The 539,763-nt window shown below is 50.7% G+C and overlaps 1 protein-coding gene and 1 long non-coding RNA gene across 4 annotated transcripts; one reads left to right on the forward strand and one right to left on the reverse strand.

The window, feature by feature from the left end:
- Window positions 1–182,103: 182,103 nt before the first annotated feature.
- Window positions 182,104–192,682, reverse strand: LOC116572298. 3 transcript variants are annotated; one of them, XR_004278201.1, is made up of 5 exons: window positions 192,411–192,682; window positions 191,116–191,260; window positions 188,588–188,711; window positions 183,662–184,815; window positions 182,104–183,096 (listed from the first exon to the last, which is right to left on the reverse strand). It is a non-coding gene; the product is annotated as an uncharacterized LOC116572298 (long non-coding RNA). The 3 variants fall into 3 exon arrangements; XR_004278202.1 differs by lacking the exon at window positions 188,588–188,711 and having other exon boundaries at window positions 184,695–184,815; XR_004278200.1 differs by lacking the exon at window positions 188,588–188,711.
- Window positions 192,683–192,752: 70 nt separating this feature from the next.
- Window positions 192,753–487,302, forward strand: TMEM132C (transmembrane protein 132C). The gene is made up of 9 exons (XM_032310375.1): window positions 192,753–193,069; window positions 295,820–296,708; window positions 384,205–384,351; window positions 424,876–425,059; window positions 461,222–461,365; window positions 476,097–476,302; window positions 477,707–477,980; window positions 479,106–479,297; window positions 484,187–487,302. The coding sequence occupies exons 1-9, from the start codon at window positions 192,985–192,987 to the stop codon at window positions 485,342–485,344; spliced, it is 3,279 nt and encodes a 1,092-aa protein (XP_032166266.1). The 5' UTR covers window positions 192,753–192,984; the 3' UTR covers window positions 485,345–487,302.
- Window positions 487,303–539,763: the final 52,461 nt, after the last annotated feature.

Consider the following 539,763-nt stretch of genomic DNA (forward strand, 5'->3'; position numbering starts at 1 on the left):
CAATCTTCATTGTAACGGTTATTGAATACATATTCTAGGCCTAGAATGTAGCAACTCTACCAGTGAACAGAGTACATGATAAATACTTTCTACACTGAATTTTACATTTTTCATATAAAAGACCCTGGATTGTTTTTCTCAAGTACTTTCCATTTTACCATAGCCAAATTTCTTCTACTCTTCCTTTGATCTTAGAATATGCTTAGAAGAGTTTCCCATAGGCCACAGTGGTATGTGGGTACCAGCATGAATTCCCGTGTTCTCAGAAATATATGGAACCATTATTGGGCAGGTGGGACCTTTCAGAAAAGAACAAGAGCTACATAGACCAGGGCTCTAAAGAGAACCTTCTGGGACAGAGGAGATCATCTCTGGCCATGCATTCAATATGGCAGCCACATGCCTCGTGTTACTCTGGAGAGGAGGCATTGAGCTTGAAAGGTACTTAATTTTAAGAGCTACAGGTGGCTGGTGCATTTGCACACATAGTGAAGCCTGCGTGCCCTCACTTACCTGGAGGTCACAGCGCAAGCCGATGTCGGCACAGGCTGGATGTCTGGGTGACAACCCCATGGCCGGGATCCTAACTTATTGTCTCAAACTCGGACCCATCTAAGAACAGAAGAGACCCCAAAGGAACAATGACCCAACAGGAAGCACATTGTGCAGTCTTGCAAATCCTTGCCCATATGGGTTTCTAGAATCCTGCTGACCCCCCCAGTGTGGGTGGTGTTATCCCGAAGTCAAAGCTGAGGACACCGTCTTGGGGAAGTAACTTGACTAAGGCTCCCCAAGCCTACAGAGATGGGAATTCTCTAAAGCAGTTCTATGCTGTGACTGTATGAGCAGGGGCCTGTGGTCTGTTCTGGCCACAGGAGGACCCTGGTTTCTCCACTCCTGCCTTCCCTGCAGGGATGCTCAGACCCCAAAGGTACCATGGGATCCAGTTCCCTCTGTGGGTGGCCATCAGTCTCGCTGGTGTGACAGATGGGCTCCCCAGGCCTTAGGGCTGAAGCAAAGTGGGCTCCCTCTGACGGACAGATAGATGGACCATCAGGTGAATGTTCTTAGCTGACCCAGTGCTCTGCCCTCTGGTGGTACGTTGAGGAAATGCTGGCTGTTCTTCTGCCTCTGGGGGAGGTTTCTAGCAGAGTAGAAGTTTGTACACCCTGACCTGGGGTCCTGGCCTCAGCACGCTGTAGAGCAACTTTACAATCTGCAACACGTGAGCATCTCTGAGCCTCTGTTTCCTCCTTGAGATGGGGGGCTATCAGGTCTTTCCTGGGCCCTCAAGAGGCTGAGAGCTCTTTGGGGGGGATATGTAATAGGTAGTAGTTAAGGAAACAAGGCCATGTACCTTGTCTGGAAGCTGGTTACAGTCTTAGGTGGTGGCTGTAACCCCCAGGCTGTTCCTTGATCCTCATGTGGTCCCATCCTCCTAGTTTCTGTGATCCTAGGGGACAGGAGGTGGGGCAACACCATGGCCCCTACCTGGGCTTTGGGATCCAGATGTCCCGGGTTGGGACCTGGGCCCCAGTCGTCCACTTGGGTCCCTGTGCACCTGTGTCCTCGGGCACTGGGCGTGAATCCCGCAGGAACCAGTAGATGACCTCGCAGACACAGGAGAGCTGTGGCTTGGGACCTCCCTGCATCCCACCTCCCTGAAACAAATTGTGGATTCACGATGCAATTGTGGTAGGTTTGACTCTGTATGAACCCAGTGTCCAAGGACGCCTTTCAGCTAAGCAGCGTGATCGGAAGACGTGTGATCACAGACATCGGCGAGGTCGTCCACATCTCTCCTTCCAGTCAAAGGGCAAGCAAAGAGAATACTGATTTTCCTTTTTTGTGGCTGAATTGGGACTGCTGCCTTGAGACTGAAGACTTCACTCAAATTAGGACTTGAATCCTTTTTACTCACTCGATTCAGCATCGGCGTTAGGCTGGGAAATACGCGAGCGGTCGTAGGATGGTATCTGCACATGTTCTGTTCCTTTCAGGAGGTACACACACATGGAGCTTAGTGCGTGTGCAAGAAACGAGTTTCCTGGACATTGAATGGAGGTTTTCAAGTGCACTGTTGGCTCTGATTTTCCCCCCAGAGGCTACGCTCAGAACCCCTCTCAGGAATCAGGATGCCTGTGCTTCAAGGAGAATTGTAGACCAGAGATGCCGAATCCCATCTTGAAACATTCTGTGAACTTTCTAATCTAGAGAAGTTCTAGCAAAAATGTCGAGATGAGAAATATTTTACTTACAATTTTAGGAGTGTTTGAGACTTAGTGTCACAGTCAAGCAGAAGGAAAAATCCAGCCTCGGAATCCTGTGTGGCACGTTCGGATCTGCCCCGTATGACCGCCTGCCTCCCCTCCCCGGGCACGGACAGCAGCGCGGACAGATGTGGGTTTCCGTCCTCTGTGTGGCCCTGCAATGTTACATGAACTGTGCTCTGTTGTTTTCATTAGTGAAGTGGGGAAAATCTAGCACCAGAGAGCTCAGTTCGGGACTGAGGACCGCATCCCCGCCAGGCCTGAGTCCAGGGGTGGAGTCTGACGTTCCGGGGAAGAGCTCCGCGGCCACAGGAGGGAGACCCCAACACATCGTGACGTGAAGACAGTGTGACAGCAACAGTTCCTCCCTCCTGACGGTCCAGGGGCAGGCGTGTGGGCTTGTGTGGATAAGTGTGACTTCCCTGATGTCGTCCCACAGGGAGCCAGACTACTGTCTGGTGCTTCATGTCCCGAGTGGGTTGTCCTCACTGTATACGGAAGTGACACACTTGTCAGGGCGAGACCCGGACGTTGTTGCCGCCCAAGGCCAAGACCAAAGGAGCTGGTGATCTCAGCTGCACGTCTAGCTGCAGAGGAGGCTGGAGGACGGCTTCTTACTCTGGAGACCCACGGTGTCTGGAGCAGGAAGGAGCTATGCAGGGGGCCTGAGTAATGTGGGCTGCGTGGGATTCTTGCCGGACTCCCCTCACGCTGAGGCCTCTCTCTCCTGAATCATCGGCAAGAAGTGCCTGGGGATCTGGTGATGTCATCACGCAGGCTCCACATCCTGTTACTGTATGGGTGTGTGGACTCGCTTTTGCCCTCTCTATAGTCCTAACCACAGATTCTGCTCCCCAAACACTTGAAATTTCTTTGCAGATTCATTCCTGTGCAGATTTCATAAATATGGGAATGAAATTGAGAAAGTGAAGACGGACAGTGAATGATTGGTAAAACCTGTCTTGGCACAGTGAGTACAGGTTGGGGACACAGTGCTGACCGCGGTCTGGGGCACGGGTACTGGGCACCGGTGGCACAAACACTCTAGGCCACTCCTAGTATGTGTGGAGAGCATTTAACACCACTTTGGAGTGGCTCTTACCAAAGAATGCCATCAGCTACATGCTGGTGAGTCAGGCAAGTTTCTGCCACTCTCAGGGTCGTTCTGGTCACACTGCGTCTTTGAGACCCGAGGCTGTCCCCAGATGCATGTTCCCTGCCTGACCTTCAGTCTGTTCGGAAACCAGCCCTGGGCATGAGCACGTGCTGGGAAGGCCCGAGAGGTCCAGGAGAACCTTTGCCCAAAACCAGCCAGCACGCAGGTGACCACTGGGGACAGACCTCCGCGGTCAGACCCCAGACCCTGCACTGAGCCGATGGGTCTTTGCAGGAGGAACTGAGGACACGCACCATCTTCAGAACCCAGTGCAATCATTTGGCTCTTGCTGGGAATAAACACCTGACTTCCAGTGACCTGAGACCAGGATCCCCACCCCCACGATAAATATGAACCATGAACACGTGAGTTCTGGAGACGCCTGAGAATGGGGTGGACCGAGACCCTAACCACAGCACAATCTGACTTTGGTCGATGTTTCTCAAAACCGTCGCTGAAGGTGAGGTGCAGCCTAGCAAAGCCTGATCCAAGGGACGATGAACACGTGGGTCCCACCGCAGCTCTGACACTGCCCGGGAACAGAAGCTTCCGACAAACTTGCTGGCGAAACATGTGAGTCACAAAAGAATCCGCTGCTTTTTCGGTTTATCCCTTGCTGTAGACAAGGTGAGGGAACCGTTTCTTGCTGGAACAGAACTGATTCTGACTGGGGTTCTCAGTCATGTTTTTTAGGCACCACATTAAGGAAGTCGCAAATGTATGTATTTTCCTACAGCCTTAGGGAAACGAGCAGAATACAGGTTAGGGGTGTTTTGTTTTGTTTTGTTTTGTTTTTTTGGCTGTATGTGACACAAGGACTAAGGTGTTTGACAAAAGTGACGATTCTCACACGACAGACTCTGCAGACAGAGGTAGAGTTGTTTTGGCTACTTGACGACAGAACCCTGGGTAAGTATCTCCACATTCTCTAGGACATTCCTCACGGTCACAAGATGGCTGCAATGGCTCCATGAATCTCATGCTCACACGACAGTGTCCGAAGAGAAGATGGCTGCCTTTTCCCCTAATGCCTTTTGGTGGGGGTAGTAAACTGTGAGCAACCAGAGACTGTCAAGCACACTTTCCCTTCCAGGTCCCTGGTGTGGGTCGAGTCCTGTCCTCCCCGCACTGCCCGGGAGGGTAGAGAAATGAGCGTCTGGGAAGGGGAAGGGTATTGCTGTGGGTGTGAGAGCAACTGTATCTGTCCCCTGAGTTCCTGGCACATTTGAATCCAAACCAGGTCCTGCAAGCCTGGGAGGAGGGAGATGGCTATGGAAGGTAAGTTCTGCCACAGCAATAATTCTGGGTAAGAATCGAGTCCAAGGGAAAGGAGATTCTGAATCGGATCCTGATAAGCCTTTCCCTCCATCCTTCAGAGTGAGGGACTTTGTAGACACTCAGGTTCGCAGTGGGAGGTGCACTGAGCGAGCACAGCCCATAACCCAGACGACACAGTTAACGTTGTGCAACCTCTTGATCCGTGTGTGTCCCTGCGGTCACTGGACAGCTCAGCCGCCACCAGTAAGTGATTCATGAGCCTCTGAAAACCCGAGGCCGCTCAACTCATCTGCATTTCCGACGGGTCTCCCCTAACAGTCTCCATCTTCATACAACGTTCCGTCTGAGATTACGTCCAGAGCTCTTCACAGCGGACCAAGACCCCAGCGGAGACCCCCTGCCTTCGACCTTCTCCTCGGTCCGTACTTTCCCGCCCTCCACCCCCCGACACCGTCCGCTCCCCCCCCTCCGCCCCCGCAGCCGTCTCTGGTTCTGCCAAGCTCAGACCCAACTCATCCTCACATGCGTCCTTTCAGATTCTTCTTGTCCGGAAAGCTCTGCGCTCCCCGCTGTCAAAGCACAAACCCGTCTCCCACCCGCTTTCAAGGATTCGGTTTAGCCTGCTGGTGCTGCTCCCGGCCTGGGGTTCGAACACGGGCTCCAGGAAGTCTGGACGCTGGCCCCTGTCGGTCTGCTTCCCCATCCCGGTGGTGTTCCTCTCCTCTTGCCGGTGTAGCCCCATCTGACCTCTCCCCTGCCTTCAGGTCCATGTCTCCGTCCAGGGCAGAGCTTGGCCGTCCCTCTGGAGCGGACCCCACAGGAAGCCGGGCTCGGTGCCGTACAGTCTGACCTGGAGGCCGTGTGGGTGAATGATCAGGTGGGGTCACCAATCCCGGGGCGTCTCCCAGAGGCAGGAGGGAGGGAGCAGGTGGGCTGAGGCCAGCAGGAACAGCCAAGGGAAGGGTGTCTGTTCGGGGGAGCTGCTCTGCACAGTGGGGGCAGGACTCTGGGACCACGGAGGCCCCTGAGAGCCCATGAGAAGGCTGGAGGCCAGGGCTTCCACGGGGCTCCCATCTGTGTTTGGTGGAGCTGCTCCTGGGGGTTCTGGTCCCTCCCCCCTCAAGGCTGCCCTCTGTCCTGGCCGACCCCGCAGGGGTGGCTCCGCAGGGATGCTGACCTGGGGCTGGGGGCCAGGGAAGCCTGAGCTCATAGGCAGGAGGACCTCGTGGTGGCCCCTGGCCTCAGGAGTGCGGTGGGGAGACGTCTGTGCTGCTCTCCACCTGTCAGGAGGAGCCTGCCTCCCCCAGATGAGCACTTCCTGCACCTGTGAACCACTCCCCTGTGGTCCGCATCCTGATCCCGATGGACGGCAGGGGGTCCGTGTGGGTTCAGGGTGATCACTAGACGCCTCTGCAGAAAATAGACCTTCATCGACCTGAGCCAGGTGGGGGGCGGCTGCTCCCGGGACAGTCCCGAGTCTCCCAGCTGCAGACCAGCCTGGAGGAGGAGGCTCTGCGCCCACAGGTCTTCCCGGGTCGTCGGCCACTCGGTGGGTCCCGTGGGCTTCCCTTCGTGAGAGGACACTCCTCCGGACCAAGTCCAGGGAAAATCGGATCAGATTCCCACAGCAGCTGCAGCAGCAGGAGGGGACAGCGGGCCTCCGAGGGGTTGTGAGGTCCTGGGTGTGTCCCTACGAAGCCGGGATTGTGCCCTGACTAGCCCAGCCCCGGGGATGGCTACTAGTGGAGGGAAAGGGACCCTGTTCCAGGGAGGGGTGAAGGTGCAGGGGACCCCGGCCTGTGAACCTCTGGGGGGTGTGAGTGTGAGGGGGCGTCTGAACATGGAGGGGTGGTGGCGAATGTGTGCTGCAGGAAGACCATGTACAGAATTGTCACAATGCTTACAGAGCTCCAAACCCATTCCAAATTACTGCTCGTTTCAGAATCGCCCGGGGCTCTTGGCAGACACAGCCCTCATGCCTCTGACTCAGGAAGTCTAGGGCCGGGGCCAAGGATCTGGGGTTTCTAACAATTTTCCAGAGGATGCTGGTGCCACACGGACCACACTGGGAGGGTCTGTGGTCACCCTCTCACTGGTGGGTTGGGTTTGCCCCTTGAGTCTGTCAGAACCAAACCCGACTTGATAAAATGAAGCAGAAATAAGAGATCATGCAAGCTCTGAACCTGCGAGTCATGAAACTGGCAGCTTCTAGAAAGGATGAGTTGTGCGTTCCTCCCAGACTGTGGGAGATTTCTGGGGAAAATACGGAGGTTATTTGGGTTTTCGGATGATGGGTTGTCTTCTGGTCATCTTTCTTACCTGGGTCGGGGGTACGGTGTGGGTGGGAATCAGCAAAACGGCCAGTCCAGCGATGGCCTGGGCAGACTTGGTGTTGAGGGACTGGCTGGGGTCCTCTGACCTGTGGGAAGAGCTGTGCATTCCTGTAGGGTAAGGCTGTTTCCTTTATGTACTTGCTTTGACTCTCTGCACGTGTCCTTAACAAAAGGGACGCCATATTCTGTTCGATGGGGGCTACACTGTGGTTTGGTTTAGGGAGAGCAAATACCCGGTCTTTGAGGTTGATTGTTCTCATGCAGCCCCTGAGGATGTAAAACCCACTCACTCTCCAACAGAGATGGGAAGCAGACCGGTGGGGCCAGTGGCTGGAGGGGGCGATGGAAGGGAAGAGACAACGTAAGAGGCATGACAGAGACCCCATTCTGGACCATGGTCTTGGCCATGACCTTGGGCATGCTCTTTGTCCCACTAAGTCCAGTTTTAGCAAGAATCCCGCTGGGGCAGCTCAGAGTTCTTCTACCCGTGGTACCTGTTCCCCCACGGCATTGTCCCCGCTGGCCTGCCGCAGTAAGAGTCCTGTGAAGTCTACTAGGCCCAACTCCATCCCCTGGGCCCTGCTCCTTGGCTGTGAAGCCCAGTTGAGCCCCTCCTTGGCTGAGCCCAACCTCTCTCCCGTGCTGGAAACCTCTTTGTTAATGAAAAGGTCTTCCCATCATTAACAGGTGTCGCGAAGCACTTTCTCACAGGTAAGAACTTGCTTTTGGAGTGTAGACCGTGTTTTGAAACTAGAGGGTCGTTGCGTATGATCATGAATGCATGAATGTCACTGAAATGTTCTCCTTAAACCAGCTCTGATGTGAATTTTCCTGAATTAGGAAATAGACACGTTAAAATGCTCAATGATTTCCTCTTCCTCCTGATCTGTAGGTTGACTCTTCTCGGGGACTGTTCTGCTCCACACCACACTGCTGGGTTCCAGCAAGAGCTTGCCTGGGGCCGGCCACCCAGTCACTGCCTCCCCTTCGTGCCTCAGACCCGCAACCACGGCAGCCCGTGGGGACCCGCCAACGGTCAGGGTTAGGTCACCACATGCCCGTGGGAGACAAAGTCGGCACAAGAGCCTGTTGGACGGTGTAGACGGAGAGTGCTGTGAGATTGGGTTTCTGCTCCCGGCAGAGCTCCCACCTCTCCACCCACCGATGAGGGCCCGGCCTGCCCGGGGTCCCCTCCATCATCAGCACAGGAGTTCTGAGAGGATGGGTTCCCTCCTAGGCTGGCCTCACTTAGCCAACACACAGGTTCCAGGTCCCGGGAGCTGTGAGTGCTGGTCCTGAGCTCAGGAGACAGCCCAGGTGCACGGTGCAGCCCTGCCGGGACTGGCTGGGCCTGGGGTACGGACGGTGTGCCTCGTCGGCCGGCAGACACCACGGCCAGACCTGCAGCCTGTTCCCAGCATTGATCACGTGTTCACCCCCAAACACTCACGGCGATGATGTGTGCGCGAACGCTTGGGTCCGTGCTGGCGACTTGTTTCTTGAGCATCAGAGGTTTGAGACATCTGTGGAGAGAACTGTGCTGCCTTGAAAGTTCTGTTCTCAGAAGTCATTCACCTGGTTTGTCCCCTGGGAATGGGCTCCTGGGTATGGGTTCCAGGGTGTCCTGCACTGGAGTTTTGGGACCTGCTCGGTTTGTACAAGAAGATGAAAGCTTAGTTCCCTGGTTCATCTTACATGGGGTGAATATCTTTGGACTCTTGTCTGTGTCTGAAGCCACATCAGGGACCTGTCACCTGCGGAAAAACAGGGTTGGCACAGCGCCTGGGGGAGCCTCCTGGAAGCGAGGGAAAAGGGCAGGTCTTAAACCCTCCCTTCAAGATTGTTTGCACCCCTGCAAGTGTCACCGGGCAGAGGGACCAGGTGGTGGAGAAGATAAACGTGGGGATGGTGATCTGTAGCGCGTGTGTCTTCAGAGTAGTGGAGGGAGGGGTACCCACCGGCGGTGTCCTGCAGAAAGGACAGGTGTCTAACGGTACCCGAGTGAGAGCAGACGCCTATTTATTTGGAGTGTGCTGCCCCAGCGGGGGCTGTCCTCTCCCTTGAGATCGGCAACGACACACAGTGGGAGGCTCAGGTCAGCTCGGGCGGCAGGTGGTCCATGAGGGGAGGCTGCAGGACTATGAACAAGAAGGGGACGTCCTGATTGACGGCTGGGGGGACATGATGGGCTTCTCTGGGCCTGAGTGAGAGGGGAGAGCAGTAGCCAGGGAAGCTGGTCCCTGTGGAGTCCTGGCCTGCCCGGCTCGTGGCTGCAGAGGCTAGAGGTCACTCCTGTGGTCTTCTCTGGCCAGGACACATAGTTTGCATTGTTGCCTACCCAGTTTGGCAGAAAACCCAAATAATAGCTTCAGTCTCTAGGTGTGGAGGGGAGCAGACCTCAGGGTCGGAATCTCTGTGCTGTCGTGACAGCAAGGTTCCCCATGTTCCTGGATCCCCGGGGCTTCCTCTCTGGGTGTGCACGGTCACAGAGCCCACAGCCTCCTGAGCAGGTAGGGGAGGGTCAGGCAGAAAGAAAGCTGCTTCCCCCAACACCTAGAAAGCCCCAGCAAGTGCCCTATTCACCCGCTCCACGACTGAGGAGGGGCAGCGAGAAAGCGGGTTCCCGTGACCGCTTTAGAGCAATCCTGCATTTAGCACCTGCAGGAGGGACCCACCTTGGATACTGCCCATGGGGTCAAACTGGCATTCACGGCACACAGGAGTGTGACCCCTGGCTGTACAGACACAGGAGAGATCTGAGACCCTTTCCTCTGTGTGGACAGCTCTTTACCCCAGAGCATGTTGTGAGTCCCTGTCCCTCACCGTGGAAGCTGGGAGGGCTGGCTACCTTCTCAGACGCCCTTGAAGCTGCCCCAGGAGCCTGTGACCTCTGCTCCGTCCTCACGGACACCCCTGTGGGTGGGGGGCCTCCTACCGAGTGGCTACGTGAGGCCCTGGATCTGCAGGTCCGGACGAGGGCACGGGGCACCTCCATTTCCCAGAGCGGTGGAGGAGCAACTTGGGGAGCCGCGTCCTGTGTCCAGACTCCATGGCTTCCGGGGCTCAAGATGGAGGCTGGCCGAGCCGCGCGGCCCCTGGAGTGTCTGCCGGGCCAGTTCTTCAGCAAGACTGGGGTTTCGTTTCCTGCTTTCCCTTCCTCTGCTTGTTTACCAAGTCGGAGCATAGATGGTGTACGATATTAGCTGCAAGTCCACGGTGTTGGGGTCCACATTTGGTGGGTGTGGACACATGTGTCTACACTAGGAAGCGATGGCAATAAGCCAGTTACCATCTGTCCCTGCAGGAAAGACGATAGGAACCCGGTGCTGTGCCCGTCTTCCTAGTGTCCTTCGGTCCCTTCACTTACACTTGCCCTCCCCCCACTGCCCTCACAGCCCTGCCACAGGACTGTTCTCGGGGTCCTTGTGTTCCTGTCCTGGTCGGTTGGGTTTCAGATTCCACACGTAAATGAAAACGTAAGGTTCATCTTTCTCTTCTTCCACAGAACAGAACAGCTTTAGGTCCATCCATGTTGTCACCGTGGTAAGATGTCGTCCCTTCCCATGGCTGAGGAATAGCGTGTGTGGCTGGGAATGTCCTTACCCACCCACCTGCTGAAGGACACGTGGGCAGCCCCAGGTCTAGGCTGGTGTCCGTGATGCTCTAGCAAACGCACGTGTGCTTGTGTCTCTTTGATTGAGAGTTTTCCTTGGATAAACACCCAGAAGAAATGGCGGCATCATATGGTAGTTCTCTTTTCAGATTTGTTCGGCATCTGTCCTGTTTCCCACAGTGGCTGCCCCGTTTTGCGTCCCCAACAGTGCACGAGGATTTCCTTTATTCCGCATCCTTCAGTGACACTTTGTGTTTCTTTCTAGTAACAGCAGTTGGCAGGTGTGAGGTAATCTCGTTGTCGTATTGATTATTCCTCATGATTGGGGACATTCAACCTCTTTTCCCGTGTCAGCCATCTGTACATCATCTTTGGAGAAAAATTCTGTTCAGGACCTCTGCTTGTTTTGTTTTCTTTGCTATTTTAAATTGGACTTTTTAAATAAGTGAATTGTGAGAATTCTTTATATATCTGGGGTACTAATCCCTCATGGGATGTACCCTTTGAAAATACCTTGTCCCTCTCTATAAGTTGTCTTTTTGCTTTGCCATGGTTTCATTCAATGTGGCAAAACCTTTTCACTTTGGAGGAATCCTGTTTATTTTTGCTTTTGTTGCTCTTGGATGAGGAGATTCAAAAAAATATCACTAAGTCCAGCACCGACATGCTTACTGCCTGTGTTTTCTTCCAGAAGTTTTACAGTTCCCAGTCCTACGTGGAAGTCTCTAGTCCACATTGAGTTCTGAGTCTGGGAGGAGTATGGTCCGCTTTCATGCGTGAGGTTGTCCAGGTCTCCCAACATTTGGTGAATAGATTTTCAGCCACTGTGTATTCTTGCCTCTTGGTCAATGACCAACTTACCATGTCAACATGGCTTATGTCTAGACTCTCTTGTTCCTTTGATCTCTGTGTATTACTGTGTCCGTTTCACACTGTTGTGATTGTGATAGGTTCGTAGAGAGGATTGGAATCAGGGGTGAGATACCTCTAGCTTCATTCTTTGTAAAATTGTCTTTGCTATATGGGGCCATTTGTTTGAAGATTTTAGGGTTCCTTTGGTTCCTTGCTGTACCTCTACGAAGAGACACCATGATGTTTTGATGGGGATTGCATTGATTCTAGATGGCTTTGAACAGTGGGATATTTTAACAGTAGTCTTCCAACCCATGGGCATGTGTCACCTTTCCATTTATCTGTGTGATGTTCAGTTTCTTTCATCCATGTCTTATGGTCTTCAGTGGATAGGCCTTTCACTGCAGTTAAATTTATTTCTAGGTATTCTTTGGTAAGATTTTATTTATTTATTTGACAGAGTACAAGCAGAGGGAGCACAAGAGAGAGGTAGAAGCTGGTTCCTGCAGAGAACACAACATGGGCTTCGATCCCAGGACCCTGGGATCATGACCTGAGCTGACGTCACAGGCTTAACTGACCGAGCCATCCAGGTACACCACTAGGTATTATTTTTAATGCAGTTATGGATGGGGCTATTTTCTTAATTTCTCTTCTCAATATTTTATTATTAGGGCATAGAAATGCTGTAGTCTCCTCTATATTTTGTATCCTGCAACTTTACTGAATTCCTTCCTTTCTAGAGTGGGCCTTTGGTGGATTCCTAGGGTTTTCTATATAGTATCCCACGTCTACCAATAGGGACAGTTTGCCCTTTCCAATCTGCATGCCTCTTACCTCTTGTGGGATTGGCTGGGACAGCCAGCACTATGCGCAATGAAGGTGGCCGAGTGGGCATCCTTGCTCTTGAACTTAGAGGATGAACTCTCAGCTCTTTCTGTTGAGTACAATGTGAGCTGTGGGTTTGCCATATATGGACTTTGTTCTGAAGTATGTTTCCTCTATACTAACTTCGACAGTTGTTCCAAATGGATGTTAAATCTTGTCAAGTGCTTTCTCTGTCCCTATCACACGCTTTTATTCCTCTGCTCATGTGTTGTATCACGTCTATTTACAGACATTGAACCATCCTTGCCTCCCTGGAATGATCCCACTTGATCTTGGTGTGTGGTCTCTTTCATGTTGAATTCGGTTTGCTCCTATTTTGTTGGAGGTGATTACATCTATTTTGTCGGGGATCTTGGCCTGTGATTCCTGAGGCGGTGTCTGGTTTTGGTATCAGGGTAATGCTGGCTCAGTAGAATGAGCCCCTTTCTCTTCGTTTTTCTTATACTTTTTTTTTTTTCTTAATAGTTTGAGAAAAAATGTGTTAATTCTTCTTCAAATGTTTAGTAGGTTTCCCCTATGAATCCATCTGGTTCTAGATATGGGGAAGCTTTTAAAATAAATTCCATTAATCAAGGTATGGCATACCATTAGATTCTGATATAGTGTTCAGTGTTCAGTGCTTCGTTGAGCATAACACCCAGTGCTCATCATATCACGTGACTTCCTTATTGTCCATCACCCCATTACCCCCACCTCCTTTTTCACAACCTTCCGTGTGTTTTCTGGATTTAAGAGTCTCCTATGGTTTGTCTCCCCCTCTGATTGCTTCCCATTCCGTTTTTCCTCCTTTCCCCTGTGATCCACTGTGCTATTTCTGATGTTCCACATATGAGTGAAACCATATGATAATCGTTTCTCTGCTTGACTTATTTCACTTAGCGTAATACCCTTCAGTTCCAACCATGTTGGTATAAATGGTAGATAGTCCTCCTTTCGGGTGGCTGAGTAATATTCCACTGTATATATGAACCACAGATTGGGGGGAGTTTTTTGATTATTGATGTAATTGCATTACTAGAAATCTGCCTGTTAAGACTTTGTTTCTCCTTCAGTCATGGAATATTGTATATTTTCAAGAATTTGTCCACTTCTAAGTTGTCACATTTCTTGGCACCTGAGAGTCCATAGTAGTCCATCATCCTCATTGCTGCTGTGGCATGGGTAGTAAGTGCTCTTTCGTGTTTGACGTCATTTGGGCCGTATTTTTTCTTGGTGAGTGTGGCTAAAGGTTAATCCAGTTTCTTTAGAAAGTAGGAGCTATTTAGTTTCATTGATGTTTTTTTTTTCTTCTCCCCTTAGTTTGGATTTTTTCCCAACCTTGATCTTTATTTCCTTCTTTTTCTAACTAACTTTGGCTTTGGTGGTTCTTTTTTTAGTTCTTCTAAACAGAATTTTAGGTTACTTACTGTTTGGCTATAAACTGCCCAGTTAGAACTGCTTTTGATTTATCCAATAGATTTTGGGCTGGTGTTTCTTCTTCCTTCCTACCTTCCTTCCTTTTTTTTTTTTTTTTGGTCTCAAGGTATATTTTGAGCAGGTGTAGCCTGTGCGTTTGTGTTTTCCAGTGTTTTGTAAATGATTTCTAGTTTCATACCATTGGGGTTGGAAAAGATGCTGAATATAATTTCGGTCTTCTAAACTTTGAGACTTGTTTTGTGACCTAACATGCAATCTGTCCTGGAGAATATCCCAGTGCATTTTAGAAGAATGGTATAGAAGCGGTTTAGGGATGGAAAGTTCTGTATATAAAGTCCATCTGGTCTAATCTATCATTCGAGGCCAATGTTCTCTTGTTGATGCTGTCTGGATTATCTAGGCCTTGATGTCAACGGGATGTTAAATTCCCTACTACTGCATTCCACCCATTTCTCTCAATTACTAAGTATTTTATATGTTCTTAGGTGATCCTATGTTGGGTGCATAAATATTAACAATTGTTACATCCTCCTTTGGGTAGTTCTCCTTATCATGTAATGCCTTTCTTCTTGTTTTTTTTTTTTTGTTGTTGTTGTTGTTAGGTTTTTATTTTATTTTAAATTTTAAATTCAATTAACCAACAGGTAGTACATCATTTTTTGATGTACTGTTCAATGATTCATCAGTTGCATGTAACGCCCTTATAACCCGTGCCTTCCTTAATGCCCATGACCTAGTTACCCCACCCCCCACCCACCTCCCTTCCGACAACTCTGTTTCCCAGAGTCCAGAGTCTCTCATCTTTTGTCTCTCTCTCTGATTTCTTCCCAGTTTTCCCTCCCTTCCCCTGTGATCCGCGGCACTATTTCTTCTATTCCACAAATGAATGTAACCTTTCTTCTGATTGACTTATTTCACTTAGCCTGATATCCTCCAGTTCCATCCATATCTATGCAAATGGTGGGTATTCATCTTTCTGATGGATGAGTACTCTTCCACTGCATATCTGAACCACATCCTTATCCATTCGTCTGTTGACGGACAGCTCAGCTCCTTCCACAGTTTGGCCATTGTGGACACTGCAGCTATGAACGTTGGGTGCAGGTGCCCCTTTTCATTCCATCTGTATTCTGGGGTCCATTACAAACATCCATTTTGTCTGATTCAGGATGGCTCCTTCAACTTTTGGGGGGGCCCCATTTCTATGGACTGTCTTCTTCCATCCCTTCACTCTCAGTCTTCAGGTGAAGTGAGTCTCTAGTAGGAATCAGATTGATGAGTCTGGTTCTTTATTCACTTAACCACCCTGTGTCTTGTAGAGCATTGAGTCCACTTATGTTTAAAGTTATTACTGATACGTAGTTACTGTCTTTTAAAAACTTTCTTCTGATTCAGTGACTTCAGTGTTATGTGTGGATTCCTGAATTGTTTCTGTGTCTACAGCAGGGATGGATTTTGTGGTTAACATGAAGTCCCTCTGGAACATCTAGTGATACAGTATCTATGTACAGTTGCTCCCTTGAGTTCAAGTGTGTTGTAAATCACTGCATTTTTATTCCACCCCATCCTGTTGGTTTTTGGCACATTTTACATCTTATGTTGTGTATCCGTTGACTAATGATTGAAGATCTAGAAGACTCTACTGTATTGGTCTTCCAGCCCTCATGCTAGCTGTGTGGGGGTTGACCCAGTACCTTCCCTAGGTTTACTTTTTTCTTGATCTCTAGTTACAAACTCCTATTTTTCCACTTATAGTCCCTTCAGCATTTCTTGCAAGGCTGGTAGAGTGGGGCTGAACTCCTTCTTTTTGGTAATCACAAAAGTGTTCTCTTCAATCCCACCACCTCTGTGATCCATCTCCCCACCATTTCCCCATCCGGTAACCATCAGTTTGTTCTCTGCACCTTTGTTTTTTTCCTTTTTTAACTTATCATTATACTTTCTCTACCCATCCATGTGGTTGCAAATGGCAAGATTTCACTTTTTCTTACAGCTGAAAAATATTCCATTATATATGTATGGAGATGTGTGTATATATAATGGAATATGGATTTTTCCATTATATCTGTTTTTAACTTTTTGAGGAACATCCGTTCTGTTTTCCACAGTGGCTGCACCCATTTGCATTCCCACCAACAGTGCCCGAGGGCTCCTTTTTCTCCACATCCTCATGGATACCTGTTGTTTCTTGGGTTGTTAATTTTAACCATTCTGATGGGTGTGAGATGATTTCTCATTATAGTTGTGATTTGCATTTCCCTGATGAGTGATGTGGAGCATCTTTCTGTGTCTGTTGGCCATCTGGATGTCTTTGGAGAAATGTCTGTTCGTGTCTTCTCAGTTTTAAGATGATCTCTTTGGGTGTTGGGTTTTCTAAGTTCTTCACATATTTTGTGATACTCATTATTGGATATGTCATTTGCAAGTATCTTCTGCCATGCAGTAGGTTGCCTTATTTAGCTTACCTGATTGTTCCCTCTACATGCAGAAGCTTTTGATTCTGATGTAGTTCCAGTAGCTTACTCGTGTTCTCCTTTCCCTTGCCTCAGGAGACCTATCTAGAAATCTGTTGCTATGGCTGAGTCAGAGAGATTACTGCCTGAGTTCTCTTTAGGAATTTTGTGGTTTCAAGTCTCACAATTAGGTCTTTAATCCATTTTGAGGGTGTGTGTGTGTGTGTGTGTGTGTGTGTGTGTGTAAGAAAGTGATCTAGTTTCATTGTTCATGGTTCTGTCCAGTTTTCTCAGCACCATTATTTGGAGAGACAGTCTTTTATCCGTCAGATAGTTTTATCCCTTGCTGAAGACTAACTGATGATATAATTGGGGGTTATTTCTAGCTTTTCTAGTTTTGTGGGCTTTTGTGCCAATACCATACTGTTTTGGTGACTACAACTTTGTAATATAATTTGAAGTCCAGAACTGTGATGCCTCCAGCATTGTTCCCTTTCAAAATTGCTTTGGCTATTTGGGGTCCTTTGGGTTTCCATACAAACTTTTAAAATTAGCCTAGTTCTACAAAAAATGCTGTTGGTATTTTGATAGGAGTTTCATTAAATCTATCGATTGTGTTGGGTTATATGAACATTTTAACAATCTTGCCATCTTGAGAATGGAATGTCTTTCTGTTTCTTTGTGTCATGTTCCATTTCTTTCATCAGTGTCATATAGTTTGTGGAGTGTGGTTCCTGGTCTCTTTGGTTATGGTTATACTTGGATATTTCATTGTTTTTGGTGCAATTGTAAGTGGGATTGTTTTCTTAATTTCACTTCTGCCGCTTCATTATTAGTGGATGAGAATGAAGCAGATTTTTGTACATGACTTTGTGGAATTCATGTCTCAATCGTAGTAGTGTTTTGGTGGACCTTAGGGTTTTCTATGTACAGTATCAGGCCCTCTGCAAATAGTGAAACTACACTTCTTCCTTACCAATTTGGATGGCTTTTATTTCTTTCTGTTGTCTGATTGCTGAGCCTAGGACTTCCAGCACTATGTTGAACAACAGTGGTGAGAGTGGAGATCCCTGTCTTGTTCCATACCATAGAGGAAAAGTTCTAAAGCTCTCCCCATTGAGGGTGATGTTAGCTGTGGGGTTTTCATTTAAGGTCTTTATTAAGTTGAGGTATGTTCCCTTTACTCCTGTTCTGCGTGTTTTTAACATCATGAAAGGGTATCGTACTCTGTCTACGTCCTTTTCTGCATCCGTCCAAATGATCATACGCTTCTATCCTTTTCCTTACCGAAGTAGTAGATGATATTCATTTATGTATAAATGTCAGACCACACTTGCATCCCAGAAATAAAGCTACTTCATCACTGGGAATGATTTTTGTAATGGATTGTCCGTTTCAGGTCGCTAGTATTTTATCAGGATTTTTGCATCAATGGTCATCAGAGATATTGGCCTGCAGTTCATTCTTAGTGGTGTCTTTATCTGGTTTTGGTATCAAGGTAATACCTCATGGAGTGAATTTCAAAGTTTATGTTCCTTTTTTTTGAATAGTGTGGGAAGGATTAAGTATTAACTCTTGAGTGTTTGGTGGAAAAACCCCTGTGCAGGCATCTGGTCCTGAACTTCAGTTTGTTGGGAAGTTGTTGATTTGAATCAGTTTCATGGTTGGTATTTGGTTTGTTCGAATTTTCTACTTCTTCCTGCTTCAGTTTTGATAGTTTATATACTTCTAAGAATTTCTCCATTTCTTCTAAGTTGCCCAATTTGTTGGCATATAGCTTTCCATGCCATTCTCCTACAAGCCTTTGTACTTCTGTGATGTTGGCTACTTCACCTCTTTCATTGGTGATTTGGGGTCCTTTTATCAATTTCGTGGATGTTTTCAAAGAACCAGCCCCTGGTTTTATTGATCTGTTCTTTTTCAGTTTCCATATCATTGATTTCTGCTCTAATCTTTATTTTTCCCTTCCTTCCTTCTGCTGTTTTTGGGTTTTGCTGCTTCTAGCTCCTTTAGGTGAAAGGTTGTGTTGTAGGGATTCTTCTTCCTTCTTGAGCTAGGCCTGTATTGCGATTTTTGTTCCATCCCAAAGATTTTGCACCAGGGTTTTCTCGTTTTCATTTGTTCGCATGTAATTTATTTCTTTGATTCCCTGGTCCACCTCCTTTAGTGGCATGTCATCTAACCTCCCCATATTTTGTGCTCTTTCTAGTCTGTTCCTTGTGATCAGTTTCTAGTTTCATAGTGTTGTGGTCAGAAAAGATGTATGGAAGGACTCCAATCCTGGAATTTATTGAAATCTGTGGCCTCACATGTGATCTACTTTGGAGAACGTTCCATGTGCTTATGGGAAGAATGTGTATTCTGCTGTGTTAGTATTGAATGTTCTGAATGTATCTACTAAATCCATCTGGTTTAGTGTGTCTTTCAAAGCCACTGATACCTTGTTTTTCTGTTTGGATGATCTGTTCATTGCTATAAGTGAGGTGTTCACATACCCTACCATTGTTTTATTACTATTGATTACAGGTTTTGTTTGCTATTAACTGTTTTTATGAATTTGGATGTTCCCATATTGGGTGCATAAATATTGACAACATTCAGGTACCTGGGTGGCTCAGGAGGTTAGCCTCTGCCTTTGGCTCAGGTCATGATCCCGGGGTCCTGGGATCGAGCCCCACATTGGGCTCTCTGCTCCGCAGGGAGCCTGCTTCCCCCACCCCCCGCCTGCCTCTCTGTCTACTTGTGATCTGTTAAATAAATAAAATCTTTAAAAAAAAATAACAATATTCATATCCTCTTGTTGGAGTGTCACCTTTATTATGATGTAGTGTCCTTATTTATTTCATTATAGGTTTTGTTTTAAATCTATTTTGTCCAATATAAGTATTGTTACCCTGGTGGTGTTGTGATACCCGTTTGTAGAATTGTTTCCTCATCCCCTCAATTTCAGTCTGCAGGTGTCTTTATGTCTGAAATGAGTCTCCTCTAAGCCATGTATTGATGGGTCTTGTTTTTTTTTAATCCACTCTTTTGATTGGAGCATTTAGTCCATGTACATTCAAAATAATTATCAGTACATACTCATTGCCGTTTTGTTATCTGGTAGTTTTTCTCTGATCCTTGTTTTCCTTCATGGGTTGTCAGCTTTAGGTGATAATCTTTGATTTCATTTTATCTTTTCATATGCATAGCTGGTTTTCGACCCGTGGTTACCATTAGGTTTGTACAGAACATCTGCATGTGGCTTCTATATAAAGTTGATGGTGACTTCATTTTAAATCCATTCTTTACACCTCTGCCCACCACACATTACAGGTGTCTGGTATCCTATTTCATATCCTTTTAATTTATGATTCCCTTGACTACTTTTTACAGAAATCTTTATTTTTGGTGCTCTTGTGTTTCCTATCTTCATACTGTCCTTTGTCTTTTCATTCTCAAAGCGTCCCCTTTAGTACCTCCTGTTGGGCTCATTTAGTGGTCATGAGTTCCTTTGGTATGGGTTTGAGAAACTCTTCACCTCTCCTTTTATTCTGAGTGACAACCTCACTGGATAGAGCATTCTTGGCTGCAGGTTTTCCTTTAAATACTCCGAATACATCATGCCCCTCCCTTCTGGCCTGCCAAGGTTCCACTGAGAAATCAGCTGATGGCCTTATGGGGTTTCCCTCGTATGGCACGGTCTTCTTTTCTCTTGCTGCTTTTGATGTTTTTGTTCTTTATTGCTTTTTCCATTTTAATTATTATGTGTCTTGGTGTGTACCTCCTTGATTGATTTTGTTGGGGTGTCTCCATGCCTCCCGGATTAGAGACCTGTGTCCTTCCCCAGATTAGGGAAATTTCAACTATCATTTCTTCTCATAAATTTGTAGGTAGGGGGGAGTCCACCCTTTCTCTTCTCCTCTGAAATCCCCATAATGCAAATGTCACTATGACTGATGGAGTCACTGTGTTCCTTGTATCTATTCTCACTTTGCATAATGCTTTTTTTCTCTCATTTGCTCCTCTCAATTTCCTTTCCTCTGCTTGCTCTAGTCCACTGTTTGTTCCATTAAGTATATTTTTAATTTCGTATATTGTGTTCATCGTCTCCGCTTGGTGTTTTACTCTTTCTTAAGGGTCTCACTGATGTCCTCCAGTCTTTTCTCAAGTTCAGTATCTTTATGATCATCACTTTAAATTCTCCATAGAGCCTATTAGTTCTGTGTCACTGAGGTCTCTTGCTGTGGATTTAACCTGCTCTTTCTTTTGGGACCTATTTCTCTGTCTCCTCATTGGAAGTCTCAGTGTCTGTGTACTAGCAAAGTCTACTACATTTCCTGCTCTTGAAGGTAATGCTGTTATGAAGTCCTGTACTTCCCCTGCAGCGTCCCCTGTCCCCCAGGGCCTGGCACCACACGCTTGTCTCTTATGTGTGCTACCTGTGCTCTGCTATTGAGTCTTGGCCTTTTCTTTCCGTTTTCTTCAGAAGCTTGCTGTGCCTTTTGATGGCAGCATTTGGGGTGGTCTGCTTGCAAAATGAGACCTGCCCCTGTCACCATAATGGAGGTAGGACAAGATGCTCTTTTCAGGGGACATGGTATTGGCAGGGCTTGTGCCCATGCTCTGTGGGAGGGTTCCACAGGACTAGGGCTAAAGCCAGTGTGAATGGGAAGGATGGACTGTGGAAGCATAGGGATATGGGGGCTGAGGTAAACAAGTTAGGGAACCAATGCCGATGTCCCCACTGGTTCCTGCTGGTGGCCTTTGGTTATACAGGAGGGTGGTCAGGGAAATGGCACCTGCCAGTTCCTTTAGCCTTGATGGTGCCTCCCTGCCATCCCTGCCGCTCTGGTCACACTCTGAGATGAGCAAATCACGCTCTCTCCTGTCGGCCACTGGTGTTTCCCAAACTGGGACTCAGCTGCATGTCCATGGACTGTGGGTCATTCTGTCTCTTTAAGGTAGGACCCTGCTTCCCAACATCAGAGCGAAGCCCATAACTCTTTGATTTCCGTACTTTAAGCCTGACTGGTCATAAAAACTCATGAAATTCAGTCTCTCATGTGAGAGACAAATCCTCCTATTTGGATTGGAGGATGAGAGATCCATCCTCCTATTTGTGGGCTCCTCTGTGGGAATGTCTATTTGTTTCCCTTTTCTGTGCCCACCAGCTCGCTCTGCACCACGGAGGCCTGGGGTCCATTTTGCCCTTCCTACCTCCTTTGATGGGGCCTCCTCTCTATGTTGAGCTGTAGAGTTTGTTCTGTCAGCCTTCAGATTTTTTCTGGCTTATTTAGGCTGACATGGTATTACTTGTGTCCCCTGGAGAGGGGGGGAGGTGAACTTAAGGTCCTCCTACTCCACAGGTTTCCCAGCCTCCTGGTGATGAAAACTCCTTTAGCTTTTGCTGGTCTCCTTATCTCCAATTTTGAGTGATGACCTTTCTGGGTAGAATATTCTCAGGTTTTCTTTTCAGCACTTTGAACATATCCTGCCCCTCTTTCTGGACTGCAAAATGTCTATCTAAAAAATTCCGCTGATAGTCTCATGGGTGGTAAGTTTTCTCTCGCTGCTTTTAAGATTTCCTTTGTTGACACTTTGTAGTGTCTCCATGTGGATGTCTTTGGGTTCATCTATTTGCAACTCTTTGCCAAGGCATGTGGATGACTTTCCCTCACCAGGTAAAGGTTTTCAGCCCCATTTCTTCAAAGAGGTTTTATTTCCCTTTCTCTCTTCTCCTTCTGGGACCCCTGTAATGTGAGTGTAAGTATACTCGATGTTGTCCCACATCCTTTCAACTATTACGTTTGAAAATGTTTTGCCATTCGACGTGGTGATTTCCATGAGCTGGTCTTCCAGATCACTGATCTGTTCTTCTGCATCATTTAACCTGTTGTTTCTTTAAATTTCACTGAAGTTCTCACAGTGTTTATTGAGTTCAGTGAGCAACTTTGTGACCATTAGCTCAAATTTTTTTGGGAGATGGAGCTCTATTTCATTTAGTTCTTTATCAGAGGTATTGACTTCTAAATATATTCCTTTTCTCCTCATTTTGCCTGTTTCTATTTAGTATGTAGATCAGTTACATCTCCAGGTCTTGAAAAAGTGGGTTTATGTAGAAGGTGTCCTGGGAGGCCCAGGAGTACAGCCCTCCCAGTGCCCTCCCAAGCCTGGGGCTCCAGGGGTGTCCCCTGAATGGCCTTCATGCACTCCCCTATTGTGGATGAGCCATGATTCCTGCAGACTCATAGACATGGGGTTATCCCGTGGCATGGCTGCAACAGGTGCAGGGAAGCTGGGGATGGGGCAGGCCTCCAGTGCAGCTGGCTGGGAGGTCCAGCTGGGATTGTTGCAGGGACTCTAGTATGTGGGGCTGGCTCCCTGGGAAGAGGATGCTGATGTCAAATGAGGCTGCCTCCCAGAGTAGGCAGGGGACCACTAGGAACCATCTAGCATTCCATGCATCCATGATGGATGTTCTGAGAGGTCCCCAGTGACACCTGAATTTGTTCTTGGCCTATCAGTCAGGGCTCAACTGGAGAAAGAGATCTATGTTCGGATACTTTGGGAAAGTAAGGAGCTCACCCGATGGTGGAGGGTGTGGCAGGCCCCTGTGACATCCTGGGGCAGGATGGCAAGAAGGGCGTGCACTGTGGCTGCTCATCACAGGAAGAAGTTCTTGTTCTTCAGGGAGGTCAGCTGTCTGCTTAGGCACTGTTTTAGCTCCGAACCCAGACTGCTACCCATGACATCTACCAGGGCTCTGGATCTCTCCTGGGCAGGGAAAGGCCACCCTGAAGCCATGCAGACTGAGAAATACAAGGGCCACATCCTCATGGGGGCACGGTCCCCATTTAGCTCGCATCTCACTTGCTCCTGGACGCCATGCTCTGTCCAGTCTCAGGAAATGCAGTGCAGGGACAGTGATCACAAGAAGTGGCAGGAACAATGGGGCAATAACTCTTCTGCCTTGGATTTCACTTCTGCCAAAAAGGATGGGGAGGGAGCTTTTCTGAACCCCAATTCCTAGATCTGTAGATGGTGGGTATTCATACCTGTATGCAAGGTTGCTCCTTTATCACATCTGCCTCTTGTCCCCTATTATAAACTGTGTTCTCTATACTCTGAAGGACATACTGCCACTATCTACTGTCCCCTGAATGTGGGGACATCCTTCTCAGCTCTGTAATTTTGCATATTGCTGCCACTTTTGCCTGGATCATCAGGTCCCCCTCCCTTTCCTTGGCCAATTCCTTCTTGGTTTATACACAGTCTGGACCTATTTCCTTAGCTCCTTGTTCAGTGATGAACACCTCCCATGTTCTGCAGGATCCTGCCCGAACACACCACGGGTGCTGGGACCACATCGTGTGTTGGGGACCTAGTGCTCAAAGGACAGCAATGGATTCTTACTCTGAGGGGCTCCTTGTCCTGCTCCCTCTCCAGGCTTTGCCTTTTTCCCCACCAATCCTTTCAGCTGCAGTGTGAAGGACTGCCAGAAGCTTGCTCTGTCCCAGGTCATCAGCCCTTGAACTGTCTATGTAGGACAGTAACTAAGTAGGACAGTATGAGCTCTACTCAGATGTGTGGTTTGAGGCTTTCCCCCTGCAGTGAGGACTGGGTGGGCAGCTCACAGCTCACCCTCCATCAGATTGTTTTCTGAGTCCTGGTCTTAGGAAAGAGATCCATTTCCAGGAGCTGGAGAATCCTGGGTGGGTTCTTCAGTAAGGTAAACATGAGATGACGCACGAGGCTGCCAGTCCACTCTCGGGTCTACGTCACCGAGAACTGGAGGCAATTGTGCAGACTTGCACGTGAGTGTTCAGAGCAGTACTCGTCCCTGCAGCCATGGGGAGCAGGAGCTCCAGCGCCATCGGAAGAGGGATAAAGAAACAGCGCGTGGTCCATCTATTCCGGGGAAGAGGATTCAGCCGCAAACCGTGAACTATTGACTCACGGTGTTTGGGGAAAGATGCAAGAAGTGACAGGGCACAGATTACAGGATTCTGTTTACCCGAAATGTCCAGAAGAGGCCAATCCATAGAAAGAGAAAAGGTTTCCAGGGCCTGGGAGGAGTAGAAATGTGGAGTCAGTGCTTGCTGCTACAGGGGTCTTGTTAGGGTGAAGAGAATATTCTGGAGCTGGTTGGGGAGGATGATGGTTGTACAGTGTTGTGAACACACTGACATCACTGTGAATCCTGTGTTGGGTGTGCTGTGACCCCGGTGATGGGCCATCGTCCTGCCCTAGAGCACCTTGCTTTCAGGTCCTGAGTATCAAGGAAACATGGGCTGGAGGTGCAGAACGTCCCTGTGCTCACCTGCCCCACGTGATTGGACAGTTTCTGAAAGGATATGTACCACTACCTGATACTCTAGCTAGAGTATCTGGAAATCCTACTTAACTGTTTCCCAGGGTTTTAGTTCATAAATACAGATCTCAGCCCTTCTCCTAGTTTGCTCCAGTGTTGTACCCCAACCCCCTGGAGGGAGAAAATTATGGATATTCCTTAAGAAATTAAAAATAGAGCTTTTATGTCTCACAGTTCTTTTATGTCTCACAGTTCTGGGGCTGCAGGTCTGAAGCACAGTGTCTGAGAGCTCGGTCATTTGAGGGTTTTCTGCCTGGTTCTGAGGTGGCCACATTCTCGCCGTGACATTGCAGGGAGAGAGGCTCTCCCTCACCCTGGGGCACTTCTCCTTCCCCGTCCTGATCCAGTTCTCTCCCCAAGGCCCTGACTCCTCGTACCTCAGCCTTAGGGCTTAAGCTTCATATGGACTTTGGGCAGGGACCAGGGCCACAGTCCAGGCGCCCAGGCTCGGAAACCCCACCACTTACAGGTTTTCTCCCTGTGTTTCATGTTCAAGCACAGACTCTCTGGCAGGAGTCATGAACTTTGCTCACACAAAGCTGTGAGTGACTCCCCAGAGGGACACTCAGGATCCTTATTTCCTGCCTGGGGTAATGTGGGGAGCCCAGTGTGTGTTCTGAATTCCCCTGAGATAGAGCACAAATGGGAGGAGGCAACTTCACGCTTGAATTTGAAAGTCTGTTTACACTTTAGATGTGACATTGTTTTCAGGATGGTCTTGTTGTTGGTCTTTACCTTTTTAAATTTTATTGTTAGGGTATGTTAGTCACCATGCAGGACATCCTTTGTTTTTGATGTAGCGTTCCATGATTCATTGTGCATAACACCCAGTGCTCCATGCAATCTATGTTCTCCTTAATACCCACCACTAGGCTCACCCATTCTACCACCCCCTCCCCTCTAAAACCCTCAGTTTGTTTCCCTGAGTCCACAGTCTCTCATGGCTCCCCCCCCTCCAATTTCCCCCCCCCTTCATTTTTCCCTTCCTTCTCTTAAAGTCTCTATATTATTCCTTATGCACCACAAGTAAGTGAAACCATATGATAATTGACTTTTTCTGCTCGGCTTATTTCACTCAGCATAATCTCTTCCAGTCCCATAGGCTCCGATGCAAAAGTTGGGTATTCATCCTTTCTGAAGGAGACATAATACTCCATTGTGTATATGGACCACATCTTCCTTATCCATTCATCTGTTGAAGGGTCTCTTGGCTCTTTCCACAGTTTGGTGACTATGGACATTGCTGCTAGGAACATTGGGGTACAGATGGCCCTTCTTTTCACTACATCTTTATCTTTGGGGTAAATATCCAGTAGTGCAATTGCAGGGTCATAGGGAAGCTCTATTTTTAATTTCTTAAGGAATCTCCATACTGTTCTCCAGAGTAGTTGCACCAACTAGCATAACTATCAATAATCTAGAAGGGTTCCCCTTTCTCCACAGTCTCTCCAAAATTTGTTGTTTCCTGCCTTGTCAGTTTTTGCCATTCTAACTGATGTAAGGTGGTATCTCAATGTGGTTTTGATCTGAATTTCCCTGAAGGCTAATGGTGCTGCATATTTCTTCATGTGTCTGTTGGCCATTTGATGTCTTCTTTAAAGTGTCTGTTCATGCTTCTGCCCATTTTTTGACATGATTATTTGTTTTTTGGGTGTTGACTTTGAGAAGTTCTTTATAGATCTTGTATATCAGCCCTTTGTCTGTAGTGTCATCTCCCATTCTGCGGGTTTCCTCTTTATTTTGTTAACTTTTTCCTTTGCTATGAAGAAGTTTTTTATTTTGATGAAGTCCCAGAAGTTCATTTTCACTTTTGTTTCCCTTGCCTTTGGAGATGTGTCTTGAAAGAAGTTATTTTGGCCGATGTCCAAGAGGTTATTGCCTATGTTCTCCTCTAGGATTTTGATAGATTCCTGCCTCACGTTGAGGTCTTTCATCCATTTTGAGTTTGAGTTTTAACTTTTGCTGTAGGAGTTCTAGTAGATTGGGGGTGGAGTCTTTTAGGTTTTCCATATAAAATATCCTGTCATCTGTGAAGAGAGAGTTTGGCTTCTTTTGCCAATCTGAATACATTTTATTTATTTTTGGTATCTGGTATTGTTATTGCTAAGACTTCTACGACTATGTTGAACAGTAGTGGCCAGAGTGGGCATCCTTGTGTTCCTGATCTTAAGGGAAAGGCTGTCAGCTTTTCCCTATTGAGAATGATATTTGCTGTGGGTTTTTCATAGATGGATTTTATGAAATTAAGGAATGTTCCCTCTATCCCTATACTTTGAAACATTTTAATCAGGAACAGATGCTATGTCTTGTCATACGCTTTTTCTGCATCAATTGAGAGGACCATGTGGTTCTTCTTTCTTTTCTTATTGATTTGTTCTATCACATTGATTGATTTGTGAATTTGTGAATATTGAACTACCCTTGAATCCCAGGAATAAATCCTACCAGTTGATGGTGGATAATCCATTTAATGTACTGTTGGATCCTATTATTTAGGATCTTGTTGAGAATCTTGGCATCCATGTTCATCAGGGATATTGGCCTGAAATTCTCCTTTTTGGTGGGGTCTTTGCCTGGTTTGGGGATCAGGGTAATGCTGGCTTCATAGAAAGAGTCTGGGAGTTTTCCTTTGGTTTCTATTTTTTGAAACAGCTTCAGGAGAAAAGGTATTATTTCTTCTTTGAATGTTTGGTAGAATTCCCCAGGGAATCCATCAGGTCTTGGACTCTTGTGTTTTGGGAATTTGTTGATCACTGCTTCACTCTCGTTACTGGTTGTTGGTCGGTTCAGGTTGTCAATGTCTTCCCGTTTCAGTCTTGGTGTTTTTTAGGTGTCCAGGAATGCATCCATTTCTTCTAGGTCCTGCAATTATCCTCTCTCACACAGCAAAGTAAAGTTCCCTGTGATGGGAACCTGAGCCATCACATTACTGAACCCAATAATGTGCCACATGTTGAGGAGAGGCAGTTCTTACCCAGAAAAGACCTCCCTTAGCCTGGTCCCCGCAGCACCGTGAGGGTGGCAGGAACTCTGCCATCTCCTGCTTGCCCACTGATGGGAGGTGGGTCATGAAATCAGTGTGTGCGCTGGCTTGTCACTGCAATGCCTCGCCCAGCACCTTAGAATCCCAAGTTTTTTTGAAAACCAGAGGGAATGTTTATGCTTTGCTGTCAGAATGAGAGCAGACCCCGATCTGAACTACTAGGGGGCTATGAGGGGCTTTATCCCACTTGGAGTGAGTATGTCCACGTTTTCCTGTAGAAAGGTTCAAGGTGGAGTTCAGGGATGCTGCCCCAGACCTCACAGTAGCCATGAAGGAATGCAGAGCCTACACCCCTTTCCAAATTCGAAGCCATTGTTAGATTTTGAAAGGTGTGACCTAAAAGCTTTGGAAGGAGGACTGCAGGTCTCTATTATAGAGCAGTGCTGGTTTTGAGGCGTGGAGGTTACAAACATCAGGCACGCTGCTGCTAGCAGTCTGGGGTGCACATCTCCATGCCAAAAAGTCCTTCGGAATGAAGCGTGATATTTAGTACGTGCTTGATCCTCTGACCTCCCACCTCAGCTGGGGATTCCTCTGTGAGCTCACTCCGGCACTTTGCACCTAGAGCCAGGAGCATCTGAGGCCCCATCTCAGTCACCATCCTGGTACCCACAGAGCCCACCCGCAGTAACACATCTCATGAGGTGGAGCTTTAATCCTCAGGTGTTCCCAATCTCTCCCTCCCCTGTTTTACACTCAGAATGCCTGTGTCTATCCCAGGCCCATTTACGGACTGCTGAAATCCCTGCAGGAAATGCGGGAGCCCCAAGAAGGACTGTCTTCCTCTTCACAGTTGCCAGGAGGAGCCCTTCCCAGCCTCTGGAAGCCTTTTCAGCAACACTGTATCTTTTTAAGCCAAGAGCTCAAAGGACTGAGTAGCAGAACGGAATGCTGTGTGTTACTCCACCAAAACTGTTAAAGCAATGCATAGTGTATGAACAAGGAGGTAATTTTCTTGTGCTGATCAAAATAAAGGGAAACACGTCTCTGATGAGGGCGTCTGCTTTCCACTGTGGACAAGCGAGCCACTGAGCCCATGCGAGCTGCCTGTTGCCCAGCCCAAGGAGTCACTGTGAAGATCCTTTTGTACAAAGGGAGGAGGCTAGCCAGCAAGTGTTGGTACTTGCGTGCGCAGAAACCCAGAGGACGAAAGCCACAAAACCACCTGCTGTACAAGAAATCTACAAGCCCATGGCTAACCCCTGCAGGATGGCCCCTGGCGCAGTGCTGGGGCCAAGCTGGAGTCCTACACTCTCCCTTCTCTGCTCCATCGCCACCCCCCCTTCGGAATCCAAGAATCTAAGAGGAACACCAGGCAGCGACTTGGAACCTTATTTTCCCTTTGGTTTATATCCCAACCACATTCCTAAACCACAGAAATCTAGCCCAACTGGATATGGCTGCTTTTCCCCCAGAAGCATGGTTAAAAATAAGGCAAACTTTCTTCATATAGCCATTCTCTGGCAGACCATGGTTCTGCATGGACCGAAGTGTTATATCATTCCTTTTCTGTGGACTTCAACGATTTGGCTAGTCTGTGTTATATGCTTGCCTTCTAGGGGGACCCTTAAGTACAGTTAAAACAGACAATCAAGTAAAACCCAAGAGATGCTGAGGGAGTGGAGAATTTGTGAACAGAAGCCCTTCATGTAGGTGGAATTTTGCAGGTCATTCCAGGGGATGTTGGAAGATTCAGCCCGTTGGATTTGCTTCTGTGAGGCTGGTGTGTATTTTTAAGTCGAACATTTAATTAAGAAAGGATCAGCACGTGTTCTGTGTAATGTGGGGAGGAAAAAGATTGCATCTGAGAATTGCTCTTTGTGGTTTTATGTAGAACAAAGAAATATGTTTGAAAACTTTCCTTTTAGGACTGCATTTTCTGAAACTGCTTTCGGAAAGACCTCACTATCTTATCAGGACTTCATTAATGTAAGGTTTATGAAATAGGCAATATTTCAAAATTGTAAAACATAAAATAGGCTCAGGCACCTGACATTTGCATATAAATAGAAAAGAATTCAGATCCACATTACTAGGGAAAAGTGATTTTTCTACACTTTCATATAACTCACTAAATTAGACTTTAAAAATGTCCTTGTCATGTCGATTTTTTTTTTACTTCCCTTTTAAACAATGAAAATGGAACTCTTTTCTCAGAGAAAGAGCTGCACGAGGCATGTGAACTCACGAGAACCTCCGTTTACTAAAGTCTAGACAAATGAAGGGAAACCTGTGCATGATGGTTTTTCCTGCGTGACTCATGGATTGCTTCCCTCTCTGAGCGTCTCCTCAGCCAACAGGAGCATTGGGGGGCCACTGCCCTCTCCTTGTTCAAGATGACTCGATGCTTCTGGAAAGCTCTGTCATTCCAGCATCTGCATCTCTTAGGGCTGAAACGTTGTCCAAAGACTGTCTCCTGGTTTATCACATGCCTTGGTAGGAGGGTTCAGCCTGATCCCTCTCCTCGTGGTTTGTCACGGTAAAGCGTGGTGGTTTCCCTTGCCCTGCCCTGGTGTCTGGTTTCAGCCTACACGTAATGACAGTGGCGTGGATTTGTGCTGTGGGCTCTGGGTGCCTCAAGTCCAGCGGGGGCCTCTTGCCTGCTCTGCATACCTGGAGGCTCTGGGAGGGAATTCCTTCCTGCCTCTAGCTCAGATCGGGGCAGACAGCAGTTCTGCAGGGCTAGGGCTCTCCTTTCTCCATGGGCTGCCTGCCAGATACATTTCTTGTCCATTCACATTCAAACCCAGGGCGAGGACCTGCTTTGAATCTGACTTCTGCCTCTGTTCTGCTTCAGCCGAAGAAAGTTCTCTGCTTCCAAGGGCTCATGGGTTTCGACTGATCTCATGTGGATAGTCAGGTACTTCCATCTTCTCAAGGTCTGGACCACTAATCCTATCTGTAAAGCCCCTCTCCCCCACCCCCATGTAATGTAGCTTTTCGTGAATTCTGGGGATTAGATACCAGACGCTTTTTGGCGGTGGGGCCGGGGGAGGGTGGTAATTCTGCCTGTCACTCTCTACAAATCGTCTGATATTACGTCAAACCCAATTCTGATCTGCAGTCAAGGGCACCTCATCATACCTCTTTCTAAATGTATTCATCACTCTGCTTCTGCCGTGGTGGTTGGCAGGACGGCCTGGGTAGCTGGGAGCCCGTCCTTCCTCCTGTGGGATTCTCGGGCACACTCGACATTTCGTGTTCCCTGCAGTCGAGGTGATCCCTGGTGCTCCATCCCTGGGCCACAGGGGCTGCTCAGACAGCCCACCCCATCCTTTCCTGCCATGCAGATGAGCCTGGATGTCTCTCTCCAAAGCAGTTCTCAACCCCAGAGGCCATCACAAGCAGAGGGGAGCGTGTACAATGCCTTCTGTCCATGTGCACCTGGAGGGGGAGGTGGATCTCGGCAGGTGGCGCCTGGGGCTTCCGAAGAAGTTCAAGCTTCGCCTGGTGGTTCTCGGGGCTTGAGGACCACTCTCCAGCAGCATGTGGCCTTGCTACTCAAGGTGGGCATTCTACAGGTGCTTAAGGAGGGGCTTTGCAGACTTCTGTCTGATATTTGGGTCTGGGTTCCAACGAGATCATGGTCTGAGACCTGGAGATACTTGGGGAAACATCCTAATAGATGAGATACCGCTGCTAGTGGTGGTTTGCACAGAAGAGCAGCCTGGTGGTCCTAACCATATGGGAGTGTGGGAGCTGCGCTTTGCTATTACTGGCACCGGTGGTAATGGGGTGAGGGAGCTGTGTCCCGGGAGTGGCAGCACCCCTCCTCCCAAAGGCTCCTCCGTCCTGGCTCCTGCACTCAGGCTATGTGGTCTGAGGTCGTGTGGCTTTGGAGCCTCCGTTTCTCCATCTGTAACATGGGTTTCACCATCACGTCTTCATTCCCATGAACAGCAAAACCATTAGCCTTGGTGAGGGCTTAGCACAATGCCTATAGCAGGGCGGGAACTTTAAAACTAGATTTGCTAGAGTAATCAAAGACCGGCCTATGGTTCTCAGAATCGGTTTTGTTACTGAAACCTGTGAAAACCTATCTTTGTTTTGAGAGTGAAAGTCTAGCCCAATGTCATGGGTTGAGCCAGGATTCTGGATGTGTGCAGGGTGATGTGTGTCACTGGATGTGTGTCACTGGGTTGGGGGGCAGTGGGAGGGAATATGGCCATCCAACCAGGTAGCAGTTTTCGTTCAGAGTCTGGGAATATTGGGGGGTCACAAATGATGATAGGATCTCTGCTAGAGGCTGCCTGGTCAAGCTCTGCACCAGGGTACAGCTCTGCTCCACACCTGTGTCCCTTAACTTATCCCAGAAACACGACCTTGCGGAAAGGATGCCTAGAAGACACTTGGACGGGTGGAAGATGCCGGATGTGGGTGACGGGACCCCCCGTGGACACTGGTACTTCTTCATTGCCGGGCCTCCTTTTCCCAAATAATTAGAGAATGTTTACCTTAAAAAACAAAACCCCTTGATTTCAATATTTTCATCGCATGCAGATGCTTATGATGCGAATTCAGCAGGAAAGGAGCAGACGGGATTCTATTCATAGTGTCCTCTATGTAAGCCAACGAGTGGGAAGTGGGCCCAGGCTCGAGAGTGTGGCAGTCTCGGAAGGTAAGAGCTCAGGAGGCCGTGTCTGCTGGCTTTCCCGTGTTCTGCTCTCCCCACACACAGTGGACACGAATTTCCTAACCTGTATGATTTGCCTTTTTTTTTTTTTTTTTTTTAAGGTAGAGAACTCTGAGTGCCCTTCATCCCAGGTTCCCTAGAGCTCCCCCTCCCAGCGTGTGCTGAGCAGGGGGGTTCCTGGCCTGGCAGAAAGCCCCCCCCTCCAATGCCGCAGCAGGTGTTTCTTGCCCTCATTGTACCGAATCCCCTTTCCTCGTTCCGGGACGCAACTTTTCTATTGCAGGAGGGAGGAGAGCTCAGCAACAGTGTCTCACCACCCCCTCACCGCCCAATGCCAAGTCCTCCTCCCCACCCCCAAGAGAAAAGATCTTGAACACAGCACCTGTGTGTCTGTCCATGTATCCTAAATTCAGTTGCTGAAGCCTGTGGGATAGGGCAGAGTCAGCTTCCTGACTCACTGATGCTAATCTTGGGGGGTCAGGGTCTTGGGAGACATCTTCTCTTCTGTTCGCTTCCCTGAGGTCTAGCGATGAGCTGTGTAGGTCGGGCATACAGTGTGGCTTGGCAGACACCTGCTGTGCACTGCTCCCACCCCTCACCTCCTGTCGGCACTAGCTTCTCTCCGTGCGGTTTGAACTGACCTGATTCTGTGTTCTCTGCTTGAAATTGGCTCTCATCACCACCCTGTACACTCGATCTCCAGATCGTCCTTGTAACTGGAAGTTTGTTCCCTTTGGTTAATAGCTCCTTATTTCCCCCAGGCCCTGAGGACCACGGTTCTGTGTCTAGGAGCTCATTTTAGTTTTTTGTTGTTCTGGCTTGTTGTTGGTGTTGCTGTCTTGGATTCCACCTATGAGTGAGGTCCTGGTTCCTGTTGTCCCCTGTCTGGCTAACTTCAGTCTGCTTCCTGTCCTCTGGGTTCACCCACATTGTTGCGTCTGGCAGGATTTCCTTCCGTTTTCATGCTGGAAGAATATTCCATTACCCCTATATGCCACAGCTTCTTTATCCGTGCACCTGTCGACGGACCCTTAGGTGGTTTCCATGTCTTGGCTGTGTGGATGGGGCTGCAGACTCGAGGGGAACCAGAAAATCTTGTTGGACAAGTGATGCCAACACAATGGCAGAACATTTGTGTGGTAAGCCTGTTCGGGCGCACCTCGCGTGCAGTTTTGAGTCGTTATCCCCATAAAAGAACACTAATTATGTTTTTAGGCTGCGGTTAGCGTGAACATTTCAATACACGAGAAAGCTGTCTTTAGTTCATTTCCTCTTTTTCTGTCAATGCCCATGTCTGTCTTGCTTACTAATAAATAATGATTTGTTTCGAAGAAAATCGATCAGGACTTCCCCATCATGAGAAATTCTACGTAAAGACTCCGGAAAGGACCAAAGCGAAATATGGAGTCTAACTTCCCTGTGCTGCTGCACACGTCGACCCTCTAGCCCCAAGTGCACACTCATCTTGTCATGTGTGCTTGAAGTTGCGTTGGAAGGGGGTAAACTGAATTAGTGTTTGTTGAGCCTGGGGACTTCTGGCATGAATTATACATCATCCACATAAGCGACGAAAGCTAAAAGTACAAATGAGTAAATGTCACATCTGAGTTCTCCTCAAAGAGCACTCTGATGTGGAGTGTACTATGGACATAAATACTGTGACCATTTTAAATGTCAAAGAATGCAAAACTCACCCTCCGTACATACAAATTTCTCTTTCCCTTCCTCCCCGGGATCTCCATGCAATATTCATGAAGACCGGCATTAGTGAACTAATTTAGAAAACTCAGTGATTTTTGTCCCATGATGTCTAAATGAGAGTAATCCACTTTGTGGCCATGACTTAGGTACTAAATCGTGACCTACCGGCATTGCAGGAAAAGGTGGTGTGTTTGTTATGTCTACAACGGACCGTCAGGACCTACCATAATAAACTAGCTTCATACAAGGCTTACTTAAATGTGAATTCTAAGCCTTTGGTTTTGCTGGAGATACTGGAGTGAAAAACATCCCAATATTTGGGAGGCTTTTATCATCCTCGGTTTAATCCTTCAAAGGTCATGCCATGACTTCTCTATTTTCCCTAAGGATTGGGATTGTCTTCCCAATGAACGGTGTTCAAAACAATGTAAGAAGATGGTAGAGACAGGCAAGGGAGCTGGTGAATTTCAGAGGGCAGATTTGGAAAAACTAAGAAGGAGGCAGATCCCTGCCAAGAGATGGTCACGTCCCAGACCTACAGGTGCCTGCAAACCTGGCCGTGGACGGGTTGTTCTAGCAGCAAAGTCTCTCTTAAGGAATCCTGTCCACCTAGGCATTTGTAATGGCAGGGATAAGGCCGTGCTCTGGGATTGAGCCTCAAAGTTAATCCCAACCTTTGCTTGTCCATCCAGTGACCTACTGATTACTTGTGTGATACAGGCCATGGTGTCTGTGCCGCGGTTGGAGCAACAAGTTGCATTAAACAATCTCCCCCCTTCCTGCCCCCAAACCCATGCCTTCCCACGTAGCTTCACTACGTACAAAAACCCATTCTGGATCTTCATTTTTGGCTGTGAGGGAAGGGTGTGGTGAGGCAGACTGTGTGTGTTTGGGGGGAAGGAAGCATTGGTCTGTCTTCTTAAGTGAAGAAATTCAATAGAGTAAGAATCCATTTGGATCAAATTCTTAGAAGGTCCCTCCGTATTCTCCTGTAACTACATGCTCAGCATCTCCTCTCGAGTCCACTGAGACTTCTCACAAAGCCCACTCTGGTGGAGCCTGGCTCGCCCCTTTTCTCCAAAGCCCCGGACACTTACGGTCTGAATTACATTTAATAATGAGGTTGGTCACTTGCTTGCTCCGCGTGGCTCAAATCGGATGACTGATTTGAGTAGAAGGAACATTTCCTACCGTCCTGGACGTCCTTCACCATGCAGGGATTTAGGAGATGCTGGGAAAATGGACAGAGGGGACTCGGATACCCCAATCTGACCCAGGTGCAGCCTGCCCTAATCAGTTGAGGAGGATCTGAGAAATCTGTCTAGGGAGGTCGCAGGGTCCGACCCGCAGGGTTTGCAGAGAGCCAAGACCTTCACTCGGGGCTGAGCAGAGGGGTGTGGACAAGCCTACAGCCCCTTCTGACCCACCATGACCCTGTGGGTTCGTTATGAGCAAAGGGGCTCACCTAAGCCAAGGTCTGAGTAAGGGGAGGACATTGGTGTTACGATCTGACGGAAGAGTTAGGTCTGAAAATCCAACTTTAGCCTTGAGATCGAAGACGTTGGCTGGCGATGGGAGGCTCAGCCTTGCTCTTCCTCTGTTAACTCTCAAGGGCTCTGCCCTCCCTCCAGTAAATCCACTATGTTCATTCCCTTCTCTTCTTCCTCTGCCCCTGCCTGACGTCTCTCTCTTTCTCTCCGTTTGGAGGTGGTAGTAAATTTATTTTTTGTAACTGAATCTCTACTCCACGGGGCATCCACCAGTTTAGTGTTTGGCTCTGTTTTGACCTACGTACATCGTTGTGTAACCACCGCCACAGTCAGGAACTAGAAAAGCCCCATCCTCTCTGCCAGTTCCCTGCCGCACTCTCCTGGACTTTTAACCCTGGCACCCAGCGGCTTCTTGGGGTCTTCCTAGTTGAACCCCAGCAAGAGATGAGTGAGACGCCAATTCTAGACTATGGAGCCTTGAGTCTCACTTGCATTCAGAGCATTTGGTCTGATTTTGTGTGCGTTCCTCTTTGTGAACGAGGGACAGTCCATTTTCTGGACACAGCACCAGCCGGGTGGTTTCCAGTTGTGCGTGATTCCGAAGAAAGCCATTACAAACTTTCACCTCAGGGTTTCTGGGTACCTGCAAGCTTCCATTTCTCTTGGTTAAACACCAAAAGTAGAAGGGCTGGATTAGAGGGCAGGTGCTTGTTTAGCTTCATAGGAAATTGCCAAATTGTTTTCCAAAGTGGGGGTACCATTGTGCACACACACCAGCGATGGTGGGGGCAGCTGCCCTGTGTGCACTCCCCCCCAGCACATTTTTTTCCTCAATAATGAAACTTCTAGGTGTGAGGTATTGTCTCATGGCTTTAACTTGTGCTCCTAATCACTGAGATTAATATTTTTCCTGCCCTGTTTGCAGCTTCCTTACTAGAGTGCAAAGAGTTTGCCCTTCTTATTAGGATGTTGGTTTTCCTCTTGAGTTTTGAGCACCTTTCATGTGCTAGATACAAGCCCTTCTTCAAACACAATTTTTCTACTGTTTTCTCCAGTCTGAGTCTTGTCTGCTCATAATTGCTAAGACTCGGGTTTTTATTATGATGAAATTTAGCAAATCTTGTTAATGAATCATGTCTTCTCTATGAGATCACCCCCATACTAGGGTCAAAAGGTTTTAGGTTTAGATTTTATGTTTGGTGAGGAAACTAGACAGACCTAAAACATTAAGGTCCTAAAAGAAATCTTGTGTTGAGAACACATCACCTGTATTCCATTTCTTTTTAAAGATTATTTGACAGTGCATGAGCAGGGGGAGAGGGAGAAGCAGGCTCCCCGCCAAGCAGGGATCCCAGTGCGGGACTCGATCCCAGGACCCGGGCTTCATGACCTGAGACAAAGGCAGACCCTTCACCAATGGAGCCCCCCAGGGGCCCTCTCTGTATCCCATTCTTCCCAGAGTTTGGTAAAGGTGGTTCTTCTGGATTGTGGCACCAAGGAAGTCCAGAGGGCAGGTAAGTGACAGATCCATGTGCATCCCCATGCTGTTGCCTGGCAGGAAATGGTCTTCCCTGTCCTAACTTGATGATGTCCAGCCCAAGCTCCCTCTTGCTCGGAATCGACTGAGTTCATTCTAGTGAGTAACACTTAACATCTGTCCAGTGCTACAGTCCCTTTTCAGAATCCAAGGAATTAGGGGCACCTGGGTGGCTCAGTGAGTTAAAGCCTCTGCCTTCGGCTCAGGTCATGATCTCAGGGTCCTGGGATCGAGTCCCGCATCGGGCTCTCTCTGCTCAGCAGGGAACCTGCTCCACCCCCCCAACCCCTGCTGCCCACCTCTCTGCCAACTTGTGATCACTCTCTCTGTCAAATAAATAAATCTTTGGAAAAAAAATTCAAGGAATAAGGCAACCTAAAATTTGCAGAATTGTTTATGGAGAGTATCCCTACATTACTTAATATAAAAAAAAGAACTTTAAATGTATCTGAAATTTTTAAAATATTTTTAAGGAATGCACTGTCTCTTTGCAAAGCCTGTCATCAAGTGAAGAGGGCGGAAGGCTCTGTTTTGAGGGGGACCTCCCATTCACAATTGTCTGAAGATTTAGACGAGGTGTGATTGACACATAATTATACGCTCAGCCCGGGGACGCAGTAACAGGACTGACAGAAACCATCCCACACAAATACTTACACCCATATCTAACCACGGATTGGGGTGTACTCTAACTTCTTCCAACGTTTTAATTGTTTGGGGAATTTCACTATTGGAGAGCATCTTTTTTTTTTTTTTATTGGTTAAATATAAACATTCAAGCAATGTCCTACTTTCCTAACTCTGGCAAGTCTTCTTATCTAATGCTCCAGGATCTTGGAGGAAAGGCTCCCGGTTTGGTGCATTTGGATGGATGGATGGATGTTTAAAAATAGTGTTACTTTGGCTCACCGTTTGTTCCAATATTTAGAGACATGCATCAGTAACATTAAAAAAAAAAAAAAAGCCCATCTTCTAAGAAGAGGCATTTTGGTATTGTGTTCTCAGGTGATCCAGTTAAACAGAAACCACGGGAACTATTTCCAGCTTTCTGCTTCTGTCTTGCTATCTCACCCCTTATGTCTCTGGTCTGCTCAGGTTGGGTGAGCATGTCTTTCACTGCACGCAAGGCACGGTTTTGCCAGCCTGGCTCACGTAGCGTGATGGGCTTCTAAAGCCATGCTTACTTCACCGTGTTTAACCTCAGGGTAATGGTTGGCCCTGAGAACCCACCAGTGTGTTCGCACTGAGATCTGTCTGTGCATGTTCTATCACATGTCAGTGTTCACGGGCTCTCCGTGCACCAAGCCCGGAGCTGTCGGTAAGTGGACAGACCCAGGGTTTGGAGATGCTGTTGGGGGAAACTCCCTGTGGACTTCCGGGTCTCCTGGTGTGGCTCAGTCCCCTGATCTGAGCACAGAGTGTGTGCTGTTTGCCCACCTCGGGGCACTGTCCCAGGACTGGCAGACCGATGGTGCCCAAGAAAGAAATGGATGAGCCCCAACCATCCCCACTGTTCACACGATGTGTGACTTGGATGATGATGTCCAATCCCTTTGTGTTTTTCATTCCTTAGAAATCAGGGATAAACATGGATCACTGAGCGCTTGGGTGAGGATTGATGACCTCACGTGCAGCAGGGCTGGCGCTTTGTCAATGACAATTCCTGCAGCCCTGTGAACCACAATTCCTCCTATGACGGATGTTCCCTCACCCAACCCACAGAATGGTCGTCTCTAATCTGAGGCTTTGGGACCCTTCTCATGCCCGGTTGGGATTCGTTTCATCAAAGAGAGAACAGAGACTGGAGAAGCTTAGCTGCAGCAAGCTCATTGCCCTGATGGATAAATGACTTAAAAACAGGAAGCTCAGAGTCTGATGTGGAGTCCTTGCTCAGTGCACAGAGCTGTTTACCTCGCGTGGGAGACCTGAAGCTCAGGAATTAATCAGGAAGAGGTAGCCTCTGATTCCAGGGTCCTTTGTCTTGAAGTTACAGGGTTTTGTGCAGAGTTGGTTGCAATATTCAACCTACTTAACATGTGACCTAGCCTGGGTCCCGGCCAGGTAGGACAGTCCCAGCTGAGGGGGAGGAAGAGGAGGAGGACGGTGTCTGTCTACTGCAGAGTGGCTGCCCTGGTGTGTTCTGTGGCATTATGCTTTGGCTGCTGGAGATAGGACTAATGGATCTTATGGTTCTCATCTTCTCCCTTCTCTGCAGAATTGTTTGGTACAAATAGTCCACAATCAAGCCACTGCCCTTCATAACAGGCAGACAAGCCAATAACAAGACCAACAGCTATTATAGAACAGAGAGGTTGTCTGTGGGACGCACCCACAGATGGTCTCCAGCCCAGTCCCGTGGGGAATGGACGCCTCAGGGTCTCCTCCACTTGGCCCTGTTGGCTTCGGCCGCCGCCTCCTGAAGGTTTAGCCCCATCGACTTCTCCGTGGGGCTGCCGCTGTCCCCGGACTCTCCTGGGGGTGGAAATCCAACTCTTAAGCAGCGCTTGGATTCCCACTCTCCCAGAGCCTTTGGAATGGTTCGACTTCGTTGAACATTTTGGACTTTGGAGAACTGGCCCTTCTCCACCCTTCACCACCACAAAACGGGATATTTGGTAGCCCGATCTTGAAAGGCCCCTTAGCCCCCTCTGTGCGGCACATTTGGCTTGCTGTGCCCTCTGCACACTTTTCCCACTTGCTGACCCCATCCTGAACCCCAAGCCAACCCTACCCTCCAGCAAAATGCACCTGTTCTCTCTGCAGAGATGGCCGTTCCTTTCTCCTCTGCTGTTGTGAAATTCATCACAACGCCTTGGCCTGAGCCTTGGTCATCAGGATCCAAGTGTGGAAATTAATTAGTGCAAGAGTTTACTGAATTCCCAAGCAAAAGTGTTTTCTCCAGTCTCTGCTCATGGTTGGAGAAGGGACTTTCTTTCCTTCCCCCTCCACACAGGTTTTTTAAAAATGCAGACTAGACGGGTGACCGTGTTCTAACTTCAAGGTCAGCGGAGGACAGTCCTCAGGTCGAAGCCCGTCGTGTGGCTGTTCGGTAGGTGAAGGGCCCTCAGACATGGCCGTGCCCCATCCACGGTGCTGTCTGGCTGCCGAAGGGATGGCGGCGGGGTGACCTGGGGCAGCTCAGTCTGGCATGCAAAGCCGGGAGTACGACCTTCTGGCTCTTTCTAGAATAAGCCTATCAGGTCTGCTGTGATCTGTGGGTCTGAGGCTCTCGTGGTGGGCGGCTGACCCAGAAGACCAAGGCAGGCCAGCTCATGGAGACCAAGGCATTCGCCTATGTGCCTCATGAAATCGCTTTGGACCAATCCCAGTTCCAATGCTCCGATTCCCTTGACCCACAAAGATGCTAGATGCAGAAGGTCCAGGGCTGCATAAGCTGGGTGGGTCATGTCCTGGAATCTCAGGATTTTACTGTGGACGAGAATCCACCACCCCCAGTCCTGACCTCTCCCCACAATTTGGTCTCCCCTCCTCAAAATTAACATTCAGTTCGCCGATCTCGTCCCACCAGCTTGTTTAGCACACTGTGCCTTTCTTCTCCAGGAGCTGCTCACTCAGAATGGCCGCGGTGGCGTCCGCTCTCTGCTGCATGCAGAAAGGGGTGCATTTACTCCGAACTGTGTGTGTAACTGCCCTGAGGTGAGGACTGTGGCCTCCAGCTCAGATGCCGTACTTTTATGTTATTTTGCTCTAGTTATAACGGCCTGGAGAAAGTGTTTTTGAAGGACTTGCACTTTTATTGCACTAGGAGGGAAAAAAAAAACCCCTCCATGTGACCTAAAGGTCCTTGAGCACCTTGTGTCTCTGTCGTGAATGCAAAACCTTCGACTCATTGACGATCGTGCCACGTGGTGAAATCAGGGGAGACGTGGCAGGTGGTTGCCTTTTCTGCTCTGTTTCCGAGAAATGCAGCTAACTTGTACACAGATCACACAACCCCAGGGAAAGCTGTGAGAATGGGTGTTCCGAACAGTAAAGTAGGTGAGAGGAGCAGCGGCGGAGGTGGGGACCCGGTCGGGCTCTCTTCCAGCCTGGCCCCTCTGGACACCAGGCATTGAAGGGAGGAAGCTCAGAGCAGGGAGCACTGAGGCTGACAGCAGGTGCCTGGAGCCCAAGCAGTGGGAGTGGGGGCACCCCCGGCATGGGGCGCTCTGTCTTCTGGGGGCTCAGGAGGAATGGGTGTTGGGTCCCTGCTTTGACTCATCTCAGCCTCAGGGCACGGGGGAGGGTTCTGCCCGTTGGCTGCCTCCCCTTCCAAGGTCAAGGCGATGAGCGTGGCCTCCTTGTGCACGCCTGTCAAGCACTGCATCAGGTACGTGGCCCATCGAACCCCACTTTCTCATTTGAGGAACTCCATCCACAGAGCTAAAAGACGTTGCCCCAGACGCCATTGCTTGGTTGAGACCTCGGGCTTTAATTTGGGTAGAAGACACAGGAAACCAGGAGTCTGCCTCAGGAGCTGATTTCTCCACCTGTGGGTCTTGCAGGGGCAAGGACAGGGTCTGTTTGAATCCTAGCTCTGCCTCTTAGCAGCCTGTGACCATGGGAGTTAGGCGCTTTGTGTCTTGGGTGCCCTACTGGGGCACGAACAGGGATGCTTGTGCAGGTCTGGTTGGTGGTTGTCCCCACCTAGGAGACCCGCAGCTCTTCCCTATACGTGGTCTTCATTATTCAAGCCCGTAGCCCACCCAGGGCCCAGAAATGAGCCCCCACACAATGCTTTTGGGATGGAGCTAGGTTTCCATCTTGACCTGGGGGTTATGGTTTCAGATCAGACCCTGAGTTCATGGAGGGCATCCTTGCCTGTCGTTTTTTGTGGGATGGAATCCAAGACCTCAGCCTTCTGAGGAATTCCATGGAAATGTCACAGCCATCCTTAACATACGAGAGCTGCGGGGGAGGCTGGAATGTTACTCCTTGACACAGACCGAGGATCTTGGAAGCTGAGGGCATTTGTGGATGTCAGGGATGTGAAGTTGTGGGGGAGGAGACTGTGCCCCGACCCCACTGTGTCTTCTGTGTTCACAGGAATCCGGCAGGTGGGTGCCGTCCATCCCTTCATGGACGTGGGTGGGGGTGGGTGGATGGAGTGTTCAGGGCTACGACCTGCAGGCAGGCTGGCCAAGGGCACAGCCGGACTCCCCAGGTCTGTGGGACTCCAGACCCCAAACAGGCTCCCGACTGGGGTGTCCCGAGGCCATGTAGACAAGGCAAACAGACACACACACAAACACACATATGCCACACCCTTAGAAATATACACCGTGTGCATATACACATGCATGTACACGTGTATACAACACACCACACATAATACATGCCTGTGCGTACTCCACATCCAAATACATACATGTACACAGCCCACACCCTCACAAACACGCGTGCTCTGCCCATGTTAGACACCTGCAAATTAACACATGCATGTGCTGACACCACTCATAGCTCCCAGGTGCGTGTCACACACTTGCACAAGCAACCACGTGGGTTTCCCTTCATGCACATTCTCAAAATGGAAACGTGCTCTCCTCCAGGTAAGCAAAGGCAAGGGAGCCTACTCTGTGCACTAAGAGGTATGTGGGGGGCCTAGGGGTTCAAAACCTTCTTCGCATGAGATTGACGTGGAACACTGAGCCAGGGCGTGTTCCCTTCCCGCATCCCTATCCCGGAGGTGAGTGAATCAGGGCTTAGGGTTGCCTGGTATCCAGCCCAAACCCCCAGCTAGGAAGCCGCACAACAAGGAATCTTCTCCGCATCCCCAGCCACATGATGGCCTTAGTCACTGGGGGCCTCAGGGTGACATGCAGGTGATGTTCTGAGGTCTCCGCTTTTGACCCTAAGACAGACACCACTCTGTAGCCCCGGGGCCTCGCAGGCAGCTCGCTCCCGGTGCACTTATGTGGGGAACTAAGGAGGTGTTCATCTCGATGGAAGGGAACCACCTTCCTGACGTCAGGAGGAGCCTCGGGGAGGTGCCAAGCCGGGGCAGACAGCATTAGAACCTTGGAGGAGGGGTCATAAGGGACAGGTGACCAAGGCTATTTGGCCTGAATTTCCTACTTGCAAGACTTTGGATGAGTGTCTGCAGCTCGTCAAGGGGACAGATGGGGAGATGCTGGACAGATGTTCCCGACCCCTGCACCTCGTGGCTCCTCCCCAGTCCTAGCCATGTGGACAGGTGACCTAACCCCACCGTAGGAATCTACCCCCTCCATCACCGTACATTGTGGGAGTGTGGCTGTGTGTCTGTCCGTTAAATGCATGTATGGAAACACACAGTGTTAAAAGCTGGGAATGCCTTTGTTAAGAGAAATAGTCACCTGGAGCCTTAAGAAGATGGTAGAGGATCCAGCCACGGTCTCAAAGGGTCAAGCTCAGGTGTTCACAAAACCTGCGCACGACTCATAGCTCAGGACATCTGGAAGCAACCCAGATGTCCTCTGGGAGGCACATAAATGGCGGAACCCCCAGATAGGTGGATTTCGTTCTGGGCTGAACGGGAACGAGCTTATCAAGCCACAAGAAGCCAGAGCAACTTTAAACGCCTGTTATTCCATGAAAGCAGCCCATTCCAAGAGGCTGCAGAGTGCGTGATTGTGGTGATAGGACGTTCTAGGAAAGACACGACTATGGACACGGTGAAAAGGCCAGCAGTTGCCGGGGTGTGTGTGTGTCAGTGTGTGTGTGTTAGGGGTGGGGGGGACAGAGAGGTGAGCACGGGACTCTGAACACCGCGCAACCACTCTGTACGAGGTCTGTAATGGTGGGTACCTGTCATTGTAGGGCCACCCCCAAGAGCAATCCCTGATGTAAACCTCGGAGTCTGGGTGATGACGTGTCAATGTAGGTCTGTCAGTTCCAACAGACGTTCCAGCCGATGGGCATGTTGACTGTGGGGACGGCTGTGCGTGTGTGGGATTGGAAAGGATATGGGCGATCTCTGAACCTTCCCCTTGGTTTTTGCTGTGAACCTAAAACATTTTTTTAAATTTTTTTATGTTTTTAAATTAGTGAGCCCTGTGCTTCATGCAGCCTCGGACGCCATGGCTGGCTGGCTGGCCACAGAGCTTGGCTGCGGTGGAGGGGACACCAGCGCTGGACAAAGCGGTGACCAGCTAACATCCATCCTTTCCTGCTCCCAGTGGTTGCGGCTCCTGGAAATGAGCCAATGGTGGAAACAAGGTGACTATGGACATAGGGTCTCATGCAAGGAGTTTTTAGTTATCAGCTAGTGACCAGGAACAAGAGGGCTGTGCCTTAGGCAACTTTTGGGGCCAATAGCAACCACTTTGGTCTTTATACCTGGCTCTACAATGTTCCTTTTATATTTTCCATTTTGGAGAACCACCCCCCACCTGGGCCCCCAGCCCGTATGAGGCAGAGTGGAATTGGTTCATGGACCTCAAACCTGTATGAACAGCCCAAATTAGAGCTCCAAATTAGAGCTCTGCACTCCTGTGGACCAACACATGAGAAAGAAAATCTTAAAGTGGGAAACTGGATGCACTTAGGAATGTCTGCTTTTTGGTTCACTCAGTAAATTCCCCCACATTCTGCTGGTGGCTGCTCCACTTTCCCTGGAGAACTGGGTCCCCCTTCTTCCCAGTCTGTGTTCCCTCTATAAAACCCACCACCTGGTACCCCGACCTCTCACCCCCCACCTCTTCAAAACCCTCAGATTGTTTTTCAGAGTCCATAGTCTCTCATGGTTCACCTCCCCTTCCAACTTCCCCCAACTCCCTTCTCCTCTCTATCTCCCCTTGTCCTCCATGCTATTTGTTATGCTCCACAAGTAAGTGAAACCATATGATAATTGACTCTCTCTGCTTGACTTATTTCACTCAGCAGAATCTCTTCCAGTGCTGTCCATGTTGCTACAAAAGTTGGGTATTTATCCTTTCTGATGGAGACATAATACTCCATAGTATATATGGACCACATCGTCTTTATCCATTTGTCTGTTGAAGGGCATCTTGGTTCTTTCCACAGTTTGGCGACTGTGGCCATTGCTGCTATGAACATTGGGGTACAGATGGCCCTTCTTTTCACTACATCTGTATCTTTGGGGTAAATACCCAATAGTGCAATTGCAGGGTCATAGGGAAGTTCTATTTTTAATTTCTTGAGGAATCTCCACACTGTTCTTCAAAGTGGCTGCACCAACTTGCATTCCCACCAACAGTGGAAGAGGGTTCCCCTTTCTCCACATCCCCTCCAACACATGTTGTTTCCTGTCTTGCTAATTTTGGCCATTCTAACTGGTGTAGGGTGATATCTCAATGTGGTTTTGATTTGAACCTGAGGGCTAGTGATGATGAACATTTTTTCATGTGTCTAATTTGTATGTCTTTTCATTTGTATGTCTTTATTGGAGAAGTGTCTGTTCATATCTTCTGCCCATTTTTTGATGTGATTATCTGTTTTGTGTGTGTTGAGTTTGAGGAGTTCTTTATAGATCCTGGATATTAACCTTTTGTCTGTACTGTCATTTGCAAATATCTTCTCCCATTCCGTGGGTTGCCTCTTTGTTTTCTTGACTGTTTCCTTTGCTGTGCAAAGGAAAATGATTTTGATGAAGTCCCAAAAGTTTATTTTCACTTTTATTTCCTTTGCCTTTGGAGACATATCTTGAAAGAAGTTGCTGTGGCTGATATCGAAGAGATTACTGCCTATGTTCTCCTCTAGGATTCTGATGGATTCCTGTCTCACATTGAGGTCTTTTATCCATTTTGAGTTTATCTTTGTGTACGGTGTAAGAGAATGGTTGAGTTTCATTCTTCTACATATAGCTGTCCAGTTTTCCCAGCACCATTTATTAAAGAGACTGTCCTTTTTCCACTGTATATTTTTTCCTGTATTGTCGATTATTTGCCCATAGAGTTGAGGGTCCATATCTGGGCTCTCTACTCTGTTCCACTGGTCTAGGTATCTGTTTTTATGCCAGTACCATGTTGTCTTGGTGATCACAGCTTTGTAGTAAAGCTTGAAATCAGGTAACGTGATGTCCCCAGTTTTATTTTTGTTTTTCAACATTTCCTTAGCGATTCGGGGTCTCTTCTGGTTCCACAGAAATTTTTGGATTTGCTCCAGCTCTTTGAAGAAAACCAGTGGAATTTTGATTGGGATGGCATTAAAAGTATAGATTGCTCTAGGCAGTATAGACATTTTAACAATGTTTATTCTTCTGATCCAAGAGCATGGAATGGTCTTCCATCTTCTTGTGTCTTCTTCAATTCCTTTCATGAGTGTTCTGTAGTTCCTTGAATACAGATCCTTTACCTCTTTGGTTAGGTTTATTTCCAGGTATCTTATGGTTCTTGGTGCTATAGTAAATGGAATCGATTCTCTAATTTCCCTTTCTGTATTTTCATTGTTAGTGTATAAGAAAGCCACTGATTTCTGCACATTGACTTTGTATCCTGCCGCGTTGCTGAATTGCTGTATGAGTTCTAGTAGTTTGGGGGTGGAGTCTTTTGGGTTTTCCATATAAAGAATCATGTCATCTGCGAAGAGAGAGAGTTTGACTTCTTCATTGCCAATTTGGATACCTTTTATTTCTCTTTGTTGTCTGATTGCTGTTGCTAGGACTTCTAATACTATGTTGAAAAAGAGTGGTGAAAGTGGGCATCCTTGTCATGTTCCTGATCTCAATGGGAAGGCTGCAAGCTTTTTCCCATTGAGGATGATATTTGCTGTGGGTCTTTCATAGATAGATTTTTATGAAGTTCAGGAATGTTCCCTCTATCCCTATACTTTGAATCATTTTAATCAGGAACGGATGCTGGATTTTGTCAAATGCTTTTTCTGCATCAATTGAGAGGACCATGTGGTTCTTCTTTCTTCTCATATTAATTTGTTGTATTACATTGATTGATTTGTGAATGTTGAACCATCCTTGTAGCCCAGGGATGAATCCCACCTGGTCATGGTGGATAATCTTTTTAATGTGCTATTGGATCCTGTTTGCTAGGATCTTGTTGAGAATCTTAGCATCCATATTCATCAGTGATATTGGTCTGAAATTCTCCTTTGTGGTAGGGTCTTTGCCTGATTTGAGGATCAGAGTAATGCTGGCTTCATAGAAAGAGTCTGGAAGTTTTCCTTCTGCTTCAATTTTTTGAAACAGCTTCAGGAGAACAGGTGTTATTTCTTCTTTGAAAGTTTGGTGGAATTCCCCAGGGAATCCGTCAGGTCCTTGGCTCTTGTTTTCTGGGAGGTTTTTGATCACCGCTTCAATCTCGTTACTAGATATCAGTCTATTCAGGTTGTCAATTTCTTCCTGGTTCAATTTTGGGAGTTTATAGTTTTCCAGGAATGCATCCATTTCATCTGGGTTGCTTAGCTTATTGGCATATAACTGTTGATAATAACTTCTGATGATTGTTTCTATTTCCTTGGTGTTAGTTGTGATCTCTCCCTTTTCATTCATAATTTTATGAATTTGGACTTTCTCTCTTTTCTTTTGGATTAGTGTGGCCAATGTTTTATGGATCTTATTGATTCTTTCAAAAAACCAGCTTCTAGTTTCATTGATATGTTCTACTGTATCTCTGATTTCTACCTTATTGATCTCAGCTCTAATCTTGATTATTTCCCTTCTTGTGTGTGGAGTTGATTTGTTGTTGCTTCTCCAGTTTTTTAAGGTGTAGAGACCACTGCTGTGTTCTGGATTTTTCAATATTTTTGAGAGAGGCTTGGATGGCTATGTATTTCCCCCTTAGGACCACATTGGCTGTATCCCATAGGTTTTGGACCGAAGTGTCTTCATTCTCATTGGTTTCCATGAATTTTTTTTTTTCTTTAACGTAACATTTTATTTAGAAATACTTTAAGAATCACAAGACATTTTAAAAATAGTACAGAGAATTCCCGAATACCCTTCACTTAGATTCCCCTGATGACAATATCATACATAACCATAGTACATTGTTAAAACCAGGAAATTGACATTGACATAATACTAGCAACTCAGGCATACACTAAATTAGGATTTCACTAATCTTTACATGCACTTTTTCCATGTGTTGTTCTACAAAATTTTATTGCATCCGTGGATTTGAATATACATCATGAAAATCAGGATGCAGAACTGTTTCATCACCACAAATAAACCACCTTGTGCTACCCTTCAGCAGTCACACTCCTCCCTCAGCTCTAACCTGTAATTACTACTGATCTGTTTTCTATGGCTATAATTTCAAAACTTTGAGAATATCATACATGGAATCATACAATAACCTTTGGAGATTGGCTTTTTTCTCTTAGCATAGTGCTCTTGGAGATCTCTTACTTGAGAGCTCTTTTTGTATTGTGGATACAAGTCCTTGAAGAATATGGTTTCCATGAATTTTTTCAGTTCTTCTTTGATCTCCTGGTTGATCCAAGCATTCTTAAGCAAGGTGGGCTTTAGATTCCAGGTATTTGAGTTCCTTCGGAACTTTTCCTTGTGATTGAGCTCCAGTTTCAAAGCATTGTGATCTGAGAATATGCAGGGAATAATCTCAGTCTTTTGGTATCAGTTGAGTCCTGATTTGTGACCCAGTATGTGTTCTATCCTGGAGAAGGTTCCATGTGCACTTGAGAAGAATGAGTATTCTGTTGTTTTAGGGTGGAATGTTCTGTATATATCTATGAGGTCCATCTGGTCCAATGTGTCATTCAATGCTCTTGTTTCTTTATTGATTTTCTGCTTCAACGATCTGTCTATTTCTGAGAGAGGCCTGTTAAGATCTCCTACTATTAATGTATTCATATCAATATGACTCTTTATCTTGATTAACAGTAATTGGCTGTTCCCATATTGGGGGCATAGATATTTACAATTGTTAGATCATCTTGGTGGATAGTCCCTTTAAGAATGATGTAGTGTCCTTCTGTATCTCTGACTACAGTCTTTAGTTTAAAATCTAATTTATCTGATATGAGAATCACTACCCCAGCCTTCTTTTGAGGCCCAATGGTATGGCTGTATCTTTAGGTTCAGAATGGGTCTCTTGTAGACAACATATGGATGGGTCCTGTCGTTTTATCCAATCTGCAACCCTGTGCCATTTTATGGGCACATTTAGGCCATTCACATTGAGAGTGATTATTGATAGATACATTTTTATTGACATCATGTTACCTTTGAAGTCTTTCTTTCTGTAGATGGTCTCTTTATTTCTGTTCAATGCTATTCTTAGGATTTTTCCTCTTTTATAGAACCCCCCTTAATATTTCCTGTAGTGTCGGCTTGGTGGTTGCGTAGTCTTTTAAGCCTTGCCGGTCTGGGAAACTCTTTATCTCTCCATCCATTTTGAATGTCAGTCTTGCTGGATAAAGTATTCTTGGCTGCATGTTCTTCTCATTTAATGCCCTGAATATATCTTGCCACCCCTTTCTGGCTTGCCAGGTCTCTGTGGACAGGTCTGACGTTATTCTGATGGGCTTTCCTCTGTAAGTAAGGAGCCTCTTTGTCCTAGGGGCTTTCAAGAGATTATACCTACAATTATGATTCCTCAATTTGACTATCAGGTGTCTTGGTGTTTTTTTGGAATGTATAATCTTGGGTGGAGACCTTTCAGCCTCTAGTACATGAACGCTGGTTCCATTCACGAGATTGGGAAAATTTTCATGAAGAACTTGTTCCACTATATCTTCTAGACTTCTTTCTTTCTCCTCACCTTCAGGGATTCCGATAATTCTGACGTTGGAACATTTCATGGCATCATTTATTTCCCTGATTCTGTTTTCGTGGTTTCTAAGCTGTTTGTTCCAGGCTTCCTCCTGATCCTTTCTCTCTATCTGTTTGTCTTCCAGATCACCAATTCTATCTTCTGTCTCAGTTACCTTAGCTTTGAGAGAACTTAGATTAGATTGGAACTCATTGAGAGCATTGTGAACCTCAGCCCTGGTAGCTTTTAGCTCCGCCCTAACATTGTGAACATCATCTCTGGTCGCTTTCAGCTCGGCCCTAATCAATTCTGTTTGGTCATCCATGGCTTTCTCCAACCTAGCTATTGCCTGGATAATTGTTAGCCTGAATTTTCTTTCTGACATGTTGTCTATGTTGATAGCCGTTACCTCTGTTGCAGAAGGTCCATCCTCTGTATTTTTCTTCTGTTGGGCATTTCTCCTCCTAGTCATTTCGGTGAGAGATGACTGAACAGATGTAACTGGTTGTATTCACCGTGGTGCAGTCAAGGTGCACCCTGGAACACTTCTGAGGAATCAGGATTCCCCACCCATACGAGAGACAAAAGAAAAGAAAAAGAAAAAAAGGAAAAAAAAAAGAGAAAGAGAGAGAGACAGGATAGAAAGGGAAGATGAAAGAGAAGGTTCAGCTCAAATGGGCCCCAAGGTAAGATTTATGAAGTATGCAAACAAAAACAGACAAACACAAAGCCTGATAAAAGTATATGACAAGAGAAAAAATATATATATGCAAATAAAAGAAGAACCTCAACAAAAAGAACCCCAAGTGTAAGACTTATATACTATCAGGACAAACACAAAAACATGGGAACAATGGTGGAAGAAAAAGATGGGAGAGTGGTTATCAGTTCTCAGTGTGGGCGAGGAAGGTTGTTTTGATTCTTCCTGGATGTATCTTGATATCTTTGTTAAATGACTCAGCTTTCCTAAGATAAAGGGGGATTAAAAATTGGTTTACCTATAGGGCTAGTATTGATTGGGGAAAGGGGATTACTTTGAAGTTTAACTCTATATGAATATTAGAAAATAAAAATAAAAAGGAATAAACTAGACTAAACTAAAATTTAAAAAAAATTCAAAAAATAGAAATCCAAAAGAAAAACACAGGTGTATGTATCAAAAAGTTCAGGTTAGAAGGTTATTATGGAATTTGATGTACTGGACATCTCACTGTGATGGTAAATAGGTTAAAAATTATCTATATAAAAAAAAAATGAACCAGAATAGTGGGAATGAGTTAAAATAAAAGTTGTCCTATGAAGTAGTGGTGGTTGTTCTCTTGTAGTCTTTTTTTTTTTTTTTTCCCTTTCTTGGTTGGTTTTCTGGGGGAGGGGCCTGCCACGTGGGTTTTCAGTCAATGATGTTCCCTGAGTTAAGTCCCCCCGCCCCCCTCAAGGGGGTGAGCTCTGAGGAAACTGGGTTTTTTCAGGCTTTTGTGTTCTGGAGGTTTTTATGTTTGTTCACTTTTTTTTTTCCTCTCACCTTTACCGCTTTTGATGGTTTTTGTAGTTTTAGTGGAAAACAAACTGCACCCTGACCTCCCTCTCAGAGAGAAGCCTCAGTCTGGCTGCAGAGCCCAAATAAGTTCCCCCTTGGCTGCTGGCACAGCAGGTTCCAAGTCGCGGTCCCTGGGGATGCAGGATCTTTTGCTTGTACCCAAAACCATGACAGCGGCGGCTGTCTGGGCAGCTCCAGACCACCAGAGAGGTTCCAAGCAGCGATCGCACACTGAGATTTTCCTGCTGGCCCAGGCTGGGAGGGCCTGGTCTTTCTGGGTCTAAGAGCGCCCAGCTTGCGCGCACCTCTTTCAGGGGAGGCTGTGGGTCGCGCACGCGTTTCAGGCTCTGAGAACCAGGCGCAGGTTGGAAAGCACCAGGCTGGGCCTTCCTGCACCTCTTTCAGGGGCAAGTTTGGGGCGCACGTCTCAGGCTCTGAAACAATGGCGTGGGTCAAAGAGCGCCGGCTGGGCCTTTGTGTACCTCTTTCAGGGGAGAATGAGGGGCGCACGCATCTCAGGCTGTATAGCAGGGCTCGCGGCTGGGCCTTTGTGTACCTCTTTCAGGGGAGAATGAGGGGCGCACGCATCTCAGGCTGTATAGCAGGGCTCGCGCATTCTGCCGTCTGGCGTGGCTCCCAGCCCCTCACAGGAGCCGGACTCCACGCGTTCTTGGGTGCGCTGGCAGCTTAAGGACCAAGACCTGGTTTCTCCACCGCACTCTCTCTGGCTCAGCACCAGGGGAGGCCGTCCTGGGACCGGCGACTTAAGCCCCTGTCCCTAGCTGCCCCGATTCCCACAACCCCCCCCCCCGCCCCCGCCACGATCCTTTGCTCTTTTGAAGTGCTTTCAACCAGTCTCCAAGTTAATGCTGGTCCCCAGACGCAGGGCACTCCCGCTCATATTAGGGGTATTACTTTCCAACCAGTCACCTCTGGTGGCTCCCTCCCCCTTTTGTTGATCTTCCGATATCAGTCACCATTCCCACTCTACTTGACCTGCCCACTGGCATCTTCTGCCCCTGTAGAGTTCCAGACGTGTATAAGTCTGATCTCAGGCTGATTTCATGGGTGATCGGAGTTCTTCGGTAGGTAATCAGCTCACTTTAGGGTACAGGTTGAAAAGGCGCCTCCTCCTATTTCCCCGCCATCTTGTCTCCCCTCCATTTCCCTCCTTTTGAAGGCTGAATCCTCTTTCATCGTCTGTAAATGACAGAAAACCTTAATTTCTGAGAGCGGTGTTAGGGTTACAGAGAAACTGAGCAGATGGTAGACAATCCCCGTATCCCCTCCCTCCCTGCTCTTGTTAACCTCCTGCTTCGGTGTAGACGTCTGCACCAGCCGGTGAGCCAGTGTTGATACGGTGCTGCCTGGGGTCCAAGGAGTATGTCGGGGCTCACCTGGGTGCTGCTTGTTCTGTGGCTTCTGCCGAACAGATCATCTGGAACAGTTTTCAGGCCCTGGAGCCCCCCTGCCATGCATCTCCTCCCCCTTGCCTCCCAGACCCTGGAAGCTGCTTTCATGGTTTTTAGTTTTACTCTTTCCAGAATGTCCTGTAGTTGGATTCCTATGGAACGTAGCCTCCTTAAGCTGGCTTTGGTCCCCTAACAAGACATATCTATCTTTTTTCCAAGTGATTTCCCCACCCAGCCTGGACTCCAATACGGGGCTTGAACTCACAACCCTGACATCAAGACCTGAGCTGATATCAGGTTGGGCATTTAATGGATGAATCTGCCCAGAAGCCCCTATGATACACATTTAAGTTTTCCCCCATCGGTGATCTGACAGCTCATTTTTATTGCTGAATAATCCATTGTCCTGATGCACCACAGGGCTGGTCACATCCGTTTTTAAAGGCAATGCTGGCTTAAATCAGGATAACAGATGGAGCAGACAGGTCCCCGACGTGACAGCAGAGAGACCCGTTAGGAGCCCTTTGGAGTGGTCCAGGCAAGAGAAGACAATGGCTTGCCCCTAGGGAGAGAGCAGATGGGCAGTTTCCAAAAGTAGGAAGGTAAGTTAATGACTCTGGAATTTAACGGTCTATCCTTGGAAGCAAGACGACTTGAATTCTCTCCGTGGAGAACCTCGTCCCTAAAGCAGAAGCTTCCCTCTCGGCACTTGAACAATGACCTCTGATGTCACCAACGGTAGAGACAGGGAGCCTTGAGGATGCCACGTAGGGGAAAAGCCTGCAGACAGCAGTGGGGTCAGGAGAATGGAGTCCCAGGCCAGCTCCGCCACCATCTGCATGACGCTCTCCATCCTGGTGGCAATCAGAAGCAGACCTTTAGAGTTCTGATGTCCTGCTTTCCACCTCTCAAATTATGCTGCTGTCCCCCAGGTGACTCTTGAGAGCATTTCTGGAGAATAGGAGTCCCATGGAGTTTCGGGCTAAACAGCTGATGTGATCCATAGGCATAAGGAAGGAGCTGACTTTACATAGTTTGGATTAGATTCAATCAAAAATATGTTCCAAATTTAAATGGGATTCTGTAGCACTTTTTTTCCAGGGGTCCTTGTATTGCTAAAAAAGATTCCTTTGGTCGCAAGTGATATTAACCAGCTAGAATGGCTTAAGTGATTAAAGAGGGTTTTAACCAAAAGGCTATGTTTAGGAGACACCTAAGACAGGCACACAGCCTGCTCCAGGAAAGAACTGGAATCAGATTAAGGGGCTGGCTCACCCTACCTCCTCTCTCTGCTCTCTCTGCACAAGGTAGGGAATGGCTGCTCAAGGAGTGGTGGTCAGTCGTTCCTCGGTTACCATCCTCAGCAGCCCCCAGCTGGCTCTCCCTGACCCCTGACTCTCAACCCTGCTGGAGTCAAGGTCACTTACCCACCTATGGCCATGGGATTGCAGGGGGCATAGGCACATAGTGAAAATATAACTAAAATGCGTGGCACCTCAGGTGACCCCAAGTCCCAACTGGGGCAACATAGGAGAACGGGACCCCTGGAGATGATGGTGATGATGGTGGTGTGGTGCTGAATTTTATAACTGGAAAAACAATATTCTTTAAGTTCCATGCGATAATGGGGCTCAAGTAACACTGGAAAAGAAGTCATTGTTCAACTAAAATTCAAAAGTAACTGGGGTCTTGTGTTTTTTTACTTGTTGACTTTGGAAAAATTTTTTAATTAAAAAAAAAATTGCAGTAGAAAAACTCCATGGGCTATCTTATTAGTTTCAAGGGTACATCATAGTAATTCAATTTTTCATTCAAGTAAAATTAACATACAGTGTTCTGTTAGTTTCAGGTGTACAATATATGTAAAGACAATACAGTGTATTACAATATAATGCATTACTCAGTGCTCATTATGGTAAGTGTACTCTTTTTTTAAAAAAAAATTTATTTATTTATTTGACAGAGAAACAGCAAGAGAGGGAACACAAGTCAAGGGAGTGGGAGAGGGAGAAGCAGGCTTCCCATCAAGCAGGGAGCCCGATGTGGGGCTCGATCCCAGGACCCCGGGATCATGACCTGAGCCGAAGGCAGATGCCTAACGACTGACAGTAAGTGTACTCTTAATCTCCTTCACCTTGTTCTCCCATCCCTTCTCCACCAGGACCCACCAGTTCTCTATGGGAATCTTTTTTTTTTGGGGGGGGAGGTCCATTTTCTTAAATTCCACATATAAATGAAATCATATGGTATCTGTTTTCCTCTGATGGCACTTTGTATTGTATCCTCTAGATCCATCCATGTTGCAAATGACGATTTGGTTTCGTGGCTAGGAAATGTTCCACCATGTGTAGACACACCCACCCACCTCACGTTTTCTTTGTTCATCTGTTGATGGACACCAGGCTGCTTCCTAATCTTGGCTACTGTCAATACTGCTCCAGTAAACATAGGGGTGTAGGACTCTTCCAGTTAGCATTTTCTTTGGGTACATACCTAGTAATTACTGGATCATTGGGTAGTTCTATTTTAAATTTTTTGAGGCCCCTCCATACTGTCTTCCACCAACAGTGCACGGGGGCTCCTTTTTCTCCACATCCTCGCTAATGTTTGTCTCTTGAGTTTTGATTTGGGGCATTCTGACAGTTGTGAGGTGATGGCTCATTGTGGTTTTTATTTGCATTCCCCTGGAGAGGAAGGATGTTGACCATCTTCTTTATATGTCTACCATTTGTAGGTCCTCTTTGGAAAAATGTCTACTCGGGTCCTCTGCTTATTTTTAATCGGATTATATTTTTTGGAGTTACATAATTTCTTTATACATTTTAGATATCAACCATTTAATGGATATATTATTTGCAAATATCTTCTCCCCTTCAGTAAGTTGCCTTTGCTGATGGTCTCCCTCACTCTGAAATAACTTTTTATTTCAGCATTGTCCCAGTAGTTTAATTTTGCCTTTGTTTTCTCTGCCTCAGGAGACATACCTAGAGAAATGTTTCTATAGCTGATCTTAAAGAAATTACTCCTTGTGCTCTGTTCTAGGTTTCTTATGGTTTCAGGTCTCACATTTAATTCTTTAATCCACTTTGAGTCGGTTTTTTTTTTTTTTTTTTTGCATGCTGTAAGAAAGTGGTCCAGTTTTCCCAGCACCATTTGTTAAAGGAACTTATCCCGTTGTATGTTCTTGCCTCCTTTGTCATAGATTAATTGACCATAAAAGCATGAGTTTAAAAACAAACAAACAAACATGAGCTTATTTCTGGGCTCTCTGTTCCCTTGATTTAGGTGTCTGTCCGTGTTCTGTACCATACTGTTTTGGTTATTACAGCTTTGTGCAGTCTGTCTTAAAGTCTGGAGTTGTGATACCTCCAATTTTGTTCCCTGTCAACATTGCTATGGCTATTTGGGGTCTTTGCCCCATAGAAATTTTAGAGTTATTCTAATTCTGTGAAATGTGTCATTAGTATTTTGGTAGGGATTGTCCTTAATCTGCAGATTGCTTTGGGCAGTATGGACTCTTCAACAATATTGGTTTTCCAAATCCATGGGCAAGGAGTATGTTTCCATTTGTGTCACCTTGAATTTCTGTCCTCACACCACTTCATCAATCTTTACAGAGAACAGCTGTTTCACTTCCTTGGTTAAGTGTTTTTTCCCCAAGATATTTTATTATGTTTGGTGCACTTGCAAATGGGGCTGGTTTTTTTGGTATTATTGCCAGAATATAGAAGTGCAACATATTCTGTGTCCTGCAAAGTTACTGATTTATTATTTGTGGTAGTTTTTTGGTGGAGTCTTCCAGGTTTTCTATACATAGAATCACGTCATCTGCAAATAGTGGAAGTTTTGCTTCTTCCTTACCAATTTGGATGCTTTTTCTTATCTGACTGTTGTGGCTAGGACTTCCACAGTACTGTGTTGAAGAAAAGTGGTGAGGGTGACCATCCTTGGTGTCTTGGTGCTGATCTTAGGGGGAAAGCTCTCAGTTTTTTCCCTCTGAGTCTGATATTTCCTGTGGGCTTTTTTATCCCCCCCGCACATGACTGTTATTTTGTTGAACTATGTTCTCTTTAAACTTATACTGTTGAGTGTTTTTATCATGAATGGATGGTGTCCTTTGTCAAATTCTTTTTCTATATCTATTAAAATGCTTTTTTCATCATTTCTCCTACTAATGTCATGTATCACGTTGAATGTTTCCTGAATATTGAGTGACATTTGCATTCTCATCCCTGGGATAAATCCCACTTGATTGTGGTGAACGCTTTTTTAAATGTATGTAGGATTTGCTAGTATTTTAGTTTGCTAATATTTTGTTGAGGATTTTTACATCTTTGTTCATTAGATTTACTGGCCTTAGGTCTTTTTTTTTTTTTTTTTCCTGGTGTCTTTATGTGGTAACACTGACGTCATAGAATGAATTTAGAATATTTCCTTCCTCTTCTGTTTTTTGGAAAAGCTTGCGTAAAATAGGTATTAACTCTTTTAATGTTTGGTAGCATTGATCTGTGAAGCTGCATGGTCCTGGACTTTTGTTTTTGGGAGTTTTGGGGTTGAATTTCATTGCTAGTCATCATTCTGTTCAAATTTTGTATCCCTGATTCAGTTACCAGTTTATCCGTTTCTTCTAGGTTGTCCAACTTGTTTGTATATAATTTTTTACAATATTCTCTTAAATCCTTCATACTTTTGTGGTTTTGGAATTTCTCCACTTCTCACTTAGTTTCCCTTCTCTGCCAGGCACTTTTAAAAGTTTTGTTGATCTTGTCAGAGAAGCAGATCTTAGTTTCACTGATCTAATCAAATGCTTTTTAAGTCTCTTGTATTTCTGCCCTAATATTTATTCCAGCTCTGGACTTTTTCTAACTCCTTTAGCTGTAAAGTTAGGTTGTTTGAAATTTTTCTCCTTGAGATGTGTATGGCTACAGATTTCCCTCTTTCAACAGCTTTTGCTGCATCTCAAGGATTTTAGATGATTGTGTTTTCATTTTTGTTGGTTTCCATGTATTCTTTTTTGGATTTCCTCTTTGATTTCTTGGTTGATTTATTGTTTAGTAGAATGTTATTTAGCCTCCATGTATTTGTGGTCTTTCCAGATTTTTTCTTGTGATTCCTAGTTTCATACAGATGTGATTGGAGAAGTTGTATGATAGGATTTCAGTCTTTTAGAGTTTGGTGGGACTGATTTTGTGGCCTAACGTGTGGTCTCTTCTAGAGAACATTTCATGTGCACTTGAATGCATTCTATTGTTTTTTGATGGAATATTCTGAATATATGTGTTAAACCCATCTTTTCCAATGGGTGACCATTGGTTGATTTTCTGTCTAGATGATCTGACCATCGATATAAGTGGAGTATTAAATTTCCATACTATTTTTACATTACTCTCAGTTCTTCCTTTATGTCTGTTAATAATTACTTTAAGTATTTGGGTGCTCCCATATCATGCATAAATATTTACAATTGTTGGATTTCCTTGATGGATTGTCTATCATTATGTAGTGTTCTTTTTTGTCTCTTGCTATGGTCTTGAAGCCTATTTTGTCTGATGTAAGTATTGCTTCCCCAGCTTTTTCTCTTCCCTTCCATTTGCAGAAGGTGTGTTTCCCTTCACTTTCAATCTGCAGGAGTCGTTAGGTCTAGCGGGTCTCTTGTGGGCAGCATATAGATGGGTCTTGCTTTTTTATCTCTTCTGTCCCCTTAGGTCTTTTGATTGGAATGTTTGGCTCCCCTACATTCAAAGTAATCACTGATAGGTATGTAATCATTACCATTTTGTTACCTGTCTTATGGTTTTGGTAGTTTTCTTCCTTCTCTTGCTCTCTTCCCTTGTGGTTTGATGGCTTTCTTTAGTGACTGGATTCCTTCTCTCTTTCTTTCTTTCTTTCTTTCTTTCTTTCTTTCTTTCTTTCTTTCTTTTTGCATATCACAAGTTTTTGACTTGTGGTTCCCATTAAGTTGATGTATAACATCCTATGAATATAGCAGTCTATATGAAGTTGATGATCACTTAAGCTGGAGCCCATTCTAAAAGCACTGTTTGTATTCCCCATTTTATGTGTATGATATCCTATTTTATATCCTTTTATTTTGTAAATAACTTTTTAAAGATTTTGAGAGTGAGTGAGTGAGCATGAGCAGGGGGAGAGGCACAAGAAGAGGGAGAAGCCAACCCTCCACTGAGCAGGGGCCCCAATGTGGAGCTCGATCCCAGGATCCTGAGATCATGACCTGAACCAAAGACAGATGCTTAACTCACTGAGCCACCCAGGCATCCCTTTGTGAATAATTTTTATAGATACAATTAATTTTACTGTTTTTGTGCTTTACCATTGGTATTGGTTTTATAAATGGTTCATCTACTAGTTTCATTGTTTGTATTAACCCATAACTTTTTTTTTCCTTTCTTAATTTTCTTACTCCTGATTATGGCCTTTCTTCTCAAAGAATTCCCTTTAGTTTATGGTAGGGCTGGTTTAGTGATGATGAACACCTTCAGCTTTTGAATGGGAAACTCTATCTCCTATCTGAATGAGTAGATAGGATATCCTTGACTACAGGTTTTCCCCTTTCATTATTTTGAATACATTATGCCACTGTCCTATGGCCTGCCAAGTTTCTGCTGCAAACTCCACTGATAGACTTATGTGGTTTCCATTGTATGTGTCCTCTTTATTCTTGGTGCTTTTTAAATTCTCTTTATCACTGCTTTTTTTTTTTGCCACTTTAATTACTATATGTCTTGTTGTGGACCTCATTTGGTTGATTTTGTAGGAGGCTCTCTGTGCCTCTGGAATCACAATGTCTATTTCCTTCCCCAGGTCAGGGAAGTTTTCAATTATTACTTCTTCAAATAAATTTCCTGCTCCCTTTTCTCTCCTCCTCCTAGGATCCCTGTATGCTTGACATCATAGAGCTCTCTTAAATTCCTCTTTTTCCTTTTGATATTCAGCTTGGTTGCTTCCCATTACTGTCTTCAGCTCACCGATCTCTTCTTATGCCTCCTCTGGTCTATTATTCATTCCCTCTAGTGTATTTTTCATTCTAGTTATTGAGTTCTACATATTTTCTGGGGGCACCTAGGTGGCTCAGTGGGTTAAGCCTCTGCCTTTGGCTCAGGTCATGATCCCAGGGTCCTGTGATGGAGCCCCGCTTTGGGTTCTCTGCTCAGCAGGAAGCCTGCTTACCACCTCCTGCCCCGCCTGCTTCTCTACTTGTGATCTCTCTCTCTCCAAATAAATAAATAAAATCTTAAAAAAATATTTTCTGTCTCTGTTGAAGGTGTCACTGAGATCCTCCACTTCTTTCTCAGGCATAGTGGTTATTTCTGATTTGTTTGGCTCTGGTGCTGTGGTTTTGTCCTGGTCTTTCAATTTGGTCATATTCCTGGTCACTCTGTGTTTGTTTCCAGATGTTAGGAAAGTCAGCTACATCTTCTGGTTTTGAAAGTAGTGGCCTTATGAAGAGGTCCTACAGTGCAGTATTCCCTGCTCAGCAGGACCAGGTATTTGTTGTTTTTGTTTTTGTTTTTAAGATTTTATTTATTTATTTGACAGAGAGAGAGATCACAAGCAGGTAGAGAGGCAGGCAGGTGGGGGAGGGGGGAAGCAGACTCCCTGCTGAGCAGAGGGCCCAATGCAGGGGCTTGATCCCAGGACCCTGAGATCATGACCTGGGCCAAAGGCAGAGGCTTAGCCCACTGAGTCACCCAGGCGCCCCAGGACCAGGTATTTCTGGGGTATCTCCTATGTGTGTTGCATGTGCCCTACAGTTGTGGCTGAGCCATGTTTGCCTTCATCCAGTTGGCTGCAATGGCCCCTTTTGCTGACAGCAGGCTTTGGTCCCTGTATTGTCAAAGGGCCAGACTGGGGTCAAGTTGGACTTGCAGTTGGGTGAGGCCTGATGTTTACCCTCAGCCCATTTTCAAAGGATGCATTTGTCCCTGAGAGGCCCTTATTGATGGGCAGGACCTGCCATCAGAGGACATGCCTGCCTCAATCTGGATGTTGGGGTTGCAATGACCCCAAACTACAGAGCCCTCTTTGTGCTATATCCCATGAGGTTTTCGTTGGTGTGTGTGGTGGGGAGGGGAGAAGTCATACCAGACATATGCCCCCAGCCCAATGTGGGTGCTGTCATGGAACTGGTGTGCATGGCTACCTTACCCTCTCCCCAGGGGCACAAGAATCACTTTGGAATGCTGGCTGCTGTCAGGGGTCACTGTCCTTCTACTATCAAGGCTATTTGCAGAATGAGACATGTCAGGTGCCACTTTGGAGGGACTCCTGCGGATGGGGGGGGGCGTATGTTGGATGGGGTGGATTTGAAGCAGAACATGTGGAAAGGAGGCGTTAACAAGTTAGGTGGCCAGGGTTCCTGCTGGTTCCTGCAGCCATCCAGGCATCTAGGCTGGAGCTGGGGGAGAGAAGTGGTGCCTACCAGCTCCTTTGTTTTGGACATGTCTCTCAAAGCTCCCCCACCCCCGGCACATGTTCTGAGATCAGTAAATAAAGTTTTCCCTTCTTTGCCAGGCACTTCTAAAACTGCTTCTCCTATGCTGCTTCACAGTGGGATTTTGTTATGCTCTCTCTCTAACAGCGAGGACTCTGTCTCCTATCACTCTCTGGTTCTCCCAACGCTGAGCCTTCTAATCTTTAAAATACCTTAGAGTTAAGTCCCACTGGCTGTAAATAGGGGTAAATTTAAGCCCCTCTGGTATTTGAAGCCAAATGTGATGAGGACTTATTTTCCTAGTACAGGTTTCAAAGTCTGGTACCTCCCGGCGTGTAGTCTGCTTCTCCATGTTCACGATATCTCTCCCTTTTCTGGTTAGTCTCCCCAGGAGTATGGTTTTGTTTCTTTTCTTTTCTTTTTTTAAGATTTTATTTATTTATTTGACAGAGAGATCACAAACAGGCAGAGAGTCAGGCAGAGAGAAAGGGGGAAGCAGGCTCCCTGCTGAGCAAAGAGCCTGATGTGGGGCTCAATCCCAGGACCCTGAGATCATGACCTGAGCTGAAGGCAGAGGCTTAATCCACTGAGCCACCCAGGTGCTCCCAGGAGTATGGTTTCTGATGGCATCTTCACCCCTCCTACACTTTTTAATGTGGCTCCTCTCTTTGGTTAACTGTGCCTGTTGTGCCAGGGTGAGGTCATTTTCTAGGTTAGTTGCACTGAGGTGAGGCTGCTATCTAGGTGTGTCCATGGGACAATGTGAGTTTAGGGTCTTCCTACTCTACCATTTTCCCTGGCTCCCCTCATGATGATATTTTTATACATTACAAAATGATTCCGGCAATAAGTTTAGTTACCATCTGTCACCAGAAAAAGTTGGATGCTTGTTTTTTTCTTTACGGTTGAATATTTCTCTCTCTCTCTCTCTCTCTCTCTCTGTGTGTGTGTGTGTGTGTGTATACATCTACAGATACTACATCAGCTTCTTTGGATGGGCATCGAGGTTGCTTCCATATTTTTGCTATTGTTAATAACACTGCCATGAACATAGGATGGCATAGATCTCTTCAAACTGATCTCATTTTCTTTAGATGAATACTCAGAAGTAGAATTGCTGGACTGTATGATAACTCTATTTTTACATTTTTGATAGACTTCTATATTGTTTTCCATGGTAGATGCAATAGTTTACATTTCCACCAATGGTACACAAGAGCTTCCTTTTCTTCACATCCTCACCAACATGTTTATCTTTTTGATATTAACCATCCTGACCAGTGTGAAGTGATAGCTCATTGTGGTTTGGATTTGTAGTATTTGATTGTGGTATTTCCCTGATGAGTGATGTTGGATATTGAGCATCTTTTCATGTGTCTCTTGGCCATCTGGACAGAGAAATCTGTCTTTTTCCCGTTTTTATTGTTGATTTTGTAGGTGCTGAGTTGTAGCCATTCTTTATTTATTTTGGATACTAACCCTTTATCAGACATGCCATTTGCAAATATCTTCTCCCATCCAGTACTTTGCCTTCTGTTGATTGTTTCCTTCACTGTGCAGAAACTTTTTATTTTGATGTAGTCCTAATAGTTTTTGCTTTCATTTTCCTTGCCTCAGAAGGCATCTAGAAAAATATTTCTATAGCTAATGTTGAAGAAATTACTGCTTGTGCTTTCTTCCAAGATTTTTGTGGTTTCAGGTCTCACATTTAGGTCTTGAACCCATTTTTTAAAATTCTTGTATACGATGTTGGAAAGTGATTTTGTTCTTTTCCATGTAGCTGTCCAGTGTTTGCAACACTTTGTTGCATAGACTCTCATCCCCCATTGGATATTCTTTCCTCCATTGTTCAAGATTAATTGAGCATATAATTTAGGGTTTATTTCTGGGTTTTCTGTTCTATTAATCTATGTGTCTGTTTTTGTGCCAGTACCATATTGTTCTAGTCACTACAGCTTTGGAACATAAGTTGAAGTCTGGAATTGTGATCCCTCCAGTTTTTCTTTTCTTTTTCAAGACTGTGTTGTTACTCAAGGTCTTTTGTGGTTCCATACATATTTAGAAGTGTTTGTTCTGCTTCTGTGAAAAACACTATTGGTATTTTTTTTAATTTTATTTTATTTTTTCTGTGTTCCAAGATTCAATGTTTGTGCACCACACCACACTGGCCACAGTTGCCAAACTGTGGAAAGAGATGAAATGCCCTTCAACAGACGAATGGATAAAGAAGGTATGGGCCATATATACAATGGAGTATTATGCCTCCATCAAAAAGGATGAATACCTAACTTTTGTATCAACACTGTTGGTATTTTGATAGAGAGTGCATTAAATCTGTAGATTGTTTTGGATAGTGTAGACATTAACAATATTTCTTCTTCCAACCCATGAGCATGGAACATTTTCTTTTTTTTTTTTTTTTTTTGGTCATACTCAGTTTCTTCCATCGAAGTTTGAGTGTTTTCAGAGTATAGGTTTTTCACCTTTTTTATTTATTCCTAGGTATTTTTATTTGTTGTAATTATAAATACAGTTTTTTTCTTATTCTTCTGTACTTAGTGCATGGAAGTGCAACAGATTTCAGTACCTTGATCTTGTATCCTGTGACTTTACTAAATTTGCCAATTAGTTCTAGTACTTTTTTTGGTGGAATCTTTAGGGTTTTCCATATATAATACTATGTCATCTGCAAATAGTGGAGTTCAACTTCTTTCTTACCAATTTGGATGCCTTTTCTTTTTGCTGTCTGATTGCTGTGGCTAGGACTTCTACTACTATGTTGAATAAAAATGGTGAGAGTAGACATCCTTGTCTTGTTCCTGGCCTTAGGGGAATCCTCTGTTGAGTATGATGTTAACTGGGGGTTATTCCTATATGGCTTTTATTACACTGAAATATGTTCCCTCTCGACCTACTTTGTGGAGGGCTTTTTTAAACTTATATCATGAATGGATGTTGTACATTGTCATATGCTTTTTCTGAATCTACTGAAATGATCATGTGATTTTTATCCTCTTGTTGATGTGATGTATCATGTTGATTTTGTGAATTTTGAACCACCCTTGTATCCCAGGAATAAATCCCATGTGATCATGGTGAATTTTTTTTTTAATTTATTCTTGGATTCAGTTTGCTAGCATTTGGTGGAGGATTTTTGCATCTCTGTTCATCCGAGATTGTGCCCTGTAGTTCTTTTTGTGTGGTTGTGTGATTGTTTTTTGTGTGGTGTTCTAGTTTTGGCAACAAAATCTTTCTATTAAATAGTTTGAGAATAATAGCTCTTAATTCTTTAGATGTTTGGTAGAATTCACCTGTGAAGTTATTTGCTCCCCGTCTTCAGTTGGTTAGGGATTTTAGTGATTCGATTTCATGGCTGGTAATTGGGTTGATCAGATTGTATGTTTCTTCCTGCTTCAATTTTGGTAGGTCATATGTTTCTAGGAAATTATACATTTCATTTCAATGGTCCAATTTGTTGGCATATAATTTTTCACAAATTTTCAATTATTTCTGTTTCTGCATATTGGCTGTTAATTCTCCTCTTTGATTTCTGATTACATTTCAGTCTTTTTTATGAGTCTGATTAGAAGTGTATCAATCTTGTTGATTTTTTCAAAGAATCAACTCCTGGTTTCATTGATCTGATCTATTGTTTTTCAGTTTATCATTTATTTTTTATTTCTTTCCTCTTGCTGGGTTTGGAGTTTGGTGGTTCTTTTCCTAACTCCTTTAAGTGTAAGTATAGGTTGTTTGAGATTTTTCTTCTTGAGATAAGCCTGTATTGCTATAAATGTCCCTCTTAGCACAGCTTTTGATGCATCTCAAAGATTTTAGACTGTTGTTTCCATTTTCAGTGTTTTCTGTGTAATTTTGTTGTGATTGTTGTTTTTGGCAGAGATATATTTTTATCACAGATGGAATTATAAATAGCTGAGTGACAATGAGCTCTGCCGATAGTTGCAGGGAGAAAAGTTGAATGTTTTAACAACACTGCTTTGGGCAAGAGATTAAAGTTACCATCTTTTATTTACAGCAGCTAGTAACTATATTAAAATGAACATGGTCTTTAGATAAGTCTAGTCTTGAGCTCTCCCTTTACCATTTGTTAACTGTGTGAACATGGGATGGCTATTGATGTTTCTGAGCTTCTGTTTCTATCCTGGGGAGTGGGAATAGCTAGTTCACAAGAGTGTTATAGAAATTAAATAGCTATACATGAAAAGGCCCCTCTTCTCATGAACTGCTTTCCATATCCTCAGACCCATGACTTTATCAAGTTAACCATTACCTTTTCAAACCCGAGAGTCCAAGTTTGGATGACATGGTGATCAGCACAACATAAGTAGTGATGGTTTTCGACAGGTGCCCTGAGCCCCCTTCCTTCACCTGTCCCCTATACAGCAGCAGGAGGCATGAGAACAGAAGATCAGAGATACTAAATTGCTTATATGTCCCAGAGACATTGCTGTGAGCTATAAAAGTATATATATACAACACCTAAGAAGGCCATATTAATAAGAGTTCAGCTTGGTTAAACATTCAGCTGTCCTGTGACAGGGCCTTTAGGTGCAGTGAATCAAAAAATAACGTCAGTACCTCAGACTATATATAATAATGGCAGATATTTCAACGTGAATCATGAGTCCTTTATTAATAAAGAGAGCATTCCATGCGGGCAGATGAGATTGGCATGCTCCTCCATTAGCCTTGCTGTTCCTTGCTGTTCTATTATCTTTTTGGAAGGCCATTGGTAATATGCATCACAATCTTTAAATGTTCCAGGTTTTAGCTCTAAATTCTTTTTATCCATATAGCCTTAATATGTTAAAAAGCATCTACATATAAAAAGACTAAATGAAAAATATATATGAAAGAATGATCTCATCTGTGGGTGATGGGAATTGAATTTTTATGCATTTTGAAGATGTTCTATTAAATATATACATAGCGCTTACGATTTCTAGATTATACAGACATTGAGATCCAAGTCACACTCATTACTGAGAGTGTGATTTTGGGCAAGTTTCGTATATGTTTCCTCACATGTAAAATAGTCCCAAGTGATGGGATTGCTATATTTGGTAATACATGCACAGAGCTTGACTATTTTTATTCTATTTGGAAAAAAGGTAATTTGAAAAAACAAACATCTTCAACTTGTGGACTGCAAGGTGCCTTAACTACATCCCACAAAGAGGTTTTTAAAATACAACATCCTGCCACCATTCTGATGAATATCTTTTACTTCACTTACATGTCTACTTTTAGTAGCAATCCCAAAAGAAGAGGCTGTTTTTAGCAACATGTTTAACTGAAAAAAAGCTCATTTTTTTTTCATTTATGTTTAGGGTAAAGGAAAATGAAACAATATGATGGTGATTAGGCTTTGAAAGTGTGTGGAGCCCCTGATGTTCAGAGTGCAGACCACTGTGCTCATGTTTGCTGTTTTGTGGGGACTTCAGTCCAAAGGCTCCTTTCCCCACTGGAAGTTTTTCAATTCCCAAATCTGGTCAAGAGATGGCAGCCCCATGATCCATAAAATTGGAAGGGGGTGGCTCCAGATTAGGGCCACTTCTTGGTGGCATTGAGACGGTCGAGCTTGTCTTCCCACAAATCCGGAGTGGCAGGGGTGGAGAACTTGGATACGTTGGCCCCATCAATGGCCTTGAAAGCATCACCACACCACATGGTTGGTGGTGAGGCCATATTCTTGTTCTGCCATGAGGGAGGGTGTACCCAGCCAGTAATGGTCCTCTGCCTCTGTCCCCAGGCTACGGATCGTGTTTTGCTGCACACTGAAAGACACAGTTCATGACACAGGTGCTTCCCAATCCAGTATCTGCCTGGAGTGTGGCTGTGTCAGTGGTGGGCCGTCAGGAACACTGTACCAGCCATGTCTCTTAGGATGCCCAGGCCCTCTGTACTGGCAGACATGACCCCAGAAGCATATGTAATTTTTTATTCTTTGATGTCTTGGTTGACCTGTTCATAGTTTTCAGTAGCATGTTACTTAACCTCCATGTGTTGGTGATCTTTCCAGGTTTTTTCTTGTAGTTGATTTCTAGTTTCATAACACTGTGTTCAGAGAACACAATGGTATGACTTCAAGCTCTTTGAATTTCTTGAGACCTGTTTTATGGCCACATATGTGATGTGTTCTGGAGCGAGTTCCTTGTGCACTTGGAAAAAATGCATATTCTGTTCTTTAAGGATGTAATGCTCTGAATGTATCTGTCACATCCACCTGGTCCAGTCTGTCATTTGAAGCTGCTGGTTTCCTGTTCAGATGATTTGTTGTTGTAGGTGGGGTGTGACAGTCCCCTACCATTATTGCATTAACTGTCAATTATTTGTTATTAACTGTTGTTGGTAGTTGGGGGTTCCTACATCGGGTGCATAAATATTTACAACTGTTACATCCACTTGTTGGATTGTCACCTTTATTATTATATCTTGTCCTTCTTTGTCTCTTGTTACAGGCTTTGCTCTGAAGTCCATCTTGTCCAATATATTGCTACCGGTGACTTTCTTTTCACATCTATTTGATTATTTCTCCATCTGCTCAGTTCCCTCTGTAGGTGTCCCTGCGTGGGTAAGGAGCATTTACCTGGGTCGTATTTATCCTTTACATCACCCTATCTCTTTTGATTAGAATATTTAGTCCCTTTACATTCAGAGTAACTATTGATATGCATTTGTTGCCATTTTGTTACTTTTTTTGCGGTGTTATTGTAGTTTTTCTCTGACCCTTACCTTGCTCTCTTTCATGGTTTGTTGGCTTTCTGTAGTGATATACTTTGATTCCTTTTTTTTTTTTTTTTTGCATATTGGGGTTTTGAGTCATTGTTATCATCCAGCTCATAGAGAACATCTTCTGCATACAACCGTCTATGTGAAGTTGATGGTTGCTTCATTTTGAACGCATTCTGTAAACCTTACGCACCAAACATTTTAGGTATAATATGTCCTATTTCACATACTTTCATTTTATGAATCCCATCACTGATTTTTATGGATATCCTAATTTTTCCCGCTTTTATACTTTCTACTTTTCATGCTCCTGATTATGGGCTTTCTTTTCCACTGAAAGAGTCATGTTTAATATTTTCTGTAGTGCTGGGTTAGCGGTCATGAACACCTTTAGTGTTTGAGAAACTCTCTCCTATTCTGAATGATAGCCCTGCTGAATAGAGGATTCTTGGCTGCAGATTTTTCCCTTTCAGCACTTTGAGTACATCATGACACTCTCTTCTGGCTTGCCAAGTTTCTGCTGAAATATCTGATCTACTTATGGGGTTTCCCTTGTATGTAACAGCCCTCTTTCCTCTTACTGGTTTGAAATTTTCTTAACCACTTTTTGCCATCTTAATTGCTATGGGTCTTGGTGTGAACTTCCTTGAGATGATTTTCTTTTGGGGAGGGTCTCTATGCCTCCTGGATCTAAACACATCCATGCTTCCTTCCTCAGATTAGGGAAATTTTCAGGTATTTCTTCAAATTTTCTGCCCCCTTTTCTCTCATGTCTTCTTTGGGGATCCCTATAATGTGACTATACTTGAAGGAGTCACTGAGTTCCTTATTCTCATTTTGCATAATTCCTTTTTGTCTCACTTTTTTAGCTTAATTTCCATTACTCTGTCCTCCAGATCATTAATTCATTCCCGTGCTTCCTTTACTCTGCTATTTTTTCCATCAGGTGTATTTAAAAAAATTTTTTTTCAGTGTTCCAGAATTCATTGTGTATGTACCACACCCAATGCTCCATGCAATATGTGCCTTCCTTAATACCCACCACCAGGCTCAACAAGCTCCACCCCCTCCCCTCCAAAACCCTATATTAGTTCCTCAGTGTCCACAGTCTCTCATGGTTCATCTCCCCCAGTGAGTATCTTTATGATCTTTAAATTCTCCATCTAGCATATTCTATCCATTTTGCTTAGGTCTCTTATATGGTTTGGTCTTGTTTCATTTGAGAGAGATTCCTCTGTCTCCTACTTTTGTCTAAGTCCCTGTTTTGTATGTTAGGAAGGTCAGCTATGTCTCCTGCTCTTGAAAATAGTGGCTTTGTAGAGAAGAGGTCATGTAGTCCCGTAATGCCCTGCAGGGCAGTATCCCCTGTTCCCTGGGACCTGGTGCTTCAGGGACTATCTTCTGTGTGTGTCGAATGTGTCCTGTCATTGAATCCTGGCCTCTTTTCCCTTCAATTGTCCACAGAGGCCCTCCTTGCCTGTTGGGGACAGTTTTTGATCCCGAACTGTGTGGGGCATGTTTTCAGAAGGTATATCCTGGTCTGCTTGTGCAAGGTGATCTGCCTAGAACCAAATTCCCACAAAACACATGGGTCAGGACACAAGGTGTTGATCCAGTTCATGCCAGTCCCTTGGGTGAGGGGGCCTACTGCACTGGGACTGAGAGAAGGGTGACTGGGAAGGGGGACTCTCCCAAGTGCACATTGAAGGGCAGGTGTTGGAATAAGTGTCAGCACATGCTAATTCCCAGGGTGGCTGTGTTTATGTGGGGGATGGAGGAGAGGAAATGGTGCCTGCCAGCTCCTCTGTTCCTGGAGGTATTTCCCATAATCCCTGCATCTCTGGGCCATAATCTGAGGTGAGTAAATTACTCTACATTCTGAATGTCCCTGACATTCATGTTGAGCTTAGCTGACTGTTTGTAGTATCTCTTTAGTGGGAGGACTCTGCTTCCTAATATCTTCCGGGTTCTACCAGAGTAGAGCTGGCTCTACCAGGGAGGGGGGTGCTGATTTTTAAAATCGATTTTTAAAATTCCAGGTTTTAAGTCTATTGGTTATAAGAACTCAGGATAAGTCAGCCACTCTCTCTTTCAAAGCCAAATGTGATGGGGGTTTGTCATCTTCTCAAGGACTCCCTGGTCCTCCCTGTCTCTCCCTGTATCCTCTGATGTGGACTCTTCTCCACTTTTACTTGTGGAGTTCTGCCAGTGTTTGGATTACTTAAGCTGATGTGTTGCCTGGTTTTATCTGTGGGAAGAGGAAAGCTCAAGGTCCTCCTGCTCACCAGCTCCCCAACTTCCCTCAAGGTGTGTAAGTTCTTTGTTTTGGATATTAACCCCTTATAAGGTGAAAGATTTGCAAAAATCTATTGAGTTTGCAAAAACTCTATTGAGGTTGCCTTTTAGTTTTGTCAATGGTTACCTTCATTGTGCAAAAGCTTTTTAGATAATCCCATTTACTTATTTTAGCTTTTGTTGCCCTTGCCTGAGGAAACTGGGCCAAAAAAGTTGTTGCCAAAACTGAGGTCAAAGAGCTTACTCCTTTAAGTATTTAATCCATTTTGAACTGACTTCTGCGAATGGTAGTAAGAAAGTGGTCCAGGTTTTCCAAAACCACTTACTGACCAGAAGGCCTTTTCCTTATTGTATATTCTTGACTCCTTTTGTCATTGAATGACTGACCACATACACATTGGTTTATTACTGAGCACTCCTTTGTTCTGTGTATTTTTGTGCAAGTACCATACTATTTTGATTACAACTTCTAGCGTAGATCTATTGTTTTGGCTATTTGGGGTCTTTTGTGGTTTCATAAAAATTTTTAGGATTCTTAGTTGTCTGAAAAATGCCAGTGGGATTTTGATGGAGGTGACATAGAAGCTGTAGGTTGCTTTCGGTAGTAGACATTTTGATATTCTCCCAATCCATGAACACAAGATGCTTTATTGCTTATTTGTGTCATCTTTATGTCTGTGTCTTGGGATTTCAGACTATAGGTCTTTCACCTTGATTAAAATTTAATCCTATTTTATTCTTTTGGAGGTAATTGTAAATGGGATTGTTAATTTCTGATACTTCATTAGTGCAACCAATTTTTGTGTTAATTTGACATCTTTTATGACTTTGATGCCTTTATTGTAGTTTTGGGGGTCTTTAGGGTTTCCTATATAAAGCAGGTCATCTTCGAATAGTGAGTTTTAGTTCTTCCTTTCCAACTTTTATTTCTTGTCTCTTTGCTAGGGCCTTTTATTTCCTTTCTTTATTTCCTTGCCTTTATTCCTTCTTCATTTCCTTGCCTTTTATTTCTTGCCTCTTTGCTAGGGCTAGGACTTCAAATACTGCCTTCCTTCTAATCTTACTCATAAACTGTGGAGTATGAGACTAGCTGTGGGTTTGTCATTTATGACCTGTTTTTATGTTGAGGTATATTCCCTCTGTACTGACTATAGAAATATTTTATAAATGGATATTGGTTTTTGTTAAATGCATCCACTGAGCTGATCAGAGTATTTGTATCCTTTTGTTTGAGGCATATCATACTGATTTGTGGATATTGAACCATCCTTGTATCCCTGAAATAAGTCACACTTAATCATGGTATATAATCCTTTAAATATATTGACTATGGTATGCTAACATTTTCAGAGATATTGACTCTGGTGTGTGTGTGGTTCCGGTATCAAGCTAATGCTGGCCTCATAAAATGAGTTTGGAAGCATTCCTTCTCAATTTTTTTGAAAAGTCAAGGATGGATTGATATTAACTCATGTTTGGTAGACTTCACTGTGAAGCTCTTTGGTTCTGGACTTTTTAAAAACTGCTATTTACAGTGTGTTTCTAGGAATTTATCCATTTCTTTTAGGTCTTCCTATTTGTTGGTATATAATTATTCATAGTGTGACCTCATGATCCTTTCTTGGTGTTTCTGGGGTATTAGCTATATGTGCTGTTTCATTTCTAATTGCATTTTTTGGGCCCTTGGAGCCTGAATAGAGGTTTATCTTTACAAAGAATCAGCTTTTAGTTCTATTGATCTTTATTATTTCCTTTTTCTAGTCTTTAGATATGAAGATATATTTGGGGTTTTAAATATTCTCAAGGTAGACCTTTACCACTGAACTTCATGGTGTCCCACTGATTTTGGAAAGTTGTTTTCATTTTCATTAATTTCCTCTTATTTCTTCAAATTTAGGCTGGTTGGGGCCTCACTGAGAATACTGAGGCAAATGAAGGAGTCATGGGGGTGTCCGGGGAGAGAGGAACATTCATGAATAATGCAGATACCCTGGAGCAGACTCCTATGTAGTGTGTTTGAGGAAGAACAAAGAGACCAGTTACTGAAGACAGTTTGATATAAAGTCAGAGGGACACCTGTGGGTCAACAAGGGTTAGGGATCTCTGAGGACCTGCTGGACTCTGGTAAGCTGGGGGCCAGGAGAGGGTGTGAGCAGAGCAGGAAGACATCTGACTTGTGGGACACCAGCAGGCTGCTTGTTGAGATTAAACCAGAGAGCTCCTGAAGGATCCACAGGCCAGAGGGTGGGGGGGGCAGGAACTGGGAGGCAGGAACTGGGAGGCAGTAGATGCAAGGCTGAGATGTTATCAGAGCCTAGATACGCTTGCTGGTAAAGTCCAGGGACCAGCTATGTAATTTGCAAGGCCCCAGGTTCCAAAATAATTTCAAGCTAGCAATAGCAGAGCATGAAACAGTTATTAAGCCAGAGTCCCTCTGTGATGGCACCGTCCCTGTGGCTCTGGGGCAGTGAGACAATGCGAGGGTGGAATGGAGGAGGGGCAGGACTCCAGACACCCTTCTCCACTCCAGATAATTGAAAGTCATTCACTGTAATGTTAACTCAGTTTTATTATCCTCCAACACCTGGCAAAGTGGAGATGAGCTAGAAGCGGTAAGTGGGAAATCTGTCCCCAAGTGGACTATGGAGATATACCACTGTCCAAGAAACAGGATTTAAAAAAAAAAAAAAATTGCAATGTTGCCGTTTCCAAAACCAGAGATTGGAAGACCTCGCTAACTCCCGGTGTGCTTTATTGAAATGCCCACATGTAGGCTAGCTGCTAATAATTACAAGCTCCAACTTGTGCACAGATGTCACAGAACTGGGCTGGTGACACAAGGGCCATGCGGGGAGAGGCCTGCTTGGGGAGTGGGCTTCGGGCTGCCAGTCTCAGACAGGAAGGTGGGGTTTAAAGGTTTAAAATAAGAGAAGGGTTGGGGCGACTGGGTGGCTCAGTGGGTTAAAGCCTCTGCGTTCGGCTCAGGTCATGATCCCAGCATCCTGGGATTAAGCCAGGCATTGGGCTCTCTGCTCAGCAGGAAGCCTGCTTCCCCCTCTCTCTCTGCCTGCTGCTCTGCCTACTTGTGATCTCTGTAAAATAAATAAATAAAATCTTTAAAAAATTAGTAAAAAAATAAAATAACAGAAGGGAGTTGAGGGAAATTGGAAGGGGAGGTGAACCATGAGTGACTATGGACTCTGTAAAACAATCTGAGGGTTTTGAAGGGGCGGGGGGTGGGAGGTTGGGGTACCAGGTGGTGGGTATTATGAAGGGCACGTATTGCATGGAGCACTGGGTGTGGCGCATAAACAATGAATTCTGTTACTCTGAAAAGAAATAAATTTTTAAAAAGATTTAAAAAATAAGACTGTTTAATAAGAATGAAAATGTATAGGTTCAAATGATGCCTGAGCTCTGCAAGGGCTATGTTTCCTAAATAAAATGTGATTTACAGTAGGCTTTTCTGGAAGTATACACAAATTACTGCTAAAGGAGAATATTTTATAGGAAGCTGGTAATTTTTAATTTAAAGTTTTTAATGCTAACATTTTAGTAAATTCTCTGGGGTTCATCATCGGCAACTAAAAACCTTGCTTCTTCTTAGCCAAGATTTCTCTTCCTTTCGCAGTCAAGTGTAATGGGAGAAATACAACAGCCACAAAGGTCCTAAAGAATAAAACGGGGAGTCTTAAATGCATGGTGAGAGGCCCTGTGCTGAGATTGATTAAACATCATGGATTCGCCCCCAGCCTTAATCTGCACGAACACAGCTGGAGACGGGACAGGCCCCTAGCTTGTGGCCTCTGAATAAAACACCTGCCCAGTAGCAGGCTTGGACAGAGTGCCCCGCCCAGTGCTTGCTCCTGGATTCTGGAGAGGAACCATGACCTTCAGAGTCCCTCCATAAGGCTATTTTCCATCCTAAGAGGTAAAATAAAATCAGTCCCTTTGGAAGGACCCCCTCCAGCGCAGGACACGAGGTTCTTGTCCTCAGGATTACAGCTGTCATGAAAAATAGCCTTTTTTTTTTCCCCCCCACATAAAAGGAGCTCAATAGTGGTGGTGGGGTATTGGAAGAAGCCACGAGGAGCCGTCTTCAATCAGCTCTAGTATTTGTGAACTAGGGGTCATGACCTCTTTGTCGTCAAAGTCCTTTCTGTCCCTGAACATAAAATCGTCCTCACCTCGTCCCGTGCCTCCCCAAGGGCCCCTCAGTCTGTCAGGGTGTTGATGGAATGGACTGGAGACCAGGTGCATAATTCAGCCTCTATTCCGTTTATCGGTCCTTTATGACCGGCCGCACCCTCAGAAGTTGTAAAAGGAAGACCGCTTCCTCGTCCTTACCTGAGAGAAGTCTCGCCTTTTCCTCCTGCACCGTTTCCAGACCTTCCGTCCCACACAGTCCGCCCGTGGCATTTGTGGCGGGAACGGGTTAACCCTTGGGGTACGTGCGAGGACTTCTGGAAGGAAAAGGAGCCACAGGTTGGAAATTAGAGCAGCAGGGGCACCAGTGTGTGTGTGTGTGGGGGGGGGGGGGGGGTGGATGTCTCACCTGCAGGCCTGGGGGCAGTCGGCCAGGAGAAGTCTCCAGCAGGCCCGACGCGGGGACCTCTTCAGCAGGTCAGCAAATGAGAGCATACGCGTGAGCATCCCAAAGCAGCCTGGGAGCTCGAGGATTCTTCTGGGTTTAGAATCTCTGGTTTTGAAAATGCTGCAAAGGGTCTGGGGTCTCACAAATTATGCATCCCCACCTCTGAGCCCCAAACCTGTGCTAGGTAGAGAAGACACCTGAAATTAGTATCCCTAATACTAGTAGGATGTTACAAGCATTAGGTCATTTTTTAAAAAGTGGGGGTAAGATTCTGGAATTCACTGGTGCGGCAGGGCACAGATTGGCCAGGATGTCCTGGTACAGCTTGTAGAAGAAGACCTTGACTCACTACACATTCCTATATATTTGGGGGTTTAGTAAATGAAGGAGAAGACACTGTAAGCATCTGCTCATCAGTAACAACACACACACCCTGGTCTCCTCCTACAGTGTGTAGATACAAATCTGTCCTTTAAGCAATCTCAGAAAAACCTTAAATGGTGTTGCTTGCAAGCATATGTGCATTCTAGGCAGACTTTGTCGCCCCCTCTCCCCTCAAACAGGTATGAAAACCTCATCTCTGAGGACTCACATCATCTAATGGGCTACTTAATTTTAACCCCACAACGCAAACCATCGGGGACTCCCTTAAAGGGAACACCCCCTCCCCAATCACTACTTGGTTCTTGCCTTTCCCTAGATGCTTACTGACTACAATGTGACTGTCACTTTAGGGCTCAGTCGTTTTCATCTCCTGGGGAAGTTAAGGTCTTCCCGGCTGCAGCAATTCTGAGTGAAGCTCCTGATGGCAGAATCTTTCCATCCTACACCCCCGCACAAGGATCCAAGTCCCTGTAAGTCGTTAGAATTGTTAGTTTTGTTTTGTTTTTTGTTTTCTGTTTTTTGTTTTTACACCTCCAAGCAAAAACAGATGGGGACAAATGCCCATGAGAGCAGAAGCAGGTACAGAAGACACTACTGACCTTCATCCTTAAGAATAATGAGGATAAAAATCCAGCTTTGGGGGTGGGAAATAAGACCATCTAGAAAAACAAAAGGAAACTCCCTGGTCTGAGGCAAGGGTTGAAAGTTTCCCTAAGCCTCAGGCCAAACGCTTCCCCCCCCCCCCCCCCCGAACCCCTCCCCATGGGGATGGGCGGGAGGACGAAGGAGAGAGAACGGCTATCAGGGAGAGAGGGTTGTCTGCAAAATTAGTAAAAACCAATTTAAGGTTTGCTTGCATGAGAATTTCTATTTTTAGGAGCCTCAAGAGAATGTCCACCTTGTAAAAAGGCTTTGGAGGATTTTCTTGGTCCAATGACATGTTGTAGCCACAGGCTGATGACTGAGGGAGGCTTGCTTACTCCTTTGGAAAAGGGGGTTTATGCCATAAGTGACTCTTAATCTCACAAAACAAACTGAGGGTTGCTGGGGGGAGGGGGCTTGGGAGAAGGGGGTGGGATTATGGACACTGGGGAGGGTATGTGCTTTGGCGAGTGCTGTGAAGTGTGTAAACCTGGCGATTCACAGACCTGTACCCCTGGGGATAAAAATATATGTTTATAAAAAATAAAAAATTAAAAAAGAAAAAAGGGGGGTTTATGAGACTTGCACACTGCTCCTTGGGGGCAGGGACCTTAGTCACTGTCTTATCTCTCAAGTTCAGTGTGACCATCTAGAACCAGGTTTCAGGGCACCTGCCTGGCTGTCTCTTGGGTGTCCGCATCTGCCCTCAGGTCATACCCCCAGTGGCATGGGAAGCTCCATGTCCAGCTCTGTGCTTAGGAGGGAACCAGTTTGAGAGTCTATCGCTACCCCTACTGCCCCTCCCATGTGCTCTAAAATAATAAATCTTTAGAAAAACCCCAAACCTGGTCTTGAACAGGTGTCTGGTGACTGGAGAAGCAGGTGGGGCTCTCCAGTGGCTCCCCAGACCCAACCCTTGGGGCTTAGGAACGGACTTGTAGATTTCCTGTTCATGGATCTGGTATTCATGTAGGTTTCTTCCTCTTGGATCCAGGTGCCCCAGTACCAACTGTACTTCTTCCAAGACAATCTTGAGAGGGGACGCCTGCAAGGTAAGGGACAACCAGGCAGCTCCCCTGGGCTTACTGGCTCACCAGCACATATCTGAGCACACAGTGACTTCAAGGGGAAGTAGATTTTGATCAACAACAAAATCACCTCCCTTATAAATACACTATGCACGGGCGTAACAGCTTTTGAGTGACACACAGCTTTCCACTCTCTGGGTCCTCTGAGCTCTTGCCTTAACAGGCAGTTACTGAAAAGGCTTCCAGAGGCTGGGAAGGGCTCCTTCTGGCAACTATACGAAGGACCAGTCCTTCCTGGGGCTCCCGCTGCTCCTGCAGGGACTTCAGCAGTCCATAAACGGATGTGGGATGGAGGCAGGCATTCTGAGAGTAAAATAGGGTAGGAGGGAGAGACTGGGAAAACCTGAGGATTAAAGCACTATATGCAAGGCACACATGTTAGCTCCCTGAGGAAGTTCTCCTTGGATGCCCAGCCCAGGTGGGAGGTCAGAGTATCAAGCATGTACTAAAGATCATGCTTCATTCCTAAGGACTTTTTGGCACAGAGACGTGTGGCCCCAGACTGCTAGCAGCAGCGTGTGTGAAGTTTGTAACCTCCACGCCTCAATATCAGCAGTGCTCTATAGTAGAGACCTGCAGTCCTCCTTCCAATGCTTTTGGGTCAGACCATTCAAAATCCAAGAATGGCTTGGAACTTAGAAAGGGGTGTAGGCTCTGCATTCCTTCATGGCTACTGTGAGGTCTGGGGCAGCATCCCTGAACTCCACCTTGAATCATTCTTCAGGAAAACGTGGGCACACTCACTCCAAGTGGGATAAAGCCCCTCATAGTCCCCTAGTAGTTCAGATCGGGGTCTGCTCTCGTTCGGACAACAAAGCATAGGTTTTCAAAAGACCTTGGGATTCTAAGGTGCTGGGTGACAAGCAGTGACAAGCCAGTGCACAAGCTGATTTCATGACCTGCCTCCCATCAGTAGGCACACAGAAGGTGGCAGAGTTCCTGCCATCCTCACAGTGCTGTGGGGACCAGGCTAAGGGGTCTTTTCTGGATAAGAGCCGCCTTTCCTCAACATGTGGCAGGTTATAGGGTTCAGTAATGTGATGGCTCGGGTTCCCAGCACAGGCAGTTACTTTGTTGTGTGAGAGAGGATAATTGTAGGACCTAGAAGAAATGGATTGTGGACACCTAAAAAACACCAAGACTGAAATGGGAAGACATTGACAACCTGAATCAATCAATATCTAGTAACGAGATTGAACCAGTGATTAAAAACCTCCCAAAACCCAAGAGTCCAAGACCTGAGAGATTCTCTGGAGAATTCTACCAAACATTCAAAGAAGAAATAATACCTTTTCTCCTGAAGCTGTTTCAAAAAAATAGAAACCAAAGACAAACTCCCAGACTCTTTTTATGAAAAGAGTTACCTTGATTCCCAAACCAGCCGAAGACGCCATCAAAAAGGAGAATTTCAGACCAATATCCCTGATGAACATGGATGCCAAGATTCTCAACAAGATCCTAGCTAATAGGATCCAACAGTACATTAAAATGATTATCCACCATGACAAGTTGGGATTCATCCCTGGGTTAGAAGGATGGTTCAACATTCACAAATCAATCAATGTGACAGAACAAATCAATAAGAGAAGAGAGAAGAACCACATGGTCCTCTCAATTGATGCAGAAAAAGCATTTGACAAGATACAGCATCCGTTCCTGATTAAAATGCTTCAAAATATAGGGACAGAGGGAACATTCCTCTACTTCATAAAATCTATCTATGAAAAACCCACAGCGAATATCATCCACAATGGGAAAAACTGACAGCCTTCCCTTCGAGATCAGGAACACGACAAGGATGCCCACTCTCACCACTCTTGTTCAACATGGTATTAGAAGTCCTAGCAACAACAATAAGACAACAAAGAGAAATAAAAGGTATCAAAAGGGCAAAGAAGAATTCAAACTCTCTTTGCAGATGACATGCTACTTTATATAGAAAACCCAAAAGACTCCACATCCAAACTACTCATAGAACTCACACTGGAATTCAGTAATGTGGCAGGATACAAAAATCAATGTACAGATATCAGTTGCTTTCTTATACACTAACAATGAAAATATAGAAAGGGAAATTAGAGAATCGATTCCATTTACTATAGCACCAAGAACCACAAGATACCTGGGAATAAACCTAACCAAAGAGGTAAAGGATCCGTACTCAAGGAACTACAGAACACTCATGAAAGAAATTGAAGAAGACACAAAAAGATGGAAGACCATTCCATGCTCATGGATCAGAAAAATAAACATTGTTAAAATGTCTATGCCGACCAAAGCAATCTATACTCTCAATGCCATTCCGAATAAAATACCAACAGCATTTTTCAAAGTGATCGAACAAACAATCCTCAAAATTTGTATGGAAACTGAAAGAAACCTGAAAAACCTAGAAAAACAGAGCTGGGGGGCAACACATTGCCCAATTTCAAGCTGTACTACAAAGTTATGATCACCAAGACAACATGGTCCTGGCACAAAAACAGACACATAGATGAATGGAACAAAGTAGAGAGCCCAGATATGGGCCTGAAACTCTATGGTCAACTAATTTTTGACAAAGCAGGAAAAATTAATCCATGGAAAAAAGTGTCTTCAATAAAAGGTGCTCGGAAAACTGGACAGCTATATACAGAAGAATGAAACTTGACCATTCTCTCACAGCACACACAAAGATAAACTCTAAATGGATGAAAGACCTGGATGTGAAACAGGAATCCATCAAAATCCTAAAAGAGAACATAGGCAGTAACCTCTTTGACATCGGCCACACCAACTTCTTTTAAGACATGTCTCCAAAGGCAAGGGAAACAAAAGTGAAAATTCTGGGACTTCATCAAGATCAAAACTTCTTCATAGCAAAGGGAAGAGTCAAAATAAAGAGGCAACCCACAGAATGGGAGAGGATATTTGCAAATGACACTACAGAGGGATGATATCCAAGATCTATAAAGAACTTCTCAAACTCAACACCCAAAAAGCAAATAATCACATCAAAAAATGGGCAGAAAACATGAACAGACACTTTTCCAAAGAAGACATACAAATGGCCAACAGACATGAAAAAATGTTCAACATCATTAACCATCAGGGAAATTCAAATCAAAACCACATTAACATACCAGCTCACACCAGTTGGAATGGCAAAAATTAACAAGACAGTATACAACATCTGTTGGAGAGGATGTAGAGAAAGGGGAACCCTCTAACACTATTGGTGGGAGTGCAAGTTGGTGCAGCCACTTTGGAGAACAGTGCAGAGATTCCTCAAAAAATTAAAAATAGAGCCACCTTATGACACTGCAATTGCCCTACTGGGCATTTACCCCAAAGATACAGATGTAGTGAAAAGGAACATCTGTACCCCAATGTTCATAGCAGCAATAGCCACAGTTGCCAAACTATGGAAGGAGCTGAGATGCCCTTCAATGAACGGGTGGATAAGGAAGATGTGGTCCATATATACAATGGAGTGTTATGCCCCCATCAGAAAGGATGAATACCCAACTTTTTCATAGAAGCATATGGGACTGGAGGAGATTATGCTGAGTGAAATTAGTCCGGCAGAGAAAGACCATTATCATATGGTTTCACTTCTTTGTGGAGAATAAGTAATAACACAGGGACGTTAAGAGAAGGAAGGGAAAAACAAAGGTGAGGAAATCAGAGGGGGAGACAAAGCATGAGAGACTATGGACTCTGGGAAACAAACTGAGGGTTTCAGAGGGGAAAAGGTGGGGATAGGAGAGCCTGGTGGTGGTTATTAAGGAGGGCCCGGATTGATGGAGCATCGGGTGTTACATGGAAACAATGAATCATGGAACGCTACATCAAAAACTAATGTACTATACGGTGACTAACATAACCTAGTAATAAAATTGAAAAAGGTAAAGACCAACAACAAGACCATCCTGAAAACAATGCCACATCTAAAATGGAAACACAGACTCTCAAATTCAAGCATGGAGCTGCCTCACCCCATTTGTGCTCTATTTCTGGGGAATTCAGAACACACACCGGGCTCCCCACAACATCCTAGTGAGGAAATAAGGATCCTGGGGATCACTCTGGGGAGTCACTCACACCTTTGTGAGAGTAAATTCATGACTCCTGCCAGAAGTCTGTGCTTGAACATGAAACACAGGGAGAAACCTCTAAGTGGTGGGATTTCCCAGCCCAGGGGCCTGGACAGTGCCCCTGACCCCTGCCCCAAGTCCATATAAACTTAAGCCCCAAGGCAGAGGTATGAGGAGGTGGGGACTTGGGAAGATAAATAGATCAGGAGAAGGAAGAAGAAGTGCCCCCAGGGTGCAGGAGAACCACTCCCCCTGCAAAGTCATAGTGAAAAGGTGGCTGCCTAAGAACCAGGCAGAAATCCCTCCCATGAACTGAGTTCTCTGACCCCATGCTCCGGAACTGCAGCCCCAGGACCGTGAGACAAAGGAGTAGAGGGTGTTGGGGTACAATCGTGGAGCAAACTAGAAGGGCTGAGATTTGTATTTATGAACTAAAACCCTGGGAAACAGGAAAGTAGGATTTTTAGATTCTCTAGCTAGAATATCAGGTAGTCCTACATAACCTTTCAAAAACCATCCAATCACACAGGGCAGGCGAGCACAGGGACTTTCCACACCTCTAGCCTGTGCTTCCATGACACTCAGGACCTGAAAGCCTGGTGCCTGAGGGCAGGATGATGGCCCCATCACCGGGGGCACAGCACACCCAACACAGGATTCACAGTGATGTCAGTGTGTACAAAACATTGTACAACCATCATCCTCCCCAACCAGCTCCAGAATATTCTCTTCACCCTAACAAGACCCCTGTAGCAGCAAGCACTGACTCCACATTTCTACTCCTCCCAAGCCCTGGAAACCTTTTCTCTTTCTATGGATTGGCCTCTTCTGGACATTTCGGGTAAATAGAATCCTGTAATCTGTGTCCTGTCACTTCTTGCATCTTTCGCCAAACACCATGAGCCAATAGTTCACGGTTTGTGGCTGAATCTTCTTGCCTGGAATGATTGGACCATGTGCTGTTTATCTAACCCTCTCCTGATGGTGCTGGAGCTCCTGCTCCCTATGGCTGCTGGAACTGGTGCTGCTCTGTACACTCACACGCAAGTACCCACACTTGCCTCCAGTTCTCAGTGACGTAGACCCCAGAGTGGACTGGCAGCCTCGTGTGTCATCTCATGTTTATCTTATTGAAGAACCCACACAGGATTCTCTAGCTCCTGGAAATGGATCTCTTTCCTAAGACCAGGACAGAAAACAATCTGATGGAGGGTGAGCTGCGAGCTTCCCACCCAGTCCCACTGTGAGGGGGGAAGCCTCAAACTACACATCTGAGTAGAGCTCATACTGTCCTACTTAGACAGTTACTTACTGTCCTACATAGACAGTTCAAGGGCTGATGACCTGGGACAGAGCAAGCTTCTGGCAGTCCTTCACACTGCAGCTGAAAGGATTGATGGGGAAAGAGGCAAAGCCTAGAGAGGGAGCTAGACAATGAGCCCCTTAGAGAATGAATCCATTCCCCACCTTTGATCACTGTTTCCCCAGCACCCGGCATGGTCCTGGCACCTATGTTGTGCATGGTCTATAACACTGACTGGTGTTTGGGCTTGGGCAGAATGCTGCAGAACGTGTGTGTAGGGGGGTCATCACTCAACAACGAACTAGGGAAATAGGTCCAGACTGTGTATAAGCCAAGAAAGAACTGGCCAAGGAAAGGGAGTGAGGCCTGATGGTCCAGGCAAAAGTGGCAGGAATATGCAAAATTACAGAGCTGAGAAGGATGTCCCTGCATTCATGGGACAGTAGATAGTGGCAGTATGTCCTACAGAGTGTAGAGAACACAGTTTACAGTAGGGGACAAGAGGCAGATGTGATAAAGGAGCAACCTTGGATACAGGTATGAACACCCACCATCTACAGATCTAGGAATTGGAGTTTGGAGAAGATCCCTCTCCATCCTTTTTGGCAGAAATGAAATTCAAGGCAGGAGAAGAACTGTTGTTCCATTGTGATCACTGTCCCTGCACTGCATTTCCTGAGACTGGACAGAGTGTGGCATCTAGGAGAATGGGAGATGCAAGCTAAATGGGACTATGCCCCCATGAGGATGGCTCTTGCATTTCTCAGTCTGCATGGCTTCAGGGTGGCCTTTCCCTGCCCAAGAGAGATCCAGAGCCCTGGTAGATGTCATGGGTATCAGTCCAGGTTTGCAGCTAAAACGGTGCCTAAGCAAACAGCTGACCTCCCTGAAGAACAAGAACTTCTTCTTGTCATAAGCAGCCACACTACACACCCTGCCTGCAATCCTACCTCAAGATGTCACAGGGACCTGCCACAGCCTCCACCATCAGGCGAGCTCCTTACTTGCCCAAATTATCCGAACATAGATCTCTTTCTCCAGTTGAGCCCTGACTGAGGCCAAGAACAAATTAAAGTGTCACTGGGGACCTCAAAGAACATCCATCATGGATGCATGGAATGCTAGATGGTTCCTAGTGGTCCCCCGCCTACTCTGGGAGGCAGCCTCATTTGGCATCAGCACCCTCTGCCAGGGAGCCAGCCCCACATACTAGAGTCCCTGCAACAATCCCAGCTGGACCTCCCAGCCAGCTGCACTGGAGGCCTGCCCCACCCCCAGCTTCCCTGCACCTGTTGCAGCCATGCCATGGGATAGAGCCCCATGTCCCTGAGTCCACAGCAATCATGGCCCATCCACAACAGGGGGTGCATGAAGGCCATTCAGGGGACATCCCTGGAGCCCCAGGCTTGGGAGACGGGGCTGTGGAAGGCTGTACTCCTGGACCTCCCAGGACACCTTCTGCATAAACCCACTTTTTCAAGACCTGGAGATGTAACTGATCTACATACTAAATAGAAACAGGCAAAATGAGGAGAAAAGGAATATGTTTAAAAGTCAACACGTCTGAAAAAGAACTAAATGAAATGGAGCTCCATCTCCCAATAAAATTCGAACTAAAGGTCACAAAGCTGCTCACTGAACTCAATAAACACTGTGAGAACTTCAACAAAATATAAAGAATCAACAGGTTAGATGATGCAGAAGAACAGATCAGTGATCTGGAATACCAGCTCATGGAAATCACCATGTAGAATGGCAAAACATTTTCAAACATAATAGTTGAAGGGATGTGGGACAACATCGAGTATACTTACACTCACATTACAGGGGTCCCAGAAGGAGAAGAGAGAAAGGGAAATAAAACCTCTTTGAAGAAATGTGGCTGAAAACCTTTACCTGTGAGGGAAAGTCCTCCACATGCCCTGGCAAAGAGTTGCAAATAGATGAACCCAAAGACATCCACATGGAGACACTACCAAGTGTCAACAAAGGAAATCTTAAAAGCAGTGAGAGAAAACTCACCACCCATGAGACTATCAGCGGAATTTTTTAGATAGACATTTTGCAGTCCAGAAAGAGGGGCAGGATATATTCAAAGTGCTGAAAGGAAATCCTGTACTCAATAATATTCTTCCCGAAAAGGTCATCACTCAAAATTGGAGATAAGGAGACCAGCAAAAGCTAAAGGAGTTTTCACTAACAAGAAGTTGAGAATCCTGTGGAGTAGGAGGACCTTAAGTTCAACCCCTCCCAGGGACACAAGTAAATACCACATCAGCCTAAATAACACAGAAAATGATCTGAAGGCTGACAGAAAAAGCTCTATAGCTCAACGTAGAGAAGGGGCTTCATCAAAGGAGGTAGGAAGGGCAAAGTGGACCACAGCCCTCCAGAGTGCAGAGGGAGCTGGTGAGCACAGATATGGGAAACAAATATTCACATAGAGGAACCAACAAATACAAGGATGGATCTCTGTATATTTGCCTCTCAACATGAAAGAGACTGAATTTCATGAGTTTTTATGATGAGTCAGGCTTAAAGCATGGAAATCTAACAGTTGATGGGCTTAGCTCTGATGTTGGGAAGCAGGGTCCTACCTTAAAGAGACAGAATGACCCACAGTCCATGGATATGCAGCTGAGACCCAGTTTGGGAAACACCAGTGGCCGACAGGAAAGAGCGTGGTTTGCTCATCTCAGAGTGTGACCAGAGTGGCAGGGATGGCAGGGAGGTACCATCAGGCTAAATGAACTGGCAGGTGCCATTTCGCTGACCACCCTCCTGTATAACCAAAGGCCACCGGCAGGAACCAGTGGGGACATCGGCATTGGTTCCCTAACTTGTTTACCCCAGCCCCCATATCCCTATGCTTCCACCGTCCATCCTTCCCATTCACACCGGCCTTAGTTCTGGTGCCGTGGAACCCTCCCACAGAGCATGGGCACAAGCCCTGCCAATACCATGTCCCCTGAAAAGAGCATCTTGCGCTACCTCCATTATGGTGACAGGGGCAGGTCTCATTTTGCAAGCAGACCACCCCAAATGCTGCCATCAAAAGGCACAGCAAGCCTCTGAAGAAAACTGAAAGAAAAAGGCCAAGACTCAATAGCAGAGCACAGGTAGCACACATAAGAGACAAGCGTGTGGTGCCAGGCCCTGGGGGACAGGGGACGCTGCAGGGAAGTACAGGACTTCATAACAGCATTACCTTCAAGAGCAGGAAATGTAGTAGACTTTGCTAGTACACAGACACCGAGACTTCCAATGAGGAGACAGAGAAATAGGTCCCAAAAGAAAGAGCAGGTTAAATCCACAGCAAGAGACCTCAGTGACACAGAACTAATGGGCTCTATGGAGAATTTAAAGTAATGATTATAAAGATACTCACTGAACTTGAGAAAAAACTGGAGGATGTCAAAGAGACCATTAACAAAGAGTAAAACACCAAGCAGAGATGATGAACACACTACAGGAAATTAAAAATACATTTAATGGAAAAAACAGTGGGCTAGAGCAAGCAGAGGAAAGGAAATTGAGAGGAGTGAATGAGAGAAAAAAAGCATTACGCAAAGTGAGAATAGATACAAGGAACACAGTGACTCCATCAATCATAGTAACATTTGCAGAATGTCCAGAAGGACAAGAGAAAGGGTGGACTCCCCCTTACAAATTTATGAGAAGAAATAATAGTTGAAAATTTCCCTAACCTGGGGAAGGACACAGGTCTCTAATCCGGGAGGCATGGAGACACCCCAACAAAATCAATCAAGGAGTTACTCCCCAAGACACATAATAATTAAAATGGAAAAAGCAACATAGACCAAGAAACATCAAAAGCAACAAGAGAAAAGAAGACCGTGCCATACAAGGGAAACCCCATAAGGCCATCAGCTGATTTCTCAGTGGAAACTTGGCAGGCCAGAAGGGAGGGGCATGATGTATTCAGAGTACTTAAAGGAAAACCTGCAGCCAAGAATGCTCTATCCAGTGAGGTTGTCAGAATAAAAGGAGAGATGAAGAGTTTCTCAAACCCATACCAAAGGAATTCATGACCACTAAATGAGCCCAACAGGAGGTACTAAAGGGGACGCTTTGAGAATGAAAAGACAAAGGACAGTATGAAGATAGGAAACACAAGAGCACCAAAAATAAAGATTTCTGTAAAAAGTCGTCAAGGGAATCATAAAATGATATGAAATAGGATACCAGACACCTGTAATGTGTGGTGGGCAGAGGTGTAAAGAATGGATTTAAAATGAAGTCACCATCAACTTTATATAGACGGCCACATGCAGATGTTCTGTACAATCCTAATGGTAACCACGGGTTGAAAACCAGCTATGCATATGGAAAGATAAAACAAAATCAAAGATTATCACTAAAAGCTGACAACCCATGAAAGAAAACAAGGATCAGAGAAAAACTACCAGGTAACAAAACGGCAATGAGTATGTACTGATAATTATTTTGAATGTACATGGACTAAATGCTCCAATCAAAAGAGTGGATTAAAAAAAAAACAAGACCCATCAATACATGGCTTAGAGGAGACTCATTTCAGACATAAAGACACCTGCAGATTGAAAGTGAGGGGCTGAGGAAACAATTCTACAAACGGGTATCACAACACCACCAGGGTAACAATACTTATATTGGACAAAATAGATTAAAACAAAACCTATAATGAAATAAATAAGGACACTACATCATAATAAAGGTGACACTCAACAAGAGGATATGAATGTTGTCAATATTTTTTTAAAGATTTTATTTATTTAACAGATCACAAGTAGACAGAGAGGCAGGCGGGGGGTGGGGGAAGCAGGCTCCCTGCCGAGCAGAGAGCCCAATGTTGGGCTCGATCCCAGGACCCCGGGATCATGACCTGAGCCAAAGGCAGAGGCTAACCTCCTGAGCCACCCAGGTACCTGAATGTTGTCAATATTTATGCACCCATTATGGGAACACCCAAATTCATAAAAACAGTTAATAGCAAACAAAACCCGTAATCAATAGTAATAAAACAATGGTAGGGTATGTGAACACCTCACTTATAGTGATGGACAGATCATCCAAACAGAAAAACAAGGTATCAGTGGCTTTGAAGGACACACTAAACCAGATGGATTTAGTAGATACATTCAAAACATTCAATACTAACACAGCAGAATACACATTCTTTCCATAAGCACATGGAACGTTCTCCAAAGTAGATCACATGTGAGGCCACAGATTTCAATAAATACCAGGATTGGAGTCATTCTATACATCTTTTCTGACCACAACACTATAAAACTAGAAATTGATCACAAGGAACAGACTAGAAAGAGCACAAAATATGGGGAGGTTAGATGACATGCCACTAAAGGAGGTGGACCAGGGAATCAAAGAAATAAATTACATCCACTAAAGGAGGTGGACCAGGGAATCAAAGAAATAAATTACATGCAAAAAATGAAAATGAGAAAACCCTGGTGCAAAATCTTTGGGATGGAACAAAAATCGCAATACAGGCCTAGCTCAAGAAGGAAGAAGAATCCCTACAACACAACCTTTCACCTAAAGGAGCTAGAAGCAGCAAAACCCAAAAACAGCAGAAGGAAGGAAGGGAAAAATAAAGATTAGAGCAGAAATCAATGATATGGGAACTGAAAAAGAACAGACCAATAAAACCAGGAGCTGGTTCTTTGAAAACATCCACAAAATTGGTAAAAGGACCCCAAATCACCAATGAAAGAGGTGAAATAACCAACATCACAGAAGTACAAAGGCTTGTAGGAGAATGGCATGGAAAGCTATATGCCAACAAATTGGGCAACTTAGAAGAAATGGAGAAATTCCTAGAAGTATATAAACTATCAAAACTGAAGCAGGAAGAAGTAGAAAATTCGAACAAACCAAATACCAACCATGAAACTGATTCAAATCAACAACTTCCCAACAAACTGAAGTTCAGGACCAGATGCCTGCACAGGGGTTTTTCCACCAAACACTCAAGAGTTAATACTTAATCCTTCCCACACTATTCAAAAAAAAGGAACATAAACTTTGAAATGCACTCCATGAGGTATTACCTTCATACCAAAACCAGATAAAGACACCACTAAGAATGAACTGCAGGCCAATATCTCTGATGACCATTGATGCAAAAATCCTGATAAAATACTAGTGACCTGAAACGGACAATCCATTACAAAAATCATTCCCAGTGATGAAGCAGCTTTATTTCTGGGATGCAAGTGTGGTCTGACATTTATACATAAATGAATATCATCTACTACTTCAGTAAGGAAAAGGATAGAAGCGTATGATCATTTGGACGGATGCAGAAAATGACGTAGACAAAGTACGATACCCTTTCATGATGTTAAAAACACGCAGAACAGGAGTAAAGGGAACATACCTCAACTTAATAAAGACCTTAAATGAAAACCCCACAGCTAACATCACCCTCAATGGGGAGAGCTTTAGAACTTTTCCTCTATGGTATGGAACAAGACAGGGATCTCCACTCTCACCACTGTAGTTCAACATAGTGCTGGAAGTCCTAGGCTCAGCAATCAGACAGCAGAAAGAAATAAAAGCCATCCAAATTGGTAAGGAAAAAGTGTAGTTTCACTATTTGCAGAGGGCATGATATTATACATAGAAAACCCCAAGGTTCACCAAAACACTACTACGATTGAGAGATGAATTCCACAAAGTCATGTACAAAAATCTGCTTCATTCTCATCCACTAATAATGAAGCGGCAGAAGTGAAATTAAGAAAACAATCCCACTTACAATTGCACCAAAAACAATGAAATATCCAAGTATAACCATAACCAAAGAGACCAAGACCCACACAGCACAAACTATATGACACTGATGAAAGAAATGGAACATGACACAAAGAAACAGAAAGACATTCCATTCTCAAGATGGCAAGATTGTTAAAATGTTCATATAACCCAACACAATCGATAGATTTAATGAAAATCCTATCAAAATACCAACAGCATTTTTTGTAGAACTAGGCTAATTTTAAAAGTTTGTATTGAAACCCAAATAGCCAAAGCAATTTTGAAAGGGAACAATGCTGGAGGCATCACAGTTCTGGACTTCAAATTATATTACAAAGTTGTAGTCACCAAAACAGTATGGTATTGGCACAAAAGCCCACAAAACTAGAAAACCTAGAAATAATCCCCAATTATATCATCAATTAGTCTTCAGCAAGGGATAAAACTATCTGGTGGATAAAAGACTGTCTCTCCAAATAATGGTGCTGAGAAAACTGGACAGAACCATGAACAATGAAACTAGATCACTTTCTTACACACACACACACACACACACACACACACACAAAAACCCTCAAAATGGATTAAAGACCGAATTGTGAGACTTGAAACCACAAAATTCCTAAAGAGAACTCAGGCAGTAATCTCTCTGACTCAGCCATAGCAACAGATTTCTAGATAGGTCTCCTGAGGCAAGGGAAAGGAGAACACGAGTAAGCTACTGGAACTACATCAGAATCAAAAGCTTCTGCATGTAGAGGGAACAATCAGGTAAGCTAAATAAGGCAACCTACTGCATGGCAGAAGATACTTGCAAATGACATATCCAATAACGAGTATCACAAAATATCTGAAGAACTTAGAAAACCCAACACCCAAAGAGATCATCTTAAAACTGAGAAGACACGAACAGACATTTCTCCAAAGACATCCAGATGGCCAACAGACACAGAAAGATGCTCCACATCACTCATCAGGGAAATGCAAATCACAACTATAATGAGAAATCATCTCACACCCATCAGAATGGTTAAAATTAACAACCCAAGAAACAACAGGTATCCATGAGGATGTGGAGAAAAAGGAGCCCTTGGGCACTGTTGGTGGGAATGCAAATGGGTGCAGCCACTGTGGAAAACGGATGTTCCTCAAAAAGTTAAAAACAGATATAATGGAAAAATCCATATTCCATTATATATACACACATCTCCATACATATATAATGGAATATTTTTCAGCTGTAAGAAAAAGTGAAATCTTGCCATTTGCAACCACAGGGATGGGTAGAGAAAGTATAATGATAAGTTAAAAAAGGAAAAAAACAAAGGTGCAGAGAACAAACTGATGGTTACCGGATGGGGAAATGGTGGGGAGATGGATCACAGAGGTCGTGGGATTGAAGAGAACACTTTTGTGATTACCAAAAAGAAGGAGTTCAGCCCCACTCTACCAGCCTTGCAAGAAATGCTGAAGGGACTATAAGTGGAAAAATAGGAGTTTGTAACTAGAGATCAAGAAAAAAGTAAACCTAGGGAAGGTACTGGGTCAACCCCCACACAGCTAGCATGAGGGCTGGAAGACCAATACAGTAGAGTCTTCTAGATCTTCAATCATTAGTCAACGGATACACAACATAAGATGTAAAATATGCCAAAACCAACAGGATGGGGTGGAATAAAAATGCAGTGATTTACAACACACTTGAACTCAAGGGAGCAACTGTACATAGATGCTGTATCGCTAGGATGTTCCAGAGGGACTTCATGTTAACCACAAAATCCATCCCTGCTGTAGACACAGAAACAATTCAGGAATCCACACATAACACTGAAGTCACTGAATCAGAAGAAAGTTTTTAAAAGACAGTAACTACGTATCAGTAATAACTTTAAACATAAGTGGACTCAATGCTCTACAAGACACAGGGTGGTTAAGTGAATAAAGAACCAGACTCATCAATCTGATTCCTACTAGAGACTCACTTCACCTGAAGACTGAGAGTGAAGGGATGGAAGAAGACAGTCCATAGAAATGGGGCCCCCCAAAAGTTGAGGGAGCCATCCTGAATCAGACAAAATGGATGTTTGTAATGGACCCCAGAATACAGAAGGAATGAAAAGGGGCACCTGCACCCAACGTTCATAGCTGCAGTGTCCACAATGGCCAAACTGTGGAAGGAGCTGAGCTGTCCGTCAACAGACGAATGGATAAGGATGTGGTTCAGATATGCAGTGGAAGAGTACTCGTCCATCAGAAAGATGAATACCCACCATTTGCATAGATATGGATGGAACTGGAGGATATCAGGCTAAGTGAAATAAGTCAATCAGAAGAAAGGTTACATTCATTTGTGGAATAGAAGAAATAGTGCCGCGGATCACAGGGGAAGGGAGGGAAAACTGGGAAGAAATCAGAGAGAGAGACAAAAGATGAGAGACTCTGGACTCTGGGAAACAGAGTTGTCGGAAGGGAGGTGGGTGGGGGGTGGGGTAACTAGGTCATGGGCATTAAGGAAGGCACGGGTTATAAGGGCGTTACATGCAACTGATGAATCATTGAACAGAACATCAAAAAATGATGTACTACCTGTTGGTTAATTGAATTTAAATTTTAATTTAAAATAAAATAAAAACCTAACAACAACAACAAAAAAAAACCAAGAAGAAAGGCATTACATGATAAGGAGAACTACCCAAAGGAGGATGTAACAATTGTTAATATTTATGCACCCAACATAGGATCACCTAAGAACATATAAAATACTTAGTAATTGAGAGAAATGGGTGGAATGCAGTAGTAGGGAATTTAACATCCCGTTGACATCAAGGCCTAGATAATCCAGACAGCATCAACAAGAGAACATTGGCCTCGAATGATAGATTAGACCAGATGGACTTTATATACAGAACTTTCCATCCCTAAACCGCTTTATACCATTCTTCTAAAATGCACTGGGATATTCTCCAGGACAGATTGCATGTTAGGTCACAAAATAAGTCTCAAAGTTTAGAAGACTGAAATTATATTCAGCATCTTTTCCAACCCCAATGGTATGAAACTAGAAATCATTTACAAAACACTGGAAAACACACATGCACAGGCTACACCTGCTCAAAATATACCTTGAAACCAAAAAAAAAAAAAAAAAAAAAAAAAAAAGAGGAAGGAAGTAAGGAAGAAAGAAAGAAAGAAACACCAGCCCAAAATCTATTGGATAAATCAAAAGCAGTTCTAACTGGGCAGTTTATAGCCAAACAGTAAGTAACCTAAAATTCTGTTTAGAGGAACTAAAAAAAGAACCACCAAAGCCAAAGTTAGTTAGAAAAAGAAGGAAATAAAGATCAAGGTTGGGAAAAAATCCAAACTAAGGGGAGAAGAAAAAAAAAAATCAATGAAACTAAATAGCTCCTTCTTTCTAAAGAAACTGGATTAACCTTTAGCCACACTCACCAAGAAAAAAATATGGCCCAAATGACGTCGGACACAAAAGAGCACTTACTACCCATGCCACAGCAGCACTGAGGATGATGGACTACTATGGACTGTCAGGTGCCAAGAAATGTGACAACTTAGAAGTGGACAAATTCTTGAAAATATACAATATTCCATGACTGAAGGAGAAACAAAGTCTTAATAGGCAGATTTCTAGTAATGCAATTACATCAATAATCAAAAAACTCCCCCCAATCTGTGGTTCATATATACAGTGGAATATTACTCAGCCACCAGAAAGGAGGACTATCTACCATTTATACCAACATGGTTGGAACTGAAGGGTATTACGCTAAGTGAAATAAGTCAAGCAGAGAAACGATTATCATATGGTTTCACTCATATGTGGAACATCAGAAATAGCACAGTGGATCACAGGGGAAAGGAGGGAAAAAGGAATGGGAAGCAATCAGAGGGGGAGACAAACCATAGGAGACTCTTAAATCCAGAAAACACACGGAAGGTTGTGAAAAAGGAGGTGGGGGTAACGGGGTGATGGACAAAAAGGAAGTCACATGATATGATGAGCACTGGGTATTATGCTCAACTAAGCACTGAACACTATATCAGAAACTAATGGTATGCCATACCTTGATTAATGGAATTTATTTTAAAAGCTTCCCCATATCTAGAACCAGATGGATTCATAGGGGAAACCTACTAAACATTTGAAGAAGAATTAACACATTTTTTCTCAAACTATTAAGAAAAAAAAAAAAGTATAAGAAAAACGAAGAGAAAGGGGCTCATTCTACTGAGCCAGCATTACCCTGATACCAAAACCAGACACCGCCTCAGGAATCACAGGCCAAGATCCCCGACAAAATAGATGTAATCACCTCCAACAAAATAGGAGCAAACCGAATTCAACATGAAAGAGACCACACACCAAGATCAAGTGGGATCATTCCAGGGAGGCAAGGATGGTTCAATGTCTGTAAATAGACGTGATACAACACATGAGCAGAGGAATAAAAGCGTGTGATAGGGACAGAGAAAGCACTTGACAAGATTTAACATCCATTTGGAACAACTGTCGAAGTTAGTATAGAGGAAACATACTTCAGAACAAAGTCCATATATGGCAAACCCACAGCTCACATTGTACTCAACAGAAAGAGCTGAGAGTTCATCCTCTAAGTTCAAGAGCAAGGATGCCCACTCGGCCACCTTCATTGCGCATAGTGCTGGCTGTCCCAGCCAATCCCACAAGAGGTAAGAGGCATGCAGATTGGAAAGGGCAAACTGTCCCTATTGGTAGACGTGGGATACTATATAGAAAACCCTAGGAATCCACCAAAGGCCCACTCTAGAAAGGAAGGAATTCAGTAAAGTTGCAGGATACAAAATATAGAGGAGACTACAGCATTTCTATGCCCTAATAATAAAATATGGAGAAGAGAAATTAAGAAAATAGCCCCATCCATAACTGCATTAAAAATAATACCTAGTGGTGTACCTGGATGGCTCGGTCAGTTAAGCCTGTGACGTCAGCTCAGGTCATGATCCCAGGGTCCTTGGATCGAAGCCCATGTTGTGTTCTCTGCAGGAACCAGCTTCTCCCTCTCTCTTGTGCTCCCTCTGCTTGTACTCTGTCAAATAAATAAATAAAATCTTACCAAAGAATACCTAGAAATAAATTTAACTGCGGTGAAAGGCCTATCCACTGAAGACCATAAGACATGGATGAAAGAAACTGAACATCACACAGATAAATGGAAAGGTGACACATGCCCATGGGTTGGAAGACTACTGTTAAAATATCCCACTGTTCAAAGCCATCTAGAATCAATGCAATCCCCATCAAAACATCATGGTGTCTCTTCGTAGAGGTACAGCAAGGAACCAAAGGAACCCTAAAATCTTCAAACAAATGGCCCCATATAGCAAAGACAATTTTACAAAGAATGAAGCTAGAGGTATCTCACCCCTGATTCCAATCCTCTCTACGAACCTATCACAATCACAACAGTGTGAAACGGACACAGAAATACACAGAGATCAAAGGAACAAGAGAGTCTAGACATAAGCCATGTTGACATGGTAAGTTGGTCATTGACCAAGAGGCAAGAATACACAGTGGCTGAAAATCTATTCACCAAATGTTGGGAGACCTGGACAACCTCACGCATGAAAGCGGACCATACTCCTCCCAGACTCAGAACTCAATGTGGACTAGAGACTTCCACGTAGGACTGGGAACTGTAAAACTTCTGGAAGAAAACACAGGCAGTAAGCATGTCGGTGCTGGACTTAGTGATATTTTTTTGAATCTCCTCATCCAAGAGCAACAAAAGCAAAAATAAACAGGATTCCTCCAAAGTGAAAAGGTTTTGCCACATTGAATGAAACCATGGCAAAGCAAAAAGACAACTTATAGAGAGGGACAAGGTATTTTCAAAGGGTACATCCCATGAGGGATTAGTACCCCAGATATATAAAGAATTCTCACAATTCACTTATTTAAAAAGTCCAATTTAAAATAGCAAAGAAAACAAAACAAGCAGAGGTCCTGAACAGAATTATTCTCCAAAGATGATGTGCAGATGGCTGACACGGGAAAAGAGGTTGAATGTCCCCAATCACGAGGAATAATCAATACGACAACGAGATTACCTCACACCTGCCAACTGCTGTTACTAGAAAGAAACACAAAGTGTCACTGAAGGATGCGGAATAAAGGAAATCGTCGTGCACTGTTGGGGACGCAAAACGGGGCAGCCACTGTGGGAAACAGGACAGATGCCGAACAAATCTGAAAAGAGAACTACCATATGATGCCGCCATTTCTTCTGGGTGTTTATCCAAGGAAAACTCTCAGTCAAAGAGACACAAGCACACGTGCGTTTGCTAGAGCATCACGGACACCAGCCTAGACCTGGGCTGCTCACGTGTCCTTCAGCAGGTGGGTGGGTAAGGACCTCTGTCCATTCCCAGCCACACACGCTATTCCTCAGCCATGGGAAGGGACGACATCTTACCACGGTGACAACATGGATGGACCTAAAGCTGTTCTGTTCTGTGGAAGAAGAGAAAGATGAACCTTACGTTTTCATTTACGTGTGGAATCTGAAACCCAACCGACCAGGACAGGAACACAAGGACCCCGAGAACAGTCCTGTGGCAGGGCTGTGAGGGCAGTGGGGGGAGGGCAAGTGTAGGTGAAGGGACCGACAGACACTAGGAAGACGGGCACAGCACCGGGTTCCTATCGTCTTTCCTGCAGGGACAGATGGTAACTGGCTTATTGCCATCGCTTCCTAGTGTAGACACATGTGTCCACACCCACCAAATGTGGACCCCAACACCGTGGACTTGCAGCTAATATCGTACACCATCTATGCTCCGACTTGGTAAACAAGCAGAGGAAGGGAAAGCAGGAAACGAAACCCCAGTCTTGCTGAAGAACTGGCCCGGCAGACACTCCAGGGGCCGCGCGGCTCGGCCAGCCTCCATCTTGAGCCCCGGAAGCCATGGAGTCTGGACACAGGACGCGGCTCCCCAAGTTGTTTCTCCACCGCTCTGGGAAATGGAGGTGCCCCGTGCCCTCGTCCGGACCTGCAGATCCAGGGCCTCACGTAGCCACTCGGTAGGAGGCCCCCCACCCACAGGGGTGTCCGTGAGGACGGAGCAGAGGTCACAGGCTCCTGGGGCAGCTTCAAGGGCGTCTGAGAAGGTAGCCAGCCCTCCCAGCTTCCACGGTGAGGGACAGGGACTCACAACATGCTCTGGGGTAAAGAGCTGTCCACACAGAGGAAAGGGTCTCAGATCTCTCCTGTGTCTGTACAGCCAGGGGTCACACTCCTGTGTGCCGTGAATGCCAGTTTGACCCCATGGGCAGTATCCAAGGTGGGTCCCTCCTGCAGGTGCTAAATGCGGGATTGCTCTAAAGCGGTCACGGGAACCCGCTTTCTCGCTGCCCCTCCTCAGTCGTGGAGCGGGTGAATAGGGCACTTGCTGGGGCTTTCTAGGTGTTGGGGGAAGCAGCTTTCTTTCTGCCTGACCCTCCCCTACCTGCTCAGGAGGCTGTGGGCTCTGTGACCGTGCACACCCAGAGAGGAAGCCCCGGGGAACCAGGAACATGGGGAACCTTGCTGTCACGACAGCACAGAGATTCCGACCCTGAGGTCTGCTCCCCTCCACACCTAGAGACTGAAGCTATTATTTGGGTTTTCTGCCAAACTGGGTAGGCAACAATGCAAACTATGTGTCCTGGCCAGAGAAGACCACAGGAGTGACCTCTAGCCTCTGCAGCCACGAGCCGGGCAGGCCAGGACTCCACAGGGACCAGCTTCCCTGGCTACTGCTCTCCCCTCTCACTCAGGCCCAGAGAAGCCCATCATGTCCCCCCAGCCGTCAATCAGGACGTCCCCTTCTTGTTCATAGTCCTGCAGCCTCCCCTCATGGACCACCTGCCGCCCGAGCTGACCTGAGCCTCCCACTGTGTGTCGTTGCCGATCTCAAGGGAGAGGACAGCCCCCGCTGGGGCAGCACACTCCAAATAAATAGGCGTCTGCTCTCACTCGGGTACCGTTAGACACCTGTCCTTTCTGCAGGACACCGCCGGTGGGTACCCCTCCCTCCACTACTCTGAAGACACACGCGCTACAGATCACCATCCCCACGTTTATCTTCTCCACCACCTGGTCCCTCTGCCCGGTGACACTTGCAGGGGCGCAACCAATCTTGAAGGGAGGGTTTAAGACCTGCCCTTTTCCCTCGCTTCCAGGAGGCTCCCCCAGGCGCTGTGCCAACCCTGTTTTTCCGCAGGTGACAGGTCCCTGATGTGGCTTCAGACACAGACAAGAGTCCAAAGATATTCGCCCCGTGTAAGATGAACCAGGGAACTAAGCTTTCATCTTCTTGTACAAACCAAGCAGGTCCCAAAACTCCAGTGCAGGACACCCTGGAACCCAGACCCAGGAGCCCATTCCCAGGGGACAAACCAGGTGAATGACTTCTGAGAACAGAACTTTCAAGGCAGCACAGTTCTCTCCACAGATGTCTCAAACCTCTGATGCTCAAAAAACAAGCCGCCAGCACGGGCCCAAGCATTCGCGCACACATCATCGACCGTGAGTGTTTGGGGGTGAACACGTGATCAATGCTGGGAACTGGCTGCAGGTCTGGCCGTGGTGTCTGCCGGCCGACGAGGCACACCGTCCGCACCCCAGGCCCAGCCAGTCCCGGCGGGCTGCACCGTGCACCTGGGCTGTCTCCTGAGCTCAGGACCAGCACTCGCAGCTCCTGGGACCTGGAACCTGTGTGTTGGCTAAGTGAGGCCAGCCTAGGAGGGAACCCATCCTCTCAGAACTCCTGTGCTGATGATGGAGGGGACCCCGGGCAGGCCGGGCCCTCATCGGTGGGTGGAGAGGTGGGAGCTCTGCCGGGAGCAGAAACCCAATCTCACAGCACTCTCCGTCTACACCGTCCAACAGGCTCTTGTGCCGACTTTGTCTCCCACGGGCATGTGGTGACCTAACCCTGACCGTTGGCGGGTCCCCACGGGCTGCCGTGGTTGCGGGTCTGAGGCACGAAGGGGAGGCAGCGACTGGGTGGCCGGCCCCAGGCAAGCTCTTGCTGGAACCCAGCAGTGTGGTGTGGAGCAGAACAGTCCCCGAGAAGAGTCAACCTACAGATCAGGAGGAAGAGGAAATCATTGAGCATTTTAACGTGTCTATTTCCTAATTCAGGTGAAATTCACATCAGAGCTGGTTTAAGGAGAACATTTCAGTGACATTCATGCATTCATGATCATACGCAATGACCCTCTAGTTTCAAAACACGGTCTACACTCCAAAAGCAAGTTCTTACCTGTGAGAAAGTGGTTCGCGACACCTGTTAATGATGGGAAGACCTTTTCATTAACAAAGAGGTTTCCAGCACGGGAGAGAAGTTGGGCTCAGCCAAGGAGGGGCTCAACTGGGGGTCACAGCCAAGGAGCAGGGCCCAGGGGATGGAGCTGGGCCCAGTGGACTTCACAGGACTCTTACTGCGGCAGGCCGGCGGGGACAATGCCGTGGGGGAACAGGTACCACGGGTGGAAGAACTCTGAGCTGCCCCAGCGGGATTCTTGCTAAAACTGGACTTAGTGGGGCAAAGAGCATGCCCAAGGTCATGGCCAAGACCATGGTCCAGAATGGGGTCTGTCGTGCCTCTTACGTTGTCTCTTCCCTTCCATCGCCCCCTCCAGCCACTGGCCCCACCGGTCTGCTTCCCATCTCTGTTGGAGAGTGAGTGGGTTTTACATCCTCAGGGGCTGCATGAGAACAATCAACCTCAAAGACCGGGTATTTGCTCTCCCTAAACCAAACCACAGTGCAGCCCCCGTCGAACAGAATATGGCGTCCCTTTTGTTAAGGACACGTGCAGAGAGTCAAAGCAAGTACATAAAGGAAACAGCCTTACCCTACAGGAAAGCACAGCTCTTCCCGCAGGTCAGAGGACCCCAGCCAGTCCCTCAACACCAAGTCTGCCCAGGCCATCGCTGGACTGGCCGTTTTCCTGATTCCCACCCACACCCTACCCCCGACCCAGGTAAGAAAGATGACCAGAAGACAACCCATCATCCGAAAACCCAAATAACCTCCATATTTTCCCCAGAAATCTCCCACAGTCTGGGAGGACCGCACAACTCATCCTTTCTAGAAGCTGCCAGTTTCATGACTCGCAGGTTCAGAGCTGCATGATCTCTTATTTCTGCTTCATTTTATCAAGTCGGGTTTGGTTCTGACAGACTCAAGGGGCAAACCCATCCCACCAGTGAGAGGGTGACCACAGACCCTCCCAGTGTGGTCCGTGTGGCACCAGCATCCTCTGGAAAATTGTTCCAAACCCCAGATCCTTGGCCCCGGCCCTAGACTTCCTGAGTCAGAGGCACGAGGGCTGTGTCTGCCAAGAGCCCCGGGCGATTCTGAAACGAGCAGTAATTTGGAATGGGTTTGGAGCTCTGTAAGCATTGTGACAATTCTGTACGTGGTCTTCCTGCAGCACACATTCGCCACCACCCCTCCATGTTCAGACGCCCCCTCACACTCACACCCCCCAGAGGTTCACAGGCCGGGGTCCCCTGCACCTTCACTCCTCCCTGGAACAGGGTCCCTTTCCCTCCACTAGTAGCCACCCCCGGGGCCGGGCTAGTCAGGGCACAATCCTGGCTTCGTAGGGACACACCCAGGACTTCACAACCCCTCCGAGGCCCGCTGTCCCCTCCTGCTGCTGCAGCTGCTGTGGGAATCTGATCCGATTTTCCCTGGACTTGGTCCAGAGGAGTTTCCTCTCACGAAGGGAAGCCCACGGGACCCACCCAGTGGCCGACGACCCGGGAAGACCTATGGGCGTAGAGCCTCCTCCTCCAGGCAGGTCTGCAGCCAGGGGACCCTGGGGACGGTCCCGGGAGCAGCAGCCCCCCACCTGGCTCAGGTCGATGAAGGTCTATTTTCTGCAGAGGCGTCTAGCGATCACCCTGAACCCACGAGGACCCCCCCCACCCCCCCGACCATCCGGATCGGGATGCGGACCACAGGGGAAGTGGTTCACAGTTGCAGGAAGTGCTCACCTGGGGGAGGCAGGCTCCTCCTGACAGGTGGAGAGCAGCACAGACGTCTCCCCACCGCACTCCCGAGGCCAGGGGCCACCACGAGGTCCTCCTGCCTGTGAGCTCAGGCTTCCCTGGTGCCCAGCCCCAGGTCAGCATCCCTGCGGAGCCACCCCTGCGGGGTCGGCCAGGACAGAGGGCAGCCTTGAGGGGGGAGGGACCAGAACCCCCAGGAGCAGCTCCACCAAACACAGATGGGAGCCCCGTGGAAGCCCTGGCCTCCAGCCTTCTGATGGGTTCTCAGGGCCTCCGTGGTCCCAGAGTCCTGCCCCCACTGTGCAGAGACAGACACCCTTCTCTTGGCTGTTCCTGCTGGCCTCAGCCCAACTGCTCCCTCCCTCCTGCCTCTGGGAGACGCCCCGGGATTGGTGACCCCATCTGATCATTCACCCACACGTCCTCCAGGTCAGACTGTACGGCACCGAGCCCGGCTTCCTGTGGGGTCCGCTCCAGGGGGACGGCCAGCTCTGCCCTGGACGGAGACATGGACCTGAAGGCAGGGGAGAGGTCAGATGGGGCTACACCGGCAAGAGGAGAGGAACACCACCGGGATGGGGAAGCAGACCGACAGGGGCCAGCGTCCAGACTTCCTGGAGCCCGTGTTCGAACCCCAGGCTGGGAGCAGCACCATCAGGCTAAACCGAATCCTTGAAAGCGGGCGGGAGACGGGGTTTGTGCTTTGACAGCGGGGAGCGCAGAGCTTTCCGGACAAGAAGAATCTGAAAGGACGCATGTGAAGACGAGTTGGGTCTGAGCTTGGCAGAACCAGAGACGGCTGCGGGGGCGGAGGGGGGGGGAGCGGACGGTGTCGGGGGGTGGAGGGCGGGAAAGTACGGACCGAGGAGAAGGTCGAAGGCAGGGGGTCTCCGCTGGGGTCTTGGTCCGCTGTGAAGAGCTCTGGACATAATCTCAGAAGGAACGTTGTATGAAGATGGAGATTGTGTTAGCGGAGACCCGTCGGTAATGCAGATGAGTTGAGCGGCCTCGGGTTTTCAGAGGCTCATGAACCACTTACTGGTGGCGGCTGAGCTGTCCAGTGACCGCAGGGACACACACGGATCAAGAGGTTGCACAACGTTCACTGTGTCGTCTGGGTTACGGGCTGTGCTCGCTCAGTGCACCTCCCACTGCGAACCTGAGCGTCTACAAAGTCCCTCACTCTGAAGGATGGAGGGAAAGGCTGATCAGGATCCGATCAGAATCTCCTTTCCCTTGGACTCGATTCTTACCCAGAATTATTGCTGTGGCAGAACTTACCTTCCATAGCCATCTCCCTCCTCCCAGGCTTGCAGGACCTGGTTTGGATTCAAATGTGCCAGGAACTCAGGGGACAGATACAGTTGCTCTCACACCCACAGCAATACCCTTCCCCTTCCCAGATGCTCATTTCTCTACCCTCCCGGGCAGTGGGGGAGGACAGGACTCGACCCACACCAGGGACCTGGAAGGGAAAGTGTGCTTGACAGTCTCTGGTTGCTCACAGTTTACTCCCCACCAAAAGGCATTAGGGGAAAAGGCAGCCATCTTCTCTTTGGACACTGTCGTGTGAGCATGGGATTCATGGAGCCATTGCAGCCATCTTGTGACCGTGAGGAAAGTCCTCCTGTGGAGATTCTTACCCAGGGTTCTGTCGTCAAGTAGCCAAAACAACCCTGCCTCCGTCTGCAGAGTCTGTCATGTGAGAATCGTCACTTTTGTGAAACACCTTAGTCCTTGTGTCACATATAGAAAAAAAAAAAAAAAAACCACCCCTAACCTGTATTCTGCTCGTTTCCCTAAGGCTGCAGGAAAATACATACTTTTGCAATTTCCTTAAGGTGGTGTCTAAAAAACATGACTGAGAACCCCAGTCAGAATCAGTTCTGTTCCAGCAAGAAACGGTTCCCTCACCTTGTCTACAGCAAGGGATAAACCGAAAAAGCAGCGGATTCTTTTGTGACTCACATGTTTCGCCAGCAAGTTTGTCGGAAGCTTCTGTTCCCGGGCAGTGTCAGAGCTGCGGTGGGACCCACGTGTTCATCGTCCCTTGGATCAGACTTTGCTAGGCTGCACCTCACCTTCAGCGACGGTTTTGAGAAACATCGACCAAAGTCAGATTGTGCTGTGGTTAGGGTCTCGGTCCACCCCATTCTCAGGCGTCTCCAGAACTCACGTGTTCATGGTTCATGTGGATCGTGGGGGTGGGGATCCTGGTCTCAGGTCACTGGAAGTCAGGTGTTTATTCCCAGCAAGAGCCAAATGATTGCACTGGGTTCTGAAGATGGTGCGTGTCCTCAGTTCCTCCTGCAAAGACCCATCGGCTCAGTGCAGGGTCTGGGGTCTGACCGCGGAGGTCTGTCCCCAGCGGTCACCTGCGTGCTGGCTGGTTTTGGGCAAAGGTCTCCCGGACCTCTCGGGCCTTCTCAGCACGTGCTCATGCCCAGGGCTGGTTTCTGAACCTGAAGGTCAGGCAGGGAACGTGCATCTGGGGACTGCCTCAGGTCTCAAAGACGCAGTGTGACCAGAACAACCCTAAGAGTGGCAGAAACTTGCCCGACTCACCAGCATTTAGCTAATGGCATTCTTTGGTAAGAGCCACTCCAAAGTGGTGTTAAATGCTCTCTACACGTACTAGGAGTGGCCTAGAGTGTTTGTGCCACCGGTGCCCAGTACCCGTGCCCCAGACCGCAGTCAGCACTGTGTCCCCAACCTGTGCCAAGACAGGTTTTACCAATCATTCACTGTCCGTCTTCACTTTCTCAATTTCATTCCCATATTTATGAAATCTGCACAGGAATGAATCTGCAAAGAAATTTCAAGTGTTTGGGGAGCAGAATCTGTGGTTAGGACTATAGAGAGGGCAAAAGCGAGTCCACACACCCATACAGTAACAGGATGTGCAGGAGCCTGCGCGATGACATCACCAGAGCCCCAGGCACTTCTTGCCGATGATGCAGGAGAGAGAGGCCTCTGCGTGAGGGGAGTCCGGCAAGAATCCCACGCAGCCCACATTACTCAGGCCCCCCGCATGCCTCCTTCCTGCTCCAGACACCGTGGGTCTCCAGAGTAAGAAGCCGTCCTCCAGCCTCCTCTGCAGCTAGACGTGCAGCCGAGATCACCAGCTCCTTTGGTCTTGGCCTTGGGCGGCAACAACGTCCGGGTCTCGCCCTGACAAGTGTGTCACTTCCGTCTACAGAATGAGGAAAACCCACTCGGGACACGAAGCACCAGACGGTAGTCTGGCTCCCTGTGGGACGACATCAGGGAAGACACACTTATCCACACAAGACCACACGCCTGCCCCTGGACCGTCAGGAGGGAGGAACTGTTGCTGTCACACTGACCTCACGTCACGGTGTGTTGGGGTCTCCCTCCTGTGGCCGCGGAGCTCTTCCCCGGAATGTCAGACTCCACCCCTGGACTCAGGCCCGGCGGGGATGCGATCCTTCAGTCCCGAGTCAAGCTCTCTGGTGTTACATTTTCCCCACTTTGCTAATGAAAACAACAGAGCACAGTTTATGCAACGTTGCAGGGCTGCACAGCTAGGAAGTTTCTACCTGGTCGTGAACCCACTTCTTCCAAACACAAAAGTCATGGTCTCCATGAAACCATGACCTCCATGAAACCATTCTTCCTGCGGCCCTGGAAATGGTTACAGCACGTGAGAGGGGGTGGGTGCACTGGAGACCCAGTAGAACCTGTTTTGACTCTTTTGACTGGACAGACTCCCATGGAGATGCGGACGGAAGCACCCAGAAGCTTCACCTAACACTCACTGGGATACCAGCCAACAGACGAGAAATACGGGGGTGTGGACAGGACCTTCCAGCCAAGACCCAAGTGACGGACTATCCACGCAGAGCACTGGGCTCGTTAGAGGAAGCGTTGAGCATTCGTGTCCACAGAGGACGGAAACCCACATCTGTCCGCGCTGCTGTCCGTGCCCGGGGAGGGGAGGCAGGCGGTCATTCAGGGCCGATCCGAGCGTGTCACACAGGATTCCGAGGCTGGATTTTTACTTCTGCTTGACTGTGATACTAAGTCTCAAACACTCCTAAAATTGTAAGTAAAATATTTCTCATCTCGACATTTTTGCTAGAACTTCTCTAGATTAGAAACTCCACAGAATGTTTCAACATGGGATTCGGCATCTCTGGTCTACAATTCTCCTTGAAGCACAGGCATCCTGATTCCTGAGAGGGGTTCTGAGCGTAGCCTGGGGGGACAAGTCAGAGCCAGCACTTGAAAGCCTCCATTCAATGTCCAGGAAACTCGTTTTGTGCACACGCACTAAGCTACATGTGTGTGTACCTCCTGAAAGGAACAGAACATGTGCAGATACCATCCTACGACCGCTCACGTATTTCCCAGCCTAACGCCAATGCTGAATCGAATAAAAAGGATTCAAATCCTTATTTGAATGAAGTCTTCAGTCTCAAGGCAGCAGTCCTAATTCAGCCACAAAAAAGGAAAATCAGTATTCTCTTTGCTTGCCCTTTGACTGGAAGGAGAGATGTGGACGACCTCGCCGATGTCTGTGATCACACGTCTTCCGATCACGCTGCTTAGCTGGAAGACGTCCTTGCTGTGGGAAGGACACTGGGTTCATACAGAGTCAAACCTACTGCAGCCACTGGATTCCCTGTCCCCAGCCCCTTCAGAATCAGGACTGCTCGGTTACAAGCCCCCACCTGGAAAAGGATACATCCCGCTTCTGCCTCATTCAGAGGGCCATACCAGAGCTGTACCAGAAATGCCATCTGGCTGAGAGACCATTCTGGGGGAGCCTCCAGAGACTCCCACAGTGGGCCTTCACCCCAACACCACCTCACAGTCACTGCCACACCCCGGAGAGCAAGGATCAGAGAGGACGTCTCAGCCCACAGTCGAGTTCCACCAAGACGCTCAAGCCTTTCCATCTGGGGGGAGAAAAGAGCCCTCTTCCCTGCTAGCTGTGGCATTTATGTCCGTGTAGATGGACGAGGCAGCGGTTCACCCCCGTGGGACCCGAAACCAGCCAGATTGCATCATGAATCTTCAATTTGTTTCAGGGAGGCGGGATGCAGGGAGGTCCCAACCAGCTCTCCTGTGTCTGCGAGGTCATCTACTGGTTCCTGCGGGATTCACGCCCAGTGCCCGAGGACACAAGAGCACAGGGACCCAAGTGGATGACTGGGGCCCAGATCCCAACCCGGGACATCTGGATCCCAAAGCCCAGGCAGGGGCCATGGCGTCGCCCCACCTCCTGCCCCCTAGGATCACAGAAACTAAGAGGGAGCATGCGACCACATGAGGATCAAGGAACAGTGTGGGGGTTACAGCCACCACCTAAGACTGTAACCAGCTTCCAGACAAGGTACGTGGCCTCGTTTCCTTAACTACTACCTATTACATATTCCCCCCGAAGAGCTCTCTGCCTCTTGATGGCCCTGGGAAGAACCGCTAGCCCCCCAACTCAAGGGGGAAACAGAGGTTCAGAGATGCTTACATGTTCCAGACTGCAAAGCTGCTCTACAGCGCTCTGAAGCCAGGACCCCAGGTCAGAGTATACAAACTTCTACTCCCCTAGAAACCTCCCCCAGAGGTGGAGGAATGGCCAGTATTTCCTCAACACACCACCAGGGGGTGGAGCACTGGGGCAGGCAGCTAAGAACATTCACCTGATGGTCCATCTATCTGTCCGTCAGAGGGAGCCCACTTTGCTTCAGTCCTAAGGCCTGGGGAGCCCATCTGTCACACCAGCGAGACTGATGGCCACCCACAGAGGGAACTGGATCCCATGGTACCTTTGGGGTCTGAGCATCCCTGCAGGGAAGGCAGGAGTGGAGAAACCAGGGTCCTCCTGTGGCCAGAACAGACCACAGGCCCCTGCTCATACAGTCACAGCATAGAACTGCTTTAGAGAATTCCCGTCTCTGTAGGCTTGGGGAGCCTTAGTCAAGTTACTTCCCCAAGACGGTGTCCTCAGCTTTGACTTCGGGATAACACCACCCACACTGGGGGGGTCAGCAGGATTCTAGAAACCCATATGGGCAAGGATTTGCAAGACTGCACAATGTGCTTCCTGTTGGGTCATTGTTCCTTTGGGGTCTCTTCTGTTCTTAGATGGGTCCGAGTTTGAGACAATAAGTTAGGATCCCGGCCATGGGGTTGTCACCCAGACATCCAGCCTGTGCCAACATCGGCTTGCGCTGTGACCTCCAGGTAAGTGAGGGCACGCAGGCTTCACTATGTGTGCAAATGCACCAGCCACCTGTAGCTCTTAAAATTAAGTACCTTTCAAGCTCAATGCCTCCTCTCCAGAGTAACATGAGGCATGTGGCTGCCATATTGAATGCATGGCCAGAGATGATCTCCTCTGTCCCAGAAGGTTCTCTTTAGAGCCCTAGTCTATGTAGCTCTTGTTCTTTTCTGAAAGGTCCCACCTGCCCAATAATGGTTCCATATATTTCTGAGAACACGGGAATTCATGCTGGTACCCACATACCACTGTGGCCTATGGGAAACTCTTCTAAGCATATTCTAAGATCAAAGGAAGAGTAGAAGAAATTTGGCTATGGTAAAATGGAAAGTACTTGAGAAAAACAATCCAGGGTCTTTTATATGAAAAATGTAAAATTCAGTGTAGAAAGTATTTATCATGTACTCTGTTCACTGGTCAAGTTGCTACATTCTAGGCCTAGAATATGTATCCAATAACCATTACAATGAAGATTAACTGAAACAGTTTAATGTTCCAAAAACCACTACATATCAAGGTAACTATTTTGCTTAGAAATCATTGCTTTGGATACAGTACGTGATTACTGTTGTTAGTGAAGTCTTGTAAATGCTTACATTTATGGATTGAATAGTAGAGGGAGAAGGTAAGAATACGGGAAAAGAAAACACATACAGTATTTTTAAAGTTTGCAGGGACCTTGATTTTTAAAAATCATTTGTATTAAAGAAAAGAGTTTACCCCTCCAGAAAACCTTTCTCTAGACTAAACAATAGGATTTCCTAAACAGACCTATAATTTGTGGGATTTGGTCAGTGAGAAACCTTGACTGGAGGAGAGAAGAAAGAGAGGAAATTCTAGATAGATCTTCCTCTGGCTTCCTCTACAAGGCTCCCATGGGTTGGCCATGTCTCCCAGAGTTCACTGCTCCTCTCAAGGGGGCCTTTCTCCCCTCAGGTTCTGATGGTCTCTCCCTGTCCTTGACCCTCTGGCTGGCTGGACAGTGACCTGCCCAGGTTCCTGCTCTATCCTGTGATTTCCTGACATTCCACACCAGGTGTAACATTAGCTCCTGGATCAATAGGACTTCTTCGGAGGTCACCCTGATAGAACTCTTATTTGTACAAGGCCATGAGTCTGGTTAACAGCTCCCACTGCTCCCAACCACACCAGGGCTTAGAGAACTACCTGACCACCTGCCTAACACTACACAGCCATGTCTTCCCTGAGGTGCTCTCCCTGCAATGCTTTATATGCAAGAAAAGACAGATAGGTCTTCTTAGATTCATAAGCCCCTGACACTTGGATTTCTGCCTTCAGTGTAGGAAAGATCTAGTGTCCTTCCTCAGGGACCCACCAGCTCCAAAGGTCCTGGTTTCCTTTCCTTCTCTAGGCAATATTCTACTGCATTTTCTGTGCAAGAGTCCTTCCCATTGTACTGAGACCTAAACTTCTGAAATCTGCAAGTTAGGCAGACCATCCTCTTCCCGCGTCATCCCCTGAGCTCAGCATTTGCCCACCATCGAGGTAGAAGTACTCCCCAATGGCTGATTTCAAGCTACTAAAAATCTCGCTGGCTTGCAGATTCCCTGAAAATGTAAACCTGTGTCTAGGAAGACCACACAAGCCAGTCCCCAGCACATCATGACCTGGCTTTCCACTTTCTCCTGACTCCTCGCTCCTGAAGTGACAAAATGATAAAATTAAGGACTGAAGAGCAGCAGGAAGATGATCTTTCACCTTTGGAGAAGGCAGACCCTAGGCTCTCCCATGAACACAACTAGGTAACTATCAAATCATTGTAAATATTCCCGAGAAATCTACCTGAAGATAGACAGAGCCAACCCCACAGGTAGAGGGAGAAAAAAAGCCGCAAAAAAGAAAGAAGTGTGTAGATGTGGTTTGGGGGAGGAAAGGATGGTAGCCACTCTGGGTGCGAAGGAGCTGTGGTCTCAGATACAGGAGTGGTGGTGGGCAAGGGAGAGGGGAACACACAGGAGAATGTACGAGCCCATTTCTCCAAATGATTTGGAAAATTAGATGGGCCAAATTTCATAAGTTCTTGCAACCAGCAGGGCTTAAAACTGAGTGTTTAAAGGTCAGGAGACCTGGCTTGGAAAGAGCTGGGAGGGCACTGCCCTGCTCATGGAGAGAAGGCAGACAAACAACCTGGGACAAGAGAGCACAGAAACAGTGTTCAAAGAGTACCCGGGACAAACAGGTGTGGGAGAGAGGAGGTAATATTTGTTCTTGGAAATGTGTCCTGAGAGGGAGTGTTCAGAGACAGTTCTCTGGGAACCAAGGAGCTGCCGGCACCATTTCCCTCCCTCAGCATAAACAAGGAGCTTCCTGTAGGAAGGGGTGCAGTACCCTACATGGGCTGTCTGAGCTTGCTCACACCCCCTCCCACCTGCTCCCTGTTAAAACTGCCCTTTGCAATCATGCTTGCCTCAGCCCGAGAGCAGGACCCTCTCCTCCAGAAGACCAACACAAAACCCTCCCTACCTCTCATCTCCTGCCAGAGATTTCTGCAGGGCCTCAGTTCAGTGTAGGTGGTGGCAGGTCTCATTTCACAAGCAGACCAGAGCACCGTTAGCTGAAACTCCACATTTGGGCTGGAGACCAAACACTGCTCACAGCAGGCCAGGAAAGCCTCTGCAGACAATGGCCTGAAGGGCACAGGCAGCCAGAACAGACCAGCACAGCACACTCAGTGCACACTGGAGACACTCCCTGAAGAATCAGGCCCTGGGCAAGACCTGACCTCTTTAAGTCATTACTTTCAGGAGCAGGAGACAGGACATTCTTTTCTAACACAAAAAGCAGAGACTTGGGGGAAAATGTGCAGATAAAGTCTATTTTGGGATAAATTACTCTAAGACCACAGCCAGAGATCTAAGACAGATAGACAGATGTCATAGGCTATGGGAGAATTTAAAGCAACCATCATAAAGCTACCCACTGTGCTCAAGAAAAGACCAACTCAGAGGGACTCTTACCACAGAGTTGAGAGTGAAAGAATCAGAGATAAAGAATGCAATTAATGAGATCAGAACCAGGCCTGATGCAATGAACATCAGTCTGGAGGAAGCAGAACAATGAAGTAATGACCTGGGAGACCAAATAATGGAAAGAAATACAGCTGAATGAAAGAGAAAGAATTATGCAACTTAAGAATAGACTAAGGGTTCCCAGTTATTGCATCAAATGTAATAACGTAATGTATTACCATTCATATTAGGAATCATATTAGAAAACGGGACAGGAAAACTTGAGGGACTCATAGCTGAAAACTTCCCTGATCTGGAGAAGGAAACATTCAGATCCAGGAGGCCCAAGGGACCCCCACCCAAGTCAAGAAAAGCAGGCCAACCCCAGGACATAGTGTAAATTAACAAAGTATAGCAAAAAAGAAAAAAATTAAAGCAGCAAAACAAAAGAAGTCCTTAACTTACAAGGGAGGGCTAGCTGGGGATTTGTCAGCAGAAACTTTACAAGCCAGAAGGGAGTGGTTAGATCAAGTCAAAGTGCTGAAAGGGAAGGATCGGCAGCCAAGAATACTCTATCCAGCAAGGCTGTTATTCAGAATGGAAGGATGTTGAGTTTCTCCCAAACAACAAAAACTTAAGAAATTTGTGATCACTAAAGCAGCCCTGCACGAAATATCAAACTGGTCTCTTTGAGGAGAATGGAGACACCAAAAGGGACAGTGCAAAGGCAGGAAACACAAGCACTAAGAGTGACTATTTCTGTTAAAAACAGTCAAGGGACTCACACACACACTCACACAAGGATATAGAATATAACATGCACCTAAACATGGTGAGAAGTTTTCTCCCCACATTTGAATGGATTCAAACCTGAATGACCATCAACTTAATATAGACAGTTATTTATAGAAGAGGTTACATATAAACCTAATGGCAATCGTCTATCTAAAACCTCTAATAGATATGCAAAGAATAAAGAAATCCAAATGTATCACTAAAAAGTATGAACAAAACAGGAAAGACCAGAGAAAAGCTCCAGAAACAACCACAAAATAAAATGGCTATAAATATACATGTATCAATAATTCCTTTGTACATAGACAAAACATTGCAATCAAAAGACATGGGGTGCGAGAAAAGAAAAAGTAAAGAAGACCTATCTGTATGCTGCCTACAACAGACTATTTTAGACCTAAAATCACCTCCACAATGATCCTTGGGGGGTTGGAGAAATATTTGTCTCACAAATGATGGTCAAAAGAAAGCCAGAGTAGCAGTAATGAATTTGGGAAAATAGAATTTAAAACAAAGCCTATAACAAGAGACACATAATGACACTACAGTAAGGGGACAATCCAACTAGAACAATTATAAATATTTATGCACCTAACTAGGAGCACCCAAATATATTAAAAAGTTGAAAACAAAGTTTAAAAAAAAGGAATCAGAGGTGAAGAATGCATAAAATGAGATTAGAAACAGGCTTGATTCAAAGAGTTAGGCTGGTAGCAGCAGAGGAATCAATAACAATGTGTGGGAAAGTAAAAAGCTCAACAAGTTAAAGAACTGTGTACCATAAGACTAGACTTAGGGAACTCAGTGACTCCATCAAAAGTAGTAACATTTGTTATTATATTATTATTATAATAATATATATTCTATATAATTATTATTACTGTTGTTATTGTTATAGGAGTTCCAGAAGAAGAAGAGATCAAAGGGAGCAGAAAATATCTTTGAGGAAATAATAGCTGAAACTGGGGAAGGAAACAGACATCCAGATCCAGGAGGAACAGAGAACTCCCATCAAAATCAGCAAAAGGAGGCCAACACCAGGACATATTACAATTACATTTGCCGAGTATAGCGATAAAGGAAAAATTTAAAAGAAGCAAGGCAAAAGAAGTCATTAACTTACAAGGGAAACCTCACATGGCTAGCTGTAGATTCTATAGCAGAAACTTGGCGGGCCAGCAGCAAGTGACATGATCTACTCAAAGTGCTAAATGGGGAAAATCTGCAGCCTAAAATTACTCTATCCAACAAGGCTGTCATTCAGAATACAAGGAAGAGAAATGAGCTTCCCCAAACAAAAACTAAAGGAGCTCATGGCCACTAAACCAGCCCTGTAGGAAATATTAAAGTGGTCTATGAGGACATGGAGGACATCAAAAGTGACAGTATAAAGGCAGGTAAACACAAATGTAGTAAAAATGAATATTTCTGTAAAAATCATCCAAGGAAATCACCAACACAGAAAGGACAAATATAATAACATATACCTGAAATGTGGGAAAAGAAAAGATGGGTTCAAACTTGAATAGCCATCAATGAAATATAGATGGCTATTTCTAGAAAAGGTTATATACAAACCTAATGTCAAACATATCAAAAGCACCTAATAAACATTCAAAAAAATTAAAAGAAATCCAAATGGATCACTAAAGAAAATCCATGAAACATGAAAGACAAAATGAGCCAGGGAAGATCTCCAGAAACCACCAAAGAATAAGTAATAAAATGGCTATAAATGTATATATATCAATAATTACTTTGAATGTTAATGGACTAAACACACTCTGATCAAAAGACATAGGATGTCAGAATGGATTAAAGAAGCAAGACACGGGCACCTGGATGGCGCATTGGGTAAAGCCTCTGCCTTCAGCTCAGGTCATGATCTCAGGGTTCTGGGATCAAGTTCCACATCAGGCTCTCTGCTGCAGGGAGCCTGCTTTCCTCTCTCTCTCTCTCTCTCTCTCTCTCTCTCTCTGCCTGTCTCTCTGTCTACTTGTGATCTCTCTGTCAAATAAATAAATAAAATTTAAAAAAAAAAGAAGCAAGACACATCCATATGCTGCCTACAAGACACTCATTCTTGACCTAAAGACACCTGCCCAGTGATACTCAGGCAATGGAGGAAAATTTATCATGCAAATGGAGGTCAAAGGAAAGCCAGAATACTAAAACTTAATTGAAAAACTAGACTTTGAAACAAAGCCTAAACAAGAGACAAGAAACAATCCAACAAGAGGATAGAACAACTATAAATATTTTTGCACCCAACCTTGGAGCACCCAAACATACAAAACAAATGGTAACAAACGTAAAGGAACTAATTGATGAGAAGACAAGAATATAGGATTCTAAGACCCCACTTACATCAATGGAAAGACCAAACAGAAAATAAACAAGGAAACAGTGAGTCTGAATGACACCCTGGACCAAATGGCCTTGACATATTCACAACATTGCACCCTAAAACAGCAGGATACACATTCGAATGCACATGGGACATTCCCCAGAATAAGCCACATACGAGATCACAAAACAAGCCTCAGCAAATACAAAAGCCTGAAGTCCTACCATGTACCTTTTCTGACCACAGGTTGGGAAACTAGAAGTTAAACACAGGAAACAGTCTGAAAAGATCCCAGATCCATGAAGGTTAAACAGCATGCTACTAAACAAAATGGTCAACCAAGGAAATCCAGAAAGAAATTTAAAGATATGTGGAGGGGTGCCTAAGTGGCTCAGGCCATGATCCCAGGGGCCTGGGATCAAACCCCACATCAGGATCCCTGCTCAGCTGGGGAGTCTTCTTCTCCCTTTCACCCTGCTCATGCTCTTTTTCAAATAAATAATTAACAAAATAAAATAAAATACAGGGGAAAATGAAAACAAAATGGTCCAAAATTTCTGGGATGCAGCAAAAAATAGTCCTAAGAGGAAGTATATGTAGTAATATAGGCCGACATCAGGGAGAAAAGTCCCAAAGGAATAACCTAACCTTATACCTAATGGAACTAAAACAAACAAACAACAACAACAACAACAAAAAAAAAAGTAAAAGCAAAAAAAAAAAGAAGAAGAAGAAAGAAAGAAAAAAGAAAAGAAATGACTCCTAAAGCCAGTATAATGAAGGAAATAATAAAGATTAGCACAGAAATAAATGATACAGTAACTTAAAAAAACCAATAGAGCAGGTCAATGAAACCCAGTGCTCATTCTTAGAAAAGATGAAAATCAATAACCATCTAACCAGATTAAAAAAATGGGGGAGGGGTCTAAAAATCGGATCTAGAACTATTAACACCACAGAAATACAAAAGATTAACACATCATGAAAAATCATATGCCAACAGATTGGACAACCTAAGAGAAATGGATAAATTCCTAGAAACATAGGATCTCCCAAAATTAAACCAGAAAGAAATAGAAAATTTGAACAGCCCAATTACCAGTAATGAAATTGAACCAGTAATAAAAAAAAGCCCAACAAACAGAAGTCCAGAACCACATGCCAACACAGGTGACTTCTACCAAACATTTAAAGAAGAGTTAACACCTATTTTTCTCAAACTCTTCTAAAAAATAGAAAAGGGGGGTGCCTGGGTGGCTCAGTGGGTTAAAGCCTCTGCCTTTGGCTCAGGTCATGATCTCAGGGTCCTGGGACTGAGCCCCACATCGGGCTCTTTGCTCAGCAGGGAGCCTGCTTCCCCCACTCTCTCTGCCGGCCTCTCTGCCTGCTTGTGATCTCTGTCTGTCAAATAAAATCTTTAAAAAAAAAATAAATAAATAAATAAAAATAAATAAAAAATAGAAAAGGAAAAATGTACAGATTCATCCTAGGAGACCAAAACTACCCCGATGAACACAGATGCAAAATTCCCAACACATTAGCAAACCAACTCAATAATACATTCCCAATGTATTCATTCGTGATGATCGAGTGGGATTTACTCCTGGGATGCAAGGGTGGTTGGACAGTTGCTAAGCAATTGACACAATACGTCACATCAGTAGGAGAAAGGAAGACACACATGATCATCTCACTGGATGGAGAAAAAGCTGTGGACGAAGTTCAACCTCCATTCATGATAAAACCCTCAACAAGGTAGGTGTACAGAGAACTCACCTCAACATAATAAAGTCCGTATATGAAAAACCATAGCTGATACCTGTAAAAGAGGCAAAATTAGACTTTTTTACTCTACAGTCAGAAACACAAGAGGGATGTCCCTGTCACTTTTTTTTTTTTTTCTTTAAGCTTTATTAGAGTGAGAGAGTGAGCTACTGTGCACAAGTCGGGGGTGGGACGCAGGGAGAGGGAGAAGCAGGCTCGCGGTGGGAGCCTAGCACGGGACTCGATCCCAGGAGCCTGGGATCACACTGTCACCACCTTTATTCACCTAGTACTGGAAGTCCTGGCCACAGCAATAAGACAAAAATGAAAGGAATCCGAATCCGTGAGGACAAAGTAAAACTTTCACTATCTGCGGATGACACGGTTCTCTATGTAGAAAACCCGAAAGATGGACCAAAACCTGGGGAATGGAAACGAATTCAGTGACGTCAGAGGGTACAAAATCAGTGTACAGAAATCTGTTGCATTTCTATGCCCCAAAAGCAAGCCAGCAGAAGGAAAAACGAAGGGATCAATCCCAGTTGCAATTGCACCAAAACCAATAAAATTTCTGGGAATAAACCTAGCCGAGGAGGTGAAAATCCTGTCCTCCAAAAACGACAGGACGATGATGAAGGGATCTGAAAGGACACACAGAAAAGGAAAGACATTCCATGCTCGTGGGTGGGAAGCACGTTCTGAAATTGTCTGTCATTCCCGAAGCAATCTACAGATTTAATGCAGTCGCTGTTGAAATACCAGCGGCACTTTTCAGAGCTGGAACAAACAGTCCTAACATGCGTCTGTCACCACAGAAGACCCGGATATCCAAACGGCCATGACGAAGAGAAGCCAAGCTGGAGGCCTCGGTCTGGACTTCTGACTACGTTACAGAGCTGCCGTCATCATAACGGTGCGGTCCCAGCACAAAAACAGGCCCACAGATGACAGAACAGAAAACCCAGTAATAGGTGCTCAGTTAATCTCAGACAAGGGATGAAAGACTATCCAGTGGAGGAACAGGTCTCTTCATGAAACAGTGTTGGGAGAACTGGACAGAATCATGCAAAAGAATGAAACGGGACGACTTTCTCACACCATCCACAAAGAAGATCTCAGAATGGATGAAAGACCCAAACTTGGGGCCCGAAACCATAAAAATCCCAGAACACAGCACAGGTGGGAATTTCTTTGACATCAGCCACAGCAGCATTTTCCTAGACCCTTCCTGAGGCAAAGCAAACACGAAATAAACTCTCGGGACTACATCAAAATTGAAAATCTCACAGTGAAGAAAATAATCAACGAACTAAAAGGCTACCTCGGCATGTGAGAAAAAATTTGCAAATCATTTACCAGACACGGATTTATATCCAAACTATATAAAGACCTTATAAAGCATCACCAGATGAATAACTCAGTTGGCAGACGTCGTGAAAGACACTTTCCTAAAGATGACTCAGATGTCCCACAGACACGCGAGAGGATGCTCAATGTCACTCATCAAGAGGGAAACACAAATCAGAGCCACGAGAGACCACCTCCCACCTGTCAGAGCGGCTAACACCGACACCACGAGAAACAACAGGTGTGGGTGAGGATGTGGAGAAGGGGACCCGCTTGCACTGTAGGCGGGAAAGCCACCATGGGAAAGAGGATGGAGTTTCTCCAGACAGTTAAAAACAGAGCTACCCTACAGTCCGACAACCTCACTACCGGTTACTTACACAGAGAATGCAGAAATACTAAACCAAAGACGTGACTGTACCCTCCTGTTTATGGCAACACTACAGACAAGAGCCGAATTAGGAAAACAGGCCAAGTGTCCGCTGATTGGTGACGACGGGCATCACACAGACGCACACACAATATCAGCCATAAAAAGAAAGGGAATCCTGCCACTGTCAAAACGGGTGCACATAGAGAAGAGAATGCTAAGCCAAGAAGAAGAAAAAAAAGGCAAATACCCTATGATTTCCCTCATGCGGAATTTAATAAAACAAGGTGCAAATGGGGCGGGGGGTTGGGGACGAGGGAGAGCAAGGAGCAGACTCTCAACGGTTCAGAGCTGATGGTCAGCAGAGGACAGGGCCGGGAGACGGAGGGAACAGGTGACGGCAGTAAGGAGCATGTTTGTCATGAGAATCACCGGGGATGTCCGGAAGTGTCAGTCACTATATTATACACCTGGAACTAACCTACCACTGTAGCTTAACCAGGATTCAAAAACATTAAAGAGCACATAAAAATAATTCTCTAAAAAAAAAAAATAAAGGACCATGCGGTGGCTTGTGGGTGTGGGGAGTAAGAGAGAAAAATCTCTCAATATATCAAAATACAATTTCACCACAAGTACATGTTCTTCATACGTCACCTTCTGGTGACTTCTGAGCCTGGGGTTCCTACACTGGGGATGCCGACCCTCCAACTTCAGGGAGAAACACGCAGGTCACCGCCCACCAAATAGGAACCCTATCGTCACAGGAGACTCTCTACTCGGGGGAAATGGGGGCAGCGGGGAGACGCAGCGGACACAGAACATGCTGGAATTCACAAGGTACAGATCCTACGAGATAGGTCACCATTCGCACATGCCTACCCCGCCCGGGGCAGGGAGACATCCCCGCATTTGAAGACGGGAGCCCCTTCAGATTCAGACCGCGAGTGCTTCTTGTTCCTGCCTGGGGTTTCAGACTCATTTGGACACCCCTCTAGCCCGCTGCACGACCACAGACCTCCCCACGTGTCTTTGACATATGTGGCTTCCCATCCTGTTTAGAAGCTCCAGGACGCCCTGTCCGCCTTCAAGTTTTCTCACTTTATATCTCCTTAAAGGGTTTTTTGAAGTAAATCAAGAGCAGTCTTACTGTTATATTGACTAAAATTACCCAAACGTTAAACATTGGAAGAAAGAACTAGATTTACCGAAGGTGACTGCATGGTCAAGGTAGATCATGTAAGCTCTGGACAGTCATTTACCAATTTTTCAGATTCTCAGAAATTCATCATTCCAACTGTATTTTGGACCACAACACAGTTAACTTATGTACACGTTTCACAGAGCAGAGAGACTTTGCTTTCGATAGCAAGTGCTCCCTTGAAGTCACATGTCCCCAAATTTCTAGCTCGCTGTGATGTGCGAAGTTCAGCCCAGAGCCCCACGAGTGGCCTCCAGTAGCTCTCACCTTGGAGAGAAGGAAGGAACATACTCGTGGAGTTCTTAAATCCCAGGAGCTCTGGGCCAGCCAGCCAGCGCTCTTATAGACAAATACACGAGGCACAAGTCCGTCGTCATGAAGGGTGGAGAACGATTAGCAGAGACAAAGTGGGACAGAGGCTGATCATGAGTGTGGGGAGTGTGGCTGGACGGAGGTGGCTTCTCTGCAGATCAGTCGCACCTCTGGGCGGGGGGAGGCAGGCTGCTGTTCATTAAGAGCCAGGTGCGGGACACACCTCCCTGAGCAGGTGGGACCCAAGGTGACAGGAAGAGACCCAGCCACTCTAGTATGTGAAGCAGCCCCACTTCCCCTAGAGTCTTGGAAGTCAGGTTTCAGCTTCACCATCAGGAGTTTGGTCCATCCTGAGGGCCAAGTTCATTCTGAGACCTAGAGCACGTGGCTGGGTTCCCAGCCCATTCCCATTAGTGCTTTCCTCCATTTCTACGGTCAGTGAGGTTCAAGGCTTTCAGCAACGGCTCTTCAGTTACAACAACCCCCCCCAAAATGGCCAGGAAAGCACATCAGGTTTGCCATGTCCTGTGGACCCATCAAGAGGCTCCTGTTTGCAAGGTTCACTGTAGGGAGCCAGAGAAGGCACCTGGCAAGGCTTTGGTATTGGTCACTTGGGGTGAGCCCCCCAAGACAGAGGTCCAAACTGCTCATCTGGTGCTGCAGAACGGGGTTCTCCATGCCTTGTCTGGTCCTGACTCCTCCTTTTCCCTCCCAGAGAAGAGGTCCTCTTCCCAGTTCACAAAGTCAATGTCTACCGAGTACTTTCCATTTGCCAAGCACGTGACTGAACCCTTACCTCATAACACAACTATCCCCTGAAGCAGGCAGGGAAGCTTGCAGGTCAAGTCACTTGCCCAGCGTCCCAAGCAAACCAGGGGGTTGTGCCGATGGCAACCCAGGCCTGACTGAATTCCAAATCCCGATTTCCTCAGTGCCTCCAAGACATCCTACCCTGAGGCTAGACCACCCGTCTCCACCACCCTCTTCCATCTCTGGGACTTGAAGATCAGTATATTTACCTACAAAGTCAGCATCTGGCCAAGCTCCTGCCCATCTCCTGAGTTCCAAGATGCTGAACGAGCACATGCTATTTCCACCCCTCAAAACCCTTCAGTCACGAGATTCAGCACAACCCACCTCTGTCCAGAGGCACCACATGTTAACATTTACAGTGGGCGTGTCCTTCCCCAGGCGCCGAGGGACAAAAGGAGAATGACTCAGTACCTGCCTTCATAGAGCCAGCAGATGTCTACCAAAGGAACAGACCCGATGCCATTGTCTACCAGCCACCCATCAGGACAGCATCAGTGGGAGATGAGGCAGGAGCACAGGAGCAAAGACAGGACTCCAGCACTGGGGAGGGATTTGCACAGAAGCCAACACCAAGGGCGTTTCTAAGAATGCAGACGTGATGCCCACTTAACTACCTCCCACGTACCGAGTGCTTCCCGGACCCCCTCCCAACACTGCATTAATTCACCCGCACAGCAGCACTGTGACTATGCCCCATAATCCCCCTTCGTCCGAGGAGTAGTTCAGCCTGGGAAGGATTCAGTAACTCTGATTACCTGGCCAGCATGGTGAGCTTGGATTCCACACTGGGCAGTGGATCCCAGAACGCTGGGATAGTGTGGAACTATTGGCCCAGAAACAGGCTCGTGAGTCTCCAGACCATTAAGAAAATCACAGTCCTGGGAGGTTCTGCAAAAGGGGACACAGGGCAGATTGGTGGGGGGGCATAGGGTACGTGGTGGACCATATGGGCTGGTTTGTGGGTAAATGAATCCTAATGCTTGACCAGCAGCCCCAGGAGCAGATCTCACCATTGAACCTCACTCTTGTCCAGTAATGGGCCAACATTGCCACAGGGAGCAGAGATGAAACGGTCTTTTAGAGAACTGTCCTATCCCGGAGATACTAAGGGTGAGGGAGGAGGAGATGGTGGAAGCCGAGAACCATGTTCCATGGCCAGTTGGGTGTGTGGTCCACCAAGACACACTGGCTCGTTTTCAGTGTGGGAGCCTAGAGGAGTTGGTGACCACAGATCCTGTATGTGGTGTGAAGGTTGTTAAACTCCGTCTCCATCAGGAGAAGACAAGAGAGGACCAGGAAGGTTCGGTTGGTCTGAAAGGAAAACGTGCAGCCCAGGAGAGTGGTTTCTTCCTGAATAAAGTCTGTGCAGAGAAGCCCAGCCTACAGGGGCCCACCATCCTCCAGTCCCCAGACCTGGGGCATACACAGTGGTCCTCCCATGTTACCATACGACTCCCCCATGCTTCAGGCCTGGGCTCGTGCTCCGGTTTCCTCAAGGCCAGTGACACTGCTCCATGCCCCAAGTGGCTTCACTGATCACAACGGCTCCCTTGTCCTCTCCGCTCGTGGCTCTAAGAGTCTCTGACCTCAGCAGGGGCACATCAGAGAGGGTAGAGCTAAGTCAGAGTCTTCCTGCCCAACGTCCACCTCAGATGCCATACTTCGGCATGTTCTGGGTCCCAGACAAGGTCACGGAGCTGCCAGGCTGCCCTTCCCAGACCTGTACCTCCCCCCACCAGGGCACTGGGGCCCACCTGCTCCCCACCTGCTACTCCTGGCCTAGGGGAGGGAAGGACCGTCCACAGCGCAAGCCCCGGGTGCTTCATGCTCTCCCCGAGCCCCTCCAGCCTTCTCCACCAAGGTTCCAGTTCAAGGACGACTTACAGTGTCTCTCCACGGGTCATCCCTTTCCTTCTGAGAGTCTGACCAGTACGCATTGGTCTGGTTGACTTCCGTGTATTCCAGGCCCAGTGTTTATGCCCTGAACCTCTCCCCGGGCCTGGAGGTTTGCCTCTATGGAACGGTCTTTTCTCAAATACCATTTCCCTTTAGCGTCTCAGGAGGGGATCACACGCTGGGGTAAGGAGCACCCTTCCCCCAACAAGAGGACCAGAACCTCTGGTGGGGACCCATCCGCGCACCATCACAAGGGTCCCTGAGCTAAAACACATGTGTCTTTCAACGGGTGAAAACCGACCACAGATGCCGGCAAGAGTTGGTTGGGGACAGATTCCCGACGCCGTGCGGTTAGACACGTCCGTGCAGCTGTAGGGTTCCCGTGGAGGACCCCCCCAGAAGAGTCTGTGGAAGGAGTCCCTGCTGGGTTGGTTTGGGGAACCCGTGGGGTATGCTCGGGCTGCGCAGGAAGCTGCTGGAACAGATGGGAAGATGCCGAGAACCACCCCCTCCCGCAGCTCCCAGGAGCACGTCTCCACTTGTGCGATGAACGTGGGTCTGAGAGAGGCAAAGGCAGTTTAGGGGAAGCAGCAGGAGAGCCCAGGCTGGCAGCAGTGTCCACATGGGCTGCCATTGCCTGGGACCACGTCATTCAGGTGCCGAATTCAGCCTGGCTGCGGGCTGCCACGAGAAAATTAATCTGACATCATGCGGAGTCTTTTTTGGGAGATTGTGTTGCAAATGTGGATCACGGTGCCAGCTCCCATCACTGTAGGACGCTGCCCTGGTCATTTGCTTCCTCGTTACCTGCCAGCCTCTCTCAGTCACCCTGCACTGCTTTTCAGGTAAGGCTGAGAAGCTGCACAGCCCACAGGCCCCTAGAGCTGGTCCCCGTGGTTCCCAGATCTGCTCCTCCACAGCGTATCCCTGTGTCCCCTGTGGCCGGGTAGGTAGGGACCACGTGGCTTCTGGCCTGTGCTGCAGGACTAGCAGAGATGCTGCAGCTGGGGGTGAGGTCCTCCCGTTTAAGGCCCCTGGGGCACGTTTCCTCCTCTACAGTGACCGGTCAGCGGGGGAAGATGGACAAACAGACACAAGCTGACGTAGGGAACATGGCGAAGTCCTACGTTCACTACAATTTTTCTACCATTGTGCACAACAGCAGCTTAAAATCAACATTGAGTTATTTGAAAATAAAGGTTCTACTTTCCCCCACCGTTGATCGACGTGCTGTCTCACTCCCCTTACGGAGAGATTCTAGGACCTGCCTGAAGATACGGTCTTCCCCATCTCATTACACAGCCTCCAACTAAGGCCTGACTCGGGCAGCCGAGAGGGTACAGCAAGTCAAGTCCATTCTGTAGACCAAGAGCCATAATGGTCCCTGCTTCCTTCTTGTGGCAGACAAAGGCCGTTTCTGTTGTGTGTTTGCGTCAGCCCCAACTTACTAGGCGCAGTCTGCAGCCTGACAGTGTGGCTGAACGCGGCTCCTGAGGCGTGTGCGCGATGTACAGGGAGAACGCGGTCTCCGCACTCCGGACCCACGGTGTCCCTTAGCCCTCAGGACCCTGCAAGGTGCACAGCAAAGCTCCTTCCGTGGACACTGGGAAGTTTTCCTGCCCTGGGAGTCCATGGACGGACAAGGTGCTGAGGCTGTGGTTCTATGTATGGAACGGAACAGAAGCGTTAGTCATCTTGATGGGAACGTGGCAGGTAGGAGGCGGGAGGAGGTCCCGGTGCGGATGGAAAGGAGGAAGCCGCTGGGATGCCGGACTTTCTGGAACTCAAGTCACTGACGGGACTTGACAGAACACTTACAGAGAACAGAGGGAGCATTCCGGAGACCGTCTTCCGGTGGACCTGGCGGAGCTGGAGGGGAGCAGGGAGTGGGGAGATTCTTTCACAGAGGAGTAACGTGAGCTTCAGCTGACAAGTGCAGAAATACGCGTGTGATGCAGTCAGAGCGTCCTGGGGGAACGCAGCCGCCGGATCCACGTCCTCCACACTTAGGGCGATGCTTCAGAAGTGTGGGTAGAGGCACGGACAGGACAGGGGCTTCTCAATTTCATCACACGCTTCCCTGAGCGACTTTACTAGCCCCAGATGCAAGGATTACAACAGGACAAATACGGATCCGTGTGACACCAAAGGCCCACACAACTTGAAAGGAATAAATGTCTTTGGACGCAGGAAGCGTGTTCACATCCCCGAAGCAGGAAATACTAGGAATTGTTGACATGTCACCTTAAGGCTAGTAACGATCCTCTGGGAAAATGTACCACTGTATGTTCCTTCAGATACCACAGAATTCAGTGTCCTTGTAGCAGCTGTAAAGATCCGTGCACCCAATACAGACCCTTCAGTATAAAGCAAATATTAAGGGACATAAAGGGAGAAATGGACCATAATAGTAGGGGAGTTGAGCACCTCACAAACATCGATGGATAGTCCATTTATGCAAGAAATCAATAATGAAACAGTGCCTTTGAATAACCCATTAGACCAAATGGACTTAACAGATGTATATAGAACATCCATCCAAACCAGAGGACACATTTCAAGTGCACAGGGAACACTTTCCAGGAGAGATCGCATTGGGCCACAATTCAAGGCTCGATAAACTGAAGACAGAAGCCGCATCAAACACTTTTCCCACCACAATGGCATGAAACTAGAAATTACGATTGTAAAAATCAAACACATGGAGGCGAACCATGCTGCTAAAGTAATGGACTCGAGAAATCAAAAAGGAAATACATAGAAACGCAATATGAAAGATACAAAGGAAAATGAAAATAATGGTCCAAAATCTGACCAGGTCAAAGCTGTTTTGAGAATGGCATCAAGAGCAGTGCAGGCCTATCTCAAGAAATAAAAATCTCAAGGAATCTAATGTTGTACCTACAGGAATTAGAAAAACCAAAGGACAAAGTTAAACAGAAACAAAGACCAGAGCAAAAATGATAGAGACTAAAATTAGACAAGATCAATGAAACCAAGAGCTGGTTCTTTGGAAAGATACAATTGATAAACCTTTAACGAGTCATTCAAGAGAACCCCCCCCAAAATTAGAACTGACACCAAAGAAGTAAAAAGATGGTAAGACATTATGATAATTTTTACAAGAAAATGGACAACCTAGAGGAAATGAATCAATTCCCAAGAAAGTATGTTCTAAAACCAAATCAGGAAGAAATAGAAAATCTGAACAGGCCAATCTCATACAAGTAACAAATTTGATTTAGTATTTTAAAAACTGTTCTTCAGAAGTCCAGGACCAGAGACCAGACATATTTACAAAAGAATTACACCAAACATTTAAGGAGACGTTTTACGTATTCCAAGTAACTGAAGAGGAAAGAATGTTTTCAAATACGTTCTACGAAGCCAGCATCACCCAGATTCTAAAACCAAAGACACGACCAAAGAAACCAACCAACAACTGGACACGGGTCAACATCCTTGATGAGCATAGATGCAAAATATTCACAAGCCAATGCTAGCAAACTGCATTTAGCGCCATATTAAAAGAATCATTCATGACCAAGTGGGATCTAGTCCAGGGATGAGAAGATGGATCAGTATTTGCAAGTCAACATAATACCCAGTAACAAAATGAAGGCTAAAAATTATCAGTATACACAGGAAAAGCATCTGTCGAAGGCAGACATTCATACAAACTTCAGCAAGATGAGTTTAAAAGGAACATACTCTACATAATGAAGGCTGTGTGACAAACCCACCACTAATATCATACTCAGTGGTGACACACCACACACACACACACACACACACACACACACACACACACACACGGTGTTCTCAGAAATCAGGAATAGGACAATGAGGTCCACTCTCCTCACTTTTATTCAACATAGTGAAGTCCTAGCTACAGTCATCAGACAAGAAATAGAAGGCATCCAAATTGAAAAGTAAAACTTTCTATTTGCAGATGACATGATTCTATACATAGAAAACAGTAAGTACTTACCAAAAAAAAAAAAAAAGTATTGGAAATAGATGAATTCAATACAGTTACAAGCTATAAAATTTAGACAAAAATTAGTTGTTTCTATTTTTTAAAGATTTTATTTATTTATTCAATAGACAAAGATCACAAGTAGGCAGAGAGGCAGGCAGAGAGAGAGGAGGAAGCAGGCTCCCCGCTGAGCAGAGAGCCCGATGCGTGGCCCAATCCCAGGACCCTGGGATCATGACCTGAGTCGAAAGTAGAGGCTTTAATCCACTGAGCCACCCAGGCGCCCCCAGTTGTTTCTATACACTAATGAAATATAAGAAAACTTAAGTCCATTTACGATGAACCAAAATAAAATAAAATAAAAGACCTAGGAACAAGGGTAACCAACAAGAAGGTGAAAGACCTGTACACTGAACACTAGGAAACACCGAAGAAATTGAAAACAGCACATGGAAAGGATATTCCATGCACGTGGGCTGGAAGAATATGGTTTGAAAGTCCATTCCCAAGGCATCCTCATCAAAATAATAGGGTTTTTTTATGATCTGCAATATTAAAATTTGTAGGGAACAACAAAAGATCCTAACTAACCAGAATAATGGTGAGAACAGCAGAGCTGAGTTCTAGCGATCCCAGTTTAAGGCACACTGCACAGAGCTCGAATCAAACAGTAGTGTGGAGCTCCAGAAACAGACACAGACCAATGGTACAGAGAATCCAGAAAAGATTCCACAGAGGAGGAAAGAATATGCAGTGGGAAAAAGACGGCTGTTTGACAAATGGTGCCGGGAACACCGGACGGCTACGTGTGACAGAATGAGACTGGAGGACGTTCCTACACCGTACGCAAAATTTAACTGGAAATAGATTCAACAGCTAAATCCATAAGACTGCTAGGAAACAGGCAATAAGCTCTCTAACACCAGCCGTACCATTTTTCTAGATGGGTCTCCTCAGACAAGAGAACCAAAAGCAAGAATGATCTGTTGAGACATCGAAATTAAAAGCTTTTGCACAAAGGAAACCTTCAATGGAAAGATAACCTACTGAATGGAAGGAACTAATGTAAATGACATATCTGATAAGGGGTTATTGTTAAACACATAGAAAATACAGAACTCCCATAACACCAAAAAAAAAAATCTGATTAGAAAATAGAGATCATGAATATTCATTTTTTTTAAAGATGACAGGCATACTGATGGACATGTGAAAAGGTGCTCAACCTCACTGATCAGAGAAATGCAGATTAAAACCAGAATAATCAGTTTACACCAGGGAAAACAGCTAAGTTCAGAAAGACACGTCTCTGGGAGCATGTGCAGAGAAAGGAATGCTTGCCTGCTGTTGGTGGGAATATAACCTGGTGTAGCCACTGTGGCAAGCAGTGTGCAGATTCCTTTAAAAATTAAAAACAAACATTGTATGATCCAGTAGTTTCACTATTGTGTATACACCCTCAAAAATAGAAACACCAGTTCAGAAAGATTGTGCACCTGTGTGTTTACGCAGCATTTGACTGCCAAGACATGAGAGCAACTCTGTCCACGGGTAGACGAATGGGTCCACAGGGATATACACATAATGGAATCTTCTCCAGCCATAAATAAGAATGAGATCTTGACATGTGCCACAACATGGACGGACCTAGATGGTAAATATGCTGAGTGAAAGCGGTCAGAGAAAACCAGGGACATTCATTGACACGGCATCTAAGGAACAGAAACAAGGATTTCTAGGGAAGATGGAGGCAGTAGATCCTGGGCTCAAGCTCATTCCCAGGCATACACCTAGGTAACACCCACATCAGTGTAAATACCCTAGAAAATGACCTGGAAAATGGGAAATGAACTCCACAACTAAATGTAGACAAGCGGCCACGTGGAAGAGGGCAGGGAGGGTGGAGACACGGCTGGGAACTGAAAGGACTCGAGGCCCTGTGGGCGGGAGGGATGCTGTGGGCACAGGGAGGGGAGAGAAACAGACTCCCATGCCCCGGGAAGCCTGCATGGGGAAGACGAATCCTCAACATGGGGCTTTCAGAGGCAGAGAGGTAGAATCCCCTGAGTGCTTACAACCACCAAGACTTCAAACCTGCATTTAAAAAAATCTGGGGTTCATCTCTGGGAGAGCAGGAGGTCCCTGCCTTGCAGGAACCACACACCAGCCCCTGGAGATAGAGCTGAAGCAGCAGTTTGGAAGAAGCCTCAGGCACAGGGGAGGGAGGGTCTTTACTGATCCCAGAGCAGGTCCTAGAGGGACACCAGTTGCTGGCGAATGCCTCTAGGAACAAAGGAACCTGAAGGAGCCCTTTGTCCACTGAGCCCTAGCATCAACAGAAGGCCACCTGCAGGTCCCCTACCTAACCTGTTAGGGCTGCCCCTCCCCCATGCGGTGCTTCCACAAACCCACCCCCCCCAGATAGCCCACCTCAGTCTAGGCACTGCAGAGCCCCTCCTGCTAGGGCCCTGAGGGTGTAGAGCTGGCTAGAGTCAATGCCCCGCTGTTCTACCTCATGTACTCTGCTTTGGGGGACCCGCCTTCTCCAATAAGCTCTGGGCCAGAGTCTTTCTAGAGCAGTGCCTCAGACCTGGCAGTCTGCACACAGTCCCTATAGTGGCCAGCACCACTCCCCAAGGACACCTGCTCGGGAAAGAGGGAACAATAACCATGTCCCCTGAAAGGGAGGCCACAGCGGTGGGCTGGGGGCAGACAACTGGGTCTGACTGCCGCCTCCGTGCACCAATCGAAGCTTCTCAGGAGACCACACAGGCAAAGTCCTCTCCAGGTTGGTTCTTCTGCCTCTGTGTCAAATGCCTGCTTGGACTAAACTGAGCCCCAAGGGGTCCCCGCAATGGCCTACTAACACCATGAGGACCAACCATTTCCCTGAACCAGCAAAGAGCCATCACAGACAACTGGACTGAAGGAAAAAGTGGCCAGGGCACACAAGACAACACATGGGAGATAGCCGTGGGGCACCAGGTTCTGGTGAACAGGGGATGCGGCATTATGGGACCTTTTCTTCCTAAGGCCACGCTTTCAAGAGCAGGAGGTAGAAGACATTCCAGACACAGACACACAGACACAACAACACACAGAGACACACATAAACACACACGCAGACAAACACACATAGACACATACAGAGACACACACAGACACAGAGACATAATACAGTAATACATAATATATAATACAGTAATAGGGGCCTTGAACAGCCACTCCCATCAATGACAGATCACCCGAACAGAAAAACAAGCCAACAGGGACCATGATACATTGGATCAGACGGATTTAACATATTCAGAAACTTCCATCCTAAAAAACATTCTTTTCAAGTGAATGCAGAACATTCTCCAGGGTAGAAAACATATTAGGTCACAAAATATGCCTCAACAAATTCTAAAAGATCAGTCACACCGTGAAACTTTTCTGGAAAAAAAAAAAATCTGGAAGGACCACAAATACATAGATATTAAGTAACATGCTGCAAAGCCACAAGTGGGTCAAAGGAGAAATGAAAGAGGAAATGAAAGACATGGAGTCAAAAAAATAAAATAAATAAAATTAAATAAAATATAAAATAAAATACATGGAATCGAAAAAATAAAAAATAAAATAAAATAAAATAGAGTAACGTACATCCATAGAGTCAAATTTAAATGAAAACACAATGGTCCAAAATCTTTGGGTTGCAGCCAAAAACTATTCTAAGAGAAAAGTATATAACAAGACCAGCCAACCTCAAGAAGAAAAATCTCAAATGAATAATATTTTACATCTAAAAGAGCTAGAGAAAGAACCCCAAGGTCAGTGTAAGGAAATGAAGATTAGAGCAGAAATAAATAAAAAACTAAAAAATAGGTCAATGACACCTGAATCCAGCTGTGTAAGAAGTTCAACAAAATTGATAAACCTCTAGGCCAGACTCATCAAAAAAGGACGCAAAATCAGAAATGAAAGAAATAACACAAATACAAAAGATTGTAAGATTATGAAACATGTCAAGGAATTGAGCAACCTAGAAGAGAATAAATTCATAGAAACATAACTACCCAAAATTGCATCAGGAAGAAGTAAAAAGTTTGAACAGACCAATCTCCAGCAATGAAATTGAAACAGTAATTGGAAAAACTCCTAACAAATAAAAGCCCAGGACAGATGACTTCACAGGTGAATATTACCAAACATTTGAAGAGTGAATATCTATTCTCAAACTATTAAAAAAAATAGAGTACAGCAAACTTGCAAATTCATTCTAGGAGACCAGCATTACCTGGACACCAAAACCAGAGAAAGACACTGCAAAGAAAAAATTACAGGCCAGTATCTCTGATGAACATAGAGCAAAAATCCTCAACAAAATATTACCAAACTGAATCCAATAGTACATTAAAAAAAAAAAAAAAACTGTTCCCCGCAATCACATGGGATTTATTCCCAGATGGGAGGGTGGTTTAATATCTACAAAATCTGTGTGACACATTGCATTAGTAAGAGAAAGGCTAAAAGCCATATGAACATTTCTATAGATGCAGAAAAGGCATTTGAAAAAGTATAACATCCATTCATGATAAAAATCCCTCAACATAGTTGGGAATAGGGAATGTAGTAAAGGCCATATATGAAAAACCCACAGCTTGTATCCCACACAATGGTGAAAACAGCTTTTCCTCTAAGGTCAGACACAAGACAATGATGTCGGTTCTAACCACCGTTGTTCAACGTAATCCTGGAAGTCCGACCCACAGCATCAGACAGGAAACCAAAGGCATCCAAATTGGTAAGCACAATGCTTATGCAGCTAATGGGATACTACATAGAAAACCCTAAAGACTCCACCTAAAAACTGCTAGATCTGACAAATGAATTCTGTAAGCACACAGGACACCAGATCACCATACAGAAATCCATTGCTTATCTATACACTAACAATGCAGCAGAAAGACATTAAGAAATCAGTCCTACTTACAATTGCACCTAAACCAAAGACATACGTAGGAATAAGTAAACCACAGACATTAAAGACCTGTTCTCAGAAAACTGCAACACACCGACAAAAGAAATTGAAGACAATATAAATGGAAAGATATTCCATGTTCTGTGACTGGGAGACCATAACAAAGGAAACAGAAGAGCCAATAGAACAGAAGTAAGCCCACCCACCAACTGTATGGCCAACTTGAAGGGAGGAAATTATATCCAAAAGGAAGCAGGTCAAACATATGGTGTTGGGAAAACTGGACAACTACATGCAAAAGAACGGAACAGGAGACTTTCTTACACCGCACACAAAAATAATCTCAAAATGGACGGAAGTTCTAAATGAGACCTGGAACCATAAAAATCCCCCAAGACTGCACAAGCAGCAATGTCTCTGACGTTGGCCGCAGCAGGGTTCTTCTAGACACGTCTTCTGAAGCCAGGAAATAAGAGCAAAAATAAAAATAGACACGAAACGTTATGAAATATTGACATGTAACCTGAAGTTCAATAACTATCCTACAGAAAACATACCACCTCTGTATTTTCATTCAGATACCACAAAAGTTAGCGTCTTTGTAACAGTTGTAAACATCTATGTGCCCGAAATAGAGCATCGCAATGCAGAAAGTGAACACTGACCCCTGTGAAGGGAGACACTGAGGTAACGAAAGGAGGGACACCACAGCACCCACTTACATGAACGGAGAGTTCATTTTGGCAGAAGATCAACAAGTCAAGATCTTCGACATGATACGAAATGAATTGAACAGATAAACACAGAACATTCCACCCCCAACCAGAAGTCATCTTATCAAGGACACGTGGGACATTTTCTAGGATAGACCATGTCAGGCCACAAAACAAGTGTCAATACCGGAAGCCCAAAACCACTTCAAGTGTCTTTTCACACCACAAGTGGTATGAAACTGGAAGAAAATTGTAAACAAAGCAAAACAAAACAAACAACCCCGCACACACACAGGCTGAGCATACCGTTAAACCAATGGTTTGGAGAAATCAAAGAGAAAATACATGGGAATGAAATATGAAAGACACAAAGGAAAAGGAAAACAATGGTCTACAGACCATTCTCTGGACACAGAGAAAGCTGGCCTAAGAGGGGCGTCAGCAGCAAAGCAGGCGAATCTCAAAAATCTCAAAGAATCCAATGTTACCTCTATAGGAACTAGAAAAAAATGAACGAAACACAAAGCTAAAGGGAAATAAAGATCAGAACAGAAATGAGAGAGACTAAAAATGGGGAGTGGGGGGATGAAACCCACAGCTGGTTCCTTGGAAAGATACAATTGATAAACCTTTAACCCGTCATTAAAAAGAACCCAAACAAAATCAAAAGAGCAGACACCAGAGAGATACCGAAGATTATGAGATGATAACAGTTTATGCAAACTGAACAGCCGAGAAGAAATGGGTCAATTCCTAGTAACGTGTCTTCCAAGATGGAATCAGGAAGAAACAACATCAGAACAGACCAACCACAGGTAACAAAGTTAAACTGGTGTTTTGTTTTTATATTTTAAAAAAAATTTTTAAATATTTTTTTAAAGATTTATTTATTTGACAGAGAGAGAGAGAGAGATCACAAGTAGGCAGAGAGGCAGGCAGAGAGAGAGGTGGTGAGGCAGGCCCCACTGAGCAGACAGCCCGATGCAGGGCTTGATCCCAGGACCCTGAGATCATGACCTGAGCTGAAGGCAGAGGCTTTAATCCACTGAGCCACCCAGGCACCCCTAAACTGCTGTTTTAAAAAAAAAAAAGAAACTCTCCAAAGTCCAGGAACACACGGATTCACAAATGAATTCTACCGAACATTTAAAGAAGAGTTATCACCTATTCCAAGTAATGGAAGAGGGAAGAGCGCTTCAGTCGCATTCTGTGAGGCCAGCATTATCCTGATACTGAAAGCAGAGGCATTACAAACCAACCCACCCAAGGTCAATACTCCGGATGAACCTAGATACAAAAATACTCAAGAAAATGTTAGCAAACTGTAGTCAACAACACATTAAAATGATCATTCATCACGACCAAGTGGGATTTATGCCAGTGAGGAGAGGACGGGTCAGAATTCGCAAATCAACATAATATGCGTTAACAAAATGAAGGATTAAAAATTAGGATCCCTGGATGCAGAAGTAGGATTTGACCAAATTCAGCAGCTGTTCGTGATGAAAACTGGCACCAAAATAGGTTAAGGAGAATATACTCAACATACTAAATGCCCCAAGTGACAAACCCACAGCTAACCTCATACTCCATGGCGGAAACAGAGCTCTCTCTTCAGAGATCAGGAGTAGGACAAGGATGTCCACGCTCACCACTGTTATTTAAATCACGCTGGAAGTCCGCGCCATAGTCATCAGAATAAAAGACATCCAAATGGAGAACTTAAAATTTTATGTACAAGTGACATGATACTATACTTGGAAAAACGGTAACTTCAGCAAAACCTACCGGACTAGAGGAACTCAGTACAGCTACAGCCTACAAAGCACACAGAAGGCATTGTTTTTCCTTACACTAGTAATGAATATAATTAAATCCATTTGCAGTTCACCGAAAATACCTCAGAGAATGCACACCATGGAGGTAAAAGACCTGTAACAGAACACTGACGACATTAAAAATGATGCAAATGGAAAGACGGTCCAAGCACATGGGTAGAAGAATATGTATAAAAGTCCATAATATCCACAGCATCCTTTTCCAAATAGCATTATGCACAATTAGAACACCAAAATTTTTATGCAACCACAGAATTTCCAAAGAGTCGAAGTCATCTTAAGACAAAGCTGGAGTGACCACGATCCCAGATTAAGATACACGAAGCCGTAGTAATCAAGATACTGTGGTGCTGAGACCAAAATAGATGCCAACTAAGAGAATAGAGTGTCTGGGAAATAGCCCGCAGAGGAGGCAAGAATATCCAGCAGGGAAAAGGCCATCTCTTCAGTGAAAGATGTTGGGAGAACTAGACAGCCACGTGTGAACGGAGGAAAGCAGACCACTCTCTTACACAAAACTGAACTCAAAAGGGAATGAATACCTAAATCCACAGAGCTCCTAGGCAGCAGGCAATAAGCTCTTACAGCAGCCTTAGCAGCATTTTTCTAGAGGTTTCTCCTTACGCAAGAGACCCCAAAGCAAAATAGTTTGCTGAGACTACATCAGAACAAAAGCATTTTTCATGAAGAAACCAACAGAGACCACCCACTGAACAGGAGAAGACCTTCGCAAAGGACATATTCGATAAGGGACTAAGATCCAAAATATATGGAGAACTTCCACAACATCAAAAAGTCTGATTAGAAAGTGGGCAGGGAACATGAACATTTCTCCGAAGAGGACACACAGATGGCCAGACCGGTGAAAAGGTGCTCAACTCACTGATCAGGAAAGTGCAAATTAAAACCATAATGAGCTGTATCGCCTTACACCGGGCAATGGCTACAATCAGGAGGGTAAGTCTGGGTGAGGATGCGGAGAAACAGGAGCCCTGTTGGTGGGAATCCAAGCTGGTGTAGCCTCTGTGGAGAAAAGCAAGGAAGTTCAACAGAAATTAAAAATAGAAACTCAATTGACCCAGTAATTCCACTACTGGGTATTGGCCCAAGGAAAACAGAAACGCGAATCCAAATATGAGATACGCAGCCGGAGGTTTACTGCAGCATCTACGATAGCCAGGATGTGGGAGCAACTCAAGTGTCCGTGGCAGACGAGCAGATAAAATGGGGTCTGTACACAATGGAGTGTTGCTCCGCCATGAAGGGAAGGTTGCCGTCTGGGACAACATGGGTGGACCTAGAGGGTGAACTTACTGAGGGAAATAGTGGATGGACAATTTCAATGACGTACAATCTAAGGAATAAAAACAAGGACTTCCAGGGGAGATGGTGGAGGAGGACCCTAGGCTCCCCTCATCCCAGGACGACACCTTGGTAACACCCACATCAATGTAAAGACCTAGAAAATGACCCAGAGAGTGACAGAATGAACTCCATCCGTCAGCGTAGACAAGAGGCCACGGGGAAGAGGCCAGGAAGAGGGCAGACATGTTTGGGAACTAGTAGGACTCGTGGCAGTGTCCGCGGGAGAGAGGCTGTGGACACAGAGAGGGAACAGAAGCAGACCCTCACACTGGGGAACCTGCGTGGGGACGACGGATCCACTGACATTTGACTTTGAAAGGCAGAGAGGCAGAATTTCATGAGTGCTTACAAACAGCAGGAATTTTTTTAAAACCTGGAATTAAAAAAAAAAAATCAGCAGACCTAACTCTGGGAGAGCAGCTGGGCCAGGATACTGGGTCCCTGCCCTTGCAGGGACCACACACCAGCCCCTGGAGACAGAGCTGGAAGCAGCAGTTTGGGAGAAGCCTCAGGCACAGGGGAGGGAGGGTTTTTACCAACCTCAGAGCAGGTCCTAGAGGGACAGCAGTTGCTGGGAAACTCCTCCAGGAACAAAGGAACTGGCAGGAGCCCTTTCCTTCGCTTGCCCCCAGCATCAACACATGGCCATCTGCAGGACTAGCTCCCTAACTTGCTAGCACTACCCTCCCCTAACCCCCATGATACGCTTCCACCCATCTACCCCTCCAGACTCCCACCCCTGTCTGGGGACTGCAGGTCCCCTCCTGCAGTGGCCAAATGGAGGGGGGGATGCACAAGGCTTACGGGTCACACCCCAAAGGGACTCTTGCCCAAGAGGGAATGATACCCCCCCCAGACACACACAGAGGCCCCAGAAGTGGACTGGAGGCAGACAACTGCTTGACTGCTACCCTAACCCCCAAGCTTCTCAGCAGACACCCCGGGGAATGCACTCTGTAGTCTGGTGTTACTGCAGCTCTGGCAAATGCCTGGACGGACTCAGCGGGAAACCCAAGGGGAAACCCAAGGTGTCCCCAGACTGGCCCACTAACACCACAGGGACTAAAGCCTGCCCACAATAGCCCAGGAGAGCCATTGCCAAGGATACAAGACAGAAGTGGCCAGGACAGGATAGCCAGGCTTACATGACACACAGACACTCCTTGGAGCACCAGTCACTGGGAACAGGGGACACTGCATGGCAGGACCTTTTCTTCATAAGGCCACCACCTGCAGGAGCAGAAGTAGCAGAATTTCCTAACACAGAGAAACTGAGAGTTAATGAGATGAAGAACTTTCCCCAATGAAAGAACAGATGAATATTTCAGCAAGAGACATCAGTGAAATGGATAGAATACACCTGCTGAAGGATGGGAAGTCATGGTCATGAAGACACTCACGAGACTTTATAGAACGGTGGAGGACCCCAGTGAGACCCTAGAAGAGAAAAACCAGAGACGAAGAACACACACACACACATACACACACACACAAATGAAATTCAAAATACACTAGCTAGAATGGATGAAGCAGAGGAAGAAATCAGATCTAGAGGACAGAGTAATAGAAGCTACATCGAGCAGGTGAGAAGTATCCTGCAACATGAGAATAGACTTAGGAAACTCAGCAACACCAAGTGTAATAACAGTCACATATGGAGAGAAAGGGGGACAGAAAAGTTATTTGAAAATACATGAAAAGATATTTGAATAAATACATAATAATTACAGAAGAGCTCTAAATTTTCCTAGTTCAGAGATGGAAACAGATCAGATCCAGAAGGCAGAGAGTTCCCTCAAACAAATCAAGGTAAGGAGGTTGGCAGCACAACACACAGTAATTACGATGGCAAAGAGGTAGTGACAGAATTTTAAAAGCACCAAGAGAAAAGAAACTAGTTACATACAGGAGAACCCCATAAGCTGATTTCTCAACAGAAACTGCACAGGCCAAAAAGCAATGGCAGGATATAGTCAAAGTGCTGGAAAAAATCTGCAGCAAGATTACTTTACCCATAAAGTCAATCATTCACAAGATAAGGAAAGATAGAGTATCCCAGACAAAGGAATTCTGAGACTACTACACAAGCCCTACAAAAACATGTTAAGGGAGAGTCTTTGTTATTCTTAAATTCCTTCTTTTCCATTCAAAGTAGGAAACACAAACGCAGCAAATATAAGATCTGTAAACAAGCAAACAAAACAGGAAAAAAAAATCAGTTGAGGGACACGCAAAATGAAAAGATGTAAAGTAGGACACCATATACCCAAAACATGGGCAAGAGAGGGGTAAAGAATGAGTTCAAATTAAGGACCATCAGCTAAATATAGACTGCTATATTCAGGGAATGTTATATACAAACCACAGGGTAATTACGAACCAAATCCCACTAGAAGATATGCAAAAAAATAAGGGAAATGCAAGTAGATCACTAAAGAAAGCCAATTAATCAAAAGAATAAGGAACATAAAACAAAATGGCAATACAGGTGTGTCAATAATTACTTTGAATTTAAAAGGACTAAATGCTCTAATCTAAAGACATAAGGCCGCAGATTAAAAAAGAAGAAGAAAAGAAAGAAAGACCCATCTTTATGCTGCCCACAGGAGACTCATCTCAGACCTAAAGCTCCCAGAAGATTCAGAGTGAAGGAATGGAGATATATTTATCATGCAAATAGATGTGAAAATCTGAAATGTGAAGGTAATATTGGACAAAATAGGCTTTAAGACTAATAGGAGAACTTCCAAAACTGAATCAGGAAGAAACTGACAACCTGAATAGACCAAAAGCTAGTAATGAGATTGAAGCAGTGATCAAAAACCTCCCAAAACACAAGAGCCTAGGACCTGACACATACCCTGGAGAATTCTACCAAACATTCAAAGAAGAAATAATACCTATTCTCCTGAAGCTGTTTCAAAAGATAGAAACAGAAGGAAAACTCCCAGACTCTTTCTATGAAGCCAGCATTACCCTGATCCCCAAACCAGCCAAAGACCCCACCAAAAAGGAGAATTTCAGACCAATATCCCGATGAATATGGATGCCAAGATTCTCAACAAGATCTTAGCTAATAGGATCCAACAGTACATTGAAAAGATTATCCACCATGACCAGGTGGGATTTATCCATGGGAAGCAAGGGTGGTTCAACATTCGCAAATCAGTCAATGTGACAGAACAAATCAGTAAGAGAAGAGAGAAGATGGTCCTCTCAATTGACACAGAAAAAGCATTTGACAAGATACATCACCCATTCCTGATTAAAACACTTCAAAGTACAGCGATAGAGGGAATATTCCTCAACTTCATAAAATCTATCTCTGAAAAACCCACAGCAAATACCATTCTCAATGGAGAAAAGCTGACAGCCTTCCCTTTGAGATCAGGAACACAAGGATTCCCCACTCTCACCAATGTTATTCAACATAGTACTAGATGTCCTAGCAACAGAAATTAGAAACAAAGAGAAATAAAATGTATTGACAATGAAGAAGTCAAACTCTCTCTCTTCGCAGATGACATGATACATTATATGGAAAACCCAAAAGACTGTACCCCCAAACTACTAGAACTCCTTCAGCAGTTCAGTAATGGGGCAGGATACAAAATCCATGTACAGAAATCAGCTTTCTTATACACAAACAATGAAAATACAGAAAGGGAAATTAAAGAATCAATTCCATTTACTATAGCACCAAGAACCATAAGATACCTAGGAATAAACCTAATCAAAGAGGTAAAGGATCTGTACTTGAGGAACTACAGAACACTTATGAAAGAAGTTGAAGATGACACCAAAAGATGGAAGACCATTTCATGCTCATAGATCAGAAAAATAAACTTTGTCAAAATGTCTATATTGCCTAGAGCAATCTATACTTTCAATGTCATTCCGATCAAAATTCCACTGGCATTTTTATCAAAATTCCACTGGCATTTTTCAAAGAGTTAGAACAAACAATCCTAAAATTTGTATGGAACAAGAGATCCTAAATTGCTAAGGAAATGTTGAAAAAGAAAAAACAAAACTAGGGACATCACATTCCCTGATTTTAAGCTTCACTACAAAGCTGTGATCACCAAGACAGCATGGTACTGGCACAAAAACAGACACATTAACCAGTGTAACAGAGTAGAGAGCCCAGATATGGACCCACAACCCTATGGTCAAATAATCTTCAACAAAGCAGGAAAAGATACACAGTGGAAAAAAGTCTCTTCAATAAATGGTGCTGGGAAAATTGGAAAGCTATGTGTAGAAGAATGAAACTCAACCATTCTCTTACATGATACACAAAGATAAACTCAAAATGGATAAAAGGCCTCAACATGAGGCAGGAATCTATCAAAATCCTAGAGGAGGACATAGACAGTAACCCCTTCAGCATCAGCCACAACAACTTCTTTCAAGATACATCTCCAAAGGCAAAGGAAACAAAAGTTAAAAATGAGCTTTTGGGACTTCATCAAGATAAAAATCTTCTGCACAGAAAAGGAAACAGTCAACAAAACAAAGAGGCAACCCATGGAATGGGAGAAGGTATTTGCAAATGACAGTACAAAGGGCTCATATCCAAAAATCTATAAAGAACTTCTCAAACTCAACACACACAAAACAGATAATTGAGTCAAAAAATGGGCAGAAGACATGAACAGACACTTCTCCAAAGAAGACGTACAAATGGCTAACAGACACATGAAAAAATGTTCATCATCATTAGCCATCAGGGAGATTCAAATTAAAACCACATTGAGATTCCACTTCACACCAGTTAGAATGGCCAAAATTAACGAGACAGGAAACAGCAAGTGTTGGAGAGGATGTGGAGAAAGGGGAACCCTCTTCCACTGTTGGTGGGAATGCAAGTTCATGCAGATACTTTGGAAAACAGTGTGTGGATTCCTTAAGAAATTTAAAATAGAGCTTCCCTATGACCCTGCAATTGCACAACGGGGTATTTACCCCAAAGATACAGATGCAGTGAAAAGAAGGACCATTGGTACCTCAATGTTCATAGCAGCAATGGCCACGGTAGCCAAGCTGTGGAAAGAATCAAGATGCACTTCAACAGATGAGCGGATAAAGGAGATGTGGTTCCATATATACAATGGAATATTACACAGCCATCAGAAAGGATGAATACCCAACTTTTGTATCAACATGGACAGGACTGGAGGAGATTATGCTGAGTGAAATAAGTCAAGCAGAGAGAGTCAGTTATTTTATGGCTTCACTTACTTGTGGAGCATAAGAAGAAGATGAAGGATGTGGGAAAGGGAGAGGAGAAGGGAATTGGGGGAAATCAGACGGGGAGACAAACCGTGAGAGACTATGGACACTGAGAAACAAACTGAGACTTTTGGAGGAGGGGGCAAGAGGGTTGGGTGAGCCCAGTGGTGGGTATCAAGGAGGGCACATATTGCCCTGGGTGTGGTGCATAAACAATGAATTCTGGAACACTGAAAATTAAATTAAATTTTTAAAAGACTAATAAGAGAAAGGAGGAACTATATGATCACTAAGGGGACCATCAAGAGGACAGCCTAACAATGGTAAATATTTATGTACCAACATGGGAGCACTGAGACTTAAAGCCTTTAATAACAAAAACTACTGGAGAATACAACAGTTGGGGACTTTAACACCCCACTTACAGCAATGGACCGATCACTTAAAATCAAACTCAACAAGGACACAGTGACCTTGAATGACACTGAACCAGATGGACTCAGACATATTCACAAAGTCCCATCCTCAAACAGAATACACACTTTTCACGTGTACACAGAACATTCTCCAGAATAAATCACATAAGCCACAAAACAAGTCAACAAATTCAAAGGTCAAGGTCATTCCATACACATCTTTTCTGACCACAACACGGTGAAACTGGAAATCAACGGCAAGAAAAAAAAAATCTGGGAAGACCAGATACATGGAGGTTAAATAACATATTATTAAACAATGAATGGGCCAACCGAGAAATCAGAGGAAATTTTAAAATACATGGAGACAAATGAAAATGAAAACAAAATGGTCCAACACTTTCAGAATTCAGCAAAATGCTATTTGAAGAAGTTTAGAGCAATGCATGCCTACCTCAAGAAAAATTTCAAGTAAATCACCAACATTACACCAGCAGGAGCTAGAAAAAAAGAACAAGACTCCAAACCAGTAGAAGGAAAAAAATTTTAGAGCAGAAATAAAATAGAGAACAAATAGGTCAGTGAAACCAGGAACTAGTTCTTTGAAAAGGTCAACAAAATTAATAAATACCTAACCAGACTAAAAAACTAAATAAGTAAATAAATAAAAATTTAAAACAATCAGAAATAACATGTCCCACAGAAGAATTTTTTTAAATGTTTTTTGAGAAAAAGTGCAGGAGCATGAGCAGAGGAGAAGGAGAGAGAAAGAATCTCAGGTCGACTCCATGCCCAGAGCCCAGCACGGGGCTCGATCCCTGGACCTGAGCTCATGACCTGACCAGAAACTAAGAGTTGGACATCATCCAACTGGGCCACTCTGGTGACCCAAGGATTTTAGTATTATGAAAAATCATATGCCAATAAATTGGACAACCTAGAAGAAATGGATCAATTCCTAGAGGCATAACCATCCGAAATTGAATTGTGAAGAGACAGAAAATTTGAGATCAATTACCAGCTGTGAAACAGAATCAGTAACCAAACTCCCAAAAGTCCAGGACCAGGTGGCCTCACAGGTGAATTCTGCCCAACATTTAAAGAATTAATACCTTTCCTTCTCAAACTATTCTGAAAAATGGATAAAAGAAACTCCAAATTCACCATATGTGTCCAGCATACCCCTGATCCCAAAACCAGATAAAGACACCATGAAAGAAGACAACTAGAGGCCTACATCCCTGATGAACATAGATGCTAAATCCTGAACAGAATAGAACACCAAATCCACAATACAGTAAAAATCATCCACAATCACAGGATTTACTCCCAGGATGCATGTATGGTTCAATATTCCCGAATCCATGCAGTGCATCCCATCAGTAAAAGAAAGGATGAAAACCACGGGCTCATTAAAATAGAATCAAGAAAATCATTCAACAAAATAAAACATCCATTAACAATAAAAACCCTTGAAGCAGGACAGAGGAAACCTACCTCAATATAATAAAGGTCGTATATGAACAAACACCATACTCAATGGGAGAAAGGCTGCTTTCCCTCTAAATCGGCACCAAGGCAAGGATGTCTACTATCACCTGTTTTATTCAACACACTACTGGAAGGCCTCGCCACAGCAATTAGACAAGGAATAAAGGGCATCCAAATTGGCAAGAAGTAAAACTTCCACAATTTGCTGATGATATGCGCTATGTACAGAAAACCATAAAGACTCCACCAAAAACCACTAGAACTGATAAATGAATTTATTTTAGTAAGGCCGCAGGATACAAAATCAACATGCAGAGATCCAAGCATTTCTATACAGGAATAATGAAACAGGAAGAGAAATTAAGGAGTCAATCCCATTTATAATTGCTCCAAAAACAATTACCTAGGAATTAACTAAGGAGGTAAGAGACCCGAATTTTGAAATTATAGAACACTGATGAAAGAAATTCATGGTAACATAAATGAGAGACATTCCATGCTCGTGAATTAGAATATTGTTAAAGTGTCCCTATTACCCAAAGCAATCTACAGATGTAATACAACCCCTATCAAAACACCAACAGCATTTTTCACTGAGCAATCCTAAGACCTGTATGGAATCAAAAAAGACCTTGAATGCCCAAAACAATCTTGAAGAAGACAAAGATGGAGGTATTACACTTCAAGATTTCAAGTCACACTACAAAGCTGTAGTAATCAAAAAAGTATGGCACTGTCCCAGAAACAGACACACAAATCAATGGATTAGAAAACCCAGACACAAACCCACAATTTTATGGTCAATCTCTGGTAAAGGAGGAAAAATGTGCCATGGGGAAAGGTCTCTTTGATACATGATCTTGGAAAAGCTAGACAGCTACACATAAAAGAACAAAACAGGAGAACTTTCTTAACCATATACTAAAAATAATCTCAAAATGGATTAAAGACCTAAATGGGAGACTTGAAACCATAAAGATCCCAGAAGAGAGCATAGGCAGTAATTTCTCTGACATCAGCCATAGCAACTTCTTTCCAGATACGTCTCCTGAAGCAAAGGTAACAAAAACTACTAGGACTACATCAAAATAAAAAGCTTCCCCACAGCAAAGGAAACAACTTAAAAAAACCCTACTGAATTAGAGAAGTACTTGCAAATGACATGTCCAAAATATACATGAATTGATACACTCAACACCAAAACCCAAATAACCCAATTAAAAATAGGCAGAAGACGTGAACTAACATTTCTCCAAAGACCTACAGATGCTCAACATCACTCATCAGGGAAACACTTCAAAACCACAATGAGATTATCGCCTTACACTTGTCAGAATGGCTAAAATTTATAAGAGAAACAGGTGTTGGTGAGATGTGGAGAAAAGGGAAAACTTTTGCACTGTGGGTGGGAATGCAAACTGGCACAGCCATGGTGGCAAACCTTACGAGGTTCCTCAAAAAATAGATCTACCCTATGATCTGTAATCACACTCCTGGGCATTTACACACCCCCCCAAGCCTGTTCAGGCTCTCTGCCCCACTGCGTAAAGGAATGCACGCATCCCGATGTTTACAGCAGCGTTATTTACAATAGTCACATTAGGGAAGCCCACGGGTCCACTGACTGAGGAATGCATTAGAGGCAAATACACATACAACAGAATATTACCCAGCCATAAAAAAAAGAAAGAAAGAAAGAAAGAAAGAAAGAAAGAAAGAAAGAAAGAAATCTTGCCGTTTGCAACATGGATGGACCTAGAAGATACAATGCTAAGAAAAATAAGTCAGATAATTACCTGATGACTTCACATATAGGTGGAATTTAAGAACACAAGCAAAGGACAAAGAAACCAGGAAAGAGACTGTCAACGGTAGAGAACAAACCCACGGTTACCGGAGGGGGTGAGGAGGGAAACAGGTGGACGGACTGAGAGACACCAGTCATGAGGAGCACTGAGTCATGTACTGAACCGTCGAGTCACAATACTGTTCAGCTGAAACACCACTTTATGTTAACTCTAGTGGGGTTAAAATGCAATACAGAGAACCAGTGGCTGCCGGAGGGGAGAGGGGTACAGGTGTTAGGGGACCAGGACCAAGAGGTCCAAACTCCAGCTCTGAGTCCCAGAACACAGGCAACACCAGGAAGGTGTGGAACCGGGAGCCCACACTGCTTGTGACGAACATGCACGGTGTATACAACCACGCAGCCGCCCTAACGTAACACTGTGTCAACCACATCCCCCAGAATCTAGCCTCCCGTGGAGATCAGCGTCCTTCCTGCACAGAGACACCGGGCGTCCCGGGGGAGCCTCAGCACACTGCTCTCCTCCTGGCTTTCTCCCGGGCCAGCGCTGAGGGGCCAGGGACCGAGGACTGGACATTCCTGCCCAGTGAGTGCAGCGGCTGGGGCTCCCCTCACCACAGCGGCTTCTAACCCCCAGTCTGAGCCAGGGGAGGGTGAAATAGGCTTTTTCCATGCTTATTCCCAACCTGGAAGGGTTGTTCGTGGCTTCTGGACTGGCGGGGATGGAGGGGGGGGCAGGAATTAAGCTGGCTGATTGGAGTGTTCAATCTGCAGAAAGCTCCCGTCCCCACCAAGGGGATGTCATGCTGTTGAACCTGCAGTCATTTCCGACACGGGGGAGGTTTAAGAACCCACAGGATTCCCCTAAAACAGATGCTGGGCTACATGGTCTCCCAGGACCCCAACCCTAGAGGTCTGGTGAGGCGGGGGCGGGGCTCTTCTGATTGCACCTTCAGTGCCTCGGACGGAGGAGAGGGCAGACACCAGAGCCCAGCTCCGTGGAGGACCTCGTGTTCCAGAAGTCAGTTCCTGCAGCGTGAGGGACCGTCAGCTCTGTCCCACTGTGGGAGAGACCGAGGAACCCCTGCATTCGGACCTGCTTCTCTGGTCTCCCCGAACCTCTTGTGCAGCCCCACGTGGGGACAGGTGAGGAGCAGCCAGAGGGGTCTAGTCTCTGTCATGGGTCAGGTGAGGGGGAACTGGTCTTTCAGAAGGTTAACACTCACGGAAGAGAAGGCTGATTGGTTTGTACCTTCAACAAAGCCCAGGGAAATTGGCTTGTAAGCAGCTCACCTCTGTAGACTCAGAACCGGGTACATCTGTGCCATCACCCCGGGAGAGGAACGGCGGGAGGGCATCGCTAACCCAGCAAATGCCAGCTCTACCCTGGGGGAACAGGTGCATTAACATGGGGGGAGGGGCCCAGCCATCAGCAGCATCGTGAAGGTCAGGCCAAGCCTGGAACTCCTCCTGGGAACCTGGGCTGGTGGGGGTGGAGTTAAGGCAGCAGCTGCCTGTCTTCTTCCTCTGCCCTGAGATCACGAGCCCCTCCAGAGACTAAGTCCCTCCACTGCTCCCTGCCAGGCATGGCGCTGAGAACTCAATCAAGATGGCTCTGTGACACCCAGGAGACCAGTGTGGACAGACTCTGGGCATCGTTCATACGATGGGGAGGCGTCCTGGGGAAGGAACACAGTCTGCTCAGGAGGGCTCCCGGGGGACCAGAGAGGAAGGCATGGCAGGCGTCCCTGAGACACAGCCCGGGATGGCCAGTGTTCTGTGCCAACTTGGCTGGACTGCTGGGCGGCCGCTAACATCCCTGGGCATCCCTTCGTAGGGCCAGAGGCGGGACAGAACAAGAAGGTACGGGTTGGAAAGAGCCCCTGCCTGGCTGAGCCGGGACACCGACCTCATCCTGCCTGCAGAGTCAGACCTTCGAACACAGAGTGGAACCGATACCCTTGCTCCCCAGCTCTCCAGGCTTGGAGCTGCTCTAGCTCCCTGGGGTCTCCCCGGGCAGGATGTAGAGCCTGGGACCCCTCAGCCTCCACAATCACATGAGCCGGCTCCTTGTCATCAGCCTCCAAGATGCACCTGTCCACCCACCCCCATTGGTTCTGCTGCTGTGGTGCCCAGGCGTCTCTGGCCCGCACTGCACTGGGACCGGGTCCACCAGAGCCCTGTTTCCAAGTCTGCTTCCAGATGCTACCGGCCACCGGAAGGCTGACGCCAGAAGTCACAAGCTCCCAACCAGTCCCCATGACCCAGTTTTTGACCGGCTTCCGTGCAGACGCTGTAATACCCCCAGCAAACCCAGGGTCATTACCATCTAATCCTAGTCACACAACTACCACACCCTATAGGGCCCCACTGTGCCCATTTACGGAAAGGAAAGAGGTGGCACTGATTCAGAGAAGGCTCCTCCTCAAAAAGTCCCCCAGGTCAGCTTGCTCACGCCCCTTCCTCCCTCACCCCAGAAGCCCTGACCTTGAGACCTAAGGAGGACGAGGTGCCCTCAAGACGAGCGCACCTGCTCTGTTCTCCGGCCATGGAAGGAGTTCCCTGCCTGCAGGCACCGTTCGGTACAGAGGAGGGAAAGGGCCCCGGCCCCACCATCCCCACCATCACCACCAGCCCCCAACACGGCCTCACCAGCTGCCGCGTCCCCAGCATCACCCCTGGCCAAGCTCCACGGTGACCACTCTGCCCAACATTCCCTCCACCCCCGTCCAGCCCCGCGGCCCCCACAGCCTCACCCAGCCCCATCCGTTCCTGGAGAGGCAGTGCAGCAGCGATCCGTCCCCCTTATCCCTGTCAGGTCCTCTAGGTTCTCTAGGCTGTAGGATTTCTTTCCCTATGACACCTCAATGCTCAGGGGAGTATCCACGTCCTACCTCTATTCCTTAACCAGAAGTCTAGGGGCTCAGTGGGGTCCCCGGTCTCAGGAAGGCCCCCTCCGCAAGGGTATGCTCTTTCCTGCAGGCTCTGGGGGTCTGTTTCCACACTGGTGGAGGGTGTTGACCGAGTTCAGCTCTTTATGGTCCCAGGAGTGAAAGCCTGCTGCCTGCCAGGGGCATCCTTTGCAACCAGAACTGCCCATGTTGCAGTTCCAGTTGTGCATGGAGCCCCCGTACCCCCCAGTCTCAGGGGACCAGGTCCCCATCCTGCTTCAGGTCTCCAAGTGCCCCTCGTGCTCTGTCTTTCCAGCTCCGGCCTGCTTCTCCTGCAACCAGTGTGTGCTGTCTGCTTTCAAGGGCTCACCTGGAGACCCAGGATCCTCTCCCTGTTTGAAGGGCCACCTCATCTTGACCTTAAACCCTGACTGCCAAGGTCCCAGGTTCAAAGGATTAGGCGTGGCCCTAGTATTCTGTCAATCACAGGACCGGGCAGGCCTGTGGAGCCCAGGGGTCAGAATGGGGCAGGTGTAGCTTGTCATGGGTCCCGAGATGGAGGAGAGGACAGGACCCGGCTCCCGGAGCAGGAGGAACATTGGTCCCATGCTCTGCAGCTCTCCGCGTGTCCCCACGCACATTTGAGGACCACGGACACAGTGAAATGAATGCATGACGCTCCTTACTTACCCCAGTGTTTTCTGGGCCCAAGCCCCAGGCCTGCCCGTGCCCAGCATCCCTCCACACTCAGGGACCGTATACTCAGAGTTCTGGGAGGAGAGAGGACACTGGTCTGCTCTCACGCAGCCCATGTTCTTCAAAGAGCGAGTTCTCGCTCTCGGGGGCCGCACCGTAAATACTTGAGGCTTTGAGCAAGTCACACCTGTAGCTGTGTCTCTATCCTGGTTAAAAGTGCAGGGACGTTCTTTAAGAAGCTTGAAAAACAACAATCCGTGGAGTGTGGCTGCCCGTTTGCCGGCCCTTGCTCTGGAGGGAGAGCCACAGACACAGGAAACCTAACCCCCGCGGGCTACCCGCCCAGGGCTGTCGGAGTCACACAGCAGGTGCGAGCCGCTGAGGACGGGGAGGGCTCGTGCTCTGCAAACAGGCTCCCGTGATGGGTCCTAATTAGAGGGCATTAGGCCAAAGACAAAGCAGGTGAAGTTTGCCCCGTGGACACGTGGGTCTCGGGGTGGATGAGCTCTGTAGGATGTAGGATGAGCTCTAGGAACCCCACCTGGTTGGACTGTTAGAGATGAGGGGGTGTCCACTGCTCAGCGCCGTGTAGGGTTCCGGGGCTCCTCTCCCCAGCACGTTGCCCGCCAGCACCGGGGCAGTCTGCACGGCACCGGTTCTGCGTGTCCTCCGTGCACCAGCTCGGTTAGGATCCCAGTGCCTATGGGGCAGGTGAGGCCCAATACGGACCCCCTCCCATCACCTGATTATTCCAGGACTCCTAGACCACTGGGAAGGGACTTGCCCGTGAAGTCCTTCCTCAGTAAGGAACATAAGCCACTAGGTGACACAGGTGAGCCCTGGAGTCCCATCAGGGGGCTCCGGGGTCGTTATAGAAAGAATGTTCCAGCACTAAGCTGGGCATGGCTGCACAGCTGTGTCCTAGGAGACCCTGAGTGTGGGGTTCGGGGGATAACTTCTGGAGAATTCGTAGTTACCAGGAGACCCACAGATTAGACATCAGCGGGACCGCCCCTCCCAGGGCCCGCATCCAAGGCAGCCGCCAGCCAGCTAATTGCAGGGGCCTCTGGAAGCAGAGGGGGCCCCAGGCTGACACTGGTGGGGGGACAGGGCTCAGGTCTGCAAGTGCAGGATGAGAGCCGTGTCCTCTGAAGCCAGTTCATCCTCCGTCCCCAGTTGGGGGACGTCTAGCAGCCGCCCCCTTGATCCCTGCTGCACACCTGCTGCCACGCACTCACCAAGACTCCCACCCCCAGAACTAGCGACAACAGGGTTGTCTGGGCCCCCAAGCGTGGGGCAGGTCACGAAGGAGGAACGGAGGACTACAGGGAGACAGGACGGCCATCCTTCGTTCTGCGGATGCAGCAGCGAGACACAGAACGGCAGCCGCTTGCCTGGGTCCACACAGCAAGCCTGGTTTAGGGCAGGGATGGGAAGCCAGACTGTCTGGCTTTGGAGCCCACACACGGCATCTCGGGGCTTCGCCCACAGCACGGAGGACCATGCTATTCCCCTCATATGTGGGGGCTTTCTGAGAGCCCCTGGGGTCGTCTGCACGGCGGCCGCTGCAGTGACTCCTAGGGTCCCCATTTCCCAGGACGTGGAGGCACAGAGAATTCAGGTAACTTGCCCGAGTCCCACAGGAGGAGACGAGGGCACCACGCGGGTCCAGCTGGGAGCCAGCGTCACCCACTACCCAGGAGTGTCTCTGGGACACGTAAGAGCTGTCAGCATTCAGGGAGCCCTGACAGCAGCTCCCCCAACCCCAAGTCTGCAGACGGTGCTGCTAACACGACGGGGACCTCCTGCAGCGTCCCCCAGGCCCTGCCCAGCGCCCTCTCACCGCTCTGCCCGCGCTCAGTCAGCACCCACGCCCCCAGCTGCTGCACACGGTTGTTGCCCAACGTCACAGGTAGGAACCCAGAGGAACCCTCGGGAATCGAGCCCCAAGTCCCACAGAGGCCAGCAGGTGCCCCAGGCAGGCTTGAGCCAACCTGCTCAGCCCTCACTCAACCCCGCACCCGCCCAGCACTTTCCCCATCACGGGAGCCCCGGGTCACCCTCACGGCGGACATGAGGCATTCCACCCCCAGAAGCCCGTTCAGGACTCACCCCAGCCTCTCTGCCCCGGCTGCCAGGCCAGTGGAAATCCGCAGTTCTCCCCAGAACCGCAGCTTCTCCAAAACACGGAGCTCCGTGGGCGTTGGGGGCTCCAGGCCACGCAGCAGAGACGTGCAGACGAAGCAGCAGGAACAACCCCCGGGGCATGTCACGGGTCCCTTCGGGCAGGGCCTCCCCTCCAGCCAGCCCCTCACCCGCCCGCGGGGCCTCCTCCCTCTCCCGCCTCTGGACCCCAGACGCACGCAGGTCTACTTGTCACAGCCGAAGTGCTCCCAGCCCGTGTCCGTCCCCTGTGGCCACCAGCCAGGACAGCGGCGTGGACACCATGTAGGGGTCAGGGCAGCGTCAGGCTCCCCTTCCAGAGTCACGTTTTCTAGAAGCTCTGAAGCAGAACTGTCATCTCTCCAGCACTTGGCCGAGCGGCGACCTGACACGGGACAAACGGCTCCTTCTCCTGGAGGAGCGGGCCCTTAGCTCCCGGGGGTGACGCTGCCCACCCAGGTCCCCGGGCAAGGGCGCTGGGGCTGCTGGGAGATCCCCACTTCCCGGCTTCAAATAACCCAAGTTTTTACGTTAAGGCTCTCTCTGAAATTCAGAAAGTTGAAAGTCTTGGAGGTTAAAATCAACACCTGCGTCCCTCTGGCTTCCCGGGAGAGGCCGTTTCCCGACCTCCTCCGGCTGCTAGAGGCACCCAGACTGCCGGCTTCCCGGCTTCCCAGCACCGGCCCGCAGGTCCTCCTAGACCCGAGCGGCCCCCCTCCCTCTTCTGCGGACTCTAGTGATTACAGTGGATGCACCTGCGTCATCCAGAACACTCCACGGCCGCTCCCTCGATTACTCACACCTGCGGACCCCCTCCGGCCTCCTAAGAGCACACTGGCTGCTCCTGGGCTTAGGACTTGGGCATCCTGGGCCGACGGCCTTATTCTGACGACCCTGCCCCCGACAGTGAAGGGGGACTGGGTTATTTTCCCAACAGTGACACAGTGTCCAGGGACAAGAGGAGACAAGAGGGGACAGGTGGGTGCTGCTGGAACCTGACTGTGGAAGAGATCAGGCCTGTGGAGATTCCCAGTGATTGTTTGGTAGGACGTCAAGTTCAGACGCACATTTCAGGGCCGCAGTGTTGGTCCCGGACACAGAAGGAGCCCAAGAGCATGAATGTGGGAGGCCCCGGGTCTTGTTTCCTCCGGCTCCGCTGCGTCTCTAGGGGAACGTGCCAAGCAGCCATGAGCTAGTGGCCCACTGGACGTGTCTGCTTTGCCACCTCGGTGTCCAGTTTCACATGGGACGGACAGACAGCCGTGCGCCTCGGTCTCTAGTGTCATCCCGCACAGGCGTAGCCCTGTTGCCCGCGAGGCTCTGAGCTGCCCCAGGGGCTGCCTGTCGTTGGGACCCACCCCTCCAGCAGGGCTTCCCTCCATCCCCGTTCCGTCATCCTGGGACCCACCTGGGGGCACCGCAGCCGCGTTTCCCCATCACCTCACCTTCCCCCCGAGTTCCCTGCTCCTCCTGGGCGGGCACCCCCTCTCCTCCTGCCTCACCCCACAGAGTGGGGTCCCTGACCCTCCTGAACGGACATCCTGACTTCTCCTTGGGGTTCACACCTCCGGCTGCCCGTTTGCACCCGTTACACCCATCTGCACCCGGCTTCCCTGCAGGAGGGCCGTCCTCCGCGCTCCCAGCCCTGCACGCACCGAGCTCCTGCAGACGGGACCATGCCTGGTTCACGGCCGCAGCCGCAGCTGAACACACAGTCAGAGGGTGCGTCCCAGAAAGAGGAGGCGACCGTCCGGACTCGAGTAACAGGGACAGAAGCGGTGGAGGGAGAGAGAAGGCCTCGGGGAGGCTGCACAGAGGGTGTGAGAGTCAACGATTCATCCTTGTCCTCAGAACTGTAACCAGTTGGCTTGAATTTCAGCAAACATCCGAGCTTCCGGCCCCAGGTCCCAGCAGCAGACTCGCCTCGGGGAGAATCCCAGAGCCTCTCAAAAGTCCTGGGAAGGCTTCATCCTTGGAGCCGCTGAGGGGCCCTCCCTGGTCACTCCCCGGTGGGGTTTCAGACAAGCCAGCAGGACAGGAAGTGATGTCACACCCGGAATGCCCACATGGGGAGCAGAGCAGCTGGCATATCTCTAAAAGAAAGGAGATGCTCATGGCCCTTTAGTCTGATGTCAGGGGCTCTTGTCCTTTTCCTCAGGAGCAGCTGGGAAGGGGCTGCTCACCTGGTCCGTCTGCTCATCCATCCACGGGGGCGTTCGAGGTCCGCGGGGTGGAGTTCCCAAGGCCAGGATGCACATTTGATGTCAGAGCGGGACAGCACCGCAGGGAGACCAGCCCACCAACATAAGGATGCTGCACCCCTACCTCCTGTGGCTGGAGGGCGGGGCTCCGTGGCCGAGAAAAGAAGGAAAAAGGAGGAAAGTAGAAAGCCAGCTGGGTCTTCCGAGATGTCTGCCACCTGCTTGCTGCTGCTCATGGACAAGGGAGCGGCACCTTTCGAACTGCGGGCAAGGATGCTTCCTCTCACCTGGAGGCCAAGGACAATAGGAGGCTCGTGTGTCCATGTCCCGCCTTCACGCTTTAATTCTCAGAGAGATCTGTGAGGAAGTGATTCCGTCATCCTGCCTCTTAGAGCTGAGACACGCAGGCACAGAGAGGGTCAGAAATGTACCCAGCGTCCCACAGCCAGGGAGGGGGAGGGAGGCTCTGACCTAGACGTCCTGTTTCTGGAGATGAGGCCCCAACTGCTCACGGTGCTGCCCTTTGGGCGGCTGTCGAGCACAGATTTGGGGAGAAAAGCCCCTGTTACCGTGAGCTCCCTCAACGTAACCCAGAAGTGAGGTTAAGTCAGGTGTGCACACGTGACTACCTTACTCCTTCCTGCCGTCCCCCAAAATGAGGACCCTACAGGGATGACTAGAGGGGGGTGGGGACCCCAATCCCAAGGACAGAGCAAACGGGGCGGGAGATGCGAGCATTAGGACGTGGGGAACTGGAAAGTGGGCAAACAGCAGCGGTCCCCCCCAGCAAGCCCACACGCAGCCTGGCCCGGGGCCCCTAAAACACAGAGCACAATGCCCTGAAACGGGTGTCCCCTGAGGGCTTGGACGCCGAGCCCCTTGCTCCTGCTGCCCCCGGGCCAGGCAGCGTCCCCGCTGGCTCCTGGTGCAGGACTGGAGCTGACTCCGTGGGGACCAAGAACCGGGGGCTCTGGTCTCCGTGTCCAGGCCCAGGTGAGGCTGAGGGCGCCACCCAGAAAGGGTTTGCAGGGCAGCCTCCTGGCCAAACGGGGAGCGTCCCCAGCCCCCCATGCAGGCAACCCCCCTGCGCTTCAGCTGCTGAGCAGGCTGGGGACCTGGGTGCGTCTCTGAGAGCCCTTGGGGCCCAGAAGAAAGAGGAGACTAGACGCTGAACTGAGGGGTCCTGCAGGGAACCGCACAGAATAATCCCACTCAGTGAGGCCGGCCACGTGCCCTGCGGTGTTTTACTCAGGGGGTCAGCGCGCTCGGATGCCACCCCGTCCAACGGCCGAGGCCTGCATCCCACCGGCCCTCACTTTCACTGCCTAAATGCCTGCCCTGATTAAAAGCCTCTGAGAGACGTTCCCATAGCCTCCCGCGTGGACAAGCATGTTCAGAATGTCAAGTAATCCGTCTTTAACATACGCCCTTGGACTGAGATTTTAAAGAACCTTGACATTTATGGACACACGGTAATTAGTCTGAGAAGCTGGCTCCGGCCTGAGTCACCGTGCGCGTCCCCCCTCCCCCGCATCACCGCGAGCAGGAAGGCGGACCCTCCACCTGTGCTCAGCTGGCCCTCCCCCTCCCCCAGGGATGGCTCTCTGCACACTGGCTTCTGGAAGGATCTTGAGGATGTCGACACTGGAGAAGGAGCCCAGGCCATGGCCCCAGATATTCTAAGCCATGTGTTCAGAATGACAGAGAATTGGGGTCTTTCTGGGACTCTGAGCAAAGGGCGATGGTTTCCGATGGCACCCTGGACACTATGGAGGAGGGATGGCTTCAAGCCTGCAGAAGTGGTAGCTCAGAGGAGTCTCCCAAACTGGTTAGATCAGACAGCAGCACACAGAAGAGTCTGTGTAATGGCTCAAAACCCAGCGTTTGATTTTAGACCACAGAATGGCCGGCTAAAGGAGGCAACTGTTTTGCAACCCAAAAGGAAGCCCTTAGTTCCAGGGCTGGTTTGGTGACTCGTGATCTCAGAGCTCTGGATGGGCCTCTCTGGGATGGTCTAGGGCTTTTTTCATGGTGCCAAGAGGGCTGCCACAGCTCCAGCCATCTAGTGTTCAAGCAGCATCATGCAGAGCAGAACTAAGGGAGGGGACGTCTGCCACACATTTCTCTCTCTCTCTCCTGGGGACGACAGTAACTCCCAGGAGCTCCCCAGAGGCTTCCTCCCCCTCCCACCCACCAGAAGTGGAGGTGCTTCCGAGCCCCGGCTCCAAAAGAAGCTCTTGTGCATCTGGCATGTTCAGCCTCTGTGCAAGGAGGGAGAAGGGTTTGGAAGTGAGGAGAAGGGCTGGGAATAGCCCCGGTGGGCCACCATGACTGTGCACCCCGGTGACCCCCAATGTCAGTGCAGGCAGGCCTTGTTGACGGCCCCCGAAGCCCAGCACCTTGTTGGGCAGACAGGAGGGATGCAGGGAGGGCACCCCAATAGTACAGCCCTGTCCCTCAAGACAGGGGACCAGACCCCTCGGGACCACTTCCCTGCAGGGCCCCCGCCAGCCTGAGATGCCCCCTGGGACGGTCTTGGCCCCCAGGAGCTCCAGGTCTGCTTCTTCCCCGTCACATGCAACATCACCTCACGCCTGGGGTCCTCGTGCCCGTGACCTCTGACAATTACAAGGTGGGGAAATTTACCGTATGAGGTGCATTTGAGTTTCTAAATAGATTACAATTTCTCAATTCAAAATTTAGGAAACTCATGAATAGAATAATTACAGACTCAAGTCTGGGAAAAGAAAGCTCGGACTGGGGAAATGCATCCCTAGATAGTGTCCCTGGTTGTGTCCAGTGGACCAGACTAGACGGAGCCCCAGAACCTGGTGTCACATCTCTGCCCGGTGATCAGTCGGACAGATGAGTTCCTTTAATTCAGGAAGAAACCGTGGAAGTGACATTTGTCACCAGCGAAGCCTGGTCCCTCGGTCAGTCCGTGTCCGTGTGGCCACATGCTCTGTGCCCTCCTGTTTGCCTGGCTGCTGTCTGATCACACCCGTCCCCCGAGGGACTGCCGACCACTCACTGCAGGAGCCCGTCCTTCCGCCTCGGGTTGAGGCTGGATGTAGCTGTGGCCGGCAGGAGGCTCCCGACCCTGGGAGGGTAGAACTGGGCCCCAGTCCAGCCCAGCAGGGTGACCTCCCCATGGTCATCCACAGCCCTCACTCTGGGAACCAACGTGCACAACAGGGATGGGACAGAAGTTCCTGTTCCTGAGCTGATCAGCCGTTTCTCCCAGAAAGGCAAGAGGCACCTGCTTTCTGGCTGGAAGAGCTGCTCCCAGCCAGAGTGATGTGGACAGAGTGGCCCAGGGTCTGGGGCATGTCCAGGTTCAGATTTCTCAAGACACAGCGGGGTAGTTGGCCCCTGCTGGGTGCTACGCTGCCTCCCCCTCCTACCTGTTTGCCCTGTGACAAGTGCCTTCTCTTGTCCTGACGACGGATTTGTCCAACACAAAATGTAACCTTACTCTCGGTTCATTAATCCTCCGTCTCCCAGTCATCTCTTTTCCAGAATCAGGTTCTCAGACCTTTTGCAGCACTGGAGATAATTACATCCTTGAGAAGGTCAGGCAGGTGCCCTATCTGACCCGTGTCATCTCTGATATTGACATATTCTGGGTTTCATTTGATTTTGGCTTTCAACAGCTCTGTCTACAGGCAGAATTAAATGTAGCCTTTGTCTCTGAATTCCAACAGCCATTGTAAATGGTTGTGGCTTCTTCTTAAAGCGTGGGAAAACTAAAACCCCCTAGATAGAGAAATGCAGTGGGCAGCTCCCGAGACTTTGGTCATCAAGGAAAGTGGTGTGTTTGGATACACAACGAGGACCATCAGCCCCATCCAGCAGCGCATCTGGGAGCACCTGCCCCTCGGCAGCCTGGGGTTAGGAGTCCTTGCGCATCAGTCACGTTTCCGTGGTGATTAATGGACATGGTGGCTGTCATTAGCCTCCACCTCTGAGTCTAAGGGACGTTGTTTCTGGACCACCTTTGGAGAAAATCCCTGAACTGTGTAGAAAGCAATAAGAATCTGACACCCAGGATCCGTCCTCCCAGAGCCGAGGACAAGAGTGATGGATGCAGCAGGGGAACGGGAGAGGGCATCTAATTCCTGCACATGTGGGGAGGCAGACGGGAGAGCTGGCGCAGGGCACCCAGAGGCGGAGCGGAGGCCGGATGCAGGATGCGCGCCCGAGTCCCTCTCAGGGGCATGGATGTCCTGCGTCTCTCCCAAAGACCGCAGTGCCTTCAGCAGGTGACAAGTTGACAAAATAACTGGGTCATTTTGATGAAGATGGCAAATCGCAAATATGCAAAATGAAAGCGCGTCAGCATCACAGATCTCAGTGACCCACCTAAGGACCCAACGACAGTCCTAGAAACGTCCTCTTGCTGGCTCTCACTGACATTATGCAATGTTTCTGAGTTCCAGAGATGAGACATCAGGCTCCAAAATTCCTGAACGTTCCACCTGATTCCTACTGGGCCCTGGGGAACGATGTTGCAGAGATTAACAGGGTGGCTTTTCTGACAACTGGCAAACCTCCTTCAGCCATGCCCTGGCTCCGTGAGGCAGTGGGACACTCAAGAGAAATGATCTCCTGGAAGCCTGACAGGGAAGAGAGACTTCAGACCCTCAGATACAGTCAAGCACCCGAAGTCATCAATTCACATTTGTCTTAATTTGATTAGACCAGTCGACTTTGAATTAGAGGTGGCCAAGAAGATTAATAATGGAGAACAATCCCCCCACGAGTGCCAGATGATGGCAGCTATTGAGGTCGGCGGTATAAGTGATCCCAGCTGACTCAGCTGACCTGTGGTGTGGACAGGGAGGCAAGCAGGTGAGATCAAAGCCAGATGTCATCAGTCATGGATGGCCTCACCAAAGCCCAGGTCGTCACTCCCCTGTTGATGAGAATTGCTTTACCACACTGAACAGAGACTTGTCCTTGGAGTCCCCTCTGGGCCTGTCTTTCAGTGTAAGAATCCCAAAAATGTTCCCTGCTCCTCCCACCATGGGGACTGGGCCACCACTGTTTGGGGAACCTGGACTCTGGCTTTCAGTGGGATTCAGTCAAAGAGCAGCCCCTGCAGGAGAGCAGGGAGAAGGATCTTATTCTCTTTAGTCCTTTGGTGTCACCGCCAGGAGGCTCTGTCTCCCTTTCCGACATGAGGGTGAGGACTCCTTGCTATTACCAAGCATGGGTACAGGGTCACCTCCTTTTCCCAACATCCTGCCCACTCCCTTGCAAATCATTCCTTTAATGAGCTTTCCTCAAATCCAAGGGCACCATCTGCTTCCCACTAGGATGCTGACTGATGTAGAGCATGACAAGAGAACAGAGGTAGACAAAGGAGTTCGGGCCTGGAAGAGACAGGGATAAGAGAAAGAGATGAAAGAGCAAAACCTAGTCATCATTTATCTGGCTTTTATTATGTATCTAGATCATTGCTAAGCAACTTTCTTTTTTCTCCCATCTCCTTGCTGACCCATTTTCATATATTGACATGAAATTCACATAACTTAAAATTAGCCATCTTAGAGTACATGATTCAGTAGCATTTAGTATGGCCGCAAAGTTGTGTGATGCCTCTTCAGTCTGCTTTCAAATCATTTCCATCACATCAAAATAAAACCCTATCTCAAGTAAGCAGGGCATCCCCCAGACCCCGGCAACACTATGTGGCTTTACATCTGGAAATCATACAGAACATGTTTCCAGCCACTCTGGACTTCAACTGGAAATCACTAATAGAAAGATAACAGGAAACCCTTCAAACATTTGGAAATGAAATAACATGCTTCTGAGTAATCCATAGACGAAGAAGAAGTCTCATGTCTCAATCAAACAGGACGTTGAACTAAATGAACCGGAGGATAAAATATACCAAAATCAGTGAGATGCAGCCCAAACAGTGCTGTGAGAGAAATCTATTGTTTTAAATACAGAGACTGGAGAAGAGAGAGTATCAAATAAAAAATCTAAGCTTCCACCTCCAGAACCTAAAAAAGAAAAATCGAAAGAAACTCAAGGCGAACAGAAGGTTGGAACAGTAAAAAGCAGGAATCAATAAAAACAGAAAACAAAAATATAGAAAATCAAAGAAACAAAGAACTGATTCTTGGGCAGGGGGGATTCAATCAAATTAACAAAGAAAAAAAATAAAGAAGAAACAAATGGATATTGATGACTATTATCAGGAATGAAACAGGAGCTATCACAACAGACACTGCAGAAATCCAAAGGATAATAAGGAAATGCTACCAACTACTCAGTACACGTACATTTGACAACTCAGATGAAGCAGACCAGTTCTTGAAAACACAAACTATCTCATTTGTCACAACTGACAAACCTGGAATGACACATCATAATTACTCAAGTCCGAACTGTACCTTCAGTTTTATTCTTGGTATTGGACATTCTATGGGTTTGGACAAATGTGCAATGTATCCATATCCATGGATAATAACACACGCAGGGTTTTCACTGCTCAAATGATCCTCTGTGCTCTGCCTTTCCATCCATCTCTACCCTTCCAGCCCTGTCACTCACTGGTCTTTTCACTCTGTCCATCGCTGTGCCTTTTCTAGGTCATGTAGTTGGAATCATACAGTCTGTAGCCTTTTCAGACTGGTTTCTATCATGTAATCATATGCATTTCAGGTTCTTCCATGTCTTTTCATGGCTTGATAGCTCATTTCTTTTCAGCTCTGAATAGTAGTCCATTGTGTGTTTATGTTTCAACGACTCAACTATTGGAGGACATCTCGGTTACTGCTAAGTTTGGGCGATTATGAACACATCTGCTATAAACATCCGTGGGCAGGTTTTTGCGTAGCTGTAAGTCCTCAGCTCTTTGGGGGTAAATGCTAAAGAGCACGACTGCTGGATCCTACGGTCCTTTTATGTGTAGTTTTGGAAGAAACCACCAAGCTGTCTTTAGAAGTGGCTGCCCTGTGTTGATTCCTACCAGCAGTGAAAGAGAGTTCCTACCATTCCACATCTTTACCACAGTTTGGTGTTGTCAGCGTTCTGAATCTTGGTCATTTTAGTAAGTGTGTAGTGAGGCGATCTATTTTTAACTGCGTGCCTTCTCTGAGGCCACCGCTGTTCTAGGCACTGAGGATATGGAGGTACACGAGGCAGTCCCAGTGCCTGCCTTCATGGGGCCTCCGTCTTAGAGAGGCCCTCGATACCAGATACTTAGAGGTGGAGGTTCAGGTACTAATATTTTAGACTTAAATTTCTTAGAGGTACAACCCATAGCTCAAAGAAAAATGGAAGCTCTAGGATGTTCTTGAATGTGGGGCTTCTGCTAGTTTCAGTTAGAATCTACTCATTATCTTCTTCTGTTTTTTTTATCACCTACTTCCTGGTCTACCAATAGTCCAAGAAATACTTGTTTTCACTGCATTCATGAGATTGGGCTTCTTTTTTTGTTAATCTTTCCCCTGTATGTTTGTATTGCTTTTTACTGAAATATTGATTTGTCTACATACCCTGGGTCAGCCTGGGTGAGAATTCCATTAAATGTATGGGGATTTTTGTTGTTATCATGATTATTAGGCTGTGCCTATGAGTAGAGTCAAGGAGCTCATTCTAATCTCCAGCATTTCGGTTGGGACTTGGTTTGTCACCAGCGTTCTCGGCATTATGGAAATGTCATTTGGTCTTTTGCTCTCACAACAGAATGGAGAAGGCACGAGATGCCATTTACCACCCTACTTGTGATATTTCTCCTCTGCTTCTTTTAGCTAGGTGACTTTATACATCTTTTCCATGGCTGAAGGACTGTCCCACCAAACTGGTCCCTATCACATTCCAATACGAAGTATGTTGGATTTACACAGGCAAAATAAATAAATAAATAAATAAATATCTGTATTTTTCCTCATAAGCTCACTTGAAAATCACTCCCAATGTCAATATGATGAAAAGTATTTAAATCTTCTAATTCTCCTGCCCAAAAAAACCCTCCTGGTGAAAGAGAATGTGTTTCATACTCTGGCTTATCTAAGTGAGCATGTCTTGTAGGAACCGTGGGTTTCCTCTGCAGAAGACTCTGAAGGAAAGGAGTCTAAGTAGCATTTATTGAGCACAGAATTTTACAGGGAATATTTTATGTGTTCCTCCAACAACCCTGAGGGTGGCGTGCAGGAAAGAGGTCAGACTGTCGTTCTCAGAAAGGTCTGCTTGCAAGGTTGGCCCCAAGCTGGCATCTGAGACTTTACTGGTGATTAAATGTACCCGAAACGAAGACTCTCTGCACCTAAACTGTGTGTACAGTTGCCTAGTCATTCTGACCCCTGCTTTCCTGTAGGACCTGGAATTTGGGTTCGTGCCAGCCAGAGTGCCTGTGTGACCAGCCTCCCATAAAGACCCTATGTGTGGGTCTCCAGTGGGACTCTCCACTAGAAGAAAGCTCTGGAACCTTGTCCCGGGTTTCCCCGGACTTCACCCCACATGCTTTTTGCCTTTGCTGATTTTGTTTTGTGTCCTCTTGCTGTAACAAGTCACAGCCATGAGTGTGACCATCCTGAGTCCTCCCGGTGGGTCCTAGAACCTGAGCACCCACCCAGGTGTGTGTTGTTGCCATTGCTGTTTGCAGAGCCAAGGAAGGGGAGACCCAGGGTTGTGGCCAAGGGCATAGAGCTGGCGAGGGGTGGTGCTGTGGACGCCCCCACTTCCTCATTCTTCAAGCTGAGGGTCTGTCACTTGAAGCTCCCAGACAAAGGGAAATGTTTCCCTTGTGACCTTTATTATTTCTGCAAGACAGGCACTCAAAGTTTGTCTTCAGAAGGAGTTTGTGGAATCAACAAGCTCTAGAAAAATGCAAGGACGGTGATTCTAGATTCTAGAAGCCAGTGGGGCTCTGCGTGCTCCCCCCACGCCCACCCCATCCAACAGATCAGTATCTACCACCAACATTACGTATTTGTCTGTTCCCCATCCCCAATTCCAGGATACACATTTCTCCACCCATGAACCCTCCTTTCCCTGGGACCCACTTAAAACAATGGCACCGGCCGATTGTCCCTGGAGGCATTCGTGAAGCGTGGTCTGCAAAATATTGAAACATCTTACAACAGAAGGAATCTCAGTGTTGGTAAAATAAGGTTATTTATTCTCAGAAAATGTCTCCCCCGTGACTGTGAGGTTTCTCGTTCTAACAAGCTTGGTGTCGCGGGACTATCTCCTCTGACAGGTGGCAGTAAGCATGTCATCGGGAAGAGCTGGCATTTTTTTGAATTTTTCATAAGTCCCGGTCTGCTCTAGCCGAGGTGACACAATTCAGGCAAACATGAAAAGGACTTCCCTCCTACGTGGAAGCAATTAATGTCAGTAATTAAAGCGAAAGGGGTTTGTTTCCCTTCAAAGTTTCTACACGATTCAGCTTGCCTTGTGATTTTAAAGCAGAATTTGCATCGTTGTGCTGTCTCTCCCTGGGCAGATGAAAGAGAGAAAGCATTTTCTACCCTGAGACATCCCAGCTTCTGTGTTTCCTCACCGCCTACTCGAATCCAGCAGCACCCCAAACCCTTCACGTTTTTTTGTTGTTGTTGACGTGGTTTCTGCCCCATGCCTCCTTGGGGTTTCTCTCCTGGGCCAGCAGAGGCCCCGGACATGGACAGGGGTCCCAGGGGCTGGGTCATCACACCCATCTCAGGGGAGCTGAGGTTGTGCACGGGACTTGAGAGGTGGCGCTCGGCTCTCTGACCGTGGCCTTGGAGCTCCGGCCCCAGTGCCCCTCGGGAGGCAGCACATGGCTTTGGAGAAGGGCCACTAGCCGCTGGAGCTCTTTTTGTGGGTGCCATTGGTGCGAAGAGGCAGGACCCGTGATGAGGAAAGCACGTCTCTGTCCAGTCACGGGCGAGTCGGGTCTGTAGTTTGACCTGGTGGTCTTGACCCCAATAGGGATGCTCACAGACTTGGTGACCCTTGTCCATCAGAGTAACAGCCATTCCGGCAACCCCAGGGGGACTGGACCCCCGTTTCCATCCGTCCCTTTAGCAAGAAAGGGAACACAAGCAGGGGGAGTGGGAGAGGGAGAAGCAGGCCCCCTACTGAGCAGGGAGCCCGATGCAGAGCTCGATCCCAGGACCCTGAGATCATGATATGAGCTGAAGGCAGACGCTTCACAACTGAGCCACCCCAAGATTTGGGGGCTCATATCTTAAAACAAGGCCATTGTCAGTCTCTCGGATCCTGGCCCGAAGAATATTATAAAATAGACATTTTAGCGTCACTTCATGAGGTGTTCCAATTATTTCTTTATCAACTGACATCATGGAACGTTCACAGCGGAAGCCAGCCTGGGGGTCATCTTTGTTCTCCCCTGATTATCAAGACAGGGAAACTGAGGCCCACCTGCCCCATGACGCACCCGAGACCCAGGCAAAGGCAGGACCAGGAACAGCCTGAGACCTCTGGGCTCGGTCAGGTCAGGATTACTGCTACCGGCGGGGGAGGTGGTGATTTTCAAGGATGGCATTTGGGGAGTGTGGGCTGAGTGGAAAAGGCGGGGGAGGGAGCCTTGTCCGGGGACTGGTGGGGACCCTGACCCAGATTTCCCTGAAGCTGAGGGACAGAAGGTCCCTGAGGACACGCTCCATTTATTCCCAGCCTCCTTCCAAAAAAGACCATTTTATGTCACTGATAAACCCTTGGCACTAAATTTGGATGAATTACACTCTGCTTTCCCCATTAATATACATTAAGCTGTCGGAAAAAAAATAAAATAAAACAAACCTTCCTCTCCTTCTCTAATTGTCCGTACAAACCTAACTTTTGTTTCTCGATGTCTCATGCCTGTCCAGTCTCTTAATTCCACTCCACTCAAATGTACGAGTAGAGCCTCGGGCTGAACTTTTGTAGCTCAGGACCTATGAACAACTATAAGGGGATGGCTCCGACGGGCTGGCGTTTAAAGAAAGGGAAGGATCCTTTCCGGAATATGAGTAGCCAGTCCCGAATTGATTCACTCTCCAAGTGGAACACTTCACTTAGGCTCTTCCGACCCTTGCGTCCAGCGAAGGGGAGTCCATCACACGGCAGATCTGCTCACCCCACGACGCTGTGATACCCGAGGCCTGGGACAATTCCAGGTGGATGCTGGGGACTTGCTAGAAGGTGCAGAATCCAGAGTAGGGAAGGCATGTCCAGTGCCTGGTTTCTCCACGGATTGCAGACCTTTGCTGGCAACAAAACCAAACCAAGAAGGATCATAGTGAGGTCGTGTCTGAGCCTTGCTCTCCTGGGGAACATTTCGAGATTTCAAACCGGGTTCCTCAACACCTCTCCTGCCGGCTTCCTACTTTAGAGGTGTCTCTTCTTGATCCTCATTGGAAGATGAGGATCCCCTCGGGACACCCGGAGCCAATTATCGGTGATCCTGTTACAACTCCCTCCTTCCTTAAGAGCTACGGTTAGAAAACCGCCTCTGCCCAGACCCTGCTTTGTCACGTCTCTCGAGGTCAAGTCTGTTTTCTCAAAACCCCGAACCGACACACAGCATAAGAGGGCAGAGTTGTGCCCCTTGTCGACCGTAGACGCGGACAGACGTTTCAGTCGACTGAAAAAAATCCCAATTTTAAAAACGGGAATGTTCTCGCCTTCCCCCAGTGATGCCATACCGGGCCCAGCTCGCGGTATCAGAAGCCATCACGGTGTTTTTGAGCAACTGTCAAATGATACTTTGAAATGTTCCTGTAAAGTCTTCTTTTAAAAGTTGCTGTTGAAGGAGAAAGACAACTATCATAGGATCTCCCTGGTATGAGGAAGTGGAGAGGTAATGTGGGGGGTTTGGGGAGTAGGAAAAGAATAAATGAAACAAGACGGTATCGGGAGGGAGACAACTATAAGAGTCTCTTAATCTCACAAAACAAACTGAGAGTGGCCGGGGGCACGGGGGTAGGGACGGGGGGTGGGGTTATGGACACTGGGGAGGGTATGTGCTACGGTGAGTGCTGTGAAGGGTGTAAGCCTGGCGATCCACAGACCTGTACCCCTGGGGCTGATAATACATTATATCTTAATAAAAAATATTAATAATAAAAAAGGTGCTTTTGAAGAGGTACAGAATACATTTCTCCTGCTCCAAGGCGGAGATGGTCTAGAAGAAGTGATTCGTCCGACTTCCGAGCGCTCCCTGGGGCCCCCAGCAATCCATCACGCACGGGGACCGGATGGCAAGTGAACCCAAGGGACGTAGCCAGCCTGGGGATCATCTTTGATGATCGCATCTTTGGCCAGCTGGGTGTCCCGGGGACTGTGTTGGTGACTGATGGGGCGAGGGGCTACAGGGAAGGCTCCGAGCCTCCCCCCACCGTTTCAGGCAATTTGGTCCTACGGGGGGCACAGGGTGTTGGTTTCCTCCCCTCCCCCGCCTCACCCCTCAGAGCAGGTGCGTCCAACCCAGCTCAGCGGTAAACCCAGAAGGGTCTAAGCCAGTCCTGGCATCCCTTCCCTTGCCAGTGGTTGGTTTAGGAAAATTCTGACCAAGGTGCTGGGAAGTCCCTAGAAAAGGTCCCTTGCTGAGGGAGGGGACACGCAGGGTGCCGCCAGATCATGATAGAAAGCCTGGAGCTTCAGCCGCCATCTTGCAAAGTGAGGGGAACCAGCGTGAGACCCGAGCTCGAAGCTGAGGACCCAGAAGCAGAGAGACAAGAAGAAACTCGACTCGGAGCTATTATAAACTAACCTCTGTTGGAACCTCCACACCTTGGGGCTTCTGGAGATTTTCCTTGTCATTTCGCTACCCGGAGCAGTGTTTCTGGAAGGATGTTTACTGAAACTCTGCACCGTCTTTAAACAGAAAGGCTCTTGGCTGGCTGCGTGGAGCCCACCGTAGTTCAGAGACACCTACTTGGGACAAGCACCTGCACTAACACAACACGCAGGAAGAAAGTCCTCCCATCCAGTTAACTAACCGCCGACTCTGTCCTTCACTGAATGCAGAATGTAGCCCCAAATGTCCGTCCTCTGACGACAGCCTGTCATTCACGTCCACCAATTTTTACCATGACTCAGTGTATCTTGTCCCCGGATGACGACAGGGGGCCAGCTGGGTGAGGGCTCTGGGGTTAGAACACCTGGTTGGAGCCCAGCTCTGTTAGAATGGGTAATGACCTTCCCCCTCCCCCGAAGATGTCCATGACCCGATCTTCAGAACCCATGAACATGTATGTTACACGGCAAAAGGGACTTGGCGAATGGCATCGCGTTGAGGATCTCGAGATGGAGAGATTATCCTGCGTTATCTGGTGGGCCCCGTGTGGTCACAAAGGTCCCTGTGGGAGGGAGGCAGGAAGGTCACACAGGAGATGTGACCGCAGAAGCTGAGATTACGGGGACACACTCTGGAGTTGGAGGAAGGGACCCGGAGCCAGCGCACGGGCAGCCTCTAGAAGCTGGGAACCGCAAGAAAACAGTTTCTCTCCGGGAATCCGCAGAAGGAACACATCCGTGCCAGTGTATTGGGTTTAGAATTCTGGCCTGCAGATGTGGAAGAGAGTAGGTTTGGGTGGGTTAGCTCCTAGGCTTGGGGTCACTGGCACAACAGCAATAGGGAACCAGTACACCAGCTCCAACGCCGCCGAGACAGGGGGACATCGAGAAGGCCAAGAGCTCTGGCCTTCTCCCCCCACAGGTAAGAGCTCCCGGGTCTGGGCTGGCGGTTGGCTTCACACGGTAATACAGGTCAGGCCCCGATCAGAGTCACTGTTCCGCGATCGTCTTAACCCACGTTAATCGACCACACCCTTCTCAACAACCTATTTTACAAAACATCATTGAGCTCTTCTGAATTCGCTGAGAAACTCCTAGGGGAGGAGCCAAAGGAAAGACTCTTTGATCAGGCGTCATAAACTCCAGTACGTGGCTCAGGACACCCACGGTGTTCTGGTCTTCCCTTTGCCCGCTGCCCCGCATGCACACACCAGACACCTCCGTTCCAGCCTGTTTCCCATCAGTACGGAGTGACCCGTGCCCTCCATGTGCTCGATGTCCTGCCCCGGAGACTGAGGGCTGGGCACAGCCAGAGAGCACAGCAGGGGCACTGAGGGACTCCTGCAGAAGGGCCGGGTCCACAAGAAGTTCAGAGAGTCTCTGTGGAGGTAGGACCCGAGGGGGTCAAAGGACCACGGCGCCTTTTGCCACCTGACTGGGGAGACAAGGTTCTGCCACCAGCCCTGCCCGACTCCCCGCGCGATCAGAGCCTTGCTCATCCAACAGAGAAGGTCCAAGTCCCCTGACGGACTTAGAGAGGGAAACAGATCTGAGGTTGGGTTTTTGGAATGTTGGCTCAAGGCCTGGCGGAGCATGTCGTGCGTGAACGTGCTGGCATGGGACCCAACCCTCCCGGGGCCCGGGAGACCCATCTCCGCTCCGTGCTCAGGCCTGAGGCTTGAGAACCCAGGACAAAGGAGTGAAGAAAGCTCTTCTCGCAGGACCAGCAATGGGGGAAAGAACTTGGTCTCTTCTGCGGAAGCTCCGTGTCCCTCCAAAGAGGTAGCTCCCACGTGGAGCAAAGAGTTTGGGACCTCGAGGGCAGCCCTATGTCCTGAGCACAGCCCCGGGAACACATAGAAGGATGCAGGGTAACTCCCTTCGCTCTGAAGGACGGCCCTCTTGCCTGGGCCACCACCGCGGTGCATGGGGAGTCCGTGTCCCCCGCCGGAGGGCTCGCCACGAACAATGTGTTTCCTGACGCCCAACATCGACTTTCCTCGCTGACCTCCAACGTCAGCGCCGGTTTGTCACGCCACCTTCCTCCCGGCACGAGCCTTGCCTCTGAGCACCGAGCCCATTAGTTATCCTCCAGCCCTCGGGAGCCCTGCAGCCTGGAGTTGAAGAATCGGCTTGTTCAGCATTGCCAGGTGATGAAGTGGGAGTATTGATCCCCCTCCCGGGGCGGAAGGGTGCAAGGCTCTGAGTTACAGTGAGAGCCCACACCACACTATGACTCTGCTCCCGCGGTCAAGCGGGGCATCTTGCCATGGGGCAGGAGCAGAACCGCCATCCCAGCTCCTAACGCACAGCCACCCCGCGGGCCCTCGCAACCACTGGAGCGCTCACTGGTCCCACTCAAAGCAGAACAATATCCAGGCTGAGGTTCCTTTTCTCAGAGAATCCAAACACCGAGGGCTTTTCCCAGGGATCTCAGGGAGGCGGGAGGTGCTGGACTGTGACCTTGGAATTTGGACTTCCCAGAATGAGATTTGAGTTCCCTTGCCAAGGGAGAGCCATGGGACCTTGAGGCTGTCAGAGGAATGGGAAGGGGTAGAGCAGCACCCAAACCTACCTGCCCATAGTCCCAGCTCTGTCTGAGGCTCACACAGCCCCATCTGGCTCGGGACACCGTGTCCCATGGGATGCTTGATCATACTGTTCCTGCAACCCAGAGAGCAGTCTCTACACCTGGCCGCTCCTTGCTCGACCCCAGCTGTTCCTTGCAGTTCTAACATGGATGGAGCCATCACCTTCCTGGGGGACGAGTCTAGTGGGCAGTATGGTCTCTGGGAACCTGTGCCCCAACACATCTCCCGTGCACACCCCCGGGGTCGGGGTAGAGAGGAACCTGCAGTGTCTTCTCCAGATTTCTAGTTCCCATGAAGAGGCTTTGATGCTGAGATCTTATTTTGTTATTTTTATTTTTTAAAAGATTTTATTTATTTATTTGAGAAGAAGAGAGACAAGCAGGGGAGCAGCAGGCAGAAGGACAGGGAGATGCAGGCTCCCCGCTGAGGAGGGAGCCCAATGTGGGGCTCGATCCCAGGACCCTGAAACCATGAGCTGAGCCGAAGGCAAATGCTTAATGACTGAGCCACCCAGGCACCCCCAGATGCTGAAGTTTTAGCTGGGTTTGCATTTCTTTTTTTTTTCTTTAAGATTTTATTTATTTATTTGACAGACAGAGATCACAAGTAGGCGGAGAGGCAGGCAGAGAGGGAGGAGGAAGCAGGCTCCCCGCTAAGCAGAGAGCCTGATGAGGGGCTCGATCCCAGGACCCTGGGATCATGACCTGAGCCAAAGGCAGAGGCTTAACCCACTGAGCCCCCCAGGCGCCCCTGTGTTTTCGTTTCTTACTGTTTTTCCCTCTGGACATATTCTGTCGTCTTCCCGTAGTCTCCCGAGTGCGTGTGTGCGTGGGAGTGTGCGTGTGTGTGAAACCTCAAAAAAGCCGCTTCCTTCCACCAAAGCAGCTAGAAGGCCCCCGTTTTCGAGAATCTTCCTGAAGACCCCGGAGTCAACAAACCCGTGGATGAAAGGGAGAGAGGTTCTCAGCCGGCTTCCCTTCCTAGATCTCCAGGTTCCTTTTCTGTCCCCAGAATCCCTTTTCTCCAGCTCTTCAATTCTCTTGGTCCCTTCCTCCTGGTGTTGTTTGTCCCCCGAAGCACCCAGGAGCTGCCCATCCGCACCCCAGTGACGTGGCAGCTTTGTTCCGGTCTGGTTTTCCTACACAGTGTTTTAATTTTTTTCATTGTCATAAAAAGCAAACTCTGGGTTTGCCCGTCCTGTAGAGCCAGCTTCCCACAGGGCAACACTCAGCAGGGGACGCCGCGGCTTGGGTAGGGACGAGCCTCCTTCACGCTGAGCCCCTGTCTGTGTCAGGGCTAATGCAGGCGCTGGGGCCGTAACAGAAGACAAGGTTTCAAACCCCCGCCTTGCTCCACTAGGTTATGACACACGGCGGCATCCGACATCAGAGCTGGTCTGTGTTCCCGGCAGCTGGCCCCGCTGGCAACACAGAGATGAGGCGTCCCTTCAGAGCACGCACTGGGGTCCTTCGGGCGTCAGGAACGCTCCTCCAGCAGACTAACCCGGGAGGGCCCTTGGGGCATGTGGGAAAAGTGGGGGGACAGCTTCATCCCCACTAGATGGACAAAGGAGTGAGCCACTGAGTCTGCCTGGCTTTTCGGGAGCCCCACAGAATCGGCTAGAAACTCCTCTGTCATCACAGAGGCTCCCCACTACACTCTGCCTTGACCTCAGCTGCGAGGAAGCCACCCACTGTGAACTCATGACCCAGAGTCGCAGATCATGCACCTGCTGGCCTTACGGACATAAGATCACCCCCCACTTTCCAGGTTCTAGATGGTATAGATCCTAAAGGCAGGAGCTGCCCTCAGAGCCCTTGTGTCTCCTGCACTTGGGGTAGGGGGTGGGGGGAATCTCGCAGCCAAGAAACCGGGGCTGTTATGGGATCACAGAGACTCTGCCTTTCCAATCCCAAATCTGGCTTCTTGAGCGTTCAAACAGTAAATACAAAGTGTCTCGTAGTTTGATTTTAAATGACAAAGTCTTTGGTCTGAAACCCCAGGGATTTTGAAATACTTGAGAAACCTACTTAAGACCGTCTTTCAGCAAGTTTTATGATGCAGCTGGTGTAATTTCCACGTCTAGATACCCAGTCTGTGCAGCTCTGTCTCGGAAGAGGCTTAGTGCTGTGCAGTAACAATATTAGGATAGATGGCCGGTTTTCGGGAAAGGGAAGGCGTACACCTGAAAATATTTGTTAAACTTTGTCATTTAGCAAAGCTGTCATAGTCAAAGGCATATCTCTGTTTAGGACAGAAAGTAACTGCTTAACAGGCACGGGGGTTCCTTTGGAGGCGACGGAAGGTTCTGGAACGAGACAGGAGGCAGCAGTTCCAGGTCCTTTGAGGGCACCTAACGTCACCAAATCGTTCACTTTAAAATGATGAAAATGGTAGATTTTATGTTATGGGTATTCGACTACCGTAAAATAAATAAAACGTCAGGTGCTAAAAAGAGTCGCAGCCTCTTTGAGTGAAGACAGGTCCGCACCCCCTCATGGAGTCGGTCAGTGGGCAAGGCACCCCGTCCGTGCCAGGCGCCCTTCCAGACCCCGGGACACAGCCCGGACAGATGGCAAAGTCAGAATAAAGTGGGAATCTCAGGGGGTGTGTAGTGCTCAGGGGGGATGCAACCAGGAGAGTCTAAGAGAGCCGTGAGTGTGTGTGTGTGTGTGTGTGTGTGTGTGTGTGTGTGTGTGTCTATCTGTCTGTCTGTCTGTGTGTGCACACCATGGCTGCCAAGGGACTCCAGGCAGGACCCCCGGGTGGATGGGTTGAAACTATAGCTTCCCTCACATGCCAAATGCTCTTGTTTACATAATCCCCTTTGGAAATGCATTTGAACTCCAACGAATGGCTCTCCCGCAGGGAATCTGGGTTCTGTGACACCCTGAGCACAAATGTTGGATGTCCCCCAGGATACTGGCCTCTCCTTAGCCGCACCCATCACACAGGGACCCGGGGACACTTTGCCCTGGTGTTTCGTGTTGAAGTGAAGGGGTGTCCAGCGGAGACCAGGTTCCCAGCACGTAGGCTGGGAGGCAAGTGTGCACCTGTCCCCACAACGATGGAGAAGACTTTGCCTGTGTCCCGTGGTGGTGCTTTGCCCGGGGTGTCCCCTGCACAGGGTGCTCCCTGGAGCTGTGCCATCGGTGGTCCTGTGGGGAGCCTCTCAGTCCTCACCCCTGCAGGGAGAGCCAGACCCCCACTTTCCTTCACTTGGACTTGGCCCAAGTCCCACCCAGGGTTTGGTCCAGGTCCCGCAGAGTGGCTGCAGGAGTCACCCTCTGAATCACCCTGCGATCCTACCTCCTCCTGGCCGGTCCACGACCCCTGGAGTGCAGACAAAATGCCTGGGGGCACGGTGGTCCTCTCCATGCTTCCCAGCAGAAACCAGCGGCTGCAACAGCAGTTACATTTCCTACTCTCCGAATAATGCCGCTGAGATGCTCTGGGCTCCAAAAGCAAACGGCCAGATAACGCCAGGGAGAAAGCAGGGGCTCCTGACACTTCGGCCTCACCAGAGTCCTCTCTCCAGCCCCTCCCCTGCCCCGGAGCACCGCTCCTCCTCTGCCCCCTCCTTTCTGTCTCTTCTTCCCAATCTCATGGTTACCATTGTTTGATGGCCATTAGGCCTCTCCACTGATAAACCCAATTAATCCTCACTGCAAGCTTCTGATGTCAGAATTGCGACCATCCCCATTTTACAGAAGGGAAAACTGAGGCTCACGAAACACAGGCAGCTGCCCGAGCGTGTTGGTGTCCAAGACCAAGATGGCGCTCAGACCCCCAGTGGTCTTGGCCAGAGTCCGGCCATGAGCGCTCCGTGCCCTCCGCCTTTCCTTCTCCGCCTCCCTCCCATCACTCCGGATGAATGTGCATATCCTTCTTCTTTAATAAGGGACGATAAAGCTTGGTTAGGGGAAGAACAGACCAGGAGGAGGAGGGAGCTAAAAATCACTTCTCCTTGTTAGCTGATTACCGGCTTCTTCTGGGTGCCCTGCAGCTGTGGCTCCCCCGTAAAGGCAGCTCCAAACAGCACCACGGCAGGAACGCTTTAACAACAACGATGCGAAAGCTATTTATTCTTGTCTGTTAATGCAGACACGACCCTCCCCTGCGTGTGTGCGTAGCTGAAGGTGCAGTGAAGGAAGGAAGCCACTCTCGGCAGAAGCCAACGCCCGGAAGACAGCAGTCCTGCTTCTCATGGTCTCCCCGGGGACCTAGCCGCTGTCCCCACCGCACTCCTGCAGAGCTCAGTTGTCTGCCCCGTCCCTGGAATAGGAGAGGGTCTGGGCTATGGCTGGAGGTACGTCTTGCCCTGACGGCCTCACTGACACCTGCTGGGCTGTTTGTCCACCGCCTCCCTCTGGGACCCTGACCCTCTCCGTAGTCCGTTTGTGAGGCTGGGGAGGCTGAAGGTGACCCAGGTCCAGGCATGCAGGTGACCCACAGCCCCAGCCATAGCGATGGGCTCCCTAGTGGCCAGTGCCCCACACCAGGCCCATGAGGCTTCCGTGGGGATTCTCCCTCTGCTGGGCGCTCGGCTGTCAGATCAGGAGCCTGTGCGTGTGTTTTCCATCTGGCCCGCAGAAATCAGCTCACACGCTCCACAGTGCTCAAGGGCGTGCACTGTGGGCACCGGTCCGGACCACTTTCTCCCCAGTGGCACCTACTGAAACGTCTTCTTCTTACCCACCCTGTGTGGGCCTTGAGGAGCAACCGTGTGCTGGGGGGAGGGGGTCACTGACATCCCTGAGGCCCCTGCTGGATCCGGCGACAGCTAGGGGCTCAGACCCTGTGCACCTGTGGCTGGCGGCTGTCATCTGCCTCCTGTCGGCGACGGGCACCGTGGACCACCCTCCCAGGAACTTCTTACCTCGCTCGGTTCTATGTCCTGCTTTAAATGCCGGCAGCCACACAACCGATCAATGCTATGACCTCCTAATGGGTCACAACACAGTGTTTAAAAATGAGGGGACAGATCCTGGGGCAACACAGGCCCAGACACCCAGCTGCCTCGGACGATGAGGCATGACAACGGCATCACAGGAGCACAGTAATCCTGTGAAGGAGAAAGTAGATGCATCCGGGTCTTGCTTCCCTTTTGTAAAGGGAGAGACTTCTCTAAACTGTTAGCATCCCCTCAGACCCTGCTGTAAGGAGAGACCCATGGCCATCTTCCAAGCAGGGACGTCCTGGGCTGAATTTCTCAGTCCCTATCACATCCAGGCAGGGAATAATTAGAGATTTTGAAAACAACCGAACTTGACTGCATCGATTTGGAAAATAAAAGAAAAAAGATACGCCAGATTGTTAAGCGTTGCCATTGCACATGGACATCTGCCCATTTGGATCCTTCCAGAGTTCTCAGGGAAGTGGTGTTGACACCCCCCCCCCATTTACTAAATCGTCCCTGAAGACCTTCATCCGATGCAGCTCTCTGGAGAGGACACTTCCTAGGAGACGGCAGGACTGCCCTCAAAACACCCGCCATGAGGGCAGACCTCCCAGGGAACAGCTAGCTTTCCTGGTGGGCAAGGGATGTTGAATTACACACAATTCCCTTCCTTCCTCTTTTTTTGGATTGTAGAATAAATACATGTTCAACATGAAGAACCTGGGAGAGAGATTAAAAAGAAAAAAAAACCCCACGTTCTAGCCACTTGTCACATTTTTACTATTTTTTCCCTTTCTGGTCCCTAGCTGTCGCTGGATCCAGCAGGTATTGTTTCTCTGTGTATCTTTATGGATACCCTGTTTCATATCATGTTACATATAGGTATTCAAGTGGGGCCCATGGTGAGAATGTATCTCTTTGTTTGACCACAACCCAGCCACGATGATGTAGACCACAGGTCCGTGAGCCCTAAGGGAGCAGGGAGGTGGGCGGGGAGGTGGGCGGGGAGGTGGGCGGGGGCGGGGCCCACCCAGGGTCTGTCAGGACCCCGCCCTCTCCCTCTTCTTCCTCATTCATTCTGACTCACTCCTACTTTCCGAATAACTGTCTTGACTGTTCCCTTTCCGTGAAATCTCACAAAGTTTTAACAAAAAGTAGATTTGCGTCGGATGCCCATTCAGCTTGCACAAATTTGACGATATCCTCTCTGCTAAGAGGGAGAGAGAGAGAGAAAGACAGAAAAAGACCATTGAAATAATCAGGGTCCTCTCTCTGAGCCCAGGGCGAGGGTGAGAGGGAGGCTCTCCTGGCCCCTCTGGACATCCCCACTGATCTCCAGAGAGCCTTTCATAAATCAGTAACGCACCACCTCTGCTCTTTACACTGTATTTAGGGAGAAATTGAAACGAGTTTTCAAATTCCGTACGATAGGTGTTGGAAAAATGTTTCCAAGGGCCATGAGGTATTTTTAGCTTTGTGGGACACAAGGTTACTGCCACAGCTCCTCAGCCTGGCCATTGTAGTAGGAAAAGTCCGTGGATAATATGTTAATGGACAGGCATGGCTATGTTCCAATAAAACTTTATTTAAAAAAACAGGCAAGGGGCCGGGTTTGGTCCACCGTCTGTATGTGCCAACGCCTGCTGTATACAATTAATGGATTTGTCTTCATAGGGAGGCTGCTTACCCTAGACAGCTCCCCTTTCTACGGAGGGTGTGTGAAGATCCCTCTCAGCCCCCACACACCAGGGGGGCTGGGAGCTGCCATGCACTTTGCTCCTTGCCCCTCACTGACTCCTGTCCACGGAGAAAGAGCGACTTCTCTGATGGGTGAGGCCAACCGGAAGGACAGAGCCATGGAGCTCAGCCCTAGCCCACTCGTCTTCAGAGCCCCGTGCCCCCCCTTCTGTCAGCGGCATTCAAGGTGGCGTGGCTCCCACAGGAGGAAAGGGGAGGACCTGAGTCTGCCCTGAGGCCTCAGGTCGGGTGCATTCTCCAGGCCAGCTCTTCCAGTAACAGAGCATAGAGATTTTCCCCCATCCTTCTGGCTCCTGTATCTCCCTCTCAGCTGATTCCGAACGGGGAGGGTGAGCTGGTGACCTCTGTTGTCCCCACTGAACCTCCCCTCTCTGTGCCCATCGAAGGGGCATCTGGGCTCCCTGTCCTCTGCACGCAGCTGGACCCTCCCAGGTCTTGCTGGCCGGGCCCCATCTCCCTGCCACACCTGCTATCTCATGGCCTCGTATCTTCGTGACCAGAGAAACAAAGATATAATGAATCCTCTCCCTCCCCATCCCCCGACCCTGCCTTCGGGTCCTCCGGTGGGTCGACTTATGCCCCCAAATCCGCATGCCCTCCTGAAGCCGCAGGACATGGCCTTATTTGGAAACAGGGTCTTTGCAGGTGTGATTAAGGGAAGGACGGAGAGGAGCTCACTGTGGTTTGGGGTGTGCCCTAAACCCAGCGAGAGTGCCCTGATCAGAGACAGAACAGGACACTCAGGGCAAGAGGCCCCATGAAGACAAAGGGAGGGGCTGGAGACGTGTCTATGACCAAGGAACACTCGGGACCCCCAGAAGCAAGGAGAGGCAGCAAGAGTCCTCCTCCGAGGAACGAGGCCCACTGACAGCTTCACTCGGGGAGTGTGGCCTGCAGGCCTATGGGAGGGCCTGTTGCTGTGTTCTAAGCCCCCCCTCCCCAGTTTGGTGTTCTGTTAGAGCAGCCCGAGGGCACTGACACACAACCTAACTGATGAGTGACATCTGACATCTCTTAGGACAGCTTCTGGAGCTCCCACAAAACACACCCAAATCCCTCCCCCCAGGTGACCCCGAAGACGAGCACCCCAGGGATACTTAGGTGATAAGCTCCCAAGAGATGGGCTTTTTCCATGACACCTGCCCTTCTGCAAGCTGACTGCAGCCTCCCGTCCAGCTCGGCCCAGCCCGGCAGGGGGTACAGCACAGCCGCTATCGGGACCACATCTGCGTGGAGCCCCCAGTCTCTGTCTCTGGTACCCCCGACTCCAAAGTGTCCTTCTGTCTGCTGTTCGTTTATATGAAAGTCTCAGGAGGCCCAGGTTCCTTCCAGAGCCCGAACCCACGCATCATTCCCCGACTTCACGATGTTTGTGGCCACCGTGGTGCTTCTGAGATTCCGTGAGTTTGTTTGCTGTGGGGCCAAAGCTGCTCACTGTGTTATACCTCGCGCTCTCCGGGCGTATTTTTATGCAGAGATTTCCCTTGGGGTTTTGTTTGCTTCTCTAGGATGAAGATCACAAGGTAGGAGCTGTAAAAACTCATAGACCACAAGTCTTTTTGTTGTTGTTGTTGCTGTTGTTGTTTTTAATGGTTCGCATTTGAGGGGCTCTGGGTGGCTCAGTAGGTTAAGCATTTGCCTTTGGCTCAGGTCATGATCTCAGGGTCCTGGGATTGAGCCCCACATTGGGCTCCCTGCTCAGCGGGGAGTCTGCTTCCCTCTCTCTCTCTGCTCCACCTCCCCCCTCGTCCGTCCTCTCTCTCTCTCTCAAATAAATAAATAAAAATCTTGCCTTTTAACCCAGATGGTGCATGACAATTTGCCACAGTCCCCACTTCTCCCTACTGTCTGATGCCTGCTCTTTGTGACTCAGCTTAGCAGGTCTCTCTAGATCTGAGTTCCCAGTCTCTGAGGCAGAGACATCTTACTTACAAGTCCTTACGGAGCACCAAGTCCAGCCAAACACTGTTAAGTCCTAGGAATGCAACAGTGCACAAGACAGGCACAGTCCCTTCCTTCAAGGGGCTTATATCCAAGTCGACAACCATGGTCCTAGCATTATGGGACAAGGAGACAAAACCGAACGCCTGCTGTGTCATCTCCAAGATTTAGGACTTGCCAAATAGGCTTTGCTGTCTATAATGTTCACTCCCCAGCATACAGGGTACAAAGCGGCAGTCAGGCTGGAGGTTAATAGTGGGATTACGGTTGTATTTGAGGTTCTCACTGGCCTCAGGAACATTCAATCACCGGCCCGAATTCCCAGCATCATCCTGTACCTTCTGGACTTCCCGTAACACCAGCTGACAGCCGATCTATCCCAAAAAAAGGATGCAGGTTTTGACCTTGAAAATGAAAATTCTTGTCCGGTTAAGATTCCTTCCCCAACCTGCAGGAACTCAACGTTGACTCTTTTGTTCATTGTGTAACTAGAGGGTTCCTCACAGAAGCTCCTCACCGTGGAAGACAGCCCTTTGATGTAATTGAGAAAATAACCTGTTTTAGGGTTAATCCATGGTTGCTTTAATTAGGAGACTGTTTCGGGTTTTTTGTTGTTATTGTTTTTTATGTCCATCACCCGGGTCTTCCAACGCTCACTCTGTGTGGAAACCTTAGGAGCCTTGGAGGGACGTCTGAAGCCGGCCCTATCCGGAGGGCTGGTCTTCAGCAGGAGGCTCTCAGCCCGCCTGCCGGCACCTTGGGGTTCATGGAGAGGCCTCAGCAGAGTCCCTGCACCATCCACACGGTCCTCAGCAGAGTCCCTGCACCATCCACATGGTCCCAGAGCCACACAACCCTCAAGGGTTGGCTGGAAACCCGCTCCCGCCGTGAGAACTGCAGGCAGAACCCCATTCCAAGGACAGGAACGTGAGGAGCCTCCCAAGGTCCCTCAGGTCTCCAGGTTCATGTCCCCTCCGAGACCTCCAGCCCGGTAACCATTGCCATCATTACGGAAAAACAAAGCCGTTCTGAAAAGAGCTTCCCTCCTGGAGATCTTCTGTTTGAAGAGCGCTTGTACCTTTGCTGAGAACTTTGATGTCTCTTTTTCAGCAGGATCTTCAAAATAGCCTGTGAAATTACCACGGGAACTGACAGCACCCTTGCTGGGAGCAGGTGCAACGTCCCCGGGGATGTGGACCTGAGCGTGGGGGCGTGGCCGTGAGCCTGGGGGCGTGGCCGTGAGCCTGGGGGCGTGGCCATCGCTGTCCATGCTCAAACAGAATGTCCACTTCGGTCAGAGGATGGGGTTTTCTCTTCGCACTGCCACCACCCCCAGATGGCCCAAACCCTGTCCTTCTGCTCCCCGTGTTTGCTTGTGTCTGGCGGGGGCGACACCTGCAGGAGGCCTCCGCACTCGGTCCCTGCTGTGCTGCCCCTGCGTTGCTGCCTGTCCTGTCCTCCCGCCTCCTGGCAGCCGTGCCCACACCCTTCCTTCCTTCCCTTCCAGCCTCTGCCAACCCTCTCCCCTCCCACCTCCCCGCAAGCCCTGTCTTGCCCCGTCTTTGGGGACAGAAGAGCCGCCCCGCCAGCACACATCTGGAATCTCCCGTCCCAGCCCAGCTCTGTCGCAGCCCCGTCTGACTTCTCGTGCGTGCAAACTGACCTATCTCGTCTGGGGGTGCCACCTGCTCACCCCTTGGCTCCCCTCTAGCAGGGACCACACCTGCTGCCCCCAGGAGCCAAGTGGGGAGTGAGGACCCCCCAGCACGCACACGTGCACACCCAGGAGTGCAAGACTTCACACACAGGACGTGAGCATCTGCCCAGCAGCAGGTGGGAGAGAAGGCGAATCGCTCTTCCTTTCTCTCTCACCTGGCTCTGCTCTGAGACCCCCTCCTTCCCACACCCTCTCAGAAGCCGCACCTGCAAAGCAGCACACCAGTCCTCTGCATGCCAGGCAGAGGGTTCAGCAAAGACCCGTGTCCATCCGATCTCCCGGGTTGTGCGAAGTCTGAGAAAGGAAGCCCACTGAGACATCATGTGGCCTCCCCCCGAATGTATCCACTGCTGGGCCTGGGACCCAGAATCTGCTGGGGGAGGGCCCTGCCCCGAAGAAAGTCCAACCCTCCTCAGAAGGTGTATTTTCTATTGTAGCCGCAGCACATACCACAAACACAGCAGCTTAGAACAACACAACAGCCAGCTCCTGGCTCTGGGGGGATGGGGGGGGTCACACATGGGCTCCACGAGGTCCCATACTAATGGCCCTACAGAGCTGAGCTCAAGCTGTCAGTCAGGCTGGAGTCTCATCTGGAGGCTCTGGAGAATTACCAGCTTCCAAGGTCACCCAGGTCACTGGGATCCAGGTGTGTGTGGTCGGGGACTGGGTTGTCCTCCTGGGGCCACCCACTCTCAGTCCCTAGAGATGGCCCAGACTGGATTACATCTGGCCTGCCAAGATAAACTCCTTTTGATTAATGCAAAATGACGAGTAACCTTGCTTACTTCTGCAAAATTCCTTTTACCCTGTAATTATAACCACAGGCAGATATTATACTGACAGTGTCTGGGATTAGGGCAGAAAATCTTGCGGGACCATCTCAGAATGCTGTCTACCACAGAAGGCCTTCTGCTTTTTTCTCCCCCTTCCTCCTTCATCCCATCTAGAATGCAGGCGTGAAACCTGGAGCTGCAGCAACCATTTTGCAACCATGAAGCCACCAAGCATTAAGGACTGTGGCTGAACGATAGGACCCGGTCTCTGAGACAAAATGAAGCTACCGCACAGTCTGGAATCTCTGGAAACTCCTTCTCTGAAGCTACAACTAGCTGAGTGTCATGTTCATCCTCTCAGACACCATCCTATGTGATACACCAGGGCTGGCCCTCTCTGCTTTCCACAGGTGACCTTCGCCATCCCAAGCTCAGGCGTGTTTTCTTGGGCAGGGGAGGAATAGGTGGTGACAGCAGCTTCCAGACCTGTTTCTTTGTTCCTCCTGGGCTCCACATTCTCAGCTACGGCGCACACAGCTTGGAGAACAGAAAAGACGCTCCTTCCCCTGCTGCCAAGGCTGGGGTCCAGCCCACGTTCCGGACTCGCGCTCTGCTCTCCTCGTCTGCCCTCCGACTGCACGTCTAAATTCAGAGCGCAGCCTTACAGAGCAAATTGCATCTTCTTGTTCGATCCCTTTGCTAGCCCGGAGCCTAACGAGGTCAGACAGGTAATGTAATTCTCCCACGCTCCGGAGCTATCCGAGTAAAACAGAGCTTGATCTGATTTTTATTACATAAAGCAGCCTCAGCACAGTGGCTCGACAGGAAGAACTTCTCTTTTCACTGGAGCAAGCACTTTCACCTTTGGGTCTGTTTGCGTAATAAAATAGGAATCTTTGGTCTTGACGGAGCCCGTGACCTTTTGCCTCAAGCACTTGCTCGGTCCTGCAGTGTCAGGGAAAACAGCTTTAGAGCAGTTGGAGTTTTTGAGTCGCTCTCCTTTGCCTAGGAGAACAGAAGCTACCCAATGTCCCATAGCCCCGAGATGAGCCCCTGCGGCGGAGTGTGGGATTAGCCGTCTTCGAGGGCTGTCCTGACTTCCAAGTGATCTTGCCTAGCTGGATCTTCTGCAAGGTGGTTTGGTCGTTATTCACGGGAACTGAGAAAATAAATAGAGACTGAATCGAAGATCCAGACGGGTTAAACCCATGCCTGTAACTGCTGGATTGCTTCCACTGAAGGAAGCTTTTAATTACGAGGAAAAAGGCAGGGAAGGCCAGTTCCAAAACCACCAGGAAACTAGCTTTTGTTCACCGGATCCAGCTCACAGAGCCATGAGTCGAATTCCTCTGGCTGACAAACTGCCGTCCAGCATCACTGGCCAGACTGCGGAACAACCTGAGTCCAGTGCTGATGAGAGAAAGGGGCCAGGGACCCTGAGCCGGGGAGGGGCATCTGCTTCCCTGGTGGCCGGCTCCAGGCTCAGGGACTCAGTGGGCTTCCTGCAGAACATGAGCTCGACTGGGCAGCCAGAAGGAGCCTGGCCAGATGCCAAAGTCTCCGCTGGTCTAATTCTTTGTTTACCCCAAACATCTTGCTTGGATGGTGGTGTCCAGATGTGGGAAAACAGTGCACAACAGTGCAATTAAATGTGAAAATGTCTGCTGTGTATAAAACTTTCTCCCGTGGACGTGGGAAAGAGGGTGATTCCTCTTCCTCAACACCCCATCCCCACCCCGGCAGAGGCAACCAGCAAAATCCCAGGCACTGGTGAGACACTTAAGGACCATGGGAGCAAGGCCCACGTGAAAAACAAGGCCCAGCTGGGCCACTGTCAGCCGGAGGTCGCTGCTAAACCAGGTCCCTTACAGCCAGGTTGGGCCCAGGGCCAAGCTGGGTTTAAAACAGGCACCAAAATGGGCAGAAGACATGAACAGACACTTCTCCAATGACGACATACAAATGGCTATCAGACACATGAAAAAATGTTCATCATCATTAGCCATCAGGGAGATTCAAATTAAAACCGCACCAAGATACCACCTTACACCAGTTAGAACGGCCAAAATTAGCAAGACAGGAAACAACGTGTGTTGGCGAGGATGTGGAACTGTTGGTGGGAATGCAAGTTGGTGCATTCCAACTTGCATTTCCAGTTGGGAAATAGTGTGGAGATTCCTTACGAAATTACAAATAAAGCTTCCCTATGACGCTGCAATTGCACTCCTGGGTATTTACTCCAAAGATACAGGTGCAGTGAAAAGAAGGGCCATCTGTACCCCAATGTTCATAGCAGCAATAGCCACAGTCGCCAAACTGTGGAAAGAGCCAAGATGCCCTTCAACAGACGAATGGATAAGGAAGATGTGGTCCATATACACTATGGAGTGTTATGCCTCCATCAGAAAGGATGAATACCCAACTTTTGTAGCAACATGGACGGGACTGGAAGAGATTCTGCTGAGTGAAATAAGTCAAGCAGAGAGAGTCAATTATCACATGGTTTCACTTATTTGTGGAGCATAACACATAGCATGGAGGACAAGGGGAGATGGAGAGGAGAAGGGAGTTGGGGGAAATTGGAAGGGGAGGTGAACCATGAGAGACTGTGGACTCTGAGAAACACTCTGAGGGGTTTGGACGGGAGGAGGGTGGGGGTTTGGGGGAGCCTGGTGGTGGATAACATGGAGGGCACAGATTGCATGGAGCACATGGAGCATTGTGTGGTGCATAAACAACGAATTCTGGTACACTGAAAAGAAATTAATTTTTTTAAAAAATCAATGTTTGAAAAAAAAACAACAGGCACCTGCCAGTATCAACCAGTCAGGACGAGGCCCTCCGAACAAACAGGAGGAGGCATTTTTAACCCTCCCCTTATTAGCATATTGGACAGAGTGGGAACCGGATGGTTTCTCTACTTAAACAAGACGGCACCTCTACTGAGCGAGGCCAGCCCAGCCCAGCTGCTCTGTGCTATCTCCCCCAATGGCTTGAGCTCTGGCCCCAGTGATCTGGTCCCTTTTGGGGGGTTGGGGAGAGGGTGTGCAGGCTGGATTCTGGTGTGGACCCCAGAACCTGAGTAGGTAACATTGACCTTTAGGCAGTGAGGGTCCAGCTGTATGATCTTGAGCAAGTGAGGAACCCTCTCTGGGCCTTGGTCCTATCAGCCATAAACTGGAATGAGTAATCTCGGGGGGGGTGGGACTTCCGTGCTGGATTAAGGGAGTCTTCTCATTTAAAGGGCTCAGCACAGGGACGCCTGGGTGGCTCAGCTGGTTAAGCGGTTGTCTTCTGCTCAGGGTCCTGGGATCGAGCCCTGCACTGGGCTCCCTGCTCTGCAGAGAGTCTGCTTCTCCCCCTCTCTCTGCTTATGCATGGGCTCTCTCTCTCTCTCTCTCTCTCTAGTAAATAAATAAAATATTTTTTAAAAAAGTTAAATACAATAGAGGGCTCAGCTCATACAGCAGCTGAAGACCTTTCTCCCTTTCCTCTCCAGGTGGCTGCCATCCTGGTCTTGCTGCTGGGAAGAGCTACGTCTCCAATCCTTGAGGCCTAAATAAACGAAAGCACTGGAAATTATATTTCAAGTCGGTGAGATGGTCTCACTCATGGATGTCAGCTAAAGAAATTAAGTGATGTCACTTCAAGGTCCCTGCCGGCCGTGCGCAGGGCAAGGAACGGCGTGCAGGGGCAAAAGGACCTGCATTCTTCCCTGTGCCGTGTGCGGCTGCGGAGAACTCACCTGACATGACTCCGCTGACACTGGCATTTATTATCTCATTAATAAAAGGGCATCCGAGCCAGGGCTGGCTAATTGATGTCAGTGACACCTCGTCCTAATTGGGCTCTGCCATCCGGGATGCCGGCTTTGTCTTCAGGCTGCCTCTGTCACCATGACACATTCAAGATGTCCCCTCCGCCCGCTGCCACACCCATAGGAAGAACAGTCATCCAGGATCATTGCCAAAGAGCACCGGAACAGGGATGCGGAAGGGAATCACGAGGGGTGTGCAGTGGGCCCCCTGGATCACGAGATCCAAACCTAACCTTTGCCTACGCTTCACCCTATTCATGGAGCTCCTAGTCACAAGACAGGACCCGGCATTTGGTTTTAGTAGAAAGAAAAAAAAAGAAAAGAAAAGGCAACACAGAGAGTTTCTAAGCCACAGTCAAATAAAGTGCATACAGCAAGCACATTAGGAAAAGTTAGAAGGCCCTCCCTCTGTCGAGGAGAAGAGGTAACGCAGTGGTCTCCCAGAGCCAGGAGCTTTCCCACCCACTAAAAACAGCATATTTTTACCCAAATAAAGCCCGAACAGTTTATCCTAATGTCAGGCAAACATTCATAGCTGTAAGGAAATCGAAAAGGCTTTTCTTTTGAAAAAGTGTCACAAAATGCTCCAATTCATTCCAACGGCCATGTCTGGGTCTGAGGATTTTTTTCCAGGCCAGTCCCGGAAGTGGGGGTGCCCTGTGGGCTGGAGTGGCTGGGTCATCTGACCCCCAGGGCCACTTGTCCTGTGAGTGACTTTGCAGGCACATTTGAAATTTAAATGAGCAATTTCAGGAGAAAGGAGATGCCATTCCTTGCTTTGCTCTTAGGGAAGGGGTTAGGATTGGGTCATCCTGGGGTCGGTCCCGGGTGAGACAGGGCCCAGTTGGGGACACTTGGAGCCCCAAGAGGAGGGGATGGAGGGACGCCCACCGGACATCGGGAGCCGTCTTACTCCCCCGCATGGCGTTCCTCCCACCGTCTGGGGCTGGTGCCGACTGTGATTCTGATTTTCTTTGAAGCCCCACCATCCCTTCCTGTCCACAGCGCTCAGAAGTCCCATTCATCTGTAGCCACCACCATCCTCGGCTTCTCTGGGGTAAAGGCCTAATAAACCATGTCATACCGAGGGGTTACAGACGTATTGTGTTCCAAGGCATTTTATTTGCAGAGCGAGAGGAAAGCTCCCTTAGATCTTGACGAGTGTTTCAGCTGGGGAAGAGGCGCCGTTTGTCATTTGGGTATGCATCTGTCCCCTTCCAGGAAGACTCTGCCTCTCAGCAAAGACCCAGATAGCATCTGGTAGGACCTCCTCTCCATGGGGACATTCATGCACTCCGTGGGTGGTCCCCTCTGGCCCCTGGACATTGCATTAAGTGCCCCACAATTTCCATGTGCCCCCCGTGGGCACAGTCAGCACCCAGGTATGTACAAATTACCCAAATAAAGAGCATGTGTGATGCCCTGGTCTAGTCCCACCCCCAGCACATGGCACTGTTTCACAAACCTCCTAGACGTTTCCTCTCTCTTACGGAAATGCAGCCTTCTTCTTTGGAGAGCGATGCTCTAGACCGCCGCCCTCCACGCCCCATACACACACTTCTGTGGCTCAAGGTACCAATACCATCCATTCATGCAACATGGCCTTTCTGATGACAGGATTGGAGGAAAACCTAGACTTCTGACCCACTGCACTGATCAGAGCCCCTTCCCAGGATTTCTAAAGTCACAATGGAAGACCATGAACCCATATTGGCACTCCTGGCCCCAGGTTCTTGGAGAACAGGAAGGCTAAGAGAAGACAGTTGTTGCCAAGGGAGATGTGGAGGGAAGGAAGAAGGAAGAGAGAGGGAGGAGGAGAAAGGGACCACAGGGCTCTTCCGAAGGTTGATAACGTAGGAGAATTTTTTTCCCCATTTTTGTGGGTTTCTGCCAATTTCAACCAAGTGGCCTGACAAATGCAGAAGGAGAAGTGATTAATAACCATTTTTGCAATAAAGGAATGCATGAGTGACCACCTTCATCTTGTCCGGCAAGTCACAGGAGGCTGCCCAGTTTATTAATGGAGAAATCTTGCTGTAGCACTGTGATAAATATCACCGCACGCCTCTAGATGAAAGAAGACACCTGCAGGTCTCCTGGGTGCGGGCCATTCAGGGGCAGCCTGTCAAAAGGCAGTGCTGTGCAAACTGCCATCTCCACCCGGAGCCCGAGAGAGCTCCCACCGGAGCAGGAGCAGACACAAGGCATAGACACCACGTGGCGGGATACCATGCCCCTCCCCTGCCCACCTCTGCGAGCCTGTGCCTTCTTCTTCCATTCTGTCCTGCCCAGCCTTTTAAAAATCAGAAGATTCTTTCTTATATGAAATTATAGCCACCACTGATTGCAATTTATAGTTCGCTGAATATTTAAAATCTATTAATTTGCAAAAAAAGAACAAGAAATACGGGCACCACTGTCACAGGAAAACCTTTGGATGACAATTTGGCTCACCTGGGATTCTTTTTCCTTCTGTTAACAGCAACCCTATTGGGGCCTGGGGTTTCAGCAACCAGGAGAGAGAGAGATCTTCTCTACTGAGGTGGTCAAGCTGGTGAGTCATACACCTGTTAGCCCAGGAGCCGTCACTCTGTGGTCTGCTTCTCTGAGCTCACGTGGTTCAAGCTCACAGAAGCCACCACGTGGGCCTGGGGGTGAGCACAGCTTCTAGGCCCTACCTTGAGCGGGGGACAGAGCTAAGGAGCCTCTGTGTTGTCTTCTGACTCTGTGGTCGGCCTCGCTGGAAGCCACTGGGCAGTCTGGTTTCTCTTTCCTCCTTTAGGTGCAGAGCATCTTTTCCGACCAGTTCTGGGGTCCACATCCAGACTTCCAGAAGCATCTCTCGGTTTCCCTATCCTGGCACGACGGCAAGAGTTGAGGCGGGTCTCCCCACCTTCTCTGGACCATTCAGCTGCTCTCCCGGTGAAGTGTTCTTCTTTTTTCTTCCCCTATCATTAGCAGCTTTTAAGTTCCACTGGATCATTAAAAAGGCTGCATGAATGTTTGTTATTGATGCAACAGACACCTGTTTACCTGGACGTCCACTCTTCTACTGGAATATAATTGCTACTCCCACTACTATAGTATTAAGACAAAGCCCCCACTAATAAGATTTTGACCACTTACTATACACGGGTCACACATACAATGTCATAATCCATACTACCAGTCTATGGTGATAATGTTATTAATATTCTATGGTACAGATGAGCAAATTGTGGCTTGGGGACACTAAGTGATTTTTAGGACAAGTGATCCTAACATACAAATAGAAACAAAGTCAGTAGATGAACAGATAGAGATAAGTTAGATATATGATTCTTTCATCGACCCTGGATTCAGCCATACCTGAAGTTGCCTGTATCCCTGAATTTTCCATTTGTGAAAGTTAATTAATGTTTCCGTCTGCTTTAACATACTGAGAAGAGTTCTCACTCTCACTAACAAGACCAACTTGAAAGGTAAGTGTAATTTTCCCTATTTTGGCAAGCAAAAAAAAAAAAAAAAAAAAAAAGAGGCTGAGCAGGTAAGTCACTTACCTAGGGCTCCATGAACACTTGGTACTCACGTTCAGCAGAGATGAGGAGGAGGGAAGATGGAGAAAAGGAAAGAAAGAAGATCCTTTACAGTGAAGAGACGGAAAGGCAAGGTTTTCACTGAAGTTCACTTGCCTCTACGAGCCTTAAAATCATGTAGTATCCCTCTATATGAAAGCATGCACCCTGCAGTTTCTCCTCTGGGTCCTATGATCACTTTCTCTTGGTTATAGGAATTCAAAATACCTACTAGCTGGCCTTGTTTTAGCCAAGGAACAGAGCAAGAAACAGGAGCTACTGTAAATCCTTCAAACATAGTTATCTAACACAGGAATGAGCACTAAGAAAAATCATCAGGCTGGCCAAAGGAGGAGGTTTTAGGCTCTGTTTCCACATGTTCCTGGCTTCTGGATGTCAAATAATTATGGATTATCTTCTGCAAGAAGATTCTGTGAGAATTCTGAATTCTGTGGTGATTCTGGGTTCTGTTACATTCCTCTGAAAAGTGTTAACTTCTTAGGTTTGGCTGGCGAGCAACTTGGTCCAGTTAGAAAGCTACGTCCTGGGCTGCAGCTTAATTTAGTTCAGTTCTTTTACTCCCATGCCTATGTGGTCCATCAGTCTTCCAAAAATGTGGGCAGAATTGATACCCCGAATTTGGGGATGCTCCTCTCTGGTCTTGTCTGTTGTTAGACCCCTCCTCTCTACTTTCAGTGACTGTGATTGTTCCAGACTCTGTCCTCTGGTTCTTCAGCCCACAAGGATTGGTTTCTACAGGAGAATCCATTGTTCCTAAGCAGTAGTAACCTTAGGGGGAAGAGCCACAGAAACAGGCGTTTTTTTTCACCCCTTTTCCTTCTTCCAAGTGTTGGCTTCCTTCTGGAATCTGCCTCCTTGCCTCCCTTCACTCTTCAGAGCCTCCCGGAAGTTTGTTTGGGTCATTTGTTCATGCTTCTGTTTTGGTTTTGTATTTTATTTTACTTAGAATCTGGAGCTGTAAGCTGTATGACTGTCCATCAAGTAGGCATTTACTTACCCACCACAGCTGAGGCTAAACTCCTCCATTGCCTCTTCAATGAGTTCCCCCTGAATTGTCTTGCTCTGGAAGCTGGACACTCTTGCCTCTCTGGTCCTTCTGTAAGGTCCAATCCATCCCCCTGAAACAGGCAGATAACTCAGCTCTCCCTGAATCACATCAGCACTTAGGAACACTGGTTACTGACTTTTGCTTATCCTCCGACTCCCCCTTCTGGATTTTTCTTCACCTAGCTTCTCCCACAATTATATAAGGTCTCTTTCCTGAACTAATTTCCTTGTTTATAGTGGTTGAGCTCCCCTAGTCCCACCTTGATGAATCATGGCCCCAGAACTCCATCAGCAAATACAAGGGCCACCTACATGATTTTGGTATCGCCTTCTGCAGCAGTCGTACAGGGAGAGGGTCCCACTCCGTCCCCTGGCCAGCCTCATTCCTGGTTCTGCCTGGCATGACCTTTCTTCTCTTGAGCGCTTGACAAAGACCAAATGCCAGTTGCCTGAATTCTGTGAGGACAATGGCTATGTGGGGAAGCATGGGCTCCTGAGGTCCTACAGATGGTGGGCAGGGACGCATCCCACCTCGTATTCAAAGTCAGAGGCAAGGAAACTGTAGTGAGCAGTAGGGGTCTCTTGAGAAGAAAGACATCCCTTTGTGTGAAACGCTGCTGGGCTTAATGGCACTAATGATCCGTCTGCCTCTTTGCTCAGCCCCCAAAATTGGAGCATTTCTCCTTTTTCCACTGGGTCTGCAGAAAAATGCCTCTCAGCGCCACCAGGGGGCACTGCTGACTCTAGAACCATCTGAGTCCTGGGGAGGGAGCAGAGCTATGCCTTCCATAAATTCACCGAATTGGCACTGCATTGTTCCAACTGTCAAAACAACACAATTTTGGCAGTTTTCCATTCGAAGCTCAATCTTTTTTTAACAGGCCATCAGAGACTTTTAAGGGGAGTCCAGAACAATGCAGTGGGTCTAGCTGCACAGCTTCTGAAGGTACCCAGAAGGTACCCGGACCGTCGGAACCTGGGAGAGGTGGCTGAAGGCAGCCAGCCAGGACGGTCATGAATCCTTGGCTTCAGATGCTGATCACGGACGGCCGGGAGGGGCTTTAAAAGGAAGAGTAATATCGCCGCTTACATGCTGGCTTGCATCTCACAGTGGTTGGTTGAGTTTGAAATGAATTATTCCCTATTAACAATTCAATGTTTACTTCCTACCAAGTAATGACTATAAAATTGAAAAGCCAAACCAAACCGAAGACGTGGGGTTGGAGAGGATGCAGTCAGTGGAATGGCTAGACCCGTCACATCTCAGGGCCAATGACTTTGGAGCGGACTCCGTCTGTTTCTTCTGGCCAGCAGTGAGAAGACTGAATGGAAGGGACTATTTCTATACCTCTTTATGGGCTGTCCTGTGTTCCTGTCCTGTTCTCCCTTCCACAAAGACTCTGCCCTCCTGTCTTGCCCATCTCCACACTTTTTTTTTTTTTTTAAGATTTTATTTTCAAGTAATCTCTACACCCAACAAAGGGCTCGAACTCACAACCTTGAGGTCAAGGGTCACACATCTTCCGGACAGAGCCGGCCAGGCTTCCCACCCATCCCCCACACACCATCTCTCATCATCCCTAAAGCCAGTGATAGAACATCACTCCCTCAAAGCTATGGCTTGGAACGTGTTCAACACCTTCGGGCCAGGCACATTCTGGTTCCTCTCTGGGTTCAAGGTGAGTGGCCATGTGGAGAAAGACCTGGCTGAGGTGGGACATTTAAAAGGAGAAGGAAGTTATTCAGGGGCTCTCAGGGGGGAGAAAACATCAAGGAGGAAGTCTCTGAAGGGAGAATGAGCAGAGCACGTGTAGGGAACAGAAGCAAATCCGTGTAGATGGAAGATAAGTAGGCGATGAGAACTCCTCATCTCGGGCTCTTGTAACATTTCATTTGTGTCTGTTTTCTGATGGTCCCTCAAGACATCTGTGTTTGCGTATTGTCTCCCCTGGTACACTCTCTGAGGGCAGGGTCCTAGCCCAGTTCCCACCCATAGTAATCACTCAACAATTACTCATAGGATCAAAGATGGATGAAACATGGAGATTGTTTTCCTCCTGTACCAAAATCTGATAATAGACAAGGAACAAGGGCACTGCTGAGCGAGTGAAGTGTGGCATTGAATGTTGGGTGTCTCAGTGAGGTTGGGCAATGTTATGGTACAACATCAAACAGGCCCAAAATGCCAATGGCTTAAAACAGTGAACACCCATGTATCACTCAATGTTTTGGTGACCACTGCTGGTTGGCAGGGAACTCTGCTCACTGAGGTCATTCAGGGACCCAAGTGATAGAGCAGGGGCCACTTTGACCAAAGCCTATCCCCACGTCCATCCTATCTGAATACAGAGTTCATTGAGATGTGTATTAAGCAACTGTCCTTAGCTGACTCCATGATAAACTGTCCAACCTCATGCTTCTTCTGGAATGATGCAATGCACTGAGTATGCGCATGCCGACTTCTTATTGAGACCCAAGTGAGAGTTTCACTTCGGTGACATTTTCAGATAAAAATAGTTGGAATAATGACTTTGGATGATTAGGTAGGGAGTATAATGGAGTAATGATTTAGGGAATTGCTCCCCAAAAGCTGGTCCCCTGACGCAGAGCCTCAAGATGACTTGCAGGCTTGTTAGGAGAAGTGTCGCAAGCCCCCCCCCACCCCCCCATCCTGATCTACTGAATTAGAATCAACATTTTGACAAGTTCCCAAGGTGCTGTGTAAGCACAGGAAGGTCTGACAATTGTTTACAGGGATTCCCCAGCCAGACTAATTGGATTCAAATCCCAGGGCTGCCAACTACTAGCTCAGTGATATTGAATAAGTTGCCTAAACTCTGTTTCTCAATTTGTTGGTAAATGGGGTTAATGACAATATTAACGTCATAAGATCATTGTGAGGATTAAATGAGTTCAAGTAGTAAATGAGTCAAAAACTTGTCACAGTATTTAAAATAGTGCCTAGCACGAAATAAGGAGTCTGTAAGTGTTCGAGATGAAGACAGTGACTGTGGTGGTAATGGTGATGGTAGTCATAATGTCAACAATGATGATGATGGCTATGGTGGACACGATGATGGCAATGATGGTGATGATGATGGTAATGGTGATGGTGGTGATGGTCATGATGGTGGATGATGAGGATTGTGGTGATGGTGAGGCTTATGGTGGAGATGGTGGCAATGATGATGATGATGATGACGGTGGAGATGGTGATGATGGTTATGGTGGACAAGATGATGGCAGTGATGATGATGATGGTGGAGATGGTGAGGATGGTTATGGTGGACAAGATGATGGCAGTGATGATGATGATGGTGGTGATGGTGATGATGGTTATGGTGGACACGATGATGACAGTGATGATGATGGTGGTGGAGATAGTGATGATGGTTATGGTGGACATGATGATGGTAGTGATGACGATGATGGTGGTGATGGTGATGATCAGGAAACAAATGCCATTAAGGCGATGTTGGTGTGATTACTTCATTTATCACTTAATCTGAAGCGTTATTACTCAGCTCCTATACTAAAAGGACCATTTGCTGACCTTGAACTCTGAGTAGAAAGGTGATGGGTAGAAAATCTGCCCTGTGGGTCTTTACCCAAAGCCTGGGAAGGCAGCAGGTACCAAGAGGCTAACAAGCCTGCAGGTCATCTGACAGGACAAGCGTCAGTGTGGCCATTTGAGCATCAGTCTTAAAAATCATCTTCACAAGTGCTGTGAAGTACGTAAGCCTAACGATTCACAGACCGGTACCCCTGGAGCAAATAATACGTTATATGTTAATAAAAATAATTAATTTAAAAAGCCAGCCTCACAGGCCAAACGTCACTTACATCTCGCCTTTTAGCTGGGGTAGCTGAGCCTGTGTTCCTGCCAGAGGAAATTAATCTCCACAGAGGCCAGGTTCAGGCAAAGATGCCAGAGCAGCACAAGACACTGGGGAGCTTGTCTGTTAGGCTAAGTGGAAATGACAAAGGAATAATTTTTCGGTGTTTGTTCAAAATAGAAAGGTCTAGCAAGTGAGACCTAACACAAGTTACCAAGACACCTCGTGCAGAGAATGGGCGGACATAAGCATGCACCTCGAACAGGTAAGGGTAGTGAGTGGTCACAGATGGCCCCAATTCAACCCTGTTTGACCACATCCCAGCTGGATGACCCTGAACAAGCCACATAACCACCTGGACATCAGCTTCCTTGTCTGTACAATGGGCTAATAAGGTACATATCCGTCGGTTGTGAACAGAGTTGTTTGGCAATTAGCAAGCATCTAATACATGTTACTGCCATTACTGGGATCATCACTGTTGCACTACTCCTGGCCAAGTGAGCTCAAGGTAAAAATGTGTGGAGCTCAGCTTTCTGGTTGGGAAGGCGGGGCTAGTAATCTGTAGCTCCAGGATAGCTACTCCCTGGACGGGTGACGGGCTTCATCTTTATGCACACATTTGTGGCGGGGCTAGGAACACAGGGCTGAGCAGGCCAGACCTCCCCCACAGAGCTGACACGGGCTGGGGGAGGTTGCAGATAGACATCAGCAAATATGCATGTGAGTGAGCAAGAGTGGACAGTGAATGGCCCCCAGGGTTGCCTCGGTGCTTCCTTTTTTACTGCACGCCACGAGGCTGGACTCTTGATGCAGGCGTGGTAGGTGTGGCGGTAGGAAGGAAGGAAGGACCCTCTGTTTCTCCATTCTACTTCCCCACCCTGTTCCATGTGAGCCCGGCGGAGCTCCTGGAGTTTGCCAGAAGAAGAGAGAACCTAAAGCTTGTGGATCTTACCAAGGTCAAAGCCAATATTAACTCAGAGCTGGGGGCTATGAACTGTGCCACTTCTGGAGCAGGTGGAGGGCTCACCTTGATCGCCACCACTGCCATCTTCTAGCATTCTAGCTTCAACTCCCATCTGAGCCTCAGCATCCTTCTGTGCTAATGTACCCCCAAGACGGCTCACTCCTGCTCTTTTCCTTCCTCCCTGAAGGGTGTATTTGGCACCCAGTGGCTTGGGCCAAAACCCCGGACTACTGATGTTCTCCCATGGCCCCACCATCCATCCGCAGACTCTTTGCCTCCACCAGCAGCCAGCAGCATTCATGGGTCTCCGCCTCCAGGGCAGGCCTCCGTGCCCACCTTCCAGTGCTTCCAATGCCAGCCCACAGCGCTCCTGCCGGCCTCCAGCCGACTTAATGAACGCCAGGCTTCCTCTGCCGCTGGGACCCTTGGCTCTTCCGCCTCCTGGCCTTTGCACTCTGGGTGCCTCAGCCTGAAAAGCTCTTCTCCCGGAACCTGCTGTCTTGTAGGATGGCTTTCTTTAGAGTCTGTCTCCTGGAAAGTGAGATCCGTGAGTGTAGGACTTCCATCTGTTTTGTTCAATGCTAGAACCCCATATCTGGGCCCAACAAATGGTGACCAATAGAGAAATATTTGCTGAGCGAATGAAGGAAATGTCAAAGGACAGTGACAGTTCTCCCGTTAGGGCTTGGGAAAGCTTAAATGGGATGAGGTCTATAAACATTGAGAAAAATGTCCTCCTTTCCTCCCTCCCCTATTCCTTCTTTCCTTCCTTCTTCTAACACCAAGGACTTGACATTACATCTGCAAGACAGCTATAGCTGTCTCGTAAGGCCAACACATAGCCCTTATTTTCCTTGTCCTTGGTAATATATGCCTATAGGTCCTGCCCAGAGGCACATCTCACGAGAAACACATCTCATGAGCTAACTTTGCGAGCTCCATCCCTCAGTTTACAACGGTATTAAAAATTTGGAATGTAGGCATGAACAACAACATAGTCTGAAGTCATCTCTTTGACTTAGGAACTCAGGCGCATGTGGAGGCAGCGGGTTTCCTCTTTCCAATAGCTCTTGTGTCCTATAAATCATGTTAATTGTCTCCATGTGCCCACAGCCCATGGGGAGTTTTGAAAAAGCCTTTGAGGGGATTAGTGGTCTCTGATGTTTGTTATGAAATTCAGAAAAGCATCTGGAAGTAATTTAAGTTAAGGAATTAATGATTTGGGGGTTAAATAATACATGCCTTAAAAAAAATAAATACAGGAAACTGTTAGCCCATGAATCTCTTAAGTTCTCACCTCCATTTGGGGGGATTTTCCTTAAAAGATAATTCGACCACATCCTCCCTTCTATTTGGTTTTGCACACATGTTTGATACCTAGAAGGTCACCGGATAGATTAAATGGGATCCTAAACAGATTTGCAGAAAAGAAGCACCCATTACCTGAGTCTCCTTGTGTCCACCCCTGAAGGAGCCGGAGGGAGGCTGTTGCCACCCACGCTTGGACAATCAGTCTGAGGGAGCTCGCGAGATTCAGAACACCTGAGGGTAACGTGAAGCAGGTTTACCTGGCCAAGGACCTCTTGTTTTTCTTCTCATCTTTACCTGTTATGCATATTTCTGTGGTTCGTTCAGTTTTTTGCTTCTTGATGATTTGCACCGTGGAGTCCCAGACCACCATCTGCCTTTGGCTTTGCAGTGGAAAGCAGTATTCTGTGCCAAAAGGAAAGAAATTATGTGTATGCATGGGGGAGAGAGGGTGGGTTGCGAATTATAAGCTTACAAAGGAGAAGGGCAGGGGCATGGGGGGCATCACTAGGGGCTTTTTGTTTCCATCATCTGACGGGGTGGGAGGAGGATGAAGATGATCTGAACCCCTCCCTCAGGAATAACAGGTATGTCGCATTTCTCACTAACGATAGAAACATTTAAATGAAAAATATTTCTTTCCAGTGACTTTAGGCTAACAAATAAAAATGAGAAGGAAATATGTTTTCCATTTTAGGAGCCCACGTCTCCTTTACGACCGCTTCCCGAGGTGTGTCTACACTAGCTGAATCAACTGAAGAATTGGGCAATTATCAGCATAATCCACTGAAAACCTGAAAATCTCTGCCACCCAGGCAGGCCTCCCTTGAGAAGTGGGCTGGCTGCCTTTTCCCGAGGCTTTGCGGCTCTGGTGAGAGCTGGACGGGTGGACCCTGCCTTCCAGGAGCCCAGACGCCAACCCCAGGGGAGCGTCTGGCGTGCCTGGGGTGGGCTGGGCCTCCCAGGGAAGCTTCTGGGCTCCCGGTGCACCACCTCTCACTCACAGGCAGGAGAGGGAGTTGGGGTCCCGCCTTCGGATTGTTCAGGCCTCCCCCCACCCCCGTGAGGCCGGAGCGTCAGTAACCGCCCAGGCAAGCGGCTGGCGCCCCCGCGAGGAAGGAGGGCAGCTCTGGCAGCGTCGCGAAGTGGGGTGGCGCGGCGCGTGCACATCTTTCTGGCCCGAACTGCAGGTTACTAGTTGTTGCAGAAGCAGGTCTGGCTGGGGGAGGGTGTATTTCCTCCCCGAAGAGTTAGTGAAAACACATGGGGAGTGGGGCCGAGCCCTAATAATATAAAAGGATCCGCAGTGAAAAAGGAACCTTTTCTCCACCGCCGCGTTCCAGTCCCCACGCCCCGAGATGCCGCTGCGAGCCTCTGCTCCACACACAGACATGCACAGATGTGCACACGCTTCCCTCCACCCGCGCCCCTCGGTAGGCTGTTCCGCGCGCTGCTTTCCCCAGCGAATGATCCGTCCAGAGCTTTCCGCAGCTGATGCACGGGACTTTCCATTCCAGATGTCCCCAGCTCTCGAGACAAAAAATCGGGGGATGACCTGAAATTGCAGAGCGGGGAGGGACTCCCACTCGCCCCGCCGCGGCCGCGGGAGGGTGGCGAGGGGAAGGGTCCAGCTCCATCTTGAGCCGCGGGTCCCTGCGCAGAAGTCTCCGGGGCGCGAGCCGCAGGGCGCGGGGGCGGGAGGCCGCAAACGGACGGAGCGGACCCCGGGTGCGGCCCGAACCCCGCTTTCCCGGCTCCCCAACCTCTTCCGCCCCCAGGGATCCCGCACCCGCGCCCCTCCCAGCTCTCCCCGCTCTGCTCGGGCCCGGGGCGGGGCAGGGGGCGGGGCCGGAGGCGGGCCGGGGTGGGCGGACCCGGGGGGCGGGGCGGGGCGGGCGGCGGCTGCGGCGGCGGCTGGAGAAAAGTTGTCCTGGCCAGAGCGCGCGCTGCCGCGGGATCCAGAACCGCCGCGGCGCCACGGCGGGGGCAGGCGAGACCACCGGATCTGCAGCCGGGCCGGCCGACTCGCAGCCGGGGGTCGCCCCGGGGCATGGGACAGCCGGCGGGGACCGCGGGCCGGCGCTGCGCCCCAGGCGGGCGGAGAGCGGCCTGAGCTGCCGGGACGCAGGATGCGCTCCGAGGGCGCGGCCCCCGGGCCGGTGGCGCCGCTGTGCGGGGCGCTGAGCCTGGTGCTGGGCGCGCTGCTGGGCAAAGGTAAGGCAGGGCGGGCGTCTGTCTCGCCGGCGCTCGGGAAGTTCCCCGGTCGGGATGAGCCGGGGCGGGGGGAGCCGGAAGGCGGGGGTGTCGCGGGAACCTGGGGGAGGCCGCCGGTCCCGCCAGGAGCGCCCGAGTGCGGGGCGCCGAGAGGCCCTTCCTTAGCCGGGAGGACGTAGGAGCTGGGCAGATTCGGCTGGTCCGACACCTCCGGATTCGGGGTGCTTTCCAGGGGTGGGGGGGCGTGGCTGGGGGGAGACTGTGTCCCCCACGCCCGAGTTCTGTGCGGACCTAACCCAGCCCCAGCAGTCCCAGTGTGGAGTGGGGGGACCGGCTTCTTTGCCCCCTTTCCTCCCAGCTTTGAGCCCCAGTCCGCGGGTCAGTCAGACTGGGACTGGAGATCCGGGAGGGCATACCGGGTTTGCGCCCGGGCCGTGGGGTCCCGAGAAGCGACCTTGGCCGCAGGAGGAACGTGCGCTCACAGCGCAGCTCGCGGGGGCCCCGCCGGAGCCCAGGGGCGGTCCGGTGTGCCTGGTGGGCGCGGTGGCGGCCTTGGCCCTGGGCTTCCCGGCAGCGCGGTCCCGGGAGGCCGAGCGCCTCAGTCTTCTCATCTCGGCAATGGGGACGACCGCGACCCTGCCCGAGGCTGGCGAGGCTGCAGCGAGCGAAAGCCCGCCGCGCAGAGGGCTCATGGAGGGTCGCGGCGGCTGCTGCTGTGGCGGTGGTAGGTGTGTGTGCGGGGGTCGCCCGCGCGAGCCGCGCTGGGAGCGGGGTCCTGACCGGGGAGTCGCCCGTGCCCTGCGGGGCTCGGTGGGACTTGGGCGCCGCGGGCAGGCGGGGCGGGCGGCACGCACACAGCGGTGCGGAGTCCTGGCTGCTCGGCCCGGGGCGGAAAATGAGAGAGACGCTTCGCTGCCGCCCGCGCCGCTCGGGTCGGGGTTCCCAGGTCCACTGGGTGAGACCGCGGGGGCACAGGCGTCCGTGCGCCTTTGAGCGGCGCCGCGGCTCGGGCCCAGGCAAGTGCAGCCCGCCGAGAATCCCGGCTGTCTCCTGCCCGAAGCTCTGCGGGTTGGGCTACAAATGCGTAGAGAGACAAGTTACCAATTGAGGTTAAAAAGTAGCATTTGCTTTTTTAAAAGTCCTTATGCAGCGCCTGAAATCCCAGAGAAATCGGCTTTCCTTAAGGCTGCAGGTTCTCAGGCACACCAGCTGGGCGAAAATCGCTGTTTGAAATAGTGTTCTCTCTCCGGAGAGCCCCAGGTAGACAGCAGAGTGTGTGTGTGTGTGTGTGTGTGTGTGTGTGTGTGTGTGTGTGCGTGTGCGCGCGCGCGCGCGCGCCCGCGCGGTGCTGGTAGAAATGGGGCGACTTTGGTTTAGAACGGGACCGAAAGAGCAAACATGCAGTATCCGAAGCTTTAATTCGGCCGCTAGCTCTGCGTTCTAGCGTTTTGAAGACTCAGTTTCCCAAAATGTAAAGTGGCCACTCAAAAAAGAAAAATCCTTTCCCCCAAATACTTGCCAGGGACTTATGGGTGGTAGGTAAAGAGACTTGATGGATGGAAAGGGCTTTGTAGGGGAAGGTGGTGTCATTTTAAACCGGGCAAGGGGTGAGAGTCCCGGATCAGGTTTTCCCCCCACCTGGAGAGGATTTCCTCAGCCCCGAACTCTGAATGTTGAATGTCCTTTTTAAAGTAAGTTGTGGGCTTCTCTTAATTAAATTCCTTTTTTTTTTTTTCCTATCTAGAGGATTTTAGCTGTAATTTAGGAGTAGCCATTACAAATGTCCACGTAGAAGAGACTAGGGGCAGCAATTTGGTTGGAAAGTGGAACTGGGAATTTTGTTTTAAAGATGCTATTTACACAGCAAGGTTGGGGTGATGAAGATTGTGGGCATGGAGATGTCCCACCCCTACCCCCAAAGCCATCCCTTCCTGGCTTAGCGCAACCTTGAGTTTCCTCTCCTGGCCTTGGCTTGACAATTTCCCGACTGTGGTCTAGGGGCCTGTGGTCCCCAATTCATCCTCTGCCAAATGTCTTTCATTGTTTCCCAGGACCAATAACAGCACTGCATTTCTCCTCTGATTCTTCCAAGAAAATGTGTGCGCCATGAGATTTCTTATAGAGAGGAAAGTTTCCTGACCCTCATTTAAATTTGTGCTGTCTTTTAAAAAAAGGGGGAAAAAAATCCATCTCTGACTCTTCCTGCCCAAGGATTTAAGTGCTGATTTCTAGAATCCTCAAAACCGCTGATCAATTTTTAGTACCAATTGTATGTTTATTCTCAACTGTTGGATTTAAGGCTCTGCGATTCTGCAAGGGTTGGAGTGGAGTCATTGTTCCTGGGAGGTTCTATAAATAGCCAGGGCATTGAAAGATTTAAGATTTAAGACCCAAGATTTAAGGCTTGGGTAGGTGAGGTGAAGTGTCCTTCAGTTAGAGGTTGAGGTATTGACCCCATACGGAGCGGTGGGAGGGTCTGGGTGGGCTGAGAGGCTATCAGCATGTTCTAATGGTCGTTGGTCACATATGGGACCCCCGGGAAGGTCACACAGGACCACAACCTATTCTGAAGCCTTTGGGGGCAGATATGCTTCAAGATTCAGAATTATGGAGATCTTTGAATAGCTAGCTAGCTAGAAGCATAGGCTTGTATACATCTATTGTGTAACATCCCAAGCTGGGCGTGGCCATACCCATCATCACGCACACTGGTCATTCTGCACCAACTGTATAAGTACGTGAAGGCGGTTAAGACCCCCCAAACAGCCTCACTTTTCTTGAGATCAGCATTGGCCACCAAGTGCATTAAGACCAAAAAAGCAAACCTTTTGGGATGCTGAGTTTCTGAGAAAGGGTTTGGTAGGTTTCATGAGTCGAAGGTAGTCTGGGTGGAGAGATGACACAGGGTTCAGGATGACGCTGGAGAATGTGTCCTTCCTACACTTAGATCACATGCGCACACTCGGTAGACACAGTGTGCCTTATGTCCGTGCCCGTGCCTCAAGCTAACACTCTGTGCTGCATTGAAGTTTCCTAGAAATAACTGATTTCAGTTTCTTAGAAGCCATTCTGTTAAACCACCCGACTCTGGGCTTGTCTTAATTCTTTCCTCTATACCCAAGCACTTGACTTGTCCTTGCGAGCTTCATAACCTGCAGACGCAGACAGACACTGTTTTGCCCATCTGGTTTTTCTTTTTTCTAAGTGATTAAGCTCCCCCAAATGGGGAGAATTCAAATAGAAAGCAGTATTTCTAACTCCCCTTAAGAGTGTGGGTTCTCTTTCAACCTTGAGCACATCTTTTCATATGACTACACAGCACCAAAGCTGAATGTGGGAGTCCCTCTGGGGAGGGTGGTGTTTATTTACCTGTCTTTCCCTCTTTGCTGGGTCCCCCTAGCCACTTGGGCTTCTGGCTCTTCTTCCCTCATTTGGCTGCTCACTGTTAGTTTACTGACAAGAGTGGCTGGCGTTAGGCAGAGAACTCAGAACTCTCAATTATATTAGCAGTTAGCAGCTCTACGAACAGAGGTTAAAACAAAACCTCTGCATGTATTAGATATTTCATACATCCATAGTCATGAGAAGCAAGGTTAATAAAAATGAGCCTTTGGTATATTAATTGGAGTGAAAGGGAGTATTACTGAATTAATGGAATAAATGGGGAGTCTGATTGATAGAATTTTTTTATAGCAGTCTACTTTGTTTAAAAGTCAGATTTATTAAGATATAATTTGCATACAGTAAAATTCACCCTTTGGAGTACAATTGTATGTTTTGACAAATGCACGTAGTCATGCAAACACCACCACGGTTAAGGTGGAGAACATTTCCATCACTCCCCAAAATTCTTCTGGGCCTCCGGGTAGCCTCCCCATGGCCCCTGGCAACCCCTGACCCTTCTCCGGTCCTTGTAGTTTTGATTTTTCCTAATTCCATAAAAATGGGATCCTGAGGTGTGCAGCTTTTGAATCTGCTACCTTTTGCTTATCACAATGCTTTTAATAAATATTCACCTATATACAATGCAGCAGATTGTTCCTTTTTAATGAGGCATGACATTCCATCAAATGACTGTGTCACACTTGTTCATTCGTTTCCTAGCTGAGGGACATTTGGACTACTTCTAGCTTTTGGCAATTAGGAGAAATGTCACTCTAACTATTCATAAACACGTTTTCATGTGGACACAGATTTTTAATTCCTTTGGGTAAATGCTGAGAGCTGGGATTGCTAGGTGATATGGAAACTGTGTGCCTCACTTTATCAGACTGAAAACTCTTTTCACACCTACTGACATTTTGCATTCCTACCAGCAAGTTGTAAGAGTTCCAGCTGATTATTATCTCCAGCACTGCTTACTGTGATTTTAACCGTTTTCATAGGTGGGCAGTGGTATTTCTTTGAGATTTTAGTTTTCACCCTAGGACTAATGATGTTGAACATTCTTTTTTTGTGTTTCTTTGCCATCTTCTGTCATCTTCTGCAAAGTGTCTTTTTCAAATCTTTGCCTTTTTAAAAATATGTTGTTATTTTCCCATTATTGACCTTTGAGTGTACTTTATATAGTATGGATGTGAGTCCTTTATCAGATACATGTTTACCAGAGATTTTCTCCCAGTCTGTGTCTTTGGAAGAGCAAAGGTATTTAGTTTTAATGAAGTTTGATGTATTAATTTTTCTCTTAGTAATATGGTGTCACGTGGAAGAAGTATTTGCCTAGCCCAAGGTCACAAGGATTCTTCAAATGCTTACAATGCTGTTGGGGTACTTCATATTCCTGCTGATTTTTTATTTTTTCCTTCTGTCCATTACTCAGAGGAGTGTTGAGATCTCTAACTAAGTTTTGCATTTGTCGATTTTTCATGAAAATTCTGTCAGCTTTTTCTTCCTGCATTGTTTGAAGACAGCATATAGTTGGGTTTTGTCTGTTTATTCAATCTAATAGTCTCTGTCTTTTAACCATTATGTTTCGACCATTTATATTTAATGTGATTATTGATATGTCTGTGTGGAAATCTACCACCTTGCTCTTTGTTTTCATTATATTATACCTATTCTTTACCTTTTTTTCTTCTTTTTCTGCATGTTTTTATATTGGATATATGTTTTATGAATCCATCTATCTCCATATTTGTTCACTGTTTATACCTCTTTAAATATTAGTGCTCTCAGGTTTACATTATACATCTTTAATTAATCAAAGCCTACATTCAAAATACGTTATGCTGCTTTTTTGTTGTGTTAAGAAACTTAAAACCCTGTATCTCTAATACTTTACCCCACATATAATCCTTTTCAAGTGTATGCATCCTACCCCCTAGATATGGCTAAGAGAATTTCTAATTAGGGATTTTTTTGTATATATTTCAAGGAAGGATAAAAATTACATTTTCTTGGCTTGCCTTGGTTTCTGGGTGGGTACTTCTGGTACCCTTGAAACAGTTTTCTCCGCAAGACCTTGTTCTCTCTCCTGTGTGTGTGTGCTGAGCTGAACAAAAGTGTTCAGACACCTCAGGGATTTAGAAGTTAACTGCCTTTAAGGAGAGAACAAAGGTGAAATGCAATGCGGCCAAGTCTGATTTAGCAAAATTTCCAGGACAATGGTTCTAGATACTCTCCCAGAGTGACTGATTCCTTGTCTTCTGCAGTGTGTACATTTCTTTTTTACTGATTAAGTGGTAGGAGAGGCGTGTTAGGTTCACACTTGGAAATGTCTGGGATGCTGAGGCCATTCAAAAGCTCCATGTTTTCTTAACATAAAATGCCTTTTCTTTCTTCCTCAGCACCCTTCGCTTTGTCAGCAACGTGCAGAGCTCTCACTTCTGGATTAGTTAGGGAGGCTTAGCATCAGAGAAGCAGGAGCTTAAATTTGAGCCTACATTCTGCCATCCCATAGATGCATCGGTCAGAAGCCTATGTTAGCTGCAGAAATGTAGGAGGGCCAGCTGCAAAATAGGGAATCTGGAGCTCCTGATTCTGAAGGTAGGAGACCAGGCTTCCTGGGGCTCAGAAGTTGCCTGTTCAAGAGTGTCTGTTGTTACAACTGATGCCTTGCTTCAGGGTGTGCCAACCATTTTATTTGTTTTTATCTCTACGCTCATGTTTTAGATTCCAGGGACAAAGAAGCCCAGAACCCTGCCTGAACCCTAGAATCACCTGGGAAGCTTTCAAAAATGCTACCCCGCCCCCCAGGCCCTGCCCCAAACTGATTGAAGCAGGATCTTCCCCTAGTGGCAGAAGAGGTGGGCAGAGAGGCAAGGTTGATCATCTTTATTGTTTAGAAGCTCTTCTGGTGCTTCTACTGTATCCAGGAATCAGAACAGGTTGTCTACCTAGGCCCTTCTCTGTCTAGAAAAGTTTAAGGCAGTCTGATGGGCATTTCTACCATTTCGTATTCAAGGGAAGAGGGCATTTCTCCCTGAGAAAAACTGAAGAGTTGCTACAAAAGATGGTGGGATGGGTTTTGGATGCAGAATCAACAAATGTTCATCTGCCTCAGGTTTATTTATTTGCTTACTTATTTTTAAGATTTGGGGTGCTTACGGGGCTCAGTCATTGAGCAGCTGCCTTCGGTTCAGGTCATGATCCTGCGGTCCTGGGATCAAGCCCCGCATCGGGCTCCCTGCTCAGCGGGAAGCCTGCTTCTCTCTCTCCCACTCCCCCTGCCTGTGTTCCCTTTCTTACTGTCTCTCTGTCAAATAAAGTCTTTAAAAAAAAAAGATTTATTTTTTTCTTTAAAGATTTTAAGTATTTATTTGACAGAGATCCTAAGTTGGCAGAGAAGCAGGCGGGGGGGTGGGGGGGAGCAGACTCCCCGCCGAGCAGAGAGCCCGAGGCAGGGCTCGATACCAGGACCCTGGGATCATGACCTGAGCTAAAGGCAGAGGCTTAACCCACTGAACCACCCAGGTGCCCCAAAAAGATTTATTTATTTAACCGAAAGAGAGAGTGTGAGCACAAGTGGGAGGGGCAGAAGGACCCGGAGAGAGAACTTCAGTCCCATGACCCTGAGATCATGACCTGAGGTGAAATCGAGAGCCGGACACCCTAGCCGACAGGACCACCCACGTCCCCAGCAGCCTCGGTTTTATTATGTGGAAATAATAATAACCGCTTTGTAGGATTATTGAGAATGTTGCATGAAGAGCACGGGCGGGGGTTAGTGTCCTGAGGCCGCCCTCACAGACGACCACAGCTGGGGCAGCTCCATACAACAGAAACCCCTTCTCTCTCCGTCCTGGAGCCAGAGGTCAAAAGTCAAACATGGTGCCTCCTCTGAAGACTCTGGGGGAGGCTCCTTCTTTGTTCTTTTGGCTTCCTTGTCTCTAGGAGCTTCCAGGTGGCTCACATAGCTTTCTCTGCCTGCCGTTTCCCTTCTGTCTTAGAAAGTCACCTGTCACTGACTTGAGCACCTTGCCGCCCCAGCCCGGGGTGATGTCATCCCTAGGTCTTTGACTGACTGACACCAGAAGGACCTGTTTTCCAAATCAGGTCACATTCACAGGTTCTAAGCAGACGTGTCTCTTGGTGGCCTCCATTCTACCTATGGCACACGGTAAGATGAGGCCCATAGAAGTTCAGTTAACTCCTAGCTCTTCTCCTATGCCTACTTATCAAAGCCATGGAGAAGAATCACACAATATGATCCGATAGAAACTACACACGGATATTTTTTTTAATAACGAAGCATCACGTAAAAGAAAGACAAAGACGCACAGTGGACTTGACAGTAGCAGGGAATAGGAAAGTTTGGGCCACGTGCGAGGGCGTCATTTATGATCAGCCTAAACAGAGAGCCGGCGGTGGTTGATATCCTGAGACATCCCTTGATGTACTTCATGCTTACACGCAGCTTAGACCTAACTCCTCTGGCTTAGTTTCCCAATACTCGTGAGGCAGCCCTTCTCCCCTCCCTGGGGTTCTCAGAGCCCTCAGGACCAACTGGAGCAGCTCTGTCATCTTTCCGAGGTTAATTTTTTCACCCAGCTCTGCCACTGACTTTTCATCTTTCTTGTTCGGGGCACCCCTCTCGCCCTTTCATTATAATGTCTGCTTTCTGCCCTGTTTCCTCACTGTTTCCCCGATGCGTAGACATGTGGGTCTAACATGACCCGTTTTGGCCTATGGTGGTCCGTCAGTGGCTCTTGGAGGTGATAAAAGATTCTTTTATTCTCAAAATAAACAAAGGAATTTGAAAAACAGTAAGCCCGACCCCCACCACACACAGGGACCTGAAGGCTATTTCTGCTCTTACCTTGGGGTTCCAGGTTAGTGAGGATTTGAAGCCACCTGTCCCCAAGCCTCACACCATAAACAGGATGTGACCCGGGGACAGGTTTTTGTCTCCATTGGAAACAATGAGGTTGTGTTTGAAACCCTGGGGCAAGTTTTCCCCACTTGCCTGAGGGAAAGTAGTCTTCAAATATGCACCAAAGGACTCACTTTATTAGTCATTGACTCCTTTCATTGAAATGGTGAAAAACCCAGCAGTAAGCAAATAGTATGAAAGCCACACAATGAAAAAAAAGAAAAGAAAAAAAAACTGAAAAAGGTGGGAGGAGGAAATGTAGTTGGTCAGGTAACTAAAAAGCCTGAGTGAGCTTCAGTCACTGCTGGATCCAGGCGTCAGTCAGTGCCACTAGGCATTGCTTCTCCCCATCTCTTCTTTCCTGTGCCCTCTGTGTTGGCTGCATTTTCTGGTGGCCGTCATTGTCACTAGCAGCCCCAGCTTTACCTTCTGTTGACACAGCACACCCAGCAAAAAGAAAGTGACTTCCCTAATGATTGTAGAGTTGATGGAGTGTATCTCATGTCCCTCACTGGGGTTTCTGTCCCAACTGTAAACCTGTCACTGTGACCAGAGAGCATGGAGCTGAGGATTGATGAAGCCTGGGATACACTGGTCTTGGGAGCCCAAGATCACCTCCACCCAAGTGATGAGGACGGAGAGGACAGAGGGCCTGGCGGCCCAGAGGCAGTCTGGGTGGAATCAGACACAGGGGAACAGACACAGGGCAGGCAAGAATCTAGCCAAGTAACCAAATGAATGACATGAAGGAAACCACAGGTCATTTGCACAGCTGCCTGCCCCAGGTATAGTCAGAGTCCAAGGAGCAGCTGACCCCCAGACTGTGACTGTGTTGTTCCAGCTGTAGGCACACACTGCCAAGCATAGGGCCTCACGGCCTGCCTACTTCCCCAGGCATCTGCAATGCAGAGTGGCCTCCTCTTCTTTTGTGTTTGCTTTGGCTCTCCATTTTTCATCGACTCCTCCCTCCAACAGACTTCCCTATGAGGCTGGCCATGGACCGGGCACCCACCGGCCTTCCTCGCAGACTAGGGGTCCTTGTCCTCCCCGAGAGGTACCCACCCAGGACTTGAAGGGGTTCTGTGCTGGGTTCCTACAGCCTGCCACCAGCCTCTACTGCGTCAGCCACGGAGAGCAACCCTAAGGATTCCTGCTGTGGCATCCTCATTTATGAGGAAAAAAAAAAAATCCAGGAGAAGTCTCCATTTTGGGGCAATTTGTTCTGTTTCAGCTCTGTTTCCTCTTTCCTGCTTTCTAAGTAGTGAGAGCTCTTTTCTTCAATTTTTGTATATCTCTTGGGTCAGTACACAGCCTCGGGTGACCATTTTCTTTACTTTTGCCTTTTTTTTTAATTGTAAGCAATGACTTGACTCCAAGCGAAGACTCTATATTTTGTCTTGAAACAGCATTTTCATCTGTGAGGCAGATGTCCTAACAACAGAATGCCATTTTCTTGCGGGAGTCTGTCATCCTCTGCTCCTGCTGAGCCCTCTCCCTGGCCATGGTGTGGCCCTTGGACACCCCACCCCCACCATCCATACTGTGGGTCCGCCAGCAGTGGCTTTGTCAGGGAGGTGGACTGTTGGTTCTGGGGGCTCACTTTCTCAGCTACAGCAGGAAGTCTGTAGACCCTAACTTCTTACCACCCCACAGGGGTCTGGGATTTCTTGCTCAGCGGTTTTTTTTTTTTTTTTTTTTTTTTTTTTTTTTTTGGCTCTCAGATGTCTTAACCTCCTGTTCTCCAAGCACATATGTTGGTAATAATTTGGTCGTGTCACTTTCTTATTCAATCACTGCTAGTCCTGTAGAGACAACTTCACTTTAATAACTCTAAAGAAGGCCAAAATGTCTACCACCCTCAACACACAGCAGCTGTGTCTTGGTTGTAGAGGCCTCCTTTAAACTCTTCTTGATAGGCAGTGAGATCACAGTGTCCTCTGTTCAGAATCCTACTGACACCCTTCTGGCCTTATTTCAACCCCCATGCCCTCACATACACACTCTGTTCCAGTCCCATTGGCTTCCTTGCTGGTGCTCACCACCCCCTGACCTCAGGGCCTTTGCACATGACTGCTGTGGGTTAACATCCAGATATCCACTGAGACACTAAGACCATTCAGGTCTCTGATCACAGGTCATCTTCTCATAGAGAGGTCCCCCTCTGTCTGTGCCATCTGTTCTTCCCATTACTGCACTTTCTGTGCCCGTTCCCTATTTTGTTGTTTTCCTTTGACTTATCACCACCAGATAATCCACAGATTGGACTCACTTGTTTATCCATCTTCCTCTCCCCTAGAATTTAAGCTGTGTGAGAACAGAAAGTATTTTCTGTCTCATTCACTGTTGTATATATCTGTTTTGCTTAGCAGCCTCTGTGTCTGGCACATAGGAGGCTCTATTGCTTGGTGAATGAGTGACTTAATTCTATCTTTGGCTTCCCATAGTGCCTTTTACATGGAGAGAATCTCTTAGATCTGGGTAAAGGTCAGAAAAATGGGGAGGTGTGGTTTTTTTGTTTGTTTTGTTTTATGTGCTAGACATCTCTAGATGGCCAACATTTTATCAATGGTCTCTACTGAGCACAGAACCTGCCATTATTCCTTCTCCCCGTCAGTCACTCCCGAGAAGTATCTATGTTGGATTCGAGGTGAAAAAGTTCATGCAGGAGTGTGATGCTCTGATGTGCTGGCCAGAGGCGACATCTTTCAAGTCACCAACTTTCTTTCTACATGGCCTCCTTTTCTGCACGTCTCTGCTTCTTCCTTTCTGGTGTGATTTGAGGGGGGCTCCTTTACAGATAATGCCTCCCAGAGATGGCCGCATGAAAGGAATCAACTTAAAACAGAGACCAGAATTTCAGTGTAAACAGTGAAAAACATCCTTGATTAGGACTTTCTCTGAACAACTGAGTGGATTACTGAAATAATGGCAAGTGATTGCACATGGATACAAGATATCTTTTGGGGGATGATGAAATTACACTAAAATTAGTCATCAGATACAGCTTGATCCAGGTGTTCAAATATGACATCAGTTTGTGGTTTTTGTTTGTTTGTTTGTTGTAGTTCTTCTCTTTGCCCGTTATGGTGTGGGCTTCGTTTTTAAGTTCAATGTGGTGGCTCTCGGCAGTTCCAGCTTCTCCCCCTTCCTGAGGTGAGGCACCCCATGCACCCAGGAAGGCCATACTGTGTCTCATTGCCTCCGGTTTGGTTCTGGGTCCTGGGTGAGGAGTTTTTGAGGGCTCAAAGTGAGGTGCAGAGGAAAATTTGGGTGGTCCCACGACGAAAAATGTGAGCCACTGGGGACAAAACAAAAATCAATATTCCTACATTTCCACATTCAAGAGTGTGAGAGGCAAGAGAGAAGAGACTGAGAAACGGCATGCAAACAAGTTGTGTCTCTTTGCTGCTCAGAAATCTACCTGAGTCAGTGTGGATGAACGGGAGGCAGCACGAAGATGCGTTTGACTAATTGAGTTTGTGTCAGACTTGCCTGAACTGGGGATGAGCAAACATCATTTATCACTCGCCTGTCAAGCCAGCACTCTCCACCATCAGGCGAAATCAGATGCAAGAGGTGTTCCGCGAGACAAAGGCAGGATCCAGAAAGAGCTTTGTTTCAGCAAGGGAGGGCCTCTGGCTCGGCCTCACCTGCTGAGCGGCAAGAGTAAGGCTTGGTGGGCATATCTGCCTGGGTGACATCCCTGCTCATTGTGTGGATATGGGCACGCTGCTTGATCCCGCAAAGCCTCAGTTTCTGGATCTGTGCAATGGGGCTCAGAGTGACCATAAAGGGACCAGTGGGTTATTGTATATTTTTCCACATTCCAGATAGAATGTCTTTTCTCTCCATCCTCCTCTGGACCCTGGGAGGCTGAACCTTGCAGAGGGCAGTTCCTGTGTCTGCTGGAGTCCATCTGGGGTTGACCAACAGGACCCTGGGAGGAGCTGGAGAGCAGGAGAAGAGGGGTGTTGGAGTACTTATGCCTCACCTGCTTCCCCCCCCCCAACCCGTGACTGGAACTCCCGTCGGGGGGCCCCTGCCTAAGACACCCACTCTCACTGGGCTCAGTAACACTTCCTGCTCTTGCCCCCTCCGATGGTGACTGCATTCCACTGTTTCCCATCATGTGCACTTTCTCCATGAGTAGTGCCCCCTTCAAAGCATGCCAACACCCCGAGTTCGGTTCCCCTTCCTCCTGAGACAGACACATATACAAATGAAACTTACGCATGGTGGAGAATAGTGGGAGGTGTCTCGTTTTTGTGTTTAAGCAAGCTTAGACATCCAGAAAAGCTTCAAGGACAAGTGCCTAGAACATTTGCCTGCCGAGCTTATAACTGAGTAGCTGTCAATATAGAGGCTCAGCACCCAGGAATGTCTGGTGGGTGCTTTCTCACCAACAAACACATTCTCTTGCAAAGCAATAACACAACCTCCCAATGAGGGAATGCACAGGGATGCCTTACTACCGCTCCATTTTCAGACCCCAGCTTAGTCTCCCCTGTCTGGATAATCTCTTCCATGTCACGCTTCTTTCTTTTCCTTCAAGTCTTTTCTTGCATTTCATGATCATGACACTTCTGAAGATGGCAGGCTACTTATGCTGTGACCGTCTCCCCATGTGGGTTCGTCTGATGTTTCTTCGTGATTAGATTCTGATTATGCACCTAGGGCAGGAGCGTCTCAGAAGGGAGGTTCTGTTCTTCTTGTTGCCTTTTGTCAGGTGGCGCATGATTTAAATTTATCACCATGTGAACGCTGGTCACTTTGATAGCTTGATTAAGGCAGCTTGGGGCAGGCTTCTCTACTGCCAAGTCACTCTTATTCTCTTAGCAGTTAATAAACATTTCGTGGAAAGACATTTAGAGATGATGTAGATAACCTGTTCCTCCTTACAATTCCAATATTTTGTCCAGGAATTTATTAACAGAATGGACTCCTGGATTTCTTCCGTCTCTGGCGTCTACTTCATGCCTGCCACTACTTTGATGCTCAGAATATCTTTCGTTTGGCCAGTGGGGCGCTGTCTTACCATATTCTGTGTCCTCTGACAGGTCGTCCTTGTCCTTTAACCTCGTCCTTCCTTTTTGGGTATAAGACCTTCCAGGCATACCTTGCAGGTTCCTTGCCCTGGAGCTCAGAATCAAGCTGAGTTCCTTCCAGTAGGGCGTGGTATTTAGAAACCAAAATCAAGGGTCTCAGTGTGCTCATTGACCTTTGGCTGCTCCAATCCTCGCAGTGGACAGAGTCGGGAAGTGGACACACATCCCCACCTCTGCTCACTCTTGGATTCACACTGATAGCTCAAATTCTAATTCAGAATCACGGAGCTTATTCTAGGTTTCTCCTCTTCTCTGTCTGTCACTCCCTTCCCCCATCTCCATACCGGGCTGTTCCTCTGTGTGCCCCCTTCCCAGTCCCCTCAGGTTCTAGCACCTCTTGCTGGATGCTCTCCTTCCCCCATCAAGTCTGTGGTTCCGGAGGTTTCCATCCCAGGTGGCTACTCTTCCAGCTGCCTCACCTCTGATACCCAGCGTCTGCCACCCACCCTCCGAAAGGGGGAATATATGTGTTCTTATTTGCATGAATTTCACTATATTATCGCCTTAGACAATGTCTGTATGTCTCAAATCAAAGGGATAGGCTGCAACTTGTCTCTGTCAAGGTGTCCTCCTTCTCAGGGCAAGCAAGCCCTCTGACCAGACATGGCCGCGGACCCTACCACACTGAGCAGCTGTCTTGTTTCAGAAACTCCTCGTCCACAGGATGAAAGAGTGTGTGATGCTGCTTTAAGGTTCCCTTGTACCTGTACCCGTCAGTGATTACCAAGATGTACCAGGTGTGGGAGATTCTAAATGAAGTCAATGTCAACAGTTTTGCTGCAGTACCTGAGAAAAAGGAAAGTATTTTTTACGTATCTAAATACCTTTTTTCCCCCTTCAAACACGTATGCTGTATTCTCAAAAGATTTTCTTCTTTGTGACAGAGACCCAAATTTATATATATATTAAATTATTCTTCACAAAGACCCCAGGAGATGGGTATAGTTGTTACCCTGATGACTGGGGGCACTGAAGTCTTAATGATACAAGTAAATCAAGAAAGCATGACTTTTAAGAATGTGAAATGGCCCTGCTTTCAAGGTGTGGCAACAAGTCCAAAATATAGTCAATGCTTTGTGGGACCAGCAGTCCGGATGACAGGCTCAGGACAGCCCGTCTCTCAACTCTGTTTCTGATTACTCTGCTTTGGTAGAGAGCTACCAGCTCAGCGCCAATGTGGGCAGAGACATGTCTGCACAGCAGTAGGATCCATGCACATATTGAAGTTTGCATCTAGTCTGCGTGGTTGGGGCCAGGAGAACGTTGCTTCCCCAGAGCGGGGCTGTTGGTGCTGGAAGAAGAGAGAGGGGTGATGCTAGGTAGACCAAAGCAAGGTCTACTGGAACAAGGTCATCTGGACTTGGCAAGAGGTGGGATGGAGTGAGCTGAGATGCTGGACAAGAGACAGCCACAGGAGAGAGAGAGAGTCAAGGCTCAGAAGGAGAATGTCATGAAGAAGCTTGCTTCTTCTGTAAGTACTTACAACAGGGCACCACACCCCTCCCCCAGTTAGGACAACCGAAAATGTGTGCAGACATCGCCAACTATCTCCTGATTGAGAAACACTTGTTTGAATAATGCCTGCCATGTATCAAGCATGTCTTGCATCATAATGTTTTTAAAACACTTCCTTGAAAAGAATCTCAGACTTTAAGAAAAGTTGCAAAACGAGTACAAAGAATCCCATATACTTTTCACCTAGATTCCCCCCGAATCAGAATTCCCTAGATTTGCTTGAAGCATTTTTTCCCTGTGTCTCTCTCTCTTTTATTTACATATGCATATATTTTTTTTCTGAACTAATTATACGTAAGCTGCACATATGACCCTCCTTCAGTGTGTGTTTCCTTAAAACAAGGGCATTCTCCTAGGTACTCCACATGATAGGGATCGAAATAAACATATTACACTGTTACAGCAGTGCAACCTAGTGACAGACTTTGTAAAATGTTGCCAACTGTTCCTTTAATATCATTTGTAACAAAATAAAGCTTTTCCTGGTTCAGAATCCCATCCAGGACCGCATGCTATTCAGTTGTAGAATTCCTTTAAGTCTTTAGAATCAGAAACAACAGGACCACTGTGTCTTATATCACCCTGACGATTACAGGCCAGCTTTTTGGTGAAAATGACCCTCAATTTGGTCAATACTGATTGCTACGCAGTAGCTCTGTTCATTTTGGATTGACCTGGTCCTTCTGGACATGAAGTTCGAGTTCGGGTAATTGTGTTTGGTGTAAGCATAGTGGAGGTTCTGAAGGGCGAGGGGACAACAGGGGGCCATCTGGAGACAGTTGTTTTGAACCACCCATGGGTCGAACCCCACTCACATCCTGAAACCCGACACAACCACTGTCCTGGAGCGTCCCCTGTTATGTAAGCTGTCTCTTCGATGATAGTCGAAGGAAAAATCACATCTTCTTGCTTCTTCCTGCCCCTGGCGTAACCAGCTCTTCCGGGCTTTCATGCTCCTGGAGAAAGTGCTTACACACACGTGGGCACTCACACCCTCAGGTCTAGACATTAGTTTCTAGGCACCAGGGACTCTAAATCCATATTTAGTTGTTAGAAAAAAAAAAAAAGTCCCTCTCTTTGGGGCTTAGTCCTGTTAGAAGATCCATTTACAGGAGCAAACGACACACTGAACATCTATACCAGGTTTGTAGAGACTTTACAGCATCTCCAAGAAAATGGGGTATGTGGTTTGCAGGGGTGCATTTCCCCCAGTGGACCCAAACACACCTACACAACCCATTTTGGAGGATTTTCTGAAAGCATGCCCAAGAGATGTATTTGAGTCCCAATCTTCAAAAAAAAGAAAGAAAATGGCACGTGACTTTGAAATTAGTATTTCCTCATTTGCAGTCTGTCTGATGCGACTCAATAATTTTTGCCGTATATTAGTCTCATCTGCATTTCCATTTACTTAAAAACAGCTTTTCCCTATTTCAAATCTTTTCTTTAATCTAAGCTTCGCCCAAAGCAAGACTCGCCATGAAAGTCACTGTTTTACATGCTAATTGCATTTCTCCCCCCAAAATATTAAGATAAACCCGTAACTGATAATATGCTTAAAAGCCTTTCTGCGTTTTGCCCCAAACTGTCTCCCACCCCCCGCACGTAGACAAACACCGGCCCGAGGCGTGGCAGCAGACGGCGGCAGGCAGAACCCATGGGCGCCGCTTTCTCCTCCGTCCGCGGCTGAGTGCCCTGATTGCATCCCCTGTCACAGAGCCGGGAACCGTCGGAAAAAGTGGATGAGTGGAAGCCATTCTGCAAATCACGAGTGATGAGTCCTCCAACCGGAGGTCATCGGACCTTCTGCCTCCTTAGCTGGATGTTGGATTTTTGCAGACCAGGACAGCCCCAGGCTCTCGTCGATAAACCAATATCTAAGGCAGCATTTCCCAGCTCTAAACATGCTTTTTTCAAGTAATTTTAAGTATCTGGAGGATTTTTCTCGGCTCCTTCTCCCAGAGGGTTGGACTGGTCCTTAAGCACCCTGCTCTGTCTTTGGCAAGCATATTTGAGCTTTGCCTTCCGAGGTTCAGCTAACATAAAACACACGTCCTTTTTCAATTTACTAATCAGAAATATGGAATAGCATGTTGAATGCTGAGTATAGCCCCAGGATCCTGACATGCTAACACTCCACCCCCAGCTGAGGATCCCCACCTTGAAGGGAAGCACCCTTCATTCCCTGCAAGAATTGGGCTTACCTGGGCGCTCCAAGCTGAGGGCACCGCCCTCCTGGTGAGGCCTAGCACTGCAGCCAACTCACCGGGGAGGAAAGGGAGGACCCAGAGGGAACTGGGACACCCCCAGCGAAGTTCCTGAATTCCTCACCAGCGCAGTCAAGGGCGAGTCAATCCGGGGTGCAGGAAAAGCCACAACTGTCACATGTGCAGGGAGCTCGGGAAGCTAGCCCTGCTCCTGTGGTCTGGGAACTTGAACCCTGTCCTTCAGGGTTTCCACCTTCACCCACTAGTTACCAGGAGCACCCCTCTCCCAGATGGGACAACCAGAACCGTCTCCCCAAGTTGGAAGGGACCAGAACACCCTCCCCTGCCTCTGGGGGTGGGGAGTGCTGCCGGCGTGGCTCTGAGCCTAACCCCCTGGAAGTGTGGGGGGACTGGAGGCAGGCTGCCAGCTGTGTAGAGACAGGGGAAGGCAAAGAGGCTGTAGAGGGGTCGGAGGCCCTGGTTTGCTTCTCGTCTCCCGAAGCCTCTCCTGGTGCTGTACCTGGGCATGGGCCTGCCGTTCTTCCGTGGTACGGGGGACTGCCCAGAGGTCCATCACTGGTCCCCTGTGCTCTCTCTGCTGTGTCCGGCGGCTGCACCTCCGGGTTCCCTTGCCCTCGGTTCTCGGATGCCTGAGTGCCATCCGAGGGCCAGACACAAGACTGAAGGGACATTGAATCACGGGGCCTATTTCTTTGCTTTGCTCCCTGTGCTGCCTGGGGCTGGGGTGGGCTCTTCTCCATGGCTGTGGTGCCAGCAAGCTGCCCCTCCCTCGGGGTCCCATTCTGTTCCCCACGGTTGACCCTGACCTCAGGAAGCACCGCCTCTCCACACTGTCCTTCCAGCCCTCAGCGGAGGCTCCTACAGTGGCTGGTGTCTGGGCCTCTCACTGTCCATATTTGGCTTCTTAGCTCTTGTCTCCCCATGTACTCGAATCCCTGCGTTCAAACCCTAGTGTCAAGATGACCCCAGCAGTGTGGTTTCCACCTGAATCCCCCCTCCCCCATGCATGTTCAAGTTTGCTCTCTGCTTCTTGCAGTCCAAAGACTCCTGACCAAAAAGGCTGCAAAGAAACATACTTAGATGGAGACCCTTAGTCATGAGCCTGCCCCCTTCAGATTCTCCCCCAGTCCCACTCTGGCCTGTATTTGTCAAAAGGAGGTTCAGAATCCCTGCCCACCTCCCATACAGGGTACACGTGGGAAGTGGAGCTGTCAGTGTTTTCCTAAGCCTCACCATTAGAACGTAAGTTGCCCAAGAGCAAGGATGATGTCTCCTTTGGCTCTTCTGAAATGTAAGGCTTGTAGGGCGGTGCTAGGCACACAGTAGGCACTTCATAAATACCCCTGGAATGAATACTTAGGTAAGAATTGCAGCGCGTTCCTTTTTAATAAATGGAACGGAAACTCGCAGAGCACATTTTGCATGAGAGGTCGCGGTGTTCTGTGTGTATGTGTGTACGCGTGCTGGCTTGCATTGTAAACTGCTTTGCTGACAATAGAGCTTGATTAAAAAGTGTGGAAGACCCAGCAAGCAGGATGACAGGCTCCGCTCTCTGTGGCTGGTAAGGAGTTGTGGTGAGTGTGTGGTGTCTCTGGAATTCTCCATGTGCCTAGGGCATTCCTCTTAAAGCCAGGGTCCCGCCCACCTCTCTGCCCTCATCTGGCACCTTCCTGCAGGGTAGCTCTCTTTTCCAGCCATTCCAAAAGACTTAAATCTCTAATCTTGGGATAATACATCATATAGAAATTGTGGCTTGCTTACAAACTAAAAAAGTCATGAAAAACAAAAACTTTGGGTGAGAAGAAAAGTCACAGGCTACTGTGGGTTTGCGGTCTTGCCTTTGATACAAAGTATCACTCCCTTCTCCTTGAACTTTTGCTTAATTGGATATATTGGCGGGGGCGGGAGGTGCAGAATACCGGTATCTCTTTCTAGCCCCGGCTCCGTACAGAATTTTCAGACACTGGGAGGTGGTTGAATTCTCCATCTCTTCGTAGGATAAAGCAGGATTCATTTCTTCTTCTGGCTGGTGAGTGAAGACAGAAGCTGGGACTTGTTATAGTTAGGGGGGAAACTCATTGTTTGGGATCCTGACTTCTACTTTCCCGAGTGGAACTGCTCATGAACCAGCCCATCCCTGCCTTCTTTGTTCCTCCGTCTGCTAAGGTCTGGGGTAATTCTTGACGACAAGGAAGGAACATTCCAGGGAGAGTCCAGCCTCCCTCGGAACCAAACCAGAGTATGCATCTTCCCTGTCACCACCCTGGGTTTTATTTTAATTGCCGTTCTCTTGAAAAGCATGATTCCTATTAAATTATTCATGGTGGTATAATGTTTATGTGATCAGAGTAATTATTATAATTATGCATTGTGAATTTTCATAATTAATGACCTCGCTCAGGTTTCATTTGGCACAGGGTATTTCCAGAGGGGAATCAGATGATCGGGTCTCCTGGGGAATCAGAGTGAGACAAAATGGCGACCCATCTTGGGCTTTGCTGAGCAGTAGAAAGGTCAGGTGTTTGCCTCTCGGAATGGGACTGGGAGGCATTGTGAGGAGAAGTGAGGGGAGTGGAATCCACTTCATGGAGTGTGTTAGAGGCTCCCTGTTGAGCATCTTTCAGTACACCTACTCAAAAGTGTCTTGCTGGAAGGCTCTCTTGGGACAGCAAGACATGGGAGGAAGTGCACATGGTTCCTGTCCCACACAGCTTCTGATGGAGACTGGGACCTGCCAGTGTCTCCCTTTATCCAGAACCATCCAACACTCAGCAACAGTGGAGCCCCTCCCTGTGATCCCTGATAGCAAGGGGGCTTTGCTGAGGACTCAGGGTTCCACTAGCTGCCGCCACCATTCTCGAAGGAGTATAGAATGCAGGCAGGTGGGGAAACGGGGTGGCGTCCCGAGCGTGGGAAGGCATTGGACTAGATGTCTTGTGATTGATACTGTAGTCAGACTTCATCTACGTCTGTCAGCGCCTCAGCTCCTCCATCCTTGACTTGCTGTGACGCCATCATAAATATATCGTATGGGTATTTCGAAAGACCTTTCATGTGTATAATTCCATCTCCACCTCAGACCTGCTTGAGAGCAAGGCAAGCTCCCCTTCCCATTTCACAGAGGGGAACACTGAGGCTCAGGGAAGCAATGATGACCCTCCACGCAGCTGTCTCCCCACCGCTTCCAGCCTGCCCTTCACACAGCTTCTCAGGCTTTTCCTGCCGTGTGCCTTTCAATCCCTTCAAGGAGAATGCAACCCAAAAAGGAAGAGAACATGCGAAGCCTTCCGTAAACTCCTCCTTGATCAGCCCAGAAGGGCGGCTCAGCTCTAAGCACCAGCTGGCTTGCACCGTTGTCACTTCCCCGATCTTCCTCCCTTGTCTGTCTGGAGGGTGCGTTTTCTAGAGCATTCCTCTGTCCATACCTCCTCCCCTCCCTGTGATTTCCTGAAGACGTGGACTTTGCCCCTTGTGTTTTCTGGATGGTTTGGAGTATCCAGCAGGTAAGAGTGAGATGCTGCTTGAAAGAATGAACCGACCTCATGTTCCTGGGGGCCTCTTAGGGCCCCTCTTCCTTCTTGGTGTCCATGTGTCTTAGTCTTGGTCCTGCTGTATTTACGATAGGAGCACAGTGTTTCCGGGAATATTTGCTGATTTGGTCTACAAAGCTCATGGCCAGAAGCCTGAACCCAGGAGCACGTCCTTGGGGCCGATCCGATATTTAAACCAGAGTGTCCCAATATCTGGCCATTCAGGCGTCCTAAATACCGTGCTTTGACTTACAAGTCCTAGCAAGTCGGTCACGTCCCAGCTCATGCTCCAGAAGTAGGGTAGTCCAGTGGTCATTGATGCTTGCCGTTGGCTTTACGGTCAACATCCTTCTGTCTCTCCTGAATCATCCTCAGGCTGGCTTCATCCGGAAGCTGGTTGTCCTCGTGGTCACAGGACAGCTGCCTGTGCCATTCGGGGTCCACAATTTATTTTACTATGGAGGGGTAAGGCTAGGTTTTCAGGACTTTCTTTCAAGGATGGGGTGAACCACCCTGAAAGTCCCCTCTTCTTGTCGTGTTCATTATATTTAAGACTCCTAGCCGTCCTTTCAGCCAGTCAGAGGGAAGGAAGCTGGAATAGCCTCGGTCAGATCAGAACCAAGGTCTGGGGCTGAGAACGAGGTTGGCCCAGGGCTACTACGTTCCTGGCTTGGACGACGAGGATGCAGAGGTTTGAATAAAATCAGGAGTATGCCAGGAATTAATGTTTTTCATGAAACTGACTCGTTTCTTTAACTTACCACCACCAATAAGAAATATATATATATTTTAAATCTCAGGGTTTAATATACTTGTAATCATTTCTTTTAATAGGCATCGGAATAAGTATGTAATATGTATTATAAGTATAATAAGTATCGAAATAGGAACATAATATCTGCGTGCCATTTTGGGAATCAGCTGATTTGGATGAGACCTTCCCTCCCGCTGCCTCCACCAAAACTCATCCTATGATTTTGGGTGGAACTCCGGACGTGGGGGACTCAGCTGTCATTCCAGAGATGTTTTTAGGAGATGTCATTAGGAGATGTTTTTCTCCTACTTGCCATGGACATATATTAGTTTTTGTCTTTTTAAACTTTTATGACTGGACAGAAGGCGTCAGAGGATGCTTTCGGGGGTGGGACGTGCCCACGTTCCCCTGGCCCTGGCTCGGAATGAAGAGCAGCAAACAATAAATAAGTTCAGTGTGGGAGATAATGTGGTATTGACTGCTTGCCTCTGGTTAATTTTCTGTGCGATGAACACCGCGCGGTCGCAGGGCTGGGTCCAGTGGCCCCCTCCACTGGTGCGGGGCTGGCTGGCAGGGAGTGTTATAGCTTTGTAAGCACAGAAGGGCTCTAGCCGTGGAGCCAGATTTATTTAAAGTCATAAATGGATTATTGGATTAGCCGCCGGTCCTGCCTCTGAGTGATTTATGGCCCCGAGCATGGCTGTGAGTCTCTACTAAGCTCCGCCTCCCGGGGTTGGGATCAGTGAGGGCCTTGCCTTGGTTAATGTTGAGTCTCCCCCTTTGTGTTCTGCCTGCATTGGGTTCACATTGCCCTGGGGCCTGTGGATGTTGGCTTCAAAGCTGCTGTGGACTTGAACTCAGAAGGTGCAACTTTAATTCTCTCTGTCCTTTCTGAGTGCATAGAAATAGCTACCAGTTGGCTCGTTGTGTGTGTGTGCGTGTTTTCTTTTTTTACGATTCGTTGTCGCATCTGGACCTTTCCCTCCAGACACCCATTGATTTTAAGGGAAAATTCTCGGGGTAGGATTTTAAAGCATGATCCATAAACAGAGAATGGAATGGTCTTTGGATACTGGGGGTTGAGGGTGGGAGAAATATTTGGGGGGGAGTCATTCAGAGGGTACCCATTGCCAGTTATTAGATGGGGCCGCTCTGGGGGGGGGTCTCACGGATAGCACAGTAACCACAGTTAATACTATGTTGTGTACTTGGAAGTCACTGAGACTAGGTCTTTTCCTTTTTTAAGATTTTTAATATATTTATTTGAAAGAGAGCAGGGGGGAGAGAGGCAGAGGGAGAGGGAGAAGCAGCTCCCCACCGAGCAGAGAGCCCGATGCGGGGCTCGATCCCAGGACACGGGGATCATGACCTGAGCTGAAGGCCGACGCTTCACTGACTGAGCCCCCCAGGCGCCCTGCTGAGAGTACCTCTTAAATGTTCTCCCTGCAAACAGTAGTTACGTGACGTGACGGGCGGGCTAACCAGCTGTACCGTGGACATCACTTTGCAATATGTTTCTGTATCAAATCCTCATGTTGAGCTCCTTAAACCCACACAGCATTGTATGTCCAGTAGACCTCAGTAAAGCAGAGGGAAAAATAAAAGCTCATCCTTTCCCCGGGGTCTGATCAAACCCCCGAGATCCCGTAATGCAAAGCAATGTCCCGGTCCCACTGACCGTCTGCAGTCCACAGTTAAAACAGTGCTTAGCTATAGGGCACGTGGAAGGGAGACTGACAAAATCCTTCTCCTCACGATTCTGACTTTGGTTATCAAGTGTTTCGGAAACCACCCCCCAGAACGCCCTTCATGTCAGGGTCCTCTTGTACCTCTGTGGGCTCTCATTGCCCAGAGGGCACCCAAGTGCTGCTTTAGCTGCAGGTATGCCTCAAGAGGTCACAGGGCTTTTCAGATTTTCCTCCCATTTACCTTCTCAGCAGCTCTCGGGTCGGCCCTTCTGCCCAGAGCTCTGTTCCGGATGCTACCAGAGAAAGCCATAAAGACCAGTCCTCCCTGTGGGTACCCCGTCTGGGTCTCTCCTTGCTGGGCCATCCGCTCCAGATTGCCTGTGGGCTCTGGTCCCACCCAGTGCCACCCCTCCAACCCCCCAACCCCAGCCCCGCTCCCTTCCTAGGCCTCAGCTTTATTCAAAGGAGTGGACACCTGTGCTGGGGGTGGGGGGAGGGTCAGAACATGATTGTCTTAGAAATTTGGGATTTAGGTGGATACCAGGATCCATCTGTGGGAGGAACTGAGCTAATCCCAAAACTCAGGGGCTGTGGGGCGACCACCTTTTACCCTGCCCATGGGGGACCGGCCAAGAATGCCCTCTCTCCCTGTGACCCAGCATCACTGTCTCGCACCCCCCCACACCCTGGAACTATGTCTCTTCCCATGCCTGAGCATTTGCCTTGTTTCTGAAGAATCAGCTCTGTCTTATAGGATGGTAATATTACTATTTTAAATTATTGAATTAGTTAAATTTTATTCCCCCTACCACCACCACCACCCAACGGGAAGTTTCCCAAGGACCGGAGGAAAAGGATGCATTTCATTTGCATTGATTTGGCAAACTAGGGCCCAACAGAAGGTACCCCATCATCACAAAGCCTTGTGTGAATGACCGTTGCATGGTCACTCCGCGTTGGCCCTGGCACGCATATGCTGGGTGGGACTGGTATCAGGGAGTGGGGCCTGGGAGAGAACCTCATGCTTATTTTTTATTGTGCCACTAACGCCAAACACTCTCATGTCAGTTGGCGAGTGACGTCCACTTGGCAAGTGGACACGAGGCAAGCATCTGGTGAGGTCACTTTCACTCTCAGAAGGAATGGCCGTGGCCGTGTTCCGCAGGACAGTAGGGTGAAGTATGCAAAACCGGGTTTTGCATAGGGGTGACTCATCGGGGTTCCTCCGACTGGCTGTCTCCATCTGCCCTGGAGTGCCACTTGGGGCACTGCTTTGGCCAGAAGGAGCCGTAGGTACTGTAGCCCAGCCACATCAAGAAGTGGCCTGCCCCGGGACACCTGGGTGGCTCAGTTGGTTAAGCAGCTGCCTTCGGCTCAGGTCATGATCCCACCGTCCTGGGATCGAGTCCCACATCGGGCACCTTGCTCGGCAGGGAGCCTGCTTCTCCCTCTGCCTCTGCCTGCCTCTCTGTCTGCCTGTGCTCGCTCTCTCCCCCTCTCTCTCTCTGATAAATAAATAAAATCTCTAAAAAAAAAAAAAAAAAAAAAGAAGTGGCCCGCCCCTTGTCATGCTGCAGATTTGCTAATGAGACGTGCCAAGCATCTGCCATGGGCTGATTCCTGCGTAGTGCTAAGGGGGAAGAGACTTTTAGGGGACAGCTATGAAGCTCCCTTGGGAAGCTTGTAAGTGGGGGTCACCAGGGGCATCACGGACACGGTGTCAAAGTGTCAGAGCTCAGACCTTGGTCAACATGAAATGATTTATATGCACCGAAGACATGTGGGCTGAATGGTGGTTCCTAGTGGAGAAGGATTAACCCAGATGATCTATTCCAGGAACGTCTCTCAGACCCTGATCTGTGGACATTTGGGGGCACCTTCCTGTATCAGTTTATAAATCCGTCCCCAGTAACGTGCCTTAGCCTAGCTTGGGACTCCTCTGTGGGTCCATAAGGCAGGGACCGCTACCCCCACCAGTGTCCCACGAGAGCAGGAAGTGATGAGGAACCTGGCAGAACAGGCCGCAGACTTCCTTCCAAGTACCATCCCTGCTCCTTCCTGCCCACAAGGATATTGGTAAAGTCCAAATCTTATTATCTAACCAGACCATGTAGCTTTGAGCTTCTGCTAATGGGCGTCGAGACAAAAGTCATCATTCAGTCTTCTGTTGTTGAAGCAAAAGGAAAGTAGCTATTCTCGCAACAAGAGGGTCGGATGAGAGCGCACAGCAAGATGTATCTGTAAAAACAGGCCCAAGCCCTTAGTGGCTCCAGCACCATCTCTGGCCAAGCCCTGCGAGGCCTGCTGTCTCCAGCCTCCCCTCCCCCCGCCCCAGACCGTTCACAGGGGCGATGTGTTGGCAGATGTTCTGATCATAAAGCAGCACAGGGGTCCTTTGTTCCTGACCCTGAGTCCTGACCTTCGCTTTATGCGGGGAGAGAGATTGAGGGATTGTCTTAATAGTTTTTGCAGAATTTCAAGCCTTTCTCTCCGACTAACTCCTGGCCACCTCATCATCGGTGTGTCCCAGCCGATAATAGGGTCGGTCATTCCATTCCTCGTAGGCAGGAAAGGCTGGGCCGAGAGGTCCGGACGTGTCGGCGTCAGCGGCGGTGGGCAGGTGGGCCCGCGGTGTAATGTACTGACTGATCCCAGGCATGGCCACCGTTCCCCTTCCCGCTGAGGATGGAGCCCACCGGGCAGCGAGCTGCCCCCACCAGGAGGAGCCTTACCTCCCTGTGTCTTGAAGTCAGCTGTCCTTGCGATTGTGTTGGCCAACGGAACGTGGTGGGAGTGACATTCTGCCAGTCAGTTGGGAGCCGAGGGCTCCGGAGACTTTGTATACTTCTGTGTCCCTCTTGGAATGGGAGTCACTATATTAACAAGCTTGGCAGAATCTGCTGAAAGAGGCCACGAGACCCCCCCCCCACCCCCCCATGCCAGGAAGAGTCTTCCCAGCTCTGGCCATTCTCGACCAGCCAGTCCACTGGCCTGACAGTCCCTGCAGGCACAGGTGTGTGAGCCCAGCAGAGCCCCAAACTTTGAGCTAAATGCTCGGTTGCTGGGTTGTTGTTTTCAGCCAACTAAGTACTGGGATGGTTGTTGCCGAAACTGACTGATACGCTGAGTGTCCCCAGCAGTTCTGAGCAACGAGTAATCAGATTTCTGAGAAGTAGGGTTAGGGCATAAACACATCCCTCTGCCTTTATCTTTCGTAAATCCATTTTATCCTTTTCTCTGGGCCTGCGAACAAGGCGGGGGGCATGCGGGCGAGCCTCGTCAGGCATTCAGAAGTGGCGTTTGCTGAAATCGGGAACCTCGTGTTGGCGTGCGTGTTTCTTGAGCGTTGGAAGAACCTCCTGGAACACTGGATATAAGCTACTCAAACCGAAAGCGTCAGCACACGTGAAACAATCTTGGGAAATTTAGGGCCCGATTTTGGAAGTCTTGCTTCCCTGGTTTCCACGCAAGGCTCCTGTAGCTTTGAGGGTTGGGAGTGGAGAAAGGGGAGTCTGGCCAGTGCAGACAGGAGAGGCTCCGGGGACAGGACAGGGCGGCTGGGAAGAGAGGCAGGTGGAGGGGCCAGGCATGAAGCAGGGTCCCCAGGCCCGAGCTGTGCTGGCTCAGACCAGTACGAGAGGCTGACAGCCAGCAGGTTTGGAGTGGGGAGAGATAGGGAACAGGGTGCACCCACGTGGCGTGCCTCCAACCAGGACTTCCTCGGAGGCTTTGCTTGTGATTTGCTGGTCCCAAGAGCGAGGATGTCCCTTATAGAGAAAGAGACCATTTCAGTGGTTTGCACACCACTCTCATCGTGGGGGTCCTCCTGCCTCCCAAATTACCCAAGCGCCCCCCACCCCTGGAAGGCCTGAATCCCGAAATCGCTATCAACCCTGAAAACGAAATACATTCTCCACACGGAAAGTGTGCCCCGTGCTCTAGCCGTCCTGCCGCTCCTGTTGTGGCTTTGTGGCTTTTCCCTGTTCATCGTTATTATTCATAATTAAGTTATCGGGAAGGACGGGGCCACAGCTGTTACACAGTGGGCATCAGATGCCATTTAAACATCATTACCTGAGGCCCTAATGGAAGAGCTAGCTGGTGATTAAAAGCAGGAACTCCCCACAGCCCTCCAAAGACTTGTCTTTTGCAAACGACCTGTTTTTAGAAAACCCTCCCCCACCCCCCCACATGCCAGTTACTCTGTCTTTCAAAGCGAAGGGAACGCCGGTATCCTCCACCTCTGGGTTTTGGAAGAACTATGTTGGTTTTTGGCAAACGTTTCTCGTGTGATCCTGAAGGCTTGGTGTTTGCCGGTGTAGACAGTGCCTGGTATAGACAGACAGAGGTAGCAGGTGTTATCTATAATTATGACGTGATGCGTCTTTTGGACATTATCACAAGGAGCCAGAAATCCATTTTCAGAGTCTCCCTGAGACTTCATTCAGGCACTCAGAACCCTAGACGGTGTGCAGGTCCCCGGGGTCTGTCTGGGTCTCCACCCCACCCCCTCCCCGAGTGTGCTGGCCACCGGCGACCGCCAGCCCCGACCGAGCTCCTCTCTTGACTTCAATTTGAAATGTTTACAAAGTAAAGATTGCCGCTCAGCGCGCACCCCTCTGCCTCGTGAAGAAATTCTGTTGTGCAATTTGGCGGTTTACGCTTTTTCCCTTGTCATGTTATTTTTAGAAAGGCTGGAGGGAAAGGCTGACGATTGTGTGAGGGGCACTGTGGACGTGACAGCAGGATCTCTGTAGCCCTGCGGAGCTGTTTCTTTTACTGTTCTGGTTTTTGAAGGTTTCAGGAAGGGCGTAGCAAGAGAAGAAGGAGCCGTCCTCGGCTTCTGTCTAGGCTCGGTTTCCCCAACTGCCCAGTGGGTTATGGCTAGGGAACGTGACTTAACAAGGGCTGCTCTGGTCTGAATGTCTGCGTCCCCCCAAACTCCATGTGGAAATCCCACCCTCCAGGGTGATGTGGGAGAAGGCAGGGCCTTTGGGAAGGTGGGGCCTTCATGAGTGGGGTTGGTGCCCTCCTACAGGAGACCACAGAGAGCCCTCTCAGCCCTCCCACCACGGACGACACCGGGAGGGGCTGGCCCACCGTCTACGACCTGGAGACAATTCTCACCGCGCTGCAACCCCACGGGCGCCCGACCTGGGACTTCCAGCCTCCTCCAGCCACCCCCCACCATGAAGGATAAGTGTCTGTTGTCTCTAAGCCCCCCAGGCTGTAGGATTTTGTGATAGCAGCCCCTAATGGACTAAGGAAAGTTAGATCGCTGCGGGAATGGGAGGTGGGTGTTGTTTGTCTTGGCTGGTACTCCTGCCCCCCAAAGCGGGTCACCTGGCATGAGGCTGGGAAAGAAAGTGTGGGTGCCCTGACTCTGGGTCTGGTGAGCCCTGAGGGCAGAGGCTCGGTCCTGGGGTTGAAGTGCTGCTTGAACACCCTGATTATTACAGCAGGGATCAAGGGGAGGTACCACTCAAACCCGTCTTTCTGGCATCCTCAAGAATCTGTCTTTGGCTGGAATTCTGTTGGTCACAGTTGGGTCATTCACCGCTGCACTTTCCAGGGACCTCGTCAGCTTTAAGGACTTCCTTTTCCACTTAGATTGGACAAGTCTTAGAGAAGTAGTATCACATCCCCCTGATGCCCTTTGAAATCAGGGGGTATCAAAATGTGCAAATATTTACCCCGACCGAGAGCCAAAATGTGGCTTAGAATGTTTGAGTAAAGATGATCAAAATCATCAGCACATAAAACTATAAGCCTCTGCTCTCAGAATTAAAAAAAAAAAAACCAGTGAAGCTATTATCAAGGGCCCATATTTTAACGTACATTATTACGTTTCACAATTGTTTTGCAGGATAAATTTCTATCAGGTGACATGAAAATGAGGCCAGATATTTCCATAATCTCCTGTGACCCAAATGTATTATGAATTCCTTCATCCAGTTTTAATATAACTCTAAATTATTCCTTGATGTCTATTAATAATTAAGGAAAGCAAAAACTGTATTATCTCTTAATGGCATTTTGACTTTTTCGTTTCTTTTTGGAATAAATGTTCCCGGTGCCTTTCTTACGATGTCAGGATTCTCAAGAACGCTAGATCTCTCTGTTCTGGGACTTGCGTGCCCTTGGGGTCCGAGCCCAGCTGTCACCTGTGAATGTCCCTTTCAGTCCCTTCACTGCAGGCATTGCTCTCATTTACAAGGGGCTGTTGGCTCACTCCTTGCCTCCAGTGCCCTCCAGTGGGGTACCAGCCCCCAGGTTCCAGAGGTAATCACCCGACCCAGGCCGTGCGAGAGCTGTGTTTTTCGTGGGTATTAGTGTCTAGCCCAGGAATTGGCAGATTTTCAAAGTGAGACCTGTCAAAGGCAGTGAGTGGCACTTCCTGGGACTTTGGCTGCAACAATTAGACTTTTTTTTTTTTTTTTTTATGAGCTGGGTTTTACCTCCTGGAGCTGCTGGTAGCCATCCTGCATGTAGACACAGCCTAGAGGCTCTCCGGACCTCATCTGAGCTCTTAGATCCAGCATCTTTTGGACCGAGGCATCCCCCTGAGACTTCTCAATCACAAGAACCCATACGTTGCCCTCTTGGGATCTCAAACCTCAGTGAGTTTCGTTGCTTTTTTGTGATACTGAGACTTAGCAAACACGCCGTCTTTTAGCTCTGGTGATCAGATTTGTTCCCTTTATCACATTCTAGAAACACACGGCTTCGGACAGCAGACGGTCCTGAGGAAGGTAGTCCAAGGGAACGCAGGGACCAGTGTCCAAAAGTTGGGCAGGTCCTTGACACTCACGCCAGTTTCATAGAATGAATGGAAGAAGGGGAAAGAACTCTCAGTATCCGAGGGCTGCCGTCTCTCTGGGGGGACAATGGACAGGGCAGGGTGGGCGAGCCTTTCCCTGCCGTCCCCATCCGCCGCAGCGGCTGACCTTTTGCAAGCGTCCGGTGAGCGCGGCGTGCACACGCTGGAGTACTGCTCCCCCGGACTCTTCCGTGGCTTCCCGTGGACCCCAGAGGAGATGTTAGAAACCTTTCGGTCTCCTCTTCATGGACTGAGATTCTTCCTTCGTGTGAACTAATTAGCTCTCAGGTTCAATTACCTGGTCTCCCTTGGTCCCTGTAGAAGAAAATGGCATTTTTAAAAGGTGATGGAAAGCATTTCCCCCCTCCCCCGCTGTGATGACACGGATAATTGTCATCTCTGTGCTGGGTTGAGGCCAGCCTTGGGAAATGCTTGGTGTGTTGGTGAGGACAAAAGACCCAGGAGACATCGGAGAGGCGTCCCTGTTCTCACTCAAGCAAAGAGAGAGTCCTTTCAATAACGTCCCGTGGGGCCAGTGCCTCCCTCCCCGAGACCCGGTGGGCATGACTGTCCGGATTCAGAGCCAAGCTGGATGCTTGTGTTTGCGAGTCGCGCCCAGGGCAGGGGAAGCCGGGAAGGATTTGCGATTGGGCAAACTACCTGCCTTGTGGTGTTCGGGTTTTCTCTGTGAACTCCTAATGCAGACATGCCGCAGGTACACGCGCTTGGGTTTTCTTGTGGAGCCGAAATTCTCAGAACATACGATTAACCTAGTTCAAGTGCACCGCCCAAGGGCGTCATGTGCCTTCACAGCGCCGCACAAGCCTCCCCTCTCTGTAAGTGTCGAAACATCTTCATCACCCCGGAGAACGCGGGTACCCGCGGCCCTCACCCCAAGCCCCCATCAACTTTCTGTCTCTGTGCATTTCCCTTTTCTGGGTGTCATGGAATACCTGACCTTTACGAATGGTTTCCTTTACACGGTGGGACATTCTGGAGGCCCGTCCGTGTCGTGGCACGTGGCCGTCTTCATTCCACTGTCCCCCCGGACCGATGCGCGGCGCCGTGTAGCCCTCCATGGGTTGGTGGGCCTCTGGGTTGTTTCCACCGTCCAGCTAGCATGCATAGCGCTACTGTGAGTGTTTGTGGGCAAGGATGTGCCTTTTAATGACGGTGAATGTTATTATTAGTCATTTATATTAATACAGAATTAATTAAGTACTATGTAATTGATAGCTGCCCAATAGCATCATTAACCATATTCACACGAACTCTGAAAAACCTCTGTTAGTGTAATCACGTCGGTACTACTTGTAATTACGCACCACGGGTGGCGGCCGGCAGGGACCTTCAGTCCAGCCTAGGCCCTGGGGGCGCTCACCCCGGTTCTGCTCCCCATTCCCGGGGGGCGCAGGCCCGTGGTCTCCAGCGCTCTGTCTGGTAAGGTCAGGTCCCCGCTACTTTGCAGCTGTGACCTCAGCCACGCTCTGTGCACAGGCCGCACGCGGCGTGGGCCCTCCTCCTTGCTTTCCGCCTGTGACTCAGTGGGCCAGATGCTGGGTGGCTTCTCCTTGAGGGGCGCGCCCCTCGGGGAACGGGTCCTCTGGCCCCGCCCACAAACCACGGCACAGGCTGATCAGAGGGGCCGGGGTCTCTGGCCCTCCTCTCTGCTTCGGTTTTCCTGAAGGAAAAAGTTGGAAAATGCCTCCAGTTTTGACCGAGCTGCCACCAAACACCAACGGAGTGACCGAGTTCAGCGGATTTGCTCAGTGGCGAGCTCCTGGCCGGCATCTCTTTGAGGACGGGTCTTTGCCGGGGACAGTGGCAGCACGTGCTTTAGGAGCGCTGCTCAGATACCGCCCCTGCCGTGCGGCCCCTGCAGGTGATCGCACAGCAGGACGATCCCCAGATTCAGCCTTCCCGTCCAGCAGTCTCCCGCAAGGCCCCCTGACCCCCACCCACAGCATCCTCGCTCTGTCCCAGCGGCTACAGCTGCCTCCTTTCCAGAGGGGACTTGGGCTCAGAGGGGAGTAGAACCTCTGGCCTCTTTCTAAGCTTACCTCCCACTGAGTGCATCAGGATTCTGAGACTCGCGGTGCAAGTCCAGCTTCAGACAGCAGCACTGACGGGATCCACAGGACCTGTTTGACTCCCCATGAACACAGCCCAGCCATGGAGAGCATCTCAAGCACCTGGGTACCAGCGGATACCTTCCCAAGTCTTGCTCCCTCCCTCTCCGGGTCCCTCTTTCCTCTGAGCTGCCCTCCGTGGTGGTGGGAGCAGTGTCTCCCCAAATCCATGCTTCCTGCAACTTCATGGTGAGACCTTACTTGGAAAGATGATGTTTGCAGGGGTCCTGCCAGAGTAGGGTGGGCCTGGAGTCCCGTGACTGGGATCCTTGGAAGGGAAAGGAGGGAGAGATTTGGATTCACGGACACACAGGAGTGAAGCCACGTGACCACGGGGTCAGACACTACAGTGGTGTGGCCACATGCCCATGTCCAAGATGCCAAGGATGATGGGAGCCACCAGAACAGGAAGACAGGCTCAGACCTTCCCCCAGGGCATCCTGGAGAGCCTGGCCCTGCCTACACCTTGCTTTGGGGCTCGTGGCCCCCCAGAACAGTGAGGCAGTAGGCTTCTCTGCTCTGTCCTTTGTTACAGCAGCCCTGGGAGAATCATGACCTTCATTCACTGCCGTTTCTCACCCAGGGGAGCTGGTGATGCTTCAGCTGCCCGGGACTCACTACTTGCCTCCTGGGCCGGGTGGGCAGGCTCAGCCCCTGGGGGGAGGTGGCGGGAGTCCATAGATCCACCTGGTCACTGCCGTGGGGTTGATATCCCACCATTTCATGTCCATGATCGGAGCACAGAGAAGCTAAGTGACTTGCTCAGGGTCACACAGTGACTTTAAATCCAGATCCTGCCTCAGCACCGGGACCCCTGTCCCTGCCAGGACTCCTGCCCACGATCTCTCTGACATGAACCACAGGCCCGGAAAAGGGGAATTCTCTTCCCAGAGTCCGGAATTGCCAGACATCATGATAGGCTTTTCCCATCGTGCTGAACAGTGAACCTGGCGCATTTCTGATAGCAGGATTGTGGATTACCTGCGGCAAACAGACACAGAGATTTCCTTTTTATGAGGCCCTGGAGGACCAAGGGTGTCTTTTTACCATGATTAACAGGTCAATTAGGAGGCAGCCCATGGGACCATAGATGGGGCCGCCGGAGCAGAGTGGATTAAGTGATCAAACCAGGATTCTTCAGGGAGGGTGGCCACAGTCTGTGGATATTTGTAACCCACAAGCTGATTTCCTGCCACGGGCGCTGTGGGCAGAATTACAGAGAAAACACAGCGTATGGACCAAGTGAGTTATAACAGGGGGTGCAGGGCTGGCTGAGCATATGGGGATTAATTTACTTTATTATATTTCTTCTCCTAGGAGAATCTTTGAGTTCCCACAAAGAAGAAAGACCTGCCCCCCTCCTCGTTTGAGGCTAGATACTCTCTTTATACTGCAAGCTGTCTGAGAAGTTGATTAAATCCATCACTCACGGCAGAGAAGAAAGGGGTGGGAAACCCCACAAATGGCTGGGGTCCCTTGGAGACACTTGAACTTAGAATGTATTTAATAACTGTTGGCACGGAAAGCAAACGAGAGTCTCCCAGAGATCAAAGGACTTTTATCTCGCTCGGCGGAGAAATCTGTTACTTCAATCACTTATTGTTTGAGCCAAAAATATCCCCAGAGTGGGAAAAGAGGAAGAAATGTGTTGTCCATTTCACTCTTGATGATGAATCCAAGGGGTTGCTTTTTAGGAGATTTCTGAGTTTTATGAGGTTAAAAAAAAAATGTAATTGGCAAAGGCACGAATTAATAGCGAACTTTCGTACCTCCTGTCTGGGCTGTTCAAAGTTAGAGTTTAGAGTATGTCGTTGGTGAGGGGATTGGGGCGCCTGGGGGGCTTAGTCGGCTGAGCGTCTGCCTTCAGCTCAGGTCATGATCCCCGGGTCCTGGGACCGAGCCCCATGTCGGGCTCCCTGCTCAATGGGGAGCTGCTTCTCCCTCTGCCTCTGCCCTTCCTCCTGCTCACGCTCTATCTCATAAATAAACAAAATCTTTTTTAAAAAATAGAATATGTCATCGGCAGAAAGCTCACTCATTAATCCCTCAGTATTTAACTGAGAACCTACTATGTGCTGCCCCTCTTTGGAGAAACTCAGGGGTAGAGTGCGATGAACAGTATTCAGAATGTGGCTCTGTTTGGAAGCAGAGACTCCACAGATGCAGTGAGTAAAATTAAAGTGAGGTCCTACTGGACTCTGTCATACACATATACACACACTACTGGACTCTCTCTCTCTCTCTCTCACACACACACACACACACACACACGCAGACGAGGAGGAAGGTGAGGATGTGGGCAGAGGTGGGGGGTGCTGTGTCCACGAGCCCAGAACGGCCGAGGACCGTCAGGGATGCCAGACCTTCGCAGTCTCCGCCAGCGCCTCCCCAGGGAGAGCGGTCCTGCCGACACCCTGATCTTGGACATCTGGTCTCCAGATCTGTGCAAGAGGCAATTCCTGCTGTTTCAAGCCTCCCACTTTGTGGCCCTTTGTTCCCGCGGTCCCGGGACAGCAGCCCGGCCGGCGGTGAGGTCGCCCTCCTCCAGGGAACAGGGGCGTGTTGTAGGAAGGAAAAGAGAGGTCCAAGCGGGGGCATGCGGTGTGTTGGGGGGTGGGGAGGCATGCAGAAGGAGCCTCATTTCTCCCTTCATCACTGATTCAGTGACCTGGGTCACCAGGAAGCCCCGTGGCCCTGCCCACACTGTCAGGACAGCGCTGGGCGTAGGGGGACCCGTCCATCCTGATTCCACAGGGAACACGCTGGGGCAGCTTTGCCTTCCTCTTCCTTCCTCCGTTACCTTGTCCTCTCCCAGCAGACCTGCCGGCGGGTTTTCCTTGATTTTGGAGACACGCGCCTTTCCCATTCTAGGGAAGGGAGGGCCGTCAGGACACCCACTGTTAAGTCCAGGGCCATCTCTGAAGGAAGCCGGGCTTTGCATGTGGAAATGCAGCTTGAGAAAGCCAGGGAGACACGCTCTGTGGCTCCTGGGGTCACAGGCTCCGGATGACCAGGACTCAAAACAAGACGCTCCCGTGAACCTCTGTGGCGGAGCGAAAAACAGCGGTCTCTGCTCCGTAATTGTTAACCGTTTCTCTTTTGCCCATTTTTTTGTTTTGTTTTCTTCTTGTTTTTTAACATTTTAATGTGAACATCATCGTGGTTTCATTTTTTGTCTTATTTTCATGATTACTTTTTGGCCACAGGTGGAGACCTGGCTTCCTCGTGACGCACTTCCTTCTCTGCACCCTGTGTAACTCACCTGTATTTATATAGTTATTTAATTAATTATGTGTAAATAACATGATAAGCACCGGCAAGCTCATGACCTTGATATATATCCATTGAACACGCATTTTTTCGAATAGCTGTCACCCACAAGCATTTTTAAAAAAGGCAGCCAGATAAATACTCTGAAGGCTTGAATCTTTAGTTTGCTCAGTAACCAAATCTGTTTCACACGTGTCTGTAGTTCTCGGGTAGGAGTTTTCCATGTTCAAAAGCAAATAATTCTCTATAGTCTTCTGGGTAGACTGTTCTCTACTGATCTGTACCAAATGCACTTCTGGACACTTTTTTTTTTTTTTTCCTGAGCAAAACTTCCTCCTTTCTTAACTGGTTTCTCCAAGGCACAAAGCCAGGAGCAAGTTGCCCTGTCTTTGTGCAATAAGCAGAAGCAAGAACAGATACTCAGTAAACTGAACCACTCGTAAGTTTACCTTTTCAAGCCAGAAATGCGCCTGACGTGTTGTGGGCATCCGATCATGGTATTAGGTGCTCAAAGACCAGATGATAATACATGAGAGGGTTAAAAATAGACAAACCCATACGGAGCAGCAAACCGACAAAGAAAAGAGGAGTCAGGAAGCCCAAAAGAAAGCCCAAAAGACATACTCTGCGTGTTTCTCTTCTCTTTCCTTTTCCGTAACTCCCTTAGGGGCTTCTAGAAAAGCAGTGCTCTGTAGAAGTGGGGTTATACATCGCGGAGAATTCTAGAGATTTTAGAAGCAAGTCAGTGCTGGCTATTCTAGGATCTCGGATGCGATATCAGAAATCTCTTACAGGCAAGTGTGGGACGGGTGTGAGGTCACCCATGTAGGAAATATGTAGTGGTGACTGCAAGATGCCACATGGGGCTTGACCTTGAGGACACCGTGAATAAAACAGATGCGGTTCCAGCCCTGCTGCCTCCACTGATGAGTCAAAAACGGAAGTTTGGGAGGGATATTGAACTTGACTTGTGTTTGAAGGTAAATTCCTACAGGGGCCGCTTCGGAGTTTCCTCTTCTGGTGCGTGGTCGTACCACACAGGGCTCTTTATCTGTAATGAGAAACAACTCCGAGTTTCTCACTCGCTGCGTCCCAGAGAGCAGGTGCCTGAAAAGTTATGTCTTGCATTTCCCTGGCATCGTAAATGTAACCAACCTATTGGCCAAGTGCCCGTTTGAAATTATTTTATGTACTTAAATGATAAGTAGAAACACATACTCGTCCAGACAAATAGTTGACTTGCCAGAGGATTTGGTACAGGAACAAGGGTTGTTATGAGTCCTGGTGGTAGCTGACACCCGTGCGACCTCGGGAGTTAATTGCATTCTTAATTACAGCTTCGTATTGAATTAGAGAACTATCATCCATAACATAATTGAAACCCTGCTGAGATCACGTCTGTTGCCAGCTAATTGCGTGCCATTTTTTAACCAAACTTTAAGTAAAAACCAGTATTTCATTTGTCTGTGCTTTAATTAATTGACAGGAGACACTTAACCGGGGTGGGGGGTTGTCGATGGATTGAACGTTTTTAAATGATCACGGAGAGATGAGTTACAGCAGCCTTCAGATGTTGGACTGGGAAGGTGCTCGCATGAAATTTAGGAAGGAGACCCAAATCCAAGTGAGCTGTTGCCCTGTGAGAGGCAAGGTTGCTGGAAGAAAAGGGGTAACCAGGAGGGGAAGTGATGGGTTCTAAGCCCGGCTGGATTGTAGAAGCACACCACCTCTCCTCTAGGGCGGAAGGGCCTCCATCTCAAGAATGAGTGTTGGGTAGGTCTTAAAAATCCCTTTGGATTCAGATATCCTACCCTGGTCACTTCGGGTAAGATGCCCCAGTTCGGGTGGGTAGATACGAAGCCGGTGATGAGACAAGGTGCTTAGGATCCTGAGGATCCTAAGGATAGCGACTTCATGGAGTAGAGTTCCTGGTTGGTCAGCAACAGAAACTGCATGATAACGGAACAGAGAAGGAATTTTGGAAAAGACAGTCGGATGACCCGCATTAGCAAAAGCCAGACACGCCACTGGCCTGGTTAACAGAAGCCCAGCAGCCCTACCAGAGCGTTGCTAATGGAACATGGTCTCCCTGCATGTTTCCTGTCTCTACCTTCCCTCCAGTCAAGCTTCCGAATCTGTCTGGAAGGGCTGTTGGGTCAGGCAGGGCTCACTGGCTGTGTCTCGATGAGGGGACGCACCCATGACAGTCCTGTCCAATCTCACACAGCACGGAAGAGGCACTTAACCATGATTAGAAATGGCGGCGTGCTGATCGAAAGCAGGAGGACTGAATTCTGGACAGCCCAAATGGACAAACCTCACTGTCCTTTCCCATCTCGGACCTTTGCAAACACGTAAGGGACACATGTGACGTCTGTCTGAGAAAAATCTCCGCTCTGCCTAAGATCCTGGACATTCTCAGAAGATGAGAACATTAGCATCAGTGTTTGGAAAAGCGTCAAGATGGTGGATCTCAGGGACATTTAAAAAGGAAAAAAAAACAAAAACCGGACTTCTTTAATTATCTTGCCCAACAGTCTAATAAGATTCAACCTAAACCCCCCAAAATTACTGTTAAAAGCACTTCGGTTTTTGCTCTCGTGGGCCATTTTATCTAAGTGTGTTTTCCTCAGGTGAATTGCCCTTGAAATAAAATCGACTCATTTTATTTCACTCATCAAGATGCAATCAAATGTGAGAGAGAGTGGGGTTCAACCCGTAACTTTGTTCTTTCCTCTCTTTGTTTGGTTTTTGCATTTCGAGGGCCTGTAAATCTTCCTTGGAGCATTGTGTAAGTCAGTTTTGTTTTTGTTGGCTTTGGTTGATTTGAGAGCGCAACTTTACCTTGAATTATTTGTTGTGCCAATGATTCAGGATCTGTACCTCTTTTCTTTCTGTTCTTGTGCTGATTCTCAGCTGTCTTTTATTTATTTTTTAAAAGACTAACAGCTTATTCATGCATTTGAAAAAGAAAGAGAGCACGCCAAGTTGGGGAAGGGGCAGAGGCAGAAGCAGACTCCCCGCAGAGCAGGGAGCCCAACACAGGGCTCGACCCAGGAACCTGAGATCATGACCCGAGCCACAGGCAAACACTTAACTGACTGAGCCACCCAGGCGCCCCCCACCTGTCTTTTAAGGCCAGTTGGCAGTGACACATCCAGAAGGTAAAGATATCATGAAGGATAAGATAATACAGTTTTTTAAAATAAGTTCCCAAGAAATTGGAGGCTGTTCTCAATGTCCATTTCTTGGACCGCTGATGGAAAGCGCTTGCATGTAGGGGCGTATCAAGGTAGTTCTTGGGTAGCCTGCGTCAGGAACTGGTTTGGGGTCACGGAAGCAGAAGAAAACCCATCCAACACCCGCCAGGGACTCCTAGAAGCTGGTGTGGAAACCAGGGCAGACAAAGGGCACAGCCGCCACGATTGCAGCGGGTAGGGGCACTCAGCGCGCCATTCCTGAAAACCGGACGACCGGCCCCAGCTGTTTGCTGGGCACTTAGGTTGTGGTTTATGATTTAAAACTCTGAGATGTGTCCTTCGACAGGGGCATGGTTAGGGTTAGACCAACTGTGGCCCATCCGCTGCACAGAATACTATACAGCAGCGAAGAGGGACAAATGATGACTCCAAGCCACAGTTCGGAGCAACTGCCGAGGCAGGAGGAGGAGTGATAAGAAGCCATTCTCGCATGCCGCCTACCGCATTCCTCCGTTTCAATGACGCTGCTCCGCTTTGGGAAATGGCGAATGCATCGGCGACTGCCAGGGGCTGGAGTCGGGGAGGTGGGTGTGGTTGTGGAGGGCAGCGGGAGGCAGCCCGGGACTGGAGCTCTGCACCCCGACCGATGGCGGATGCGCGAACCCCGACGTGCGGTAACAGCGTGCAGAGCTAAGTGCCGGCGGGCAGAAATGACCAAACGGGGGACGTCTGAATGCAGCTGTGCCATTGTGTTGTTTTGCAAGACGATGCCATTGGGGGAAACCGGGTAGAGCCCACGATCTCACGGCATTTATTTCTTACAACTGCATGTACATCCGTAATTCTCTCAATAAAAATTTCCGTGTGGGACGGGCATTCTAGGCGGGAGTGCACGTTTGGCCGATTGCCTTCCCCAGCAGGACGGAGTTGAAGGTGTCAGTGGAAGGTCCATCAGGCACACTGTAGCTTGTAGCCAGAAGCCGCGACCTTCCCTCATTTAATGTGGCAAATACATCTCCTCAGGGTGACTCTTCCAGAACGTTGCCATGTGCCCCATGAAGGTGGGAACGATTTCCCTTCCCCTTGAACCTGGGCAGCCTTGTGATGTCGAGAACAGGTCGAACACGCTGGTGATGCCGTGGGGTGTCAAGACCAGACCGTAGCAGGTGTCGTGACATCTGCCGACTCCCTTCCGTCTCTCTGGGGTCGCTTGTCCTGGGGACCCACCTGTTGTGCAGAAGCCCAATCCACGTGAAGAGGCCACGTGTGCGTGTCCTGGCCGGTGGTCCCCCTGACAGCAGGAGCGAAGGCCAGACACATGAGTGAGTGAGAGGGTGAGTCTAACCCCCGGCATTTGAGCCTCTCCGACCCACATCACACAGAGACGAGGCAAGGTGTCGCGGTGGAGCCCTGCCCAATGATGGATTCGTGAGCAAAAGTGGTCTTTTTAAGCCAAAAATTGGGGGGGGCTTGTCTGTAACAGAAATGAGGAAGCAGACCACCTTCTCTGGAAACAGAGCGCAGGGTGGGAAAGTGGAAACTCTTTGCTGGGGGTAACGCGAGAACCAACATAGGACCCATGTCCTCTCTTCCCGCACCGGTCACTGGTGAGAGCTCACCTCGGGGCTCGGGGGAGTTGGGAAGACACCAGTGGCCAGAAGAAGTCAGACCAGGAAACAGCCCAAGATCTTCTTCTTTTTTTTTTTTTTTTTTAAAGATTTTATTTATTTATTTGACAGACAGAGATCACAAGCAGGCAGAGAGAGAGAGGGAAGCAGGCTCCCTGCCGAGCAGAGAGCCCAATGCGGGGCTCGATCCCAGGACCCTGGGATCATGACCTGAGCTGAAGGCAGAGGCTTAAACCCGCTGAGCCACCCAGTCGCCCCCAGCCCAAGATCTTCTTGAAGCATCTGGGGGGAGGGTGTCGTTTTATCAACTATTTGGGGCATCAATTATATGCAAGCGTTGAATAATCTTCCGCTGAAAAACCTGTTTTCTTGAAGGTTTCCTGACTGCCACCCAGACTGCCAGTTCCAACCGGCTGCTCCGTCCGTACCGAGCGAGAGATATCCATTAAAATGATACGCAGGAATTGTCTTGGGGAAGGTTCAATATGCGATATTATTATGCAAAATAAAGCAGAACTCATCCATTCATTAAGCATATATTTTCAAGTGCCTACACTGTCTGGGACAACAGATACACCCATAAGCACGTTGGACGGGGTCCCGTATCCTGGTGAGAGAGACGGAAACACACAGACACACAAACCAGCTCCTCCCCGTCATTCTTCAGTGAAGCACCGGAGAGCCTCGGGGAAGAAAACTTCTGCACAAATGCAGAACTCAGACGCGAACTCTGGGAGGAATCCTTCCGTGAGGTCCTGGCTCCGTGTGGGCAAATGAAACAGGAACCCAGAAGAACTCTATCAGTGAGGAGCGGCCGCGGTTCCCGAGCCTGGGCTGATTGGGGACGTGGAGGACAAAGTGTTAGGCCCATCAGCCGCAGATTGGCCCGGAGGCGCGGGAATGGAGAGCCCACCGGCCTACAAGGCGAGATTGTCGGGCGTGACGAAGCAGGAATTTCAGCCGGAGAATATTCACAAATTGCAGAGCGGGAGGGAAGCACGGGGTGTGCATCTTCTCTGCGCAGCTTTGCTCGTTGGGGGACCGGCTGTCCTTTATTGTTAATATAAAAATCAATATAGCAAGAGACGAGTCTTTGCTGTGATAATATTGGCTCCTTTCACCGGGCGCGTGGAATTAGATTACTGGTAGACGTGCCTCGGCACCTCCCCGGGCGCCAGATAGGATCTGCCGGCTTTGCCAATAAGCACAGTGACAGAGCGGGGAAATCGTGGGCCGGCGGGGGGCCGGTCGTCTCGGAGAGAATGTCATTCCCTTGCAAGAGGCTGTCCTGGAGGGAGCTGGGGAGGCATCTCGCCCAGTGGCGGCCCGCGGCCTGGGTGCCGCTGCCCCAGGAAGCCTCGGCGCCTGTGTGCGGGGAGGATACCCCACGCAGGGGTGCGGCTGTCGGTGAGGTGAGGGAGAGAAGGACCAGAAGGCAGAGAGGGGGTGCACATGCCTGTTTTAAGGCAGGAGCACCTGCCGAACCGTGCTTTGAGAAAAGCGGCTGTAAAAACCTTGGTTACAGTGCGGAACTTTAAACAGAGCAGGTAGATCATGCACGCATTTGCCCACACCCGCCTGGAGCCCCAAGGAGGCTCGCGTGCAAGCCCAGGTGCCGGGGTCCCGGAGTCCCCGCAGGCCGGCCACCGTCCTCCACGCGCCTTCCCTGTGACTGGAGGGCCAGGCGCGGACGGGGACCCCCAGGCAGGCTCCAGACCAAGGCTGAGATGAAATGGCCGTTTTTACACTCCGGGTTTTTCAGATGATAGAACGAAAAGGACTCGTAAAAAAAATAAACTAGAAACCAAGCGTTGTCCCCACGCAGTGACATTGGCCGTCCACATTTTTACGTATTTCCTGCTCTATTCCTTAATCCGGGGCTCCCTTGCTTACTCTTTCCACATGTGTGTGTTTGTGTATATAAATGCGCGGTTTGTTTGCAAAGTTTAAAGCCAGAGGGTACTTCTGGGTCCTTCTTGCAGAAATTTTTGGCCACTTCATATCATTTTTGTGAGCATTTCCTTCCTTCCAGAAATCGTCTTTGAGAGGAAAACGTCAATGATCATGTCTTATATTCAATCCCATGAACAGACGCTTGAATTATTTCCAGTTTTTTGCTGTGATCATACCCCATAAACACTGTTAGTTGGGTTTTGTTGTTGTTGCTTTTTTGTTTTATCAGCCCATCGTTATAAATCCGTAAAAGTCTGTTCCGGAAACCAAATCCTTAGCGGCAGAGTAACCGAGCTGGAGTCGAGACGGGGGTTCAGCCATCCAGGCTGCTGTGTGGAGGGGCCCGGTGGCGCTGAAAGAGAGATGGGGCCCGGGGCCCGAGAGCGCTGCTGCCTCTCTTGCTTGCAGCCTCTTGTGTTCCTGGTGTCTGCTCTCGCTGTTGTGCCTTTGACAGAGAATCCAAAGAGATGAGCCGAAAGTAGCCCCTCAGCTCCATGCCCACATAATCGTCTCAGGCCTGTGAAGTACCCCCATCCCCACCCGTGTCTGCATCCGGTGCAAACGCTGGACCGCGGCAGAAAGGGACATGCGAACCGAGTCTGTCTGGCATCGCAGACACGCTCCCCACGGGGCACCATGAGCAGAATGCCGTCTAGCGATGTGAACGAACGTCTAAAAGAACATGCCTACGTCCGCGTGTCATTTCCTTAAGTGGTACCTCGTCTTTGCAAGGTTTTCAATATGCCTTGGAGATGTTTTCATTGGGACATGTATGTCCCGCACGGTCTTAGCATCATTGGCTGGACAAATCGTGGTTATTTCTAGCTCGAAGCATGACCAACAGGGACCTGTTGTGCCCCCATACTATCCCGTTAGTCCCCATTTGGTAACCTGGAGGGCTCTGGGCGCACTCTGTCCCCAGCAGCCTGACCACCCGGCAGACCGTCCCAGGAAGGAAAGCATTCTGGAGAAGGCGCTGGCCCCACGGTGGGTGGCTGGGCTACTAAAGTTTTTCTCTATCTTCAGATCCTGATTCCTGGCCTCGTGGCCCCATATGGATGGGACAGGGGCGGTCCCTCCTAGCATGCCTGTAGACTCCGGGCTTGGGGACAGTCGCCACCGGGTAAGGCGATGAATAAAATGAGTGAGCGGATGAATGAATGGGTGTTTTCAAAGATGAGTATTACCTGGATTGGTTATGTGGAAAAACATCACCCGTAACATTGTGTTATATTTTTGATACACGGAAGTTCGTGGCTTACCAAACTCCAAAGAAAGCATCAAGGCAAACCTCTCTCTTGGTCTTAGATCTCTGTTCTTCCCTGCTGCCTCCTCCGACCCTCCCTTGTCTGAGTCTCTGGAAAAAACTGGACTCGGATGTTTAGTCTAACCTGGCCGGGCTGCACTTTCCCAAGCAGCCAGGTCTGCTAGAAACTATTACAAAGACAAATACGTCTTTGCCTTTGGCGGATGTCCCTTGTCTTCCAAACGCAGACTCACAAATTACCCCCGACATGCAGACGGACCTTGGTTTTCCATCTTCCCGAGCCTCCTGTGTTGTGGGCACCCCAGGTATCTCCAGGATCTGGAATTGAAACCGTAGCCCAGGGTGGGGGTGGGGGGCAGGAAACAAAGCACCGGGAGACTGCTCCTTCCTGGGTGGCCGGCCGCCCCTGGGCAGGCAGGGAGACAGGTGCACATGAACAAGTAGATGGTCAGGGAAGCATCAGATGTGATAAAAAGTAAACGAGGAATGGGACATAGAGGGTGGGATTGGGTGGCCGTGCCTTTAACATGATTTTTCAGCTGAAATATTTCAAACTAATGAGCTCGTCGAAGCATTAATATCCTGTGACTGAGAACAAGGCTGATTTTTTTACATGAGTTGATGGGGGGGAGGCGGCGAGTCAGGGGAACACGACTGTTCCCACACGACTGATAGGGTCAGATTGGGATTCGGGTCCTCTGAAGGGCGGGGGCACACAGGTGCTCGCTGTGCCTGGAGGCCGGGGGAACCCAGAACAGCTCTGGGATTTAAGCCAAACACAGACCAGCCAGAGCTGTCGGGACTCCTGCAACCCAGATCCGCTCCACACCCAGGGAAGGGGCCAGGATCTGGGGACAGGTTTCCATTTCTTGCTGTCCTTCCTGCTCTGTGCTCTTCTTCCTACTTCCCTCGGCTGGTTTCCATGGGAACCCCCAGGGCTGATCTGAGTCAGAGACTTCTGTCTTGGGCCCTGGGGTTTCGTGAGGGAAGGAGCAGCCCTGCTTCCAGCGACAGAGCCCTGGTAGTCCTCCGTGGCCGAGGAAAACGCTCTGGGTACCCATGGATTTGAAAAGCTTTTCTACCTGTTTCGTTAAAGTGATTCTGCGTTTCGCCCTGAAGGAATCCAACACGGTTGAACTTTGGGATTATTTGGGAGATGAAAACTCTATTCTATTAGCATAGTTATGGTTTTTATTTTCTTTCTGTTTAAAACTTTTTTTTTTTTTAATACCCTGATCTCAGTATCCTATCAGGGAGTCAGAAGACTGAGATGAATTCTCTAAGGACCCAGGGCCGTAGAGTCTCTGGCCATTTGAGTCTGGCCCAGAGCATGGGGCCGGGGCAGCTCTGCAGCAGGAGGATTAACTTTTATGGGTTCGTGCAAATACCAGTCTCGAGGGGAGTTGAACGCAGTTGTGTTTTCCCTGCCTCGGATCTACAGAGGAGCTGGTCCCGCTGTTCTTTTCTTCTCCGCGTTTAGAGACAGGGAGATGGTTTAAATTATCCTCCCGCAGATGGATGCCCCTTGATCTTCAGATGGTATGCAGAGGTCTGGCAGCTCTGGGGACTTGGAGCTCTCGCAGCCTCCCGCTGTTCCTGTAATGGAGAGGCAGCGACGTTGGAGGGAAGGAGGCTCAGAGCCGGACCCCGCGGAGAAGGCATGTGGAGGCCATTAAGCTGGTCCCAAGATGTCTGGGCAACTAGATGCTAATAAGGGAAAATGTCCCTCGGATATATAGAGCCAAATATTTGGTAAAGATCACCCTCATTAAAGGTGCCGAGGTTTGATTCATCACGTTGGATGGGAGCTTGTGACGGGCAGGCTGGCGGCGCGGGGGCGTGGGTGCGTGGGTTTCTTTACGGTCCGCGCGGCACCGAACCATCGGCTCGCCTGCAGGCGGGACTGGGGGGACCCTTCAGTCCGGGGCGTGTCCGGGTATCACCGCGGAGGGGCGGGGGATTACGCCGGTGCGTGGTCCAACGCAGCCTCGCTCTGGCCTGCCCTGTGTGTCGAGCCCTAAGGAAAGGGCCTGACTTCAGCTGGGTCCTTTGGGGGTACAGCAGCCGCCGCGGAGTTGTCGCTGCTCGCGGTGGCCGGTCCAGGTGCGTAAGCACAGGTGCACTAGAGCAAGCACAGGTGCACTAGAGCAAGCACAGGTGCACTAGAGCACGCGCATGCGTGATGTGTAACGTACCTTGTGGGCGGATGCCCGGGCTGATGCGGCTGGGGAGCTCAGCGGAGCAGCCCACACGGGGCTCCTCCCACCTTCCATTGTTGCCATGGCGAACAATCCGATTGCACCCATAGACGCGGCCCCCAGAACTAACCCTGAGCACGTTACGCTCTCACAGGCCTTCAGGTCTCTCGTATGTTTGTGGACAGGAAGCTGTTCATGCTATAGATGGTTTCCCCACCGCCCTTTCTAATTAGCATCCCTCTGTCTTCCTTTGTGACCACGTGCCCGTGGCTGTCCTCACTCGTGACTGGTGCTCCCACGCCGGATCCCCAGCAGAAAATCACTCACTCGCCCCCGGTGCAAAATACCCCCCCTGGGTTTTCAGTTAGGGAGGAAGAGTTTGAGAGGGAGCTGTTAGAAACATCAGATTTCCCTACGCATGACCGTTGATCCCTGTTAGGAAAATGAAAAGAAGGCCTTTAAAAAAAAATGGCCATGGGACGCCTGGGTGGCTCAGTTGGCTAAGCAGCTGCCTTCGGCTCAGGTCATGATCCCGGCGTCCTGCGATCGAGTCCCACATCGGGCTCCTTGCTCAGCAGGGAGCCTGCTTCTCCCTCTGCCTCTGCCTGCCATTCTGTCTGCCTGTGCTCGCTCTCTCCCTCTCTCTCTCTAATAAATAAATAAAATCTTTAAAAAAAAAATGGTCATTAAGGAAGACACAAGCGCCCAGAGAATGATACCGCGATCATTCGTCCCGGACTGGCAGACGCTAGCTCCGCCTCCTGTTTGCTTCAGGTCTTTAGTCACAAGGAGTAGGTGTGGTAGGACTGGTAAGGTGGGAATTCCTGCTCACGCCTGCCCCACAGCGTGGCCGCCGCCTCTCCATCTCCACCCCGCTGTCCCCGTGAATCCCGAATCCCTCTCTCGCTCCCTAACGTTGCACCTTTCCTCATCTGGGCATACCTGAAAGTGAAGTTGTTCAGCTTGTTTTGAATCTGGGTGAACAGACTGTCCCTGTGTATCTTTCTCCGTGTGCTTTGCTCCCCCCAAGTGATGAGTTCACGCTCCCGCCCTGAGTCAAGGCCACGTGTCTCTGCTCTTGGCTTTGACCCCACTGCCTGGCGTTACCTTGTGCTCGCAAGCAGCTCCTTACAGACAGGCTTGCAGCTTAGGCCCGGTGTGTTCTGAAGGCGCTTAACGGTGCCCCGCATGGTGTACCCACATGGGGACAGGACGAGGTCCTTGGGGGGGACCCCTTTGGATGTTTTCAGAATGTCTCCAAGACACATAAGCCCGGTGCAGGCCTCTTCTTGAAAGGCAGAGCAAGGTGATTTGCTCGAGGAAGGTCGGCCTCTTTGCTGCTCTGCTGTCCTTTTCTCTGTTGCTGGAAGAGCTGTTTCTGCACCCAGCCCTGGGGCTGTCATCTGGAAATATTAATATTAAGAACCACGTCAGTTTGCTATCTTGTGTTTCACGATTGTTAACAGTTCTTCCCCGAACAAGTCTTTTCTCTCCCTCATTCTCTCTCTGCTGCGAGCCACGGTGGTTTCTTGGAAGTGATAGACCATATAATTCTCACATGTCAAGGTTCTGAGCCCAGACCCTCCAGCACTGCCTCTGATTTTCCTGAAGGATTAAAAATAGGAGGCCATGACCCCGTCAGCAGCGGCCCGGCAGCAGCTCCCCGGTGCACCTGCTGATGGGACGCCGCGGGGACAGGCTCTGCGTCCTGTGCTGTGGGGCGCGGTGGCCCCAGGCTGTCCATGGCCGAGGCCAGTGGCCGTGTCCCAGGGCCCTCTGTCTCCTGCAGGAGGGGGAGCGGGTGGTTCCCGGTCGGCGCTGAGATCGTCTTTCTTCTTCAAAGGGCTGCAGTTGTCGGAGCCTATGCAAGGCTTGCCAAGTGGCCTGGGATTTTGGAAATCAGCCCAGTGGCTCTGCGGAGGCCTCCACCCTCTAGACAGCGCAGAATCCGCTGCGGAAATTGTGGGTCTTGGAGGCCGGCGTTAGGAAACACGGCGAGACGCCTGGATCGTGTTAGGCTTTGAAATGTTAGGTTTAGAGGTCTCCTGGATGTTTGTGCGTGTGTGTGCATGTGTGTGAGCTGTGTGTGCACAGGTGAGCTGCGTGTGTGTGTGTGTGTGTGCATGTGTGTGAGCTGTGTGTGCACAGGTGAGCTGCGTGTGTGTGTGTGTGTGTGCATGTGTGTGAGCTGTGTGTGCAGTGTGCACGTGTGTGAGCTATGTGTATACATGTGTGAGCTGTGTGTGTCGTGTGCATGTGTGAGCGATGTGTGTACGTGTGCGAGCTGTGTGCATGCGTGTGAGAAGCGTGTTGATGTGTGCATGGGTGTGAGCTGTGCGCATGTGCACACGTGTGGGTTGTGTGTGTGTGTGAGCTGTGTGTGCTGTGCACACATTTGTGAGGAATGAGGTGGGGGAAGAAAATTGCCCCCCTCTTCCCGCTGGTCCTCATGACTGCCTCCTGCTCACCCCAACCAATAAAAAAATCGGGAAGTTCTGGATTTCAGGAAAGGCTGGAAGGAGTGACAAAGACCATCTAGTCTCAGCACACATTCGGCTGTACAAAAGGGCCAGTAGTGCAAAAATAGCAAAGTGACCGCTGCCCGAAGCCCCCTCCTCCGTGTCAGCCCAGCCTCTCCTAGGGCCACCGTGCCCACCCCTGGCCCCAGAATCACGGTGTGGAGACCCCTCCAGGCCCAGGACCCGTTCCAGCTCCGGGGCCAGTGGTCGAGGCCAACACATGTTTAGTATTTTCTGTCTCCCCGTGGCGCTTAATGGTTTCCAACTGTGTTCCACGGAAATGCCCGGCCGTCTGCAGATACATAAACACATACTTCCCGTGTCGTTACCAAAACCCTTTTATCATTCTTCGTTTCTTGAAATTAAGCATTGTTCGTTTATTGGCGTTCTCCGTCTATTGCATACACACCTCTAAGGCCAGAGACTTCCCGTCTCCATGCTCCCGCCCTTTAGCCCTAGAGGGTCGGGATTTCCATCGGATTTTTGCTTGTTTCACTCAAGGGCTATTTGGATCCATCGTGATTGCTGAAGCTGTAGGGCTGGACCAGAACTTTTTGGAGAACTTTTTTGGGAAAAGCACGTTCTTTTATGAAAGTATCCCCTTTCCCTATCCTCAGCCCGGATGCCGCCGACGGGTGAATGATGACTATGCCTCCGGTAATAGTGTGACAGCGGGATAATTGCACGACTTTTGGGGCAAATCTGACTTTTGAACTGTGGCGAAGGAGCTTCACGTATATGTATATCTGTCCTCTAAAATACCCTCCTCTTTCTCCTCTATAATAAAACATTTTATCCATTGGAGTTGATTGTAATACACGCATAATGCCCTTTAAAATAGCGTATATGTCGGCATTTGATTGTGAGAAGAGAGGTCAGCTACTGAGATCGGCCATCGCGGATCTATTTTGACTTTCCTTCGGTGTACCCAGTGAGGTCAAGAAAGAGCAGTCATAGCCAACGTTGGTTCAATTCAGCGGTACTCATGCCTACAGATTCTCCTCCAGTTATCACGGTGGCCTGTGCAGAAGGACCCGTGGTTATTCAGATTTTACAAAAAAGGAAAATGGAAGCAAAACAGAAAAAAATAACTGCCTTATACCATGACTGCTAAAGCCAGGTTTAACCCGCGGGGGCTCCCTCTGGCCCCAGTGAGTGAGTACGTGCATGACCCCATTCTACAGATGGGAATATGGTGGCACAGAGAGGGTGAGCTGCTGGTCCCAGGATACCCAGCAAGTGACTGGGCGGGGGAGGGGGTGAGCAATCTGGTTGCATAGCTGCGGCTCTGAACCCCGGAACTCGAGCATTCCCCCACCCCGTGTGTTCTCACTGTCACTCCAAACAGCCTGTCCCGGAATCACACGGTGGGAAGCGCAGAGTTGGATCCTCTCCTAGATCGGATCCTTAATTATCCGGTGTTTTATCCCAGCTCATTAAATTAGATCAATGGCGGGGTGGGGGGTGGGTAGAAAGTGTTATTTTGCCTCTCTAGTATTGGAGTTTAAGTGATCACGGTAATTTTCCATTATAATTTTGTGTTTTAAATAAATAGAACCGGCTTCATTGTGAAAACATTTGTCTAATATCGGGCAATAAAGGTTTAAGTGATTTTGGTGTAATTACTACTCATCCTATTGCCCTGGATAAAACCGAATTGTTTTTGAGTCTGTTCATTAGATGGGAAGAAGCGGAATTTATAAAAATACATGTGTGCCTCTATTACTGCATTTAAATATGTGCATATGTAAACAGATGCTTACTTATTTATATACATGGTCATTAGAGGGCTTTGTGAGAACGAACATTCCCTCGGCAGGCTGTGGTTCTGTGGGAGGGGGGACGGCGCTGACTCGGGCGCCCGTCTCGTAACGGCGTGTCTCCGGTTCCCTAATTATACGATGAAGATGTCCCAGCTGCAACTCCGTGTTTAAAGTCGAGTGACTATTTCCAGCCAGACCATTCTTTGGAAAGGTTGAGAAGTCATTCCTTTTGTTTGGCTCTACAATTTAAATACCACGTAGGCATCATTTTTCCCAAATAGGCAAGCATGTATCCGCAGGGTCTACTACTGCTCTTACTATGCTACCGGGCGAAATAAGCCAGCCGTGATGAGAAGCCATCTTGGCGAGCCATCTGTCTGTCCCCAGGCTGTGGTGGCATTTCCTCTCTCGAGCAGCGGGAGAGAGACACTAGGTGACGGGCCGTTTATTATGCCAAAGTCCCCACGATGCAGCTCGTTGACAGTATCTTTCGGAAGCCTGCGTCTCTGCCTTTCTCTGTGGTCTTTCTTTCCCTTCCGCCCTTCTAGAAAGAGCACCTCGTGGCCCAACCGCCCTTAAGTCCGGTGGGACCTCCTGGAGGAGGTGGCAGAGGAAGGTGTGGGCTCACCCGTCCTTCAGGCATTTGGGGAGCTGCTGCTCTGAGTCTGTATTGCTCCAAAGTTGGACGCTTCCAATCCACCCACGGTCTGGCCTCTTTCCAAGTTGGCATGACGGACTTGAGTCTACAGCCATGGAAACTGAGAAACGGCCTGGGGGACGATGCTTCGAGAAAGCAAGAGGAACAAGCCCCAGAGCGTGAAGGTGGAGAGCTTCAGGAAGGGATGGGCTGGGACAGTCTCAGGTTCCTCCTCTTCTTCCTCCTCTGGTCTGTGTTCACGGTCCCTGATCTCGTTAGCATGTCCTTTCATTGCTACAGCTGTTTCTGCAACATTTTGCCTGAAGATTATAGCGTCTGGTTCATTCTGTTCAACAGGGAAGGACAGGATAACCATAATTATCGCCGTGCTGGGGCTTGGCTCCTCGATTATATTTTTCCATTGTTCCCAGACCCTCACGCTGTGTTCAGGGCTCCGCCTCGCCCGTAGCTGAGGCTAAATCACAGTGAGGCTTCAGAAGAGTCGGTGATGGACCCAAGGCGGGCTTTCCGTCACATTTCCACCTCCTTCTGGTCTCTCGGGCTGGAAAGCCCCAGATGCAGGACGTCCTGGAGCCGCACACCCTTCCTGGGATGGAGCGAAAAAAACTAAGAATCTTACCACTGATGGAACCCAGATTAGCCTCTGCACAGAGCTTTCTGGAAGCCCGGTTTCTGCTGCAGACAGACAGAGGGTCTCGGGTCTGTATGTTCTTTGCTCTCTTCCCTGCAGCCCTTTGCAATCAGAGCAGCCTCTCTGCTGCGCCTGCTCTTTGGGCGAGTCCGCTGGACCCCTTCTCCTATTTCAAAAGCGCTCTGCCGGACTTTTATCCTCGTGTTTGGATGATTTCCTGTCTGCTTAATTCTTTCCTTGTGGAGCTCTCGAAGTGGATGCATTAACTTGAAGGTAGATTTTTTTTTCATCCCAGTTCACAAACATGTGCCATAGTAACACTGAAGAAATCGGAGCACCCCCAGGGGAGGTTGCTGAAGTAACCAGGAGCTCGAGAGCCTGCGCGACCCCAGCTTCCTGTCCTTTCCTCTGCTCCGGATGCCTCGCGCTCTGACGCCTGCCTTTCTCGCCTTCCGTTTTTACCTGCTGCCCGGAGAAGTTCCCAGAAGCCGTGTGACCCATTTGTTCAAGGGTTTTCTCTTTGGCGCCTTAGACCGGTGAGCAGCTGGTTGGGCTTGCACATGGCGTCATTTAGATGACAGGGACAGGGAGACAGCCCTTGCGCCCGGGGAATCGTTGGAATCACAGGGACGTGCGTGCATGCCAGCCCACGGAGGTCTCAGGCTTCGGTCTCCACACCCGAGAGACACAGACTTCTCCGGCAGTCTGGTCCTCTTATTAAAACCTGTTGATGGGGGCGCCTGGGTGGCTCCGTGGGTTAAAGCCTCTGCCTTGGACGCAGGTCGTGATCTCAGGGACCTGGGATCGAGCCCCGCATCGGGCTCTCTGCTCAGCAGGGAGCCTACTCCCCCCCCTCCCACCGCCTCTGCCTGCCTCTGCCTACTTGTGATCTCTGTCTGTCAAATAAATAAATAAAATCTTTAAAAATAAATAAATAACTAGAACCTGTTGATGGCGGCCGATCTGTTTCTCGTTTGTAAGGAATGACCTCACGACGCGTGGGTGTGAGCGTCCGAGCCTGCGTCTGCGTCTCCAGCCCCTTCTGCTGGTATGCATTACCTCCCACCCCTGTCCTTACGGAGCCTCACAGGCATGATGGCTTTTTCAGCCCTAATCACCCCATTTTAATTTTGCCCATGAAAAGACAAATGACCGAGCTAGGTAGAAGGGCTTGAGGGACGTAAGAATGAAGAAAGACTGGGACCTCTGTTCCTAGGTGTTCCTTTCAGAAATCAAGCCCGATGCTCTTTAAGGAGAACTTCCGGATGCTCAGACCTTTTGTCTGTTTCTCCTGTTAATGCTCGGGACTGATCTCTGCATAAAGACAGCTGATTTCACAACGTGCTGCTACCAACACATGTGGTCTTCTTAGGGTGTGTTGGCAGGGACCTGAAGTTCCAGAGAGAGCGTTTCTTGGGTAAAAATGTGGAAAACAAAGTAAAAGATAAAGTCATTTAGAGAAGAAATGTATGGTGACAGCCCTCATCTGCTGAGGTCCCCTATGACCGCAGAGTTCACAATAGGCCCTTGTGTGGAAGGAAATAAGGTGTGTTCCTCAGAAGCCTGTGGGTAGAAATGCAGGTTGGCTCTTGATAGGACGGGACAGGGGTAAACCCAAAGGGACCGGCTAATCGACCACTCACTGGCTTTCTCCCAGAAGGGTCTCAGATCACTCCTGGGTTTGGGAAGCATTGTCACTTCACAACATTCTAGGTACACCTGTGCGTTTCCATTGTGAGCGTCCTACCCTCCCCGCATTCCAAACACGCAACATTCCCACTTCATCCAACCTACGCACGAAGAAGACAGTCCCGGGTCTGCAGAATCAGATGTCCCGACGTCTGCACGGCTCCCCCGTTCCTGCCCACCAAGTGTCTGATCGGGGTCACCTTCCCAGAGGTCATCTGGGTTAAAACTGCCACCTGCCACGTGTGCACAGCTTTCGGAAGGGCTCCCATCCAGAACGCCAAGGACGACCAATGCAGGCGAGGACCGGGAGCAGCCGGAGGGCTCGCCCCCGCCCGGTGGGAGCGCAAAATGGTACAGCCGCTTGGGAAGATGGTCTGATGGGTTTCCTGCGAGGCCAAACACAGGCTTATCACCTTATTCTGCAATCCCGTTCCTTGGTTTTACGCAGGGGAGCTGAAAAGGGATGTCCCCACAAAACTTGCCCACAAATGTTTATGGCAGTGCTGTTCATAATTGTGGAAACTTGGAAGCAACCAAGACGTCCCTCAGTGGACGAAGGGATAAACAAGCCGTGCTTCTTCCAGAAGATGGAATATTATTCACTGGTAGAAAGAAAGGAGCTGTCAAGCCTTGAAAAGACACAAAGGAAGCTTAAGTGCATATTAGTTAAGTGAGAGCAGGCACTCTGGGAAGGCTGCCTCCTGTACGATTCCAACTCTAGGGCATTCTGGAAAAGGCACAACTATGGGGCCAGTGGAAACCCCGTGGTTGTCAGGGGCTGGGAGGGAGAGGAGAGGGGAGCAGGTGCAGCATGGACGGCTTTCAGGGCAGGAGAACATTCTGGAGGACACTGGGGTGGTGGCTGTGTGACATGAGGCATTTGACAAAACGGACGGGTCTCTGCGGCACCGTGAATGAGCCCAAAGCCGACGGTGGACTTCAGTAGCGATGTATCCATGTGGGTTATCGGTTTTAACACCGGTGCCCCGTTGAGGAAGAATGCTGATAATAGGGAAAAGTGTGTGTGTGTGTGTGTGTGTGTGTGTGTGTGCGTGTGTGTAAGGGGAGAGGAGATACGTAGGACTTCTCTGTACTTTCCATCCGATGTTTCCATAAACCTAAAAATGCACGTGGTGGTCGGCTGGCAGATATTGCTCGGTAGATGGGCAGAGGGAAGAGCACAGGGTCGAGCTCTGGAGAGGGAGCGGAGCCCACACACCCTCCACCCCTGCCGAAGCCTCTGGCGGCCCCCTCCCCTGGCTATCGCTGACTGCACCTACATCCTGCTCCTAGTTTCCTTCTTGACACTAAATATGTACCCATTTTCCTTTTTTTCTTGTTTTCTGCCCCAAAGATGAAATCCATCTCCCAAGGTCTTACGGTTTCTTCACTGTTCCCCGATCCCTCTCCCCTGATGTCAGGGGACAACGCGGAGCTCTGTCTCCACTTAGAAGTGCCCTGCCCAGAGGGCTTTGGGTAATTCCCTCAATTTTGTAAAGATGTGGGTTGGCTTAAATGATTAGGGAGAGATCCTGAAGGAGGATTTAACTTGAGGCGGGTAAGGCTCTCTGTGGCTCCCCGAGGGCCCCTCCCGGGCTGTCTGGATTTTCGCATCTGGGAAGGCAAACTTAAAAAGGATTTCCAGCCCCTCTCCTTCCCCCGTGCTTATTTTTCTCCGAGCTCTGTCTGAGTGTGTGTCCCTGTTGGGGGAGGTTCCGCCTTCAAAGCACTGGAGGTCAGCCAGCCCTGCAGGCATGTGGTCTGTGCAGGAAGACTTCCAGCTCTCAGAGGTGGATGGAACCAAGTTACCAAGTCTCACCTTTTAAGTGCATCTAGGTGTCAGCCCTGGGGGGTGGAGGTCTGCCTCTCTAGGTCTCATCTTGTCTTTGCTGGGTCATCTGGAGGGGTCCAAGGAGGGGTCCCCTATTTCCATTGCTCTTGCCTAACAAGGGCTCTGGCTTATCAGGTTCAAACAAGGTACATGTCCTGCTCAGATCAGGCTGAGAGGTCCCTTTTCTCTCTGTCCAACGGTCAAGAGAGGAGGAAAGGAAAGTGATCATGTGCAGGGGGACCTCGGGTGATCCCTGACATCGGGGACTGTGGTCTTGGTGTTGTATATTGTCTTCCCACAAAGATGGGGCTGTGGAGAGAGGGTCTTCACTCCATGAGCCCCACTGGGGTCTCTCCGCTCCCCAGCAGCAAACACCAGTACTTCCAAAGAAACTGGTGCAGCGTGGTCTTGTGCTCTGGGCCTCTGAGAATGTGGACCCCAAGCCGGGCAGAGGGAAATTGTCAAGTCGCTCCCCCTGCTGCCGGGCAGCTCCGGGATGTGATTCAGGGTCTCCATGCGTTGGATCCTGGCTGAACTGTGTCCAAGCAGGTCCCCTCTGGAGGATGGTCTGAGCTACACCCTGTTCCTGTTCTGCAGTACAAACACGGTTGCGGGGGGCTGCTCTTTGTGCAGACAGTGGGAAAGCAAAGAGACGAAGAATATTTGAATCTCTCTCTCGAGTTTGTAGGCTGCTTCCACAATACTTTCCCATATCCAGGCGGGGCACAGCGGCTTCTTCAGATGACTTTCAGCTGCTGTTCCTTTGTCTGCTTTGTGCTTGGAAGAGTCACTCTGTTGGAAGTATAGCGAGGCACCAAGGGTCTGCAGAGTTTAGGAGTCCAGGAGTCTTAACCATCTAAGAACAATATAAAAACTTTGGTTCGGGGAAGTTCGCACGGAAAGTGTATTAGGTTTTCTCACGTGTGCCTGGTCTGGAAATCATCATCTCAACGCTGTAGGTCAAAAAAGCTTTCTGCCTAATTCTGTTCAACAGCTTGAAAACCCAAATTGTGGTTCTTCATATTGAGTTTTCCTTCAAGACCCATTGTTTTATGAAAGCTTACATTGATTTTAACAGGATGGCAGACCCGTTTGATTTTTACTATGTAATGAGCTGTTATGAATCAATAAAGAATCTGAGTGGCCCAGTAGGGGAAAGGCAGGGGCGTGGATATACGAAAGGGACCCAGGATGGTAACGGAACGAGTGAATCCATTCATCTGGGATTTGGGCTGTGACTGCATTCCTCCGAGCCAGGCTATCACCTGTGTGTCGGAAGGGGGTTCTGGGAGCACAGGACGGAGCGTACACTTTGTGGGGAGGCATATAGCTCACCATCTCGCTTCCCTGGACTCTCTCCTGGTCTCCGCTGATGAAGCTCCGACCGGATTCCGTGTTGCTTTTCATTTGTTCCCTGGAAGTTTCGGATGGAAAGGCAATCGGACCACGTTTGTTCTCTTTACTGGTGGTCAGGAGAATTCTCAGTGGATATTTTAATTTGGAGTCATAAAGGAAGATAGAAGTAGTCTGTTGATGTGAAAGAGAAATGACTGTCATTACCAGCCATTTACCCCCTAAAGTGTTTCATTTTTAGTCCAAAGGACTTCAAAATATTTCAGCCCGATTATCACCCACACATTTTGGATGCAGGCAAACATGCGTAGTTTAGGAAAAAAGATGACATTACTCACCACCTCCCCACCCCACGCTTGGTGGAGCTAACTTATCCATAGAACAGGTAGAAACAGATGTGGAATGTGCACCTTTAAAAGAAATTATTTATTTGACAGAGAGAGACAGGGAGAAGGAGAGAGAATCCTAAGCAGTCTCTGTGCTGACCTCATAACCTGATATGGGACTCGATCCCAGGACCCTGAGATCATGCCCTGAGTCGTTACCAAGTGTCGGACGCTCAACCGACTAAGCCATCCAGCTGCCCCGAGTGTGCACCTTTTAAGAAATTTCTTTGAAAGGACTGGGTCAAGCATCTCCTCTCTTCTTCTTGCTGCTGGCTAGAATGTAGACACGATGGCTAGAACAGTGCAGCCATCTTGGGTCATGAGGTAGACATCACAGAGAAGGTCACATGAGTCCCAGGGTCTCTTACACAATGGCATTATCTAACCAGCCTCAGACTACTTCACTTCTTTGGACATAAGTGAGAAGGAAAGAAATGTCTGTCCACTTTATAAACAGCTGGTCCTTCGAGTTATCCTAACCCACACATGCGTGTTATATTCCGTCTCTCTCAGATCCCGGTACTATAGTCAAAACCAATCCCCTTGTAAAAAGCTCACCTGACCACACTCCTTTGAGGTTGTTTGGTAAGAAGAAGGAAGAGAATGAAAGGATCCCTCAGTGCTCAGTTCTTTGTCAGAACACCTTTCTAACTACCCCGCCGTGGAAGGATCAGGCCAGGGGTGCATTATCCTGATGGCGTAAGGCAGAGGCTCCTCCAGACCGGTGTGAAGCAGAGAAAGAGGCCGGGGCCCTGCTGGGGGCAGATCCCCTGCCTGCAGTGTCACTCGTCGCTCTGAGGGAGTTTGATCACCCGCTGCCATTCCCTCCTTGCTTCTGTTCCCTAGAGCCTGCTAAGTGTTGAGAAGACTTTACATCGGAGAACGCTCCATGAGCCAAGGCTCCTCTCCAGACCAGATGGGTTTTGTTTCCTCCTGCTTTGATCCTTCCCAGGGATGGCAGAGATGGAGTTCTCCTGCCTGCTGCTCTCCTCGGCTGTGGGGCGCCTCCTGCCTGGAGATGGTTTCTGTTAGCAGGCAGGGAGCTTCCCCCTTTCCGTTTTCCCATCGTGTGCATGGTGGCTCAGCTCCGGCCGGCGCATGTGCGTGCACACGGACGGCACCCTTCAGAGGAGGTTGAAGGAGAGCAGGCTTCTTTGCAGTCTTGGGAGGGTCTGGACCTCTTGTTTACAGGGCAAAGTAAGCAGGGTCCCTGTGCTGTCCCCAGGGAGAAATTTAGGGTGACAGATGACGCCAGGGGGTGGCTGGAGAAGTTTCAGGCAGTCTAGCAGCTTAAGGATTTGAGACGGAGCTACTTTCTTGCTCTTCAGATAAAAAGTAACTCTATTCTGTTCCAAGGAACCTCTTTCAGAAGGTTGGTACACTCTTGACCTCGTGGTGGACCCTGTTCTGTGGTCTAGGAAGCAGTTGAAGCATTTCACTCATTTTTTAATGTGATTTAGTAAGAGGTTTCCTAGCAGCCCAAGTGAAAAGGGAAATGTGAGGAGACCTGTAATTCTTCCCATTCCAAGGGGACAGGCCCCACAACACGGTGGCAGCAAGGTTTCCCTGAGCCAGGCTTGGAGTGCGGAGTCTCTTACAGAACGTAGGAGCCCACCCAGCTGCCACCTGAGGCCCCGGCGGCCTGCCTCTCCCGACAGTTCTGCCCCGGGGTGTCTGCTCCAGGACAGAAGCCCACGGCATGGCAACAGAGGGCAGAGAAAGTCATGCAAGTTAAGGGTATTCTTTTCCTTGGTTCCTCCTCCCCTTGAGGCTGTCACTGAGGCATGTGCTTCCTGTGAATGGTGCCACTGAAGGAGGAAACTTACCTTTGTGCGGAGCACACAGCGGGCCCTCTGGGTCTGTGCCCTGCCTCTGCCGGACTCAAGAACCTGGGCTGTGTGGCTTGAGCTCCCCAGGCTTGCCTTTGCCCTCACTTGTTCCCTAGGGACAGCCCAAGGATTAAGTGAGGCTGCAGAAGAGACATGCTAGGACAGTGACTTCATTATCGCCCAGAACCTGCTTTTCCTTTATAACGAACATGTCGTTCCTCTGAGCTACCTGAACGGAGTCGGGCATTTGACACATCGAGGTATTAGAAAGTTGGATGCTCTGATGAGGTTTTGTACAAGCGTAGATGGTCTGCAGAGGAGAGAGGTGGCCCGATGAGGCTGTAGCCTGCAGTGACCATGATGAGTGACCCGTGGAGGGTATCTTCTGGGAGGCTGAGTTTTATGGTCCTGGGGGAAGTAGATGCAGCAGGGAAACCACCATGGTCTCTCACCTGGACCGTGGCAAGAGCCTCCAGACTGGTTTCCTGCATTTACACTCACCCCCATTCACGCCACACGCAGCCCAAGTGATCCTCTTCTGTCCCAGGTCAGCTCTGCCCCGCTCTGCCCGACACCCCCGTGGTCTGTAGAGTCACTTGCAAGGCATGATCCCCACAGACTCTTCTCCTTATCCCCTCCCCTCCTCCTCCCTGGCCTCCTGGGTAGTCCTCAAATGCTCCCGGCAAGCTCCTACCTCAGGACCTTTGCACGTGCTCTCTCCATTGCTGATAAAACTCTGTGTGCTCTATTTTGCCTCTTCTGGAGTGTTCCTTAAATCTGTTCTGCTCAGTGAGGCTTCCCAGGGCACCGTGTTGTTTAAAACTATCTCCCCAGACTCCTTTCTCCTTCCTCTCTTGTCTCTAGCTCGTCTGGTGTATATTTTATTTTCTTTCTCTTACTTGGTGTTTGTTTTTCAACCAGAAGCAGAGCATCTCTGCCTGGGGAGGAACTCTGGCTTGCTCTTTCTCTGCTATACCCTCGGCACCCAGAACAGTGTCGGACATCCAGCAGGCACTCAACAGATCCGTACTGGGAGAGTGGATGAGGAAATGAATGGTAGCATATAGGAATTCCCCTCAAAAATCCTTAGGGCTTGAAAATTTGATTTTTTTTAAACATTTTTTTTTTTAATTTGACAGAGAGAGATGACAAGCAGGCAGAGAGGCAGGCAGAGAGAGGGGAGGAAGCAGGCTCCCCGCTGAGCAGAGAGCCCGATGCGGGGCTCGATCCCAGGACCCTGGGATCATGACCTGAGCCGAAGGCAGCAGCTTAACCCACTGAGCCACCCAGGTGCCCCGAAAATTTGATTTTTTTTTCTTTTTCTCTACTCTTGGGATTGATGGCTTTCTCTCTGCTGGCACTTCCAAAGAAATAGTTAGCTTATATTTCAGGGTCATGTTGAATGAAGTTGGGCAAAACCTGTGTCTTGAAAGATGACGAGGACCAAGCAGCGGGGGGAGGGGGAGACTGGTGTGGAAAGAAGCCAGGGTCCTGTCCTCCAGTGGGTCAGTACAGGCCCAGGTCACCTATCTCGGAGCTCCCCCGGGCAGACAGTCGTGGTGCTGAGCAGCGACAGCGGGAATGACACCCTGAACCGTTCCCTTTCCTGGACGGTAGCATCTTCGCGCACAGCCCTCAGTGACCCCGCTGTAGGCACTCCCACACACCCACGGAAACGTGCCCCTGGAACCCAGTTGCTTGCTTGCCTGCTCCGTTAGGAGGAAGTACATGACTCTCAGAGGGACACCGGCTCCCAAGGGAAGAGGCTGTGTCCACCCAGAGAGGACGGAGCTAAAGTGGGGCACCGCTGCTGGGATGCCGGAGCATTCACACGGCCTCGCAGCGATAATTAGTGATTTTCCGGCATTGAACGGGGTGCTTCCTGCTTTCCTGGGAAAATCAGGTTGCGGCTGACCGTCCCTAATTTCTGGAGCGCTGAGGAACCAGCCTCTAATTCGGCTGTAATGAACCGTGTGTTAATGTTACAGCCTCCTGCCCACGGCGGAGACCCCACGCCACGTCTGGCCTTGTAATGAGTCTTGTCGGCTCTGGGGTCCGCCTTTCTGGGGAGGCGGCTTCTGTTCTCGTACTAAAAATGTGCTTGTCTCCACCTAAAATAGAGATGGATCCTACCACTCACCCGAGATAAACGTAGAGATAGAAATCTCATTTGTATGTCAAGTTTACATGAAAGTCCTCCCCTCCCCCCTCCTCTCCTGTCTCTCTCTCCCTCCCCCTCTCTCTGCCTCCTCCCACTCCACGCACGTGTGACACATACACACGTACACACCTTGGGCATCTCCATACATCAACCAAGCGGCAGACAGAACAGCAGTGCGCCCCTCCCTCAAATGCAATAGGGGTTTGGGGTCCCTGCATCCAACTTGGATCCGTGGGTGTGAGAAGGGGGGTTGAGTTCCTGTGGGGCAGAACACAGACCCTTAGCCCTGCACCTCACCCCGTGGTTGCAGGATCCCCGCAGTGTCTGTGTCCATGCAGCTCTAGCTTGCCCCAGGCCAAGGCCACCCCAGAACACTCCCCCACCAGCTCCGTCACCCCCCCATACCCGTGTGTGTTCTCTGTTCCCACGCGGTCAGATCACTCAGTTAAGAGAGATCTAGAAGGTGCCCGCCTCCAAGGGCAAGGCGGCTGGAGGTCTGTGCTGCTGTGTGTTGTTCTGTTCTCCTTCCTCGCCCCTTCCCAGGGCTTCCCGCCCCTCTCCTACCTCCCCAGTTCAGTCCCCCCTTGGGGAGCTGCAGGGCCCAAGGGCACGGCCCCCCGTGCAGGGTCAGGGTCGCCGTGTGCTCCATATGCAGGACTCACTTCTGATGCTGCTGCTTCTCGGGGTCTCGGGTCCGAACGTGCAGGAATAATTCCCGTGAGCAGTCGGGTTCCTGGGGGCCCCAGCAGCCAAGCCTGTGCCCTGGGCCGAGAGGCCCAGAGGGAGCAGGCTCCCCTCCCGGGTGGTGAGTTTTCCCAGGGGGGGAGGCTGGAGACCAGACAGAACGGGGGCGGAGGGAGCGCTGTGGCCGCAGGTCAGGACGGCGCAGAGAAAGGAGGTTTACAGCATCTCTGGTAAGGAACCAAGCCCCGGAGGTCTTCCCAACATACTTCTCGGACACTTTAAAGTCTGCTAACCCAGCTCCGCATCGTTAGAGAAGAGTCCCTGGATGGGTGCCTTCTGCACTAACCGGTGTCCTTCAGAGGCAAAACCAATCGTGGTGCTGATTCACATTCTCTAAATGAGACGTGGATTTTTTTTTTTTTCCCACGGAAAACACTGGTTGTGAGTGCCGTGAAATGATACAAGAATATCATGACTGCTTTTAAAATTGTGTGTGTGTGTGTGTGTGTGTGTGTGTGTCCCGTTGAACCGGTCCCAGGTATGAGAGTGCGGTACCTGCCTCCACCCCCCAGGACACTGTAACAGGGCCAGGACCAGTCTTGTCGTCCCTGGGGCCAGGGGACAAGAGTGTGTGCCTTGGGGTGAAGCCTGCATGTGCTCCCAGGGACCCCAGAGCCCTCAGGGTACCCACAGAGGGACTTCGTATTGGATTCATGCAGCAAACACACCTGAGGAGACGCAAGGAAACACAAAGAAGCTTGAGTTGTGCACAAAGCCTTCTGAGATGTGGGGCAAGAAAACCGAGTTGCTCAACGATGATGCTTGAGTTCATTCGCTCTCCTTCCAATCAGCAAAGGAAGAGAACACACCAATGGGTACAAGCCACGAACGTGGCCACAGTAAGCCCCAGGCAAGTGTTTACGTGGCCGGTCTCTGGGCTGGAGGCTCCTCCCACAGCAAGGGACGTGACAGCGTTCCCATTTCTCAGATGGCAAAACTGAGGTTCAAAGAGACCCCAGGACGCACGTGAGTTCTCGGAGGCATCACAGGGGCAGAGTCTAGGCTCACCCCTAACCACGATGTCCTTCTACCTCTGGGTCTTTTTGAAGAGCTCCTAAGATCTTCTGCTTGTCATTTTCTTTTGTGACATCAGAAGCAAAGCCACCACCCGCTCCTTCTGGAGGCAACTTTCCCCAACCCTGTTCTAAAAAGCAAACGATGACCAAGATTTGTACTTCTGCTGGGGTTTTCATCTTGCAGACCCCCCCACCCCCCCGGTGACATGTAGTCTCCGGCACCTCCCAGGCGGAAGCCCGGCAGACCTCCAACACCTCAAGAACACCGCGTGCTTTTCCTTCACTGGTCACGTGAGTTTTGCTCATCAGAGACACCCCTTGACAGGACCTGGATTGGTGCTAAGTCAAAGAGAGCGGCTAATGAGTCTTTATAGCGAGATAAAGCTAATTGGAAGCAAGCTAATGAGAGTGACGGCTTACAGCAGAGAAGGCAAAATATCGATTTGGAACCCGGGAAGACTGGTGATGAAGGATTTAATTTGTTGGTGATTTCTGTTAAAAGGCACGGAGAATGATAATCACTGCAGTGGGCTCGAATGACACTCCTGTCTTTGTTGGGCTGGTGTCTACCCAGCGTCAGATCGGGGTACCAGACACACAGCAGTCCCTAAGAACAACGCCATGCCAGCTCTGGGGACTGAAGGGTCTAAGAGAAGAATCAGATGTGGATAAACCTGAAATAGACATTTTAGTTTGATGCTTGTCACAGGCGCACGCCTGCTGGTCACTCCCCGACGTTCCCGAGGGACATTGCCCGCCTGTCCCCCATGCTCGTCCCCGGTCGTCTCGAGAAGCTGACCTCGTCGGTGACTCCAAGGGAAAGCGCACATCACAGGCCTGGACCGGGGCAGCACGGAGTGCCTGACTCGGCTGCAGTGAGTGCGTGAAGACGTGAGTCGACAAGATGCTCTCTTCCAGGTGTGGGAATCTTTAGCAGGCTTTGGGAGCTGACTAGCCTGGGACTGATACCCACAAAAGACACTCACCCGATGTAAGCCTTTAGTTACAGGAGCTCTCTTCCCCCTCCTTCTTGCACATTCCTGACAGTCCTCCAGGTGCCCCCCAGTGCCGAGGGTGCCCCGGTCAATCCTTTCTCTGGGTGTATGAGCCAAAGCTGTTTTCCACTGCTTATAAGCCAGGACTCTGGCTCAGCGCGTTGCCTGTAACTTCTGGGGTCTTCACCAGGAAAGGAGGAGCCGAGTTACAAGGACTCTGTGTGCATGGCCCACGTGCTTGGCCAGAGGACCCCGAAGTGCCCGGGCATCTGTGTAGGGAATCTCCCACCTGTGGGCACCAAGGCACCAAGGCGCCTGTCTGGTCCATTCCGCCCCCTCACCCTCAGCAAGACGGGCCTTCTGAACTCTGGGCTTCCCCAGAGAGTAAACGTCTCCATCGGTGGTCTTACAACATCAAGTGATGGGGAGCAGCCAACACCTGGGGACGGGGGTGCGTGACGGGTAACTGCTTAACTGCTTCCGGGCACCTTGGGCTTGCCAGAAACCGAAATGTAGTTCTCCCAAGTGCTCTTTCTTACATTTCTGTGCCCCCTGTGCCCAGGGCAAGAGATGGAGGCCACGTGCTTCCAATTCCAGAGGACTCCGCTCTCCAGAGGATGCACTGACAAAGGCACTTGTCATGCATCTGCTGGGGTTCTCTGGCCACGGGCACGGGAGCAGGTCTCTTTAGGAATGGGAGGCCTCCTTCTTTCTCATTAGGGGACACAGGGACATCGCAGAGAGGTTTGAAACGTCAAGCCTGTGCAGCCTCCGCAGGCTGGAAACCTGGGCAGCCCGGTGCTCGGAGTGAGGGGAGATGAGGAAGGAGGGGGCGGTCCGCCCCAAATCCTCGAGGGAGGCGGTCCTTGCTCTAGACGCTACAGGCCTGCCCCCCCCGTGCCCCCCCCAGGATCCTGCCACCTGCACCCCGCTCTCACCTGCAAGATAGCCAGACTCGGAAGACGTCACAACAGACAGCAAGCGAGGTGTCCCTGACATCCCGAGAGACTGAAAGTGTTCTGGAGGTGGGGGGCTGGCGGGTCCTCATCGCCCATGAGTCCTGCAGCTTGTCCCATGGCGTCTGAGCGGCCCTGCGTCCTGGTTGGATTGCTGTCCCGGAACTGTGACCCGTGACAGCCTCTGCAGGGGAGGTTGCATTCAGCACTTGACTAGCTCAGAGGTGACACGAGGTCCCAACTGTCATTTGGCGAGAGACTTTTCTTGGCCCCGCTGCAATTTGGGGGTACCGGAAACATCGCCCCCACGTGAGGCAAAGCAGTGTTTTCCAAAGCGAATCTGCAAATCTTGCAGAAGGTGCAGGGTTTCCTGAAGAGATTGTGCAGAGAAACTGCTCCCAGCATATGCAAAACCCATGCACGCGAACAGGCCCCTGGGACACCTAGCGGGGGCGGGGGTGGGGGGTGGCGATGGCCCTGCCCGCCCGCTGCTGAAGATGACATGGAAAGGGAAGGATCGAAGCCTCAAGAGAGGGCCTTCGTAAGATCGATGGAGCAGTCTAAACCTTTGCAAAAAAAACCCAACCAACCAAACCAAAAAAACCCTAAAAAGTCCTGCTTTGTGATTGAGCTGCGAAAAGTCAGATACAAAAATATGTCGATAGCACCGTCACTCAGTCTTGTAGGAAGAAGTCAAGTTGCTGTGTTTTCACCGAAAACAAGATTTGTTGCATTCTCTGTTCTAAAAGTGAGCACATGGTCTTAATTAAAACCTGCACTTTGCTAAATGGCAGAACAAATGTGTATTTTTCATAGTGTTCACTTTGCAGAAGAAAGCCCCAGGTAAAGCCTTCTCATCCCACCCCACATCAACTGCTTACCATGGGGTTTAAGAACTGGCAAGTTCTCACCTAAAATGAGCCCCCTGAGGTAGAGGACACCCGGTGATCTTTCTAAGGGGGGGACTCTGGGGCGTGGGGTCCACGTGGAGTCAGACCAGTGGGCCCCTGTCTTGGGTCTGCCCCTTGGGTGGACAAGTGCCTGCGGTCACTTCGATCCATGGTATGATCCCAATGACCACACACGGAATTGTTAAAAGGATCAAGATTCCTTTCCTTCCGATCAATTCCACAGGACGGGAACTCATGATCTCCGAGAGATATCTGCTCTCATGCTCACCACCAAATTATTGACAATGGCCAAGAGACAGAGACAACCCAAGCGTCCATCAAGAGAAGAATGGCTAGAGAAGCTCTAGTGTCTATGCACAATGGGACATTTTTCAGCCGTTTGCAATGTGGTTGGGTCTGGAGGGCATTATGCTGAGTGAGACAAGTCATACAGAGAAGGACAACACCCTATGAGCTCACTTATATGTGGAATCTTTAAAGCATCGAACTTCCTAGAAAGGGAGAGTAGAGGGGTGGTTACCAGGGCCTGGGGCAAAGCAAGATGGGAGAGGTTGGCCAAAGGGCACAAGCTCCGGAGATTCGAGGAGTATGGAGATTCGAGGAGTATATCTGGGGAAGGGAGCCTTCAGCATGGAACATAGAACAATGCTCTGTTGTATGCTAAGAGAGGAGGTCTTTAAAGTTCTCATCCCCAACCCCACCCCAGATTTTGAAAAAGGCACCTATGCAAGGCAGTGCATGTGTTAGCTAACCTTAATGTGCTTATCACTGGACGGGACCTGTGTAGGAAATTTGTCACACTGTATGCCTTAATCATATACAATGTGATACGTCGATTAATCCCCGCAAAGCTGGGAGAGAGGATTTAAGGAGACAGCGGTGTTCAAGCGTTTGAACATCTGGCCAGCTTTATGGGAATCCTGGGTGACATTCTTGCCTGTTGCTACTGTTGTCGTCTTTACTTTGCAACCATGTATCTTATTCTACAATTTTACCGTTGCCGCTATTATTAATTTGCCAACCTAACGTCTTTACTATTGAGTGACAAGCGGCTTCTTTTCAAATCGTTGTGAGCATCCTCACACTTTTCTTTTTTCTTTTTCCCCAACCAGAGGCGCACTTCTCAATTCCTTTCTCGTAGAATCCAAATCCTAGAAATCTCTGAAGCCTGGAAATTTCTGTCCTCTGCTTGATTTTGTAGCATTGGATTCCAGAGCACAGATTTAGCAGGGGGTGTGTTTTCCACTGAGCTCTAAAAGCCAATAAAATGCAAATCTCTTAGGAGGATGGCTTCCCTCCCTGCCCCCTTGGTCGCGCTGGAACGGGGTCTGAGTTTCATTTTTACAAGGGGCCTTTAAAAAGCTCCCTGGGCCCCCTGGGAAGCCCCAGCCCCCTTTGTCCAGATGGGACGGAGGTGGGCCAGGCTTCCCCGGGGGACTGTGCTCCGAGGAGCCCTCCCCGGGAAGGCTGTGATTTACACGCCAAGGCTTGTCACGGGGTGAAAGGAAGGGCCACTTTTTCATTTTGATCAAATGTTAGGTTTGAAAGCCACCCACTGCTGTAAACTCAGCTGGATCCGAGGGCCAAGATGAAACACATTGCCCGCTTTGTTGCAGAGATGGTGTTTGGGAAGGCGCTGTGAATGGACTTCCCTTTGCCCCGCGCACAGAGACAAGATGTGTGCCGCGGAGGGCGGGGTGCCTTGCTCCGCCTCCTCCCAGGCCGCCGTTCTTGTCTCCATGCCCCCCTCCTAACACTGCGGACCCCTGACCAGCGGGCTTTGCCTTCCCCGCCTGTGCGCCTCCACTGGGCGACCTCCTCAATGCCAGTCTTGGAAGGAATAGGTCTGTTTGATGCAGTTTTCCCCGTGTGGAAAATGCACAATGCAAACTTGCTTACTCCCTTTGGCGGGTCCTGTGGGGTGGGGTTTTAAAAAAAAGGCACCAATGTGTTCCTAGAATATGCAGAACCTCTTGTGACATTCGTTCCAGCTTCCCAGCTAGGCTGGGGTCCTCGTACTCTGGGATCACCGAGCTCTTGGATGGCGTCCTGGATCTCTGGCCGCTGTCTGATGTCTTAGTAAATGGGACAGGGAAGTGGCCCTTCTCTCCCTCCTCTTGGCTGAGCTTGACTGGTGTAACGGACAGGTAGTGGGGGAAACTGGGAGCATCCCTGGGGCACCCTGAGGCGGTCTCAGAATTCTCACCCATGACATTTGGTGAGGGCACTAGGTGGGCTGTAAGATGCTTTCTAGCTTTATTCATTCGTCTGAGGTGCACTGATTAAGCTCCTTTCATGGCTGGGTGCTTGCCCAGTTGCAGAATGGGAACGCTAAGCCGGGACATCCCTATGGACAGAGCCGGAAAATAAGCAAGTGCATCAGTGATCAGCGTGAACTCAGAGAAGCATACACGGTAGAAACAAAACCAAATGGGTGGTGTGAAGGTACCTGGGAGGGGGTGTGGATTCGAAGGTCCATGAACCGTTATATCAGAGAGGGACGTTCTGCAGAGGTGACACTGGAGTGGACACTAGAATGAAATGAATGAACCAGCCATGGGAAGAGCATTCTAGGCTGAAAACAGAATGTGCAAAGGCCCAGGGGCATGGGAAAGTAAATCCCTGGGCCCCACAGTAAGGTCACCAGTGTGACCGGGGTTTAGAAGGTAAGTAAACAGCTGTGGAGGCCTCCAAGACCGATTCCTGTGGATTTGCCCAGCACGCTGGTCTGTGTCGGGAGCAGAGGCTTTCGAAGCTGTGTCCATTCTTGGGACCAGCCCCTGAGTACCGTGTTCCTACAGATTCGACATATGTGAGCTCTCGGTACTGTGCTCATATGCAGAATGGCCATCTTTAGGGGAGAAAGCTGCCTGTGCCAGTGGGTTGTTTTCGGCAGCTGATCTGGTCACAGTCCCCACCTTCGACCCAAAGGGCTGGAAAATAACGTATGGATTCACAACAGCCCCCTTTGGCGTGCCCCACCTGGGTCCATGAGCTCTCCAGCGTCGTCCGAATGCTCGGCAGACCCCGCTTCCACCCCAGGTAATGGCATTGTCCGGTTAGCCCCGCCGGACACCTTGGAGTCATGCGTGCCCCATCCCACCTCTCGTGGGTCACCTGCCCTGTTGATCCAATCTGTCTGGTTTCTCCTGAATCCTTCCTTTTTCTGACTCCACTGCTCTGTTCCGATCCTCGGTATTCCTGCCTGGACATTTGTCTTTGTCCTTTAAAAAAAAAATATATATATATATATATATATTCTGATACAATTCCAGATTTTAAAAAAGTTGCAAGAATAATATGCATCTGTCATGACTTTCACCCAGATTCTCCATCGCTGATTTCCAAATGTGAACGTTTTACCATATTTTCTTTACCTCTTTCTTACCCCCCTCCAATGCGTGTGCATATTAACGTGCATACATATATGTAATAGGTATATACCCCCACACCATTTTCTCTGAAACGCTTGAGAGCATAGTAAACACATGACGCCCTTTCACCCCTGAATTTCGTAAAACGAGGACATTCTCTTCCGTCATCACAAGATCGTTCAGATCAGGAAGTTCACACGGACGGAATATTATATAACAGCCCGTCTTCAGACCTTCCTTGGATTTCTCCAGCTGTCACGAAACAGGCTTCCTAGCAAAAGAATGTCCTGGGTGACGTGTTGCGTTCAGTGGTTAGGATCCCTTACTCTGTGCGGGCCCGGAACGGCCCTTTGGGCTCCCTGGGGCGTCACAGCCGGCCACACCTGTGCGCCTGCAATCAGGAAGGTAGTGGTCTCCCAGCACGCCCCTCGGTCCAGTGTCCCTTGGGTTTCCTCTGGGTCCGATGCAGGCCATCTGGGCGCGATGATCCCTCTCCTGCTAGGTCTTTTCCTCCACAAAGCCCCTGCTTCCCTGCATGGCCAGTAAGTGGGTCCTAGGCAAATGCCACAAGGCCGGTAAAGGTCTCGTTACTCCTCTGTGCTCTTCCGACTTTGTCATCCACTGATGACTTTTGCCTAAAACAATCATGACGCTGGTGTTTGCAGACGGAGAGGTTTTTCCCAATGTGCGCCTTCCTGTCTTCCTTCCTCGTTGATCCTGGGTTTTCCTCCCCCATTGATTACGGACTTCTTTGTCCACTTCTCTGTTCCTCTTAGCTCATGAAGTCTTGTTTGAATCAATGCCCTCCAGCCTCTTGAAATAGTCCTTGTGTTGCCCTCAAAACCATATCCCCCTCCATCTTCTGGGTTTCAACTTAGCGTTTTTACCCAAACATGGATATGAATTCCTCCCTTCCCGCTGCTAATCCTGGCTGTGCCTTCAGGCCACCAGGACTTTAAAACCAGAAATCTCAGTGATTAGAAGTGAGAGTCCGGGTCCCACTACAGAGGCCTGTGGGCACGCCCCCCTCCCCGGGGACATCTGCTGGTGACCCTGACCCTGCTTGGCCTCCCGCAGAGTCACAGGCACCGTGGAACCCTCGCAGCGGGCGGGTTGCATGGAGATGTGTCTTGAGTGTGAGATAAACATTTTGAAGACTTTCTACGAAAAAAAGAACATAAAAATCTTATGGCTAATTTATATGATGATTGCACATTGAAACCACCATATTTTGGGTAGGTTGGGTTAAATAAAATATGTTATTCATTTTACCAGTTTCTCTTTACCTTTGACTATGGGCGCCAATTCTCTGTTTTGGCCTGCGTTTGAGACGTGTTTGCTGTGTTTGTATGAGAACGCACTGGTCTAGCAATCTTACTGCACTTCCATTGGACTTGAGAGGGGAAGGAGGCAATATTATGTGGGACGTTCCTGGAATGCTGGCTTTATACACAGCAGCTTTGTGTGAATTAGAAAAAGCTTCTTCCTCTGTACATAATAGAAAAGAGAAAATACCCCCTTTTCCAAAATGACCCAGTTCCTAGTCAAGGGCATGGCTTGCAAAATGGAGCATGGGTTATCCTTCAGACTGCACCAGGGTCCTCTTGGCCAGAAGGGTTTGTGCAGTTCACAAACTGCGCAGCTGTCCATAGCAGTCCAGGACTGATTTGTCTCCTGAGCCATATTGTATAGGCGGAACCAATACGGTTTGGTTTGGGTACCAGGGAGTCTTATTAGAAGCAAGGTGGCCTAGTGGTTAATACTGTTGTTTGTAGGGTTTGACATGCCTGAATTCTGGACAAAGGCAAAGTGCCAGACATCTAATCTAGGATGGTTTACTTAAGCTCTCTGAGTTTCCCTTTCTTCACTTGTAAAACAGCAATGATGGTAACAGGGCCTTGTGGGTCTGATGAAGGGATCAATGACTCTCCCATGCGTCCAGCCTTGACACAGAGCAGTTACTCTGTAGCCGTCCACTGCTGTCATGATGTCACATGTCCTTGTGGTAGCTCCATGGGGTGGGTTCAGGGCATGAAGTATGAACAGATGAGCTTGATGAGGAAAGTTCTCTCTGGCTTTGGAGGACCCTCAGTCCGGATTACTTGGTCCCCCCACAAAGCGATCCTACAAAGTGCAGACCATGTTTCCTGCTTACCGTGTTTGGATGACGGTTCATGCATTCTCTCACTCCCAGAGCAGACATTGTCAGTGCCTTGCGTGAATATGGAAGCCACGAGTCAGGGTGTGCAGTTAGAGGAGAACACACCAAGGGCAGGTAGACGGACTTTGGGACCTGACCTTTCCCTGAAGCTGTAGAGATCTCGCCACATCTTGCCATGTAGGGGTGACAGGGAGAGCACTCCAGGGGTGTGGCGTGCAGACACAGGCTCCCTGAGGCTCCCTGGGGGCCTTGCAAGAGGGGCACGTGACCCGGTGGTTGTTAGACATTGCCTTTCTTGGGCTACTGCTATGCTCATAAAGCCACTCAATTTTTGTGACAGTGCAAAGATGATGAGGAGGTAAGAGGGAGTCGTGGTCGCTCTTGTTTGATGAGCCCTTTTCCCAGATGCTTCTTTAAGCACCTGACGCAGATTATCTCAGGGACATTCTAAACAAACCCCCAGCTTCCGGCCAGTCCTCCCTTTACAGCCCGGTGCCCTGTGCAAGGGCCTGACCGCTGGATGCGAATCTCAGATCTGCACTCCTGATACAGCGCTGGGCAGGTGCCGCGAACTCTTGGAGACTCCGTCATGTCGTGTGTAAAGTGGGGTGACCGTGCCGTCATCTCACACTGTTCTAGGACCAGTGAGCAGGAAGCTGGGATGAGTATGGAGCAGGCAGAGGGCGCAGCCATCACCAGCCCTGTCCGTCCTGCTCTTCCAGTCCAATGAAAGGCTTCACGGTGGCCGTCTGCAGGGAGACTGACCGCCTGGGACATGGTTTCTGCTCACGAGTCCAGACCTTGGAACGCACGTGACCCACGTCCAGTGGGGGTTTTCACCCAGTCCTCGGGTGGGGTGGGCTGGGGTTTGAAGCCGTGCTGACTTGGAGGTGAATTGAGGTGGGCACTTCGGTCCTTATGTGTGCTCATTAGGGTTCCTGACTTGTTCTTATTGTAGGGATCCTTGTCCCTGATTCTAAATTAGTACGCGCATCATGAAATAGCCGCTCACTTATTCCTAGTGTTTCCCACGGAGATCTTCAGGGCCCAGGCTTAGACTGGCGAATGCCCTGGCCAGCGAGCAGAGCTCCATCCAGGAGTGCAGGGGGGGAACCCACACCTACTCCACCGGTCTTATGACATGTGTGTGAGGACCATGCAGTGTCCTGGTGCAGAAATGGCTTCCTTTGGCCCCTGTGCATGGGCTGAATTTGGACCCTTCAGGCCAGTGGAAGGTGCCTCAGATGAATACCGGCATGAGAGAGATTAGTCCTGACTTGGACACCATCCCAGCCAAAACCAGAATGTGTCCAGTGTGGTTCAAATGAAGCATCTGTACTTGTTCAGTTTTTCATTTTAGTTGCCGTATAGTTAACATTCAGTGTCATTAGTTTCAGACGGATGAATGGGTAAAGACACGGAATATACATTCAATGGAATATTATTCAGCCACGAACACTTGACATTGATGACAACACAGGGGAAGTAGAGTCTATTACGCTGAGTGAAATAAGTCAATCGGAGGACAAATACTGCGTGATTTCAGTCACGGGCAGAACTTAAGAAACAAAACAAATGAGCAAAGGAAATGAGAGAGAGAGAAACCAAATGAAGCATTTTGAACAAAGGGACGGTTGACCGAGCTGGGGCAGGGGTCAGGGAACAAAGATGTTCCCAGTACCCAGGGAGATGCACGCAGCAGGGGGAAACCAAAGGACTTCATGTTCCTAGAGCCAGCGATGTTCCTAGAGCCAGCGATGTGGAGAGCTGCCGAGGATGGAGACATAAACCAGGAGGGAAGCAGCGCCTGCCAGAGACAGCACCGAAGACAAGAGGGTCATGGAAAGGGATCCCGATCCTGTGTTCTTCCCACGCTGTCTCCTCCCTGGCTCAGAGCAAGCATGCAAGGAGTCCAGATGACCCATTGGCTGGACAGCTCCCCAGGACACAGAGAAAGGCAGAGATGAATGGAGGTGAGGTGGGAAGGCTCCTAAAGCTGACTTCCATATGTTCGTGGAGCCGAGGCTCTCCTGCAGAACATGAGAGGAACCGCAAACACACAGAAGGAGCCTGCCATGCTCCAGATGTTCCACTCAAGGCTCTCTGGGGAGTAAGCCACTTCCCCCTACACCTCTTCAACATAGGTAGCCTCCTGGGAGAGCAGCAGGATGCCCACGTGCCCCTCGTTGGGCAGAAAGTGGTTGGGGTGTAGATATTGTTGCTTTGCCTCCTAAAGATCTATTTCTATTCTTCTGTTGGCAGCACCGGGGTTTTCCTTGGGGAGGGATCCCTCCCTAGCTCTCTGGCAATGGAACTCAACTTTGTCCGGCCTTCAGAAGAGGCATGTGGCCCAAGCCTCTCCAATCCAAGCATCCCTCCCTCCCTCTGTCTGGCCAAACTGATTGGTCCAGAGATGGACATGAACACAAATTAGACCAACCAGAGCCAAGGGGACTGGTCCTGGGTTCTTACAGGTTCTGCTGAGGGGGAGGCATCATGTCTGCTTTGGGAATGATGTGATAGGATGTAAGCCTCCAACTGCTCTTAACTTTTTTTTTTTTCATTTAAACAACTTTATTGACGTATGATTTACATACTGTAAAATTCACTCTTTTACGTATGTACTTGGTGATTTTCAGTAACTTTTTTTTTTTTAAGATTTTATTTATTTATTTGACAGAGAGAGATCACAAGTAGGCAGAGAGGTAGGCAGAGAGAGAGAGGAGGAAGCAGGCTCCCTGCTGAGCAGAGAGCCCGATGCAGGACTCGATCCCAGGACCCTGAGATCATGACCTGAGCCGAAGGCAGCGGCTTAATCCACTGAGCCACCCAGGCGCCCGATTTTCAGTAACTTTACTGAACTGTGCCACCATCTCCATGAGCCCAGTTTTAAGACGTTTCCTTCGTGCGGTAAGACATCTCCTTCACCTTCATCCAGAGTCCCCACCCCAGCCTGGTTGGTCTCTGGGGATCGCTGGCCGCCATCTTGGCACACTGGGGAGAGGTCTTGTCTGAGATTGGACCAAGGCATAGGGACGTGAGGCGAGCCATGGAGAGACACAGAAAGTTATAAATTATACTGCAGAGGGGGAGAGAGAGAGACAGAGACTGCAGATGAAATGAGTATGAGAGAGAGTACAGGTGAGCTTGGCTGGTGACAAAGAGCCGGATGGGATGTAGACAAGTAATTATTCTCAGCTAAATTGGCATCGTGTTTACTACTCCTTTGCACAGAAAAAAAAATCTGAATGCCTACTTATTAATTTCTTATATTCTGTCTCGTACAAAGAAGACTTACAAAGATGCTGACAAGACAGGAAGAGTAAGTAAAGGAAAATAAGAAAGAGGAAGCAAAGAGGAGGTGGGGGCTGGGAAGGATGCAGAAACTCAAAGCTTAGTAAACCGAAAGCTTAAATGAAGACTTATATGAACAATTACTAAAGGCTGAGATGACAGCTGAACTCGAGGCTCTAGAGGATCCACAATTAAGAGAGAAATATGCTTAGTTTTTAAAACAGGGTGTTTAGAAGTGTACGAAACCAACCCGTTGCTGGATTTCTCTCTTGAGCCATTCCATAGTGCAATGAGCTAAAATCAGTTTTTTAGGGGCACCTATGACACCATCCGTGCGGAGCACCGGGTTGGATCTGGTCGAAAGGCTAGGTGCTTTGGGCTGTGCCTGTATGTTATGTGCTCAGCCATAAGGGAATTAGGACACTCATGAATCTTTCTGGCTGCGAGTAGTAATATGGTAAAATACAAAGGCTTATCATTATTTTTAATACCAAGAGCTCTGGCAGGTGGGGGCAGGGGTTCCAGATGTGGTTCGGTGACTCAGATGTCCTCAGAAACCCAGGGTCTTTCTATCTCTCTGCTTGGCTTTCCTCACATTTTCAGCTTCTTTCCTCAGGATCAAAATTTACTTATTTCCCTTGAGGTGTCACATCCTTGGTCAAGAAAGGAAGACGAGTGGGGTCAGTCCTTTCTGGTTTTTTCTTATCAAGATAGGAAAAGCCTTGCCTGACAAGCAGATAGGCCCTTAATTATAGATGAGCAGAGTTGGATCGCCTCTGCTTTCTAGGTCAGCAAGGAAATAGAGGAAACTGTCCAATGGGATTGGGGGTTGGTTGACCAGGTTATCACCACCTTGCTGAACTCGACACAATCAGTGTCACTTGGTGAGGAAGAAGGGGAGGGGGAGGGAGCTAGCAATGTTTGCCAAAGGGGAAATGATGAATGCAGACAGTTCCTGGGCAGATGACTTCTCTACCCTGTGCGTAAGATAGAGAGATGTGCGGTGTGTCACAGGGCACAGAAAGTAGGCACCTGGCCCCATAGGGCTTTGGAGAAGATCCGAAGTTGTTGACTACTGAGTTTATCTTAAAGGATAAGTGTAGCATCACTTGAGAATGGAAGAGGAGAGACAGAAAAGGCTTAGCAGGTAGAGGCATGAGCTAAGGAGGGAGGTCTAAATCTGTTCAGTGTATTAGAAGACACTCAGGCAGTTCTGTATTCATATACCATAACATGAGAGTCAGGGAGGTGAGACCAGAAAGGTGCCTGGGGAGGAGGTCGTGGGTGGCCTTCCATGCTCCGTTTTCAGTGGGTTCCACTCCTGGAGCCACAGCGTGACTTCCATGTTTCAATCGGGCAAGTAGCTGGACTTAAGGTGTAGACTAGGTAAAAGCATGGGCTCTGGAGTCTGTATTCCTAGGTTGAAATCCCACTTTCCCCACCTACCCTCTTTGTGCTTTATTTTTCTCATCTCAGAAGGAGAAAATGAGAGAGATCACTTCCATATAATGAGTTAATTGAGGTGAAGTATGAAGAGTGATGGCTGACTCGTGGTAAACCAGGACACATGGGGATGGCTGTGATGGTGGTGGTGATGATGGTGATAGCGATTGTGATGATGGTGAAGATGGTGGAGATGGTGGTGATGGTGATGATGATGGTGGTGATGGTGGTGGTGATGGTGGTAGTGGTGGTGATAATGAATGGTGATGGTGGTGATGTTGATGGAGACGGTCATGTTGGTGATGATGGGTGATGGTGATGATGATGAATGGTGATGGTGATAATGGTGATGATGATGGTTCTGATGATGATGGTGGTGGTGCTGATGATGGTGATAGTGATGATGGTGATGATGATGGTTATGATGATGGTGGTGGTGCTGATGATGGTGATAGTGATGATGGTGGTAATAGTGATAATGATGACAGTGATAGTAATGGTGATGATGGTGGTGTGGGTGGTGATGGTGGTGGAGATGATGGTGGTGGAGATGATAATGGTGATGATGGTGATGGTGATGATGGTGGTGATGGTGATGATGATTATGGTGATGGTGGTGATGATGGTGGTGGTGATGATGATGTTTTGGGCACTGGGGACCTCATGTGGAGCAAGACACAGTCTCTGTCCTTCTGGAACTTACATTCTAGAGTAGGAAACACAATAAAGCCATAAATGAATAATCACATGACACCCATCTTGCAGAGATAAGGCTCATAAAAATAAGCGAAGGTAAATAGTGGGTTAGAACAAGGTTTCTTAACCTCAGTACTATTGGCTATTGGCCAGCCAAGTCTGCTGTAGGGGAGCCTTCTGGCCTTATGAGATGTTTAATAGCATCCCTGGTGTCTACCAAGTAGAAGCCAGAAACGTCCCTCAGTTGTTCCAACCAAAAGTGCTTTCTGATCTTGCCAAACATCCTCTATTGGACAAAATCTCACTGGTAGAAAGCATAGAGTGGATGGAGCATGGCTGAAAGTGGATGGCGCTAGTTCACTAGAAAGTTTAAGGGCGTCTCCCTGTGTTCATTTCCCAGGACTGCCATTAAAAATTGCATTGCCATTGGTGGCTTGTAGCAATAGAAGTTCCTGGAAGCCACCAAGCTGAAACCAAGGTGCAGCGGGGTTGGTTCTTTCTAGCATTTCTTCAGAAGGATTCTTCCCACACCCATTCTGGCTTCAGGTGGTTGCAAGCAATCCTTGGCTTGTGGCCCCATCACTCCAGTCTCGGCCCTGTGTTTGCGTGGCCTTTCCCTCTGTTTGTCCTCTCTGCCTGCGTGCCTCAAATATCCCTGTCCGTACTCTGACAAGGAAACTGGCCATTGGATGTAGGGCCCACCCTACGTCCAGGATAACTCACACGGAAATCCTGAACTTACTACATCTGCTAAGACCCTGTTTGCCCCCAAGGTCACATGCACAGACCAAGGATGAGGACATGGACGTATCTTGTGGGGGACACAGTTCAAACCACTGTGCTACCCACAGAGGTGACAAGTGTGGGAATGAGGCATGTATAGAAGTATATGTGTGTGTGTGTGTGAGAGAGAGAGAGAGAGAGAGACAGAGACAGGGACAGAGAGCAAGGGAGCTAGAATCCAGAAAGAGTCACGGATGCAGAGAGGAGGAATCAAGCAGGAGGCACGAACGACCATGATGTGTCAGGGAACAATGGTGGCGGCCAGGTCAGGAGAAGGCTGGGAGTGTGAGTTTGGAAAACTCGGGCTTCGGGGCCACAAGAAGAGCTTTGGTTGTATTCTGAGAGCCAGGGGAACAGCCAGGTTTGAAGCCGTGGCTGCTCTGAGTCTGTTCTGATTTTCCGTGTTTCCTCTGGCGGAGGCTTCAGGAGAGAGAGAGGACGTTGCAGCTGTTGACCATCAGCAAGCTGTAAACACCACGAGAATGTTGGAAATCATCAGCTGAGATTTTAAGAGGAAGTGAACGACAGAAGCGCCACAGTAGCCTGCCCTGATGATCTCCTGGGCTCCAAGTAACCAGGTGCTTCGAAGAGATTAGCTTTCTTCTTCTGATTTATGAAGGTGTCTGGGTCTCCCTTTTGAAAGTGCTGATAGAATGTGTTCTGGGGTGTTTTCCTAGGAATCTGAAACTTTTCTACTTGCCTCACGATAAAATTCCTATGATGACTGGCTCAAAGGTCTTGAGAAGGGGGAAAAAAAAAAGCCTCCAGAATATCGCCTGGAGCACAATATTGACTTTAAACACCAAGAGATGGGACACCTGGGTGGCTCAGTGGGTTAAGTCTATGCCTTCGACTCAGGTCATGGTCTCAGGGTCCTGGGATCAAGTCCCACATCGTGCTCTCTGCTCAGCGGGGAGCCTGCTTCCCCCTCTCTCTGCCTGCCTCTCTGCCTACTTGTGATCTCTGTCTGTCAAATAAATATATAAAATCTAAAAAAATAAAAAAAAATAAACACCAAGAGAATCATGCCATGACCTGATAGAATTCAGAGGCTAACCCACTCAATAACTTGAGGCCGTAGACAAGCCAGTCAGATCCTGTGGTCAGGTGCGGTTCAGCCTAGATAAGGCTGATCAAATTGTGAGTTCATTTAGGGGATGCTGAAAATCAGAGCAGGACTTTGGCTTCATTCAAAGACACTGGTTGGATGAATGAACGCTTAGTGCAGAGATGAGAAAACATCATGCAGACGGGGTGTTAATCCCATTGTGCTGGGATGACAGAAAGCAGAAGAGAAAGAGACAGAGGAGGAAGAACTCGATCCCACCACTGCCTCGTCCTCTGCGCTCAGCCCTCTGCCCTCCTCACCATGTGAGTCACCTGCGCAAAGACCCACGTCACGGCGGCATACCACCTGTGTTCAGCTGCAGAAACGTCTCTTTCCCTGACGCTGCAGGGAGATGCCGCAGGGCTCGCCGAGCTCGGGTGGTTTACCCTGTTCTTCGCCGCCATGCTTTCCGGAGAACTTCTCCGAAGGATGCACGGACTGTGCGTTCTTGTCTCATGAACTCGCCGTAACAGGTACCGGCTGGCTGGTATTTTTCAAAGTGCACATGGTGACCCACTGGAAGGAGGTGAGATCATTTGAGTGGAGAGTTTAGGTATTTAAAAAAAAAAAAAAAAAGGAATTAGAATAGCATAGAATGCTGTGGAATTGGATGGCACAGGGTAACGGCGAGCAGAGAACATAGAGGTCTACGCAAGGAAGCTGCATTGGGGCTGGCTGAATTTATGTATTTATATATACACATATATATGTAATATTTAAATATATTTAGATTCACCCATATTTCTCCGGCATCGATTTCCTTCCCTTTGGAGCCGCGTGGGTTCTTGCCCTCCGTCGGGCAGTTACAGGCGTGGGGCAAGCTGGACTTCTGACGTCCCCACATGTGTACCTCGGATCGCCTTTCTGCCCGCGTCACCTCCAGACACGGGGTGACCCGCCCTTGAGAATAGGCCCGGGAACCCAAGTCTTCCGACTGGTATTTCAGGTCTGTGACTGTACCCGTGGGAAATGTTGGCCCAGAGATGTAAGAAGAGCACAGAGTGTTTCAAAAGCATCAAAGGACAACTGCTCATTTACACCTTCATTACACAGAGGGGAGATCGAGCTTTAACAGACACGTGGTTGATGCCTCTCCCGGGTTTTGAAGGAGAACACGGTTTCGAGGCTGCCCTCGTCAGAGAACTCTTCGGCAGTGTTAGGGCGTCTCTCGACGCCGGCGGTACGGTCGCTGCAGTGATACCGATTTCTCCAGGCTCAGCAAGGAGGTGAGGACGGGTTTACAAGGTGCAGAAGGTCTGGGCACCTTTGCTGGAGCTGCGTGTCCCGCACCACCGTCAGGTTCTTGTTTAGGGAAGGGCAGGGTGTGGGGTGGAGGGGCAGGTCGTAGGGACAGAGAGAGAAGATTGATGTCCCGGGTGGTGTTGGCACGGATTGGCTGATGTCTGCCTCTGTCTTCCCTTGTCTTGCTTTGGCCCATCGACCCCCACGACCTGGGTAGCTCTGGTTGGCTTTTCTATCTGGGCTTCCACAAAGGATCGCAAGCTGGGGGGCTTAAAACAGCAGAAGTGTATCCTCGCTGTTCTAGAAGAAGGCAAGACATCTAAGTGCCCGCCCTCCGAAGGCTCTGGGGCAGGATCCTGCCCGGTCTGCCCAGCGTCTGATGGCTCCCAACATCCCTTGGCTTGTGCCTGCGTCACACCAGCCTCCATTTTCCTTGTGGCCATGGCTTTCGCTTCTCTGCGTCTTCTCCCCTTGTGTTTCTTAAAAGGCCCACCCAAAATCCAGGATGGTCTCCTCTCTGGATCCTTAGTTCTATCCACAAAGACCCCTTTCCGTGGAAATTGGGTCACCTTCGCAGGAAATGGGGGTTTCCGAGTGCGTCTATCTTTGTAGAGGCCACCATTCAGCCCACCGTACGGTCGAAGAGGGAGGACATATATTCTAATGGGGTCAGAGTCCGCTTCCGTTCCAGAACTACTTCCCAGGAGCACGCACCGTGCTGGGGCCTGGGGCCAGTCCCTTAGGACAGCTGGAAAGAAAAGGAAGTGGTGTCACATCTCCGCTAAGGGACTTTGGGCAAGTCACTCCGTTCCCCACTCCCCCACGCCCCGCTCCTTCCCAGTGAGATCAGCTTCCCGTCAACCTTTTCTCTCCTTGTCACCTTCTCGGTGGGACCTTCCCTGGTCATGATGCCAAAAGGACACCAGGCTTGCCCCCTATAGGCCTCGTTCTACCCAACGACCTTTACCAAAATCGGACCCGCAGCCCACCACGCTGCTTTACCTTCCAGCTGCCCTGCTCTCCCGACGGAAAGTAAGTGCCAGAAAGGCAAGGTTTGGGACACTTTTTGTTCACTGTTTTCAGCTCAGGGCCTCGACCAGTGCCTGACACACAGCAGGGGTCCAGGAATGGTGGGTGGGATGCGTGGATGGTGACGGGCTGTGTCGGCAGACGTCTGGGTGAATCAGATGAAGGAATCTGTATAAAGTAAGGGAGCAGGTGTTCTGTGAGGCTCAGCTCGCCCCCTCCCGGGTTCTCCGTGTTCTCTGTGTTACAGTAACCTACGGCCGCACGTTACTTTTTCTGCACAAGATCCGTAATGCCTGGGCTATCATCCATCTCCGTAAGAAAGATGCCGCAGGATGTTAAAGAACGCTGTAGCCAAATGCATTGTTCGAACTTCCCATCTTTTCCAAGGGAAATTTGTAGATCGCCATTATTCGCCTCATCCACAGTGGTGGTGTTCCCAAAAGTCGCCGTGAACGCCGGATTAGCCGATCTGCCCACACTGCCCCTTGTGAGCCCCTGGCCACTACAGTCCTGTCCGCCCACAGACGCATACCCTGACTTCACGCGTGCTTCTGTGTAAAGGCCCTGATTTAAGAGATTGTCATTGATTCATTAATCCCAGACTCACAGCCAACGACATCAAAACTCAGGCCTCAGTGAACCCCCTTGTGCATTTCTCTCCATGCGTGTGGTGTGTGTGTGTGTGTCTGTCTGTCTGTCTATGCGGTGTCTCTGTGTCTGCGTGTGCATGTGTGTGTGCCTGTGTACGTGTGTGTACAAACAAGTGTGTGTGTGTGTTTCTCTAGAGCAGAAACTTACAAGGGGGTCGGGGTGGGTGCATTTTCTACCTTCACAGGGCCAGCGGCCCCCCGGCTCAGTCGTTCCCCTAAGCCGCGAGACAGACACCCTGCGGGAACGGATCTGGGCACCTCACCGTGAGGCCCGAATCTACCCTCCACGCTGATGGATACGCGGGCCGTTTCCCATGGCGCTCACGCTCTGGACACCCGACTGGGAATCCCTGGGTGTCCCTGGACTCAGGGCAAGATTAAGTCGGGTCAGATTAATGACACAAAGCCCCCCTGTTCTCCTAATCATTTCATCATCCCCAAATTTCTCCCTTCAGCCCAGGGGATTTCTGTTTGCTCCCTCCCCTCCGTTGTCTTGGCAGGCCAGGGGACCGTCGGGGTTCTCAGAGGTCCCTTGAATGAGTTTTTCCAGGCGAGTACTTTCCCAGAAAGGCACAATTAATGCGAGAGGGAATCCGAAACTCTGGGATAAAGGGGGCTAAGCCACTTCGCTTTTCTAACAGCTCGCAAAGCCGTGCTAGGCTTCGAGGAACCTCGGTATTGTAACTGCTCTTTTTAACTGAGAAATCCCTCAAAACCGGGGCATTTGGGGATTATCTAAGTAGCTGGGCTTTTCAAACGACTAAGAAAACTAGCATCTGTCGGGCTGATGTACTACCAGCCAATCATTCATCCCGGGTGTGGAGTTTAGCTAACCTGATCGGTTTAAAAAAAAAAAAAGAGAGAGAATAAAAAAAAATTTTTTAAGCTGTAAAACAAAAGGAGGTGGTCGGGTTCCGGAAAAGGGACCAAGGGAAAAATCCAATGAGCGAACGACCTAAATCACGGCTGGGGGTACAGAAGTCTGGTCTTCTCCTTCTCGGAAGAGAAGGAGAGAAGGTTTTGGAGGGGGAGCTGTGATGGGTCCCCTTGGGGCTGCTGGGTTTGGGTGTGCTGGACCCGGGCCCGAGCGGCAGAGCCAGGGGGCATCTCGGGGTGCAGGCAGCTCTGTGGTGGGTCTGGCTGGGTCTCCGAGGAGCCTGCCTTCAGCTGTGGTCCTGGCCCCATGACTGTGGGGCGTGGAGCTTTACGATGTGGTTGCCATCAGGCCAAGGCGGGTCAAGAGCATTTAAGGACCTTGTAAGGGGTTCTTGTCTCACATGTCAAAGATCAGATAGCAGTTTCCCTGATTCCAGGTGAGGGCCCTGGGCGACCCAACACCTGGTGGCGTTTCTGTCGGCTTCAAGAGGCCACCATGTGGCACCGGAGTCCCCTCGGGTCCCTCCAGTTTGGAGAGGGTCCGTCTTATGAACGCGTCGCGTTCAGTTCTGACGTTTTCACCTATGTCGAGGGACTCTGAGTTCATGTAAGCAGACCTCATTTGTCAGGTGAACGTTTGGTCCCTCCGGCCCCCCCGCCCTGTGGTGGCACCAAAGGCCAGCTCCACGGTGGGGAGGGGGCGGCTTTCCCTCCACTCCCCAGTGACGCTCACCAGCCCCAGCAGGCTACCAGCCTCACACCCAATGCTGCACAGCCGGAGTCCCCAGAAGCCCCCCCAGGCAGTACGCCTCCCTATCCAGGCCCTGAGTCTGTAACAGTCCAGCCTCGGACACGGCCTCACATCTTGATTTTTTGTGGTTGTTGTTCCTTTGTGTGGAAACAGCCTGGAACCCTCACGGGCCACAACTGCGATCTTCCGCGGTACCGGTAGGAGAATGTGGTGAGAAGGGCTTAGGTTGGGAATTTGGGTGGAGCTCTGCTGGGCTCCCGTACGAGGAGCCTCCATTAACCTGCCGGCCTCACTCTTCCCATCTGTGCAATGGGCATAGCACAGCCTCGTTGGAATTGTTTTATGGAGATATCATTGATGCAAGTGACATATCAAGTCATATTCGTGTCGGGTGTACAACATCATGATTCAGTGTTTAAACTGTGGAATGATCACCCTGGGAGGTCCAGCTGACGTCCATCACTAACGCAGTCACACATGTTTTTTGGTTGTGGTGAGAACTTTCAAGATCTGCTCTCTTTGCGACTTCGAAATGTATGAGACGGATGGTTAACTCTTGTCGCTGTGTGGTACGTTACATCCCTAGGACTTATTTCTTTTCTGTGTGGAAGTTTGTACTTTTGGAGCCACGCCACCCGATTTGATGACACAGGAGGGGACAGAAAAATCTCTGACACAAACACCCCACTTCCTAGCACTGGACCTGATGCACCAGGGGTGGCCGTCTGGTTTGCATTTCCCCTAGAATTTCGTTTGGGTTGCTCAGTTAAGGTAAGTGCCCACGAGCCCAGAGCCTGTGGCCTTGGCCGGCTGGAGGGTGACAGACAGGCCTGGCAGGCATGTGGGCGGGGGGCGAGGTACTAGTCCCCAGTTTCTCTGTGGCATGTTACCGAGCAGAGCCTGGCTGGCCTCCTGGGCCGGGGTGGGGATGCTGTCCCCAGCCCAGCCCACCTGCCCCTTCCTGGACGCAGTTCTTTCTGTCTGCGTTGTGGGTGAACCCGGCACCATTCATTCCCACTCCAACCGACATTGAATACGTCCTCTCCGAGACTGCAGGGAGGGTCGGTGCCTGACAGTGTGGGGATCTGCATTTGAGCTCCCCCAGGATGCAGGAGGTCCCCAAGTCCCCCTCGGCCCCAGGGAAGGCCAGCCCCCCAAAGTGGGACTTGGCTCCTCCTCCCTTCCTTGTGTTTCTCTGCACTCTCCTCCCAAGCCCTCCCAAGCCCTGCTCTCAGTGGTGGCGGTGGAGGCAGGTGCGTCCGGGGCCGGGAAGGCTGGCAGAGGTTGGGAGGGAGCGGGACGGTGCCCAACAATGAGGTCACACAGCCCCAAGCCCTTGGACGCCTTCTGGGGCACCATGGGGTTAAGCTGTTCCTGGCTTCTGGCTTCTTGCTTCTTTTTTTTTTTTTTTAAAGATTCCATTTATTTGTCAGAGAGAGAGAGATCACAAGCAGACAGAGTGGCAGGCAGAGGCAGCGAGAGAAGCAGGCTCCCTGCCTAGCAAGGAGCCCGATGTGGGACTCGATCCCAGGACTCTGGGATCATGACCTGAGCTGAAAGCAGAGGCTTAACCAACTGAGCCACCCAGGCGTCCCTGGCTTCTTGCTTCTTGATGACCTGGTTGACCAAGCCCTCCTGCTCTCCCACAGCTCTGGTAGAGAAAGGCAGGCCTTTGGCCCAGGGCCACTGCCCTTTTGCCTGGATGCCTCTCCAGGCCTCTGCCGCCCCCCGGTACTCAATGCAACACAGCGCACGCTGTTTTTCTCTGGCCCTTGGTGCCTCTCCGTCCGTGCACCCGAAGGTTCTCGGCCGCAGAGGACACTGGATGGCTGGGTGTTGGGGGAGTGAGGCGGTTACAAAGCTGGGCTGAGCCGTGAGTTGTGCCCCTCCCCGACCCAGTTCTAGGACCCACAGGACAAGTCTGGGCTCTGTGGCTCTGGCCTGGCCTGGGGGCCATCCTCATCCTGGCCCGAGCCGCTCGTGAATGAATGTAGACTCCATGGTGGTCCCTGATTTGGGGTTTCTGCTCGAGGAAATGTAGGCACCTCGCACACCCTGGCATGGGAAACGTGAGCCTCGATCCGGGGCTGCAGGCCAGCCGAGGGGTTTTCTGAGCTCCGGGGTGGATTCACGCGGAAATCCTGAGGAGCTGAGTTGCTGTAGATTGAGTCACTGAGAGGTGCCCTGGCTTCGTGGGGGGAGCGTGGGGTGCTGCGGGGGGCTGGCCGCCACGTGCCTACAGGACTGGGGGTCTTGGGCGTCAGCAGCTTGGGTGACCGGCTGCTGAAGGGCTCCCGGCTGGCCTGGTTGTGGCCTTGGCGTCCCTGGGCCCTTCAGAGCGCACCCGCTGGTGGTGGAGCTTAGGAATGTTCCCCTGCTCTGGGGTTCCCCTGATCCTCCCCGGAAGAGGACCCGTCTCTTAGAGCATCGATGCCTCCCCCTGACTTCGGAGAGCCTGAGCCAGGGCAGAGTTCTGGGTCAGGGGCCTCTCTGATGGCAGAGGTCCGCTGGGCTTGCTTGCCTCCTTTGGGATCAGTGGGCTTGAGCACACGGGATCAGAGGCTGGGGTGGCTGACGTAGAGGGCACTACTGGGGGGTTCCAGTGACCTGGACACCCGCGGGGACCACTCCTTCTTGGCCCTGGCCACTTGCTGCCAGCAGGAAGGCCAGCCTGGTAGGGCCCCCAATTGCAATCCTTTACGAGAAACTAGGAATATGAGCGTACATTTTAAAGGATTGGCAGCCCACCCCCTCTTTCCAGAAGGGCTCTCTGGGACCCGAGCTCCGTGGCCTCAACCAGCCTCTCTCAGGAGGGTCCCCCGAGGAACCAAAGCCAGAGACACCAGCAGGACGTGGGAATCTGCTTGGCTGCTGCGGGAGTGGACGGCCCTGGGCTCCCAGGGCACTTAGTTACCTCTTCTGTCCCTTTGTTCTCTCGCTCCCTCCCTCAGTCACTCATTCCTTTGTTCAGAATGTATGTATGGAGTGCCCCGCGTTCCAGATATTGGCCTGGGCACCGGGGAGAGAGAAGCTGGGGTCTCCGGGCCATGGGTTTTCCTTGCCGGTAGGAGGGACTCTCTCCAGCACAGAGACCCTAAAGCAGAGGAACTAACTAGTCTACCAGGATCGTTTTGGGAGAGACGAGGAAGAGCCAGAAGACTAGGTAAACTGAGAGCTCCTGCTCGGGCTGGTCAGCCAGTGGCGAGAGCTGCTTTGGCTGGGGCGGTCCGGTCCAGACAGAGCTCCTAGACACACGGATTTCTCCAGATTCCCAGCACCAGCCAGCGTCCCATTGTTTTCTGCTCTCTCCCCACTGCAGTGTCAGTGCCCGTGTTCCTGAGACTGTCTCGTTCACTGGGTACCTTCTCTGCCTAGTACAGCGCCCTGGCACCTAGCAGGTGCTCAGTAAACTGTGCTGTGTGGAAGGCACACCAGGGAAGTAACGCAGCAGAGACACCTGTGCAGCTTGGATGGACACCCCTCCCCCCATATAGGGGGCTGTTCCCGAGGAAACCCTCCAGGCAGCCCAGCATCCAGCAACTGCTCCTTGTTCCCGGCTAAAACCAAAGCAGTGGGATGTGCAGAGATCTGTGTAATTCCTTACCTTCCCTCACCTTTGAAGCCAGATACTAGAAGGAAGAACAAAGGGCAAAGATCAGGGAGGGTGAAGTCAGCCTGTCTTTAAGCCACGCACCTGTAGGACCGTGGCTCCGCCTGTTTTGTGGTTTGAGTCGGTCAAAGCAGGTAACCACAGCCCTGCCCACCCACCCACCCACCCCCGGTGGCTGCTTCAAGCATTTTAGTTGTGTAACTAACATGCAAATACCCTCTCTTGTTTTATAAAGTAAGCCAGAGCATCGGCAAAGCCCAGCTTTCCGTGTGAACATCTAGAAGATTCCACTCAAGTAATCTCTTCTGTAAACGTGGGGTTATCACAAAGAACTTCCAAAACACTTGTGTGCGTGTGCGTGTGCGTGCGTGCGTTTTTCTTGTGGTTTTAAAGGAATGATGTGAAACATCTTAGTATTTACAAATACCAGTATCGATGGTTATTGATTAACATAATTATTTTAGCATAAAGGATGCACTACTTCTGTAATAATTGTGAGATAATGCTGATTGTCTGTACAGGATCCATGCTTCCTTCCTCTTTCTTTTTAATTTGCTGGCAGTGGAAATGTGCCAGTTAAAAATAGTCACCTTTCCAGATTCACTCACAGCTGCATAATTACGAACCAATGTTGGCAAGAAGTTATAAGCAGAAGTGTGCTGGGAGTCTTCCAGGAAAGCCAATAAAGGCACCAGGATCATGCAATATACTCACCTTGTAGAGACATTTTCCCTTCCTTTTTTTTCTTCTCTGGAACTCAAATGCAATGGCTGGATGGGTGGCAGCATTGTTGTGACCATGGGCACGAAGGTCTGCATTAGAGGCGGGGATCCTAGGTCCTTAATGAATCTGTGGAGCCAGTGAATAAGTCCTGGGTAGTGTTTCTGGAAACTTCTGTGGGAAAAATAATCTGCAGCAAAATGTGATTCAGGCCAGTCCTTGTGGTTAGTTTGTTTATTTGTTTGGCTGTCACCCATGCTGTGTCCTGGAGAGGTTCCTGCCCTAGTGCCTGTGGTCGTCCTATTCAGCCGCTGGCTCATTATGGTTGTAATGAACGGACTGTGGTGTTGAGCGCATGCCAGGTGCCAGGCACAGCTCTGAGCACCTTGCACAGTAGCTGTTCTAACCTGCTGACGTTCCCTTGAGGTGTGCGCTGATATTGCGTGCGTTGCAGGGATGGGAACACTGAGGCACAGACGAGCTGAGGAAGCAGCTGACCCTCACAGCCAGGAAACAGTGAGGCCAGATTGGAACTGGGTGACCTGGCCTCTTGACTGGGCCCCTTCCTCTGCCCTGGTTCCTCACAGCGTTCTCTTCTGTGGCCCCTGTGTGTAAGCACCCCCTAGATAGGCATTTACATCATATGCAATTCAGGACAATTATGGAGAGGGTCACGGTGGACACATTGGACCTGTCCACCTGTGCCCATGGATGGGTATGTCCATGGGGTAGCTCCCGACCAGGAAGAGTCTCAAGTCCATGGAAGGAACATCATACGCCCCAGCAGGTGCCGACATGGTGCCCCCCCCGCCACGGACTGCCAGCAACTTCTCTTGCTTGTGAGGTAGCTGCCCCTTTCTCCCCTCAACCCCTGCCCTGGGAGCAAGTGCCCAGTAGTCCAGGGTGGGTCTCTGCCGCTTCCCCAGCACCCTGGGCTCTCCCGTGTTCTTCACGGCACGCTCTGCTATCCTTCCCCCTTTGGCATCAGGCCTTTGTCCCACGCGGAAGAAGGAAGGTCTGCAGGGGGCTTTGCTGTACCCTTTCCAAATCGCTGCACTCTCTCTCTCTTGTTTGTGGCTCGTTAAGTTTTTGCCTTTCCCAAGGGGGGAGGGTACATCTCTCTGCAGCCATTGTAGACGGCAGTGACGTCCAGCACCCAGCTCCAGCTGGACACCATGGCCGGGCCAGGGAGGCGGGGAGGTGTCCATATGCTGTAAGGACTTTGACGAGGACAACACTGAGTGGACGTGGGTCCTTGTCACCGTGGCACCCCAAGCACCAGCAGTGTAGCATGCCTCGCCGCCCCGGCATCCCTGCCCCATGCAGACACCTCGCTTGAGACCTGGCTCCCGACCTTGGCCCCCCGCCACAGTCCTCGTGCATGGTTATTTCTAACGTCTTCATCCTTCCCTTCTGCGGCTGCTCTCTGTCCTTAGTTTGCAGTCACTGAGCCTGAGGAACATGGCTAACTTTCCTGTGTGTTTCCCATAAAAGCAGGCAGCATAGGACACGGCAAAGACTCTCTGCAAATGTTTGTTCGATGAAAAGCATGCCTCGAAATATCCCCCAGTGCATTTTTTTGGAGATTAGTGTTAAGACCAAGATTGATGTCTTGCCCCTGAAATACTAAATGAGAACATTTCTCATGAGCCTACCGGGCTTATCAATAAAGAACAGGAAGCTGAACATTGGTTAGCTCAAAGGAAGTGTATCTTGGACTGGCTTAAGCCACAAAGGGAAAACTCCAGAGACCATCCAGCTTCAGGTACTGCTGGATCCAGGGGCTCCATCTCTCAGTCATTCCTTCCTCAGTGTGAACCTGACTTCCAAGCTGGGATTCAGCATCTCTGCACTGATGCAGTGCTTAGAAGAGTACTCTCACCCCTACTTTAAATATTTAATTATTTTAACAAGCTCTGGCACCCTAACTCCCATGTTCCATGCAGGGTAGCGTCAAGGTGAACACATGGGTCTTGAGTTCAAATCCTGACTCTGGGATTCCTAGCTGTGTAACCTTGGGTAAGAAACTTCACCTCTCTGGGCCTCCATCTCCTTAGGTATAAAATGAGGTGGCAAGAGCGTGGATCACAAGGGGGCCATTGAAGGTTGAAAGGAGCACGTGCTATGAGAGCTAGGAGATGAGCAGCCAGACCCACAGGCTGTTGATTGGGGCTATTGTTTCCATCCTTCTGGGTCACAGTGATGCAGGCTTCACGAGGCCAAGATTTCATCTTCCGTTTTAGGGTTTTTTTTTTTTTCTCCTTGACTTTTAAGAATTCTCTGCTATACATACTCCATTCTCCTCAGGAGGCTCTGTGCAAACGTCTTCTTTCACGAGACAAAAGTTAAAGACCGTATAATGACAGAGAAAATCGCTTTCATCTTCTGGTGTATCCTTTCTTTCTTTCTTTCTTTCTTTCTTTCTTTTTTTTATTTACTTCGCCATCAGGAAAGCATTTTCTACTTTGTGTCCTAAGACTTCTCATTAATATAATCATCCTAAATACTGGTGTAACCAAACAAAACTACAGATGCTAACCAGCAGGAAAATGGGACTCATATGTGGGGGGAAAATGGGATAAAGAGGAGGTTTTTGTGTTTTTTTTTAATTATCTGTAATTAGTGCAAAAGAAAATATGTGGGCTTTATTAAAAATAAGCTCTTTCTTTTTGAGGAAAAAGACCTTCTAAAGAACGGGAATGCTGTTCCCTTTTATTGACATGAATTGAGATAATTGGAACTCTCAGGATTAATGTAAGGTTCCATCATAAATAATACCACCATCTGCAATAAATAGATCTTCTCTCTTTGAATAGACACAGCTAAATATCCCGAAACCAGAAGCTATACGAGCGGCAAATGCAGCGATTTAAATTCTGCTATAAAGGCTTATATTATGCAACTCTAAATCCTTTCTGATGTTTGATCAATTTTTTTTGTTTTGTTTTTGCTTCAATTTCCAAGCTGTTTTGGAGGCGTAGTAAACGCCGTGTTTACATTTCGGATCAATGAGCTAAACCTGGTGTAGAATTCACATGGCAAAGGGCCCTGAAGAAAACACCAAGAAAGCCGTCACCTGCAGGAAACACAACTCTTAAGATGACTTTATCCATGTCGGAGGTCAACAAACCTTAGCTCTCACTCCAAATCCAGGCCCTCCCGCCTGTTTTTGGATAGCCCACCAAGGGAGGATGCATTTACATTTGTAAATGGTCGAGAAAGCTTTTTTCTTTTCCTTTTTTTCTTCTTCTTTTCTTTTTTTAATAAACATATATTTTTATCTCCAGGGGTACAGGTCTGTGAATCGCTAGGTTTACACACTTCACAGCACTCACCATAGCACATACCCTCCCCAATGTCTATAACCCCCCCTCCAGCTACCTCAGTTTGTTTTGTGAGATTAAGAGTCACTTATGCTTTGTCTCCCTCCCAACCCCATCTTGTTTCATTTATTCTTTTCCTACCCCCAAAATCCCCCACGTTGCATCTCCACTTCCTCATATCAGGGATAGCATATGATAGTTGTCTTTCTCCAACTGACTTATTTCACTAAGCATGATACCCTCTAGTTCCATCCACGTCATCACAAATGGCAAGATTTCATTTCTTTTGATGGCTGCATAGTATTCCATTGTGTATATATACCACATCTTCTGTATCCATTCATCTGTTGATGGACATCTAGGTTCTTTCCATAGTTTGGCTATTGTGGACATTGCTGCTATAAACATTCGGGTGCACGTGCCCCTTTGGATCACTAGGTTTGTATCTTTAGGGTAAATACCCAGTAGTGCGATTGCTGGGTCATAGGGCAGTTCTATTTTCAACTTTTTGAGGAACCTCCATGCTGTTTTCCAGAGTGGCTGCACCAGCGTGCATTCCCACCAACAGTGTAGGAGGGTTCCCCTTTCTCAGATCCTCGCCAACATCTGTCGTTTCCTGACTTGTTAATTTTAGCCATTCTGACCAGTGTGAGGTGATATCTCATTGTGGTTTTGATTTGTATTTCCCTGATGCCGAGTGATGTGGAGCACTTTTTCACGTGTCTGTTGGCCATCTGGATGTCTTCTTTGACAAAATGTCTGTTCATCTTCTCTGCCCATTTCTTGATTGGATTATTTGTCCTTTGGGTGTTGAGTTCGATAAGTTCTTTATAGATTTTGGATACTAGCCCTTTATCTGATATGTCACTTGCAAATATCTTCTCCCATTCTGTCAGTTGTCTTTTGGTTTTGCTAACTCTTTCCTTTGCTGTGCAAAAGCTTGATCTTGATGAAATCCCAATAGTTCATTTTTGCCATTGCTTCCCTTGCCTTTGGCGATGTTCCTAGGAAGAAGTTGCTGTGGCTGAGGTTGAAGAGGTTGCTGCCTGTGTTCTCCTCAAGGATTTTGATGGATTCCTGTCTCACATTGAGGTCTTTCATCCATTTTGAGTCTATTTTTGTGTGTGGTGTAAGGAAATAGTCCAATTTCATTTTTCTGCATGTGGCTGTCCAATTTTCCCAACACCATTTATTGAGGAGGCTGTCTTTTTCCATTGGACATTCATTTCTGCTTTGTCAAAGATTAGTTGACCATAGAGTTGAGGGTCTATTTCTGGGCTCTCTGTTCTGTTCCATTGATCTATGTGTCTGTTTTGGTGCCAGTACCATACTGCCTTGATGATCACAGCTTTGTAATAGAGCTTGAAGTCCAGAATTGTGATGCCACCCACTTTGGCTTTCTTTTTCAATATTCCTTTGGCTATTCTAGGTCTTTTCTGGTTCCATATAAATTGTAGGATTATTTGTTCCATTTCTTTGAAAAAAAAATGGGTGGAATTTTGATAGGAATTGCATTAAATGTGTAGATTGTTTTAGGTAGCGTAGACATTTTCACAATATTTATTTTTCCAATCCAGGAGCATGGAACATTTTTCCATTTCAGGGGTCTTCCTCAATTTCTTTCATGAGTACTTTATAGTTTTCTGAGTATAGATTCTTATTCTCTTTGGTTAGGTTTATTCCTAGGTATCTTACAGTTTTGGGTGCAACTATAAATGGGATTGACTCCTTAATTTCTCTTTCTTCTGTCTTGTTGTTGGTGTAAAGAAATGCAACTGATTTCTGTGCATTGATTTTATATCCTGACACTTTACTAAATTCCTGTACAAGTTCTAGCAGTTTTGGAGTGGAGTCTTTTGGGTTTTCCATATATAGTATCATATCATCTGCAAAGAGTGATAGCTTGACTTCTTCTTTGCTGATTTGGATGCCTTTAATTTCTTTTTGTTGTCTGATCGCTGAGGCTAGGACTTCTAGTACTATGTTCAATAGCAGTGGTGATAATGGACATCCCTGCCGTGTTCCTGACCTTAGAGGAAAAGCTTTCAGTTTTTCCTCCATTGAGAATGATATTTGCAGTGGGTTTTTCATAGATGGCTTTGATAATATTGAGGTATGTGCCCTCTATCCCTATACTTTGAAGAGTTTTGATCAGGAAGGGATGCTGTACTTTGTCAAATGCTTTTTCAGCATCTATTGAGAGTATCATATGGTTCTTGTTCTTTCTTTTATTAATGTGTTGTATCACATTGTTTGATTTGCAGATGTTGAACCAACCTTGCAGCCCTGGAATAAATCCCACTTGGTCGTGGTGAATAATACTTTTAATGTACTGTTGGATCCTACTGGCTAGTATTTTGGTGAGAATTTTTGCATCTGTGTTCATCAAGAATATTGGTCTGTAATTCCTTTTTTTGATGGGATCCTTGTCTGGTTTTGGGATCAAGGTGATGCTGGCCTCATAAAATGAGTTTGGAAGTTTTCCTTCCATTTCTATTTTTTGGAACAGTTTTAGGAGAATAGAAATTAATTCTTCTTTAAATGTTTGGTGGCATTCCCCTGGGAAGCCGTCTGGCCCTGGGCTTTTGTTTGTTTGGAGATTTTTGATGACTGTCTCAATCTTCTTACTGGTTATGGTCTGTTCAGGTTTTCTATTTCTTCCTGGTTCAGTTTTGGCAGTATATATATCTCTAGGAATGCATCCATTTCTTCCAGCTTGTCAAATTTGTTGGCATAGAGTTGCTCATAGTATGTTCTTATAATTGTTTGTATTTCTTTGGTGTTGGCTGTGATCTCTCCTTTTTCATTCATGATTTTATTTATTTGGGTCCTTTCTCTTTTCTTTTTGATAAGTCTGGCCAGGGGGTTATCAATCTTATTAATTCTTTAAGAGAACTAGCTTCAACTAGAATCAACTAGTTTCGTTGATTTGTTCTATCGGGTTTTTTTATTTCTATTTCATTGATTTTTGCTCTGAACTTTATTATTTCTCTTCTCCTGCTGGGTTTAGGCTTTCTTTCTTGTTCTTTCTCCAGCTCCTTTAGGTGTAGGGTTAGGTTGTGTATTTGAGATCAAGAAAGATTTTTTAAACAATGTTTCTAATATGGGAGAATTCTATGAAATGTCCATTTCAGTGTCTGTCAATAAAGTTTTATTGGCACAGGGACACAATTGTGTGTTTACCCTGGTCTCTGGTTGCCTTCACAATACAACAGCAGGGCTGAGGGGTTGCAGAGACCACTTGGCCCATAAAGCCCAAAATATTACTATCTTGAACTTGATGGAAAAAGCACGCTCATCTCTTCCTTAGATGATGCCCAGAGCCAGTAAGTTCCATTTGGACAAAGCCAAATGGTACCATTTTAGAAGCTTTTGCTGAAAGAAAACAATGAGGCACAGGGGATATTCATTGGTCATCCTAACGGGGAGTGTGGCGGGGAAGCAAGATGGACAATGTGTTCATGCAAGACTCCCTCTTTGTTGTAAAGACCTACTCCCACAGTCCTCTACTGTGCCCGCTATTGCTGGCCATTCCTGGGGATCTCACCCATAGTTCAGGGATGGATGACAGCGTTAATGGGGTGAGCTGGTCCCTCATTTGCCTTTGGAGAGAAAAGAATTTGCTTTCCTGGTTTTCTTAGGAGGGAGGGCATTTCTTTCCCAGAAGCCCCAACAAACCCTTCTTCATAGCTCATTGGTCCCCATTGGTCCAGGACATGGGTCCCCAACATCAACACTCTTGACCTTTGGGGCCAGATGAATCTGTGTTGTGGGGTGATACTGCCCATGGAGATGTTGAGCGATATCTCTGGCCTCCACCCATGAGATGGCACTAAAATCTCCCCCACCAAAGACGGCAAACAAAAATCTCCCCAGACATTGTCGAATGCCACCACCACCCCCCTCCCCACTTCGCCCCTTATTTGCGAACCACTGCTGTAGACAGGTGCATAACTGAACTCGTTGCTGGAAACAGGTTTGGAATTACCCATTTGGCTTAAATGAGGGATTTATGGCAAACATGACATCAGGGGCTTTAATTTGGCCCCTCACCTGTTTTTGTAAGGCCCACATCTAAGAACAGTTTCCGCATTTGTCAATGGCTTTGTAAGTACCCATGTAATATTGATTTTGCCTCTCAGCCTGCAAAACCCAAAATATTTACTCAAAGTCCCTTTCAAAGAATTTTTGCCAACCCCTGGATTAGACCAGGGGTCTCAACCCTTCCCTGTATACAGCATAAAATTAAATTTGTAAACTTTTTTAAAAAGATTGATTTATTATTTATTAGAGAGAGTGTATGGTGGGAAGGGGCGGAGGGAGAGGGACAAAGAGAACCCTATGCAGATTCCCCGCTGAGCACAGAGCCTGGTGCAGGGCTCGATTGATTCCAAGACCCTGTGATCATGACCTGAGCCAAACTCAAGAGTTGGAAGCTCAACTGACTGAGGCACCCAGGTACCCCTAGATTTGGAAACTTACAGCCTATTTATGCATACATGTAAAAACAAATCCACATAGTGCCCTGTTCTAAACAGGAAAAACATGAGCAGAGTAATCTGTAATAAAATTGTATCTTAAACATGTCCGGGAAGACCAGATGTTAGGAGCCAGGTACCAGCCCTGTGTTTGGAGTCCCACGCATGGGTCAGCCACGCATCCTCACTGCTGTGGACAAATTTGGGACCCCTTGCATTCACAAATTGACTGGGCATGGCTGATGACATTTTCCAAAAGGAGAAGCCCTTCTTCACTAAAGTTCTATCAAATCAAAGTACAATTTTGGCCCAGTAGTTGTAACTCATATACGAAATACCTGCCCCTTGCTCTCTGTTTTTGTAGCTGTTGGAGATAGCTTATTGGCTTGGGTACGCAGAGGAGTTTTCCCACCCTTGTGAGTATCCAGTGGGACCCCAGACGTCACACCAGCCTGGACACTTGTGCATCTCATGGGATCGTCTCCTGCCCTGTAGGAAGTCTCACACAGCTGGACCCCGCTCTCTACATGCCCGTGGGATCCTCCCTCCAACCCTTGTCATAACCAGAAATGCCTCCAAGGTCCCCCAAATACCATGTGTGCTGGGCTGAAGAGCCCCCACTTCTAGAACCTAATAATATGTGACCTTATATGGCCAAAAGGACTTTCCGAGTGTGATTAATTTGAGGATTTGAGATGGGATTTATTTATTTTTCTTTTTATAAAATTTCTTTCTTTTATTTCTTAATTAAGCGTTTTAAATTTAAATTCAAGTAATTAAAATATAATGTATTACTGGTTTCAGAGGTAGAGGTCAGTGATTCATCAGTCTTACATAATACCCAGCACCCATGATTTCACATGACCTCCTTAATGCCCATCACCCCATGACCTCTTCCTTCCCCCCCACCCTCTCCCCTCCAGCAACCCTCACTTTGTTTCCTATGATTAAGAGTCTCTTATAGTTTGTCTTCCTCTCTGACTTCATCTTGTTTTATTTTTTCCTCTCTTCCCTTATGATCCTCTGTCTTGTTCCTCAAATTCCTCTTATCAGTGAGATCATAGGATAATTGTCTTTCTTTGATTGACTTATTTTCATTAGCATAATACCCTCTAGTTCCATCCACATCGTCTCAAATGGCAAGATTTCATCTTTGATGGCTGCGTAGTATTCCATGGTATAGATATCCCACATCTTTATCCATTCATCTGTTGAGGAACATCTAGGTTCTTTCCATAGTTTGGCTATTGTGGACATTGCTGCTACATTTGTATCTTTAGGGATAAATACCTAGTAGTGGGATTGCGGGTCATAGGGTAGCTCTATTTTCAACTTTCTGAGGAACCTCCATGCTGTTTTCCAGAGCGGCTGCACCAGCTTGCATTCCCACCCACAGTGTGGGAGGGTTCCCCTTTCTCCGAATCCTCACCAGCATCTGTCATTTCCTGACTTGTTAATTTTAGCCATTCTGTCTGGTGTGAGGTGGTTTGAGATGGGATTTAATCACAGGGGTCCCCATGAGACGAAGGCAGGAGATCAGAGGGACCTGACTTTTGGGCTTTGAGGACAGAGGAGCCAAAGACTGCCCGTGCCTCTCAAAAGTGGAACAGACAAGGAAAAACACTCTCTCCTGAACTTGCTGCAAGGAACATAGCCTTGCCCACACTTTCACCTCGACTTTTGACTGGTAGAACCATAAAAAATTATCTCTCATCATTTTAAACTGTGAAGTTTAGGTCATTTATTCCAGCAGCAATGGGGAACCAATACACCAGCTCACAGGGGAGCCCCTCCCTTAGGGTAAGCCGTAGGGGAAGGCTGGCTGGAGCCCGGAGCCCCCTGTAGATCTGGGGTCCAAGTCATACCCAGGGACAGAGAGGAGCGGTACACGGCGGGGGGATGGGGGGGCGGTTAGGGATACCAACAGCAGCCACAGGGACCTCACAGGGACCCCACGCTACTTGCCAAACTTGACTTCAGGAAGTATACATGCAGTGCAGGTAAAACATTGCATTTTAAATCTATGGCTCTCCCTAGTAACTATTTCCAGGGTGTGTGCATACTCAAGGCACTATTCTCATGCTGATGGAGTCCCAGCTTCCAGGTCCTTTACTGAGTTTGTCTTTGAAAGGCGTAAGTCTTTTGCTCTCCTGGGGCTGGGGTAGCAACGGGGCCACACTCAGGCTGATGATGGAGTTCTCCCGCAGAAAGGGGGGGTTTCCCGGCAGGGGCCCAGAGGGGGAGATAAGTACCGGCTCTTTTAGAGGACAGCTTCTCTGTTCCAAAATTGCAAACCACGCTGTGTAATTTCAGTAAAGGATATTCAGGCGTTGTTCAGAAGAGGCATTGAAATCAAATAATCCATTTATCAAGGTGCCTTTTGTTTCAAGAAAAAAGAAACAATGCGCCATATTTAGCAGAGAGAGACAGCATGTGTCTGGAGAATGTTAATAAATCACCCACCAGGAGAGGGGGAAAAAATCTCAGAACACTCGGGTCAGTTTGGGTTTCAGGGAAGCAGCGGTGACTTGGAAGAAAATCCCATCCGGGTTTTCCTTGAGGTGAATGGGGGCAGGCAGACTCTGCCTAAGACGGTGGGGGGGTGAGGGATCTGACACTGGGTGGGTCAGTGGGAGGTGTCCGTGGCTCCGTGGCCCCTGGGCTCGTGGAACGGCCTGCCCGCCACTCTTGGTGCCAGACTCTTTCCTCGCACAGAAGGCACCCGTTCCTCTCCACATCTCTGTGGCCTTGAAAACGTGCTACTCTACCTTTCCAGCATGACTGAAACCATGGTGAGAGGAACCATGCTCAGAAGGTAAGAATTTCGAGCAGCAGCACCCTTCCCGGCGCTCGGCCCGTTCTGTCCGGGATACTTTGCGTATTGCCTTCTGGGACTTCGTGGTGCTATGAGGATGCTGAGGGCCCTTGTGGGGCTTGGTCAGTGAAGCGTCTGCCTCCGGCTCAGGTCGCATTTCCCGGGTCCTGGGATCAAGTCCCACTTTGGGCTCTTGCTCAGTGGGGGCCTGCTTCTCCCTCTCCCACTCCTCCTGCTTATGTTCCCTCTCTCACTCTCTCTCTCTGTGTCAAATAAATAAATAAAATCTTTAAAAAAAAAAGAGAGAGAGAGAAAGAAAGAAATGAGGATGTTGAAGCTCAGAAGTTTAAGGTATTTGCCCCCCAAAACCCAAAAACAACAACAAAAAAAAACCAATAGCAACGAAATCTTTAGTACATGGTAGAGCAGGGATTCCTTGGATTTCGTGTGACATCAGGAAGGCCCTTAACCCACAAGGATAGCTTTCCCCTCCCTGCTTGGAAGAGGGTTTGGCCAGAATCTTTGCTCTGTCTCGTCTGTACCCTGGATGCACTTACGAACACCTCGCCCGGGAATCAGGTTGGACCAGGCTTCCTCAGCCTCAGCTCTAGTGACATTTAGGACTGGACAGACTTTGTGGTAGGGACCTGTCCTGATGGCATCCCTGGGATCCGGTCTCTGGATGCCAGGAGCTCCCCCAACCCCGCTTGTGAGAACCAGAAAGGTTTCCTTACATTACCAGGCATCTACACTTTGCATAGCTTAAAACAATACCACTTACGCATTTGGGTGATTCCAGTGATTTTTTTTTTCTTTTTTGTAGCGTTCAAATGCACTAACTTTCCTAGGTGTTTGGTTTCCTGTTTGTAAAATGAGCGGATAGGTGCACTTTTTTTTTTTTAAATCTCTCAGGCAATGCTTTAAAATCAAACACGGGCTGTAGAACCAAATACGGTGGGAACCCCTCCCCTCTGATTGTCTTTGAAAGGCACATGTTGGTTTTTATATTCTCCAGTTGAAGAGGAAAGCCGGAGCTTGGATTTTTACCAAGCCCCTCGTGGGCGTCCAGTGCTCCCTCCCTTCAGAGCAAAGTCCAGCCCCTCCCCCGCTCGCAGACCGTCTCCCTGCTCCTCGCAAGCCGAGGCCCCAGCCTTCTCCCGGAGGGGTCCTCTCTGCAGTCTGGCCAAGCTCCACCACCCAGCCCAGAGAGAACCAGCTCCTAAGAACTCATCCTCGTCACCACATCCACAAGTGAGCGTCGTGATGGAGGTGACACGTCCCACGGGCCCAAAGGGTCACTTCCCCCAGCGTTATTCTGTCTGGGTGCTAAGTGACACCGAGTTCTCCTAGGTTCACTATCTCAGAATCTCAAAAACTCAATTTCCGGCGGCAGCCCTGCTGTAGAGTTCTCCAGTGAGCAAGTGACGGAGGACACAATTTCCCCAGCACTGACAGGCGACACAGATAAAGAAAATGGATAAACAGGAGGGCAGATGGCGAATGAACGTGCCGTCAATGGGGAACCTAGATAAAAAGGTCCAGCTGTCCCGGGCGCGCCCGTTCCCTCTCCCGTGGCCTTAGGAAACCGGCATCGCACTTTCGCAGGGTGGTTGTTTCAGATCAATAAAAACGACCAAATAATCCTATCTTCTGCAGAGACAGTGTGAGCAGATCCAGGAGGATTCGAGGGGGCATATTTGGGCTCCTCTGGTCCCAGCAGCCAGGAGATCATTCCCTAGCAATCAGCAGACAAAGTGTCAGGAGAGAAAGAAATGCAGGCACGGCTGGCAATCTCCTCTGCTTCCGTCATCCCCTGGATCAAGGGATGAAGTTGAGTTGAGGTGATGGACAGACTCACAGCCTGGAAGGGTGGCAGTGGGCCAGGTCCTGGGGGAGCCATTCTCATGGGGCTGCCTGGACGTGGCATGAAGCCACCCGAGTCTCACAAATGAGAAAGCAATTCCCTTCTCAATTCTCTTTAAATTATTCTAATGTCATCAAGGAGGGAGTCTCATTTTGGTGTCACTGTATCTTGAGGTCCTCACACACAGGAATGTGTCCCCCACCCCCATTTAACAAAGAAATAGCAAATGTCCAGCACAGAGCCATAGACTGGCAACAATTGGGGTCGTGGGATCCTGTGTTTTTATTTACGCTGCAATTCTGTAAACACATGTATTCATTAATTCACTGGTGTTGGATCAACTATGTAATAAAGTATTAATTATTGATTAAAAAAATCATTGATTGATTATCAATGCATAAACATCCGGCTGATGTCATGAGAATAGCGTCTGAATGCCTGGTGTTGGGGAGACACTGTCTTCAGTTGGGAGCCTTGTGCGTGGAGCAAGATGTTCTTTGCTATCATGGGAATGCGTGCGCTCAGTAGCTTCTCGTTTTTTGGAGACCATGTTCTTAGAGCAGTTTTAGATTCACAGCAAAATTGAAAGGAAGGTGCAGAGAGTTCCGGCGTGTCCAAAGTCCGTGGTCTATGTTACAGGTCACTCTTGGTGTTGTAGGTTCTGTGGGTTTGGACAAATGTATAATGACACATGTCCACGTTTGTGATATCGTATAGTGTTTTCTCTGCCCTATTCATTGGCCAAAATGAATCACACAACCAGCATAGATTCAAGCAGGCTGATAGACTCTTCCTCTTGAACGGAAGACCACAGAGCCACATGCAAAAGGTGTAGACACAGAAGGAGAATTGGAGCTATTTTTAATTGCTCTATACAACTTTTATTATATCCCGTATATCTGACTCTATCTACCTATTTATCTATTTACTTACGCACCCATCCACCCATCCATCCATCCATCCATCCACCCTTCTGTCCATCCATCCATCCATCCATCCGCCCCTCTGTCCATCCATCCGTCCGTCCATCCGTCCGTCCGTCCATCCATCCATGGAAACTGAAACTCCCAGGAGGGAAGAACTTGGTCAAGATCCAATGATGGCTGAGTAGGTCAACCCTCAATGCCTCCGTGAACAAGCTTCATGCCCTTAACCACCATTCTAGACCCTTGTCTAGAACCTTTCTTCACCTTGTCTGTCTCTTCTTCCTAACATTAAATCTCTCATGAACTGAACAACTCAGAACCGGGTTCAGCAGGAGAGTAAGACCGAGGCACTTTTTCCTCTGTGAGAAGGAGAAGGAGTGACCTACTTAAATAAGGGAGAATCCTGAGAAAGGAGACAGCAGGAAAGCAAGCCCACTCCAGCTTTATTTTATAGAAAACAAGCTCAGCATTTACTAAAACATAAGAGATTCATATTTTAGGCTTTTTTGTGTGTGGTGGGGGGACCCAAAAGTAGTAGCAAAAATGAATCTGTGCACACAGGAAGAGTGAAGAACAGAGAAAAGCCTTGTTGGTCGTGCTTCCCATGATGGAGTGTATCCTTCCCTGCTCCTTCAGGACCCCATCCCCAAACAAACCAGTCTCTAAATAGCCACATTTCAAGGTGTAAGAGCTTTTTTTTGGAGAGGGACAAGAACACAGGAGCAAAACATCTGATGTGGCTATTTAGTTTGGTTTTTACAAAATATTCTAAGTTGCTTAGATGGACGTGGAGCCAGTGATCTTTCTGGGATGTTCTGCTTTGGCAGAGGATGTGGAGGGTGATTTCACCTGGTTCTGGAAGGAGAGGGTTAAAACGGACGTGCGGACACATCCCTCAGAGAGAGAGGGGGATCACCCTTGCTCCTGGGGGCCTCAGAACAAAGCCTCTGGCAGAGAACAAGGGAGGGTGCTGTTTCTTTGAAAAGCCATCTTGACAACCCAAGCCCGTTTGGCCGCAGCACCAGGGAAGGCAGCTTTGATCTGCTAGCCAGTGTCCCTGCTGGGAGGAGGATTAGGGGAGCTTCCAGAGGAGAGACACACAGGCCTCCCCAGATGCTAGATGGGCTGAAGGCCAGCGGGGGAGGGTGGAGCTGCTGGAGGAGAGGCAGCTGTATGAATGGGGGCCCACTTGCATTTCTGGGCTGGTTTTCAAAGACAAGGGCATGGCTGTGGGCTCTGGGGGGCTTTACAAAGTCAGCCATTGGGCACTTGAACCTCTTTGCCCTGTGCGTGTAGCAAGTCCTCAGTGAGCCTCCCACAGTGTAAGAGGAAGCTAAGGGAACCTTCGAGCGGCAAGGAGCCTGCTGTCATACGGCTGTCCACGTCTGCGTTGGACAGAGGAGGGCAGGATGGCAGGGGTGATGCTCTCGCCTGTCTGAGCACTGAGTTCCAGCCTCCAGGGCAAGGACGGCTCCCAGGCTGTGGATTCCAGTCGGGGTTTTGCAACTCAGATGCACCTGCTCTGATACAAGCAGGTAACAGAATCGAGCCCCGTGGCCTGCCGAGTGACCTCTCCCCTTACTGCCAGGTGGACATGACGCCTAGAGGTTGCCAGGTCCTCGGATGTGTAAAGAGAAGCTGGAAACTCAGATACTTCCCAGTTGTTCAAGATGGTTCCATTCTTAGCGGTCTTCTAAAATACCGTGCACCAAATAGAGCCCATCCCCAGGCTGGTTCGTGTGGCGTAAGCGAGCAGTTTGTAGTATCTCCCAGGGCACCATGTTTCCTTTTGACTTAATGAATTTGTTGTTATGCAGAAGACTTTTAAAAAATTTTTACATAGGCAAGTTTATCACTTTTTTAAAATTGCCTTTGGGTTTTGAGTCATCATTAGAAAGGTTTCCCTGCACCCAGCTCCTGAAGAGTTCATCCCTTATCTTCTTTTAGTACTGGAAAAATTTTATTTCCTTATGTGTAGATCTCTGATTCACTTGACCTTTATTCTTGTGTATGGTGTGAGGTATGGATCTAATTGTATCTTTTTTTTTTAATGTTGTATCTTTTGTTTCAAGTGGCTAGCCCTTTGTCCTAGTAGCATTTATGAGAAACTCTCTCTCTGACTCTTGACTTGGGGGGTGTCTTTATCACATGCTACGTTTCCAGGCACACGTGAGTTTGTTTACGGACTCATCCATTCCATTGGTCTGTTTTCCTCTCCATGTATCCATGCCATCAAAATGCTTTAAACTCATGCAAATTATTAATAAACATCCCAACTCCACACTCGTGGGTATCTTGCCAGCTTTTCTGCTCGGTGGCATTATGAAATCATCCCTGTTGAATCATTCTGAACGTACGAAAATCTACATTTTCTTGGCTTCAACCTAATACAAGTGTGTAACTAGCATATGGTCCTCTACTGGCTGACCCCAGGAGACCATAGACATTCTGGCCATGTGGGCTTTGAAATGTTCCTCCTCATTTCTAAATTGCTTATGGACCTGCTGCCCAAGGAGTCCAGCAATAACCCTGTCTTTGTCCTTTCCTTTTCTTTCTCTGCCCCCTGCAGTGATCGAGGGCCGGGGAGTCACAGACAACGTGCCGCGGTTTTCTTCTCTGCCGCCCTTCCTGCCCGTGAGCTACCGCATCCTCGGAGCGGAGACCTCCTTCTTCCTGAAGGAGGCCCACCAGGACGTCATGCGCAACTCCAGCCTGCACACCAGGGTTGAGTCCTTCTTCACCTACAAGGCCAAGAGACCCCCGGTCCTCAACGCCAGCTACGGGCCCTTCTCCGTGCAGAAAGTCGTGCCTCTGGAGCTGATGGTCACTTCGAACTTTCTAGGCCCAACCAGTAAGTTCGGTCTCAACTGGAAGCTGAAGGCGCACATCCTGCGGGACAAGGTGTACCTGAGCCGGCCCAAGGTGCAGGTGCTGTTCCACCTGCTGGGCCGGGACTGGGCGGCCCCGAGCCCCGGCGAGAGGCTGCCGTGCCTGCGCCTGTTCGCCTTCCGCGAGACCCGGGAGGTGCGGGCCGGCTGCCGGCTGCAGGGGGCCCTGGGGCTGTGCGTGGCCGAGCTGGAGCTGCTGGCCGCCTGGTTCGGGCCCCCCAGCGTGGTGGCCGGGAGGAAGAAGGCGCCCGGGCCGCCCGAGGGGAGCCCCGTGGAGCTCTACTACTCCGTGCAGCCGGGGGACGCCCGCGGGGACTGCGCGGACGGCGACACCCGGAAGGGTAATGCCATCCGGCCGGGGAAGGACGGGCTGGACGAGGCCGTGCCCCACCTGCAGAGGATTGGTGCTGTGAGCCTCTACCGGGCCCAGGACACGGCCCAGCTCAGCGAGCTGCGTCTGGACAGCAATGTGGTCATCTGGTTGCCCTCTCGGCCGGTCAAACAAGGAGACGTGGTCACTGCCTATGTCACCGTGGCCAGCAATTCCACTGTGGACCTCTTCATCCTGAGGTAGGTGCCTGGGCTGGCCCCTGGCGGTCCTGCGTGGGCCTCGTGTGCGGTGGGGCTGGACGTCTGGGGTCTTGCTAACTTCGGGGGACACTCCGGCTTCACAGTGAAGCCCAATTCTGCAGCTGCCCATGGGCACTAAGTGATGCCTCTCACATCGTGGGTTAGGGGGCGGGGGAAGGGGGCCAGAAACCGCATCCAAAAGAAGTAAGGGTGAACAAATCTCTCTCGCGCGCTCGCTCACTCACTTTCTTTGACCTTGAGTTGTCCTTGAACTTGGAGAGGGATACAATTTCTCTCTAGCTTTGAATTCTTCTGTAGATACACAGGTACTTGTTGCGTGATTGAGAGTCTGTTTTTGCAGACCCCAAGAAGAGACATAGGGTTTACGACATTTATGGTATTTTTACCTCAGGTGTGTATGTGTAAAAAGGCAGGGAGGCTCCCTTTAACAAAAAAAGTTCGCGAGGTTGAATGTTGCCAAGTCAGGGCTGGGGGAACGTCCGTTCCTGAGCACGATTAAAGGAGTGTGTCCAACGGAAAAACATCATGTGGCGGTATTCCTTCTCCTAAAAAGAGAAAGAACAGAAAGTAAATTGAAATGACAGAATAACCCACCTGTCATCACGGTTGCTGACTCAGGAGACTTCGCAAGGTCTAATAGGGCAGCTCCGTCGTTGTGAGATGCTTTTGAGGTCGGTCCGGGAGCGTCTGGTTTCCAAGGGTTATTAATACTGGAGAAAAGCCATGTATGGAGAATCCTCTTAAAATGCAGACCAGGATTTCATAATAAGGAGAAAATATTTGGGACTTGTTTAAAAGAAAAAGATGATAAAAATCATGCCCCCTCCCCATTCTAGTGCAGAAGGACTGGGGTCATGATTACAGCTCTGCCTTGTTTTCTTTCTTAAAACAAATAGTTAATCATGCATTGAGTGAGTTGCTTGAGAAAATATCTGCGAAATAGAATGATAGCATTCTATCGTGTATTTCTTTTTAAGTTCTGTTGTATAGGGTCAAGAACGGTCAGCTTTAAAGGGTCTGTGTTTGTTTCACAAAATGCACTCCAAGGTTTCAGTGCTTCTCAAGGCGTCTCTTCATCCTTCAGATTCGAACGGTGCTCTTCTAGAATGCGTGTCCGGTCGCCGTCCTTGTCATGCACTCTTTCAACTTTTAAGTGGACTCCCTGGACCTGATCCTCCCTCACCCGTGTGTTCTGGGTAGGATCAAGGACTTCTACGTCTTCGTGGTCCCTGATGTCATAAAATCCTCCATCATTCAGAGGATTCAAAGTTTGCCCTGCAGGGACTCCTGTGACGTCTGCGCTCTCAGCCTCAGTGGCCAGCCAGGCACCGGCTGACCGTGAGAGGAGGGACAGCCCTCCCCCTCAGGGCGCCGGTGGCTTGATGCAAGTGTCAACCTATAACGGGGCCAGGAGAGCAAATGTTCAGATCGGAGGGTCCAGGTTTTGCTTCCTCCTGCCTTGGCTGGGAAGGACGCTGATCCGCAAGGTTTGAGTGTTGGTTTCCCTGGGTCCCTCGGCACCCTCAGCTTCCGATCATTTCATTGTATGATAAATATACACAGCCCTGACTTTGGAAAGTAGATGCAGAAGACCAGGAGGGCACCACCGCCACACGTCACGCTTCCCGAGTTATCATTCTCTCCTTCGGACTTGGACTGAGCCTTAATTTTGCTTTCGGAAACGCAGGCTCTGTGGTCCACCAGGGGCGGGTTTGAGTGAGTCACCGGGTGCCTGGGTCCCAGGAGGTATGGGCCTTCAGCTGCTGGGGGAACCCCCAGATCTGCTTCGTTGGACAGGTGGGGCTGTTTTCTGTATTTGCCATCATCTCGGGCAGGAACGGTGGTGAGGACCAGCTCCCGCACCGGCTGGCTCCGCTCTGAGCCTGGCTCCTGTACTTCCTTGGCTGTGGGACTGTGGGCAGCTCAGCCGACCTCCACGTACCTCTGTCCCCTTGTCCCCACATCAGATGGCCTCATGGCACCTCCTGCTGAAGAGGTAGGAAGCCCCCAAGGGCCACTATTTATTTGTAAGTTGCTTCTGACAGCACCTGGTCCATAAAAGTGTGTCTGTGAACATTGAATATCACGAGGAGGGGTTGTATTTAAACATCCATCACTACTTCCCTAAGCGCTGACTTCTGTTTTAACAGTAAAAGGACTCCGTGCCTTGCATAAAACCATACCCACCAGGTCTGTTCTCAATGTCATATTGATCCCCGCCTCGCCGTGATTTTGTTTAAAGAGCAAAACTGTTTTGTTTTGTTTTATAATGACAAGGACTTTGGAGCACAGAGGGCGGTGCTGGCGTGGTTCCGGGGTCGGGGTTGCGCAGGGCCAGAACAGCAGCAGCCTTCCCGATCATTCCAACCACAGACCCGAGTCCTGGGGGAGAGGTGGAGGGGACGTGGGGTCACAACGGGAGGCAGAAGGAAGCCGCTGCCATTTCTTTCCAGAGAACATAGTTAATTGTAACTTAGTTAAACATAATGTTCGCTTTTCAATGAATTGTTTCGAGGATAAAATACCCAATAAGAGGAAGGACACAGACGCAGGCAGACCGTGAATTCTATGTGAGGCACGTGCCTACGGGACCTGTGTGCCTGCAATGGCCTCCAGCCGTGGCCGTGGGGTGGACTGCAGGGAAACCCGTCTCACCCGTCGTGGGGACCTTTCTACCGAGAAATTCAGGGGGCTTGCAGGAGACCTTCAAAGACCTCTCCTGTGAGATGCAGAGGCATTCTCCTTTGTCACCTTGCACAGTGGCTTTAATGACAAGGCTGTATTTGGAGACCACCAGGACTTTTTAGGAATTTTTATAGGGAGCCGGTAGCCCATTTGGGAGCCTGGCCTGGGCCTCCTTTATAAGATCATTTTCGCAAATGATGCTGTCTTCCACGGGCCCAAGGAAGCAGCCGGCTTTGGCTCACAACTTCGTGTATTTAATTCAAAGGTGTCAAGGTGTGGAAAGTTGACGCTTTGTTATCCGTAGTCATAGCGATTTCGGAAAACTATGGGAGAAAATAAGAAATCGTGATCGCCAACACAGATTAAAAACGCATAACCAGATGTGTTTCATGGACACATCGAAGTGTGTCCACTCATGGGCGTAAGCCCCTTGGTGTGGAGCAAAGACCCAGCAAATATTTATGGATTTCGTGCTATCAAAACTAGATCACAGACGTTCCTTTTCCTGGATGTTTCTCTTCATGCCCAACTGAGGCTTCTTGAAGTAAACCTCGAGATTCTTACAGCAAGAAGAGGCATGACTCTCTATTCCAAGGGCTTCCAGAATATACCGACAATCAGAAAATCACATTACCACCCCCACGTGCCTGGACGTCATGAAGGCCTCGGGGCGCAGGGGATGGCACTTGCCCAAGACCCCTGCCTCTTCAAAGCTCTGCGTTAGACGGAGTTTGCATGACTTCTTCTGTTTGGGACCGATGTTCACTTTAGCTCGGCTGGTCCTGACCTCGCAGGCCACTAGGGGAGGGAGCTGGGGAGGCCCCTGCATCTTGACCTCATCACTGAGTAACCGGAATTGATGTCTACAAGGCAAAGGGGGTGGCTCAGGGTCCTCCGCACCCGAGAATGGGCTGACTTTGCAGTGTCCAAAGTTCAGGGGGAAAAAAAAAAAACAAAAGTAGTAAAACCAATGAATCACTGAACTTTATTGTGAACACACGAAAAGGCCAAGTTTGCATGCCGGGAACCCTGGAAGCAAAGCCTGGAATGAGGCTCAGAATTGAGGGTTCTGTGGGGGGCGGGGGAGGTCCTTGCATATGTGTTAGGAAACAGGCAGGTCCCAGAGCCCGGAGGCAGGGACTGACTATTCTTCCCGGACATTGTTTACAATATGAGAATTTTCTTCAATGAAAGGCAAAGGGATAGGGGTGACCTCCTATCAACTCAGGAGAACAATTTAAGTCTTGCTCGTGATTTTCCGAGGGATAAGCAAGCAACGACCCAGGTCAGGTTGGCCTCGCTTGTCTTGCCAAACAAGCTGAATTAAGCTTTGCTTGCATGACGAAACTGGATTTGTCAGCACAAGGAATTTTCAAGGCTGGGCTCTGTGGCTTGCGTGTGATTTTGACATCCTCTCTGCTTTGGGTCTGTCCCCTAGCGAACTGAGAGTGTGAGCGGCTTGTACGGCGTTCCCATCGCTACCCCTGATAATGCAGCCGGGCTGAGTGTGCGGACACACGAGTGGTTGGATCACTGAGTTCCCCAAGGTGTCGGATCCCGATGGACGTCATTTGAGGCATGAGTGACCATTAAGGGGCATTTAAAACCCTTGAGAGGACACATAGGTCCGTCAGACGACCTGAGGACAATAAGTGGCCAAAAGTAGATTCCCAGAAAGCGAGATCTAACCAACGAAGCGACTCCAGTGTATATAATCAGACTCAGGTTTTATCTGCTGACGTCAATCCACAACACGAAGTATCAGCAACCATCTCTCCTCAAGATCATTTAGGGCCCAATGTGCACAAGAATGGTTTATTTCAGGAGACAATCCTGTAAGTCAGGAGTAAACCAGGTCTCTGTCTGACGGGAGCTAGCCACCGTTGGATAAGAGACATCTCTTTGGAAATGTAAGGAAAGCAATGGTGGACGATCCGAGTGGATTCTCAGCAGCCAGTCGATTAAATCCCTAGACTGGAGTTGGAAGCGTCTTCACACGATGGAATGAGGTTGGCGCCTTCAGTCCCCCGTGGTGGGGGGAGGGTCCCCCCCAGTTGGCAGTTTGACCCTTTGATGATGTCATGGGCGTTCCCACCCAGCAGCGGGCACGAAGGTTGTCCGGACATGTTCTGCGTGCGATTTTCCTGAAGTTTACACGAAGGTCACAAAGCCTCGGAGACAATTCACAGGGAGAGTCTGATCATGGGCACGTCCTAGTTTCCATCTGAAAGACAATTCTTGTTATTTCATTTTTATCACAGACACAGTAAATCTCATTGGTTTGTAAAAAAAAAAATCAGTCTAGTCTCATTGAATAGGATTACTGATGTCCGTGTAGGAAGGATACTGATGCTACGTCTATTCACAGATATGATATTTTTTTAGTAAAAAGTCTAGTCATAGTCAAGGGGTATCAGGGGCTCTCTAAGGTCAACCTCTGTTCTTTAAAAGTGTCTGATGGGGGCGCCTGGGTGGGTTAAAGTAGGTTAAAGCCTCTGCCTTCAGCTCAGGTCATGATCTCAGGGTCCTGGGATCGAGCCCCGCATCGGGCTCTCTGCTCAGCAGGGAGCCTGCTTCCTCCTCTCTCTCTGCCTGCCTCTCTGCCTGCCTGTGATCTCTGTCTGTCAAATAAATAAATACAATCTTTAAAAAAAAAGTGTCTAATGACAAGGAATCTCAGATAGACCTTTAAAGTGCCTTCATGCCGAGAAGCCAGGCTATGGACTTGTTCAGTGGAGTCCCCTTGCAAAGAGAACAGATTCTCATCGAGTCTATTCTAATACATTTATCGTCATGAAGAATGAGAATATTTCATCCGAGTTTCTGAATTCTAGAGAGATCCCGTTGGGAGAAAAGGGGGACATGTTTTCAACCTGCGTTTACAGGCACAGGCTTTAGCAAATGGCTGCACGTTATAAATGTCTCGAAAGAGAGAAGGAAAGGAGTCCTTTCAATGGAAAAAGAAAGTATTGAAGAGCCTGCCGTGTTTTTAAACGAGGTCATCAGGATTGTAATCCCTCCGTCCGTTCATTCCGTCTCCCGTAGTTCGTCCTTGCTTTGTGTCATCTGGGTTAGCAGCTTTATGAATCCTCCCATTCCCCGTCACCACTGGAGACGTTCTCGCCCGGCTCAGGGTCGTGATCTTAGAGTTCCCGGACACCTGTGTTCTGGAGGTCTGGTGGGGGCTCCCCGAGGTCTCTCGGAAGACCAGGGACTTTGTGGCTGTGTGCATGTGCCCAGAGAGGCATCAGCGAGAGCAGAACATGAGCGGTGTGTGATGGGAGACTTACCCACCTAGTTGAAGGTCTAGGGGATTCCCCATGTGTCTGAACTCCCATGACCCTCGAGTGGTCCCGCTGTGTTTCACCAGCCCAGGACCGGCCACCGAGCCGTCCCCCGAGGCAGCTGCCCGCTGCACCAGCCAGCCCCGCACAGAAGCATCCACAGGAACCTCCCCATCTCCGTGTTTGTTCCTTCTCCCAGGACTTGTGAGCTCCCTCGGGGACACCCGACAATCGAGCAGCAGTTTGTAGGGCTGCTCTGCCCTTTCCTGGGTAGGTTTTTTGTTTGTTTGTTTTTGTTTTTTAAGATTTTATTTATTTATTTATTTGACAGAGAGAGATCACAAGTAGGCAGAGAGGCAGGTAGAGAGAGAGGAGGAAGCAGGCTCCCCGCTGAGCAGAGAACCCGATGCGGGGCTCGATCCCAGGACCCTGAGATCATGACCTGAGCCGAAAGCAGAGGCTTTAACCCACTGAGCCACCCAAGTGCCCCCCTGGGTAGGTTTTGTGGCTGGCACCAATGATGCAGGCTTTGGGGTATAAACCTAAGAGATGGGATCAGAGGAGGGACACTATTTTGTCTACTATAACAGCCCGTGATTGTAGGGGCAGGATCACAGAAGAAGGGGGCAAAGCGGGTACCCTCCGCCGGGGCACGGACAGCGCTCGGTCACGGGGCTCCTCACTTGTGCGTCCCGTCCCGGTCGGACTGCGGGATGTGTGCTCATTCTTGCTGAGAACCGGCATCCCTCGCTCCTGCCCCAACCCAATCCATGCAACGTCCTGTGCCCTTAACAGCCTCTCCATGTTCCCAGCATCTTCCAATAAATAAATGAAAAGGATAAAGGGCGGAAGCAGGGAAGAGGCTTTTAAAGCGATGAACGGAAGTGACTTTGCACGCAGGGGTGCTGGGAGAGGTGTTCTTTGTCCAAGCAGGACGCGATGCGTGGGTGGACTCATTCCTAGAAGCTTAATGCATGAGGAGGGAGGGCCCCTGGGGATCGTGGCCTGGCTGCCCCCTCCTCTGGAAGGATTCTGCAACGTGGACCTTTTGTAGGTAAACCCGGTTCCCGGCAGCCCAGGGCGGAGGGCACGGTGCTGTCCCCCCATGGGTGGGCGCCTGTCCTGACTGAAGCCGACCGGGGAGCTGCACGGTCTAGCCCCCTCACACTTCGATTTATCCCAAACATACACAAATGCACAAACACACACGTTCGCAGCAGCACTGTCCACAGTGACCAAAACGTGGAAACAACCCCCGTGTCTGTCGACCGGCAAACGAGTAAACAAAACGCGACCTCCCCGTGTCCTGGGGCAGCGTGGGGCCGCAGGAAGGACTACGGAGGTCGTGATCCGGGCCACGGCGTGGGTGGGTCTTAAAACCGTGATGCTGAGGGACGAAGCCAGGGACCCACGACTCCGGCCCCCAAGTTGCCGATTTTGGCGAGACCCTAAAAACACGGGCTTTCGGTGCAGTCTCTGCATTTTCGCCGGGGGACAACAGAAGCACCATCCAGCATCACCGTGCAGGTCCAGGGAGCTGATGGTGCCCCCGGGCTGAGGTGCCCCTCCGGGTCTAAGTCAAGGCTCAAAGGAGCAGAGTGTATTGTTTTCCTCGGGCTTCTGTAACCAACTACCCCAAACGGGGCGGTGTAAAGCATTGGAATCGTGGAGTCTCACGGATCTGGAGATGAGGGCTGATGGTGAGGTGCTGCTTGGGCTGGGCTCCCTCTGGAGGCTGAGGGATCCCTCCCCGCCTCTTCCTCCTCCAGCTGGGGCCTCGGCTCCCGGCTGCATTGCTCCGGCCCTGCCTCTGTTCTCACACGCTGTCCCCTCTCTGGCCCCCGGTGTCCGTGTCTCAGATCCACTCGCCTTTCTTGCAATGATCCCATCCAGAGATCTGGGACGAGTTATTCCGCAAAGACCCTGCTTCCCAGTGAGGCCACCTTCTGAGGTCGCGCGTGGACAAGCAGTCGGGGAGGCCCACTGTCCCACCCACACCGGAGAGGACAGGCGTGCATTTCGGGGCCTTACCCCGTGTCATCCAGGGAAGCTTGAACTGCCGTGTGCCCCTCGGCCCCTCCAGCTGGTGGGAGACCAGAGCTCCCAGTGGGGCTCTGAGCCTTCACCATGCGGAGAACACGCCTTTGTGCCAGGTGAATTTGGGGGAGCTTTTTTTTCTGTCTTTGATCCCCTTTGTGTCCAAGGGTATGGAAAAGCCTGAAAGGCAGATTTCCAGATCCCTGGCTCGCCCCTGGACGATTTGGCTCTTCCTTTCCAACGAGGCATCCATTCCCTGGGGCAGGAATAACCCGACTGTCCCGGACCCATCATTAGGACGAGACCCCAAAACACAGTCGGGTTCGCACTGACTGCAAATTTGGAGGTAATTCAGACAATTCTAGAGTCTCGTTTTCCCACACTCTGCCTAAAATTCATCTCCCTGTTGAATGTCTCTCCAAAGGAAAGGTTTGTTTTCATTTTGTTCAGCTTGTCATTTTAAATGTATTCTTCTGGAACAGAGAAAAGGAACAATTTTCTTTCTGCTTGGGAAGAAGTGAAGAAATAATGTTTCCTGCCCAGGGCCCCCTCCCCAGCTCCCCACAACACGTCTGCGTTGCCAGGCAGCCCGGCTTTGGTGAGACATTCGACTGTTGTGGGAAAAACATTTACACATAAAATTGACTCCAGCTCTCTGAAAAGTGAAAGGAAGCAGAACCTTCCTGACCGGGACCTGCCTCCTTTGTGCGGCATTCTTTAACGGACTTAAGAGTCATCTTAGTTTTCAAAATAAGATAAAAATTTAAAAAAATAAAATAAAAGGCATCTTCGTTTTCTTTGAACTTTCTGGATCACATCTCCGTCTGTGCACAAGGCAGGCTCGTCTACCTGGGCATTCTTGGAGAGCGGAGACAGGCTGGGGTGAGTAATCATTACAGTGAGAGTGTGGGATCCTCCAGTGTCCCAGAATACTGGGGCATTTTTTAAGATTTTCATCTTTAAGTAATGTCTACACCCAACTTGGGGCTTGAACTCATGACCCCGAGATCAAGAGTCACACGCTCCACCAACGGAACCAGCCAGAAGCCTCCATACGGGGGTATTTTTTTTTTTTTTTAAGATTTTAAAATTTATTTTAGAGAGGGAGAGAAGGGGGGAGCCGGAGGCAGAGGGAGAGGGACAAGCAGATTCTGTACTGAGCCCAAAGCAGGATTCGATCCCAGGATCCTGAGGTCATGACCTGAGCTGAAATCAAGTGTCAGAGGCTCTATAGACGGAGCCACCTGAAGAGTTGAGCGGCTGCCATTTTGCGCGGTGTCATGGCATTACCGCAGGGTTCCTTAATACGGGAAGTGTGGGCCATCCACGTCTTGCAACCCCAAGAGTTATTGGGTGAATTAAAGTCTCGGGTAGGGAGACAAGGCTTGCCTGTTTCTAAAGCATTCCGACTGCATTACCCTTCCTCGTCTGGAAGCTTCTTTGAACCTCGTTGCCGCGTCAGCCCCCATTCCTTGCCTTCCTAGCCACGTTTGGTCTATTTTCTTGTATTTACGAGTCCTCCGTGGCCAGCTGGGCTCCATTCGACTTTCAGAAGAGTGAGGTACTTTTTTATTTAGAAAGGAGGGGTCCTGCGAACGGGGGCGTGAAGGCAGAGAGGAGCACGTGGTGTCGGAGGGGAGAGAGGCAGGCTGTGCAGGCCCGGTACCAGCCATTTCTGCACGTGAGCCCAGTGACCTCGTGTCCCCCATGGCTAGGGTCCCGTTGTCCCTCCGCCTCTGTCCTCTGTTCCCAAGGCCTGACCTTGCTACTTGAGCCCATCTCGTGTCACCCTGGGCTTTCTTCCTCTGTCCCTTTAGCTCGAAAGCACTAAGGAAGGACCAGCACACTCAGACCCGGAGGGCGGCTGTTGCTCAGGCGGGGCCCCTTGCAAGGACAATGTGTCGGAGAAGGTAACGACCGTATATCGCATTCCCCTAAAGCGCCAGCATCCTCTGGCGTTTTGTTCTGGTGTTGTCATCCCTTTGGACAAGATTTCCTGAAGAAAGCAGCAAATGACATGGGTTCCTTCATTTGGCTACCCTTCAAGTGACAAGGACTGGGTTAATCTTGCTAAAGACGTGTAGACTGAGAGCAGAGGCAGAGTGTGTGGCAAAGGGGAAACGGCGGAACGGCTGCTAGAAGACAACAGGTTTACCTGCTGGGCAGGAAGGAACAGTAGATGTCCATCAGTGGCATTGGGATGGGGTCTAAGCTCTAGAGACGCAGGCTCAAGTTCAAGTCCAAGATCCACCGTTCTCTCCTCGGCAATGCAGACGGATTCCTCCTCCTCAGTTCCTCTATGAGGACAAGCATAATAGCAGCTACGGGTAGGGGTATTGCGAGGCTTTGACGGGATGGAATTTTAACCTGTGCTTGGCACATGTTAAGCACCTAATAAATATGGCTTATTATTATTGCATTCTTATTCTTGTCTTATCACATGTGTTTTTCCTGATGTTACACAGGGAGCCCATCACAGGTCCTCTTGGTTGAGAGCCACCAGAAGCACCCCAAAGTGTGCTCATTGAGGACCTCCCGTCTCTAGGGTGACACGCACATCCTTGGGGAGTAGAGTCCCCCTTGCTTTCATTCAGGCCAAACCAGAGGTCCTCAATCAGGGCTCAGGTTAATCCCCCTCCCTGGGGACATGTGGGACCATCTCAAGACATACGTGGTTATCCAGGCTGGGAGAGCATTTCCTCCACTCTCTCGTGCACAGAGGGCAGTGATGATGCTAGGCATCCCAGAATGCACACGACAGCCTGCCCCTCCCCAGCAAAGGCTCTTCCAACCCAAAACACCAACCAGGGATGCTGGCATTGAAAAACCCTGAGGAAAACAAATGTTGGTACCCCGGGACATGGCTGCGATCATGGGTTTCAACTCTGCTTTTCTCAGGCTTAGAAGCCAGCTGTGTTTCTCAGTGAATCATGAAGGTAGGTGCCCACGAGCGTGTGGTGAGAACCATCTGTTGGGAACCTAATGATGTTGTCTGGCAATGTAAGAGGTTCTGTTTCTTTGAAACACGCCTCCCAGATGTTGGCAACAGTTAATGCGGCAATAAGCCATCCGAACCAAGGCCAATTTTCATGTTTACCAAAGAGCAAGGACCTAATCTAGTTAGTTTATACGTCACAGTAAGTGTATCTTAATTTCCTTAGAAGAAGGAGGAGTAGGGGCAGGAGGTAGGGGAGCGGGAGGAGGGGGAGGGGGAGCAGGGGGAGGTGGGTGCTTTGATAACATCAGAGATGTATATTCAAAGACAGAGCCCATCCTTGATGTCACGTTGGCAGAAAGTGCCTCACACTTCAATTACACTCATTTCATTAGCTGTTAATGAGCACTTCCCAGAACAGGCTTCTTGGGCACAGGACTGGTTCTCCCAGCTGATAGATCAGTGTCGGGATTTCTCAGATAGAAGGACTGAAGATTGCATCCAGCTGACAACCCCAATTACGCCATTCTGAAATGCACGGTGGGGAGACGGGAGTCCAGCAAGGCAGCTACAGTAACATGGACAGTGGGGAGGGACCGTTTCCACTGAGCTGAGCTCCTGGCTACCAGGTCAGGGAACAACGGAGCCTCCTTCTCACCAACCGCTGAGATTACAGCGTCTCTGCTGAGGTCAAGAGACTATCTCCCCACTCTTAGTCAACCCCTGGGGCCACAGGCCCCACTTGCCCTCAACCCCCATGGGATGGAGATGCTCCGCTGGGCTGGGCATCCCTCCGCTGGGGGCTTGCAGCAGCCGTGAGCGGCTATCAGACATGAGTAGCTTAAACCAGTGGTTCCCCACCTAGACGGGGCGTGAACATCACCGAGAGTGCCCTTTATTGATTCTTTAAAAATTTTTAAATTATGTTCAGTTAGCTACTGTACACTAGCACATCATTAGGTTTTGATAAAATGTCAATCACAAGATTCCACGTCTAAAGTTTCTGGCTCAGTAGATTTAGAGTTGGGCTAGGGAATTTATATACATATATATATATATATATTATTTTAAGATTTTGGTCATTTATTTGAGAGAGAGCACAAGCAGGGGGAGCAGCAGGCAGAAGGAGAGGGAGAAGCAGGCTCCCCGCTGAGCAGGGAGCCCAACATGGGGCTCGATCCCAGGACCCCAGCATCACGACCCGAGCCGAAGGCAGGCACCCAGTGACGAAGCCACCCAGGCGTCCCCAGAGAATTTATATTTCTAGCCAGTTCCCTGGCATTACTGCTCACATTTATGTGCAGAATCTACACGCCAAAGCCGTGACCCTCGGTGCCTCACAAAGCGACCTCATTTGGGGATCAGGTCATTGCTGATGTCATCAATGAAGGGTGGTCGTACTGGAGTATGGGGGGGAGGGGGGACCTAATCCAGGACATCTCGTGGGAGAACCAGGGCAGCTGTGTCACAGACACCAGCAAACCACCAGGACCCTTCAGAAGAAAGCAATTCTGCCAACACCTTGAGATTCTAAATGTGCGTATCTAGTGAGACAGATGGAGAAGCAAACATAGGCATGGCAAAATGTCAGATTTGGTCAATTTAGGTGAAAGTGACACAGACATTTATGATGTTGATCGTTCCATATTTCCCCCTGCCCCATGGTGGATGAAGTGATTATTCAGATTCTGCTGTCCTTGGCTTGTGAATGACAGGCCTGGAGGAAGGGTTTATGTGGCTGGAGCAGTGCACAACCTTAGGCTCTGGCTTTCAGGCCGGGCTCCTTTCAGGTGCCGGTGGGAAGAAACAACGTCCATGCTTCTTTGACCCCAGGGAGTGGCAGGATGTAGCTTTCCTGCTCACTGGGAGCCCGAGCTCAGCTTCCCCGCGTCCTCCCAGCCCTGCCCCAACAGGATACCTGAATCTGGAAAAAGTCTTCTACTAATCCCTGAAATTCAGTCATCGGCCATTGCTGCTTCTTCCTTGGCTCTTGAATTGTCTCCAGAAGCTCTGGCAGCATGCCTGTTGCTATGGAAATGGCTGACTTCTTTTTCTTTTTTTCCTGCCTAAAATGTTACATAAATACCTACAACTTTTTTCCTAGCCTCCAGATTGCTATCATTTTGGCCATCTAATTGAAACAGTTCGAAGGGGTGTGCATTCTAATTGAACGGACAAAGAAACAGGTAGAAAAAGAGGGCACAGTTTATAGGATTGGTGCCCCCCGTTGCTTGACCTCCCCTGAGCTCGGCCACATCACTGTGCTTTTAGAGCCCTCAGCAGACTTTGGGCCGGGAGAGCCACGCTCCTGTGTGATGTCACCAGAGTTGAAGACATTCAGAGTGGTGTGTCTTGGTCCTAGAGCATTCCGTATCGGCGAGAGAGGCCAGGAGCTGTGGGGTGCAGGTGTCCCCCAGAAGAACTGGCCTATTACACTGGCGTAGACAAACCCTCTTCTCTGGCTCTTCAGCCCCGTCCCTGGTCTCACCAGGAGCACCTTGCGGCGGCCGCTGAGAAGTCCTCCCTGGGCTAGAGTGTGGAGGACTCGCCCTGAGTGCCTGGTGTTTACAGACTCTCTAGAGTGTCTCTGTCTGTGGTCTGGCACTGGCTGAAAAGTCTGTGTGGAATAAGAAGTAACTGTCCGTAATGGAGTCAAGAGTGACTAAAAAGCACCCACTGGGGATTTTGCTCTGGTTTCAAGAATGTTCTATCTTCAGACAGGCAGCCAAGCCTGTTTGCAGAACTTGAAAGGAGAGAGCACAAAACAGTAAAGAGTTATAATAATTGAGTCCGAACGAATGGGAGAGGATTAATCTCCATCATCTTCAGAGCTGCTAACAACCTTATAGTGCTGTTTTTTGCCCCACAGGCCAGCTTCCGAGACATGGCAGGTCCTGTCCCAGACCACCACAAAAAGTGAATATCGTTGTGAATCAAGTCAAACGAATTTTTTGGTTTCCCAAAGCATAGGAAAATGTTTGCACTATATCGTAGTCCATTAAGTGTGCAAGAGCACTATGTCTAAAAAAGGGGCATATCTTAATTAAAAAGATTTTATTGCTAAGAAATGCTATCATCTGAGCTCTCAGCGACTCACAGTCCCGGACCACAGATCGCCATCACAAATACAGTAGTATCGAAAACGTTTGAACAATTGCAAGAATTACCATAATGTGATACAGAGACGCTAGTGAGCTCCTGCTGTTGGAAACATGACGGCCGATAGACTTGCACCAGGCAGGGTTCATACAAACCTCCAATTTGTAAAAAAACGCAACATCTGCAAAGCGCAATAAAATGAGGTATTCATGTATATCAAGTTTTTTTTTTTCCCTAATGCTATGAAAAATAAGAAGCTTCGTAGGACTGCATGGTCCAATGCAGATCTCCAGGCAAGAGTTTTTGCCATCTGAGATCTGTTAAGATACGTTGATGTATCTTCTGAGATGTTAATTCCACGTCCAACAGGTGGCGCTCATGATTCTACCTGGTACCTGGTTGAAATCATCGCCCTTCGTGGAGACTTCAGACTCATGGGGTCCACCCTTCCTTGGGCCTTCTCAGGAAGTGCCTTGCTAAGTTCAAGTCTCGAACTTGAGAAGCTGTGGGTCCCGGGCCATGAGGGGTGCACACGGGCTCGCCAGCGAGTGGGACAGTGACTGGCAGATGTGATGAGCCTCGATGGGAACCCACGACACGGATGTGGGAGTGAGCATTGACATCCGTCCTAGGGGTCAAGCCCGGCAACCTGACCTTAGAGACCACACATGTAGGAGCACTAGCCTTCTCAGATCACAGGATTCCCATCTTACCATTTTCCCAGTGCCATCTGAAATTCTCTATCTCAAACAGTCCTTCCCTAAAAAGTGATGTCATTTTTTTAAAAATTGTTTTTATTAACATATAATGTATTATTTGCCCCAGGGGTGCAGGTCTGTGAATCATCAAGCTTACACATTTCACAGCACTCACCATAGCGCATACCCTCCGGGTGTCCACAACCCAGCCACCCTCAGTCTGTTTTGTGAGATTAAGAGTCTCTTATGGTTTGTCTCCCTTCCAATCCCATCTTGTTTCATTTCTTTCCTTCCCTACCCCCAAAGCCCCCGCCCTGCCTCTCAAATTCCTCATATCAGGGAGATCATATGATAGTTGTCTTCCTCTGATTGACTTATTTCGCTCAGCATAATACCCTCTAGTTCTGTCCATGTCATTGCAAATGGCAAGATTTCATTTCTTTTGATGGCTGCATAGTATTCCATTGCATATATATACCACTTCTTTGTCCATTCATCTGTTGATGGACATCCAGGTTCTTTCCATAGTTTGGCTATTGTGGACATTGCTGCTATAAACATTTGGGTGCATGTGTCCCTTCAGATCACTAAATCAGTATCTTTAGGGTAAATACCCAATAGTACAATTGCTGGGTCATAGGGTAGCTCTATTTTCAACTTTTTGAGGAACCTCCATGCTGTTTTCCACAGTGGCTGCACCAGCTTGCATTCCCACCAACAGTGTAGGAGGGTTCCCCTTTCTCCGCATCCTCACCAACATCTGTCGTTTCCTGACTTGTTAATTTTAGCCATTCTGACCAGTGTGAGGTGGGATCTCATTGTGGTTTTGATTTGTGTTTCCCTGATGCCGAGTGATATGAAGCACTTTTTCATGTGTCTGTTGGCCATCTGGATGTCTTCTTTGCAGAAATGTCTGTTCATGTTCTCTGCCCATTTCTTGATTGGATTATTTGTCCTTTGGGTGTTGAGTTTGATAAGTTCTTTACAGATTTTGGACACTAGCCCTTTATCTGATATGTCACTTGCAAATATCTTCTCCCATTCTGTCAGTTGTCTTTTGGTTTTGTTAACTCTTTCCTTTGCTGTGCAAAAACTTGATCTTGATGAAATTCCAATAGTTCATTTTTACCACTGCTTCCCTTGCCTTTGGCGATGTTCCTAGGAAGAAGTTGCTGTGGCTGAGGTAGAAGAGGTCGCTGCCTGTGTTCTCCTCAAGGATTTTGGTGGATTTCTTTCTCACATTGAGGTCTTTCATCCGTTCTGAGTCTATTTTTGTGTGTAGTATAAGGAAATGGTCCAGTTTCATTCTGCTTGTGGCTGTCCAATTTTCCCGACACCATTTGTTGAAGAGACTGTCTTTTTTCCATTGGACATTCTTTCCTGCTTCGTCGAGGATTAGTTGACCATAGAGTTGAGGGTCTATTTCTGGGCTCTCTGTTCTGTTCTATTGATCTCTGTGTCTGTTTTTGTGCCAGTACCTTTTCTGTCTTGATGATGACAGCTTTGTAATAGAGCTTGATGTTTGGAATTGTGATGCCACCAACTTTGGCTTTCTTTTTCAACATTCCTCTGGCTATTCGGGATCTTTTCTGGTTCCATATAAATTTTAGGATTATTAGTTCCATTTCTTTGAAAAAATTGATGGTATGTTGATAAGGTTCTTTCATGAATACTTTACAGTTTTCTGAGTACAGTTTCTTTGCCTCTTTGGTTAGGTTTATTCCTAAGTAACATGATTTTGGATGCAATTATAAATGGGACTGACTCTTTAATTTCTCTTTCTTTGGTCTTTCTGTTGGTATATAGAAATGCAACTGATTTCTGTGCATTGATTTTATATCCTGACACTTTACTGAATTCCTGTATGAGTTCTAGCAGTTTTTGAGTGGAGTCTTTTGGTTTTTCCACATAAAGTATCACATCATCTGCAAAGAGTGATAGTTTCACTTCTTCTTTGCCTATTCAGATGCCTTTCACTTCTTTTTGTTGTCTGATTGCTGAGGCTAGGACTCCAAGTACTATGTTGCACAGCGCTGGTGATAGTGGGCAGCCCTGTTGTGTTCCTGATCCTAGGAGAAAAGCTCTCGGTTTTTTCCCACTGAGAATGATATTTGCTGTGAGTTCTTCATAGATGGCTTCGATTGTATTGAGGTATGTACCCTCTATCCCTGCACTTTGAAGAGTTTTGATCAGGAAGGATGCTGTACTTTTCCAAATGCTTTTTCAGCATCTATTGAGAATATCATATGGTTCTTGTTCTTTCTTTTATTAATGCATTGTGTCACATTGATTGATTTGCAGATGTCAAACCAACCTTGCAATCCAGGAATAAATCCCACTTTGTCATGGTGAATAATCCTTTTAATGTACTGTTGATTCCTATTAGCTAGTATTTTGGTTAGAATTTTTGCATCCCTGTTTATCAAGGATATTGGTCTGTAATTCTTTTTGATGGGGTCTTTGTCTGGTTTGGGGATCAAGGTAACACTGGCCTCATAAAATGAGTTTGGAAGTTTTCCTTCCATTTCTATTTTTTGGAACAGTTTCAGGAGAATAGGTATTAATTTTTTGGTAAATGTTTGGTAGAATTTCCCTTGGAAGATGTCTGGCCCTGGGCTCTTGTTAGTTGGGAGATTTTGATGACTGCTTCAATTTCCTTACTGGTTATGGGTCTGTTCAGGTTTTCTATTTCTTCCTGGTTCAGTTGTGGTAGTTTATATGTCTCTAGGAATGTATCCATTTCTCTCAGATTATCAAATTTGCTGGCGTGTAGTTGCTCATAATATGTTCTTATAATTGTATTTCTTTGGTGTTGGTTGTGCTCTCTCCTCTTTCACTCATGATTTTATTTATTTGGGCCCTTTTTTTTTTTCTTATTGATAAGTCTGGCCAGGGGTTTATAAATCTTATTAATTCTTTCAAAGAAACAGCTCCTAGTTTTGTTGATCTGTTCTACTGTTCTTTTGGTTTCTGTTTCATTGATTTGCACTCTGATCTTTATTATGTCTCTTCTCCTGCTGGATTTAGGCTTTATTTGCTGTTCTTTCTCCAGCTCTTTTAGGTGTAGGGTTAGGTTGTGTACTTGAGACCTTTCTTGTTTCTTGAGAAAGGCTTGTATAGCTATGTACTTTCTTCTCAGGGCCTCCTTTGCTGTGTCCCAAAGATTTTGAATGGTTGTATTTTCATTTTCATTTGTTTACATGAATTTTTTCAGTTCTTCTTTAATTTCCTGGTTGACCCATTCATTCTTTAGTAGGATGCTCTTTAACCTCCATGTATTTGGGTTCTTTCCAACTTTCCTCTTGTGATTGAGTTCTAGCTTCACGGCATTGTGGTCTAAAAATATGCAGGGAATGATCCCAATCTTTTCGTATCAGTTGAGACCTGATTTGTGACCCAGGATGTGATCTATTCTGGAGAATGTTCCATGTGCACTAGAAGAGAATGTGTATTCTGTTGCTTTGGGATGGAAGTTTCTGAGTAGATTTGTGATGTCCATCTGGTTCAGTATTGCATTTAAGGCCTTTTTTTCCTGGTTGATCTTTTGCTTGGATGCTCTTTCCATTTCAGTGAGAGGGGTGTTAAAGTCCCCTACTATTATTGTATTATTGTCGATGTGTTACTTTGGTTTTGTTATTCATTGGTTTATATAGTTGACTTCTCCCACCTTGTTAGGGGCATAGATTTTTAAAATTGTTAGAACTTCTTGTTGGACAGATGCTTTAAGTATGACATAGTGTCCTTCCTCATCTCTTATTATAGTCTTGGGCTTAAAATCTAATTTATCTGATGTAAGAATTGCCACCTCAGCTTTCTTTTGATGTCCATTAGCATGGTAAATTGTTTTCCGCCCGCTCACTTTAAATCTGGTGGTGTCTTTGGGTCTAATATGAGTTTCTTGTAGACAGCATATTGATGGGTCTTTTTTTTTTTTTTTATCCATTCTGATACCCTGTGTCTTTTGATTGTGGTATTTAGCCCATTTACATCCAGGATAACTATTGACAAATATGAATCTAGTGCCATTGTATTGCCTGTAAGGTGACTGTAACTGTATATTGTCTCTGTTTCCTTCTGATCTACTACTTTTAGATTCTCTCTTTGCTTAAAGGACCTCTTTCAATATCTCCTGTAGGGCTGGTTTGGTGTGTGCAAATTCTTTTAATTTTTGTTTGTCTTGGAAGCTTTTTAATCTCTCCTTCTATTTTCACTGATAGCCTAGTTGGATATAGTATTCTTGGCTGCTTTTTTTTCTCATTTAGTGCTCTGAATATATCATGCCAGTTCTTTCTGGCCTGCCAGGTCTCTGTGGATAAGTCTGCTGACAATCTAATATTTCTACCATTGTATGTTATAGACTTCTTGTCCTGAGCTGCTTTCAGGATTTTCTCTTTGTCACTAAGACTTGTAAGTTTTACTATTAGATGTCAGGATGTGAACCTATTATTAATGATTTTGAGGGATGTTCTCTGTGTTTCCTGGATTTTGATGATTGTTCCCTTTGCCATATTAGGGAAATTCTCTATTATAATTTGCTCCAATATAATTTCTGCCCTCTCTCTCTTTCTTCTTCTTTTGGGATCCTGATTATCCTAATATTGTTTTGTCTTATGGTTTCACTTTTCTCTCGAATTCTCCCCTTGTGGTCCCATCGTTGTTTGTTTCTCTTTTGCTCAGCTTCTTTATTCTCCATCATTTGGTCTTCTGTATCACTAATTTTTTCTTCTGCCTCATTTCTGCTAGCAGTAGAAGAAAGAGGTTGCACCTCATTAATAGCTTTTTTGGTTTCAACTTGGTTAGATTTTAGTTCTTTTATTTCTCCAGAAAGGGATTTTATTTCTCCAGAAAGGGATTCTCTAATATCTTCCATGCCTTTTTCGAGCCCAGCTAGCACCCTGAGAATTGTCATTCTGAACTCTAGTTCTGACATATTACCAATGTCTGTATTGATTAGGTCCCTAGCCATTGGTACTGCCTCTTGTTTTGTTTTCTTTTGTTTTGTTTGTGTGTGTGGTCAGTTTTCCACCTTGTCATTTTATCCAGATAAGAGTATATGAATGAGAGAATAAAATACTAAAAGGGTGGCAAAGACTCCAGAAAAATATGTGTTAACCAAATCAGAAGAGACCCAAAACTGGGGAGAGAAGTAAGGAAGAAAAAATAAAAACTATAAAACAAATTACATATATTAGACTGGTGAATAAAACAGAGCCACCCACTTGATTTTGAGGGTATTCTGGCCTCTTAAAAGAAACTACCTCCCAAAATGTTAAAGAAAAACTCATATATATACAAAATAAGGGTAAACATGAGGAAGGGATGGAATATGACTGTAAAGATGAAAATTTTAAAAAGATTCTAAAAAAGGAATTGATAAGATAATTTGGTTGGAAAAATAAAAAAGAGGAGAGAATGTGATCAGGCTGGAGACTAGAACAAAGCCATGTGCTAGATTTAGGGTGTATTTTGATCTATTAGAAGAAATTGTATCCCAAAATTTTAAAGAAAAATAAACCTATATGTATACAAAAAATAAGGTTGACTACAATGAAGGGATAAAATATGACTATTACAATGAAAAATCGTAAAGTTTTTTTTAAGAAAGGTATTGTTAAAATAGTTAAAAATGTTAAAAGAGGAAAGAGGGAAAGTTAAATAGAACAAGAAAAAAAAATAAAATTCCAAAATATTTAACTTTGTAAGACTAAAGGATCTTGGGGAAAAAAAAGCCATGAATTCTCTGCATTGGTTTCCCCTATCTTTGGAGCTCGGCTGTTCTCCGTGATCCGTGAGCTTGGTCTTGGCTGACGTTCCTGCTGATCTTCTGGGGGAGGGGCCTGTGGCCGGGATCTGCACCGCCCTTGCCAGGGCTCCCTGGTCTGCGGCTGCTTAGAGCTCACCGGCCTGTGACCGAGTCTCCGTCTCTGGCGCGCGGCCCCTGTGGAGTCTCCAAACCCGGCGGATCCGGCCTCAGAAGGACGGTGCGTGTCCCCGGCGTGCGCTTGCGGCGCCCCTGCGGGAAGAGCGGCGTCCCGGCCCCGCCGGGGTCGCGGTGGGAGGGGACCCGAGCCGGGAGCTCACTGCTCCGCCCCGCCCCGCCCCTGCCAGCTCTGCCCGTCAGACCCCGGTGTTCCTGTGGCCCCGCGGGACCCGACCCCGCGCGGTCCCCGTGCGGGCCCCGCCCCGCCCCGCCCCGCTCCGCCCCTGGGGCCCGTCCGTCGGGGGAGCCGCTTCTGGAGTCGGATTCTGGGCTCCGCCGCGCCGCCGCGGGCCGGGAGCCGGGCCTCCCCCACGGTCGTCCCGTCGCTTCGGACTCGGTCTCCGCCGTCCCGCCTTCCAGAAAGTGGCCGCTTTTCCGTGCCTGGAACCGCTGCTCTTCCCTCCGTCTCGGCTGCGCTGGCGGGTGTGCGGGGTGGCTGGGGACCGGCTAGCGGAGCCGCCGGGATCTGATGTCCTGACAGTCTGCTGCTCCTCTGCCATCTTGCTTCTTCCCCCAAGAAATGTCCTTCTTAAAATCAAAACGAGACTTCCTTCCCAGTTTGCCTCTGGGGACTATTCTCACCACTGCTTTCTTTTTTAAGATTTCATTTTTATTTATTTAAGAGAAAGAGAGCAGAAGCAGGCAGAGGCAGAGGCAGAAACAGGCTCCCCGCTGAGCCAGGAGCCCCACTCGGTGCTCAATCCCAGGACCCTAAGATCGTGACCTGAGCTGAAGGCAGTTGTTTAGCTGACGGAGCCATCCAGGTGCGCTGGCACTAATCTATTCTAAAAGTGGTTCCATAGCTACACGCATAAATGAATGCAGAATATATGGGATGTCAAGTTCCATTGTCTAGGAGAGCATATGGCTCTTTCTACCTCTAGTTCTGTGAAATCCCTTAAGACTACCCAGAGGGGATCAGAGGCAATCCTACAAAGGAATCCAGTGCCTCCAGATTCTTATTAAAGGGACTGCGTTTGACACCTGTCTGGGTGTGTAACAGACACACACAGAGGGACGCCGACCAATGCCCGATAACTGTTCCCTGGGAAGGGGGAAAGACAACGCTTATTTGTAGCATCAGCTGGTTTCTGTGGTGTAAACACCCCTCCATCCACCTGACCGTCTGGCTTATTGAATTCCTGAACACTTACCATGCGGGCTCCCGAGCTGGGATGAGCCAGCTCAGCATGCCCCTGGGTGCCCGTCATTGCTTCTCTTGCTTTCTAAAAAGCATACAAACACAATCCCTAACACAAGCCCCCCCGCGTGTGCCCGATTTCTGGAAGAAGCTGCCTGCTGAGGGAGAAAAGTCGGCAAAATGAAGATCTCTTTCATTTTTTTCTTTTGCCCATCGTTACTGATAAGAAAGGATTGGCGGTCCTTTTTAAAAATGGGTTGAAGAGAACAAAATTGTTAGGGGAAACAATTCATCAAGAAATTTACAGTGTGTCAGGCTCCAGTCCCATGCATCAGGTGGGCTGTCCTGTGTCACTATATCCTTGTAAAGACCCCCTAGAGGAGGAGGATTATTATTATTGTTATTGTTGTTGTTGTTATTGCATTCATGGTACTGAGGAGGAAGTTGAGACATTACACCATTTCAAAGCCACAGAGCGAGGGTCTGATGGAGGTGGGCGTGAGCCCCGTTGACACAGACGCCGAGCTAAGACAGTAGCCATGGGAGCTACGGGAGACTTTTCCATGAGAAACCACCCTAGCAGCGAGTGGCTTACACCCACAAGAACTTCCTTACCTTGTGATGTTCTGGGTCAGTAATCTATGTGAGCTGGGCTGAGCTCACTTCTGTCTGAAATGCCCCCTCCCCAGTCATCTGTGAGTGGGCTGCCTGGGGGCCTGGGACAATGGGGTCTTGGGGCTGGGAACCCTCCTGGGCTTGTTCACATGGCCACCTCCGGGCTCCACGGAGCCCACCCCAGCCTGGCATTAGCATGTGACTAATCCGCAGCTGGGGACACAGACCTCACCCCTGTTGGAGAGGAGCTGTCAAGTCACCTTGTGAAGGGACCCCCGGTGGGGAAGGCAAGTCTTGTGGTCGTTTCTGCTCTACACCTCGAGGGATCCACCTAATCGGGAAATTACACTTTTTGTTGCTCCTTGATGAACCCATTCATCAAACCATTACTTAGTACATGGCTTAGAGTCTGGGGACTTGCGGACATGTTTTGTTGGGTATGCAGAGAATTTTAAGAACAAGTTTTATTTACGAATCCAGTTTTCCATTTTCCCTTTACAAAATCAGAAGATCTGAAAACTGAGCTCGTTTTTCTGCTCCCGAGATTTCGGAGACAACTCGAGGGTGCTCTGGGAGGGTTTTGTTCCATGCTCCAACACAGCCCCCAACTTTTCGCCAGGACCTCCCCGTAGCCTCTTTAATTACTTAAATTCCTCTCCTGATCCCTGGAGGCATTTGCACTCCCAGCCCCGACTTCAGCGTTTCTGTGGCTGCTCTGCTTTCCGTCCTCGGCTTCATCACGTTAATTGTGTTAACCAACTCCTCCACAAGAAACAGGCAGACCAGAGAGCTTCTCATTACTCTGGGCTCTGGGTCTGTTTCCAGTTTATTAGGATGACTTCTCCATTTGGACTGAAGCCAAGATGTAACCTCATTCTTGTTTGATGTTATCACCAGTCCATTACGGAGGAAGTGATAATAGTTTTCCAATATGTAACGTGTGAAGACGCAGTCTTATCAGGGCTCGGCTACGTATGTATTACAGTGTGTCCCTCAGAGTACAAGATACTAATAGAGCAGTGGGTTTTCTTTTCTTTTTTTTCTGACACATGTCTTACCATACGAGAGTAAAGTGAATCAGGCTGCTGCTTCCTAGGGAAGGTTCCATGTGGACACTTTGCCAGGAGGTGAAGGTATATTTGACACACAGAAGCAAGACGAGGCAACTTCTGGGAAAGGGAATTAAGTTTAACCCTCAGAAGGTTCCAGAATCTTCAGGAAGATATTCACAGTGCCTACAAAGATTTGGGGGTGGATTCTCCCCTCCCCATAGAGGATGTGGGGCCCTGAATTTCACAAGCAAATTATTAGAAGTCGCTGCAGGGTGTGGAGGGAACGGACCATGCTTCCTGGAGCACAGCTGGCTGGTAGATGTGAGCTGGCCGGGTGATGGAGAGGACCTGTGCATGTTTGCCCTGCACAGTTTAGCAGCCTCCCACGCTGGACGGTTATTGATCACTTGAAATGTGGCTGGTGAGATGGGGGCCATTACATTTGGGATCATAGTTAATTTTAATTCATTTTCACTTAAATAACCACATGTGGCTACCATTTTGGATAGTGTGGGACACTCAGGAGCCTGGCCTCCAGCACCACTTCTGGGTGTCCAATGTCTCGAATAAATGGTAGAGTGAGCCCAGTTGGTCTTATAGTTGGAGTTCCACTGAAGGATGAGCCGCTGAAGTCAGTCTGTGTTCTCACAGCTCTGTCCCCGAGCCCCTCGGCAGATGGGGTCCTCTATTAATGACCGCACAAAGATGGAGGCCAATGAAATGCCCAATGTTTGGGTGGATAATTCGTCCCAGAAGTAGGGTGAGCAGACCACTGGCTGTATACCAAACCTGAGCTACTGCTTGGGCATGCTTTTTTCATTCCATAATTATCATTTGTTTTAATATGTATAAGAAATTATAATTAGGTCATAAAAGTAGCAGTGTCAGAGACAAGAGTTGAGGCTAAATTATTTACAAATCAGTTGGATGGAATTCTTCCGCCGAAAAGAAATATCGCGTAAACAAGGCCATCATTGGTCCTCTGATAAGACAAATGTGGAAAGTGAGGGGTTCACTGAATTCTTAAGAACTGCTGATGTGGCTACTGGTACTTTTCGTGCTCTGATTATCCTAAGTTTCTTCTTTCTTTTTCTCCTTTTTTTTTTTTTTTAAACAGATGCACATGTCTTAAAACATAAAATCTTGTCCTTCAAACCTTTGTGCAACTGAGTGAACTACTTTTTTTTTTTTCTTGTTTCATTTGGCTTCTCTTGTTTTTATTTGGAAGTAAGCCGAAAGCATGAATATTCATGATGCTGTTAAACAAGATTTTTATTGAAAACAAAAATGGATCTGAAGTTTTCCGTTGGTGGTTTTTCTAGTGGGAGAGTGAAACCCCCATTGAAAGACCAGTGTCTGAGATTTGTGGTCATTTGCTGTTTATTTTTGCGAAGAACGTAGTTTTGTTTTTGTTTTTGTTTTTTTTCCCCTACTGAGGTGTTACCCCCTTTTGGAACAAAACATGAAAAAAAAAAGTTATGTGTATAAACTTCCATGGTCTATCCTTGAGCAGCAGAGGAAGACGGGATAACATGGTTAATGCAAAAGGGGCCATGCTCTGTTGCTCAGCTGTGCTAAGGGCTAGAAGAAATGAAATGGCATCGAAGGCTAAAAAAGTGCCTTTGGTTTTTCTCCGGCCCCCTTGGCCTTCCGGTTCTTAGAATATTGATTCTCTTCATCCTTTCTGTTTGTGTGCGTCTCTGCCTGCCACCCTCTGAAGGAGAGGGGGCTGCACATTTTGTGAGGTTGATTAATCAACGCATTATTCTTTCTCGCACATTCCAAGGTTCAGGCCTGCCCATTTTTCATCAGACCCATTGTTACTTGGCAGAAAATAAATACACCATCAAAAATGTATTGCGCTAGCAACTAAAATATGAAGGGAAGTGAGCATTTCACTCTGGGTTTGGGCGAAAAAGTATTGATTTATGGGGGAAAAAATTCCCAGGAGAGTCTTTATAATCAAACAAGTTTACTCTTGATTGGTGGGGGGAGTTACAGGCTTTGAGGCATAAATCATTAATTTATTCATTTATTCCTTCAGCCAGTACCTAGTGGTAAGCACCTACTAAGTGCAGTCTCTCCATCCTGGCAGAGGTGGGAAAGTGAGCAAAACGGACAGAAAGCGTCCTAATGGATCTTTCCACCTGATAATTCTGGGCAATTATCAGATCATAAAATGGAGTAGCTTAAAAGTATGGTGATGGGTGCAAAGAAAAAAATTAAAACAAAAATGGAGCTTTTGTTCCCATATTCTCAACACGTCTAATATCCAAAATGATTTGAGAAAGAGAAGGGAGGCACAGCACGGAAGGACAAGACGTTTCCACGGCTGGACTTAAGGCAGTGTTCCCGAGTGTGGTTCGCGCGTGGCTGGGGGTCCCTGGGTCAGCGTCCTCCATTTTTAGCGGTGAGGTGCCCTCCCATTCCCATCCAGTGAGGCAAGTCTTCCATTCGTGATAGTAACATAAAGTTTCATTTCCTAGAACGTTGATTAGGAACTAAGGCCACTTGTCATAAAGAAAAGTATGAAGTCACGTGCAGAGGTTTTAGCGTATGGACGTGAGAACATTGGGGACCACTGCCTGCGCCTGGCTGTTCCGGTGACCTGAGGTCGTGCCATGTGGGCAGAAATAATAAGAGGCAAATGCAAGACGGGACCTTGTTGATTCTTCAGTCACTGCAGTGGGACCAAGAGTTCTGTTGCTGCCTGATATGCACCCCCAAAACCCAGGCCTCCACGGCAGTCCGGGTTTGCTCATGACCCCCCGGGCTGGTCTGCTGGGGCTCGGCAGGTGCGCCGGGCCCTGCTGGATTAGGAGAGGCCGGGCTTCCCCACGCAGCTGCGGGCCGGGCTGCTGCGGGCTTTTCCCGCCTCACCCTCCGTCTGGTCCCCCAGCTGCGGCTTCTCTCTTCCCGTCCTCTTTCCGCCTCCGGCGTCTCTCCCTCCCTGTGGTCTCTCCAGCATCCTCGCTCGGCTCCTTCACGTGGCAGCCCAGGACTTCGAGCAAATGTCGAAGTCGCCAGGTTCAAGGCAAGCCACTGGGCGAGCCAGAATCCAGGAGGGGCGCTGTGAGTCCGCGGGAAGAGCTGCAAAGCCGTATTGCAGCCATTTTTGGTAAAAGTCTACAACAACCCACCCTCTGGGGTTGGAAACGCGCTGGACGTCAGCAAGTTAGGAAGCATTCAGAAGACCGTGGATGGCGGTGGATGTCATGGGGAAGGCAGGGCAGCTCTCAGGGCGCGAAGCTTTTCAGATAAGAAGAAGGAAAGAAGGGGAGGAGGTTGGGGCCTTTGGCCATCTAAGCCGAGAAAGATGGGCCGAGCAGCATGGCAAGATCCTACAGCTTACTCCTTGAGTCTGGTAAGAATGCTGGTTTGTTCAAAGACTCTTACAGAAAAGCAAGGGAGAACCTGTGCAGACTGTGAGTCAGGAGGTAGAGAAAGAGAAACAAAAGACTCAATAAAGAGACTTAGCTATGGGGTTCCTTTTTTTATTTGAAAGGAAGATCTATTTGTCTTTGCCCCTGTGCATTTTTTCCCATCTAGATCAACAAGGGAGTAGACAAGATAACCAAATTTTGCTGGAGAACTCCTTGGGAAGGTATATGAGAAACTCTTAAGTACATTTGCACATAGAATAATAATAGAAATAACTATCATTTATCAAGGCTTTATTATATGCCAGGAACCGTGTTAATGCTTTGCACAAATTAGCTCACAGGAGGTTAATGCATTGAATTTTTCAAAGTTGTACAAATTACTGCTGGGTGCCTACACAGCATCCATTTGCTCTATCCTAAGAGATTCCTGGTTCAGTTCAAGTTTGTATGTTTACCCTTCTTACCCATCCGTGTGCCTCGGAGGGTTGATTCCTCCGCCAGCCCCAGGGTTGATAGGATAATTTATCTGGCTACTGTTGTTGTTCTCAAATTACCCCAAAACATAGAAGCTTGAGACAACAGTTTTGTTTTGCTCATGATTTTGTTGGGACAGGGCTTTTCAGGATGGTTCTTCCTTGGGGTCTCTCCTGAGGTTGTAGAGATGTTGCTTGGGGCTAAAATAATCTGGGACCTCCACGGGGTCAGGTGGCGCCGTCGGCCCGGAACGTAGGGGGCTGTCGGTGGCCGGCTGCTCTCTCCAATAAGGCGGCCTCGGGGTTGTCAGATTTCTGACTTGGTGACTGGCTTCCCTCCAAGGAAGCATCCTGAGAGATCTTTTTCAGACCCAGCTTTGGAACTCATAGGCAACCTTTTTGACGTTCCCTGTCGGTTGAAGTTCTGGGGAGGGCACATAGACCCTGGCTCTTGATAAAAGGAATGTGAAGGAATTTGAGGCCATATCTTAAAACTCTCACAGTGGGTCCATGGAAAACCCATTCTTCTCACCATGAATTGACTCAGGAAAGGACGTGGGTCACCGTTTGTGTCACCTGAAAGTTCCCTTTCTTTCTCTGACTGTCATTGCGCCTGATGTGACACCTAGAATTGAGTTTGCCAGTTGTGTGGCAGCTTGAGGATAAAGCCAGTGGGGGAGGTAGCAGGTAGGAGAGAAGAAAGGAGGTAGAATCCTTGATAATGGACTAAATGTCTGGAGTAGCCAGCTCTGAAACCACGGAGCTACCTTCTTTTGAGGTAATATATTCCTTGATTGGTTAAGCCAATGGGAGTAGGGTACACCACACCCACCTTGGCAAACGCACTAGATATTTAACTCTTCTGACATCAATGAAAGGGAGAAAATGGTCCACTCCTTCCTAATAGGCACCTTGCAGACCTCAGGTGTGGTCTTTGCCCAGCCTTGGTGACCCGGCTTCTGGATTTTGGACTGTCACACTACCTCCATCAAATCTGGTAACTTTATGGCACACCTGGGGGTCACGGTCGGTTAAGCATCCAATGCCTGATTTCTGTTCAGGGTCGTGATCTCAGGGTCTTGAGATCGAGCCCCATGTCAGGCTCTGTGCTCCGCCTGGAGTCTGCTTGGGATTCTCTCTCTCTCTCTCTCTCTCTCAATGCCCTCCTGCTCTCTCTCTTTCTCTTTCTCTCTCTCAAATGAATAAATCTTAAGGAGAGTTAAGGTTGCTGTTTGAAAGTACCAGATGCATCATATTACTTTCCTTCTGGGTGTCTTCTGATTCTTTCACTTCTTCCTCTTTCCCCACCTCCACTTCTGTCTCTGTTCGTCTTGCCATCCCCCCACCCCCCAGTCTCCGCTTTGCTCTGATGACTGAAAATGCCCGAGGGCCTTCTGCGTACTTCCCACATTCGTTTAGGAAGCCTGGAGCTCTTAGGATGGAAAACATTGCAGATACGTGCCATAATAGGTTTTCAAGCATTTCCTCCCTGGGTTAAATGATATTTCGGGGAACTATACATTTATCGCCGGGTGGAAAATCAAAATTAGGTCAAGGTGATTAAGAGGAAACTGTTTTCTATTTTAAACGTGGGGCTAAATGAATATAAAATGGAACGCACAGAATCCTTTCACCTTTTGACTTTTGTAGAATTCATTTTAAAAGTGGATGATTCATCTGGCTGAATTAAATATGAGCCACCTCACCAAATAAAAATGTGAACGTTTTCCACATTTATCAGCAGTGTGGCGGGTGCAGCTGTATCCAAGAGACCCCATACGAGGGTCTTCGCTGTGTCTTGGTATTCAGTGTGGTACCCATTCTTGAAAGACAGGTGCTAAACAATCGTATCTTTATCAGAAGATCCCTTTTCTCATCCAGGAGATAGTCAAGTTGGACATTCCTTCCCAGGATGAGGTGCTTTATCTGGGAGGGGTGGGTGGACAGTATTGTTGGCATTTCCCATCCCGGAGGCGTTAGGGGCACATGGAAGTGATATGGGAAGAAAGACAGATCCCTACCCTAAGACAGGACAGGTGCCCCCCAGCGGTCCCGGGAAACTGAATGTTGAAGAGTCAAGAGCCCTCGTCAGGTCCCATACCTTGGCATCATTCCCCTGGGACCTCGTGTACCCCCTTCCCCCTGCTGGGACGGGGGCTACAGGCTCGACGGTCCTTTCTCGTTTATTGGGAGCATCACCTAAAATGACTTGTACATTTTTATCATGCTCCCTCATCCCCAGCAAAGTGGTAGTTGAGCCCTTAGCAGACCTCGTTGGGAAGCAGTCTCTTGTCCTGAGAACTCGTACTGCAGGTCCTACGTGGCTGGTATCACCCTTGACCGGGAGCACCCCAAAAATGCAGCCATGTCTCCTCCACCCAACCTCCCTGCTGGAGACAGGGGGAGAGCTAGGAACAGGCTGAGCTCAGTGCATGTGTGACCTTTCCTCGAAGGTCCCTTGGCTGACCCAGCAGGACAGTCTGGCAGCCCCAGGACACTGGCTTGAAGAAAAAGTGGCTAATCCCACAGCCGGGGTTTCCATTCTCCTGGGGTCTGCAACTGACACCCCGAGGACAAAATCCCGCCTGACACCTGCCAGCACAAAGCCCAGGAACTACAAATGGTTTGTACATTTTTTTAACAAACTCAAAGATCCCACGAGTAACCCTTGTTTTTTAACAAACACAAGATCCCACGAGTAACACTTCATACTACGCATGGAAATTGCATAGCATTCGTCATTCTCAAGAACATACATGAAGTGTTATTGGGGTACGGACCTGCCCATTCCCGTCTTCATCCCCCTTGGCTGCTTCCACGCGGCTGTGACGGACTTGAGTATAGGCAGAGACGCCCCCACGGGGGCCCTGCTGGGACCCCGCTAATCGCCGTGATGCAGGTATAACCTGAAACAGTGTCAAGGAAGCCTTGGTGGAAGTGTATTTCTTCTCTTATTAGATGAGGACCGACACGACACCCTCAAACATGCCTCCTGGCCCTCGAGGGCTAAAGCAAGTCCCCTCTGGCCCTTCACAGAGATGTTCGCCAAGTCCTACACTGGAACCGGCTTCTGAGCCAGATCTCGGATTTCACACCCGGTCGGGTGACATCTCGGTCCGATCAAGTAGCAAGTGGATGGAGAGAATGGGGTTGGGGGGCGGGGATGGACACTCAGGCTTGCCCCAAAGACAGCATGGCCCAAGTGATTTGGGGCATTGGTTCTCTCATGAGCCTTCCTCCCCTTGGGCAGCCCCAACCCCCAAATAGGATGAGAAACCAACAATGTGCAGATATATTCGGAAGGTGGTCTGGACAAATGTGTTCCGAAGTGTCCTGGCTTCCGGCTCGTGCCCGAGAGCTGCTGTCCCCTGCCCTTGCTGGGTCCTGAGGATGCAAGAGGGGAGGGGTCTCCCGCCTCTCCAAGGAAGGCAGCTGATTGATCCTGTCTCCTTTGAAATCGGCCTTCAGACTGAGCCCGAGGGGAGGCTTGCCTGCTCAGAGGTGGTAAAAGCTCATTTCCCTCCCTTCATACCCGCAAAGCGGATAACCAGACAGCCGCGGCACGGCAGACATTCCAGGCCATGTCGTGGGGTTCTTTTTTTTTTTTTTCCTAAGATTCCTTTGTGATATGCTTCCTTCCCCCCCTTCCTCTCCCGTGACTACAGAGTGTCAGGAAAACCCTGAATTTCTGGTACTCGGAGTAAACTGGAGATGAGTCTTAGGTGTGTGATTACGGCTTGAAGGGAAACGCTGCTCAGGCAAGAAATCACGGCTGTCAAATCCAATTAAGTGGGTCTGCCGTCGGACTACAGCCAGACTCTCTCCCTGAATGGCAGGGCCCGGATTCAGAAAGAAGAGTCAGGAAAACACACGAGCCGCCTGCATGCTGTGTGGCTCAGCAACCCCTCGGTTTGGGTTCGAGGACGAAGTATGTGTGTCTCACCCATCGAGGTGACATCCTGGTCCCGCAGAACGACAGGGAAGCCATCGTGGGAAAGGTGGGACCCTCATCATTCACCCTGAGAGAGAGTAACTGTCTCGCTCAGAGAACCTCCGAACTGGCTGGTGAATCAGCCCCTTAATTACATTGCGAGGAGCAGATTTTCCACGTCCTGTTGTCTTGTCATTTTAATCAGCAAAGTGGAATCAGAAGACCTTGGTCTGTGCGCAATGAGTAAACACAATCTTCATTTTATCGGTGTTTATACAGAGCAGGTCGTGAAAACCCAGCCCTGGGCGATAAAAGGCAAGGAAAGGAAGAGAAGACAGGCAGGGTCTGGGGACCACCTGTGCTCAGTGGGGCGGGGGTCTCGCCAGGCCCAGGATGGCTTGACCGTGCTCCTTCGAGGAACCAGTAAAAGCCAGCCCGCGCACCAGCTGTGTGGGTAATGTGCATCATGCCTGGTGTTGGTAAAAGGGAGACAGTTGAGATGGATTCCATGAGCTCACGCTTCTCATCGAGGACGGCAAATACAGCAGCCCTGGTCTCCTCATGGCTGCAGTATAGTGCGGATGGGGCATGCTGAGGCCGTGGCTCAGTGCAGGGGAGAGAGGGCTCCGGTGGTCACCAGTGGCCGTGCACCAGGGGGGCCGCCCCCCACGAGCCACATGCACATGCAGGGACCAACCCCTTAGTGTGCAGAACTCAGCATTTGGCAGTGGACACCCAAAGACCACACGTTTGAGGCCCAAGGCAGTCTCCAATTACTGATTTGATGTGCATGGAACTATTACCCTTTTTTTCTGCCCCCCCTGCACTGTCTGTCTGTCTTTATGGAATCCACCCGCATTCTGGTTCTTTGTATGTTTCCTATTTCTGGTCTATGTTTTTATTGGTGTGATTTGCATACGTTCAGATGTGCAGATCTTAATGACGTGGTTTGATTACTTCTGACAGATGCATGTGCCCTTGTAACTCACACCCCTGTCAAATCACAGCACGATTTCCTCATCCCCAAAAGTCCCCTCCTTGCCCTTCCTGGGCAGCCAGCATTCTTCTGCACCTAAGCAACCAGTGTTCTGGTTTCTAACACCCTCGATTAGGGTTGCCTGGTCTTTAACTTCATGTAAATGTATTTTCGAGTAATATACTTTCCAATGGCTTCTTGCACTCAGCTTTTTTTTTTCTTCATTGAGATTCGTGCATGTTGCTACACATGTAACAACACATGTTGTTGTTACATGTTGCTACACATGTAACAGGTCCTTGTTTCCTGTTACAGCTGATAGAGTCCCATCTATAGATACACGACACTTGTCTGTCCTGCTGCTTATTTCTGGTGTGGGCTGTTAGGCACAAAGCTGCTGTGAATATTTGCACACAGGTTTCTGCGTGGCAGTAGGCTCTCATTCATTTTGAAGGGAAGTTGTTCAGTTAAAGGGAAGCCCACTTAAGACCCTGTTAGCTTTCTGAAGTGGTTACCCCCTTGTACACTCCCACCTACCCTATGCAAGAAAACACCAATGTATCCATTTATTTTCTTAGTTTCTTTCTCACCTACCATCTGGGGAACAATGTATCCATTTATTTTCTTAGCTAGTTAGTTTCTTTCTCACCTACCATCAGGGGAACAATGTATCCCAGGGAACAATGTATCCATTTATTTTCTTAGTTTCTTTCTCACCTACTGTCAGGTGATGAGCAGTGTGGGATTGCATGATCATGTCCCTGTGTTGGGGACACAGGCTTCGCTCTGCCATCTTTGAGTGTTGGCCTTGTTGGGCAGGTGGCCCAGTAGCACTCACTAAGTCCAACCTGTGGAAAGGAGGAGAGAGGAGGAGGAAATGCCCATGGGGCTAACTCAGTGGCGTGCTGGTACCTGCAGAACAGCAGGATCCGACAAGGGGCTGGGAGAATTCATTTGTGGCTTTTGCCCATTGCCATGGCATAAAGCTGTCCCTCTGGGGATGGCCAGCGGGGATGGGCACTGGAGAAGAGATACCCACAATACAGGCTGGTCCAGGGAGGCCCCTCCCCAGTGCTAAATTAAGAGCATCCTCTAAAAGTCGTACATCATCACTTCTCCTAATGTCCCACTGATCACAGCTTAGACTCATGGCTAAACCTGACTGTGGAGGCCAGGGGACCATCATGTGATTAAAACTGCATTTCGTGAAAGTCGTGCTAATAGCTCTGTAGAGTGATGGGAGGTGTGCGATGGAGACCGTGAGGCCAGCTGGGTGGCCCCGGTCAGTGCTATTGGGGCAGACAGGAGACTGCCTTTGGGAGGGTTAGGAGATGGGCTTCTCAGGATTGGGATGTTGGTCATTAAAAGATAGTGGTAGGATATTGGGGTTAAAAGTGATGGGGGGACAGAGGAGACCCCACATCTCAGCCTGGATGATAACAGTGCCATTAATTAAAATAAAGAATAACAGATAAAGGACCAAGTTTTGAGGGAAAGGGGAAGATTCTCTTTTAAATTTACTTGAATCTGAGGTACTATTGGCATCTCTGAATATCACCCAGTGAGTGTTAAAAAGAAGGCCTGGAGCTCAGAGAAGGCAGACTGGGAAGTAATCGAGACCCATATTATTGGTTTACAAATTTGGATTTCTCAGAAGAGATTTTCTTGGGGTTTAATAAACAGTCAAGACTATTTTAGTTGTGACGGTGGAAGCTCAAAATCAAGCTTTGTCTTAAGGAAAAGGGAAGAGTGGGAAATAGTGGCTTGTGTAATGGAAAAGTACAAGGAAAGATCAAGCTTCAGGCATGGCTGGATCAAGGCCAACAACCATGTCATTGGTACAGGACATCCTTTATGTTCAGCCCTTGCCCTGCTCTCTTGGCTTCATCCCCAGGCATCCTGTGTGCACACAGTAGCCAGGTGGATGCCAACACACCCAGGCCTATCTCCTTCCAGCTTGGCAAGTCCAATCATTCCAGCCAGAGTCCTAGGGCTGGTTCTCAGTGGCCCAGATTGGGTCACAAGGCTGTGCCTGAAGCAGTCACTGTGTATTGTCTTGGTCTGGCTTGACCGTTGTGCCCAGCCCCAGAACAATAGGGTGGGTCAGTCCCAGCTAACCTACACTGAGCAGTAATAGCCCTGAAAGAAAATAAAAGGCATCATAGAAAAAGAGAGAGTGGATGCTGGCCAAACCAACACAACAGACACTGGTCAACTGAAGCTCGTCTCCAGGAAGGAGCTGTTTTCATTTGGCTCAAACTCGGGGGGGGGGGGGTCAAGGACACTCTTGTCCCTAAGCTACCTGAACTCTGCTCTGGGTCTTCAATCAGCCCTGGGCTCTTACAACTGGCGTTTTTCATAGCCTAGCATCTCCTTGGGTTGACGGAGACCTTACCAGAGAGAGAGGGAAGCAGGCCAGGGACAGCCCCTGGTTTCTGATGGCTCAGCCTGCCGTCGGTTACTTAATTGGATAATGAGTAGCTGGGGAGAGGAAGCACGCTCATCAAGCGTCTCTGACTTCTTTGTACTGTATTTTCTTAAATAAATTAATGAAGGCATGTTTGAAAGAAATAACAATAACATAGTTCTATTGGTAACCTCGTCTGTGACCCAAATTAAAAAACCATTTATCTTCTCTGTGTGAAAGTTTTACCTTAGAAAGTTTGCTCCTGGCAGCTGTTAATTAGAAGGGGGGATAAAAAGCAATTGGCATTCTAAATTCTTTCCCTCCTGATTCTCTTCATTCAGGGGCCACAAGAGACCAGACAGGGAGCTAAGGGTGCCCTGGGAAGAGCCGGTTAACAAAGAGGAGTGGTAGGATCTATAGACAATTGATCCATGAGTGCATGCCCCATTGTAAAACACTTTAAGTTACTTCAAAATTCTATCTAGGTCATCCCCTCCCTAAAGAAAGAAAGAGGTCTGGGGTGCCTGAGTGGCTCAGTGGGTTAAAGCCTCTGCCTTCAGCTCAGGTCATGATCTCAGGGTCCTGGGATTGCGCCCCGCATCAGGCTCTTTGCTCAGCAGGGAGCCTGCTTCCCTTCCTCTCTCTGTCTGCCTCTCTGCCTACTTGTGATCTCCTCTGTCAAATAAATAAAAATAAAATATTTAAAAAAAAAAAAAAGAAAGAAAGAAAGAGGTCTGGAAAATGATTTGGCTTGAAGACTGTTCATTGAGACCCGCCCCTCCCGCCCCCCCCCCCCCCCCCCCCCCCCCCCGCCGAAAATCAGAGTTTTCACTGCCTCTCATTTCATGGAGCTCCCTCCTCACACCCCAGGCCTGCTGGGCACAGTTGCACAGGTTGTTCACTGCTCAAGTAGGCTCAGCTGAAGGGATGATGGGCACTGAAATGTTCACTAAGCCAAAAGCCCGTGTCTGCCCAGAGGAAACTATTTTGTAATTCATTCAATGGCGATGGATGTGCTGGTGGCCCGCCTTCCCCCACTGTAGGCCCCAAAGGAAGCTCCTACTTTTGCTTGGTTCACTTCCCAAGACTCATATTTCTGAGCTCCGTTTTCCAGGGATAGTTCCTGGTCTGTAACCCACTCCTAAAAAGGCTTTTGAGTTAGGGAATCCTGTGCTGTTTGATAACACCTCCTTCTGTACCCGGTAGATCTCCCTGCCTGTCAAGTGCACCGTCAAAGGACAATCAGAGCCTGGGCTTGAGCATCTGGCTCCAGCTTCTGTGCTCAGCAGACAGCGGAAGCCTCCTCACTCTGCAGTCTCATCTCCGTGGAGCCCTGGGAATAAATCGTTTCTGCTTCGCTTCTGTGTTTACAAGAGCAGAATTAAATACGGAAAAGTGTCTGTGATAATGGTGTGTGCCTCTCTGTTGCTCACCATACATTTATTGAGTACCTACTGTGTGTCAGATGCTCTGATAACACTTCTGTGAACTCTGCTTCCCTGGAGCTTACATTCTAGTAGCAGGACGGGTACAAGAAATATGTAAACTAATGCAGACATGACAATTTCAGATACCAATCAGTGTTTAGAAGAAAAGAAAGCGGGGGGGGGGGGGGGTCTCTTCCTGAGCAAATGACCTTCCAGCAGCATGTGGATAACCTGAGGGATCCAACTATGTGAAGACCGAGGGGGGAGGGTGCACCAGCTGGTGAGAACAACCAGAGCAAAGGCCCTGGGTCAGAAACAACTTGGCATATTCCACACCCAGGAAGATAATTGTGGCTGAGGTGTGCAAGAAGACTGAGAAAATCAGCAGGCCTCACTGGGAAGTGTGTATTATGTCCACGGTGTGGAGCAGAGCTCTGAGCTTGTCAATTCAGCCTCAACTTTGATGTTTCCTTTTTGGTATCTGCTGTTCTGTTGACCTCAGACCACACAGATGAAGCAGACCCCTTAGCCCGTTGCCCACAGGCTCCCACTGCCACCCCACCCCCCCGAAGAGAAAACTCCGCAGCGGTGCATGCTGCATTCTCCATCCCCATTCTGCTGATGGAGTCAAGGCACCACTGTCCACCCCATTGCCTGCCCCAAGTCCACGAGTCACACTGCATTTCTCCCCTTAGATTCCCCTGGCTTCAACTCCAGTCCATAAGCTCTTGTCCGCAGGCCAGCCAGGAAGACTTTTCTACACCATGAATCAGACATGTCAATGGCTTTGCTGCAGATTTTCTGAAGGCTTTCCACCCTCTGTGGGCATGGTCTCGATGGGACCCCCCAGGAATTCATCCTGTGACTTTGCCCAAGGTCCTCCCTGTGAGTCTGTGAGTCTACCCCACCGTGCGATGTCCAACAGTCGGGGACCAGCTCCTGTCCTCCTGTCCATCTTCCTGCCCAGCCTCTCACCCAGGGGCTGGCACACCGTGGATGGACAGCTGCCACTAGGCATGTGAGTGCTTTCACAAAATCATGGAGCATGAGATAAAGTCCTTCATTCGGGGGCAGACTGCTGAGAATTCTCTGTATTGCAGAACCCCAGAACTGGGTGACGTGCGTCAGCATCCTAAACTTATTCCTTCCAGGGAAGGGGGCGTAAAAGGCAGGATGCAGAGCAGGTCATGGGGACCCCAGCAGATGTGACAGAGGGGAAAGGACAGGTTACAAGAGACAACCGAGTGATCCCTGGAGGAGGAATTGCACTGGAGATCTCCTTGTTTGATTACTCGTTGTCCTCCCTTGTGCCTCTAGTGTGGTTTCTCCTGGTTTGCCCAGAATTGTTGGCACGGTGACGGGTAAGAGCTAACCACTTACAGGAAGCAGAGCTTTTATGGGGGTGAAAATGTGCCAGGGTCTGGCCATGCTGTGGAGCTGTCCTGCTGAAGGACCCCCATAGTAGGGCTGAAGAGCCCTACTGTTTCTCCTCATTTTTTTTTTCTATTTATCTCATCTAGGACTGTAGACAAGTTCCCGAATGCATAGCTATGCACCGAAGTGTCCAAGGGCCTAGGATGTGTGCATCCGGCAAAGAAAGAAGTTTTTTGCAAACATGATTAGGGTCTAGGGGTATTTGTCCTGGAGGAGAAGGAAGGGGGCCGACTGTCCTGGCTTGGTTGTGTCTGTCTGGAACACTTTCGGCACCCCCAAGCATGAGAGCAGTCCCAGCAGGTGCTGTGATAGTTTTCTCTTGGCACGATGTGTGCGGTGGTGGCTGCCTGCGCTGTGTACTCCTCCGTGTGGAGGCTGCGGGTCAGCATGTGCGCAGGGTCTGCCTGCGGCTGCTCTGGGAACCAGGCTGATCTCAGGCAGGAGGAGGGGGGCTTGCCAGCCTCAGCCGTGACGTTTGCTCTTATCAGAAGTTGGCCTAGAGGGGCGCCTGGGTGGCTCAGTGGTTAAAGCCTCTGCCTTTGGCTCAGGTCATGATCCCAGGGTCCTGGGATCGAGCCTCACATCGGGCTCTCTGCTCAGCAGGGAGCCTGCCTCCTCCTCCTCTCTCTTTCTGCCTGCCTCTCTGCCTACTTGTGGTCTGTCTGTCAAATAAATAAAAATCTTAAAAAAAAAATAATAAAAATTAAAATTAAAATTAAAAAAAAAAAAAAGAAAGAAGTTGGCCTAGAGATGTTCTGGACTCTTCCAGGAGACTGAGCCCAGCTGTATCATGTGGCCCCATCCCCTGGCCACAGAAGCAGGAGAAATTAGTACCCCTTCCTCTCAGCTTCTGTAACGACGGCAGAGGGGGTTTTACCAAAAATCCAAGCTTCCTTCTCGGTATGAGGCTGTCCCCAGGAGGGCCGCCCGCCCAGAGACCACCACCCAGCTCCTCGGACAGCGAGGGGGCATGAGATGGGCACACGTCAAACTCCGCCTCAGGCCACGTGCGTCCCCGCTCTCTCTTCCCTGACCCGCCGGCTGCACAGAGGGGACACTGCGGCTCTGGGGGTGGGCATGCTCCAGGAGGGCAGAGGCCTGGGTCTCTGAATGACCACATGCCAAAAACTCCCGCCAGCTGCGGGGCCTGCCTTGGCTGTGATGTGAGCAGAAAGCCCACTTGTGTTGCATTTGGCCACCTCGATGTATGCATGGCTTGTTCCAAAAGCTGACCTTCCCCCTGACTGCTACAGGTGGCCAACGGGCAAGGAAAGTGTCCCAGATAGTACCCAGTACTGCCCGCAATGCCGGCCATGCATGCCCCCCCCAACTCCTCCCCATCCCTGGGTGTCGATCCTGTCGATGAGTCTCCATTTCCATTTCGTCACGACCCCTCACCCCCTCACTGCTGGCCTTGGAGAGCACGGCTCGTACATGCGGAAGCCCACACCCTGGACGGTTGTTCCACAGGTTTGGCGTGGGGGGGGTCCTCTTCAGGCCCGAGTACAGCAAGGTTGGCCTTGGGTGCAGCTGTCTCACCTGCGTGCCCCAAGTTCGGCCCTGCCCACAGCCCGATGCAGCCGCCTGCGGGCACAGGGAGAGCCCGCCTCCCCCAGCCTCTGGAGCGCAGCCCACTGGACCATGCCCTCCATGGTCGCTCTCAGGGCATCTGGAAATGAGGGAGCTGGGAGGGGCCCCAGGCAGCCTTCAGGGGAGCCAAGGAGGGTGCGGGTGAAGAGTAAGCCGAGGGGTCCCTTCCGCGCCTCCAGCGCAGCAGAGGAGGAAGGGAAGAGTGTGGAGGAGGAAGACAGGTGCGTGCGGACCTTCCAGCTCCCCGCCTCCCTCACCCCCAGGCTTCTGTACGCCTTCTCGTCGGGCACCGCCAACACCTGCCACGCCCGTACAGCACCAGTGCCTCATCTCCCACTCAGGCACCTCCTTAGAGCCCCCAGGAAGGGGACCTCCCCCATGTACTGTTCATCCCGACCACGCTCCACTGACTTATCCCCAGAACGCATGTTTGCGAGGCCTCCGTACGTGAGCCGCGGGGTGGACCCCGAGGTGACCGGGGTGTCAGCTGAGACCCGCACAGCCTGTCCTCCGGGGTCTCAGAGTCGGCGACTGTTGGGGCTTTCTGTGCGATCACACCCCGATGCAGGGCTGCCCTCGTGAGCAGTGGAGGACGATTCCACCCTGATTTGCTGTGAGGGTTGGACAGGGGCCTCAGGGCTAAACGGTACCCCACCGGCCCCACTGAGCCTGCCCTTTGTCAAGCCGCAAAACCCGACAGAATGCACGAGCCAGTGGGACCGCAGAACACCGTGTGTCCACCAGCCGGCTGCTGCCCCCTGCTCAGCGGGGCTCTGGGAAGGTGAGTCTGGACAAGAAGGGGCCACGGACAAGAGCCGGTCACGGAGAAGGGAGGGCCCATCTCAGGAGCAGGGCCAGACCCAAACTTAAGGGGGCCTCCCAAAATCCCAATAATAAAGGTAATGTTTTCATGCAATATTTTTTTAAAACCGAAAGCAACTAAAAAAAAAAAAAAAAACCATAATGAATGAAATACCAACATTTAAAATAAAGTCAGGGCAGGACAGAAGGGTGGGGCTCCCAGGGGGAAAAGAGCCCAAAAAGGAGGCAGCGACTCCTTGGGTCAAAGGGAGACTCGTTGATCACGCGCAAAGAGACCACCAGAGAAACAGGAGACAAGGGGGCTTTCCTCCGCAAGTCATGGGCCCAAGAGTCCACGCCGTCCTTGGACCGCACCATCGTGTCAGCAAACCCCTCCAGTGGCCGGAGGGAAGACGGCCGCAGTAGCTGCCTTTGATCTGCAGACATGTTTGCTTAAGCTTATCTAAAGTCTCTGTTTTGCTAATAATCTAGTTGCCAGCATTTGAACTTCTCATTTGGAAATTCAGGGTTCTGTGTACATGTGGAGATGCAAAACCATGGGGGTCTCCCGGCCTGGAGGGGAGCCGGACTCCCCCCCCCCAAAGGACCTCATGTCCTCCCACCTGGACAGTGACGCCAGTGCATGTTCAGAGCGTTGGGGGGACAGGGTGCCCCCCGAGAGCTGAGAGCTAGGATTTCAACACGGCGAAGAAGGAGGCGGGTTGCAGGGGCAGGACACAAGTCGTGCAGAGACTCCGAGGTCTGGGTGCATGGGGACTCGGAGGTCGTGTCGTCCCCTGTCCCCACCGCCCTCTGCAGCCTCCAGGCGCGGGGAGGTTTCCTGCATGTGGGGGTTACCAGCCTCAGAGGCACCGCTCGCTTGGAAGGAAAATCCCTCACGCCCCTCTCAGACTCCGGGTGTGTTTGGGTGGTTTCTTCCCTGATCACTTTGTTCGGGAAATTAAAAAAGATGCTCTTGGCGTGCGGGAACAATGGGAGGACAGCAGCTGCCAGAGATTTCGCTCTGCACACCAGCAGGAAATTCATATTCTTAATAAAAACGCCAAATTGTCATGTCTTGCGGAGAGCGAACGGTCTGGAGTTTCTGACGATAATGGCCGGGCCGGCTCGGGTTATTGCTTAAATGATTGAATTAAATTAGTTTATATTTTAACGTCGTGGCTAATCAGAGGCTGATTGTCGCAGCTGATTGTGAGTCAATTGAGCTAAGTTTTGTTTTCCTTCGCTTTCCTTCCCCGTTGTCGCTCTTCTGTGAACCGGAACACACGGGCTCTGAGCGGTCCTCCGAGCCTCTCGGCAGCCAGGGTCAGGTTCGGACTGGGGTCCCTGACAGGGCCCTAGGGATCGGCGGATGAAGTAGGGATCTCCCCAGCGCCGGCCTGGGGCTATTAGGAATACGTTCCTGGATCACGTGGCTGAATGCTTTTCAGGTTTCCGCAGACACCTGTAGTGAGCTGGAGACAGCAGGGTCAGGGGCTGTGGTGGGTTGTGACCTCGAGGCCCCTGCATTCTGCAGCCACCGTTTCCCCACCTGCACAGTGCACATGGCCATCTCTCCGTCCGTCTGTCTGTCCGGTCGTTCGTTCCACAAACCTGCGGTGGGAGGGCAGAGACCAGCTCCTCGTGGACAGTGGAGGACAGAGGCATGGGTCTGCGGGGCCCCCCCGAGGACGTGAGCACCGTCTGGGATGCCGTGTGCAAAGGGAACTGTGAGAGGTGTTGCTTGGGTAAAAGTGCAGGGGGGTGGGGGGTCTGGCCACACAGGGAGCCAGAGCAGGGCAGGGATGTATCCCTGGTCAGTGGTGATGGTCCACGGGAGTTGGTACACGTGTTCAGGTGTGTGCTTGCTCCGCAGGGTGAGGCGTTCGCTGCAGAGAGACAGTGGTCCAGACAGAAGGACCAGCCTGGGGGTGACAAGGGTGAGGGCCGGGTAGAGGCACTGCCTGGAACCCTGTGAGGGAGCCCACCGAGGCAGGAGCAGGGTGGAGGGTTCTTGACCTTCTGCTAGGAGCACCTGGAAGCCACTGAGCCCTGGAAGGATCAAATTTGCATTTTAAAAAGATCCTTCTCGGGGTGCCTGGGTGGCTCAGTGGGTTAAAACCTCTGCCTTCGGCTCAGGTCATGATCCCAGGGTCCTGGGATCAAGCCCCATATCGGGCTCTCTGCTCTGCAGGGAACCTGCTTCTCTCTCTCTCTCTGCCTGCCTCTCTGCCTACTTGTGATTTCTCTCTCTGTCAAATAAATAAAAAATCTTTAAAAAAAAAAAGATCCTTCTCCCTGTCACAGGGGAGAACAGCTGAGGCAAGTCAGGCAAGGTCAAGATTACCCAAAACGCAGCAAATGCACCACCCGTCTTCGGCGGCACATAAACCCTTTTACTGATGTAATTATGTATTTGTTGTGGGTGCATTAGGAAAAGAACAATTACATAAAAATCTGCAGTTGCCCCGATATTGCTTAGGACCAAACATAAAAATCAGCAAAAATACTAAATAACAGAATGTGAGTTATGGCTCTAAAAAAAAGCATAAAAACACTCAAAAGGCCAAGTGTGGAAATTGTTAGACATTATTTCCCCAGGGTTTTTTTTTTTCCTAGCTCTTTAATACTTGGGTTTCTTTGGTCTGAGAAACACAAAGAATTGAACTTGTCCCTTGTAGGCAAACACGCCCTCTTAATTGAAGCTAGATCAGACTCTTAGGGGGAGCAAAGGAGTTGCTGACTCTGGTTTCTTGACTCAAGGGCATGGAAATATTTCTGTCTGACATCCTCCTTCTGGCCCCAGCCGTTTTCACCGTTTATAAAAGAGCTCTAGCATCCCAGACGATCTCGGGACCTTTTAAAGCAGGGTTTCTCAGCCATTTTTTATATACACAGAAACATGTGCATGTGCCGATCTGTTTCACATTTTGATATGTATGTTTGTATTTCGGGTGTAACTGTGCATCTATGGGCACACATATGTGCAAAACACTTATACATATGTTTTCATACTGGAAACAAAGTTTCAAAAAGCATTATTTACTTTTGCTCTCAGAGACAAACTGATCTGTTCCCACCTGCCCGAGAGGCTGTGAGATGCCCACCCAGCTGATTTCAGGAGCCAGAAAGGCTTGCCGTTTGCAAGCCCTGATCTGAAAAGTTGCGTGTTCTAAGTGGACCCGCTTCTGGAAAGCCATCGTGGAGTGTGCATGGGCTGGAGGCCAGACTGGCTGCTGGCCACTCATTTCATTTTTGCCGGGTGACCAAGGAGGGAGGGTCACCCACCCAGGCAAGAGAGAGAGAGCAAGAGAGAATGGCTTGCTGACTCGCCACTCTGTCCTGGCTGTTGGGACGGATCATTTCCAACCAGTGAACTCTGACCGCAGAGGAACGTGCGTCTGAGCGCCCTGCAGTCCCCAGGACCAGCTTCTGCGACGCTTAATTGATTTCTCTTTGCTTGTTGAGCTCAGGCGGTGGCGAAAGGATCTTCTAAGGGCTCGTTAATCACCTGCTTCTCCGTTCCCTCCCAGTCTTGGCAGGCTGGTTTTCCACAGTTGTTAATTTGGAAGGAAAATACACAGGGCAACGAGGGACGGGTGTAAGGGGACAGTGCCCTTCTCCGAACTAGCGAGGACCACGTATGGAAGAGCCGGAGGACGGCTGAGCCGCGCCCAGCGGAGCGCATCTCGGGAGGAACCCCAGACCCCGTTAGAGCAAACTGACTATTAGAAGGAAACGGGTTCAAATTCTGATGGGCCCCTGAAATCTGGGAGGCAAACTTTTTCTTAAAGGGACAAATGGCAAATACTTCTACCGTTGGCAGGCCAGAAGGTCTCTGTCACAGGCTGCCACCCCCACACCCGGCATAAACAAATGAAGGCAGCATTCCAAGAAGACCTCATTGACAAGGATCGTGGGCAGGCCGGGTTTGGCCCGCCGGCCTTGCCTCGTCAGTCTCCGTCTTCCGCTGTGCGTCTCTGCCGCGCTTATATCTGCAGTAGCCTGCGTGGCGGGCGGTGTTTAAACGGGGCTTCTCCGCTCCTTGACGTGTGGAACCACGTGCTTCCTCGCCGCGGGGACTGTCCTGTGACTTGCAGTGTGTTTAGCGGGATTGCTGGCTTCTATCCACTAAGTGCCGGCAGCATCCCGAACCCCAGCTGACGGTGTGGACGTAACCAGAAATGTCTCCAGATATGGGAAAGTCCCAGGAGGGGACACACTGACCCCCGGCTGAGAAGTCCTCCCTTCAATTCTGACCACCGTTTCCTTCCGTGCTGTAATTCCTGTGTTCGGTCCCTTTGGCCAAGATACTAAGGCATGCATTGGGGGGTTTGGAAGCGCGGACTGTCCCCGGTTGTAGCCTGCAGGGTTGAGCCCGACCCTGGTCTCAGTCTCCTCCGTTTCCTGTCTTCTGAACAAACGGGAGGGGCCGCTGAGCTCTGCTCCTGCCGCGGGCACAGCTGTGAGGAAGAGAAATCGATACCGAAGATAAGAATTTGAAAAGTTATCTTTTGCACACAGATTTTAAAGGTGAGGGACATCTTAAGGGAGAGGGCACGTTGCCTAGCGTGGGGCTTGCCACCCGGCGTGCAGCCCCGAGTCCAGCACTTCGCAGCTGTGTGACCTTGGGCTAGCTCTCGACCTCTGCGCGTGTCAGTTTCTCGTCTATGAAATGAGAACATGGGGTGTGATGCAGGTGGAATGAAGTGATACTGGGAAGTGTTCAGACGGCGTCTGGGCTGGAGAAAGCGCCTCACCAGGGTCTGTTGGCCCACATGAGTGACGCAGAAGCCAACGTCAAGGAGGACACTTTGACGTCCAATTTCTAGCATCCTTGACTCAGGAAATTTCAGAAATGTTTGCTTGGATGTGGAAAGCAGGATCCCGAGTGCCCTAAAAATCAAACACTCGATATGGTTACAGGCTGGGGGTAGTTCTGGGAGGGTTATGCCGATGAATACCCATCCTCCACCAGCCCTGGCATTTCCTAAGAGATTTGCATGTGTGTCCCCTGGGGAGGTCCTGGCGTGTCCAGGGCCCCTTGATGTGGATGGTCTGGGAGGAGTGTGGGACCCTGGGCTTCTAACAAGCTTCCGGGCTGATGCACGACCCTGGTGTGGAGGTTGGAATTTGGCACTGGGGGAGAACACACATGAAAAGGCTGTGGGTGGCCCTGTGCACCTGCTCGGGTGACGACAAGTGTGCAGCCGTCCGGGCTGCCCGCCTAACCCTGTCTGTGTGGCACCTAACACTTGTGCTTGGTGGGATGCGGGCTTTCTTGGGAAGAAGAAAGGTCCTGCGGCCACCCAAGTTAGGGAAATAGTAGGTTAGCCAAAGGGAACAGGGCTCGCTGTTCCCAGACTCGCCAGGGCCTAGCAGGCCATTACGAAGCAGACTCCGCGGGGAGCTGCGGGTTGAGGTCTCCTATCTTACATCAAATACGTGTTTATGTCACCAGGCTTGGGAAAGGCCATCGTTAAGAGCTCTTCCCCCGTGTCTGGAAGAACTCAGGTGCAGAGAGGCAGCCGGCGGGAGATTTGATGATGTCAAGGCAGGTCCTCAGGACAACACATTCGTTGTGTTAATGATGGGGTCTCGGCCGTGCTGTGACTTTTCAGCAGGGGTGATGTCCGTATTGGACTTAGGAAAGGCTATGATTGACACACGGATGGTGAACCGCACTGGGGCAGAGGACCACAGGCATCGAAGTGTCAGGTTTGACCCTTGTTTTAGTCTGTTGGCAATGCTAGAATGGTTTAGTCTGTTTGCACTGCTAGAACAGAGTACCCACAGACTGCTTAAACAACCGACACTAACTTCTCACAGCACCGAAGGCTGGAAGTCCGAGATCAAGAAGCCCGCAGATTCACTGTCTGGAGAGCCACATGTCCCGGTACATACACGGCTCTTTTCTGTGTCCTCACAGGTTAGAAGGGCAGAAAGCTCTCTGGGGAGTCTTTCATGAGGTCGCTAATCTCATGAATGGGGGCTCCACCCCACTGACGTCATCACCTCCCAAAGGCCCTCCTCAAAGGCAATCAGCACACTGGGGTTTCATCATACGGATTTGGAGGGGGAGGGCACAGACATCGCGTCTGTAGGAGCCTTGATTCATCTAGGAGCAGGTGTGCAAAGCTCCCTTCGGTGCATGCCCTTGAAAAGAGTTTTTCTCATCCTACATCCTTTCATTATGCAATGGTGCCTCACGGTGTGGCCATTCTTACCGGCTGTGTGGCTGGGACCGTCCGGCATGTACCAGGTCAAGCCAGGTGTTCACTCCTGAGAGCTGCTGTAACAGACCCTATAACCATGTAGCTTCCCATGTCAGAAATGTCTTCTCCCCCAGTTCCGGGGGCTGAAAGCCTGAATCCAAGCTCCTGGTGAAGCTGGTGCATTCAGGAAAACCTGTTCTTTGCCTTTTGCTGCTTCTGGAAGTTTCAGGTTTTCCTTGGCTTGTGGCTGCCTCCTCTGACCCTCTGATCTGTGCCTCCCTGTCACATGGCTTCCCCATCCTCTCCTTGTCTGTCCTCTGTGTGTCTCTTAAAGGACAATTGCTGATGGCCCTCGGGTTCATCTGGACAAGCCAGGATGATCTCATCTTGGGATTAACTTAATTACATCTGCAAAGGTGCTTCTTCCCAATAATGTCACCTACGCAGTCTCTGGGAGGTGGACGTATCTTTGGGCGTCACCAGCCAACCCACGACACACTGTGCCACCTTGAAAATCGGTGACGCTATTGATAACCGCCTTGACCGATGTCTCCGATCCTTCTGCTGATTCTTTACATTGATGAATCATTTTACCATAAAACTGTAAAGCAAGGATTCCTAAACTTGGCCGGGAATCAGCATCTCCTGGGGGGCTTAACCCACTCCAGGTTAAAACTTGGATTTTTACGCCCCGCTCTGCAGTGTCTGACGGGGCAAGTCTAGAGTGGGACCTGAGAATTTGCATTTTTATGACCTTCCCGGGTGATGCTGATCTCCAGGGAACCCACTTTGAGAACCACGGGCCTGATTGATCTTCTTTAGGAGGGAACTCACACGGACTGTGGACCCCTAGTTCGCTGGTGGTCCCTGCTCCTAGGTGTGTTTCCAACTCTCTCAGTTGTTGCCCAAAAGCCCGGCTGCCTTTGGCCCACGCCCTCCAGGGAAGGGTCACGCTGAGGATGTCCTTGGTCCTTCGAATCGTTCCGCCAACCGCCAGACGGCACCCTCCTAAGGACGCGTTCATTTTACAGCAAAGGAGCAGATCAACACTTCCTAATTTCCAACACATTTTCTTAAGTAAGATTACAGTAGCAACAGAGGTAATATTTTGATACCCGTCATAGTAATTAGGATGCCCGGTGAGAATGCTCACTGGAGTGGGGAAAGTCCTGACATCTCGGGAGAGGAGATCACAATACGGCCTGTCTGGGACCCTCCGTGCCATCCCTCGTGCCTGCTCTGAATCTGGGAATGATGACTCTGGCCCTCCTCTGAGCAGCGGTCTGTTGAAAGCTGCACGGCGGCAACTTACACAAAATGCAAAAGAGTACGTCTCCGAATTTATCTGCCCCTTTCTTACAAACAGCCGCTCGGTGTTATGTGACGGGGATCCCCGGGGCCACAGGATTTCTGGGAGTGAGCGATTGGCAGACACGCTCGAATGCAGGGGAAGGTCTGTGCCAGGAGGGCAGGGGTGAGGCCGCGAAAGGGGCTGGGCGAGGGCAGCAGGCGACATATCTGCAGAGTGGCAGGGGAGAGCACGTGGCGGGGTTCAGTTCCATGGGGCCCGCTGTGGGATTCCACGCGGCAGGCAGGTGGAGGGAGCAGCTGACCCAGCCAGAGGACAAGGGACGGGGCTACATGCCAGCAGCCCTCTCCTACCCCGTGTGTCGTTTTTCCGGCATCTGGCAAGTTTACCTGCTCTCTCTCTCTTTTTTTCTGATAAAAACCACTCAGGCTTCCACACCAGAGGCCACAAACAGAATTTCTTTCCATCCCGTTTATACATAATCCCATTCTACAAAATGTCTGGAATGGTCAGAATCCACAGAAAGTCCACGAGTGGGTCACTGGTGCTGGGGAGGGGGGTGGGGAGGGCCTGCTGAGGGGGACAAGGTCACGTCCTGGGGTGATGAGAATGTTCAGGAATGAGACGGTGGGGACGATGGCACGACTCTGGGAACACACGCGTGCACAGTGAATCCGCTTTAAGACGGCAAGTTCTATGAGCGAGGGGGTGTATCTCCATAAACAATTATCCAGGCTTGTGACTCCACTGAAGACCGTTTTATCCAGCAGGTCACAAAATGCAGAGGGAGAGCATCGAATCCTATGGGGTTTTGTTTGGTTTATTTTTTTTTTTTTTTCATTTACATGTTTGCGGCCCTTTCCAGTATTTATTTTGAAACTAGCGTCTGTTGGGCAGTTACTAAGTGCAGAGCAAAGGCAGAGAGAAGGCAGACAGGGCGTGCATACGGGCCTCCCTGAGGCACTCCCGTCTTTCCAGATGGGGTGGGTCCTATGCCACCCTGTTAGACGGCCTGCCCACCACGCTGGCATCCACCTGGAAGGAAGGTGGCTCCCTTTCCTTCTCACACTATACGATTCAGGGGACTCAGGAGCCTGTGGAAACCTCTGCCCCCCACCCCCGGTGACTCTAGCTCTTTAACCTCATCCAGGAGATCATTCCACCCAGCGGTCTAGACCATAGGATGCGAGCTACCGACGGAGCGCCCTCCTCCCTCTTGGCAGGCAGCAAAGGGCACACTCCCCTTTCGAACCTGTCTCTGATAAGCCCAGGGTTCTTCTCTGAGTTCCCTGTGACCCACAGAGGGCCCCCAGAAAAGGCTCTTGGTTCATTAATCTACTTGGAACTAAAACAGCAAAGTGTGTTGTCTGTGCCCATGAGATACGGATTCAGCATTCCTAGGGCTGGGCTGCATTCCTTGCAGTTTCTGGAAGGGATTGCAGAGCACTCGTGGTGGCCCAGAGAGAGAGAGAGAGAGAGAGAGAAGTCAGGGAGTCATCCTCTCAGCCCCACAATTGTCCCAGGCAGAATGCAAGTTGGGCCACAGAGAGAGGCTTAATGACGCTGGGAGACTTTTCCAAGACAGAACGGATGACGAAAAGAGCATTTCTTCTGGGGCTTGCCGCTGCCTCCTGCCTAAAAGCATCATAAAGACATCACACAGTCTGTAGGACAAACCTCCTGTCTTCTCTGACATTGACAGTGACTTTGAGGTCCACTTAGTGTTGGTGAAAAAACCCACAAAATTGGCTGAAAGTCCTTCATGCACTTGAACTCCTCCAGTGTTAGCATTGGGTGATCTAGGTCATTACACGGTCCCTTCGGGAACTTAATAAAAAGTGTCCGTGCCTCACCCTAGACAGGTGAACTCCTGAGCGGTGGGAGGCGGGCCCCGGCGACAGCTCTTCTGACAAAAGTGCTGAGAAACATTTCGTAGTTGCTTTTGCAACTACAGTCCTCAAGCAGGGAGTTTTATCATACTTTCCCACAATCTTTAGGACAGAATTTCAATTATCAACATAAACCCTGATAGGCCAGACCTGTACATAAAATAAAGCTTCACATTGGCTTTGATTTAGAAAATGTATAGCACTGCGTGTTAAACACATCCGATCCGCGAAGGAACACTCCCTCTGAAACTAACAATGTATTATATGTTGGCTGATTGAGTTTAGATAAAAAATTTAAAAAATCATTTCCTTGTGACACATTCTCAAGAAGTAAAAGAAGAAGGTGGGGGGGAGAAGAGGAGGAAGAAGAGGAAGAAGAAGGGGGAGGAGGAAGAGGAGGAGGAGGAGAATATATTACAGTCCTTGTCCCCAGCAAAATTAGCTTCCTGCTTATGGGCTGCTGACATTGCATGCAAAGTGTATCAGCTAGCTACTGCTGTGTAACAAACCATGCCCTCCAAAAAAGAAATGCAGTGGCCTAAAACAACATTCTGCACCGTGAAGCCTGCCTGGGCTGGACGTTCTGCTGACGGCACCACTTATTTTCACTAGCCTCCCTCATGCACCAGTGGAAGAAACACTATAAATGTCAGCAGGCCCCTGGGGCCAGCACTCTAGCTTCAGAACATCCGTATCACGGTCACAACAGAGTGCAACAATCCGTGGTCTCTTGGACTCGACACAATATCATCCCTACCTTCTTCTGTTAATCTTATCTAATCTGTTAACCTTCTTAATCTAAGGGTATGGCTGAGCTCAGAGATGAAGGCTGGGCAAGAAGCTTCTCCCCACTAACTCATGGGACGAAGGCCACACCTCGTGTGTTGGGACCCCAAGAAGGGGTACAGACTTGGGGCAGGTTCTGTGTGATCTCTGCTATCCTGCTGTGCGGAAGGAGGTCCTAGAGAGGAAGCCCGTCTTGGTCACCCGTGACGGACGTTGAGTGTGACTGTGTGTCCCCAGCAACTGGTCAGTTTCATGCAGGAAATGAAATGATGGTGCGCACAGTCTGGGATACTGTCTTGCTGGGTCTTCCAGCTTCTTGATCCTACGGGCAGAAGTCTCGGGGTTTATGAGGACTTGTTTTCAAAGTCGTTTCAGTTTGCAAACTCTACCAAAACCCAAACAGGTGAGGCATCTCTATCAGAGAAAAGTAGGTCAATGCATCATTTCCTTTAAAGCCTGCACACAGTAGCACACACAGATAGACGCTTAATGAATGCTCATTCGGGATGATTACGAGAGCATTTCCATCCTCAGTTTAGCCATCAGCTGTTTATTGAAAAACACTGATTGTTTTTTTTTTTTTCCCAATCTCTAAGCACTTATGGTTCTTAAAGGAAATAAATTGTGTGGCAAACTAGCAAAGACTTACTTCCACTCCCTTTAACTTGAGGATGCCAGCAAAGATCCACACAGTATTGAAAAGCCTGGTGGCCATCTTCCAGAGAAGAATTCCATCCTGTGCACTGGCCGAAAGAGCACTCGGAAATGTCACTGTCCTTCTCACGACTCTCCTTTTTCCCCATGGCTGGACCACGGAGTGTGTGTGTCTCACCCTCTTCTATATCTTTTTGAAAGATATTATTTTTAAATCATCTCTAGACCCTGTGGGGGGGGGGGCCTTGAACCCATAATGCCGAGATCAAGAGTCACATGTTCCACAAACCAAGCCAGCCAGGCACCCCTGCTTCCTACCTGTCTTTTGCTTCTGCCTCGTTCAGGATGACCTTGGGTACCATCTTGTAGGTCACCGGAGGTAGGTAACATGATGTCCTAGCCTCCACACACCCCAGGAGGGCTCTTGTCTTGAAATTGCAATGTCAAGGCAAGGACATAGGAGTCTCCTAAATTATTTGCACACCCATCGGACTCGGTGACGACTCACGAGCTCCTACCCACTGAAGCCCCTCTACCCAGCACCCATAGCTTGTATTACAAGGTCTCATGATGGCAGCCATTATAGCTGGGTGATGCGGACGGTGAGGACTGGGGACGTAGCCCACCATTCTCCCCACTGCTGTGTGCATGTGTGACTTTTCCTAATAAAAAGTTAAGAGAGAGAGATCGCATTAACACTGAACTATGAGAATGCCCTGTGAGCTAATCCAAATCATTCAGTGTCTCGATACAGGTGGCTTAGCATATTGGCTAAGAGTAGGGGTTGGCAAACTATGGTCCCCAGGCCAGCCCTGGCCTGCCACTTGGTTTTGTTTGTTTTTCTTTGTACAGCCTGTGAGCTCAGAATGGTGTTTACATGTCTAAGTGGTTGAAAACAAATTGGAAGAGGGAACTATTTTGTGACAAGTGAAAATCAGATGAAATTCAAATTTCAGCGTCCACGTGTCAGTTTGCTGGTGCTTGGCCATGCTTATTGGTCATGCGCGGATTACGGTCGCCTTCGCACTCCCAGGGCCAAGCTGAGAACTTGCAGCGGAGACCGTATGGCCAGGGAACGTCGAATTCTCACCGTCTGGCCCTGTGCAGGAGACGTTTGCCGACCCCTGCCTAAGAGCATGGAGTCGGGAACCAGGCTTGCTGGGACCAGCCCCAGCGCGGCGAACGTACTTGTGGTGTGACCTTGAGGTTCCTCAGCCCAGCTGTGCGTCAGTCTCCCCATGTGCACGGCAGGAGTGGTGGGGTAACCATCACATCCTTCTCATGTAGAAGTCGGCAAAACAGAACTAGCATATATGAAGGGCTGAACACAGTTCTTCATGCTTGAAATGGATTCTTTCGGTGATGGGGACGTGGTGCCAGGTGTCATCCCTTGTGGGAAAGGCTCTGAACAAAATCTCCTTTTGACCTGCCTGGCAGCATTCGCAGACAGCAGAAGTTGGCCCATCTGATACATGCCAGCTCCTGTGACTCTGTTTCCCTTGCCAGATCCAGATCTCTCCTCTGTTTCTGGGCCAAAATTGACTGTAATGAGCACCTTGGCTTGTACAAGACATCAGAAGTGGTTCACGGATTTCCGTCTAGAGTCTCCACCAACTACCGTGCAGGTGCGAGGGAGTGGCAAGTGTAAGCAAGGGACCGGGCAGTTGAGCAGGACTCACCCTGGGCTCCATAAAGGCTGAATTTGGAAACTCGCAGGCATCCCCCACGTTGTCATTTAGGGTGCAGATATGTCGTTCCAATCAGGAGGACCACCATGGCCCTGAACAGCCTCCAGAATGCCATTCCTTTTGGGGTCAGAGCACGTGGGAAAAAATAAGCACATGGCAGGCTTGGTTCACCTTGTCTGAGCAGGAATGGTTCATGCAGAGGACCCAGCCACGTGGAAAGGGTGTGTTATCCTCTGCATCAGCTCAGAAAGGATGGGCACTGAGCCTGTGCGGTTTAGTCCTATCCCGTGCTCCCAACATTGAGCCGGACATACAGCAGGTGTTTAATAAATGGAAGCTGGACGGCTGAATGCAGGGAGCACCTGTGACCCGCCCGTGGACCCAGGATCGTGTGTGTCAGTTCTGCTATCTTTGGGTATCCAGATTCTCAGCCGTGCCGCTGCTAGAACAAGGAATGGAATGCATCCTGGGGTAGCAATCATGTCAGCAGCAGAGGCACTCAGGGCTCGCCAGGTACCACCTGCACGTCCAGCATTAAGGTCAAGTAATCCTATCAACAGCCCTAATGACTTGTATTAGATAGAGACACAAGGCAGGTGTGGACGCTTGCCCAAGGTTGCACCAGCAGAAGGCAAGGCGCCAGGATGTCAGCGACTGTCTGGCTGGCTCTAGGGTCACCATGCCTAGCCCGCCTACTGTCCTGATGCTGACAAAGAGCAGGGGCCATTTGCTGAGCTCCTCCTGTGCCCCCCACTGAGGTCTTTTCCAGCATGAGCCCCTGGAAACCTCGTTAGGACTTTGAGCACCCTCCTGTGCCCACTCTGCAGATGGGAAGACTGAGGCTCATTGCAGCTCCCGGCCCAAGGTCGTGCAGGTAGTGAGGGGCAGGGCAGAAGCCACCCACCCCCAACCCGGTCTGTCTGATTCTAGAGTCAGAACCTGAATCCAGCCTCCTTACCAGGGACATCCCCGACCTTTGGCGTGACATTCACCATCTGCATCCAGACCTGTCAGGAATGGCACAGTGTTCCCAGAGAGAGGGCGGGAAGGCTTGCTGGCCTGGCTCCTGGCTTGCTGGCTGTATTACTAGGACACTTTGCTTAGTTTGAGGGAGCTTGATTTTCTCATGGTTGCATGGGCATTCAAGCACATGAGCCCAAGCAGGGTACTTGCAAATCCTTAGCTGAAGCCCTGAGCCTGCAGTGGGCTCATCCCAAGTGAGGACTGTTTTTCTCAGCCATCTGTTTCTTCAGACTCAACTCCAGCCCATGCATACCTATAGAAGCCTCTTCCTCCTGGGACTCCCCTGACTCTGGAGATGAGGCCACCCCGGGAGAGTCCTGAGTTCCCCACAGTGGCCTCTGTTGGCATCCTAAAGACAGGACCCTCTATTTCTTGGCAGAGGGTTCTCTCATCACATAGTACAGAGCCTTGTGCCGAGAAGGAGCTCAGCATAGTATGGATATATGAGTGGATGGACGGGAAGATGGATGGATGGATGAATGGGTGGATGGATGGACGGATGGGAAGATGAATGGATGAATGGATGGGTGGGTGGATGGATGGATGGATGGGTGGGAAGATGGATGGACGGAATGATGGATGGACGGAAGGATGGATGGATGGATGGATGGATGGACGGAAGGATGGATGGATGGATGGGATGGATGGATGGGTGGTTGGATGGACAGACAGAAGGATGGATGGATGGATGGATGGGTGGATAGATGGATGGATGGATGGATGGGAAGATGGATGGACGGAAGGATGGATGGACGGAAGGATGGATGGACGGACGGATGGATGGATGGATGGGAAGATGGATGGATGGATGGATGGATGGATGGGAAGATGGATGGATGGATGGGTGGACGGAAGGATGGATGGATGGATGGATGGATGGATGGATGGATGGATGGGAAGATGGATGGACGGAATGATGGATGGACGGAAGGATGGATGGACGGATGGATGGATGGATGGGAAGATGGATGGATGGATGGATAGATGGATGGATGGATGGGAAGATGGATGGACGGAAGGATGGATGGATGGAAGGATGGATGGACGGACGGATGGATGGATGGATGGATGGATGGGAAGATGGATGGATGGATGGGTGGACGGAAGGATGGATGGATGGATGGATGGATGGATGGGTGGGAAGATGGATGGACGGAAGGATGGATGGACGGAAGGATGGATGGATGGATGGATGGATGGATGGGAAGATGGATGGACGGAAGGATGGATGGACGGAAGGATGGATGGACGGACGGACGGATGGATGGATGGATGGATGGATAGATGGATGAGCATGCAAACAGGGTCTGGGTGCAGAAAAATAATAATGCTTGCTCAAGAGCTGCAGGACTGAGTGGAATCATCTCTGCATTGAGAGAGCCACACGCCTCCAGGAAATTCTCTCCACCCCTGATAATGTCCGTGGGACTCACCATGTGGTTTCCCAGGCTTATATTTGTGCTACATCACCTAATAACCATGAGCATGTTGGTGGGTTCCCCACCTCCTCGTGCCTCGCTACCCCTCACAGTTGCTGTGAGGACTGAGAGGAAGCACTCAGAGCAGAGCAGCCCGCATTAAGCTCTGTTAGATGTTTCTGTGGTGCAGAGCAATGGCGTGTGGGAGCCAGTGTGCTGGCTTGTGAGGACCCAGGGTGAACCGTTCTGGAATCATCTGCACGGGTTATGTATCACAGCCATTGCTAAGAAGGAAATCCCATGAAAGTGTCATTAAATAAGTTTTATTTGATTACCTATGAATTACTTATGAATTCATAAGTAATCAAAAGTCCTCACCTCCTAGAGATATATGATTGCGCTCTTGAGAATCTTCACATCTGTGTATGCCGATAATGCAGATAGTGCGGGATACATGCCCCGTGTCCCTTCCTGGCCCTGGGTCTGAGCCCTTGTGGTGGCAGCCTAACCTCAGTGATCCTGGGAACATTTATACCCTAGACATCGCAAGCACCATGGAACAGGTGCTTGGTTTCCCAGCATTCCGAGAGCCGGCTGTCCATCTCTTCCCAGCACACCCCTGGATGACGTCACTGCTGGTCTCCCACAGTCCTCTTTATGATGCAGAGACCCTGAGGGACTGACATTTAAAGCTGATTTCACCATTAACTTCTCAGTGTGAAAGGTTTTATCAGTTCACAGATCTGGCCAAGTTTTGAACCTGAGAGGGGGCAGAACGAAAGGCTGGGAGGAACCCTCCCCCAACACACAAGAAACCAGAGCCTTGGGCGGCAAGTGGCAAATGGGCTGCTGCAGGTTTTCCAGGAGCTCGTGGACCATGCAGGTGGTGCAGCACTCAGGACCTTCCATTTGTTCTGCGTGTCCGCCATGTCTCCCTCCTGGGTCCCTGCATGCCAGGAAAAGAAAGGGCTTTTCACTATAGGAGCTCTTCTCTCTCCTAAAATCAACGTCTGCCAAGACTTGGGGCACCCAAAGAGGACACTGGGAAAGGGATCCAGGCTCTGATTCCAAGGTTGTGGATCTCAGCAGGGTTGGGGGATGGATTCTGCCCCCCCACACACACACACACCGCCAGGGGAATTCTGGAAGGTCTGGAGATGTTTTGGGTTGTAGCAATGCCCCTGTCATCTAGTAGGTGGGACCCGGGGATGGTGCCACTTAATCCAACAGGACAGTGGACAACTGTGTCTCATTTTTGTGGCACGTAACGCTTCAAGGTTGGAATCTAGATGTCAGGTCGAAGAAAAAAATGGCTTCTCCTGGGGATGCCCAGGGATCCCTCTCCACCATTAGGGGACAGAGATTGACGCACTGTGGTCTGATTTCATTTCGGGAATGGGACAATGGCGTAATTCACAGAGACAGAGTTAAAAAGTTGCTTTCCACCCCACTATCCTTCTGGAACGAGGATATTGGCAGGTTGGCTGTGTGGTGAGTCATTTGTCAACACGCTCTCTGGTTTTTGCTTCCCAGAGTCTTATCTCAAAGTATTCCTGCTTTGAAGAGGCATGTCATATTCATCTGGGGCGCCCTGGGTGATACAGTCTGACTTTGAGAAGTGACAGCATTATTTGGGTATTCCTGTCTGCACATTTCTAAGGCTGACACCATGGTGAGTTAGGCATGATCTGAAGAAATTTCATATTTCTCAAGTTTAAGAAAAGCAATTAAGAGAACCCACAAAATTGGACAGTAGGATGAAAATAAATTGGGTGGAAATTGACCCAACATGTACCTACAAGCTAAGCGGCAGAGTCCTCCCTCCCAATAAACAAGGCGTCTTCCCTTGCATGCTTTTAGACTAATGGACTCTCCAGATCCCTGTCTTGTGGAAACTGTGGGTCAGTAAGACGTTGAAAAGACTTCATTCTTCCTGAAGAGTTCTGTCTCCTTGACAACATGTCTTCCCTCTTCATTTCTCCCTTGCCTCTTTATAGCCTTCCTACTTGTGAAGACACAATGATGAGTGAATTACCCAGTGGGAGGGGAGACTCTGGCAGGAAGGGCCCCTCAGCCCTTGGGCAGTCCAGGGAACGTTCTGGCTAGCACGACGCCTCATTGTCCACGCAGCCTTTACAATGTAGAATTTATACCTGCCAAAATGATTGCAAGATCCTCAAGAATTTATTTTTGGACACTTTCCGTACACATGTGTGTGCACACACACACACAGTTCAGCACTTTTACCGCTGGTACTAGTGTGGATTCAAGAAAGGAAATATGTCCAGGAACAATCATGCTCCTGGGTTGTGAGCTCCTGCTCTGCTCTGGGAACTCACTGCCTAAAGCAGGTTGACGGAATGGGGGAGGGACAGGTGCAACACGATGTAGAAATACAGAAGGTCCAGAGCCAGGAAGGCAACTTCTGGGCTGGCTGCTTGCACCCACAGCCACGTTCCTGGGTTCCCCATCCAGGGAGCTGGTATCTGGGACCACGGCGCTCAGTGAGTAAGAGCCAAGAGACACAAGGTCCCCTGCCATGGACTGTGTACAGTGGTTCTTAACTTCTGGGTCACAGACGCTGCCAAGTCTCTATCCCACTACCATGTCTCTGCGAGTGGGCTGAGCAACCTAGGGAGGAGTGGGACACAAGCTGGTACCAAACAAATATGAAGGGTTTACCAGGACATGAGAAATCTATATTTTGCAGACATCCAAGGCATGGCAGGTGGGGCACTCAAAGATTAAACCCTCTGGGAAAGGGCCACCAAAGGAAGAGCGTGCTTCCTGGAACTTTTTGCAGCATTCCGAGCCATGCATTTTGAGCAAACAATCAAAAGAACTGAGAAGTCCCCATTGGTAGGCCACCAAAATAGTGGTGTTTGAATGTGTGCCTTGAACCTCAAGAGGCTGATGGCCTTCACCTCCCAGTCTGGCTTGAGCATTCTCGTGGTGTTCATTCCTTCAACATACCATTCAATTGAATTCCAATTCAGGGGATTACACGTGAAGCAGGAGGGCTCAGGGCAAGACTAACGGGAGGTCATTTGAGAAAGGTCGTCTTCCTGTCACCTTATCTTGGTCAGCCTTCAGTTCCCCTCATTGAATACCCATGGAAGCAACTGGCTTTTGAGCTAAGAGCTTAGTATTGACTCAAGAACTAGCTCGGGTTCTAGAATGGTTCTAGATCCTAGCTTGGGTCTGGCTTGTGCTTTAAGAACCAGCCTGGCTCTGCAGTGATCTGAGGCATCTAGTGAGCTTTCTTCCCCTCACTTTGCCCCAGAGAGAAACCCTCTGGGCTCCCTTGATGTCTTTCCCAGGCAATGTGAACACCCCTTCCTAGTGAAAGAGAATGGCTTTGTGAGGCAGCCTCAGGTCTCCGTGGACCCAGATGGGGGCCACGTAAGCTCCAGGAGAACCGTGGTGGCAGGACAATGGAGCAAATTGTGGCTGTCATGTTGAGTAATGGCAGACCACCACCAATGCTCTTTATAAAAAGTCTGCAGTGGTTTTAGTGTGGACATACCTACTGATCAGTTCTAAATAGGGAGCCGGCCACGAGCAAAAAGCCTAGGAGGGGAGTGGGAAGGACACTGATGATACATCAGGAGAGCAGAGGTCTCAGAACAAGCTTTGGTCCCGTACAATGCGATCCTAGATACCTCCCAGAGCACCAGTTGCTGAATCAGAGTCTGTATTGAAGAGTTCTGGTCTCTGTCCTTTCTCATGGGATGACGTGACACTGATCATTATCCTTTCTTTAGTGGTTATGGTAGGCCGGCTTCTCTCATCATCTTACTTTGCTGAGTTCACAACCATATGAGCTCTTCCAGTTGAAATATCCATTTTTCAGATGAAAAAAGCCAAGGCTCACTTTCAAGGGTCTCCAGACCACAGCCAGTGAGGTGTGGAGCTGGTGTCCAGCCTAGCACTGACTGGCCCTGGAGACCGCACTTCTAACTGCAGTGCTGTTCCCTTGAAGGTGCTCAACAAAATCCAGCTACACTGGCATGGGGACACTTGCTATCACTGATAAGGGTCAACACCCGTTGAACAATTTGGGCATCTTCATACGTTTGGATCCTGTCCATGAGGTTAGCTTCGAGCCACCCCACCTTGTCCTGTGCAGAGCATCCTGCCCAGGAGGGTCAGTGGGTTGATTGTCACCAGCTGAGGGAGGGGCAGCTGGAGATCAGCTCCTAAACACATCAGTGGCTTCTCTTTGGCTCAGATTTAAATTGTGGGCATCCTGGTATCCTCCCTGGGGTTCAGGTTCTCAAGAAGCTTTCCTCAAGGCATTCAGGGCCCTTTCACCTTGTAGCCAACTTGCTCCTGTTCCATCTCGGGCCCTGGTGGGCTTGACCCTGGCCTCCATACCTCATCCATGAGCTCATTCTTGTGTTTTAGACTTAGTGCTTATTGACATCATGTCTCCTGCACTGCCTTTTCTTGGCTCCTTCTCAAGGACTTTGGGTTGTTCTGGTGTCACAGGCTATCACCTTGAGGTTTCCCTTTGCAGTCAGCCCCACCCTAGCTGTCCTCCTCTTGGCTACCTGCCAATGAGGTTTTGGCTCTACTAATCCTCTCCAAGGGATGTTTCAGATGGACTCTTCTGGACCAATGGTTCTCAGTCTTTCCCTATCATCCTTACGGTCTTGGAGTTAACTCTCAAGGTTTTACAAGCTCTATAAAGATCTAAAGTATTTGTTGTGGTTGTTTTTTTTTTTTTTAATTTAACTTCACATAGCCAACATGTGGTACATCATCAGTTTCAGATGCAGTGTTCAATAATTCATCAGTTGCATAGAACACCCAGTGCCCTCCTTAATGCCCCTTGTGCGACTTTGATTGAACAGCCTCCTTTCATAACAATGATCTCTATGAAGGCAGAAACCTGTTTGTACTTTGCTTACGATGATCCGTAACATAGAAGCTGGATGATCAGGGTCAAGACAAGTATATCCATTCCCACAATTGCCATTCAACGTCATAGTGGAGGTGCCAGCCAAGGCAACGAGGCAGGAGAAAGAAATAAAGCACATTCAGATTGGAAAGGAAGGAGCAAAGCTATCTGTACAAAACAAAACAAAACAAAACAAAACAAAACTATGAGACCCTGTAAAACAGTTAAGAAACACCAATCTAAAAAATTATTATTTCTGTATACTAGCAATGAATATCTGTAAATGAAAGTAAGGAAAACAATTGCTTTGACAATAGCATCAGAATGAATAAAATACCTAAGGATATATATTTTTTTAATTTTGCTTATTTATTTGACAAACAGAGAGAGAGCATATGTGCATGCACAGGTAGGGGAGCAGCAAGCAGAGGGAGAGGGAGAAGCAGGCTCCCCACTGAGCAGGGAGCCCGATGCGGGGCTCAATCCCAGGACCCTGGGATCATGACCAGAGCCACAGGCAGACACTTCACTGACTGAGTCACCCAGGTGCCCTAGAATTTTTTTTTTTAAAGAAGGGCAAGGTATGCCCTCTGAAAACCTGCCAAAGATTATTAAGAGAGAAACAAGACATCCTGAGTAAATGTGAAGACATTCCATGTTCTGGGACTGGAAGACTTATATGGATAAGATGTCAATACTCCCCAGATTGATATATGATATATGATATATGACATATACTCAATCCAATCCCTGTCAACGTCCCTGCTGTCACCTTTGCAGAGATTTTCAAGCTGATATTAAAATTTGTGGAAATGAGGGGTGCCCGGATGGCTCAGTGGGTTAAGCCTCTGCCTTCCAACTCAGGTCATGATCTCAGGGTCCTGGGATAGAGCCCTCCCCAGGCTCTCTGCTCAGTGGGGAACCCTCTCTCTCTGCCCGCCTCTCTGCCTACTGGTGGTCTCTCTCTCTCTGTCAAAGAAATAAAATCTTTAAAAAAAAATTTTTGTGGAAATGCAAGGGAACCAGAATAACCAAAGATGTCTCAAAGAAGAAGAACAAATTTGAGGGGCTCACACCTCCTGATTTCAAAAACTTACTACAAAGGGTATTAAGTTTGTGACCCTAAGACCAAGTGACTCTGGCACTGAGATGGACATCTGCAGAGATCAGTGGAATAGAATTGAGCCCATAAATGAACCCATAGGTTTACAGTCCATTGGGTTTCAACAATGATGTCAAGACAACTCAATGGGGAAACCAACATCATATTGTGGCAACTGGTCACCCTCGGGCAAAAGAACAGTGACTCATCGCGTCCTCTGATGGCACCAGTTGTGATGGTTAATTTTACATGTCAACTTGACTCGGACTAAGGGATGCCCAGAGAACTGGTAAAACCCTATTTCTGGGGGTGTCTGGAGCAGATTAGAGTTTCTGGAGCAGATTAGAAATTGAATGTGTAGCCTGAGTAAAGAATAATGTATTATTCCTCTCAATAAGACTAGGTATTATCTAATCCAGTGAGGGCTCAATTAAAACCAAAAGAAGGAGAAGTACGGATTCTCCCTCTCTCTTCTTGAGCTGGTTCAGCCGTCTTCTTCTGCCCTTGGACATCAGAGCTCTGGGTTCGTGCCCTTTGAACTCCAGGAATTAAACCCACCCCACCCTCAGGCCTTTGGACTGAATTCTTGTGTCTCCTACTGGCAGAAGCAGATTCTAGGCTTTCTCAGCTTCCATAACCACGTGAGCCAATGCCCATAATACTTCCCTTCCTGCACATCTATATTTATCCTCTGGTTCTGCTTCTCTGACTAATACAGCAAAGGATGGTGCCCATCCAGATATCCCTCACTTGTGGTGGAGGGTTTGGTGGCTCCCCACTAGTCCAGGAGGCTGCCTTCTTTTGAATAGAAAACACATGTCCATAGAACTTTCCATCTGCTTTGTTCTGGCTCACTCGTTCCCACTTAACCAGTCGCAGAGCACTTTAGAAGCCTGTGTCAGTCGGAGGCTGGAATAATAGCAGTGCCATTACCTCAAGCATTGTTGAGACATGAAGGGTAAAATGTGTCTCATTTTTCAGGTTCTCAGAAGTGATGGCATCAAGCCAGATGGTCCCATTAACTCTCAAGGACTTACTTTTGATGCTTTCCACCTTTAAATAATAATGTCTTTTACAGGAAGTGAAGAAAAGTTGAAGGCTATCATTGACCTCAATACAGCAGAGTTTCTCACATCTGAAGAGGCATTATCTACGCATGAGGCTTTTGGAGTTTATCTGACGAGAGTCTGACGTACAGGTTTTAGAGTCAAGAAAATTCTCTCACTCGAATGCAGGCAAGAAGTGGAGCATTCTGGTCTTGATGGGAATAGTCTGGTGACCCTCTTCTGTACCTGGTTCCTGCCAAGTTCAGCCATGGTTTTTCTGCCAGCAGACCATTTGTTGATGGCTGTGGGTGTGGTATGTCTACCCGTGAGGTGGGGAATGGGCCAGACTTTTAGCTTCTGACTCTCGCCGTCAGTGTGCTGATCTCCTTTATGGTGGCTTGATTTTAACGTGGTGCACCAAGGGACCACCATAATAGCCATAGCTAACATCTCCTGGGTGAGGACGGGACAGCGTGCTTTCCAGACCCTTTCCTTGGTCCCTTCACCATTGCTGTGAAGTAGTTTCTGCCATTCTCTCCACTGAACCGATGAGGAAACAGGGACCCAGACAGGTTAAGGGTCTTGCCCGAGATCACACTGCGGACAAGTGTCAGAGCTGGCCTTCAAACCTAGCTCTGACCATCACGTCTGGACGATGGTCTGGCTCTGGACGGCTACTGGAAATAGCAGGGAGACTGCAGCAGGGGGGCTTAGGGAGGACGTGGAAGGGGTGCCGTCACCTGTGGCTGTAGGTTCTGGGGGCGTCTGCTGCTCTCACCCACCTGGCTTCCACACCATGCCTTCAGCTGGGACCCCACCCTCTTCCCCTCCCTGTGACTCAGGGACTGCTGTCCCCACCACTGGGTGACAGAGAATCAGCCCTTTGACGCATCTCATTCCCACTGACCACTGTGTTTGCCTCCGAAAGGCATACATGTCCTAAGCCAGAGCAAGAAAGAGGAGTCCTTGTACTGATGGCCCAAGGGGCCCCGGGATGAGCCTGAAGCACCTTTGCTTTCCTGCTTTTACTGTTTTATTTTTTTCTTAGATTAGTCTGCATTGAGCTTCTGATGCTTACAAGTAAAAAAATTCCCAGCCAGTCCAGGGCACCCCACGCTCTTTTATTTTGTGTTCCGTTACTCCCTACTTCACCTGGCGACCTAATTGCACACGAGAAACACTGGACCACACTGGAGAGGATGTGATAACGAGGCCGGCGGACCGAGAGAGCGGAGAAGGCTGTGTGCGAACACTGGCACAGGTTGTTTCTCTTCCCGAGACCAAACGGTCCCTGCGGCTTTGCTTTCTGATGAGAATCCAGAGGATAGGATTTCTCCCAAGGTGTCATCTGTGTGCCTCATTTCCTTGGATTGTCTTTTCCAAAAAGCTCCAGAAACGTCAGTGAGACACCGGAAAGGCCCCCGTCTCTCACGGATGTGACTCGGAGCCACCGTGTGTTTCTTTCCCACCCTAAGGAATCACCCTAAGGAATCACCCTGTTTAAACGTTTTATACGTGTTTGAAAGGTGTGAAGAACTCTCATCCCGCCAGGTCCTGGGTGAAGTAAGCAAACTGTCCTTTCTTTGAAGGAGAGAGAGGGTCCTGAGACTGAGGTTCTCTGTAGCTGACCCTACGTGTAGATGATAGGAAATGGCTCACGGGCAGGGAGACTGAGGCTTGTTCTGTAAAGTGGGATGAGGAACCTGTCCGTGGAGACGGTGAACATGCCCAGCCAGCTCTCAGCAGTCCGGTAGACCAGATGCTGGCGTCTCGTCTGCTCTCCGAGTCCTTGCTGAGGGTGACCGGGGTCGGCGGGGCAGCGCTGTTCATTCAGACTGCCTGGAGCCCCCCGACTGCCCCGCTTGGTCTTAGAGTGACTGCCCTCATGACCCTCGAGATGGGGGTGTCTGACCGTCGGTCCTCAGCTGCAGAGGTGGCAAAGGATGGGATGGGCGCTCCAAGGCCTCTTTCCTTGATGCCGGAATGTTCTGTCTCACCCCCCAGCCTCTGAAGAGCAAGGCTGGGCTCTGAACCCCCTCAGGACATCCTGGTGTCGAGTTCCCTTTTAACTGCCCCCTTCCTTTCTCAAGCTCTCCCTTGTTCCTGAATTTCCTCCTTCAGAGCCGCTGCCCTTAGTTTTCCCCCTTGGTCCCCCGCTTTGTCCGTGTGCCGCCCCCGCTGCCAGTTTCTGAGCCTGAGCGTGGAGGGCACATCACGTCCTCCTCCGAGGCCACCTGAGAGCAACGCTGACCTCCTTTCCCATCTGTCCGGACGGCCGGCTCGCCCCTTCTCGGGTGGTTTTGCGTGGGCGCACTCTTCGGGGTCCTTGGACAGAGCCTGATGGGAGATTTGGACATTTGTCTTCTTTGTGAACAGGTGTCCGTCCCAAGACCGTCCTGTGCAAATTATTCCCAGCAGAAACACCAGCCTCTCAATGCCTGGCGTGGGCCTTGCTTTCTTCCTAAAATTCTCTCCACGTGCTGATTTCATACGACGCACATAGAGAAACGTGCGTGAATCTTAAGTGTTCAACTTTCGATATTTTGGAAATTGAATTCCTGTGTAACCAGAACCCAGGGAAAGAGTCCGGCAGTCACCCCCATGAGGAGAGAAGAGCGGAGGAGGGCACGGAGGGAGGCAGCAGACGGAGCCGAGCAAAGGCGGAGCCCCAGCCGGCCGCCCTGCCTGCAAGCCGGGCTCAGACGCTGCCTCTGGGCTGCTCTCCAGGCTGACGGTGCTCAGGGGCCTGGGTCAGGGTTTCTGCTTGTTTGGAGTATTTATTGACTTCCTTTTATGTGGCAACTTCCTCTTTCTTTGAAATCTGCGATCCCTCTTGGTTGACGAGCCCGAGAGCAGCCACCCCATAAAAGCATTTACATCTCCGGGGGACAGAATGGTGCTGGGAAAGCCTGCTGGGCGCGGGGATCACCTTCAGAGTGGGCCGTGCACCCAGAGGCAGACGAGCTTGGCTGCAAGGGAGGCCTCCTGATTGCTTTCAGATAAATAAGTAAGACGATTCACTGGTCATCACTCTTTCTCCCAGGCTCCTGTGTTTCAGGCTGTCTCCTGGACCGGCCGTGCTTACCGCCCACCCCTCCCCCTTCCCCCCACACCTGCAGGTTTGGTAGCGTGTCGTCCAGAAGGCTCGCTGTGCATTTTCTGCGCCACCAGAGTCCGCTGGCACCGGACATGAGGCTCTCTGGCTTCGGTTCTCCTTCCGTCGGAAAACCACAGTTCCCACTGAGCTGGCAGGTTGGGGAGGAAGCCAGCGTGATCCTGCGTGTGCTGGAGGTCGGCCCCGGGTGGCATTGAGGACCCCAGCCCACCCCTCTGATGCCAAGGTTTGGGGGGAGCACGCAGAGGGGCGTCCCCGCCCGGCGCCTGGCACAGGGACCGGTCAGTGCACACCACGCTTGCTGCCCCTTCCCCTACCCCCTCCAGACCGGGGAAGGGCTGGCATTTAGGCTCTGTGCCCGCCGACCCATCTGTGGCTGCTCGGCATTCCAACACTTCCAGGTTGCGTGTCTGCCGGCCTACGGCTGCTCCCTTCCGGGGCCTGCTGAAGCGCCCCTCCCTCAACAGGTCGACAGACGTGGAGGCGGTTTCGTGCACCCTGAACACTGTGCACCTGCAGGCCTGGCCATGGCATTTGGACCCAGGGCTTCCTGCAGTTCCCTCAGGGCCGAGGGGTGCACCTGCCCATCATGCCTGTGCAGAAGGCACTCACACCCCACCCCACCCCCAGACCTCCTTGTGTGTACCCAGCAGGGGTTGATAAAGCAGCTCCATGTACCTGGCCCTCCCCTGGGAGGGGGTTATCACCAGATAGAAGATGAGTGGGGAGTGAGAGGAGCTGGGAGGGACCAAGGGTCCCAGACGCAGGGGGAGGTGAGCAGCGCTGGTGCTGTTATCCGGGTGGGCTCCCCGGGGATGGAGCGGCTCTGCACCCACCTGTGTGCAGGGAGGGCGTCAGCCGTGGACACTGTTGGGTGTCCTGGAGTGTGGAGGGAATGTTGGGAGGAGTGAGGATAGAATAGCCTCCCCCCACCCCTGCCCCCTGCTCCCAAACAGGGGAAAGGTCAAAACAGGCCACACCAGGAATTCAAACACCTTGGATTCACATATTCCGATATAACCTCATTACATATTTTGTTTCCTTTTCCTCTGCATTTGTCAGGGAGGGGGAAAAACAGGGTATAGTAACTGCTTTCTGCAAAGCCACCACGGAACCTTCCGGAAGAGACTCTCAGCTCTGGGACTCTGACATCTTGGTCAATATCTTTACCTCGTTAGCATGCAGGGAGTCCCGGTGAAGGGAAAGGCAAGCATCCTGACTTTCTCTGGTGCAACCAGGACATCTCCAATTATAATGGAAATTTTGCTCCTCGGAGAGGAAGGGCAGGGCTGATTGGCAGAGAGAAGGGGGTATGAAGATGAGATGTGGGCCCTGCAGACATTTCTTTTCTCTGTAGAACCAGCTAGGGGCTGGGAGGCTTTTTCCTTTAACAGAACAAATACCTGCAGACTTTGTCTTGCCTCCCTTTGGCAAAGCCGGCACATGCACAATGTCCAGCGGGGGACAGGCTAGGACACAGAATCGCTCAGCCGTCTTTCTTGCCTGCGACCCGAAGGGAATGGAGATAAAGCCACTCGAGGGGCCGCATCCAAGCCACGCTGACCCTTGCAGCAGGAGAGACAGTGAAGGCCGTGTTGCCTTTGGGTGATCTGGTGTAGCTTTGCCTTTCCTGATGTTTTCAGGCTCAGATGCTTCCCAGGCAGAATAAAGACCAGGGGGGAGCGGTCTGACGCGCAGGGGAGACAAGCCCCAGTTCTCTCCAGGACCGCGGGGTGGGACGCCATTAATGCAGGAGAGAACAGCCGGAAACCAGGCACCGGCAATGTTTATGAACGAATTTTATAATTGGATATTTCAGAAGACATCAACGTGGGAATCACGGGGGAAAATTTATTTCAATTTACGCTGAACGAGCCGTCAGGAAGCCCATGCTGTGTTCTCGGCTCCTTACTGATGCGTGCTTGTGCCATTACGCCCCCGATGCTACGACCGAGGCCTCTTACTGTCTGCACTCCGAGACAAGGAAACTGAGTCACGGAGAGAGAGTGTCCTTCATCCACAGCGAGACGTGACCACCCCACGCTTACCGCGTGCCCTTGTCTTGTTTTGAGGGTCACACGTCTGGAAGACCCTGACAGGTGAATACGACAACAGATTGTTCTCGGGATTTCCAAAGGTACGAAGTCTTCACGCAGAAGAAGAGGTCAGTGTGTTGGATATTCACAGGGGAGAATGATGTGAAAAGCAGGAAGTAGCAATTACGAAAGGCAAGAATTGGGACTCTTTCCGGGTCTTTCTTGGGAAGACGAGGCATTCGTGGTCGTGTGGGCCCTGTGTGATTATCGCACGCGGCAAACACACGAGTATTTATGAGTTGTGCCGGGCACTGGGGATGTGATAGTGGACACAGCAGATGTCACATGGTAGGGAACGCAGAGTGGACAGACCATCTGTGGATCCTGAGTACTGTAGGAATAAAAAACAAGATAATAAGGAACTACTTAAATAGGACAACTTTGCCGAGTATCTGCAGGGCGAAGACAGAGTTTGGGCACTTCTAATATAAAGCTATATAAGTCTCAGCATGTGTGTAACTTGATCCCTAGCCTGCTGCGCAAGTGCTTTGTTAAAATGGAGTAAATGTTCATGGTAGACTTCATTAGCTAACCAACAGCCGTTACCAAGCATGTTTTCCCTTGCATGGGAGTGGAAGCCACATAATCCGTTTCTGGTCACTGGAATATATGGGTGCCATCTGAGAAATCCATAAGGAGAGAGACATAACCAGACAGCTCTCCTGCATTGCTAATTCTGTGCCCCTGATGCCCAGGATAACAGAAGGATATATCAGGAGCTGTGGCAGCTTTTTTGTGAGCGTGAGTATTCAAGCCAGAGTGTACAAGGCATTGAGAATGGTCAAACGCAAGCACTGAATGCACCCCGTTCCTGGATCACTAAGGAGTGGAGTCAACCGCAGAGAGCAACAATGCTGTCCTTTGATTCAGTTTCTCTTGTAGTTGAAAGCATATTTAATTGCTGTATTTTAAAAACAAGGACATCTCTGATCTCTTTGTGGATACCAAGATATCCCCAAAAAGGTGTGTTTGAAATGTTCATCACAGCTTTATTCACTATAGTCCAAACCCAGAGATAGCAAAGGTATCCCTCAACATAATGAAAAAATGAAGAGTGGTATTTTCATAGGATCCAACCCTACCCAGCCATGAAAAGGGGTGGACCCTGTATGTGTTCACACAGCCGCGTGGAGGAATCTCAGAGACGTTATGCTGAGTGAAAGATGTCACACACGAAGATGATGTTGCCTATGATGCCATGTATAAACCGTTCTGTAACCAGTGACCTAACGTATGGTGGGGGAAAATGTCAGAACTCTGGCTGGATGCAGAGGGGTGTGGTGGATTACTGGGCAGGTGGCTTGAAGGGACTTGCTGGCCACGTTCTGGACCCTGATCAGGCTAAAGCTACATAGGTGAGTAGGAATGTTACTGCCACGATTTGTACATTTCATCGTGTATACATTTTGGCTCAAAAGAAAGAAAAACCTAACAAAGACTGAATTCACAGGAGTCCGTGTTTAGGATGTTGCACTATAAGCGTCGTGCATTACTTTGAAATGCATCCCCAAGTAAGAGTGATCAGTGGATGGCCAGGGATGGATAGATGGGCTGGTGGGTGAGGAAATATGAGACGTGGTGAGCTGTTGGTGGTAGAAACTAAGCAGTGGGTAGACGAGTGCTGACTGTGCAATTCTTTTAAGTTCTCTGCATGTTGGAACTTTACATAGTAAAATCTGGAGGGAAGAGTTTCATGGAGGCACGGCGGAAGTTCTACCGATAAAAGCTTTCGTGTTTGGGAGGCAGCAGCATCCTTCCTTTGGGGAATGCAGCTTTTGGAAATGCAACTCAGACCTAGGAGTCTAGATGAGCCAGGGGTGGAGTTTATTTCTTGGGACTGAGCTATTTATGCAAAGCTTCGTGCAATGCCAGGGAGGAATGTCTCCAACAGACACAAAAGGGGACATGTCAGTGACCAAATGAGCTTAGCCTCCAAGACCAGAATAAACCTGTAAGCCAGCGACCCTAGGATTACGCGGCATTGAAAGTTTCAGCAAGGGACATTGAAATTCAGGTACCAGAAGTCCTCACCCTTGGGGGAAAGCATGGCTGAGCCCCAGCCTTCTCTCCTTTATTAGAATCGACATCTTATGTGGCACAAACAAATGTGCATTGAAAGTTCTCAGGCTCAGCGCTGCCCTTTCTGGGCCCTTGGTGGATAATGCTTCTATTTTCTGGGCCACTGATTTATTTGTGCAGAAAATGAAATAATGTGATGACTATTAATGAGATTGAAATGGAAAGCACCTGGGCATAGATTACGAGAACCTTTAATTTTGGTCTGGGGTTGTTTTGCAATTAACCCACAAGTCTGGCCAATTGTGGCTCAGACAGGGAGGAAGAGACAGGAAGATGGAGACGGTGTCCACATGGAGGGGCCCCAAGACCACCCTGGAGGCAGTCCCCACCTTCCCATTTCAGGAGACCAGAAAAAACCTTTAAGTTTCTTAAGTTCTCTCTGCATGTTGGAACTTTACATAGTAAAGCACTGGGTCTCTGCGCTCAGGAAAGAGATGGAATTCGGAGGGACAAAGCCCCCCTGGCGAGCAGAACCAGACTCCAAGCCCACCTCCCCTTTCCAGCCACTTAAACTAGATATATTGTTACCTTTTAATGATGCAGAAGTGGTGAGGGTAACTGTTGTAAATTTCTCAAAATGTTACATATAATTTTCTTTCCTTTTTCCCAAAAAAGAAAAAAAAAATCCCCTCTGTCACACCCTTGAAGTCACCGTTGGGGTGTCTGTGTGTGTGTGTGTGAGCGGGCTCCCACATGTGCGTGCGTACACCACACATTCCTGGGATTCCAGAAACCAGAAGCAGAAGACTGTCTGGTTTGAATTCCAGCTTAACGACCTACACACTGTGTGATCGTCTGAGCCCCCATCTCCCCGTCTGTCGTGTGGGAGCTTTCCGGGAAGGGTGACACGTATTCCTGTATTTACAGAATTTGGAAAAGTCGTGCGTGCCGAGAGCAGAATGCGGTATATATTTTGTTACATGTGATGTGTGGATTGTACATCAAACGTTTCCGTGTTAGTTCTGCTCTGCCAGACACAGTCTTGCCAGTCCTTTGGCCTTACCTGACTTTCCTCCCCATCACCCTGTCCCGGAGAACCTCTGGGTTAGCACTGTACTGACCTCTCGGGGTCTCTAACTGGGGCAGAGAACCCATTGCATGGGTGCACTATAGGTATTCTGCTCTTCTCTTGAGAAATTGGTATTTTATTGTTCAAATAGGGCATTTCTCTGAGTGAAAGAATGTTTTAGTAATAATTACTCCGCAACAGCAGGTGTAAATGAGGCTGTCCTGGGAAAACCAGATGTGACCCCACCCTGATCGTCACCGTCTGTGCAGCTGCGGAACGCTCACGCACGCATCCCTGTGCTCCGAGTTTCTCTCTGCCTGAAATCCTGGGAAGTAAACTCACCCCGTCATAGGGCGGAGCGTTTTTATTTGTAACAAGCCCTCGGTTGTGGCTTCCCCACGTAACCCAGCCAGCTTCCCCTTACCCTCAACTCTCGCGTGCAGCCAAGGAACAGCCCTCCTGTTATCTTACACCTTCGCCAGCCCTCGAGTTCAGTGTTTCCGTGTTCGAAGGGTGACAAAGGGCACCTCGCGTTTGTTCTCTTGTTCGTTTCCCTGATGCGGAGGAGATGAATATTTGTCTTTTTCTTCCTTTTCCTCTCCTCCTCTTTGCATATTGGGCGATTATGACACCTGATACTTAACGCTTGCCAAGCACTTGTGTGATAAGGCTGGTCCCCTCTACTATCATAAGCTCCCCGGGACCAGGCAGGGCGTTGGGCTTGGTGTGATAAACCTTATCTCTGCCCATTTTCCTCTCTGTGGCTGGTAGAACGTCATTTTGTTCACCGGTCATTGCCGTATCATGATCCCGGCCTCGCCGAACCCACAGTGCCATTAGCAAGAACAAACAAAGTGTGGGGGAACAGAAGCGTGATCAGGGAGTCCGTCATCTTTCGTCTAGGCGCTCACACACTGGAATGTTCAGGACCAGATGATGCCGTGTGTTGCTAGTGGAATTAAAATCAATTAAATCTTAAAAGAGCGTGTATTACCATAGATTTCCATGCATCTTCTTGGCCGGGGGGGGCACACAGGTTTTCTCTTCTGCACAGATCAACCAGACGGCGGGGTTTTAGAACACGGCGTTAGGGAGGTTTGGGAAGCCTTAGCGAGGATTGGCAGGATTCGCTGTGGCATGTGCCCAGCCAAAGGAAGGAGAAAAGGGAACACGAGTGCTTTGACAGCCCGGGGGGGGGGGGGGGGGTTATTATCTCAGGGAGCCAGTGGTGTGAGGTGTGGTGCCGTGACTTGCTCAGCTCAGGGCTCACTGGTGCTCTCAAGGACACAGTTCTCGGGGTGCCTGGGTGGCTCTGTCACTGAAGGGTCCAGCTCTTGCTCTCAGCATAGGTCTCGATCTCGGGGTTGTGAGTTCAAGTCCCGCATGGGGGCTCTACCTCTTCAACCCTGACGCAGTAGCCTTTTGCTCGAATCTGGCCCCTCAGCCTCCGAAGCTGCTGCTGGGGCTCCATGCATCAGTTCTTCACAGGACACGTGCCTACTCTCAAGGAAAAATGCGTCCGGACTCTTTCAAGGGCGAAGAAATGGTTTCCAGAAGTTGCATGCCCCTGCAGAGCAAGCCTCCCCGTCGCTGGCCAAAACTGCACCCCAGTTTCTAAACCAGTCACTGGAGAGGGAAGGGGGCTCGCAGGTGCACAACAGCTCCGCACCATCCCTTCCTCCAGCGCTGGGGGAGGGGGCCCTCCTTCCTGGGAGGGATTGGTCACTGAAGTTTGCACAAAATTAGGGAGAATGAGGGGTTGGCAGTCGGGTAAGCACGTTGAGCGTCCGCTGTGGCCTCTGGAACTTTCCTGCCCCTACCTCGGTGGTCTTCCCCTGCCCCCCGCCCCGGAGTTCCAGCGTGTGCCTGCCCCCATCACCTCCCGCTTGTTGCATTGGTGCAGCTAAGATGACTGACACCCGTTCCGTCCAATGACAGGATCCACTTGGCTCCGGGCCCAGAGGCGAAGCTCTGTCTGATTGGAGCCCAGGGTTCTGTTTCCCCGGAGGAAGGACCACTGCCCACTACCTGGTGGTGATGGGGAGAGAGGTTAGCATGTCACTGTCACCCGCAGTAATGCCTGACCATGTCCTCAAATACCCCTCCCACTGGGCAGGGTGACTTGGAATAGCTTTGGGAGGACCCACTGAGCACTCAGAGGCAGGCGTGGCTGGCTGCTTGGCTCCTATCCTGCCCCCCCGCCCCCCCCCAGCACCCTGTGCCCTCACCCCTGCTCCAGCTCCTGTCTGCAGAGAGGTCTCAGGGAGTACAGCCAGGGTTTGAGCCCAAGCGAACTGGTTTCACACCTGCCCTTCTCTCTGCAGAGGGAGGTCATTCTCCTCCTGCTAAAGGAAATACGCTCCTCAGGTGTAGTCCCATTGAAATACGACCTGGGTCTTCATCAGAAGTGGAACTCGGTTCTTGATGCGCAGGGGTTGGACCCTGAATCAATCCACCGAGAAGGCAGGAATTTGGGTGACCTCCAAACTGAGTCTTTATGTAGGGGGTCCCTGCTATCGTGATCCTTGTATGGACACCAAAGGCAGGAGCTCCCGGTTACCTGACGGCAACCAGCCTGCCAGCCAGCTGCTTCCGTCGGTGCCTGTGTTCCTTCTGCGAGGCAGCCAGAGTCGGACACACACACTCAGAGAGGCTGAACACCTGCCCAAGGTTGCACAGTTGATGAGCGGCGGAGCCAGCTTTAAATCCCAATCCCTCATAGGCTAGAGCCCAGGATCGTACCTGCCCAAGGCTCCCCAGAAAGGTAAGGGCAGCAGCATCAATAATTCACGGAGGACTGAGTCATTGCTCTGACCTGTAGCTAAATGCACGAAGACACAGTTCAGTGGTTTCCCGATCATATAGGCGCTGTGTGCTGTGTGCACTGTGGAGACTGTTTCCAGACCCACACTGCGGGGACTCACGGATTTGACACATGGTCAGACAACGGGGGAGGGGCTCTGAGCCCCGCGCGCTCTCAAGAACGCCAGGGTGCACGCTCCCAATAGCGGTTTCACGCCCGTTCTTGTAACAGCTTGTCACAGCAATTAGCGATGCACCCGGCAAGTGGGGAGCCCGCCCCGCAAGCTCAGGTTCCACCCCCGGATGTCTGCAGGTCTTGGAGGAGCCCCGCAGCTCGGCTTTGGGAAGGGCAATCAGTTTCTAGATCTGACCGGCGCAAGATCAGCCCCAAACGTGGCCTTCCTCCGTGAGGTCGTTCCAGACTGCTCACCGTCGCCGGGGCAGAGCTGTCTTCTTGCTGCTGTGCAGTGCTCTGCGGCCGGTTCCTTTCTGTTGGAGCCCTGGTTAATGCCGCCTGCTCGTGTCATTTTCCCATTTATCTATACCTTCTTCCCCACTTTCTGTTGGACCTCAGGTGCAGAAACCTGCCGCAGTTACGTTCATCCGCAGACCGTCTTCATCTGTGGTCTCTGAGTGCCTCTCCCTTGCTTCATGCACTCATTCATCCTGCTTCCTTGCATGTGGCACTAAGATCGCAGGGCACCGCTGTTGTTACTGGAGGCCCACACCCCTGTTCTCGACCTCCTGGGTGTCAGGACCCCTTTATACTCTTTTTTTTTTCTTTAAGATTTTATTTAGAGAGAGAGAACAGGAACAGTGGGGAGGGACCGAGGGAGAAGGAGGAGCAGACCCCCCGCAGAGCAGGGAGCCCGAGGCGGGGCTCGATCCGGGACCCAGAGACCATGACCTGAGCTGGAGGCAGTTGCCAAACAACTGAGCCACCCAGGTGCCCACCTTACACTCTTAAAAATCATTCAGAACCCCCCAAAAAGCAGTTTCTTATGTGGGTCCCATACATCAATACTCAGAGTATTCAAAACAAAACCTGGAATTTTTTTTTTTAAATGGACTTTATAATAACCAGTAAAACTAACATGTTATTCAGCATACCCATATATGCCCGTTGCGTGTTAACAAAATAACGTATCTTGTGAGAAGTAACTATTGCACAGTATCACGGCGAATTCAGCGGGAAGTGTCACGGCCTTCCGTGTTTGCAAAGCTGCTGTGTTCAAAGGCACCTCGCTTCACCCGCCCGCTTCTGCATTCAAGCTGATGGGATGTTTTGGGGCTGAACCTCTGACCTCACAGAGCAACGTAGCCGGGGGAGGAGTGACCTCATGGACATTCCCAAGAGGGTGTACCGAGCCTTAGAGCACCTCAGAGCAACCTTCGAGGACCACTGACCGCTCTGTGGTCTCCTACCCAGTGACACCCACGCTGTTTCACCCTTCTGTCCCCCAAACCCTTAATGTCTGCAGGGCCGTCTCTGCCGCCTTCCCCGGGCCAGGAGCTACAATGTATCCTGGTCATGGGGGATTCAGCAGTTCATGTGTGACACTTAGCAATGCTTAGCACGGTGTCTACAACCCACGCTGAATGTCCCTTCACACCTTCTACGAGTCCTGAAGGAATGCCCATTTTAACTGGGAAAATAGAGTCATGAGGAGAGAAACAAGGTCCCTGTTCCAATTGCTTATATTTGACTGGGAACACACACTCTAAAAAAGAAACAAAGACATAAATAAGGCGTCTTTTTTTTTTTTTTTTTTGATAGAGAGAGATCACAAGTAGGCACAGAAGCAGGCAGAGAGAGGGGAGGAAGCAGGCTCCCCACTGAGCAGAGAGCCCGATGCTGGGCTCGATCCCAGGACCCTGAGATCATGACCTGAGCCGAAGGCAGAGGCTTAAACCACTGAGCCACCCAGGCGCCCCAAGACGTCTTCTGTTAGTAACCCATGCTGGGAGGAAGCTATCAAGGGTCATCAAGGGTGGCCGCTGGGAGACTCAGATGACCAGAATAAGCTGATCCCAGAAAGATGTGAGTGAGGAAGCATTCTAGAAAAAAGGACCAGCACATGCAAAGGCCCTGACGTTTGAATCCTTTGCGTGTCCAATGTTTGGAAAACGAACCTTTCTCTGCTCTCTTGTGCGCTTGCACATCTACGTGGTGATGCTTTGTTCTTCGTTTCGTTGGCAAACAGAAATGTCAGAACAGTTCCTGCAGTTTTGGAAACACACTTCTGCTTAGGAGAAATCGGCGGAGGTTTGACGTATTTGATGTTGATCTAAAGTGATTCCTGAGCTCTGTTGAAGGCGAGCCGGGCCGCATCTCTGGTTAGGATGCCGCTGTTACCCTCCCTGCGGCGGATGCCGGGGCACCATTGGTTTACTCCACAGGGCATTCTTGGTCTCAGGCAGCAGGACCCCAATCCGAGCTGTTCAAACAAAAACAAAAGGAAAGCCCGCTCCTGTGATATAGACAAAATAATTGAAAGCGGGGATTCAAAGAACTATCTGTGCACCGATATTCTCAGAAGCATCATTGACGGTAGTGAGAAGGTGGAGACCACGAAAGTCTGCCCATCAGTGGTGAATGAACAGAATGTAATAGAGCCGAACACGAGAATATTATTCAGCCTTGAAAGGGAAGGGGAGCCTGACACCTGCTACAAGCATGGATGACCTTGAGGACATACTACAAAGTGAAAGAAGCCAGGGGCAGAAGGACAAATACTGTGTGATTCCCCTTAGGCGAAGCACCCAGAGGAGTCACGTTCATTGAGGTCGGAAGTGGAATGGTGGGTTCCAGAGGCTGGGGGAGGGGGGATGGAGTTGTTTTTGAATGCGGACAGTCTCAGTTCCCGAAGACAAGAAAGTGCTGGAGAGGAAGGTGCCGTTGACTGCACAGCCCCGTGAATGGGCTCAGTGCCGCTGAAATGTGCACTTGAAATGGTTCTGCTGGCAAATGTTACGTTATGTGCATTTTGCCACCATTTTTTAAACAAGGAAACTGATTCAGTCTCCTAGCCAAGGAGTCTGGAGGTGATGCCAGATTCGAACGGAGCTGGATGAAAGGGTTCGAATGGTGTCAACAGAATTCTCTGTCTTTTACCGTTTCTTGGAAGATTTCCACCAGGTAGACCAGATGCCCCCAACAGTGTCAGACCCACAACCCCCCAGTTTGATGAGCCTTGGAAAGGGAACTTCTTTCCTGTTACCCTTTCAGAAAAATCTATTAAAAACTCTGATTGGCCAAGACTGGGTTATGACTCACTGCCGTGGCCAGGGCACGTGGTAGTTAACGGTGGCGTTCTGTAGTTAGGATGGAAGAGGCGTGTTAGTCAAGGTCAGCTGTATCCTTGGTATCAGGGACCTTTTGGAAGCAATGGGGCACTATGTGGGGCACCGTACTCTCCCAGGACGCCTTTATAATGCTCAAGGTCTCGAGGTGGCACAGCCTTCTCCCCAGGACTTCAGAGCTACCGACATGTGTGGGCCACAGGAGCTGTCCCTCGTCCAACGTGGCTTTTCTGCAGAGAGCCCTTCCACTGCTGTGGCGACGTACATAGCTCATGGACACACTGTCAGTTATGGCCCCGGATAGCCTTCCTTTCTTTTCTGGTTCACCTTCATTTCCACCAAGAGCATCCTTCCGGCGCTGGAGGACAAACTGCAGGGCAGAATTCATCCTAAAGGAGGCTACAAACAGTAGTCTGTCCGTTGGGAGGAAACAAGCCTCCTTGTCGCAATCGCGCAGCAAGAAAGGCACGGTGGGGTGTCAGGCTGATGCTTCCTTCTGAAGCAGGCTTTGGGGCGGCTGGGTTTCCTTGCTCTCCTTTTCTTTGGTTTCTTACAGAATGGGCCCATGTGGCAGCAGCAGAGTCGCTGTAGGTGACACGTCGGGTCTCAACGCATATCTGGGCTTAGGTTGTAAACGAAACTGCCCACTTGCCCAGACAACAAGTGCTGGTGGTTACCACTGCTCATGAGACCCCAGCCCAAAGCAGCCCGTGAACATGAGAACGCCCTTGCTTGAGGAGTGGGGCGTAAGATGGTCCTTCCCTTCTGTCCACGGTGGCTGGCAGTTGTTGTAGCCTGAACTGGAGGAGCCCATCCGGGTACTGATGAGGTGGACTCCCCAGCGCCCGGGAGTGGTCTCCCCTCCTTCACGGCGACTGGGAGTCTGCTCGTGCTTAGCTTGTAGGAGGACACGCCCTGATCTCAGGAAGATATGCTGACTCTCAGGAGGAATCATGGTCGTCTGAGCCCACTTTCTTTTCTCAGCTAGTCCTTCTCCCAGTTTTAGTTCCAGTTGGGATGGTCTTCTGGCCCATGGATGCAAAGAGAAGTCTTCTATGGCATCTCCGAGACAAGGTCTTCCGAAGACGAAGCCTTTTGCCATCCTTCATATGCCTTGGTCCTTCTGTGTCCTGCTTCTGCTGGTAGTTGAAGCATATGAGCCCAGCACCTGGGGCAGTTATCCTGGAACAAGGAGACAAAACCCAAGAGCATCATGGAGACGTCAACCACGTAGGAGCTGACCTCCATACACCCTGTGCTTTGAGATGGTTAAAGCTCTTTCTTTCTTAAGTATGCCATACACTAATTTTTTGCAGCATGAAGCCTTCCTCATCACTAACACCAAAACTGTGTTTTCTGTCAAGGACAGTCAATGTAGGCTTTGACTTCTGTCCACGTCCTCTCAAGAGACGTGCCATTCCTTGCGGTGCAGGAATTAAGATCGTAGATTCTGGAGCCCAACGGTCTTGCCCCTTGTCAGCTGCAAGTGCTTTAACTTCCCGGTGCCTCGGGGGCACGAGGCAGAACATGGGCTCGCTGAGCGGCACAGCTAGCCCCCGGGACATGGGAAAGCCTCCCGTGATAACAGGTGGGGCTGCTGGGACGTCCTCAGTGCAGCGGGGTCCCTGGCTGCCCACGGCATGTAGGGCTCCATTGGCATCAGCAAGGCCTGTGTTGGACGTCATACTGGAGGAACCACGAAATACAGCGCTCCCTTTTAAGAGCTCACGATCCAGGATGACAAGTTCCTCACACCAGCATCTGCAGGTGACTTCGCTGAGAGCAGAAAACAGACGCTCACCCGAAATGTGGAACGTCCCGGAAAGAGCTGCCTGCCGGGGAGGCTTAGTTAGGGTCTTATCTGTGTATTTCAGAAACCAAGTGCAACGTCAGCCTTCGGGCAATCACTAGAGAAGTAAATATTTATTAGAATTGCTCAGTAAATATTTTTGAGTACTTGTCACGTCCTGGGCACTATTCTAGACCCTGGAAATACTACCGGGGACAAAGGAGCAAAGTCCTTACTCTGAAGAGGCATTCGTTCTGGTCGGGGAGACGCAAAAAGTCAACAACTAGATAGGTCAGGCAGGGATAAAGGCTACAGGGGAAAATAGAGTGGGATACGGAGATAGAAGAGCTATGGCAGGTCCCGTGCTGTAGGGCTGTGACATGGAGCAAAGAGGGACGGGACAGCAGCATGTGGACATTGGAGGGAAAGGCATGCAGGAGGAGGGAACAGTAAGAACAAGGCTCAGAGGCAGAAGTATCCAGAGCCTGGCAGAGCTGGGTTGTGGCGAGTGACGGTTGGCAAATGAGGTCAAGAAATAGGTGAGTGGGAGCTTGTGGGCAAACGGACCGTGCAGGGCTTGAATAAATAAACAAGGGTAGAGAGCATCTAGGAAGGGCCAGAGACAGGATTCAAACCCAGGCAGCCGAGCCCAAAGCACATGCTTTCAACGCCCCCTCTACACGTGTGACCTCCTGGCAAGCTAGAGAGATCGCAGCCCGCACCCCCTCCTGGAGGTCCTCCTGCTCAGAGGAGAGCCTCTGCTGCGGCGCAGAAGGCAATGTGGACGAGCATGTGCGGGGATTCGAGAGCGCGGTGTCCCGCATTGCACCCTACGGAAGAGCCAAAGGAAGATGAATCCCCAGGGTGCTGGAGGGGGGCGGTCAAGACAGCGGCCAGGAGGCGATGCTGCCTGGGCATGGGAGGCTTAGCATTCTGGGTCATCCTGGGCCGGCCACTAGGAAGGAGGCTTCACCGCGTTGCTGGGGAAGGTGAAGCCGTGGAGAGACGCGGGACTCCCACGGGGGCGAGTTAGTAGGTCAGCCTCATGAAATATCGATGGACCTGCTGCACCGCCGCCTTGCCCCTGCCCGAGCGCCTCCGTGCCCCGCCAGCGAGGCTCGAGGAAACTTCAGACATTTGCAAGGAGTTACTTAAGGAGCCTTGACACACTTGCTGGATGGGCTCTTTTGCCTTCTTGGGTTTTATTATTAATACATCCTTCCATACTGGGTCTTGACGGACGTGCAGTCTAGTTGCCTGTCAAGTTAAAAGCGGCGTGTGTGTGCACATGTGCGTGTGATCTCCGGATAGTTTTGCCTACCACCGGGGGAAAAGTATGGCATCAGGGACCATGCTTCCAAGCCAACACTTCCTCAACGGATCACCAGCCCCTTCCCCAAGGGGCAGGACAATCTGGTGGTTCTCACCCTGGAGTCCGCCCACTCGGATCAGACGCTCCCTCCGTGGCTTTGATCCCCGCGTGATCCCGAGCTCGTTTCTCTGTGGCTCTGTATCTCTTTTTTTCTCACCTGTTTAAAAAGGAGCATAGTCCTGGACCCCACTCAGCCGAACGGTTACAAAGCCTTTATTGTGTTTTAAGATGATAATGTCTGAGAGCGCTTTTTGGTTTACAAAAGAATTGAAAGGAATCTGTGTAAATTACCGCCTCCCCCACCCCACCCCTGCCCCGCACTGCACAGGGTCCACCAGGACCAGCATCCCCACCAGCCGGGACACTTGTTCCAACTGATGAAACTGCTCTGACTCATTACCCCCCACATCCACAGGAGACAGGACGGGTGGCTCTTGGTGACGCACATTCTGTGGGTCCAGACAAACTTACCATGGCGTGTATCCATCCTTATGGTATCATGCGAACCCTTTCCTAAAAACCCTCTGAGCTCTGCCTCTGCCTTCCTCCCTCTTCCTCACTCCTGGCAACCACTGATCTTTCTACAGTCTCCATAGCCGTGCCTTTTCCAGAATGTCACGGAGTTGGAATCACACGTACACAGCCTCTCCAGACTGGCTTCTTCCACTTAGTGATGTGCATTTAAGGTTCCTCCGTGTCTTTTCGTGGCTGCATTCCTCGTTTCTTTTTAGCGATGAGTCACGGTCCCTGGTCTGGATCCGTCCCAGTTTCTCTATCCACCTACGGAAGGACATCTTGGTTGCTTCCAAGTTTGAGCAGTTAGAACGAAAGCTGCTATCAACATCTGTGCTCAGGTTTTTACGCAGACGTGAGTTTCAGCTTCTTTGGGGAAATACCAAGAAGGGTGATCGCTGGATCGTACAGTGATCGATGTTTCGTTTTGTGGGACGCTGCCAAGCCGTCTGGCAGAGTGGTCGTGCCCTTCTGCATTGTCAGCGGCGAGTGAGGGTTCCATTACTCCACACCCTTTCCAGCATCTGGCAGCGTCTGTGTTTTGGATTTTGGCCATTTTGATAGGTAGATAGTGACCGTGCAATGCTGTTTCAACATGCACTTTCCCTGGTGACCTGGGAAGGGACTGTGGTTTGTTTTTGTAAGTAGTGCACGGAAAAAACTCTTTGCAGACGGCCTCGCTGATACTGGGAATTTCAGTAGTAAGAGTCAGCTGTCTGCTGTTGGGCGTTCTTGCAAACACAGCAGAGCTCTGAACGCCAGGCTGGGTCCCTGCTCCCACGGACTCTAGTGTGTTAAGGCAGCAGAAGGAACGTGGTTTGGTTTTGTGTTGGCAGCATACCCACAGAGCCTGGTGAGTCCCGTCTCTGGGATCTCGTGTCCTCGGCCCCCACGGCCCCCCACGACCCCCCCACATCACATTTCACCTGGCCTGGGACAGGAACTACCCTCCTGATGGTTGATTCCCCCATAATTAGATTAGCCCCGTGCCAGCATCCTCTCTGAAGTTGATAAGGTGAGACCATAAACATTCTCTACCGTCACACACGTGGGATCACAGCGCGGTAATCTCAGAGCAGCAGATGCACGTAGAGCGTCTTGGGGGAGCACATGCGAGTTATTCTGGGCAATTCTGATGTCTTCCGGGTGCCGGATCCACACGGCTGGCTGAGGGCTTGGCCTGAGGACAGGGTTTCTCCATCTGTCACTTCGGAGAGCCAGGCCCAGGGCATCCTTTGTTGTGGGGACTGTTCTGGGCATGGTGGGATGCTTAGCACCTTCTTGACCCCCAACCCCAGCCATCGGCTGCACCATCTCCTCTTGGAGACGGCCAGAAACATTCTCCCTGGCAGATGCCACTTTCTCCCCGGGAGGAGACCCTCTTCCTGGGAGCCTCGCTCTGAGTGACGCTGGGAGCACCCAGAGTTTCTAGCAGGTGGCTGCTGGGACCCCTCATGATACACAGCATGGAAGACCTTTGCCTGCGGGGCTGTAAGCATGGATTCCCCATCTCAGGAAGACTTGCCTTCCACTGCCAGGACCCTGCACAGCTCCTCGTTTCAAAGCTACGTGTCCGCCCTTTTCCAGAACCCTACCTCTTCTCAAAGCCACGGCAACCTGGTGGCCAGCCGGCATTTATAACAAGAATATCTCGTCTTGCCCTCCCCACCCCCGTGGGGAACACGGGTGTATGACCGCAGTACTCCTCCCAGAAATCCTTACGTAAGACCGTTCAGTGCACGCTGACCCCAAGTGGGCTCGGCACGTGACACAGTAGGAAACCCAGAGCAGGGCTCTTCAGATGCTCGTCTCCAGACCACCCAGTCCATCTGCAAGCCCCCTTCTACTTCCAGCAACTGACTGGAAAGAGATAGGGGGCTGGAGGGACTGATCAGCCGGCCACGCGAAGACACAACCAGATAAGCCAGCACATGAACCTAAGAAGACAAATGACTTGGTATTTAAAAAAAAAAAAAAAAAAAAGAATGTAACAGCCAAATGCCATGAATTGGCCTTGTGTGGATTCTGATGGGAACAAACCAATTACATCGAGTAATATCTTTGAGATAATTAGGAAAATTTTTACATTAGGAACTTATTAATTTCATTAGATGTGATAATGGGAACATGATCATGCTTTTAAAAAAAATCTTGAGATATTCACAAGTGAAACAGTGCAGGATCTGGGTTTTGGTTTGAGATATTTCAGCATGAAATCATTGAAGGGGATAGACTGAGCGAGGTCAGCTATGCGTGGACGGCGGTTGAAAGTGACTGATGGGTACGTGTTACATTGTTGCTATTCGCTTGAAATCGTGGCCACTAAACGGTGGGGTCGATGCAAATTTTTCTCGCAGTAGAGTGAGGGCTATGTGACCACCTACCAAAGAAAGTTCATGCACCACAGTCTTTCTTTAGCCTGAGAGACACGGGTCATGGTATTTCCTTCTGTTTGGGTTCCAGTGAATTATGTTCATCTGTAATGGTTCACTAAACTTAGTCAAGAAATGGTCCTAAGTGTGTTCCTAAAATGCCAAGGAAGAGTGTATGATCTGTTACAATGCAGATTCTATGGTGACATGAAGGCCAGCCCCAAGCAACGGGGGAGACATGTTGAGATCTGCTGTCGTTGAGGGATGGGTAGAAGTTCTTTGTCATCTGTCATGACAACAGAGTGAACATCATTGCCATGACGGAGGGAGTAAAAGAGAACCAGCGAAGCGATGGGCCACGGACGGAAGGCACCCTAGCCTCCCCCCGGGGGGCAACAACAGACAAAAAGCACACTGCAAGGTTAATGGAAAATCACTGGCAACGGGAAGGACTGTTCGTGGAGGTGCAGGCAGGTTGAGGCATGGGGGAACTAGCTTTGTACCCCCAGGCCTGAAGGGGTGGCGAAAGCACTGTTGTTGGAACCTGGTGAGTCCTGGAGTCTTGGGGAAAGACTGTCCTGATGCAGGGTTGCATCAGGGTTGCACCTGTTGCTGTATGGAGACCCGTAGATGCCCCACTTGTCCCTCCCCTGCCCTGCAATCTGGTATCGTGTCCCCAGTGGCCAGACATCCCCGGAGTGAGGGTAGAGGGTCCCTAGAGTCAGCCACCTGGAGCACAGAGTAGAGTGAGGGGCAGGGCCGGACCTGGGGCTATGCACCTGGAGAGTCCTTAGCACGCGTGTCAAAGGCCGGTCCCGCCTCGTGGTTCGATGAGACCAGGTGGGTGTTGGCACGCGGGATGCTGGGAACATTTACCATATGCATCGACCCACATAGCGCCAATCTTTGTCATTTAGGGGCGAGGAGGAGGAGCTGGTTTTCAGTGGTCATGCACACATGTGTGCTCATATACATACATGTGCACACGTGCAGAGGTACACGCAGGTGCATATATACATGGCATGCACACACGTGTGTGTGCACACCCATGCAAGGACAGGTACACACACCCCCCTACATGTGCATGCACACAAACCCACTGGTGTGTGCGCACACATGCACACACACACACAAGTCCTTCTAGGCAGTTGCAGTGATGACCTCTGGGACATTCTCCACCTCCTCGGAACCTGTCTGTGCCTCATTTCTGGGGGGACTTCACTCCCATAGGCCGGCATAGGCAGGGCTGCCCTGATAACAAAAAACCTAGGAATGATTCAAGAGGACGTACCAGTGGACTGGAAGCTGTAGGAATCGTCCACTCTGAGGCAGAGAGGGGCGAGCCCCCTAAGTTTGCCTCTTCGTTGAAGGTCACTTGGTCCATGCCTTGGGATGAGGATGGTCAGCTCTGTGCCAAGAAGGGTCAGAAAATCACTGGCTCTCAGTCAAGGATGGTGTGACTGCCCCCCCTCCGCCCCAATCAAAGACACTCGGGAGTGTCTGGAGACATGTCTAGTTGTCACACCCAGGGAAGGGTGCTACTGGCATCTTCTGGGAAGAAGCAGCTAGACATCCTACAATGCATGGCTTCCTGTGGCAAAGTGATGTCTGTCCCACATAGCAGTTGAGCTTGAGTCGAGAAACTCTGATGTCAGTGAATAAAGGAAACCGGGGGACGCGCTCATGAACAGCGTTGCAAGCAGGCTGAATCTATGTGGAGCGGGTCACGCAAACCCACACATCCTATTTCCACGGGGAACGCTGCCCCGTCTCCTAGCCCGCAGGTTCTGTTCTCATGTTTTCTGCCCCCGCCTTCCTGGGTGCATTGCTGCTCCTGCAACACTGGGCTCTTTTCCAGGATGTGCAACAGATCGCTACAGACTTGCAAGTTAAAAGAGCAGCCGTGTATGAGCTCAAGGTGCTGGGAACCAAATTCTGGGCTGGGGTCTCCCAAAGCTGAAATCGGGTGTTGGCAGGGCTGGGTTCTTACCTGGGGGCTGTAGGCGTGACTCTTCCTCCAAGATCCCTTAGGCTGTTGTTGGCTGAACTCACTTTCAATTGTGGCAGGACTGCGGGGGACCCTGCGTCCCTGCGGGTTGTCAGGGGAGGCGGCACACATTCAGCTCCAAATGGCTGCCACGCATCCCTGGGCTCATGCATGGCCGCTCCCTTCTCAAAGGCAGTGACAGCAGGCCACGTCTCGTCACACCTGGACCCTCTCTGGTAGTCCCCTGTGCCACCAGCCAGAGAAAAGTCTGTTAACGCAGGGCTGAGGCGAGCAGATCAGGCCAACCCTCAGGCTGCCTAGTGTGAGGCCGGCTGATCTGGGTCTTTAATTCACATCCACAAGGCTCTGGGAGCAGCCCCTAGCTTCGCTTTCGTGGGATCCGAGGTAGGAATCATAGGGTAGCTTCCAAACCCAGCACAGGACACGCGGCACCACGATGTGCCACACTCAGTGTTTGCTGAATGACTGAATATCCCAGCAGCTTAAAAAGCAGAAATCCAGAATTTTATATGGGAGCTTTTAATTTCATTTTATTTTTAAGTCATCTCTACACCCAACGTGGGGCTCGAACCTACAATCCCAAGATCGAGAGTCCCCCGTTCTACTCACCGAGCCATCCAGGCACCCCCCCCAACTTTGATTTTATTTTCCCATTGTCAACTGTGTGCATTTGCGAGTGCTTCCGTAACAAGGTACCAGGTGGTGGCTTAAAGGACAGGTGGGTCATCTCATGGATTTGAGGCCAGAAGTTCAGAATCAAGGTCCCATCTGAGGGCTCTGAAGGAGCACCTGCCCCAGGCTTCTCTCCAGGGTGCACGGATAGCTGGCTTCGTCCTTCCGTTTCGTTGTCCAGCATGCCATCTGTCTACTAGCTGCTCCTTCTTTGGAGCACACGAGGTCACCGGTCTTTGCACTGGGCCACCCCGGAGCTGCCCATGAGCTGGACTACCTCTGTGTGCATGCGAGGTCATGTTCTCCAGTCCTGGGGGTGGGGGTTCGGCGTGTGGGTTTAGATGGAAGTACACGTCCGGCCCGTAATAGCAACTAATTATACACTTTCCTTTATTACATACTCTGCGGATCGGATTTGGCTGACTCAGCCTTGCAGGGCCAGAGACCAGGTGGTACCCGGCCTCCACCCCCATGTCCCCTCCTCACACCGCACAGATGCTCATTCCAGCAGCAGCTGTGCCAGTGGCTTCTAGAAGCTTCTAGGGAGAGCATGTTACATGCAGACTCTAGCTCACCGAGAGACAGATGCATCGGAGGACAGAAGTTGGGCTTTCTGGGTGCCTGGGTGGCTCAGTGGGTTAAAGCCTCTGCCTTCAGCTGAGGTCATGATCCAGGGTCCTGGGATTGAACCCCACATCGGGCTCTCTGCTCCGCGGGGAGCCTGCTTTCTCCTCTCTCTCTCTCTCTCTCTCTGCCTACTTGTGATCTCTGTCACATAAATAAATAAAATATTTTTTTTTTAAAAAGTGAGGCTTTCTATGTTCCGAGTTTGCCCTCCTCATTGATTTTCCTTAAGGAACTCGTCATCCCTGTGTTACACCGAGTCCAACACCTTTTGAAAAGAAGGAGGGACACATTTGGGTTTCAGATGCTGAGAAAGCGCGGGGACATCCGGTATAAAGGCATGTGCAGGTGCCATGGGGCAGCTCGGGGACAGCCAGACTGAAAGGGAGCACCCCCCCCCCGACAGGGTCACTCCTGAGTTCTGCGCCGATGCCAGTGTCCACACTGAACCTTGCTTTTTTTCCTGGAGGGAGAGGGTCCAGCGTTGGAGACAGAGGCTTGGAATGCAGGGATCAGTTGATAGAGGGTCACGTCCCTGTCTCTTTGCAGCACAGCAACCCCACGCTCCCCAGCCCGGGGGTCCCCCAGCCCCGAGGCAGAGTTCTGCGCTCACCACGCTGGGTGGGAAGGGGCGAACCCTTGCGTCCGGCTGCTTCATCAGCAGACTCTGCAAGTTCTCCTTGTTCTAGCCTCATCCACTCCTCCCGCGTCGGGGCTGGGACCACCGATCCTGGGACGGGCGACCGCGGCATCAGCCCTACGTGCTCTCCTTCTTCCTGCCGACCACGGGCAGCTGCATGGGGGGGTCCTGCTCCTGCGTCTTCTCCCAGGTTCGAGAGTCTGCAGCTGCCGTGCAAGTCCTCTCCCTACGTTGTCTTTCCAAACAGCACTCGTGTCCTCCCGGAGCAAGACTCGGTGGGGGGAGGTGTAAGGCGGGGAGGACAGGTGGCCTTCTGTGTCCTACCGTTCGTCCCATGGGTCTGCTGACAAGAGCGGTGAGGCTCACAGGGGCTGAGCCACGACCAGAACGTCCGTCCTGGAGGACAGCTTTGTTTTTCCCACATCCTGACTTGTGTGCCTTCGGGTCCGTGCCTTCCCGGAGGAGGCCCGGTGGTCACGCGCAGCAGAATGCGGGAACGGAGCCCTAACTCACATTTATTAAGTGCTTGTTGTATACCTCACACTGCTTTAATCTCTTTCTGTGCGTGCATGCATACCTGCGCTCAGCTCTGGGGGCAGATCCCTTACAGAGGGGGACTCGGGGCCCAGAGAGGTTATTAGTTGTCCCGAAGCCACACAGCAACAGAGTGGGGAAACCAGAGTGGAAGCCTCGGGGAGAGATTTGACCCCCCTCCAACCAACGGGCCTGTGTCACGGGGGCCGGGCTGGACATGGCAGGAGGGTTAGCTGTGTCCTTGGTTTCTCCCCACCAAAGAGCAACCCCCACCAGGTAGCGACAACCAGAAACATGTCCTGACATGGCCCCGTGCCCCCTGAATGAGAACGACTGTCTCGGGCAGGCGGGCGCTCCCCCTGAATGCCTCCCGAGGCTGCTTCTCGGTGTGGGGTGCCCAGGGACCTTCCCCCTGCCGCCCTGCACCCACCTCCGCTCGGGCCACGGAAACGCAGACGATGGAACAAGCAGGGGAGGAGGCAGGGTCGTGGGGCAGAGCGTGGGCCCCTCGGCAAGGCTGGGTCTTTAACGCCGTGGCTCTCTCTCGCCTGTCTTCCTGCCCGCAGAGCCAAGGTGAAGAAGGGGGTGAACATCTTGGGCACCCGGACCAGCGAGCCCCGGCAGTGGGACGTGAAGCAGGAGCTGGGCAACGGTGGGAAGCACGCCACGACCACCGTGCTGTGCCAGCGCCTGGGGTCCGGCGCGCGCAACAGGTAAGGCCTGATGATGCGGGCTCTGGGGACCGGGTCGCCGCCTGGAAGGCTTGCTTGACGCCCACATTTACCTGCTGCTTCGCGGAGCTGTGAACCCCTCGGCCTGAAGGTCTGGAGACGCCTCTGTCACTGGCAGGACCCTCTGGTGTCTCCAGGTGGGGCAGGCTCGGCTCTGGCTCTGAGGCTGCGGTTCGGGCTTGGAGCAGAGGCTTGTGAGCGTGGTTGGCTCTGCCTCCCGGCCTCAGGCATGCGCTCCACCTGGGCTCAGGTCTCTGGGCTATGTCACCTCCCCTTGCCCCCGCCCCCCGGACTAGCAGCCGCTGCTTTCTTCCAAGTGCTCACTCTTTGCTTGACATTGTGCTTTATAATAAGAAGTACGTATTTGGGCTTCCTCCCTGTTCCCCTCATGGGGCTCCTAAAACCCTGAGAGTTTCCTTATGGATGAGAGCAGCAGAGGTGACTTTTCTTACGTTAATGAGGTGACTTTTGGAAAGCACCTGGGCCTCCCAAACCCCACCCCCAACATCTCCCAGGGGCAGAGGGTCTGGAGTTTGACTTCAGTTATCAACGGCCGAGGATATCCTCCATCTTACCTGTCATGAGGCCTCCAGAAAAACCCCAAAGAATGGGTCTCAGAGAGCTTGCAGGTGGGTGAGCCCATGGAGATTTGGGGCGTGTGGCACCCAGAGAGGACATGAAGCCCTGCGTCCTTCCCCATGCCCTGCCCTGTGCGTCTCCTCCATCTGCCTGCTCCTGAGTTAGGTCCTTTACCCTGGTCAGTAAGGGTTTCTCTGAGTCCTGGGATCTACAGTATTAATTCAAACTATGTTAGTCTCATGATTAGCCCAGGGACAGCCTGCACCTGCCACTGTCACCTGTGCGTGGGGGGGGCAGTCCTGGGGGACCCCGCCCCTCCCCTGGAGGATCCCATGCCCTCTCTGGGTGGACGAGCTAAAGATGGCACTGAGCTGGAGGACCCCAGCTGGTGTGGCAGCGCCGCTTGGTGGTGGGGGGAAATGCTCACGTCGGAGCTGGTGTCTGAATCATGAAGGATTAGACCCCAATAGCAGTGAGGAGACATTTAAACCTGGGGTGACACAAGGACACGCTATGTGAGATTCTATGCAGACACCCGGATTATTATTTAAAAGAACTATTTACTGCATGTAAAAATAACACAGTCTCACTTTAAAGTATTGGTGAAGCGTAGTTAAGCGAGGGGAGAAACGTTGAAGAATGCATCAGTATTCTGTCAGCAACGAATAACCCCCGGCTGGCAAGTTGGTCCGTTCCCCTCCCGTGTTTTATACCCACGGTAAACATGCAGTCGGCGTATTTATCTTACAAACCCGGTATCGTAATCTATACAGATTTTAAGACACTTTCGCTCCTGTCGAACACATTTCCTCCTGACATTAAATTGTCCTCAGAAATGGCTTAGGGGCCCTGCGGTGTTCCGTCATGCAGATTTAACGTCGCGTAAATAACCCTGCCCACGTCCTCGGACGTTGCGGTGGTTCTTTTTATTTTTATTTTTATAAACACTGCAGCAGTAAACCGTCTTTCTCATAAAGGTCTATCCACTTCTCTTTGTGCTGAAGGTGGTTTCTTTACAATCAAAATTTCTGATCATTTTTAGGGCTCTTGATGCATTCTGTTCGTGTATTTTCTTGAAGGGAGTAACACTAAAGAAAAATGTATCCCCATCATCGGACACGTTTTCTTAACTGAACGCTGCAAGGCTGCCAAGAAAAAAATTCTGCGAATTCTCCACTTGGTTTAGAAACACCCAGTTCTTTGATCATAAGCCCTCTCCCCACGGTCCTTCCTTTAATGCGTAGCCAGTGAGACATCTGGTGTCCCAGCAGCTTCCTGATTCAAACACCAACCTTTCCCCCGATCCTCCCCACAAGAAGGAATGTCAGTACATCACATGGGGTGAGGGTTGTGTGTCCAAATGTTTCAGCTCGTGAAAAAGGGACCAGAAAAATGTGTGCCGGCGTCCCCTGGTACTAGCAGGAGATCAGAGGCAAGATTAAGTCTCCAGAATCCAACGCTCATCAAGTCTAACAAACCCGTAAGACTGGTGTTGATTAGGCAAATAAAAGCGAAGGTGTTCGTTAACGGTGAAGGTACACATGTACTTCGTTCATGACCCAGTCGGGAGGAGTCTCAGAGTGAGGGGAGCCCTATGGCCGCACATTCTCAGGAGTCCCAGAGGTGACCCTGTCTGCGCTGAGTCTCTGGGAAGTCCGCTGCGGGCCCATGTGTGTTTGCAGAGAGAGGAGCTTCTTTTTTGTTGTTGGAAAGCCTGTTTCCCAGCACACGGCTGATGGGGGTCCTACGCTCACTGCCTTCCTCACTGAGCTCCGAGGAAAATCTTGGTTGGTCCCCTTGGAGGAGGAGCTGTGCATGGATGTCCACCAAACACTGAGTCAGCTCCTGACCACCCCCCCGCCATCAAGGAAGCGGAACTCTGTGTGGAGACCTGGGACCCAAAGGACCCCAACTCCAATAAGGGCATTTGTTGTCATGGAAGGTGCAAGCCCCCCGGGGGGGAGGAGGGCTTTGTCCCTTCTCCCTGTAGAGCAAAGGCCACGCCCACTTGTTATCTACTGCTGTGTGACCGATCACCCCAAGCTTACAAGTTCAGAAAAGGACACATTTATTATCTATCTCGTGGTCTCCATGGGTCAGGGATTTGGGCCCATCCTAATGGGGACCCCTTCCCCAGGGCCTGTCACTAAGGGGCAGTCGCCATCTCCTCCTCCGGGAACCACGGTCTCATCTGAAGGCTCGACAGAGCCGACCCTCTCCCAGGCTCACATGGTCGCAGGCAGGATTCAGGTCCTCGAGGCTATAGGGCCCTGGGCCTCAGTTTCTTCTTCTTTGGTGGGTGCCCTCCTCCACCAAGTTAAGCCTTTGAGAAGGTCCTGGGAGAACCGAAATGCCAGCAAATGGGAATTGGAGTATTTCATAACCTAATCTCACAAGTGGCATCGCACGCTCCTACTGTATTCTGTTCACTGGAATCCAGTCTGGGCCACGCTCCGGAGAGGGGCGTGCACGGGAGGGTGGGTGCCAGGAGGTGGTGCTCCCTGGGAGTGTCGGGCTGACAGCTCTTCTGGGCCCCGACGGCTTTCTGCAGTGGTGCCTGTGAGCTCTCCTTGAAGGTCGGGGGAAGGATGGGAGGAAGGACGGGTGGCGGGGTGTGGTCTGGCTGCCCGTGACATAGAAAAGATTTGCAGAAATTTTGCCAGGAATGTAGCTGGGCCACGAAACAGAGGGGTGTGGATCCCAGGCCAGTGGCTTAAACCTGCCCTCCCTTAGCTGAGTATCAACCGTCCTCCTGCAGCCGACTTGCCTTCTCCATTGGACTCAATCCAGTTGATTCAGAAGGAAGTTTACCATTCCTGCCTCAATTAGCGAGCCTTGTTGCACTAAAAATTGAGGATCCTGGTTCATTGGCTCAGGAGAGTGGTCCACCCAAGAGATGTTGTGGGGGACGCTGCAGAATCAGCTTGGAAAATGGAAAGCCCCACGGGACTGTCAGCCACGGCAGGTGCTCGCCCGGGGTCACACCTCTTCGTGGACGCCCGGGTCAGGGCTCGAGTCAGTTTTCCTTTGAATCAACTTTGAATTGCTCTTGGTTTTTTTTGTTTTGTTTTGTTTTGTTTTAAGATTTTATTTATTTATTTGACAGAGAGTGATCACAAATAGGCAGAGAGGCAGGCAGAGAGAGGAGGAAGCAGGCTCCCCGCTGAGCAGAGAGGCCGATGCGGGACTCGATCCCAGGACCCTGAGATCATGACCTGAGCCGAAGGCAGTGGCTTAACCCACTGAGCCACCCAGGTGCCCTGCTCTGGGTTTTTTAAATGCACCTTTATTTTTAGTGATAACATCCTTCAGTGTATTGTCTGCTTGTTCCTAATGTAAGTATTAAACTGTAAGGTTTATTTTAAATGATAATCCTCGGTGATTAGAACAGAGGTATAATTGGTGCATGTTCCTGTTGTAGTAGGATAAACGCAGTGAATGGGCTGGTGTGTTGTGTGCCCACTCCAGCCCCCGGGTTCCCCCTTCAAGCCCCCTGTCGGCCTCTGTGCACCTGCGTGGGCCGGTGGTCAGCTGGGCGGCCCTAAAGAAACGCCACACACAGATGGGGGCTTAAGAGACAGACATATATTCTCTCCTAGTTCTGGGGGCTGGACGCCCAAGATCGAGCTGTTTTCAGGGCTGGCTTTGGCGGAGACTTCTTTTCCTGGCTTTCCAGCTGTGTCCACACGTAGCCTTTCCTCTGTGTGCCCTCGGGGGCGGGGGGAGAGAAAGAGAAAGAAAAGGAGAGAGAGACAGCAAGGGAGCTCTGCTGTCCCTTCTTACAAGGACCCCAGTCCTATCAGGTTCGGACCCACCCTTATGACCTCCGTCAACCTTCATTATCTCCCTAGAAGTCCCCTCTACGAGTACAGTCATGTGAAGGGTTTGGGCTCCCAGAGATGAATTCTGGATTCAGGGACAGAGTCAGTCCCCAGCAGCAGGCTTTGCTCTGACACCCTGCACCTGCATCCTTCAGAGCACAGTCCTGGGCTCCAGGGCGCTTTGGCTCACGCTTGGGAAAGCCAGAGAGTTTTCATCTTCCGGAGGCAATCCTTGCACATGATGGATGGTTGCGGAGCATAAAATCTGCCCCCCTCTGCTTTGGCACAGACGGTTCTCAGCTGTGATAGACGCCGAGGAGCTCCCCAGGGATCTGGGCAGGCGGGCGCTTTCTCTGACCACATACCTTCCCTTCCGTGACAGTTTCCGTCTTCCCCGTCTCTTACCTGCAAAATCACTTAGACATGGAGCAACATCTCAGGGTCTGGGATTGTCAGAAACGTAAGGGCCCCCGCTTCCCTCCCTGGTGGAATGGCCTCTTCCGTGTGCAACTGGAAGGAAGAATTTGTTAGGAAAGCCGCCCACCAAGGCTTTACGTCGATGCAGGGCTTTCTCCCCGGAGCCCAGAAGCTCTGGGCTTGGGGTCCTGCTGCCATCTGTCTGTAAACCCTCAGATCCAGGAAGAGAGTTGGCCACTGTCCATACGCACACCTAATTGTGTTGCATTTCGTTCTAACCCCGAGATTAATATTTCAACAGCCTGAGCGTCTCCGCAATCATGCAAACTCAGCTAACGGCCTCCGAGGCCGTACTTCATACTCACAGGGTATGAGGCCAACAGAGCCATTCACGTTCTGTCCAGATCCCCCCACACCAGGGCCGTGAGTCTGAGTCAACTGAGCAGGAAGCAAATGCCTCTGTGTCCTGTCCACAGGAAGAGGGTGAAGGCTGTGGCCAGCCGCTACCCCCCAGGGGTGCCCTCCAAGGCACTTTTGGTGAAGGTTCCAGAGGGAGCATCTCTGGCTTGGCTTTCTGTCTCCTTCCCCATCCTGAATCTTTCTTTAAACCTGGATAGCAGGGCTGGCGTGAGCAGCTCGGGTCTGACCCAGCAAGAACCTCGTCAGGCTGGGAGGTGACCCCTGCCTGGGGGGGAGGCGCAGCTGACCATGACTTCCCCCAACCCCAAGCTGCACTTTTTTCCGAGATATGGTTTACCTGACGCTTTATCCGAGCCTCCCTCTCTGCAGTCCAGCTAATGCCAGAGAGTCCATGTGTCTTTGAACTGCGGACATGCTTTTAAGTGAGCAGGGAGCTCCCGTTGGGGATGGAGCCTCCGTGGCCCAGAGGCTGACTCCCCGGGGGAGGGTCCCCAAGCCCACCTAAGCGACTCTCCACGGCGCGTCATACTCCATGCTGGTGTGTACAGCACACCTTCACTCAAATTGCTTCGCTTGGACATTTAAAAATTTTCCTATTGGGCTTTATTATTAAAATATTGCTGTTCTAATGTCTCCCAGGAAGCAAACATAGTATCATAAAAATGAAACTCTAAGTAGCCATAATACTCTGTATCCTTCGTCACGCTTGAGAGCATAAAAACTATACTCCGTGTACTTCTGTTTCACAGAATGCTTTGTACACACTGTATATTTCAGTAAATCTTTCTCATGATTTCTTGAACGGAGTCAGCACGCCACTGGGCTGGTGAAGCAAAGAAATGAAGGCAGAGGGAGGAAGTGTCCGACAGAATATTTGTGCAAATGAGAAAAAATTTTTGAAATAATTTGCATGTCTATAAATAAATGGAAAATGCTCCTGTCTGTTGCATGAATTAAAGTGAGCGTGGACAGCCGCAGTTCCAGCATGCAAACTGTGTTGCCGGCGTCAGCCATATCTCTGTGCCTGCTTGGGGGCTGGGAAGGGCGAGTAAACGCTCTGCTGGTATTAAAGACTCACTAGCTCCAAACTGAGACGTTATGTTGCTTCTTTCTCTTTGGATTAGCCTTACTTTCTTCCATGCCCATATGTCCCTTTCAGCCTCGGAAAAACATGTTCAAAAACGCCTCCGTAAACAGGGATTCCACACCTTATGCTCACGGTCACCATTACTGAGCGTGTATTTGTATACAGCTGAGACCAGACTGTGATGTGTCTCCTTCTGTAAAGTAATACTGCCAAAGCTCCTGCCCCAAACTTGGTAATTTACGTGGCTGACTAGCAAGTTATTAAGTGCAAGAATCTTAATTTACTTAGTTTGCTGCCTCCGGGCATTGTGGTTGCTAACTTTTTCATAGAAATAAACCAGTAATGCCCATCTTTAGGTCTCTAAGGCCCCTCCCTGGGCCCCCCACTTTCTGGGAGATGGCAGGGTCCTCTAGAGACTTGCAAACATAGGCTGCAGATGCGGGGGCTCAGTCCAGCCGCTGCAGGCTGCGAGGCTGGCCACGTGGCGAAGCAAAGGCGGGGGCATCTGCGTGGGCTGCAGACCAGAAGGAGCCAGACAGGTGAAGGGAGGGGGTGGCCCTGCGTGCGGGGAGAGCTGGATGGGCATAGGACAGAGAGCACCTGCCTGCTGAGAGTGCCCACTCCTCCCTCTCGAGCCTTTCTGGGGGGAAAGGCAGTCCCCACGTTGCCCAGTCTCCAGGTTTCTCTAGCAAAGCTGAAACTCCAGACTGCCATGTGACATCTCCCAGTTTGCAAGCATCAGCTCTGATTTGTAAAAATCACCGTGCGGATCCTGGAAGAGGAACCTCTAGAGGAGCTTAGCTCACCAGCAAGCCAGTTGTGCGCAGGAGGGCCCGTCTGAGCCTGTCTCGCACTCCGTGTTGGAGGCAAGCACACCTGCATGCATTAGGGGGCTGCTCGTCTCTGTCCTCCAGGGGTCAAACCTGCGACAGAAAATAGTCCTCCCGGCCCAGACGGTCTGCTTCTTTTAGAAAGACACGGAAGTGAGGCCCACCCTTTGTGACATTCAGCTTCCCCCATTTTCCCCACGGGATCCCGCCTGAAGATGAGGCACACAGACTCCCGTGTTTCCAGCAGATGTTGTAGACACACGTCCATCCTCTGGTTCCTTATTCGTGTTCGCCACCACTCTCTTAGGCGGCAGCCCTGCAGGATACCTGTCCGTGCGCCAGGTGTCCCTCGTCCCTGCTGCCCCCGTCACCTAGCTTCTGTCCTACAGGGGGCAGGTCAGCGGCGTTCTCTAGCTAGTCTACACTGGCGACGTTCTCTGGGTCCGTGCACATCCCTGGACCACCAGCTGACGCCCCCACCCCGGAACAGCAACCCCTGAGCACCCCACAAGCCCGTTGGGCTTCGGCTCAGCCCCAGGGGACACAAGTCAATCAGGCAGGTCATAAAAGGACGGAAGCATTTCAAAAAGCAAAAGTCACAGAAAACAGTGTTCGTCTGCGCACTCTCGATTGCAGACCTTGTATTTGTAACCATGTTCGGCTGTTTGTTTTTGGAGAATCCCGGAATAGGAGCGTGCTCATCTCTGCTTCGTGTAAACAGTCCCAGCGAGCTTAGGGGACTGGAACACCAAGATAATCTGCTTTTCTATGAAGGAAATTGCCCAGACCGAGCCTTCCCTCGAAGAGAGATTTGAAGATACCGCAGAAAATACACCAGACAGATTGCCACAAATGAAAATATCCCAGTCGGTGACATAGGCGTGAGCTCCGGGTCCCCAGAGGAAGAAGTCAGACATGTCCCCACACAGCCCACTCTACAGGCCCGACAGGCTCACGTCTGAAATCTGCACTGTGGCAGGAGAATTTCTTGATGCGAACACTGTGTGTGTTCTCCTTAGAATGTGCCTTCTCTCCCGCACTCAGCCTGCGCCGAAGGCTAAAGCCCAACGTGGTTGAGGTTCTTGGTGTGTTCTGGCATTTATAGAAACTGAACTCTCCCAAGAGAATGTGCTGGAAGCCCCTGGGGGTGGGTGAGCAGGAAGAGAAGAAGTTTTGAGAAGCTCAAGAGAAGAGGAGATGTTCCTAGAGACCCAAGGGCTGGCTTTGGCCTTGAACATTGCTCTGACGTTTGCAATGGCCGTTGGGTTCCTCCATCCCATGGTGAAAAGCTGGGGAGTCCGGCATCCGTGGATTTCCATCCCATCGAGCCTGCCTACAGTGGAGGGAGCAAGCCCCCCAGAGGAAATCAGCTTCTATAGAAAAAGAGGAGACACTGGGAGTTAAAACCATGGCACCTGGAAGAGGCTTTGCAGTGTTGGACATTTTGTGCAAATGAGTCAATTTGTGCAAAATGAGACATTTTGTCCAAGAAACCCATGAAGGAAAATGGCTCCAGGAGCAATAGTATGGCCTCGGGAGCCCGCCAGGCAACATGGTCCTTGTCTCAGCTCTTATCCTGGGGACCTGTGTGGTTTTGTGCAAATGAATCTGTTTCTTTGGGTCTCATGTGAAAATGAGAGGAAAAATAACAATATTTATTAGGGTGTCGTGGAGCCACACTGTCCTGCTGGCCGGGACTTTGTCCCCAACATTGCACCGGCGGTCCTGCTCCCCTTCCTCCTCGCCCCCCTGCCAGTCCTCTGGGCTTACTCACTCCCTGGAGTTTGGGCAGCCGGTTGGCTCTGCACTTGGCCCCCGTCCTCCGTGCAGCCCGAGCATGTAAGGGACGGTGGAGACGGGTGCTGGAGGGACAGAGGTAGCCTCCAGGCCCCTGGGGCGGGAGGCAAATGTTCCTGGCTTTGACTATGTATACGCCAACCCAAAGGTTGAAGGCTCCTTGTAATTCGTCATTTTACGGAGGCACATTTTCCCCTTCTGCTTTTATTTTTTTGGCTCTTCATTTCTTTTCTTCTGGAGGAGTGCGGGAAGGAAGGTGATGTGTTTACAGAGCTCCAAACTCAAAATGTGGACAGGCCCACGTGTAGAGGTCTACCCCTGCCCTCTACTTACCCAGCTCCCTTCCCGCAGCTCACCAGCATCGGCCCTTTATCATCCCCTTTCCAAAGACATTCTTGGCATGTGAAAGCACATACGCACACACTCATGCACGCACGCACACGCACACGCACGCACACACTCATGCACGCACGCACAATTTCTTCCCCCCTTCAACGTTAAACAGCATTGCTTCTTTCTTCCAGCCGCCCACCCAGCTTGTAAGTCCTCCACGTCAGTCCGTGAAGCTCTTCCCCATCCTCTTAAAAGCATTTGCTTATGACGGCATAAAGCATCGATTGTCTAAAGCAGCCCCGTTCACTGGCCTTGAGCGGATTCTGTCCTCTGCCTGGAGACGCTACTTTGATCCACGGTGTGCAAACACCGTCTTGCACTTTTGTGACTCTGTGTGTGGGAGAAATTCTGGAAATGTGCTGAGCAGAATGGCGTGGGCGTGGGTAAATGAGGACACTGACGTGTGAGCCTGCACCGACTCCCGCCACCATCCCCCTCGCCCACACGTTGCTGACAAGCGTTGGACCTCTTGATGCTCTGATTGTGTTTCCTCGCAAGTGACGTAGCTAGCAAATTGCCCCAAAGCAGCCCTTAACGTGGGAGTCATGGTGTGGACTTTTAGGGGGTTGGTCCCAGTCCTCCCGGTCCCTCCTGGGAAGCTCTGGAGTGGCATCTGTGGCCGTGGGACCTGCCATGTTTCTGGAGCATCTCCCTTGGGCGTGCGGTGCCTCTGCCCATGAACACCAGCCGTTTGTAAACCCAGGCCTTGCAAGGACCCTGGTTAGGTCCCCTGGAAATTCTCCCCTAAGCTGAGCTCACTGTTGGTACTCTTGCCAACCATTCTTCTCAAAATGGGCCGAGTACTGTATTCCCTTTAAAGCATAATCAGATCATGCAACTCTCTCTTGGTCTCAACCTTCAGGGCTTCCCACCACACCAGGAATAAAACCCCAGCTCTTGAATGTGACCCCCTAATCTTACCCCCATGCTTCTCTCATCAGTCACCCATCTCCCTTTACCCTGGCCTCTGGGAAGCCTGTCCCTTATGAGCCAAACTTGTCCTGCCACAGGGCCTTTGCACCTGCCAATTCCTCTGACTGGACTCTTGGTGTGAGTTGATCATTCTAATCTTTAGGTCTTAGCTGAGATGTCGTATTCTCCGAGAGGCGATCTGTGACCTTGCACACCGATCACCTGATTGACTTTTCCTCCTATAACTCACCAGCCTTGAAATGTCCTCGTTTGTTTACCATCTGTCCCTCTGCACAAGAATGTAGACAGCGTGAGGGACCTGGCCATAGTCTTCACCTCTCTATTCTTTTCTAGATCCGTTCCTGGCACAGACAAGGGTCTGAAATACTGAGTGACCAAAGACATGAATGGCCTTCGCAGTTGTAGGTAGACTGGGGTTGTCTTGTCTTGTCTGTGGTTTGGATGAGGAGTCAAGATCACAAGGTCCTGTGTTAAGAAGGTGAAGGTTATTTGCTGAACGACCGGGTAATTGAATGATGCTTGTTACGCTACCTTGAGTTAGAGTATGTTGCCCCATTGAGCAGACAAAGACATGTGTTCAAGGAGTTTGCATGTGCTTGAAGGACGGCATTCTGGGAGTCAGTGGTGTCAGGGGGCTGGGGGGTGTCCCAGGCTTTGGGAGCTGCACACAGCAGAGACCCAGCCACTATCATGCTCCAATGCTGCTTCCCCCACGCCTGCCGTCCCCTCTGGTTCTCATCCTCTCCAGGGCTGGACAGGGGACGTGGCATTCACCCAGTGAGGAATTCATGAAGCTGTTTGTACATGCCAGCGTTGAGCTAAGCATTGCCACACAAACAGACATCTTCGTGCGATGGCTTTCCAGTTGACAAGAACTTCATAGCTTTGCCCAAGCCTGAAACTTGCTGGTCAGGAGGAGATACGGCTCAGCTTCATATTCTAGCTCAGAGACCTGCGGGGAGCAGGAGGGCTCCGGCTGTTCCCCCAAAGCATGGGAAGTACGGAGTCCTCTGCTGTTGCCTTCTGAATCCCTGTGCAGCCCTCACGGAAAGGAGGCCTCTGACTACCCAAGCCTGACTGGAGGGTCTCCGAGTGTTAACCCGAATTTTTATGTATTTGTACTCAGCGATCAAATAGTTACTGACGATCCTGCAGGCACCGAGAATATTAGGGCTCAGAAGACAACTATGGACCCTGACCTCACGGGACTCACCGTCTGCTTGAAAGGTTGAAGAAGGAAGTCAACCATAAGTATGCCAGGAAATACCTCGTTGCAACCCTGGCAGACACCGTGGAGAGGCGTGTGGTATGAGAGAACTCATCATCGGACCATGCATTGCTTAGGCTGTGGGTCCGTTGCTTTGATAAGGAACCTTGTTTAGGGCCGAGGACGTTAAAGAGTATTTTTCAGTCATGGAGGGGTCTGGGAAGGTTGGGTGCCTCTGCTCTGCGTGGCCTTCGAAAGCCCAGGACCCTTGTCTCCAGCGCCGGTACCACCGGGGGTGCCCTCCCTGGCAGGATCCAAGATGGCGCCCCGGCCCACGGCAGCCCGGCCCACGGAAGGAGGAGATGAGGGAGACCAGGGGATGCCCGCCCACGGAGACGTGGCTCCTTCTGTACCTGAAGAACAACGGGAAGGCTTTAAACTCTTTAGCGCATCTCTGTAAACAATATCATCGGTGAATATATGGAAAACCCATGTGGGGTGGTCCCAGAGGACACAGCAGCTAGTATAGAGGCCAAGGTGAGGGGAGAGGAATGCATCAGCCAGCATCAGCTTCCAGCCCATGTCTCCGCACGTCCAGGCCCTTCTCCCCTCTCCTCCGCCACCTTCCTGTGGACGAGCACGCACTTTCAGAGATGGCAGCCCAGCTCCTCCAGTCAGCCGGACACTTGAGGTCTTTGCTCAGGAGGAAATGCGGCAATAGGTCTTGGAGGGGAAAAAACAAAACAAAACAAGAGTGTGGAAGAGAGGCAGCCTCTTAGCCCCGAGAGATTATCCTAATGGCTTCAGATGAGTCCTTCAGACCCCTGCCTGGGTCCTCTTCTCAAAGACCCGGCGACAGGCTCTTCTACGGGCTGTTCTGCCGGCCTTTCCCGGGCAACCTCATACGTTTTTCCTTTCCGTTTCCCACGTCACATTAATTCTTCCTACGTGGTCCGTATTATTCCCTACTCGTTCCGTCTCAGGTACAGTGTTTCCTCGCCAACAGTGTACAAACTAGGCTAAACGGCACAGACACCTTATCCATCAAGGCTTTAATTCTCCACCTTGCAAGGAAGTGCCGAGGCTCACGTTAAAGACAGAAGCCAAGTCACCTGAATATTCTCACATTTCTGCACAGACGGTGGTCACCACACAGGTACAGATCAGCTCAGGCCGAAGGATCTGCGGCTGGGACAGAGACCCTCCCCGATCCCCGACTGAGCAAGACGGAAGTCGCTTTCTCCTCCGTCTCATGTTTGAGGTTCTGAGGCAGCTGCTGTCTGCCGAGGTCTGTGTAAGCCACCGAGTTTGGAGTTAATTTCTTGCCTGGTGGTAGATCCCTCACATGGAGTTCTCTTATCCACTCCAGGATTATCCGTACAAACTGCTCAGATTAAAAATGATACTGGATAAGAGTATGTAAATTGTAAGACCTAGAAGTCCCCGTGACTTCCTGGAGCCCGATCATTTGCAACAACATCTCGACGGATAAATTGAATCTGATCGTGACAGCAAACCGTTGAGGGTCGAACAGGGTCCTGGCTATCATCTTCTTGTTACAGGGGAAGAAACTGAGATTCAAAGATATTTGAAGGAATCGGTCCAACAGCATCCGGCAGGGTGAGAGCAGCAAATTATATTCTGCCTCGGAATCCTCTGTTCTTTCCAAGAAACACATCTCCTCTTTGGGGATTCCTCTTTGCGAAACTGAGCGCAAAACTTTGGCCATGATTTGACTGACGCCTAAGAACCGCGTGAAGGTCAGTGATGAAGCATAACTCGAGTAGATAAAAGTTTTAAAGACATCGACACCCACCTCTGATCTTTGACTCTGACTCTGATCTGACTCTGATCTTTGACTCTGACTCCCTGCATTGTCGGCGTTCAGTTTAAAAAGGCTGCGAGCGCCTGGGTGGCTCAGTGGGTTGAGCCGCTGCCTTCGGCTCAGGTCATGATCTCAGAGTCCTGGGATGGAGTCCCGCATCGGGTTCTCTGCTCAGCAGAGAGCCTGCTTCCCTCTCTCTCTCTCTCTGCCTGCCTCTCCATCTACTTGTGATTTCTCTCTGTCAAATAAATAAATAAAATCTTTAAAAAAAAAAAAAAAAAAAAAAGGCTGCGAGACAAGGTTGAGTAAGAGCAGGGGTCTAGTGCCCAAAACGATGACTGATGCATATTTCCAACAACCGTGTTGCTTGGGGCAGTTTTTCCTAAGGAACTTCCTGGCTTTTTGGACCTGAACACATTGTCTCTTTCCTCATTTTTTTTTTTTTAACTGTGTTGGGTTGGGTCAACCTGTACCTTGCAACCTGCAACCTTGATTGCAACCCACCGATCTGGGGGCCAATCTGGTACGCTGGTGCTCACCTTTGCTATCCCTGGGCTAGGGCATATCAGGCTCCCACAAAAACAAAACAAACACAAACAAACAAAAACTAGAAAACGATTTCTGAGAATGAACGGAAATAGACTGCTCTTTCCGCATGACGGTGATGTCTGTCCCTGGACCTTCCACTAGCAGAGTAGGGAGACATAAACAGCCGCACCACCAGCTGGGCTGCCGGGTCCTGTCGGTGATACCGTGGGATGCTTCTGAGTGAGGACCCAGAAATAAGACTCCCAGTGGTTTCCAACACCTCGACTTCCTGATGAGACTTGGGCAAGTTTCTGCACTTCTCTGTGTCTTGGTTTTCTCCTCTGCAAAACAGGGATGACAATGAGTACACTCCCTCCTACAGTTGTTTTTTTTTAAAAATTCTTGTTTATTTATTTTTGCAAGAGAGAGAGAGAGAGAGTGAGTGCCCACGCACGAGCAAGGGGAGCGTCAGGCAGAGGGAGAAGCAGGCTGCCCGCTGAGCAGGGAGCCCAATGCGGGGCTCGATCCCAGGGCCCCAGCATCACGACCGGAGCCCCAGAAGGAAGACAACTCACCAACTTGAGCCCCCCAGACACCCCTTCCTATAGTCATTTTGAGAATTCAATGGAAGAGTTTATATACCATTGCCCAACATGCATTAAGTATAAGTATTTATTATCGGGGTTCCTGCTATTTGGGGGGTTTCAAGAACAATGAGACGCTGTTTTGGACGGGGCATGTAGCGGATGGGTGCATCATTGGAAGAGCAAATTCAGTTCGCTGACCCTGCAGAAGACATCCGGTCCCTGTTACAGATTTTCTCGGGGAGACTCAAGTGGGACTCGTGTTCTGAGACCCTTCCCCACGTCAGAACCATGTAATGACTCCTTCGGGGAATGGTCCACCCAGAGCTGGCTTTACCAAAAGTGTTCTTTGTATTCAAGAAAGAAGAGCCACCCCAAACTGAATTGAGAAAAAAGAGAAAGAGAGAAGCAGAACGCTAGGCGTCAACTCACGTCCACGCAAGAGGGTTGGCCAATGTCAACCGAAAACAGTGTCCTCAGTTTGAAGGTGTTGGGTTTATCACCGCTCCCCTCTGCTGGAGTCTTTCTCACTTTCATGCTGTCACACGACAGGGGCCAGTCCAGCCGCAGAGAGAAGCTGTATTCAAGTGGCCAGGCCAAAGCTCCGAGGCCCCTTTTGGTCCCAGGCTGAGCACCTGTGTGTGACCCAAACTTGGCACCTTGTGGATGTGTCTTGCTTGGACAGGCCACCCTGGTGTCACGCCCACACCGCCCCTCGGGACCGCGTCTACATCGCGTGCATAGGGCGGCAGGGATGGGAAGAACCCGGAGGTAAAAGAAGCAGGCACCACCGCCGATCACACGGCCAGTCCCAGGCTGAGACCACAGGCACGGATGTGTCAGGAGGGGTCGGATTTAGGGGAAAGTGATGCTGGGGACGTGTGGGTGCTTTGTGTCCTTCCAGACACACCCCGTACTAACGCCATGCTGCAGCCTGGAGAACGGTGAGTCTTCGCAGTGGCAGACCAAGTGCCTCTCAGGTCACGATGAAGACCTTTAGTGGAACCGTTCGTGGAAGATGGTGGTTCCCGCGTCCCAGTGTATGAAAGGGAAGAAAAACAAACCACCTAGGGTGTGGCTTCTGGCTTCTCCTCAGCAGCTCCATTATTCACGCTCACACCCTCTTCTACAAAGTGGTTTTAGTGATGTAGGATATCATAGGAAACCAAAGGCAAATCTCCAACAAACAGGCTAGCACACCCTTTGACCGAGCTTGCCACACACCAGGCGTTTCTCCAAGTCCTTTACACACCATCCTTGAATGTCCATGTCCCCACCACATAGCTGCTGTGCTGATCGTGTGTGGTCCACAGACGGGACCCCAAAGCACACAGAGATGAAGAAACTGCCCGGTTTGCACAGCTGGTGAGCCCTGAGTGGAGACTTCAGCGCCAGGCAGCCCAGCCCGCAGTCCGGTGCCTTCTGGGGACACTCACAGGGGCACGATGATGGCAGGAAAGTGGGGTCAAGGCCGGAGATTGAGTAGGACATGAAACAGATGCTTTGTAACTCGGGATCTCTACTGGGAGTGGCCCAATGGGCCGTTCAGGCTTCCCGCAGCCCCAGATGGCCAGCACGTCTCCCAGCTGCGAGACACGGAAGCGCGTCTCTCTGGGACACGGACACGGAGACGGGCTGCCTGAGAAAACACAGTCAAGAGGAGAGCTGGAAGGAATTGCTCCGGGGCGTGACTCCGTGCAAACTGCCGCAGGGGGTAATTTCAAGGACCTCTTTATCACCTATGCCTCCAGACGCTTCTCTGCACCAGACACTCCCTCCCCCAGGCCGGAGTGCACCGGGGACACCGAGACCTTTCTCTCTGGTGGCTCACCGTCCAGGGAGGACAGAGGAGAGGGACTAGAAAGCGCAGAGAGGACCGTCAGTGTGAGCTGTGCCAGGAGGAGGTAGGCAGGATGAGGGATACTGAGGCAGAGCATGGCCGGGCCGGTAAGGCGGGTCCCCTTGGAGAAGGTCCCATCTGACCCCCGGAAGAATCCAGAATGAGCCTCCTGGCCTGGTGGGGGAAGAGCCTTCCCAGCAGAGGGACAGACAGGAGGAGGGTGTCAAGGTCACAGGGGTGAGTAGGGACCATGTGTGATGTCATCAGTCAGGACAAGCCTGTCATGGGGTTGGGGACCCAGTTCCTTAACAGCCTCCCCGCCTCAGCAAAGCTCAGTTCAAGCATGGCGTTTACGCCCCTGCCTCTCAACAGCGGGTGCCAGGAAACGCTCCTGACCTCCTAAACGGAGGAACAGAGAAAGTGCTTCCTCCTTCCTTAACAAAGGTGCCCGAGGGCACGGGTGTCTGTTTCCCAAGAACGCACCCACGAGAAGAACAGGATGGAGGGTTTTCCACCCAAGGAGCAAAGGGAAGAGTGGGGGTGGGGGGGCGGCGGACGGACGGAAAACAGAAGCACGAGTTACGGTTTCCATTTATGCCGCCCGCTTTTTATTAGCTGGGGGGCCCCAGACAGAGCCCACCCCCGACGCGGCTCGAGCAGACAGTAGTAAAACCTGACAGGCGATTCGGGGAATCAGGACAGTCAGCAACCTTCTGTGGAGGGTGATAATATTCAAGGGGTCACTTTGTTTGCATGAAAACTTACTCACGTCGGGCTCGGATGAATTTTTCATTGTCTCCCGTTAAAGGAGGATCGCTTCCACAAGCCGCCTCAAACAGAACCTTGATAGCGTGCCGTCTTCTGCCAAAATCGTGAAAGACCGGGGGGGGGTGGGGTGGGCAGGGGAAGAAGTGGAGTAAAAGCAAAGGCTAACTTCAGACACAGTGACGTCGCCGCCGCCCGTCGGAGCCCCTCGTCCACCACATTCCCTGTTGACCAGCGCTCATGCTCGTTTTCAGGCCGTGCCCCTGCGCGCGAAGACAGGGATGAGAGATCCTGGCCATCTCAGGCAAAACTAGGAAAAAGCCCCCCAAGCCGGAGTGAATGCAGCTGGGGTTATTTTCTCGTTGTGAGGTCCCTTTGCACCAACAAGGACTGGACAGGTCCAAGAAGGAAGGTGCAGGACAGGGGACACACGGGCGTGAGCCCAGAGGCGCACACCCACGCACACCAGGGTCACGCGGGAGCTCAGCCGTTCACGATGTGCTTCTGTTGTCTGTCCCCTTTGCAAATAACACCACGGGAGCACCTTCACGGACCACACTTCTTGTTTGGACATGTGTGTCAGGGAAGAGCCTCCCAATGAATAGGGCTCGGGTGAGACCTCCTTCCAGAGTCCCGTCTGTGTCACCTTCTCTTTCTGGGCATGTGTGACCCTCGTGGATGCCTCAGCGGATGCGTGAACAGAAACCAGACCACACTGCCGAAACCGGACCGCATGTGTCCCTCTGACACCGGGTCTGGCCAGTTCAGGCAGAGAACGCGTTCCCCAGTGGTCCTTACCACTGTTTATTATTTTAAGTCCCGCCATGAGCAGTGTCCGACTTGTCCCTGGAGACGCGTGTGCCTACAGCCCCTTTCCGAGGGGGTCAGCGGGTAAACAGTGGGCCGGGCAGCCGTGATGTGGGATGACACAGAGGACGGTCACCTGCCACCACGGTATTCGTAACCATACCCACCACACTACGTCACGCCCTCGGGATGAATTCTTCTGAGAACTGGAAGTCTGTACCCTGGGACCCACGTCTCGCCATCCCTGCCCAGCCCCCGGCAACCACCACGCTACTGTTTTTTGTTTGTTTTTCTCTCATTTTACATCTAAGTGGTATCATACAGTATTTGTCTTCCTCTGTGTGACTTACGCCCCTTAGCGTAAGGCCCTCGGGTCCTGGTGTTGTCCTAAATGGCAGGATTTCCTCCTGTCTCACAGCCGAGGAATGTCCCATAGTGTAGACAGACCGTCCCATCTGTATCCATCAGCCACACAGACCTGGGCTCCTAACCCATTCTTTACAGCTTCTTTTCGCGGGGAGAAACACCTGGCAGATGAAGATGGGGTACACCGCCATGTTTATCCAGAGGTTGTGGCCTTTGGCCCCCTGTGGAATGGGAAACACCAGGGGACGCGCCCGCCCCCCAGCAGGGTTGTTTCTCCCAGGCGTCTGTTGGAACCAAAGCCGTGTTTCCGTGAACTGATGCGCTGAGCTCTTAGATGAGCATGGGTTCCCAAGCCCTGGAAGCATGCCTCCTGTGAAGTAATTGGCCCATAAAGGGATTGGACCACGCCTCCGGGAACCTTGCACTCTGTTCTTATTAACTCAGATCTCCACTCAGGCCTTTCCCCCCTGAAGCAGCAATTGATCTTTTAAAAGTTTTATGATCTCATCTCGGGGTTACAAAGAGAGATGTTGCCTTGACTTCCCCTAGGGTATGCAATGAGCCCTTCCTCCTCCCGCAGAGCAGCTCTCTGCACTGGGGGCCAGTCCTCACTGCCTTGTTGGAAGCCTTGGAGCCCCGCCTCCCTCCCGGCTGACCTCACACAGGTCCAGGGGTAGGGGGCAGGGGGGGGACCCTCCAGGTACCTGAGGCTGAGTTCCCTAAATACCGTTCACAATTTTTGCCGGATCCACAGATTAGAAGTACTATGACTATTTAGTGTTTTATATTAAAGTCAACTCATCTTTTTTGCTACTTAAACAAATTTGTTTCAAAGGGGAAACTTTGCCATTACTGGATATGAAAAGCCCGGTACCGTTCGCCATAAATAGAAGGGAAACATACAAGTAAATGCAATTAAACGCTTGGTCTGAAGCCCACTTCTCTCCACGCCAGCGGAACCCTGCGATCCTAAAAGCTTCCCCTCCTCCTCACTGATGCCCCAAGAGAGCTTTCGTCTTAATCCTTCTCTTTTGTATGAACAGAAGGACGCATTTGAAATGAGAATGTAGGTCATGCCTCGAAGCCAGACAAGCTGCATTCCACCACCTCCCAACCCCAGGCCGCCCCACTTGCCAGCATCTCAGTACAGGACGCACAGCTCACCGTGGGAAGTGTTGGGCGGTCTGATGGCCCTGTCTCGCCCCCACCTCCCAGGCCCCCATCAGACAGCCACAGCCAACCAGTGAACAGGAATACTTACCCTCCCCTTAGCCTGACCCCGACCCGATCAGCCTTCCTGGGTGCCCATTCACAACCTGGCTCACGCTGCTTCCCCCTCCAAGGAACACCCTCGCCTTTCTCTTCCCCACCATCCAAAGTCATCTCTCCCTTCTAAGCCTACCTCTGGTCTGATTATTTTATCAGATGCAAATTCTTTCCCAAGTATATCCTTTCCTCCTATTAAGCTTATCTGGATGGGAAACTGTAAGGTGTTTTTAAAAAAAAAAAAAAAAAAAGTAATAAAAACAGGGGCACCCGGCTGGCTTGGTTGGTAGAACATGTGATTCTTGATCTCAGGGTCATGAGTTCGAGCCCCACGCTGGGTTTGGAGTCTACTGAAAAAACAAACAAACACAACTAATAAAAACAGTTATAATTAGGAAAGCAAAAGGTAAAAACAAATACTAAAAGCTTTACTCCAAACGGAAGGTACTGGGGATTTTTATGTTTAGGTGAGTACCCGTATCACCCTACCTTCCAAAAATTACATCAATTTCCCAGAGTCTCTTCAGTAGAATGCCGGTGCTCCGAGCAAACAAGCAAGGAGAGAAACACTGCCAAAGGGAAAAGCATTTCCTGCGTGGAGGTGGTGAGCGGTACCGGCTTGTAAGATCAGGGTGGGTGCAGTGGGGGGTTCCCTCAGCCCCCGGAGTACGTCTGCCCGCTGGTGGGCTGGAGAGCAAGTGCCAAGGAAGGGACCCCCTCCCTCCCTGCACAGCTCTGCCCACACTGCAAACACCCCGGCTCATCTTATTAATGAAACATTTCTACTCAAATGTCTCCCGTTCAGTATGTATGGATCATCCTGTTGCTCCAAAATGTGCTGGAAAACTGCCACTTTATGCAAAAATGCTGGGGCCCAGAGGACGTGAACAATCCTCTTGCCGGACCCACTCCTCCAAGCAAACACCTTGACCCCTGGTTCGCTAGTCACAGAAGTTTGGAAAATCATGCAATTCTTACCCCCTTTCTTGGAGCGTCCCGGGGCACAGTACACGGCAAGTCTCTGATAAGGCCTGTAGCAAGGAAGCTTCTTGCTTCCTGAATGTGTTGGGTGGCAGAATCCCTGGCCCAAAGCGACACCCAGGGAGCCCACTCAGAGAAACGATGCATTCCCTATTTGTGCCACCGTCCATGCAGGGCAGGTGGAGAGGAGGATGAGGAGACAAGCACCTGCCTTAAAGGGCTTAGTCACTGGGGAGCTGAGGTGGCATGGTACTGACCAAAATCAACCAGGATGCCTGGCCCAATCCACCGGGCTGCACGAATCCAAGGGATGATGAGGACAGCCTGGGTGCAGTCAGGGAAGGCTTCCTGGAGGAAGTGTAACTAGTTCGGAGCAGGATGTACAGCTTAGATGTCAGCGAAGAGGAAGGGGAAGGCCAGCAGAAGGCCACGGCTCAGGCAGAGACCGCCAAGCACTGCCTTCCAAGCAGTGAGGAAAGATGCCGGCAGGCACGTGCAGAGGACTGACCTCCGCAGGCCTCGGCTGTCTCCTCCTCAGAACACAGTAACACTGGGGAGACCTGGGGGAAGGCTGTCACCTATGTGAAGGTCCTGGCCCAGATGTGTCTGACTTCCCCGGAGCCCGGTGAGAAGCAGCCCAAGCTCTCAGTCCAGATTGGGGAATCAGGCATTTGATTAATTCCACCCAAAGGTTTTTAAATCAACACATTCTGCCTTAAAAAATTCTAGATTTCTGAAGTCTGTTGGAAAGAACAGAGAAGCATCCCACATGACAGCCCTGCACTGGGCTAGAGGCAGGGGCTGAGAGTGCCCCCCCTTCCCAACAGGAGGGTCGCCCCTCGCCCACACCCCTTGCCACGCTTGGTTACGGGATTCACCCGCAATGGCAGCATTTCTGGACTCTGGCTCTCCTGACACCCTGGGAAGGGTAATCCTTTGCTGTGAGGAGCTGTTACGTGTCTTGGAGGCTTTTGGGCGGCATCCCTGGCCTCTAGCCACGGAGTGCGGAAAGCACTTCCCCGCCCCAGTTGTGATCCCCAAAAATATCTCCGGAGATCACAAAGTGGTTTCCTGGGTGTGAGGGCAAACTAACCTTGAGAACCAGTAGTTTGCAGCAAACACCCTCTACTCTCCAGAAGCTGAGGGTGCTCTCGAGAAGTAAAGGGAAGTCATCCGGGCTCTGGCGCATCAGGGATAGGGCAGGGGTGGGGGGGGAGGTGATGGGCAGGTAAAAAGCATTGCAAGTGAGCGGTGTGGACGGGGCCAGTGGGTGGGTCTTCCAGACTCGATCACAGTGCAGCAGGGGCCTCCATTCTTGAAGTTTGTTTTCTTTCTTTTTAAACTGCTCTGGAACAAAAGAAACGTTTAAATTGCAAATCACAGAGCGCTCCAAAACACAGCCAGTCCTGGAGCAAGTGTGCAGCCTGCCTGGGCGATGGGGCCCCTTCTGAAGCCTTCTGCTGCTTCCAGCCATGAGAGAGGAGTCCCTCTTCGGTGTGTTTGCAAAGGCACTTTGCATCAGTGGCTTGTGGGATGGTGCCTAGCTCACTTTGCTTTTGAAGAGGGGTGCCCCTCGCCAGGGCAGTTAGAAAAAAAGAAATCCCAGGCTCCTCGGACCCGAACCTCTTCCCCCGGTCTTCAAAAATGCAAAGTTGGCCGTTCTAGGGGCCAGCCAGGATATTAGATGCTTTTGAGACCCAGCTGGAGTGCATTTCAGAGCAAGGCAGCGGATGCCAATTTCCCCGACTTCTCATCTTTTTTTTACTGCGATAGCCCGAGGGGGCTCTGCTTCAGGGCGATCCGTGTGGTGCCAAGTCATAAAGGACACAGTCAGGAGGAAGTGGAGAAACCAGATGTTTTAGTCACATTTCCCGAAGAGATGAATGGGGGAGATGTATAGCGGCTTGTTCTGCACACGGAGGAAAGGCGCTTGCTCATTGACCACGAAGACATGTGGCCCACGGGGACCCAGATCTCCGAGGGGTAAGGATTAGAGCTGCCCAACCCCAGGCCGCAGGGACCACAGGGCTTCACTGGAGACCCAGGAGTGTAAAGAAGAGGTCGAAGGTATTTGCAACCCAGGTAATAGACATGAGGTAGTATCAAGAATAAGAAAAAAGGGAAACAACCCAACGGAAAACAGGGACAGAGTGGGAACAGGATAATTGCCGAAAAGGAAATCGTGGTGGACAATAAAGTTCAGGAGACGTGCTCAGCTTCCCTGGGAACCAGGCACATGTACATCAAAACCACAAGGTCCTGTTTCGCACCAGGCCGGTCAGTTCAGTTCAAGCCTTTAATGATCTCTCCCGTTGGAGGTGTGGGGAAAACAGACTCCCAGCACCCCGTGGGCCTGGAAGTGGGTTCAGACTCCATGGAAAGCAACTTGGAGTTTTCTGTCCAGTGTTGAAGTAAGTGTCCGGCCCGTAGGTGGCCATCATTCTACTCTCCAGCGGTCACACTGGGCACTTCGGAGGAGACGTCAAGACTTGGCTCCCCGAGGCTTTATTTGTAAAACACGGCAAACAACCCAAATGTTCCTCAACAGGGAAACGGCTAATTAAACTGGTATATACTACTGACTTCCAACATGTTTGACTTTGTGTCTCTAATTAAGAATTGCTTGTGAGCAATGGTAGTGCCATCGGTCAGGCGAGCAGAGACCCTGAAAACAAGTACTTGAGGCGAGAACGTGCTAAGGGCAAAAAGCGTGGAAAGCGGTCCCGGTTTGCTGGTGCCACGGGGGGTCAGAGTCCCTTTTCTGCGTTTGATACATATTCCGCTCTGTTCTGAATGATTTGTGAATTACTGCTACCCAACAGGAAGCCCCACTTGTCATTTCCAAACCCTGTTTTTCTGTAATTTGGGGGAGCCTCAGGGGGGTACCACTGACGCTGTCCCTGTGGCATTGGCACGGTTTTCTCCCCAGCACCTGTAGCATCCTAGATGGGCCCGTGCCATGGCTGGCTGACCTGGGCCGGCTGTTGGGAGCCCAGAGCTTGCTGGGGCGAGAGCGGTGAGGGGCCTCGGTCTCTGTGAGGCTCCCTGTGGCTCTGTGGGCGGTTCCCCCCAGCGGTCCCTGGGGAGTCAGGGGTTGGCTTTCCCCCGAGCACAAAGCAGGAGCTACAATGTCTCCCTTCATTTCTAAGCCACTTTATTGAGGTTTGGATGACACAGGAAAAACTGTCCACACATGATGTGTACGACTGGACAAGTGTGAAGTACACACTCGTGAAACCATGACCACTGCCAAGACAACAGACAGACCCATCACCTCCCAAAGTTTTCTCCCTCACTATTATTCTTACCATGACTATGTATGTGTGCGTGTGTGTGTGTGTGCGCGCGCGTGTGCACACCACGTCTTCTTTGGGAAAATCCATCCCAGGGCCAGCCTAGGTTTGGGGGGCACCTAGCTAACCAGGCTTGCATCCAGGAGGCAGGGCTTATGACTACCTTCTTGATTGTCACCGTGAGTTAGGCTGGTCACTTGTCTGAAGCCTGGGCTCCTGCAAGCAAGGAACCACGGATATGGGAAATGCATGGTCTCGGATATGGCTATTGCGATCATAACTTGGCACAGTCTCTTTGGACAGCAGCAGTCCCATAGTATGAGACATTCAAGTCCCCAAACCTACAACCCAGCAGGTCCCCTTGTAGGAACGCATAGGTTTGCACGTACGCACAGACAGTCCTTGTGGCGTGCTCTGAAATGGGCTGGAAACGACCCGTCAGGTACATTCTGGCACCTCCGTTAACAGGAATATTACACAGCCATTTAAAATAAGTTACGTGGGTATCCCCTGACCGGGAAAGCTCTCTAGGGAATATTGCTAAGTGAAACAAGCAAGGCATCGCACTGTAGGTGCGGCGTGTGAACACGGCAGGTGAACAAAGTGAAGGTTGCTTCGGCGTCCGTTTTGGTGGGTGAACTGGAGGACGAGATGCAGAATGAAGGAAACCAGTTGCGGTAAGACAGACTGTGTGGCCCCATGTCCATGAGGTCCCTGCCGTCGTGGGTGTCATGGAGACGGAAAGCTCCACAGGGGGCGTCGGGGGCCAGGGTGCGGGTGGGGAGGTGGTATTTCACAGGGACACTCTACCTTTGCCAAGAAGAAATGGGTCCTGGGGACGAAGGTAGCGTTGGCTGCAAATGTTCACTCGAAACGTGGGCAAGATGGCACGTGGTGTGTTACATGTATTTAACCGCAATGAAACATTTAAAAGGTGGAAATGAGATAAATGTATATCCGCCAGTGTGAAGAGGGCTGAGAAATGATGAGTTGGGGAACATCTTCTGTTTGCAGGTGTTTGATGTTTTGTTGCCGCGTGCACCTGCTGCCTTTAAAAGTATCTTTCCGAGGTGTCAAAAAAGGGTAAATAATTACAGTAGCCAAATATACCCTCACAAGTATGTTATAAATACATAAGGCATGCTGATACGTAATTTATATTATGTATTTATGTGGATATATTGTGTTTATATAAATACAGCGTGTACGTTATGAAGATATACTTAGCAGCATATATTTAGCAATCTCTGACCTAGTTTGCCAGACCAGGATTCTGCTCTGTTGTGGGTAGAAAGGATGATCAGCTCCAGGGTGAACTGGGATCCGACTCACATTTTCCCACTATTACATAAGCGGATAAACCCGCCAAACCGTCTCCTGACGTCAGAATTCCTTAATGATGGGGGAGATGTTTCCCCCACAGCTTCCTCTTCTTATTTATTTTTTTGTTTTGTTTTGTTTTCTTTCTTTTTAAGAGAAACAATCGTGTCTTTTGTGGAAGGAAACTTGAGGCCGGGGTTACACAGGAAGCAAAGTGAAGCAGGAAAGAGGGTGTTTCTCGGGTACGGCGGGTTTGAAGGCACTTGATCCCACGTTGTAGGGAAAGCCCCCGCGGCAAGCAGGCTGGGCTGATAGGCTTCTTGGTTTTGCCCCCGCTTCTCTTCCTCCTGAACGCCTCTCTCCAGCTACGCTGAGCTTCCATCCCGGGGACCTGTCTGCAGCACCCGCTGCCTGGGGTTCCGAGAGAGAGATTGAGTTTTCCTGGCAGGTGCTCACGGCCTCTGGGTGCAGAGATCACAGCACAGGAGGAAGGGGGAGTAGGAGAGACAGGACATCCGGCCCTAGGGACCTGGGGAGCCTGATTCTGGTCCGTGCTCATCGCTCTTCACTTAGGGCATGACTCACAGATCCCTCAGGCCACAGAGAAGGAAGGGGAATGGAGTCGGTTTCTCCGTGTGTCCTCCTTCCAGAACGTTCCCTGTTGATGCTGGCGTTCAATACATGAACGTAAGTTTAAGAAAAAGACAAGACCCTTTATAGGAAGAAAACGAAGTAAAAAATAGAACACAGGGTACCTAGATTTGGCCAAAGGGCATGCCCGCCGTGTGTGTTCTGAATCTGAAGCTTGGGGACCTGCACAGAAGGACCCCAGTGTGGAGCCGGCTGGCTCTCTCGTGCCGGGAGAGCGATTGCTCTGGGCCAGAGTCTGTCCAAGGCGCATGATGTACGTCGACTCATTTCATCCAGCTTCAGACCCCGTGTGGTGGACTCTGTAATGTGTCCCGTCTTCAAGATGAAGAAAGGAACCAGAGTCTAGAGGATCGAGAAATAAAGCTCCAGCAACGGATGGTTTAAGATCCCCCTCCAAACAGACATGTATGTGTGTACTCCTTGATCTAGTTACCAAGTTATGGGTGAATAATGGGAGCCGGTCCGTGTAACCCGCTGGGCTGCCGCTGGTGCTGGATGGCCGACAGGATGTTAACAGGTGTCGTGCTCCTCAAGGGGTCCTGGGTGCTTGTTCCTTACATGCAGAGGCGTCAACAGACTCCCATGCTGGACAGAAATCACGGGCTGCTCTCCTGATGCAAAGCGCAAAGGCAAGAGACACAAGAAAGAAAGCGGGAGTTAGCACAGAGTGAGGACTCCCCTAGTAACCATCTCCTGGCAATTCCCCTGCTCCCAACCCCGAGATGGCCTCCCTTGCCCCAGGATCGAGGCCGGATGTTTCTACAACATGCATCCCTGTGTCTAGACCTCATCCACAAGCACCCTCACTCTCGTCTGTCCCGCCCACCTCAGGGCCTTTGCACGTGCTGTCCCTGCGTCTAGCTGTGCTTTAGCAAGCCTCTGTTCGTTCCCCGGATTGCAGTTTGGATTTTCTTGATCTTCCCTGCTCTTGCCCACATCTCCCACCCCATTATGACGAGCTCCCTGTGTACCTCCTCGTTCTAGCAGCTCGTCCCTGCTTATCGTCATAGATGTGCATTGTTATTCGTCGTGCATTTTTGTCATCAGTTCAGGAGGCTGAATGTGCAATGGGAAAGCAACTCCTAAGGCTTGCTTGCCACGCTGCGGCAAAATCAACTAGTAAGGAAACAGTGGACGCAAGCAGACTGAGACAATGCATGACTCATAGCGCAGCCGGAGCGTCCCACTCTCAACAGTGTCCCCGTCCCGCCTCTGGATCCCAGGCTGGGGTGGCTGGGTGTGTGGACTGAATGTTGTGTCCCCCCACATTCAGATGTTGAAACCTAACCCCTAATGTGTAATCCTAATGGTGTGAGGAGGTGGGAGCTTGGGGAGGGGTCAGGTCATGGGCGTGGAGACCCACCATGGAATTAGAGACCCCAGGGGCTTCTTCCCCCGTCTGCCTCATGAACCAGGAGGAAGGTCCTCACCGCTGAATCTGCAGGTGCCTCGATGGTGGACTGCCTGTCTCCGGGACTGTGGGAAATGCATTCCTGTTACTGAGAAGCCGCCGGTCTACGGGGCTGGTGATGCAAAGCGGTCCTGGGTGGAACGGGGCACAGGGGGAGTCTCTGAGAAATACAGAGTTTATAAGGGCACCCTGACACTTACGGGGGCTACTGACAGACCTGTCCAGACCTTACCATGCAGCATGGCACTGTCTTCATTTTCCTGGCCAGGGAACAGTCTGTCCATCGCCTCCAGCTTCCCGGGCACAGCACAGAAGACGGGTCGGGCTGTGCAGAAATGCGGAATCAGCTCCCGACATGGAGGGAGCAGCGGCGTTCCCCTACATTGACCCCCCGGAGCTCTGAGTAGCTATCTGACATGGGAACACGTGACAGCCTAGGTCCAAGTCCCACCCCCTGGACCAGTGCAGCCTCAGGTGGCGTACCTGAACCTCTCATGCCTCCGTTTCCTCATCTGGAAAGTAGGGATAACATCAGTACTTGCCTCAAAGGGCTTTTGTGAGTACCAAGCAGTCCTGTAAAATGCCCAGAACAGCGTCTGACACACGGCAAGGTCTGCGTGGGTGCATGGGTGCCGGTCGTCCATCATTCCTGTCACGGCTGCCCACCAAGCCCGCACGCCGGGCTCCCACCCACGCAGCGGGTGCCTGGACTCATGGCGCTTCTCTTTAGTGCCGACCTACCGGGGCAGCTTTGGTCACTTGGACTCCCCCGTGTCCGGCCCCAGAGGCAGGCACTTCTGTTGTGGGTGTGTGTGCTGTCAGCCTCCTCCCAGACCCCAGACGGCCCCCGGTGCACCTGCACGGGAGGGAAAGCTCCAGCAGAAATAGGGGATATACGCTCTTCCTGGCTCAGTTCCTGCAAAATGGCCTTGCGGTAGCTCTCTGGTGAAGGGTGCACGTGGCGCTTTGCAGGGACAGGTGGGCAGAGGCCCGGAGACCTACCGCCTGCATCTCGAGGGCTCCAAGCCGCCTGCCCTCCCGGGCCAGGCAGAGATCTGCAGCGAGCGAGTGAAACAGCTGTCGTGGGGGCTTCCTGATGCGTGAGCGCACGAGGGGCCCGGGATTGGAGGATGATGTTTCCATTGCTGGTGTGAACACAGTATTGTTCAGTTCCCCGCAATTCCCCGCAGCCCTCTGTCCGGGGAGTCCCGCTCCGAGGAGCTTATTCTAAGACGAAATTGCAGCCTTTAAACTGATTTCTCAGAGGACGCGGTTCATTTCAGCATCTTTACTCTCTCTTCGGGCAGCTTGCCGACACCTAAGAATGGCTTTTTCTAAATTGCAAGTCCTCCTGGATCACCTCAGCGAAACGGTCCCGGCTTCAGTGCCTTTGATTTGAAAACCGTCCCCCAAAACCCCCTCCCTGGCTCCTGGTAGCAGCTGCTCGAGGGAGACCAGATGCTCAGATTTGCCAGGACTGCTTCCCTCTCATCCGAGGAGGGAGAGAACCACTCGCCGGCACACTCGCATTCCTTCCTTACGGCGGGTCCGTGCACCCCGTCAAGCCCAAAGACAAACACCGCTCCCCCGGGAAACACAGTTTGGGTCCTCCGTTACTTTCTCCAGCCACTGCGTTTTCCCCGTTATCCGGTTCTCTTGCTGTGTCTGACGAAGGCTCCCAGGAAAAGCATTTGTTCATGGCATCTGCCTGCCTTTCACGCCACCTGCCCCGGTGCTGGAACACAAGGAACCCTTTCGAGATGAAAGTGAGACGCGGCTGGCAGGTAGCTCGGGGGAGGCAACAACTCCGGCTCCCGGAAGCGCAGACATCGGTCATGGGGTGAGCCCCACAGCGCCCTGAGCATGCAAGCACGGCCCAGGGATCGCGGGCCATTTTCCCACGTCCTCCTTATACTAAAGGGGAGACCGAAGCCAAGTGACAGGGATGGGAATGGGGGCTTCGAGGCAGATCAGCCGGCATCGGCTGGAATCATGACCTCACTCAGCTGTCCCTTTGTTGCCACACCTGTTGGCAAGGTCCCCGTGGGACGCGTCCTGCTGGTGAGGCCAGGCCAGCCATAGAGAAGAGGACAAAGGAGGACTCAGCCACTTCATCTTTCCAGGGTTGTGGGGGACCCTCCCATCACAGCTTAGTATACGTGGAGGGAAGACTTCTCCAAAAGGGAACGCCGTGCTATCAAATCGTATAAGCCGGACGGACACTGAGAAGCTCTGACCCAGAACTGTCCACTACCCCAGGGTCACAGCCACGTCCGACTCCTGACCCGGTGTCCTGTCACCCTGCGCTGCTTTCTGTGTGGGTCCTGGCGTGACGGGAGCCACAGCCCTGAGGGACCCGTGCCCCCCCCCGCACCAAGCAGGACAGCCCTGCTCGACTTCCCTCCCCACTCGCCAGCTCTTGCTGCTGAAGCCGTCTGTAACGCTGATGGAGTGAAAGGCTTTGTCCTCCCCGAGGACCAGCCCCTGGCGTAACTGAAGACCTCCCTGTCTGTGAGGGGCTACTTCTCAGCTCATCTAGTTTCTCTGAGGGACGCTCAATAAATGTTTTTCCGAAGCCAGACATGGTGCATGGTGCAAACACACTTAGTTGAGTTAGGAGGCTTGGCCCCGTGCCTGTCTTTGGGATGCAGACAGGCCTCTGGAAGCCACATGGGAAGTCTACAAGGGAAGCTGAGCTGCCCCTCGGGTCCTAGGCCTCATATGGTCTCCAGGGTGGGCAGTGACAGAGCGTGGGTTCGTGCGGAGTTAGCACTTCCCTCCCCACAGTCTGCATCCAGAAGTGAGTTTCCTTCCCCACCCCCACCATGGCTTCTGTGAATCAGCTCAGCCCGCCGGATGTGCCCTTCTGTAGCGTTCCCAGGAAATGTTGTTAGGAAAGAACGGGAAGTTTCCAGGAGGGATGGCTGAGGGGAGGGCGACGCGAGCCGGGAACGATGGAGCCGGGGATTCGGCCGAGCAGCCCCTTCATTCTTCACCTGCTAAAGGTGTAGGCATCTCCTCCCGCCTCACCAGGGGCCGCTCTGGGCCCCGGGGGTACAGCAGAGACCAAGGCAGATGAAGTTTTTCATCTCGAAAAGCTCACATTGTGGCGGGGAAGGTGGAAAAGGGACAGAGGAACGCCGGTCTGTCCGGCAGGGGCCGTTGCAGAAATGCAAACCTAGCCGCGGGATCGGTCCTGGGGTGCCGGTCCCGGAGCTCATCCTTGAGCTGGGCATGCAGGCGTTGGGACGTCCTGGCTTCTAGGCAGCCCGATTGTCCTTTCTGCCCTCCCAGGGCCTTTATCACTACGGTTAGAGTCCCTCGCAGAACTCCCCGGTGGGGGCTCTATTTTCAGCCCAATAACCACAGCGTAAGCAGCATCCATCCGGCAATGAGCCTTTGCAGGGCCAGGTGGGGGCTTCCCATGGCCCTGGGGAGCCCAAGGCAGAGATGGGGCACCAGGACACCTGGGCCGGCCCCCGCGTCTCTGCTCTGGATGAGACCATTGTCTCACTGCAGCTGAGTTTCCTGTGGGAGCCAGGTCTCTATATCTGAAGCTATTCCCTTAAAACAGCAACAAAAAATAAGCCAATAAACATTTCTTTTTTACCTGCTGCACATAGGGATACCCTAGGAAGACTTATCCGAAGGAAACAGTTCTATCCCCTCTGGTGCTTTCAGTCTGAGCTATTGTTACTGCTGCAGATTCGTTGAATCTGAGGGGGACAGGGGAAGAGGTATTTTTAAAAGACATTGCTTTTTTTAAAAGCTCACCAGTAATCCTATCATGCAGCTGGGTCTGGGGATACGCAATAGGAGGGCAGAGATGGGTAGTGTAGCTTTCTCCTGAGGAAAATGCAGATACCTCAAGGCAAAGAGACATAGTAGAGCAACAATTAGACTCCTTTCTCCATTCCACTGTGACCCTGAGTGCTCGGAAAATCCCGCTGCCTCTGAAGCGGCAGGAGGGGCCCGGGGACGGGAGCAGAGCAGCCCCGTGATGTGCGGCAGCATCTATGCTCACTCTGGTCAGTGTCCTCGCTGAGCCTTTAGCAAATGCATGGGAGCTGACAGCAGGTTTGGGGGAGCTCCCTGTGGAAGCTTGCGACCCACTGAGGACCGCTGTGCCTTCCCTCCGTGTCTCTAGCATCTCGAAGGACCCTGCCCGGTGCAAGGCGGGTGTTCAGTAAACATTGGACGGATGAGCGGCTTGGTGCTGGGCAGAGCACGCATTCCATTTTAAAAGCGAAATTTCCCCAGCCCCTCAGGTTTGAGCAGTTCTTGCTGCCACCGAGACCCTCAGCTCATCAATTACAAACATTAACTGTAAATTATACTTTTGCATAGTTAATTCAGGCTCTCATTATGTATTTAGCGGAGCTCAGCAGGCATAAAATTCAATAGCGCGCTTTGGAGCAGATCCAGTTTCTGTCTTCTGTGATATTTGGAAGACGCAAAGTTTTAGGAGTGGACCTTGGAGCGTGTCTTTCCTGGAAGGTCTCCAATGGGCTCTGCTTTTGGCTTCTCTCTTGGAAGGAGTTCAACCCTTCTGGGAAGGCTGATAGCTTCAAAGGATGCTTCTGAACCCCCCTCTCTCCACTAAGCAGGGACTCCGCCTCCTTTCTTGAGTGGAAATTAATATTAACCTGACCAGTGGAAGGAAAGAAAAGTGTGAATATCAGCGAACTTGGCTCCCCGAGCAATCGCTCATTCATTATTCATTCAACAAATATTTACGGAGCACCTCCTCTGGTCAGTGCTGTGGTGTATCAGGAGGCTATAACAGTGAGCAGCACGGTGTCCTTGTTGTCACCGGGCTGGCACTGGAGAGAGGGGAGGCAGATGGTGAATGACCAGATGCATATAAATGTCTAATGTGTCAAGTGGTGATACAGATAAAGTGGCTGAGTGAGCCGTGGATAATAGGGCGAGTGCAGTGATGGGTAAGCATTATGGTGTCTGGGAAAAGCAAGTGCAAAGGCACCGAGGTAAAAAGGAGCTTGGAGTCTTTGAGTCATCCTACAGATGCCAGAACAGGAAAAAACTGACAAAAATGGTAGACAAGGAGCAGTGCTAATCCCAACACAAGGCTCGGGTCAGTCACTCGGTTGTTATGCCTTATTCAGTGTCTGCTAAAAACAGTACTGCGTGGGCTTCCAGTCTGCAAACTCTGGGTTGCAAACAGCGTATATGCCCTGTTCCTTCCTCTGTCATTGCACTTGACGCCTGCCTTAAACCCCCCTTCTGCTCGGTAGCAGAAAAGTTAATCTGGTTGATTCCAAGGTTGCAAAGACATTTTGTGTTTTAACCTTGCCCATCGGGCTATTGAGCTCTGCCTGGTTTCTGTCAAGACTGGCCCAGGTGGGAAGAGTCAGGTGACTTGGGACTGTGGGGTTAGGTCTTCAGATAGATATTCTGTCTTCCGGCCTCGTCCACAGGGATGCCATCCTGTGCTGGGTGTGGTCATTGTTTGGGGCTGACATCCATGACATTTCCATGTTTCCACCTGATCTCTGAGTGCACCCCAGGTGCTCCTCCGCGGGAGATGGAGGCCAGGTCTGCGTCAGCTTCCATTCTCTCTGGTAGTGGACTTCAGTGACCTTCCGTGGAATTAGCTGAAAATCCATGGCTCCCCTGCACTGCTCAGGGCCTTGGGAGACCAGGCAGTGGGGTGTGCTTCTCAGGTCCTCCCTGCCCCAGCACCCCAAACTGGTTTTGCTCAACCTCTGCCATATTCTGCTGGGAAGGCACAGAGGTTACACTGAGGTCATGAAAGAGCTGTATCAGTCAGGGACCGCTTCCCTTCTCTGTTGCTGTGTAACAAAGTGTCCTAAGTTCACTGTCTTCAAACAGCTATGTTTTCTCACATCAATAGGACTTCTATGGGCAATCCCTTTATTGGCTTTCCTGAGGCTCTCTTATGGAGCTTGGAGCTAGCATGGCTGGTCTTCTCTCCCTCCATATGGTCTGGAGTCTGGGAATCCTCATGGCCCAACAGGATCTGATGGGATGGACTCAGTGCTTTTCCCTGGGTGAAGAGATCTCTGTGGCAGCACCAGGAACCACCCCCCATGGTTGCTAAAGAACCCCAAGAACTTCAGGAAATGGTATGGATTCGTGTCTCTTCTACCCAGACCCCTGATGTCCTCTTGGCAACTGCACTTCTTCAAGTGTGACCTAATTTAGCTAAAATTTTAGCTGCTTGAGAATGAATTATATTAGGTTCAGGAAACTGTAGGCTGCATGGAAAATAAAAGTTAGCAGGAGTGCATGGCCACAGCGGAGCCACTTAGTGGCCCAGGGAATCCCTGGAGCCATGGAGGCCAGGTGGGGAAATTTTCCACCAGGAAGGGTCTAGCAGAACTGGATGTCTCCATGCTCTTTTCCACATCTATGAAGGACTCTGCTTTCTCCATGGTTCTGTTCAGCTGACCTGTGTCTCTCTCACGTACCCTGGTTTCTTTTACTAATTGGATTAGTTGTCGACATTTACACAGCTGTGCGCCAATCTCCTAGGGTGTGTAGATCCTCATTTCAGAGATGAGGAGACTGAGGTTTGGGGACATTAGTAATAGGAACAATGATCTGAAGCAAGGTGTGCAATTCATACCCAGGGCTTTGTCTGCAAAGCCTGGGCTCCCATCCATCTGTCATGCTGCGGCAAGGAAAATAAGTGACAGGATCTGGCCCAGCCAAATTCAGGGGCACAGCTGGCTGTGAACTTGACCCAGAGGGAAGGTTAGGTCAGGACCTGACAGGCTTGGGTAAGGTCCTGCTTGTCCCCCACGTGCTGCATTCGGCAAATCCCAGGACTTGTGATCTCAGAAGGACCAAGGTTTGCAGGTCCTGCCAGGTTACTGAGCAGCAGAAATATTATCATAGTAATAACTTGCACTTGGCAGATATTTGCTTTGTATGTTCTAAGCTCTGCACACGTGTCTTGCCATTTATCCTTGCAGTGGCCTCAGGAGGTCGATGTAGCACAGATCAAGAAACTGTGCTTATAGAGGTGAAGTCAGTGGTTCTCAAACCTTACAGCATATCAGGGTCACTGAGGGAGTCCTTAAGAATACCAGGGGTCACTGCAGATGAATGAAAGGAAAATCCCAGAGGTGAGCCCCAGACACCAGCTCTTTAAAGCTCCTCCACCAAATAATTCGAGATTGCTACCAAGGCTGGGAACTAATGGGTCGCATAGCTAATCCAGGATCCCTCCCAACCCCATGAAAGGATGAAATCGGGATTCAAACCTGTGTGTCTGATTTCAGAGCCCTTGGTTGTAACGCATCTCCAGCACAACTGCTGGATAAACACTAGGAAGCAAAAAAGTAATGATCATTTAGGAGTGAAGTGCTTGGTAATCACAGAGAGAGAAACTTTTTGTGTATGGCAGTAATTGTTAACCATGGCCACACCTTAAAACCGGCTGAGTTCTAGAGAACACTAATGTCTGAGAGCCACTTCTTATCATTCTGATTCGTTGGTCCAGGGTAGACCCAGCTATCGATAATTATAATATTCGGCCAAGTCTGAGAGCCCTGTTTTATAGGACGAGAAGGCTCAGATGATTTCCATGATTCTCCTTTGAAGCAATGTCATTTGGTTGTGATTGCAGGAGAACACTCTTTTTCCTCATTCCTTCATACACTTACCTGCTCCTGTAACATTTTATGCTTTAGGGACTGAGATAGAGAGAAGGCAAAATCTTTTGTAAGTCCAAGCCCATAATCCAGTCCAAGGATGCTTGGAAAGAGGGCCACCTTCAAGGCTTTTTCCTCTCCTTTCTGCCCTTCACCATGAACCTGAATCCTGAATTCTGTCCTCCACGCTAATTGCAAAGAGCAGGAATGAAAGAGGAGACTCCCTCAAGAGCAGGCCAGATCTTTCCCCACTGTCTTGGCATACTTTAGGGGGTGTGACTCCAGCCAGTCAGGTATCTCCACACTGCCCTAGAATGTATGATGCCAAGAATCGAAGACAGTGGACAGTTAGTTTTGACACCATCTGTTTGATGACAAAACTGGTTTTGTCCAGGTTCTTGTAACTTTCCTCTGCTCCCATCTCCTCTCCATGTCTTTTTTTCCACACTTTCTAGTCCTTTTGAGGCATTTGTTAAATTCCCTTTTCTTTGTCACTCGGCCCAAGGTGCTTTCTGTTGCTTGCAAATCGCATTCCTGAACTGATATCCTTCAGCACCATGGAGAGAGCCCCCAGTTAGCAGCCGGGTATCGGTGCTGACCTTGGGGTCAACGGGATGATCTAATAAAGTCTTCTCGGTGGGGAAGTGTGTGTCCTTTCCCTTCATGAAATTCCCATGAAGTAGAATGAATAAAATAAAAGCCCAGGCTGAATTTCTATTCTCCTGGACTGGCTTCCCGGTTACAAGGTTGATTTCTTCATTTTGTTAGCCTCCTTTCTCTCTATAGGCATTATGCTGTCAACAGGGGTTGAGAAAGTCTCGTGCACCCCATAGCAGGGAGATAAAACCCTACTAGCTTCTACACACACACACACACACACACAGAGATTCCATTTTCTTACAAGATAGAGTTCAATAGCTAAAAGGTTTGGTAAATTGTGTTTCCAGTGGCCCAAACTTTATTATAACTATTGGGGGAATTTATTTGTTTTTGAGAAAGAGCTTTTTTTTAAGCCAATTTCGAAAATTTCTTTCAAGAGTTACTGCAATAAATCTACACTATTGATTTAGCAAGTGGTGGTTCATGGGCGCTCTCTGGAGTCACTTAAGTGTTTAAATTCTTCTCTTTATTACTCCAACGGTATCACAAGCCCCAGATGGGCGGGCATCAAGGGCTCTTAGTCCCTTTAAGACAGAAGCTTAGCAAAGGTTTCCGTCAGCTCAGAGACAGCAGGAGAGCACTGACCACGGAGGGAACTGCAGACAAAATTCTTCCTTTCTTGGTTTCCTCCTTCCAGAGAAATGTGTCATACCACGGTACTGGGTCTGACAGGGACAGCTACTGAGTACATGCAAATCGGAACGAATCCCAGTTTGCAATGAGTGGTGGACAACAGCTTCTCTTCTGTGGCTTGTTCTCAGAAAGCTCCCGGACCAGCCCTAGGGGACATGTTTTAAAGGTGATTTCACACAGTCAGACATGGAGTCCCTGAGAACAAGCGTAGTTTCGAGTCCTGCCAAAAACGAGAACAGCTCACATTTATTGGTACTTGCTAGTGTGAAACTGTCTTAAGCGCATGGTACTTTGTCACTCATTTGCTTATCCTCCATGTCAACTCCATGAAATGGGAAGGAGCCGCATCCCCAGTTTGCAAATAGACAAAAGGAGGCTGAGTTGTGCGTCGGTACCCAGCTAGCAAAGCCGGGATTTGAACTCAGGAAGTCTGTTTGGAAGCCCACAGTGTGGTCATACCACGGGCCATGCTTCCTTCGCAGAGTCCCACATTATAGTCTTGGTTCCACCCCCTAGTTCCCTCCTCCCTCCCCTGTGTCTCCCTTCCTTCCTTCCCACCTTTTCCCTCCTCCTCTTTCTTCCTTCTTCTCCTAACCCAGTATTGCTGGAGGCCCAGGATTCCAACAGGGCAGCTCGGGGCTTGCTTTTCATGCTGCAGGAGTAAAGGGCACAAGGGGACGGCATTAAGGACCACCTCCAGTCCCACGGCTGCCCCCGTCACCGCCTCAGTGTGCTGAGGGTCCTGGGATCACAGTTTGAAAATCATCAACCCTCTGCGTCGTCTTTGGGGCCAGCATCTGCCACGTCCATGTGCAGCTCTTCTATGAAATGCTGCCTCGGAGTGCAGGACGCCCTCCCCTTTCCAAAGCCAGAGAGAGCAGACTGACAGCCAGCTGCTTGAGCCACATCGTGGCTACAAAGGTTAAGGTTCTTATATTTTAAAATTCAGAGATTTGATATACAGAAACTCCAAGAAAAAAAAAAAATCGGTCACAATCCACACAGGAGCCGTAGACCACAGCAGCCATTTCCCTCCTCCTCCCCTTAGCGTTGCTGAAGTCTTCTCTTTCAAAATATGGCTCAATTCACTTTAATTTGGATATATTCCATTATGCGGTGTTTGGAGATGAGACCGTTGGAAGCCGTGGCGGGGGTGGGGGGGGGGGGTAGTAGGAAGAGACAGGACTGACGGAAGTGAACCAGCGAGGAAGCTGATTCTTTCTTCCCAAAGGAATTCCTTGTCTTGAGTCAGAATGTTTCATCAGGGGCCTCCCCAGGGTTCATGGTGATGTCGGGCTGCTCCCGCCTGGCCTCTCCCTCGTGCACGTTCCTGGGGTCACTGTGGACACAGAACAGCTTCTTCTTCTCCTGGCCTGAGGTCGGCAGCCTCCTGCAAGAGTGGGTCGGACTTCTGCCCCCGGCACCATCCTGATGTCCCTCTGACCCAGGATTCTGGAGTTTCCCAGAAACTCCCAGGAAGCTGGACTTTCCCCCAAATTGTGACTTTTGAAAATTTTTCTATCTTGAAACCATGAGTCAGTTTAGTTGAGTCGCACATGGTAGGAAGGGGAGTAGGGGCTGTGGTGAGTTTCCAACAGACACGTCCCCAGTCACCGTCTTCCATCCGTGGTTGAGAGCCAACTAGTGTGAACACCCTCTCTGGGGGGGTGGGAACACGAGACAGTCTCTGCTCTCACACTTGTGCAAAATAGAAACCATAATTATCTCCAAAATGGTTTTTATTGGGATTTAAAATAATGGATGCACGGGACCTGGTCCCGTGCCTGGTGCACAAAGAACATTTCCTACACAAAGACTGGATGTCCTTATTCTTACATTGCCTTGAGCAGAATACCCCAGGAAGGCGACCCTATTTCTCACAAAAATCATATAACATAGCATCTTTCTAAGTCAGAACGGCAAACATGGCTTCTCTTTCCCCCCGACAACACAGCTGCCTCCCTTCCCATAACCGTAATGGAGGAGGACACGGCCAGGGTGTAAGTCATGCTGGCCCCTTCCGCCTGCCCGTTTCCTACCTGGACAATGGGAATCCCATCATGTCGGTTGTCCAGATGACAAAACTGAACCTCAGAAGGTGGCGTCAGCAGGTACAGTGGTCAAAAAAGAGTTTTATAACGAAATGAGGATGGGTGTAGACTGAAGCGTGTTGCCAGCTCCTGGGTGTCCCAGTGGGGCCATAGTGGGTCCTGAGATGGCTAGGCTCGTGCCTCACCCATCACTAAGTGAGTTTGCTGAGCAGAGGCTATCAAACAACCATTAATGTTTCAACCCGTGCCCAGCTCTGCTGTGGATACGGAGATGCCAAGGCGAGTGTTCTTGCTAAGAGAGCAAGGTTAACAGTGCCCCCCACCCTAAATAAAGGCATGTCTGTCACCCAGGGAAGAGGGAGACTGGACAGAGCTAGTGGGAAGGATTTGTGGAGTCTCAGATCCCCCCAGGCCTTGGCTGCCAGACCAAGTACAAGGCTCTTAGTTTGGAAACGCTCCAGACTCCAGACACTTCTCCCTCTCCTTTTCCAAGGCAAGTCACTCACTCTTGAGCTCACACAGCTCATGGATGGATGCACCAGACGCTGGATTGATGTTCCCTCCCAGAGCGCTAGCCAGCATCTCATAGATCGTGATTGTCTGGGCCCCGCTTCTGGCCCAGACAGCATGAGGCAGATTCGGGAGTCCCAGGGCTTTGGGAAGTGTGGTGACCTCCCTGTCGCCTCCTGCCCCAGCCCTTGAGCAGAGCTGAGGGTGATGAGGTGGAGAATTAGGATTCTGGCTCTTGAGCAAGTGCCCCAGAGATTGGGTACATGTGTGTCCTTACGGCCTCAGCAAATAGAAGGGCTTCCCCAGCACCCTTCAGAGTGGGACCGCACCTGGCGGGGATTCTGAAGCATACTTGCTTCCTTCCTGACGTGCTGTAGAAAATTCCCTACAGTTCGCCTGAAGCCAAGTAGCCTTCCCAGCGGATGGAGCAGGAGATGCTGGGACCTGCCCTCCGTCCAGGCAGCAGTACCCAGCTCCCCAGAATCCTGTCGACCCCGCAGACCCCGCCGCGCGCCCGGAAAGGCTTTCCTTCTCCTTCCAACCAGGAATGATTTCATCCGCTCAGCAGCTCCCGGAACCTCTCCAGGTTCCCCTTTCCTGACTTCCTAAATGAGGGCTGGCAAACTCTGTCCATAAAGGTATAGATAACAAAGACTCAGGGCTCCGCTGGCCGTCCATTACTTAATGCTGTTGCCCAGCCGCGCTCTTGCTGCACGAAAACCCCAGAGACCAAGGTAAACATGCCCGGGACCGTGTTCCAATGAAACGATTTATAGGAACGGGCAGCAGGCTCTGTTCGGCTCCCAGGCCACAGTTTGCTGCCCACTGGATGCGAGACACTCGCTTGGGGTCCTGCCTGTGATTCCTCACTTGACCTCCAGCTGCCGTGGCGGAGAACACGGGATGGGGACGGGGGGTCCTGAGATGCTGCCTTCTGTCTGGTTCTGTGTGGTGGTGAGCAGGCCTTTTTTTTTCCAAACCCTTTCTGGGCCTGAATTTCACTGTCTGAAAAATGAGAAGCTTGGACCTTCGTTAGTTCCCAAAGCATCACAATCGCTGGGGCAAGCTTGCTCCAAGTACAGCTCTGGGGGGTCCCCCAGACTTAGGGTATTGAGTGGAAGCCTCTGTTGGGGACCGGAGAGCCTCCTTAGCTAACGAGCCCCTCCCTCGAAGCAGAAGGGGGTGTGTTAGAGAATGTGAGGTGGTTTACACCGTCTCCAGGAAAGCCGCCGTCATGGGCCGGGACGAGGCAGCTGGGGATGGAAGAGGCGAGACACCTGCCGGCTCTGCCATGTTCCCGCAAGGAAACAGCCAACCCGTCCACCTGGCCCCAGTGCCCAAGGGCCCATGAGCGCAAACCGCCCCCACGGCTGCCCCACAAGAGCCAGGAGCACACATCTGCCCCGGAAGCCCCCTGCGGCAGCCCCGTCCTCCCCGGCTTCCCAGTGTGCATCCCCGAGGATGGGGCCTGACCTGCTTCGGGGCTTCTTGTAGCTGCAGGGGAGTGCCCAGAGCCCGGCTGTGCCTCTCTGCCTCTCGAGAACTGGAGGAAACGCTAGGCCTGCCGCGTCGGGCACAGCCACGGAACGGAGCTAACAAGGAGTCCATTTAGTTCTCCAGACTCATCCTGCAGGGATGTAGCCGATGGGTCCCCGTTGGTCTCACCGCTCCACACCTGTGCTCAGTTCCTCCCCCATGGGTGTTGCTCCGTCCCAGGCATCACTGTCCCTCATGTGGAGGTGACTCCCTGTCCAGGTGGTGCCCTGGAAAGGTGTTGACCTTCACCTTGGACTCTAGGTGCCGCTGTGGCAGGGGTGGCGGGAGCGGGAGAGAAGGGCCCTTCCACGGAGCAAAGTCAGCTCAACGCGATTCTCCTTCACTCCTTTTCCAGAAGCAGCAGCTTGTTCAGCGAGGTCGTGCAGATGAACTTTGAAATAGCCAGCTTCAGCAGCCTCTCGGGGACGCAGCCCATCGCCTGGCAGGTGGAGTACCCACAGAAGACGACCACCGACACCGCCGTGTCCGAGATCTTCATCAGCCAGAAGGACCTGGCCGCCATCGTTCCCCTAGCCACGGTAAGACCCACGTGGGCCCGACGGCGCCCCTGGGGCCTTCCTTCTGTCCCAGGATGTTAGCCACCAGGGCCTCGGGGGCACTGACCCTCACCCAACCTTGGAGCATCGCCGTATCATTTGTGAAGCTGGGTTACCTTCCTGCTTCCCCCCAACCCTCGCTCTAACTGCATCCCAGTTTGTTACGGACCTCCTCCTCCTCTAGTTACATAGTCCTGTTTGACCTCCTGTTCCCTTTTTAGAAGGAGACTGGAGGCCACTTTGTATATTCGTCCGAGAAGCTAGGCAGGGCGGCCACAGCAAACCACCCGAGAGGCTCAGGTGCTCCGTACAACCTCCGTGATTCTGGCTGAACGTTGCGCGGCTGAAGTGGTGGGGGCTCTGCTCCATGCAGGGTCTCGGGGGCCTTGATGGATGGACCCTTTGCCGTCTTGTAGCCCCAATGTCAGGAACACGTGGCCTTCATGGTTTCCATGATAGAGGAAGAAGCAGCTGGAGAGTCGCGTGCTTTCTTAAACAATGGCCTGGAAGGGACATGTGACTCTCTCTCTCTCTCTCTCTCTCTCTCTCTCTCACACACACACACACACACACACACACACACACACTGTTGGTCCTAAGGAGTCCTGTGGCCCCGTCAGATCTCCAGAGGGTGCAAAGGGAGAGCTGGGTGGACACCATGGTCTGTGCCTCATTGTGTGGTGCGTCAACATGGCCTTGATCCGCATGGACCACAACACAGATACGGTACACACAAACCCAGCCAGGACTTCTGGCTCAACGTCGTGGCCACTTGGGAACGGGCAAGGAAGAGAGAATGGTGGGAAGCCACGCGGCAGTTCTGCTCTGTGGCCGCTCACCTGCACCTGCCACGCGCGGCCTGGCTCCACGGAGACCCCCTGCTGGGAGGTCCGAGGGAATGGCATGGCAGAGGCACGTGGAGAGTCCTTTGATGTTCAGCTACAAGTGTCCTTGCCAGAATCCGCCTGCCCTCACGTGGAGCCTGGCATGGAAACTGTAAAACCAATTTCTGCTCAGCTTTGGCACAAGCAGGCTTCATTGATACCAAGCTGGGAAATATATCAATTAGGATTCTTTGAGTTTTCGTATGACAAAACACCACCCCGCTGGCTTAAGCCCAGTGAGAATCTGCCCGCTCGTGTGACTCCAAGTCCAGGATCCATCCTGGCCTCCCATCCGCCTGATCGGGATTCAGCTCCGTCTCCAGGACTGGATTTTTCCTGCCTCTTGGCTTCCATCTGCGTCAACTCCTGATGGCAGCGTGGCAGCTGTTGTTCCTGCCAAACAGTTCAAGCCTCGAGCCCAGGAAGGGCACCTGGCTCATTTCCCGAAACCCCAACAAAGGTTTCACTGCCACGAGGACTCCTCTGGCAGTCATGCTGTCTCCCCTGAGCAGTCCCCGTGGCGGGGGTGTTACACCCCCAGAGTTTGCACCGGTGGCAACAGACGCCGTGGACCTCCCTTCCTACCCTTGCCTCGCGTTCCTCCTTCCGCCTCCAGCACTCGCTCATTTTCGCCTGAGAGCTCTGTCCCACGTCCAGGACACAAGCCCCGAGGGATTCGCACACGCCCATCCAGGACGCTCTCTGCACCTCGGCTCGTGGGAGCCGGCAGACACCGAGTCCAGCTTCCCGGGCCCACCTGGGCGTTGACTCTGAGGCGGGAGCTCCACACCGGCGCCTCCGCCCGCCCCAGAGCCATCACGCTGGAGTCACAGCCCGTGGTCGCTTTCGGGGTAATGCCTGCTGCGGTCCCCAACCGAGGGGGACTGCTCCTCACAATAAACCACTTGCGATGGAATCCTTCTGGGAAAACCCAAACCAACACACAGGTCAGCCACACAAACCACATGAGTTTGAGAGCAGAGAGCTTTTGGGCTCATTTCACTAGAAAACATGAGAACAGACACTGGGCGGCAAATGGACACAGGGCTCCTCCCAATACCTGGGATGCAAGGAGTCGAAATGCCTTTTATCCAAATAACAAAGTCCATCTGCAGACGGGTCTCCGAAGCGAACAGCCTCGGGACCACACCCAGCCTCTGCTTGTCTCCCTGAGTCAAGTTTTCGGGGCCGCAGCCACTCCCGTCCAGCTCTGAGTGGTCCGTGGCCACTTCTGCTGGCCCCAGGGAGAAGGAACAGCCGTGGCAGGTGCCAGATGGTCCACCGCGGCTGAAGCGTGCGCCGAGGGCTCCTTCTGGGGAAAGCGCACCAGTCCTCCGGAAAAGCCCTGGAAGGGTGATGTCCCCGCCTGGCCAGCCCCTGCGAATCGCCTGGGAGGCTTTAGAAATGATTGCCGGGGCCGCACCCGGACAAATCCCGTGAAGATCCCTGGCGGTGGGGAGCAGGCAGCTGTGGGTGGTCCCACGGGGCAGCCAGAGCCGGACACGGAGAAGCGCAAAGCTCGGGTTGGGTCTTCAAAGGCCGCTGGTCCCCGAGCGCTGTCAGCGCCTTGACCAAGAGCGGGCGGCATCACAGGCGGTTCCGGGAAGCGCGGCCATCGGGGCTCCCCGGTCCCACGGCCCCCCGGCCCGACTTCCAGCGGTTCACGGGACTGGGACGTCTAGAATAGTGTTCTCAAGCTAGCCTCCGGGGGATTGTCCTCGCACGCAGTGTCTCACTGTGGAGGTGTGAGCCGCAGGTTTTTAAAGTCCTGAGTGATACCGGGGCCGCGGGGCCGCGGGGCTGCGGGGCTGCAGGTGCAGCGTGGACCCGATGATGTCACCATGGAAGTTGATTGGCTCGGCTCGTGTCACGTGGCCAGCCTGAGGCCGATCCCAGAAGTCAAAGACTGTGATGATGCTCTGATTGGCGGAGCCTGGGGAGCTTGTCCCCTCCCCCACAACCTCCCCACCCACCCCCACCTCCGCCGTCGCAGGTGCAGAGTCTGGGAGCTGGGGGGCGAGGTGCATGATGGGAAACTCCCTGGACAGGCACAGGCAGCGCAGCCTCACTGCAGAAGGCATCACCTACCAACGGGAGCTGCTGATGCGTTGAGGTTGGACAATGATTCCTCTTGACTTTACAGCCCCAGGAAGAGGCGTCAACGATCTGCAGCCCGTGGGGCAGGCTCAGTCTGTCTGTTTTCGTCCACCGTGCAAGCCGGGAATGGTTTCTATGTTTCCGAGCAGCTACATTGGAAGTGGTTACGTAAGGAACTTCTTCATAGGCTCAGTGTTGCCCCTTGGCTGTACTTTCCATCTGGCCCTTTAGGAAGAAAGTTAGCGGGCCCTGTGACCCAGAACATCAACATCACTTCTGGGGTGGAAGTGCTTAGCTCCTGCCCTACTTAATTTAAAAAGGGAAGGCTTTCAGATACCGTGAACAGAGAAATCATGGTGAGGATAGGAGATATTATCTTGCCATACTTTTCAAGGCGCCACAAGAAAATCATCTTCCAAACAAGATGTGATTATTGTGGTTGTTGTGTTTTTGTAATGCTTTTAAGGTAAAAGGGAGTGACTACTTAGGTCATACCCAGAACCCAATTGTTTGCAAGTAACTGTATGAATTTGCACTGGCTTCCTTGGAACGATCTCTGATGGGCTCACATGGCTGCCTGGGGCCCGGTGGTGTCCTCAGGTTCTGTCCCCTGCAAGGTACGGTTTGACCTCAGCTGTGCAAAGCACTGTGGGACGTTTGGAACTTGGATGACAGGCAGCCAGTAAATGAGGCAATTTGGAGCAACTTCTAGTCTCAGTTTTAGTATTTTCAAAGGGGTTTTTTTCCCCCCTAGAATGAACTTTAGGACAGCTTTAAGCAGCCATAATGTAAAGTTTTATTGGAAGCAACTAGCAAATAGATCTGAAGCTTGACTAGGAGATGCGAAGATTGAAAAAAAAAAAAAAAACCAGGGGAAGTAGACGCATATGTTACCTGTTAGTGGCTGGTGAGTCAAGTGGTCAAGTCTTGGGAAAAATTAAGTCCCCCCAACGGTCGCTCATTCTATAGAAATACAAATGTCAGAAAGGTGAAATAGAGGATTGCTTGATGGGAAATATGCCTCACTGGGAAAGTTCTCACTTTCAAATCAGGCCTCCTCCAACGCCTTCCTCAATGCAGGTGAGAAAGGAGGGCATCCGGCGACTCATCAGGGGCCTTGGGTCCCGCTCGGCTGCAGGCTCCAGCTCCTGGGGAGCCGATGAGATGGGACAGGGGGAGGCATGCAGCTCTCCTGTAAGGTGAGCCATTGAGGCAGGAGTATCTGGGCCACGCGGTCCCTTGGCATAACTTTGTGTGGTGAGCCCTGACCCCGCAAAGCTGACATTTGCTGACCCCTTTTTCTGTTCTCTTGGCAAAGGGCCCTTTCTTTGCTTGGAGGCAGGAAAGCCCCAGATCTCAGCTCTGTAACCTCAAACACCCGTGCCTCCAGTCCCCACCCGGCCCCTGCCCACTCGCGTGCATACGCTGAGGATGCCGACAGTCTGGGTGTACCTACCCTCTGGGGATGGTGATGCTTTGCGGGGGCTCTCACTCTAGGAGAGGCTGAAGGTCTAGGCAGCCGACACTCTGGGGATCCCAGCAGACAGCAGGCTGGTAAATAGCTCACAGGACAGGACCAGGTAAGGTGCTGCTGGGAAGAAAAGTAACACGGGGCAAGGGAGTGGAGCGTAAGTGTTTCCTGTTCTGTTAGTGCCTCTGTGCTTTTCCCTAGCATTTATTTAAAAACAAAACAAAACAAAAAAACTAAATTTAATGCATAGTCTCTGGAATAAGCAGGAACCCCTCATTCGGGCAGGTGTAGGAAGAGGCCCTTTGCTCCAGGACTGACAAAGTCCCAGGTTGTGTTTCCTGCGAGGTGGCGAGATTGACCCCGAATTTTGAAGTTTCAAACAGTGGCCCTTTTTGGTCTGTGCAGACTTTAAGATGAAATTATTTTCCTTGACCCTTGAAACATGATGGGAACTTGGTTTGTTTGGTTTTTTTTTCCTTATATAAAGCTTTCAAAATTCCTAGAACGTGTCCATATATGTCCGCATAAAATCAAATTTAAAAGGAAGTGGCTGTCACCAGGGCTGTTTAAAGGAGAGATTGTTAGTTGTTCTCACATCTGCAGAATGATGGTCTTAATCCCCACCTCTCCGGGGCGTCCCCGAGATTCATGAAGGTTTGAGAAATGCCGGGAGCCCCGGGGCCAAGTCTGTGCAGCAGGAGAGGACGGCCGGTGGTGGGAGGGGGGCGGGGGGAGGTGGCGGCATTTCGCCCTTTTGCTCTGCCCAGCTCCCGGCCCTGGGAGGGCTGCCCTCTGGGGACCGCAGCCTCCAGCCTCCCTGGCCCTCTGGCTTCTGGTAGGGTCCAGCCAGCAGGAGGCGCCAGAGGTGACTAGACAGAGCAGAGAGAGACAGAGCCTCCTGTTGTGGGTTGAATTATGACCCCGAAAAGCTATGTTGGTGTCTTCGTCCCTCCCTGTCTTGTGCAAGTCTGCCAGAGGCACGGTCTTCTCTGCCTATAGCTCCTCTCCTACAGGGGTGGGGGGTGATCCCTGTTTTCTGCGGTTCTTCTCCCTCTGGGCTCCAGGAACTGGCTGCCTCCACCTGCCCCTGGATCTGGGGCTCCTAGGAGCTCCCAGCTGCATCATCCCTGGCCACTTCCTTCGCTCCTGCCCATGGCTCTGTCAGAAGCCCTTCATTCCCCATCCTCTGACCCAGCCCTTTGAGGGGGCCTCCTGTCTCCAGCCAGGACCCCAAGGAATGCAGTCTCCATGCTCCCTTCTAGTTCTTCCCAGGGAACCCAGCACTGTGGTGTTCAGAAGCAGACCTGGTCAGGAAGGGGCCCTGACCAGGTTCATCCTCTCTTCATAGAGACTTAACACTGAAGGTGCAGGTTATGGGATCTCCTGGGCTCTCTGAACCCCATGGTTGGATTGTTCTACCCGACAGCATTCCAGGGCAACTCTTCTTCGACATTCTTTCCCTGCTAAGTTCGCAGAACCCACTGTGGGGACAGAACGGGCATTAGCAGGCAGGGGGCATTGCCGAGATGCTCTTGGACCTGCTTGTCAATCTGCAAGTGATGAATGGCTTCGCTCGGCTTGGGGTCCGTGGGGAAGCGTGTTGGCAATATCGTCTGGGTTCAAGAAGGCAACAGCAGGCATTTCAAAGAACTGAGAGACATCTCTTTTGACGGGGATTGGAGAATATTATTTTTAAAAAGACAATGGAAAAATAATGTTTTATTGTTTCCCAGAAACATCTACCCTGATATTCAGGTTCCTTTTCCTACTTGGAAATTATATATCCTGACTCCCCCGAGAGTGTTTTAAGGATGGCTTCAATGCTCTCGGGCAATTGAAAAATGTTTGCTGCGTTGAAAAATAACTATATGGGCAGAGGAAGTATTTTCTTGTCACAGCTGGAGATTTACTGTGGAATTCAATTTAGAAATACCCCTCCCTCCAGCTGAGTACGAGTCTCTGTCTAAAAAGCAAGTTGGTGACGCATCTGAAGCTGCTTCTGACTTGGGAGGAATGTTTTCAGGATTACCGGCTAGTTGTCCGATGAATGATCCCTTACCCACCACAAAGGAAGTGCCCAGACGATGGGAGCGGTCGGCATTGGTGTTCACGCCGCCACAGCCAGTAGCTCGGCTGGGTTTCCCCGGCAGGAAAGCCCGGGGCGGAGTGAAGGGATGCTGGGACCTCGTCCACGTTGAGATCTCCTGTTATTTCACTTTTTTTTTTTTTTAAAGATTTTATTGATTTATTTGACACTGAGAGAGAGCACACAAGCAAGGGGAGGGAGACAAGCAGGCTTCCCGCTGAGCAGAGAGCCCAGTGCTGGGCTCGATCCCAGGACCCTGAGGTCATGACCTGAGCGGAAGGCAGAGGCTTAATGACTAAGCCCCCCAGGCATCCCCTCCCATTATTTTACTTACTTTACTTAGAAAGTAAAACGTGTATTGTAATGTTAAAGATTCTGTAACTTCGGGGGTGCCTGGGTGGCTCAGCTGGATAAACATCCAGCTGTTGATTTCAGCTCAGGTCATGATCCTGGGGTCACGAGATCGAGCCCCAGTCGGGCTCCCCGCGCAGTGGGGAGTCTGCTTCAGACTCTCTCCTCCCTCTGCTCCTTCCTCTGCTCACACTCACCCCCACTCTCTAAAATGAATAAGTAAATACTTAAAAAAAAAGATTTTATAACTTCACTGGGGAGAAGACGTAGAGTTGGGGAACATAGAAGCAACAAAGAAATGAGAAAAAAAAAAAAGGAAAAATCATCCAACATCCACCCCAGGAACATGAGCAGAAGATGGCGGGCAGTCGCCAGGAGCCCACGTGTGGGAAGAAGATCCCAGGCCAGGAGTCCAGCCCACAGTGCTGGCTGACTGCACGCCCTCTGCCCACCAGACTCTCCCTCTGCACCATGCCCAGCACCCCAGAATCCGTCATTCCTTCAGTGTTGTCTCTGAGTTCAGAATAGAATCAGGATTGGGAGCCAACTAGACGGATGTGAATCCTAGCGCCTCCTCTGAGGGCTGTGACCCGGTTGAGGGACTCAATCTGTCTGTCCCTCTGTTCACTTTACAAGAAAACCATGGCGGTTATTACAGAAATGTTCACATGCCTACCAGTTAGAATCATCTCAGCTAGAGGCAGGGGCAGAGGGTGCACACTTGGAGAAGCAGATCTGCTGCCCCCCCCCCGCCACTGTGAACTGGACCCCACACACCCAGGAGATGCAGCCACCCACCTACCAGATGCTCTCCCTTGAGGGCTGAGCCGCAGCCCTCCGCCTGGAGGGTGAGAAAGTCGGGCCCGGGGTGGGAGGGACCCTCAGATCCCTAGGGACCCACAGAGAGCTTCAGACAGGCAGAGGAAACCACCTGGGGACAGCTGGACCTTCTGTCCCAAACCTGGGCCCCAAACCCAGCTCTCCCTCCCAGGGAACACGGAACACAGCCCCCCCCTTCAACCCCTAGCTGCGGCAGCCGTCACCGAGCGAGCTCTCCGGGCTTTCATCAAAGGACAGCTGACACAGACATCTTCAAGTCCTATTCATACTCTCCACTAATTTGAAATTATGCTCATTTTTACACTCGACACTAGATCTTATTACTTCTTGCAGTAACGCAGAAGGACATGGATTACTACATCTGAAATTAGCTCCTTCTGTAATCCTGTTACTGTATCCATTGAAAATCTTCATTCTGGGAAGGGCTGCTTTGACCTCACCGGCAAGTGAGAGGGGCCCGTGACCCAAAATGGGCTAAAAGTTGGGGCCATGGAGAAGTAACTTCACCCCAGTGCCTCTGTCACCCCACCTGCCAGGACCCTCAGCTCTTTACACCCAGCCCGGGGTGGGGGAAAGCCTCGGCCCCCACATCGCCCAGCCTGGGGGCAGAAGGGAGGCCCCAGCACAAACCTCTCCTTCCCCAGCACCCACCGTGTCAAGGCAGTGTTTTGGGGGCTGCTGTGCCTACCCCACGGGGCATCTTTGTCCTTGCTGCCCCCCCGAAAGGCTCCCTCTCAACACTCCACACTCAGCTCAAAGCTCACTCACTGCATGAGGGTCTCCTCGGACCCTCCTGACCCTGACGACATCCACAGCTGCCCACCTGGATCCCATCTTTGGAGGCTCCTTGTCTCTGGTCCATCATATCTGACGAAATTACTGTTTCATCCTTCTCGGACTCTCCTTCTCTGGTTCTTCCTTACTGCTTGCCTCCACCGCCCTCCGGCCTCCCAGAACGCGGGTTGTGTGGCCACTGGGATTCAAATCCAGTTCACTATGGCCTGAGCCCCCTACCTTCAACCACCTCTGCCCTCTATTCACTGCAGGCCGGCTGAGTGCCCAGCTGGGGAAAAAGAAAGAACAGAACACGTGTAAAACGCCATGCCTGTGTGCTGGCCTCCTGGACATCATCCTGGACGTTCCCTTTGGAAGCCCCCTGTGTGCCGGGTTCTCCCGTTCTTATACCTCTAACCCCAGACGGTTTGGACATGTTCCCACTGTGGGACTGGGCTGATATCCAAGTCCTGGTGCCCAGCCACCAGGGAGTCAGGCTTTCACATCCAGGGAGTGCGGGTCCTGCTCTGTGCCATGGGCCTCAGCAGGACCTCAATGGTCCTCGATGTCTGGCCCATGGCTACTCTCTGAGCTAGTGATTTCTGCCTCCCTTTCTTGAGCACCTCAGCCCCAGGGCCTTTGCACTGGCTGTTTCCTGGAGCCTGGAGCCTCTCCCCAGATTCCATACTGTGGTTTTCCTTGCACTAGGCATGTCCCCACTTAAATCTTCTCTGGCTGACTCTTACCTAAAGTTACAACTCAGTCACTCTCTGCCTCAACCATCTTGATTTTCCTTCACAACATGATGAAAATCGTGTATATATTTATTTATAAGTACTTGGTCTGAGTTTCCCCATGGGGATGTCAGTGCCTTGAGAACAGGGGCCACTCCATTGGTACCATCTATGCCTGTGCCTGGTACACAGTAGGTACTTAATAAGTGGCTGCTAGTGAGTGAATGTATGCCCGGGTCTGTCTTCCCCGTCCAGCAGTGTAAGCCCCTTAAGGCAAAGGACTGTTGTCTTCTCCATTACTTGGTCACAAAAGCTGTCCGTAAACACCTGTTGCTCCCGTGTATCCAGCCGAAGGCCAGGTGCATTATTCTTGCTGTCTGGTGCGTGACTCGTGAGGCCAACATGACGACACCCACAAAGGAAACATGTGAGCATGTTGATCAGGGAAAGAATTTGTAACTCATTGTAGGTAATTGTCCTACAGGAGGGAAAAGGAAATATTTGGGGGGAAGGAACAGAGACCGTGTGTCTGTGTAGACGTAATGGGTTCTGTGGCGTCGTCCTGATCCCCCTTACAAATATTATGTGTGTTTGGTCCCGTTTGACAGCACTACTCGTTCACTTCTCAGACGACAGTAGAGTTCACGGGCCGCACAGGGTCCTTTGTTCCTCTTTTATTAATCATCTTGCAAACTCAAAAGCCAGTTGTGGCGAAGAAAGGACAGTGAATTGGCTCTTTGGGGGGGCTCTCAAACCTGAGCAAGGTCAGGACCCCTTGAGGGTTGGTGCAAATCGGGGTCTCCTACTCAGTGGGTTGGGCCAAGAATCTGCACCAACCCCTAACCAGTTCCAGGTGACGCGGAGGCTGTCGGCGCACTTCCCTGGATCAGGGGTGTGGTGCCTGGATCACCCATTAGAATCCCCTGGGCTGGGGGTGCAGTGGTGGAGGGGGAGGCTTCTGGCCACCCCCACCCCCAAGTCTTGAGAGTCAGGCCCGTGTTTCAACACTCCGCAGGTGATTCAGGTGCACATCCAGGATCAAGAGCAGGTGCCCTTGGATTTCTCCTGAGCTATTCCCTTACTCCATGCAGGTTTCTGCTTAAAGCCACCTCCTCCATGAGGCCCTCCTGCAGATCATCCCCTTTTTCCTCCATGGTTTTCCTCTGGCAGCCCCATCGCCACCAGACGTGATGTTAAGTGTGGTTCTGTTGACCTGTCCAGTCCACCATCCATCACCGCTCTGGCTCCTCTTGCTGTGTCCCCAGCTTCTAGAATGGGGCTCGGCACCTGGTGGATGGTCAACAGATATCCACATTGAACCACGGAGTTAAAATAATGTGTATAGCTTCTATGTGTTCCTAAGTATTACATAGTTTCATTTATGGTCTGGGAAGGAAACATTCCTGTTTGAGGCTTCTAATCCAATTGTTACACTTTACATTAGACTTTCTGTAACAATGTTCCACTGTTCAGTATGTCACTAGCTACATGAGGTCATCATCTAGCGCTTAAAATTGGCTAGAGCAACAGAGGAATTTAATTTTTAACTTTAATTAATTGTTGGAAATATCTATCCATGGCTAAGTGCCACATTCGTGGATGGGATAGTAACATAGTGACGGTAATGAGGTGGCTAAGTGGGAAATGTCAGTGTCAGTCCAGGCTCTGCCCCAGCTCTGCTGTGAGTCAGTCTCATCTCATCATTATTCATGTGTCCACCCTTCAGTGTCATTCCTGAGGGACCTGCCAATGGCATGGCTACCCTTTTTTCCATATTGTCTATGATCTGATATATTACAGTTAAAAAACGGGGGGCATAATGAAGGGTCTTTTAATTCCTTGTATCTTATCAGCACAATTTTCCAGCAGGGGGCAAGAACCAAATTCAACCAGCTTAACTCCAAAAGGAGAGTACTTAGATTGTCCACATGGCTTCAGGCATGGTTGGATCCAGGTGCTCAGTCCATGCTTATAGCCATTTGTCTCTCTTGCCCAGCTCTGCTTTTCTGTCTGCAGACCTCCTTCTCCGGCAGGGTTTCCCAAAGGTAGATCCCGGCTCGCACCCAAGCAATTTAGCATTTTTAAGAGAAAGTCTGCCTTTTCTTCAGTAGTTGCAGCAAAAGTCTCCAGCTTTATCCTGGGTCTGGCTTGTGTTGACATTCTATTCCTGAGGTGACCGCACTGACTATGACTAGCCAGATATGGCATGTGTGCCCCAGAAGGAGGCCAGCTCCAAAAGGAATCAAAGAATTGGTGGGCGCATAGCGAAAGTACTCGGTGTGGAGCCTACTTGGAAAAAAGAAAAGCAAACCAGCAAAGATATACACAGCCCTTTGGAGAGTGCCTGTTGCATAGTAAATGCTACATCAATACTGTTCATTATTATTTATGACAGCAGTAGTAACAGTAGCATTAATTAATTAGCTTCTGCTCCACGTTCACAGGACAATGCCTTGTTTGCTACACAGGAGCAAATTCCTGCTGTTTGTTGATCCATACAGACTTTATTAATGTTCTTTTTAAGTACCTAGTCCAAGTTCATGAATATTATGTCAAATTCTGCCCCAGCACATCTGCTGGAACTGCGTCCTTCATTACTAGGGGAGCGCAAGACCTGAGACTACGAAAATGAGCAGACAAAAGAGGAGGAAGAACTCTCTGGGCTCCGAGAGAGCCCAAGGGAAGCGGCCAGCACGTTTGCTTCTCAGGTGCATGTGCACAGCTGAGCACCTGGAAGGGATAAGGGCAGCCTCGGTGTCCAGCCATGCCTGTCTTCCAGTCCAGGGCTCCCCCTGCCCTCAGGCATATATGGAATGCATCTCCCTAAATTCTGCACGCCCTTGGGCAGTAGTTCTCAGAGGGGATATGGAAACCCCTGGGGGGCCCTGAGAGCCTTTTCATAATCATACCACAGGAGCTAGCTAGTGATGTTTGACAATTTACCCCAGGATGTGGTGGCTTCGAATAGCAATAACGGGCAGGAATTCAGGACCAGCTCTGAGACAACATGTTTGAGAACTCCCAGGCTAGGGAGGAGGGCTGAACAGGTGTCTGGGAGAGGGGAAGTGTGGTGCTGTGTCTCCGATTCTCCCCCAGAAAACCTAGTCCCCCAACCAGACAGTTCTTTACCAATGCTTTCCACCTAGAATCCTCTTCCAGCTGGACCCATCATTCTCTCCGTTGTGTTATCTTCCCTGCCCCCAAAATTCATGATTAATGGTTTGTATTCCCAAGGTGATGGGAAAACCGTGAAAGGCAGAATGTCAAGCTGACTGTAGAAGGGGCTTTAGGTAGAGGACGACCTACCAGTTCATTTGTTCACTGAGCAAACATTTACTGGGCGTCCACAGGGTGCCAGGTGAGCGTTCTGGTCTTGGAGTTTAAGGCGTAAACAAAATAATCAAGGTTTCTACTTACACACTACATGAATCAACATGCCCTTCAGTAATGAAATTGGAAAGTAAAGAGGCAAGGCTAGATTGAGAAACTGTTCTTCTCTGTCTTAGAAGACAGCTCGGGAAATATCTGTGTGCTGCTCTGTCGTATTTCATGATGTCCCAAGGGAAGGTCCAGACCACTGGTCCAAGCAGTGTCTTGATGCATATTAGAAAGATGGGCCCTTCCATAAGGCACTTGACTTCCCTCTATCAGAAATTCACTCTGTCTGCAGTCTGAGTGTGGAGCCCTCGTGCAGTGCAAAGCCTGCCCGACTGTACTTGACAGTCGTGCCTTCACTTACCAGCAGACCAAGTAAAACCCGTTTTCCTTAGTTGCAGGGGAAGAGATGCCATCTCCCTAATATTCATTTCTTTGTTATTTTCTCATCCTCTCGTCTTAGATTTCAGCACCAAACCAAGGACATTATGTCTGCTTTTTCATTTTTGTTTTTGTTCTTGTTTTTGTTTTTGTTTGTTTGCTTGTTTTGCTGGAGTCCTAAGTGACTGTCATTAGTGGCTTGAGATTCGTGGTGTCCCTTTTGCTTCCTTTCCTTCTGAAGGAGCTTCAAAAAGGCAGGATTTATTAGAAAACAAGTACGTGAGCCATGTATAATTCCTCTTCCAAATACTACTGTCAGGCAGTCGTAGTCACATCTTCAGCTTGCTGCCAAATGCTGTTGTGAGTGTACATGTTGCCCACAAACATGGTCAGCAACCCAGTTACTCTGGGCAAGTACTTTCAACAACTCCCTAGAATCAGACTTAAAACTCATTTACAAATTAATCTCAGAATATTATCTCAGATACACACTTGCATAATGTTAAGAGAGTCTAAAAAACACACTTTGTAAGAGACTGCATTGTGTCCTGTAATGGGAAGAGGAGAAAAATAAGTTTTCAGAGCACTTACAGAATCCCTGCTGAGCGCGCGTGTGGAATTCACCAGAGCCCGGGTCCCGGCGCACCGAAAATTCTTGGAAGTAAAAATGAAAGAGAATTGTTAATGGGATTTCATTTTCAAGAACCTTAGGTGGGTGCAGATTTGAATGAGAATTAATCTTGGTATTTTGCTTTGTAAGTTAATATAAGAACAGCTAGATGAAATGAGGGTTTTTTTGTTTTTTTTTTTTTTCTCCATCTGGATTTTGCCATGGAGTCGAAAAAGGTCAAAAGCAGCACATTCATTTATTTTTTGGAGCAGTGTTTCTTTTGCCTTCCGGACACACAGACGGGAACATTCTCATTCTCCCTTTGAGGGGCCACCTGCCACCAGGCTACACAGACGCCTGAAACAGACCCACCGTTAACTACAGGCGACCTACAGTGGAGGCAGCATCTCTCCTCTGTTGGAGCTGACCATGCTGAGAGCCCTTGGCAACTCGCAGCTCTGTTTCTGAATCTAGAAAGAACTTCCCAGCAGCCATGACTGACCAAGCAAGGGCCGCTGACACAGCACACACTCCCACCCCCCTTCCCTGTCTGGCCCCAAATCCTGCCCCGAGTGGGAGTTTCTATTCCCTTTGCCCATGCTTTGTAGCGAGGGTCAACGCCGAGGATAAGACCCAAGTTCTGCACTTTGTGCACCCACGGAGCCCCAGCAGGTGGCCCAGCCGCCACCCTGCGCCCCCACACACCCCACCCTTCTCTGACCTCCCCTCTCAGCTCTGTCCGCTCACTCGTCCAAGGGATTCAAGCCCTTGGGATACTCAAGATCCCCTTCACCGGCCTTTTAAAAAATAACAGCTTTATTGAGATATAATTGACGCACAATGAAAAAAAAAAAAAAGCCAGGACCTTGTTGAATGTATAAGATTTCACGAGTTGGAACACAGGCATACTCTGGGGAAACCACCTCCCCAGTTGAGGTAAGGACCATCTTCATCACCTCCCGAAGTTTCCTGGTCTCTGAGTTTTGGGTTTAGGTTTCCTTGGTCCTAGGAATTCTTAGCGTGAGCTCAGCCCTCCTAACGAAGTGTGAAGCGTACCGTTAACCACAGGCACTGTGGCATCCAGAACATCTCTGAACGGAATTTGTCCCCGTGGCTTCAGCTTCCTGGCCCAGGACCTGCACCTGCCCCTCCTCCTCCCCCAGCCCCTGGCAACCCCCGTCCTACTCTCGGCTCCAGCAAGGGTGACCATTTCAGACTTGGCAGAGAAGCGTGACCGGCTCACGTGCCCAAGCGTCATGTCCTCCAAGATCATCCGTGTTATTGCAGATGGCAAGATTTCCTTCCTTTTTAAGGCAGATATGGTTCCACTGTACATGCACTCATGTCCTTACCCGTTATCTGTTGACGGACTTGGGGATTTGCATGAACTTGGCCGTGGTGAGTGATGCTGCTGTGAACATGGGGGGTGCAGGTATCGCTCCAAAATCCTGACTTCAGTTATTTTGTATCTATACATAGAGCTGGGATCACTGGACCCTACAGAAATTCTATTTATTTATTTATTTATTTATTTATTGAGGTCTTGTCACCCTCCTTTGGTTGCTGTTGCCGAAGAGTCATTAGAAGATCCTCATACGCGGGGTGCCTGGGTGGCTCAGTAGGTTAAATCCTCTGCCTTCAGCTCAGGTCATGGTCTCAGGGTCCTGGGATCGAGCCCCACATCAGGCTCTCTGCTCACCGGGGAGCCTGCTTCCCCCTCTCTCTCTGCCTGCCTCTCTGCCTACTTGTGATCTCTGTCTATCAAATAAATAAATAAAATTAAAAAAACAAAACAAAACCCTCACACGCTCTGCATTTGCCCGCAGCAGGTAGAAATGTTGTGGGGTGTTTCCCACGCACTCAACTTGTTCCATGTGGGATCTCCTTAAGGCCCTTCAGAACTCCATAAGATAGGAGTCACTGCTCCCACTTCACAGATGACAAAGTTGAGGCTCAGAGGGGAGAGGTCACTCGCCCCAAATCACGCAGCTGGTGAATTACAGCCTTGGGATGGGAAGCTCGGTCTGTTTGACATCCCTCCTCTTCCCAGTGACCCGTGGGAGGCTGTGAGACGAGCTGGAGTGGAACCACAGACATATTTATTTTACTGCAACCTTTCCTCCATCATTCTTGCTGCCTCGTTTTCAAAGGGCATCTGCCCCCCACCCCTGACACCTCTCCCCACCGGCTTCTGGGAAACGCGGCAAACAGAACAGGGCCTCCCCTGAGGCAGACATCCCCGGTGGATCCCACCGCCGGCGCAGTGGGAATTCCAGAAACAGAGCTGAGCCGAGTTGAATGTGACTACTTGGCTCTCTGTGACCTGATTTCTCTTCTGGCTTCAGTGTCTAGGTAGGGACTCTGGGACCTTCCGAGCCAGCAAGCGAAAATATCACCTACAGCGTTGGGAACGCTTTTAATTGAGATTATTTATAAAATGGATTTTCTTTTCTTTTTTTTTTTTTAACAAATTCTTTTCTTTTCTTTTTTCTAAAGATTTTATTTCTTTATTTGACAGAGAGATTGCAAGTAGGCAGAAGACAGGCAGAGAGAGAGGGAAGCAGGCTCCCTGCTGAGCAGAGAGTCCGATGCGGGACTTGATCCCAGGACCCTGGGATCATGACCTGAGCTGAAGGCAGAGGCTTAACCTACTGAGCCACCCAGGCACCCCATAAAATGGGTTTTCTGTAGGGGGACACCATGGAAAACCTGAGAGTGCCTTCATTTTCTGCGGAACCTCTAGAAACTTCTAGTTCCATGTGGGAGGCCCGACTGTGGGTGTTTTGCACTTAGTACTGCAGAGAGGTTGGGGCAAGGCACTGGCCAGCACTCCTGGTCCTGGGAATGGCAGGAGCCTGAACAAAGAGTCTCACTCCCCTTCCCCAACATCCGCTCAGCACTTGACAGTTTATCATGCTCTCCTGTGTTTGGTCTCGTTTTATGTTTTTGGTGTCAGCCCTCCTTAGAGGCAGTCATCATCAGGACCTGCCTGAAAATGTGGTTGTGTCACCCTGGGGAGCCTCCTCGGGGAGAGTCAGAGGCAAAAGCTAGCAAGAACCACCAGAAATCAGAACTGCCCTGGTTCGGCAAATGTAGAACCTCAAAATCTGCTGAATCACTTTGAGGCTCATTTTCATGATGATAATAATGAGCATTGATAGGCTCTGGGTTAAGTGCTTTGCACTGACCATTTCCCTGAATCCTCACACCGGTTCTTCCGGCAGGGGCTGCACTGATAATGTCTGTATTTTATGGGGCAGGGGCTGAGGCCTGGGGACATGGCTATCATGGCCGCTCACAATGAGGAAAATGCTGATGATGGCCGTGGTGGTGGTGATGGTGATGACCGTGATGTTGACATTGATGATGATGATGGAGATGACATTAATGTTGATGATGGCGATGGTGCTGGTGATGATGGTGATAGTGACAGTGGTGAGGATGGTGGTGATAATTATGGTGATGATGGTGATGGCGATGAGGACATCGTTGATGGTCATGGTGGTCATGATGATGGTGTTGGTGGTAATGACGGAGATGGTGATGATGGGGATGGGGAAGAGGATGGCAATGGTGGTTGGGATGATGGTCATGGTGGTGATGATGGTGTTGGTCGTAATGATGGATTTGATGATGATGATGATGGAGATGACATTAATTTTGATGACGATGGTGATGGCAATGGTGCTGGTGATGATAGTGGTGAGGATGGTGGTAATAATTATGGTGACGATGGTGATGGGGATGAGGACGTTGTTGATGGTCATGGTGGTCATGATGATGGCGTTGGTGGTAATGATGGTGATGATGATGATGGGGGTGGGGATGAGGATGATGATGGCAATGGTGGTTGGGGTGATGGTCATGATGATAATGATGATGGCCATTGTGGTCGTGGTCGTGTTCTAGTGGTGGTGATGGTCATGGTCACAGTGATGAGACCACCTTTGAAAACAGCTGAAAGTCACATCTGCTGAATGAGGAAGTTGGAGAAAGAGAAACTGTTCTTTGATCCAAATGGTTGTGTGAGTAAATTACAGAGATTGATTTCTTTCCTTCCTTGTGCCCATAAATCCACTCAGAGTAGTTCCCAAGGGTGAGCAGCCCCAATATTTCAGACACGGGCACCTCGTAAACACAGACTGTGGCTGCCCAATATGGTGGCCAAGCATTCCAGTTCGCCTGGGAGGGAGGCCGTTCCCATGACGTAGAAATTTCGGTTTTAAAACTGGCGTAGTCTGGTAAACCAGGAGGAGTTGGTCACTCCTCTTCCCAGATTGACTTTGGGGGTACAAACAGGGAGTGTGTCATCTACTGCAGTTATTTTAAGACTGTTTTGTTGATTTCTGAGCAGAGATTGTTTACTGGAGAAGGCAGAGACAGAAAGTGACGCTGTGGCTGCCCGGGGCTGTGAGGATGAGGGTGTGACAGCCAGGGGATGCCAGGTTTCCTTCGGGGGGGGGGTGGAAATGGTCTAACATTGATTGTGGGCATGGAGGCACCACCCTATGAACCTACTAGCCGTCACTAGAGTATGCATTTTAAGTGGATGGGCGGTATGGCACATGAACTGTATCTCAAAAAGCCGGGGTTTTTGAAAGAGTGTTAAAGCCTAGTTCAAATACTGCAAATATCACACCTCTCTGAGATAAGGGTGAACAGGTGACAAGAAACACCCAGAGGGCTCTCTGGGGGAAGCTTGAAACAGTCCCTGGTGGGAATGCAAGCTGTAGAGACCTGTCCTGACTCTGGGATGTGCAGACCATATCAGCCCCCAGTGCTCACTCCCACATTCTGGCAGCAGCCTGGTTGACGTGCTGGATAGCCCCCACATGACCAGCCCCAACCTCCAGGCCTTTGCTTGAGCTGTCGTCCCCACACAGACATGCCGCCCATCATGTGCTCCCTGATCCAAACCAGCAGCTCCTTCAGGAACGGTCAGCCAACAATGGCCTATGTATTCTCTGGGCATCCCCATGAGGCTCGGGTCTTTGCCCATAGGGTTAAGGGAAGAGGGGCAAGATGAGCTCATGGTGGGCATGGAGGGCCCTAAACCCATGAGGATGTCCTCATCAGAGACCGAAAGGGAGAAGGTGCAGAGGCACAGAGAGAAGAAACCCTTAGGAAGACGGGAAGAGATTCGGTGAGGCCATCGCAGACCAAGAAGCTCCAGGCACGCGGCCACCACCGGGCACTGGAGGAGGAAGAGGAAGGAAGGGTCCCACCCAAGGGTCTTTGGAGGGGGCACGGCCCTGCGGACCCCTTGATGTCAGACTTCCAACCCCTGGACCTGGGAGCAAGGACTTTCCTGTCCCCCAGCGTGTGAGGCTCTGTGACCGCAGCCACAGGAAACCCAGACAAGAAAACCGACGGACACCAGTGTCTCCCCTGTGTAGAGAAGGAAGCTAAGGCACAGAGAGGTTTAGTAATTTGCCAAGGACACACAGCTAGTGCGTGGCAGGGGTGGGTTTGACTCGGGGGTCTGTGCTGTGATCCTCCCCACAGCCCCACCTGCGTTCTGGAGAGCACCTGACAAACAGGGAGCGGCACGCTCCCCCATCTCCCAAGGCCACTTGGGTCCTTCGTTTTGGGATCGTCTCTCCCGGACCCCCGGAGAGGGCTCCTTGTTGGAATTTGCCAGAAAAGCCATGTAGGAGACAACCTACTTCTCCTTTCCTTAATCGCCGTAAAGAGAGGCAAGATGCTCTCCCCGCCCCCCCAGGCTCCTATCTGTCCGCTGCATCAGGAACGCCGCGTGGGACGAGGGATCTGACCACCAGATCACTGCGTGTGTGCTCGCAATTACATCTGCAAAGCTGGGCCGAGGCCGACGAGACTGGAAAATTCCTCCACTCATTTGCAAAAGGTTTGCATTCGTCTGAGAGATCTGCCCACGGCATCGAGCGAGCCTCTCGGCGGCGGCTGTCTGGGAGTGTGCCCTTTTGATGAGGACCTCACGTTCCTGGGGACTCGCCCAGACGCCCGAGCAGACACTCTCATGAGCAATTAAGGAGAAGGTAATGAAACCTCAGTGAGGAGCCCGCTCACGCGGGGCAGAGAGCCCACCCAGCCGACACGGCGATGCCCGCGCCTGCCCGCCCGCCGCCCACGGTGCCCTAAAAATCTCATTATTCGGACCCTGACTCTACGGGTATAGACGAGGGACACGTATCTTTGTGAAATCCCAGTTTTACAAGGAAACGTGAGATAGTGCATTGTGGGATACTTCCAATTATATATATGTCGGTAATGAATTGAATTGGTTGGCCACATAAAGTGGGGTTTCTAGGTGTGCATCCCCGAGCTCACAGTTACTATTTTCATTTCCTTCCTTCCTTCCTTCCTATCTTTTGTGTGTGTGTGTGTGATGGGCCAACATGCCTCCTTGTGGTCCTGTTACCTGCTTTTTCCCCACATCCTAAAGATCACGTGTAATAATGTTGGAGCGAGCGACGGTCCGATGAATTTGAGCCGAGGCTTAACCGTTGTCATTCATTTTAATCTGAAGTCTTAGGAGAGTTCCAGTACTCGGCGTTACCAGTCACGGGACGGGGACATGGGATATAAAGCGGGACGAAATTGTGCCTCACGCTCAGGGGAACGGCCAAAACAGAGACGAGGGCGATGCCCCGTGCTGGCATGGATGCGGGGAAACTGAGGCAGCGTGCGTGCATGAGATGTGGATGTGAAACGACAAGCAGTGGTTGGAGGGCGGCTCGGTGGCTCACGCGTATGCTCACAAGCCCGCAGTTCTACGCCGGTGTCTGCAGACGGGAAAACACATGCCCACGAGGAGACCGGCAGGCAGGTGTCCTGACGCAGAGGCATCCGTGACTGCCAGACACCGGAGTCGATGAAAACTTCCCTCAGCTGGGCCAAGCGCGACGAAGCTGGGGGAGAGCCGGGCACCAGATCACCGTCCGGTGGTAAAAGGGGGAAAGTAGCAGTGCGCCCGCAAGCTGGGGGCAGAGGAGCTGAGCATCAAAATACGACGTGTTGTGGGAGCTCTGCGTGAAATTTCTAAAAAAGGCGGTTTGCCTGGGGCCTGATGTCGGCGCAGGGGGTAGTTGTAAATGTTACACGGAACCTTCGGGAGGGGTGGAAATGGGCTAACGCTTGTTGTGGCCGTGGCTCTTCACTGGGTAAAGTCTCTGAAAGTCCTCAGATTGCACAGGTAAAAATGGTTAAATTTTACAGTAGGCGCATTTCACCTCAGCAGGGCTCTGGAGCAATCAACAGTTCCCAGGGACTAAACGCCGTTCTGCTCGGAGCCCAGTGTGTGCCGTGGCCAGTGTGCCCATGTGAGCTGCCGGCACACGCCGGGCCACTGTGCGTCACCGGAACCTGCCACGAGGCATGGTTTCCTCCACGATTTTCTTGCAGATGCTGCGTGGTTGATTCGTCACGATGGCCACGTGGGGCTCGTGGGGTTTTGATGGGTGTGGCCAGGCCATGTCCAAGAGGAAAGCGGTCCCCTGTGCCAGCAGCTTTGGTGGAGTGAACAGGGCACAGGAATGCAGGATCTTTCTGGGTCTGTGGTTCTTTCTGAAAACCCAGAACCGCTGGTGGGGGGCAACCCTTTAGCTCTGTCCACCGTGCTTGAATGTAGGGGGGTCCACTGGCAAGCTCTCTCGTCCACATGTGCACAGCGCACCTGGCTTCTCGGGATGACCCGTCGGCGTGTGTCCCACTACCCTCCACAGCAGAAGCACTGGCATCAGCAAGTCAACAGGGCTGAGTTTGCCGATCGCAGCCCCCTAAATCCCACTGGGGCCGTCCTGTGCTCTCCTCTATCTGGTGACTCCGGGATCTGACCCACACCACGCACGCTGCCCGCCACGCTACCTCACCCCAACCAGGGAGAGAGAGAAAGCAGAGAGTGGCACGCTCCTACCCGGCTCAACCCAGAAGGCACACGCCTCACTTGCCCTCATGTTGTGTTGGCTGCAAGGGGTCTGGGACACACGTTCTTCCCAGGAGCTCAGGAAAGGGAGAGGCCGGAGGGAAGGATGTACACAGGGTGTGTGTGGGCTCCTGGTAGGAGAGGGAATCGTAGGAGCAGAAGGAGCCCGGGGACTGCCGGCCACGTCCGCCTCCTCCATCATGTTGCTGGGGCAGGACACCCTCGCCCCCCAGTAGTGTTTCTCCATGCTGACCTGATGCAAGCATACGGAGAACAGGCGCTCCAGCTTTGGAGAAATAGTCCGTGTTTCTCGACTGCCTCCATTCTTGGCTACGTTGTAAAAATGTGACCTTTCTCAGGGAGGTGGACGCCACAGAGTCCACGTGCCATCCCAAAGGACAGTCCCGTTTAATAACTCGGTTACAGAGCTGGACCTTCCGGAGACGCGTGCCTTCTTAAATTGAATTGTTTTCTTGTTTTGAATGAGCGTTCTGGAATGGAATCTCCATCTCGTGTTGGAAGTAAATTGATGGATAAGTGAAGTTGGACGCCAGCCTCCCCGTGTGCCCCGTGAATGAATTGGAAGTAAATGAGGTGGGAGGTGGGCTTCCCTGTAGAGACAGAACCAGAATTATTGGTCTGTTCCCACCAGCCCGCGGAGCTGTTAGCATGCATCCTCGGGGAGGGAGGGAAATTTGCTCTCTGCTGCTGTTGGAGACAAGTTGCTACTCCCCAGGATTGATCTGCTAAATGGTTTACTATTGTGAGTCTGTTTCTCCCCCGGGGTAAGTGCTGGCGGGGACACGGGCCTGCGGTAGCTCGGGAACGAGCCTTGTTAGCTTTGGTGACTGATGTGCTTCGCACAGCTGTCCTCGTTGAAAAGCCACACGCCTGGGCCCTGGGAGGCCGACTCAGGGAGGCAGACTCCCTCTTGGTCAGAGCCCTGGGGAGCCCAGCAGGGAATGGGGGAGGGTGGGGAGGTTGCGTCTGAACAAAGACCCCCGCGAGGGCAAGGATGGAGCTATGCAAACATCTGGGGGAACGGCGTGCCGGGCAGAAGGAACAGCCCAGGCGAGGACTGGGTCACGGTCAAGGCACAGCGGAGGCCGTGGTGGCTGGAAGGCACGTGGGTGGGGGAGAGGACGAAGAGGGAGGCGAGGAGGTGCCAGGGGTCTACATCTGTCCCGGGGACTTTGGCTTTGGCTCTGAAGAAGGTGGGAAGCGGGGGGAGGTTGGAGCAGAGCACGGACATGATCTCATTCAGCTTTAAGGGCCTCCCCCCGTGTGCTGTGCGGAGACTAGGCTGTCTTGAAATATGGCCCAGCCACATAGGTTAGCTAATGCTTGAAGCCAGCGCCATCCTCCCCGCACATCAAAGGGGGCCCTTGTTGGCCGTGGGGTAGGGTCTGTGCCAGGAGCAGACTGTGCACATCACATACAAGGACCCTTTCCTGTTCCCCCGAGATGGGAAGTGAGACAAGCTCACTCCACAACACCCCATTGATCCGCGCTTCAAGACTCGGAAGGGACGCGGGCGCCAACAAAGAACGCCTGTGCTGACAAAGGGTCAGCGAGGAGGGGTCGCTCGTTAAGATGCAGCTGGAAAGGCAGCGCAGGCGGGGGCTGTAATTAATGACACACCGTCTAGGAACGTGCGGGCTCGGGACACGGCGTTCTGAGTCACAAGAAGCTGCATTCACGGAAGAAAGAGGGAGCTGCCGCCCGCGTGCCTGTCAGGGTGGGGACGGGGCGCCCCGGGATGAGCCCCCACCGGCTGGTCAACATCTGCCCTCCCAGCCGTGGCCCCAGAGCATGGCCCTCCACGGCCCTGGCTGCTTGACCAAGGGACCCCCAAAATGACCTTGCTCTGCCCAGATGCCGGAGAAGTGGGTCGCACGGCGTTCAGGAAAGGGTTCCGAGAGGAACGGGGAGCCACAAGTCCTCCAGCTCCTGCTGGCTCCTTGAGGGCAGAAGAGTTAAAGATTCTTAGTCCCAGGGAAGAGCGTGGCCCGTCACCTGGTCCTAAGAAGGAGCTTTGCACCCCCCACCCCAGGTGCAAATGCAAACCTCCGTCCCACAGAAACCGTGTGCTTCAGTGCTCCCCAGCAGTGGCCTCTCCTGACGGCTCCGATGCCCGTCGGGGGGCGAGTGGATTCACGAACCGTGTTCTGTCCTTGCCCTGGGAGGCCATGGGTGTGAAAGGGAGTGTGGTGCTGACGCGCGCTACAACACAGGTGCCCCTTGAAAACGTGGCGGCCAGGGAGAGAAGCTGGTCACAGGCGACCCCACCCAGGCTGGGGAGGGACGGCGAAGGGACGCGGGGTTTCCTCTGGGGGGGGGATATGTTCGGGAACTAGATGCACTGGTCTGTCTGCGGCCAGAGAGGTGTCGAGTGCCTGAGTCATATCTCCATGTATAATCTATATTTATATGTATATACTATTATGAGTCATAGAGTTTTCTAAGATACTTTCCTGAAAGGTTTAATGTATGCATTTGCTTTCTCAAAGTCACGTCGCAGTGTTTGTAGGGAGCAGGTGTCGGCGGGGGTAGGGGCCGCCTCTCCCCCAGAGGCACACCTGCCCGCTGTGCCTTCCTGGACAGCAGACCCCCCTTCCCACAGCCCCGCGGATCCCCACCTCCAAGGTCGGGGCGTCGGAATACCTGCCTCCCCAGGCTGTCGGAAGGAGTGACTAGAGCAGGACGTGCAGAGGTGCTGGGAGCAGCCTGGAAAGACTCCGAACCACGACGTGGTTGTGAGGGGTTGGTGTTTTCACCACTGATGACGGTGCTAACATCCAGGCTCAGTGTGCGTCCAGAGGGGCCGTTTGCATAAAGGAAGGAGCTCACGGAAGGGGGCTTGGCTGTCAGGAGGCGGGACGGTTTGAGTATAAGTCCTCTGGGCCTCAGTTTCCCCCACCATGGCAACAGTAATGTGTTCTGCTCTGCCATATGAAGGTCAAATGTGGCAAAGATCCACACAGATGTTCTCCGAGGAGGACGGAGCGGCGTCCCGGGGGTTCATACCCCCAGAAGGAGGTGGTGGAAGACCTCACCCTCGATGCCCTGGAATGTGCCCTTCCTTGGAATGGGGTCTGTGCCGATGTCATCAGTTCCAGATGAAGTCACTGGGAAGCCCTTGTCCACGATGACCCATGTCCACAGGGTGGAAGGGAGACCTGGTCACAGACATGCACAGGGAGGGCCCAAGTGGCCATGGAGGCAGAGTCGGAAGCCGGGTGTCTACACGGCAGGAGGCACCAAAAGCCGTGGGAGGGGAGGCAGGATCCCCTGTTCCACCGCCGGCTGGTCAGAGAGCACCTTCTTGCAGTCCAGGTGCCCCATGTGTAGCACTTGAAACAGCAGCCCTAAAACCTCACAGACTACACCCAGTCTCTCGGGATGCTGAATGTGTGCCCCCTGACCTCTCAGGCATAAGTAGTCTGACAGGATCCGCGGCCTTACAGGGTCTTCCCGCTCAGCCCCAGCGTGCTCTCTGCGCTCTGCCCAGGGAGGGGGTGCGGGCGGCTGGGAGGCTTCCTGCCCTCGGGCGCAGACCCTCCCTGGGGCCCCATGGCAGCATGCTAGGATTTCTGGAAGGAACCGCGGTGGAAGCCAGGCGGAGGAGGAAGTGTAGCTGAGCACAACTGCACGTGGAGGGCCGACACGTTGCTGGGGGCAGAGGTCCTGCTGCGTCAGGGGGGAGACACTCCCAGGTCCCCTCTAGGCCTCTCCACCTCCGGGCCCTGGCTGCTCCCGGAGGATTCAGAGCGGCCGCAAGCGTGTTAGCGTCCACGTCCCCATCCGCTGTGCACTCCCCACCGGGGTCTCCCAGAGGATTCTTAAAATCCATTTTACCAGAACTTCATGTGGAACTCGGGGAGCAGTTCGTTAGGAAATGGGCAGGGAGGAGGCAGCAGGTCCCAGCTGGCTCTGTGCCACCAGGCCTGCCGCCAGCAAGCCACCGGGGATAAGCTTCCCCTTCCCTTCCTGATGAGAAAGCTCGTGAGACCCGGCCATGCAGCAGAGCTGAGTGTCTGCTCTCGCCTGGTGAGAGGGAAAAATCACATCTGAGAGGACCCCCCCCATACCCCGCAACGCCCTTGTGTGTACATAAGATATTCTTAACCCAGGATTATGTAAATCACTGCTCGCCCCTAACAAAGTCAGTTTGTTCATCGGATGGCCCTTCTCTGGACTCCTCTGCCCTGAATCCAGAACCTTCTTTCAGGCACCCTCACTAATCAGCATACCAGTTGGTTCCTAGGTGCTCGGGGCATCATTTTAACTAGGATGCCTTGATTTGGGAAAATAAAGACCCTTTTGGAGTCTTTTATTTTTGTTTATTTATTTATCACTATTGCAAATCCAGGTGAATTATTGGTCTCTGCTGGAGGCCGGCTCTCAAAACGCTCTGCTTTTAGCCTCGCTTGGCTGACAGGATTGACAACAGCGCCATCCCCTGCCTTTCCCAGTGCAGGCCATCAAGAGCACCCTGGCCTTCCCATGGTTCCCCCACTAGAAATGCCACTGCCAGTATGGCAAGCAGCAGTCTTTGTGCATCGGCTCAGGCGTGCAAAGAACATCTACCCGGAGCAGCCTTAGGTTTGCCCGAGTTTACTAACTCTCAAAACCAATAACTACAACAAAAAGGAAGTTTATCTCACATACCTAAGCCCAGGGCCACTCCTTAGTTATTGGACATTGAGTCTTCTTCTATCTCTCTACCCCATCATGCCCAGGGAGTGGTTGTCATTTCCAGGTTTGCCTCGTGGTCCAAGATGGCTGCTCACGTGCTGGCCATTGTATCTGTATTCCAGGTAGCTGGAAAAGGGACAAAAAGAATGGAGTCCAGCTCCCACAAAGCAGATTCCTATAGTGCCACATAATATTTCCACTTACATTTACACTAAAAGTCTTCTCAAGCTTTGAGCAGCACCTGGAGAGATGGTTAAAACACAGGCTAATGGGCTCTGCCCCCAAGAGTTTTGACTTAAGTATGTGCAGCATGAGACCCAAGATTCTGCATTTCTAAAGTTCCCAGGTGATGCTGCAGCTGCTGGTCTGGGCAGCACACTTTGAGAAGGTCTGTGCTAAGACTGGGTCACCAGATCACCCCTTGCTGCAAGGGAGACTGAGCAGTTCAATGTGTTAGCGGCGTCCTATTCCCCCCACCCCACTTGCCAAAACATTGTAGCTCCGCTAGTAAAGAAAAAGAGGAGAATGGGTGCCGAGTGGCAAACAGCCCCTTTGTGCTACAATGTCATTCACGTTTATTTCCTCTAAACCAAATCAATTCATTTCTCTATTGTCTCCGTTGTCTTTTCTGGGCCACTTCTGGGATTCAGAGGGTGGTGTGTGCGTGTGTGTGTGTGTGTGTGTGTGTGTGGTGCTGCATAGACACACTAGATAGCATCTTGCCACTTCCCAGAAGGACCATCCAGGACCGGGTGCTTGCTCCCTCTCCCACAATCCAAACACCAGAAGAGAGGACTTTCTGCTCCAGAGGGATGGGGCAAGGGAACCCCCTTTTCTCTCCTGATTTTGGCCAAGATGCTTTGTCAATATCTGTGAACGCTCTGCTATCTTGGGAATCTGGGGAGCCCGTGTTGCCTGCTCAAATGTCTCAACTATTCGAATCTCTCAACATATTATCCTGCCGGACTGGCCTCACCATTGCTAGGCTGATGAATTGCGGGGTGGGTGGTGGGGGGGGATCTTTTTCTTTACTTCAGGAAGGGGGAGCTTTATCACTCCCTGGAAGGTCAGTCCTAGACCCCAAATACTCTGAGGGATCATCACCTGCAGGTTCCCCCTTGCTCGCACCCTGGGGTTCAACTTCAAGGGTCTGCAGCCTGTAAGCAAAGCCCATTCCCACCACTCCTGGGGGTCCTGCTGATGATCTGTGGATCGAACTGAAAGCTTAGTTAAACGGGTCCTCCATCGACTTGCAAGCAATGCTAAATTAGTTCCCAATTCAGTCACAGTTGAATGCGTGCCGTCTTACAGCTGAGAGCTCGGGGCTGATCTGGTGACATAGAACATTGAAATCCAGAGTCACGGCTCCTGGACTTTGTTTCCCGGATGGAGCTAATGTTCATGGAGGGGCCCTCTTTGTACTGAGCACTGAACCACAGGGTTTGCGTACCTTCTCCTCAGGTTCTCAGAGGTCCCCGGAGGAAAATGCGATGATCCCATTTCACAGATGAGGAAGACAAAGCACAGAGTAGGCAGGACCTGGAACGCCACACGGCAAGTGTGCAAACGGCAAAATGGGTGCTCTGAGTTTGTGTTCCTGGGAGCAGTGAGGGTCTCGGCCCCCCGAATGCTGGCAGCTGGACTTTCTTCTTGATTTCCAAACTTGGACCTTTGATCTCCCGAGAGTCTGCTGCCTGAGCCAGCGTGCCATCCGGCTGCCAGGAGGGTGCCTCTGGTAACCCCCCGGCATGCTTTGTCAACAGACCACGCTTCATTTGACCTGGAGAAAGACATTGTTGAGTTTCTTTCTCCATCTTTCCCCTGGGACCGGTCATTTGTAATGTTGTCTTCCACGCTGATGTCTGGAAGGGTCAGATGAAGGATCTTCCTATTATTTGGGTAAACATATCCCCGCCCCCCTCCCCGAGCCAAAACCGTGCAGAGAAGCAAATACCACAAAAATAACCACTACCGTGAATCAGGATCCACCTGTAAGAACAGCTGCCACTCAGACGTCCTTCGGGCCCGGCACAAGTCCTTGCTCTTCCGTGGGTGCAATGCTTTTCCTGCGTCCAGAGCACCCAGGACTCCTGCACCAGTGCTGGTAATTGCACAGCATACATACAAAGTCCAGAGCAGGTAAAGCTGTGGGATAGCTATTGATGTCCGGCTGGGGACCCAGTGCAGGACAGCAGGTTACAACTGAGGCAGAGAAAAGCCATCAGGATGACAGGAGTTCCCATCCACAGGGATGCCGGCCCCATCGGTCCAGCGAAGCAGAAGGACTTGACCTCCAGAGGAACTGGACGGGAACTGGAGAGGGCCCCAGGAGATGCACTGAGAGCCCCATCATTTTAGGAAACTGATCTCCTTGTCCATGGATAGGCATCGTCTTTTCCTGAAAGGGCTAGACAGCGAGCAGTTTAAGCTGTACAGGGACACATACAGTGCCCATTACATGTTCTTAATGCTTCAGCAAACTCAATAACCATTCTTGGCACTTGACTCTATATAAAAGCAGACTGAGGGCGGGGTTTGGCCCCTGATCTTGTCGACTGGTCTGCAAAATCTAACATCCTGGGAAATGTATGTGCAAGGTTGTATTTGCAACCTTCCCTTTCTGCAAATGTTTAAATTAATTACATAAATTTTTAAAAATCCATTCTAAGAAGCAGCACACAGTTACCATCTCTACCCCAGTGTCGAGGATGAATCAGTAAACGGCAGACTTCCCGTTAATCTGGTCCCCTCTGAGCTGCCTTCCTTGGGGAAGAGGTGAGACTCTGGCATACAGATGGAAGCCACAACCCTCAGGCAGAATTTCTTTCTCCGGAAGGCTCAAGTTTGCATCTAAGGGTCTTCAACTGATTAAACCAGGCCCACCAGATTATCTAACATAATCTGCTTTCCAGATAGTCAACTGATTACAGGCATGAATCACGTGAAACTCTCAGTCCGCAGTTGGAGGAGATCCCAGCAAGACATGCTGGGTCTGTCAGCACCTGTGTTGCTGGAAGGCTCCCCTCCACGTCTTCTGCCTCAAAGCCAAGAGGGGAACATGTGGTTTTCAGACCAGCTGGCTCCTCTCCCACCTTTCATGGGAGTGGACATCTTCTCTGGCCACAGGCAGAAAGAGGGAAGCCTGGATTTGAGTTACTGGAAGCTAGCACAGGGTTTGGATAGAAATGGGGAGTATCCTCATGCCCCTATCCAGTGTGTCCTTTGGAGTCCAAGGCAAGATGGGCCACTTCTCCATCTCCCATGCTCACCCACCACTGCCTCATTTTCTAGACCGTCAGTGCAGTACGGAGGGAAGGAACCACACATGTGGCATGTACAATATGTAGATTTTCTATCTGGAGAGAGGGAGATCCATAGACCCACAGGATGTCTCTCTGGCATACAGACGGAAGCCACAACCCTCAGGCAGAATTTCTTTCTCCGGAAGGCTCAAGTTTGCATCTAAGGGTCTTCAACTGATTAAACCAGGCCCACCAGATTATCTAACATAATCTGCTTTCCAGATAGTCAACTGATGACGGGCATGAATCACATCTGCTAAGTTACCGGCACAGTTGCACCTAGACTAGTGTCTGAAGGAATACTGGGGACTGTCACCTGGTCATGTTGACACATAACTACCCACATGCTGGCAAGAATTTCAGAAGGCACTCTCATGTGCTGTTGCTCAGAGTTTAGCGGAGAACATGACCATGAGCGGCGGTATGGCAGGGCAAAGGGGAAGCGTGTGTGCCGCTCAGCCCAGCAATTCCACGGGTACAAAGAGGTGCTGGGGAATTTCAAACACGTGTGTAGATGAGAGAGAGCTCGTTGTCATGGCCGAGTGTGAAACTTCCTGAACTCCCATCGGTGAGCGGATGGAAAAGTAGAACAGAGAGAGGGCAGATGATGGACATCCAGTTGCTCTCTGAGACAGAATTAGATCAGCGTGCAGATGTGGCTCTCAGACTAGAGCTATGGTCCAGCCAGGTGGACACGGGTAGATGGGAAAAACGTAACGATGCGCGAGATGAAGCGAGCTGAGGACGTCCAATATAAGACGTGGACGTGAACGGCATAGAAGACACGTTTGCGAAAAATGTAAATGGAGGGAATGATGCTGTAGTTTCTTTACATACGTGGGAATCTGATAAAAGCTCAAAATCGCAGACATCAAAGATGGACGTCAAGTTCCCGATGGCAAGTGCCTCTGGGGAGCATATTCAGAAACTGGACTGGAGGAAATGAAAGCGTTCAAAGCCATCAGCCCTGTTTCCTGTCTTTACAAAAGGAAAAACTGAAGTGAACACAAAACGTGGTAACGTTCCGTTGTTCCAGATTTTGCGTGTTCGATGCATGCGACACACGTGTCCTATTTGTAATATTCTATCCTTACACACATGCGCACACCGCACACACACATGGCGCAGAGGCTGGGCTCGCCTCCGTGGGCTGATTGCCCAGCACCCCTCCCAGTCACGCGGACCAGCTGCCCTCCCCGTCCACGCGGACTCTGTTCCGAGCCCGGACAGGCAGCTTGTAAACATTATCAGAGGTCATCTTCACAACGATACTAAGTATTCCCAGGTTCACAGCCCAGAAGCAGATGCTTGGAGAATTTAAATAATAGCAAGGAAGGGGGCAGAGCCAGGACTCATGGCCGTTCCTTCCTGGGATTCTTACGCCATCTGAACAGGTGGTTCTGCCCTGGAGACGTATGTTCAAACCTGCTGAGGTCCCTTTTGCGCTGCGTACCCTGAACAAGCCGCCGCTCGATCAGCTCTAGGACTCTGTTTCCCCGTCTGCAGACCGGGGCTAGGGAGACTACCTGCTTCATGTGTTGGGGGTAGAAATGACGGTGTTGAGAGACCCCTGGCTCATAGCAAGAGCTCCCCAAAAGTGACCTGGGGTTTTTAGTAATGAGGCTTCTCCATGGCTCGCAGGGACATCTGCCTTGAGACGGGTTGTTTCTGCTCCGTCTGGAAAGTTCTCGCCAATCAGCGGGTTCTGTCCGTGGTCCTGAACCCTCACTGGTGGCTTAAAGGCTAGGCGTCCTGCTCAGAGCTGCAGATCCCACTTCTGGGCGCGTCACCTGTGGTTGAGTGGGACCCGGTGCTCATCGGAGGCCTGGTGGCTCGCCTGGGGCCAAGCTAGATGTGACCCTGGCCATGGCCTTCCCGTGGTTCTGCTTTCCTTCCTCCTTCTGTGCTGAGAGACGGACCACATGCCATCAAAGTCGCCGTCTGCAGGTCCGTGATTGAGTGGTTCTCAGGACATTCATAAAACGATGCCACGACAACTACCCGGTCCCAGAAGGTTTCCATCGTCTACAGACTGGACTCCTGCCCTTTGAACTGTCGCTGCGCCTTCCCCTCCCCCGCTGCTGCTGGCAACCTTCCATCTGCACAGATTTGCTGTCCTGGACATCTCGCGTGGATGGGACCCAGCACCGTGTGGCCTTCCGTGCGTCTCCTTGCACTCAGTCCCCTCACATGGTTGGTATCGGTCTGCGGGCCATGGCTGGCCACCGCTGGGTGTATCCATGTGTCCCCTCTTGTCCTTCCCGAGAGCATCGCCGGGATCAATGCACACCCCTCCGTCTGTTTCACACTCCAGAATCTGTCTTTATTTAAAAATTTAAAATACAATTTGTAAAAATACAGGAAACAGCCAAAGCAATTAACATTTATGAGGGCACCTCACACAACAAAGCATGTTTTCTCCAAAGCCTCGGGCTTTCTTCAAATTTGAAATGACAGTGATTTAGGGTCCCCCAACTTTATTGATTCTTTTCAGTAGAACAGGACTGTGGTAGAAGGAGATGGAGGGCGGGGAAACCCCAGAGCTGGAGAGAGGAAATGTTTCCCGGAGTCTTGCCTCTGTCAAACTGGGGTGGCTGGGAAACGGGGCGATGGACTTGCTTTCAGGGCAGCCAGGGCCGGCAAGCAGGGGCACCAGCTCTGCAGGGAGACACTCCCCTGAGTCCCAGGTCAGGGGCTTGGGTAGGCTCCTGAAAATGGGACAGTCGTATGCATTTCAATGAGATGTCCGTGGCCTCTCATCTAAACACTGAATTAGCCTTGACTGAAAAGGAATTTGGGAGGACAACCCATCATGTGCCCCTCTGTGCCTGCTGTGTCAGTTCACGTATAGGCGTGCACATGCTCACTGCACACGCACACACGCATGCACGCCCACACCACCCCTACATGTGCACAGGCACATGCACATGTATACCACACACTTTGATTCTAGGAAAGCTTCCCTCCATCCCCACGTCCCCTTTCCTGGGTCACTGGGGCCAGACACACGTCGTCTCCTGCCAGACCTGTCCGATGTGTCCAGCCCAAGCCTGCATTTCTCTCTGTTCTCCTGCTTCCGCAGAGTTTTCTGTTGCCTTCTGTAATCCCACGATTTCAGCCCTTTCTTCGTCATAGCACAAACTGCTTCTCAAGGTCCTGAGAGAGGACAAGTCTTGGCCCCACTTTGTAATTCAGTGTCCAGGGCTGTGTTAAGGCACAGGACCGGCTTCTAGGGTTACACACGACCCCAGGCTGGGGCTTCATCAACAGGGTTCATGGTTCCAGAGGCTGGAAGTCCAAGATCTAGGTGTCGGCAGGCTTGGTTTCTCCCGAGGTCTCTCCTTGACTTGCAGACAACTGCATCCCTGGTGTCACTTTTTATTCTTAAAAGAACACGAGTCCTGCAGGCTTGGGGTCACCCTACAGCCCCACAGCACCTCAATTATCCCTTTCAAGATACCTCTTACTTTTAAATACAGTCACACTGAGGATTAGGGTTTCAGTATACGGTTTTGGGATCAGAGGCACAATTTAGTCCGCAGCACACGCAGATCCCAACCTCCAGAAATCCCACGTCTAACCTAGACGGCTAAAACAAGCATCCAGCTCATCAAGGGTGGGGGGGCATGGGTGACAAAAACCAGTATCAAAACATGCCCTTGCATGCTGGCTATGTGGTTATAGGTGCAGTAACCAGACGCCTGAAGTAAAAACGTTCAAAACTGAACTTACTCCCGCAGCCTGCGCCTCCTGTGTCCTCAGAAGGTCTCCCTTCGTGTCCGGAGGAAGGCGGATGTGTGACAGTGACAAACTTGCCCAAGTTCTCCAGATGCACTCTTACTTCTTTAATAAAAGAAGGGGTGCAATTTATTTATTTGAGAGACAGAGAGAGCACATAGAGTAGGGGGGAGCAGAGGGAGAGAATCTCCAACAGACTTCCTTCTGAGCACAGAGCCCAGCGACCCTGAGATTGGGGCCTGAGCCGAAACCAAGAGTCAGACGCTCAACCGACTGAGCCACCCAGGTGCCCTGTTCTTACTTCTTGCTCAGACTCTATACCCGGGGCTGGTCCCCGCTCATAGCTCAGAGCCCCAGGCTGTCGCAGCAGCTGCCATCTGGAATACTTCTGGTCACTCTGCCTCGGGAAAAGTCCCTAGAGGAATGTGGGTAACTGTCCTTGCCCAGCAGTGACCCACGCCGTGTCAGCCAGAATTAGTCACGTAGCTCCTGCCAGCCACACAGACTCTGTGCGTGAAACACACCTTCCCAAGGTGGCCAGAAGCCAGAAGGCAGGGGACCTGTAGCTTTGTCCACATGGGTCAGCCTTGTGGGACCCAGCGCAGGGAAGAGTGGATCTGGAGGGACCCACAGAGGACACTCAGCACGTGACCCACTCCCCAGCGCCTCTCCGGCCGAGCCCACGGCCCTAAGCCCCCGCATCTGCAGTTCAAACAGGGATGCTCGACTCAGTCTGAGCCACTGAGCGCCCCCCGCAAAGCTTCCTCTACCCATTTGGAATCTCCGTGACAGTTAATTCTCTGCTTCTGGAATTTTGGGTGGCCGGGGAGACCCCTACCATGTCCACCCAGTCTGAATCTGGACGCGATTCCGTTTAGGGCCCGGAAGTGTTAGCGGGTGGGGGCGGGGAGCGTGTGTGCGTGTGTGTACCTGCAATGACCATTAGGAACCTAATCACAATTAACCCACGAGGGAGCTTGCTGGCTTAATGAAGCCATTAGCCAAAGACCATTCTGAGAGAGAAAATGTAGAGACTGAGCTCCGAGCGCATTACCTGTAATGAACCTGGAAATGGACTGGGGAATTTCCACGGTATTCTTAGCATCGGGAATGGCCAGTGTGAGAGCCACCAGGCTGCAGCCCCGGCGCTGGGAATCCTGCGGACCCAGGAGGAGCCCCGGCAGAGGGCTGTGTCACCGCAGGCAGGTGGGCAGCAGCCTCAGAGAGAGGCTGGGACTCTGCTCGTAACTGATGACTCTTTCAGATGTGCGCCTGTTTAATGCAAAGGGTCATTTCTGGGTCCGTTGCTTCCCTGGAGAAAGAAGCGAGGAAATCTCTTTCCTTACAACTCCGGCTTCAAAGAGGAGCGGTGTTTCTGGAGGGAGATTTTGGAATGAACGGACCCAGAGGTAAAAGGCGCGGACAGACATCCCAAAGCCACAGACCTGTTTTATTTTTAATCTTCATTAGACCCTAAAGGGAAGAATGACCAAAGGGCTTCCAGACAGAAAAGAGACTCTCATCACTTCGAACGTCCCTGCCTGGGAGGGAGGCGCGATGCTAATGGTATTGCACGATCTGGGTGTGAACGGAATGAGCCGAAGTCCCCAGAGCTGCGATGGAAAGGCCTCCCACGGGCAGTGGAGAAAGAGCCTTCGGTTTGCATAAAAGTCTGCGTGAAAGACGGCACCGGCGGTCCAGCGTCCGTCACCGAGGTCTAGCGATCCTGGGCATCGGAGGATCGAAGTGACTGACTCACTGATCTTGGAGCAGACATCGGCTCCGGTTTGCTGGCCGGGCCTCTCTTCACTCCCTCTTCTTCCAAGAGTGGCCTTTCTCCTGGGTCAGCGTGAGTCACAGGGAGGCCATCCTCCCCTGGACAAGGGTTGGGCACTGAGCCCCCGCGAGACCAACCAGACTGCCCTCCCCCCCTCCACCCCCAGAATGTAGCTCCTCAGCAGAGGGACTCAGAAGAGAAATGGCTGAAGCCGTTCACCCCATTTCCCGACTTCCCGGTTTTCCCCGACGTCCTGGAAGCACGTCAGGGGCCTGCTTTTCCGAGGCCTGCTGCGACTTTTCCTGTGACCCTGGGAGCTGCCCAGGACCCAGCTGATAAGAACTGGTGTTAGTTCCCTACTTCCATACCAGATGAATCCCAACTTACAATATTACATTCTGGGCATCAGAAATCAGAAGTGAGTCTTACAAAGCTAAAATCAAGGAGTCAGAAGGGCTGGGTTCCCTCTGGAGGCCGTAGGCAAGGATTGGTCCTTTTCTAGACCCTGGGGGCCCCCCACATCCCCCAGGTCGTGATCTTATCCCCCTGACCCCTGCCTCGTTACCCGCCTTGTGCCCTCTTCCTCTGACCCTCGTGGTCACCTCCTATGAAGGACTCTCATGGTTCCGTTGGGTCTGCCTCAGATTGCCCAGGACAGTCTTCCCGTCTCAAGATCCATCCCTGCATCACAACTGCAAAGGCCCTTAGACCACGTAACAGAATAGACTCCCCAGTTCCAGAGATTAGAGCTCGGGCTTCGGGGTGGGGAGGCGCGTTACTCAAACGACCGCCACACCTTGCTAAGACTAGACGGAGTTCCTTTCTGCTGCCTACAACCCAAACCCGACCGATAACATCACCTCCCCTCGGTCTCGGCAAAGGAAGAAAAAAATACCTGATAATCATTGCAGTGGGTCACTAAGAAGATGATCCTAAGTAAAACTAAATTGTTAAATGTTCTTGGAAAATGATCCCCAAGAATGGCCTTTCTTTGCCCAAGGGGAGGGCTAAGCCATCAGGTTCTGGACAAGGACCACCTGGCAAACACTTTGGAAGGTTCCCGATAGTGTTCCAGAGCACTGACTTGCTCCCTTGACCCAGGTACGTCTGCTTCCTCCGCCAGGACACGGAAATTCTGAACACCGCCATACTCACGGGGAAGACGGTATCCCTGCCCATCAGGGTGGTCTCCGTGGAAGAGAACAGCGCTGTGACGGATATCTCGGAGTCGGTGGAGTGCAAGTCCACAGACGAGAACGTCATCAAGGTAAGCGCCCCACTGCTCACCTGCTTGGACGGATGGGAACTACCGCTGAGCACCTCATTCGCTGGGAAGGTTCGTCCCCTGCCCAGAAATGAGCAGTTCAGCTGGTGGGTTTACAAACACCACACTTCCAGTCACTCCACTAAATTTTTCCATTTCGATGTTGTGTACTGGCATCACTCCCAACCCGGTATTCATCGAGTATGCTTTGGGCTGAGGTTCAAACCCTGAATACGCAGAAGAAGCAAGCAGGTGACAGGCAGTAGTAACCCAGACGCGCCCTGGGCTAGAAGGATGGCCCGTCCTCGGCTACTGCTAGTGTGGCTGGGAGTACCTGGGAGTCAGTATTGCTGTCTTCTCAAAAGAAACCACAGATTTGGATTTTATGTAAAGATTGCTTGTGTTCCCCCATGGGCAACCAATTATAATTTTTATTCATGGGCAAAAAATACATCTGCAATGTGAGTCCGGCCCATGGGCAGCTGTTGGAACCACCGACAGGGCAGATCATGAATAGTGAGGCGAATCCAGCCCCCCTCCTCTGTTGTGTAAATAAAGTTTTATTGGAACATGGCCGTTCAAACCTATTTCTGTATTGTCTGTGATGGCTTTTGCATGACTGCAGGAGGGTCCTGTGATGACCTACAAAACTAACACATCTCTTCATTCGCCATTCCAGGGAAAAGTTTCCCTAGAAAAGCCCTGCTCTAGAGACTAAGTTTCTTGGTGGAATGACCCTAATTCTTGGTCTTTCCCGCCAATATTCGCTGTGATGTGCCCACAATGCTTGTTCAAGGAATAAGAGAGCATGCGGGCTGTTCCAAGCCCAAATGAACCATTTGGTCTTTCTCCATATGTTTTGTAGTCCTGGAAACACACCCAGAAGAAAACGTAACAGATCCAAGGCAAGCAAGCGGATAATGGGTTTTTTCTCTCAAGGGGAGTCTGACACAGAGCATCAGAGTCTTTTCTCTAGGGTTAAAAGCGGCACGTGTCGTCGAAGAGAACCATACAAATCACTGAGTGCAGGAGTTAGGGTGAAAAGACCCTCCCCTGCAGACCACAGCCCCGCTCGGCTCCGACCGCCCATCACTCTCGGAGCACTGGGCAGAGGGTGGCATGCAAGCTGACCGGGTCGTGATAGCCTCCCGGTGGCGGCAAGGGACCCCAGCCACACCAGGATGTTCTCGCCCCTTCCTGACCATTGTAGGCAGCATCTCAAGGAAGAGACGCTTTTTCCTAATTCCCCCGAGAGTGACTGATGAGGAATGGCGGTCCCAAACCCACAGTGGCTTACAGAAGACCCGAGAGGCCTGCGGGAGGAGGGGGAGGGGAGGAAGTGCTGAGCCACACTGTCCAGGAGAAGCCACGTGGGCCACACACATGGTTTCGGTGTCTCCAGTGGTCCCACTCAGAAAAGGAAGGACAGTGAAGCTAATTGTTTTAAATGCAGGTATTTAACCCGTCATATGAAAACCGTGATCATTTCCCATGCAATCGATATAAAAATGATGAATGCAACATTTCATTACTTTTTGGCACCCAGTCTTTCGAATCCACTGCGTATGCGCACATAGGGCACGTGTCCAACCCGACCCCACTCCAGGGCCCCCCGGCCGCCGTGGCCAGTGGCTGCTCCACTGGACACAAAGATCTCAACACGGGGCGGGATTTCGTAATGTCGGCTCTGCCGGTATTTTGTGCCTGGTAATTCTTTGCTGGGGGCTGTCTGTGTGTTAGAGAACCAGTGCTCTGAGGAAAGCCTGCTCTGTTTTTGGCTGGACCATCACCCCACTTCCTTGTGGCCCAATCACCCCACATTCCTGGCGAGGCCAAGGTGGGAAGGAGCCCCTTGGTTTGATCTGGAGCCTGTCCTGCCCCAGCCACAGTCACACACCCTGTCCTTGGCAACCATTGGTCTTAACAACCGATCCCCTAAGAGCCAGGACCCCTGGTAAGGAAGTGTGACCCTTTGAAAGGACACGTTCACACAGACAACTTCTCTACAGGGGTTAAAAAGTCCGTCCATGAGCCGACAAAATCCCCAGAAACAAGTTTCACTGTAGTTGTTGGTGTAACTACCTTTAGCTCGTCTTAAATGAGTTTCTCATGGAGTCGTCACTTACGACCGTTTTAGAGAGAAGGAAGAGAGAAAGCTAGTATTCCTGGTATTTCCAGGAATATACTAGCGTTTCCAGGAATGGGATCAGTATCTTTAGAGAAACAAATGTATCCGAACTAAAAATCGCCACCTGGAACGACTTTGGAGTCGCTGCCCCGGGCTGCTGACGAAGCAACGGGTCATCCCAGGTCAGCAGAAGCCGGGGGGGCGGGGGGATGCGGGAGCGGCTGGGCGGACTTGGACGCCAGCCCCAGGACGCAGACTCAGCCCGTGGTTCGGGGTCTAATGACGTCAGCGATACTCGCCGAGGTAGTGGGACACAGCTCGGGGTGCCATGGGGAGGGGTGGGGAGGGAACGTGTGGCAGGTGCAGGAGGGTCTGGATTTGGACGGAGCTGAGTTCTATAGACGACGCCGAAGGCATACCACCCTCCCTGGGCACAAGCGGGCAAAAGAAGCCGCCCCAGTTTGCCGCTGGAAGAAGCGACCCCTGGTCGGGGACGGAGTGCGGCCAGTGTTTCTACGTCCCCTGCCCTAGATGCCTGAGTTCTTCTCCCCACGGGGTCATGCCCGGGGCCGCGCCAGGGACACCTGTGCATGCAGGCTCGGTTGTGAGAGAAGAGCCCTGGGCGTTGGGGGCCCAAGTCCTTAATAATGGGCTGCAGACTGGACCAGGCTGACCCCTTGATCTGAGACGTCCACCTTCCAGAACCATGGGAGCCATTAACACCCAAGACGCCCGGTCAGAGCAGCCCATGGACTGAGGCAAAAAGACCACCTGTCCTTCACCCCAAAGAGAGAGAGAGAGGGTGTGTCTCTCTCCTGCTCGGCCACAAGCATGCCTGCCCTCTGCTTTTTAAGGGGACCCTGTCTCTGCCTTCCAAGGCTGCTCGTTAGGTGGACACCCTTGAAAAACAGCATTCAGACAAAGGCAATAGAGGGTTTGCTTGTAGGATATGCAAGAGAACCATGGAGAAATCTTCCAAAGCCTTCGCAACCTCGCTGTCCAGAGCTCTGCAGTCTTGAGCAATTCGTACACCCTCTCCCCTGCCTGGTCTCCTTCGGAAAGTGGGGACCGTCGTAGTCCCTAGTCCAGAAGGCCACTGTGACAATTACCAAGTTTCATCAATCACAAAAAGGACTTGACCTAGTAGCCCACACATGGGAAGGACTTAGCTCTGAGGTCCGCTCAGGCATCCCCTCGACAGCCCCGGGAGGGACACTGGGGGCTGTGGGCCCATGTGCTAGGCACGCTGTTGCTAAAATAAGTAGAATTGCAGCTCGCTTTGTGGGTAGAGTTCAGCGATACCTTAGTGAACTTCCTGGGCTGGGTAACCATCGCCATGACCCAGTTTTAGAATATTTTTGTCCCCCAATTTGCCGTTACTCCGCATCCCCACCCCTAGCCCTGGGCAACCACTAATCTACTTTCTGTCTCTATAGATTTGCCTTTTTTGGACATTTCATAGAAATGGAATCCTACGGTATGTGGTCTCTTATTAAAGCAGCTCGGCGAGCGTTTCTTACACATCTCTCTTGACACATCCATGCGTATCCATATATAGAAAAATAATTTTTGAAACATGAGATCACGAAACACAAACTTCCTTCACCACAATTTTTGTAACTGTCAACTCTACACACACACACACACACACACCCCTGCGTATCCGTCAGCCCCCGGGGTCAGTGTGGACCTACCCGCCCTCCTGCTGTCACTTTCTCCCCGTGGATGATCAGCCACACAGAGAAGCACGATGATCAGGCACACAGGGAAGCACGGTCCGTCCCCCTGTGCCGAGAGGGGCCCCGGCATGTACACGGTTCTGCCTGTTCCCTTCTCTCCCCGGCAGCAGCCCCCGGCGTGCCCTTGACCAGTGGGCGTCTGGGGAAAGGAAGCAGCCAGTGCGGAGAGTCGGGTCTGGGGTGCGCTCAGCACCCCGAGTGTGGGTTTGCAGGCATCGAATGTGGGGGGGGCGGGCTGAGCGCTCCGGGAGCGTCTGCGTGGGTGTCCGTCCAGCAGGAGGAAGAGCAGCTTCCCAGCAACAACGTCTCCAGGAACAGGAACAGGAAGGGGACGTGACTGAGCCGCCCCAGGGCCCTGGTGCCCCCCACGGAGTGCTGGCCGTCCCCATCTGTCCACAGGCCAGCGTCGTTGGAAAAAAGACGTGTCCTGTGGCCAACGATGGGGGCATTGTCCCCTCGCGCGGGGTGGGGCCCCAGTTCTCCCCGGGCGCTGCCCCTGTGGGCCCGGAACTTCCTCTCTACCGCAGGCGCTTTGGATCCACAAGCTCCGAGTCCTGGGGAAGCTGGGTTCTTGGCAGCAGCCCCAGGGGTGGTTCTGTGGGCAGCGGTAGGTGGTGCCCCTGGGCCCTGGGGCAGAGTAGGCAGGCTTTCCCTGGGAGGGAAGATTGGCCTCTGCACTCACACCCCAGGGTGCTGGGAGAAGCATCTTCCTCCCCAAGAGCCACGGAGTGAAAGCAGACCCAGGAGCACAGAGCCGTTCCTGGACCGCAGGGGGCCGGGCGCAGGGCCCAGCCGGGCCTTTCCGGCAACGTCTCCGCTGCCGAGGGAGGACGCTCCCCGCACGAGAGCAATGGCTGGACCCCGGGGCCCACGTGAACGAACCAACATTTCATTTTTGACTTTCTGTCTCTTTTGTGCTGATTGAATTCTGAGACACGTTGTCCTGTCCCGGGATGGCTGCAAGTGGCTACAAAACCTTATTTTTACATGTAGAATATCCCAGAAAAAAATGTACAAATGCCTTTAGTGCAGCCCGGAAAGCCCCCGAGATTCCCTCTGCACCAGCGTAGCTCATGGGTTCACCCCGAGTCAGCCACTACGGCCAGGGGATGGGCAGACCCCGGTTGTGGTCACATGACCCTATTCTTGAGGCCAGAGGCGGGGCTTCGTGCACTCCTCCCACTGATGGGCGGGCTCGAGGTTCTCCACTGAAAAGGGCTGGGCCCAGGAGAGAGAACAGGTGCCTGCAGTGGGGCTCCTCCCCTCCCAGACCCTTACTCCTTGCCACCTGGCCTTTCCCCATCCCAGAACCTTCCTCCCATTTCTTAATGTGGCCTGGGGCGGGAGAAAGCGCCACTCCAGCCCGGTCCGTGAATCACTTTCCTTCCTTGGCTTTTCTTGGTGACATTAGTCAGAGCAGTGACGTGCCCCAGAGGAGCCACTGGCCAGGAGGAAGCAGAGGAGTCTGACTTCTCTGGGAGTCTCCTGGCAAGCCTGTGTCCCTGGTTCTCCCAGGAGGACATGGCCCTGCGGTTGGCTGTTGAAGCCAGCGGGTAACCGCCAAGGAAGCAGATGCCTGGCGCGTGGACAGCTTGAGTGGGGCGATCCCGAATCAGAAGAGGAAAACACCCAGATAAATACAGCAGGCTTGCCTGAGACTCAGACCCAGCTTCCTCTGGCCCCCGAGCTCCCAGAGGGACGACAAGGGTGGTCACGGCCAGGGGCCTGGTCCTGGGGCCCCAGGACACCCCTCCTGAGATGCCCCCATCCAACATGTGGCTGGACTGTTTCCGTGCTCGCTGCCTGGACACCTCTGCGATTACACCCTCTGCTCCTCGTCCCCAGTGACAGAGAGACAGCCCCGTGTTCAGGGAGCGGCTACCCCCCACCCTGGGTAGCTCTGCCAGGCCTGGGGTTCCGAGAGAAGCCGTGGGGCACCCAGCCCTATCATCACCGGACTGCTCCGTGCCTTCTGTCCTGGTCCCCAGCACTTTGGGATCTCAGGAGACATCACCGGAGGAAAATGAGGCAGACGGCTCCCCGGGACGAGGTGTCGGTGACTCGGCATGAACTCCTGGAGAGATAGGCCTGATCTGTTCAAAGCCGTCACTCTGGAAATTTCTTTCCATGCCCCTCCTCCAGACAGGAACAACCAGAGCCCCTGTAAAGACACTTCTGGGGCTAAGGTGGTCCGTCTGCCCGACCCTCCGCAGGTGCCCCTCCCCGGCCCGGCATGACTTGCCCGCCCGCCGTGTACCAGGCACTGGGCTAATTCCTGCATTTGCAGGAGTTTCTCATTTGACCTTCCCGGCGGATCTGCGCTGCCGTAGTCTCCCTGCACCACGCGCCCAGCCCAGCCGGCTCCTGGACACGGATCCCCCTGCTGCCCTGGTCCTCTGCAACAGGCCGGTCCCCGCCTCGGAGCCTGCGCACAGCAGAAGGGGCCATGCTGAGCTCTGGGCGTTTGCTCCAGGCTAGACACTGAATTCCACCCTGTGTGCACACACACGTGCACACCTGTGATGGGACGAGTCACCGTGTCAGCGGCCCGTGCGCTGCGCAGCCGGACCGCGGCGGTCTTCTCACGCTGCGGACGTGCGAAAGCACCGAGGCGGACGTCTTAAACACTTAAAACTGAGACACGTCAAAAATAGCTCCGTGAAGTCTCAGAGAATGCCACAGAACCTTTCTTTTCCTTCAGAAACTACATTGCTCCTAAACATCCCTGGCGGGCCACGTGCTCAGGGAACGGAGCTGGGACTCGGCTCTCAAAGTCACGTGAGTCACTGTACATGACGGCGTGAGACCGACTTCTGAAAAGAGAAGGGAAGAAATCGGGTTTACTAAGACTCTGGTCCGCGAGCGCCTTGACCCAGAGACGTCAGGGAAGAAAGACCGTGTTACCACAGGCCACAAGCGATGTCTTTAAATCCATTGTCCTTTTTAATTCCAGAGTGAAAGAACAGATGTAACTTTTCACCAATTGCACTGGGAAAGGCCATTAAAAAAGAAGAGAGAGAGAGAGAGAGAGCCTTTCTGGGGCAAAACCACAGTTGTCACATCCAAGGCCGAGGACTCCCGGCTGTGGCACGTTGGACGGGTTGTTCAACCTCTCTGTGCCCCAGTGTCCTCGCCTGGAAAGTGTTTGTGCGCGCTCAGCATGGAGTCTAGTGTACAGCAGACACCGTGTAAATGCTCCCTCCTCCCCCAGCCAGGCCTGGCCCAGCGTAGCTACTACCTCCGAGAGGACAAGATGCCCGAGCCGAGACTGTGTGGCGTGTCCCGGTCTCCGCAACATCCCTCAAGGTCAGCGGGATAACGTGCAGGTTATCGTGATCAGATTTCCGCGGCTGTGGGAATCCCGTTAGGCCTCCACAGTGAGGGTCAGGAAGGGAAAAGACCCCTGTCCTTGTCTCCTTGAGAAGTTGGAACAGCTAATGTGACGTCTTCAGTGACAAGGGAACCCGGCCTCCAGGAAAACAGTGACGCTTCCCCGTGAGCACCGTGAGAGAAGACCACGGACCGGAAGGGCCATGGGGAACGGGCCGCTGAGAAAGGAGGGGGTCCAATCCCAAAGCTGGGTCCAGACGAACGCCACTGCTCTAGAATGAGAAGTGCTCCATGGGGTTTTCCCGAATGCCCTGTGTCCTTCCTACACCTGGGAGCGGGGCGCCCCGTCTTCTCTCCAGCAGCCTGTCTGCTTCCCGAGGAGGAAAGACAGAAGGCGTCCAGTGGTCTGCGGGCTCAGCCGAGTGGACCCCTCAGTGCAGCAGGGCTAGGACGGGCTCCACGGGTCTTGTCCCAGGGCGGCGGAGAGACAGCAGCGACGTCGGGGAAATCCTCTCGTGGCAGAGCACACAAGGCCTGCCCCAGCACTCGTGGCGCCCAAGAGCCTGGCTGGGACCGGCCCGCTGTCCCTTCCACTCACACTCTCCTGGCCCAACTCGTCACAGGGCCAGGTCCACATCAGCAGGAAGGGAAATAGAATCCGCCCGCAGGAAAGAGGGAAGGATCAAAACAACAGGTCCATCGTCACAGAGCTGGTGGGCATCAGGATGGAGAGCCGAGGTGGGGGTTCGACTCCCTGTGTGGCTCACTGACTCCCTGCTGTGTGATGTTGGGCAAGTCACATCACCTCTCTGTGCCTTCGATTCCTCACTTGAAATATGGATAGGATTCGAAAGATAAGGCAGTTCTCTCTCATGTGTTCATGGCGAGAGTTCGGTGACATCATCCACGGGAACCTGTCAGAGTGGCTCCTGGCTTAGTATAAACAGTCAGCAAATGTTTGCTGTTGCTGTTACAGAGTGTGCAATCACCCGTGAAAGCCCGCCTCCTTGTGGGCACCTGTGCGTGCAGGCACCTGTGTGTGCACCTGTGTGTGTGAGCACCTGTGTCTGTGGGCACCTGTATGTGCACCTGTGCTATGCACCTGTGTGTGGGCACCTGTATGTGCACCTGTGCATGTGGGCACCTGTGTGTGCACCTGTGCTGTGCACCTGTGTGTGTGTGTACATCTATGTGCATGCACGTATGTGCCTATGTGTACCTATAATGCATGCACCTGTGTGTCCCATGTGCATACATGTTTGTGCACCTGTCTGCACCTGTGTGTGTGTACACCTGTGCGTGCACCTGTGTGTGTGTGCACCTGTATATGCATGCTCTTGTGTGTGTGTGCACCTGTGCACAGTGGAGGGAGTAGGTAGCCCCGAGTGTCCCCTACAGTAGGAGGGGAGTGGTAAGCCCCATACCTGAGCACCAGGTACTATTTTAGGCACCGAATAAACACGAACATTGAACAGAGGAATCAAAAAGCTTTGTCATCCTAGAGTTTATGTTCTAGAAATAGAGCACAAATAATAACCACAATAAATGGCTGAAATGCATAACGTATGAAAGAGTAATGCAGGAAAAATGAGAAGAATAAAGCTAGGGAGGGTCTGGAGTTGCCGTCCACATACAGATGTCGCAGACAGGGCCTCTGGGGAGTGGACGTGAAGGTAAGGCAGCACTTCCCAGCCTCAGCCACACTGACATTTGGGATCTGCTGACCTTTCCTGGGAACTGTCCTGTACAGTGCAGGATGTTGAGCAGCAGTGCTGGCCTCAACCGTTAGGTACCAGTCACCTGTCTTTCAGCCATGACAACCCCTGCCCTAGTCGTGACAACCCAGAAGATCTCCAAGGATTGTCAAATATCTCCCAGGGGACACAATGGCCCCTGGTTGGGAGCCACTCTGTGGAAGACCTAAAGGAGACAAGGAACAAATCACACAGGCAAGTGGGGGAGGAGCCTTCAGGGAGCAGGAACAGCACGTGCAAAGGTCCTGCGGCAGGAGGACCAGCAAGGACACAGGGCACGAGGGGGCGGTGCATGGAGGATGCTCGGGAGAGATCCCAGGCGAGCGTCAAGGAAGAGCTTGTACTCCTCGAAGGATGTTGTCAGAGTTGAAAAGAGTTCTGTGATTCACACAAAGCCCCTGATTAAGAAGATGGGAAAATGTGGAGAAGCGGTCTCTGTGCTGGAAATTCCTGTTCACCCTTCCGGATCCCCGTACCACCTCCTCCTGTTCCAGGAGGCTGACCTTTGTGGTCACTTTGCCAGGTGCAGCCGCCCCTGGTTTCCCTGCGTGCTGAGGCCGTGGGAGGCTCCGGCCGACACGGGGAGGGGGAGAGACGTCAGCATGTCCATCCCTCTGGGCCCCTCCCGCAAGCCTGCATCCTGCGGCAGCTGCACCCTCCGCCAAGGTCACGCTTAAAGCGATGCTCGTCTCCCCCAGGGCTGGAGGCCAGCCGTCTGAAATCAGGCTGTGCGCAGGGCGCTGCTCCCTCGGAAGCCTCCAGGGGGCTGGGGAAGGATCCCTGCCTTGGGTCTGTCAGCGCCGCATGGCCGCAGTCCTCGCCGCTCCCTGGTGCGTGGCAGCATGTCTCCGTCTCCACCGGTGTCCCCACATCACCCCCGGGGGCTTGCCTCCGCATCCTCCTCTCTTCGTGTGCAGACACCAGCCCTCTGTGGCCCCCTCCGAGCTGGGATGACCTCATTCCAGCTGATGACACCTGCCAAGACCCTATTTCCACACCAGCTCCCGGGCTGAGGTTCTGGGGCACGTGGATTGTGGAGGAGCCTCTTGAACCCTCTCCCCCGTCTGTCTGGCGAGCGGTGCTGTCTCCTGCTAGTTTCCCGGAGCTGGGACCACAGCTTTGTCCAGAGTGCCTTATGTCACCCTCTCCTCCGGGTCACACGTAGCATCTGTTTCCCGCCCAGATTTAGACTGATCAGCCTGTCCAAGTGGGCTCGTTTGGGATGTGCTAAGGGACGGACAGCAAGGGCAGCCTATGGAGAGGAAGCAGATGTGATCCCTCCCGGACTCGTTGGCCAGTGACCTCTTGCAGCTCCTTACTTTCCCAGCTCACTGGCCAGCAGGAGCGGAGATGACCCAAGACCCCCCGCGGCACAAGGGTGACTTCCAAGGCCCCAGTCTCCGGCTGCTGCCTGTGAAGACAACACCGTCAGAGCTGTCCGGCAAGTCCGCCGTCTGCAGCCGCGGTCTGCAGGTGCTGGCCTCCCCCGTCTCACCACGGCAGGTCAGCGCCCCCGTCCACGAGCCCAGCTCCCCAGCTTCCTCTTCTCCAGAACGGGAAAATGATTGCCGCTGGCAGCTCCAGAAAAGGACTAAAGCGAGGAAACCACCTTGCAGACAATCATCCGGAAGAGGGCATCGCCGCCGCACGAGGTTGAGCGATATTTTGTGTGAACAGAGTGAGGCCACAAACTCAGGAGTACTAGAAATGTCAATCTGACTTTTTTTGTGTCTGAATTTAATTTCCATTTCCAGCCTCAGGCTCCCAAGTGGCAAAAAGCAAAGAAAACAAACCAAAAAACCAGCCCACAAAACCAAAACAACTATGCTAGGAGTTTGATTTCCAAACATCTTAAGTTTGAGATGCTAATTAGAGATCCAGGGGGAGATGCTGAATAAGCCATTGGGTCTCTGGGTTCTGGAGGTCGGGTTCTGGGAGTCACTGGCACAGAGGCGGTTGGAAGCATTATAACGGAACGACTGTAGTCCCGGAAGGAGCGTGCTATGGACCGGATGTCTCTGTGCCCTCCCCCGATTCCTGGGTTGAGACCCTAACTTGCAATGTGATGATGTGAGCAAGTGGGGCTCTGGGGAGGTGACCGGGCCATGAGGGTGGGGGCCCTCGTGGGTGGGGTAGGATCAGTGACCTTAGAACAGAGTCCGCAGAGAGCTCGCTCACCCCTTCCGCCGCGGGAGGACAGAGCGAGGAGGTGGCATCTGTGAGGTGGGACGGGTCCTCACCAGACGAGGGATCCGCTGGCGTCCTCCACTGGGGCGTCCAGCCTCCGGATGTGTGAGAAACCGTCATCCATCCTGGAAGCGCCCAGTCGGCCACACTCCGTTCCAGCAGCCCGAATGCACTAAGACCGGAAACGGAAGATTCCATGGAAACGGAGGAGGGGCCATTGCATTATTTCAAGGAGCGAGTCTCCCCATGTGGTCCCCAGACCTAGAGCACCCGCGTCACCTGGGACCTTGTTAGAAATGCAGGCATGGGTCCCCCTCCCCAGACCTGCTCAGTCGCAGACGCTGGGGGTGGATCCAACCGTCTGTGTAGTGACCTGCCCTCTCGAATGTTGAGTCTGGAACCTGCTTGGCTGCTGTTTCAGGCAGAAGTCGTACTGGATGTCAATGGCTGGCCAGCAGGTGGCTTTGCCCTCCCCGTGGACAGTGCTCCCCAAGCGGTTCCCCATGCGCAAGAGGCGGGCGATGTTGTAAGCAAGTCGCCAAGGCCTGAGTGACAACAGAAGATGTCCACTGACCACGTGCCGCTCAACCAGACCCACCCTGGCCCCTCCAGGCCCTAAGAGCAGACTTGCTGGTGGGGTCAGTGGCCACCATGCATTTGGACAGGAGAGTTTAAATGTCCGAGTGGGCAGAGGCCAGCGGGCAGCCTTCCCAGCGGGCGGCCCGCCCACCACGAAAGACGAGAAAGCGTCCCAGAAACGAAGCCAAGGGACTGAAGAGATTCCTGTGGGGTTTTTCTGTTCCTATTTTGCAGATAAGCCAACTCGTTTTGTGATATTGTGGTTCTCACTTCTAGCCACTTAGGAGATGATTAATGCATCCCGAGACTTCCCCCAGACATTTATGTCACCCGCAGGAATGGCGGTGACAATGGCTCTATCATGCGCCACAACGTCATACCCTTGGCGTTCGTCTTAATTATTTATATATTCTGGAGCGGTCAGGTTCCCTCCCACCGGAGCTCAGGAAGGTAATAAATGAGTGAAGTCAATGGTCTGTAAATTACAACATTGATTAAAGAAGTGATTACTGATACAACTCTGCTCGGCTATTATGCTAATGTCTGCCCAGATCCAGGACAGTGTTTACATGCTAATGGCAAGTCTGGGACAGCAACTAAAATTGGTTTCCGCCCTTAATCAGTAGGTAAACATTTTTAAGCCACTCTTGACCATGAGTGAGAAGATCCGTCCCTGTGTTCCCCTCCAAGCCGCCCCTGCCACTGTCCCCAGCAGATGGGGAAAATTCTCTCAGCCCAACCCTCAGCAGCTGCGCTTCCAAAGAGAAGCAAGAGTTGGACATGACAATTGGGCCCAGAGTAGCCATCCATGGCTCCCAGAAGCTGAGGAAAGAAAGGGTGATCACACGAGCTCACTGCTTAGCACTGATGTGATTTAACAGGGTCTGCAGACCCTCGGAAGGAGACACTGCTCCTTCTAGAGTACACAGTCCTGACAAGAGACAGATGAGCAAGCTGGCAATTATAGCTTAGTATGGTAAGTGCTATTTGAGGACTCCACGTGTGACTTTATTAACTCCAGAATGTTATGCAAAACTGTATGTATATGCATGCCTTTAGCAAGAATTCGCTTGACGTGTTCTCGAAGGAGTCAGTGGCCCCAAAAAGGTTAGGAAACACTGCTTGAGAACTGTCTGGAAGCCTTCAAGTGAATGTCTTGCATTTCCATTGCTCTTGGCTCTGTCATATCTCAGTTTCTATCCACATCTCCCCTCACCCCAAGATCCTTGTTTGGTTGTCCTGAAGCAGGCATCTCCGTGTAGAAAGGGTCCTGTTGGTTCATCCACCTACCTGTCCACTCAACCATCAGCCCACCCATCCAATCATAGATACATCCATCCATACATCCATCCATACATACATACATATACACACCCACCCTCCCAACTACCCATCTATCCATCCATGAACCCATCTAGCCACCCATCTACCCACCCAAACATACATACTTCACCGATTCATCTATCCCTCCGTCCATCCGTCCGTCCATCTACCCACAGATCCGTCTGTGCATACATACATTCATTCATCTGTCCATTCAGTGGCCTCTCTGCTAAGCTCCTGTTTCATGAGCATCTGCTGTGTGGAACCAAGAGATCAAGGATTTAAAAAGATGTACTTCTTTCCTTCAAGGATTTCATAGTTTGGTGGTCGATCTGGTCACAGGGGGCCAGTATAAATCACATTTTATCAACTTGAATATGCAAGACAGTCATGTCATTTCTTGAAAACACTAGTTGATTTCTAGTCTCAGTTTTCAATTCATTAGGGCTACAGAACATAATCCCAGTCTAATTTTCAAAAGATGTAAACATTGCCAAGGCCCTGGTATGGGGGGATGCGTCCTGTCTCCAGATGTTCCGCTTACAGTCCCTACGAGCATCTGTTACCAGAGTGACCTCGCATATGGTCCCACCCCTGTCCGTGGTGCCTCTTCCAGCCCACTCCTAGGGGACACAGGCGTCTCCCTGTTGCTGTTGGGTTTTTTTTTTTTTTTTCCCACATGAGAAGGTCCACGGGGCTGTGTACAGATTCATCTCCCTAAGGGTTTAGGGATGCTTGTGGATTTTATTTTATTTTCTATGTGTTTATCCTGCTTTGTGCTCTGTCTCAGCCCTTTCCTGAGGCAATGATGCGGTAGGAATGGGAAAAGCAAAGGGACGACTGCAGGAGGAGGGGGCATAGTTTGGTAGTCACTAATGCATTGAGGCTATTCACAGGCTAAGCAGTTATAATACAAATATATAAAGGATCCCGGGGGCTGGGGAGGTGCCTGGCCGGGCCAGTAGGGAAGAAAGGGAGCCCCAGAGGCAGAGGCCTGGATGTCTCAGACTGTCAGGAGTGTGCATGATCAGAGGATATCAGTGGTCATGCTGCAGAGGAAGAAGGTAGCACAAGCCCTTCAGGTCCTGGGAGGTTGCTTGGGGTGTGGCTCATTTCATGAGCAGACATCAGCCCGGGGAACAGACACCTCTGGAGCCCCCTGAGACGGCAGACTCGGCTGCAGCTCCCTTTGTGACTGGACCACACTCCAGCTCAAGCTACCACAGTTTTCTATCCCGGGGTCTTCTCAGATGCCATGAGCTAGGGTGTCAGCCTGGAAGTGCCAGGGGGTTAACACACAGGGGTGCTGAGAGATGGGAGCTGGTAGATAATGTTTCTGCCTCTTATCCTTCAGGGGGACAATTTTGTAGGCTTTCAGGAGGTTCCAGAGAAACTGATCCATAGCAAAAAAGACAAAAATAAAAGTAAAAGAAAATAAAGATGTAGTTTCCTGTTGACTTATCTATTTTATATTGACTTATCTTTTTTTTCTGTCTCTCTCAGTCTGCTCCTCAGCCTCTCTTCCCTGGGGCCATCTCCCAAGTAGACCAGGTGCACAGAATCCTTGTCTCAGGCTCTGCCTTGGGAGGACCCTAAATTAAAAGCATGTGTGCTTTGCTGGAGAAAAAGACAAATGGAAGAAGAGTGGTCGGCAGGGCCCGGGGACTTCTCCACCCGCCTTTCTGTCTTTGCAGGTGTCTGACCGCTGTGACTACATCTTTGTCAATGGCAAGGAGATGAAAGGCAAGGTGGATGCGGTGGTGAACTTCACCTACCAGCACCTGAGTGCCTCCCTACACGTCACCGTGTGGGTGCCCCGGCTGCCCCTGCAGATTGAGGTCTCTGACACAGAGCTGAGCCAGATCAAAGGCTGGAGGGTCCCCATTGTGGCCAGTAAGAGGTAAGCCTGGGATGGGGAGATGCACCAGGGCCATGATCTCAATGGTTTTGCTTACTGACCCCATGCCGGAGCCAGGACAGGGCCCAGCACATAGCAGACGCTGGTATGATTGGGAGACTACATTCTCTCCAGCCTCACCAAGGCCCAGAGTAACCAGGGTATGATCTCATCAACCCCAGACCATTTGCGCACTGCACTTGGGCGTCTGATAGACCAGGACGTCCCCAGAAGGAAGCGACAGAAATGATACATTTTTCTAGCCCCTCAGCCCCCAGGGAGATTTGAGTTTGGAGTTCTTTTCTCAAAGTGAAGCAGTGATTTCTTTTTTGATGCTTTACGAATATTCGTAAGCTTCATCAGTTCTGTACATAGAGATTCCTGCATAAAATGTGATGGCATTTATACTGGACCATGGTCTTACTACTTGTTCTTAAACCAAAACAAACAAAACAAGGCTCTAATTTATTCCGTGTGACTCTGGATTGCCACATGTAGGAGCTGGGGTCTGGTCTCCTCGGTCCTATGCCCCGCCCCCCACCCCCGGTCAGCAAATGAGTTGTTGTCACATCCCTTGTCTCTTGCCTGGGAGCTTCTGTCCTGACCCCTTGGGGCTGTTTCCTGGAGTCTCCCAGACACGAGGTCTTCATTTTAAGGGGCAAGCCAACATGCGTTCCGGAAGAAGCTGCCTCCGTCTCCCCAAGGAGAGCTTGAAAGAATCTGACCCAACAGCTGGGAATCCAGGCAGTCCTTCAGACTGAGAGGTGGTCATGTGGGAGCAAGAGAACGAGTGTGCTGTGTCCCTGGGGACGGCAGACCCGAGACTTCCTAGCTCTGTGAGCTTGCCCAAGGTCCCTAACCCCCACACACCCCCAAAACATAACAACAGCTAGTTCTGCCTCACAGGGTTATGAGATGAAGAGCCCATAGCTGGGGAGCCTAGACGGGCTCATCTCAAGAGCATGGCACAGCTCTGCTCACCAGACCTTGCCGTGGTGGTGGAATGTTCTAGAACCGCGTTGTCCGCTGCCGCTAGCAGTGTGGTTGTGGAGCGCTTGCCATAGAGCTTCTGTGATGAGAAAATTTCAACTTTCCCGATTTCGTTCTTACTCACTTAAATTAAGTTGGAAACAGGCACACGTGGCTGTTTGCCACTTTTTCGCTGGACAGCATAGATTTCGTCAATGCTGGCTCTTAAGTCTTTCGTCAATGACTATGTCCAGGAAAGAGATGTCCGACGCTCTGCGTTGCCTGTGATGGACCTGGTGCTCCAGTGGGGTCCTGAGGCTCCCGCCCGGGGTGCTGTCCCCTGGGGCCGGAGGCAGGCACCTGCCTGTCTGGCTTGGGATTCCGGCGCGTCTCCGATTCCATTCCCGGGGCCTGAGAGCTTCTTCTGGCTCCCCGCAGGCCCACGCGGGACAGCGAGGATGAGGACGAGGAGGAGCGGCGGGGCCGCGGCTGTGCCCTGCAGTACCAGCGCGCCACCGTGGGCGTCCTCACCCAGTTCGTGGCCGAGGGCGCCGGCCCGTGGGGCCAGCTGAGCTACATGCTGGGCCCTGACTGGCAGGTCGACGTCACCCACCTGGTGGCAGACTTCATGAAGCTGGAGGAACCCCACGTGGCCACCCTCCAGGACAGCAGGGTCCTGGTCGGGCAGGAGGTCGGGATGACCACCATCCAGGTAGGGAGCCCGGGATTTCTGCATGCTCAGCCGCAAACACCGTGCCAGGCACTGGGGGAGGCGCGCAGGAAGGGCAGGTCACTGTGCCCAACTCCTGGCCCCTAGGGTGGCGTCCTCGGGACACCAGAAGGTGAGCCTGGGTCAGCTCTGGGAGTCCCAGCCTTCTTGCAAACCAAATGGAGAGGGAGGCGGCCATAAAGCCTTAGCGCCCCGCCTGTCCCCTCTCCCACCCCTGCGCCCTCCACGCCCGACACCTTCCGGCCCCGCATTTCTACCTCCTACACGTCCCAGAAGCCACCTCCCTCTTCCCTCTGTGCTGCTCCTGCTCGGGGCCCTGGGAAGCTGCGTCCCTTGTTCCCCTAAAGCTTCTAGTCCTTCTGTCGTGGACTCATCCAACAAACTCTCTTCAGAGTCTACTGACCTTCTGTTCAAGGAAATGCATAGGACGGTATGCATTTCGGATCCGACGGCAGATCATGTCAGATGGTTTTTCCCGAAAATCCTCAAGTAGTGCCCCCCTGACTGCACCTTCTGGGGATATCATTCTGGATCCTGAGACCACAGCCACGTGTGGGAACGAAGGGATATTTCCATCATTTCACCTGGAGATCTCCAGGGTGACATTTGGTTTATGAGAGGCAGCCAAAAGGAAGGTTTCAGCAGAGGATACGTTGTGCGAGGGGTCTGGGGAGGGGGGAGTAGACTATTTATAATTCAGCTCTCACCAGTTAGTTCCACAGTTCATTTAGAATGTGATTCAGGTTGCACAAAGTCAATTTGTGTGTGACTCCTCAAGAGCCCAGTCAGCAGGATGGCCATGTGCAGTTAACCAGGTTGTGCGGTGTACAAGAGCACGGCATCTCAATGGGAGGGGACATTTTCTTTTAAAGCAGAATGAATTTTAATATTTATTGCAATTTTCCAACAGACAGAGATAAAGTGTCTTGGGGAAGGGTGGCTTTATCTGATTCTTGCAAAGAGGCATGGCATGGGCTGGTGCATCTATAGTGAAGAAGGTGTGTGACCCCTTCGCCCTGTATCCTGGACCCAAGCCCGGGGCAAGGCGGAAGTATTGCTGGGAGAGATTCCCACATATGGGAGTATTCTGTCCTGTTAATCCCACAGGTGTTGTCCCCACTGTCCGACTCCATCCTGGCAGAGAAGACGGTAACCGTGCTAGATGACAAGGTGTCAGTGACGGATTTGGCCATCCAGCTCGTGGCCGGGCTGTCGGTCACCCTCCACCCCAGCACGGAGAACAGCAAGGCCATCACTGCTGTGGCCACAGCTGAGGAGCTGTTGCGGACCCCCAAACAGGTAGGGTCCTCGAGGCCGGAGGTGCAGAGGAGCAGGGAGGTTACTGGGCTGGACTCGGCAAGGAGGGCGGGAGGAGGGAGGAGTGGGTCAGAGGAGCCGAACCATGTTCCAGAACACAGCGATGGGGCTGCCGAAGTCCTGTGACAGGTGTCTCTTTCTTGGCCGGCTGTCCCTGGGGCCCTCGCTGAGCTCCCTAAGGCCACCCATGTTCCCTCTGTCTTCCCACACGCACATTATCTTCAAAGCCGGCCGTGTGCACGGAGGCCCTTCATGCTTCTCATCTCTGACCTCCTCTCTGCTGCCAGCAGAGAAATCTGCTTTTAAAGGCTCGTGGGACTACCCTGGGCTCACCCAGACCATCCAGGCAGAGGTCCCTATCTTTCGGTCAACTGTGCCGCATAACAGAGCATCATGTAGGAGCTCTGCCTGTGGCCCCGGGCTCCAAAGATGACGGCAGGGTCATTCTAGAAATCATGCAGCTGCTCGCTGACTTTGCTGCAGAACGTCAGCAGGAGGGACGTGGAACACGTTCCCATCCACGTGGGCCCCCATGGCTGGCCTATCTCTCCTCTCTCCTGGGGGCGTGGTGTTTTCTGCTCCCTAAAGAGCAAAGTCAGGGGAGCGGGGAAGAGTGGGGAGACAAAGCAGGGGTAATTCCTTAGGGTTGGATTGGCACGGCAGCCTCGCTGGCGGGGGGCAGGTCCCAGTCCCCAGGCAATGTCTCCCATCCGTCTTCATCGGCTCATGGTAACTGGAGGTCCCAGCACGGCCTCGGGGAGGGGGGATTTATGGATGTAGTTCATTCGACTTGCAGACGTGATTCTCAGAAGGATGGAGCTCTAAATCATTTCTGGGCAAGTGTTATTTTAAGTCATTCAGGACTTCTCATCTTTGGGGAAATGCGTCGGCTTTCCCGTGTCCCGGCTTCACTGTAACGAGCTAACGGAGGGACTTGCTCTCAGCCACACGGCAGGGTTGATGGAGACGGAGCTCGCAAGCCTGCGGGGATCGGGGGGCTTAACTCGGATCGTCGGCCTTCCGGGGGCTTGCTCTGTGTGAAGTTCTTTCTCCATCTAGAGTTTGTGAAGAAAAATTAAGTCGGGATGGAAAGTCCACCAAGATGAACCCGCAGACCGTGTGAACCGTGTTTTATGTCAGCCCTCGGTGTGCGAAAGGCTGGCACCTTGTTCTTGGCATTTCAACTCTGAGATACAAAAGCTGAAAGATTTTTACACCCGTAAACATGAGGGCAGCAGCCTATGCCTCCCCTGTGCCTCATCCGCTGCAGGAAAGCCAGGACAGAGAAGTGGACTGAGGAATCCCCCGGCACTCATGCTTCCGGCCTGGGCATTAGAAGGGGGTCTTGCCGATAGACATGGACACAGGGGACGAGGGTGGGAAGCAAAATTACTGAGCCGTATGGCCTGTCTCACCTTCGATTCCCCCAGAAGCTGAGCCTGGCATGAAGACTTATACTCAAATACTCAATTCGAATGGTGAAGGGAGCCCCCGGAGGGATTCAGAAACTGCTCCCGGGGATGGAGGGCAGTCAGTAGAGTGTGTCTCCCGCTCGGCCACACTGTGGCTTCCGGAGCCCGCAGCTGCTGGGGAAACCGCCAGCCAGTGTTGACCAGGGGCAAGGGAGCTGGCCGAGGGCTACCTTTGCAGGGTGTTAATTGCTTGGCATTTCTGGCTATAGGCATGACCGCTTCTGGGTTCCAGAGGCCAGAGAATGTCCTCAGGCAAAACCATCTTTCAGAACTGACCCTTGAAAGCTGGGCAGGCAGCGGCCATGGGGGAGCGGGCAGGGGCCAACATTGAGCACCGCAGCCTCCCCAGATTCCAGGTGTGGTCTCACTTGCCCCTCTCAGGACCCCGGCATCAGCATCGGTCTGGGCTTTCAGGTACCAGTGACAGAGACCCAACCGAGGCTGGCCCAAGACATCAGCATTGATCACTTCATGCCCGGGGATTGGTACCTTCAGGTCAAGCTGGATCCAGCTGCTCAGTGCCCCCCAAAAGCTTCGTGTTTCTTACCCACAATTGTTCTCAAGTTTGGAAAATGCCCAGCCACTATGTCATGGACTCCTGACTTCCCCCATTGGTTCCCTTCTGGAACTTGTCACCGAAACTCTTGGCCGTTCTCATCCTATTCCTCATTTCTTCCAAGTTGTCTTTTGTATATTTCATCCTGGGGTTGTGTTTTGGGTCAGTTCCCTGGCTCTGTCTGCCCGGGCACTGATTCTCTCCCGAGACGTGTCTACTCCACTCCACTTTGCAAGCCAGCCATCGGGTAATTAATTCCCAGTGGAGCCCTTCTTTGTTTCTAGAAGGTCTAGGCGGTTCTTTCCGCACACCATCCTGTTCTTTCTCTGCTCGGCCCTCCTCTCTGTCTGTGTTCCATGAACGGTTTTATTTCATGGGCCATTTTGTTCTTGTTGCTGGTTTATCTTACTTTGTCCTCTTTTTCAGTTGTTCTAGTGTCCAAAATCCTCGATGTGCTGATCCACATGAGTGGTCTATGGTCTTCTCTCATGGCAAAGCCCTCCCTCTCAGGGAGTGTAACTTTCTTTCTTTCTTTTTTCTTTTTTTTCTTTTCTTTCTTTCTTTCTTGAGCTGGTGGCTGCTTTGCTTTTCTCCCGCTGGGAATTCTTTGCAGGCCTGCATGTGCACAGGCCCCTCTTTGCTGGAGCCCGTGCCCCACACAGGTCACCTAACCCCAGACCCCACACCCAGATGTGGGGAAGCAGTGGGTTTGGATTTCCAGGGGACACATTTCCCCAGCCATGCTCAGAGCACAGATGAGCTTCGTTGCTGCTTCTGGCCGGGGGTAGGATTCCCTCATGGCCCCCTCTCCGCAGTCCTGGCCTTAGGCATCCCCATCTGACAGTCCCTGGGTGACCATCAGCAGCCCCCTGCTCCCCCCCCCGGCTGTTGAGCCTTCTGAGCTGCTCTGACACCCGCCACCAGGCCCCCTCAGTAGCACAGGTCTGCAGGCCCCCCTCTGGTACACGTGTTTCTGAGTCTCAGGAATTTGCATTGCTTTTTTGTGTATTTTTACCTGGTTTTTTAAATAGTCGGTCCTCAGCCAGTCTGTGGTTGGAGCGTGCTCTTAACACAGTCTTCCTGGCTCCGACTCTCTCCACCTCGTAACTCTTCCTTTCCCTGTGCTGACCCTCGGTTCCGGCAGATCCCCCCTAAGTTTCAGGCCACGAGCACCGCAGGTCTGCACCCCAACTCGGCAGCCCAGGGAATGCAAGCTTCTCCTCTGTGGTTCCAGCCAAAGCCCAGGGATCCCGTCCCATTGGCTGGTTTCCATCCTGAGCCCCTGCCCAGGGCCGTCCCCGCCGACGGGGTGGCGGAATGTGGCTAGGGGCCAGACCTCGGTCACACGCCCAGCTCCAGGCCTGGAGGGGCCGCTCCGGCCCCACTGCATCGCGAGCACATGCCCTGAGTGGGGAAGACCGGGTTCTCCCAAGCTGGGGTTCTAGTCCCTTCCAGGAAGGGGGATTGACAGTGGCCACGCCGCAGCGATGTCCGTCTCGGACCCTGTGCTCAAAGTGTTCACTTTCCCACTTTCAGGCAGGGAAGTAGGCCCAGAAAGATCGTTTTTTTTTTAAAAACCGGACCAGGAGAAGCAGTGGGTCTGTGTATCGATTTCAAAGCTCGTGTTGAACCCGCTGCCCTTCATTGTCATGCCCAGAAGCCAGGGCCAGAGGAGACCCTGGATCCTTTCCCAGAAGAGACCCCTGGGGCTGCATTTGCTCTTCCTCCTGGCAAACCTCGCCCCTTCCCTTCCCCACTCTGCCCCTCGTATCTCCCCCGTCGCCCGCAGCGGACGGTCCCACGGAGGTCAGCCCGGGCCCCCGCCCCGGCGCCGGCCCCGCCCCTTCCCTCCAGGCCTCCCATCACCCTCTCTCCTCCCCGGCCAGGGCTCCCCGACCACGCATCACACGCACAAGCGAGCACACTCAGACCCGCGCAGACTTGGCCGCCGGCCCGCCAAGGCCCACACCCGCGGGTGCCCCTGCTCCCCCGCCGGCCCTGGCAGCCCTCTCCGAGGCCCCGGGGTGTCTGGCACGGTCTTCTAACACACGTCACTAAATCCTGGTTTTAGACAACAGGGGAGGATTCCAGACCCACCGACATCACCTCCTTCGGCCCCGGACCCGCGCAGTGACCTCAGAGCCCCCACTGGCAGGAGACAGGGCAGCCTCCGTCGTCCGGACTCAAGTTCAGAGCGCTGGGCTCAAACCCCAGCTCTGCCCCCTGCCTGAGCGAGCTCGGGCGGGCTCCCCCTCCCCCCCACGATCCGGTCTCCTCGCCTGCAGAATGGGAAGCAGTGAGGGTCACAGCATCTGCCTCGGGGGTGGCTGTGAGGGCCAAGGGAGCCCGTGCACCGACGACACTGAGGACCGTGGTGGGTTCCCAGGAGGCACGGCTAGCCTTGCACCGAGCGGCCGCGTCCCAGATCCTAGACCCTGGGCGTGGGTAACCTTGCTCAGGGGACGGGGTTGGGGTTTCACAGATAGGAGTGACGTCCCGAGTTAGGGAGGTTATCACGGACGATCCAGTCATGGTAACGGGCTGAGCCCTGACACAAGGAGGCGGGAGCATCTGGGCAAACCGGCCAGGCATCCCTTGGGTGTCCCTGGTAAGGTTGACGCAGGCCATTCACAGCACGTCTCCATTTGTTCTTATAAAATTGCAGCGATTCTCTGATCTTGATGTAAGGCCTGCATGTCTTCTCTCTGAACTCATCAGCCGCCAGGTCTGGACCGGAGTCCGGCCCCTGATTCCTTGGGCTGTGTTCCGGGAGGGCAGGCAGGTTCTGGAGAAACCTCTCGGGCCCCCACGCTGTGTCCTCCTAACGGCCTCTGTCCCCGCAGGAAGCCGTGCTCAGCACTTGGCTCCAGCTCAGCGACGGCTCGGTGACGCCGCTGGACATCTACGACACCAGGGACTTCACCCTGACTGCCACCTCCCTGGACGAGGCCGTCGTGTCCATCCCCCAGGCCCGCTCTCCCAGGTGGCCGGTGGTGATGGCCGAAGGGGAAGGCCAGGGGCCCCTGGTCCGAGTGGACATGACCATCGCGGAGGCCTGCCAAAAGTCCAAACGCAAGAGCGTCCTGGCCGTGGGCGTGGGCAGCGTCAGGGTCAAGTTTGGCCGGAACGACGCTGACTCCAGCCCCGGAGGCGGCGGCGGGGACAGTGACGAGGCTGAGATCAAGAACCGCGCCAGCGACCGCCGGCCGAAGGGCCAGGAGCCCGAGGGGCCCCTCCACGGCAGCTCCCCCGGGGAGCGCGAGGAAGGGGCCCCCCAGAGAGGCGGCACCACGGCCAGGCCGCTGCTGGACAACAGGGTGGTGAAGAGCGGCCGGCCGGACGCGGGCAGGCCGTCGGGGGAGGGCCCGCCGCAGACCATCCCCCTGGACTTCACCAACTTCCCGGCCCAGGTGGACCTGCCCCGGGCGGGGGGCGGGCTGGGGGCCAGCGACCTGGTGCCGACGCCGCGGGGCCTGAGCGACCTGGAGATCGGCATGTACGCGCTGCTGGGCGTCTTCTGTCTGGCCGTCCTCGTCTTCCTCGTCAACTGCACCACCTTTGCCCTCAGGTACCGGCACAAGCAGGTGCCCCCGGAAGGCCAGGCCTCGGTGACGCACGCGCACGACTGGGTGTGGCTGGGCAACGAGGCGGAGCTGCTGGAGCACGCGGGCGGGGGGTCGCCGCCGCAGGCCGAGCGCACCACGGTCCTGGACCACGCGCCGGGCGGCAGTGAGGAGAGCGGCCGTCTGCTTCTCAACGGCGGCGTCCAGCGGCACGCGCAGGGGCAGGTGCACCGGCCGGACGCGGCGGCCAGGCCGGCCAGGGACCCGAGGCTCGAGCCCCTGCACTCGCCCACCTCCAAAAGGAAGAAGGTGAAGTTCTCGACCTTCTCCACCGTCCCCACCGTCCCGCCGGACGACGGCTGCCCCGCCGTGAACTCCATCCTGGGCGGCGGCGAGGACCTCAGAGACTACCTGGAGAAGCTCACGGACCAGGCGTAGGTGCCCGCGCCCGCCCGGCGCCTCGCTGGGTCCCAGAGTGGGTCCGGGGACGCCTGGCACGGAGCGGGCCGCGCTGGGGCCGCAGACCGCGGAGGTCCCGGAGCCGGGAAAGGCCCTGGGTCCCCGACAGCGAGGGTTTTCAGCGGCGGGTGACGGCAGAGCTCCGGGAGTCGGCGGAGGAACTCTGGGCAGGCGGCTGACCGAGACGCCAGCCTGCGCACGAGGCCACCGTGGGAAGGCGATTTTATGAGTCAGAACAGAACACAGACAAGCTACCAAAAATTATTTGTTAAAAAATGCAAAAACACAAAATAAAAAGACAGAAGCAATCATCTCTTTATATTTCTAATAAAGGAGCAAAATGCACAGCGAGGGCCTGCGGAGGCACAGTTTCCGTCTGGGTTCCGTGCCCCCTTGAGAGGACAGCCTGGATCCATCAGCCCCGGGGGGAGGGGACGCCGGAGGAGAGGGGTCAGAGCCCCAGCGCCTCTCGGGGTGAACCTGAGGGTTTTCTGTCTTCACACGACTCTTCTGTGTCCCCACATTGTCTCTCCGCCCCCCACCATGTTTTCCTTCTGTGTCCTGCAAGTCCACTTGATCTGTATTTAATGTCATTTCTGAGGGTCAAATGGTATATTTTTCCTAAATTAAACGTACATTATATTCCTATATGTTAGATGAATTCTTAGCAGCAGTCCCAGTGAATCCATCCTTGAAGTAGTAGTTTCAATGCTTTTCTGTAGCCCTCCAGCCTTGATGTTCACGGGGGTCTAAACACCAGAGGGGGAGGGGGCGCTGCCTCGACCCCCCACCCCCGAACACCCCCACTTGCCGGGCCCCAGGGCCACAGCCAGTGGGCGGGACGCTGCCCGGGGCTGTTCCAAGGGGACACGGCCGGCCCGGCCCCCAGTGTCACCATCGCTGGGGATACGAGGAGACCCCACTGAGGGGAGGTCGGGTCCCCTCTGTGGGGGAGAGGCCGTAACCCCGGAATAATCTGCGCAGCCTCCCGCGGTAGAGCTTTCACGGGACCTCCTGACCTCGGAGCGAGGACCCCAGATGAAAACTGCTGGAGGGTTTTCGAGTTGTTTCTCAGACTTTGTTGGGCGGAGCCTACCAGCACGAACCGGAGAGATTAAAATCTATGTTAGATTGTCCATCCACGGTGGTTTTTAACAGCCTAATTGTGCAGCAGCACATTGCAAAACGCGTTCATCCAAAGTCGACTGTGCGCAGCGGGGAAGAGCGCAGTGATGGGAGTCGGGCCCTCGGGGGGCGGCCGGGCTGGGGTCGCGGCCGGCCCGTCCTGCTCTCGGCGACTGCCGGGACGCTCATTGTTTTTATTTTTTTAATTACTAAAATCAGTAGCTAAGAAAGGGTCCTTGAAAGCCTCGTAACCTTAGCTGGACCTTTTAAAGAGATATTTCTAGCACATGTTATAGACGGAAAGGAGAAGATATTTATTTATACCTGTGATGCCGATTGTCATTAAAATGCTTTTCCATGGCTTGACAAGTATCTCGTGGGGTGTTTCTTTTCTCCCCTGATGCCCATTTCTTCTTCCCCCACCAAACGGACAACCTGCTGGAGAAACCTCCTGTCCGCTGGGCTCGAGCGGCCGACCTCTCGCTCTCCCTCTCGGCTCCGTGATGGAGCCGCCCCAAATCCTGGGATCTCTCGGCCACCATCCTGGGCACCCGCAGCTCCCAAACCTGCACGTGCCCAGAACTGCCAGGAGGGCCAATGAAACACAGATTGCTGACGTGGGGCCAAAAGTGTGCCTTTCTGCCAAGCTCCGGGATGACACGGAGGCCACCGGTCTGAGATCCTGCCAGAGGGGGAGGGTGGCAAGCCAGGGAAAAGGTCTTCTCTGATTTTGATTGTCTTTGTGCTTGTCATTTGAGATTCCCATGGGATTGTTGCTGCTGATGTTAGCTGGGGGTAGAGCATTTTTAGATAGAAAGTAAGGTGGTTGGTTGTTTTATTTTATTTTACTTTTTTTTAAGTAACAGCTTTACTCAAGACACAGTTCACAGGCTGTAACATTTACCCATTTCAAGGGCACAATATTGATTGTAGGACATTCTCGTGGTTCCAAGAAGGAACTCCATACCCATGAGAATCACTCCCCAGTCCTTGGAAACCCCCAGCTCCAGGCAGCCACCGGCCTCCTCTCCATCTCGGTGGGATTTGCCCAGATGCGCTGCTGTCTCATCCCCCCGGGAGACTCCTGACCACTCCCCGCGTGGGACCGTCTTCCCTACAGCGGCATCAAGGGACAGCTGCTCTTGTGGGGGCTGATGATTTCATGCATGGTGACATTTTCCTAATCAAGGCACCAGGGCATCTCTGTGCGCCTCAACACAGCTGGACGTGTGCCAGGGGGAGAGACGGCACAGTCTTCAAGACCTTCTGTGTCCACTCCTGAATCTCGCTAGTGACCTTGCCAGCTCATACATCTCTTTAAAAGACGGAGGCTCCAGAGAACGGGAAAGAGGGTTGTGACTGGCTCCAGTGCTGGGTGCTTAATCTCTGCCCCCAAATTACAAACGGGTCAGAACCAGCCACGTCCCGGCCACCCCCACCCCCGCCCCCCGTGGCCACCTGCCCCGGGCAGACAGCCCCCCGGTCCACTCCGGTCCCCTGGGCTGCACCGGCTCTGGGCTCCTAAGACAGCAAAGGCAGTGGAAGGCTTCCTCCCCAGGCAAGGGGCTCAAGGAGCACCTGCCCTTGGTGGTGGGCTCCTAAAGGTCCAGGCTGGGGCGGCAGCCTGCTCCCGTGTCCCCTGGAGCTGGCCTGGTTTTAAAAGCGGAGCGCCTTTTTTATTTTCCAAGTCAACATCCTGTACACCGTAAGTTTACAGTGTTCTATGCCAAATACATTTCAATTAAAAAATTAATTAATTAAAAAAGTAAACCAGAAGACCCATGTCCTGTGAAGCCTCTCCGGGGAGGCTGGGCTGGCTGGCATGGTCTGTGGGGGCAACACCAACTCCCGTGTAAACTCTGTGTCGTCGGCAGGGGCCGCCACCAGCCACGACATCCGTCCTGCCCTCCCCTGGACAGGTGGTGACACAGGACCGCACCATCCCAGCCCCTCCCTTGGAGCCAGAGCCCCTTCCCTGCGCACAGACCTCAGGTTTGTGCTGAGCGGGGTCAGAGGGCGAATTTTCCTTTACGTGTCCCTGTGCTAAATAAATGTAATTTAGAACCCTCTGTCCGACCCTAAAACACACTGGATCAGTCATCAGGAGTCCCAGGATTCCCCACCGCCCTTCCTGAGCGCCGTGCTCTCCACCCAACCTGCAAGCCGCCCACCTGCCCCCCGACAGTTGAACCCGTGTCCCCACTGACCCAGTCGGTAGACACACGGCCTCTGATGTATCCCCAAGACTGTGTGTCGGCTCCTCCTGCAAGTAAGGTCACCGGCGAGATGTGTGAGGACAGTCTCCCGGAAGGCACCGTCTCCTTACAGCGCCCTGCGTCAGAGCCTACATGCCCTGCGTCTCCTTACAGTGCCCTACAGAGAGCCCCTGGCGGCTGCGGGGAGACCATGCAGCCACCCCAGCCGTAATGCTTCCTGCCCAAGTGATCCGCGAGAACAAGTGTAGCTCGTCTCTCGGGTGCTGGTCCCAGTATTCACGTAGCACACACCTGTCGGACACCTGCTCTGTGCCTGGCCCGGGGCAGCGTGCCAAGGACGGAGTGATGAAGGGGACCTACCAGCGCTCGCAGTCAGAGGGCGGAGGCAGAGATGCGGACGCACACGGCGCGGGGGGACAGGTGCAGCGACAGGTTTGGTGCGTGCTGGGCCGGGGCTCCCCAGCCCTGCTCTTCCGCTCCCTGCTGCGTGCCCCAGCCACCCCGCGCGGCCTCTCAGAACACAGAACCATTCCAGGACACATCTTGAATATCAGAGGGTATTAGCATTCATCTTTATTAATATCGGCAATCCTGGATGGTTTCTATATTTACTAACATTAATGCTTTTTAAAGATTAACCCTAACTACATTCATAAAGGTGAGACGCTCCCTCAAACGAGTCTGTGCCAGGCCTGGTCTGTCCCCTCGAAGCCACCCTCTGAGGCCAGGGCGTGACCTCCACGTCACGGAGGGGGAAACAGGCTCAGTGTGCCCTTCCCAAGGTCACAGCTGGGGCGTAGCCGAGCTGGGCCTCAAACCCACGCTCGGATCCCCAAAGACCGTGGTCCTAATTATTATACTCCTACAAGCTTGATGTATATTTTCTGGCATCAAAAATGTAATAAAACTGTCTAAGAAGCAATTTGGGCTCATTCTACAAAACCTGGAAAACAAAGAAAAGCAAAAGAAATAAAAGGGGAAGCCCTCTCGCCTCACTCCCCCCAGAAACAAAAATTAGCAACTTGCCTTCTGTACCCTTCTTTGTTTTTTTGGTGTTTGGGTTTTTTGTTGTTTTTGTTTTTTTACAGCACATACAATTGTGCATGGTTGGCTTTATAATTTGAAAGTGTACCATTGCAGACTTCTAAATTGTTTTCTCAATTTTAGTAGCCCACGAGCATAGTAAAATATTTATAAAAACGATTGCATTCGCCTGTGTTGGTGCTTTGGATATGGCCTTTACAGGTTTTTGCTCTCGGATTTCTCTTTTCTTCCCTAGTGGAGATGAAAGTGCAAATATTGATTTTTTAAGCATAATGAACACGGAAAGTTCTGCGGCCTTCCTCGCGAGGAAAATGGATGGTCACGTAAGTCATGGGTGGTGGCACAGGCCGGAGGTGAACGCGCGGTTTCGCCGGGGAGGGGGGAACCTGAGGATGGAAATCCAGCCCCTCTCTGCTGGTCAGTGAGCGACTTCCCGGAGGAGAGGCCTATGGCACTAATTTGGGCAAGAGCACCATCTGCTTGCCAAGTGTGGCATGGGGTCTGCACCTGCCCGGAGGAGGTTACGGGCCACACTCTGTGCCCAGAGGCAGAACAGGTGCCGGGGAGGCAACATGAAAAGGGTCGCCGTGACAGCCAGACTCAGCTTCTGTGGCCCGGGAAAGGTTAGCTCCATCGGACTGACGGCTCCACAGAGAATAAAGGCGTGAGTCACACAAAGGCTGAGAAGCAGCTGTTCCGTGGTGACAGAGAGCCACGCAGGGGTCGGCCCTGAAGGGCAATGACCCCAGGCAGGTGGGGCGTGTACCGAGTCCCTGTCTGCCACTACGCTTCTGCTTGGGACCTTAGTGGTTCACCTTGCAGAGCTCGGAGACTGAACCAAAAGTCAAAGCCAGAGCTCGGAGCAGGGTCCCCGGGCGGCACAGACGAATGTGACGTCCAGGACTAGGAAGGCAGCAAGAACCTGTGGCCCCAGATGTCCTAGGAAAGGGGCTTGCAGAGACACGAGCCCTTGATGCAGCGTGTAACATGTCCTAAGACGTTTGCAGGTCCTTGTGCTGGACATGAACGGGTGATGACTAAGAAATTAAGCAAAACTGAAGACACAGAAGAGCGGAAGTCTCAGCTGACAAGTCGCGTTGCTGGTGGCGGGCTTCCCTGGGAGGGTGGACATCCCCAGACACTGTTTGGCCTCCACGCAGGTAGGCAGCAGGGGTTCCCCTAAGACAGAGCAGGGAGCGGGGAGCAGAGAGTGGCGGGTAGGGGAGAAGGGATGCCCCTGGGTGAGACCCAGAGCTCTGGAGCTGGGCGGGCGTGCCGGCCATCCATCACCAACACCAACCGTTCCCCGGGACACATGTCCACAGAGGCAGGTGCCAGACGGCCTCTGACGGGAACACCCTGGTGGCCACGGAGCTCAGTGAGCCGCTCTGGGGACACGATGTTCGAGGTGCTGGCTCATGTGGACAAAGTCCCGGGAGTCACAGGGCAGGACAGAGCCAGGCATGACCAGCACAGGGTCCGGCTCACACCGGTGAAAGCCAGTCTCCTCCCACACAGCGCTGCTGGGACCACAGGCCACATGCACGAGACACGGCAGCGTCCCACATGCGCATTTGAGCCACGGCCTTCAGAGCAGCCCAAGGCAGTCGAACCTTTGACCAAATACTGAGGTTTTGTGTTGCTTTTCTGGACATTTCCGGCTGGAAAAGGCGCCCCTGGGTGGGTTTCCTACGAGTCTGCCTGTTGGGACAGGCTCACGCACTCCTTCGAGCCCCAGACAAACTAAAGGAAACCCCAGGGGGCTCTGACGTCAGAGTTCTTTGAGACGCATTTGAAAATTTGGATTGAGCCGGTTTATAAAGTAGAACTGAGAAAAAGGAGAAAGTCGGGTTATCTTATTACCGTTTCTCTTTCAGGGAGAACATTAGATAATGTTTCAAAGAATGAAGCAAATCAGGACATTTTTTTCTCAATTTATATTCCGCCGACCAGAATGTCCGAAAACCTTTTTTTCCTGTCAGAAAGGGCATTTGGGTGGAAAGAAATAACCAGACTGTGAAATTTCATTGATCTTAAAAATGCAGGTTAAGTTCGGGGTCAAGATTTACATTTTCTCTGATTTTCTCTGTCCTCTGCGTGAGGGCATGGTGGGGAGGCCGTGCCGTCGTGATCTGGGAGCACTTGATCTGGGCCTTCAGAGCACGGCGTCGGCCCTGGAGAGAGAGATCGTCGTCGTGTTCAGTGGGACGGCACGGGGTTAGCCTGGAATGGGACAGAGAAAGGGGCCCCAGACACAGGAGAAAGTACATTGACCTGACCCGTCAACAAACGCGTGCAGAGACCGGTCCACGGAGGAGACGCCAGCCTCCGTCCCAGGATATGACTGCGGACAGGAGCACTAGCGTCTCTGTGCTCCCAAACGCAACTCTGTAAGTTGCACCTGAAACTTGGTTTCTCATGGAGGGAATATAACACAAGCATTAACAAAACCAACCATTTTATCGGCTTGTGGAAAAAATAGCACCATGGAGGACACAAGCAGATGTGGTGAAGGGTAACTGGACACCACTCACGGACGGGACTGCTTCACATGCTCTAGTCACAGGACGGGGTTAAACTGGGTAATAGGTTCAAGACAGAGAAGGGTAGGTGCAAAGGCCCTGCAGCAGGAGCGAGCTGATGTTGCCTTGGAGAAATTGCCAGTGTGGCTGGAAAACCATAAGCCCTATGGGAGATGGCAAGGGTGAAGGCACAGCGTGTAGTAAGGGGGGCACGAGTAGGAGGTCCCCAGAGGCTTGGGGCAGGAGGCGATGTCTCTGAATCATCCAAAAGGACTGGGGGTGCCCCTGTGAGAGAGCATCAGGACGGCACTGGATCCAGAGGCTTTTTGCCCCTGTCCTGGGGAAAGACTGTAGGGTGTTAGCCTGAGGCAGTGGCAGGGGAGGTGGAGGAAAAGGCATGCATTTTGCAATGTGGACACTGCAGACCTTGTCAGTGCTTCTTGCATACCCCAACCTCAAGCCAGAGACACCTGGCTCTACTGCTCATGGATCTTTCACCCACAGGACCAGTAAGACCATGTCTGCCACGTAAGCCACTGAGTGCTAGGGTGATCTATCAGGCAGCCAGAGATAACCAACTGTTGCGCCTGTGTGCTTGGGGTAGGATGACTCTGAGGCGTGTTGAACAGCATCCACGGATGCCCTGCAGCCAACTTTCACCAGCTCACAAATCTGATTGTGGGATTCTCGTCCCAAGTCCTCATTTGGGGATATCTTGTTGGTGCTTGGAAATCAGCCATCACAGGAATGTTTATGTCATGAAGATGGGGAAACATGGCATGTGTCAGAGTCCTGGGGTTCTGTAATGAACTTGGTGGCTTAAACAACAGAAACATACTCTCTCACAAAGAGAACCTAGGGAATGGGAGAAGATTCTGCAAGGAACATAGCCATACGTGGTAAGGATTAGTACCCAAGATATATAAAGAACTGACACAACTCAACAGGAAAGAAATGGGCAGAAGGCATGAACAGACATTTCTCCAAAGATGACATCATGAGAACAGACACATGAGAAGGTGCCCAACATCAGTCAGGAAATACACATCACTCAGGGAAATGCAAATCAAAACCACAGTGAGATACCACCTCACACCAGTCAGAGTGGCTAGAATGAACAAGCCAGGAAACAACAGGTGTCGGGGAGGGTGTGGAGAAAGGGAAACCCTTCCACACTGTTGGTGGGAATGCAAGCTGGTGCAGCCACTTTGGAGAACAGTATGGAGGTTCCTCAGGAAGTTAAAAATAGAGCTACCCCATGATCCAGTAATCACACTACTGGGATTCACCCTAAAAATATGAAAACACTAGATTAAAGGGAGACATGCATCCCAATGTTCATAGCAGCAATGTTCACGATAGCCAGACTGTGGAAAGAGCCCAGATATCCATTTATGGATGAATGGATAAAGAAGATGTTGTGTATCTATACAATGGAATACTACTCAGCCATGAAAAAGAATGAAATCGCCATTTGCAGTGACGGGTATGGAAGGAGAGAGTATAACGGTAAGTGAAATAAGGCAGTCAGAGAAAGACAAACACCGTATGATCTCGCTCATCTGTGGAATTTAAGAAACAAAAAAACAAAGGAGCAAAGGAAAAGAGACAAACCGAAAGCATTCTGTAGAGTTCACTCTGGTTAACTATGTTAGCTGCACTGATGGTCACCAGAGGATGGTGTGGGAGGAAGCGAGAACTAGGTGATGTGGATTAAGGAATGCCCTTGCCGTGAGAAACATACAGAATTTGTTGACTCACTATATTGTACGCCTGAAACCAAGATAACACCGTATGTTAACTACAGAGGGAGAAAAATCCCAGAAATTTACGGTCTTACGGGTCAGAGAGCCAGCAATGGGATATCAAGGTGTCGGCAGGACCAAAATCAGTCTGGAGGTTCTGGGTAAGGTCCTCTCTTGCCTCTTCCGGCTCTGGAAGGCTCCAGGCTTTCCCTGACTGTGGCATCATCCCCGTCTCTAACTCCGTCTCCACGTTGTCTGCTCTCCGCGCGCCCCCATGTGCGCCTCTGCTCTTCTTACGATACGGGACCCAGTCCTTGGACCCAGCGCCTGTCCTCACCCAGTCTGGTGTCTTCTCAGTCAGTCACATCTGCAAAGACCCATTTTCCGCGTGAGACCCCATCCGGGGTTCAGAGGAACACAATTCAACCCAGAACATCCAAACTTCGTCATCCGAGGCCAGCTCTGTCCCGCGCGCTGCTCCCACGGGCACTGCTCCTAGGACAGCAGACTGCCGGGACTCGCTAACACATCACACCTAGGGGCAAGAGAAAGGAAAGGAGCCTGGGATTTTCACGTGGGCCGACGGGCAGGCGGTCCATCCGTGCACTAAGACCGTGACGGAATGATGAAAACCAGTGCAGCCCCAACAAGTGACATCTGCAGAAAGGCCTCTGGGAAGGGCCCTCGCCCCGACCGTAGCAGGACGCCGGTCCCGTGTGGGAGCAGGGTACGCGGCCGCCCTCCCTCAGCGCGGCCGTGTTGGCGTTGGGCGCTTTGCCTGCTTTTGTCGAAGAACAACTCTCCTCCCTGCGCTCTTCCTGTGAGCTTGTCGACTCGGGGCAGACGACGTCCTTATCCCAGGGGAGCTCGCTAGCAGGTTCCCACCCAGGAGAAGAGATGCAGATTGCGGCCGACCCCCCAGGGGCGAAAACATTTCGGGGCAGACAGGACTGAGAGGAGGCCTGAGATGCACAGCCGTGTGCAGACATGTGTCGGGCTCTTTCCAACAAAGGTGATCGACTCCATGAGCGAGAAAAGCTGTCATGACCCAGAGTCAAGTTCAGAAGTAGCAGCCGAAAGGGTGTTCCTCACCCCTGCTCTGAGGATGGCCCGCTGTTGGCATGAGGGATGCTCACGGCCTCAGGCAGACGTGGAAGGCTCCAGGGTCCTCTGATTTTTTTTTTAAGATTTTATCTATGTGACAGACAGAGACCACAAGCAGGCAGAGAGGCAGGCAGAGAGAGAGGAAGAAGCAGACTCCCCGCTGAACAGAGATCCCGATGCGGGACTCGATCCCAGGACCCTGGGATCATGACCTGAGCGGAAGGCAGAGGCTTTAACCCACTGAGCCACCCAGACGCCCCAAGATCCTCTGATTTTTAACAAATAACCAAAACAATATATAAATGACTTAATATAGCAAAAGAAAACGGGCCTCCAGTTTCAACGACCTCAAGGTAGAAAAACTTATTTCCAGCCACAAATTCAGGTATGTAAAAAAACATAATTTTCCTTTTTAGTTTTAGTTTTGGGGTTTTTTTGTTGTTGTTGTTTTTGTTTTTTTGTGTTTTTTTTTTTTTTTGCTAGAACTGAAATTAATTTTCCTTATGAAGCCTTTTACCTTCAGGAAGAAGAATTTAATCTCGACGATTCGTATTTTCCTCCCCGCTCCCCAGGGACGCGCCTCAGGTCTAACGGGCTGCGGATGCGAGCGAGGGCCGGTCTGACGGGCTTCCTGTCTATCCACACAGGCGCTTGCTGGGCCATCCCTAAACCCAGCACAACACCCTCAGGACTTGCTTGAGGCCCCTCTAGCATTCACAGGAGCACTCTAGGGTTCCCAACCCCTAAGGGGCCTGGAGGAGACCTCTGGAGGCCGCTTCAAACCGCTCCCCACCCCCATGCTACTTCTGCATGCATCACCCATTAGGACCAAACCACTTCCAGCATAAGGGGACTCGCCAATGTAGGCTTGTAGGGACGTCCACCCCAGCAGAAATCAAATTTATTGAATACAAACTAAGACACGTGTCACACAGGCTTCAGTGTTTGAGTATGAAAATTTGTATTTGCTCCGTTTAATTTTTTAACAAGGCACGGGGCTGGTCACCTTCCCCAGAGCTTTGCCTTGCATAAGGATCCACGAGAAGAGTCTGTAATAAGTAAGGGCACAGAGGCTGTGTTTGAAATGTGATTTACCGGGCACGCGAGATACCGGAGCACATCTGTTTATAGAGCAAAATACTCAGGGTTAGCGGGGATGGGTCAAAGGACAAGACAGATTCGGCCAGCGAATGTGGCATTTATACTGTCAGCACGACACTCGGTACCTAAAAGGCCTCCAGGGAAAAACATTTAAAATTTTTTTTATTTTTAAAAAATGAACACATAGCAATGGGGTGCCTGGGTGGCTCAGTGGGTTAAAGCCTCTGCCTTCGGCTCAGGTCATGATCCCAGGGTCCTGGGATCGAGCCCCACATCAGGCTCTCTGCTCAGTGGGGAGCCTGCTTCCTCCTCTCTCTCTCTCTCTGCCTCTCTGTCTACTTGTGACCTCTCTCTCTGTCAAATAAATAAATAAATTTTTTTAAAAAATTGTAAAAGAAAACGAGAATGAGTCCAGATGAGTCACTGGCCCTCGGTTAATTTTTCGGTTCCGCGTTCACGTGACCCTAAAAACCCCTTCTCCACCTGCGCTGGGGTGAAGCCGTGGATTCAGGAGTCAGACAGACCTGGTAAAAACCCCAATTCAGCCGCTCGAATGGGTTAGGCTATACACCTCCATCCTGAAAGGAAGAACTCCTCCGGACCAACTCTGCAACAGCACGGCTGTGTCGGACCACGGGCAGTCCCCTCAGTGGGCTGCGGGCCACACGAGCCTTCCCGGGGACAGTTAAGGAAGTCAGAAGGACGGCCCGGGGTAACCGGAGTGACACTGTCCACCTCTGATCGTCCGCGGTAACAACTCCCCAGGGGTGTCTGCATTCCATTCCCAGACGCTGTGAATATCTCGCCGTACCCGGCCTCGCAAGTGTCCCGATAAGGGAACAAGGGACACAGGAGATGTGACCACGGGAGCAGAGGCCAGAGGGCTGCCAAAGAAATGTCACGAGAGAAGCCCCAGTGTGAAGTGCAGACGCCGTTTCACGGGGGAGGAGAGTGAGTCCGGAGGGGCCATGCCGATGAGGGATGGTCACCCCCCCCCCGTGCCCCGAGCCGGCGTCCGTCCTGGCCACAGCACCCCTGCCCCTCACGCAGACACGACCCCAAGGTACGTCCTGAGCTCCGGGTGCCTGACGGATGTTCCAGAAGTGTGGGCTCCCTGTGCGTTTGCTCTGATCTCCTGAATCAGGGAGAGACAGGAGGCAGCCGGTGGCGGACTTCTCCCCGTGGAGCACGGGTGCGTCTCTCGGGGGCAGGTGCTGGCCACTCCCGTGGGCTGTGCCTTCCCGCACTCTCCCGGCCTGGCGGGTCCTTCAGGGCAGGCCCCCACTCCAGTGCTGCAGGGAACAGCCCCGCTTTGCCGCTGAGAAAACCCCAGAGCCAAGAGTGGGGGCTGAACCCGACGATGGTGCCCATCTCTGGCACCCGGCTCGCCCCCGCGGCCCGCCTCCCTCCTGTGTCCCGTTCCACTGTGCACGGACAGCGCGCCCTGGCTGGGCCCCCGTTTTCTCTGGTTACTTAAAGACAGACGGACTTTCAGGAGAGCCCAGCTTCTCCTGGACTGACTGACGAGACAGTCCTCCCTCCGGCCGTCAGACAGCCGCGCCTGGCCACAGCGTTGCGAGGGGTCCCGGGCTGCTGCGGCCGGAGCTGGGAGAGGGCTGGGGAGGCTGATGGCTCTGGGTTCCAGGCTGCTCCCTCCACACGTTCGGGGTTGGACGGAACACACGTAGGTGGGCATGCCGCCCTGGCACGCGCGGAAGCACAGACCCGCCCACGCCGGCTTCCTGCTCCAGCGTGCTCCCTAGACGGTCCTCCCGGCGAGAGGGTCATTCTCTCCCCTTATTGCCTCTTGGGTCTCCTGTGCTTTGCACACAGTAGCGTCTCGATAACGTGTCCGACGTGTGAACAGAGAAGATACTCCACGTCGATCTTAGACCGGCGCTGCCCGATCAAAACATAATGCAGGTTGTACGAGCAATTTTCAGTTTTCTAGGAGCCACATCTTATTAAAACAAAAACAAAAAAACAACATCTTGGTTGTGGTATGTTTTATTTAACCGAGTTTACCTAAAACGGTATCCTGTTAGAATGCAATCCATAAAAACATCGGCTAATGGAGATTTTGTGTTTTTATACTGAGTCTTCAAAAATCCAATAAATACCATAGAAATACAGTAAATCCAAAAAGTACTGAGAGCCCACCTGGGTTTGCACTTGCCACATTCCAAGCACTCAGTTGCATGCAGAGGGGCTCAGAGTACAGCACCCCGATTACTCTGAGCTGAAGCACACGGAAAGAAGCCATCGTCAGAACAACTCTGCCCTCTCCTCCTCCGGCGGGAGGCCGGGCGATCTTCCCCACGGGACACAGCTTTGGACTCTCACCGGCCGAGTGGTGACACCGAGCGGAGCCAGCACACGCCCCCCCAGATTCTCTCATGTCCCCCTCACTTTCCTTCACTTAGATGCCTTCCCACAAGAGGCCCCCCAGAAGCTCGCAGTCCCCCCCTTCCTGCTGTCCCTTCTGTACAAAACTGTCGTCTTTCTGTTAAGACACTTTACGGTCAAGTTCTAACCGCCCCATTGAGTTATTCATCACTGAGTTCTCCCGTGCATCGGGGGGACGCACGTGTTCATAAACTTGGATTGGTTTTTTTTTCTCATTAATCTGCCTTCCCCTGGGGGAGTTCTGGGAGCCCCAGACGGTGGACCCAGGCGTCTGCAGACACTCCGCGTTGGCTGCCGACCGCAATCCGTGCACTCGGGTCTGACCGTCTTAAGCACGCCCAGGTAATGAGGGTTTCTCGTCTGATTCAGCCTGTGCCTGCGTGCGTTGGGGCTTCCAGAGCGGCGCTCCATGGCTGGTGAATTGTCTTCCTCGGGAGCACTTGAATGGAAAAGGTAGAAATTCCTGAAGCAACGGCCAGACCGAGCAGAGAAGACGAATGAGAAGAGCCACCGCAAGGTCTCCTTTCCCGTGAGCCAAGCATGTTTTGCGACTCTGCGGAAGTCACAGCTGGGCTGGACGAATGCGCCTCCCTCCCCGGATGAACAGAGTTACTCCCCAGCAGGGACGGCTACTTATCGGGGAAGGAAGGGAGAAAAGGGGGCCTCAGCCCGTCCAGGCTTGGGGGCGCGGAGAGAGGACAGTGTGTAACGCGGACTCAGAGGTGCTGGGGAATTTCTTCTGTTCTCAGCTGCTCCGCGACCTCTTCCCTATGTGGATGTCATTTTCGTGTATTGACCGGTTCCTAACTGGCAAAAGAAGAAACACAAAGAATCGATGAGCATCTAAAAAATGGCCACATGATTGCAAATGAGAACAGTCCATCACCGGCCATCCTCCACAGAGCCGCAACGATTTTTGCTGAATTGTCTCACGGAAGCGGCTCCAAGTCGGGGGCTGGAGGGGCGGGAACGAAACCCGCGCAACCCCACAGGCTGACGGGGGTTGAAATGTTAGAACCATCTGCAGAGCAACCGGGGAATTCTGCAAATGTGGATAACCTGTTTCAAAATGGGAATGGATTGCCCAAGAGAAGCGAGCTCCGCCAGCAAGCAGACCACCTGGCCGTGTGGGAAACAAATATTTCAGAGAACAGAAGATCGAATCCAGAATCCTTCCTGAGGATTTTCAGACCAGCCATACCCGGAGCACAAGAAGAAGGTGAAGAAACCATCAGAAACCAATAATGACCGCCCTCTCCCCAAAAAAGGTGCTCTTGGAGATTTAAGAGCAGCCTTGCTAGAGTTACAAGTTAAGTTGAATGGCTCGAAGACCCGCCGCAGGGATTTTAATTGGCTACAGAGCGAGTCAGCGGCTACAGAGAACTCAAGAGACGCTCGAGAGACACTCCAGACAACGGCAGGGAAGAAAAATATCAGAGAAACAATAAAAGAAATGTTGCCAGCCCAGTAGAGAGATAGGAATCTTTAGGACAAGAGAGTTCACCTCAAGCAGACACAGCACATTTTTAAGACGCCCACATGTAGGACGTGCTTGGAAATTTAAAGAACTTGACAGACAAAAAGAAAATCCTTGAAGCTCCAAAAGAGAAAAAAAAAAAATCTGTAAATGAATTAAGCATCAGGTTCGCAGCAAACGGCTCGTTAGCAATGCTTGATGCCACAAAAATGTGGAATAATTATTTCAAAGGTCTACGTGGAAATTATTTTGGATGTTGACATTCAAGCCGAGGTAAACGGCTATGCACAGATGAGTGAAAAATGAAGCCCTTTCCTCACGTGGAAAGTGGACCCCCAAGCCCCGCCCATTTCTGAAGATGTCACCTGCGGGGGGTGGGGGGACAGTGATGGGAACCGTAAGAAGGCTGGGGGCCCTGCAAAGTTGCAGAGCTGACCCCGGGCATCCCATCCCGTCATGGGGACGTGACAATATAAAATTTGACGTGGCTGTGTCAAGAGGTAGAGATTGCTGTATATTATTCATGTTACAAAGAAAACCAACTCAAGATCAAAAAATACTACAGAGCCATCAACAACCTGAGGAAAGGGGGATCTCAAATCGCCGGGAGCTTCTAGGGAATGTCTGAAGTTGGGAAAACAAGAAATCACGGGGTACAGTGGGGGACCGTGGGGATCCTCACCGACAGCTCACGTAGAAGTCAGCACCTTGGGGAGGAAGACCGGACAATGGTTGGGGTGGGGACGAACCAACAGTGCTTTTCGTTAATAGTTCTTCTGCAGGTTTGGACCCGTGGATCATGGATTGATTGTCAGTTGCCGATGCATCAGCAGGGTTGTTGGTTGGAAACGCAGACTCAGCAGGCATCCAGACAGACAGAACTGCTCAAACCCTGGCTCAGAGTCCGCTCCTGCAATGACCTGCAATGACCTTCTGCAAATGACCTGGTGACTGGTCTTGGTGTACACCCAAGAGAACAGAGCACAGGTGGTCTCACCGCCCACGAAGAGAGCCAGCTAATCTTTGACAAGTGCACCACGGCGAAGAAATGGGGGAAGGATGGTCTCCACTCAACGATGTTGGGAGAACCGGACAGTCACATGCAGAAGACCCACAGAGACATTTCTCCAAAGAAGACAGACTAATGGCCGCCAGGTATAGGAAAAGGTGTTCAACGTCACTAAGCATCAGGGAATGGCACATTTAAAAAACAAAAACAAAAACAAAAACTGAGCTATCCTCTCACACCTGTTAGGATGGCTCTCATCAAGACGAGAAACAAGTTTTGGAGAGGATGTGGAGAGAGGGCGTCACCGTTGGTGGGTGTGCAAACCGGTGCAGCCACCGTGGAAGACAGGATGGAGGCTCCCCAGCAAGTTAACACAGCAACTACCCTGTACCCCAGCAATCCCACTTCTGGGTATGTGTTCAAAGACCGTGAAATCACTACGTGAAGAGCTGTGTCCCCATGTTCGTTACCGTCTCAGTCACAACAGGCAAGACACGGAGATGACCTCAATGTCCATCGACAGATAAATGAATAAAGAAAATGTGGTCTGTGCCTGCAAGACAGCATGATTCCACTTTTTAAAAAGGAGGCAACCTGATCGTTTGCAACCGCATGCATGGACCCGGAGGGCATTCTACTAAGGGAAATAAGCCAGACCCAGAAAGACAAATCCCGTAGTGATCTCCCTCCTGCACACGATCTAAAATAGTCAAAACTGACCGAAGCAGAGAAGGGTGATGGCGGGGGCTGGGGCTCAGAGGAAATGGGGGTGATGGTCGAAGCGGTACAAAGCTTCAGCAAAGCAGGATAAGGTTCTGGAGATCTACCACACAGTATCGCACCTGTGGCCAACAATACAGCATTGAAAATAAAATTCTCTAAGCAAGTACATCTTCAGTGTTTTTGCCATGAGCAGCAGCCGTGGTCGTCGTCGTGGGAACGGGGTGGAAGGAAGCTTTAGGATGTTGTCGGTGGGTGCACGACCCCGGGCAGGTGCTGGAAACCACCGAATCCTAACGCTTCAACAAGCCTCACTCCCTCTGGCATTCGCGAGCTGAACGGCCTTCTGCAAATGACCTGGTGACTTTCCTCCTCAAGTTTGCTCCGCTGCAAAATGAGGATAATGCCCGCCTCCCGCATCCCTGGGGAGATGCTCTCATTTTTATAGTCGGCGAGAAAGCCCGGTGTCTGCTCTTGGGAAGTGCTCCACAGAGGGTGGTCATGCCAGTCGGTCTCCGAATTGCTACAGTGAGGAAACAGTCCCTGGCTCTTTGTGACTGTGTTGAGAGTGGGTCGGAAGCCTCCAAGGTCGGCCTTGGACATGCAGGCTGGGGACTGTCTCTGAGGATCCATGTCTTTGAGGGATTGTCTTTGAGGACCCACGTAGAGCAGATCCCATCTGTTCCTCTTGTTCTTGGGAGGTAAGATCTGAGGGTCGGGACTCCTGAGGGGTCTGTTAGACGAGGGATCCTGGCTGGCCAGACTGACAAGTCAGCCGTGTGTCTGCATCCCTGATGCCCTTACAAGAAGAAATGTGGACATGCAGGGACACTGGGGGTGCACACCCACAGAGGGATGACCAGATGAGGACACAGGGAGAAGGCGGCCCCCTGCGAGCCAGAAACAGGGGCCTCAGAAGAAACACCTGCCGACACCTTGACCTTGGGCTGGAAATTAATACAGAGGCCCATGGGATGTGCCCGCTGGGAGTTTAGGGCCTCCTTCCTGACCACGCTCCTGGATCCCAGGATCACCGGCACACCAGCCCCAGCCCCACTTCCAGGCCAGCAAGGGCCTCTCCCATGAGGCCAGCCTCCTAAGGGAGGACCTGAAGCCTGTGTGCGCAGCTCTGACTCAGAGAGGTGCCCCGGGGGCGGCTGTTTACAGGGACAGGTGTCCCCATGCGTGCAAGAGTGGGAGAGAGGCATGGGAAGGGATAAGAGTTTGGAGGACAAGGAGCCAGGCATCAGAGGCTGCTTTCCCTGTTCTAGAAGTTTCTGCATGCAACTCGAAAAGAGCCAAAGGACTTGCAAGTCAAGCCCGGCCATCCGGGCTGTCATGCAGACAGAGTGTCCAGGCAAGCGATGGGAGACATTTCGTTTCATAGTCAGCCTGATTAGGAACGTTTGTGCCTTTGCACACAGCACGTGGGCCTCCATTAATGCTTCTGTGTTGGGACGCCACACGTGCTGGGGCTGAGGCCAACAGCAGCTGACCGACGCGGGCCCTCGGGGGGCCGCCTTTCCTCCTTCCCATCCTGATGGGGAGCGGGGCCGGGAGACGGTCCGTGGACCCTCTCAGGCCGCCTTTTCCAGCCACCTTAATAGAAACGTCCGCCAAACACACCCAGTTCGGGAGTTACGAATGGTGCTTGCTGAAGGCGTGCTTGGAAAAAAATGTGAGTCGGGCCCAGCGGATTCAGAAGCACGGCACAAGAGTGGTTGGAGAGCAGGCTGATGGGTCTAGTGGTAAAGAGCTGGACTCCAGGCTGCGGTTGTCCGCGGTTAGCCGCAGCGGGCGGGGTTACCATGGAAACCCCTTTCAGGCCGCACGGCCCGTACTCAGGTTCTTGTCATCCACGGTGTCCAGATTTTTATTTTATAAAAATTTCAATGTGTTCTACTGATTCCGAAGCTGCTCCCTCCATCACTGATGTCCCCGTAAAAGGGCACATCCCCCAGCCCTTCTAGGTCAAAGCGAAACTGGGCCTTGCTTGGGAACAGTTCATGGCCATGTTCATAGGCACGGCCCCAGAACAGAGGCTCCGAATTCCTCTTTCCTCTTCTTCCGGGAATAAGAAGAGGAGCTGGGTATTGTCCCGCGGGTGCCTGGAATAAGGCCAGCTTCTGCGGGCTTCCGCAGGGGTTTTCTTCTGCGGAAAGGAGGAGGCGCGACCAACTGAGCATTCTCGTGGCCGTGGGATATTTATCGTACAGACCCCAGGGACAGTCATAGAATCTGTTCACTCCTAAGTTCAGCCTTCGAGATCATATGCCGATAATTCAGTTTTGTAAGAATCCTGGAAACGGAGAGAGTGGAAACTATGCCCTGTCCCTTGGAAGCATGAACTCGAGGACAGATATTAGACTTGGGGGAATTTGGAAAGTGAACATTTCCCCAACCCTTACAGAGCTCCCTCAGTCCATACGCCCGTACGTGGGAAATCAGCGTTTGAAAGAGATGTCTGAGCTTGGAACGTGAACCCTGACTTGGGACCGGGGACAGCTGTGCGCGGGGTCAGCTCCGAGAACACCTGGGTATGGCACCAACACCCGACGCATTCGTGATGGCCCCAAAGGCCACACTGGGAATCTCCTAGCAGACGGCTGGAAAACCGGATGGAAAGAGAAACAGAAAAGAACCACGGAATGTGGAGATGGGAGGGCAGCACGACGCAGAGGGGGAGACCAAAGAGGGGAAAGAAAGAATGAGAAATGTTCCATAGTTTCTGGAGGAGGCAGGATGCTGGGTTCTGAGCAATAAGAAATCTAACTCAAATTTGTTTAAGGAAAAAAGGGATGGGGGTGCCTGGCTGACATTAAAAGTCCAGGAAGCTTCAGGCAGAGCTGGATCCAGGTGCTCCTATGAGGTCCTTAGAGGACTGTTGTGATTCTCTTGGGCTCTCGGTTCTGCCCTTCATCTGTGTTAACCCCGTGGCCAGGCAGGCAGAAAGGTGGCCATCAGGAGCGTCAGTCATGCTCCCAGTGCCTCCAGGGAAAAGAACTGTTCGTTTCGCTAACCATTCAAACAAAGTTCTCAGAATCGGGTCTCTCTAGACCATTGCGTGACATGTCTACTGATCAAGCTGCCAGTCTCCGGGCATTCGACGTCCTGGTTGCCTGGGTCCACGGCCTCCCGCCAGAGCCAATGAAAATGCAGAGACCAAAAGCAGGTGCACTCTCCCCCACGTTACATGGTTTTGTCACCAGAAGAAGAGAGCAGGGATGGAGGCCTGAGCAGGGAAGAGCTGAAAACGGCGAGACTTGACCAAACAACCCCGCGCTCAGAGAATCAGCCTTTCCAAGGCGGGGACAGCGCTCCCCCGAGAGCCCGGGGTTCATGCATGACCCCGATCTGTTCCATTCCTCTGCCCACGCAGCCACGGAGAGGGCAGAAACGATTTCAGACGCTAGACGCCAGGCACAGGCTCTAGCCAAACGCGGTGCATCCTTAGAAAGGACCCAGGGGTTGCCGAACCCAATGGAGCCTAAGCTTTGTCCTTGCCTCCTGCCCTAGCTCCTATTTCTGTGGTTTTGACATCTTGTCTTTAAGAAAACAGCAAATCTCTCTTTCTACTTCCCTTCCCTCACCCCCGCCCCTACGCCAGCCCAGGTGCTTGGGAAAGATAACAAGATTCCGGACATTATATAAATATATGGGGTTCTGAGGTGGACAGCGCTGGGACGCCGTCGGGTCGGTCAAGAGGAAGCTGTGTGTGTTCAGCAGGGCAGCGGGGACATCGCTTATACAGCTATGTACAGCCTTCCTCAGAGCAAATAACAACTTCTCCAAACAGATAGTAAATCAATAGCGGTTGACGGCTGGATTTTCCCGGTTCAGAGGCAGAAAATGTTAATAATGTTCTCCTCTCTGATTCCCTTTGACGTCCCTGGAGTCATGGGTTTAGAAGAGTTCGCAGAGGAAACGTTGCTTTTGGGAGAAGAGCCCACCCGCCCCAGGGAGACAAGTGCATTTGGAAAGATATTTTCATTTACTGAATCCGCAGGACGTGGAGACACATTTTATACTGTGTTTGCGGGAATCAAGATGGTAGACAACTTGGCTAACTTCTGAGGGTACTCCTTCCCTAAGTTTACACACGCACAGCAAGCACACACACACGCACGCACGCACGCACATGTGTCAGTCCCAGGGTCCCGGAGAGCTCAGCCTCTAGAGTACCGCACAGTAACAGACAAGAGAAAACGTTGTATTTTAAGAATATGTTTCATGAAGATCAAGTTTCTTAGGCAAATTATCAGAAGCCGACTCTAACCACCGAGCTCAAAAAAAGTTTCTTTCGAGGCTGTTGGGAGCTCACAGAATCCTTGCAGGGCTGGAGAACCGACACGGAAGCCAACTTTCCAGGAAGCTTGCTCAATACCCCACGGCAGAGCCAGCCGGCTGGAGAGACCGGCAGTGCTGTCATTGACCCCCTGAGTCCCGGAGAAGGGCCCCCGTGCAGGTGCAGATGTCCGCTCCCCTCGGTGATTCCAGGTAGTTGCCCTGCATCACGGAGGGGGACCACCCCGCCACCAACAACTGACCCGCACTCCAGCCAACCAGGGCCAACAAGCATGGGAGCCGAGGAGCTGAGTTCCTCCCGTGGCTCGCCTTGGAACTCAAGTCCTATCCAGGTGGCTCTCCCTGCATCGCGTGGAGCCCAGGCCTGTGCCGGGAGAGGCGCTGCCCTGGTCCTGGAGCACCTCTGTGTGTCCTTGCTGCACGTTCGCCGTCCCAACACCCGGCACTCTCAGCAACTCTCGGCAACGGAGAGGGTCAAGGTGCCCATGGAGGGAGCTTGCGTACTCACTCCCCAAGCACGCTCTCTCTCTGTTTGCTCCCTGCTGGCTCCCCACACATTCTGCCAACGGCTGTGGGTCTTGGCCCTGTGTTTCCTGACTGTGCGGTGTGTGTGTGTGTGTGTGTGCGCGTGCATGGCTGCCAGCCTCATGGGACCCGGGGCAGGAGAATGGGCACGCTGATGCAGACGCCGACATTGTCTCCTGGGTCATGAGAGGTAAACGCTGGGGTCTGGCCGTGTCCTTTAGCAATCCTACAAGAGCAGCAACGCGAGCAGCCTGCCTCCTTCATCGTCTGCCTGAGCCTCGGCTCTCCGCACCCTTCTTGGAGGCTGCCCTTCCCCCTGGAGCGGCGGCATCCTGGTGGCGTGACGGGAGGTGGAAAGCGTGGGGACTTGGGCTCTGCCTCCCAAAACCGGAAAACGAGTCCCACGTTGGGAGAATCCCCTGAGACGAGCAAAGCAACGACATCCGTGCCCCGGACGCGGGAACTGGCACATTTATTACGTTCATGACAAAAGGGAACCTTGCAGATGTGATCGAGGACCCATCCTGGATGACCTTGTGGGCCAAGGACGGCCAGCAGCCTGGGGAGCTGGGAATCACAAGAAGATCCCACCCGGGGGCCTCCTAGAAGAACACAGCCAGGCTGACACCTTGATTTCCAGCCGGGGGATCTCATTTCAGACTTCAGACCCACAGAACTCGAAAATAATGAAAGTGTGTTGTTTTCAACCCCTTACGTTTGGCTGATTTGGGGCAGCAGCCATGAGGAACCGACACACTCCCTAAGGGGGACTCAGGCTTTTAGGGTGTCACTGATGATCTGTGGGACACAGTCCACTGTGACCGAGGTGCTCTGTACGGACTCACTCCGGAGCCGCTTCTCACCAGTAAGTAGAGCTAGTACTGGTCGGCCGCCAGTAAGAGGTCAGAGGGAGGAGCCCAGCGCTTGTAGCCTGCCTCCGAGCCCCCTTGCCCAGCCCCTGTGAGGTTCAAAGGAAGTCACACACCTCAGGGGCCGGCCCGTCTCCTACTACCCCCTCCCCACCTCCCCAGAGGGTCAGTCCTGGGTGCGACTCTCTTCACCCAAATACCATGCCTTTCTTCATCGTGACGTGTCCTTTTCGCCCTAGGTCCTCGCAGGATTTTATAGGCGTGAGGATGGTTCTCCAGAGGCCGGAAAATTATTACTCTCCCCCACGTGACCGCCCTTCAACAGACACACACACTCCTAGCAGACAGGCTCTGACCTTCACAGGTCCCCTTAGAGCTGGGAAGAGTCCGGAATGTTCCGCCAGCCGACACCAACCCCGGGGCCCCGATGTGGGTTCAGACGTGATTACATCCTGTAACGAGGGTTTTATCCAGGAGATTTGCAGCTGGATCTGTCTTGCCCAGCTTGATAAAGCAACGCCAATAAAGACGTGTCCAATCACACGGCGGGCGGAACGGATGAGGTAGCCGCAGAAACGGTTCGCGGGCTTGGCCCCACCACCGCCGGTGGCGAGTTTCCAAAATGAAGGACATTTTTTTTCTTTAAACGGAAGACGAAATGAGGTCTAAATAACCTTGTAACTCCTTCCCACCCGGGGCCCTGGCATTACGGCAAATGCACAGACGGGACCGAGAGGAGCCCGGCGCCCGGTGACTGTCCTCCTGCACGGCCGGAGGCGAGGCCGGCCGGGGAATGCTTTGCACCCGAGGCTACACTAGTCTCGTTACCAGGTAAGATTTCCCTCATCCTCCACTGCCAGTTTGTGGATGTCGCCGGAAACAAAGGGAGAAAGGTTCCGTGGTTGTTAGTCCACCACAGAAACAGGGCTGTTTGGCTGTTCGGACTGGAACCGAAATGTCCGCGGCTTGAGGAGGGAGGAGCGGGCACCTTGGTTTGGGGGCACGCGTGGCGGGGGCCGCCGTGTGACCGTGGCCTCCTGAGACGCGCCCCGGCACGGGCAGGCTTGTAACCCAGAACCCGTTCAGGGTTGTTAAATACCCACCCGCCGTGTCTCTGAATCTCCCGCTAACCCCCTCATTCGTTCAAGGGGTGCCCTGCGCGCAAAGCTCGGTGCCGGGCAGTGAAGGACTGGCAGCTCACCAGACACGCTGCCTCCCCGCGCTCGCAGGGCTTACGGTCGACCGGGGAAAGACCGATCGCTGATAAGGAGGCAAAAGAGGAGGATTTTTAATAAAGGGTCATGATGCCGTGCGAGCAGTCCGGGAGAACGTGGAAACGTTACACCAACTCAGAGAGGCCCGTGGCGAGACGCCACATCCTGAATGACTCCACTGATATGAAATGTCCCAGAGAGGCAGAGCGACAGAGACAGAAGCAGACCGGTGAATGGCAGCGGACGGGGAGGGGAGACGGGGTGAGCCGCAGGGTCCCTGCTCGCGACGCCCAGTTTCGTTCTTCGATGACGAAATGCCCTAACCTCACCGGTGCCGACGGACGCACGCGTCTGTGAGTCTATGAACGTACCCAGTGCCACTGAGTTGGACACCTTAAAAAGAGGGAGTGGCCGTGCGAGTGCACTGTGGCCCAATGAAGCTGATCACGGGAAAATTAGGACGGTGACCGCGTGTCACTGTGGAGCTATACGCTGCCCGGGAAAAGGCCGCGTGGCGGCTGCTCGTCATGGATTCTAGGTGCGTGCGCCGGTGGGAGGGACTTTCGGCTGATCTCGGCTGGGGGTCTGCAGTCGGCGGGAGAGGTGGCTCAGGGCTGCGGACCCAGCCGGCCTCACTCACCCGTCTGCTGGCTGCCTTGCTGTCGGCTGGGTGAGGGGGTGACCGGACCTTGCCCATCTCCCGTGGCGCGGGGCGGTGCTTCAGCACGAGGCACCCGACACGTGCAAGGCTCCTGGAGGCCTTGGGCTTGGACCTTACAGGGCCTCATCTCTGTCCTTCCTTCGGGCCTGAATCAAACCCACAGCCTCCCTTTTAGGGGCCCTGCAGAGCTGTCATTCAGATGCCGTCCGAATTGCTCCTTAGAGTGCAGGCATCCGTGACTTCTAGGGTATCTGTTCTTACACCGACGTCACGGCTATCCATTCTAGCGCGGCCGCATCACTCCCCAGAGAAACGCGTCCCCCTCTCCGCCTCAACCCTTCACCTTGCCACCCCCTGGGCGACCACTGGGTCCTTTCTGTCTCTCCGGATTTACTTACTCGGGACGTGTCACACGAAGGGAACCGTACCGCGGGCGGCCGTGGCGGAGGGGGGGGCGCTCTCCACACTCAGCACCCTCCGTAGGGCAGCAGGTGCCCAGGCCTCCCTGCTCGCCATCTCCCGTGGTAGGAACGGCCCACACGTAAGGGCTGTAGACTCCCCCTCTCTATACAGGGCGGCAAACTCACACGGCGAGAAGCACAGACACAGGACGGCAGAGAACAGAGACCATTTTTACAAACCGCCTCCCCCGCAGCACAGACCCGTTCGTGTCGTTTGGGGAGCAGTTTGGTGGCGTCCGGTGACGCGCGTGTCCCCTTGGTGGTGGGCATCGGGTCCCCTTCCCAGCAGTTATCTTTGCTTCTGCTACGCTGATTGTACAAAGTGATACGGAACCACGACTGGTCCAGGCCAAGCGCAGGAATCCTAGTCCTTTTACCAAAACTTGTCACGGCAGTGGGAGGTGGCAGTGGGGACGTGACACAGCTCTGGGCACTGACCATTAAGGGGAGCCTGTTGGGGGGTCTCGGAGAGAATTTCTCCCTCCATAAACAGAGCTGCATGTGATTTCTCTGCCTACTTCCCAAGGGGCTTTGAAGGGTCGTTGTGACCCCACATGATTTTTTTCCTCATGTGTCACCTGCGGAATTCTCATTGTGTGTCCCGGGTTGGAACATTGTGTCTCCTAAGTGCACACGCCCCTGGACCCTCAGATCATGACCTGGTTTGGAAACAGGCTCTGTATAGCTGTAACCTCGTGAGTGGGGGGTCTGTCATCCGATGACTGGTGTTCTGATAAGACAGGGTTCAGACACAGGAAGAGGCCAGGTGGCCATGGGAGGGGTGTGATGTGTCTACAGCCTGAGACGGACACCCAGCCCGCTGCCACCTGCGTTCTGGACATTCACCCCCAGAACTGCCATTCCGCGGTGGCCCTATGTCAGGACAGCCCAAAGACCCTGTCATTCCATTGTTTTGAAAAGTAGTCAAACTTCTCACAGCAAACCATGGAGAAGGAAGTGGCCTCCGGGGGCCGGTCCAGGAAGCGGGGGTCCAAGAGCCAGAGGCTGCAGAGAACACCTGTTCTACACCTGCCACGTGGTTCACGTGGGCCACGCGGGGCTCCCGCCGCCAGGCATCGCGCCCTTTCCCAGGACAGCACGCTGCTTCGCCACAGCGAGTGACCTTCAGCTCGACAGCTATCAGAAAGCCGCCCGCACGCTCCACTGTCCTCACAGAGCTGAACCTTTTTATCGTAGGAGAGAAAATATACGATTTCTCATTTTAAAGGATTATGGGCCGTTGATGCCTGCGCTCCATGTGTTAGGAGCGTATAAAAGTTTCTGAGCGATGACAGTGAATGACTGGAGGTCTGCATACAATAAAGTAATTTTATTTTTTTATTATAAAGCAGTTTGGTCTGAGGTGACAAAGAGACGTTGTTAATACTTTGAAGGGATGAGGTTTCTTTTCCGCGCTTTGCTCAAGGACAAGGAAGGCCTCGTCATGTCTCTGCGAGGTCGTTTAATTACGTACCATGGAGAGAACGCGGAGGACTTTGGGTGTCCGAGCAAATGATGACTTCCTGAGGTTTCGTCCCCACGGGGGCAACTCAGCTGATGCACACACCTGCACACACCTCAGGTGCACACACCTGCAGAATCCGCATGCGAACCCCACAGCCACGGCCCCTGTGCACAGAGACACACACGTGTGAGCTCACATGCACGCAAATACACACACACACACAGAGACACAATTGCCTCTTCATGTAGCACACATGTGCATACATGGGGAGAGACATGCACATTTGTACATACCAACACACGTGTGTGGACACACAGACATGCAGACATGTGTAGACACACGCACACACAAACCCACGTGGACACACAGACGCGCACACGCACCTCTCACCAGCTGACCACATGTTCCCTATGTCGCAGCCAACAGACGCGTCTCGCCTGCTGTCAGACGACCTCCCGCCGGAGGTCGGTCACGGAGGACCACAGTTAAAACCTGGACTTCCCAAGATGGAGCGCTGGGTCCCCACTCATCATGAGGACTGCACAGACATTCTTTTAAGGAGAGGATCCCACGAGACGAAAGACCTAGATCCTGACAAATAACACGAATTCTACTGCCACCTTGCCTTCCCAGGGGACCCTGAGCACGCGGCCATCATCTGCGAGGACAGAGGGATCAGGACAGCAGCGGCTCTTGCGGGTCAGTACTCCGGGGGCCGGCAGAGAAGGCACCTGCTCTACCCCCCTACACACACACACACACACACACACGCGCGCGCGCACAAAGTTGTGGGTCTGTGAGTCTTGGCGGTGTAGTAAGCGTGAGCCCGTGACTGTCCCCTCGGCATCATTACTGCTGTCTACCACGAGATGGTCCTCCAAACCCTGCCGTCTGATGCTGCAGGGCTGAGAGTCACGTGGAATAAAATTACCCAGACTAACGTGTCCAGCGCCATGACATTTGGAACGTTTGCGTTGTTAGGAAGCCATCCCTTCCATCTAATTCCAGAACAGTCCACCCACCAAAGAAGAATCCCTGTGCCCGTTGCAGGACCCCCGTGGCCCTCCCGCAGCCCCCAGCCCCCAGCAGCCTGCTTCCTGTCCCTGCTTTGGACAGGTCGTATCGGCAGAAGGACACAGCGTGGCCATCTGCGGCGTCTGGCTTCCTTCCCCAGCAGCTTTCAAGTTCATCCACACTGCCCCATAGCTCAGTGTCTCATCCCTTGTTATGGCTGAATATGGTTCGCATACGTGGATACCCCTCGTCTTATTTATCTGTCCATTGCTGAGGGACATCGAGCTGCTCCTCCTGCTGTCGTGCACAAAGCTGTCACGGGAGTCTGTGTACAGGTTTTGCTTGAACACTGGTTTCCCCTCTCTTAGGTGTGTTCCTAGGAGCGGAATTGCTGGGCCATTCGGTAATTCTGTTCAACTGTTCAATGATTGCCAGACGGTTTTGACCTTTTTTTAGGTTAAACATTCTTTTTTTTAAAAAAGATTTTATTTATTGAGAGAGAGAGACAGGGAGAGAGAGCACAAGCCGGGGGAGCAGGAGAGGGAGAAGCAGGACCCTGGGATCGTGACCTGAGCTGAAGGCAGGCATCCAACCGACTGAGCCACTCAGGCTCCAGCTTTCATAACAAAATAGAACAAAAATGCAGAACGTTGAAAAAACAATTAACAAATTATTTATTATTAGATTAGACCTATGCAAACCTACAATGCACTATAATGCACTAGAAATGCACTAATCACTAAGCAGTAGGTTGCTGTAAGAGGGACACCCTTGTAGGCACCACCCGTGCCATCCAACCCAGCAGCCTTCCACGGGCCCCTGCACAACTAGAATTCCATCTTCTCCTTAAGTCTAGCCACCACCTTCTTATACATGCTTTTTTTTTTTAGTTAATTACTCTATAGGTTGGTGATCCTTCCTTTTCGAACACAAAGTGCGTTCCGTTTAAGAGCTGCCTAGCAGGACACTGTATGGGAGAGCATTTTAAAAAAATATTTTATATAAAAGTTTACATTTTTAGGTTTATATTTCTAGATTTGATAAAGATTCTTGTGTATTTTCTAAATACACAGACAAACAGTTTTGGAAGTTTACATACATGTCTTAGGACACTTATACTAGGTAGGTAAATCATGTTTAAAAATATTGGTCTTTGTGAAAGATCTTCCTGAAGAGCTTCTGCAAACAGCAGGCCGAAGCAAGCGTTCCTTTACATTCACAGTGTTTAAAATGCGGATTCTCCCATTTCCTAATGGCCTCAACTCTCCCTCTCTCCTCAACCCAAAGTCTTGTTCTCAATAGCCAGTGTACTCCAAATTAAGTACCCAATCTCCTAAAATTCAGGGCTAGGAAGCATCTATTAAAGTGTGCTTATCCCTAACAAATTTTAAACTATCTAGAACGGCTCAACTTCACTTGAAAGCAGGGATACCGCAGGAAAAAATTTTTCTACTTTAAATCCTGAAGTGACTGTGAAAAAGCACCGTTAGTTGTGAGCACATACGTTACGGACCATAGTTAAGTTAGCCAACTCTGTCGCTGAGAACTTGGACCGTCTCCACGAGAGAACCGTTCGACAGACTGTAAGGTCCCCGAAATATCGGTGGGGGCCTGTGCTAGAGCCTGACAAGGCCGCAGGTGCATGTGGTTGTGGAGCTGAAGGCATTCACTGGGGGTGTCTGGCCAAGTCCATGTGACAAAGCTGTATCTTCCTGAACAATACCCTGGCCTCCGTCTCCCACCTGTTCTCACCAGAGGGCAGACATTCCTGTCTCCAAGACACGGACCACATCTCCTCCTCCTGAATCATGTTGGGACCCAGTGATGGCTCCACCAACAACGTGTAGCAGAAGTGAAGCTACCTGACTTGCAAGTGTAGGTCTTCAAGAGAATGCGGCTGCTGCCCGGCTCTCTCTGTGGGCAATGCTCCCTCTGGAAGGGAACAACAGTTCCACCAGGCTGTAAGGAAGCTCAGATCGGTCCCAAGGGTACAGACCCCAGAGAGGGACCCCAGAGATGAACCCGCAAGGAGAGACCACTCGGAGGGAGACACTTCACGGAGAGACCACACAAGGGGACGGATGCCCACAGCCAACTGCTGGCATTGGCCTTCAGGCCCCTAATGGAACGACCCTTGGGAGGGGAGCAGCCCCTGACTCAGAATCTTCTAGCTGAGGCTCCGGACATCACGGGGCAGAGATGACCTGTCCAGATTCCCGACCCACAAAACCCGTGAATGTAACCGATGGTTGTTTGATGCCACTAAGTTGTGTGGTCCCAAAGGCGGTGGTCGTAGTAACTCACATGGTCAGACCTTCCTTAAAATGAAGTAGGTCCCGTGCTGTGTCCACCCAGAGCTGCTCCTGGGGACTGGGGGAGTTGGGAAGTGGATCCTAAGACACCTGCTGCCCAGGGCTACTCAGCTGAGCAAAACACAGCAGGGACACACAGGTCACCTTCCAACGTGTCCACACCGGGCCACAGCAGGCCCACCAAGTTCAGGGGAGGGAGCCCCGTTCAGCCCAGGGACCCGCATTTGGGCTTCCTGCAGGAATGCCCACCTCCAAGTGGCTTCAACGATAGAAAAATGTACTCCTGCATCTATTCCTAAACCAGAAGCCCCGGAGTTGGGAAGCTGACAGAATTCGCGACTCCGAGGATCATCAGGGCCGGTGAAGAACAGGTTTCTTCTGCCTTCTGGATCAGGGCGTGGGTGTCCCCTCAGGAAGCTCGCTCCAGGGTTTCAAGACGGCAGCCGGGTTTCCAGGCACCGCCGAGGGATGCGGCCGGTAAAGGGAGGAGCTGCTGGTGGCCGTGCATCTTTCTCTGTTTCCAAAAGCAGAAGCACTGCCTGAGGCCTCCAAGTGGTCCCATCTGACTTTCTTCTGGCCGGACTGGTTTTGTAGCCACGTTCGCCAACCACCCCTGTTGAGCAAGATGGGATTCTCATGACTGGTCTGGGGAAGCCGACGGCTCTGCGGGAACGGTGAGCTTTAGCCCAGAAACGGCAGGTTCCTTCGGCGCTGGAGGAAGCAGGTGCCTCGGCTGCGGGGGCTCTAGTGGGCAGGTCAGAGCTGAGCCGCCCTCCCAAGGAAAAGATTAACGAGGGAGAAAACGTCCTAGCAGAGCCATTCATGGACGGGTTCTGCTGAGACGTTCCAAGGCTGGAAACTCCTTAACCTTCCGCCCAGCCTCACGGGCGCCGATCACTCTTCCTGACCAGCATGTTAAGGTGTTTGTCCGTGTTCGGCATTTTGCCGCTTTGATCAGACGTCCAACGACTTCTCGGCTGTTTAACTTAAGTGCCCGAACAGTGACGCTTTCTTATCTCTTAATGTTCTTAGCAGGGCCGGGGAGTATGTGGATCGGACTGAGTTTCCCATCAGCCTTGAGCTTAACCTTGCAGCAACCAGCCCCCAGGGAGAGCAGTCGATGGAGAGGTAATTAGGGATCATGTAGTATCGGGGAAATAATTACAGGGGGGGGGGCCCTAGGCAGTCGTTCTCAGAAGTTGTGGCTTGCCAGGTGATTCATCAACAAAGGCATGAGGATCCCTTTGAGGCAAGGAAGAAAGTGTTCTAGATATGGCAATCAAGGGAATTAGACACCGGATGGAGGCATAATTATTCGGGGAAAGAAATCGTCCTTTCTCACGGAAGGTAAAGAAGAAATCTCACGGCTGTGAGGATGGCAGCGCCGGGCAGGCCTTCAGCAGGAAGGTGGGGGTGGGCAGAGATACCAGACGCTGGTGCGGAACAGTCGACCACGTGCTGAGCTCACGTCACACGGAATCCGGAGCGTGGCCCAGCCCTCCTGTCCTTCGAGAAGGTTAACCGTGACCCAGACCCTCCTTCGTAGCCGTAAAGGTTTCCCCGTCACTTCGGCAAGCCCCGCGCACCCGTGCGCACCGTGCGTGCTCTCCCGCTGCCCCCGCCCCCGGACACGCAGCTCGGGCCCTCACTAGAGAAGGCCACTGACGGCGACATTCTGGATTCCCACGATGTGGTAACAACCCTTGAATCTCAGCAGCTTGCCAGACACAGACAGGTTTCTCTCTCACATTGTCCTCTGAGGCAAGACAAGAAGGCCCCCCGCGGCTCCAATGAGCAGGAGCCCCAGCAGGTCCACACCCGAATCCCTGGAGCCTGAGGTCACCTTACCTGGCCGGCGGAACTGAATCAAACATCACTGTTAGGAAGGTGGTCCTGGGCTCCGGGGGCCGAATCCTTCTGAGAGGGAGGCAGAGGGCACGGGCCGTACAGAAGGGTGGTGGGGAGAAGACCGCGTGGACCACAGAGCAGAGGGGTGCTGGCAGCCTGCAGCTTCTGGAAACTGGAAGAGGCCAGGGGTACACCCCCTCGGGGCCTCGAGGAGGAACCAGCGCCGTGCCGCCTGGACTTGTGCCCACGGGCCGGTGTGTTCGAGCCGCCGTAGCAGATCACCAGCCCCCGAGGATGACGGCTGATGGGAAGACCCAGGTTGGGAACGGCCTGGCCAAGCCGAGGACGGAGGCTGGACGGGCAAAGTGTCCGTCACAGCCCTGGGGAGAACCGACCCCGCAGACTCCTGCGTCCGGGACCTCTGCCTCTGGACCTGTGACGCAGTGACATTCTGCATCCTCTCGTCAGGCAGTCGCACCCCCAAACTAGTCCCCGTCAACAGCCTCAGCAGTGCCGTGACTGAACCAAAGGTGTGGCCGTCGCAGACCCCGCGGGATGGGGAGCTCTGAACGGGCAGGCGTCTGGCGGGGTAACCATCAGTCAGTTTCCCTTCAGGGGTCGCCCCTTTCAGAGAGGCCCCAGGGGTCCTCGGCCTGGAATCTGTCTGTCCTACAAGGAGAGGGAAGGTCCAGGGAAGTCCCAGCAGGAGGAACGTGAGGCTCAGACCCAGGAAGGGGTGCAGGCCACGTGACCCCGTGTCAGTTTCCCCATCTGAAGACGCATCTGAGAAACGGGTCTACTCCACAGGGTTGATATGCGGATTCGGGCCGTGGACGTGTGGCCGTTGGGATCAGTGTCGGCACACAGCAGGCATCCCACGGGCGCAGCGATGATGGCACACACGTGCCCTGCTCTCCTTCGAGGCCCCCGGCCACGTGCCTGCCCCTTGAGCGTGGCCGCGGCTCTGACCGCAGCCTGCTAACGGTCCAGGCGGGGACAGAGCGGTGTGGGTCCTCACCATGCGAGGGCAGACCCGAGCTTCCATGTGGAAAGTTCTGCAAAATGGAGAGCCCATCCAGGGGGACACAGCTGGACGATTCCCAGGCTCAGACTCAGTGAAAGCTTGAGTGATGGCTTCAATCATCTCTCACTATGGCTGAATTTGGTTTGCCAGGTCCCCAGTGGATACCCGACACAGGGAATCTGATTTGAATGGAAACATCTCAATTTCAAGGATGCTTGGGATTCCGTCCCTGAATGAGGCAGGGGATGGAATTCTGGCTATAGTAGGATGCTCCCCGGGGGGAGCCGATCCTTTAGTGGCAGGTGCAGCTGCGGGGGAGGGGCTGGGTCACGGTGGTTGGGGGGCGGGGGGAGATCCAGGCTCCCATCTGCCCCCTGCTGGCCATGTCCCGGAGGTGAGCTGTTTGACCTCCCTGAAACCCGTTTCCTCTCCCGTAAAAAGCTGCCCCACACAGCTGCTGTCTAACAGACACCAGATGCAGAGTCACATTCACCAGATGCACGTTCATGTGCAAAATGATACACAGAACGACAGCAGCAGGATCCTCGCCAGGGACGGGGACCTGGCCGAGTATCCCAGTAGGAGACGGCAAGCCTGTGCTGGGGGAGAGGCGGAGGGCTGTCGCCTGGAAGATGTGGCGAGTGGATGGCCTGGTGGGATGTCAGGCCTCATATTGGTGCTGCCTGGGCATGTGGGGCGAACCAGAAGGGGCCCCGAGAGTCCGCCCCGAAACCGTCTCCCTGGCTCTGCTCCCACAGATCAGGTCCCCAGGCCAAATGAGCTGGGGGGGGCGCGGGGACCAGATGCAACTCCTGCTCACCCAGAGCGGTGTGGTCCAGCTGTCCGCCTGTCCACGGCGCCGTCCAGGCAGGACGATCACACCCTCTCAGGTGAGTGTTCCCGCCCCGGTTCCTCGGAGGGTGGCTTCCCATAGTCCCTGCGGGTTCTTGCTCCCCATCACAGCCCCCGCGGGCCTGGCTTGGCCCCCCTCGTCCTCCCTCCCCCGCTGTGGGTACACACAGCCCATAAACTGCTGCTGGGCTCATAAACAGACGTGAGTCCAGTCATCCCCGGGTCCCCAGGCAGGAATCCCTCCTTCGCCAGTTGGCTGAGTGGGAGTTGATTAAAACAGGCAGGAAGGATGTGTAGACCCAGTGAAAACTGGGTTTCAACCTTCGCTCTTGCAAGCAGAGGTGAGGCCCCAGCTTCTGGGCCCCCGTGTTCTCCGTCTCCGAGGTGGGGGCCACAATGCCCTGCCACGACACCAGCGCTCGAACCGTAACCCCCACAGAACGCGGCGTGGCCGAGCACACAGGCACGCACAGTCGTCACACTGCGTCGAGCGGGACACTTAAACTGCGCTATTTGTAAATTACACCTCAAGAAAGTCTCTAGTTTTAAAAACACAGAGAGCAGAAGCCCCCTACGAGTCCCTGGCTAGGGCAGGAATCCATGCCTAGAACCCCACGGACGACAGTGATCTCTCTCGCTCTCTCGCTCTCTGTCCCTCTGGTGGTTAAGGGAACCTGCTCAGTTCGAAACCAGGCTGCCCCACTCACTGGCCCCATCACTTCAGGGAAGCTGCCTGCGCCACAGTTGTTCCACCTGTAAAATGGGTATGCGAGGGGCACCTGGGTGGCTCAGTTGTTAAGCATCTGCCTTCGGCTCAGGTCATGATCCCACGGTCCTGGGATCGACCGGGGTCACTGGCTTTCTGCTCAGCGGGGAGCCTGCTTCCTCCTCTCTCTGCCTGCTGCTCTGCCTACTTGTGATCTGTCTTTCAAATAAATAAATAAAATCTTTAAAAAAAAAATGGGGATGCAAACAGGTCCTTCCCCATAGGGCTGTTCTGAGGACAGAGGGGACAGACGTCAAGTGCTCCGAATGGCGCTTTAGCCCTCGTCACCACTGCCATAGCGGAATCTCCGTCTGGGACGAGGCCAGACGCTCCCGGCTTCCCGAGCCTCCAGGGAGGCGGTGTCCGCCGCGCTCACTCTTGGTGCCTCAGCCTCCCGACCGCGCCTCGCCGGGAGATCTCGCCTCCACTCCCCCTGCCAGGTCCATCTGCTGATCCGACCGCTCTGTGCTGAGCCCCAGTTGTGCACAGAGCAGGAGGCGTGCGGAGGCCGGTGAGGAGCAGAGACACAGCCCCTCGCTATAAGCAGGACAGACAGACATCACTTAGGGGACAAGGAAGACGGACCGGAAGGAAGGGATAAAGGGGGTGGGGCCGGAAAGAAGGAAGGAGGGAGGAGGGAAGGAATCCTCATACATCCGTGCCAAGGCCTCCCCTGACACTCTGAGTGGGGCTCAGGCTCGAAGATAAGCCTTCTCCAAAGCCCTGACCCGTGCCGGACCCTGGACACCTGTCTGGAGACCGAGCTCATCCACACCACCTTCAACACACACCAGCAGCCGCTGCCCCTCCCTCGAAACCCCTCGAAGAACCATGACCCCGCATGTGTTCCGCTGACCCGGATCACCCCCTGGGCTGCCCGCGCCGCCGGGTGACGGAGAGAACGTTCTCAGGCTCCTCCGCGTCTCCCAGCGTCTCCACCGGCCTGGCACGGCCTCGGGCAAACAGGCTTCCACCTCTCTCCGGCTGTCCCCTCAAAATGCAAGTCTGCCGCTCGCAGCAGTGCTTGCCACAGGCTCTTCGGAGGGAGACGAGTCGGACGGACGTCTGCTGACCTCAATGTCGCTGAGCTGGAAGGGAGGGCGCAGGCGCCGGGGTCCGGGCCCCCAGGGGTGCACCCGGAAACTCACTGAGCAGGGCGGCAACATTGTCTGGAGTCCCATGAGGAAGGATGAAGCCTCCGAGGGAGGAGAGAGAGGCGTCTCCTGTTGTTTGTTTCTAATATTTCCTTCTGGTGGGTCAAACGCAAACCACGTGGCTTTTGAGGAATGAACTGTTTTCTCCTCTTTCTGCGTCTCTTCCTGGGCTTCTGATGGGGGAATATGTAATTCTGGAAGGTTTAAAGGAAGGGAAGAATCCATCTTTTTCGTCTCTCTTTCCCTCCCCTCGCCTTCTCCAGAGGATTCCTCCCATGGCTGGCGGCGGGGAGGGGTGTTGTGCGTGCCCTGCGGAGCAGGTCCACACCCTCAGACCCAGTTACAGTAAATCATGTAACCTATGCAGCATGTTCAAAGGTGGTGAAGTGCTATGGAGAAAAATAAATCAGAGAAGGAGGACAGTGAGCTCCTAGGGCAAGGATGGAGAGCTCGCAACTTTAAATACAGGGTTTTAGGAGGAATCTTCTTGAGAAGGTCACACTTTAGCAAAGCCTTGAAGAAAGTGAGCGAGTCATAGAGTATTCTGAAGATAGAGCATTCTACCCAGAAGGAGCTGCAGCAAGTGCAAAGGTCCTGAGGCAGGATCATGCCTGGATGTTACAGGGATGCCAGGAGGCTAGCCTGCTAGGGCCGAGAGGTCAGGGTTCAGACGGAGTCAAAGAGGTAGCAGGGGCCCCTGGTGCAGGCCACTCAGGGGATTCTGTCTGGGTCCCAGGCAGATGGGAAGACACTGAAAGCTTCCGAACAGAGAATGTCCTTTGTGTGCCATTTCCCTCCTGCTTCTCAGCAGCGTCCACTGGAAACTGGGTGTTCCCTGATTCAACAAATGTAACCGAACCGCAGCGTGGGAGTCCCTGAGTGCTGAACGCGAGGTGACTGCCCCTTTCAGGAAAGTTCTGAATCGAGGCAGGTCCTCCTTGAGTTAGCTCGGGGGCTCATGAAGGCCAAAGGTGCTCTGTCCTGCTCAAATCCCTCAAATCCCCACCTACCGATGCCACGCTGGCGGCCTGGAACCAGCCAGGAGGCAAGGATTTACACCCCGTCATTGGTGAAGGCCATAGGTCCGGCTCACCGCCGCTTCCCAGGAGAGCCCATGGTCCTCGTGTCCGAGGAAGCCAGGGGACGGGGGCGGAGCCTGGCCATTCTCGTCACTGTCTGCGTTTCCTCCTTCCTTGCTGTATCAGTCACCTACTGCCGCATAACAAATGACCCCAAATCTCAGTGGCTGCATTATTATTACTGTCCCCCGAGTGTGTGTGTGTTGGGAGGTCAGTGTTTCGAGGCCCAGCTGACACTGTTTCGCCAGCTGAGTCTGGCTGAGTATCTCACTCATTCCTCCTCTTCCTCACAACACGGGGATCTCAAAGCAGCCGGGCTTCTAAAATGGGGCGTGGGGCTCTGGTGGGACCAAGAGAAGCCGCCTTCTCTGTTCCTTAGCATCCAATCTGTGCCATTCCTTCGGTCAAGGAGGAGTCCTTCAGCCCGGCCCGGATTCAAGGTGAAGGGGAACAGAGCCCATGTCTTGATGCAAGCGTCAGAGCGTCTGCCGCCATCATCCGTCTGCTACACGGACTCTCAGACGGGCTGACCCTTCTGCTCCCCTGCCGTAAAGTACGCCATGGGGCGGCGTTCCATCCACGACAGGTGAGCAGAAGGATGTCCACGCAGAATTCCGAGGGCTGGAAAGGGCCCCCGAGAATGCAGAGGCGGCGGCACAGGAGACGGGAGGATCCTGCCACCCTGGAAACAGGGACGATGCGGAGACATACCCCGCACAGCCCTGCGTAGCACTGTGGCCTGGGCACCGGCTTAACTTGCACAGACACTGGGATTTGAGGGTTTATCTGTGTGTACGTGTGATGGTTTTAATGCAGGTCTGCCAATGCTTCAAGAGCCTCCTGTCGAAAAGTGGAAGCCACTTCCTTCTCCTGCAAATGGGTCAGCTTCAGTGGCTCACTTCGAACAAACAGAATGTAGCCGAAGGGGCACTTCATGGCCTCTGAGGTCAAGTTAGAAGAAGGCCTTCAGCTCAGCTTGGCTGTCACCTGGGGCACCTGCCCTTGGAATCCAGGTGCCAAGCTGCGAGGATCCCGGGCCGCACAGAGCGTCCATCGACAGCCCCGGCCGCGCTCCTGGCACAAGCCTGCACACTCGGAGTCAGCGCTCACACTCAGTCACACTGGCCTTGCCTTGTCCTGCCCCCAACTTCCAGCAGCCCCAGGGAAGGACATCGCTTCCCCGCGCTGCGTGATCCAGCTGTGAGGGCATCTGGCTGGAGCTGCCGGCCCGTCTCCTGTCCACCCGAATCGTCCTCCACCTGGGCTTGGAGCCCCACGAGAGCACGGATTTGGGACTAGCCCCTCTCCTGCACTGTCCCCAGCGCCCGGCCCATGACGACTGCTCCGCAAACACTGGTTGGATGAATGAGGGATGTGTACATTTCTCTGGACCCCAATTTTTCTTTCTGTCAACGTGGAATAGCACCTGCCGCCTCCCTGGACTGTGTAAAGACAACAGGGGGTTATAATCCCCACGTCACGAAGCTGCAAAGTGCCGATGCTTCGCCGCACAAAGCAGGGGCTCGGGCATCCCTCCCCTCCCCCAGCCCTGGGACTCAGGCCGCCGAGGTTCTGTAGCTTCTCTGAGAGAATCTCCACCTGCTGCAACCCGCCCCCCCCCCCCCCACCGCCATGACTCCCTCTCCTTCCCAGCTCACCAAGAGCCGTCCTCCTGTCCGTGCTGTCCTCCTGTCCGTGCCACCCTCCCGTCCATGCGGGACTGGCTAGCCTCGCTGCACCAGACTCCGGAGTGCACCTGACGAAGGAGCCCTTTAACCTCTCTCCGCCGTCACTCCCCATAGGGCTTACTCTCTCCTTGCGCAGGTTTTCTTAATCTCAAGTGACTGAAAATAATTCTGAAGGTCGTTCCAGCGACTGCGGCTCCCAGAGAGAGTCAATATTTACACGACACCTGAACGGAACAGAAATAACCCAGCAAGAAGGCATCCGCCGCTCTGGGGAGGGAGCAGGGATGGGGGCTTCCTTCCGCGGGTCCTGGGGAGGCGAGCGGTCATGCCCCAGGAGGGCCCAGGCCTTGCGGTCGTGGTTCTCCCCGACCTTCGGTCTATATAACCTAAGAAAAGGGCGAGGACCAAGATCTGGTCCCGAAGAAAGATAGTGGATGGATGCCAAGGACAATGGATTGTTTTCCATGAAGTCTGTCTCCGTTTTCCAGGAAAAGATGCTGTTTTGTTGTGTGGAGCCACTGCCCCCGCTCAGCCCATGCTTCTCGGGGCAGGTGACAGTATCTGCACATAAGTCAACTGGCACGTGGCATTGCTGTGGCCACACCACTTGGTTCAAGGGTAAGCATGTGGGATGCATGGGTGGCTCAGTCAGTTAAGCGTCTGCCTTCGGCTCAGGTCATGATCCCAGGGTCCTGGGATCCAGGCCTGCATCGGGCTCCCTGCTTGGCGGGGAGCCTGCTTCTCCCTCTGCAGGCTGCTCCCTCTGCTTATGCTCTCTCTCTCTCTTTCTGACAAATAAATAAATAAATAAATCTTTTTTAAAAAGGGGAGGGTAAGCATGTGGTCTGAGTGGACCACACCCCCATGAATCTCAGAACTCTTGCAGGAGCACCCCCCCACCGAAAAGTAAGACAGCTGCTTTTCTTCCCACACGTGGAATTGGGAGGGTATGGAGAGCCTCTAGTCACCCTGTCAACCCTTGGAGGAAGATGTCAAAAGAAAGATAGAGCCGAGGGGTGGAAAGAATCTGGGTCCCCTCATCCTCATGAAATGCCACAGAAGCCCTGACTTAGCGATGCTTCGGTGAATCCAGGTTGTGTGGGGCCGGAAGTGAAGGCGCCCTAGTGGCGGGATCTGGAGACCTAATGAGAGTTGGCCCATCGCTAAGTGGCAGCGCAAACCATATTTGCAACTTGATTCCAACTGCAAAAACGAGCACGTACGTAAAACACAAATCAGCTAAAATTCAGAACTGCTCCTGGCCCCTTGATGGAGCCACTGTAAATTTTTTTAGGTGTGAAAACAGTATTCTGGGTTGGTTTATTTTTTTTTTTTTTTTTTTTTTTTTTTTACAGCTCTGATCTTTCAAAGAGACATAATATGTGTGAATAACATGAAACAGTGTCTAGGGTTTGCTACAAAATAACACAGGTAGGAAGGAAGTAGATGGGATGCGATGGACACAACAGTAACCACGAAATAGTAAGTGTGGCAGCTGGGCTTGGAACACACGGTGGGGGGGGGGTGTTGATTTGAAACGTGTGTGTATTTGACATTTCCCATAACAAAGAGAACGATTAGCGGCTATTTGAATGGTCTCTTCCCAAGATGAGGGTTTCCCACATGCAGCTGAGTTAGGGACACTAACACCGCCCTGGGAACTACAGCTTTTCTGTTAGATCGAGCAGTCGCTCTCCTAAATGCCTTTACTCAGGGTTGATTCCTTGTGCTCCCGCATGTGTTCGAGCTGTGACGTGAGGGGCGTCAGCACCATTAGCAGAAGCTGAGCTTCTCGAATAGATAAACGGTGCCGATTTTCTACTGAACGCTCCCAATAAGACATCGGTTAATACAGTAAGGGCTCAATTTCTTTTCACCCAATTACTGAAATCAAAGCAAAGCTTTTGGAAGTACGCTCAGCGGAAGACGAGTGGGGGCTACAACTGGAAACGCTCTTGTTAATTTGGAAAGTTCCACGCTGGAGACAACGTAGTTGTTTTCACGGGAATCCCAGGAACACGAACTCTGCGGCGGCACAAGTCACGAGAGGAAAGCAATGGTGTCCTAAGCCGGCAAACCGGACGGCGACCTTCCTTGCATTGAACCCGCCTTGCAAAAACCAAGCGCGTTCTGCCCCATCGCAGCAAACTGCCCTCCCGGACCAATGAATGCTGAGGCAGATAGTCCTTTGGGTGGACGCCGGTGGTCCTCACCACCTGTCCTCAAGCCCTTGGGGATCTCTCCCCCGGACGATGGGCGGGGTGGAGGCACTGACTTCCGACAAACTGAATGTCACGTAAGAGAAGGGATGTCACCTCTGAGCCTTTTGCAAGAATTCTGCCTTCTGCTCTGCTCCGTCTCTTTCCTGCCTCTCCGTGTGGGAAAAGCAAGCTGCCGTGTTGCGAGCATCCTAGGGAGAAGCCGTGTGACGAGCCACCCAAGCCTCCCGTCCGCCACCGGTAAGAATCCGAGGCTGCCCAGAGCCACACGGGTGGGCTCACGGGAGCAGCTTTCTCCCCACCCCCATCAAACTTTGACGTGACGGCAACGCTGGCCAACAGCTCAGTTGCGACCCTGTAGAAGGATGCAGCCGAGCTCTGCCTGGATCGCTGACCCATGGATGCAATGATGTAATGTTCGTTGTTTTTTTTTTTTTTAAATATATATATTTTTAAGATTATATTTATTTATTTGACAGAGAGAGAGAGAGATCACAAGTAGACAGAGAGGCAGGCAGAGAGAGAGGGGGAAGCAGGCTCCCCACTGAGCAGAGAGCCCGATGTGGGGCTCGATCCCAGGACTCTGAGATCATGACCTGAGCCGAAGGCAGCAACTTAACCCACTGAGCCACCCAGGTGCCCCGTAATGTTCGTTGTTTTAAACCACTAAGTTTGGGGGTCACTTGTTATGAGGCACTAGATACCAGACATAAAGCTCTCGGTGTAAAAGTTTAGATATTTTGTATACATTCAGAGGAAGTGGACCTCAACATGTTTCCATGAAGGTGACCTGGGCACGCAAAGGTCACCGAGACAGAGCCCACTTTTCGCTCGGTGCCACGACTCCATCAGGGATTAGAATGTCTGAGTCTTTGGAGAACCGCTTTGTAAATTCGCCCAAGTGTCCTGCGATGGCGTTGAACGGTTTGCTGAAAACTACCGACTCGGGCTGCATTCTGTCCCAAATCAGACCAACTCTTCAGTCAGAGTGTTACAACGGAAGAGCACCACAAACCTTAGCTTTTAAAAAGTTTTTAGTAAATTGCAGTCCTGGCGGCGGGGAGGGGAAAGGCTGGAGAGCAGGAAGACGTCGGAGTGTTGCCCCCAGAAGGAAGGCAGGAACAGGAAAATCTCAACAGTGATGGTGCAACAAGGCAAGATTTAATTCTGAAATCATGGGTTTGTGATGGGAGATATCCTGAGAAGAATGTTTTGATAGAGTTCATCTATTTAATTAGATAAACTTATATTCTGTGTCAGAATGGAGCAAAACTGAGAAAGGCTACAATTTTGCAGAACCCAAATTTGATAAAATATTAAAAGAAACTTCAGGTAGAGGCCAATGACTTGACAGGTGTCGTGTTGTAAGAATATTTGTCAAAGAAAGGTCGTCTGAATGGAGGCCAAAAGGACCATCGGTGAAAATATCTGGGCTGAATGATCTATTAATTCCAATATTTTAATACCTAATAAAAACGGGCTTTATGTGGTTGTACTGGCTCCAAACTTCTGTTAGATAGATTTTACTACAAAAAAAAAAAAAAAAGTATTCTTTAGAAAAATGACCGTGGCATAGTATTAGAGACAGATATGCCAGAGAAACAAATAAAATGACATGAATGCACCCCATGATGATTAACCTCACGGTCAGCCTGATTTCCCACACAGCTGGTTAAACACCGTTTCTGGGTGTGTCTGCAATGGTGTTTCTGGATGGGACGGACCTTGGGATTGGCAGACTGAGAGAAAAGCAGACCACCCTCTCCCACACGGTGGGCCTCACCTAATCCACTGAGGGCCTGGAAGGGACGGACAGGGCAGAGGAGGGAACGGTGTTCTCCCTCTCTCTGCCGGACTGCTGAGCCGCGATGTCTGGCCTCTCCCACCCTCGGAACGGCACGTTCACACGCCACGGGCCCTCTGACGTGGGCTAGAACCACACCACGGGCCTTCCCGTGCCTCCAGCTTGCAAGGGACAGGACGGCAGATCCTGGGATGTTCTGGCATCCATCACCCATGGGATAATTCCTCCTATTTCGGGTTTTTTTTTTTTATGATTTTATTTATTTGCGAGAGAGTGAGAGCTAGAGAGAGAGTGAGCACACACATAGAGCAAGAGGCAGAAGGAGAAGCAGGCTTCCCACTGAGCAGGGAGTCCAGTGTGGGACTCGAACCCGGGACCCTGCGATCATGACCTGAGCCGAAAGATGCTTGATGACTGAGCCACCCAGACGCACCCATCATATTTCTTTACACACGTTTCATATATATTTTATACATATGTTAATATATAAATGTATTTGTATAATTATACATGTATTTATATAAACAGAACACATACATATATATACTTATGTACGGGTATACTTACACATGCGTGTATACTGTTTATGTATAGAAATATTAGACGTGTCATTGTGTGTCTCTATAGGGACATACACACCCACACACACACACACACATATACAGACATACACTACTGGTTCAATTTCTCTGGAGAACTCTAATACATCCACCAAGAATAATTAGCCTACTTTACTTTAAATTAATATGAAGTATTCACGTAAAACGTAATAACAGATTTTTTTCTGGAACGTACGCAGCTTACATTTTAGAAAACACTATAGTTTTTGAAAACAGCTTCTGAGTACATCCCAGGAATCGGACATCATCAAACCAATCTGTCAGTCCACAAAGATGATAGCGAAAGTACGGGGTGTTAGTTCTTTCGGAAACTGCCACTCTCAAGGATGTCTCGGCTTAGATGATAAATGAGCGGCCATCCTTCTTGAGCCAAGGGATGGACGTTTCCTTTGCAAAACCAGGAGGGCCGGGAGAGCCGTCCTCCCGGTGGGCACGCACCACCGGCTCCTGAGACGAACGTGTTCTAGACTCTTTCCGGCTTCTGAGCTTTCGCTACAGGGCTGTCCCCAACCAGTGACACACTCTCGGTCTTCCCACCCGACATCCTCTCACTGACATGCTATGGTCCTCGAGGCCAAAACGCGGACTGCGCCCCCCCGGCCCCCGAGAGCGCTCACTGGTTCCCAGTGGCCCAGGGAGGGTCCCGAAGCTACCGGGGCGGAAACGCTCCCTCCCCGCCTCTCGCACTGTCTGGTGTTCCCTGACTTCACACTGCACCCCGAGTCCCTCCCTGGCAAACGGAGCCGTTCTTTAAAATCTCAGATCACATCACCGCCCGACATCACCGTCCGGCTCACTCCCAGAACATTCCAGGTCCTGCGCCATGCGACCACACCTCTCCCTCCCTCCCCGGGCTCCTCTCCACGCCCTCTGCTGCGGCCACGCTGCCCCCGTGGGCTCCTTCTGGGGCTGGACTAACCCATAGTTCTCGGGGGCTGGCCTGCGGCCATTGGGAGCACAGATGAGGTGGTGGCGGGAATCCACGTGTTCTCACTCCCCCCGTCGGCCCCTCGCTAAGGCGTCCCCGCGAGTGGGATGTATCTTTTCTACCCACCGCCGGGCTCAGCCACGCGATGGCTCTGGGCTGCCCGTCACACCCCAGCCCCAGGCAGAGGCTTCCCACGGGCTCCCATGGCTTGATGTGGCCTCGGTGCTTCTGCCTGACTCCGGGAGGCACCTCCCCCGGGGAACTGCAGGTCCTTTTCTGAGTCTCAGGGCAGGGGCAGGTGAAGCTAATCCTGACCCAGTCACTTGTCGGGGCGCGGTTTACCCAGGGGCAGCCGGGGCCTTGGACTTCCGCAGGGGATCTGCAGAGCCCATGTTTCCTGCCATCACACACGTCAATCCGGGAAACTGAAGCCCCTGATGTCCGCACTGCTGGCCCGCGGCGGGGCGAGGGGGCACCGGTCAGAACAGACCACTTCGGGCAGAGTCCTAGAAGCTGAGCAGACGCTCGGCGGGTAGGACGGAGGGGGAAGCCCACCCCGTCCCTCTGGGGGAGACACAGGTGTGACAGCCGCGTCCCCGCCGCTCCGTATGCAGGTCCGTTTGCTCCTGCAAAACTCTGGGTCACCCCAAATGCTGGTAGCCAGACGGCGGATAAAGTGACTGTGCCACAGCCACGTGCCAGAGAGCCACGTGGGAGCGAGAACATGCGGCTGGGTGTCTCGGCAGAGCGGCATCCGCGGCCAGAGCACTGACGTCGGCGCACGTTCCTCCGTGCAACAGCTCGCCGCACACGAATCTAAACAACGTGTTTTAGGACACAAACACGTGTCATAAAATAACGAAGACAAGAAAGAGAGAAAACCGCAGACTTCCCAGAGGAGGACTCGGCGGGCTCGCGGCAGGCTCCAAGGCATCTCCGTCCCCGGACGGCGGCACGGGGGCTTCTCTCAGTCTCCCTTACGCCACAGCCGAATTCCTGCATTATTTTCTAAATAGGGAATTCTGTGTCGTTTCATTTAAAAAGGAGGGGCCTGCTGTGTAGCATGGCCTGTGCACGCAAGGCTTAGAAGCTCTGAGAGAGAAGTGCGGTGCGACAGGCAAGCTCGGCCCCTCGCTCCTTTAATCCCTGTGATCGGATTAGTGAGCCTCGTCTCCTCTCCTGCCTGGGCTCCAGGCTGGCGTCTGGAGAGGCTGGCGGGAGCCAGAGGTCAAGCTGAGCCTCAGATGTGAGTGAATGTGTGTGTGTGTGCGCGCGCGCGCGCACATTACTGTGTACTTGTGCGTGAGTCTGCATTATGCTGTGTGCCCTGAGATGCACTCGTGTGCGCGTGAGTGCACCTGAGTGTGCACACATTCGTGTGTCCTTGTGCACGTGTCTGCACGCTGGTGTGTGCCCGGAGATATGCACTCCTGTGTTTGTGTGTGCGCAGAGGCAGTCACGAAGCTCTGCCGCTGGCAGGTCCCACTCTCAGGGCGGCCTCTGAGACAATGGGGGGCTTCGTGTTACAGACGCCGACAGCTGACAGAGCAGCCACCTGCTCCTCCTGCCGCAGGGAGGGCTCTCTGGTCTCCGGGGAGACGGCTGAGCAGGCCGGCACCAGTTGCGCTCGCCCCCACCCCCAGGAAGGAGCCGCACACACGGCGCCCCCCCCCCCACTGTGACCCCAGGCAGGGGAAGCTGGGGCCTGAAGGAAGCCCGAGTCCACTGCATGGGGCCACCGTCGGAGACTGCCCGTGACGGCACTCAGTAGCGCTGACCCACACAATCCAGATGACAGACTGGAGCTCCCTGGAGGTCAAGGAGAAGGTCTGAGACACGGGCCGGCACGGCGTTAACGCTGCGCCAAGTCCAGCGGCTGGGGGCCCGGGCAGGTGACTGTGTGTAGCTGTTTCTGCGACATTTGATTTGACGACTATCTTCCACTGTGGGTGCCTTTCCATTGAAGGGCAGGATGCCACTGTCTTTTCAAGTACGTCATGTAAGGACACCCGTGGTCCCTCTCCTGTGCGCCAGGCGCTGCTCCTGGCCCTGTACACACTCTCGCTTATAGAATTCCCCCGACCCCCTGATGGGCAGGTCCGATCATTCTCCTCCTCAGCCCGGCCAGAAGCACGTGGAGTACCACGATGTGCCTCCTTTCTCATCTAGAAAGTAGAAGGCCTAGGACGTGTCCCTGGGGAGTCTGTGCCCACTGCTGTGGAGGTGGGCCAAGACAGACGGTTTCGAGAACATACTAATGATACTTGGCATTGTGGGCTGAATCGTGTCTACCAATAAGATACGTCCGAGACCCACAGATGTGTGCTGTGAACTGACTCAGAAACAGGGTCTTCGCAGGTGGAAGCAGGTGGAGAGGGCCAACCTGCTGGGTTGGGGTGGGCCGAGTCCAATGGCTGGGCTCCTTAGGGACAGAGAAGATGACGCAGAGGAAGGACAGCCAGGCGACAACGGGGGCAGAGACTGCAGTGGTGTGTCGCGGCGTCAGGGAGCACCGAGGGCTGCAGCAGGTGCGGGAAGAGGCCAGGCAGGCGCCTCCCCGAGAGGCTTCAGGGGAGTGCGGTCCTGCCCACTGCACTTTATCCGGCACTGTTGGGCTCCGGAAGCCGGAGACGATGACTGTCTGTTGTGTCAGCCCGCAGCTCACAGCACTTCGGGAGTGCAGCCCCAGGAAGCCTGGAGCAGCAAAGCCGCGTGGTGCCCGAGTGCCCGGGACTTGGAAGCACCGTGTGCCCTGCTGGGTTCCGGATCTCCCTTCCAGGACCACCTCGTCATTTTCAGGGTCCCGGTCCAGCTGTGCTCCCCCGGACGCAGACACACATCCTAGCGTCCCAGGTCCCTGGGCTTGTCCCCTCGGTAACCCCGCTGGCCGGCTTGCAAGCGTTAGTCTGGGCTTTGTCACTATTTGCGCAGGACGCAGCCTGAGGTTAGAGGCCACGCCAGGCCGGTTCCCTGGCCCAGGAGGGCCCTCTCAGATTCACGCAGAGGTGCATGAGGCTGACGGAAGACCACCCCCAGGGCGGAACCCGAGTGGTGCGCAGCACCGTGCTTGGTGATTTAATAGGAAGATCTTGTTTGGTGCTGATGATAACTCATGGGGGAAAGGCAGCTTCGGTTTCTGGACATCTTACTTAGAAAGTAAGGTAGAGCCACCCAGGCAGGTGTATCCGTGAATGAAGCTGGAAAACTATTCCAGAGTGCAGGAAGATGGACCACTGAATAAGCAGAATATGTAAAAAACACGTAACATGCACGTTACATATTGTAGGAACAGTCCACTTGATCTTCCTTGGGGAGCCATATTCCCCCAGGCTTTATCTGTGTGGTTTGGGAGAACTGATTCTGACCCCTCTCCAGGGTGGTATGTGACTTGGTGCTGGGCAACCAGAGCCTTGAACCTTCCTGGGCATGTGTCTTAAATCCTGCTGATTAGCTGGTGAGATCAATGCTAAGACTTCTGGTGGAACATTTTTTTTTTCCATGGGACTCAAAGCTGGTAGAATGAAAGCCTGAGATTCCTGGGGATCAAAAAGTCTTGCAGTTTTGTGGGGGAAAGACAGTCTGAGAGTAAAGTCAACACAGACAAAAGTGTATCAAGGAGGTGAAAAGAATTTGAGTCCTGACGACATAATGTGAGTTGCTGGATCCAGCTGTACCTGAAATCCACATCTGGGCTTTTTGTTTATTTAAACCAATGAACTCCGTCACATACAACTTAATGACAGCAACGTAATTCTCCAGTGTGGTGCCTTTGTAGCCTAACTGGCAACATAAGTCAGATTTCTTCCAGCAAAGAACAAGAAAGGAAGACTGCATGAAGTCTGTCTCTTGGAGGAGCTTTCCTCCAGAAAGGAAGAGCAAATTTGGGCTAATGAGTGTGAGAAGGAAAGGCTCTTCTTCATTGACATGATAAAAATTGCTGTAATGTGAGTTCCCTGCTGGAGACAGAGAATTTCACCCAGGTGTTATGCTCTAACCTATGCCCCAGTGTTATGAAGGCCCTGAAGACAGCTGCGCAGTCTATTTTTCATGCTGAGGGACCTTCCGAGAGAAGGTGCTTTTGTTTCACTCTGTATGGCCATAATGGACCGGCTGCTTATTCAGCGCTTTCTGCTGACTATTGATTCTCTCGCATCAAGGGCCAGAAACTCGGACCTTGCTCGGCCCAGGCAGGTGACATAAATGCATTACCCAGCCTGGCAGAGGCACATGTGTGCCTCCTCGGAGAGGGAGGAATCGTGACAAATCAGAAAGACACCTTTCCAAGGGAGGCATCTCCCACTTAGGCCCTAGGGACTGGAATCCCAGCACCATCTTGACTTATTTTCTGATATCTTCAGGGGTTCAGTAGTCGTTTTTTTTTTAAATGTAGAATCTCCTGATTTTCCACTGTTGGCTGCAGTGGTTTGAGTGGTGTTGCTCCAAATTCACAACAACCTAGATCCTTGAGTGTATTTGGAAAGAGGGTCTTTGCAGGTGTAATTAAGGGAAGGATGGAGAGGAGCCTATGCTGTCTCGGGGTGGGGGGCTTAACCCCAGTGCAAGTGTCCTTGTCAGAGACTGCAGAGAACACCGAGGCACCCAGGGGGGCCGCGGGACGAGAGGCAGATCCGGTCTCGTAGCAGCTTCGAAGTTTGTAATACAGCATGGTCGGCTACAACCACAGTGCTGTGCTTCGCCTCTCCAGGACTGATTTATCTACTAGCTCCCAGTGTGTAGCCTTAAACAACATTTTTTTTCTAGTAGAGGCATTCGGGAAAAAAAACTCCTTAGCCGTTTTTGAAAGTAGCCCGTAGTTCCACGTTCAGCCACTAGATGGCAGGACAGACGAGAACAGCCCGAGGCTGGTGGGCTTAGTTGCCTGGCAGGAAGGGGCAGGGTTGCTCTGCATTAACTGCCTCACCACAGGGCATCAGGCCACACCACCATCCTCCACCATGTGCGCCACAGTCCTTACACTTCGAGCCGTGTTATGGTTCGCTCATGTGTTTACCGTTCGTCTCCCTCCAGAGGAGCTGGGGCTTTGCTCTGCTCACGGCTGCACCCCTCTCCACCCCTCCCCCCATGCAAGAGAGCCAGGCAGCTCTGCGGTGTTTGTTGAATGGCGGAATGACAGGAGCCACAGATGAATGTGACATCTGATCCGCAGTAACGGGCCAAGTCTCCTCTGACTTCCCTGTCCCAAGGCACCGCGACTCATTGTGGAAGACGATCTGCACTTGGTACGGGGTCCAGGATGTTAGCAAACTGCTGAACTCTGTGGTCTGGTTTATGTCTTTGACATATCTAAGCCCCGAAGAGCAGTGAGCAGGAAGTCCTCTGGGTCTACCCAGCTTGGATCGAGTTTAAAGTTCAACACGACAAGCGTGAATCCGCTCGGAGGCTCCGGTGATCGTGCCTGAAGGGCGTCCGTCCCTTCCAGCCCCAGCATCGACAGGACTCACGGAGCAGCGGAGCTGTAGATTCTAGTGAACGGAGATTTCTTACATAAATCACCCATTTGCAATTACTGAAAGCAGTCCAAAAAGATGTTGCGGGGCTCCCGGGGCCTGCTGTGCGTGTTTTATCCCGTGGACTACGAAAGCGGCTGGACGTGAACAGCAGGGCCGGGATGAGGGTGAGCACAGCGAGGCTGAGTGCCACAGAGCAAGGAGCTCGTCCTCCGCCATCTTCCAAGCCGGCATGGAACGCCAGACTCTGCCCTCTACTTCTGTCCTCACTTCTGATGCTGAATCTCCTGCCTCCCCCCTTCCCCTACGAGGACTCTTGTGATTCCATGTCTCCCCAGACGATGCAGGATAATCTCTCCATCTCAAAATCCCAAACTTTATCGTATCTGCAAAGGCCCGTTGGCCACATAAGGGAACATAATCACAGGTTCTGAGCATAAGGACAGGGACGTTTGGGGGTTAGTGGGTGGGGATTATTTAGTCAGTGACGATGCTGTTCTGAATTTTAGCCCACGATTGATAGAGAATGGAGAAAAAGACTCATGGTGTACTGTTGGCACCCAAGCAGCCTCACTAGCTTTAAGAGGCCACCTTGAGGGCCACATGCCACCATTTCTAACCCTAACTGCCGTGTGCCAGCCACAGCCGGCTGTTCCACGTGCACCTGTTTGATTAAAATGTCAGGCACCCCGGGGGAGACATTCTAACAGGCCAACACCACCAGCACCATCAGGGAATCAAGTGACTGCGCACAAGGCAATGAGGCAAGCCCGCTGGCCCAAGAAGGCTGGCCCCGGTGTGACCGGAGACGAGTGTGGCTCCCAGGGCGGGACTGCTTCACCTGGGCTCCCGGCCACCCCGGCAACCACATCTGCGAGCAGTGAGAATGACGTCGAAGATGCCAGCCAGAGGGTGGGGCCCTGGTGACTCCGTAACTCAAGGAAGCCCACGTAGGGGCTGGAAGGTTCAGGCAGCCTGAGCACGGGGGATCGGCCAGGTCCAAGGAGCTCCGCCGTGTGTGTGTTCAGGAGAAAGGGGCCTTAGCAACACTGAGGGCTCTATCCGAGAAACACAACGGGTCCGTCTCTTCGTAAGGAAACTCCCTCTCCTGACGCACTTCCTGTCCCCTCTCCGCAAGCCTGGGTTCCCCACGAAGGCCAACCCTCCCCCCAGAAAGGCAGTGAGAGCAGGAGAGCCGGGACCATCTGCGCATTTCCGCTTCATGGATGTCACTCGGTGCAGCCCCGGGGCTCCTCTTGCCGAGTTCCCTGATGGGTCTTAGGTTGCTGGGGGGGGGGGGGCAGTGAGAGCAGCCGAGCGGGTGAGCGGTCCGTCCGGCGGAGATGGGACCCTGGCTGGAGCGGCGCGTGCAATGAAGCGCTGTTCAACGTGCCGTAAGGAGCAGGGTAAATGTTTAACTCTCAGCTGGTACAAACGGCTGCTGTAGCTTTCTTGACTCCGGGGACACGGCTGCCTTTGTGTTCAGGATGGAGCGAAACACAAGTCCGGCACCGGACACGGGAAGGCAGGCAGCGGACGTGACCGTGCTTGTGTTCTCAGCACCGGGGCCCCTGCCAGCGTGGGGTTTATGGGCAAACCTGCTCGCTTCCTAATTCCGTTCCTGCAGCAAATGCTAGTTTGGTCTTGTTCACATTTGCACCGAGCAAATGTATGTGGTAATAGGAAGCATAAAAATTCATGTCTGGATCTGCCACGAAATCTTTAATTTTGTTGGCTATTAGCACCACCGCGCGCAGAGGGAGCGATGGAGCATCCCGCCGAGCGTGCGTGCGAGGCACTCGGGGGCATCAGGAACTTCTCCTGTGACGACGGGTCACGGCCTCGCTCGCACAAGTGGCTTCGGCCTTCTGGAATGTGGGTGGCTGGCCACAGAGGAGCGGCCACCACCTGTATCCACGTGCAGACACCTGCATGCTGTGCATGTGGGCATACGGGCACCGCCTCGCAGGCTCTGAGAGGGGACGTGGTCCTGAGTGGCCCCGTCGGAGGGCGGAACCACGAGAACCTTCTGAGCGGGAGGAGGCGGCAAAAAGGGAGCCAGGGTGACGCTGTGTTGCCCACTGGGCAGACGGGGGGACGCGGGCACCCGCGTGAAGCCAGATGGAGAAAGCCAGAAGAGATTCCCCCGGGAGCCCCTGGAAGGGAACGCAGCTTCCTCAGCTGCGGAACTGTCGGAGAATCCGTCTCCAGTGCGGGAAGCTGCCCAGGTAGGGCCAGCATACTCATTTTCTGGGACTGCGTGGCCAAGTCCCACAGAGTCCGGGAGTCCGGGGGTCTGAAACACCAGAAACCCCCCCTCCTGCTCCAGGAGAGAGCTCTGCCTGCCCCTCGTGCTGCGGGCAGTCCCGGCCTTCCGTGGCTGGTGGACGTGTCCCTCCGGCCTCTGTCTTCCCAGTGCCCGAGTCCAGCGCCCTCTGCTCGGGAGGACACAGCGGTACTGGATTCAGGACCCACCCTACCCTCTGTTCCCCCTGCCACGATCCTATTTCCAGGAAGGCCACAATCGCGGGCTCTGGGTGGACATGAATTTTGGGGGACCCCATGCACTCCGGTACCGCAGCCAGGTCCTCCTCTGCCAGGACAGACCCCGAGAGATGGATCTACTATGAGGAGCATCTGGGCTTTCACGCGCACGTGGCAGGGGCGCCCAGCGTCTCCCACACCCTTCTGCGCCCCTTGCCTTTCTGCCTGAGGCTTTTGCTGACGGTGGGGACACGGAGACGTCCTCCACGAACTGGGGCCCTCTGTGCAGGTTTGTGCCCTGCCACAGGAGAGGGGCCTCCAAACCATCCCACCGTGACTCCTCTTCCCACTCGGGGGACCCGAGCCCAGCCCGGCCCGGCCCATCCGAGGCAGCGAGGACGCCAGCTCCCGGTCCAGCGCTCTCCGCGCCCCTCTCCCCCTACATAGATGCCGACATCCCTACTTGTTCCTCCCCACTCCAAACAGGAAGAACCAACATGAAGTCCTCCCTGCTCCTGGCGCTCTCAGAAGGGGAGAGGGGGGACCGTCCCCACCCCACAGCCCCTGCTACAGGCCCTCTGCTCTGCGACCCTGCAGGACAAGCGGGCGCCTCGTGCACCTGCACACCCACGGCTCCAAAACTGAGCTCACCACTCCCCAGAAGGCGTCACCTCACTGGGCAGGGGCATGTGGTCCACGAGGTCCGCCCTCACCTCCTTGACCTCAGATCCCAGGAGCGGCCACGGTCTCACATCCCTCCTCCGGGGGCTCGCGCGCTCAGGCGTCCAGCGTCCCCTCTCGGTGATGACTCCAAACCTGGGTCTCCAGTCCCAAGGAGTCATCGGTCAGGGAGAAAGCCCTTTGGACATGTCCAGGCAGGTCTCCAGGCTTGGGCTCCGTCGATGCTACTAACGATGAAGACACTGAGCTTTGTTTAAGAGGAAGTGCTGAGGGCGGCTGGGACTCCGCCTGGGGAGCGGGGGTGGGGGGTGGGGGCGGAGCCAGGGACCGGTCCTAGACCTGTCTGTCCAGCTCAGCCCTGACCGCGGGAGTCCTCCAGGTCAAGGGCCTGACCCTGTGTTTCTTGAAAACACCGGGCGGTCTGCCACCTCCTTGGCTCCTTCTTGGACCCATTCTGCTGGATCCCAAACTCTGGAAAATCAGCTCGGCACAGAGGAGAACAAGGGGGCGGTCCTGCCACTGCCCCCACCCCCATCAGAGCCTGTGACTCCGCTGCTCCCCGCGCGGCGCTGGTTTGAGGGGGTGGGTCCAGTCAGTAGGACGAGAGTGACGACCCCCCAGCACCGCGCTGGTCTCGCTTCCAGGGAGCCCTGCGCTGGCGGCCGATACGGAGATCCGTAAGCGCGGATTTTCCAGAGTTGCGCAGCCTTGCCTCGTGGGCCTCTTTCCCCCTTTGCTTCCTATTTGGTGCTTCTCCTTTATTTCACGCGTTCGACTTGAACCAGGCTCTTTTTACATCCCGTTTCCTGGACAAGGCCCCGTTTCTGTAAGACTGAGTTGTTAAGACAAATGTTCTCAAGCGTCTCCTGCACGGACTTCGCTCGACTTGGAAGTGCCCATGAAGTATGTGGCCCGTTTCGACAACAGTGAGTCACTTCCGGGTTAGGACAGCACTCTGTTCCTCTTCCACGTGCTCTCACTTCCAGGGGACGGGGCTGTCCTGTACCACTTCGGGAGCGCTCCGAGCGTCCGTGCCGCGTTACCGAGCATCTGGAAGCCACCGGAGCCTGGTGGAGTTTCGAAACTCCGTTGACATCACACACAGCGGGTAATGCGTCCCCACTCGCCACCAAGGGGCATCTCAATCCCCCCCCGGTCAGATGGGGGACGCGCCAGCCGGGACCCCCCACCACTCCCCCGGTCCCAGAGAAACAGCGGGACATAGGGACCGCGCCATACAGGCTTCACAGGTGCCCCTGAAACCAGACCAAGGTTGTGCTCCCACAAGCTCATGTGGGAAAGCTCCATCCTCTTAAGACCTGCTCTCTGGATCTGCCTGTGATACTGCGGGGAGATGAAGAGCCCCGTCCTGCCGTCCTCCAAAAGGGAAGGCAGGAGGAACTCTCCCTGCAGAGCACGAGGCCGACGCAAGCTGCAGACTCCGCGAGCCTTCAGGGTTGGCCCACCGTGCCCGACAACCTCCCGCGACTGGATAGTGGTATTCGACGTCTTCGTGCCCCAGGGTGAACGCGATCACCCACAAACCCAAGTTCAGCTGGAAAACGACAGGGTTAGCTGTCGCTGTGACCTGCCCGTCCTCCAGCGAACTTGGGAGACTTTCCTGGACAATGCCCGCAGAGATGTGGGGACACCCCCGGGAGGGTGCCCCGCGTCCCGCCTCCGTGCCAGGGTGTGAACACTGCAAGGTGCACGAGGCGGACACAGCCCGGCCCCTTCATTCGACCTTCTTTTTCCCTTTCTCCACTACTTCCTTCAATAGAGAGGATGTATTTTCGACAGCACCGGTGAACAGTTTTCAGTCTGTCCTGAAGACATAAATTATACCTCTAGGAGAATCTGTGTTTGGGAGATCGGTGCTTCTGAACCCAAACGCACACCATCAGCGGCACTGAGAACGGTTGTCTGTTTCGCTCTGCCAGAACTCCAGCCGTCACGGGATCTCCCTGTAGCTTTCCATTTCGTGTATTACAGACAAACAACAGTGCAGGGGTTTTTGTGTTCATTTTCTTTCTCCATTAATAAAACTGTCTTAATACAGAGCAGGCGCAAGAATCACTATCTGGGAAAAAAATCAAAGAGCTGTGACAGAGCAAGCGATTTCACTAACTCTGTCACCTGCTGACTCTGGAAACTGCACCTCCCACGTGGCAGTGTACAAACCCCCATGAACAGTCAATGGGCCTCATATCTGTGGGGCTTTTGTAATAACGTTACACCAAAAATACAGCAACAAACAGAGAACAATTTATTTCACAACATTAGCAACCCCACATCCAGTACCAAAACAATCCAGGAGCCGGTGACGTCACACAGCTCGAGTCCACAGGTAACGTGTAACACTGCCAATGGTCTCGAATGACAGACTCTGCTCCTAGTCACATGTCCCTAACGGTCCTCCAGGACTGGTCTTCAGCCTCAGTGGTGTCCAGAAGGAAGTGATCCAGAAGCACAGACTAGGCGAAGTTTC

Source organism: Mustela erminea, chromosome 13, assembly GCF_009829155.1.
Source record: "Mustela erminea isolate mMusErm1 chromosome 13, mMusErm1.Pri, whole genome shotgun sequence".
Lineage (NCBI taxonomy): Eukaryota > Metazoa > Chordata > Mammalia > Carnivora > Mustelidae > Mustela > Mustela erminea.

Coding starts and splice junctions, on each gene's coding strand:
- TMEM132C (XM_032310375.1), top strand. CDS start 192,985: ATGCGCTCCGAGGGCGCGGCCCCCGGGCCGGTGGCGCCGCTGTGCGGG. Junction 425,060..461,221: donor CCATCGTTCCCCTAGCCACG/GTAAGACCCACG, acceptor TTCCTCCGCCAG/GACACGGAAATTCTGAACAC. Junction 477,981..479,105: donor TCGGGATGACCACCATCCAG/GTAGGGAGCCCG, acceptor TTAATCCCACAG/GTGTTGTCCCCACTGTCCGA.